This window comes from Schistocerca gregaria, chromosome 3 (assembly GCF_023897955.1).
Source record: "Schistocerca gregaria isolate iqSchGreg1 chromosome 3, iqSchGreg1.2, whole genome shotgun sequence".
NCBI classification, from domain to species: Eukaryota; Metazoa; Arthropoda; class Insecta; order Orthoptera; family Acrididae; genus Schistocerca; species Schistocerca gregaria.
This window is the reverse complement of record NC_064922.1, coordinates 472669525-473246240: the sequence shown is the minus strand read 5'-3', so window position 1 is coordinate 473246240 and position 576716 is coordinate 472669525. Positions and strand designations below refer to the sequence as shown.

Sequence of the window (576716 nt, the reverse complement as noted above, 5' to 3'; positions counted from 1 at the left end):
CCAATAAACGAATTGCCTAAATTATGGGAAACTGAAACATCATTTGCGGGAGTGTAACCACTTGTAAGTAAAATTTATTTCCTCGACCGACAGACTGTGGCCAGCAGTAGATTGAAACTGTATTGCGCTTAAGCACAGACATCTGCACAGATAAGAAAATAGATTCTGCTGTCATTATTTCGAAAGCACAGGACTTCAGTCGTTTGTTTGTGTCCATGAATGTTTAGAGTCATGCCATAAAATATTCTTTGTCTTCAACTAAGTAAATAAACTGTTTACAAGGGGCAGAATTTTTCTATAAGAATCTCATTCTAGGTTCAACAATTTTTTATGATCTTTAATTTAATAAAGTAACACAATTTCTTTTGAAGTAATGCTAAATATTAAATAAGTATTGTAACTGACAGTATGGACTTGCTAAGGTTAATATAACTGTGGAATAGTCACTACCGGAATTGTAAATACATTTTAATTCCACTGTAATGATGTAGGTTTTGCTTTAATCATTGAGTGAAAATATTACAGTGAAGTGGAAATGGAAAATTTATTTGTGTTTTAGAGATGTAAAGCTCCCCATCATAAGCACTATACATGTTGGTGAGTGTTGTGACCCTATGTACCAAGTGTTTTCATCCTGGACACTACCTTCTCTTAGCACTTGCTGAAGAGATACAATGGAGTTCTTAATGTAGCCACTCCCCATGCTCAATTTCCTCCACTCTGTCTTATGTCCTGAGCTTCTTCATAGTCACTTGCCTTAGCAAGACCTATCTTCTTATCTCATCTTCACGGCTTCCCATGACACAGATCGTTATTTAAGACATATGAAAGAATGCTCAACTTCCAGTTTCTTTAATGGACAAATGAATTGGACTTGTGCTCCTCAGTCAATTATCATGAGTTTGGACTTGCTGAAATTGATGTTTAATCCATATGAGACACTGAAGTCCTTTAGATTAGTCAGCACCTCAACAAGTTCGTCCTAGCTGTTGGATAAAATCATGGTGTCATTAGCAGATTGGAAGTTGTTAATAGTTCTTCCATCGATTGATATGCCTCCAGTCCTGCCATCAACAGTTCTCCTAATTACATTTTTGTTATTAATATTTTGTAGTTGTAAAGATAATCTTGACTTAATTAGATTCCAGTGCAAATACAACAGAATTCTTGTTGTTGCAATCACTGAATGATGAATGGTTTAGCACAGTAGTACAGAGTTTCGGTTAGAAAATTAAGTCAAGGAAAAGTTATACTTACAGCACCTGTGACATACTGGAAGCTTTACTAACCCTAAAAATAAAAATAAAACAAAACAGATTTGTTTATTATTTTCCAAATTACTTTCTAGGTATCCTAAGTAGGAACCACAGTTACAAATAAAATTTATAATTTGTGCTTTTAGGAATGCAGTTACAATATACAGTGATAACAAAGACATCTTCAGACACCAAGTGTCTCAGTGTTACCTATAACTTAAGGTGAGCTGTCATTTTATCTCACATGTGTGTCTGTTACTTTCATATAGAGCAAAAAATGTAGCTCCAAAGGAAATCAAAAGTATTATTACTCATTCATTTATTTTTCGAATGAGATTTTGTCCTCATTCAGTATCATTTTTATTAGAGTCTTTGTTGCCTCCAATGATTTCAGTGAGAAACCCAGTTTCACACCAAATGTTTGTAAGATAATGTTTTTTTCATTAATGTTTCGGCTTTGGCTCAACTCTGCACTGTTACATTTATGCCTGCAGGACGTATTTCAGTTGACAGTATCTTCAATACCATGCACGTAGAAAATGGGATTATGCTTGTGTGAACATTTACTGATCTCAGAGGGTGTTGATTAGAAAATGTATTTGCAAGTTTTTGCTGCCTGTGGACATGCGACCTATCATGACATCATTCTCCAAAAGTCATGCCACAGTAGCATCTGCAATGGAATTATATATTACTTCTCGTAAGTTTACTATTCATTTAGTGCTATATTGCTTTTTCCTTATTAATTTTTCATCTCCTCCCCTGTGACGAGTGAGAGTTGGCTTGCAGTCATACAACAGATCGCTCTTCGGCTGAAAGATTTGAAACAGAATTATGAAATAAATAATTAACATTATGAAATATTGGAGAAATTTTAAAATATTAAAATGAAGGCTTTCATTATTAATGTTAGAAATACTCATAATCATGGTTGTCTTTTTCGAAAATGATGATGACAGTAAAAGAAAATATCAAAAGTAACACTGCACTGAATAGGAAGGAGTGGCGCTGAGTAAGAATAAAACTAAGAGAGGGAAGGTTGGCTAAGGGTATAGGATTACAGGATATAGAGGATGGATGTGTCTGTTAGGCTGGATCGTATGGATTAGTGTAATGTGGGAAGTGATGATAGGAACCTACATGATCCTGTGAAGAGTGACAAGGATGGTGGGCATGCATTGATTGCGAAGAGGAAAGACGAGAAAAGGGTGGAGAGGACAGTGAGCCCTTTATTTGGTGAGGGATATGGAGAAATAGGTTGAATTTGATAGTAATGATAAGTATCAGGGCAGAACTCATTGTATGGGAGTAGGAGTCAGTTGAATAGCAATGGGGGAGGAAGTAAGTGAGTGTGTATGTGCGACAGGATACAGGGCTCAAAAAGGAAAGGGATGATGTTGAGATTGTCGTAGTTGAGTGTGCATGACACATAAGATATGCAGAAGTGTTCAGTAGAGGTGAGGAAGGAATGAAGGAAAAAATTGCTAATCTGGTAGAAGATTCACGTAGCAGAAGGTAATCAGATATGAAAGCAAGGGAAGATGCATCTAGTTCACGAGTTTGCTGGGAGTGGTAGTATTTAGTTGCACCTGGAGGTGAATTGCTTAACATGGAGGTGGACAGAGTGATAGGATTTCTTCAGGCCAGGGTAAAGGCTTCGAAAGAGTGTCATCAGCATATTGGAGGAAATCAATAGGGAACAGTGGTTTAGACATATTGGCAATGTAGAGGATACATAAAAGAGGAAAGAGGTACATCTACAGTGGAATGGAAAGTACTGAAGTGATGTTAATACTCACAAAGCTTGAGCATTTGGAACGAAAGGAGGCACTAAGACTAGAAAAAAGTGAATGGTTGGAACTGTATAGGAATAGAGTTCAAAAGGAGACCAGAACCCAACACACTGCCATATAATTATTCTGGGTCAGTGAGTGGACATAGGTGTATGTTGGGCTTTCAGTTATTGACATGGGGGAGCGGTAAGGTACATAAGTTTGTCAACAGAACAGAAGTTGGGATCAGAGTCAGGATAATTAATAGAAAGGGATCAGTATTGATTTAGTTGTTTATGAATATGTTAGAAGATGATAGATTCAAAATCCTTCATAAAAGTTGTGATTAGTATGTTCAGTGCTGTCTGTGTTACATTATTCAAATAGTGGAATAGGAGAGTGAGGAGGAGAATAACATAGTTTCCACATTTATAAACTATAGGGAATAGAGAGTAGTAGTATTGAGAGCTATCAGAAATTTTGATGTCAGATAAATGGAATGGAAAGTGAAAAGCTTTGTTTAGGTTGTCAGGTATGGAGTGTAGAATTACTACCAGTGAGCCAAAGGAATGCTATCCACCACGTGGAGTAGTTTATGTGCAGTGCTACATTAACTATAAACATTGTCTGAATTCAATCCTCATACAACTTTTATTTAGCATTAATTGTTTCTCATGTGTCTTTGTATTTGCTTGTGGTGAATGACTGTTTCCCAGTTAAGCGGATGAGTACAACAGTTGACAACATCTACTTCTGATAGGGGACACTAGGGATAATGTCATGTTGTGGAAGATTACTGTATAGCTTCTGTTGTCAAGTCAACAGATTCATTGAAGGCATTCCAGTATGTGCAAGAATAGTCATTGACAAGTTTTAAATGGATATTGAAACTGTGTATGTAACAGTGGGTCTGTGTGTAGAGAATACTGAGAGTGAAAGGCAGGTGGTCTCTTTCAGTTAAATGAATGACTTCTGCTATAATTATTTCGAGGAAGTCTGGTGAGCCTAAAATGACATCTGCTGTGAATCTTTTTCTCAGGCAGGTATGCTGCCGTATTGGGACTATGATACTGTGGAAAGAGTAGGTATGCTGACACCACCAATGGAATTCTCATTGCAATTGACCAGGGCTGTGTAGGAAATCAGAAGAGATGTAGCCAAGAAGATGGTCTATGAGGGTGAGAAACTCACAAAGAATGGGATCGTGAGGTCAGAAAGATATAATAACATAGAAACTGAGACAGTTATGATCTGAATTCTTGTAGTATCTCCCCCTAAATACGCTAATTAATTTTTACCAATCGAATATTAAAATAACTTAGTCAATAAATATCACGTATTTGTGATGTGTGTTAAACATCAGAATGGCAAAACACAAAATTGTTTTGGAAAAACTCAAAGTTTATTGTTTTAAAGATACAAAGAATAAGTAACTGACTTTAAATGCAATGCTTAGTAAGCAAGGGAACTTGTCAGATAGCTCATGTCGAGTTAATGAGGATTTTTCTTCTGATTGGGAACAAAATTACTAATGGTGTTCCACGTGGTTCTATACTGTCATGTAATGTGCATTGTCTGCTGAGACGAAGGTAGTTATAGCCATTGCCTAATAAGGTACAGTTCTCTGTTCGAATCAAGCAACCTGCAACTATTTATCATTTAACATGTTCTAGAATCTACTGGGTCTTATTTAAGAACTATCGTATTTTACAAGAATCTGTATACATATAAAATAAGAGCACTCTTTGCTCAGCCAGGCCGCTCAGCTCTATCTGTACTTTCATGTGTGTGTTTAAAAATGTTCCATTAGCATGATGTCATTCATGCTGATGACTCCAATATCAACCAGTACTGGATTCCTCATGACAGTCTGGTGGAGATACAAGATATCTTGAACATCTGCATTTCTGTGGCTCCAATTAGGCTATGTGAAAATAAGTCACTTTCATAGCAAATTTGTAATCAGGTTTATTAAAGCCTACAAATTTCAGTTGTAACTTTAACTAAGCTCAGTTTAAACAGCATATAATGAGAGCTTGTAATTGTGGTTTGATATACAAGGACCAATGACAGTAGTCATGGCGAGCCAAGAGTGTGTTAGTCTCACGTCAGTATTGGCTCTAGTATTGGGTCAGTCTTTGGTCAGTTGTGTATTAGTTCTGGATCAGATTTCAGTGCATGCTTTTGAAGAAATAAATTAGTGAAAGAGTAATTTGAACATGTTGACTATACCATTTTAATAATAAATGTACCACAAAAACTACCTTGACAAGCTGACTGAATTAGTATACCAGAGGATGGATTGTTTACTTAAGTACAGTCACATCATGCATTAGATGAGAAACAGTTACAAATGTTGAGCATGTATTCCTAGAACTAGTGAAAGATTACAACACTGTATGAATGAGCTGTGATATTCTGAAAACATTGAGACTGGTGCAATAATATTATTTTCTCAGTTCCAGGTCTACAGTGTAAGAAAAAAATGTTGATAAGCTGAACAGAAAGAAAAAATTCATTGAACGATTTGGATGACAATAGTTGCATTACTAGCTGAGAATGCAACTGAGAAGAAATCAAAACAAAGTGACGAATTAAATCACTAGAAACCCATTCCATAGGATATTGTCATCATGAACATCGAAAAAGATAAGTGCTATAAATCCCATACTCTTTCTGTACTCCACTAAAAGACAGTGATTAGGTGGCGTGAAAAACTTTTAGTCTGTAAAGTATGTAAACATGGAAAATCAGGAAGAAGTAACCAACAATGAACCAATTTTAAATGGCAGTAGGGCACACAGCAATAGTCTTAGCGAGGCGGAAATAATGTTGAACTTAATAAGAACTGTCGAGGGAGCGACAGATGGAAGTGTTAGTAGTGTTTGCAGTCCATCTTTGGACAACTAATGGCATTTACACAGGAACAATTTGAGAATCTATGTAAAGATATGGGTGAAACACAAAAAGGACTGAGTAACAATTTATACTAAATAAATAATAGAATCGACTTGTCTTTGTGTGGGGACATCTAGACAAAGAGAATCACTGACCACCGTTACAGAGTTGAGGTGTGGAGCCTCTGTGCCATGGACGCCCGCTTAGACAGAGCTACGTTAGATAATGGATACCTTCCCTATTGTCTAAGGTTTAACAAATGTTTATTTAGACCTATAGGCGCTCACATGTTATTTACGTGTAACATGCTACCATACTGTGGTATACTTCCACATTGGTGACCATGGCAGAAGTGGACGCCACGCTATAACACATGAGCAATGGACATGAAGTTTACTCTGTTCGTTGTTCCTCGCAACTCTATGGCGGTGTAGTGCAGTGTGCTCATCCTTTGTCAACAAACTGTGCAGGATACGGAGTGATAAGTGTGCACAAACGTTGCCTCTCAAAATACAATGACTGTGACTCAATAATGGCCACCATCGGATCCTTTATTAGTGAACTTGCATGCCGACCCTGCGCCGACCCGCTTCAAGAAAAGTTTGCGATTGGTTTACATGCGATCGGACATGGTGCCGACAGTGTCTTCCCGCTCTGCTGCACGACATCGTCGATGGTCGACGCAATCACCTTGTAGACACTATCTATGTGCAACGTCGACGTCATGTTCCCACCTCTAAGCACACTGCGATCGACGGACCCTGACCTGATCTCGCCTTTCCATTCAGCTCATGCAGTACACCTGTTACCGAAATTCACAGGACATTGTAGAACGGCACGACCCCTGCTGAAGACCCATGTCACTGCCTTTACCAAAAGCTGTCCTCTACTACACGAGTGCGTTACCACAATAGAAGCAATCAACACAGTTCAAGGGCAACTGTGTGAGACTTGCATCTGCTCACAACAATTATGCTCTGATAATAATGAAGTGCACCAACACATGTACGAAACACCCCTCGCACTCGTGCATGCATGTGGCCAATTCCAAAGTCTGTCACAAAATAACGTGGCAGTGGCGCACGGAGCCACACACTCACTGGGTGGCCACCCCTCACTACCGCAGTCCACCGACACCACAACACATGATGCAGCATGGTACCAAACCATAAGGTTTCATACAGTGCTATCTGCCTTGCTTACTCCTTCGCCATGCAGACTTTCAGAGTTTTTGGGCATGCCATATGGACTGAAGAACGTGGCACAGACTTGGCAATGTTCTATTGATGGAATTCTGTTCAAGATTCTTTTGCTCATATGGCTACCAGGACGATATTGTAATTTTTGTTGCTGGCACAGCCAGTAAAAGCTCATCTGACTCGTTCTCGCAGGCCTCCATGACGCAGCTGTCATTATCAATGACGACAAATTACTTATGCGAAACCGTTTAGTTACTTTCCTTGGCCATACCCTCAACGCAGACAGAATCAAACAAACTTCACACTGAACTGAATCCCTCTGCCTGCTACCTTCCCTTTACCACGACCTTCGCAGGTTTCTTGGTATTTTGAAGTGTTATAGAGGCCATTTTCCTCATGCAGGGAAACTACAGGCACATCCGATCGGTGCCGTGGTGGGCCCTCACACACAATGGAAACATAAATTAGAATAGACTGGAGAATGCAAAAGGCGTTCAACCATTGTAAAGAATCTCTGGCCCTGACAGTGTTCTTAGCACACTCAATTCTGAGCACTCAGATTACACTCAAAACTGATGCCAGCGACTCAGCTACCGGTGCTTTACTACAACAAGAGGAGAGATACTTAACAGCCTCACAGGCTCTTCTCTAAGAAATTAACAGCATCCCAAACAAATTTCTCAGCATTCGACTGGGAGTTACTAGCAGTGTATGAAGCTGTACAGCACTTTCATGAAGGTAGGGAGGGATGCAATGTCATCATATACACCAGCCACAAGCCATTAGTGGAGGCCATATGACATCCATCAGCAACGGTCAACCTGAGGAAATACCACCGTCTGGATTTGATTGATAAATTCTCAACCAAAGACTGGTATTGCACAGGGCACATGACAACATGGCTGACTACCTTTCTCGAGAGGACACAATCCACCTCACCCTGAACTATGCCAGGTTGGTGGAAGAACAATCAAAGGACCTGTCAGTTCAAGCCTTGCTCATGGACACTTTTTCCAATCTCACAATCGAACAATGACCGATCCCTGGGTCAGGGGTCAACATCCTTTGCAATGTATCATAACATGGGATCCATCTGATCCTGTCCAGTTCCATCACCTACACAACCTTGTATACCCAGGTATCTGACTCATGACATGGCTGGTCACTGAGTGATTTCTTTGGCCAGGTGTTAGGCATGAGTGCCACAACTAGATGTGCATGTGGCTCAACTGTCAGCGAAGCAAGGTGTGCCAACAAATGCTGGCATTGCTCAGCAGTTTCGAAATACCGTGCTGTCACTGCTCTGACGAACACTGAGACCAAGTGGGACCTCTACCAGAGTCAGAGGGCTACAGATACCTCCTATTCATAGCCAACAGAATTTCAGGCTGGATAGATGCTGTTCCTCCAATAGCCATCAAGCGGAATCCACAGTCAAGGCTGTTATCACAGCTTGGATATCGTATTTTGGTTGTCGGAATACTATCACCACAGACCAGGGAACGCCAATATAAATTGGCGCTCTTCATATCTCTTTGTAATTTCTGGGTCATTTCTTGCCATTACACCACAGTGTCCCACTCCCAAAGCAAAGGTCTAGCAGAGAGATGGTACCACTTGATGTAGATAGCTCTTATATGGAATGGAGGTGCATGGACCGAAGCTCTCCCATGGATACTTTCTGGTACTGGTACAGGACTAAAAGCGAACTACAAGCCTTCTCGTAGAGATAACCATGGTGAGATGTTAACATTGCAGCTGAATATGCATTACCAGCACCCATCTCTAAGCCATAGGACCTTTCCTCAATGGTTCAATGAAGCAAGAACTGTATTTGCAATTCTATGGACCTCCTCCATCCAGGCACGCTGTCCCCAAATTGTTCATACATTAGAGTCATAAACCACACACACATCTTGCTACATGATGGTACTGTATGAATGGCATTGCAGTCGTTCTGTAACAGCCCATTCTGAGTGGTTAAATGTGGACCTCACGCTTTTGGAGTTGTTGTCAACAGAAAAACCACAAGCATCTCAATTAACAGACTGAGACTAGTGTAGATATTTATCATACAAAATGACACGAATAGCGTACAGGATTACGACGACCCAGACATCTGTCTTATGAGTGAATCGCGTCCTGCCCAACTAGAAAAAATCACGAGCAATGTACGAAATCGTCATACAGATGAAATTGCGGCCACGTTATATACATAGAAGCAAATTACAGTTCTGTGGAATCACGACTAAGGCTATTGCTAACAGCCTCCTTTGAATCTTCTGCCTGACGAAGATGGTGAATTTGACGAAGATGGTGAATTTCACAGCTGTGTCATGAGAACTCTCGCTCGAGGGTGAACTAAAGATTGGTCTGCTTGTAAACACTACGACCAGCTTGTCCACCCAATATATACACATCAATCACACCATGACAACCAACAGACCAAGGCAACTGTCAACAGTAGAACAGACAAAGCTAGCAACTCTCACCTCCCACTACAGGTGGCCACATCATGCTCCTCCTTGGTTTACGTCATATCAGATGCACATCATCTCCTCTCTACAGCAAGCACTGGTCCTTAACACCTCATGTGCCTCACAGACAAGGGCTTTCCTCAGTGCTCTGCCGAGCTATGCCCTGTGCACACTAGTATCAAGCAAGTGACATTAGATGGTGAGCGCCTCCTGTATTATCTGAAGTTTAATACATGTTTATATAGACCTATCAGGGCTCATGTGTTATTTAGCTGTCATCTGCTACCATATAGAGTTATACTTCCATAGGTGATAAACTTGATATTATGAACAATAAAGCAAAAAATTTGAGAAACGAGATGTTAATCTTTACAAACTAGGTTTTAGAACTAAAAAAAAATTGTAGAATCACAACACAATCAATCATATAAATGAAGTTGGAAACACTTGTACCATAGACAATGTAATGTTTTTGGAACATTTTAAGAATGTAATTAGCAATGTAGTTAGATTGGCAACAATGTATGTTATTTGTCAACACTGTTATGCAGGTCAAAAACGAATTACAGTTTGTACCGATGTTCCAAGCAAAGCTTTTCAAACGTTAACAAAAGTAGAAGTAAAAGTACTGAAGATACTATAGGATTTGTAAACACCATCCAAACAGGCCTCTTAAGGCCCAGTGACACCAACTGACCGTCAAGTCAGTCTCAGCCTATAGGCATTACTGGATATGTATATGGAGGGCGTTTGGTCAGCATATCACACTACCAGCCATTGTCAGTTTTGGTGACCAAAGCCTTTATTAATCGATGAAGTAACTTCTCAGTTGGCCTCACAGGGCTGAGTGCACCCCACTTGCCAACAGCTCTCAGCAGATGCAGATAGTGATGAACATAAGTGGTAGCCAAACCCAACAGCGTTTAACTTTGGTGATCTGACGGGATGGTTTTTCCTCTGTGACACGGCTTTTGTCGCGTGATTTGTAAACTTAACTGAAATTGAACAACAAAATGTTATTTCAAATGTAAACTGCATTGAATATGTTTATTTGCTCAAAAGAATGAAAAAGTTGCAAATGTTACCAAAGAAAACCAACATGTTATGGCTTTGTTTAGTTCAAAACTGTGGAGTAGCTATCTCGCACACAATTATACTAAGACATTCTTAAAGCCAAAAACATATGCCAAGCTGTTTTTATATTTTTCCGGTGTGTATGTGTGATGTCAGGTCAAAACAATGCATTAAAATAAATTAATGTTAGAAGTAGAGGCAGATAAATTTGAAAGTAATGATGATTTCCTGTATGTACAACTTTACTTCGAATACTATAAGGGATATATTCCCATTTGTATATTATGTGACTGTTGGACACAGATCCACAACCTAATGCTGATCTTACGTCAAAAAATTTCGGTTTTGAGAGTCATTCTCTTGAGTTATCTGTAAATCTTTTACATTACTTTCTGCTATCACGCTATCGTTCTGCAGTAGGCATTAGGTGAACTCATACTATAGTTTTGCAGATGTAGTTTCACAAAATTATTAATAAAAATTTTGTCTAGTATTTGTGTATGTGACAAATTTTTTTAATACTTTTTGAATAAAGGTTGTGTTCAACTGATTAAATCTGAGAATATATGAAACATGGTTGCACTAAGGTTGTGCTATGATGAATTGATAAATTCACTTTAATGCTCGCATAGTGAAGAAGTTGCCTTGCATTCTGAGAAGGTATATTATTTGGCTGCGTTCGAGGAAAAAGTTTTTCTATATGGTGACATTAGAGCTACATTAGGTTTCTGTGTTGCCCAGTTTTATGGAAATTGCACAAACACAAATTTTGGGTCTACTTTGAGAACTATTATGCTATAATTGTAACTGGAAAAATGTGAAGTCAGAGTGGTTGGTGTTCTATTGTGATATTCAAGAACAGCAGTCAGCATACAAATATAACCATTATAATGAAAGAATATGTGAGGATTTTATTATGAGAAGAAAATAGTTAGCTGAAACTTACAACAAAGTATTTAACTTGAGTTGGATAATATGATTATTGATTTCGTACGCTATGGTCAGAATACTTTTGTAATGTGGAGACAGTAGGTTGAGCTTACATCGAAGTTTGAGAGTTGACCATGAGTACTGTGATATTATGTTGAGATGGGTGTATATATGCTGCGATGATGAAATGTAGGTATTCTTTTCATGTTTTGATGAGATATTGATAAAGTACAGATGTATTGTAGTAACTTGGAGATGATCGTTATGACAAGGTTGCTGTGTACTAGGGGAATACAGGAGTATGCAATGATCAATTGTGTCATGTAATAAGTGTCTGTGTCAAGAAATAAGATGAAGTGTGCTTACATATGTCTGACAGTAATATGAAGAAATGTACTGACTATATCTGATGTGTTTGTAATACGACATTTCTTGAGGTAATGAAAAACAGTGCAACAGTTCCTGTGAAAGTTGTCTGGGATAAAGTGATGTTTGTGACTAGTACACTCCTGGAAATGGAAAAAAGAACACATTGACACCGATGTGTCAGACCCACCATACTTGCTCCGGACACTGCGAGAGGGCTGTACAAGCAATGATCACACGCACGGCACAGCGGACACACCAGGAACCGCGGTATTGGCCGTCGAATGTCGCTAGCTGCGCAGCATTTGTGCACAGCCGCCGTCAGTGTCAGCCAGTTTGCCGTGGCATACGGAGCTCCATCGCAGTCTTTACCACTGGTAGCATGCCGCGACAGCGTGGACGTGAACCGTATGTGCAGTTGACGGACTTTGAGCGAGGGCTTATAGTGGGCATGCGAGAGGCCGGGTGGACGTACCGCCGAATTGCTCAACACGTGGGGCGTGAGGTCTCCACAGTACATCGATGTTGTCGCCAGTGGTCGGCGGAAGGTGCACGTGCCCGTCGACCTGGGACCGGACCGCAGCGACACACGGATGCACGCCAAAACCGTAGGATCCTACGCAGTGCTGTAGGGGACCGCACTGCCACTTCCCAGCAAATTAGGGACACTGTTGCTCCTGGGGTATCGGCGAGGGCCATTCGCAACCGTCTCCATGAAGCTGGGCTACGGTCCCGCACACCGTTAGGCCGTTTTCCGCTCACGCCCCAACATCGTGCAGCCCGCCTCCAGTGGTGTCGCGACAGTCGTGAATGGAGGGACGAATGGAGACGTGTCGTCTTCAGCGATGAGAGTCGCTTCGCCTTGGTGCCAATGATGGTCGTATGCGTGTTTGGCGCCGTGCAGGTGAGCGCCACAATCAGGACTGCATACAACCGAGGCACACAGGGCCAACACCCGGGGTGTGGGGAGCGATCTCCTACACTGGCCGTACACCTCTGGTGATCGTCGAGGGGACACTGAATAGTGCACGGTACATCCAAACCGTCATCGAACCCATCGTTCTACCATTCCTAGACCGGCAAGGGAACTTGCTGTTCCAACAGGACAATACACGTCCGCATGTATCCCGTGCCACCTAACGTGCTCTAGAAGGTGTAAGTCAACTACCCTGGCCAGCAAGATCTCCGGATCTGTCCCCCATTGAGCATGTTTGGGACTGGATGAAGCGTCGTCTCAGGCGGTCTGCACGTCCAGCACGAACGCTGGGCCAACTGAGGCGCCAGGCGGAAATGGCATGGCAAGCCGTTCCACAGGACTACATCCAGCATCTCTACGATCGTCTCCATGGGAGAATAGCAGCCTGCATTGCTGCGAAAGGTGGATATACACTGTACTAGTGCTGACATTGTGCATGCTCTGTTGCCTGTGTCTACGTGCCTGTGGTTCTGTCAGTGTGATCATGTGATGTATCTGACCCCAGGAATGTGTCAATAAAGTTTCCCCTTCCTGTGACAATGAATTCACGGTGTTCTTATTTCAATTTCCAGGAGTGTATATGATTTTTCCAGTAACCGCCGCTGAATGCAAGGTTTTGCATGATTTTGTGTACACATGATATTATATGTAAATGTTAGCTTCATATTTTAAGTATCAAGCTCAGAAAATTAACACGTGAATAAATTCACTTGAATATAACAAAACATTGTAATATGGAATGCTATTTATAATGATTGTCTGTTAATATTATTTTATGAAAATATTTGCTTCATATTTGAAGTGTCAAGCTCAGAAGATTAATAGTTAAGAAAATTGACTTTAATACAGCAAAACAACATAATATGTAATGCTGTTTATAATATTTTTCTGTTGTTATTATTTGAGATGTACGATTGATATACACTATGTTGCCAGAAATGTGGAGAGGTATGTGTAATAAACAGGAGTATTCTAGCCTGAAACAAAATATCATAGTATAAAGAACATCTAAGACTTTTAAGATACAAATGCATGTAATTACTACCTGTCAATTTACTAGCCAGTGTTCATCAATATCCAAAGCAAATTTGAAAGAAGTATAAGAAAAAAATTTGTAATTCATCTAACAATTATAGTGTCATGCTGTGAATGCTACTTGATGAACTGACAATCAATCAAGCCCATTCTCATTAGTAATACATTTGATTAGCACTTTATCTTGTAAACCTTGGCTCCACATACAGTGCAGGCATCCCCAATGCTGAATAAGGAAAATACTATTTACTAAGAACCTTTATATATGAATACATTTTACTATCTGAAACATAAACGATTTCATTATACATTTCAATCATTTAATAACACAATTGGTCAGAGATTTAACTTTTAATTGTGTAATATTAGAAACAGTAAAACCTAACTTTGCGTTTCAATCATTAAGCATTGTTTATGTTTTTCTCAAGTTGTGGTCTGACTGAACTGACAGTAGTGGAGGGTGCATATTATTTCATGGAAAAACGAAATGTCAGAGTTAAAGTGAAGAGAATTGGGATTGAATGATGATGACTCAGGCACAAGCTTTTGTTTTGCATGAAAATTCACTGAGGGGAGGAAGGATGTTCACAAGGCATTTATAAAAGAAAATATATGTCATAATCTATCACAAATTTTCCATGTCGTTATGGCATAGAGTTACAGCAACTAGTTTAGAACTATTTTGGAATAAAAACAGCATTGGTTATGAAGTTATTTAACATCACTGACATCTTCACTCTTTTGGGGCATCATCAGATTGTCTATAAAAACAAGAAACTGAGCAATTAGAGGCAAATAGAGAAAGGGGCATTGGCCTATAATGTATGACTACGCTGGAAAAATAAACGAAATGTAACAGAAACATACATAAAAATAACTTAATATATAACCCAGCCATAATAAAGCTAGGTGCCTCATGGTTAATTTTGTCAGTCATCTAGAGTGTAAATATTGTAGACAGAACACTGATCTCTCTCAGCAGGTACTACTTTATCGCCAGTATGTAGATGAAGTATTATCGTCTTCAGTGATTCGTTTCTGACATTATCTCTGACCTTACATTGACAGAAGAGGAATTTAATGCCTTACACGAAAAGATGTTATTCACTCATGAAGTGATGAACCATAATAAGACGCCTAACTACTTGGACTTACAACTTGAGCTTGTTGAGGGTATTATTCAGTTTGACATCTACCATAAAGCCACAACTAATGATTCTATAATCCACACTTCCCCCTGCTATCCTCATCAGTATTAGTTGAGTTTTTTTAAAAATCTAGGATGCACCACATTAATGAGATATCACTCAGGGAATCCACCATATAAAAAGAGTTAGCAAATTTGAAATGCATCGGTGTAAATAATGCCTGTGGTCCTCCAATCGTTGATAAGCCCTGTAAAGAAATAACATGAGTAGCTGAGCACAGAGGTCCAAATTTGTGTAGATCCCATTCATGGGGAACCTCTCTTATTATTTGGCTAAGAATTATTAAAAATTAGGATTTGTGTAATTTTACTACTGGTAATAAATTCGGCATAATTACATTCACAATCAGTGCCCCCATAAGGATATGTGTGCACAGTCAGGCGAATACAAATTAGAGTGTAGTGATTGTGAAAAGTCATACATGGGTCAGGCTGCCATAATGTTTAAGACCAGGTTCAGTGAATGTATCCTGACTAAGAAAAGCCAGGTTAAACAGAATTCTACATTTGCTGAACATCTTAAGTCAAGCAGGCACCAGTCTCCAACATGAGAAAACTTGAGAATACCACACCATGCTCAGAAGAGGAAAAAGCTGAATCTGCTTCAGGGGTGAAAAATGTTAAACATCTTTATGTTGATAAGGACGACCTACTGAATGATAAATTGATCAGCAGAATTCAAGTATATTATGACATAATGTTACCAGTGTTGACAATGTTGCTACAATGATACATTTCATTTTAGGGCGACAGCATCACATTTAACTTGTTCATTTTGTTGTGAGTGAAGTTAGGGGAGATATATTTCAAGCAAGGCTTTATTAATGGCCTTATTTTATCGTAGATGACTTTACTTTTCATGTTCTATGTCCTATATATGTTTATTTTAATGACTAAAGATAGGTTTCTGTATCCAGTTTGCAATGCTTATGACTGCCCCTGATTCTGATGTCCTGATGTTTGGATTTGTGATCTTGTATGCTTACACGTATGTGCACTTTAAAATTTAGATATTTTACTCCATAAGACAGTTTTAAACACATATTTTGACTTGCTATATGTATTTCATCATTTTACCTGTTTTTACTGCTTTGAATAGAGATGCCTTTATGGCTTTGGCTTCATAAGATTGCAATGGTTTACATATATATATATATATATATATATATATATATATATATATCTTAATTTATTAGTTTCATGTAGCTTTTGTGTTGAATAAGTGTGTCTTACATCAGCCATGTGCGCCACCTGGGCACATCTTGCCACACTATACACTGTGTTTGAGTGTTGAGCTGGCACAGCAATCTATATGCATGCCAAATGGACATTGTTCTGTGTGGATCTCATACCACATTTATTTTGTAAGCATGGCCCAATTTTGTACTACTATGGCGGAATCAGGTGGTGTGTGCAAGGTAACATGCGACAGTCATTAAAATTTTCCCACTACCTTCCAGCACCTTCTTGATGGTACACTGGCTATTTTATTTTGATTTAATTAGGTCCACTTTGCATTCTATGTTTTATGGTTGATGGATAATATGCCCAGTAACTGTTACATCCATTTCACGAGGATTGGAACTTTAATAGTGTCATCTGTTTATATGCAGCTTGTACAAAATAGACACGTGTTTCAAAGTTTTACTGACCTTCAAAGTAGTCACCAGCACTGTGTATAACCCGATGCTGGTGAGGTGGAAGTCGTAGGATACTCTTACCAGTGCCAGTTGTGTTGACAGCTCAAGTGGGGTGGTCTATTGCACAAAAAATTTGTAGCAACTCTGAAGCGAGTGTTGTGTCTCTAAGCTGGTCGTAGGTTGTGTTACAAAAATAAACAGCATAGAGATAGAAGTGATGACACTTTCTGCAGGACTGACCATCATTTCTCAGTATAATGCTCAAGCACATACAGTGCAAGCTGTTACTGATTTGTTTGACTGATGGGGCTGCTAAGTCCTGTCCCACCTATTGCTCTGCCCTGACTTAAGCCCTCGTAAGTTCAACTCGATTTCTAACCTGAAGGTAACAATTCACAGCACTCGCTTCAGAGTTGCTACAAATTCGTCGGGCAATAGACCATGCTGCTCGAGCTCTCAACACAAGTGGCACTGCTAAGAGTATCCTACAACTTCCACTTCGCTGGCAGTGGGTTATACATAATGCCGGTGACTACTGTGAAGGTCAGTAAAACTTTGAAACACGTATCTATTTTGTACGAGCTGTAAATAAATAGTTGCCACTATTAAAGTTCCAACTCTCGTATACGTCTTTATGACAGATATGTTACATGTGCAGCCACTTTTACGTAAGTTTCCTTTACTTTCAGTTCATTTTACCTTTATAATAGTACAAAATAGAACCATTTGTCTCTAATTCATTTGCTTGTTTTTATAGACACTCTGATGATGTCCCAAAAGGCTACAATGCATCATTAATATTAAATAACTTCACAATGAAGAATGTTTGTATTCTGAATTAGTAGTATGTATAATGTTATATACGTCAATACAGTACTTTGTATAAGATTTCTATGTAATGTAAGAAACAGATTAGACTTTATCACTACAGTACCTTATTCCACAAACGCATACAGTTTCTATAGTCACTTTGTATAACAAAATTCCATCCTGTTGCATGCACACATTCAGCAAAAAAGTTCCGCCTATAATTCTTAAGTGTGATTCTCTGGGGGGTTGTACAATTTCTTACATTTAGGAGATATTTGATACTATTATGCACTCTATATGCAATGTTATATACATTCAGAAGTTTCAGTTATATCTTGCTTGCTTGCTGTATCTATGAAAACTAGTTGATATATGATAATATTAAACTAACAGTATTCAGTTCTGATCTGTTTATAGAAAGATTGTACTACAAACCAAAAATAGAGTAAACCAAGTGTATATCCTTTGTACAAATAATATAGTAAAGAATAATAGTAATAACGGTAGAACTCACACAGAAAAAATGGTAGGAAGTATTCGCGAAGTAATTGACAAAAATAGTCAAAGTACTGTTGTCAGCCCCCCCATGAACCATGGACCTTGCAGTGGGTGGGGAGGCTTGCGTGCCTCAGCGATACAGATAGCCGTACCATAGATGCAACCACAATGGCGGGGTATCTGTTGAGAGGCCAGACAAATGTGTGGTTCCTGAAGAGGGGCAGCAGCCTTTTCAATAGTTGCAAGGGCAACAGTCTCAATGATCTGGCCTTGTAACAACAACCAAAACGGCTTTGCTGTGATGGTACTGCAAACGGCTGAAAGCAAGGGGAAACTACGGACATAATTTTTCCCGAGGGCATGCAGCTTTACTGTATGATTAAATGATGATGGCGTCCTCTTGGGTAAAATATTCCGGAGGTAAAATAGTCCCCCATTCAGATCTCCGGGCGGGGACTACTCAAGAGGATGACGTTATCAGGAGAAAGAAAACTGGCGTTCTATGGATCGGTGCGTGGAATGTCAGATCCCTTAATCGGGTAGGTAGGTTAGAAAATTTAAAAACGGAAATGGAGAGGTTAAAGTTAGATATAGTGGGAATTAGTGAAGTTCGGTGGCAGAAGGAACAAGACTTCTGGTCAGGTGACTACAGGGTTATAAACACAAAATCAAATAGGGGTAATGCAGGAGTAGGTTTAATAATGAATAGGAAAATAGGAATGTGGGTAAGCTACTACAAACAGCATAGTGAACGCATGATTGTGGCCAAGATAGATACAAAGCCCACACCTACTACAGTAGTACAAGTTTATATGCCAACTAGCTCTGCAGATGACGACGAAATTGAAGAAATGTATGATGAAATAAAAGAAATTATTCAGATAGTGAAGGGAGACGAAAATTTAATAGTCATGGGTAACTGGAATTCGAGTGTAGGAAAATGGAGAGAAGGAAACATAGTAGGTGAATATGGATTGGAGCTAAGAAATGAAAGAGGATGCCGCCTGGTAGAATTTTGCACAGAGCACAACTTAACATAGCTAACACTTGGTTTAAGAATCATGAAATAAGGTTGTATACATGGAAGAACCCTGGAGATACTAAAAGGTATCAGATAGTTTATATAATGGTAAGACAGAGATTTAGGAACCAGATTTAAATTGTAAGACATTTCCAGGGGCAGATGTGGACTCTGACCACAATCTATTGGTTATGACCTGTAGATTAAAACTGAAGAAACTGCAAAAAGATGGGAAATTAAGGAGATGGGACCTGGATAAACTGAAAGAACCAGAGGTTGTACAGAGTTTCAGGGAGAGCATAAGGGAACAATTGACAGGAATGGGGGAAAGAAATACAGTAGGAGAAGAATGGGTAGCCTTGAGGGATGAAGTAGTGAAGGCAGCAGAGGATCAAGTAGGTAAAAAGACGAGGGCTAGTATAAATTCTTGGGTAACAGAAGAAATATTGAATTTAATTGATGAAAGGAGACAATATAAAAATGCAGTAAATGAAGCAGGCAAAAAGGAATACAAACGTCTCAAAAATGTGATCGACAGGAAGTGCAAAATGGCTAAGCAGGTATGGCTAGATGACAAATGTAAGGATGTAGAGGCTTATCTCACTAGGGGTAAGATAGATACTGCCTACAGGAAAATGAAAGAGACCTTTGGTGATAAGAGAACCACTTGTATAAACATCAAGAGCTCAGATGGAACCCAGTTCTAAGCAAAGAAGATAAAGGTGGAACGAGTATATAGAGGGTATATACAAGGGCGATGCACTTGAGGACAATATTATGGAAATGGAAGAGGATGTAGATGAAGACGAAATGGGAGATATGATATTGCATGAAGAGTTTGACAGAGCACTGAAAGACCTGAGTCGAAACAAGGCCCCCGGAGTAGACAACATTCCATTAGAACTACTGAGGGCCTTGGGAGAGCCAGTCATGACAAAACCCTACCAGCTGGTGAGCAAGATGTATGAAACAGGCGAAATACCCCCAGACTTCAAGAAGAATATAATAATTATAATCCCAAAGAAACAGGTGTTGACAGATGTGAAAATTACCGAACAATCAGTTTAATAAGCCACAGCTGCAAAATACTAACACGAGTTCTTTACAGACGAATGGAAAAACTAGTAGAAGCCGACCTCGCGGAAGGTCAGTTTGGATTCCGTAGAAACACTGGAACATGTGAGGCAATACTGACCCTACGACTTATCTTATAAGAAAGATTAAGGAAAGGCAAACCTACATTTCTAACATTTGTAGACTTAGAGAAAGCTTTTGACAATGTTGACTGAATTACTCTCTTTCAAATTCTAAAGGTGGCAGGGGTAAAATACAGGGAGTGAAAGGCTACTTACAATTTGTACAGAAACCAGATGGCAGTTATAAGAGTCGAGGGGCATGAAAGGGAAGCTGTATATTGAGCAAGCAGTAAAGGAAACAAAAGAAAAATTCGCAGTAGGTATTAAGATCCACGGAGGAGAAATAAAAACTCTGAGGTTTGCCGATGACATTGTAATTCTGTCAGAGACAGCAAAGGACTTGGAAGAGTAGTTGAATGGAATGGACAGTGTCTTGAAAGGAGGATATAAGATGAACATCAAGAAAAGCAAAACGAGGATAATGGAATGTAGTCGAATTAAGTCAGGTGATGCTGAGGGAATTAGATTAGGAAATGAGACACTTAAAGTGGTAAAGGAGTTTTGCTATTTGAGAAGCAAAATAACTGATGATGGTCAAAGTAGAGAGGATATAAAATGTAGACTGGCAATGGCAAGGATAGCGTTTCTGAAGAAGAGAAATTTCTTAACATTGAGTATAGATTTAAGTGTCAGGAAGTCATTTCTGAAAGTATTTGTATGGAGTGTAGCCATGTATGGAAGTGAAACGTGGACGATAAATAGTTTGGACAAGAAGAGAATAGCAGCTTTCGAAACGTGGTGCTACAGAAGAATGCTGAAGATTAAATGGATAGATCGCATAACTAATGAGGAAGTATTGAATAGGATTGGGAAGAAGAGACGTTTATGGCACAACTTGACCAGAAGAAGGGATCGGTTGGTAGGACATGTTCTGAGGCATTAAGGGATCACCAATTTGGTATTGGAGGGCAGTGTGGAGGGTAAAAATTGTAGAGGGAGACCAAGAGATGAATACACTAAGCAGATTCAGAAGGATATAGGTTGCAGTAGGTACTGGGAGATGAAGAAGCTTGCACAGGATAGAGTAGCATGGAGAGCTGCATCAAACCAGTCTTAGGACTGAAGACTGCAACAACAACAACTGTTCTCAGTGCATATTTCATGAAATTTCATTATTAAAACTGCGATATCTCAACATATTAATATATCAGAAATGTTATGATTTGCCTAACCAAAATTTGTAACCAGTTTTATAGAGGCATACAAAATAAATAAAAAGAGCATGTAACTGTTGCTTGTTACATAATGGTCAATGGCAGTAGCCATGGCGAGCCAGTAATGTGTTGGTCTTATGCCAGTATTGTGTCAGTTAGGCTCCAGTATTGTGTCAGTCTTTGGGCAGTTTTGTGTTAATCCTGAATCAGATATGACCGTTTATAAATAAATTAGTAAAAGAGTAATTCTTATGCGTTAACAACATAATTTTGATAAATAATGTACTACAAAAACTGTCTTGAGATGCCTACTGAATTAGCAGGATGCATTTTAATGGATGAGTTATTTTTTAATGCACAGTCACATGACCATATCTGATAAGAAACAACTACAAAACTTAAGTATTCAAGATTATCCCCCGAACCAGCAAAACATTTTATATGGTCGGGATGCAACAAAATGGGTAAAGAGCTTCGGCCATGTCACTACATACAACTGATAAGATGACGTAAATTGTCTTTCCAAAGTTTACATTTATTTGGATGGTCAGCTCAGTAGTGGACTGACAAAAACGAGGAAAAGCCGAAGAGATGAGACACATTTCAGGTATAAATTTAGAAATTTTTTTTGCTGCTTTCATCAGCAGGCCTGCATAGCTGAGAAATAAATGAAGAACAGAGCACATCACCAGGATTAGACACTGTCCTAAATAAATAATTGTAATGCTGTGTCACACAATATATCACAATATGATGGAAGCCAATAAAGTTATACACCAAGACATAAGTCCATGGGCTACGGGAAAATAAATTTATGCTAAATCACAGTAAGACTACGGTGTTACAGTTTCTAACACACAATTCAGATAAAACTACATTTTAACATAGAATGGACATATGATTAACGACTCTGAAAAATCCACATTTATTGGTTTTCAGATAGATGATAAGTTATCACGGGAAGCTGATGTTTAGAAATATTGGTACATGTACCATTAGAACAGTATCTGCAATTTTTAAGAGTTCAACACGAAAATTAGTCTATTTTGATTATTTCATTCGCTTATGGCATACACCATTACATTCTGGGACAATTGTTCCATGCACAAAGGATATCTTTGGCTTAGAAAGGGGCAATTTGTGCAGCATGTGACGTTCATGAACCGCTTGTCGACCCTTGTGCAGGGTCTGGGAAGTCTGAGAGTGGCCTGTCAATATACATCTTCTTTAATGTCGTTTGCTGTAAACAATATGAGTTTTTTCCTAAGAATTAGCAGCTTTCACTCAATTAAAACTAGGCATAAATGTAGTCAGCCTTTGGATCACATCTCCTTGATTCTTGTGCAGTAAGGTGTACAGAAATCTGCTGCATACATTTTCAATAAGCTGCCACAAAAGTTAAAGTCTCAGACGTCATCCTTGCTCTTGCAAGTCTAATGGGAAATTTCTTCATGATTCACTCCTTCTGTTGCGTCAGGGAGTTCCTGTAAAATAATTAATCAGCAGCTCGTTGTCTACACAGAATTTGTGTACAATTTATTTTATTGCTACCTTTTCTGATATAATTTCATTTATTGACTCGTTCCATGAGCATGATATTGGCTCCTTAATTTGATGTGAATAAAATAAAAGAAAGATGTGGCAGAGGACATCTGTGTAGCGTTCCTGTTGAAGAATGCCATCACTGCAAAATATTTCATCAAATAGTTGTAGCACATTTGGACAGTGCACCAGAAAAGAGTGCATTAAATACAGTCAACAGACTTCTGAGTGGCAGTCTTGAAAGCCCATGAAGACCTCGCATTGCTAATACAGTAATGAGTAAGCGAAGCGCTAGGTGAGTCCATGGTGTTTGTTAAGTCGGAAGACGATGGTACGAGATAACAGTGTAGACTGTCGAACCCAACCATGACAAGGCGGCGTTGTTAATTAAAGAAGAAGTTCGTCGATCATTGGCACTAATCTCTGCACTCCAACTAATCGGTGAGATATGAATATGAAACCCCAGACATTCTCTGCAGCCATCAGAGAACATTCAGATTCTCGACGACTCAGATGCAATTTGTCCCTCGTCATTTCAATAGTGAAACAGTATGAAACTTCCTGGCAGATTAAAACTTTGTGCAAGACCGAGACTCGAACTAGGGACCTTTGCCTTTTGTGGGCAAGTGCTCTACCAATCAGAGAACTTGCCCGTGAAAGGCAAAGGTCCCGAGATTCAGTCTCGGTCCGGCACACAGTTTTAATCTTCCAGGAAGTTTCATATCAGCGCACACTCCGTTGCAGAGTAAAAATATCATTCAGTGAAACAGTAAACGGACTGGAGAGAGGAGAGTAACATGCTGCTGTGTTTCCATTCTGGACGTCCATGTCACATCGTCTGCTACTGTAAAGAAAGAAGAAGAATGTCCAACAACTATTAAGCGGCAAGATGTTAATTGACAGGGTAGTTCTATGCACGCCAGGTAAGTGTAGATGACTAAAGCAGACCTGCAGGGTAAGGCCATAGCTGTTCCCTGTTCAGGGTCAGAGATCGTTTAAAATCCTCCTGGGATGTCGGAAAATCACATTGACGACCAACCTGTCTAGTCGATTCTGGAGCATCATTTTCTGTAATATCAGAAGGTTATCTTCTGAAGAATGTTATGTTCCGAGATTAAAAGACCATTTGCTGCAGGTTACAAATGGAAAATTCGTCCAGCCCACTTCTGTTGTCATAACCATTATCAATGACAGAAGACAGCCATTTACATTTGTTTGTGTTAGCGCAATGGAACCATAACGTTATGCTGGATGAGAGTTTCTGAAGGGATCAGAAGCAGCCATAGACTGTGGAATTTTGGAGCTCCATATTAATGAACCTGTTCTAATAATTTTACACAACAGTGATTGCTCTGAATGGTTGTCTATCACTGAAAACATATTTATTCTAGTTCGTTAAAAAGATAGCTTTTAGTCATCATTCTGGACGCTCAGTTAAACTGTGAAACTCAAGTCGAGTTCAAAATTGCAGCCGCACAAAAATAATGAAAATTGCTCAACAAAAGTTTGGAATACTATTGTAAAATGTCGTCTACGATACTAGACGTCTCATTGACCCAGGCGCTTCTTGCATTACCCAGTTAGAGCCCATATACTGGTCAGTGTATACTACTGGCATGCTTTGTGGCCATTTTCTAATCATGTAAACACACCGCTGCAGCAGTGACGCACCGCGAGCAGGCCATTATCAACAATAACTTCATTCAGTTTGCATTCAGCAATGCAGTAACATGCCATGTAGAGGCATGCAACACCTTGATGGAGTGAGGATAGTGGCTTCACTTTTAGCAAGTCATACACAGCAAGGTGTTATCGACTGGTTACATGTCACTCGAAGTGGTGTGTCTAACGTGTAGAGAAAGTTCAGAGAGACAGGAAATGTGAACTATACACCTCACAGTGCTCATCCTCGTATGACAACACCAATGCAGGATTTTTTCCTCCAACTGTCGGCTCTCAGATGCCCAACATCAGCTCCCAGAAATATTGGAAATGACTTCTCCCAGTCAACAGGGATTCTTATCTCAGACAAAACAGTGCATAGGAGATTGCTTCAAGGTGTTTTCATTCCAGAAGACCAATGAGAAGTTTTACACTGAACCAACGGAACCGATGCAGTCGAAGCACCTGGATTCCTGCACCTCAGCATTGGACCATTGCAGAATGGGCTAATGTTATGTTTGCGGACGAGTCAAGGATTGGTTTGCGAGCGGACGCTGGACGTGTTAGGGTTTGCAGAAGTGCTAGGTGACACCAGGAACGCCGATACGTTGAGGAAGCCTTTCCGTTTGCAGTTGGAAGTGTAATGTTCTGGGTGGCAATAATGACGGAATGGCAGTCCCCTCTAATTGCCATCTATGGCAATCTGATTGGTCCCCAATACATCCAAGAGGTCCTACGAACGATTGTAAGGACCTACAATGTGTAGTCGGTGATAACTTCATCCCAGTCGATGACAATGAAATTTTTCGGTATCTTCAAAGATGCAACACAATCGAATGCATTGACCAGCACGGTCCCCAGACATGAATCCAACTGAACATGCACGAGACCTGTTGAAGGTGGTCATTGCACAGCGTCCGAATTCATCTAAAAATCTTGAGGACCTCACTGAAGCTGTAACTGAGGAGTGGGACCTCATACCGCGAGATGAACTTGAAGGTCTCATCCAGAGCATGCCTCGCACAGTTGAAGAACTCACTCATGAGTGGGGAGGACATAATCACTACTAAAGACTGATATCATCGGCATGAGATAAAGACTTTTCCCTATTTTTATTTTCAAGGTGTACACTTAGGATAGGGCCACTTTTTTTTGTAACTAACCAAAATTGTTTCTGTTGTCATAAGCCATTATGATTACTTTGTTTATAAGATGTTGTACAAATCTCAATGGGTGTACTACAAGAAGTCATTGTACTTAACCTTGCGATATTCCAAAGTTTTGTTGAAGTGTGTGTATGTCAGTGACGAATTTAACCATCAGAAGTGAGGAAGGAGAACTATGAGTAAAAATCTGCCATAACTATCCTTAAGGGTATAAGGTTCAGTTTGAGAGAGTCTACTCAGTACTATCGATGGAGAATCATACTACACTACCATTACTGACCACCCACCAGAGGAATCTACTATCCAGCTGTGTCTTTTGTAGTAGCAGGCTTATGAATCGTGGTGTGTTGTAGATGGCGCCTAAAATGCGTTGCTACAGCTTTTCTAACACTCATAGTAAGGCCGACATTTTTCAGTTATAGCTAGTGTTTATTTGTTTATAAAAAAACGCATGGTGGTAAAATGTTAAACATTACAGACTGAGGACAGTGGCAGGTATTCACTGGCTTACAGATAGCGGTACTGGATGGTCCTGACGAATCGGCATTTATGGACTTTGTGATACCCCCCTTTACATAAACGGCTTTTGCGAAAACATCTTTGACTGTGTTCGTGTGCGCCTACCAGAAAATAAAATTTGCCCTCTTTATCGTTTCCGAAGGAAAATATAACACCGATTAGAGAGGGAGAGGTTTACAAGTTATTTCTGAGGACAATTAATTCTGTCGGCTCTACATTCACTTAAATTAAGTTCAATCATCAAAAATTGTGCAGTCATTCACGTATTTTTCCAATGAAAAGGGGACCCATGGGACTCGGGATGTAAAACAATAAACTTTAATAATATTTTTGGAATAAATGAAAAAACAGTTGCCAGCTCAGTTGGGCACTATCTGTTCACTAAGTAATAAAAATTGCGAATGGCAATGAGTAAGGAATAATGTGTATACATGCGACAACAGAAGGCTACAAACACTTTTTTAGTAAGAAAACACATCACGAAATAATAATGAGAAAGAATATCAGTTATTACTACTCTCGTTAATAAACACAAGGAAATGAATATAGAATAAATAAATCTCACTCTCAGTAACTGGGGGCTGCCTATTGTCATGCTAAATAGTTGCGTAAAGTCACAGTAGCATTTACACACGTTTGATACTTCGGGAATCGCAACGAAACACGAAAGAAAACTTCAACTGACTTCAGAATTATTTAAATAAAAGAACTACCACTTAATGTCAACACGACTGCAACGCCGACGTAAGAACCAGGCCAACACACAAAACAGCATCACAAGTTTATGTAAAATTAGCAAGTAACAGTAACTGTTTTCTTTCAAATAAAATCTTTAGTTTGAAGTGCCAGGAGTTAATTAACTCTCATATAACTGAATTTAGTTTTGATCTGCAAGAATAAATGTGCCTCTAAACAACATTTATTTCAACAGTGAAGTTACTGAGGTGCATTAAAAATACTTTTACTTCTGTTTTCAAAATTATTAAAACATACAGAACGAACTGGCACTGAAAATAATTTTGATATTTTTCTTTCTTTTCAAATAAACGAAGCTTGGATTGTTTCAGTAACTGAATAGACATGGGACCTACTTGGTAATAATGACTTGTGGTAATTATTAGGTTAAAGTTTGTAAGTTTTTAGTAAAACCAAAAGTTCACCAAAATCACTGGATAATTCCGTTACAGTTCTAAAAGACATGAACTAAGTGGCACAGTCTTACACTAGTTTATTGTTAAAGAGATGAAGCCATAGTCATCGTCGACAATGCTGCAGTAGCTCCAGATAAAATTTGCCCGCACAAATTTTTAAGCAATGACCATTGATACAGCAAAATCTTGATGCGAATGGAGCTGACTTTTCATCTGCCCACGTTCGTCAATTGCTATGGTGCCGCTAGTTAAAACTTCTACTGGCATTGACTTAGTATGCAACTCGCGCGACCGATTACATTGGAATCCGCAGCCAAGTATCCGTGCAGTGAGCGCATTCTGACGTCACTTCACAGTTCCGTAACCAGCATTAGCTCAGTATAAATTAAGGTTATTTGTATTATTATTTGCACAGATTAATAAACATGCTTTACATATACAATGTTCCATTGCCTGACTCTCAGGAGAAACATGCTTTGAACGAACAGGCTATTAACCACATACTTGTGGATTACTGTTGGATAGGAAAGTGAAAACCCAATGTAGATACAACTGTCATCTAACAGGGAAGTTCCACCGTGCAGCCCAGAATGCATGCAACTTGAAGTACCAGCTGCTAAGACACATACCAACCTTCTACCATAAATTGAGATGGTTTGATGCTGACTTACTTGTGGAGTATTGAGTGATATGCGTTTGAAGAGCGACAAGATTAAATATATTCCAAATACCACTGAAAGTACATTTCATTTCTCAAAAGAATGGCATCAAGAATATTCTCCACTGTCGGAAATCAATACATGTTATGCATATGTCTCTTCAGAAACTTGCTCAGATGATGTGTCAGGAGGACAGAAATGTCTCGATGATGCAAACTTTCAGCTTGTGACAAAGAATGGAGTATTTCCTTTCAAATACCTGGATGCAGAGGAGGTACCCCATGAAACCATATAATAGCATTCTCCAGCAAACTTACAGGCAGTGGGATAATCAACGCAGGATATAAGCACATGGTAAATGTTTGGAATGAGATCAATATCTGTGATTTAGAATATTTGAAAAAATATTCATTAATACAGTTGTAAAGATGCTCATAATCATCTTTGAGAAGTTCTAGGCTTTTTGTGTGGGCACATATTTTCTGGATCCTGCCTTCTATTTCACCGGGATTCAGAGCTGAGAAGAAGACCTATGGGTCAATGTTGATATGTTGCTTTTCTTCGAAAGTGGAATTTGTGGAGGACTTTGCCAGTGCATGCATAGGTGCAACAAAGCAAATAACTCACAAATGACCAAGGAGGAGTACAGACTACCCGATAATTAAAATTACATCCTTTACTTGGATGTAAACATACTCTACAGGCAAGCCATGCAAAAGACTCTGCCGACTGGAGGGTTACAATGGATATTCAAAGGGATAATCGCCAAAATGGAAGAAAATCAATCAAGCAGCAGTAGTCAGCTGCGACACAAGCATCAACAAGCAAGTAACCTATTCTGTGACTTTTATGAATCCCTAACCAGGAGCGAATTTTATAATATCATCTGTGTGCTTTAATAGTTTAGTTTCTTGTGTTCCTGCTTTTTTATTTAATATTTAATAGTCACAATTCTCTCGTTTTCGTTTGCGTCGGAAAGTAAATCGATTTTGTGAGATATTGCAAGTTCCTAAACAGTGGCGAATTATTTAGTTTCACCTGAGTGCTTCGGTATTTAGGTTTTTTTCTGTGTGTTAATATAATTTATTAGACACAATTCCTCCGTTTTCGTCAAGGTCTGCAGCACAGTTGCGCAGCATGGCCCGATTGACTGTTTATCTGTATAGTTTAGTTTTCCACGGTCTTTAGTATGGACAGAGACTTCGATTGTTGTGTGCAGATGTGAGCCGAATTGGTGACACTTGGCTCTCAGCTTCAGGCTGTGATGACTTCGGTTAGACAACTTGAGGCTGCAGTGGAGGGGCACCACTGTTGTGGGCCGGCCATGGGGATCCAACAGACATCCAGCACGGCCGAGTCTTCCGATCGGTCCTCACCAGTGGACAGCCCAGTTACTGCTCGCACTGAGTTTGACCCGCCACCTGTGGTCCAGGTAGCGGTCGCCCCAGGGCGTAGGAGGCGGCGAAAATCTTCCCAGGCGTCCGCACGTAAGGCTTCCCAGGTTTGTCTGACAAACAGGTTCCAGGCGCTGTCTGTGGCTGACGCTGTCACTGAGCCAGATGCTGTCGCTGGTCATGTTACAGAGGAAACATCTCAGTCTGCAAGATCTGGACAATCACAGAGGGTGGGATTATTGATAGCTGGGAGTTCCAACATTAGGTGTGTTATGGGGTCCCTTAGGGACATGGCTGTGAAGAAGGGGAAGAAAACCAATGTGCACTCCGTGTGCATACTGGGTGGAGTCATTCCAGATGTGGAAGGGATCCTCTCAGATGCCATGAAGAGCACAAGGTGCAGCCAACTGCAGGTGGTTGCTCTCGTCGGTACGAATTCTTTGGATCAGAAGAGATTCCCTCTGCTTTCGAGCAGCTAACAGAAGTGGTAATGGCTGCCAGTCTTGCTTGCAAGGTGAAAGCAGAGCTGACCATTTGCAGCATAGTCGACAGGACCGATTGCGGACCTCTGGTACAGAGCCGAGTGGAGGGTCTGAATCAGTGGCACAGACGGTTCTGCGACCGTGTAGGCATCCTTGACTTGCTCCAAAGGGTGGTTGGGTTTCGGGTTCCGCTGAATAGGTCAGGTGTCCACTATAAGCAGGAGGCGGCTACACGGGTAGCAGGGGCAGTGTGGCGTGGACTGGGCGGTATTTTAGGTTAGAGGGTCTCTGGAAAACACAAGAAGGGCTTCAGCCACAAGGGGTGCATCCGAACACAGGAATAACGAAGATACAGGAACCATCGGTTTAACAGTTGTAAATTGTCGTAGCTGTGTTGGGAAAGTACCAGAGCTCCAAGCGCCAATAGAAAGCACTGATGCTCAAGTCGTTATAGGCACTGAAAGCTGGATAAAGCCGGAGATAGGCTCAGCCGAAATTTTTGTGAAGAACCTAATGGTGTTCCGAAAAGGCAGGCTAAACACGATTGGCGGTGGCGTGTTTGTTGCTGTTAGAATTAGTTTATCTTGTCTCGAAATTGAAGTAGATAGTTCCTGTGAGTTACTATGGGCAGAGATAATTGTTGGCAACCGTAATAAGATAATAACTGGATCCTTTCACGGACCTCCAAATTCATATGATACAGTTACTATAAGGTTCAAAGAAAACTTGAGTTTGGTTTCGAACACGTACCCGACTCATACGATTATAGTTGGTGGTGACTTTAATTTACCCTCGATATGTTGACGAAAATACATGTTTAATTCCGTAGGTATGCATAAAACATCATCCGAAAATGTGCTATTCTCTGAAAATTATTTCGAGCAGTTAGTTCATGAGCCCACGCAAATAGTAAACGGTTGTGAAAATACACTTGATCTCTTAGCAACAAATAATCCTGAGTTAATCATGAGCATCAAAACGGATACAGGGATTAGTGAACACAGGGTTGTCGTAGCGAGATTGAATATTGTAACCACTAAATCCTCCAAAAATAATCGGAAAATATACCTATTAAAAAAAGCAGATAAAAATTCACTTGATGTCTTCCTGAGGGACAATCTTCACTCCTTCCAAATTAATGATACAAGTGTAGACCAGATGTGGCTTGAATTCAGAGAAACAGTATCTTCAGAAATTGAGAGATTTATACCAAATAAATTAACAAACGATGGAGCTGATCCTTTTTGGTACACTAAACGGGTCAGAACACTGTTGCGGAAACAACGAAACAAACATGCTAAATTTAAACAAACGCAAAATCCCCGAGGTTGACTATCTTTTACAGAAGCTCGAAATTTTGCACTGACTTCAACGCGAGTGCCTATAACAGTTTTCACAACGAAACTTTGTCTCGAAACCTGGCATAAAATCCAAAGAGATTCTGGTTGTATGTGAAGTATGTTAGCGGCAAGAAACAATCATTGCCTTCTATGCGCGATAGAAATGGAGATACTATCGAAGACAGAGTTGCCAAAGCAGAGTTACTAAACACAGCCTTCCGAAATGCCTGCACTAAAGAAGACGAAGTAAATGTTCCAGTATTCGAATCAAGAACAGCTACCAACATGAGTAACGTAGAAGTAAATATCCTCAGAATAGTGAAGCAACTTAAATCACTTAATAAAAGCAATTCTTCTGGTCCAGACTGTATACCAATAAGGCTCCTTTCAGAGTATGCTGATGTATTAGCTCCATATTTACAATCATATACAACCGTTCGCCCGACGAAAGATCCGTACCCAAAGACTGGAAAGTTGCACAGGTCACACCAATTGTCAAGACAGGTAATAGGAGTAATCCACTTAATTACAGGCCCATATCATTAACGTCGATATGCAGCAGGCTTCTGGAACATATATTGTGTGTGAATCATGTACCGTCAAGAGTGATGTTCACCATTAACGGATTAAAGTTAAGTATTCCACCAGCTACGTCCGTTTTTCTAAATTCTAATTTCCTTGTCCTGTTCCAGACCTCTCGCCAGCCTGCGTGAGCTAAAACGCGTGTCTTTCGGCCTCCTCTAGTAACACGGTGTTGGCTCTCCTGCCAACCAAAACATTGTGTTCGAACATTTTGATTTACGTCGAAGAAAACGGGCTATTGACACACAGTCAACATGGGTTTAGAAAACATCGTTCTTGTGAAACACAATTTTGTGCTATTGACAAGGGATTTCAGATCGACTCCGTATTTCTGGATTTCCAGAAGACACTGTACCACACAAGCGGCTTACAGTGAAATTGTGTGCTTATGGAATATCGTCACAGTTATGTGACTGGATTCGTGACTTCCTGTGAGAGAGGTCACAGTTCGTAGTAATTGACGGAATGTCATCGATTAAAACAGAAATGATTTCTGGCGTTCTCCAAGGTAGTGTCATAGGCCCTTTGCTGTTCCTTATCTATATAAACGACTTTCGAGACAATCTGAGCAGCTGTCTTAGGTTGTTTGCAGATGACGCTGTCGTTTATCAACTAATAAAGTCACCATAAGTTCAAAACAAACTCCAAAACGATTTAGAAAAGATATCTGAATGGCGCGAAAATTGGCAGTTGAACCTAAATAACCAAAAGTGACGTCATTGACATGAGTGCTGAAAGGCATCCGTTAAACTTCGGTTTACGATAAAGTAGTCAAATATAAAGGCCGCGAACTCAACTAAATACATAGGAATTACAAGTACAAACAACTTAAATTGGAAGGAACACATAGAAAATGTTTTGGGGAAGGCTAACCAAAGACTGCGTTTTATTGGCAGGACACTTAGAAAATGTAACAGATCTACTAAGGAGACTGCCTGCACTACGGCTGTCTGTCCTCTTTTAGAATACTGCTGCGCGGTGTGTGATCCTTACCAGGTAGGACTGATGGAGTACATCGAAGAAGCTGAAAGAAGAGAAGCCCTTTTTGTATTATAGCGAAATATGGAGTGAGTGTCACTGAAATGATACAGGATTTGGGCTGACAACATTAAAAGAAAGGCGTTTTCATTGGGAAGGAATCTTCTCAATAAATTCCAATCACCAACATTCTCCTTCGAATTTCAAAATATTTTGTTAACACCGACCTACATAGGGAGAAACAATCACCACGATAAAATATGGGAAATTAGAGCTCGTGTGGAAAGATATAGGTGTTTGTTCTTTCCACGCGCTATATGAGATAGGAATAATAGAAAATTGTGAAGATGTTTCGATGAACTCTCTACCAGGCACTTAAATGTGATTTGGAGAGTATCCATGTAGATGGAGACGTAGAAATGATCCTATATGTGGGTTAGCAGTCTGATAAGGGATGTGTCCTGGAGACAGACTTGGGACATCCCACCTATTTGCATGATGTGCACAGTGACTTCCTGCAGTGTCCAGAGCACTTAATCAGATGCAAAGGTTCCAACCCCAAGCTGATGATAATGCTACAGAAGAAGCTGAGATACATTCTGCTCTAGAGTATTCACCAGCAATGTCTTAGGATGGGGATGTGGCTTGCTGGAAACACCTGCAAAACCTCCATCCACAAAGGTTAATGAGTCCAAAAAGACTGTATCTGCGACATGTGACTTTGAAAAAAATTTCTACGAATTAATGAACATCACAGTTTTTGGGAAAACAATGGAAAATGTCAGGGAATACAATGAGATTCATTTAGATTAGTATTGGGATGGACCTTTTGGTGTAAGATATTACACCGCTAGGTCAAATTTAAATTGGGCCACCGTCTTAAACCAAGGAAGAGTGGCTGTAGAGATGTCTTAGGTTTCGGTGTGGATCACGAAGCCTGTCCATGTGTTCTGGAGCTCTCCAAACTCCATGTGTACAACTTTCACTACAAGTTTGTGAAGACAAACTTCACCAATCCCAAACTGCTTTATGTGGATACAGACAGTTTCACCTACAAGATGAAAGGCTGCAATCCATATTAAATAATTAGGTAAATCCCAAAACATACACATGTAAATATGTAGCCAATAATCCTTACTGAATAACCACTCAAAACAAGAAGGTTGTCGGCCTGATGAAGGCCGAGCGAATGCGCTGCAGTTCATAGTGCGCAGGTCAGGGGTGTACACATACCACATAGATGCAGAGACCACCTAGAGGCAGGCAAATTGTGTGCTTCATCCAGCATCAGAGGATCTCATGATTGAAAACTACAAGAGTTGCTTGCCTGAGGTCACTGGCAGTGCTCCACATAGGGCACATCAAGTAGTCTTTACACCATGATGCCATGGGTAAATACTACACTGCAGCTGGAAGTTGCGCTGTCGTATCATGATGACAAACATTTCATCTGTGGAGACAGAATCATGACTCTGCCATACTCACACTATGCACTGTGTGATTGAGTGTGTGGCAGCTTAATTTACTGTGGATGTGTGTGCCGAATAGATGGATGAAACACTTCCATGGTAGTTTCGTGTGTGACTATGCATGTATTTGTGTGTGTGGATTTTCTTCACCTGCTGCTGCTACTCCTGTTTTCCTTATGTAGTAAATAGGACAATAATCAGAAAGAATCGATTAAAATATATAAATTGTATTCAGAGACTGACAAAAACTGTATAAGCAGATTTGTAAAAAGAAATTATAAAAAAATTTGTTAATAAATTGTATTGTAAAAAACTTTTAACAGATCACAAGTTTATTTGCTAAAAATTGTCATTACTTATTTATCTTTTCCCTAGGGAGAGAAAATTTCCATTTATAAGAAACTACATCCTCTCTATATGGAGTCCAGAACTAAACTGAAGCCACCCACTCAAGTGTTGTAGTTGTAAAAGCAGGAGATAAAGAGGAAGAGGATCTTGAATCCCACTGTCCAGCAGGTGATTTTTATTTTCTTTCACAGAGACCACATGACCGTTTCCTAGAGGTTCTCATCAGTAGATTGAGTTCGTTCTTCCCGCGCTCCGTATGTGAGTGGAACAGAAAAAGCCCAAATAACTGGCACAATGGGACGTAAGCTCTGCCATGCACTTCACCGTGACTCGCAGAGTATAGACGTGGATTTAGTTACAGATATCCGACTGAAAAAGAGGAAGAAGACCAAGGGTGAGAGAGACGCAATTGCCAACAAGGACAGAGATAGATATTGTTCGGCAATACGGCAATACGAAAATGGCTATCAACAAAAAATCGTTCAAATGGCTCTGAGCACTATGGGACTCGACTTCTGAGGTCATTAGTCCCCTAACTAACCTAAGGATATCACACACATCCATGCCCGAGGCAGGATTCGAACCTGCGACCGTAGCGGTCTCGCCGTTCCAGACTGCAACGCCTAGAACCGCACGGCCACTTCGGCCAGCCGGCGATCAACATTTCGGCAGTATGTCTGCAACTACCTACGAGAGACTGATCCACCAGCAATATTTGCCGGACATCCCTCATTTTTGGTGTGCACTGCAGCTACATCGCAGCAGTCCTGACGGTACACTGCTATAGAATAATGCCCGTCTAAACGCATCTTTATTGAAAACCATAATTAATAGTCAACAATGTAACCACCTGTTGTTGCAATGCTGCTAGGCAGTATTTTGTAGAATTAAAGTTTCACGTTCATTTGGGTTCAGTTTAGGTACTTACGAAAGAACAGATGGATTTAAAATTAGTGATAATGCCGAATATGAATACTTCGATGTACTCATGTGGAAGGGCGGAATGTTTTAGAACTCGGCTTTTTGTAGAACTACCTTCATTGCAGTCAGACCACAGACGATTTGGAGTGAGACATGGGTTTTGCAACTGGAAATATGTGAAAGGTTACACCTAATTTTGTCTTTAGCCTCACAATCTCACGGAAGCATAAGCTGTGCGAGTTTTGGAAAGGGAGGGGTGGGATGAGGGAGGGGGGAAACTGTGGAACAAATTTCAATTTACAGCTGACTGTAACAACACTGTTTCAGTTAAAAGTATGCAAGTGCGCCTGTGTGAATGTTGATAAACTGCTGCAGTTTTATTCATCACCGATTTAAGGGTGCGTATTACGCGAAGTATGTGAAAAATCGTACGTATTGTTGTAAGTAATTTAGACTTATATGATGAAAGAATGGTGACAGCTGATAATGCCATTAACGATGCCATGGCACCCTGAAACCACGAAACATTGCAACATGCGCCACAAAGGGTAGATATCACAAGCGAGATGCTAGACTTCGTCGGAGGAGAGAAAGTAATACGAGTAAGAACAGTGGTAGACCTGGATATTGAGCCATATTTTTACTGTATGAAGTGCCACTTCCGTGTCAGTTCGGGCCGAGGCACGCAGATGTAGTGTTGTCACTTGAGGCAGCTAATGTCGCCGGCGACGTCACGACTATCGTAAAGCGACGTGCAAAGAGCGTCTGAAAGAGGGCGAAGTATCTTCACACTTCACTGACTTCCTTGTTCTTGTGGCGTTTTAGGTTTTCCGAATGCAAGTACACGGGAAAAACAGAACGCTTCTCTCCTCACTAAGCTGTTAGCGAATGGGTTCAATCTTAGGCACTATTGTTTGTCACAAGTGTAAATACCTATTCTGTTATTACACGTCAATGCAGAATCAGTAGTTTTTGCAATTTAATCAGAATTGCAATCAATCCTAATAAACGTCCAGCTACAAAGCAAAAAATTGATTAATCAATTGTAAGTGGTCAGGCAAATCCAACACCTTCCAGGAAAAGATAGAGCTCTCTAGAAGAACAGTATAGATCTTACAATAACACTAAAAGGGGCACACCAGCTGCAAGTTTAAGAGTGAGACTATATGCATCTCTGTTACGTAGCAAACATTAAAAACATTGCCCCACCACGAAAAGTATAATGTTTCTCATTGGATAGACAGAATTTTTGTAGGTGGAGCTTAAGGTGAACATTGAGACCCTGATTGGTCAGTTGAAAACACAGCCAGATTCCTTTTTCTTAAACCAACTTCGGTAAACAGTAGTAAGGAGAAGTTAGGAGAGAGTTGCTACCGAGACGGCGAGGTGTGTGGAGCTGCGCCGCCCGCTGCCCCTGACACTGCCTAACCACCGACAAGGTAATGAACGCACGCGATGCGCATAAAGCTTCACTCAGAACTGCACAAGTCCCATCTGTTACATTTCCTTTTTACGCAATACTAGTGTCAATTGTCAACTAAACTTCGTGGTATTCACATTTGCTACTTGAAATTAAAATCTGAAACGCGATGATTTTTCTGTTATATAATTATTGAGAAGTCACATCAGCCACTATCATTTACGACAAGTTAAATAATTAATTAAACATAATTGAGGATCACTGTACACCATTTTTGGTAGTTTTCTCTTTTATGAAACTTAATTTAAATCCTGATTATAGATGTGATATGACATAGGTCATCCTTCGATCCATTATAGAACTTGGAAACCCATTCAGGGAATATTCGTTCAGATTTTTGTTGAACTCAGTTGGTTTTATCATCCTGTATTAAAATATTTCCTTTTATCAATAGTGCAATTTATAAACAATGTTTTGTGAGTAGAATAAAAATTCCAATGTTAAACTTAACTGCTTTATCGACGTTATTTTACCAGCTAACTAAAAATAGGAAAGCTTTGAACCCCTTCCACTAAATTTAGTTTGTATTAAGATTATTTTACAGGGATTGCAGTGGAGCAGACGCTGAAATCATTAAGTATTTGATTATATCATCGCTACTCTCACTGAACTCTTCTGAACTCTACAGGTCCCAGGTTCAGACTAGTCAATTCTCTAAAAAACACGCTCAGAGCGTCGTTGCGAGAAAGTGCTAGGGAGGTACGACTTAGAACAAACAGACACCACGCAGAATGTTAGACGATTTATAGACTTGTTTTCTACAAGTGTTGTTTCTTTCCATTAAGAAAACCAACATATTCAGTTCTGCATGTTTGAGGTCACAACAGCAAAGATCAATTTAGTTGGTAGCCGATAGTTAGTAAGAACAAATCTTCGAATCAATCAGGTGTACCAATCGGCCACAACTAGCTAAAGAAGGAATGCCTTTTCGAACTTAAAAGATAAAACCCAGTTCAGCTACATTTTCGCTTTGTCAATAAATTAACGTTTCTAACTTGTACAATTCAATAATATTTTCCGGAATCATATTATGATGCAGGTGCAGTTAAGAAATAAAAATTCTATACGACAAAAACTTTCTAAACGCTATTCAACTACGATTATCACCAGCTAGCTAAATGTTGAAGGAGTGTTATACTTTTACTACTACTTCACAGTAAATCTCAGGAGAATTCTGAAAATAATCCACAGCATTTAAACTGGGAATACTCATATATTGTGTGTAGTTTCCAGGGTTTGCCGCAGTGCCAACACAGCAGGGCATAGTGGCTAATGTGACAAGGCGAGACCAATCAATAATTCCAGTTGTGGCACATGTAACTACCGAAACGGCTGACGTCGGCCTTCACGTACACCCTAAGCGAACTGGCGCTGTTGTTAGGACACTGAATTCGCGATTGGAAGGACTGAGGTTCAAATCGCGTCCCAGCACCCTGATTTAGATGAAGAAATTGAATTTCCAAATTAGTTGAAATAGGGCGCTGAAATAATTTCAACGTCGACAGGTGAAAATTTGAGTCGAACTAGGACTCGAACGCCGGCCGCGGTTCTGGCGCTGCAGTCCGGAACCGCGGGACTGCTACGGTCGCAGGTTCGAATCCTGCCCCGGGCATGGATGTGTGTGATGTCCTTAGGTTAGTTAGGTTTAAGTAGTTCTAAGTTCTAGGGGACTTATGGCCTAAGATGTTGAGTCCCATAGTGCTCGGAGCCATTTGAACCATTTTTTTTAGGACTCGAACGTGGATTTCCCGTTTTACCCGAGCGGTCGCCTTACCCGCTTCGGCTATTTCGTGCACGCTTCAGGTCCATTTCAAATTCCCAACTTGTCGCACACTATATACGTTGCGTCCACTATCCGTTACCCAAAATGCTCGCAGCATCACGCTGCTCGCGCAAGATGTCGGACAAAGAGTGCATGTGCAATGAATGATATTCAACTGCCGCCAAGGGGCGGAGTATTTATATGTGCGGTTTCCGTTCTACAAATCCCGACTTAGGTTTTCCAGATTTCCCTAAATCACCCTAGGAAAGTCACGAGATGGTTGCTTCGAAAGGGCACGGCCTATTTCCTTCCCCATCCTTGAACCGATTCGAGCTTGTGCTCCGTCTCTAATCACTTCGTTGTCGACAGGATTTTAAACTCTATTTTCGTTCCTCTCTTCCTTCTTCAGGCATTTAAGCTACCGCATCACGGCAAGATCCATGCTTTTGGGGGTAAAAGGCTCTGGTAGTAGGAATATTCAGTTCTTTGTGAGCTGAAGAAAGTTTAGATACAGTATACTGAAGATAATTTTCCTTCTGATTGCTTACGGACACGTTATTCCTTCAGAAGTGCATTGAATTATATACGAAGGTTTCATGAGATTGGGTGGTGCTGTTAATGCACTGGTATGCAAAACTTAAGAAAGAAAGTATCTCTCGCATGATATGCCAGTGCCAAGTAAAATAGCTCGATGAAACTCGGACCACATATAGAAATAACTGCTACAATACAGTACACATGTTAACTGAAAGAAATAGATAATGAGAAGAACGGTAATGTCAGGTTTTTTCAGACAGACTAATTACACGAAATCACCACGATTCTTGATGCTTCCCCGGATTTTACAAACGGCGGAACATAGCTCTTAATGTGATATGTGTTCACGTATAACCTGCGTTGTGCTGCCACACTGGCCACAAGGTAGGCTGTCCGATTCTTCCACAACCGGCTGACAAATGCTATATAGCCGTTGACAATGTGGACGTGTAGCAGTATGGGTCTCCAACGATTCTCGCACTTGCTCAACCGAGTTTAAGCTGGCGGAACGGGCAGGACGCAGGACAGTTCATTCGTCGAATATCCTCTGGTTCCAAGTGCTCCTCCATTTGCGCTGTTTGACGATGTCTTGCATTGTCATCTATAAAAATGAACTTGTGGTTCATGTATTCATGCAGTTACGCACTTAGGGAAGGAGTACAGCGTCACAATAACATTGGCCGTTGAGTGTATCGTGTTCAAATATTTGGAGGTCAGTAAGCCTACGCAACTTTATGCCTTCCCACACCATAACACATGGACCTCCAAAACGGTCATGTTCGACACTGTTGGGGGTAGTCTCGTATGGCGAGTGATGGAAACACATAATGAACGCAGGAGCATGGTCGAACATGATCGTTTTGGTGGTCCACGTGTTATGAAGCGGGGAGGCACAATTTTATATAGGCGTACTGACCTCCAAATATTTTGGACGAGTTACACTCGCAGGTCAGTGTTATTGTGACACTATACTCCTTTCCAATGTGCATCTTTCCATTGGCGCAATGAGCCCCAACTTTATTTTTGTAGATGACAAAGCGCAGCCTCATCGAACAGCACAAGCGGAGGAGCTCTTGGAACCAGAGGACATTCGGCGAATGGACTGACCTGCCTCTTCAGCCGCCTTAAATTCGTTCGAGCTCGTGGGGAGACGCTGTGCACCACATCCACATGCACCAACTATCGATCGTCCAGTAGATGCCAACCACTTGTAGAGGTATGGCACGTCCTACCACAAAAATTCCTTACCAATCTCCTGGCCAGCGCGGGAGCGTGTTGCTTAGTGTGCATTACCGTCTGTGGTGAACACAGACCATGTTAATATCATGTTCCGCCGTTTGTAAGTCCAGAGAACCATTATGAATTGCGGTAACTCCATTGTAATTATCGTATTTGAATAAAAGTGTCATTTCTTACCGTCTCATTGTGTGTTACTTCTAATTATCTTCTACAACTATACTGCAGCACATCTTTCTAGGTATGGTCCAAGTTTCATTGAGCTATTGGCAGTGACGCATCATGCGAAAGTTACTTTCGTCCATAAGTTTTGCGCACCGATATATGCATTTACAATATCCGATACCTTTCCGAGAAATCTTCTGGGGCTTGTATCCCCTTGGGTGCGTTGAAATTACGCGACGTTTCAATTAGTGCTAACATTTACAACTTTAATTACTCTCATCACAGACAAAAGATTCCAATGTGAAGTACGGTTATGGAATACGATAAGTGTGTGAGAAAACTATATCAATTGTTACAAACTAATCTTCTTTTGATCATCTGGCTAAGATGATGAGAGTGACACTCATAGAAACATCGCGGTATTTCAATGCAGCCACTCGGATGGAAGTCAGAGAAGATTTTGTCCGCAATATAAGTCTGGAAACCCTACATTCACATATGAAAAAACTTAAACAAGTGTATAAAAGGTGATTATGGATGAGAATCGGATATTTTGGTCATTGTACGCTTTTATGCAATGAAGAATTTCTTTCTTCAATAGAAAATAATTCTACAGGACATTACTGATCCAAAAGACAAAAGTGGCTAAATTAAGTTTATCGTAAGAAGCTCCAGAGTTGCTTTTTCTTATTGACAATCGCTCAAACATTTATTTGAAATAATGCCTTGGGTACGTCTAAGTTTTTTATTGCTGTTATAACTTTCGATGTATGTAAGTATGACACTGTGTTTTTCTTTCAGACAAATTAAAAGGCAGAAATCTAATCACTGATTCTTTTGGAGAATTTATTTGTAAATTGTTCCGCCATAGAACTAATACATTACTGGCCATTAAAATTGCTACACCACGAAGATGACGTGCTACAGACGCGAAATTTAACCGACAGGAAGAAGATGCTGTGACATGCAAATGATTAGCTTTTCAGAGCATTCACACAAGGTTGGCACCGGTGGCGACACCTACAACGTGCTGACATGACGAAAGTTTCCAACCGGTTTCTCATACACAAACAGCAGTTGACCGGCGTTGCCTGGTGAAACGTTGTTGTGATGCCTCGTGTAAGGAGGAGAAATGCGTACCATCACGTTTCCGACTTTGATAAACGTCGGATTGTAGCCTATCGCGATTGCGGTTTATCGTATCACGACGTTGCTGATCGCGTTGGTTGAGATCCAATGACTGTTAGCAGAATATGGAATCGGTGGGTACAGGAGGGTAATACGGAACACCGTGCTGGATCCCAACGGCCTCGTATCACTAGCAATTGAGATGACAGGCATCTTACCCGCATGGCTGTAACGAGTGGTGCAGCCACGTCTCGTTCCCTGAGTCAACATATGGGGATGTTTGCAAGACAACAACCATCTGCACGAACAATTCGACGACGTTTGCAGCAGCATGGACTATCACCTCGGAGACCATGGCTACGGTTATCCTTGACGCTGCATCACAGACAGGAGCGCCTGCAATGGTGTACTCAACGACGAACCTGGGTGCACGAATGGCAAAACGTCATTTTTTCGGTTGAATACAGGTTCTGTTTAGAGCATCATGATGGTCGCATCCGTGTTTGGCGACATCGCCGTGAACGCACATTGGAAGCGTGTATTCGTGATCGCCATTCTGGTGTATCACCCGGCGTGATGGTAGGGGGTGCCATTGGTTACACGTCTCGGTCACCTCTTGTTCGCATTGACGGCACTTTGAACAGTGGACGTTACATTTCAGATGTGTTACGACCTGTGGCTGCGAAACCCTTCATTTCAGCAGGATAATGCACGACCACATGATGCAGGTCCTGTACGGGCGTTTCTGGATACAGAAAATGTTCGACTGCTGCCCTGGACAGCACATTCTCCAGATCTCTCACAAATTGAAAGCGTCTGGTCAGTAGTGGCCGAGCAACTGGCTCGTCACAATACGCCAGTCACTACTCTTGATGAACTGTGGTATCGTGTTGAAGCTGCATGGCCAGCTGTACCTGCACACGCCACCCAAGCTGTGTTTGACTCAATGCCCAGGCGTATCAAGACCGTTATTACGGCCAGAGTGGTTGTTCTGGGTACTGATTTCTCAGGACCTATGCACCCAAATTGCGTGAAAACGTAATCACGTGTCAGTTCTAGTATAATATATTTGTCCAATGAATACCGTTTATCATCTACATTTCTTCTTAGTGTAGCAATTGTAATGTCCAGTAGTGTAGCTTCATAAGCAAATTCTTTAAATTTGTAAGGAAAGTTAATGCCAAATTTTACCGGATGTTAAGAAGAAATGCTTTTAGAAGAGTAAATACATTTCATTTTTCCTTTACACCGCACCTGTGTTCACTGGAGGCGTTGTGTGTTGTCTGTGACTAAGAATGTACGTGAAGTAACGAAGTACAAATACTCGATGATTTTACAAATCGATCTGTCGATTGCACGGCGTATAAAGAAGCTAGACGGGCAACGATCGCCGCAAATCGCACAAATTGATTTATTACTACAAGACGAATTTTACAATGGCGTAGGACGTAAAGTTGTTTTAACAGATTTTACTGTAAACAGTGTTACAATCATGTTTTGCATATAATGGAACTAAGGTTTATGGCACTTACAAACTATATTCTATCAACCAATATTCTATCAACCAATATTTTTTCTTTCGTAGCTGAGATAATCATACTAGTTTTCGTAAATTAGTTCTCTCCTGTCCCACGATTGACGGCAACAGCAGTACTTCAACAGCTGAAAGAATATCCGTCGCAGAGGTTACGAACTGCGAAGTCCCAGTGTCTTATATATGCTCGCTTTGCTTTCTCAAAAAAATCGTGGGGGCATGAGACAGTGATTAAGTTTGCATCATGTTCGCCCAGGAACTTGCTCGTACTTTTAGCCGCTTGGTAAGGTACAGTAACTTGCTAAAAGATCAGCCCATCCTCCCTCTCTTCCCAGGGAACACTATCACCATGTACGGATAAACATTATCTTTGAGGATGGATTGATAACAAAATCGGTCAAGACTGACTCCTACGTGTTCCAGAATACGACAAAGACATTCCTCTTTCTGTAGTGTTGACTTAAGATACGAATCTCATCGGAGAAAGCAATTCGACACAATCAGCAGCAGAATAGATAAGATCCTGTCAGAAAATCCAAGTATCAATTGTTCTGCTTGGTGAACATTGGCTAACACGATTACAGACGACACCCATCTGCCTCGGATAGCGTGCACTCGTTGAACCGTTGTGACAGAGTAAATTCGGTTTATCAAAAATGGTTCTGAGCACTATGGGACTTAACATCTATAGTCATCAGTCCCCTAGAACTTAGAACTACTTAAACCTAACTAACCTAAGGACACCACACACATCCATGGCCGAGGCAGGATTCGAACCTGCGACCGTAGCAGTCGCGCGGTTCCGGACTGAGCGCCTTAACCGCGAAACCACCGCGGCCGGCTCTCATACACCAAAAGTATTTACATTTACTTTACGAGTATTTCTAAACATAGGAGTATTTTCAAATTCATTGTCACAGAGGCTTATGAAGTACATCCATCTTTAAAATGGGCAATATTTTCCGTTTTAGTTTGCACTTACAAGTTATATTTTATGGGAAAATAATTTCACATCTCACACTCTCGTAATTTTTCAGCTGTGAGCTTCGCCTCTTCCTTGCACCATAAATTATAAAGCCAGAAAAGACCATAACTTTTTTTGCGATAGCAATTTTGGTATCATGTTGAGTTAGCTTCAGAGCATCGATAAATCTGTATATTATATATCTGGGCTGCTGGAGTAGAAGTGTCTATTGTCCTTACTGCGGGACTTTAACGTAAGCATTGCTTGTTCTCTGTCTGCTGTAGCGATTTGTTGCTCATATGGATGGAGGATTGCGTTCGTTTTCGGCTGTATAAGTACCCGCTAAGTAGTCGCAAAGTGCTTGTGGTTTTTCTATCATAAGCATCGCCGAAATTTCAGTCTTCTTCAAAACAGCCATAAACCCTATCAGGATGCAGCACTGGCAAGCCAAATATAAGTGACAGAAATTTTCTGATTTCATTTCTGTAATAAGTCATGTGCAAGGCCGAGTATTTGTATCTTTCGCCATCAGCTGCGCGTTGGATGAAATTTACGTCCTTGGAGTTCACATGTAGCTTCCAGCTTCCGCAATGCTTTCTTCAAAGTCTGATCACATTGTTGATGGTGTTAATTTCAGACCTAGATCATTACATTTATCAACAATTGTTGAAAAAAATATGCTGATAAGACGACGTTTTCTTATCGTTCAATAAATAAAAAGCCGGCCGCGGTGGTCTCGCGGTTAAGGCGCTCAGTCCGAAACCGCGTTACTGCTACGGTCGCAGGTTCGAATCCTGCCTCGGGCATAGATGTGTGTGATGTCCTTAGGTTAGTTGGGTTTACGTAGTTCTAAGTTCTAGGGGATTGATGACCATTGATGTTAAGTCCCATAGGGCTCAGAGCCATTTTTGAATAAATAAAAAACGCGCTGAATGTAATGTCCGTTAACAGCTTCGCTGAAAATTACAATGTTTTTGTCTGACATCATCATTTAACAAGAAATCCATCCTATGTGCAGCATTCACACTTAATGCGTTCAGAACAACATGAACCTCCTGTATACTGGAAGGTAATTTCGGCCGAATTTTCCGCCTAGCTTTGTCAATGGATTAACTTAAGCCGTGGACATCTTTAATGATTCTGTGTGTCCTCACTTTCAGTTTATTCTGTATGAGATTTTATAGTCTCTGATATTTATCTTCTGTAGCTCTCCTCTTCAGGTCGGAAAAAAATTGTGGCCTCTGAATTTTGTCAACAGCTAATTCTGCGTGGTTGTAGCTCGGTTCTTAAAATTGTACGTCCATCGCGCTACACCAGCTTTTAAGTTTTTGGAATCCGAAAGCTTAACCTGTATAAAGTACAAATTTAAAGAAGTACAGAAGTCAGTCGCAAAAATCCTTATTTTACTGCAGATCCAAATTTCAACTACAATATAGTAATCATAGGTGCTAGAATACAAAAACAGGTATAATCAGAACACCTCTTCCTCTTTCTGAGTTCAACATCTCACTCATTATAAAGAGATGCTGACTCAGTTATTCAGCATAACAAATGGGATGTTGCAGTACAGAAAATGGCCCAGAGATCACCAGTATGTATGTATGTGCGTGTGTGTGTGTGTTATGAAACAATGTGTGCATAGTGTGTTCAGTGACTGATAGTGAGATATGAGTGAACAGTGTGGCATTACATTATTTAATAAGTTATTTGTGAAAAAAGTATTGTATACCAGGAGCAAATCTAATGATTGTCTCTAAGTCTGTAAACGTATATGTATACGAACTAGCTTATTTTAAATTGGTCTAAATTTGTAAATACTTTGACATGTCCCATATCTTTGTAAAAAGAGATCTACAGATGAATAAAGTTACTACTACTTCTACAACTACTACTAGGTACAAAATATGTACATCACGCGGTTACACGAAGCTATGTGAGGGGATAGCAAAGACATACTATAACAAGAAGAGTCATACAGGTACCATCATGTCAGAGGATAAACCTGAACAAACATTATATGACGGAAACACAACTGAGGCGGTTGCTTACAAGACATTGCTTGCATCCAAGACATTGTACTTTTTATTGAAAACAGTAACCGGCCAATGAATCGTAAAGGGCAGTGTATGTGGGATACGCAAATTACGCAGTGAATACACAAATGCAGGCAACAGAATGTACATGCAAGTAAGCTATAAACGACAAGTGGTCTCTCTTTTGGGATTACAGTGTGACAAAAGCCTTTTGAATTTTGTAATGAGATTAATGGATTAAAATCCTTTTACAAAAGTTTTATGCAACGTATTACGTTAATGTGTGCCAAAAAAAAAAAAAAATGAAGAGACATTGTGAACAAAACTGGGAAAATCTGAGGTAAAATAGAATAACATAAAATGTTGCCATAAGAGTCTTGAGGTGCCATCTCTGAGATTACACTTCAGTGAGGTAATAATCTAAAGAACTTTACGTTAAAGAACCAAATATTTGACAAATATTGATTCAAACAGTTTCATATTTCTGTGTGTTACAAAATAACCATTACAAACTATTAAAGGATTTTTTTTTTAAGAAGGTAGACGTCCCAGTAGTATTTTTCTTCCCATTCTTCTCACTGCAACAGCAATTGTGACAGAGCACATGTGGCTCTATGAAATGATCTGCTGTGGACTGAAACATGAGCCCATGAACTACCAGTCTGAGGAAACCAGGGCAGGTCGAGAGTCAGGATTACTATGTGCTTGTAAATGGACTCGTTCTAGTGGCTAGCTATGAACTGGGCCTACCTGGTCATAGAATGCGTCAGTCCTGCACCCCAAAAATTTAGGGATGTGGAACAAGTTAGTGTAAACATTAACAATAGACAAGTAAATCATAAAACCATAATCTGAAGTAGTATGGTAGGGAGGTTTCTGTCTGGCGCAGAGTGCATTGTTGCCAGATGTATCCAAGACGGCGGCGATGGCGTCATCCAAGATGACGGCCTGTAGACTTGGCAACAGCGTATGACGTCATTGAAGATGGCGGTGGTGACGTTACCTGATGTCGCGATTACCATTATCCAAGATGGCGGCTTTCAGCAGGAGAGTGCCACATCCCCTGCCATGACCCCTGGCGGAAAGTTTGAATTTTGGTGGGAAATTGAATTATGTGCTTCTATGAATCACCTGGCAGCCCCCTGCCCCCTTTTCAGACTTTTTTAAATGATTGCACTTTACCCGCTTGGAAATCCGAATTTTAGAGGGAATTTTGCTCCAAGAGCATACGCCTGCAGCCGAGGGGAGTTAGTAGTGTCGTGACCATTAGAGACTGCTCATGATGTCATTCAATTTGTATATAATTTGTTTAAATTTGTTTAAATTCATTATTACCTCCAGCAGTAGGGGCTTAATGTGGTGTTACCAGCACAAGAGGCTAAGATATCAGTGCTTGTTGAGCTGTCAGTGTGGAAGGAACACGTGTTCAATTAGCGAGATGTTGGTGGCAGACAGGAGGAGTTTTAATAGCTGTATTACATACACTCATTCAGACGAGGAGTGCATCCACAGCTCACTGCATGAGAAATGGAAGTGAGCATTAATGCTTGAACATATGAAGAGGAAGAAAACAGTCCAACAAATAAATGCTTTGCATCAAGATGAATTAAAGATGCATTATACAACACATAGAAACATTTGTCTCTGCTGGAACTGTCTGTCTTTTCTAAAACCTACATAATAGCTCCCACACCACAAGAGACAACTGCCTCCAACCCAGCAGACCAAAGAACTGACGTAGTTCGCGAGTTCACTGCCAGAGCACACCGCGATAAATCACATGATTGTGCAGTTCAGCTGGGCATGCGGTGGCCGCTACCGCTGGGTCCCACTGCCTGGCATGTGCTTTGACAGTTGTGGAGCACATATCGCAGCCCCCCCTCCCCTCTCAGTCAGCCAGTCGCCGTTCGGCCGCCGCTACCCCACTGCTACCTGCTGCCCATAAGAACAAACGATTCGCTCGCTCCCAGCCCCGCCGGCGCCATGACACAAACACCTGCTGGAATCCCTTCACTCTTTCATAGCAGATAATAATAAAGAAACACATGGCCCTTAAGAGTTTTCTTCACATTCTGGTCTTTCTGAATATAGGTTCACTCTCAACTATATAAACAGTGGCGAGACGATGCTGGAAGTATTCAACAATGCAAACAAACACCACACCTGAGTTGCACGCAGCCACCTGCAGGAGTCTGAGAATGCTTTCACAACAGGTAAAAATGACAACAAAGGCATCGTGAGCCCTTAAAAGGATTGAGATGTTTATCTTTCCCAAAATAGAAATGGCGTAGACGAAGGCAAGACACTGCTCAGAGTATTTGCACTACTGGAGAAGCTTTTCATACTGTGCAATCAAACGTGCCGCCACACACAGGTGTTGAGTTCATAGCAGCTTCGAAGAAAGCTATTCACATACAGGCTTTTCTCAAAACCGGAATGATGTAAACAAAGACACTGCAGTTCTAGGGAACACACGCAGGTGTTCTTAACAGCAATGAACAAAGCTATTCACATAAGGGCCTCTCCCAAAATAAAACAGACGTAAACAAAAGGCAATGCGATACTAGGTAGTACATGAAGGTGTTCATAACAGCGTTGAACAAAGAGTTTAAGCATTGAAAGACTATGAAAGGCATCTGTTAAACACATTAAATATTTAACTCCAACTCTAAAGAAAGAGTTGAAAACATTTAACACTTCAGCACAAAAGTTATAACTATGCATTTCCAGAACATTTTTCCAGCATCCTGCTAGATGCGCAGCAGAACGAGGGAATAGTACTTTACAGTGCGCTATATCTTTCTCGCTAGCGTTCTCTGCTTTATTATTCTGTTGCAAGTATCATTCTTCCACTCAAGTAAGACGATATTCACCTTTGAGAAACATTTACAGACTTAACAAGAGATTAAAAGACATCTATTATACTCATTAGATATTTAACTCCAGATCTGAAGAGTTAGAAACATATAATAATTTGGTACAAATGTGTGCACTTGTAGTTATAACTATTCGTTTCGAGAAATTCGATGTAAAAATTTTCCACCATCATGGCAGAACAATGTGCTAAACTTTAAGTCGTCATATAAGCCTTCAATTTCACCGATAGCGTTACTTGAAATTAGATTTTTTTCCAGTGTACACCTTTACTAAACAGTAAAATTCTTTGTTTTACCATCTGAAGACTTTGTAAATCATTTGCTTCAGTGTTTACGAAGCTAAGCTAAATAGAGGAAACACTAGGTAAAACAGTCAACGCTTTGTATTAATACCGGAATTTCTCGTATATAACATTCACCGTTGAAAATCATGAAGCTTTCAGACCTTGAGGGAGTTGCAATATCGCATCAACCACCTGATAAGCGTTGAAAACATTCTGGCATCCAGTAAGTTGTAAAAAATACTCACTTCCTTCTTGGAGCTGCGAATCCAACTAGGGCGACTGATGCCCTCAGAAGTTAAGTCGCATAGTGCTCAGAGCCATTTGAACCATTTGAGTCCAACTATTTGCCAGAATATTTCTAAAGTGTTCAGACAATTGGAGCTCTAATTCCGTTCTCCGCAGCTGAAACTTCTGATGGAAATATCTGCTAAATGCACTGAGCTGGTAATACAGTGTGGTTAATTAATGAAATACACATAATGACTCCAGATGCAGAGGCTGAATTCAATATCATCCAGCGTGTATTCGAAATAGTGTCGTTGCGCATAATATGAATTATATCGCTATAAATCCATAAATTATCAGAGACTAAGGTCTCTTCGATGTTTTGGACGCATCTGGCTAGTTCAGGTTCCAGTCGCAAGGGATGCTAGTGGACTCAACCCATCCCACCGAAGAAACTCAACGTCCATTGGCTAGTGTCTTGGTGACCTAGGAGGAGGCTCGGCATCCTATTTAAACCCCAGCATACCAATATTCTCCCTCATTCCGATACAATCAGACGGTCCGTCTGTCTCGTTTCGTTGTCTTATTCAGCTGTATAATGAAAAGATCTTCAGTGTACAGCAGCGGTGAGGGGAAGCGCCCTCCCTGAACGAGGTCCCACGTAAGTTCTTACTTTCGGGTGAGTGTTATTCAGTATGTGAAACCCTGTTTAGAGTACAGCACTGTTCTGTGCATGTGTGAAAGCGAATTTGTTTTCTCCTCATTTCTGCATTCATTGCTGAGGTGCTGGGCACGCTGGATGATGCACTGGGAAGGGAGAATTCGACCCCGTCAGCTCAAAAACGAGAGTATGAAATTTGTTTTGTGATTTCGTAACATCTCGAGCGTGCGATAATACAGTAATATAACGTATACTTCATTGTAGGCGTTGTAGATTAATTGAGAGAGGGTGCACCAGAGCCCTCTAATTTAGAGGAAGGTGATGTTCACCAGGATGAGGAGCAGCCATCTGTCCTACATAAGATTCGATTCCATCGGTATGCAAATACATTTTTTCTCTAATGCTAATGCTTTTTGTTAGAGTTAATTTGGACTGGATTGACTATTTAAATGGGCACTTTCAGCACGAGGTGGAGACGGTTGAGACAGCTATAGCCCAGGAGCGGGCATTTATCGATACAGTTTGAGGCGAATGGGGACTTTAATACCAAAATACACGATGAAGGGCTGGCTGCTGTGACTGAGCCATGGTCCAGGAACGAAGAAGGAGACTATTATTATAGCTTTCATATTATTATTATTATTAGTTGTAGTATCATCAAACTTCCATATCAGTCTATGCTTATTGCGATGCTTATTATTTTTTTCACAGAGGTGAAGCCTCAGATGGCTGTAGCTCATGTGGCAGGAGTCGGGGTGCGGCACACTGTCATTAGAGGCCCACTACGATGAGCAGAGCTGTGCATCACGTCAATCACCGCAAAGCTATCGGCCAAGGTTCAGTCCACCCGGACCTGTGGGTCATGGAGTCAGCCATCCCTGCCCCCCCCCCCCCCCCCCCCTTCTGCCCAGCCCTTGGTCGCCCAAGGAGGTGGGCAGCAGCATTAAATGACCGCTGACGCGTCTGTAATTGGTGGTGGACTGGCTAATTCTGGGGTTAGCTCACAGCATTATTCACTACGCTCTGCCCACATCTAGGCCTGGCTGTTCCAACTGGCTGGACAGCGGCACCTCATCCTTGGCTCCACCCGCCCACCACCAGCAGTTACTATGCAGCCGTAAGCATGTCACACCCAGGTGTGTGACACTGCCGTCTACCTTGCCAGCTCAGTCATCCATTGGGTAGACAACACAACTTAGTAGTAGTACTAGTAGTATTAATGTTAATGATAGTGGACCCGTGGCTAGTGGTAGCGCTCTTTCCTGTCCTGATAATGAAGGTCGTCAGATTAGTGGCGTTATGACCCCTCTAGCATAGTCGACGGTTGTTAGGGCGTTTGAGGGGAGTATCTCATTTAATAGAATAGAGAATAAAGGTATCATGACCCAGCCAGGTTTCTAGAAGTGTGCTTCTTGGTGTTAGAGGCATAGCTCCTGAAAGCCCTAGACGATCCGAGATATATTGCCGTTAAATATAATGCAATGATCTGCTGTGAGTTGACCCACTCACGAAAACAGCAGGGTGCTGCTCAGGAGAAAACGTTACATTAGATCTGGGATGATAATGGCGTTATATCTTGGAGAACACCAATTGCCGAGTGGTATTGTGAAGCCACCTTGGATGCTATATTGGCCCACTCTTCTGATATGGAGGTAAGAGGGTCAGCTAAAGCACTCAGCCAAATAGCACACCTTGACATCCATATGCATGTCTACGATCCGTAAAATGGAGGATCTGTCCTGTTATATCAAACTCCCTGAGGATATTAAGAATAAGCGTGCTTGCATTAACGCTCAAAATGAAAAAGATAAACCTTGTTTTACATGGAAAATTCTGGCTTGTGAAAGAAAAATTAAACAAAATCCAGAGTGTATATCTCGATACGGAATATATCTTAACATTTGTGGATGTTGTAACTTTGACGGTATTGTTCCCCGTAAAGATTCAGGACATACCAAAATTTGTGGCGCAAAGTCCCAGAATATCAGTTTACGTTTATGGCCTGAAGAAGAAGCAGAAAAGCAAGCCAGATGAGCAGGACAAGCATATTCTAGTTGGACCACTCTATTTTTCAAAATATGCAGGTGAGCGTGATCTTCATATAAACATGCTGCTCCTCTCTGAAGGTGATAATCAACATTACGTATGGATCAAAGACACATCCTGTCTCCTTTGCAGCCAATTGTCGAGAAAGAAAAACCACACATTTTCTTTAGATGTCTAAATAACTTTTCAGAAAAATAGTACTCAAAAAGGCATCTGGAGGATTGTGAAACCAAGGAACTGGTACATGTTTTTATGCCTAAAGAAGAAAATAAGTTCATTAAATTAAATAATGCTCACCACCATGAAAAATATTCGTTTGTTGTATACACAGACTTTGATGTCTCCCTGCCCCTATTACCTGCTGTGAATGGAACCTCTTAGTCTCACATACCACCTGCATGCATAAACACATACCATATGTGGCAGTATACCAAACTGCATGTTCATATGATTCAAGTCTTAACCGATGAATCTTATTTCAGGGATAATCCTGCTGTTTGGTTGCACACTGAGCTTGAGAAACTCTCATGGGATGGTGATAGGCTTTACAGTACCAACATCCCCATGACCGAATCGGAGGAGGGTTACAAATTGTACAATAATGCGGTTAACTGTCATATTTGTGGGCTGCCGGTATATACAAAAGCTGAAACTCCGCGTAGAGATCATTGTCATCTTATGGGGAAGTTCCGCACTGTAGCTCACAATTCATGCAATTTGAAGTATCAGTTCCCAAGGCACATATCCGTTTTCTTCCATCACTGAAGTGGGTATGACGATCACTTTCTAGTTGAGCAATTGGTTAATTTCGGTTAGGAGAAAAATCAGATCAGTGTCTTGCCTGAGAGTGTTGAGAAGTATATTTCATTCTCCAAACGAGTGACGCCAAAAATTACGCTCTGTTTCCTTGACAAGCTAAGTTTTATGCAGACGTCACTCCAGAAACTCGTTGAAACTCTACCTCAAGAGGATATGCACATCAACCGATCTGCATACCCCAATGAGGAAAAGTTTCAGATTGTGACTAGGAAAGACGTTTTCCCTTATGAGTATCTGGATAATAAGGTGAAACTCGACAAAACCAGGCTACCCGACATTTCTCCATTTACCAGTACTCTCACAGGTGATGCCATAAGTAGTGCAGATTATGAGCATCCCATGAATGTCTGGCGGGAATTCAACATTCCAAATTTGGGTGAATATGCAAGACTATACATGGACACCGAAATGTGCTTGCTTGTGGATGTTTTTGAAAAGTTCCGGAGTGTAAGTATGGCCACGTACTCTCTGGACCCCATCTTTTATTACATGGCACCTGGATTGTCTTGAGACGCAATGCTCAAGAAACCGAGGCGCAGCGTCGATCTTTTGACTGATGCCGATATGCTTCTTTTCTTTGAGTGTGGGATCCGTGGAGGACTTTTCCACTGTGTCCATAGACATGCCAAGGCAAAAATCCACGTATAGGTGCTGCGTTTAATGCCTCTCTCGATCTGAGTTATATTCTATATTTGGATGTGAATAACTTATACAGGCACGCTATGATGCAGTCACTGCCGGTCGGCAGGTTTCAATGGGTGCCCAAAAGCGAATTAGAGGGTTTACGCTGGAAAATATTGGGTTTGGCACCTGATTCTGATGTAGGGTTTGTGGTGGAGGCAGACCTCATATATCCTGTTAGTTTGCATGGAGTGACAAGGACTTGCCGTTATGTCCAGAGCAACAAGTTCCATGAGGTAGCAGTATCCCTAAACTGATGACCACTGTTGGACACAAGCAGAGGTATGTAATTAATTATTGTGATCACCAGCAGTGTCTCAGCTTAGGTATGCAGCTAGGTAGAATCACCCAAGCTAGCTCCTTCAATCAGTTCCCCTGGCTGAGGGAGTATATTGAATTAAATACCGAAAAGAGGACAGTCGCGACTAGCGATTTCGAAGGAGGCTCTTACAAATTAATGAATAATTCAGTTTTCGGTAAAACCATGTAGAATGTCAGAAATGAACGCGATATTTTGATTAGGACCGAGTGGGATGGGCGTTGGGGCGTAAGAAAGTGCATCGCCAGCACGAATTTTAAGCGGGTCAAATTTTCAGTGAGAACTTTATTCCTGTGGTGATGTCGAAGGTTTACGAAACCAATCTATTTGGGTATACGTATACTGGACATCTCCGAACTCCGCATGTACCGATTCCACTATGAGTTTGCTAAAACTCATTTCGTGGAGCCAAAGTTACTTTATATGGATACAGGTAGCTTCATGTACTGGGTGAAGAACTGCGAACCATATGAAGTAATTAGGTGTCACGGTAATTAATTTGACACATCGGGATACGCAGCCGATAATACTTACGATATTGTTGCTCAGAACAGGAACGTTATCGGCTTAATGAAAAATGAGGCAGGTGGACTGCCGATTGTGGGTTTAAAATCCGAAATGTATGCATATCGTACAATAGGTGGAGCCGCCTAGAGGCGGCCTAAGGGTGTGCGACGTGCGGCATCACGTTTCCTCATGAACGAAGACTACTTATAGTGACTGTACAGCGGCGTTCACGGTGCTCCGCCACAGCCGCTGCATTTGGTACAGCAAACTAGTATTCGATCACATGGTCATGAGGTGTACACTGTGCTGCAATGTAAAGTCGGACTGTCGCCTCATGGAGATAAAAGAGCCATTTGTAATGAGGGGATCGAAACCCACCTGTATTCACACTATTTACGTGAAGCGTGAGAGGGGGTGGGGGACTCCGATGGTGTGAATGAGAGAGAGTGAGTAGTGACTGGCTGAGTGAGGGCTTGTAGCTAATAGTATAGCTCTTTTATCATGGTTTAAATATCGTATGTGTGATGTATGGCGTGCCTGAGCGTGTGAGTGCTTATGTATGCTTGTGAGTGCGTTTGAGTGTGGATGTCTGTGTAAATATATAAGCACCATAATATCTAGTCAGGACTACATAAGCAATATATGCTGGGCAAAAATTATAAAAAAATTAAAAATGTGCAATGTATATAAAAGATTTAATAAATTGAAACAAAATCATCAAAAAATGTAAATGAAGGGAAAAAATAGTTTACCTTATTATTTCTCGCTTTTGAACTTAATGTGCCTGTGTGAGTGGACGAGTGCATTTGTTAGTAGATTAGTTTTTAAGTTCCAGCTGCCGCTAGTTATCCAAGTCATACTTGCTTTAAGTGTGAGTTCCACCCAGTTCATTTTAGTGCAACTGTTTGAGATGAACACTTTAGGGCCATCCGCTTCATTGCATTATTGAATTATTTTAGCTCCTTGAGGTGGAAAATGTTTAGAGCCACCCAGTTCCCACCATAAATTAAGTCTTCTGTTTGGGTGGAATTTCAATAGTAATAGAATTTGTATAAGAGAAACTAAACCTCTGCATTAATTGTAACCACTACTGCAATGTAAAGTACAAAATTTTTTTTTCTAATCATTACTATTATTTTTTAAAATTATGGGCTTTCAATAAAAAAACAGTTACAAGAACTGTGTATTTAAAAGCAGTATTGCTTCGTGAACTGAAAAACAACAAGATTTGTGGATCTAAAGCTGTATTACCACTATGAGTATTTATGTGGGAATAAAAAATTATTATTCGTCACCATACGTCTTTGTTGTTATTTCACAAATCCTTACCCTTGCAAATGAATATAAAGGCCAAGCAAGATGCAGAATACATAATAGTTTAAAGGATGAGGGAGATGACGTTTAAATTGGAGGAAAACAAAATATATGTAATGATTGCATGGCATTTCGCCTATCGTGCTGCACGTATAGGTTTTTGGGAACAGGCGGCGTGTAATCGTGTCCGCGTCCAAACACATGTAGCAAACATGCCTGAAATTATATCTCTTATGCTTGAACAAAGCCACAGACATATGATCTGGGGAAAGCTACGTGCTGTCTAAGTAGGAGCTAAATAGAAAGAAATAAAAATACAGATTGTGATTTTCATTAATTCAACTTAAAAGTAATTTTACATTTTCATAAGCAGACGCAACACTATTTTCAAACATCTTCTTCTTCTTGAGCTTATGGGCAGCAGGCACCTGTAGAATTCCAGGCCTTGAATACACTCCTGGAAATGGAAAAAAGAACACATTGACACCGGTGTGTCAGACCCACCATACTTGCTCCGGACACTACGAGAGGGCTGTACAAGCAATGATCACACGCACGGCACAGCGGACACACCAGGAACCGCGGTGTTGGCCGTCGAATGGCGCTAGCTGCGCAGCATTTGTGCACAGCCGTCAGTGTCAGCCAGTTTGCCGTGGCATACGGAGCTCCATCGCAGTCTTTACCACTGGTAGCATGCCGCGACAGCGTGGACGTGAACTGTATGTGCAGTTGACGGACTTTGAGCGAGGGCATATAGTGGGCATGCGGGAGGCCAGGTAGACGTACCGCCGAATTGCTCAACACGTGGGGCGTGAGGTCTCCACCGTACATCGATGTTGTCGCCAGTGGTCAGCGGAAGGTGCACGTGCCCGTCGACCTGGGACCGGACCGCAGCGACGCACGGATGCACGCCAAGACCGTAGGATCCTACGCAGTGCCGTAGGGGACCGCACCGCCACTTCCCAGCAAATTAGGGACACTGTTGCTCCTGGGGTATCGGCGAGGACCATTCGCAACCGTCTCCATGAAGCTGGGCTACGGTCCCGCACACCGTTAGGCCGTCTTCCGCTCACGCCCCAACATCGTGCAGCCCGCCTCCAGTGGTGTCGCGACAGGCGTGAATGGAGGGACGAATGGAGACGTGACGTCTTCAGCGATGAGAGTCGCTTCTGCCTTGGTGCCAATGATGGTCGTATGTGTGTTTGGCGCCGTGCAGGTGAGCGCCACAATCAGGACTGCATACGACCGAGGCACACAGGGCCAACACCCGGCATCATGGTGTGGGGAGCGATCTCCTACACTGGCCGTACACCTCTGGTGATCGTCGAGGGGACACTGAATAGTGCACGGTACATCCAAACCGTCATCGAACCCATCGTTCTACCATTCATAGACCGGCAAGGGAACTTGCTGTTCCAACAGGACAATGCACGTCCGCATGTATCCCGTGCCACCCAACGTGCTCTAGAAGGTGTAAGCCAACTAGCCTGGCCAGCAAGATCTCCGGATCTGTCCCGCATTGAGCATGTTTGGGACTCGATGAAGCGTCGTCTCACGCGGTCTGCACGTCCAGCACGAACGCTGGTCCAACTGAGGCGCCAGATGGAAATGGCATGGCAAGCCGTTCCACAGGATTACATCCAGCATCTCTACGATCGTCTCCATGGGAGAATAGCAGCCTGCATTGCTGCGAAAGGTGGATATACACTGTACTAGTGCCGACATTGTGCATGCTCTGTTGCCTGTGTCTATGTGCCTGTGGTTCTGTCAGTGTGATCATGTGATGTATCTGACCCCAGGAATGTGTCAATAAAGTTTCCCCTTCCTGGGACAATGAATTCACGGTGTTCTTATTTCAATTTTCAGGAGTGTATGTAAAATGTTAGACTGTATACATTGCTGTCCCACTATAGATGTAAATTCTCATATGGATAGTATTCCGAATTCAAGTAGACTCTGGCGTTACTTAACTTGCAGTGGTCAAATTCACTTGAGTCTTTTGATACATTCCCTCGCCTTTCAGTTCGAAACGCAAGTATGATGAATCGAGTGCCTCCAATTGAACCGATGTTTTAGTAGCCCATATGTGTTGACGCTGTAGGTAAGACAGGGTATTCAAAACGCTCCCACGATCGGAAAGTTAGCGGCAGGTAAGTGCCAGAATTCAGAACTTTTAAAAATTTCAAGCGTTCCTCGTCAGCAAAACTGATGTGGAGCATTTTCCATACTACACTATTATCTTGATTTCGACTTCCTCTGCCTCTGCTTGAGTGTATGAATTGGCATCACTTGCACTCCGCACCAAAATAAGTTCCTGTTTGGCGTTTATAATAATTCGTTGTATGTCCTCAAAGTAACACTAATAAGCGTTTTTAGAGGCATGCAAGTAGTAAATCGAGTGTATCCGACATCTGGCCCCTCTATGAACCACCCTGCATTTTCCAAGCTATTCGAATCGGAGGTTGAGGCTGAAACGTACGTCTTAAGGGTTGATGCTAGCCCAAAATTCCTTCTATTCCATTAAGTTCATAACGGATCTCTTGAAACAGGAATGCCGGAGCATTATGTGTCAGCTTCGAGTATTACCCAGCGCCATTAGTTTTCTTAAATGTGCAGTCCAGTTATAAGAAGCTCTTCCAAGATAATGTTAAAGCGTCCTGGTGCTGAATAACAGTCCTAATTTCATCATTTTTGTTAAATATGGTTAAAGTGTAGGGCTTCTGTGAGTGGAATTGACGACGTATACTTCTATCATCATGCTCCACTGACTGCGTTACGTTGAGTGAGGTAATCGCACGGCGTGAGACCAATTCAAATAAGGAACTCGTAATTAAAGTTTATTATCACTTTGCGCTTATGCGGCACACTGACTGAGTGTGAGCTCTGCTTACTAACGTTATACCTTACCCCCATCTTGTCTTAGATGCAGACGTACCGTACAATGATTTCTTCACCCCGAAAGTCGACAAGTCGATTATTCTGATCCACAATATGTAGCTCCAGGTGGTCCAATGTCTGAAATGTCAACGGTAGGTATATCGCGTTTGTGGGGGTCTGAACTATCTTATACCCGGTTCCAAATGTAGGGAAGAATCCGTAAATAGAGTGAATCAACTTATCGTTGAGATATGACTTTGTAGCTATATTACACTCAACGTGGATTGTGCTGACTGGTAGTATGTCCACAGCCTGATCTGATGCGTAAAATTTACTGTAACCCTTCACCAAAACACGATCTTTCGCAAAACCTAGCAGTGAACCTATTGAATAGTCTGCCTAAAGTCGATCGTCGCATTCTCTGTTCGTATTTCAGATTTAAGCGTATTGATGTTTGCGCGTAGTTAAATTACTTTTCGAGAATGTTTTAAGACTTCGTTTAAATCATCAATGTCGTAGGGATCATGTTGTATTTCTAGGCTCTCCTTCTGACCGTCAGTTTCCAGATGCAGTTTATTGTTGGCCTTTGTGATATGTGGGGTGCTGTTTTACGTCTCCAGAACGATCAGTGCAGTACGCCAGTCACCAGAACTTAAATCAATCGACGGAAAGTAATTTCCACGTAATACAGATGCCCGTTCTTTTAATGTCAGAGTGTACGGGATTGCATCTAAACCACAGCTGATGGGGGGCACGTTCAATGATGGCTCTTATATACGTCAACCGTCCTGGATGTTGGGCATACATGTATCTTTGTTGTAGTTTTACATGCTGTTTCATCAAGGATGTGAGGAGGAACATGATGCAGAGATGTCAACACAAGTATCTGTTAAAGCCCTGATATTGCTGAAAATTAAAGAAAACTCGTCTTTTGCTGGTGAAGTATCGTTGTAATTTTTCAGGTGGCTGTAAATCTCCAAATGAATCAAAATAATAAACTGTATTTGCACTTTTCTTGACATATGAGACCCAATGGGTTCCTGGACCTCCTACAACATCTAAATTCAGAATTCCGCCTTCATTAGTTCGCCACGTGGTCTTCGGTAATGTATCTTGCATTTTAGTTGTAAATATTTGTCATGTTGTTGTTTTTCTTATATGTTCTACATCCTGGAGGACCTCCTCACTACGGATCAATTGGAATGAAAGTAAATCTAATCTAATCTAATCTTTGGCTACAGCTGCAGCCCCTCCCATGAGTGAGGCTGCTGCTGATAGAGCCGCAAGGGCTGGAACGAAGAATGGAATTATTCCATCTGATGTGTTGGGTAAAGGTAGAACGAGAGGTGGTTTAATTGTACCAACCTCCTTGTTGTTGTTGTGCTTCTTACGAATCATTGTATGCTTAGCTGCACACATCGAGGTGAGAATGCAGCTTTTCAGACAGCATGATTTCTTTTTCTTCCCCAAAGCGCACCGCGCTGCTTTCATAATTCGTTTAAAATTCATCACTCCTAAGCCTAACTTAATTTTACTACGCATGGTTTTATCAACAACGAATGTAGCCACACGTTGACCTATACCAATGTCTTTTCCTCATCTCCTTTCCTTGGCTCTATCAGCTAAAATTCTGTCTGCGACGTGACGTGCTGGGAGATCTTTATTTGCGGCGTAGGCTAGGTCCTGCTCCAGGCAGGCTTCTTCGAGTGGGTTAATACCTCTATCACCACGTGCCAAGCTTTTCCGAAGCTTTTTCCTAGTCCACAGAAGTTATATCCCGGAATGTGTAATTCAACTGGTAATTTGACGAGAATACCACCTCCACCTCTTATTATGGTGTATCTCCTATCATGCATTGTACGCTACTAAGGTTGATTGAGGTCTATGCATTCTATTATATACTAATTCGTCAGCATCAACACAACTGTTTTCTGATGAAGGAAATCCCAACCATTTAACTAGCGCTCTATTCCCATGACGTCTTATTACACGTTCGATGAGGAATACATCTGGTACAGAACTATTCTGCAATTCCTTTGTGTAAAAGCATCCTTCAATTTCTTCACCCTTGCTATCCTATACGATATATGTTCGGGGGTTCGTTCTTTGCACTCTGGATACTGTGAATATTTCAGCTGTCCATTTTAGTAAGTACGATTTCTCAAATGCAGTCTTGTGCCATGAAATACGTACTAAGTCACCTACATTAAACTTTTGCTTGCGTGGATCCAGCATTTTAATGCCGAAATATGCCGGCTCCATGAGTGAATTGTCATGAACATCAATCGGTCTCTTTTTTATTGTACTATGTTTGGTTCGATTATACCTCGCTGTGGTAGGATATCCGTCCACTTGTATGAACCACGAAGATTAAATCGCTTCTACATTTGAGCTTTCACTGTTCTGTTCAGACGCTCCACAATACTCGCTTTCAGCTGGGTAAACGTTGCGTAGTGGTGTATTCCGTACCGCTCCATCACAGTCGCGAAATGTTCATTCTAAAACTCTCCACCATGATCGGTTTTAAGGTTGTCTGGACATCGATTCGTTCCTGTTTGCAGCCAACACTCGAACACCACAGTAACATCTCTCCCTGTCTTTGTTTTCACAGGTAATGCCCATGCGAATTTAGAGTATGAACCAATGACCATGAAAATATACTTCAAACCTTTATTCTCACGGTTATACAGATACTTATCCACAAGATGCGCCAGCGATTAGTCATCCAGTCCTTTAATCATCACATGTCTGCGAGGGTATGTTTTGCGTGCTGGTTTGAGCAGCTCCTGAAGTACTGTTTCCATACTTACTATTATTATTCGATGATTCAGGGGTTGACTGCTCACTCGTTTATGTTGAATGTCAAAACCTTCACCAATGGTTTGGGGTTGTTCGTTCAGTAAAAGTTGTATAATAAAGTAGTATAATGCTAGTGTATTTCAAGTTTTGTGGGCTTTTCAGTGTACCGTCTGCATTCTTATATACTTCAGTCAACTGTAGTATTTCTCCATATGTCTTGCGATCACTGCGAGAGTATTTTAAGTTTTTTGAGGCTCTTAGGAAAATGAGTTTCATTAAGCCACGTGTTCTTTTAAACTCTTTAATCCCCGATCCATATTGTGCTATCGGTTAAACTCATAAATGGAGAGCCGAGCATGTACAGTCTCTCCTTGCTGACACCGAATGTTCTATCTATCCTAGTCGTGTACTGGTTAGTGAATTCAGAAATTGGATCTTTCTCAACATCGTCATCATCTCGTGATGCTAGCTTTATGAAACATTCGGTAACGGGTTTAAATGTCTCTCTTAGTGTTTGCTGCCGCTCCATTTGCCCCATCCTCAGCAAATGTAATTTCTTTCGAACTGATTTACTCGCCTGAATGACTTTATGCTTAGTCGACATCTTGACGCATACTAATCTGAGCACTGCATATCGCGAGGCTTTATATATGTTTTGTTCTTCTTCTTCTTTCCTGGATCCTCCTCCTCCACAATAATAAAAACCTCAGCTTCTATTTTCCCCTCAGTTGCGCTAATTCTTTACACTAGCCGGTACTGGTCAGCGCAAAAACTTTCTGATTGTCCTTCAATTCCTTTACAGCAGCCTTTCCGAGTATGCTGAGTCTTCCCTCAAGAGTTTGTAAGGTGTCAGGCAAATCCAACACCTTCCATGAAAACCCTGACATGATAAGCAAATCCAGTAGTATGTCACATAGCTCCGAATAAATCGTGACATTAAATTAACCAAAGTAATACGAGTAACGAGTGAGCAAATGGAATACCACAGACTAACACGAGAATGCCTAAATGCATGTCGTACATTCCCACCGTGAGACCGACGCAGTTCCGAGGGGAGAAACGGGAACAGAAGTCGCGAGCAGAATCGTGTTAAGCTAGAAGGCCCTACGATAAGGGACAGACTGGACACCCACGGCGCCAGCTAACCACTAGGGCTCACCACCCGCACGTTTTAGCGTGAGACTTTTTCGCGTCTCTGTTACGTCAAGGAAAACAGTATAGATCTTACGATAACACAAAAAGGCCCACTACCACCCGCAGGTTTTAGCGTGAGACTTTTTCGCGTCTCTGTTACATCGAGGACCACCCCCCAGCCCATGTTAAAAGATAGAGCCCTCCAGAAGAACAGTATAGATCTTACGATAACTCTAAAAGGACCACACCAGCTGCAGGTTTTAGCGTGAGACTTTTTCGCGTCTCTGTTACGATGCAAACTTTAAAAACATTGCCCCACAACGAAAAGTATAACGTTTCTCATTGGATAGACAGAATTTTTGTAGGCGGAGCTTAAGGTTAACATTGAGACCCTGATTGGTCAGATGAAAACACAGCCAGATAGTTTTTTTAAACCAACTTCGGTAAATTGTAGTAAGAAGAAGGGAGAGTTGCTTCCGAGATGGCGAGGTGAGCGGAGCTGTGCTGCGCCGGCCGCCGCCCTAACGCTGTCTAAACACTGACAAGGTAATGAATGCACCCGATGCCGCATTTTTGAGGGCATAAGGGTTCACTCAGAACTGCACAAGTCTCATCTGTTACACCTCCTTTTTGCGTAATACTAGTGTCGATCGTCAATTAAAGCTCATGGTGTTCACATTTGCCACTTGAAGTAAAAATCTGAAACGCGATGATGTTTCTGTTATATAGTTATTGAGAAGCCACATCAGCCACTGTAATTTACAAGTGAGATAAGTTATTAAAGATAACTGAGGGTCACTGTAGACTATTTTGATAGTTTTTCTCTTTTGTGAAATTTAATTTAAACCTAGATTATAGATGTGATAAGGCACAGGTCATCCTTCGATCAATTGTAGAACTTGGAAAGCCATTCAGGGAATATTCGTTCACATTTTTGTTGAACGCAGTTGGTTTTTACCATCCTATATTAAAACACTTCCTTTTATCAATAGTGCAATTTATAAACAATGTTTTGTGAGTAGACTAAAATTTCCAATGGTAAACTTAACTGCTTTTTCGACGTTATTTTACCAGCTAACTAAAAATAGGAAAGCCTTGAAACCCTTCCACTAAATTTAGTTAGTATTAAGATTCTTTTACAGGGAGTGCAGTGAAGCTGACGCTGAGATCATTTCGTATTTGGTTATATCATCATTAGTCTCACTGAACTCTTCTGAATTCTACATGTCATGTGTGGTCTGGCGTCTCCTTACCAGCAACAGGTCTCAGGTTCAAACTAGTCAATTCCCTAAAAAAAACACGCTCAGAGCGTCGTTGCGCGAAAGTGGTAGGGAGAAACGATATAGAACAAACAGACACCACCATGAATGTTTAGAAGTTTGACATTTCATATCAGTATACATGCGACCATTTTGTCTATGTAAACCTGACCTCTCAGACTGAGCGCCGACATGGGTGCGAATTTGTCCATGATGTTGAGTATACTCTGCATTTCCCTAAATCACTCCAGGCAAATGCCGGGATGGTTCCTCTGAAAGGGCACGGCCGACTTCCTTCCCCATCCTTCCCTAATCCGATGAGACCGATGACCACGCTGTCTGGTCTCCTTCCCCAAACAACCAACCAACCATTCACCTATTTTGTACGATTATATCTAGAGAAACTTCCACCCCTGGTAGCTGAGTCGTCAGCACGACGGAATGTCATACCTAAAAAAAAAAATAACTCTGAGCACTATGGGACTCAACGTCTGAGGTCATCAGTCCCCTAGAACTTAGAACTACTTAAACATAACTAACCTAAGGACATCACACACATCCATGCCCGAGGCAGGATTTGAACCTACGACCGTAGCAGTCACGCCGTTTCGTACTGAAGTGCCTAGAACCGCACGGCCACCACGGCCGGCAGTCATGCATAAAGGCCCGGGTTTGATTCCAGGCTGGTTCGGAGACTTTCTCTGCTCTGGGACTTGGTTTTGTGTTGTCCTTGTTATCATCCTTTCATCCCCATCGACACGCAAGTCGGCGAAGTGGCGTCAACTCGAAAAACTTGCACCAGGCTAACGGGCTACCTGACGGAAAGCCCTAGCCACACGGCATTTCCATTTTTATGCAGTAACTCCTGGAAGTTCCGACTGTACCTACACATCATCATATAGTTTTCGAGTTTTATCAATAACGAGAAACCTGTACTGTGAGTGATTCCAGCAATCTCCACATATCTTTACAAATTCATTGTACGACATGTCAATGCCTACGCGAGCCTGGTAAATGTGTTTTAAACTGAGGTTGTGTTGTTTGAATGCTATAGTGATGTTGGCGTTATCCCTCACCAACTGTTTTGGGATCCTGGAATATGTTTGACTCAGATAAAATACGTCAACACCTATATGACGACCAAAGTAGAAATATCTACAGATCTGGTCCTGCTTTCGACAGCTACATCGTCAAATATGAAGACCGTGTTTGGCTTTACTTCTTCAGGTGGAGGGATGTCTTCACTTTCACTGAATGCCCCGTATGTTACACCATGTACACCATCTAATATTCTCTGCAGTAACTGATACTTGGGTTGAAATAGTGTTTTGGAGAATGTGTAGACATGCTCGAAGCGGACTCCATCAGTGTTGGGGAGGAGAGGCATGAGAATAGTTGTCTTGCCACAGTTGGAGAGACGTACAACTATAACTCATATGCTGTCGGGAAGAAGCACTCCGTTCATCTTAGTCTTCTTCTCTGGATCTTCATCGTCGCAGTACCAGTCACCTACAACAAAGTCCTTGTGGCAAGGGTGCTGCCATGATACCTACTGTGTTAGGCCCTGGCGTGCAATAGGATTTTATATAAAAAAGAAAATATGAGCATAAACGTGCGTAATCACATGTGACATTATATTCAGTGTCGTTTTGTCCAGAGAAATAACACAAACACATTTTGAGATAATAAATATTGACAATTATACATAGAATTATCACCATCAAAAAAACACTTGCTTCTTTATTAATCGGTGCAACAGCAGTGCAGTATTTGGAAAACAGTTGCTTTTATTTCCCTCAAACCCTGTACGTATATCCCCCAATGTTATCGGCAATAGTCTGGTATTCCATCAGTAAATTTAATTTCGGCATTTTCCACACCTATTCGACGAATAGCGCAAGACTACGTCACTGCACTTATACAGGTATTAAAAAAGTGGTCTATATCTTTTATGTGAATGCTGCGTGTGCGAAGCCAGTTTATGATATCAATGTGAGGGAATTGGGTGATAGTTGTAGGTAAACAACTAGTATTCTCTCATATGACAATTTATTAGCACTTCACGTCTACACCGATACAAGTCCATGAGGCTAACTGCCGTTAGCGGAAAACATCCTCCAAAACTCTCCATCTCAAAGATAGCACACTTACACTCTTTACAAATATCGATATTTACGGCGCTGCACGCCACATAGCCCCCCCCCCCCCGCGCAGTATGGAGTACGTCCCTGTGAATGGGGGGAGGGGGGGTGAGAAGTTAGGAAGGTAACATACAGTTCTTCAGCGTCAGGCGGAAGCGGTCGACTGGTAGGAGACCGGGGGGTGAAACCCGGTACGTCGACGGCAAAATCAGCAAGCGAAGCCGGCGGCCGAAGACGACGTCCTGTCCTGGAGTGGAGGTGTAGCACTTCGTCTGCAGGCAGGCGGAGAATCACCTTGCCAGAAGGCCTAACAAAGGCACGCAAATTGCCACACGCAGCACTTGTGCTTAATTTAAAGCGACGCACCACACGAGTTTCTGCACTTCCTCCCTCAATTTTGTCACCCAAGAGTAACACACACGCCTTATCACCATCAACAACAACAGATAATTTATGTATGTCATCAGGATGTACATGTGTTGTGAATTCTTGGGTGGCACCTGTACGAGCCAGGGGGGGGGCGGCAGGGAGGTGTGGGGAAGCCATGGCAGGGAGAAGCGTTTGCGGAGAGGGATGTGGCAGGTGCACTGGACTGCGCAGGCGACAACCTCAGGTGATCAACTGACGGCCGAGGGAGTGTGGCCGAAGGCAACGACGAGCCCACATGGATTGAACGGCGTGACCAAGAGCTGTCACACGAAGATGGTGACACAATGGTAGAATCCAAGTGGTTGGCAGCTCGACTGCGAGGGCTGGGAGGAGTGAAGCCTCGAAAAGTTTGGCCACTCGAATTAGATGAGAGCGGAGAAGAAGCAGTGCTCGGCAAAGAAGCCCGCTGTGGAGAATCAGTACCCGAATGTATGGTATGAGAAGATGAGTGGCCACTTGAAGTAGGACTGGAAGAGATAGGGGCCGAATCAGGGGGGTCCACCTCAGGCTCAATGAAAGCTGGTTTCACTCGGTTGAGTGAGACCGTGGTTACAGAGTCTTTTATGAGGAGGTCCATGTTATTCCCGAAGCGTTTGACAACCTTGTAAGGACCTGTGTAGGGTGACTGAAGTGGGGCTTTGATTGAGTCATCTCTGAGAAACACATACCCACAAGAGTCTAGAGTGCGCGGTATGTACACGCGCGGAGGTGTATGACTAGCCGGAAGTGGCGGCTGAAGTTTGCTGCAGTGCAAGCGCACTCGCTTGAGAAGTGAAGGGAGTTCGGAGGGCCGAGGAAGTGGGGTGGGAGCGACTAATTCTCCAGGCAAAACCACCGGTTGGCCATACACAAACTCGGCTACGGAACCCTTGAGATCTTCCTTGAAAGTCGCACGAAGGCCAAGAAGCACCAAGGGCAGTGCTTCTGTCCATAGTGAGTCATGACAACACAAGGCAGACTTTAAGGTACGATGCCATCGCTCGACAAGCCCATTGCTTTGGGGGTGGTATGCAGAGGTATGAATTTTGACAATACCACACATTTTACATAAATCGGAGAAAACTGAAGACTCAAATTGCCATCCCTGGTCAGTAGTGAGGTAAACAGGTGAGCCAAATCTAGAGATCCACGAATCTAAGAATGCTCGGCTTATTGTCTCAGAGGTAATGTTTGGAATAGGCACGGCCTCAGCCCACCGAGTCATCCTGTCAATGGCTGTAAACAAGTAACGGAAACCCTCGGAGGGGGGCAAAGGTCCTACGAGGTCCACATGAACATGATGAAACCGGCCTGGCGGTTGGGCAAAACAGCCAAGGGATGGGGAAGTGTGCCTGGAAACTTTGTTCTGTTGACACAACAAGCATGTCCGGGCCCAAGACTGACAGTTGCGGCGCATGTCTCTCCAAACAAACCGTTCAGATACCAGACGGGTGGAAGCTTTGACACCGGGGTGTGCTAATGTGTGTAATTTGTCAAAGACCTGGCGCTGAAGGGGCTTAGGAATGAACGGCCGCAACGTACCAGTCGATTCATCACACCACACTAATTCAGGTATGCTGGGGAAAGTAGAGCGTACCGGTTTGAGAGAGGAGCTGTGGTCAGAAATCAACTGCATGGTATCAGGGTCCGCCGATTGCAACCGAGGTAGGTCTGTTAAGTCAATTAAGGTTGTGACAGCACCTACACGCGAGAGAAAATCAGCAACCACATTGTCCGCTCCTCGGATGTAGCGAATGTCATTTGTAAATTGCAAGATGTAGTCGATGTGACGAAAGCGTCGTGGGGGCGGATCAGACGAAGGATTTTTTATCGCAGGAACCAACGGCTTGTGATCAGTGAGCACATAGAAATCTCGTCCCTCAACATCAGTTCTGAAGTGTTTTATGGCCTCGTACACTGCAAGTAATTCTCTGTCGAATGCTGAGTATTTCTTCTGTGCAGTGTTTAACTTCTTTGAGAAAAACTGCAGGGGTGTCGTAACATCATTGTATGTCTGACTCAGTACTGCGCCGACAGCACTGTCACTAGCGTCAGTAGTCATAAACATTGTCGCGTCCGCACGTGGGTGAGCAATAGTGACAGCGGAGGCCAACAGCTGTTTGAGTTCGTTAAATGCCTTGTCCATGTCTGGTGTCCATGGGACCTGGCGGGTGCCGGAAGTTTGTGAGCCTGCGAGTGCATCTGTGAGAGGTGCCTGCACCGCAGAAGCAGCTGGCAAATGTTTACGGTAATAATTAACTGTTCCGATGAACCTGCGTAATTTCCTATAGGTCTGGGGGCGTGGCATCTCAAGAACAGGCTTGATCTTGTCCTGCAGTGGTGTCAGACCGTCCGACGACACAACATAACTTAGGAATGTGACGGATGACTGGTGCAATTGAGTCTTTTTATTGTTCAGTTCTATACCAGCAGCTGCTAACGTGTCTGTCACGACTTGAACACGCTCCTTACTCTGTTCCAAAGTATGGGCAAAAACCACTATGTCGTCCATGTATACGAAACAAAAGTCTAAATTGGATAAGGTTTGATTGATGAAACGCTGCCACGTTTGGGGGGCGTTTTTCAACCCAAACGGCATAAATTTGTATTGAAACAACCCGAAGGGAGTGGTTATGGCAGTCTTTTCAATATCCTCCGGAGCCATGGGGATCTGATGAAATGCGTGCTTGCAGTCCAAAACAGAGAAGTACTCTGCACCTGCGAGTGCATGATTGAAGTCCGCAATGTGTGGGACCGGGTATTTATCAATGGTGGTGCGGGCATTTAAACGCCTATAGTCTCCGACCATACGCCAAGTACCGTCTTTCTTTTGATCAAACAAGATAGAACTAGCCCAGCAACCGGAAGAAGGTTCAATTATTCCCTTTTGTAATAAATCATCTAATTTTTCTTTTGCAATTTTCATAAATTCCGGCTTGAGGCGGCGTGGGCGTTGCGATATGGGCGGCCCAGTGGTTAGACGTAACCGGTGAACTGTGCCATTAGTGACTACTGCAATACGTGGCGCGGCAAAACAGTCAGATGTCCGTGAAGCGGAGCAGGCGGTGTCAGGCAAGCAAAGCTGTGGCGCTGAGGCATGCCAATCGCTCGAAGGCTGCGTAGCGAACGCACGCATGTTAGCCTGGGCGAGGTTGGTACACTGGTTTTTGGTAGCGGGCCGTGCCGCTACGCACGCTGTAGGCCCGAGTGGGTGTGGCCTAACAGCAGACGGCTGTATTTCATTGCCACGGGCTTGGGAGGTTAATTGTTCATTCGAAACGCATGGAACATGAGCACACAGGCATACACTGTCATTACAAAGGGGAATGCTGACACAGTTTGTAGAGTTCACAACATTGTCATTAATGTGTGCGGGCACGGGAACACCAGATTGGCACGGATTAACCTTGTCTGTAGCCGACGAGTCGTCCGCTTGTAGTGACGCGAGGCGTTGTTGTGTGGAGGTCAACTCGTGATGTATGTCGCGGGGATGCAACAGCATTTCCCTAGGTAGACAAGTTCACTGCACGAAGTACTGTTTTGTGCGGTTGCACTTTATTGGTCGCTAGGCGAGCCGGTGGCAAAGAGACATCTGCGCCAGTGTCTACCAGAAACCGTACACCCGATTGTAAATCTCGGACATAGACTCGACCACACTTACTGTTGTTGTCCAAAATGGAATGCAACGTTGGATGGTGCACGTTGTTTATGTCGCAGGAGGTGGCACCGCTGCCTACCTGCGGTTGGAGTTTGGGTAAGAGCACGGCGACTGGCATTTGCGTGCTTGCTCCCCGAATCTCGCGTGGAAGAAACAGTAAGATTGAGCGGGCCTGTGCTCCTGTGGGTAGTAACTAGGTGACGGAGTATGCGACCCAGAATCTTCCACCGAGGCCGGTGCGCTGTCGTTGGGCGGAGCTGGAGGTGCAGGTAGGGCGGCTAGTTTAACAAACTTGTTATTAGCAGCACCAGACAAGGGCGTGGTGTTGGACGGCTTCTTAGTGCGCTCACGTCCAGAATGCAGTGCGTGGAGCTCACGCTGCCTGGCGGAGTAAGCTCTATCGGCGGCACGTAAACGTTCGTTTACTGGCCTATCCTCTTAGGCAGAGATTGCAGTCTGGACAGGCAGAGGCAGCTTTTCTGTCCAGATTTCTGCGAGTGTGTCATCAGGCATAACTTGCTCGTCGACGAGAAGACGGATGCACCGCCACAGCTGGGACGGAGACCTGTCGCCGAGACGCTCTTCGTAAATTAGCTGTCGCACGTTTTCTCTCCTGGTTTTTGAGACGCGCTCCAGTATCGTCTGTTTCGCCATAACATACTTCTCTGCTAGGGGCGGTGCTTTGACCAGATCGTAAATTAAATCGACGCGGTCGTGAAGGTGGTTCATGAGGCACACGAAGCACGCGTCGTCGTCCAAAGCACAGACATTGAATGTTTGCTCAACCAGGTTGAACCAAAATTCCGGGTGAGCGGGTTTGAAGTCTGGTAGTTTCGGCAGATTCGGCACAGCAGTCACTGTGGAGGTGCACCTATTTCTTCGGATGGGAGTAGAGCACGAAGAGGATAGAGTGTCCGAATTATTGGCGTCCTGTAATGCGGGTATCGCAAAGTTCACTTGACGCCGGGGGGGGGGGGGGGGGGGTGCGGCTGAGAAGCGACGGACGCACGAACAGTGTGAGAATCGTAGTCACAATGTGCATTCTCATTGACTAGATAGCTCGGAGAGAAGCCGCTAGTACTTACGTATGCTGGTGAATGTCCGTTATGCACTCTGTGTTCATTCGGCCGTGAATGGTGGGGGTGGTTGTAAATGTCCGGGTAATTACTGTCCAGCACAGAATTGTTGACTTGATTATGAGCAACACAAGGATCCCACACATGTCCACAATGATGCACACTCGATGTGATATTGTCTGTTTGGCGAGCATTGAGCACATGTTGACTAACCGGCGCGGAAGGATACACACGTGGCGGGAACTGGCTCGGGATTGAATTTACTGCTGGATTTTCCAAAGTGGCAAGATTCTGCTCGACACCACGAACTGTATTGAATTGTGCGTTCGACACAGGAGTAGGAATGTTCCGAACAACACTCTGTGGAGAACACGTGGAAAAGTCTAGGCTAACAAAGCCAGAGTCCGCGACCATTGGCGGTTGGCAGAAACTGGCTGCACTCGATGAATTCCACTGCATGTTCGGGCTGAAAGATTCCGAAGAATCTCGCGGCATATCCACTACGACGGCAGGGATGCTGGAGAGATGTTGCTGAGATCCGGGCGGCGGTGAGTGCTGAAAGGCCATTGTCTGAAGCTAAAACACCGGCCCTCGCGATCGCGAAAAGAAAACCGACGCGGTAGGCGCGTAAATAACACTTCGTGCCGTAACTTGAATGCGTATTACACAAAACGGGGTCGCCAGTGAGGGAATTGGGTGATAGTTGTAGGTAAACAACTAGTATGCTCTCATATGACAATTTATTAGCACTTCACGTCTACACCGATACAAGTCCATGAGGCTAACTGCCGTTAGCGGAAAACATCCTCCAAAACTCTCCATCTCAAAGATAGCACACTTACACTCTTTACAAATATCGATATTTACGGCGCTGCACGCCACAAATGTATACAGCTTGAACATAAGGGAGCCATCTATTTAGTCTTTCCATCTTAACAGTTATCGCTGAGTACAGATTGAACAAGTTATCAACTGTTGAGTGTTGCAAGTAAATACTCTGCCCATCGGTACTTTTAAAGCTTAGTTTAGCATCATCATACATTGATAATATATTCACAGTAAGGCCTAAACAGTAGATGTCCTGGTGGGACTTGGATGGAACATATTCCGTAGTCATATGCATCTTGATGATACGTGACAGAGTTCATCCCAGTCATAGACTGAAAAACGCAATTTAATTTTTTTGGCACATTTTCGAGCACTACGACAACTGACACGTCACTGTCTTGTGAAACTTCAATTCCTAGATGAAGACATTTCAAACTGATAGTTGTTAAGGTATAGCATGAGACGAATAGTAAAGGTGACGGCGCACAGGGGAGTGGGTGCTTCTCATCCACAACATCCACACCAGTGCGGTAAGTAACCCGTCCTTGCGCTGATTCTGGAATATCTCTTGCACTTTGCTCAATGGAGGGTGCATACGATGGAGCACAGTACGATGTTGCACACTCTACAGTACGAGTCGAACAGAGAATTGAGTCCCATTATCTTGATCCAGAATGCTGAGAAGCTATGTCAGAGGATCCTTCATGGCTGAGACCTCAATCACTGATGTCCCGGGTGCAACTCCCAACAGGCTAGAGCTTGCCGCCACCACATGTGTGGGACCCGATGGGAAGGAACTTGCCGGTCCTGGCAGGTTGGATCTTGCTGACACTCGTGCTGACCACAGTAAGCTGGAGAGTGGCTCTATGGATACATCTGGTGGAGAGAGAAGAATAATCACCAGCATCACATGTTGCTGCTACAGAAATAATAATAATAATAGATCTAAGTAGATACTTACTTCAGACTTGCACAGAACAGTTCTGTATTCTAAACAGGGTTTCACATACTGAATAACACTTACACAAAAATAAGAACTTACATGGGACCTCGTTCAGGGAGGGCACTTCCCATCACCACTGCTGTGCACTGAAGATCTTTTCATTATACAGCTGAATAAGACAACGAAACGAGACACACAGACCGTCTGATTGTATCAGAATGAGGGAGAACATAAGAATGCTGGAGTTTAAATGGGATGCCGAGCCTCCTCCCAGGTCACCGTCCATTATGCTCATTACTTCTGGCGCGTTGTCGATTCCCATAAGAGTTCGGGCACTGTTTGTCCATTTCATTCTAACGAGGTGCACGGTCACCGATGGTATCTGCTCTTTCGGACATGTCAGAAAGAACAGATACCATCTTAGTATATATATCTATTAAACTTATTAGATATTTAACTCCAGATCTGAAGCGTTAGAAACATTTAATAATTTAGTACAAACTTGTGCACATGAAATTATAACTATTCGTTTCGAGAAATTCGATGTAAAAATTTTCCGTCATCATGGTAGAATAATTTACTAAACTTTCAATCGTCATATAAGCCTCCGATTCCACCGATAGCGCTACTTGAAATTTGATTTTTTCCACTGTATACCTTTACTAAATAGTAAAATTCTCTGTTTTATCATCTGAAGACTTTGTAAATCATTTGCTTCAGTGTTTATGAAGCTAAGATAAATGTAGGAAACACTAGGTAAAACAGTCAAAGCTAGTGTTAATACTGGAATTTCTTGTATATAACATTCACCATGGAAAATAACGAAGCTTTCAGACCTTGAGGGAGTTGCAATATCTCATCAACCACACGATAAGTGTTGAAAACATTCTGGCATTCAGTAAGTTGTAAAAAATACTCACTTCCTTCATGGAGCTGAGAATCCAACAATTTGCCAGAATATTTCTAAAGTGTTCAGATAATTGGAGCTCTAATTCCGTTCTCTGCAGCTGAAACTTCTGATGGAAATATTTGCGGAATGCACTGAACTGGTAATACAGTGTGGTCAATTAATGAAATACACATACTGACTCCAGATGCAGAGGCCAAATTCAATATCACCCAGCGTGTATTCAAAATACTGTCGTTACGCATAGTATGAATTCTATCGCTGTAAATCCATAAATTATCAGAGACTAAGCTCTCTTCAATGATTTGGACGCATCTGGCTAGTTCAGGTTCCAGTCGCCAGGGATGCTAGTGGACTCAACCCATCCCACCCAAGAAACTCAACATCCATTGGCTAGTGTCTACTACAATAGTACAAGTTTATATGCCAACTAGCTCTGCAGATGACGAAGAAATTGAAGAAATGTATGATCAAATAAAAGAAGTTATTCAGATAGTGAAGGGAGATGAAAATTTAATAGTCATGGGTGACTGGAATTCGGTAGCAGGGAAAGGGATAGAAGGAAACGTAGTAGGTGAATATGGACTGGGGCAAAGAAATGAAAGAGGAAGCCGCCTGGTAGAATTTTGCACAGAGCACAACTTAATCATAGGTAACACTTGGTTGAAGAATCATAAAAGAAGGCTGCATACATGGAAGGAGCCTGGAGATACTAAAAGGTATCAGATAGATTATATAATGGTAAGATTTAGGAACCAGATTTAAATTGTAAGACATTTCCAGGGGCAGATGTGGACTCTGACCACAATCTATTGGTTATGACCTGTAGATTAAAACTGAAGAAACTGCAAAAAGATGGGAATTTAAGGAGATGGGACCTGGATAAACTGAAAGAACCAGAGGTTGTACAGAGTTTCAGGGAGAGCATAAGGGAGCAATTGACAGGAATGGGGGAAAGAAATACAGTAGAAGAAGAATGGGTAGCTTTGAGGGATGAAGTAGTGAAGGCAGCAGAGGATCAAGTAGGTAAAAAGACGAGGGCTCGTAAAAATCCTTGGGTGACAGAAGAAATATTGAATTTGATTGATGAAAGGAGAAAAAATAAAAATGCAGTAAATGAATCAGGCAAAAAGGAATACAAACGTCTCAAAAATGAGATCGACAGGAAGTGCAAAATGGCTAAGCAGGGATGGCTAGAGGACAAATGTAATGATGTAGAGGCCTATCTCACTAGGGGTAAGATAGATACTGCCTACAGGAAAATTAAAGAGACCTTTGGAGATAAGAGAACCACTTGTATGAACATCAAGAGCTCAGATGGAACCCAGTTCTAAGCAAAGAAGATAAAGCAGAAAGGTGGAAGGAGTATATAGAGGTTCTATACAAGGGCGATGTACTTGAGGACAATATTATGGAATTGGAAGAGGATGTAGATGAAGATGAAATGGGAGATACGATACTGCATAAAGAGTTTGACAGAGCACTGAAAGACCTGAGTCGAAACAAGGCCCCTGGAGTAGACAACATTCCATTGGAACTACTGACGGCCTCGGGAGAGCCAGTCCTTACAAAACTCTACCATCTGGTGAGCAAGATGTATGAGACAGGCGAAATACCCTCAGACTTCAAGAAGAATATAATAATTCCAATCCCAAAGCAAGCAGGTGTTGACAGATGTGAAAATTACCGAACTATCAGTTTAATAAGTCAGAGCTGCAAAATACTAACACGAATTCTTTACAGACAAATGGAAAAACTACTAGAAGCCGACCTTGGGGAAGATCAGTTTGGCTTCCGTAGAAATGTTGGAACACGTGAGGCAATACTGACCCTACGACTTATCTTAGAAGAAAGATTAAGGAAAGGCAAACTTACATTTCTAGCATTTGTAGACTTAGAGAACGCTTTTGACAATGTTGACTGGAATACTCTCCTTCAAATTCTGGAGGTGGCAGGGGTAAAATACAGGGAGTGAAAGGCTATTTACAATTTTTACAGAAACCAGATGGCAGTTATAAGAGTAGGTATTAAAATCCATGGAGAAGAAATAAAAACTTTGAGGTTCGCCGATGACATTATAATTCTGACAGAGACAGCAAAGGACTTGGAAGACCAGTTGAACGGAATGGATAGTGTCTTGAAAGGAGGATATAAAATGAACATCAACAAAAGCAAAACGAGGATAATGGAATGTAGTCGAATTAAGACTGGTGATGCTGAAGGAATTAGATTAGGAAATCAGACACTTAAAGTAGTAAAGGAGTTTTGCTATTTGGGGAGCAAAATAACTGATGATGGTCGAAGTAGAGAGGATATAAAATGTAGACTGGCAATGGCAAGGAAAGCGTTTCTGAAAAAGAGAAATTTGTTAACATTGAGTATAGATTTAAGTGTCAGGAAGTCATTTCTGAAACTATTTGTATGGAGTGTAGCCATGTATGGAAGTGAAACATGGACGATAAATAGTTTGGACAAGAAGAGAATAGAAGCTTTCGAAATGTGGTGCTACAGAAGAATGCTGAAGATTAAATGGGTAGATCACATAACTAATGAGGAAGTATTGAATAGGATTGGGGAGAAGAGAAGTTTGTGGCACAACTTGACCAGAAGAAGGGATCGGTTGGTAGGACATGTTCTGAGGCATCAAGGGATCACCAATTTAGTATTGGAGGGCAGCGTGGAGGGTAAAAATCGTAGAGGGAGACCAAGAGATGAATACACTATGCAGATTCAGAAGAACGTAGGTTGCAGTAGGTACTGGGAGATGAAGAAGCTTGCATAGGATAGAGTAGCATGGAGAGGTGCATCAAACCAGTCTCAGGACTGAAAACCACAACAACAACATGAAAGAGTGAAGGGATTCCAGCAGGTGTTTGTATCGTGGTGCCGGTGGGGCTGGGAGCGAGCGAATCGTTTGTTCTTGTGGGCAACAAGAAGCAGTGCGTCAGCGGCGGCCGAACGGCGACTGGCTGACTGAGTGGGGAGTGGGTGCTATACGTGCTCAACAACTGTCAAAGCACATGTCAGGCAGTACTACCCAGCAGTAGCGGCCACCGCATGCCCAGCTGAACTGCACAATCTTGTGATCTATCGCGGGTACTCTGGCAGTGAACTCGCGAACTACGTCAGTTCTTGTGGGGTGGGAGCTTATATGTAGGTTTTAGAAATGACAGACTGTTCCAGCAGAGACAGATGTTTCTATGTGTTGTGTAATGCGTCTTTAATTCATCTTGATGCAAAGCATGTATTTGTAGGACTGTTTTCTTCCTCTTCATATGTTCAAGCATTAAAGCTCACTTCCATTCTTCATGCAGTGAGCTGTGGATGCACTCCTCATCTGAATGAGTGTATGTTAAACAGCTATTAAGACTCCTCCTGTCTGCCACCAACATCTCGCTAATTGAACATGTGCTCCTTCCACACTGACAGCTCAACAAGCACTGATATCTTAACCTCTTATGCTGCTAACACCACAGCCGGTACTGCTGGAGGTAGATCATGAATTTAAAAAAATTTAAACAAATTACATACGAATTGAATGACATCATGAGCAGTCTCTAATGGGCACAACACTACTAACTCCCCTCAGCTGCAGGCGTATGCTCTTGGAGCAAAATTCCCTCCCAAATTAGAAATTATCGCCCATTTTCCAAGAGGGTAAAGTGCAATCATTTAAAAAAAGTCTGAAAAGGGAGCAGGGGACTGCCAGGTGATCTGTAGAAGCACATAATTCAATTTCCCACCAAAATTCAAAATTCCCACCAGGGGGTGTGGCAGGGGACGTAGCACTCTCCTGCCGAAAGCCACCATCTTGGATAATGGTACTCGTGACATCAGGTGACGTCACCACTGCCTTCTTGGATGACGTTCTGCGCTGTTGCCACGTCTACTCGCCACCATATTGGATGATGTCATCGCCGCCATCTTGGATACATCTGGCAACAATGCACTCTGCGCCAGCCAGCAACCTCCCTAGCCTACTACTTCAGATTGTGGCTTTATGATTTACTTGTCTTTTGTTAATGTTTACATTAACTTGTTCCACATCCCTAAGTTTTCGGGTGCAGGACTGACACTTTCTATGACCAGATAAGCCTAGTTCATAGCTGGCCTCCAGAACGAGTCCATTTACAAGCAGATAGTAATCTTGACTCTCGATCTGTCCTAGTTTCCTCAGACTGGTAGTTCATGGGCTCATGTTTTAGTCCACAGCAGATCATTTCATACAGCCACTGTGCCGTTACAGTGAGAGGAATGGGAAGATAAATACTACTGGGAAGTCTACCTTCTTAAAAAAGAGTCCTTTAACAGTTTGTAATGCTTCCTTTTGTAACACACAGAAACTGTTTGAATCAATATTTATCAAATATTTGGTTCTTTAACGTAAAGTTCTTTAGTTATTACCTCACTGAAGTGTTATCTCAGAGATGGCACCTCAAGACTCTTATAACACCATTCTATGTTATTCTGTTTTACTTCAGATTTTCGCAGTTTTGTTCACAATGTCTCTTCATATCTTTTGACACACAGTATCCCTTTCAGACCCTCTGGCTACAGCTGTGTGCATTAATTTTTACTGTATCTTAGTTGGAAACCGGAGGTACACATTTATGAATGTTCATCCTTTTCATCATGAGCCAGTTTTGCCAACCATTGGGTGTAGCTGTGAAGGCCTCATCAAGACAGCGGAGGAATGTGGTGAAAATGTCAAAGGTTGTGTCAACCCGATTACTGTCATACCCATAACTCCTGCTGGTAAGTGAAAAGTTGTTTTGGGTGTATTTGCAAACCGTGCCTTTTATTAAGATTCCACTGTTTTTAGCTCCATTTTGGACATATCTCTCATATAATGTGGCGTAAAATGATTTTTGTGTGGTGGTCAAGTTTGGATGTGTATGGCTGCTTAACACAATAAAACAATACACCACGTCATACTACATATATCCTCCACCAAATAAATAATACGTATCTTGTGTAATCTTGGGTGCTACTTCTTAATGCTGCTGTAGGTTCATCTTGATGTTACTGCATTGCCACTGGGGAATCATGTAATGGTAGAAATAAGCTCCAAGAATATGTGTTCTCAACAAGTTTTATTTTGCACACTAGATGTTTGGTGGTGAACTACATGTAAAATTGATTAACACTGTCTCATGACTGATGTCGAACTGAATTCCAACTGTGATATGACAAATCGCCTCTATTTATAAGATTTTAAACAGTTACTAACAATGTTACATACTAAATTTTTTAGGTTTAACAATTACAACTTTTACGTATATCTTCCCAAATTACATAGAAATTTACATGAAATAACATTGAATAGCTTCATACAGGAAAGAATCTGTTTCTATTAAGACAACAAATTACAAGTATTATCATTATAACAATGTATTTCGTTAATCTGTATATATTATTTTACTTACTTAAAAGAATATCACCCTATCATTTTCAGGTGATCAGAGGGATCAGTTTTATTGAAGAAAGGCCTAGATTCAATCAATTAAATTTGTATGAGTAACATTTTGCATTTCTATGTAGTTGTAATTACAATTCCATTAACTAACACCAACCAAAACATGAGAATGCTTAATTTCGACTGAAAAGTTGTCATTTCATATTTCTGTCATCGACATAATTTGTTTTTTAGTTTGAAAACATAAAAAATAGTTGTATTTCAATGACTAGAAATATTGAAAATTTAATTGTTAATTGCACCATAATTACAATAGCAATTTTATTCCTACCATATGCCTGAAGATTTTATGTACACATTCTGATGGTACATCAGCTTTTAACCCAACATATTTCCTTCATTATGCATATTGGTGAGGCCAAACGTAAACAATGTCAAATCAGTAGCTTAAATTCATACTAATTATTAATTTTCTGCAAATGAAAATCTTCAGAGTATTTGAATCTGGATAACCAGAAAAGACAAAATCAAAGTAGCGTACTGATATTACACATATGACCTCTTTGGGAGAGTGGGGATGAGATAGGTAAAATGATGTAGGATTCCAAAGGGTTGTGGTATTACATACCTTATGCCTTCCATTTTTATAGCAGTTCAAAATTATGGTCTCCAGTTCGTATAATGAATATATCCAGTGCATGTTCATTCTTTGGAAATGTGAATGAGGGAGTAATACCTTCCTTCGTCATTCTATTATTTAACATTTCCCCAGAAACAACTGTAGTTCACAAGAGTGTCAGTCCAGATCACTCTGGTTGGACAAACCATAATACTCTCTTGCTGGCAATTCTGGTAACTCTTCCCTGGGCATCAACATATATGTTTCTCTGTTCTATGAAATTATCAGTACTTCATTAGAGCATACTTGTACCCACTATACTACTGTGCTGCATTCCACAGGCTAAGAGTGTATAAACCAAAACCAGGCGTTTAAGCCTACTACCAGAAAACATGTTGACACGTGTAGTCACATTCCATCTGTTCTCAATTTAACTACTGATATGTGATAAAATAATGTTAAATTGCCTTCAGTTGATTCAGCTATATGTTGTAACTCAGTTACAAAATCCTTTTGCGCCCCTCGTAGTCCTGCTAAGAAATGTTGCAGTGGCAATAGTGTAGCACTCAGCTGCCCATGTATGGAACAGCAAACAGCTTCCTGCAATAATACTGTCTCTAATCTTGTGTCAGTGATACTATCTGACAAAATCTGTAACACTCTGGCTACAACTATCTGCCCATTTATTTCCTGTTGTTGGTTTTGTACCCATTTAAGATCATCATTTATAATCTACTTCGTGGTTCTAGTGTACTGCAGCAAATCTGTTGCTGATTCCTGTACCACGCTTGTATTACTTAGTACAGTCTGTTCCATGTCTCTCAGTTGGCTGGTATGCCATTCTTCCTTTTTTTAATGTTTGCTACTGCTTGTACCTGACCTAGTGCGTTACTGAAATTTCGAGTATCTCCATCATCTGCTGTCCCAAAAGCTATCATTTAAAGTTTCCACTTGTATTTATCCACCCTGAATCAATGTGCTTGGCGCCATGTCGATTACCTGCTTCAACGGTTTCCTCAGATTTTTATAAGAGAGCTATAATCAATGATATCCCTCCTCCATTTCCATTAGAACTCCCTTTTTCTCAGCTTCTTTCTGCATTTCCCCATCGGTATCTTCTAACTAGTGCCCCTCATTTCTCATTTTCAAGTGTTCACTGATGCCTCGTTAGCAAAACGTCAGGTATCTTGAGAACACAACACCAAACGTCAAGAGGCTGATTCCGTAGTTCACCCTTCATTCCCCTCTGTACAAGGTGTAGAAGATTCAAAATTATCGTACTCTTCCTGGTTGCCCATGCTGGCACACCATGGAGAAAAAGGAATTTGTCATCATTTTCCCTCCTTCCTTCTAAAAGCTCCAGCTCATGATAAAATATTACTGAATGCTGCACAATACGAGCTTATTAAACAACCTAGCATATACAAGAACAAAATCCCCAAAATAGAAAATATGAACCCCAATGTTTTCATCAGAAACTGTACTTTCGCATTCACTGGTACCTAGTTAAAAACTTTTTCATTCTCTTTTTTGGTTTGTGTGGGTTAGTTACCAACACTCACTGACCTACTCGATACTGCAGCAATTTATCCTTGCCATTTCTTTTCTTGATGTTCTTGTGCTATTATATTCAATCGTTTTACCTTCTGTCAGATTTCACCTATCTGTTTTGCAAACTTCTTCACTGACTCCTCTTTGATAGCTAATCTAGGTTTTAGAATATCAACAGGGGGTGACATATTTTTGCTATATACCCTTGTATGGTTAAAGATCTGTTTTACTGTGTATATTTGATTTATGTTCTGAGGCATATTGCAGATATATATCCCAGTTATCGTGTTGACTATCTGTGTAAACAGCGAGAAGTGAACTATTTTATAATCTACGAATTATAAATAACAAAACGAAAGCATATCATAACTGTATCATTATACATACATTCCACTAATGAAGCCTTAAAGTGTAAAAGGCGAAACATGTCTGGGAGAATGAAATGTGGTGCAACAAGAGAAGGCTTATTTACTTACAAAACAAATATGTTCTATTATCTTTAGAATATAATTGTTCCCAGCTGCTGTCCTATTAAAAGGTCCAGTAATATCTAAAGAAACATTTCGAAGGGTTTCATCACTTCTGGTAACCTTTGCAATGGCACACGACAGTGACTCAAATCTGCTCTTTCTACACATGACACATAGTCTTTCACATACTAGTCAGCATCTTGCAACACTTTTCTGCTATGCATCTATCTGTTATTCAGTATCCTCGACGGCTTGCCAACAAATGATCTTGATTCTCTTGCAGTACTTTGTTTCTTAATGGTGCAGGAACCACTGCACATCGTCTGCACTTTGTACTTTTGCACAGTAGACCGCCATGTGTCAAAGGCTGTGGCTGTAACCTGAAACCTTAAAAATCAAGTCCGATTATTGGACAGTACTCTTCACCAACATGTGACAACACTTCCATATGCTCCTTAAACTTTTCAACTCAAATGCCAAAAGCGAGCAGTTTTCAATGATTCTACCTCATTGTTATCCACTCCATGTAACTGACAGCATGGAAACTGAAGTCTCTTCCTACCTAAGAGGTCCAGACTAATAACTGATGCATGTTCATCTATGTTAACCAAGAATTTATGCTCATTATTCTCTACTACATCAATCAAGCAACAATCCATCTTTGGACTTGTCCTTGCAGTGTACTGCTTTATTGGGAATGGCCTCCAGTGGTCAAGGGACTCCAATAAGCATTTAATGAATGCTTCTTCTTATTGAGCTCCTGGTTACTATTTCTGAAGTCGCAAAACCTTATGTCCTACATCACCACATTCAAAGCCACTGTGACTGGCGGCATTGCCTCTTCACATGGCCCAATTGTTCACAAATTTAAAGTCAGAGGAGAAAACGTCTTGGTCACTCCGTTCCCAACTCGTAATATATATTTCCTCCAACTGTGTGGCCATTCTAATAGCAGAGGAGAAATCGCTCCAATCTTACCTTTCACGACATATCAGCTGAAATACCTCTAGCATATATGTCCAAGGCCCTATTCTCTGCTTCCTGCAAGAGAATTCTGCCTCTGCTTTGTGCATTAATTCATAAGTCTGCTAGTAGAGAATGTCTCTACTGATTCATGTTTTTACATAAACCCTATCAGCTTTTCTCTATTTTGATCACAATGGTGTTGGGTTAGTTCTTTAGACAGCTGCTTAAACGTCTGTACCTCACCAAGAGAGCCACGTTATGTGACACTTGTTTTAATGTCCCTTGTTACCTGTAACTAATACATAGGAAGACATGTTGCATCATACCAATGTTCTAACTGAACTACTTCCTGTACATCATCCAAAAAAGCTGACACATCCTCAGATGTTTTCCAAGGAAAAGATATAGTGCTATAGCATCAATTGGTGCGATAGATATGTTAACAACAGTCTTGATATCCACCCCTTGTGGCTGCATCAGTACAGCTCCTGCACGTAATGCTTCTAATATCGTTTGCATTTCATCGGTAGCCTAGCTTTGTTCTGCTTTATTCTGAAGTAATGCAACTACAACAGTTTAACTCAAAGGGGGAACTTGTTTCTGGTCGTTGTATAACATCCATTTTATACTACAGTTCAGATCAATTGAGACCTCAGTATTCCAAAGCAATATCAACAAGCCAAAATAACTATACTAATTTTTTCTCCATGTCGTAGTTCAGCAACACTGACTGCACTGCCATGCTTCACAGCAAAATCGTCTACAAGTTTCACACGTTAGTGAAACTCCTTTAGTACCTAGTAATTCATGCCCTGATGAATTACTAACACCTAGTCAGCCTTAAGAATTCTTCCCTACAGTTGGCTTTGAACTGTGATAGGCCTTTGGCCTATGTACTGTGACTTTCAAATTACTATGCAGTTCCTTCTAAGCCAACATGGACCCAGTACAAAAGAAAAAGGAAATTAGCCGACAGAAACTGATCAGTCACTGCACTGCATGATGACAGAGGCTGATGGTTACTGATGTATAGGTGTGGTCCATCTATGGCGGCAAGAGCCAACGTCAGCACCACAGGCACCCAACATGTAGGACTGCAAGTTATTCTGGCATCATGCAGTGGGCCAGAACCATTCTCTGACGTGAGTGGAGTGTACTCTAATGTTATTTGTCAGCTCTACTTCTTGACACCAATGTTATGGCACAGGCTGGGTTTGTGTTGTTGTCAAGAGGTCGAATGAAGAGAGGAAGCACGTGATTTTGATGAGTGCCAGGGTACTAATAAAACACCATTCAATTAAAAACAATTCACTGGTGAAAGTTTTACAGTCACTCCATCTTTTTTTCCTACTCTGTCTAGTAGCTACCACACATTCTATGCTGCCTGAAAGTGTGAGGTGTCATATCAGTGCCTGAGGAGGAACTTGCTGAGCAGAGGTCCCAGTGTTGACTAAGGTCGGTGCCTCAGCAAGAAGGAGGGTACAGTGGCTGTGCATATCCGCAACCCAGTGTGACTATGGACTTCTGTTGGAGCTCTCAATGAGTGAAGCTACACTTAGGCTCATTCTCGAGAATACTGCATAACCCTGTAGTCATTTGTCAAGGTGACGTGAAGACAGGAAACCCAACAGCAGCATGAAGGAAAGACATGAGTGGTGGTTCCATCATTTAGCTGGTAAAGCAGTACTTGTGCAGCCCCAGTAATGGCTGCAACAGCGCACAGCACCTAAGTTCAATAGCTTCCAGATGGGCAGATCAGTTAGTCATCCATGAAAGAGTTGGGCATCCTGCATCTTCAATCTGCCACCATTTTGACTCTCAGGACTGTGGTTTATAGATCAGAAGTCTGCTCCATGACTGGTCTGCTGTGGACTCCAAGTTGGCGGCAGCTTTTAGAGCATCCTGAAACTTAATAGAGCTGGTCTTCCATTAGTATCGGTGATGCAGATGGAATGTCCTCACTCTGCAAATGAGGTTGAGGAGGGCAGAGGTCTTATAGCAGACGATGCCATGATCCCTTCCACACTGTTGATCGAATGAGCTCTTATTTTCTGAGACTGTCAGTGTCTCGGCCGTTGTAGTGTTTAACTTCAGGGTTTCAGGGAGTTCAATTATGCGAAGTTTGCATCCTGAAAGGTGTACTTGTGTCATCTGTAGGTGAAGTTACTGCATTTAGTCTTGTTACAGTACAGCATTCTGTCTACTTCACATTGTTTAAAAAGTACTGCATCAGTTGTTCTTGACTTCCCTCTCACATAGTCTGACGAAACAAGCTCCCAGCTTGTTTGCACTTTGGGCCTCCTGTGTTGACAATCAGTTGCAGCGTTGTGTAGTGACAATATATTTGACAAAGGGATAAAATAGATAAACGATTTATTATGAACAAAATCGTAGATTACTACTACTGTGTGCCAAAAGCTGAGTTCTCCACTAATAATAGTTGCTAACAGTGATGTAACTGTCTGTGGTTAATTCAATAACAATTTGTACGTTATTGTTTGTAGGTAAAATGTTTTGAATACTGTAGTGCAGAACTGCCAACGCTAAACAAAGGAGGCCCATTGGCTACTGACTGTTGTTGCAGCTCGCAGTATGTAATGTCATGTTAATAACTTTGCAAAGTGAAATCAAAAAGTAATAAATTTCAAATGATAGACCAACATATTGACATATACAGAGTATATAAATACCTGGATAGAATTAGATTGTGAATGGTGGTCAGGTATGCAGTAACTCTTTTGACTAGATATGTTAGGCATGTGACATAATTGTGGAGGAAGTATGCAGAACAGGTAATGTGGTTTGTAATGGCTGTCTGCTGTCGGATGAAGAGGTTAAATCATGCATGGGCTATGAGCCCTCTGTATGATAAAGTGTTAATGATGGGTGCAAGCCAAATGGGAACAGTAGTAACAAATCTTTTCCGTTTAAAGGTGAATTTCGTTTTATAGTTTGTTACCTTAAATCAATGCTGCAATTGTTTGACCTCGTGTGAGATTAGAATAGTTGTAGCACATTAAGTTGCAAGAGGAAGCAGATGAAAATGAGATGGAAAAATCTGATACCACGTGAGGAAATTTTACAGTGCACTAAATAATATAAATCGAAACAATTTCCTTGGAGCAGACGCCTTTCCATAAGAATTTCTGATATTCTTTGAAGAGCTGGTCATGGCGAAACTATTCCACTCAGTTTCATAGATATACAAGACAAGCCAAATACGCTCAGTTTTCAACAAGAACGTAATAATCAAATTTCATAGACGGCAGATAGTGATTGGTGTAAATACCATCGCATTATCAAATTTATTATGTGTGAATGCCAAATATTAACTTGAATTAATTGCAGAAAACGGAAAAACTGTAGAATCTGACGTCAGGGAAGATTAGTTTTGGGTCCAAATAAATGAAGGAACACTTAACCTTACAAGTTATTTTTGATTAAATAAAGACAAAAGTATTTTTATAGCAGTTACAGATTTAGAGAAAGCTTTTGTCAATGTTGGCAGGAATACACTCTCCAAAATTCAGAAAGTATGGAGGATAAAACACAGGGAACAAAAGATAATCTGTAAGTTCTACAGAAAACATACTATAGTTTGGGCAGTTGAAGGACACGAAAGGAAAGCAGAGGATGAGGAGGAAAGTAGAAAGTGTTGTAGCCTATCGCTAAATCTGTTCAATCTATGTACGCAGCAAGCATCTATCATAAGCTACACAGTACACACACTGTTTGCAATAACGTGACTTCAACGTAAAATACCGGAACTGGCAGTAAAGCGATGAACAATATCAGTTGGTAGAATCAAAGTTACACTATTTTCCCCATGATGTTAAAGATTAAAATGGCTCTGAGCACTATGGGACTTAACATCTGTGGTCATTAGTCCCCTAGAACTTAGAACTACTTAAACCTAACTAACCTAAGGACATCACACACATCCGTGACCGAGGCAGGATTCGAACCTGCGACCATAGCGGTCGCGCGGTTCTGGACTGAGCGCCTAGAACCGCTAGACCACCGCGGCCGACTGATGTTAAAGAGATTTTGGCCTGAAGGGAACATTGAAAATGTTCTGACAGTTGTTTTTATTTCTTAGTCCTTTCCTTTATGAGGACAGCAAAAAAATTTCAAATTCATACTAACACAAAAAAGGTGATTACACTCCTATTTAAAAGGCTCTGACAGCAAAGTTGTGAACCAACTGCCTCAATACTCATTACGTCTTTCTCACCAAAATTTTGGCATGTAAACTTATTCCCACTCTCTTCACACAAAATATTCTAAATCATTTTATCCAGTATCTCTTTTTGTAGTTAAGCTTCCATACTCAGCATCTCCCTCTCAATGTCATTGTTAATACTTGTATATGTCTCTGTCCCAGTGTCTCCTTTTTTCCCATTGATTTGCAGTATATCACACTGACACTGTTCCTCTCTCACTTACACTGTCTCCTTTAAACTTCTGGGGGATACAACAGACCCCCCCCCCCCTTAACCACATGTTTAAAATTTAGGTCCAAAATGTGCCCTCCCCTGTATGTAAGTATCAAAGTTCGTCCATCTGGAGGGCTAAGAGCACCCAAGCCTAAGTGTGGTCTCCAGTCACCTCTCTTTTCATTTCCACTGTCTATTCTCTCTTTTTCTCCCACTGCTGCTATCCCCCTCCACCTCTCTTTCTATCTGACTTCCACTGTCTCTCATTGACCACCACTGTCTCCTGTCTCTTTGATTCCCACTGCTGTTGTCTTCATCCATCTCTCTCGTTCACTGCCACTTTCTCTCTCCCACCAACTCTGCCTCCTCTATCTTTCTCTCCCATTGGCACTGTCTCTTCCCAATTTCACCATCACTCTGTTACTCCCATTCAGCACAAAAAAGCGTGAATATTTTCACATGCAAAATTTTTGGTGAGAAAGGCAGAATGAGGAGTCAGGCACCTGGTTCTCCACTTTTCTCTCAGTCTTTTAAAGAGCAACATATTCGCCTCTTTGTGGTCTGACACGAGCATTTTTCAGATAGATCCCTTTTTTCCCTATTGTAGCAGGGTGTCCTGCTTATATACCAGTTCTGTAAGTCAGTAAAGTTTTGACAGTGTATTTGTATACTTCGATACATTTACCTACTTTGACACATATAAACAACAAAGAAGTGTGCATAATATAAAATTAACACAAAATCGTCTCCCTTCCAAAGCAAGCTCACTTTACACTACTTTAAATAAAAATGCACAACATTTTTAGACCACACCTATAATATACCACAATTTGCAGTGCTTGATTTACAAGTACAAAGAATTTTGTATGAAGAAATAATCTTTTGTAACGTGCTTATGCCGCCAGTAGGCACCGTCGAATAATTTACAGGTAAAGACTATGTGCAAAGACATAAATTGGCCATTACACAGGGATAGTGCATGATAAAATTTTATTGGTGACAAGACTGCGACTAAAAACGTAGTTTCGTAACTCAGAACTCTTCCACTGACCCCTAGAAGCTTTGGTACGTATTCACTTCGTCAGTTAAAACTACATTTACCACTCAGAGCGGGTTTATGTGCATATTTTACATGCACAAGTATGGTAATACCTTTGGATCTCGGTAATGCGTAATGATATCGAAAAAGGTTTCACTGTTCGTTGAGAACATAATCTTAGGAACATATCGCAAAATTTTGACAACTTACCACAAACAGAAATTAAGAAAGTGGCTGTCCCCGTAACTGGTATTTTTGGTACCCAAAAATCATATTTCTTTCGGCTGTAGCTTGACAACGGACAAAGATTTTCGAAAACGAGAAACTGGTGTTTCTAGAAAAATGTCTAAAAAATCTACGGTTAAAATTTAAACCATTTTCCATGGTTAGTTATGTAGATAATCATGTCCTCAGTGCAAAAACCGTCAAAGATCGTTTTTGCTATTTTCTGCTTCGGTATGGTAATTTTGAACTGCTGGATATAGTTATGCATATGTGACTTTGAATTGATAGGACGGATTGCTGACGCAACTATTTAGAAAAGAAGATAATCCAGAGTGATTAAAACGTGTTATGTAACTGGAAATATGCAGTTGAGACTGAACAGTAAATGAGAATTATTTTTTTGTATCTAAAGAAGTTTCTAGATTCCTTGAGAATATAATCTTAAGAAAATACAGTAAAAATTTCAAAGATTTGCCACCAATATAAATTATAGACGTGGCCATCCGCACAAGTCGTACTTTTGGTTGCCACAAGTCATGGTCTTTGTCCTTTTCTCAGGAATTGCCCATGAAAAAAAGTGCCAAAGAAGCAAGTACATGTGCTTAATAGCGTGTAGGGTCCGTGCGAGCAAGCAGATATGTTTCAACACGACGTGGCGTGGACTCTAGTAATATCAGACGTAGTGCTGAAGGGAAATGACACCATGAACCCCTGCAGGGCTGTCCATAAATCTGTAGGAGTACAAGGAACTGGAGATCTCTTCTGAACAGCACGTTGCAAGGCCCCATAGATATGCTCAATAATATTCAAATCGGGGAAGTTTGGTGGCCAGCGGAAGTGTTTAAATGGAGCACAGTGTTCCTGGAGCCACTCTGTAGCAATACTAGACGAGTGTATTGTCCTTCTGGAATTGGGCAAGTCCGTCAGAATGCACAATGGACATTAATTGATGCAGGTAATCAGACAGGAAGGTTATGTATGTACGTACACTATCAGGGCTCCCATATCACTCAAACTGCACACACCAACATTACAGAGCCTCCACCAGCTTGAACAGTCCCCTGCTGACATGCAGAGTCCATGGATTCACGAGGCTGTCTCCATACCCATATACGTCCATGCACTCGATACAATTTGAAACGAGACTCATCCGACCAGGCGATGTGTTTCCAGTAATCAACTGTCCAATGTTGGTGTTGATGGGCCCAGGCGATGTGTAGTGCATTGTGTCGCGTAGTCATCTAGGATACACAAGTGGGTCTTCAGCTCCTAAAGTCCATATCAATGATGTTTCGTTAAATAGCTCGCACCCTGACACTTGCTGATGTCCCAGCACTGAAATCTGCAATGTGCGGAAGGGTTACACTTCTGTCACGTTAAACGATTCTCTTACTTGTCGTTGGTCTCGTTCTTGCAGGATCTTTTTCCGGCCGCCGCGATGTCGGAGATTTGATGTTTTACCGGATTCCTGATATTCACGGCACACTAGTGAAAGAGTCGAATAGGAAAATCCCCAACTCATCACTTCCTCGGAGATGCTGTGTACCATCGCTCGTGCGCCGATTATAACACCACATTCAAACTCACTTAAATCTTGAAAACTTGCCTTTGTAGCAGCAGTAACCGATCTAACAACTACGCCAAACACTTGTTGTCTTATCTATGAGTTTCCGACCGTATTCTGCCTGTTTACATATGTCTGTATTTGAATACCCATGCCTCTACGATTTTCTTTAGCGCTTCAGTGGATAAGGCTCCTAAGATACACTCTCCGCCACAGCTGATACAAAAGAACCAATTGATTTGCTCAATTTACCTATGTCAAAGGAAGTATTTTATATTTAAATTTTGACTCCTTACCGTAGGACAGCTACAGTATATCCATTCTTCTGGTAGGTGTACGAATGGTTGCTAGGCCAAAGCCTATGCAAAATTCTTGACTCCTCATTTCTGTGATCAATAGAACCCAACGTATGACCCCCTGAAAAATAGTATTGTTTAACGCTAATGTTTGGAACATTTTGGTACTGTGCACTGTCAGGCATGGAGTGATGCAAACAGGAATGGAACAGCAAGAAGAACTAATGCGAATTGTCTGCATAGAAATGCCTCATTGACCACACTGAATAGAATTCATATTTCTACTGTCTCCATGTGTAGCTTCTTAATTTACATCTCTTAAATGTTTACCAAAGGAACACTAAAATCTGGTATCTGAGAAAGCTGTGACATCAGTGGTTTTCTACATGGAAGTTGAAGGTATGTAGTTTCTGAAATTTTCCAGCTTCGCTAACAGAAGATAACTATCTGTACGCCTTTAAATGTAACTTCTAGATATAGATATATTTTTGTACAAATACTCATTTCATAAAGAGGTACTACAAACGTATGGTCCCACTGGTAGGTCTGTGTGAGCATCACATTAAGAACTTCACGGATTTCTTATGTTGATTAGCTGGAACATGTTTGACTCTAATATTATTTGTAAGTTTTGTTGTGGTCTGTCCCTACCTTCTGTCTAATGCATGAAGAAATGTGTTAACTTCAGCTTACTTTTACCCAGTGACCAGGCCTATAAACAGACAGATTGGGGGGCGGAGGGAGGGGGAGGGGAGGGATCCCAATGAGAAGCCCGTTGCTATGTGTTATAGCCAATTGGAGTGCCTTGTCAAACTTCTTTATTAAAATTCTTTTCTGCTTCTATTGCTGAATGCAATGGGAAGTTGAAGTTTATTTAATTCTGAAACAGCTGAGTAAACTGAACGTACTGAGTCTACTTTCTCTTTACTTATTCTTATCATATCAACACTGTCCCATAATATTCCAGCGCAATGCAATCTGACTTAAAATAATTAACTCAAAAGAATGGCCCTGACTAAAAAGAATTCATAACAATAACCTATACATTTCATGAAGCACTTACCTCACAAAAATTTTCATTACACAAACTACTGCAATACAGCAAGCATCAATACTGCCAGCTACATAAAAGATTCTTACTACTAAAGCCACTAACTACTAATAGGCATTTGGTTAACAAAGGAACGATTTTATTGCAAACCAAATAATGTATTTTTTACCTTAATAATGTGACATCCAGTTCAGACACGAATATAAATCGTCATTGACATCTAGTACAGAGGTATATAATCATGAATAATATTCACTTTCCAAGTCGAGCATGTATAGATCATTAGCCTACACTAAAACTTCAGACCTCTACCCTCCATCAATGCTAACTTCTCACATCTAACATAATCACTGCTGGCTGTTTACCTCCAATTGCCCAACAGTACTTCCATCACTACTGGCAATTAACTTCCAACAAACAGTCGAAACAGCCACAGAGTCTCTTACAAAGATAGTGCAGTCAGAGATCCAATGCAAAGCGCTACACAGCGTTGCCAACACAGAAGCAGCCCACTTAAACTTGGAATTGGCAGCCATTGAACATGTGTCTTTTTCACATATGTGGATGATACTCTTATTGTTTAGTCTTTTGGTACTCAGAATTTGAATGGCTGTTTAGAATGTCTGAATTTATTCCACCAAATATTCATTTCACAATGAATGTGGAAAACAATGACTGCCTTCATTTCCTTGATGTCTTGGCCAAGAAGAATGTTAATGGTACATTGGGACATGCTGTGGGCCTAGTGGAGGACAGTTCAGGCTTATGTTGCAATATCATCCAACTGTGCATGGGGTGAGTGATGATAATACCAAGGTCTTTGTGCTTTTTGCCTTACACTGGAAGTTTTTCGAACAGGATTGGTCGTATTCTGTGGAAATATGATGAGAAATATTTCTTTCAGATACTGTCTATGATTACAGTCCATTTCAGAATACATAAAGGATGATCTTGATTTGCGTAATGTGAGCAGGTGCCTATTGTAATACTTTCAGCTGTGGCATGTCGTATATTGGTCAGACTGTCAGGACTGTGGAGTATTGGTGTACTGAGCATAAGTGTCACTCACTCTTACAAAGCAGTGTAAATATGTTATTGCAGAACATTATCCTGGAACCAGTCATCCTGTGAATGGTAACAATAGGAAAATTATTGCTTTTACTTAGAGATATTAATGTACTACTACTTAGGAAGGAGTTGAAATTAAAGTATAAAACGACCTTATAAATAAAGAGAGATGGAGGTTTTTGTTTAAAATATGTGTGGATACTACTGCCTCCCTTATCAAGAAACAAAGGAGCAGAGTTAATGCTACCTTACCCATTGGTTATTAATTTTCACTATTGATAACTCCTGATGTTGGTCACCTTTGATTATATGTAGTTGTAGTGCTAGTGTCACAGTCTAACCACAGTTTAACATAACCAATGATCTCTACACTGTCTGGATGTCGAACTCCAGATGTATAAACATGCCAGCCCACATGCTCATAATTTGTTTCTTTCCTAATGATCGGTTTACACTAGCAAGTTACTGCAGCAATTTACTTGAGCAGAGGAATTTGCCAAGCGATTTGCGAGTGTAAACATATCGCCAAGTCGACTTGCGACCGTAGCAATTTATTACGGAAGTGACTTGCTTTAGGTTTTCCGCTTCCAGTGAGAACACCACGCGATAAGTAACTTGCATCTTTTAGGATTTATTTCTATTTCTTGCAAGTAGGAAGCGCCAGTTATAGAAAGTATGTCGTCTGCATAACACTCATATTTAACATTTTACTTAATGTTGTAACTTAATTTTATGCAACCATCTTACGTATTATATGCAAACAAATTTCAGAAATGGAGGAGAAACGGGAATGGATGAAGCAGGACACAGAAAATTTTATAGAAGCCATGGAGAGCTACCCCGAAATATGGAACGTGCATAACTGAGACTTTAAGGATAAAGTGAAGAATATGAGCGCATTAAATGAAATCTCGTCGATATTTGACACATCTGTGGAAGAAGTACAGAGAAAGTAGCGTAACTTGAAGACACAACCCCTTTGTCACCTGCATCCACTCGCTTGTTGCTTTAGGAGTCTAGAAAAAGACGATGTGTAATTATTTCATATTCTATTTAATTAGCTTGTCACTTGCCATTTTATGAGCATTAGAAAAAAAACATTTTTATAAGCATATCATTCTGTAAAATGCAGTTTATTTCAATAAAAATTTAATTCATTGTTGTGTTTTCACATAACCTCAAATAATTTTCCCTTTTCAAGACATTAAAAATGGCTCTACATACATCGGGTACTATCAGAGAAACCGTGCTGACGGGAATATGAAACAAGTACATTAGGGACTTTTATGAGTGTCTTACAAAGAAAAGATTTCAAAATTCAAACTTTTTTGTTTGTATGTTTCACATAAATAAATGAAATGCCTAGTTTATTCATAGCTCACCAGTAGCTATTAATTGTAGAGTGACTAGCAAACGTTCCTTTGTTGAAATAGCAGTACGGAAGTTTGTGTCTCGTTTTGTTATGACAGGCGCTATTAACATCAAAAAATACTACAGATCATTTGAGGACATTCTGCAAAAGTTTTCAAAAGTATCCATGCTGTCGATACTAAGTTCTTGCAAAAGGTTATCATAGGCACCATTTTGCGATCTGCTCATTATCTACTCTCTAATCCAAATACTTCTCTTTTTCTTTTTCACGTTTTTCATTGCAATTAGAAGAACTGCAGCATATCTCACCCGCCTACTGGTCATTTTACACTTTGGCTGACACTCATAGTGGTATTTAAAGCATAGGTAAACAGTATCAGCAAGTTGTTGACACAAGTTTCTTGCCAAAGGAATTGCTGAAGAATCTTGCTTAATTCTTGCGCTTCTATGTAAACACAGCTGCAAGCAGCTAGCAATAACTTGCAGCAATAACTTCTGCAAGCGACTTGCTAGTGTAAACCCAGCTTAATTATAAAATGGTTGCCACAAAAAGTCACGAGTATGTAAAATGAAAATACTTTTCGATTCTGCTCTTGCATCAACCTGTTCATAGTATATTAATGTAAAGTTCAAAGCCATAAATAATTAAACAATTTTTTTTATTATGAACAGATCTGTAGAAATTCTGTTGTCTAGTTACAACATTGCGGACTATGCAGATGACAGGAATCGGGAGGCATATCCATTGAGTAGAAATATCTCTGGAGTGACGTTCAGGTGTGCAGAACTGATTTTCTGTTGTCAACATACATTGTAACCATGGTCGTATGATCTTGAGACACCATAGATTTTACCATTATACATCCCATAAATTCTGAATGTCATAATATCATTAGTACACACAGATTCTATTCGTAGGTTTTTTTTATACGCCATAACAATTTTCATGTGATACCTAGCATAACTGGACTCTTAGCTTAGCAAAATGATCAGGCATCACATCATGTCACTCTGACACCAACGTGCATTCACGGTGTCTGTCATATTATATCACTTCAGTTCGCTTAAACCAGTAACAAACGTTGAAAGTGAGGTTATTAGTCACAATGTGTAGCACATGATGTCAGAATATGCAATCTGAATTCAGGAACTAACAACAACAAAGGCTATTAATGACTGAAGAAGACTTCATAATGAATGTTCTTGATAAACTTTCTTTGATAAAATGCTTAAATATGAAACAATACTTCAAAACATCGATATTTATTTGCTAAGGGAAATAAAACCATAAAAACATGACAAATCATAGCTATAAATGAATAAATGGTGCTTGTTTATCTTACCAACTATATTTCTTTCTGGTGTAACATCATAAACAACCGTAATTTTCTCCATAATTGAAGCTGAACTCGCTTAAAATGTTATGTAATGGAAAATACATTGTCAACTTATGTTGTTATTTACACTCCTGGAAATTGAAATAAGAACACCGTGAATTCATTGTCCCAGGAAGGGGAAACTTTATTGACATATTCCTGGGGTCAGATACATCACATGATCACACTGACAGAACCACAGGCACATAGACACAGGCAACAGAGCATGCACAATGTTGGCACTAGTACAGTGTATATCCACCTTTCGCAGCAATGAGGGCTGCTATTCTCCCATGGAGACGATCGTAGAGATGCTGGATGTAGTCCTGTGGAACGGCTTGCCATGCCATTTCCACCTGGCGCCTCAGTTGGACCAGCGTTCGTGCTGGACGTGCAGACCGCATGAGACGACGCTTCATCCAGTCCCAAACATGCTCAATGGGGGACAGATCCGGAGATCTTGCTGGACAGGGTAGTTGACTCACACCTTCTAGATCACGTTGGGTGGCACGGGATACATGCGGACGTGCATTGTCCTGTTGGAACAGCAAGTTCCCTTGCCGGTCTAGGAATGGTAGAACGATGGGTTCGATGACGGTTTGGATGTACCGTGCACTATTCAGTGTCCCCTCGACGATCACCAGAGGTGTATGGCCAGTGTAGGAGATCGCTCCCCACACCATGATGCCGGGTGTTGGCCCTGTGTGCCTCGGTCGTATGCAGTCCTGATTGTGGCGCTCATCTGCAAGGCGCCAAACACGCATACGACCATCATTGGCACCAAGGCAGAAGCGACTCTCATCGCTGAAGGCGACACGTCTCCATTCGTCCCTCCATTCACGCCTGTCGCGACACCACTGGAGGCGGACTGCACGATGTTGGGGCGTGAGCGGAAGACGGCCTAACGGTGTGCGGGACCGTAGCCCAGCTTCATGGAGACGGTTGCGAATGGTCTTCGCCGATACCCCAGGAGCAACAGTGTCCCTAATTTGCTGGGATAAAAATAAAAAATTAAAAAAATTAAAAAAAAAAGAAAAATCAAGATCACGAAGAGACCACGCTGCGGAAATAGGTTAACTTATGATGTTAGCAGATGACGATACCGTCATAACTTTCTTCTTGAGAAACCTTTATGGGTAATTTCCAAGAATGATTGCCTATCGAAGTCGCGGGGTCCAAACGATGCATAGCGAACGTGTGATTGTAAATCGATCATGCGACTCTGGTGGCGGGCGTTATGAGTATGTTTACGGTAGTCACTACAGCAATGACAAAAGAAGAGCGTTACAAAAATACTTGTAATTACAAAGGAGACGACTTACCTTACTCGTTGTCGATGTTGTCGCTATGTGAAAGTCCATGTGATGTGTACGCTACGGGAACAATTCCCTTTTTGTCATAGCCTGGGTAAACTCTGCCAATATCCCGCAAAAATATGGGTAGAGTGTCACTTCATCTACATCTTCATCGACATGGATAGTCCGCGAATCACATTAAAGTGTCTGGCAGAGGGTTCATCGAACCACCTTAGCAATTCTCTATTATTCCAATCTCGTATAACTCATGCAAAGAACAAACACCTATTTCTCTTTGCACGAACTCTGATTTCCCTCATTTTATAGTGGTGATCGTTCCTCCTTATGTAGGTCAGTGTCAATAAAATATTTTCGGATTTGGAGGAGAAAGCTGGTGATTGGAATTGCATTAACTTTTCCCTGCAAACGCACTTGTGGAAATAGAAGTACGGAAAACAAATATAGTTCGTCTCTTCGTCCTGGACGCCCTTCTCCTTTAATAGAAGACTTCACAGATTTCCATAGCCACTCGATGTTCTGCATGTGCACACTGGGGTCATCCGAAGACACGAACTCGACAGAGTGGTTGACGAGTTCGTGGTCGAATCTTTCTGCTTTCAGTGTCTTGTAGGACTGAAAGCCATCTGTAATGGCTTTAATACCGGTCAGTATAAAGTGCTTTATCAGACCGACTAAGTTAATTTGTCTCTGGACAACACTCTCACAACAAAAAACTTCCAGGACTCCCGTTCTGTAAAACAGAATACCCTAATACGTTTGATTTCATTCTTTGAAGGTCGTCCTCTCTGCTTTTTGCTTCTTGCTATGTGTGATTCGTCCACTTCAACAACTTTACTCGGTTCACCAGTTGGTACACTGTCGTTCGTCACTACCACATAACATACTTCTCTGCAAAACACGAAATAGTCGCACACAGTAGTAGCAGATAAGTCAGTCTCCAGTGCTGTTACTTGCAAGCTGCAGTCTCGAATCCAGCAACATAGATGAATTACGATGGTCTGAATGGATAATTTGGAAGAGTCGAACCATGTATTCTTCTTGATACTTGTTCGTTTTCCGCACTGTACGCAATGAAATTGTAATGGTATTTCAGTATTGTAACACTTCTTACAAAGTTTTACACACTTTGCACCACCACAGTCTGTGCGGTCCCTCCTTTCCTCGTCCAGTAGTGCTTCATATTTGCGACAAAATGTGAAACAATTTTCCACGCTGGATAAGCATGGAATTAGATTTTTCCAAGCGAGAGAATCCGCCTAAGAAGCGTCAAGAACACCTGACATCCCACTCACTACCGACATAAATAGTCTGGGTTTCTTCAGCGACTCACAAATGATTCGTGGAGGTATGCAACTTAGATCAACTATGGGAACGACGGAAAACAGATAAAAATGACGATCGTAGATAACTGATCATAACGCCCGCTACCAGCCGCATGATCTATTTACAAACGCACGTTCGATATGTATCATTTGGACCTCACGACTTCGATAGGCAATCATTCTTGGAAATTACTCCTTTACATGCTGCAACATGATGTGATGGTCCGTAGACGACCTTCGTTAATGTCGCCATTTTAAATAGAGAGTGGAATGTTTTGAAGTGACATGATAGCCAGTGTGAGTTGACATCGAAACAAACGGCGTCGAACTGAGATCACGTGACAGTTCCAGCTTAAAGTTGACAACATGCGTATAACGCAATGCTCACTTCAGAGTAAGAGTGTTGGTATGTCGAAGTTCCATGCTCCACGATCATACATCTACAGCTAGTTATTATATTATAGAGATCACTGAACATAACAATCGCGAAACTGTCTCGGTTTTGTTACTCACTGCAATATCAGTGCACCAAGTGACCAGAAAGCTACACTCCTCAATACCATGTCGGATGAGTGTGAATAGTAGGGTTTATACTGATTTTTAACATAGGTTTTACAATAGACAATAACTAACAAATGGCAACATATTTGCTTTTCCTTAGTATCCTAAGGACGCTGGGGGGTATGAAACAATACATTACTGAACAGTTTATTTCTGAGTCTCTTGTAACATACAGATATTTACTGATGATTGTCGTTTTCTTTTCAGAACGAAAAATTGCTAGTAAACAGCAGAAAACCTGGCCTTTTGCTGAAAGACGTCGCATATCTACCAAAAAACGCGAAGTTTCGTTCGTTACATTTCCAGTCAAATCAGAGTATGTAGGACATAGGAAACTTATACAGACTGTAATACCTACAATATTTTACGTACCAAAGGGGAAACCACACAGACGTGATAATAAAAGGTCAGAAGCAGTAAAACTGTTTTCCAACGCAGAGGAAACTAGTTTCACAATTGTTGCTACATCTGAGCGACAAACAGCAAGCATTTTCAACACATTCACTTTTGAAGAAAATGTGATTACGTTTATAAAGATATTTGTATACTGGAAAATCGAGTGACGTGTAAGAATGGATGAATCATAAGACCAGTACAAAATTTTTACTTATGAAGGAAAGTGCCTATTATAATAAAAAAGACAACAATACAAGTCTATTCATCTCAGGCATGAAATACATGTACATATTATCTTGCTTTCAGTACAGTGAGGTGCAGTTATGCACATATTCAAGACTATTTCTTCATGAATAAGTTGTAGCTTATGTCATTGAATTAGTAACGTTTGGCTGTTTCTACATTTATTTAGTGATAATTCGTGAGTCTTGGTAATTTACTAATGGATAAAATGTAAAAATACAATATTTATTTAGTTTATTAAGTAGAAAAATAATTAGAATCAAGAAATCTCCCTACAACCACGTGACAGTCTGCTTTCTCACCGCCTTGAGCACTACTGTTGCTCCAGCTGTCAAACAGTAAATCTTTAGCAGCAGAGAGGGTCATGATTTACATGTTTGGGTGTGGTCTAAAGCTGGGTTTCCACAGGCTTGAATTTATTACACGTGCATCCCCTCACCATTGCTCTTACACGCACTTAAGCGTTTACACATGGCTGAGCTGGAAACACGACTTACAGGACTTTCAAGAAGGTGAGGAATTATATTCATATGGAAGATGCGCAGCTTTTAGCTAAGGAACTTATAAAGGCATTCACTAAGAGAAATGGAACCCATGGATGTTGGATATGGAAATGGACATCTCGTTTTGAAAATCACAGGTTTTTAACTATGAGTAATGTTTGCATTTAGTCAAGGGAAGTACTTTGAGACTGGAGAACAGAAAAGAGTGTGGGGGATTTATTGTAGTTTTCATCTCCCAAGAGTCAAGTGTTTGCTCAGTTGAAAACTAAAGCTTACTTTCTCTACAATCAATAGTACACAAAGAACAGCATATAATGAAATAAAACACTGAATGTTAGGTTCTCATCATTGCCATTACACTTATTCTGACTTACACAAAGCACTGTTTTATTATTCAATGTTTTTGTCATATTTGACAAATTGGACTTATTTATATTTTGGTTCGTTCATGTGACATAAACACCTCAGTTATGCTATATTGAGCTACATCATTCTTAGTGTTGGTCTTCATGTTGTTGCATTCTTTGGCTGGCTCTTGGAGCTCACAGTGTTGTTGACTTTCAGTATAGCATGAGTAAATGTGTGCAGCAGTCCCATCAAGCCAAACACCATATTTCGCCTTGTATCTTTAAGTCACATCTCCAAGTTACTATGATGGCTCACTTATGGCACAGTGAAAACTGAAGATGACTCAAGATGAGGTGTTTCTAAGCAAGCCATTAGCTCGGTAAATACATCACATGTCTGTAACTCACTTTGATGTAGTTTGCCTTATTTATTGATTTATTTATGAATTTATTTTACCTGTCAAGATTAGGGCCTTCAGGCCCTCTCTTACACCTAACCAGGCATACTCCGATTGAACGAATTTCAGTTTGTACAGAACATTATGAACATACTACATGTTATACAGTATTAACGTTAAAGAAAAAAAGAGATTATAGCAATAGTACAAGCATAATTATAACAATCAAAAAATAATTATAACAATCAAGAATAATAATAGTAATAATAGTAATCACTATGTATATAAAAGTAAACATATTTTTCTTTTATGAATGTCAGTTCTATTGCTAGTTGGGAATTTTCTCGTTATGTTCTTGCAGCTTGTGTGTTATTCACATCGAGCAGAGACATAAGACGATAGATTGGTGTGAAAGAGAATAGAAGAGGTAGCTAGGTTAGAGGAAGAGAAATAGAATGGTAAAATTCGAAGCAATGATGGAGAGGAGAAAGGAAGAGATGAGAGGGGCACAAGAATGGTGGCTATACCATCCCTAATACGTAAGTTTTGAGTTCCCTCTTGAATGTTGAGTGGTTCTGGATAAGACGCAGATCACAGGGGAGCACATTCCATAGTTGTATGGCTGAGATGGAGAATGACACAGAGAAAGATTTTATGTTATCTAAAGGTACAGCCAAGATGCTAGATGTATCTGATCTGGTAATGCGGATGTGGAATGATGATAAGTGTTTAATGTGAGAAGATAAGTATTGGAGGCACCAGTGACTAAGAAATCGACGAAGTAAGCACATTGTGTGGAGATCGTGTGCCTTAAGTGGGCGTATCCAACCTAGATGGGAGTATGAAGGACTGATATGATCATACAACCATATAACGCAAGCATTCATCACTAGCTCGAGGCATATCGAATTTTCAATATTTGTGCCATGATGCACAACATGACAGCAGTAAAGATTAGGCAAGACTAGTGTTTGTTTAACATGGGTTGGAAATATTTTTCTAAGTTTTTGGATTGCATGTAGGGAGGAGAGCGATTTCCGGCAAGTTGTGACTGTTTGTTCTTCCCAGTTTAGGTGTTCATCCAAGGTTATTCCAAGCTCTTTTACTTTTTTTTGGTATGGTTGTTGGGTACCATTGAGGAGTATTTGAGGGACTGTTTCGAGAAAGTACCGGCTGATTAACTTTGGATGAGATATAAAAATGACCTAGGGTTTCTTGGGGTTTAGTTTCAGACCTAGGTTCTGTGCCCATCGGCAAACAGAGCAAAGAACTGCATTCGTACTCGCTACTGCGTCAGCATTGTTCTTGTGGCTTGCACTTATGTACAGTTGGATGTCGTCGGCATATAGGCGGTAGTTGCAGAAGTGAATCACTGAAGCGATATCATTAATGTAAAGTGAGTAGAGTATTGGACCAAGGACAGAGCCTTTGGGAACTCCAGACAGCACGTTTTTCCATGATGACTTCTCCGGTCCACAAATGACTTGTTGATTTCTGTTTTTGAGGTAGCAGTCGAACCAGTGTATTGCGCTGTTTGAGAAATTCAGCTGTTTCATTTTAGTTAGTAATATATCAAAGTCAACTGTATGAAAATCCTTGCTAAAGTCAAGCAGTATTAGGATGGTAGCTTGGCATCTGTCCATAGCATGTTTAATTTCATCAGTTAATTTGATTAATGCAGTTGCTGTACTGTGGTGCTTTTGGAAGCCTGACCGATATTTATCATGGATGTGGAGAAGACCTTGAAAACTGGGTAGAAAGCAAGGGGCTTAAGTTAATACATGATCCAAAACTGCCATACTCCTTCAGGAGTGGAAGGTGGGGCCGTGGATATAACCCAGATAACATCTTTGCAAGTGAAAATGTTGCCCACCAAGTGAAGAAAGAAATTGGAGACCCAATTCCAAGGACACAACACCGAGCAATTATTTGCACTATAGAAGCAGTCATCAAACCCAGCTATACCCCGTTCAAGAGAAGATTTAACTTTAAACGAGCACAATGGGATAAATTTACTGAAGAACTCGATTCCAAAATCTTTTAACTAGATCCTTCTCCAGAGAAATATGATAGCTTTATAAAGCTGGTGAAAGCTGTCTCTTGTAGGCATATACCCCGCGGATGTAGAACAACTTACATACCAGGACTAGACAAAGATACAAAAACACTTATGAATAAATATGAACACCTTTTTGAAGATGACCCATTTGCTCAAGAAACAATACAGGTTGGTGAAGAACTTATACTAGCCATATCAGCTAGAAGGAAAGAAAAATGGTGCGATCTTATGACGCAGCTCGATATGAAACAAAATAGTAGAAAGGCATGGCAATTGCTGAAAAATCTTGGAAACGACCCAACAGCTATTCCCTCGGCCATCTCTGATATAACACCTAACCAGATAGCACATCAGTTACTGCTGAACGACAAAGTTAATAAAAAAATCGGCAACTCCAAAGATCCAGAGAATTACTGAGGAGAATAACTATATTGGCACACCATTCTCATTGGAAGAATTAGAAACCGCAATATGCTCAATGAAGAACAATAAAGCTGCGGGGTTAGATGACTTGAGGACGGAACAGATAAAAATGTTTGGACCAGCAACCAAGAAGAGGATTCTAGATATGATTAACACCTGTGTCTCAACATTGCAAATACCAAAGATCTGGAGAAAAACCAAAATTGTGGCCTTACTGAAACTGGGGAAACAGCCCACAGATGTCAAAAACTTTCGACCAATGTCACTCCTATGTCATCTATACAAAGTTTTAGAGAGAATGATCCTCAATCGCATCTTGGACCATCTCGATCGAAGACTGATCAGAGAACAATCTGGGTTCCGCCCCGGGAAGTCGTGTTGTGGACAGATCTTTAACCTGAAGCAGCACATAGAGGATGGTTATGAACGCGGGCAGATCACCGGTGTCACCTTTGTGGATCTTACTGCTGCATATGACACCATTAATCACAGGAAAATGTTACAAAGATCTATGCCATCACGAAAGACTTCCACCTAACACAGTTTATAAGAAGCCTGCTACAAAACAGACGTTTCTTTGTTACCCTACAAAATAAGAGGAGCCGGTGGAGGGCACAGAGAAATGGTATCCCCCAAGGAAGTGTGCTAGCCCCACTGCTGTTTAATATTTACACTAATGACCAGCCTGTTAATTCTGTCACAAGATCTGTCATTTATGCGGATGACACAGCACTTGCAGCGCAAGGAAGAACCTTTGAGGAGGTGGAAGAAAAACTCACAACAAGCCTTGAGGCATTATCTAACTACTACGATAGCAACTACCTGAAGCCAAACCCCTCCAAAACACAAGTGTGTGCATTTCACTTACGGAACAGAGAGGCACGGAGGAAACTGAGAATAACCTGGAGAGGTCAACAGCTCGCCCACTGTGACACCCCAAAGTACCTCAGAGTGAAGTTGGACCGGTCCCTCACCTTCAAGGACCACTGTACAGATACAAAAACGAAAGTCAGTGCTAGGAACAACATTAGGAGACTGACCGGCAACAACTGGGGAGCACACCCACAGGTCCTCCGTACATCTGACCTCGCTTTGTGCTTCTCCACTGCTGAATATGCAGCACCTGTATGGCAGAACTCCAGCCATGCCAAACAGGTAAATATTGCCCTAAATGAAACAGGACGAATTGTAACCGGCTGCTTGCGGGCAACCCCTGTTGACAAAATCTACCACCTCATGGGCGTAGCACCACCAGACATCTGAAGGAGAACAGTAGCTGAAGTGGAAAGAAAGAAGCAGGAGACAGATCAGAGACACCCCCTGTTTGGATGTGAACATCAAACGCCAAGACTCAAGTCGAGAAAAAGTTTTCTCCAGACAATGCGACCAATCCAGACATCACCTGCAGACCATAGGATACAACTCTGGCGTAGCTCATCATCAGAGAAATTTTGGGACAACCCCAAGGAAGAACTTGCTATACGTCATCATCTCCCATACACAACATAGTAGGTACTCAATAGACTTAGAACTGGCGTACCTCGATGTAAGGAGAACATGAATAAATGGGGATACATCTCAGGGGACGAACTATGTGAATGTGGTGAACCTCAAGACCATCAGCACCTACTCAACTGCACGAAACTGTCAGAACCTGTGTCCATGGACGATCTGATTATCGCCAATTATAAGGCAGTCTGTGCAGCGGAATACTGGACAACACATGGAATATAAAGATGCACATATCCTCTGTAATACTTGTAATATATATGCTATGTATGATATGCTATGTGATATGCTATGTATGATATGCTGTGTATGATATGCTATGTACTATAGGTTATATTTAATATGTTATGTTCTGGACACGTATAAATATAAATAAATGTGTTAAACTTGTCTGAAATGTTTACGACTACATATATGGGGAAAGGGCGGAGGTTAACTCATTGCTTTACTGCTAAATGCGTTATGCTAATAGACAAAAGCCTAAGTGTTCAAATGTTGCGTAGCTAGATGCATCAGTCATTCATACTCAATTCACTGTGCATGTGTCAGAAATAGTATGTTTTGTTACGTTATAGTAGTGTTTATTCTCATATTCACATAACGAGCATTCATGCATGTTTCACTATTCTACATATCATTTGGCATCACACATACTTATATATCTATTCATAATTATTTACTCTACAAGCAGGATCCTCACAGCTTCTACCACTTTACTGATGTATCCTCTCCCATTGGTTGTGATGTGCACTTGTATCATTTCCATATAACTAATACTAAATTAACAATTTAACTGCTCGGCTATCCTTTGTATAGTCAGGTTGTCTCTCGTACCTAAGCACAAAATTTGTAGAGTAGTTTAACTGTGCATTATTCTCCATTTTTGCGAAACATTATTTTTATTCCTTGTACAGTCCATAAGTACTAAAACTGAGTCCATTCAGACAAAATTCTCTGTAGTGGAGTTAAATTTTTGTCTTTTGTGTTTAGGCAGCTTAGTCTTACAACACATACATTTGCAGAGAGTAAAAGCTTACTTTTTAAGCATTTTGCTCGTCATATTGTATAATGAGGACTTTGTTAGAAATTTAGTTAATGGTTACCTCCTAAAAATCGCACTTATTTCTACCCACTTTAGTTATAGCATTTAGTTATATTACCTTTTATTTCATAGTTTCTCATTGGAGTGGTTAGTGTGAATATTGTTAATAGTATATTTTTAGGTTGCTAGTAGTGTACTTGTTCCTCTCTTGTTCATTTTTTTTTTCTTCCTACTTTCCCTGTAGTTTACCTCCTTAACATAAGTCTAAAAATTAATATTTACATTTACAAAAGTTTTTAAATTTAATTTTTTTACTTCTAATTATTATTTTAATCTGGTAATAGGATGTAATATCTTACCTAGTAGACTTTATCACACAAAATTCTTTATGTCTTTGTGTGAGTATAATCCCTCTATTTTCTCCTCAATTGGATTGACCTAAAGTATAACATCTAGGGTGTAGGTTGTTGGCTGTCATGTAAGGCCCTGCATACAGTAGTTGCTGCTTACATTTTAGTTTCTTTAGTTTGGTGGATGTAGGGTGCATGTGTAAGTTGAAAAGAGCATGTACACCCTACCATAACTTTTGTTTCCTTTTCTGCTCTTGCAGTAAGGGTTGTTAATGATTGTCTGACTTTTTCTTCTAATAATAGTGGTTTGACCCACTCATCAATTTCAGTCTATCCAAAAATCAACTTGGTCAGTGTGAATCTTGTAGAGGAGTGTGGAAGATGATTTAATATCTGCTGAAATGGGGCCTAATATTGTATCCATATATTGTGTTTGCGAGGGATATACGTCCTAATAAATCTGTTAAACTCTTTAAATGTTCTTACTATTGGACTTGATTCTGGGTGGAAGCATAAAACTATAATGTGTTTTATCTGTTGTTCATTCAAACAGTCTATAAACTTACTGATTATAAAGTTGGAAGCATTATCAGTTAATATTGCTACCAGTTTACCAACTTTCGGTAGACAATGATTTGTAATTCTTCTGAAAATAGGTGTGGAAGTCACTGTTTTAATTGCATACATGTGAAGGTAGTCAGAAAAAATATCATATATTGCAGTAACATATTTTACCCCCCGCTTAGTTTGTGGTAGGGGGCCAACTGCGTCTAGGGAGACCAATACCACTGGTTTAGAGGGAATAATTTAATGCACTTCTGTTACTCTAGATCGGTTTGGGTGTTCTACTTTTTGATAAATGACACATTTACTTGTGACTCGGTGTATTCTCTGTTGGACATTAGGAAAATGACAGTAGAAAACGATCTTGTCTGTACACTTTCATACCCCAAGGTGTACCCAAGCATGGTAGGTGAATTTAATGAAGTTGTCAATATACTCGTGTGGCAAATATATGCATCACTAGGCCAACACTGCTGTGCTACATTGAAGAAGCACTCACTGATGCAGAATATAGTAGATAAACAGTGCTTCACTGATATCTTCTTATAGTCTCCATTATATGTTCTGACAGTGTGCATCTTTTGCCTTAAGTTACTCAAATTTCGACACATCCTTAAATGGTATGGGCAGTAGGTGCATCATACATAACAAAAATGCGAAAATCAGAAGTTTGTTCTGTCAACTCACTGAATTCATGTAAAACTTGTGGTAATCGCAAAAGTGATCCAGTATATATTCTGTTCTCCTTTTGTAAGAAAAGACACCAATGGGCAGAACACCTGTGCAGCAATTTGCAGGTTAACAGACAGGACAGGGTACTTTTGTATGCTTACCCCATAAATTGTACTGAAGATTCCTAAACCCTCAAATGATTGCCAAGGCTTCCAGCTCTGTCACTGAATAAGACCTTTCACATACTATCAAGGTTCTACTTGTGATATTAATCACATATACAGCAGAGTTTCTGTCAATTCTTTTGATCTGAAATAGGGATGCCCCCACTTCCTGTAATGATGCATCCATGCTTAGACAGAAGTTGTGGCTCATATCAGGAGATGTACCAGGTTATCTTTGACAAGGACCTCTTTAATTGCACCAATATCTTTCTGCATTGCGTTGTCCATAAACATGTATTGTTCTTCCTCAATAGGTTTAATAGAGTATCACTATTTAGCAACTGATTTCGCATCAACTTCCTGAAAAAGGGCGTTAAGCCTAAGAATACTTTGTGTAGTCTTTTATTTTGGAGTGATGGAAAATTGTTGTCGCATAAATCTTTCCTTCATCTGGTACTACTTCTTCTGAGGAAATAACGTGACATAAACATTTTTCTCCTGACTTCCAAACTCAAACTTTAGTAAGTTTACTGTGAAATTATACTCCCTGGACATTTCTTACACTTTTCTCACAATTCCAGGTGTCCTTTCTATGTTGCGGTAGCAACCAACAGGTTATCCACGTACACAGTCAGTCTACTTAGTAACTCTGGACCTGATACTGTATCCAAGGCTGCTATGAACATCCCCATACTAAGATTTAACCTGAGGGAAGTATACAAAATTGGTAACTTCTACCTGAACACACAAATGCTGTATACTTCCTTCTGTCAGTATTAATGGATCTCATCCAGCGTGAGACACACAAATCTATGCTAGTTAAGTACTTTATCTTTTGAAACTTTAGCAATTGCTCATATAAATTTTCTAGCTTTATTCTAACTGGGTTAATGATTCTGTTGATTTCTCTGGCATCTAAAAGTAGGTGGACATTGACATTCTGTTTCGCAACCTCTTAAAGAAAGCTAAAGTGAGATGACTGTGAGCATTCAGTTATTTCCAAATTTATCATTCTCGCTACTTTTTTTGTGGAGTGCTTCGCTTTTAGCAGATGATATTGCATAAAAGAATGACAAAAAGTTGTGGGGGAAGGGAGGGGGGCTATACCTCCAACTTTTACATACAACCCTTAATGGCACCAGTACTTTTTCATATTTTATTTGCATATATTTTAAGAGTAGCTCACCTAATTCATTTCATTAGGTCATGGTGAGGCAAGAAGACTCTTGCACCTTACCCTGTATCATTCACACATCAGTATATATTTCTGAAGCCTCATTGACACACTTTCATTTACGAAAAATATCTCTGGAAAAATGAATTGTAAATCTGCTTCCTGTTAATTGCTGACTACATAAAGACAGAATGTATGGTATTCAACTAGAAAATATCACTTGCCTTTACCTAAGTCTGTTTTCACATCATACCATCAAAAATAACTCATATCCAGGATGCAGGTGGCTATTAGTTTTTCGACGATAAGAAAGCGACACTTTATTATAATATAGTAGCTGGTGCTTTCACTACTTGTGATTTGTTACCCATTGCTGTTACAATTCTGCAATTTTACACAGGCTGGGTAGGTACATTTATATTTCTTTTAAATTTATTGAATAAACTAACTGGCATTACATTCATTGAAGTGCCTAAGTCATGAATAATGTCTATAGATACATCACCTTCTTTTACATTTAGTACTGTATCATTTCATCTGCCTCTTCGTCATTAGAAGTCAGAATACAGCTCATCTCTTACATCTTTATCTTGTTCGTATCTCAGAAAATGTAAACATTCGTTCTGTATATCCCCATTATCGGTCATTGTTGAGGGGCTTACCGCGACCAACTGGTGTTTTCTGTTGGTGGTGGTGGAGCAGTGTTATATTGAAACTTCCTGGAAGATTAGAGCTGTGTGCCGGACCGAGACTCGAGCTCAGGACTTTTACATTTCATGGGCAACTGTTCTACCATGACTCACAACCTCTCCTCGCAGCTTTAATTCCGCCATTACTTTGCCTCCTTCATTGTGGTGTGTTTCTACTGTTCAACAGTCTCAGCTATGTGTACTATCTGTTCTATATTGGGCCAGTTTGTCTCTTGGTTGCAGTGAGAACCTTGTCTAATCTCTGCTTTGCATTGTTCCAGTTGCATTGGCGTGAACTCACGACATGTTTCAGTATTTCTTTGCCTATTATCTACATTGTTTTTCGGTTATTGCGACTGAGTGAATGATGGTACCCTGAATTATATTTAGGATCTCCTTTTCTGTGCTAATGTTTAATTCCTTGATGGTTATTATTTCTCTACCTACTGTCTTGTGTTGGTGGATAAGGATGCTAGACATGGCGTTTTTTGTTATTGTTATTGTGGGATTGTGTATTTTTGTTACTTTGGAAATCCAGTTGTACACCTAGGTTATTCAGTGTGGAAAAAAATTATTGCACATTTGTCTCTGATATAATTACCAGTTTTTCTAGAATACAAGGTGGCAATTGTCCTTTCAAAATCTTCAGTACATCCACATGAGATACAGATTTACTCAAATATCTTGTTTTGTTAATATATATCCTAAAATATTTTCTTAATCCTCCGTCTTTGCAACTGAATGGTTGTGGGTCAAATATTTCACATTGCAATCGTTTTAGGACAGCTGTTGACCAAAATTTGTCCAAAAAGGCCTGCTCGAATTGTTCATAGGTCTGATATTGGTTTGCTGTATGTGCAGCCCAAGTCAATGGATCACCTCGATTTAACTCCACCAAGTAGCATAATTTTTGTTATTCAGGCCAGCTACATGACAGTGCATTAAAAAATGCTCTCATGAATATTACTAGGTGTACCTTTTTCAGTTAAATAGTTAACACTGAAATTTTCTGTGTTTCAAAATGCTTTCATTATCTAATATCGACAAAAGATAAGAATCCTCCCAGTGTATGTAATGTTGACATATGTAGTGGTGTGTGGTAACTTGTTTAGTTCCTTATTAATGGCAGCAACTGATTATATGTGCCAGAAGGTCTTCTGTCAAGGTGGAGAGTTATCCTCATGTCTACCTAGGAAACTGGCATGATTCCTGTATTAACTTTAGTTGATTGGTTTCAATTGATCCTACCAGTGTTCAATTTTGAACGAATTTGTTGCACTGCAGTTTTGGTATTAATGTATACATAATCAAAAATTTTCTTTTCTTTCTCAGACATCAACTTTTGTTTCTCATCGATGCAAGTTCTACGCTGAATTATAAATTCTTATGCATATATGGTATCACTGTCCAGCACTACTGCACCTACATGTTCGTTCCATTCCTTTACATTGCTACTAATTCAGTTTTGATCAAGTTTTATAAATCCGACCTCCTCCAACAGCTTATTTATTTTGTCGAGAAGACGCTTGAAAACTGTTGGCAGTTCAGAAACTTCTATCTGAACTTCTGTAACAGTTTCTGCTAATTCATCATGTGCAGTTTGTAAATTGTCTTTTTTCACAGTTAGCTCATCTAATCTAACTGAAGGTTTCATTTGTTCATTTAATATTTGAAAAACTCTCTGACCAAATTTTAGAGCAAGATTTGTAAATTTAAAATCGAAGTTTTGAAACACATTCCTTAGAAACTGCATCATCCAATTTGCAATGTTTGTATCAACTGATGCAATGTTGTCTAATGTTTGTGATACTGCTCCACTCACAAACGTTTCTTGTTCACATGACATCAAACTACCTGAAGTTTCTTGTTGTTTTGCAATACCTTGTTCATAGCTGCTCTGGAAAAAATACTTTTCTATTGTCCATGTCAGCTTCTCAACATTTACTATTTCCTGAAAGATTAATTAAAATATTTCATTAATTTATTCTCTTTTGGTTGGATCCATTTTAATGATTAAACAGAGGTTCACATGTGAAAATATTTCTGTGAATTGTACCTATTCTTCATATACTAGAAAGCTTTTAGTGTGGCTGTCATACACAGCAAGGTGGCTACTATTTTCTGTGACAATGCTCTTTGTAAGATAAGATGGCTAACACAGAATACTACAGTCTGCTGAAAGTTCCTATTAGAAAAACTTAATAGAAAAAGACTATTCTTGCTGTTGAATCTAATTGTACATTGTTTGAGTGACTATAGGTGAATACATATCAAGCCTTCAGCTTACCTTGAATCCTGTTTATTCTTTCTATTACAATATTGCAAGAAACTCATTTCCTGTCTTCTTCATTCTTTCATACGTTTCTTCCTCCTTATTTCTCTTATTCCACTTCTGTTTTTAACATGTAACTGGAATGCGTATTTACCTCCATTATTATGCACATAGTAATCAGTCTTTTACAAACACATATAACTATGTGACGATATTTACAGGCACAGTAAGGTCGCCATATACAATAAATTTAATAAAACAATAAACAGTTTGGTTGATGACCTTACAAGAAAAAATACATGTAAGGAAATTATGTATTATTCATTGAAATGTTAATTTTACATAATACTATGATGCTGTGGTGAGTCATCTACCTTAATAAGCTCTGCATATTAGGTTATTGATGTACTCAGACAGTCCAGCATCTATAAATATTTACTTCTTTGTTTACTGTGATTCTTGTAAGGTCTGTTATGACTCCTGTCAATAGCTGCACCTGTGTGAGCTGTAAAGGAGGTGAATCAGACATTAATGTTACTAAGTCTTCTTAGTTCAGAACTGGTTTAGATTAAAGTACTCGATGACTGCCTAGCTCGCAAACAGTTGCACATGTCATACTCTGTATTTGTAAACTATACAAAATACTGTTCCATTTTCTCACACAACTCTAGATGTTTGTACAGTTCACACCTGTTTCTTCAGATCAGGAGAAACAACGATCTCAGAAAGCTAACAAAAAAGTTTTGTAAGGATTCGCTTTTTCTTTGCCAGTAATGATTCTCTGACAATATCAACGATAATGCTGTCTCTGTTATAGAAAGTCACACTTATGTTTCTGTAATAAATATGTGCCTTGTTTTACATATTTTTAGATTAATCTCTTTGACAAAATTTTTATCACCTATCAAGTAAAAGCACAGAAGGCACGTCGGAGAGTAAGATTTTTGTCTCAACAGTTCAGTTTTGTTTTTATTTTCAGAGCTAACCAAGATGCTGATGATTCCTAAGTGCTGTAAATATACATTTATTTTACTGGTATGGCCCTTGTACTTAATTTTGTAACCAATATTCGTACTGTGCTGAACACTCATTACTCAACTGCCATGCCCATACAAACAAAAAAATGTTTCATAGTATTTCAGCAAGGGTCAAGTGTAATTTCAAATCTCCAAAGACAGTAATAAATTTCTATTTCACAGTAATATTTATACAACAAGATCCAAGCAAAAAATTATCATCATCATACTGAAGTAGAAAAGGACCTTTTCAATACTGACTGTTCTGCACTATTATGAGCCTCAATCCCAGTACTCTTAATACATTTAATTACTTAAAATGATGATGTGCCACTCTGTCACAAATATGTGATTATAAGGTGTTAATGAATGCTAGAATGATATTCCTATCACACTGTTTAAGAACATATTACCACTATATATATATATATATATATATATATATATATATATATATATATATATATATATATATATATATAGACACACAAACGATTCTATATCTGTGCTGTCGAACAAACCAGAGCAGACAAGAGGGCTGATATGGTAGTTTGTAGGGGCTAGACCTGGGGGGTATGGAGTATTTTTAATATTTTGGAAGATGAATTATGGTTTATAAGCTGCGATAAAAAAGTTACAGTTCTGACCCTGTTGAAAACTTTGTCCTCTTCCTAAAATAATTGGCCAAGTATTTATATAAGAGAATTCAAATTAGCTGCAGCGCCCCATGCCCTCATGTGTGGGTGCACTTGGGAGCAGACTCACCTAGCGGCAGTTGGTGAAGCTCATATGCGATGGAAGGGGAAGCAAATTGATGCAAGAAAGTAGAAAACCTTTCAGCTTTAGTAATGTCCATATAAGTTGGCATTACAATATGCAAATCATATGTTTCCACATGTAAGATGACTTACATGAGTGGTGGAGGGGAGAGCGTGTGTAAGAAACTCATGTCTGTGGAAACCTAGCTTAACATAAAGTCATGACACATCCGTTCATTCTTTCTATACACTGCAACAACAGCAGTCTAAGCGGACATTGAGCTAGACTTCGCAATGCAATACCGGATCTATGCGAATAGTTTTGTTTATACCGATTTGTAAAACAGTTTTTAGGTTAGATTGGGTATGTAGTGCCATTAAAGTCGGCAACAAGTAGAATTGTCACTACGTTTGTCTTATTTTGGCTTTCCAAGTATCCTGGGATATATAAAATGGTGCATTACAAGGACAGTTCGTGTATTATTATTTTTTACCCTACAGATATTGCCTACAGAATTTCGTTTTCTTTTAATAACAAACAAATTTCTATAAACATCAGAAGACCTGACTTTTCACAGAAGGACATCATATACCTAATCAGCAACATGAAGGTTTGTTCACTAAACTTTCAGTGAAATAAGTGAATATGGAATATAAGAAATTTGTGTGGAATGAAATGCCAACGTTATTTAACGTACCAAATAAGCCACCACTGCTGCACATGAAGGGAAAACCACATGGTAATAGAACGTCAAAAACAATAAAACTGTTTCCCAATACAGAAGAAACCAGTTCCATAATTGTTGGTACATCTGAGCCACAGACAGCAAGATTCTTCAACACATTCCCTTCAGAAGTAAAAATAATTAGGTACATTTACAAATATATTTGTGCATGAGAAAGTCGAGTGATGTTTGAGAATTTTCAAAGCATTAGGCTCCATTCGAAATTGTTAAAAGTCAAGGAAAGTGCCTATAATAATAATGGACTACACCAGAAATATACATTTGGAATATGTGTGTTTATATGCTCTTGTTTCAGCGGAGTAAGCTGCAATTATACACATATTCGAAAGTAGCTCTCCAAGAATAAGCTGTAGCTAATGTCACTGAATCAGTGAGATTTGGCAGTTTTAACATTTATTTCACAGTCATTCACGTCCCTTGACAATTTACTAATGCTCACATTACTAAATATATCTTCCAGTTTAGCAGTGATTAGCCTTTTGGAGCTAGTGCCATAACAACTGAATTGGTTGGAAGTTCGTGGAAACAGTCTCAATACAGTGGGCTCCATTTGGTGATTTTGAGAGTTTATGATACAAGTGCACAAATCGTATCATTAACGATTTTAATTTCTAAACAGAATGATGACCATGTATCATAATATTAAGTGGATATTTTAATTTAAATGTTCATAGCAAATCTATTATACAGCTATACCTATGTCTCTCATATATAATCGAGCTCACATTTTTACAGTTTGTTACAACAGTCATGGTAATCAGAAGTGCAGCTATTGACCACATTTCTACTGACACATTAGGATTTCAAAAAATATTGTATACTGTAGATATAAGACCAATGAATAAAAATGGAACTGAAGGCTAACAAATGAAAATGAATTGTATTAACACACTAGAAAAGTGTACAAAATCCAATTTATGTAAATGAAAAATGTAATATATTCTCTAAAGTAACATTCAATTACGAAGAGAAGCGTTTCAAAAATTTTTAACAAAATACAGTTCCCGTTTTATTAATTAATTTATTTTTACAGACATCGATTTTGACTGCCACTAAACATAATAGATCCATTTCCACAACGCAACTTCTCGACACAGTAGCGTTCATACTACTTGTTGGAATTATTTGGCAAATCGCTTGTGTGTGGCGAAGATGAGATGAACGACCGATTCCAGCAATATCGCATTAGATTAGATTATTCTTGTGTTCCATAGATCCATGCTGAGGAGATCCTCGTGGATGTGGAACATATCACTATTTTTTTAAAAAAAGCTAAAATAACAATACTAATAGTATGGATATATACAATACATCATTTGTTTCTATTAAAAAATTCGTCAATGGAGTTGGCCACTAGAAAGTCTTTCAGGCTCCTTTTAAACTTATCGTTATTTGTAACAAATTTTTTTATGTTTGCTGGCAAATTATTGAAGATGAGTGTTTCTGAGTAGAGGACCGCTTTTTGAAATAAAGTAAGCGCTTTTATATGCTTGTGCAGATCATTTTTGTTCCTGGTGTTGTATGTATGAACTGAGCTGTTTGTTGGAAAAAGAGATATATTATTTAGGACAAATTTCATTAATGAGTAAATATACTGAGAGACAGTAGTTAGTATACCCAGTTCTTTAAAGAGGTTTCTACAGGACATGCGTGAATTTACTCTACAAATAATACGTATTACTTGCTTTTGTTAGACTTGAAGAGTTACCCCAAAATATTATACCATATGACATTAGGAATGAAAGTAGGTAAAGTATGCAAGCTTTTTCATTTTTATGTCACCTATGTATGCTAATAATCGAACTGCAAATACAGATTTGTTAAGGCTTTTCTGCAGTTTTGTGGTGTGCTCCTCCCAACTGAATTTATTATCAAATTGTAATCCCAGGAATTTAAGACTGTCAACCTCTTCTATCTGCTCTTCTTCATACTTTACGCATATGCTGGGTGGAACCCTCTTACAGATTCTGAATTGCATATAGTGAGTCTTTTCGAAGTTTAATCTCAGTGAGTTGGCTTTAAACCATTTATTAATATCGATGAAAATATCATTAGCAGATTTTTCTAGAACTACACTCGACATACTATTTATTGCAATACTTGTGTCATCTGCTAACAAAACAAACTCAGCTTCTGGCAGTGTAACTGATGAGAGATTATTAATGTATATAAGAAATAGCAATGGCCCTAAGATGGATCCCTGTGGGACACCACATGTAATTTCTTCCCATTCTGATGATGACTGATGACTTAATTCACTAGTCCCTTGCAGTGACACCCTATGTTTCCTGTTAGCGAGGTATGACTTGAACCATTTTGCAGCACTGCCTGTGACACCATAGAATTCTAATTTATTTAAAAGGATATTTGGTTCACACAATCGAATGCCTTTGACAAATCACAGAAAATACCTGCTTCTTGTAACTCTGTAAGTAGGCTGTTTAGGTTTTTATATTGGTAACGCCTCGTAGCGCTCTGTATGAAAATCAATGGCTGTGCTGTGTGCAGTCTGTAGCTGGGTGGCATTGTTGTAATATTCGCTGCTGTAGTGTTGGGTTGTTGGCTGTTAACAGCACATAGCATTGTGCAGTTGGAGGTGAGCTGCCAGCAGTGGTGGCTGTGTGGAGAGAGATGGCGGAAATTTGAGAGCCGATGTTCTGGATGTGTATCCATCAGAGACAATGCATTTGTAAGACTGGATGTCATGAACTGCTATATATATTATGACTTTTGAACACTATTAAGGTAAATACATTGTTTATTCTCTATCAAAATCTCTCATTTGCTAACTATGACTATCAGTAGTTAGTGCCTTCAGTAGTTTGAATCTTTTATTTAGCTGGCAGTAGTGGCACTCGCTGTATTGCAGTAGTTTGAGTAACGAAGATTTTTGTGAGTTAAGTGATTTGTGAAAGGTATAGTTTAATGTTAGTCAGGGCCATTGTTTTGTAGGGATTATTGAAAGTCAGATTCCGTTGCCCTAAAAATATTGTGTGTCAGTTTAAGCACAGTCATGTATAATTGTTCAAAGGGGACGTTTCATATGGCGATCCTGCCATGATACCACACTGGAATCTTCTGATTTTTTTGTAGTTTGTGTAATTAGTCTAGCTTTTGCTTATTGCTAGTGCGTAATAGTAGAGAGAATCTCCTTTTGAAGTTGTAGTCTTTCATTGTTATACAGTGAAACAGTTGTGGCATGCATGTAGATTTGCACCAAGTATTTCGCAGCTGAGCTTGTAATTAACTAGATATAAGTTTCAGTGCTATGTTAATGTGTTTTCTTATTTTGCTCTTCAAATTGTGCTTTTCTGTGTTGTCGTGTGAAATATTGTGACAATAATGGCTTGTGAAAAACGTAACAGTAGGCTCGTAAGTAAATTGAGAAATGACAGTGAAGACGAAAGCAGTGTGTTAGCGCCGCCAAGTAATGAATTAACTAATGTTCAAAGTAGTAATTTGGTAATTGTGCATAGGGAAATGGAGCGGGCTGCAAACAATGGTGTACACAGTGAAACAATTAGTGAACAGGGAAGCATTATCGATCGATCGGTCGGCAACAGCCAGCCTCAGAAATCGGGAATGACAGGACACAATGTTGCAAATACTGCAGATTCAGGTTTTGGGTCCTCACCGTTTTCTCAAATAAATCAAGACACATTTTCTGCTTGTCAAAATATGAATGTTGCTGGTGCAACTTCACTGCCGAAAAGCACTGAGGAACATGTTTCAGACACCAATGCATTGTTATTACAGTTAATGTAACAAATGGGACAAAACCCACAAAAGTTAGACACAATGGAAAAAAATCTTTACACCACTCTTGAACAAACACATGAAGATTTAACTACTGAGTTACATAAAATCGAATCGAAATGTCAAAAAGTCTTTAATGACGTAAAAACACAAATTTGTGAGCATTTCCAACCTCATGAAAATACATTACAGAATCACAAAGAAGCTATGAAAAAGCTGCAAACTATTGTTCATGAAAATCATGAGACCTTGCAAATTGACTCAGGATTCGGTTACGCAACTTGCAAAAACTCAGGAAAACTGAAAGGACACAATAGATACGATTTCAACACAAATGGACACTCTGAAACTTGGTTCATAAAAACACACTGACGAAGTAAGTACACTATTGGAGAAAGTAGCCGAACTTTCGGATCAGTTCACTAACTTATCTACAAAGGTAGATGATGATCTGAATGAAACAAGACCTGCAGCCATCACTGACACAGAAGAGTATGAACAAATTAAGAAATTCAAGCAAAATCAGAATCAAATTAATACGCAACACAAAAGAGAAATCCGGGAGGTACAACATCAGTTGGCACAAGTAATACAAAAATTACAAATTTCAGAGGACACTCGCGCTCCAACATGGGAAGATGGACTTAGAAATACGGAAAAGCCGCAAAATAATAACACAGGACATTTCGGAAGTTATGAAAGAAATTGGCAATGTGCACCGAATTTTGAGATGGAACCGCCGACACGACGTAACAATGACCATTATGCGACTCGCCGACACGATGATTTTGACTATAAGCTGTTCTTTACGACATGTAAATTCAAAACATTTAAGAAGCCTGGCAACGACATTCATCCACGAGCTCCATCAATTCTCTCATTGTTTTCCTCCCAACTGGTCATTAGAGCACAGATTAGAATTTATGTGTGGCTACTTAGAGAATGAACCAGCTGTAAGAATGCGATCGGTCATTCACGATTGCCACAGTGAAGGAGAATTTTACCATGCCTTCCTCTCAGCGTATTGGTCTCAAGCCACACAAGACCGAGTAAAACATAGCATCATAATGAGGAAACATTTCGAACAATCGGAATTTTCTAGTCTTGTCAAATATTTCGAAGGCATGTTACATAAGAATCAGTATCTTTCAATCCATACAGCCTCTCAGAACTCATCCGCATTTGCTTAATCAAATTGCCTGAACATATTTTATTTTGGCAGGACGTTGTAAAGGCGACATTGAAGCTTTTCAGGGACTGTTACAAGAATTGGAAACCGACACTGACAATCGGGGAAACGACAACGAGACCACAACAATTACAGGTCATAATAATAACTGGACACGACAAGGCTATTCTTACAACGCAAATCGTGACCAAAACAGACACCACCCGTATGACAACCGTTGGCAGAATAATAGTTACAGAGAAAGATCGCTTTTCCATAGTAATGAATGTGACAGAGACAACCATAGAAACAGACAATATGGGAACCAAAATAATTCAGACAGAACGGTCCACCACATAGTAACGATTCAGGGAGAAATTCTCCACCACTTAACCGACAAGAAAGAAACTACAGGAACTACCGACATGACGACAAACAATATAATCATAACGACAGACCCGAATTTCATCAGAACTGGCGGGATTCAAACAGAGCAGGGCCTTCTCGGAAAGGTGAATTTGTAGAAGTTAGGTCTCCTAATCCCAATAACGACGCACGCCAACAAAGAGATAGCAGACAATGACTCGTACTGCAGGCAGCCACATGCGCCGGCTGGCTCAGAGAAAAATAACATAGACGCAAACCTTGAGAAAATTTTAGCATTCCTTGCGAACGTATACCACATGATAATTGCGTTGAAGTTGAAACTCTGCGTGCTAGGAAGAGTAAAGGTTTACACCACATTTCACATGTAAAACCGTTTATTGAAAGATGATCTGCTTTTTAACTTTGTCTTTGCTATAAAACTTTTCACTTTACATTACTAGTATGCTTTGTCAGACTTAGATCTGTTAACATGCAACAATGTTTGAAGTCAAATATCCAGTCAAGAACCAAGAGAACTTATTTGAACAGAAATTACGAATGCATTGTTATAGTGAACAAACGACAAATTGTTGTTATTTGTAAATTCTTGCCTGTTAGTTGCACGATCACATAATGACTATAAGGCTCATATACTTAGAACATATACCGGCACTGCTTATGAGATTTTCATGCAACATTTTAGTTTACTTGAAAAGACATTCTTTATTTGAAGTACTTTCTGTGGGATTAAAGATGTCTTAGCATTTGGTTTTTTTGACAGCTACACAATTATATCACGACGCTACTAATGTGCGACACAATTTACATTGTTGCTTTTGTGCTGTATCTGCTTTATATCTGCACAGTTTTTTTGGATTCTTCTGGAAAGTAAAACATGTTTTAGTAGTAACTTTGTGGTATAGCTACAGTAAGACAGCCTTTTTTTGTAGCACAACAATACATTACAGTGTAGTACTTTCTTGATCATGGTACTGTTCGTAATAACTACGATATCTATACGCATTGCATTTCGCTTTTGTTTATTACCAGGTAAGCACATTGACTTCCACAGAACTTTGCTTACGGACGACGATAATTACGACACTTGGCACATTCTTTACCCTTAAGTAATGACAGAGATTATGTTACAACAAGAAGCACAATTTAGCGCTACAGGACACGCATTTGAGTGATTAATTTGGTACTTAAAACATTTATTTTTAAAGATTTTTGAAATACAAAGAAAGTTTTCCATGATACATTTCATTCTATTGCTGTATTCTGTAACACCTGAGGGTATAATTACATTAATCCTCAGGGGGCTACACACTTACTTTGTGTATCATGTGTTTGGCAAGCACCAGGAGCCCTAGCTAATATGATATTTGCTTATACAACTTTACACATCGGTACCATGTTTCTCTAACACAGAATTACACAGCTATCTGATTACTGAACTGAAAGAGACAAACATTTGTTTTACTACATCAGTGACAGATGTTTACGTAATTACACCGTTGGATAACTTCACACTTATGAAATTGTATTTGTCTGTACTTTGTGAACTGTTCATATTTTTTCGGGACCATTGTGGTACTTTGAATGTCGTATATTGGATCATGATTTTTAAAGTACGATTGAGGTAGATGGCACTTTTGAAATGAGTAGAGAATTTTTTTTAGGTTTTAAAATATTCAGAAAGATACGACGTTTTTGAGATTTGGCTGAGTTTTTATGATATTATTATGATGACAATGTGTATTATGCTGTTGAGGTCTGTTTATGATCAATAAGCTGATGCTATATGAGGAATTTGATTATGATACATATTTATTATGATTAAATATTGAAGAGGTGTTGATGAATGTGTATATGTGTAATAAGGTAAGGAATAAGGAGTAGTGGTTAGGGACTCAGACTTGTCAAAAAGGATGATGGAAACCAAGAATCGTACTTTAAAGTTATAAAAATGTGTGTAAATGCGTGAATGTACCTCAATACCGACGAAAATTTTTTGGACACTATTATATTTAAAGGATTTTGTTTCTACACATTTGTAACGCAAATTCTCGACCTGTGAAATTTTATGTGAGACTGTCACTGTAGTGCAAACTGGTGCCGTAAATATTTCGGTAAGAAAGTTAAGTGACCACCTTCACATAATGCGTCATGGGCACCCAGCTGCATGACAGTCGCCGGAAAAAAGCCGTTAGTGTGTGCCTTTCAGAGGCACAGATGGAAAAAAAGGAGAGGCCATTAAACTCGCTATTGACATTCCTTTCTAGAAAGCATCACAAATGCGACACGCCCAAATTTGAAAACGGTTTGGTAACTTGTCTGGTAGAGTAAGTTATCGTGATGCATCACTCTAGTGTTAAGATGTGACGTAGGTATTAAACTGGCCATTTTTACTGAAATATTTTTTCTGCTTGAACTTTGTCATGTTTAGGTATAAGTTATAGCATTTTCTGCTGCTGTTTGCCAGGCATAGTGCTACTGAATGTCACTTCGTATTACTCTGTTAAGCCAGTTTTACTACTGATTTATTTTTCTTTTTGCTGCACATTGGCTCATATTGGTGATAATGTTGCACTTGCACTCCAAATTTAGATTTACTGCTGCTTGCTTTGCCAATTTGCATTTTTTTGTCATTGCTGTTTGTATTAATTGTTTTGTGCTGTTGCATTGCCTCGTCACTTAGTTTATGCATCTGAGCTCAGTAGATTTAAGTTAGCTTAAGAGGGGGTAGACTATATAAGGAACTACCTATAATGAATTAATCAAAATCTTTCATTTGCTAACTATGACTATCAGTAGTTAGTGCCTTCAGTAGTTTGAATCTTTTATTTAGCTGGCAGTAGTGGCGCTCGCTGCATTGCAGTAGTTCGAGTAACGAAGATTTTTGTGAGGTAAGTGATTTGTGAAAGGTATAGTTTAATGTCAGTCAGGGCCATTCTTTTGTAGGGATTATTGAAAGTCAGATTCTGTTGTGCTAAAAAATTGTGTGTCAGTTTAAGCACAGTCATGTATAATTGTTCAAAGGGGACGATTCAACTTATTATTTAATGAATTAAGTACATTTTCACTGTAGGTGTAAATAGCCTTCTCGATATCAGAACCCTTCAGAAATCCAAACTGTGCATGCGATGGATCATTGCAATCCGTCGCTTGTTTGTGAGTCACAGTGGGGCCATTTAGACTGTGTTAATGTTTACAGCATGTGATTGTGTTATCTATCCAGAAATGCTCTGTAAACCGAGATTTTAAATTCTCTTGAACAGAGGTTCCATGTTGCATTCGTGTCACAGATCTGAAATGTTTGCAAACTGTCGAAATATCGGCGGTTGTCGAAGGCATCATCTAGTTGCATGCCTGTAAGTTGTTTCAACATTATATACGCAATGAGAAACTAATGTGCCACTTCATTTTACTGTTTGTTTGGTTTTGTGACACAAATTTCCATGAGGACTTTGATATTTTTCCCATGAGTCTTCTTCCACAAGATAAGGCCCATTATGGGGAATGACAAATAAAGCCTTTACTGTACTTAAATCAAAACATGTATATGAAACAATTATAGTTTAAAGATGTTTTACACAGAAAATGTCTGCCTGATTCTAGTGTAAAACACAATTATCTCTTACATTAATTAGTACTAAGAAAAGAAAAAACCAATCGATAAAGTGAAAGGGCTTATTGTATTGTTTTTTTAAAATATTGTTTGGTGTATTTATAGCATTTAGCTTGCCAATCCAATGCAAAAAATGGTTTAAGTTTCACAATACCTGGACAAAGAAGTAGCTTTCACTTAGTCTAAATAAGAAGAGCCATCTATTCTCCTTCTACTGAAAGAAAAAAATAGGTACCGTCATTTGAGGTTACTTTGCTCCACTTTTTACCGTATTTCTGATAGTTTAAAAGCAGTGGTTCCTTAATGTTTTTGTTTCTCAAAATGATTTGATTAGTTACAACAGCCTTTGCAAAGTAATCTGTATTAATATCTCTTAAAATAACCTTTTATTTTTATTTTTTATTTTTTTAAAAAATTGTGCAAGGTTTCCTTGCTCTGGGGATTCCTTGCACCGGATGCTTAAATTTAATTAAAAATGAAGATTACAGAGTTCTGGAGTTACGTTTGACCATAGAAATGAAAGGGCATAAAGCAATTACTAAAGCCATAAGAACTACATAGTACTGGAGCAATGACTGATCATCAGAATTTAGAAAAAAATAAGAATCTCATTACCAGAAACAACTTTATTACGTAAATAGTTTAACAAAGTAAAGATTTAACACAAAATGTAGCTTATATTGTGAGTTAATAGGTTCAACATCCCTCAAGCTGTGGTATGGAGAATAAGCCATGTTTGCTTATCTGTTTTGGAGGCTGAATGGTGCAAATTATTTCATCGAAGTCATACTTCATTTCGTCTTTCAGCATTGGCCACTTCCGTGATTTCTTAGACTTTTGCATTGAACTTATTGTAGCTCGAATATCGTTTACATCAGTAATTAATCCAGGAAAATATTCCCCCTCATATTTGAAGATCATATACTGGCCCGCATTGTGCACAACTTCACCAAATTGTGGTGCTTTCTTCTTTGGGTTGGTTGTGACTGGGTTTCATCCACTTCAAAATCTACAGGTGATGTTGATCTGACTTGAGATCTCAGATAGTCCTCATCTTCAGAAGAATCACTGAGAGAGATGGCATAAGAATCTTCTCCTGAACTACTATCTTGATTTTTGTGACTTATTCTTTATTTCTTCAAAACCTTTTTCTGCATTATTGTCACACTTTTAGCAGGTGTAGTGTTACTGCAACACCAGTAGTTCATTAAGTTCTCTTATTCTCAAGGGCTTCAATGAAAGAGTGTTGTTCGCCGTATTTGTCACAAGTTCGTGATGGAAGATGGCAAAGAATTTCATCAACATTGATTGGATAAATGCTGCACTTTTGGAAACCTGCCATTAGGTTCTTTGCTGAGTTCTTGCCAGTTACATCCATTAATCTCTTTAACAGAAATGGGAAATGCTGTTTCTGCAAGACAGTGTCTTTGAAACCTTCCTTGCTACTTTTCCACACTGTAAGGACATGTCTCCAGGCCACTTTCATGGGCCCAAAGAAAGAAGCGTCCAAAGGTTGTGTAATGTGAGTACTGTTTGCTGGTAGACAGATGAACGAAATGTTATTCTCACCACAAAGCTCTCGAACATAAGTTGTAAAATGTGAGGACAAATTGTCACAGATTACTACTTTCTTTCCTTCGAGCTTTTTCAGTCTTGGTAGCATCAACTTGGTGAACTACTCGCTAAATGTATTACTGTCAAACCATCCACTAGGACTATGTGACTAAAAGCAGCCAGTGGGCCCATTTTCTGTCCACGTAGACCATAGACGTGCTGATTTGTAAACAACAAATGGAGGCAAAACCTCTCCCTCTGCATTGCCAGCAAACATTACAGATATGTTGCTCTTGGAGGAATTACAGACGTTTTCTGAATATTTTGAAGCCCATTTTGTGAGTACTTTCTCTTTCCCTGGATCGTCAGTTAGGTTGGTTTCATCAAAATTCCATATATTACTAGCTGCCACACCTTTCAGTTCAACTTGCAAATGTTCAACATATTCTCTGAGAACCCGCTCATCAACTGCAGCTCTACTCCTTTTAATGTTGGTTGCAAAATGTACAGAAAGTTCAAGTTGGCATTTGGTGAAGCCCAAGAGCCATTCATAGCCTGGACAATTGTCTTTGAATCTGGGAACTTTATGTCCCTGTCTGGCAAGGTACGACTTCACAATCATTCGGAGTTCCATTGGAGTAACAGGGAACCCATATTTACTCAACTGCAAAACACATTTTACAAACTCTGCTTCTTCTTCATTAGTAAAAATCTGTGGGAATCCTGGACGTGAATTACGTCCTTCCTTTGACTTAAGTTTATTAATTATGGTTCTTCTTGGGATATTAAACAGTTTTTCAGCATTCCTTTATGATATCTCCTTCCTCCTAATGCCTTGTAGGCATTTCTACAGAGTTTCTGGGCTGTAATCACAGTATCTCCTATTTCCAACAATTATACTTCAATGGCATTGTTACCAGTCTGAAAGAGATTACAAACATTGTTCACTGCCAGCAGTACACTGCGGAGGTAAAATAAGTCAGAAATGTTCGTAGATGTGGAAGAAATGCACCCTGGGGATACTTTGCACCACTTTTGTTGTGGTATAGTGTTTCCCCAAAGTAAGAAATTTCATAACCTACAACAATAAACTGACAATGACACAAACAATAGTCCATCAAACGAAAAGCTACGATACTTTTCGGCAGCTAGACGTTCTGAGTAATTAAAATAATGGTGACTGACCTTCACAGTAACCAGTTCAAGCTGTGAAAAACACAGATTTTCCAGCTTAATTTTATACACACTTACGAGCGTCTTTACTTAGATGTTTGTGAAAACTTCAAAATGGCCGAAACTGAATATGCAAGCAAGGGTGCCAACCTGTAAGTGCTACCTTTAATAGAAAACATTGTTCACAGATATACAGCAAGTAGTGTAGCATCTATGAACCTTAGAATTTTTTTTAATGGAGAATAGTTTCACCCTATGGAGCAAAGTAAGCTAAAATGACGGTATTCGTTACTTATAAAGAAAAAGAAACAATAGATAAGTTTAAACATCTGTACGCGTTGCCTTCTGTTTTGTGATGTTTGGGCTAAGCTTTTCCTAGTTTTTCTTCAAAATCTTTGTCAAGTATAACGATCGTAAATTTTACGGTACCAGTTAATAAACGTTATCATTGCCAGTTACGTTATTTTGATTCTATATTCTACTTGATGTTCCGTCTATTGTGAACACACCATCACATGATGATGATGTCGCCTCCCATTCCATTGACATCCAATGTGAATTGGATTTTAAAAAATCTACTTGTCCTAGCTTCTTAATTCTGATACTATATTCTGATTTTTTGTATTTCGGATGGTTTACCATAAAGTCACTTTCGCTATACTAAGCTAAGCTAAGAGATATTTTGTTGACATTTCGTCTAATATGAACACCCTTCCATTGGCCAGTGACGTTGCCCACTGATCTCCGTTGACGTCGAACATCAATCGATCTAGAGAGTTTCTATTGCAGAGCTGTTGCGATTGATCGATGTTGTTCGTAGTTGAAAAACTATATCTCTGATGTTGACATGTCTGGGGGTACAGAACGCCGTTGTTTGACAGTTGGGGGTAGAATATTGATGATGTGTTGTACGCTCTGAGCTATGTTTCTGTTTTGCGTGTGAGTATAAGTGAATGATGGTGATGGCTTGGAAATAGAGCGATATATGTTATCCAGGGCACTGGATACCGGATAAAGACCCCAATGATACTTTAGCCCAGAGAAATACGCCCGCTCCAAAGGTAGGTCTGAATTGAATTACTATCACAATTGTGATAAAATTTTTTGACGACCTTTTATATGCTCTGCAAATGTAGTTTTTGACATTTATATATAATTTAGTGTCTCCTCAATATAGAGATGTGGAACGAAATGTGTTCCTAGTCTAATCCAAATCTTCAGACCGTAGTGTACTACGGGTGCATCTATGAAATAACCTTTCACAAAGTAGGATACATGTAGTTACCCCATATTTCTCCTCATAGCCCAAATGAGTTGCACAGTATTCTCACCCCCAACCACGAATAGATACTTTTCAGTCAGACCAAATAACACGACTGTATAGAAATATGCCTTGTGTCTTTAACTTCTGTTAACCTATATAGCTAAAAGAAATTCACTAAACTGCCGAAAGAAGTGACACTATTTTCCTAGTGGAAAAAGCTCAAGTACTGCAGTGTAACCGATGGGCATAGTGTGGCAAATCTATTTAACAAGTACTTTATATCCGTTACTGATAGAATGGGATTGTCAGGATCAGTAAATAATGACCTTGAATATCTGAAACTAGCCTTTACAAATAGGTTTAAAAACAAAGCATTCTAGTGGTTACGGTGTAATATCAACAAAGTTAATTAAGGCATGTTCTTGTGAGTTTAGTACAATTCTGAGTTACTTGTGTAACAAGTCAATTATAACTGGTACATTTCCTGACTGACTGAAATATGCAGATGTTACGCCTCTATTCAAGAAAGGGGATAAAGAGATGCCATCAAACTACAGACTGATTTCACTTTTGCCTGCATTCTCAAAAATTTTAGAAAAAGTAATGTAAAGACAGCTTCTCAACCATGTGACCACAAATAACATATTATCAAGAACACAGTTTCGATATCTAAAGGGTTCTGATATCGAAAAGGCTATTTACACCTACAGTGAAAATGTACTTAATTCATTAAATAACAAGTTACAAGCAGCAGGTATTTTCTGTGATTTGTCAAAGGCATTCAATTGTGTAAACCACAACATCCTCTTAAATAAATTAGAACTCTATGGTGTCACGGGCAGTGCTGCAAAATGGTTCAAGTCATATCTCGCTAACAGGAAACAAAGGGTGTCAGTGCAAGGGACTAGTGAATTAAGCCATCAGTCATCATCAGAATGGGAAGAAATTACATGTGGTGTCCCACAAGGATCCATCTTATGGCCATTGTCTTTTCTTGTGTACATTAATGATCTGTCATCAGTTACACTGCTCTAAGCAGAGTTCGTTTTGTTTGCAGGTGACACAAGTATTGCAATAAATAATATGTCGAGTGTAGTTCTAGAAAAATCTGCTAATGATATTTTCATCGATATTAATAAATGGTTTAAAGTCAACTCACTGAGATTAAACTTCGAAAAGAATCACTATATGCAATTCAGAACCTGTAAGAGGTTTCCACCCAGCATATGCATAAAGTATGAAGAAGAGCAGATAGAAGAGGTTGACAGTCTTTTCATTTTTCCCTCTCCTTCCTTCCTGACGAAGCAACTGCCAGTTGCGAAAGCTCGTAATTCTGTGTGTGTGTTTGTGTGTTTTGTTCATGTGCCTGTCTGCCGGCGCTTTCCCCGCTTGGTAAGTCTTGGAATCTTTGTTTTTAATATATATATATATATATATATAATAGAGTATTGTTATTTCAGCTTTAAAAAAAAATAGTGACATGTTCCACATCCATGAGGATCTCCTCAACACGGATCTATGGAACGAAAAACTAATCTAACGAAAATATTGGTCAGCGTGACGGAATGTCAATCCTAAGGTCCCGGGTTCGATTCCCGGCTGGGTCGGAGATTTTCTCTGCTCAGGGACTGGATGTTGTGTTGTCCTAATCATCATCATCATTTCATCCCCATCGACGCGCAGGTCGCCGAAGTGGCGTCAAATCGAAAGACCTGTACCAGGCAAACGATCTACCCGACGGGAGGCCTTACCCACATTTCAACACAAAAACCTATCACTTACTTTTTCTAAGCTACCTCCATCCACCAAAAATCTCCTCTGCACAATTTTTTTTTATCTGCCCGGTATAATTAATTAATTCATTCAGAAAACATTGCTCAATTTAAAAAAAAAAAAAAAAAGTAACACATTGCTAGTTTTGTACATCTGGGAGTCACAGTACCTCACGTGAATACAGAACAGTCAAATAAACTACATTGTAGATCGCCAGTGTACCTTTTTCTTATAATGTTCCATACCATATGAACCTACATAGGCTATTCTCACACAACTACCAGATGAATCTGTCTCTAGACTGTGACAGAGGAACTCTCATCATTTTGATTTGTTTCCCCCCGTGTTAGAACCTAATATAGTCTGCTTAAACACCCTATTTTAACACAGTGACAACACTTACTTTCCTAATGTCAAACTTCAACACTAGAGAATGGCACTGCAAGCAGTATATGTGCTACAAATCTTCCTCTCCACATAAGCAAAATTTTAAGTACATGTACTACATATGAAATTACATAACGCATCATCATCATTAATGTAGGTCAGAGTGATTTTCTGGTACCAAACATTTTAGGTGACTCACATTGTTCTCAGCTGCAGGGGATAGGCCTACCATATATTCCTGCTACTTATTGTATGAGAATAGCAAATTACTCGTCTGAACCTCTTATGTCATCTGTATGATATTTGTCAGCCCTCTACTGATAGTTGAGTATTATCTCAAGGAAGACTTGCCATTACATGTTAGTTCCTGCTTGGGAGTATTTGCTTTTATTTTATCAACAACATGATACAGTTATGTAGTTGTCTTGTGGTGACATGTTCTAGCAGTTACCCAGTGTCATAACTTTTCTGGTATTCTATTCTAGTTCATATTTAGCTTTGTTGGCAGTCCTTTGATTTGGTTTGCTCATATTGCATCAAAACAAATGTGAATACCCTTTTTTTTTATAAATGAAAGATTACTTAAGTTAAATACTTGTTCCAAACAGTAGCTATTATGTGTTCAGTGTGTTTTGCAGTAGTGCCCGAAGGAGATTTAGCATTAAGCATAAAGAAACAAATAGTGTGAAGACTTTTACTATCATGTTTTAGAAGAGAAAGAATGTTATTTGATTGTGTTCTACATTTGAATGATAGTATGCTTTGTGGCTCAGTAATCCTCCATAAGCATTCACTTTCATATCACTTGATTTACGCAGTATCAGACAATACTATTTAGTTAATATAATAAAGTGGGATTGAATGACAATTAAATGTTCATCTGTAGCTACAATAACAAAATTGGTAGTTTTACTTCATTGCAATCAAAAGCCTAGGTAACAACCTATCAATGGGCCCACCCGGTAAGCCGTGTGGTCTAACGTACTGCTTTCTGGGCAGGAAGGCCCTGGCACAAATCTGCCCGGCCCGGCGGAGCCGATCACACAGTAACCCTGGGTTTGGTGAGGAGGGTGCTGTGGTGAGTGGACTGCTGTAACCTCTTGTAAGGTTGTGTACCACTGCGGGCTACTGTGGGGACAATGCCTCTCCGTCTTTTCGAGGTCCCCGCTTCCATACAATACAGTACCTGTCAATATATTCAATTTCTAAATTTAAAGTAGAGGTTTCTTAACTCTGTCATTTCCAGTTCAAAACTACTTGGTCACTACTGAATGCAGAATCTGAAATTGCTCCATAATGTAAGGCTAGAAATAGTTCATGGGCCCCAGTTGTCATGTGTACTTATTCTTACTCTTAATCGTCTGGCCCCAAAATTTGCAGTCATTTTTTGGCCTCATCGAGGATCCTCCTCCACAACATTCTGTCCTTGGCATCTACTTCCCTTGCTCCAAATATCGAAACATCATTGGTCACCTAGTGTCTTGAATATAGAGGAACGTTTGATATGATTTGTTGGCTTTGGCCATTGATGTAGGAAACATGACAAGTGCTGTAAACATTATGGTGACTATAGTGTGATGTTATTGGCAATTTATTTCGAGTGGGCTAAGTACAGATCAGTCAATCATCGCAACCAGATTTTTTAATATCGCACTCATTGGCTTTGCCAATTCGCAACCAAATTGTCACCTTCCAACATACCCTAGATCTCGGACAAAGCTACATATCAATATGTCACCACAGCTGGATTTTTTTTACTATCACATTCGTTGGCTTCACCAACTCACAACCAAACTATTACCTTCAAACTGAACCTATACCTCTGCTAAGCTAAATATCAGTGTCACCACAACCAGTCTGTGAATATATGAACGAAAAGGTGATGTGACGGCAGTCATTAACATTATGTCACTGGCCAAAGCTGACGGCTAAGATCAAACATTCCTCTTTGACCTGATCTCTCCATCTGATTGTCAATCTGGCTAAAGGTCTTGCACCTTCAGGTTTCTTCTGCAAGACTTCTCTTAATCCCTCCTCTCTTGTATTGATGTACACAACCCATCTCATTCTCTTTGTCTTAGCTTCTGCAACAATGTCTGGTTCATTATACGTTTCCCAGAGCTCTCTGTTTATTCTTCTTCACCATTCTTCCCCCTTGCAAATTGGTCCACATATGTTCCAAAGGATTTTATTTTGGAAAACCTTTACCATTTTCTTTGTATGCTTATCTGTTCACCATATTTCTGACCTATATAATAATGTTAGTCTGATTATAGTTTTGTGTGTTCTTATTTTGATCCCTCTTGATAACATTTTGGATGACAGTAGTTTTGAATACGATTTTCTGGGTGCCACGTGTATCCTCACTTCTATGTCTTGATTTTTTTCTGGTATTTGCTCCAGCCTCCAAGTATTTACTCTTCTGCTTCTTTAAACACATGGTTACAACCAGTCAGACTTCCTTTGCTATTTGAAATGGCTTTCTTGACAGTATTTTCAGGTCATCTAGATTTTCAGCAGATATGCTCCATCATCTGCAAATGCCAATACATTCTTTTTTTATTTGTATGCCGATTCCCTTTCCTGTTTCACTTATTGCACCCAGTGCTTCATGTATTATTACATTGAACAAGAGCGGTGATATTCCATCCCCTTGTCTACCACTTGTTTTTATGTCAAAACCCATGGGATATTCTCCACACATTTTCACTCTCCCTTTGAGTGTTCCACTGTAACTTTTATAAGATTTGTAACTTCCTTTGGTATTCCAAAATTCTGCATTTTCTCCCACAACATTTCTCTGTTTGTGTTGCCGTAGACTTTCTTAAAATCAACAAACGCTATTGTCAGTACAGATATCTTACCCATGGGGGATTGAGTCTTCATAAAACCTGCTTGCTTCTCATCTATTATCTCTCTTAAATATGATTCCATTGTTTTATGGGAAATCTTGCAGAGCACTTTGTATGCTTTGCTAAGTAATGAGCTGCCTCTGATTTCCGCATTCTTGTTTATAGCCCTCTGACCACTTCTTTCCACCCAGATGGCATTATTTATTCATTCCAATTTGCAATTGTATCTCCTACCTTCTTAAGTAGTTCAACTGTTAGTCCATCTATCCCTGAAACTTTTTTGTTTGTGGCATTTTTATTGCATCCACTTTCTCATTCAATGTCGGCAGAGCAATTAAGGGCACTATGTTCTCCCATATATGTCATTCTTCCATTTCTATATTTCCATCATCAACATTTAAAAACTCCCCAAAATTTAGACTTCCAAATTTATACATCTTTGGTGTGTTTCCTTATCTGAAGAACCTTATTAACATGTAAAAAATCTCTTGCATTCTCTACAGATTTATCATCTTCTGCTCATTTCTCTAGACTTTCGACATGCTTCTTTGTTTTCATTGGAATGTTTATGTGCGTCCCCCCACCCCCCCTCACCCCGTTCTACTCTTTTCTTTTTTTTTTTTTTTTTTTTTTTTTTTTTTTTTTCCACTTATTGCCCATTCTCTTAAGAACCATGGATTCTTCTTTTCTCTTTTTTGTCCCACTTGTGCTGCTGCTTTCACATTTGTTGTTATCATTTCCCACTGGCCTTCAATATCGAGGTTGTCTTCCATTGTTAGAAACTAAACTTTTTTTAAAAAAAATAGCTTGATGACAAATTCCCACACCTTTTCATTATCTTTTAGCTTGTCCATATCAAGAGCCCATTTTTTATACCATTTCATCCCCTTGGTTTTTCTATAGCCATTCATTGTCCTATCTCTGTCTTGACTAGTTGTTGTGTGTGCCTGTCTCGGCTCCCCTTAAGGTTTTCACGTTCTTTGTACTGCTTTTCTTCCTTTGATTGTCAGCACATGGTCTATTTGGTTGTTTTGTTCTACTATCTGCTGATACCCAAGTTGGCTTGTAAATGTCCTTCTGAGGAAAGAATGTCTACTAATCCTTAGGTTAGTGGTATTTGCACAGCTAAGAAGTTTCACTCCATTATCATTACTTTGAGTGTGCAAGTGTTCTATCCTTGGTATTCCCTTCCTACTGACTTAAGGAAGCAATAAAAATGTTGAGGTTCACCGATGACATTGTAATTCTGTCAGAGACAGCAAAGGACTTGGAAGAGCAGCTGAACGGATTGGACAGTGTCTTGAAATGAGGTTATAAGATGGACATCAACAAAAGCAAAACGATGATACTGGAATGTAGTCGAATTAAGTCCGGTGTTGCTGAGGGAATTAGATTAGGAAACTAGACACTTAAAGTAGTAAAGGACGTTTGCTATTTGCGGAGCAAAATAACTGATGATGGCTGAAGTATAGAGGATATAAAATGTAGACTGGCAATGGGAAGGAAAGCGTTTCTGAAGAAGAGAAATTTGTTAACATCGAATATAGATTTATGTATCAGGAAGTCGTTTCTGTAAGTATTTATGTGGAGTGTAGCCATGTATGGAAGTGAAACATGGACGATAAATAGTTTGGACAAGAAGAGAATAGAAGCTTTCGAAATGTGGTGCTACAGAAGAATGCTGAAGATTAGATGGGTAGGTCACATAACTAACGAGGAGGTATTGAATAGAATTGGGGAGGAGTTTGTGGTACAACTTGACTAGAAGAAGGGATCGGTTGGTAGGACATGTTCTGAGGCATCAAGGATCATCAATTTAGTACTAGAGGGCAGTGTGGAGGGTAAAAATCGTAGAGGGAGACCAAGAGATGAATACACCAGGCAGATTCAGAAGGATGTAGGCTGCAGTAGGTACTGGGAGATGAAGAAGCTTCCACGGGGTAGAGTAGCATGGAGAGCTGCATTAAACTAGTCTCAGGACTGAAGACCACAACAACAACAACAACTGACTTAAGCATCTACATCTCCAACAATGAGCTTCATATCATATTCTGGTGTGTTACTGATTACCTCTTCAAATATTTCATAGAAACTATTTCTTTTCATCCTCTGATTACATCAGTTGGGTCATTAGCATAGCTAATGTTATATGTTTGAATCTACCTCTGTCCTATAGCAGCCATTTTGTCATCAGTTGGTTGAAACTTAATTATTGACTCTGCTATTCCCTTTACTGGCCCTGAAACCTATAACGTTTTGGAATTTTCCATCTTTTGATTTACTGTAATGTAGTATACGTTGATCCGTTTCCTGCTTTCTTGTTCATGGGTATCGTGTTTCTTGTAGTGCAACTAGATCTGTTTCATATTTGTTTAGTTCTTCTGACAGAATATTATGATCCCCAGGTGTAGCCAATATTCTAATGTTCCTTGTTACAAATCATAAGACCTTGTTCATAAGCTGTTTTTGATGTCCCTGGTTTCCATTTTCATCTGAGGTATGTTCTTGACATTTTGTAATAGGTTCCTTTTTATGAGAAAGGTTGTTATAGCCACTGCCAAAACCCCCAACCTGGGGGCCAGACCAGTTAATTTTTCATGGTAAATAGTTTACTTTCCGACTACCTGCTGTCGCTGCTTGAGACAGAGTGGTGAGCTTTCCCCAGTTGCAATGGGTGTTGTGCCAATGGAGGTAACTGTCAAATCCCAACATGGGACCAGTAATCATGCATATATTAATTCTTATACTTCTGTTGTTTGTATGAGAATTTAATGAGGATTTGGGAGTCAACAGAAGCATCAGATTCCACCAATCTGCTTTGACCCATGACATAATGTGTTGCGGTGTGTAATGTTGCTATAGCACAGAGCTTTTGAGTTGACTGTGTTGTGGATGTAGTGTTTTTCGTTTGATGGTACCCTTTGGTAGGGATATGGACATGCTGAGGCTTTTGTTGGTAAGTGATTTTTGTTTTTGTTTTATTTTATAGTAATTGTGATGTTTTGTGTGTTATATATTCATGTTGGTCAGTTGTGTTTTAACTTATGTAGTCAATATGGGGTATCTGGCCTTTTGACTTATAGAGGTTTTGGTTCCACTTTTCGGAGTTGTAGGTGTTCGTTTATCAGTATCAGTAGCTGCTGTAGAGCTATATAAGTAAAGCCAAATGTCAGATTCTGCTTTTCGGAGTTGTCGGTTTTTGAGCTACATTGGTCAAGGGAAATGTCCGATTCCTGTGCTTTTGCTGATGTAGTGGAATTTTGTAATATAAACTTTTTGATATAATTTGTTTTGGAATGGTGTGGTTTTTTTAAATTTTTTTTTATTCTTGTATACTTAGCTTGTTCGTGCCCTAAACCTCCAATTTCCTATGGTTTCCCTGTTAGTTTAATTTTATTTTTGGAGTGAGACATTGTTTTATATTTATTTTTGTTGGCATGTGTACGTACTGATGTCATTGTCATCATTTTGTGTATGTTGGAAGTAGCCATTACCGCCATATCAAGGACATCATGGGTAAAAGCAGGAGGATGGAATTGGACACTTCTGTAATGCTGAAATTTGTAGTCCTTGCATGAAAGACTGATGGATTACTATCACTAGTGCTGAAAGCTCTTCGACGTGGAACATAATCATAAATACTAGCTATTTATAGAAAATGGTAATTAGCCGTACCCACAAATATGCAGAATAATATTTAAGTATACTAGTGTAAAACACGCTTAGTAGGGAATGTGAAGTGATCTGCTAAAATTGGTGAGGAGGGATTGGAGTGGGCAGTGAGCTAAACCTACTGATACTGGATGTCAGCTTCATTCCTGTGATGTAATGATGTGGAGATGTGTGATGGCATAAACATGCAAAAAATGAGGAGAATGTAGTTTTTTAGGGTCTACTTTTTTTTTACATAATATAGTTTGTGACGACACTGATCCATAGCGTGCATGGCCCAGGGTATAGGTGTGGTTTGTAAGGTGACAATTGGGTTGCAAGTTGGTGATGCTAATGAATGTGAATATGAAATCTCAGGTGTGGTGACATACTGGTGTGTAGTGTACTCAAAGGCCTAAATTAGGTTGAAAGGCAGCAGTTTGATTGCGGGTTGACGAAGCAATATTGAAGGCTCTGGTTAATCTGAAGTGGAAAACTTCAACTACAATTTGTTCAGTATTTCATGATTCCTCCATCCAACACAGGGAAACGTGAATGAAAATACAGGTATTTCATTGCCTGTCTGATTCTTCGCACAGTCATTTTGTGCCTGTTTGTGTGTGTGTGTATGGTTTTTTCCCCAATGAATTCAGTTGTTCTATGATTGGCACATGCTTTCTTATGTTATTCTAAAATGGTATTATTCAAGCTTACCATTTCTCGTGCAGTGTTTTGCCATTTGACCCAAGTGACGGCAAGTATTGTATTCTCTTCCAGTTAATTCTCTGTGAACTGCAGAGCTAATCTCCACTTTATGATGTACACTAGGTTTGTCTTTTGAGTCTGTTTTATCCTTGCCAACTCTACTTTACTGATCACACCTGACAAGAGGAAGCTTTGGATTTGTTGAGTTTGTGAATCTCGTTGAATCTGATGAATAAAGTTGAACTATGCAGGCTTATGTATCCATTTCTGAGTGGTGATTTTTTTGCTCCGTTATACTTGAAGCACCCATGCTGGCATATGACCTATGTTCCTTCCTGATCAAACAGTCCATGAGTGCACTGTCACTTCATAGTGTCCAATTGGCACAGAATTTTCACGGCCCTTTCTTCCTGCTTAATTTAAATCTTAAACTGCATGAAATAGAAGCAGCAGTGCATGAAGGTGTATCCTATGAGGTGATTTTGTGCATTATGACAGTGTTAACACAGCTATCACCCATGTAAACTAAAGCTTGAATACCTTCCTTTTGACCCTATCAAAGTATGGTATTTTATGCTGGAAGTGGAAGTCCAGTTTCCCCGGCACCTCATTTTTGTCGAATGAAGAAATGAAATCCCAGAAGGTGGTTAATTTGAAAATGGTTATGAATGTATGTTGTACTGCTGCTGGAGCTTGGTAACTAGTTATGTCATTCTGTCTTCTGTTGATTGCAGTTTCGTTCAGTATTATTTCTTTCTGTTAAAATGTTTTCTCCACATGCTTCATTGAGGGATACGACAAGCTTCATAATAGAAGGTATTGTTAGTCAGCTGACATTTTAATGTTATTGTCATTTACTTTTTTAAAATGTGGTGAACTCATCCTGAAGCTCTTCAAAACACAGACACACACTGTGAGATGTGTGACATGTTGCATTGTCCTACTGGTAGATGCCGGTGTGCCAAGGAAAAAACAAACTGCAGGTAGGGCTGAACACAGTCCACAATGATGGATGTATAGCTGTGTGAATACAGTGTGTCTTCCAGAATGACAATATCAGCAGGGAATGCTGTGAAGACATTCCCCAGACTATAATGCACCCTCCTCTGGCCTGGACCCTTCCAATGATCCTGCAGGGCCGTACATGTCAGTGGCCATCTGTCCAGTGGAGTATAAAATGTAATGCATCTGGAGAGACCACATGTCACCCCTCAGTGGATGTCAAGTTGCAGTATTGGCATGCAAGTTCCAACCTTCGTCGTCAGTGATCATCAGCCAGTGTGGGGTACATGGACCAGTTGCATGCTGTAGAGGACCTTGTGCAACAACATTCACTGAATGGTCTTTGAGAAGACACTGTTGGTATTTCCTTGGTTCATCTGGGTGGTTAGTTGCATGTATATTCATCCCTACACTTCTCCTCAGCTGTCACAACACTTGTCATCAATGGCCCGTGGTGCATCCCAATTACCTCAGTGCTTTTTTTTTGATAGCAGCAGGGGCATTACTTGCAACCAAACATGAGCCACACATGCTTATAAGTATATTTACTGAAATAACTGTAATTTTGTTTCCAAAAACACACTTTTGTATGATGACACACCAATACCCAACTGCAGGAGATCATTGGGCAGTGCTCCTAGCCTGTGTTAGTGCTGCTCTGATGCTAAGTCCAGTATATGCATAATACAGTCGTCTATCTGGCACAGGTACAGTCCAAAAACAGCAGATCCTCATCAGATGGTAAGCTGCAATGGCTAGAACTGTAGCGGGAAATACAATTGGAACTTTAGAGCACACACTCAGACACTGTGCAAAAACACTCCATGAACACTCTTGGAGAAACTGTGCTTATTAAGCCATGCAGGGTGAGTTATAATGTATCACTTGTTGGTACCAAAGCTCTGCACTCTTTGTTCTATGTGATGCATGATGTGAACCATAATTCCATGATGTTAGCAACTTCTGTCGCCAGCTGTTAGAAGTTGCTGGCAGATTTGTTTTGCCTGGTGAGTTTGTCATCGAGTGTAGCTCTAGTTGATTGGGAAGTCTAACTACCAGGGTTGCAACTTTGGGTCACAGCTATATACATTAGGCTTAATTGGAGGATTTAAAACAGTGGTACACAGATCACTCACAATAACAACTGAGGCATTTAATGTTTCGGAGTAGGGAAAATATGGGTACATAATTCATTTTTTATGGTATGGGGGAAGTAATGAACTGTCATGTAAGTAAAAGAGAATGGGCATATTTTAAATGTAATATATTTTCATGTTTCCTGCGATTTATTGCTTGCTCAAGGTTTGGAAAGGTTGGATGCAAATGAAGATTGCTCACCATTCATAGAATAAATAAGACAGTTTATTTGAAACTACATAACAAAATTGAAATGCTGTCTTCAGAACTTTGAAACAACAACTGAACAGAATGAGATTTTTACTCTGCAGTGGAGTGTGCACTGATATGAAACTTCCTGGCAGTGTGCCGGATGGAGAATCTAACTTGGGACCTTCGCCTAGTTGCAAAGGTCCCGAGTTAGAGCCTCGGTCCATCACACAGGAAGTTTCAACAACTGAACAATTATTTTTAAGTGCTAATGGCAAACAAACACACAATTTGAATGTAATTTAACAAGGGTTATTAAGCAGTAATTAGTCTTTACAGTATTAATTAACACTATTAATCAGAAATCCAAAAGGGGAAAGATCAACAGCTATACCAACATTTAAAAATATTTACCAAAGAGAGCAGCTACAGAATAACAGCAATATCATAAATATAGCAACTTCAGAATTAGTGCAAGCTGCCTTAGCCCTCCAGATGGGAGTATAATATCGCATCCGGGGCTGATTGGCCAACTGACTTGTTGCACTGACCTTAGGCTAAGCAAAGGAATGGAACACGTCTATAACTCACAAAATACTCTCTTAGAAATACCCATAATAATTAAATATCAATTCAAGGCGCCAAACACAACATCAAGTGGGAATTCAGCTTAGGACAGATCGTTGAAATGAAATCTGCAGGTGAGCCAGCTAAGAGCACTATGAATAATTAGTGTTAAGATGTTTTCTGCCTCTCCTTCCTCTCGAATAGTAATGACTGATAAGGAACTCCAGAGAGAGACTAGGTTAGACTAATGACAAAATTTAACACAGGAGAAGAGAGTGCACAAAAGTAACAGAAAGTGCCAGAAAATTTAAAGAGACATGCTCACACACTGCTCTTAAAATTGAGCCAGCACAGCCCAGGACAAATGTTAAACTTTTCTATTGGGTATTTGCACTTTAATCATCCTGCGAAAAGGAAGAAAGTTAAACAACAGAATAGCCCCATGCTAGTAGTAGGCCCACTATGTTTCACAGTTTGATTCACAAACGCAACATTAAAGTCGATATCCACAGCACTAATGTCTTACACCAAAAATAATCAGTGATATTAATACGACTGGGACCCACAGGTTAACGGCCAGGTAGGGATGGGCATTGTGATCTATTGTACGCAGAATACCTCCCAGTAGAACAAGTACCGCTAATCTGGGAACACAGGCAGGCTGAGCAGGATCACTATAGAACTTGGTCAGATATTGGCTACCGACACTACAACTAGCAACCATTATTATCCTGCCCCCCTGCGGGTTTGGGGGTTAGAATAGGCCCGCAGTATTCCTGCCTGTCGTAAGAGGCGACTAAAAGGAGTCTCAACCTTTTCGGCCTTATATGATGGTCCCCTGTTGGGTTTGACCTACATCTCTCAAAATTTTCCGAAAAGTGAGCCGATTGGGGAAGGGCGCCTTACTTGGTGCATTGTGTCCATCTTGCGATCAGACCTTTCGCCAGCTTCTACACCGTTGAACTGCAGTCCTGTCTGCTCTCTATCTTTTGGGCATGACTCTGTTTCTACGTGCAGATTACACCTTGCACTGTGCAGTGCCTCTTCCTGCACCGACGGCGACCATGGACCATATGTTACCTAACATCCAGCACGGTAGCCAGTCCGCTGTGGTGGGGCCGCCATGTACCCTGTTGGTTGTAGCCCCCTGACAACACAGGGATCGCTCTACTGATGCCTGCGCCGTTAACTCCCCACGTATGCCAAGGAGCAGATGCCTATCCTCCTGGGGTATCGGGACTCCCGGCAACGGCCATCCTGCCAGGTGGCTCTTGCCGTGGCTGGGTGGCGCCCGTGGGGAGGGCCCTTGGTCGGAGTAGGTGGCATCAGGGCGGATCACCTGCAATGAAGCGTGGTACATCGTCTCTCACTGGTGGCCAGCCGCCAGCAGTCTCTAAGCGTTCTCGGGCTCAGTTTAACGCTGAGAAGTATGATCCGAAAACGTTCCCCTCCCGGGCCACACCGTGGGAGGAACGTAAGTCTCAGGATGGCAGTAGCAGTTATTCGCCCCCCTTCTTAGTTTGTACGAGGGCTGATGGGGAATCTTTTCTCTCCACAAAGCCTCAGTTCTTCGTCGAGCATTTAGAGGACAAGTTTGGGGAGGTGGAGGGCTTGGCAAAAATGCGCTCTGGGTCAGTCCTGATACAAACGGCATCATCTGCCCAGTCACAACGGTTACTCGCTTGTGACAAGTTGGGGGATGTTGCCGTTACGATCACACCCCATAAGAGTTTAAATATGGTCCAGGGAGTTATTTACCATAGGGATCTTCTTTTGCAGTCTGATGAAGAGCTGCGCTCCAATTTAGAGCGCCGGGGTGTACATTTCGTCCGGCGCGTTCATCGGGGTCCGAAGAAAAATCAGATTGCTACCGGTGCCTTCATCTTGGCCTTACCGGAAAAGGTCAAGGTGATGGTCTACCGATGTTACGTTAAGCCCTATATCCCTCCACCGATGCGCTGCTTTAAGTGCTGGAAGTTCGGCCATATGTCTTCTCGCTGCACTTCCAGCCTCACATGTCGAGATTGCGGACACCCATCACATCCCAATACTCCATGTGCCCCGCCTCCCATCTGTGTCAACTGCGGGGAGCTCCATTCACCTTGCTCGCCAGACTGCCGAATTTTCCAGAAAGAGCGTAAAATCATGGACCTCGATCTCGCCGGTCCATCAGACGCCATGGAAAGCACTATCACAGGTGCTAAATCGGAGGCAGCAGGTGACCCAGCGGCGTAATCTCCCTTCCCAGTCCCGTCACGCCTTTCTCAGCCATGGACAACACCATCCTCCAATGGAACTGTAGCGGTTTCTTCCACCATCTAGCTGAGCTCCGCCAACTTATCAGCCTTCACCCTTTCTTCTGCATTGCTCTGCAGGAAACTTGGTTTCCGGCAATGCGAACCCCCGCCCTCCGTGGCTACCGAGGTTATTATAAGAACCGGGCAGCTTATGAAAGTGTGTCTGGTGGCGTCTGCATATATGTCCTGAACTCTTTTCACAGCGAGTCTGTACCTCTCCAAACACCTTTAGAGGCTGTCGCTGTTCGGGTGTGGACGCCACAGGCTGTTACCGTCTGCAGTCTTTACCTTCCACCGGACGGTGATATCGTGCAGCATGTCCTGGCTGCTCTGATAGCCCAGTTGCTGCCACCTTTCTTGTTACTGGGCGACTATAACGCCCATAACCATCTGTGGGGTGAGTCGGTGGCAACAGGTCGAGGCACCATCGTTGAGCATTTATTGGCGCAGCTCGATCTCTCGATATTAAATGATGGTGCCTTCACACACTTCAGTGTGGCGCATGGCACATACTCCGTCATTGACCTTTCGATCTGTAGCCCTAGCCTCTTACCGTCTGTCCAATGGAGAGTGCATGACGACCTTTGTGGTAGTGACCACTTTCCGATCTTTCTGTCACTGCCACAGCGTCAGTCTTCTGGGCGCCCTAGCAGATGGGCTCTGAATAAGGCTGACTGGGACTTGTTCTCCTCCACCGCCGCTATTGAGCCTCTCTCTACTGATGACATTGATGCAGTGGTTCAATCAGTCACCACCGGCATCGTTACTGCTGCCGAATCTGACATTCCCCATTCTTCTGGGTCCCCTCGGTGGCGGATTGTGCCTTGGTGGTCGCCTGAGATCGCTGAAGCGATTAAAGCTCGCTGGCGGGCGCTCCAGCGTTACAAGCGACATCCCTCAATCGAACACCTTATCGCCTTCAAACTGCTGCATGCTCAAGCCCACCGCATTATCCGCCAACGCAAGCAGGAGTGCTGGGAGCGGTATGTGTCCACCATTGGCCTCCATGTCACTCCATCGCAGGTCTGGGCCAAGATTCGCCGCCTCTATGGCTATCGGACCCGTGTCAGCGTCCCTGCGCTCTCACTGAATGGAGCAGTTTGTACTGACTGTGACGTCATTGCAAACCGCTTGGCAGAGCGCTTCTGCCAACTACCCATTGGGCTTCTGCTCCACTAAAGAGCGGATAGAACGTCGGAGTCTTTCTTTTCACACCCACCATCCTGAATTGTACAATGTTCCATTCAGTGAGTGGGAATTCCGCAGTGCCCTCGCCGCTTGTCCTGATACCGCTCCTGGCCCAGATAGCATCCACTCTCAGATGCTGAAACACCTTTCAGTGGACTGCCAGTGACGCCTCCTCGACCTTTACAACCGCATTTGGGTCGAGGGTGAGTTTCCGTCGCAATGGCGGGAAAGTCTTGTTGTCCCCATTCTGAAACCGGGGAAGAACCCTTTGGAGGTGGACAGCTACCGTCCCATTAGCCTCACCAACGTTCTTTGCAAAGTTGCTTGATGGTGTGCCGGCGCTTGAATTGGGTCCTGGAGTCTCGGGGCCTTCTGGCTCTGTCTCAGGGTGGGTTCCGTAAAGGCCGCTCCACTGCCGACAATCTGGTGAGCCTGGAGTCGGCCATCCGTACTGCCTTTGCCCGCCGTCAGCATATGGTCGCTGTCTTTTTCGACATGCGGAAGGCGTATGATACGACATGGCGTCATCACATCCTTTCTACGCTTCATGGATGGGGCCTTCGGGGCCCTCTGCCGATCTATGTCCGCAATTTTCTGTCGTATCGTACCTTCCGCGTGCACGTCACGGCCTCATATAGTTCCTCCCAAGTCCAGGAGAACGGTGTGCCACAGGGTTCTGTTCTAAGTGTCTGTCTGTTTTTAATAGCCATTAACGGGCTCGCTGCGGCCGTGGGAAATTCTGTCTCCGCTTCCCTGTATGCTGACGACTTCTGCCTTTACTACAGCTCTGTTGGCATTGCAGCTGCTGAACGTCAGCTACAGGGCGTAATCCGAAAGGTGCAGTCTTGGGCTGTAGCGCATGGTTTTCAGTTTTCGGCAGCCAAGACCTGCGTTATGCATTTTTGCCGGCGACGCACTGTTCACCCAGAGCCCCGGCTTTATCTTGACGGCGAGCATCTTACAGTGGTGGAGTTACATAGGTTTTTGGGGGTGGTTTTTGATGCCCGGTTGACTTGGCTGCCTCATATTCGGCAGCTTAAACAGGCGTGTTGGCGGCATCTAAATGCTCTGCGATGCCTGAGCCACACCAGGTGGGGCGCCGACCGATCTACTCTCCTACGGCTTTACCAGGCGTTGATCCAGTCCCGTCTGGACTATAGGAGTCTGGCTTATGGCTCAGCGTCCCCATCTGCATTGCGGCTGCTGGACCCAATCCTCCACAGTGGGATACGCTTTGCCACTGGTGCCTTCCGGACCAGCCCTGTGGACAGCATACTTGTGGAGGCAGGCGTCCCTCCACTGCGGTTACAACGCCAACAATTACTGGCTGCTTATTCTGCCCATGTTTTTAGCTTGCCCGGGCATCCAAATTATCGTGTCCTGTTCCCGCAGTCAGTCGTCCGTCTGCCAGAACGTCGGCCCCGTTTGGGTTGTCCGATTGCATTGGCCACACCCTACTCATGCACAGGTATTTACTGTGTCGTGAGGATCCCCCTCTTTGTCGTTGTGGGGCGTCCTTGACGGTGGTCCATATTCTGTTGGAGTGCGCCATTTTAACTGTTCTCAGGCAGACTTTTGCGCTGCCTGATACGCTCTCTGCGCTTTTATCCGACGACTCTTCCATAGCAGACATAGTTCTGCGTTTTGTTCGGGCAGGGGGATTTTATCGCTTAATGTAAGTGTGTGAGTTTTTGTGTTGATTCTGGCCTCTGGCCTACGATTTGTCTGATTTTTTTCATGTGTTTCTTGGTGGTTGGCTTTTCCCTTTTTGTTTGTATGGTCGGCCAACCACCGTCACACTCTGTGTGATTTTAGTTCGTCTTGTCTGGTCTTTGTCTACGTTTCTCTTGTTCTGTGTCGTCTGTCTTATCATCTGTTGATCGTTTTTATTCTCTGTGGGTGTTCTTAGTATTTGGAAAAAGGGACCGATGACCGTAGCAGTCTGGTCCCTTTAACCCCCACAAACCAACCAACCATTACTATCCTGGATGGAACTGTTACTGTGGAGCCATGAAATAGCCATCAAATTAACCTTTATGGTCCACCACTTAAATGCAGGGCAAAAATGGAACCGTAGTTTGAATAATTCCATGCCAAGGAAGTCCTAACCGGATTCTTAATTAGTGTTGAAGGTTGCCGATCTGGATGGCAGTGGCATGAAAGTCAACAGACATAATCCTTAATGCCAACAGATCACACCTCCTACAGCTGATCCCACTGGAGACACACCAGACCTTTCGGACCACTCTTCTCCATTCCAGCCAGACATCCCTACCAGCATCACACTCTCCGTGCCTTGTGTCTTGTGTGACAACTATGTTTTCTATCAGACCCAGGAACCTTGGAAGGCCACTAGCTAGCACTGCACCATTTAAGTTTGCAACCGCCACTCATATTCCACTGTGTCATCATGTACTGTACTGTCAAATCACCCTTTTCCGGCATGTGCATGTCCTCTCGCTGACCAGTCCGTGCGCTAGAATCCTTGCCTTAGAGAAATGCTGAGATTTATTGATAGGTCATGCCTTGGCTTAGCTTTACGTAATTTTTTTATGTTGTAATGTGCATCTAATACAAAGGACTAAAGGATTAGAAACTGATCCTTATACAGATCGTCTCTCCTACGAGTCACCAGTCGTATTTCCTCAATGTTTCAGCAGATATTTGCAATTGTTGTTGCAATACGTAACTGAATTCATCCCAAATAAATACTGCTCATCATGTCTTTTGAATGATTCCTATTGTTGACAGAATATTTCAAGTTGTTCTTGTTACAAACAAAATGACTTTCAGTTTGTTTCCTATTACAAAGAAAGTGACTTTGAAAGTTTTACATGGCCATTAGGTGGAGCTATCTGAAAGTAGTCTAGTGTGATATTTTTTTGTCAATATGTATTAACAGGGGCAGTAAAACACTACAAATAATGCAGTGACTGTGCAGTGCTCCTGCATGGCGCAGGTCAGGGCAGTGCTGTCATTGCTGGACTACTGTTTATTATTCTTGTTTTAAAGCCCCTGTTCACACATATTAATAAAATGAAAATTGCCTTAGACTAATTTGGGAATGCTCTATCAATTAGTCATATAAAATTAGGCTTAAAAAATTATTTTGTTTGTAATGGGGAAACAAACCAACACTTTCCATTGACACTGGATGTCACGTGAAAAACATGATGAGTGGTATTTGTTGTGCTGACTGCAGCTTCACATTGCAAAAATGAAATCGCAAATATCTGTCGAAACACCAGAGAAGATATGCAGAAGATCTTAGCAGGAACACCCTGTATGTCTTTCTACTAGCTGCATGATAAGCATTTTAAAATTAGAGGTGAAACAATAGTCACAGACATTACTAATTTTTGTCATCACCTGCAATCATACCAGTATCATCTGCAGCCCTTCCTCCTTCACCACCACCACCACCACCACCTCTAATGCCCTACTTGTTGCTTATCTCCTCCCCTCCCCATTTTTCCTCTCATAGCTCTTACACCCAAAATCATCAATTATTTGTCTTTCTGCTCCTAGTACCACAGAAATTACTCCCTGAGGTCTTAACAAATGTCCTATTGTCCTTTTCCTCCTTGCTAGCCCCCCCCTTTTTTTTTTTTTTTTTTTTTTTTTTACCAAATTCTTTTCCTCACAGATTCAGTAGAAAATCTCATCAATTCTAATCTTATCAGTTCATCTGATTTTCAAAGTCCTTCGACAACACAGTGTCTCAATTGGTTTTCGCCTTGCATATCCAGTTTTCCCCCAATTCACTATTCCTTCCCTACAGTGCTATTTCCAGTTATAATGTCTCAGAAATGTATGCCTCAACTTTGAACCTGTTTGATCTAATGTACTTGGTTTAGCAACAAATGCTCTCTTTGCCTGTGCTAGTTTGCGTCTTATACACTTCTAACTTCAGTTATCATGCTTTATTTTGCTTCTCAGATAGCGAATTCTTCACTGCTTGTACTATATGGTCCCAGATTTTGAAATCCAGTTTATCGCTAATCTCATTTCTGTTACTCTTAATTATTTTTGTATTTTATTAGCTTACTCTCAGTTCATAGTGTGTGCCTGCTAAATTGTTCATTCAATTCAACAAGACCTACAACTCTTCCTCAATTTCACTGAGGATAAACTCTGTTGGCAAATGGAACAGCAAGCAGTAAAGTCCCCACACACTCTATCCAGCTGTGTTACAAAGAGCATGTACAGCCTGTTTCACAAGGTTATACCTTTTGAGTACTGGGACATTCCAGGGACTTTTTATTATCCAGTAAATGTGTTAACATTTAGAATACAGAAATTAGTAACTAATATTGCCATGAGCTGTGGTGCATGCAGTGTTGTGTAATCGTTAGCATTGCTGCCTGATGTGTTATGGGTCACTATTTCATACCTTAGCACCATAAATTATTTAGTGTTTGTATTTTTTTTTTTTTTTTTTTGGTGAAGATATTTGAAATAACTTATGTTTTTAATGTATGGACATTCTGAAATATTTGATGAATGTATAAATACAAGCATTTTGGAATATTCAGAGTTTGTATAAAATAGTTTCACTCTCCATTCAGTAGGTTAGTTCTGCTCTAACTGTAAATTGGAATCGATAATAAATGTGGTTCCAGTGCTAAGTGTTGCATTTCACTGATGATCCTGCCTTAAGAGTTGAACTTGATTGTGGTTGTGAGGGCATACTGTTTGGGGGAGATGCTGCATACTTAGATACATCCACATTATCATGGCTCTAATTAGACAGTATAAAAGCTGTTGCCTACATGTACATGAACTGGAATAAAAGCAGTACATCATTCCCATGGTACATGTATTTGGAAGACCAGTGGATCCCAAAACAGCAGTAAGACATCTGCACATTGGGCTCCATCAGTGTTTGCAGGAGATGCTGTTCAGGACCAAACTAAATGGCTTTAAGGATTTGATGGAGTTTCCAGATACAACAGGTGGGATGACAAGATGTGTGCAGTAAATGTGTGCTTTTACTCAGACAACACAGCCCACCATTGATTTGAGATCATTGAAAAGAAGTTCAATAGCTGGGATAAATTCCAGGCTGAACTGATGAAAACATTTTTTTTACCAACAACAGCAACTCCACTTAGCAGAGCAACAGTTGAAGAATAGGGACCAACATCATGACAAAATGACACGGTGAGACATACAAAATGTTTTGGCCCTTTGTATCATTGTGAACCCGAATATGACAGAAGTGCATGAAATATCTTTGGATGAAAGGAGTAGCAGTAGACATGTATCAAGTAATTCTGATACAGGGTGTTACAACAACATAAGAGTAGAACAAAAGGGGTGTGATCATCTCCAGAATGTGGTCTCCGTGGCAGTTGTGGAAAACCACCATGTCATTGCTTCTCTTGCATGCCAGATTGTAAGAGAAGTTATAAAACATTTTACAGCAGCCAGAGCTTTCAGACCAAGAACACAAGAGATAGTAACCATGAACATCAACCCCATACATTACCAGGTAATAGAGAATGTTGGAGAAGAAGTGTAGCGGTCTTTGGCTCCAGTATCAGTTAAACCCACCATGAAGACTGAATTTGGCCAAAACAAACTTATGCAGACACTGCCAAAAAAAAAATCGTCCACCATTTGACCAACACAGGCACAATCAACTTCTCCACCAAGTGAAACACCCTACCGAGGAACAGGCATTTGGAGGATGGAGGCCAATGCACCAGTCTTCTTCACTGTTGATGCCCTAGACACACTGTCCGATACTGAAGAGGAAGCGAGTTTTCGATGACTATTAAGCTGCAAGACATCAACCACAACAACTCTCCAATTCATGTCAGTCAACAGCAGACCATTGCAGTTGACATGTGGGCCAAAGCTCATTGCCATATTTGGATGAGGTCATCTGCCCAACATACCAGTGCCATACAGGGCTATCAGCTGCTTGACTAGCCACTGAATAGAGGAAAACCGAGCTAAGCGACCATCTATCAAGGTGAGGCCACCACAGATGGAAAATCTTCCATAGACGACAGTTACAAGAGGCCCTGAAATCTCATTGATGTCCAACCAGTCCGGCTGTAAGTAGCTTCAGTGTTTATTTTTCTGTACTGCCAAATGCTTATAGTCGCCAGCTAATGAAAACTGTCTCATGATATGTAAACAATTATATTGGAGATAGCAAATGGGAAATATGTCCAGTGGACAGGAACACACATTGCAAGAATAGCTATCAATGACAGAATACTGGTGTTCAAATAAGTAATTATAACAGAATGTAATTGTGATGCTATTTTCGGATGGGACTTTCTGCAGGCCTCACAAGCAGTCATAGACTGTGGAAGGTCAGAGTTCCTGATTGACAAAACTGTTCCACTAAGCACACATAACAGATTGCTCTGAGTAATCATACAGTGAAGGCTTTCACGACCGGATGGTACTGTTGTTGATAATTTTTCCGGGTTATGTGGCAAAGGTCCATGGAATACTTCTATTCCCAACGTTTCGTCCAGTACTACGTTGGTCATCCTCAGAGGTATGGCTGGTCCTGTTGAGTCATGCCGACTGAAGAGTCGGGCATCGGAGAGCGGCCTAAATACTGAGGAAAGTGGGCGTCGTCTAGCTTGCACATAGTAGCAGAGTATTTAGGCCGCACTCCGACGCCCGACTCGTCAGTCGGCAGAACTCAACAGGACCAGCTATACCTCTGAGGATGTCCAACGTAGTATTGGGCGAAATGTTAGGAATAGAAGTATTCCATGGACCATGGCCACATAAACCAGAAAAATTATCAACAACATTGCTCTGAGTAGTTTGCTGTTGAAGATGTGGCTATCCCATTGTCACCGAGATGAGTGTCTGTCATCAGTAAAGATGCTCAGTTAAGCTGTGAAGCTTTTGTTGATTCAAAAGCAACTTGGGCTCATTAGATAAATCTAAATGCTGGAACTGATCATAAACATTGTAGGTGGCCAAGGAGAACCTACGATTACTAACTGTGACAAATATAGGTATAGACACACAAATATAGGTACAAGGAAGGTAACTGCAAAGAAACTGTGGGTAACTGATGAAACACTTAATGATTAACAAAAGAAGAAAGTACAACAATGTACAGGAAAAAGACAGAAATGCAACAATAACTGTCATTTATGAAAGAAATCCATAAGAAGTACGTTGTTGTTGTTGTTGTTGTGGCCTTCAGTCCTGAGACTGGTTTGATGCAGCTCTACGTGCTACTCTATTCTGTGCAAGCTTCTTCATCTCCCAGTACCTACTGCAACCTACATCCTTCTGAATCTGCTTAGTGTATTCATCTCTTGGTCTCCCTCTACGATTTTTACCCTCCACGCTGCCATCCAATATTAAAGTGGTGATCCATTGATGCCTCAAAACATGTCCTACCAACCGATCCCTTCTTCAAGTCAAGTTGTGCCACAAACTTCTCTTCTCCCCAATCCTATTCAATGCTTTCTCATTAGTTATGTGATCTACCCATCTAATCTTCAACATTCTTCTGTAGCACCACATTTCGAAAACTTCTATTCTCTTCTTGTCCAAACTATTTATTGTCCATGTTGCACTTCAATACATGACTACACTCCATATAAATACTTTCAGAAACGACTTCCTGATACATAAATCTATATTCGATGTTAACAAATTTCTCTTCTTCAGAAACGCTTTCCTTGCCATTGCCAGTCTACATTTTATATCCTCTCTACTTTGACCATCATCAGTTATTTTACTTCCTAAATAGCAAAACTCCTTTACTACTTTAAGTGACTCATTTCCTAATCTAATTCCCTCGGCATCACCCGTCTTAATTCGACTACATTCCATTATCCTCGTTTTGCTTTTGTTGATGTTCATTTTATATCCTCCTTTCAAGACACTATCCATTCCGTTCAACTGGTCTTCCAAGTCCTTTGCTGTCTCTGTCAGAATTATAATGTCATCGGCGAACCTCAAAGTTTTTATTTCTTCTCCATGGATTTTAATACCTACTCTTATAACTGCCATCTGGTTTCTGTAAAAATTGTAAATAGCCTTTCACTCCCTGTATTTTACCCCTGCCACCTCCAGAATTTGAAGGAGAGTATTCCAGTCAACATTGTCAAAAGCGTTCTCTAAGTCTACAAATGCTAGAAATGTAAGTTTGCCTTTCCTTAATCTTTCTTCTAAGATAAGTCGTAGGGTCAGTATTGCCTCACGTGTTCCAACATTTCTACGGAAGCCAAACTGATCTTCCCCAAGGTCGGCTTCTAGTAGTTTTTCCATTTGTCTGTAAAGAATTCGTGTTAGTATTTTGCAGCTATGGCTTATTAAACTGATTGTTCGGTAATTTTCACATCTGTCTACACCTGCTTTCTTTGGGATTGGAATTATTATATTCTTCTTGAAGTCTGAGGGTATTTTGCCTGTCTCATCCATCTTGCTCACCAGCTGGTAGAAGTACGTAGATGCTAAAAAAAAAGAAGGGTGCAGGAAATGGCATTTTTTTGTGGGTCTTTAAAATTTACCTTATTTGAACACAAGTTCTACAGTTGGAAGCCTCATAAAAAAAAATTGTTTGGTGAAACAGTTCACAGTTTGAATGCCATATCACATTTCCTATTTGTGACCATTACAACTTGCTGAATGATTCATAATTTTTAAATGTTAAATGTCTTGTGAAATACTTAGATAATTCAATAGCTGGAATGTACTCATTGCCTATGAAGAGAAGTGTGGTGATATTTTAGATCGGCAAACAATGGAAAATCCAACATGCGCGCACGCACAACCCCAACTCTCACACACACGTGACCAGTTTCTGGTAGCAGGAATCCTAATGGCATACGGAAGCATAAGGGACAGCAACAGTCCTACAGGAATATATCATCATAAGGCTGCCTTAAGATTTCCTGCAATTCACACCACCTTTCTACCACAAATATTTAATTTCAGTAGGATCAGTTGAAGAAGCATGGGCACCACTAGAAAGGAAAATTATAAAGTTGCTGGAGCCTGGTGAAGAGCTGCTGGACCAGCCCAGATACATGGGCACGCAACACCACCAATCAGTGATGAACCGCCTCTCTTGACATCATTTCATCACGGACTTGGCACCAGTGATAAACTCTTTCCTGACATTGTTTTACTGTTGGCAGTGACCTCCAAAAACTACCTGGAAATAGCATATAACAACTAGCATCCAAGTCCACAAAGACTGAACAGAACAAAACAATGTACATAACAAAAACTGATGAAGTAACATAAATCTCTAGATGAGAATGCAAGATGCAATGAACAAGACTACTGAGCATGGGGCAAAGGACTTGTGACAAGTGATACACAAGAGTACAAAAAAAAAAAAATGCATAATAGCTTCCAAAAGCTCATCATCAGGCACAAGAAAATACTGAGCTAAACCATTAATTAATGCAAGGAAATGATCCTAACAGAACAACCATGCCATGTCCTCATAGGAGAACAGCAAGTGGCTTTCACACTCAATGTAGGGTTTGGCTGGGCATAGCCAGGGCTTGCAGAGAAATTTCGATGAAGGCAAAATCCAGGACTCAGAAGAACATAGATGGGATTTTTGGTGCCAGGCGAATGGTGAGACCAGACAGACTTGGTCAAGGGCAGTCCCACCAATGGGACAGATATGATAATGTGTTTGGACATACAAACCATTTGCGAAAATACACTGCTTGTATGACAACTTGAACTGTCGCAGGAATATGAAAAACATACTAAATAACCACTGAAATCAATACAGACCAACAGCATCAGTGAAGAAAATTACTTTTGTAACAACATGTGACCAGACAACCAGAAAATAGAACTATCAAGGAACTTGTGTAACAAACATGCAGCTACTAAAAATTGAGGCACCATTTGCAACACAAACTGCAAACGAACACCTAAAATCCGTGAGTCACGGATACGGTTTGAAGATTTGCTGATTGTGAGCAACAGCATAAACATGAACACACTGCCACATCAAAATAAAGTAACACACAAGTGAATATCCATTTACTTGAAAACCACTCAACAAGTGAAAAAGAAATGGAATGATACTCCAGCACACAGTAAGAAATATTATTTAAGGTGGATGAGAGAACCCTGAAAAACCTCACAAAACCACTATCCTCATCAATTTCATATATGGCAGACAAGAATAGAGAAAACAACTTCAAAAAAAGTACACATGTGAGACCCAGGCTCGTTATCACGAGTGTGTTGTTCTTGGTGATGCATGCTGTTGTGATTGATGATTTCCAAGTTGAAGTAAGAACATTTTATTCACAACACAATTTCATTAAAATGTTAGTTCAAGGAAATGCTGAAAAATCTTTCATGATCGTTTGACAATAACAGAAACAGTGTTCATTGGCATGATAAGAGATGTGCTGGAAGCTTCATCCTGAGTGGCAGTAAGGCGGTGTCTCTGGGGGCTGCACCATTTGGCATGATGTGGAGCAACATGGAGATGGAATGGAGATGAACATCCTGGCTGGTCTCGGCAATTTCAAATTGATGACCTAAGAATGTAGCTGGCTCCTGGCCTAGAACCAAGTGAGCAACTGACTGCCCACTGGAGGCTGTGCTTGGCACTAAGTATCCAGCAGACAGAAGTATATCCATGAACACATGATGTATAGACAGTACTTGTTTCCTTGATAGCACCGCACATTAAATTTTTTTATGTTTACATCAAATTGCCGCACCTTGCATGCTGTCCTCTAGGTTACTTACACAGTGTATTTCAAAGTATTTGCAACAAACGTGTAAGGGTGACCGATAACTTCATGGGAACTACTTTTGTTAGAGGCAAAAGGTTTGTTGATGCTTCCTGGCAGTGCTATGCATCATTTAAGACTGGTTATTCCCCTAAGAGGTGTCAGGGCACAGGTGCTCTGTAGTGTTTGTGTGCAATGTGTGTTGGCTATAATCCAGATGGTAGGCCGAGCACAATTGAAGTTCCTGATAAACTTTGCAAATGTCTTTCTTTGCTCAGAAATGTTCAGTTTTATAATTTTACTGTTGAAAATAACACTCTCAGTTTATTGGGGCAGGTAGTAGACTGCTCAACTGGTTAGTATACTCTGCTAGTACGGTGAAATTGCATTGTCCCAAGACCAGTGAATACTACAGTACTTCTATCATCACTGGAAGCGTCAGTGAACATTTTGTCTCAAACAGAAATTGTTCCCCTTGACGTGTTCTATAGCACCTAGATGTTTGCCCTAAAGACTATCAAACACCTTGTAAATATCAGGAACGGTAATGGTACTACAACTCTCCCTTGACATGAAGTTATTTTTATGTGTGAAGATTTCTCTGCATTTAGAATGGTGTGTGTTCAATCCAATCACACAGCTGGTCTGATTTTCCATATGCTTGCAGGTTGATAATATGGCAGCAGTGTGTAACTGTATTGAATGCTTTCCAGAAGTCAAGGATGATATCAACATTGATGCCAACATCTACTGCTTTCTCTGTTTATGGGCAAACAGAGGGAGCTGGGTTTCACACAGTCATTGCTTTCATAACCCATCTTGATTCCTACAGAGGAGATTTTCGGTCCTCAGAAATGTAATGAAATACAAGCATAAAACATGTTCCAAAATTCTACAACAGATGGATGCCAGATATAGGCCTATAGTTTTGTGCATATGTTCAATGACCCTACTTGAAGACGGGAATATTCATTTCTCCACTGACTACACTGCTGCTAGAAGAGGAGTAAATTCTTTCGCACACTCTTTGTAGAATCATGTCACATCCAGTGACCTTTCCCCTGCTTAGTGATTTCATTTGCTTTGTTTTAATGTGGTCACTTGTGTTGGATTGTATATTAACTGGGGTCCTAGAAATGATGGAGAGGTTCCATCCCTGCCGTAGCCACAGTGCTCCATAACCCCATGACAACTACCGCAGTCCACTTCACCCCTCCACTGCCCCACACTGAACCGCTCTTTCAGGGTTATTGTGCAGTTCAGCCCCTGGTGGACCCCCCTCCAGGGAACATCTCATCTCATATCAGACGAGTGTAACTCCTATGTTTGCGTGGTAGAGTAATGGTGGTGTACGCGGGCATGGAGAACTTGTTTGTGCAGCAATCGCCGACAAATAGTGTAGCTGAGGTGGAATAAGGGGAACCAGCCCGCATTTGCCAAGGCTGATGGAAAACCGACTAAAAACCATCCACAGACTGGCCAGCTCACCGGACCTTGGCACAAGTTCTCCAGGCAGATTTGTGATGGAGACCAGACGCTCCATCCCAATCCGGAAAGCTGTGCATCAGACCGCACGGCTAACCGGGCTGTGGTCACTTACTTCAGTGTCTGTTATTTTGACATGTGTGTGATGATTTAGAGGAGGATCTACTGAGCGATCTTTCTCAGTGAAACAGTTTTGGAAAATGATGTTTGGTATTTTGTGTCATCGTACTCAGAAGCACACGCAAGAGGAGTCATAATGCATAGCACTGTAAACAGTTATTTTGTGCATAAATGTAGGTGTCACTTTAGAACAGAATTACTAAGTTCAAGACATAGAAATTTTACCATTTTCTATAGAATTTAAGCATATACTTTGAAAACAGAGGATTTACAAAAAATGTTTAAGAAATATGAATGAAACTAGTTTTTCAGTAGTCAGCCCATTAAAGTGACATATTATTGCACAACATAAGGGATTGGGCATTTTGTTTGTTGCTATGGACATGAATCACTATGTTAAAAGCACTGCACACAAAATGTTCTGCAGCGGCTCCAGTGTTTCAATAGGCCAACTTTTATTTTGTGAATGAAATGGATTGTGTACAATTCACACACTTCTAGGATGTATGTGTGTTTTGATTAGCTAAACAAAATAGGGATTTTATCTCATTTCAACAAGTTATGAGACAGTCTTGTATCATACAGTTTTGGCCAGCATATGGTACCACATTGATGAAAACAGTTATGTGTACCATTTATATCCTGGGAACTAAAGGACCTTCCTAAACAAGAATCTCTCTATTCAGTTTACCTTGGTGCCAGAGGATTGCAGCCTAAATATAGCCACTGAAACTAGAGAATTTAAATAAAATGGCAATAAATTGGGTGATATGGGATCTTCTTGCACGATTCTTACATTTCTTAATTTTCCACTATAATGATGAAGTTAATGGAAGCTATGGCAATGATGTACACAGTCTTCACTTCCTAACATTGATTTAATTAGGCTTCTTACAAGAATAGTTTAAACAAATTATGTGGAAATTGAATGAGTATCTCCCTCAATCATTGAATCTCAGGCCACATTGTAATTCATGCAGATTTCTCCATTCTACAATTTTGATTATGACTTGTAAATGATGTGTTGTATTATATCCACTTCTAAAGTAATTTTATTCCCTTTGATTTATGAAAATTTATCATTTTTCCATATGTTGTTTGTGATAATTTTATTGATTATCTTATACATTTTGGAAAAGAGGTTAGTAAAAGTACTACTTATCGTGTCTCCCCTCGTATTAAGTAGAAGTATCATAGCTTTGTTCCAGTGTTGAGGGGATTGACTTCCTTTGAAAACTTTCTGTAAATAAGTTTGCACATTTTTTTCTTTCTGTTTTTTTTCTTTTCCCTTCAAACTTGAACCATTAGAATTGAATCATCATCTGAAGGTTTCATTAATTTCTTTGTATCTTGTATTACTATATACACCTCATCTAGTGTTAATTCAAGGATGGTATTGTTAATTGTGTTTTTATACTCTACTTAAACGATACATATGTTCCAAGAAATCTTCACACACTTGTAAAATTTTGTCAGTTGCTGGTTGTCTGTGCCATTACGCATTTTAGCTAATGAAATGTGACAGTCCCCTATTTTGTTTTCTCCATACTTTGAATCTGTTTATGGAATCAATGTGAAACTTTAAGATTGTTTCTTCTCACAGCAACTTTTGGAGGTTTCTGAATATTTTTTGTTTTATTCATCACATTCCATCTTGTTCCTATTATTGATCAATTAAAACTTCTATCATTTCCTTAGTAGTTAAGTAGATTTTCTTTTCCTTTCCTTTCTTTGTATTTCCAATATCTTTTGCTGTTTGAATAGGTCGTTGTCGTTGTCGTTGTTGTTGTTGTTGTTGTTGTTGTTGTGGTCTTCAGTCCTGAGACTGGTTTGATGCAGCTCTCCATGCTACTCTATTCTGTGCAAGCTTCTTCATCTCCCAGTACCTACTGCAACCTACATCCTTCTGAATCTGCTTAGTATACTCATCTCTTGGTCTCCCTCTACGATTTTTACCCTCCACGCTGCCCTCCAATATTAAAGTGGTGATCCATTGATGCCTCAAAACATGTCCTACCAACCAATCCCTTCTTCTTATCAAGTTGTGCCACAAACTTCTCTTCTCCCCAATCCTATTCAATACTTTCTCATTAGTTATGTGATCTACCCATCTAATCTTCAACATTCTTCTGTAGCACCACATTTCGAAAACTTCTATTCTCTTCTTGTCCAAACTACTTATTGTCCATGTTGCACTTCAATACATGACTACACTCCATATAAATACTTTCAGAAACGACTTCCTGATACATAAATCTATACTCGATGTTAACAAATTTCTCTTCTTCAGAAACGCTTTCCTTGCCATTGCCAGTCTACATTTTATATCCTCTCTACTTTGACCATCATCAGTTATTTTACTTCCTAAATAGCAAAACTCCTTTACTACTTTAAGTGTCTCATGTCCTAATCTAATTCCCTCGGCATCACCCGATTTAATTCGACTACATTCCATTATCCTCGTTTTGCTTTTGTTGATGTTCATCGTATATACTCCTCTCAAGACACTGTCCATTCCGTTCAACTGCACTTCCAAGTCCTTTGCCGTCTCTGACAAAATTACAATGTCATCGGCAAACCTCAAACTTTTTATTACTTCTCCCTGAATTTTAATACCTACACTGAATTTTTCTTTTGTTTCCTTTACTGCTTCAATACACAGATTGAATAATATCGGGGAGAAGCTACAACCCTGTCCCACTCCTTTCCCAACCACTGCTTCCCTTTCATGCCCCTCGACTCTTATGACTGCCATCTGGTTTCTGTACAAATTGTAAATAGCCTTTCGCTCCCTGTACTTTACCCCTGCCACCTTCAGAATTTGAAAGAGAGTTTTCCAGTCAACATTGTCAAATGCTTTCTCCAAGTCTACAAATGCTAGAAACGTAGGTTTCCCTTTTCTTAATCTTTCTTCTAAGATAAGTCGTAAGGTCAGTATTGCCTCACGTGTTCCAACATTTCTACGGAATCCAAACTGATCCTCCCCGAGGTCCGCATCTACCAGTTTTTCCATTCGTCTGTAAAGAATTCGTGTTAGTATTTTGCAGCTCTGATTTATTAAACTGATAGTTCGGTAATTTTCACATCTGTCAGCACTTGCTTTCGTTGGGATTGGAATTATTATATTCTTCTTGAAGTCTGAGGGTATTTCGCCTGTCTCACACATCTTGCTCACCAGCTGGTAGAGTTTTGTCATGACTGGCTCTCCCAAGGCCATCAGTAGCTCCAATGGAATGTTGTCTACTCCGGGGGCCTTGTTTCGACTCAGGTCTTTCAGTGCTCTGTCAAACTCTTTACGCAGTATCATATCTCCCATTTCATCTTCATCTACATCCTCTTATCTTTCAATAATATTGTCCTCAAGTACATCACCCTTGTATAAACCCTCTATATACTCCTTCCACCTTTCTGCTTTCCCTTCTTTGCTTAGAACTGGGTTGCCATCTGAGCTCTTGATATTCATACAAGTGGTTCTCTTCCCTTCAAGGGTCTCTTTAATTTTCCTGTGGGCAGTATCTATCTTACCCCTGGTGAGATATGTCTCTACGTCCTTACATTTGTCCTCTAGCCATCCCTGCTTAGACATTTTGCACTTCCTGTCGATCTCATTTTTGAGTTGTTTGTATTCCTTTTTGCCTGCTTCATTTACTGCATTTTTATATTTTCTCCTTTCATCAATTAAATTCAATATTTCCTCTGTTACCCAAGGATTTCTATTAGCCCTCGTCTTTTTACCTACTTTATCCTCTGCTGCCTTCACTACTTCATCCCTCAGAGCTACCCATTCTTCTTCTACTGTATTTCTTTCCCCCATTCCTGTCAATTGTTCCCTTATGCTCTCCCTGAAACTCTGTACAACCACTGGTTCTTTCAGTTTATCCAGGTCCCATCTCCTTAAATTCCCACCTTTTTACAGTTTCTTCAGTTTTAACCTACAGGTCATAACCAATAGATTGTGGTCAGAGTCCACATCTGCCCCTGGAAATGTCTCACAATTTAAAACCTGATTCCTAAATCTCTGTCTTACCATTATATAATCTGTCTGATACCTTTTAGTATCTCCAGGATTCTTCCATGAATACAACCTTCTTTTATAATTCTTGAACCAAGTGTTAGCTATGATTAAGTTATGCTCTGTGCAAAATTCTACCAGACGGCTTCCTCTTTCATTTCTTAGCCCCAATCCGTAATCACCTACTATGTTTCCTTCTCTCCCTTTTCCTACTGATGAATTCCAGTCACCCATGACTATTAAATTTTCGTCTCCCTTCACTACCTGAATAATTTCTTTTATCTCATCATACATTTCATCAATTTCTTTATCATCTGCAGAGCTAGTTGGCATATAAACTTGTACTACTGTAGTAGGCATGGGCTTTGTGTCTATCTTGGCCACAATAATGCGTTCACTATGCTGTTTGTAGTAGTTTACCCGCACTCCTATTTTTTTATTCATTATTAAACCTACTCCTGCATTACCCCTATTTGATTTTGTATTTATAACCCTGTATTCACCTGACCAAAAAGTCTTGTTCCTCCTGCCACCGAACTTCACTAATTCCCACTATATCTAACTTTAACATATCCATTTCCCTTTTTAAATTTTCTAACCTACCTGCCCTATTAAGGGATCTGACATTCCACTCTCCGATTCGTAAAACGCCAGTTTTCTTTCTCCTGATAACGACGTCCTCCTGAGTAATCCCCGCCCGGAGATCCAAATGGGGGACTATTTTACCTCCGTAATATTTTACCCAAGAGGACGCCATCATCATTTAATCATGCAGTAAAGCTGCATGTCCTCGGGAAAAATTATGGCTGTAGTTTCCCCTTGCTTTCAGCCGTTCGCAGTACCAGCACAGCAAGGCCGTTTTGGTTAGTGTTAAAAGGTCAGATCAGTCAATCATCCAGACTGTTGCCCCTGCAACTACTGAAAAGGCTGCTGCCCCTCTTCAGAAACCACATTTTGGTCTGGCCTCTCAACAGATACCCCTCCGTTGTGGTTGCACCTATGGTACGGCCATCTGTATCACTGAGGCACGCAAGCCTCCCCACCAACGGCAAGGTCCATGGTTCATGGGGGGTTTGAATAGGTATATTTGTTAAATAATTGATCCTTTTTTCAATGTCTCTATCATCTATCATTCCTGAAATGCTATACTTGTATCTTAATTTAATCTGTTATGTATGAAAGGTCTGATTCTGATAGTAGGGTAAATAAATGACACCAACATAATAGTGAGATTACTCTATAATATGCTTAATTTCTATATGTGAAATGTATTCTTGGAATAATTTATTATTTTTTTTTAATTTTTAAAATCTTGGTTTATATCATGAGTTGTTTCACTCATCCTTCATAATGACAACAAACAGAAGTGAGACATAACTTTTGGAGATTGTTACTGCCAAAGTGATATTTATTTTTCCATGCTGCTGGTGCTACTATTATTGTTGCACAGAGATGGAAGGGGAGTTTAGGTTGCTTAAGAATAAAAGTAGACGATAAAGTTAAAGACTTATTTCTGTTGGTGGTTTAGCTGTGAGATATTTTATGTCTAATTGAATTTTTCTTCCACAGGGGCAACTGTAGTGTGGACACAAACAACCATCACACAGAAGAAGGATGGCTAAACTACTACAGCAGATTAATCTGGTTCTTTGGAAACATGCTGTTGTGAGGAGACGAAATATAATTGTAACACTGTTTGAAATTGTTGTACCAGTAGTACTCATTCTGGTTCTGGCTTGTGTATTACCTGGAAGCTATCCCAAATCAGATGCTGGAGTGTTCGAACCTCAAGATCCAGCTGAAGTGCTACAGTCATCTTTGGTGTTTTATGACACTCGTATATATTACGCTCCTTCTACAAGTTTTACTGATAAACTCATAAATAATGTAGATACTGCTCTACACGGCGTAAGACGATGTAAGTTCCTCTTTGCAGCTATCTGTGTAACACTATATTTCTTACAGATTACTATGGACCTACCATAAGGAAATAAGCTGCCTTTCTTTATTTTGAAGTGAATTGTTTCCTTAGTGTTTGTTACACAGTACAGTTATGTAAGCCAAGAATACATAAAAGGGAACTCTTTGGAGCAAATTTTGTCATCCTACTGTTCATGTTTTTCACACTGTCAATGATTTTATGTGAATGGGAAATGGGAGATAAAATGTTATTTTGCTGGCCAAATGTGCTGCTGGAAGCCAGACATGATTTAAACAAATTCTTTGGGCATGACATATGAAACACTTGTGAATTAAAAGAAAGGGGATGGCTTAAATTAAAGTCATTTCAAAATATACAGTTTTAGGAAGTCAAAATTTAATTGTATTGCTGTTACAAAGTAGTACAGTTTTCATGTTGTTACGCTGGTGCCAGTGAAAACTTCTTATGCTATATGTGAATAGGTAATTAGTTTACAACAGCCATGTAATCAGCATTTTGGTGTAGACAATTGGCAAGAAAAGCTGTTTTTACAACTTTCAGGGGCAAATCTCCTGTTATTGGAAAAGCAGGGGGGAAGGGGGGGGACCATTGTGGAGTGTTCTGGTACACCTTATGCTTCACATTGGCATACAATTGAAAATTCCAGGCAGTTATGGTGGTGCTGATTTAGTTTGACAGTTTGTACAAACAAAACAGGTTGTCCCCTTACATTTTGTTGTTGAACTCCACTTTATTTGGCATACTTTGCAATGATGCATTAGAATTTTATTCCATGGCATTCTAATTAGCATCTAATTAATGTAGATTAGATCAGATTCTCTCTCTCTCTCTCTCTCTCTCTCTCTCTCTCTCTCTCTCTCTCTCTCTCTCTGTGTGTGTGTGTGTGTGTGTGTGTGTGTGTGTGTGTGTGTGTGTGTGTGTGTGTGTGTTTTGTCAGTAAGTTGTAAAAGTATCTGTCATAAGGGGTGGGGGAGACATGAACAGTGTGCTGTTGCCTCCTGAAGAACTTCAACCCGAGCCATAGAAAGTCATGACTTTGCAAGAGTTAAAACATGTTGATGTATCATACAAGAGTTCTACAGGAAATTCAAAGCAATTTTCGCCAGCCATTCTCAACTTCTTCATGGACAAGGCATGATTTCACATAGCTGAAACAAGTATATTGAATTATAAAATATGAGGTATTGGCCTTTCAGAAACTGATAAGTATTTGTGATACCCCATGATGTGGCAGGGACCAATTTTCTTTGAGGACAAAGTGATTTCAGCACGTTTCATTTCCAATGTATTGTAGCCCCTCAACAGGTGCCAAATGAACGGTGTTCCATGCATTTCCAGGAGGACATGGCTCTGAGGGGGGGGGGGGGGGGGGGGGGGGGGGGTTGGTTGCTCTCTGTTGTTTAATTGTTAACTGCAGTAAATATAATATTTAGAATTTGGTAGCAAAATAATAGATTATTAGAAAAAACTCCAGCAAATCGCAAGTGAAATTTTTTGCTACGTTTTTATAAAAATGACAAAATAGAGAGCTTCAGTAATGAAAGCGATCACAGTCCATTTGGTTTATAATTTTTCTCACCATAATGTGTTGAAAAGAAAATGAGGCATCAGTTACAAAGTATTTTTTTTTTTCTGTAACAGGCATTTGTAATAATGTGGATAGAGTGGCTGGCTCATCCAGTTGTTATGTAAGTGAACAGCCAGCCTCAGTTTCTGGACTTACTGTTTTGTGTCCTGGTTGTGCATTCCTATTTTAATAGTATATCTTAACACATAGACTGTGTGTGCTAATGTGAGAAAGCATGGGAAAAAGTAAATGTGATTTACCTAGCATTTAGCATGTCTGTTTTTTTTCATGTATTTAGACCACATCCATCTCATAAAGTGCTGTAAGAGCACTGATAAGTGCCTTAAAGAAGCAAACTAACAAAAACGATAAACATTGTAAGGAGTTTTTAAACCACTTCATTGTATATTGACTCTCATTGGTGAGATTGGGCAACAATTAAAACAAGCCAGACAACAAATAAAACAAACTAAGTACAGCATGGGCTTCACATATGCCTCACTCAGCATAATTATTAGCAGTGATAAAAACGTGAGATAAGGGCAGAAAGCCCAAAGAATATACCAATAAAGCAGGAGTATTCATAGTGAGCCACTCTCCATGAAGAAAGGCTTTGAAGATTGCAGAATGGTTTGCATACACGAAATAAAATGGCAAATTATACTATCTTGCTGTTGTTTGTCAACTGTGGTTGCTAACTGCCCTTTAGAGGATCCTCACTGCTCTTGGCACTCCACCCCTGGCCGCAGTGGTAAATATGCCTTCTAAAAGGAAAGTGATGCTGTATCATGGTAGTAACATTCACTAAATTTCCATTGATAACCAATAAAATAAACCATTTGCTTCCATTAAGCAGATCTACTGAAATTCCTCCATCACTGATCATGTTTTTCAGTTGCAACACTAACTTGCAGCATGCCTCTTCATGTGCTAAACGAAGGAACAAGTAGTTGAAGTCCACCCCCCCTCACTTCCCCCCTCCAGACCCCCTCACTTCCCTCCTCCAGACCCCCTCACTCCCCCCCCCCCCCTCCATAATTGCCAAAGTTTCGCCAGTGCTGTATTTTGTGCGTGAACTGACCTCTCGATCATGTGCCATAAGTTTTCAATGGGATTCATGTTGGGCAATGTGGGTGGCCATTCATTTGAGTTATCCAGAATGTTCCTCCAACCAATCTTGAAAAATTGTGGCCTGGTAACAGGATCCAGTCCATTTCATGTGAACACAGCCCACACCTTTATGGAGTCACAATTAGCTTGCAACAGCACCTTCTTTATAACTTGGGTTCATGGCTTCATTAAGTCTTTGCCACACTCGAACCCTACCATCAGCTCTTACCAACTGAAGTCAGGACCCAACTGGCCAAACCATGGTTTTCCAGTTGTCTGAGATCCAACTGATATGGTCATGAACCCAGGAGGAGGCACTGTAGTTGTGTGCTGCCACAGCCTGTTAATGCCAAATTTCACAACACTGTCCTAACAGATGTGTTTGTTGTATAACCTACATTTATATTTACACTATGTTGCCTGTCTGTTAGCAATGACAGCTCTATGCAAAAGCTGCTGCTCTTAGTGAGTAATTTAAGGCCGTTGGCCACTGCTGTTGTCCATAGTGAGAGGTAATGCCTGAAATTTGGTTTTATCAGTACACTCTTTTACACTGTGGGTCTCAGAATATTGGATTCCCTGATGATTTCTGAAATGGAATGTCCCTTGAATGTTGCTCCAACTACTATCTAGTTTTAAAAGTATGTTAATTCCTGACGTGCATACATAACCACATTAGAAACCTTTTCACATGAATCACCTGAATACAAATGGCAGCTATGCCAATGCTCTGCTCTTTTGTGCCTTGTGTGTATGATACTACTGCCATCAGTTTACGTGCATAACATTATCCCATGACTTTTGTCACATCAGTGCAAGTTTGTTCTAAGAACTTTCCTGCAACTATTGCTTCATCTAATATCCACATCCAAAGATGAGATGTTCCGTCAGTTTTCTTTTGATGGTGCTCAGTTCCTTTATGCCGATTATGCTAAGTGGTAGCCAGATATAAAACAAGCTTCATATGTTTCAATCCACCCTATCTGTCATTTTCAGCCTTTTGCCGCTGACATCATAATTCTCTAGTTGTAGTGTTTGATCATGAAAATCTGTGTTTGGAGGTGCACACAGCTTACCCTTCAAAGAGGTATTCTGATATACGAGGGCGAGTCAAATGAAAACCTTAATTTTTTTTTAAAATATTATTTTATTGTGCACAAGTGGTACAAAGCTGTATCACTTTTCAACATAATCTCCCCCACACTCAGCCACCCGCGGTGGTCTAGCGGTTCTAGGCGCTCGGTCCGGAACCGCGCGACTGCTTTGGTCGCAGGTTTGAATCCTGCCTCGGGCATGGATGTGTGTGATGTCCTTAGGTTAGTTAGGTTTAATTAGTTCTAAGTTCTAGGGGACTGATGACCACAACAGTTAAGTCCCATAGTGCTCAGAGCCATTTGAACCCCCACACTCAATGCGCTTGCAAAGTGCATAAATTCCTTTAGAAAAAAATTCCTTTGGTAGTCCGTGCAACCACTCGTGCACCGCGTGGCGTACCTCTTCATCAGAATGGAACTTGTTTCCTCCCATTGCGTCTTTGAATGGTCCAAACATATGGAAATCATTTGGGGCAAGGTCTGGTGAGTGTGGTGGATGAGTAAGACACTCAAAGTGCAGGTCTGTGATTGTTGCAACTGTTGTACGGGCAGTGTGGGACCGTGCATAGTCATGTTGCAAAACGACACCTGCTGACAGTAATCCATGTTGTTTTGATTTGATTGCAGGCCGCAGATGATTTTTTTTAGGAGATCTGTGTATGATGCACTGTTGACAGTTGTCCCTTGGTCACACTCTTCATTTCCAGTTGGGGGAAGTGAACCCAGGTTTCGTCCCCAGTAATGATTCTTGCAAGGAAGCAATCACCTTCTCATTCAAAGCACCGAAGAAGTTCTTCACAAGCATCAACACATTGTTCTCTCATTTCAGGAGTCGGCTGCCATGGCACCCATCTTGCAGGCACTATGTAAAACTGGAGCACGTCATGCACAGTGTGGTGTGCTGACCCATGACTAATCTGTAAACATGCCGCAATGTCATTCAGTGTCACTCGGCAAGGGGACTGATGACCATACATGTTAAGTCCCATAGTGCTCAGAGCCATTTGAATTTTTTTTGTCACTCGGCAGTTTTCCTTCACTATTGCTTCAACTGCTGCAGTGTTCTGTGGAGTCACAACTCATTGTGCCTGACCTGGATGAGGAACATCTTCCACTGACGTAGCATCATTTGCGAACTTCATACCCCATTCATAGACTTGCTGCTGTGACAAACATGCATCACCGTACTGAACCTTCATTCGTTGATGAATTTCAATAGGTTTCACACCTTCACTACGTAAAAACCAAATAACAGAATGCTGTTCTTCCCTGGTGCTAGTCGCAAGTGGGGCGGCCATCTTTATACTGATAATGCGACGATGTGTGTTCATCTGCACTATGCTGCCACCTACAGGCCATTCTGCACACTGTTTGTAGTACCCTTACCAACTTGCAGGATAATGGCGCAGAATTTTGATTTGTTATTACAAATTTAAGGTTTTCATTTGACTCACCCTCATACAAGATGTGACAATAAAATAATGAGACTGGCTAGAAAAAATACCTTTACTTACGTGTGTAACCAACGACACAGGTATACCTTCAAAGTAACTCCATTGCGCCTGCACCCACTCATGCCATTGGTGTTTCCATTGTTGGCAGCATCTCTGAAACTCATCTTCTTGTGTACCAAGAAAAGACCTTGTTAAAGCTATTTGGTTGCCCTATACTATTGCAAGGCTAATTGAGGTAAGACTAAAGAAAAATCTAGGGGAGCTCATAGGATTGGTCGGAAAAAGCATTTGACAATGTCAAATGGTGCAAGATGTTTGAAAATCCGAGAAAGATACAGGTAGGCTATAGGGAGAGGTGGGTAATATACAGTATGTGAAAAAGCCAAGAGGGAATAATAAGAGTGGATGACCAAGAATGAAGTGCTCAGATTAAAAAGGGTGTAAGACAAGAATGTAGTCTTTCGCCCCTAGTGTTCAATCTGTACATTGAAGAAGAAGCAACGATAGAAATAAAAGAAAGATTCAGTAGTGGAATTAAAATTCAAGGTGAAATGATGTCAGTGATAAGATTTGCTGATCACATTGCTGTCGTGAGTGAAGGTGAAGAATTACATGATCTACTGAATGGAAGAACAGCCTTAGTACAGAATATGGGTTGAGAGTAAATCGAAGAAAGATGAAAGTAGTGAGAAGTAGCAGAAATGTGAATAGTGAAAAACTTAACATCAGGATTGATGGTCACGGAGTAAACGAAGTTAAGGAATTCTACTACCTAGACAGCAAAATAACCAGTGATGGACGGAGCGAGGACGACATCAGAAACAGACTAGCACTGGCAAAGAGGGCATTCTTGGCCAAGAAAAGTATACTAGTACCAAATATAGGCCTTCATTTGAGGAAGAAATTTCTGAGAATGTATGTTTGGAACACAGCATTGTATGGTAGTGAAACATGGACTTTGGGGAAACCAGAACAGAAGAGAATCGAAGCTTTTGTGAGGTGGTGCTACAGGTGAGTGTTGAAAGTAAGGTGGCTGATAAGGTAAGGAATGAGGTGGTTCTGCACAGAATCAGAGGGGAAAGGGATATTTGGAAAACACTGAATAGGAAATCTGTTAAGGCACCAGGAAATGACCTCTGTGGCACTAGAGGGAACTGTAGAGAAAGAGACGGATTGGAATACACCCGGGGGGAGGGGGGAACACTGGTGCAAAATTGTGTTCTTTAACAACAGATTACATTTTTGGCAATAAAAAAGATCTACAGGGCCATGTCAGGTGAATAAGGAAGTTGTGGTAACACTGCCCAACAGACAATGCAGTACGTTGATGGTGCTTTATCATGATGCAGTTATTAATGTGTGGACAGACACGATGGACTCATTTTCAAAATCTCTCACAAATTTCTTGGTAGTATTGGTTCACTGTCTGTCTTGGAGATAAACCATTGTTTGTGCACAATACACATGTAACTAAAGAAGTGCAAAAACATGCATTTCACCTTTGACTTTGACGGGTGATTTTCATTTTGGTCTTTGTGATTCCTTCACACACCATTACAAACTTTGTCATTTTTTTTTCTCAGGATCATGCTGGAACTTCCATCACCAGTGATAAATCAACTCAGTAATTCGGGGTTCAGTTCCAGTTGTTTCAACAGATTCGCAGTCACAGTACTTTGTTGGTGTTTTTGTTGCTGTGTGATATGTTTGGGAAGTATTTTGGCAGAAAGTTTCTTCATTTGTGGATTTTCAGTCAATGTTATACCAACAGTTTCCTGGTTAATTTTCAGTTTGTTTGCAATCATTTTCACCGTTAATCTTCGATCAGCTTACACTAGTTCATTCTCCCCGGCTGTATTGTCCTTTGTTCGTGCTCTTGATGGTTGCCAACTGCAATTTTCACCTTCCATGTTGAGGCTTCAGAAAATCTTATGCCAGTGAAATTCCTTATTTCCAAAAGCCTGCTGAAACTTCCCATTTTTTTTACTGTGAAATTCTCACAGAGTTCCAAACAGAAAGAGATGGCACACTACTGTGCAACATTTTGAGATTCCGTTGTATGCCGAGGAGCAAACACAGGCCATCACTGTTCAAGCTACTACTCGTGGCACATACATTGTAGATGCACACCACCAGTGGCTGTGGTGAGAAAAGACTGAGGTCACGCATTGCCTTTGGTGGCAGGCTGCATGGTTGCCACCCTACGGAAGAAAAAATAATTGGTCTCATTACTTTATTGTTGCACCTCATACATATATAAAATTGGTGATGTTAATGCTTTAAATTCTGTTGTACAGGATTACCATGGTCATAGTTTTGTTAAGAGTCTGATATTATTTTAAGTTTTAAAATTCTCTGAATATGTTCTGCTGCTCCTCCACATATTGATATACCTTAGAATATATGTGGTGACTCACCTAAAACATTCACCACAAATATCGTGGAAAGGGAAGATGCAATTGATGTGCAGTTTTCTCAGAATGGATTGCTAGTCAGGGACTTGAGTTGTTAGGCAATCAACAGATTGTAATAATACTTTTCTTTTTCTTTTTTTCTTTTTCTTTTCTTTTTCCTCTTCGAACATACACTTTCTTAAATGGAACAATGCTTACTCATATTAATGAACTAAAATTGGGGTAAACTAGAAACTCTGGCGTTTGTTGCAGGCCTCTAGTGTGAGTCTCTTACAAGACATCATGTTTTGAAAAGTTCCCACACTGACACTTGAGCAATACCTGTGGCAGCACATACTAAAGAATAACACAAGTGCGTACACTAGTATGTGGATTCTGGGCAGTAACGAGAGAATTGCCCATCACAAGTTGTGTTCTGAATGACCACTGGCAGCGAAAATACACACTTCCAGTCTGGAATGGAATGACTGCTTCACATGTGCTAGAATTTTGATGGAGATGGCTGTGCAGGCTGCAATATTACATTATTGCATATTATTGGGTGTAGTTGATATGTCTCCGTAGACAGCATCTTTCTGCTTGCCCCACAGAATAATGTCTACAGGCATCAAATCCTTGGAATTGGACACAAAAGCACAAGTCCTTTGCACCCAATCCAACAATTTGGAAACAATTCATGAACATGTGCTGTAGTTCCTTGTGGACAGCCATCATGTTGATACCACAGGCTCCTCCTAGTCTGCAGATGAACATCTTCTACTAGTGTGTCAGGAAGCTGTGATACCTGTGGGTGTTCAGTATTCTGTCTGTGAAAAATGGACCCGTGAGCTGATGGTTCACCATCCCACACCACACGTTTACACTCTATGGTGCTAATGTTCCACCTGAACAAAGCCGATGGGGATAGTGAACAGACCATTAGTGCACATTTTGGTGGTTTATCTGGCCATGATTGGTAAATGTGGCTTCATCACTAAACGAGATAATGGCACCTCTGCAGTATCCTGTCTTAATGCCCATATAAAGAAGTAATCGTTCGCATGCAGGTCTCAACGGAGAGAGATGTGGCAGGGATAGAACCTATGTTGTTGGAGAAGGCATAGGACACTTGCCTGACTCATACTGCTTCCTCATGTGCTGCTGTTAGAGGTTAACGTGTGGATCAGCTGCAGTAGCAGCAAGAATTTCCCCTCTCCTGTCATCACTTGTTCCCTACTGTTATATTGTGTAGATGTTAAACTATGACTTGTTTATAACTGGTTGAAAAGGATGATAAATAATTGCCGAGACGGTAGACATCTGTTGGGATATCTTGCCACATACACTGTACAAGAAAAAGCTGCGTTCTTGCTACAGTCTCCATACATGATGAACACATTGGCTCGTTTTGCATTGCTAAATATCGCCTGTTGCGTGAACTGTTACACACTAACGGACTAGAAGTCGTAATGCACTAAAGGAACACAGGAGCACAGAGTAAGCAAACAATAACATCATCATACCTAGCAACTATACAGGTTGAATGGCCCAAACAAGTTTCAGTGTGGAAACTTTTCAAAATATGATATTTCATAAATGGCTCACACAATAATTCTGCAACGAACCCCACAGACGTCATAATTTATCCTATGTTTAGTCTGTTAGTGTTAGTGGGCATTTTATCCACAGAAAATAAAATAACACTTCCTAAGTATTATTACGATCAGTTGATTGGTTAACAATACAAGTCACCAACTACCAACATGTTCTGTGAAAACAACACATCAATAGCACTTTCCATTTCCAAAATATTTGCAGTGCAAGTTTTAGACAATTTACACTGTGTATTCTACTATATATCAATATGTGGAGGAACAGCAGAAGTCCATATTCAGAGAATTTTAAAACTTCAAAAGAAAGCCATCAGATTCATATCAAAACTATCACCATGGAAATCTTGTACAGCCAAATTTTATTATTTATTTATTTTATTTATTTTTTTGTCCAGAAACTGGTTTGATGCAGCTCTCCAAGCTACTCTATCCTGTGCAAGATTCTTCATCATTGAGTAACTACTGCAACCTATTTCCTTTTGAATCTGCTTAATGTGTTCATCTCTTTGTCCCCTTCCATGGTTTTTACCCTCCACGCTTCTCTCCAGTACTAAATTGGCGATCGCTTGCTGCCTCAGAACTTGTCCTACCAATTGATCTCTTCTTTTAGTCAGGTTGTGCCACAAATTATTCTTCTCAACAATTCTATTCAGTACCTCCTCATTAGTTATGTGATCTACTCATCTAATTTTTAGCATTCTTCTGTAGCACCACATTTCGAAAGATTCTATTCTCTTCTTGTCTAAACTATTTATTATACGTGGCTACACTCCATAGAAATACTTTCAGAAAAGATTTCCTGACCCTTAAATCTATACTCAGTGTTAACAAATTTCTCTTCTTCAGAGACGCTTTCCTTGTCAGTCTACATTTTATATCCTCTCCACTTTGACCATCATCAGTTATTTTACTACCCAAATAGCAAAACTCCTTTACTATTTTAAGTGTCTCATTTCATAATCTAATTCCCTCAGCGTCACCTGATTTAATTCCATCGTTGTCAGAAGCTTTCTCCAAGTCTACAAATGCTAGAAACATAGGTTTGCCTCTCCTTAACCTATCTTCTAAGATAAATCGTAAGGTCAGTATTGCCTCACGTGTTCTAACATTTCTACACAGTCCAAACTGATTCTTCCTGAGATCAGCTTCTACCAGTTTCTCCATCTGCGTAAAAAAAAAAAAAAAAAAAAAAAAAAATCATGTTAGTATTTTGCAGCCATCACTTACTAAACCAACAGTTCAGTAATTTTCACACCTGTCGACACCTGCTTTCTTTTGTATTGGAATTGTTGTACTGTTCTTGAAGTCTGAGGATGTTTCGCACTCCTCATACATCTTGCTCTCCAGATGGTAGAGTTTTGTCGTGGCTGGCTCTCCCAAGTTCCAAAGGAATGTTGTCTACTCCCAGGGCCTTATTTTGGCTTAGGTCTTTCAGTGCTCTGTCAGATTCTTCACACAGTATCACCTCTCCCATTTCATTTTCATCTAAGTCCTCTTCCATTTCCATAATATTGCTCTCAAGTACATTGCCTGTGTATGGATCCTTTACATATTCTTTCCACTTTTCTGCTTTCCCTTCTTTGCTTATGACTAGTTTTCCGACTGAGCTTTTGATATTCATAGAGATGGTTCTCTTTCCTCCAAAGGTCTCTCTAATTTTCCTTACCCCTAGTGATATATGCCTCTACATCCTTGCATGTGGTCTCTAGCCATTCTTGCTTAGCCATTCTGCACTTCCTGTTGATCTCATTTTTAAGATGTCTGTATTCAATTTTGTGTGCTTCATTTACTGCATTTTTATATTTTCTCCTATCGTCGATTAAATTCAATATTTCTTCTGTTACCCAAGTATTTCCACTCATCTGATACTCTGCTGCTTACACTATTTCATCTCTAAAAGCTACCCATTCTTCTTCTACTATATTCATTTCCCCTGTATTCTTCAATTGTTCCCTAATGCTCTCTCTGAAACTTTCGACAACCTCTGGTTCTTTCAGTTTATCCAGGTCCGATCTCCTTAAATTCCCACCTTTTTGCAGTTTCTTCAGTTTAATCTACAGTTCATAACCAATAAATTGTGGCCAGAGTCAACATCTGCCCCAGGAAATTACTTACAAATTAAAACCTGATCCCTGAATCTCTATCTTACCATTATATAATCTATCTGAAATCTTTCATTGTCTCTAGGTCTCGTCCACATACAAAACCTTCTTTCATGATTGTTAAACCACATGTTAGCTATGATTAAGTTATGCTCTGCGCAAAATTCTACCGAGGAGCTTCCTTTTTCATTCCTTACCCACCCGTCCATATTCACCTACTATTTTTCCTTCTTTCCCTGCCTTTCTGTACTAATGAATTCCAGTCCCCTGTGACTATTATCACCTCCCTTGACTATCTGAATAATTTATTTTATTGCATCATACATTTCTTCAACCTCTTCATCTGTAGAGTTAGTTGGCATATAAACTTGTACTACTGTGGTAGGCGTGGGCTTCGTGTCCATCTTGGCTACAATAATTCGTTCACAATGCTGTTTGTAGTAGCTTATCTGTGCTCCTATTTTTTTTATTCATTATTAAACCTACTCCTGCATTATCCCTATTTGATTTTGTATTTATAAACCTGTATTCACCTGACCCGAAGTCTTGTTCCTCCTACCACCAAACTTCACTAATTGCCATATCATCTAACTTTAACCTATCCATTTCCCTTTTTAAATTTTCTAACCTACCTGCTTGATTAAGTGATCTGACATTTCACTCTCCAATGTGTAGAATGCCAGTTTTCTTTCTCCTGATAATGAGTCCCCGCCCAGAGATCCGAATGGGGGCTACTTTACCTCCGGAATATTTTACCAAAGAGGACACCATCATTATTTAACCACACAGTAAAGCTGCATGCCCTCGGGAAAAATTATGGCTGTCGTTTCCCCTTGCTTTCAGCTGTTCACATTACCATCACAGCCAAATTTAAAGAATTTAAAAGATTGATTTTACTAAGTCTGTAAAAATAAGTTTGTTGCTCTCAATAGGCATTGTTCAGTTTGAAAAAAAGTAAGTTTGGAGGAAAAAACACACTTTCTGAGTATTATTACAATCTGTTTATTGGCAAACAATATGAGCTTCTGGTTATAAATTCATTTTGTGGAAATTGTACATCAATAGTACTTTCCATTTCTGCAATATTGCAGTGTAAGTGTTAGGTGAATCACACTCTATGTGGGAAGGTAAGTCCGTAATACATTGTTAGCAATGTTTCTGTGTATGTTGTAAAGGACTTATCTTAATTAAAAATATTGTAGGAGCTTGGGGTGCTTGACCGCTGCAATGGCAGGGTTGAGTTGAGGCAGTGGGTTGACACCAGCATTCTGACTGGCGTTGGCTCAAGAAAATAGCTTTAACCATCAAACATTTTATCAGCAAACAAGAAATAGCACTTGTCATGTCATTCCAGTAGTAGTACCCCGTCCTGGACATGTGTTGATGGCAGCAAGGCTGGTGGTCACTAAGGCAGCAAGTGGCCAATGGCTGGCTTGACCTCAGTGGTGGAGTGGGACTGCTGACTCCCACAAGTCTGCCATTGAAGGCAGGGCATGCCTGCCAATGCAGAGGCCTGCTTGTAGCAAAAGACAGACCCCAGCAATGGGGACTGACCCAGTGAGTGGTGCTCTCCAGTGACATGAATGCTTGCTCTCCAACACCGAAGACCGCATGTGGCTGAAGTGAGCCTGAGAGAGTGAGAGAGTGCACATTCACACACATGATCATAAAGACAACAGACACCCAAATGTACATGTCTGCAGTGATGGTGTAACTGATTATTGAATACTGATTATTGCAAGCGCTCTCTCTCTCTCTCTCTCTCTCTCTCTCTCTCTCTCTCTCTCTCTCTCTCTCTCTCTCTCTCTCTCTCTCCCCCCCCCCCCCCTCTCTCTCTCCCCCTCTCTCTGTTTTTCCCACTGCTCCCCCTTAATCTTTCCCTTCCCTGATCGTCTCATCATCACCGTCTTCCTCTCCTTTTCTCCTCTCCCTCCTTCTATCCCTTGCATGGTTATCCACTGAACTCCTTTTGTCTTGTTATGCAGCTGCCGTGTCATCTGGAAGAAGACATAACTTACACTATCCTGCTACCCCCTCTTTCCATCATGTGTTCTTCCCTATAACCTCTCTGGCAATTGCTGGCCATAATTGATATTCAGTAATCACTCTCTGCACTTCTGTGGGCATGTACATTTATTGTCTGAGTGGTTGTATGTGTGAACGTGTGTGTTCGTACTAGGAAAAAGAGCAAGTGCTCAAAAGCTAGTTTCGGTTGTTTTCTGTTACATGTTTCTGTGCACCATGCACAATTCCTCTATAGATTAGTGATAGCCTTTACCTTATTTTATAGATTTTTCCCATCCAGAAATTTCTGTTATTGTTGTACATTGCCAATTTACCTCTCTTCCATCTCATACCATTTTATCTTTGTTACTGTCTTTTGTTACTTATCTGCAAGTAATTTATCCATTCTTTATTGTTTAATATGTCTGTGTTTTCTTCTCCTATGCAGTACCTGCTTTCAGAACCCTCTGTTGCACAATTTGGATGCCAGCTTCTGTAATGGCCCACCAAGCTAATATGTGTTGTACAACAACTCCCTCTTCTCACAGCAACTACCCCTTGTCAGACTTTTAATTTCCGTGCTCCTTTTACGTTTTCTGCACTGCCAACTTTTGCTTGGCTGTGAGTTGATCATGTGTGTTTATTTATGATTACATTGTATGAGTGCACAGTTTTTTACTGTCATGCGTGTAAATTTGCAATTGAGCATATCTATTTATGAACTACCTCTTGCTTCTTTATACCTTTCCTGACCTTCCTTATAACTTCTTACATAGCTCTGTATATAGTACCTACCATTCATGTCATAAGTCCAGCAGGACATCAAGCAGCTCCTCAAGGCCTTTTGTCCATCCCAAATCCTGACACCTTAATTCATCTGTCCTCACACCAACCACCCCCTGCAGACCTACCTTTTACCTGCACCTCAAACCCTACAAACCCACCCCACAGTTCTCCACTGATCATCCCATTGTGGCTGGGTACAGTGCTTGCACAGAATGAACCTCTGCAGTTGTTGACGAACACCTCCAAACTATTGTACGTACCCTCTCATCCTACATTCAAGACACTGCTCACTTCTTTTACCACCTCTCCACAGTTCATGCCCTGTTACCACCAGACTTCGTGTTGGCCACTGTGGACGTGATTCACCAACATCCCCCAGGCCCTTGGCCTTTTGACCATGGAACAGTATCTATCTACATCTACATACATACTTCACAAACCACCAAATGGTGCATGGCAGGGGGTACCATGTACCACTACTTGTCATCCTATCCTGTTGCACTTGCAAATAGAGCAAGGGAAAAATGACTGCCTATAAGCCACTGTACAAGCCCAAACTTATCTCATCTTATCTTAGGGGTGCTTGCACAAAATGTATGAGGGCCACAGTAGAAAAGATCTGCATTCAGCCCCAAATATCAGTTCTCTAAGTTTCCACGATAGTGCCTCATGAAAAGAATGTCGTCTTTCCTCCAGAGAATCACATTTGAGTCTACTAGGCATTTCCATAATATTTGGTGTGCTGGCTGAACCTACTGATAACAAACCTAGCATCTGCCTCTGAATTGCTTCAGTGTCTTCTTTTCATCCGACTTGGTGGGGTTCCAAAACACTTGGGCAGTAATGCATCACACTGTTGCACTGTATGCTGCCTTCTTCATAGATGAGCTACTCTTTGCTTAAATTCTCTCCACGTTCACCTTCCTGACTACCAATCTGACATGGTCGTTTACTTTCGTATCACTTTTGGAATGTTATACCTAAATATTTAATTGATGTGACTGTCTAGTAGCACATTAGTAATGCTGTATTCGAAGATTGATTGTTTTTATACTCTTTGCTATAATTTACATTTTTACACATCAGGAGCAAGTTGCCGTTCATTACACCAACTAAATATTTTGTCTAATTCATCCTGTATCCTTCAACAGTTTCTTGATGACGGCATTTTCCTATACACCACAGCATCATCAGCAAACAGCCATAAATTGCTGTTCATCCTGTCTGCCAGATCATTTGTGTGTATAGAGAATAAGAGTGGCCCTGTAACACTTCCATGATCCACTCTTCGTGAATTCCTTGTGTCTGAATGCTCGCCATTGACGACAACATACCCTAAATCACATGCTCAGACATTCACTAGCCTGCAGTGGTGCACCATGTCAAATGCTTTCTGGAAATCTTAGAATATGGAATCTGCCTGTTATCTTTGTCAACAATTTTTAAAGGGATCATGTGGGAAAAGAGCAAATTGAGTTTTGCCCAAGTGATGCTTTCTAAATCTGTGTTAATTTGTGGACGAAGCTTTTCTGTCTCAAGGAAAATTATTGTATTCAAACTCAGAATGTGTCCAAGAATTCTGCAGCAAATGGCTGCCGAGCATATTGGTTAATAATGATGTTGGTCTGTTTTACCTTTATTATATACAGGAGTCACCTGTACTCTTTTTTCCAGTTGCTTGGAACTATGCTTGGGCATGGGACCCACTATCACTTTCCTAACGCTCCTAGCCAAACATGTACAATTATTTCACACTTGAAGCTCTCTGTGTCAAAAAGGCCAATTCTGTAAACAAAACTGTGGTATTGCTGAGGGTACTCACGTGGCACCATCATATGCTAACGTATTTATTGACCATCTGCAGTTATTCTTACTATCCAGTCATTGATAACATTTTCATAGTGCAACGGTACGTAACAGGTACTGCTTGTGTAGTTGCTCTCCCTAAAAGCAGCATCCCATATGAGCAAACCAGTTGCATCTTTACTAGTGGTTACTCGTACATTAGGTACTTGGGCTATGCATGACTGTTTAAAAAGAGTAGCGCAATGTAGTCATATGATTGAGTTGTGAACGTCTGCTTTCATGCCCTGCAGCTAACTTGATGCAAATACTAACCTCTAGCTGTGATCCTGCAGCCAAATAGGCTATGCATTGGCTATAATTGTGTGTTGATAAAATACACAGAAATATAAAATAAAAGACAAATGAATAATTTAATAAAAAGGGTTCTATTCTGATATCTGTAATTGATGTAGATGACACATAATTGTGTTGAATAATGTTTATTCAAAAAAGTATGTCTGAAATAAACAGGAAATGGTCCTACGATATTCAGTTAAAATACAGGCAGAAGATATCCTTATCAAATGCAATAAAGTTGTGTTGAGAGTGTTATGAGAATGGTATCAAAATTCCAAACTAAATAATCATCTAAGATACATGAAAACTAAGTCCATTTCATGATCACAATACATTAAACAGCCATGAGCTCAAAATAGAGAGTTCAGTATGATGATTCACAAGTTAACTCACATGATGCAAAGAACACTAAATCATACTCTGTCTATTCTCAGTTCTGTAAATCAAGTGGAAAAAGTTAGTTCTGCTCTAGAGCACATGCAGACCTGTCAAAGTATAAAGTCCCCTCAAATGTTGGAGTACTGCAGTGGCCGTTCAGCAACCATAATCAGTCACCTATATGACTGATCGTGCACGTTACCATAGGCAGGTGTGCCTTCTTCCAGCACTTGACATAAAACATTTGGAATTGTTCCCTTGAGCTCGTCCCAGTCTCCACTTGACTATTATAATGTTTTGCTACTGTCTGCTTCTCCATTAGCTGAAGGCCGTCTCCAACAAAAATACGTCATTAAGCTCTACAGATACAATTGATTCGTGTTAACCAGTTTCCTGCACTAAATTAATATTTTAAAACAATATTTAAATAAAGAAATGTTACAAAAATTCTGTCACTCTCAGATAATTTACAGTATTCTTGTGCAGGAGTGCTCATGTTAAATGACAACTAATTGTCATTAAATTTATTTAAACATGTAAATAAAATAGAAAGAAACTTCCACATGGGAAAAATATATTAAAAACAAAGATTCCAAGACTTACCAAGTGGGAAAGCGCTGGTAGACAGGCACAATAAAATAACACACAAACACCCACACAAAATTTCTAGCTTTTGCAACCAGCGGTTGCTTCTTCAGGAAAGAGGGAAGGAGAGGGAAAGACGGAAGGATGTGGGTTTTAAGGGAGAGGGTAAGGAGTCATTCCAATCCCGGGAGTGGAAAGACTTACCTTAGAGGGGAAAAAAGGATAGGTATATACTAGCGCACGTGCACGCGCACACACATGTACAGACACAATGTCTGTATACAATGTATATGTATGGATGGATATGTGTGTATGTGCGTGTGCGCGAGTATATACCTATCCTTTTTACTCCCTAAGGTAAGTCTTTCCACTCCCGGGATTGGAATGACTCCTTACCCTCACCCTTAAAACCAACATCCTTTCATCTTTCCTTCTCCTTCCCTCTTTCCTGACGAAGCAACCGCCGGTTGCGAAAGCTTGAAATTTTGTGTGTGTGTTTGTATGTTATTTTATGGTGCCTGTCTACCGGCGCTTTCCCGCTTGGTAAGTCTTGGAATCTTTGTTTTTAATATAATTTATTTAAACAGTCATTTAGGCCATCTTGACAGAAGCATCTCTTGGTTCAGTTTTCAGTTGTGGTGTTGCTAACACATGAGTGATCACTGTTAATTAACAGTTTTTTAGTAACACTTGCAGTCAGTATTTAAATAAAGTTACTGGCAAAATAGTAAACTGTTCAAATAACTACAAAAGTATGACAAAATATGAGGTATTCATGCTGTGTTCGTTTGCCGTGTAATTGTGGATAATAGGACATTTTGACAAACATTTTCATAATGAAAACAATTTAAAGACATTGTAAATTAATAAATAAGCTTTCAGGGACAATAGCTATAGTGCAATGCTATCATCTGAGATACTTCCATAAAATTTCTGGTTTGCAGCCGCATAAATTTGACTTCTTTTTCTAATATTTTGGCTGAATACCATCCAGCCATCTTCAGACTGAGCTAAGGTGACTGATGCTCCAGCACTTGCTACGCCCTTTTAAACCCATGGACCAGACCACTGCACATGTGGCCACAGATACACAAGCCATTAGAGATGTTGACCAGCGGCAAAGAGGTATACTATAAGCATGGAATTATATCTATGACTGCGCGGTTGATCCATGCATAGATATTGATGTATCACTGCAAGCTGCACCATCGTAACGTCTTCGTGAGTTTATTGGAGAAATTGCCAGATTCAGAGATTGGTCCAAGCTGGAGCCACTATCTCAATTAAATTCATCTCCAACCAAATTTAAATTGCTTCTTTCAATACAGAATCCCAGAAAGATGAAGTCAAGGCTAAAATTTTGAAGTTATCATACACCGTAGGGTGCCCAGTGTCAATACAGTGCTCTGGCACCACAGATTTATTAGGTTGCAACAGCTGGGTGTATCTGCGGTGCTTTGTGCATCTCTTCTGGACTGTACATGTAGTCTGTCTGATGAATGAATGGCCACACTCACAAGGAATCTTGTAAACACCAGGTTTACTAAGCATCAGATCATCTTTAACGGAACCTAGGAGTGCTGCTGTCTTTGTTGGAGGGCAAAAAATCACTTTCACTTTGTGTTTACTGAGGGTCCTATTTATGATGATAGGTTTCCCACATTTGGCTGAAAAGCAATGGATTTAAAACTTTCCGTGTGTTCTTCTGCCTTTCTTATACCCAATGTGGGCCTCGTTTGTAGTGCCTTTCGTATCTGCTATGGAGAGTATCTGTTGGCTTCAAAACCTCTTCGCAGGTGTAAAAGCTCATCCTCGAAACTGCCCTCCTTGGCAATGATGTGTGCTGTATGTACCAGGGTTCTGAGTATACTCATCATCTGTGAAGGATGGTGGCAGCTATTTGCATGTAAATATAAATCTGTGTGGGTCAGTTTTTGATATACTGAATGTCCCAAAGTGCCACATTCAAAAATGGGAGGCATCCATCTTTTTTTATTTCCATCGTGAACTGAATTTGAATTTGTCTGTGGATGGAATTCAGATGGTTTAAAAATTCTTTTAGATTGTCTTCACCATGGGGCAACACTACAAAAATGTAATCAGTAAACCTCCAAAACATTGTGGGCTTAAAGCTAGAGGGTTCCAGTGCCTTCTCCTCCAAGTCGTCCATAAAAAGGTTGGCCACCAAGGGTGACAAAGGACTACCCATGGGGACATTTTTAAACCATTTGAATTCCATACACAGACAAATTCAGTTCATGATGGAAATTGAAAAAGATTGATGTCTTCCAATTTTGGATGTGTTGGTACAGTGCAAAGATGATGGCATATTAGGACATTCAGTATATTGAAAGCCAACCCATACGGATTTATATTTACGTGCAAATAGCTGCCACCATCCTTTGCAGGCAATGAGTGTACTTTGAACCGTGGTACAAAGAGCACATGTCATTGCCGACAAGGGAGTCTGGAGGACGAGCTTTTACACTTGAGAAGAGTTTTTGAAGCGAACGATTACTATCGATAGCAGGTATGTAAGGCACTACAAATGAAGCGAACAGTGGGTATAATAAACGCAGAAGAAGACACTGAAAGTTTTAAATCTACGGCTTTTCTGCTATACGTGGGAAGCCTATCATCAGAAATAGACGGATCCTCAGTAAAGACAAATTGAAAGTGATTTTTCGCCCTCCACCAAAGACAGCAGTACTCCTGGGTTCCGTTAGATGATCTGATGCTTCGTAAGCCTGGGGTTTACAAGATCTCTTGTTGGTGTGGGCGTTCATACCTCAGACAGACAACATGTACAGTCCAGGAGAGATGCACAGAGCACCGCATGTACATCCAGCTGTTACAAACTAATAAATCTGTGATAGCAGAGCACTGTATTGACACTGGACACTCTATGGTGTATGATAACTTCAAAATTTTAACCTCGACTTCATCTTTCTGGGACTCAGTAGTGAAAGAAACAATTGAAATTTGGTTGGCAATGAATTTAATTAATAGAGATAGTGGCTCCAGCTTGGCAAATCTTTGAATCTGGCAATTTCTCTAATAAACTCACGAAGATGTCACGACGGTGCAGCTTGCAGTGATACGTCGATATCACCATGTGAATTGACTGCGCAGCCATGGATCTAATTCCATCCATATGTTGTACCTCTTTGCCGCCAACAAACATCTCTAATGGCTTGTGTATCTGTGGTCGCATAAGCAGTGGGCTGGTCCGTGGGTTTAAAGGGACAGAGCAAGTGCTGGAGTGTCAGTCACTTTGGCTCACTCTGAAGATGGCTGGATAGTTTTCAGTCGAAACATTAGAAGAAAAATAAGTCAAATTTATGCAGCTGCCTGCCCGAAATTTTATGGAACAATCTTTGCACTGCGAAAATATGAAGATGCCCATTGGAGATATTGTTTGTTGAAATCGATTGAAGCAAGTAAAACTTGTTTATTCAGAGGTTCATTGTGTAAGTGTTTATTCACTCTGAAATATTAACTTATGTAGTTTTAAAGATATTGAAATATTGTTGTCACTGGATGCAACTCATTTGTCTCTGATTGTCGATGTATTCAGATTTGCATTTTTACTGTACTGTGAGTTGCTGTCAAATCTCAAAGAGCTGTAATTTAGTCATCTTGAAGATTGTCTGGCATTCCACTTCTCCTGTACAAAGGTCATGTGAGTAACAGCTGTCAGAATTCGCAGCTTACGGGTTTTCCCCACATCTGGTCCTTTCTTGACCTACTTGCATCTGGCTTGCATGGAGCAACTGTGTGACATCCTCATTCCATTGACTTTCATCCAGCCCAGCAAGCAAATCCGCCTTATCTTGTACCAATTCTAGACAGCTGATTAGCTCACTTACATACACATGATGTTATGATGGTGACTGGTCTCATGGCAGGGACAAGCGTCATACTTTACTCCATAAGCTTAACACCTACTCTCAAATCAACTCTACCTGGTCCTTCTCAACCCAGTGAATCACTTTCATAGGTATTAATCTCTGCCTCTCATATGGCTTCTAAATATATCCATTCACATCAAGCACACCAACCACCAGCAGTATCTTGAGTAACAGCAGTCATTCGTGCCATGTTAAAGTTCTCTTTGATGCAGTTTCACTATCCATGGATGCTGTTTCTGCAGTGGAAAGCAATAGTTGTTAAAATATGCTAATAAACTTGCCAAAGACTTTATTGACAGATAATATCCTATACAGCTCACCGATAAACATATCAGCCGTGCCTCTGGGGCCAGTAATTATGTTAATCAATCACTGATCAGCAATTCTCTAACCAACCAGTACTGCCCTAGCCTTGAAAAGCTCAACCATCAGGACTTTGTCTCTTTTCAAGCCCAAAATAGCGTGTATTCTACCCAAAATGCTGTCCATAACATCCAAAATAGTATTTTGCTGCTACCCAACTTACAGAATGTCCTTGTCCATGCCTACTCCAATTCTGCTCCCAATCCTGCGCCCTGTGCATCGGGATGAAAGCAGAGCTCACCATCTGCAGCATCGTCGACAGGACTGACAGTGGACCTTTGGTACAGAGCCGAGTGGAGGGTGACCATGTGGGCTGCAGATTCCTCGACTTGCGCCATAGGGTGGTAGGGTTTTAGGTTCTGCTGGATAGGTCAGGAGTCCATTACACACAGTAGGCAGCTACACGGATAGCAGGGGTTGTGTGGCATGGACTGGGCGGTTTTTTAGGTTAGATGGCCTCAGGCAAGTACAGAAAGGGCAACAGCCTCAAAGGGTGCGAGGCAAAGTCAGGACATGCAGGGACCAAGCAGCAATTGGTATTGTAATTGTAAACTGTCGAAGCTGCATTGGTAAAGTACCGAAACTTCAAGCGCTGATAGAAAGCACCGAAGCTGAAATCGTGATAGGTTCGGAACGCTGGCTGAAGCTAGAGATAAATCCTGCCGAATTTTTTAGAAAGGCACAAACGGTGTTTAGAAAGGATAGATTGCATGCATCCGGTGGTGACGTGTTTGTCGCTGTTAGTAGTAGTTTATCCTGTAGTGAAATAGAAGTGGATAGTTCTTGTGAATTATTATGGGTGGAGGTTATACTGAACAACCGAGCTGGGTTAATAATTGGCTCCCTTTTACCGACCTTCCGACTCAGCAGCATTAGTGGCAGAACAACTGAGAGAAAATTTGGAATACATTTCACATAAATTTCCTCAGCATGTTATAGTCTTAAGTGGAGATTTCAGTTTACCAGATATAGACAGGGACACTCAGATGTTTAGAACGGGTGGTAGGGACAGAGCATTGAGTGACATTATACTGAGTGCACTATCCGAAAATTACCTCAAGCAATTAAAGAGAGAACTGGCTCATGGAGATAACATCTTGCACCTACTGATAACAAACATACCCGAACTTTTCGGCTCTGAAAGCACAGAACAGGGAATCAGTGATCATAAGGCCATTGCAGCATCCGTGAGTATGAAAGTAAATGGGAATATAAAAAATGGGAGGAAAGTTTATCTGTTTAGCAAGAGTAATAGGAGGCAGATTTCAGACTACCTAACAGATCAAAACGAAAATTTCTCTTCAGACACAGACAATGTTGAGTGTTCAAGGCAGTCGTAAAATACGTTTTAAACAGGTAAGTGCTGAGTAAAACTGTGAGGGATGAGAAAAATCCACCGTGGTTGTACAACAAAGTTAGGAAACTACTGCAAAAGCAAAGAGAGCTTCACTGAACATTTAAACACAGCCAAAACATGTCAGACAAACAGAAGCTAAACGATGTCAAAGTTAGCGTAAGGAGGGCTATACGTGAAGCGTTCAGTGAATTCGAAAGTAAAATTCTATGTATCGACTTGACAGAAAATTGTAGGAAGTTCTGGTCTTATGTTAAATCAGTAAGAGGATCAAAACAGCATATGCAGACACTCTAGGATGTTAATGGCATTGAAACAGAGGATGACATGTGTAAAGCTGAAATACTAAACACCATTTTCCAAAGCTGATTCACAGAGGAAGGCCGCACTGCAGTTCCTTCTCTAAATCTTCGCACGAACGAAGAAATGGTTGACATCGAAATAAGTGTCCTTCTAACAGCAGTGTACCGGAAGTCTCTAGAGGAGCGGAGGGTTCCAAATGATTGGAAAAGAGCATGGGTAGTTCCAGTTTTCAAGAAAGTTCGTCGAACAGATGCAAAAAACTATAGGCCTATATCTCCGACATCGATCTGTTGTAGAATTTTAGAACATGTTTTTTGCTCGCGTATCATGTCATTTCTGAAAACCCAGAATCTACTCGGTAGGGTTCAACATGGATTCCGGAAACAGCGTTCGTGTGAGACCCAACTCGCTTTATTTGTTCATGGGACCCAGAAAATATTACATACAGGCTCCCAGGTAGATGCCATTTTCATTGACTTCCGGAAGGCGTTCGATACAGTTCCGCACTGTCACCTGATAAACAAAGTAAGAGTCTACGGAATATCAGACCAGCTGTATGGCTGGATTGAAGAGTTTTTAGCAAACAGAACACAGCATGTTGTTATCAATGGATGGACATCTACAGACGTTAAAGTAACCTCTGGCGTGCCGCAGGGGAGTGTTATGGGACCATTGCTTTTCACAATATATATAAATGACCTAGTAGATAGTGTCGGAAGTTCAATGTGGCTTTTCGCGGATGATGCTGTAGTATACAGAGAAGTTGCAGCATTAGAAAATTGCAGTGAAATGCAGGAAGATCTGCAGCGGATACGTACTTTGTGCAGGGAGTGGCAACTGACTCTTAACATAGACAAATGTAATGTATTGCAAATACATAGAAAGAAGGATCCTTTATTGTATGATTATATGATTGCGGAACAAACACTGGTAGCAGTTACTTCTGTAAAATATCTGGGAGTATGCATACGGGGTGATTTGAAGTGGAGTGATCATATAAAATTAATTGTTGGTAATGCGGGTGCCAGGTTGAGATTCATTTGGAGAGTCCTTAGAAAATACTCCACCAATAAAGGAGGTGGCTTACAAAACACTTGTTCAACCTATACTTGAGTATTGCTCATCAGTGTGGGACCCGTACCAGGTCGGTTTGACAGGAGATAGAGAAGATCCAAAGAAGAGCGGCACGTTTCGTCACCGGGTTATTTGGTAAGCGTGATAGCGTTACAGAGATGTTTAGCAAACTCAAGTGGCAGACTCTGAAAGAGAGGCGCTCTGCATTGCTGTGTAGCTTGCTGTCCAGGTTTCAAGAGGGTGCGTTTCTGGATGAGGTATTGAATATACTGCTTCCCCCTACTTATACCTCCCGAGGAGATTATGAATGTAAAGTTACAGAGATTCGAGTGCCCACAGATGCTTTCCAGTAGTCATTCTTCCCGCAAACCATATGCGTCTGGAACAGGAAAGGTAGGTAATGACAGTGGCATGTAAAGTGCGCTCTGCCACACACCGTTGAGTAGCTTATGGAGTATAGATGTAGATGTAAATTCACTTGTGGTCGACGCAGATGCTAGACATGACCCATACATTTACCTACCACCTCTTACTGCAGTCTAATCACAGGCTCCTCCAACTCAATAAAAGGCAGCACTGCATGTGATAGCAGCCATGTTACGTTTAAACTATGCTGCAATAAACTGTGCATCTTTGATGTGGGCGTGACAAGTAATCAACTGTCCACTTGCAGGAATGGTCACCACGAAACTGTGGAAAACCTAAAACTTAACTATCCAGTTGGTGAAAATACTGCACACCACAGCACACCATAATATCAATGACTTCAGTGGCTGCTTCATTTCATGGACCTTTTGGATGTTTGCTTCCAGCACAAGTTTCTCCGAACTGTGCAGTTTGGAATTGTGTCCACTGCATATCCTGCACTCTAACACTCCCCCTTGTCTAAACCTACAGTAACTTGTTCTTGTTTCCCACCATCTCATCTTCCCTTTTCCCTCCTCTCATCCATCCATCCACTCCATGCAGGTCAAGTACTGACTGCCTCCTCCTCACTTCTTCCCCCACCTCTCTCTCTCTCTCTCTCTCTCTCTCTCTCTCTCTCTCTGTGTGTGTGTGTGTGTGTGTGTGTGTGTGTGTGTGTGTGTGTGTGCGCATCACATACACACAAAAATTTTGCAGAATATGTCTCCCACTGCAATAATCACTGTAGGGTAATAGAATAGTGCTGTCCTCTTTGCTGCCATTAACCATATAATTTTTATTTTATGTGGAAAACATAATAAATTTATTAAGTATTGAAGATGCGGAGTGTCATTCTAAATGAATTAGTATGTTGTTGAACAGCTCTTCTTACATATTGATGGAATGCAATTCTCCACTTGTGCGTAATCAAGACATTACTCATTATTATTTGCTCTTTTGTTATGAATTATGTTATATGCATGCCTAATACATTGGGAAGACTTAAATTTCATTTAGTTTACACTTGACGTGGTTAAATTGTGTTCATCTTGCAGCAAATAAGATGAAATGTAAGAAGAGTATAAGGGGTCTTTAAGATTGTATTTGTTCCCCAATAGTGTCAGTAAACAGATTTCTTTAATTGAGTTGTTTGGTGTTAAGTGTTATGGTATTTGAGGAATAGTTAATAATGTCATGGATGAAAAGTATTCAGATATGGTTGGTATGATAATTTGAGGGTACCATTGTGCCCAGCATTCTGTATGTTTCTGACACATTATTCTCTCAATAAACTATGAAGTGGTTCTGTCTTAGTTAAAACAGTGAATTCTTCCCAGTCTTATGCTTTACTCTCTTGCAAGAAACTTGGTTAAATACTTGATACCATAACACCCCATAAGAGCCTGAACAGGGTGCATGGTTTAATTTTTAGGGGATTTGCATCCTAAGAAATAAAAAATCATGGTATACCATTATAGCTGTTTTTCTCACGCCCAATCCAGTGCTTCAAATCTGCACTGTTGGAACTGCTGCCCCCTTTCTGCAGGCCTCCTCCACCAGTAGTTGGTACCTTATGGTGAATGAGACATTGCAACAGATATTCAGGACCATCAAAGGAACCTTCAGTTTTTCAAGTGATATCCTTCGCAGACCACCCTTGTCACTTGTAATCAGGTAAATGCAAAAAATTACTTCCTAATTAAATGCAATGAGAATGGACGCTGGGAGTGCTACGTCTCCTACTTGAAGACGTGTGCCTCTTCATCTCAGGTGCATGACAATCTTTTAAATCTGCTGATCTGCCAAAGATAAACAACTGTTCCAGGTCTCCTTCTTTTTCATGATTTTTTTGTGGATCCTTCAGTTCTTGCTGAACTTCTTGTCACCCACTTTGCAATAGCATTAGGTCTTCTTCATACTCGGCCACTTTCCGATTGCATAAAAGACTGGATGAAGACATCACCTACTCTTTGCCTCCTGTAAACCATGAATTACAAAATGGGTCTTTAACTGACTAGGAACTGATGGAGGCTCTTGACTTGTCTCATGATATCACCTTAGACCCTAATTCAGTTCATAATCAGATGGTCCAACATCTGAATAGGACTTACACATTCCATGTACTCAGCATCTTCAACTGTATTTTGCTAGAAAGAATTTTCCCTTTGCAGTGTCATTATCCAAATTCTTGAACTAGAAAAACCACTGTCCATCAATAGCTACCATCTGATCAACCTCACCAATGTGTTTCACAAATGATTGAAAAGAATGATATCCTGACGGTTATGCTATGGTCATGAATTTTGGGGCCTTTTGCCTTCCTATCAGTGCGGTTTCCAAGAGTGATGATCCCCAACTATCTATCTGTTTATCTAGGAAATAGCAATCCAGTTTGGTTTTTATTGCAGTTCTTTTTGATAAGATACTACTTAGCACCATCATATTTTACTTATCTTTCATGACTAGGGCATTCAAGGCTATGCATGGATTTTTTTCCATATGATCATTTTGGTTTAAGAGTTGGTACCTCCCTCAGTGGCCTTTGCAGCCAAGAGAATCTCCTTCAGGTCCCCATTCTGAGTGTTACACTCTTCCTTGCAGCCATCAGTATGCTAGTGATGACTGGCATAATTGTGGTTACCCCTGCACTATATGTTGAAAACTTTTGAGTTTGGTACAGATCCCAGTTTGTAAAGTTGACTGATTTCCAGTTCCTTGTAGCCATCCAAAGTGCATCCGCTTGGACCCTTTCCCAAACCTTTCAGTTTTGTCAGTGCGGGTCATACATTTGTCATTGTACCATGGTCCATCCTGACCTAGAATTCTACTTGATATCCAGCATTTGGATGTTGTTGCATAGTCCTGAATTTTGGTACTACTCTTTGACAAAAAGCTGACACAGTGGTCCCATATTTGTCAACTTTAAACTAGCTGCCTGCAAAAGCATAACTATCTCTGCTTCCTTGCCAATACCTCTTGTGCTGCTATACGTGCTACTCTGCTGCATATTTTCTGGATCCTTGTGTATGGTTACCAGTTCTATGGCACAGTGCCACCTTTGGCTTTGAAATTATTAGACCCTGTTCATCACCACGTAGTAAGACAGGCCACAAGCATCTTGTGGCCTAATCCCACAGACAGTCTGCTTGCCAAAGTGGGGACCTTACCTCTATATTTCCAATGGTACCAAATCATGCTCTCTTAAGCAATGACATTATGAAAGTAGCCTGTCATCTCCACACCCAATACCCAGTCTGTTAGTCAGTCTGTCGTGGTGGGACTTTCCAGCTACCCTCTTGGTCATGGCCCCCTCACAACACAGGGATTGCACTTCTGATGCCTGACCTGCAAACTCCACATGTATGCCATGAAGTAGCTATCTATCTTCTTGGGGCATCAGGAATCCTGGCTATGACCATCATGCCATGTGGCCTTTGCTGTGGCTGGGTGGCGCCTGCGGGGAGAGCTCCTGATCGGACTGCGTGGCATCATGGGGCGGATGACCCACAATGAAATGGACCAAGTCATCGCTTGATTGTGACCAAATTGTATCAGCAGTCTCTAAGAAGGGCAAGGTAGATTACAGGACTGACAAGTATGACCCTAAATCGTTCCCCTCTCTAGCTGCACCGTAAAAGGAAATTAAGGCCGTGGAAAAGAGAGAGCCTTATTTGCAGATGGGGACTCCTTTCTGGATACAAAACCTCTATTTTTAGTTGACCACATCAAGGGGAAGATAAGTTTGGGGAAGTGCCAGTGGTGTCCAAAATGCGCAATGGGTCATTCGTGATTCAGCCCAGTCCCAGGTGTTGCTCACTTGTTGCAAGCTGGACGATATTCAGATTTCACTCACTCCCCATAAAAGCCTCAACATGGTCCAGGGAATTATTTTTCATTGTAACTTCTTGTAGCAGTCCCGGCAACCAGCTGCATGCCAATTTAGAATGACGGGGCGACCAGTGTCTTCATCTTGGCCTTTGAGGGCAATTAGTTACCTGAAAAGGTCAAGGTGATGCTACATCGGTGTGATGTAAAATGAAATGTCCCTCCACCATGTAGTGCTGTAAGTGCTGGAAATTTGGGCAAATGTCCTCCCAGAGCAATTCAGATGCCACATGCCGAGGTTGCGAATGTCCACTGCATATGAATACTCTACGTGCCCATTCTCCCACCTGTGTGGCAGCTGTGGAGAGCACCACTCCCCTTTCTCTCCAGAATGCACAGCACTCCAAAAGGAGCAGAAAATTATGGAGTACAAGGTCCTGGACAGGCTGTCTTACTGTGAGGCTAAACTGAAGTATGAAAGGCTGAACACTGTTTGGTTGCTGTCATCTTAACATTGCTGCTATGACATCATCGCCCTCATTGACACCATTACATTCATTGTTAAAGCTTTCTGCAGTGGGCCTTCAGGATCACCCGTCTACTTCCTCCTCTCCTAGTGGCTGGGGCACATCTTCTTCTGTTCCTCCCAAAGCTTTTACTTTGGGAGCACCACCCTCCCCAAATGCTGGGGACATTGGTCCCCACACCCCACCCAGAGAAGCAACAGCTTCCTCTGGCTCCTCTCACATGGAAGGGATCCCTTGGGGCTCTGTTCTACAGTCTCTCCCTGTGGTAAAGTGGACACCAGCCAGTGGCTGAAGGAGCCACTTGCTGCTGGTCAAAGGGCTTCACAGTCTTAGTTTGTCCCTAAAGCTACTTCAGAGAAGCCCTTCCAGCAAGCCCCTAAAGAGTGGCGAGAGGCCAAACAGATAAAGTAGAAATCTGTTAGGGAATGGCCTTGAAGCATCTGTGGGGTTCTCAGTATCCCCCCTTCTTATGTGCAGATGATTTTTGTATTTATTTCTGCTCCTCTTCTGTTGGTGTGGCTGGCCCTTGACTGCAGGGAGCCATACAAAAGGTGCAGTTGTGGGCTCTCACTCACAGCTTTCAACTTTCAGTTGCCAAGACTTGCATCATGCACTTCTGTCATCATCATACTGTCCAGCCACAACTGGAACTTTACTCTGATGACCAGCTTCACCTTCAACACCTGCTTAACTTGGTTTTTCCATCTTCATCAGCTTAAGGAAAAGTGCTGGTGGCATCTTAATATTATTTGATGTCTGAGCCACACCAACTGTGGTGTTGATCACCCTACACTGTTGGAGTTGTATAAAGCCATTGTGCAGTCCTGTCTTGAGTATGGGAATCTGGTGTATGGTTTCACATTGCCTCAGCATTGTGGCTGCTGGACCCTATACACCGCTGTGGAGTTTGACTTGCGATGGGAGCTTTCTGAATGAGCATAGTAAATAGCCTCCTCATGGAAGCTGGCGTTCCTCCATTGTGAATCAGGTGACAACTGCTTGCGAATTATACTACCTACATTTGTTGTTTGCCTCACCATCCAAAATACTGTTCCCTTTTCCTGAACACAGCAGTCCATCTCCCACAACGGCTGCCCAGATTGGGGATTCCAATTGAAATCCATGTTTGGTTGCTTCTTACTGCACTCGACACCTTACTTCTACCATTTTTCCTGTGGGTCCACTCACATACGCCTCCACGGTCCACACCTCGGCCATAGCTTTATCTGGATGTATCGCAAGACCAGAAAGGCTCGATTCCACCTGAGGCTCTATGATGGCAATTTTTCTCTCTTTTTGGTGAGTTCCAGGACTCAAAAATAGTCTACACTGATGACTCAATGGTCAGTGGCCACATTTTCTTCGCTTATACTCATATTGGCCATATTGAACAGCTGGATGGCTGCTTTCAATGGAGAGTTGGTAGCTCCTGTGCAGGTGAGTCCTTCGTCATTTGCAGTGATTCCTTAAGCAGCCTACAAGCTGTCTACTAGTGCTTCCCTCGCCACCCTCTGGCAATGACTATCCAGAAGTCTCTTTATATCCTTGGAAACAGTGGACATTGAGTGTCCTTCTTTTGGGCCCCAGAAAGTGTCTGGATCCCAGGCAATGAAATTGCTGATAGGCTGGCCAAACAGGTTACCCGTATACTAACTCTGGCAATTGGCCCACCGTAGTCTGATCTCCTGTCGGTCTTATGCCGTAAAGTTTTTGGAATCTGGAATAGTGAGTTGGAGTTAGGGTGCCTCCCACTGCGTGCTGGCCCTAGGGAGGAGCCCTCAACCATACCTCCTCCACCAGCTGCTCTGGTAATCCTGCTTTTGCTCTGTTTTTAATAACTTTTAGATGTGGCTAGGCCTTTTTCTGCCACACCCTATTTTACTTTTGCAGCACTCTGATGAATGCAAACATCAAGATTCCCTATTGTTAATAACTGATAACAAAAGAACAATTGAACTCGTTTTTATGTTTCTACCAAGACAGTCAGTTCTATTCTACCCTTCAACTCAGAGTGGAACAGAAAGTGTTTTGCCTTGAAATAAAAGTAAAGCATTTATCAAACTTCATGGATTTTTTAAATCAAGGGATCACCAATTTAGTATTAGAGGGAAGTTGGAGGGTAAAAATCATTGAGGGAGACCAAGAGATGAATACACGAAGCAGATTCAGAACGATGTAGGTTGCAGTAGCTACTCAGAGATGAAGCAGCTTGCACAGGATAGAGTAGCATGGAGGACTGCATCATACCAGTCTCTGGACTGAAGACAACAACAACAGGAACAACAACATGTATTAGATGATTAAACTGTCATTCCATTCTGAACTGATACCAGTCAACAACAACATCTGTATTTTGTGTGACCCCCACAGTCATGAATACTCTCTTGTATTCATTATGATATGGAAGCAAAAAGCTCCAGATATCTGGAGGAATTTATTGCCTTGTCTGAAACATATACCATGTCATTTCATGAAAATTACTGGCTGGAGGCTGTTATGATGGTACAGGGTGGTTATAATTAAACTTTTACTGCTTGAGCTAGTATAGACCGAAAACTATTTACGTATAGGTACGCTGCAGGATTTGAGTTGTTAGTATTGTTAGTTTTATGACTTGTTATTAGGTGCCGGTACTGGTACAGTGATGTAGGGTTGGAACACAAGCATCATTATGCATAACAGTTGCAGATGGTCAAATGGGTCTGCACACCTACTCACCTTGTAAAGCCGTTTTTTCAAAACGTCAGCAGTAGTGCTCCTGCTCTTCGGTAGTATCGATGCATTAAAGGAATATGGAGAGGTTCTCTCTCTGCAAGGAGTTGAAGAACATGATTCGGAATTTCGAATTACCTTGAGGTTTGTGAATTGCTCTTGAAAGATGCTGACAGACAATTGCACCACAAGTTGTTGAAGTTACTGTTGCCATGACTGAGAATGCTGTACACAGTGTGTGATCTTCATGCAGTGCATGAAGGGTGTCACAACAGATAACCAGTCCACTGTCCACTATTTGAAAAGTTTTGCAAACAGTTATGAAGTGGTATTTCTAGTGTGGTTCCAGGCTGTCATATTGAACAAAGTTCATAACCTGGAGTGTAAACATGATGCACAATTAGTGCATGTTACCCTTTCATATGAAAATTAAAATGTGTTTCTTTTATTGGTTTATTCATTATTTCCTTTCCATGTATCCTTGCACATTTTCCACAAAGTTTTGTTCTCATACGATCACTAGCTTTTCATGGGGGCCCTCTCAAGTAGTGAAAGTTTAGCTATAACCACCCTGTTTATGTCTTGTCATCACATCCCAAACTTGCTCTATAGGTGTTGAATCAGAGGACTGAGCAGGACATTTGAGGCTCCATACATTCCTCAGTGTGTCTGAGGTGTGAACTGTAGTGTAGAGTCTTGATTTATCCTGGTGAAATATGCCACCTGGTACCCTGGTAATGAAGGGCATGTCAACAGTGTTTACTAGTCTTGCCACATACTAGTTAGCATGGTTACAATTACCTTCTTCTGGGTCTCCTGTAACTGTGGCCAAAATGTTGATTTCTCCAGTATAGTTTTTTACATTACGATGTGGTAAATACTTGGAAAACTTCATTATCAACCAGTTTTGGCTGTGGAAGCCTAGGCAGCTATACTGGAGTATCAGTTAGGTAGTGTTTTGTCAAGGTTTTCATGGTGTAACACTTTCCATTTCTGTCAGTGTATGTGTTAGATTCTGCTGTGGTGACTGCAACCTGTTGGCCTGTGTTGTTGAAAGGCACATCATCCAAATTTGAAACATGATAGTTTTGAGCACCATTGGGCAATCTAGTATCTTAAATTCAGTGTATTGAGGTAAATCTGATAACTAACTACTACAGCAGGAAGGGTTTAGACTGTGAGATGGTGCACCTACTTTAGATAATTCTACACATTTGATTTCAGCAGTGACATGCCCAGGCACATATTGTGAGATATGTTCAAGCTTTTTTCTTTGAACTATGGGTACTTCCCTGAAATGCTTATTCTCATGGCCTATCAACAATTTGATGTATCTTTGATACAGTTTGTGTGCATGTTGTTCATTGTAGTCTTGTAGCAATCACAGTTCATGCTTTGTGAAGTTACATTCAAAAATTATGAGAATGATTCCTCAGGAACAAATCCAGGTCCCCTTGGATTCCATTCCACAATATTTGAAGACTAGTTGCATTTGTGTGCTTCACATCATACTGTGTTAAGTCAGAGATCTTGTACTGTGGTACTAATTATTTGTGCATTTTTGTGTCTAATCTGTAGTATATAGTATTTTTCAGTCACTTTTATTGTTCTCAGTCTTGCCATTTCACAGACATTATTAGGTTCTGATGTAGTGTGTAACTATCCAGTTTTTAATCTCTCAGGGACATTAGGATAAATGCTAATGTTCTTATTCGTATATTGTCATATTGGTTTGTTATCATGACATACACAAATGAAATAGTTATGATTAAATATGAAGTTGATTAATATACTGGAAAAAGTTTACAACATGCTCAGTTAAATGCCAGGAAAGGATATGTGTAATAGCGCATGTGCAGAAGAATGAAGTTAAGAATATGGTGCCATGTGTGATGCTAGCACTTTTTTCAAGTGGCAAGAAAGCAGAAATTTGCCATTGCAGAAGGGTATAGACATATCTGTCCTGAGATGGAAAGATAAGAGTGGTAGACAGTGCTAGCACCTGTAACAGGATTTAGAATGTACGTGACTTCCGGAATAGTTTGTTTTGAAGCATTTTCAAAATTTACTTTATTGGAAGATTTCAGATTATTTGAGGACTAATGCAGACTCAGCTGAAAGCCGTCAGGTAAAACTGTAGTGGTCTTTATCAATAGGTGGATGATGATTTGATGGTCTTCTTTGATGTGCATAGTTCCTGAGCTGTCTGAGTTACTGTTGGAAGTATTTAAACTGATCAGCCAGAACATTATAAACATTGACCTACTACTGATATAAACCTGTCCACGTGATAGCAGGGTCACCTGGTGAGGAATGACTGATGGTTGTACACATGCACAGTACATGTAGTATTAGTGAGAGTGCTGTCAGTTTATAGAATGGGGAAGGTGTGTGATTTATCTGCATTTGACTGAGGGCAGTGTGTGGTGGCCCATAGGCTCGGCACAAGTATTACAGAAACTGCACAACTTGTTGAGTGTTCCAGGACTGTTGTGGTAAGTGTCTTCAACACGCAGTGAAGCCAGGTCCATATGTTGTAGAGTTGGGTGGGCACCCCTCATTAAGATGTCAGACGTCATAGGCTGGACAAACTGGTGAAACAGGGTAGGTATCGAACTGTGGCAGAACTAACTTGAATGCTAACAGTCTTTAATGCTGGGCAGAGTACAAGTGTGTCTGAATGCACAGTGCACTGAACACTCCTAACAGTGGGCTGCCGCTGCCAAAAACCCATGTATGTGCCAATGTTAACACCACGACATCGGCAATTATGACTGAAATGGGCACTGTATGTTGGTGCAGTGGCAGAACATTGCAGATGCTCTGAGGAACACTCATGTGGGCATCTATGGGTCCAGTGGAGTTTGTGCAAGGCACCATGATGGCCACGGAATATCTTACACTGGTTGCAGACCATGATTCGCTTTCATAACAATCATATTTAACAACGGCAGTAACGTTTTTCTACAAGATAATGCACCATGAAGTGATTCGAGGAACACAGTGGTGAGTTCCAGTTGATGTTCTGGCCGCCCAGCTTGCCAGACCTGAACCCGATTGAAAACATCTGGGTGCAATTTAAATGTGGCATCATAGTTCAACAGAAACCTCTCCAAAATTTAGGGGGATTAGGTGATGTGTGTGGAGATGTAGTGTCAACTCCCTCCAGCGAACTACCGAGGTCTTACTGCTTCCATGCCAGGATGTGTCGCTTCTGTTATCTTAGCCAAAGGTGGACATACCAGCTATTAGGTATTTGATCATAACTGTTCTGGGTGATCAGTGTGTGGAAAGCCTTATCAGCTGCATACTCTGTATGTACATATGTTTAGTATAAGCTTGAAATAGTCTGTGATTCATTTTATATCAACTTCAACTTTGATGCAAGGTTCATCAATTAGCATCTTGCTTGAGAGTGCTGGATTTGAATAACGTAATAATCCCCCTCCCCTGAACCATGGACCTTGCCATTGATGAGGAGGCTTGCATCCCTCAGTGCAGGTGCAACCACAATGGAGGGGTACCTGTTGAGAGGCCAGACCCTCCTGAAGAGGGGCAGCAGCGTTTTCAGTATTTGCAGGGGCAACAGTCTGGATGATTGACTGATCTGGCCTTGTAATATTAACCAAAACTGCCTTGCTGTGCTGGTACTGCGAACGGTTGAAAGCAAGGGGAAACTACACCCGTAATTTTTCCCGAGGGCATGCAGCTTTATGACATGGAGAGCTGCATCAAACCAGTCTGGACTGATGACCTCAACAACAACAACAACAACAACAATAATAATCTCTTCTTTCACAGAGCCTGTAATAGGCATGAGATCTTAAAATGGTTTGATTAAATTTGGACACAGAATAGAAGGTAAGATTTGTGGACAGGATGAATGTTTCTGAGGATAAGAAGGGTTGAATGACATAGCAGTGACACTTTTTGTAAGTGTGTTGCTTTTATTTGATGTAGAACTGGTTTCTAGATGGAAATTATGTCAGCAAATGGATGTGGGAGTGAATAGCATAGAAAATTTGCATATGCTGAAACAATGAACAAATGAAGGGTAAGTAGTGTACAGAGTGCTAGTATCAGGATACTTCAGTGATCAACAACCTGGAAAAAGTGTTGAAATACCAGAAAGTATAGTGGAGATAAAGTGATAGTTAATCGAATATGATTCTAGATTGAATTGTAGGAGAAAAGGGATCACGTGTTGGGAATGAAATAAAAACAGTTGCAGAAGTAGGAAAATGTGATAATAAAAGTTTAATGTTTGTGGCATATTACAGTACTTTCATTGTCCATTTTTATTACGTTTTCGCCCTGGCAACATAAATATTATACTCATTGTGCTATAAATAAAATATAATGAAATTGTATACAGTGTTTCAATTTCGTAGTTCAGTATCAGATGCTGTTGGAGAAAACCCTGCACAGTGTTCTTGGGTTTGTGTTATAGATGAGAAGAAGGGAGAGGATGAATGATATGGATGAGAGGAAGGGAGAGGATGAACCTCTTCCTTCCTCTCATCCATAACACAAACACAAGAATACACTGTACAAGCACAGTCAACCAAACAACACAGGTACACACTTGACACTTCATAACAGATCAGAGGGAAGTAATGGAAAACCACATTCACTAGGAACTTTCCCAGGATGGCTGTGTGGGATTCCTGCACTTGGTCCCCAACATTCATTCCGTGAGAATGGGACTATTGTATTTTGTGTGGAGGGTGATTGGGCTGGTAAATGTGCTCTGTAAGCATTAATTTGCTGATGAAAGTCTAAATGTGGTGTTGTTAATAATGTAACTTGTGAGCATTACTGTAAAAATGTTGTTTGAGGATTGCTGTAAAAAATGTTGTACTATGCATTTCAATATATATTTATTAATGATTTGTTTATTTTAGCAATCATTGGCGTACAGAGTGAAGATGATATTGTAAGTGCTTATAACGCATTTGAAGGTGGTGGCAAGTTCATTGGTATAATATTTGATAACATTAAAGAAGATGAAATACCAACAAATTTAAGGTATCGGGTGAGGTCAGAGGCAACTTTAAATATAGAAGAGATTTTTTCGGAAGCTGCCCCAGAAGGACCAAATGCTGAATCTGGTAGGTGCAATAGCTGTTTTGTTAGATCCATAATGAACACTTCATGTTAAAGAGATTTATTTCCATGTTTTGACAAACTTCTGTGACATGCTGCTGTTTATGGTAGGCCATGCCATTATCCCATTGATGCAAACTGTAACCTGTGATGTGGTTTTTGAGATATGTCAAATGTGATGGTAGCAGACGCTTAAGATGTTTTACTGAACTTTGTGTGTACACTAATTCTAGTGAAGACTCAGTTGACAGTGTCAAATGATAAGGGGGGCAGCATGAAATACATGAAAAGTGTTGTGAGCATCCTGTCACTACCCCTTGAGTTACTTTAAAATGTTGTTTGACTCCCTGAACTATTTTGAACAACTGCAATGAGACAGGTGGCACAGTGCTAAATTACTTGACTCATTGCTAGAAACAGTGGTGCAAATCTATGTAGCCATCTGTATAAACAGGTTTCCCATGATTTCCTTAAATCAGTCAAAGCAAATGCCAAGATAATTCCTTTGAAAGAGCCCTACATATGTCTTCTCCCAGCCTTCACCAATCCAAGCTTGTGCTCTGTTTCTAATGGTGTCATCATTCATGGGCGATTAGGTTTTAACCTTCCTGTTTGGATGATTGCATAATGCAAACTACTTGTTCATGGATGCTTCATATCATTTTAGTGCGTCATTTCAAATTTATTGATTAGGAGCAAGTTGGGCAGGAATGTCTTCAGTTAGAAATTTGATATAGGAATTGTTAAATGTTGGAACGACATTTGGGAATTTGAACTTTGAAGGAAGAGTATAAATCTGTGATCCATGAGTAATAAGATTACCATTATGGCACTTCTACTAATAATAAGGCAACGAAAGCCCATACATTTTCTTGAAAGGCAGTGCTACTGTTTCTGATAAGGGGTAAGAGGGGGGGGGGGGGGGGGAGATAACATTTCACATGCAGCTCATGAGAGATGTGGAATAACACTGTAAATTGCCCTTGAATTATTTGCAGTGTTGTTGCAGCCAGCAAAAATATGAATCCTGTTCTTGTTCTCCCTTGTTGAAGGGTGGAAAAGCTGGAGGTAGTGCTATATTTGTTTCTGAGTGATCCCTCTGTGATGGCTAGCTCTGTTGCAGTAGCACATATTGATTCTGATACTATGTTGGACAACAGTATAAAATGCATGAATGTACACATGACATTCTTTTCAGGTGACACAACCCACATTCCAGTTTTACATACATAAGGGCTACACAGGAATTTATGAAACATAAAATTTAAATTTGATTTGTGATAGGTATAAAACAGCCAACTGTTATTAACAAAATTTTACTTTTACCAGTTTTTGACACTGACTAAGGGTGGCTACATCAGAAAATCTACAATTGTACACAATGAAAATTATGGGATATCTCCTAATATCATGTCTGACCACCTTTTGCCCTGCATTATCCAGCAACTCTGTAGTGTGGACGCAACAAGTCCAAATCATTCACTCAAAAGCTCCGGGATGTGCTTCAAACCATAGTGAGCAATTGTGGCCTGGTAACGTGATGCATTGTCATCCATAAAAATTCCATAATTGTTCAGAACACGAGGTCCATGAATAGCTGCAAATAGTCTCCAAGTAGCTGATCATGATTATTTCCAGTCAATGATCAGTTCAATTGAATCGGAGGACCCATTCCATTCCATTTAAACACAGCACACCATTATGAAGCCACCACCAGTTTGGACAGTGCCTTGTTGACAACATGGGGCCATGGCTTCATGAAGTGTGTCACATTTGAAACTTACCATCAGCTCTTACAAAGGAAATCAGGGCTCATCTGATCAGACCAGTTTTCAAGTCATCAAGTGTCCAACTGATATGGTCACGAGCCCAGGAGAGGCACTGCAGGCAATGTCATGCTATTAGCAAAAGCACTTGCGTCAGGTGTCTGCTGTCATGGCCCATTAATGCCGACTTTTGTCACTCCTGTCCTAATGGTGGCAGATGGCAAAACAAGAGGGGAAGTAAAAAATCCCACTTTGCTTTGTCATACATTGTCCAGTTTCCCTGTGAAACTGAGAAATTCATCCAGTGAATTGGTTGGACTGTGTATCAGGAACTCTATAGGTACTTTAGCAAATGTCTTTTGGGGTATGGAGAACAGTAACACACAACAGAGAACAGCATTCACACTATCTTTCAAGCACTAATTCTGTTTCCAGCAGTAGTACACACATTCATACATACAACCACACGCACAACCGTACAGACAAAATTCTTTTTTTGTGTGACCATTATTAAAATTTAACTCGTTTAAAAATTCAGTTTTGATATATATTTGACCTCAAAACTTATTAAAAATCATTTTTCAGAAATCTCTAAATAAATTGTTGATTAATTTAGCCCATGAATGTATCCATTATTCTGCCAGTTTGTTAACTTTTGCTTCGTCTGACATACGATACACCTTGTATACTGCAAGGAACGCCATGGGATTATACTTCACATCACCTGTGATACTCTTAATGTTTATTGGCATAGGCAGTGGTTCTCCAGTTACTCATCTGTTACGGCCTCAGTGGTGTTAATCAAAGTTGGTATAAAATATGTGTTACTGTTACATGTAAATGTGGGAAAGTTTTGTGTGTGTGACATACTTACTAATGTCTCAGTAACTAGGAGCAGAAGTGTGTCAGTAACAGTTAAACAGGTTTTTGTGTCCACGTTTTATCTTGATTTATTGTTTAATCTCAGCTTTTCCCATCCATGCCTCTAATCAGCATTTGTGAACTTTTTAAGTGTGTAATATTTATGTTTAGAAAGAAGTGTGGTAATAAGAACTCATATAATTTTTACATAATCTGTCTTTATAATCAAAATAATGTAATTAGATGTATAGAAAATCTACTCACTAAGTGGCGGCAGGAGAACACTCATATAAAAAAAAAGCGTTTTACTTGTGCATGCTTAGGAGTCAGTGGCCCCTTCTTCCAGCAAAAGGGTTGAAGGAGAAGGAAGAGGGGTGAAGGGAAATTTATATATATATATATATATATATATAAAACAAAGATGATGTGACTTACCAAACGAAAGCACTGGCAGGTTGATAGATACACAAACATACACACACAATTCAAGTTTTTGCAACCAACGGTTGCTTCATCAGTAAAGAGGGAAGGAGAGGGAAAGACGAAAGTATGTGGGTTTTAAGGGAGAGGGTAAGGAGTCATTCCAATCCCGGGAGCGGAAAGACTTACCTTAGAGGGGGGAGGGGGGGGGGGGGGGGAGGGAAAGGACAGGTATACACTCGCGCGCACGCGCACGCGCACGCGCACACACACACACACACACACACACACACACACACACACACACACACACACACACACATCCATCCGCCCGTACAGTCACAAGCAGGTATGTGCGGGTGGATATGTGTGTGGGCGTGTGCGAGTGTGTACCTCTCTCTCTCTCTCTCTCTCTCTCTCTCTCTCTCTCTCTCTCTCTCTCTCTCTCGTGATGTAATAAAATTATTGACGACATCTTCATGATCTGGACTCACAGTGAAGAACAACTCCAGAATTTCCTCTCCAACCTCAACTCCTTTGGTTCCATCAGATTCACCTGGTCCTACTCCAAATCCCATGTCACTTTCCTTGACGTTGACCTCCATCTGTCCAATGGCCAGCTTCACACATCCATCCACATCAAACCCACCAACAAGCAACAGTACCTCCATTATGACAGCTGCCACCCATTCCATATCAAACGGTCCCTTCCCTACAGCCTAGGCCTTCGTGGCAAATGAATCTGCTCCAGTCCTGAATCCCTGGACCATTACAGCAACAACCTAAAAACAGCTTTCGCATCCCGCAACTACCCTCCCGACCTGGTACAGAAGCAGATAACCAGAGCCACTTCCTCATCCCCTCAAACCCAGAACCTCTCACAGAAGAAACCCAAAAGTGCCCCACTTGTCACAGGATACTTCCCGGGACTGGATCAGACTCTGAATGTGGCTCTCCAGCAGGGATACGACTTCGTAAAATCCTGCCCCGAAATGAGATCCATCCTTCATGAAATCCTCCCCACTCCACCAAGAGTATCTTTCCGCCGTCCACCTAACCTTCGTAACCTCTTGGTTCATCCCTATGAAATCCCCAAACCACCTTTCCTACCCTCTGGCTCCTACCCTTGCAACCGCCCCCGGTGTAAAACCTGTCCTATGCACCCTCCCACCACCACCTACTCCAGTCCTGTAACCCAGAAGGTGTACACGATAAAAGGCAGAGCCACGTGTGAAAGCACCCACGTGATTTACCAACTGACCTGCCTACACTGTAACGCTTTCTATGTGGGAATGACCAGCAACAAACTGTCCATTCGCATGAATGGACACAGGCAGACAGTGTTTGTTGGTAATGAGGATCACCCTGTGGCTAAACATGCCTTGGTGCACGGCCAGCACATCTTGGCACAGTGTTACACCGTCAGAATTATCTGGATACTTCCTACCAACACCAACCTATCCGAACTCCGGAGATGGGAACTTGCCCTTCAATATATCCTCTCTTCTCGTTATCCACCAGGCCTCAATCTCTGCTAATTTAAAGTTGCCGCCACTCATACTTCACCTGTCCTTCAACAACATCTTTGCCTCCACACTTCCGCCTCGACTTACATTTCTGCCCTTACTCTTTGCCTTTAAATATGTCTGCTTGATTCTGTGTATGTATGGATGGATACGTGTGTGTGTGTGTGTGTGTGTGTGTGTGTGTGTGTGTGTGTGTGTGTGTGTGTGTGTGCGAGTGTACACCTGTCCTTTTTTCCCCCTAAGGTAAGTATTTCCACTCCCGGGATTGGAATGACTCCTTACCCTCTCCATTAAAACCTACATCCTTTCATCTTTCCTTTTCCTTCCCTCTTTCCAGACGAAGCAGCCACCGGTTGCCAAAGCTCGTAATTCTGTGTGCGTGTTTGTGTGTTTTGTTCATTGTGCCTGTCTGCCGGCGCTGTCCCACTTGGTAAGTCTTGGAATCTTTGTTTTTAATATACACAGACACAAGCAGAAATATTTAAAGGCACCCTCTCCCTTAAAACCCACATCCTTTCATCTTTCCTTTTCCTTCCCTCTTTCCTGACGAAGCAGCTGCCGGTTGCGAAAGTTCGAAATTCTGTGTGTGTGTTTGTGTGTTTTATTCATTGTGCCTATCTACCGGCGCTTTCCCGCTTGGTAAGTCTTGGAACTTACCAAGCGGGAAAGCGCCAGTAGACAGGCACAATAAAATAACACACACAAAATTTCTAGCTTTCGCAACCGACTGTTGCTTCTTCAGGAAAGTTGGTGAGCAGATTTTTTATCTATCCAATTATGGTACATTATTAAAATGATTATTTTCATTATTATATCTCTTTGTAATCAGATATTTGTTTACTTTTTTTCAACACAGAACAATATATAAAGGCTGGTGTAGCAGCATTACAACTGTACATTGACAGTTTCTTCATTGACATGGCCAGAAAAGAGTCTGGAGTGCACAATAAGGACTTAAATGTAAGTGACCTTATGTTGTTATTGCTTTATGCAGAAAAAAATTTATTGTGTTTGTGTTTTTAAAAGTACTAATAGAGAGCAAATCTGAAACACAGTGGCCAAACAAATTGTGTGATATGTGTGAATGTATACAGCTGATGAAAAGCTCTAGAGTTTCTGGCTGAATGGCAGTGTTGAAAGACTGTGAAACTTCGACAGATGTCGTACTTGATGAGGGCTAGTATGGGCTAATGAAGAAAGAGCAGGTTCCCAGGCAGGTAATGAATGATAAAACAGTTTACTAGCAACACAAACATTGTAATAAAATTAGTCACAGAAAACTAAACATTACTTTTTGAGGTGATGTGAACTGGTAACTGTCTTATTGCTTGGTGATCAGTGACCAGTCTTTAAATTTACGGTTTGTAATTAAGCACTCACACTGTGTCTGCAGAATAAATTTCTATATTATGATGTACCGCAGGTTGGACACCTGTCTGAAATGCACAACCACAGAAGAAGTCTAAGACCTCTAGGTATTAGGTCTTGGCAGTGGAGGCCAAGGTAGCAGAGGACTGCATGAGGTGAATGACTGGCAGCTCATAGAGGACTTAGAAGGTGCTGATGTCCAGGCAAAGTGTTGACAACTGGGTCCTGTTTTTGCATTAAAACTGTGGGCTGTATGGACAATTCAGAGAGATGGCCCTCAGTTGGCTCAGCAAACTGAAATGTCCCGCAGCAGCTGGATGGCACCCAATACATGGCACCCTGAATGCCTGCCCAGCCCAAGGATATCCACTTATCACTTAGGGGGCACATGATTCACCTAGGTAAAGTAGTGCCTGTGAATGAGACACTGTTGATGGTAATACTCATGCCGCTGGTGACGAAGCTGGTGCCTCTCGGAATTAGTCTAGTGCCATACATTTTTGTGTTGACTGCAGAGGGTACTATTGACAACAAACCAGCCAGGTGATGTTATTGCCCAGAATGTTACCACAAACATGGTGGACGTACCATCCCATGTTTATATTGCTGGAACATGTTCTGTCTCTTGCATGAAAGGGCGCTGATAACCTTGTTGTTGTGCGCCCTAAAAAACTAATCATCTTGCATGAAGCATTTACAGACCACAGGTGTCTTCCAGGTAACTGTAATGGCAGGCAAGTAGCTGGGATGTAACAGTATTCATTTTCATTGAAACATTGTGGTTTTCAAAACTGTCACATGGCTGGAAACCTAAGGGATTTTCATCAGATGGAGCATTATGTAGCACAAAGAAAATGTGTGGAGTAACAGGCTCCTATAGAAGGCAGAAAGAGTGTAGACCATAACATGCTATTTTGGATGAAAGTAAGGTGAATGGGGTGGGGGTTAAATACCGAGATGGAAAAAAGAAACTGTAGCTAAGTAAATGGAGCAAAAACTGAAATAGTAACTTATATTTTCTTTGTTCTTGTGTCCAGAGCCACTATAAATAAATTTAATGCAACTGCAACTTCTGCGAAGATGATCAGTTTATTTAGAGTAAAATATTTTACTTTAGGTCATTAAGCTCAGAAAATGAGCAAGGAATAAGTGTTAATGACTCACATCTGAACAATCTTTGCACTTCTAACAACATTATGCTTCTCGTGAAAGTAAGCTTCAACAATATAATGGAGAAATTTTCTTTAGCAAGTTTAGCAGTAGACATGAAAATAGATTGCAATAAGACTAAAATACAATGTATTGAAGGGTAATAATACCAATTAGCAAGAAATCATAAAACCAGCTGTGACTGGCTTTTTTTATTTACAGCAGCTGTTAGACATGTTGTCATATGTTGTAGGAATCTCAGGGAAACAGCATGGAATTCATGAGAGTAACCTGTAACTACTACTAAAAATAACCCATAGTATCTGCTCTTGAAGAACCTCCTATTATACCCAACACAGTGAATCTGCCCTCACAGCTAGATGAGTGATTTGCATCACTCGAGGTGGAGCGCCAATATGGATACTGGGCATTTGGCCTTGCGTATTCTGCCTGTGAGTGAGCAGGTGGTCATTACTTCAGCGGGGTGCAAGCAGGTACACATGGACAGGGGTTTGCTAGTTATCGGGAGCGCCAGGGTTAGGCATTTTATGGAGCCCCTTAAGGAGATAGCATTGAGGCTTGGAATGAAAGCCAACATGCACTCAGTATGTCTGCCGGGGCACCTCATTGGAGATGTGGAGGATGCCTTGCCTGTGGCTATCGACCGTGCAGGGTGCAGTCCTCTGCAAGTTGTGACTCACATTGGCATCAACACCTGTCACATGGATTCTGAGGCCATCCACAGTTCCTACAGGTGGCTCACAGAAGTGATGAAAGGCTGCTAGTTTTCCATTTGCAGGATTGCTTCCAGAGTTGATAGAGGTCCTTTTGTTTGGAGTTGAGTGTAGCATCTTAACCATAGGCTTTGTCAACTCTGTGATAGTTTTGGCTGGAGGGTTCTGGACTTGCGTCATCAGGCGGGGAATTGGAGGAGACACCTGAATAGGTCAGGGGTGCACTACACAAAAGAAGTAACTACTCAGATAGTGGAGTACCTTTGGAGGGCACATGGAGGTTTTCTGGGCTAGATGGTAGTTTGAGGTACTCTGATGAGCACTTGCCAAATGATGCACAGATAACGAAGTCAGATCACATTCAGAGCGAAGACACTTGCCAGTCTAAATTTTATTAGTGGATTGTTAAAGTATTCACAGCAAAGTTTCTGAATTTAATGCCCTACAGAAAAGTTTTTGTGCTCAATTTATTCTTGTCAGCGAGAGCTGGCTGAAACTTGAAGTAGAAAGCTGTGAGATATTTACTAAATCCTGGAATGTGTTTCGTAAAGACGTATTAGACACCGTTGGAGGGGGATTGTTGATTGCAGTTGACAGAAATATTATTTCTATTGACCCCTAGGGGCTCCGCATTGCTGAGCATGGGTTTGGTGACCCCAGGGTTCCTAGCTGGGGACTGGTAAGCACTGCCAGCCTTCTGTCACCATAAGCTCTGGGCATGCTTCAGCGATCACCATGCAGCCCAGCGGTGGAATGTTGTGTTTTTCAGAGAACGAGAAAAAAAAACCTCAACCTCAAGGTGTGCTAAGTGCTGTTGAGGTGAATGGCTGTTGAGGTAAAACAGTATCTAGCAGGCAACCTCTGGGGCACCTGCTGCCCCCCAGTTGTATAAGGCTCGCTCAGGCATGAAGGTTGTTTCCCTAGCATCTCGTGGAATCCTTATGGAATGCTCTCACAAAACTACTAGTAGAACTATATGAGGAGAGTCAATGGGAGATTGGAAAAATTGGAAACATTTATTCTAACATTTAGTATTCCTGAATTAACTGAACACATCTTGCAGGCTATATCTATCCTTCTTACGGTTTGCCTGTTAGTTCCTAACACAATGCGATGCTACAACTGTCAAAGATTTCACCATACCACAGTGGGATGTAATGGGAAGGGTATGTGTGGCAATTGTGGAGGCTTAGCTCATGAATCGTGCAATTCTTGTACCCTCCTCCGAAATGTGTAAACTGTTCCGGGCATCACCCAGTGTGGAGCAGAAAGTGTGGGGTTTACAACACGGAAAGGAAAAATTCAGGAGTTGAAAGTAACAAGATGTATACTCTGTGGTGCAGCTGAAAAAGCTCTGAGCTATGCAACCATTGGTTTTTGCTACTTCTTTTGCATCAGCCCTTAAGACACCAGTCACTAAATGTGATGCCTCCACACAAACTCAGACCACAGATTCAAGTGCAAGCACAAGCACTTGCGATGTACCTGTGGGGGAAACACTCCACTCGAAACTAAAGTTGTTTGGAAGCCATCAGCAATAGGCTTATCACCTAAGCCACATTCCACTACCCAACATCAGAAGCTAACTAAGCCATCCTTACAACCCAGGCAACCACCTCCTCCTGTCAGTAAAGACAAACATCCTTTGAAAAATAGTTCTAAGTGATAGTTAAACCTTCGGATCGGCAAGCTCTCTCCCTTTTTGATGGGGACTATGCTCTTAAGTATGTGGACTTCCAATCAGAGGAACTGGAAAGGAAGTAACCAGCTAACATTCCCCCTGACCTTCCCAGTAAATCACCGCCTCTGAGGGAGAAAGACAAGAACAGTCATTTCAAACTAATGGCTTGCACAGGGAATTGTGTGTTGCTATGGAATTTGAATGGATGTCACTCACATTTGGAAGAATTGCAGCTACTGGCCCAGGAGAAATGGTTCTGCATCTGCTTACGAGAAACACATCTTAATGTCACTGACACACCTGCATTATGGGACTACCATGCATACAGGAAGGATGATACTACTGGAGACAGGGCTAAACATGGAGTAGCTGTTTTCATTGATGACAGATGCCACTCCTCTCCTGTCCCTCTTACTACGACCATGCAAGCAATTGCTGTGAAAGTTCTCACACCCTTTAATATCACAGCATGTTCTTTGTACCTTCCCCCTAATGATGCTTTGGATGCAGACACACTGGCAGAATTCTTTCTGGCACCCCCATGCCCATTTCTCCTTGTGGGGGACTTCAATGCTCACAATGTGCTGTGGGGTTCGGCTACAATTTGTGCCAGGGGTCGAATGATTGAGTGACTTGTTCATTCTGAGAATGTCTCCCTTCTGAATGCAGCTCGGATGACACATTTTTCCAAAGATTCAGGTTTATGTTTAGCCATTGACCTTTGTTTCTGTTTCCCAGCTGTTGCAGCCTCAGTTTAGTGGGAAGTGACTCCAGATTTACATTCTAGTGACCACTGCCCAGTGTGGACCTGTCTGCCAAGTAGGACAGTGCCTGACAGGAGACCACACAGGAGGATGATGCAAAGGGCCAATTGGTTGCAGTACAGTCAACAGGCTATTTTTTAACAAAAGGATTGTGCACAGGAGGCGACGGCCCATATCACATGTGAGATCCAACGGGCTGCCAGAGTCCATCCCCAGGTCTAGTAACCACCTTAGTTGACAACCTGTACCTTGGTGGAATGATGACTGTCAACTGGCAATCAGGGCCAAACGAACAGCTCTATGGGACTTCAAAGGGTGTCAAACTACAGACAATCTTCATGCCCTCAGATCTGGGAGAACATATGCAATGCGAATGATAAAAGAGCAGAATAGGGCTTCCTGGAGGGAATTCACAACTTCCATTAATCGGTTTACCTCTATTGCGCAAGTTTGGGAATCAATAATAGGGATTTCAGGAAGGGTAGTACACGCCCACCTAGAGCCTTGTCAAGTAATGGGGTCTTGGTGGACACAGCAGAAGACATGCTCATGATTTACGTGAACACTTCTTTACTGTTACTACGCCATCCAGGCAAACTCCTGCTTTTCAGGTGTTCCATAGGACTGCAGAGATTAGGAGGCTCAATTTCTTCTCGCATAATGAGGAAGGGATCACAAATTTATCATTGGAGGGCAGTGTGGAGGGTAAAAATCATAGAGGGAGACCAAGAGCTGAATACATTAAGCAGCTTCAGAAGGATGTAGGTTGCAGTAGGTACTGGGAGATGAAGAAGCTTGCACAGGATAAAGTAGCATGGAGAGCTGCATCAAACCAGCCTCAGGACTGAAGACCACAAGAACAACAACAATGAGGAAGTCTACAACCTTCCATTCTCCATGTTGGAACTGGAATCAGTTTCGTCTGCAACCACATACACTGCTCCAGGACCTGATGAGATCCATTATGCCATGCTTCGTCATGTGTGCCCTGAAGCGAAAGGACAACTCCTCTCTTGTTTCAATCAGATCTGGTTTGATGGACAGTACCCCATGACTTGGAAGGAGGTAATATTAATTACATTCTGGAAACCAGGCAAGGATCATACGCCCCAGTTACTGGAGTGTCGCCCTTATCAATTGCATGGGTAAAACTCTTGAACACATGGTAAACTGCCACCTCATCTGGCTGCTCGAATCCCAAGGTCACCTGAGCCACTCCCAGTGCAGTTTCAGGTGGTACTGTTCCACCCATGTCCGCAGCTCGTAGTCTCATTCTCTCTTCCCGAGCAAGGGGTCCCGGGTTCGATTCCCAGCAGGGTCAGGGATTTTCACCTGCCCCGAGATGACTGGATGCCTGTGTTGTCCTTATCATTTCATCATCATTCATGAAAGTGACAAGACTGGACTGAGCAAGTTTGGGAATTTGTACAGGTGCTGATAACCGCACAGTTCAGTGCCCCACAAACCAATAATAATAATAATAATAATAATAATAATAATAATAATAATAATAATAATAATGTTCAACCCTTGACATCTTAATTATACTGGAAACGGCAATACAGGAGTCCTTCTTATGCCAAAACCATTTGGTTTGTGTGTTTTTTTAACCTCGAAAAAGCATATGACACAACTTGGAGGTACAATATCCTTCGCCAACTTCATGAATGGGAACTATGTGGATGCTTGCTGCTTCTGATTCAATCCTTTCTCGAGGACCGGTGTTTTCTTTATCACGTTGGTGATGCCATGTCTGACTGCTATGTTCAAGAGAATGGGGTGCCCCAGGGCAGTGTCTTCAGTGTCAGATTGTTTGCCATCGCTATGAGTGACACTTCCTCCCCAGTCAGGAGACCTGTCAATGCTCTTTGTGGATGACTTTGCAATCTTCTACCCTTCCTCTGATCTTACGACAACAACTAGGTAACTACAGCTGACCATTAGGAGGCTGGAAACCTGGGCCCAGACAACTGGTTTTCAGTTCCCACCTGGGAAGACTACATGTGTCAGTTTTAACCATGCTCGTCGGAGTTTTAACCAACCAGTGCTCACCGTGAGGGATTGTATTTTATGTTTTCGAGACATTGTGCGCTTTTTGGATTTATTATTTGACTTGAAATTAACTTGGCTCCCACACCTGAAAGACCTGCAAACGAAGGGCTTCCAGTCATTGACTATTTTGAAATGTCTTACTGGCAAAACATGGGGAGCTGACAGGTCCTGTCTCCTGTAGTTTTATAAGACATTTGTTTGATCACACTTAGATTATGTCAGTGTGGACTATGGATTGACCTGGCCTTCCTATCTCAGGATGTTAGATTCAGTCCATCATGAGGGCATTCGGATATTGATTGGAGCCTTTTAGACCAGTCCATTTTCGATTCTATGTGCAGAGGCTGGTGAACTGCCACTCTGGATTCCACGACGTCTCCTTTTGGTTTCATCAGGTTCTGAAAATCACTGCATCTCCTCAGTTGTTGGCATTTAGTTCAGTGGTTCAACCCACTGTTCAGGAATCAGCTCTATGTGACCAAGCCATTTGGTATATGTGCTACAGACTGACTCAGCGATCTGGCTCTCTTGGACATGAAAATTCACAGCCATGGGTGGATGGAATGCATTACCGCTTTGGCGTCTTCAGAGGCCCGAAGTGATTTTAAGCTTGACACAGTACAAGAAAACTTGTACTCCAGATTTTGTTTTCATCTATTTTAAGTATGTACCACAGTTTTATCATTGTTTATACAGATGGATACCAGCAAGAAGATGCTCTTGGTTGTTTGCTGTTTTCCCTGGTAGTGTTTTTAAGGTGCATCTTCCTGAACAATTTAAAAATTATGATGCTGAATTGTATGGCATTCTGATGAACTGGAGAGGATTCACAGACGTTACCGTACAAGGTTTCTTGTCTGTTCAGACTTGCTTGGTTCACTACAAGCATTTCATCAAATGTATTCGGTAGAAGAGCTGATTCAGTTCATCCATGACTCCTTACAGCAGCTCCAACATCGTGGCATGGAGGTGATCTTTTGCTGTGTACCAGGCCATATCGGGATACAGGGAAACAATATGACTGACATAGCCTCCAAGGAAGCATGTTAGGATAGTGCTGTCCACCAGTGTTCCATCCTGTTGCACACCATCATCTCATTTTCTGACAGATGTATCATGCGTCAGTGGGAGATTGTTTGGTTGCAGGTGACAGATAACAAATTGCGCGGTCACTCAAATCAGCCACAAAGGCATGGTGGACTTCGCATCAGCCTCCCTGCTGGTAGGAAGATCTGCTTACCAGATTGCACATGAGGCATAGCCCTTTAACACATGACTTCCTCCTCTGGCTGGCAGCCCTCAGTCTCGTTGGAGATCTGCCCACCATCCTGGCAGATACTGGTTCAAGTGTTACAAGAGTGATGAAATTTTGTGAACTCTCAGGCCTCATTCTAAATTGGTGGGAAAGGGCAACAGTCTGTAATATACTATAAACTGCTCTGCTTGTGGGGACAGCCTTCGTCCCCACCCATGGGATTTGCATGCTGAGTTTTCTTTAGGGCACTGATGGCTATGACATCGAGCACCCCATCAGCCGAAATCGTCGTCGTCTCCTCTCTGTTGAGGTCGAATTGCAGTGTGACAGTGAAGTTATATGGTTGTGTATAACAGGTCTAGCTGAAATCTAGTTAATTGTTGGTTGTTTTTACTGGCCACCACCGATTATGCTGTGACAGGGTTAGAGTGATTCGAAGAAAGTCTACGGTCAGTAGCGCATAAATATTGTGTGACACTAGTTAGAGGTGACTTTAACCTACTGATTATGGACCGGGACATCATTAGATTCATTGCAGGGGATACGGACAGACAGTCTTACAGAATACTTTTGAACATGTTTTCTAAGAGCTGTCTCGATCAGTTAGCTCTTCAGCATACACATTGTGGAAATATTTTAGACCTTGTAGCAATAAAGTGGCCTGAACTTATCAATGGCATTAGTATATAGACAGGGATTAGTGATTATGTTGTCGTCATAGTGACTATGGTTACTTAAGTAGTAGTTAGCATCTCACTTATACAATGAATTGTCATCATTTAGTTCTACTATGATGGACGTAGAGGAATTAAGGGCAAATTCTAAATGGATTGTAAATCTTGCTCTGGATATTTATGTGCCTAGTAAGTGGATTCAGGATGAAAGGACCCACCATGGTTTAACGACAAAATTCGGAAAAAGCTGACGGAACAAAAGCTTTTGCTCTCTCATTTCAAAAGAGAACAAGCAAATGATGACAGGCAAAGGCTAGTAGAGATATGGGTGTCTGTAAAAAGATGTATCTGTGAAGCATACAACTACCACCACCATCATACCTTAGCAAAAGATCTGCCTGATGACCTGAGAAAATTCTTGTCCTATGTAAAATCACTAAGCTGGCCTAAAGCTTCTGTCAAGCCACTTATTGACGAGTCTGGTGTGGTGGTTGAAGATAGTTAAAAAAAAAAAAAAAGCCATTTAAGAAATAGAGTCCTGTATGGATGATATAGTAATAGGCATAAAGAAACACACGAAAGAGTTGAAAACAATTAGTCATTAGGTCCGGATGGAATCCCGATTTGGTTTTTCAGTTTTACAAATGGTACTCTACAGCATTGACCCCTTACTAAGCTTGCATTTATCGCAAATCTCTCACCCAGCACAAAGTCCCAAGTGACTGGAAAAAAAGTCGAGGTGACTCCTGTGTATAAGAAGGGAAAAAGAGTGGGCCCACAAAATTACAGACCAATATTGTTAACATCAGTTTGCTATACAATTCTTGAACATATTATCAGTTCAAATATAATAAATTTCCTTCAGAGGGAAAAGCTTGTGTACATGAATCAGCAAGGTGTTAGAAAGCACGGATTGCTAAAGAAAGTACAAGCATATGGAATAGATTCCCAGGTATGTGATATGAAATCGAATGAGCGTGTAAGAATTGTAGTAGGGAAGGCAATGATCGACTTTGATTATTGGCATAATTTTAGGGAAGTGTGGTCCATCTGTAAAGGGGACTGTGTATAGTACCCTAGGGAGACCTATTCTTCGGTTCTGCTTGAGTGTTTGGAATCTGTAACATGTTGGATTAAAGAAAGATGTCAGATTAAAGAAAGATGTCAGAGTAATTCAGAGTCAGCCTGTTAGATTTTTTACCAGTAGATTCAGATGACACTAAGTGTTAAGGAGATTCTTCGGGAGCTCAAATGGAAATCTTTGGTGGGAAGATAATGATCTCTTCGGGGAACACTATTGAGATAATTTACAGAACTGACATTTGAAGCTGACTTCAGAACAATTTACTGCCACCATTGTCCATTTTGTGTAACAATCATGAGGATAATATAAGAGAAATTTGGGCTCATATGGAGGCATATAGACAATTCAGTGGGACAGGAAAGGATATGACTAGAAGTACTACAGGACCTTCTGCCATGCACTGTACACTGGCTTGCAGAGTATACGTGTAGAGGGGTTGCATAACACTGGATACTCAGCTGTCATGATATCAGTAGAGCTCAACTGAAAAATACATTCTTATTTAGTGAGGTGCCCGTACAGTAGCTGAAGATGGCGACTGGCAGCAGAAGCTACCTCAGCATAACACAAGGTACCATGCTTGGCCATTGCAGCATGTGGTCACCAGGCAGGAGCAATGGCTTAGTGAATGGTCAGTGTCAGCATTTTGCTCTTCGGGCATTGGCAGGCAGCAGGTTTGTCTATGTATGGACAGTAGGCTGTTCTGGCAGTTAGTCAAGCATGTGGTGCATTGGCGTGCAGGCATCGAAACAAAGTCCTCTTGGGGATGTCCAGGGACTGGTTGAAGTTACCGTGGAGGTGGGCCCCCTCTTGGTGGCTCTGCCTTGAGCCTCGGTATCATCATATTTAGCCATGGCTTGTAAGCAAGCAGCTAGCAGATACAGTGACTAGATGCAGATTAAGCTGGTTAGCCCACGTTGGATTGTTGGCTCATGTGGAGTATGTCTCGGTATTGATAGTCAGAGACAAGATAAGACACTGCTGGGTCTGAGTGCCATGTATTTATAGTGGCCCTGCCCATCTTTATGACCGATCCCCGCCTTAGGTAACATTGGGCACCAAGGCAGTATAGTGTCAGGCCTTGGCAAGAGGTAATTCATTCCATGACTGGAGTGGATTGGAGTCATCAGTCATTCTGCCACAGTATCCTGGTCCCAGCAGTGGGATTCCACAGGCAGCTAGCTAGCCTGCCACTCTATAGGTTGTAAAGTCTGCATGGTGGGGTATTGCCACAATTAATGTATTAAAATACTGTGTACTACAAAAGCCATCATTGTATTCAGAAAAGCTTTCTGTGTAGAGGAAGCTATTTCACAGCTTTGATAATAAAATTTTAAAAACCTTTTAAAGGCAGCTGTATTTTAAATGCACTTAGTAACAATTATCGTAGTATTTTAATTGGGCTAATATATTTACCCTAATTATGAGAGTTTTCAGGTGTGCTGGTGAGTTGTCACTTATTGTTTCTTTTCTCCACAGATTACGCGGCTTGTTCAGAAATTCCCTTATCCACCTTCCACACACGTTTCACCTACTATGTTGGGTCAACTTTTCGCAGTACTAATTGTGTTGGGATTTTCATTTCTGAGTTCAACAATACTCAAGCGTATTGTTAGTGAGAAAGAAACAGGTGTGAAGGTAAGTGGTAGGAGAAGGGAATTTCACTCAATTTACATAATTAAATTGTAAGCACAGTTTTAAAAATGGTTGACAGTGGCAACCACAAATTCATTTTCGGTATATAAAGTATACAGTCAACTTGTTGCATAAGTTTAATGTAAAACCTTCTTGAGAAGGAAAGTCACAGATGTTTTAAACAAATTGTAAAATAAATGTCTACAGTAATTAATACTTCACAACTCTGAAAAGGAGAAAATTGAATAAAACTGGTACTTACATAAATTACAGGATGTTAAAACAGTAAAATACATGATGAGCTAAGGAGCTGTACTCAAACAGTAGACGATATGGAACACAATAATCTGGAAACAGTTAAAATTGTTACATAAGTGCAGCATGTTAAAAGAGTAGACATTGAACCGAATGATACCAGGTAAACGTCGCGTACAGCATGCCATTCACTGGGTGCTAGTAGCGTGATAAGGGCTGAAATGTATCAAATACACAACTCTTCTGTCAGTATGATACATATTCAGATGTTTTAAACAAGGTAAATTGTATGTAGTACTCGTTTTGTATCTTTTATACGTTCTTTCTTTTATCTACAAATGATTAACAACCTGGTCAAGGTTATTACATGAAACTTATGTAACTGATGGGCTGTATACAATCTATATATATTGTAAATTATAAACAACAATTAAGATCTCTTATGTCGCTCATCTTCACAACATTCTGTGCATCTACATCGATGAATACTGTGGCCCATTTTCCTGGAGTTCAAATATATTCTGGTTCCCCACACAAGGAAAAAAAAAGAGAAGAAGAAGATCTTACTGACTGAAAATTGGGAAGAAACTGCCAGTAAGGGCTGAAGTTTTCAGTGATAAAGTAAATTGCGGTTTCATGTAGATATAAAGGGTCTACTGACAGAGGTCATATGTTGACACATGGACAAACTCTAAGAATACATTCTACATCTACATGTACATCTGCATATACTTTCAAACATACATGTGAGTAAAGAACAGAATGTCCTTATTATGAAAAGCATGTCATTGCTGCCTGTAATGAAGTTTGCTGTGATTGTGTAGAAAATGAGTGCCTCTCCCATCCTGCTATCTGGAGCATAAGTTGTTTTTGACATGTATATAATACAAATGAAACTATTACTCAATAAAAATACATCTGTAAATCGTATGAGGACTTGCAAGCTATTTAAGCACAACATTTGTTACATAGGATTAGCATCACACAGCAGTTCTGCATGTATGGTTTTAGTGCTGGCAGATGTATTTCAAAGAGTGGCAGAACATTTTCACAAGATTATGGGCTCTGACGATCAGGACACGACATTCTTTTTGGGTCATAAAATTGCAAAGAGAAAATGGTTGACTTCTGTCTGAAATGCTAGAGACTTGCACAATAGGCTACTGGAATTACGATGTATTATGCATATTACTTTCTTCAGAATTGGCTATTATGGACTCTAAATTGATAATGCCTTCATCTAGTTTGTGCCAGTTCCTGCACTATATCATTTGTTACTGCTGTGCTGTGACCTCAAGAGAATTTTTATCAAACTAAGTATGTTGGCAAATGTGATGGTGCAGCAACAACACTGTTTTATTGTCAAGTAAACTGAAGATGACTGTTTTTAAACTCATTGAGTATCATTATAATTGTGTATTTGGAAATGGTAAAATAGAGGATCACTCTTATTCTACAATATTCTGGACTACATACATCGTGTTTAGAAGCAGTAGTGAGTAGAAGCAGTAGAAGTAGTTACCAAGATGAGCTTGCATAAAAGTGCATTTGCACTAAGGCACTGTGCTTGTTCAAGCATTGGATTTTGTAAAGACAAAAATGTGAAATCTGATTTTTGTAATAATTCCCCATGCAGTACAGTATCCAGATTGGAGTCTTTGTGGATATTTTTATTTATTTATTTATTTTTTTTCACTAGGAAATTCAGACAGTAACTTTGAAGGAAAGGGCAGATTTGACAGTAAACTAGCTATAAACAAATAGTAAGATTTGGAACATTAAATATACAAACATTGACTGGAAAGGTGGAGGAGATGGTAGACATGATGGAAAGAAGGGAGGAAGACCTATTGGGGTTAGCTGAAATGGGATGGAAAGTAGGAAGGAAGGAGAGATCTGAGGAAAGGCTACTGACTGTACTGGAGTGGAAATGAGGAGAGAAGGAGAAATGGAGTCGGAATAGTAGTAAGAGATGAATTAAAAGAGGAAGTGAAGAGAATAAGTGATAAGATGATGAAGACCAAAATATCACTCAATGAGATGACCATAGAAGTAATACAAGTGTATGCACTGCAGGTGGGTTGCACTTCTGAGGAGAAGCAAGAGTTTGAAGAGGAAATGCAGAAGCAGATGGGAAGGAAGAATATGGTAGTAATGGGAGATTTAAAAGCACACCTTGGAAGAAAAAGACAAGGATGCAAAAGTGTGCTTGGACCAGAGGGTTGAGGCTGCTGATATGAGGAAGGTGGAAGATTAATGGAGTTCTGTCAAAGGAATGGCTTGCTGGTTGGAAACTAGTGGTTCAGGGAAAGAGAGAGCCACAAGATTACGTGGTACAGTCAAGACTTAAAGAGAAAGTCGATAGTTGACTACTTCCTGTACGATAGTGAGATGAGTAGAAACATCATTGACATTAAGGTAATACCATCAGAGGTCTTGGATAGCGACCACCGTTTGCTCGTAATGAACCTCAGAGGGACTAAGGATAATAAAGGGACAGAAAACCAGGAAAAATGTGTAGGGGTATGGAAGTTGAAGGGGGAAGAAAGCAGGCTACAGTACCTACAAGTAGTAAAGGAAAGCATCCAAAACGATGAACCAAAAATGCTAGAAGAGGAATGGGGTAGATTCAAGAGAACATTAGTAAGAGCAGCAGAAGCAATATGTGGGAGGACAAGCAACAAAAAGAGATGGAAAGAAACACCCTGGTGGAATGATAAAAAAAAGGATATAATACATAAGAAGAATAGAGCCTTTAGTGTATGGTTCCACAAGAGAACAGTAGAGACAAGAGAAGAGTATCAGGCAAGCAAGAAAGAAGCAAAAAGAGTGGTGGCAGAGGAAAGAAGAAAGTCGATGGAACAGTGGACCAGAATGATGGAGGAGGATAGCGAAGGTTAAAAAAAAAGCGTTACATGGGATGATTAAAAGTAAGAGGAAGAATGGTAGGACAGATTATGCTCGAACGGTGAACAAAAGTGGACAAGATGTAGAGAATAAGGAGGAACTCGAGGATATGTGGAAAGAGTATTTTGAAGAACTCCTGAACCTGAGTGGAGACCTGGATGAGGAGGAACAAGCCGAGGAGAAAAAAGAGGAGGAGCAGCAAATAGAAGAAGACCTTACATGGGCAGAAGTGGAAGAGGCATTGGACAAGATGAAGCGAGGGAAGTCACCTGGTCTGGATGAGCCAAGTGTAGAGATGGTGAAAGCAACAGGAGAGGTGGGGATACAATGGCTATAATGAGTATTGTGTGGAGACTGATGATCCCAGAAGACTGGAAGAAGGGAATAATTGTCCTGACCTTTAAGAAGGGAAATAGAAAAGAGTGCAAGAGCTATTGGAGGATAACATTAATGAGTCATTGTGCAAAGATTTTTGAGGAAATTTTGGAAGCACGAATTGGGGCAAAATTAGAAGGAAAAATGAGAGAACAGCATGTCTTCAGAACAGGAAGGTCCACTGTAAATCTAATTTTTGCTGTAAGACAATTGCAGGAACAGCACTATGAATATGGAGTAGATCTGCCAATGACCTTCCTGGACATTGTAAAAGCATATGGTAGTGTACGTAGAAGCAAAGTGTGGAAAGCCCTGGAGAACAGAGTAGTAGCAAAACAGGTTATTTTGAGGATGAGGGAAATTTGCTATGGAAGTGTGAGCTGTGTGAAAGTGGGAGGAGAGAGATCAGCTTGGATTGAACAGAGGAATGACTTGAGGCAGGGAAGTGCACTTTCACCATTACCGTTCATTGTAGTGATGGACGATATAATGAGTACAGTAGCACAAATAATCGATGAAAAGAAGATGAAAGCTAAGGTGTTTGCAGATGATCTGGGATTTGGGGAATAAGGAGGAGGAAGTACAAGAGCAGTTGGATGTATGGGAATGAACAATACAAGAATATGGGATGAAATTTAGTATAAGTAAGAGTGAGATGATTATCACAACAAGAAAGACGGAGAGAGGAACAACAGGAATAACAGTTGTTGGAGAATGATTGAGGAGAGTGGAGAGTTGCAAGTACCTAGGAAGCCTGATACAGGAAGATGGTAAAAATGACAGAGAAGTGAATGAGCGGGGGAGAAAAGCAGCAGCATTTCGGAAGAGTGGAAGCCTGATATGGAGCAAGGATGTATCCCAAAGCAGTAAAATGGTTATATACCAGTCATACTATGTCCTGATCTTGACATATGCATCATAAACCTGGGTTATGAAAGGAAGAGAGAAAAGCAAAGTACAAGCTAGTGAGATGAAATTCTTGAGAAACAGTATTGGAGTGACAGAGATAGACAGGTTACGAAATGAGAGGATCAGTGAGTTAATGAAGGTGGAACCATTACAGGAGGAGATAGAGAAATCAAGGCTGAGATGGTACGGACACGTTAAGAGAATGGAGGAGAAGGTGATACCCATGAGGATACACGAGATGAAACTGGAGGGAAAGAGACCAAGAGGAAGACCGAAAGACAGATGGCTGAAAGGAGTAGAGGAATGTATCCAGAAGAAAGGAGAAGACCAGCCCAAGGTGAAGACAGAAAGATGGTGGCAAGACAGAAGACGATGGAGAGGCCTATGTTCCTTACAGACCCGCCCAGAGGCTGGAAACTATCCAAGATGATGACGTTGAACTTTGAGGGAATACATTTTAATTATCAGTGCTGTAAATGATCATTATGGAAGGTTGGAAAATTATTTTTATGAGGAAGGAAAAATTTAGAATATTGCTGTGCCAAATGCATTGATCTTACGTGAGATGTAGAATAGTTTTCATCTTTTTTGTTAAACATTTTTTTTTTCAGATGGGAGTTCACTCCTATGTACCAGAAATTTGATGCCTGTTAGATACTAATGGTTTATAGCATTCTGTAACAAAAGACTAAATAATCAAATTGTTTATAACATTAAAATAATAAATAAAAATTTACAAGTGCTGAGAGCACATGTGTAAAATTCTGTGTTCAACCTGAAACACAAGGCTCATTTGACACACAAACTGATGTGAATCCTGCCTCATTCATGTTCCCAAACTGAAGATCTCTCTCAAGAATCTGACTGGCTTTATATAACAGTGAGGTGGCTTTTCCATGACTGGTCACTAGGCTCATAGCTATAGACCAGTATAGTTTTCCAAATTGTATATGGTTATAGTTAGAAATAAATTACTCATTCAGGCGAAGATGAAAACAAGCTATTGCATGAGGTCTTATGTCATATAGTTCACTCACAATTAACAAAAACCTTATCACTTTGATTGCATGCTTTCATTGTATAACAGTCTCTAAAATTCATAATTTACAATGTTAATCCTGTTGTAAAAATTAACTGTCCTTTCCATTGACACAATAAGTTTTATAATACCATTACTACATTATAAATTGTGGTTGATTTTGGTAGTGAATGTATTAATTGGGTGTAATTAAAATAATAAATAACAAAAATATGCATTATAAGTAGTGTGATTGGTGTTACTGAAAGTCTGCTTGCGCATACCACATTGCTGTTGTGTAGTTGTCTTAGAATTTGAAAAACAGTGGTTTTATACTACACTAGCATATAACTGCAGTTTCGTAATGAGTAATGTAATTGCTGACAAAGGTGTGGGTGTCCTTGCATATCTCCCCCCCCCCCCCCCCCCCCCCCAAGCTCTTTAAGCTCACACATTGATCACTGAAGTAAAATTTTTCATTAAATTGTTATTAATTGGCAACATTATGTGCATTAAGTCTTCCTTAACTTAATGCATATTTAGTAATTTGTATGTGACCCTTATAAACATAGTACTGAATTGTGCACTGTGGTACACTCTTTAGTATGGGATGTTGTGCATCTTTGTAACTTGGTTGGATGTACACACACACACACACACACACACACACACACACACACACACACACACACACACACAGTGATACCCAGCATTCAGCATTTTACGTATTTGACAGACCCACACTGACTGGCAGCCTAACACTTGACAGCCTGATTGCAAACTGATTTCGCCTATCTCAGGTATGATATAAGCTCCCTCTCAACCCCCCCCCCCCCCCCCCCCAATTTTATTACTTTGGCTACCAGTTTTGCTGCAAAGCCTGAATATGACTCGGGCCACAAAAGGTGTGTTCAGAAGAACTGTGCCAGAATTTAGCTCAGGCTGCAATTTTCTCGATGCATGATTCACCTAAAACTGTACTCATTTCATATGAGAACATTGTATGGATTCTCTCTATCTTTACCTTGAAAGGTACTGCCTTCTGCAGTCAGTTTGTAGGACTACTTTGAAAGAAACAGTATTGAATGTATGAGCTGTTGTTGAAACTAATCAAGCCACTACTTACTCACATTGTCATGAGATTTGTGCATGTATCCGTTAGGTTTCACAGACTGCTGTAATTCTCCTGCAGATGTCACATTTGTTGAGTGAGCAAAAAATTTTGAAGTTACGGAGGAATAATTCAATGATTGTGGATAGGTGGGAGAAATGCCTCAGTGGGAACAAGCTGAAGATGATTTATTGCATAGCTGCTATATGTCATGGCTGCTTTTACAGGGGGTCCCATTGGAGTTGTGAGGGGAAATTGCTTGGGCGATCTGTTTGTTGACTAGGTCCGGGCGATAGTGCCTATTTGTGATGACCTGGATGACACCCTGAGCATACTGGGTAAGGGAGTTCTTTACACTGCAGATACACCATCCTAGGGTGGTCAGACTGTATGGCAAGTAAATTTTGGTGTGAAAGGGATGATACTGTCAAAATAAGTTACATTTGGTGAGTGGTGGGTTCAGTTTGGACAGAGGTGCAGATGGAGCCTGCAGAGAAGAGGTGGTCAACGTCTAGGAATGTGGCACGCTGGGCTGAGGAGGATGAGGTGAAGCAGATGGGAGAGGTGGTGTTCCAGTTGTGAAGGGTGTCTTGTCTTGGGTCTGGATCATGAAGAAATCATCAATGAACCTTAACCAAACTGAACCTTCAATGTCCAAACCCACTACCTCACTCTTACTAACTTTATTCCAACAAACAAATGCATGGTGCAGCCATAGCCACCCACATGGCACCTCCTATGGCATCTTGTTTATGGGCCATGTAGAGCAGACCTTCGTAGCCTCCCAAATTGCCAAACCCCTAGTCTGGTTCAGGTTCATTGATGATATCTTCATGATCCAGACCCAAGCCAAGACATCCTTCACAACTGGAACACAACCTCTCCCATCTGCTTCACCTTGTCCTCTTCAGCCCAGTGTGCCACATTTCTAGACATGGACCACCTCCTCTCTGCAGGCTCCATCTGCACCTCTGTCTACACTGAACCCACCACTCAACAGATGTAACTGTCATTTTGACATTAATATTCCTTTCACAGCAAAATATCCCTGCCATACAGTCTGACCACCCTGGGACGGCGTATCTGCAGTGAAAAGAACTCCCTTACCCATTATACTGAGGGCCTCATCCGGGCTGTCACAGATAGGCACTATATCCCAGACCTAGTCCAGAAACAGATCTCCCAAGCAATTTCCCCTCTCAACTCCAATCCTCCTACCACTTCCAAGAGCCAACTGCAAAAGAGTACTCCCTTCATCAGCCAATACCATGCCAGACTGGAACAACTGAAACACTGTGATTACTATCATCGTGTCCTGAAATGAGGACATCCTACCAAAGATACTTCCCACCCCTCTTAAAGTGATGTTCCGTTGCCTGCCCAACCTTCACAGAATTCTAGTCAATCCCTATGCCATTCCTAATCCTAATCTCAATCCCCTGCTCCAAGTATCATGTCCTTGTTGAAGACCCAGGTGCAAGACCTGTCCAATCCATCCTCCAAGCACTTCCTATTCCAGTCCTGTCAGCATTAATCCTATCCCATCAGGGGCCACACCACCTGTAAAAGCAGTCAAGACATATAGTAGCTCGACTGTATTGTACAGTGTTCTATGTTGATATGACTACCAAGCAGCTGTCCACTAGCATGAACGGCCACTGTCAAACTGTGGCCAAGAGCAAAGTAGACTGCAGTGTGGCACAACATGCTGCTGAACATAATGTGCTTGATTTCAATGGCTGCTTCACTACCCAATCCATTTGGATCCTCCCCACAACCACCAGCTTTTCTGAACAGCAAAGATGGGAGTCCTTACAATACATTCTCTGCTCCCGTAATTATCCTGGCCTCAGCCTACGGTAACCTGCTGTTCCCATATCATCCACCCAACAGTTTCCACCCTTGCTGTCCTATACCTCCTCCCCATTCTTGTCTGCCACCCTCTTTGTGTGTCACCCCCTGCCAATGCACCCGTCCACCTTACCCTGTTCATCTCCTTTTTTCAATCCATTTTTCCATATCTCCCTGCCCCACAACCTGCCTGTTGGCAGGCTAGCCTCTGTACACTCTGCCACACAATGTTCCTCTCTCCCTCCACCTATACTGCTCTCTCTTCCCTTTCCCCATCCCCTCCAGAATGATTCTTCCATTCCACGTGACAGCTGCATTCTGGTCTGAGCTACCAGTGCTGGCAGTCATGTGTTCGTAAGGTGTGCTTGCTTGTTTGAAGGAACGGGTTTTCCTCTTACTCTGTTTTGGATGAAGGCTTGTGTCTTAAGTGTTTAACTCTGCAACATAATGTGTCATCTTTACGGTAAGTAGCAGCCTATCCTTTCCTACATTGTTATATTCCAACTCATATAATGTAATTGGATAGATAAAAAATATACTCACCAAGCAGCATCCCAGAATGCACACACCCAAAAAACGTTTAACTTATGAAAGCTTTTGGGGGCAATGGCTCCTCCTCCTGGCGGAATGGTTGAAGGTGAAGGAAGAGGGGTGAAGGAAAAGGACTGGAGATCTTGAAGCAAAGGGTAAAGTTTTTTAAGTCACCCAGAACCCCGCATGAAGGGAGACGTACCGGATGGAATGAGACTGAAAGACTGATTGTTGGGGACTGCACCAGATGAGATTTGCAAACCTGAGAGCTTAAATGTGGAAGACGGGGTAATATACGAGACAGAAAATACTGCTAAAACATCATGCATGAGTTAACAAAAAAGAGAGAAGTTGAATGCATTGTATGTAACAGATGTGGGATGGGGGATGGCGAAAAATAGACAGGTCAGAAAATGAAAGATGTAGAAAAACTTCACTCCATTTTAGTTTCCTACATCTTTCATATTCTGACCTGTCTGTTTTTTGCCTTGCTGCCTCCCTCTGTTATTAGCTTTTCACCCTTAACAACTCGTGCATGATGTTTTAGTAGTAATTTATGTCTTGCATATTACCCTGTCTTCCACGTTTAAGCTCTCAGGTTTTCAAATTTCCTGGTGCAGTCCTCAACAATTAGTCTTTACTTCTCATCCCATCTGGTAATCCTCCCATAACCTGGAGTTGGGGGTGACTTTCCTGAACTGTATCCCTTTTCCTAAATCTCTCCAGTCTTTTCCTTCACCCCTCTTCCTTCCCCTTCAACCATTCTGCCAGATGAAGAAGCCACTGGCCCCACAAGCATTCATAAGCTAAACATTTTTTTATGTGTGTTTTTTTTCTGCTGCTACTTGGTGAGTAGATTTTTTTTGTCTAGCAGATTACATTATAATGTCAAAAATTGATTATTTTAGTTTATATGCACAATGGAGAATCCAAAATGGAATAATTACAATATTATGAAAAGGATAGATTGCTATTTATCATGTAATGGAAATGTTGAATCTTAGACAGGCACAACAAAAAGACTGCTAAATAAGTGAACAGTCACTGAAATAGCTTCTTCTGAAGTAAAAAAAAAGTGTACACACACACACACACACACACACACACACACACACACACACACACACACACAAAACTGTGGCTGCCGAGGCAGCCAACTGCAAATGACGGGAGAAACAATCTGGGTGGTGAGGTAAGGAGGAGGTTGGGAGGGGGGCACAGTAAATTGCTGTGGGAACATGTAGGGACGAGGTGGAGAGAGGGTATGGAAGCTAGGTTCAGTGAGGAGGATAAACAGAGCAGGTGGAAAGGGGCGTGTGGGGAAAAGGAGAGAAGTAAAAAAGATTGTGGCTGAGTTGATGGAACAGAAGGCTGTGTACCTGTGTAGTGCTGGAATGGGGACAGGGAAGGGGATAGGTGGGTAAAGGATAATGAGTAACAACAGTTGAGGCCAGGAGGGTTACAGGAGTGCAGGATAGATTGCAGTGAGAGTTCCCACCTGCGCAGTTAAAAAAAGCTAGTGTTGGTAGGAAGGATCCAGATGGCACAGGCTGTGAAGCAGTCATTAAAATGAAGAACATTGTGTTGGGCAGCATGCTCAGCAATGTGGTTGTCAAGCTGTCTCTTGGTCACAGTTTGTCTGTGACCATTGGTGCAGACAGTTTCTTGGTTGTCATGCTCATGTACAATGCAGCACAGTGGTTGCAGCTTAGCTAGTATATTACATGACTGGTCTCACTGGTAGCAGCCCTGCCTTTGATGGAAGCTAGGTTCTGAGCCATGAGGCAAGGGGTTGGTAGCAGGGTTGTGTGGAGCTGAACAAGGTTATTGTATAGGTGTGGTGAGCACTGAGTCAAGAGGGAATGTTCCTCTGTTGCCAAACAATGGGACTTCGGGAGATGGTGTGTGACTGGAGAGATGAGAATTGTAAGGTCTCTTTCTATACAGGGTTTGGAGGGTAATTTCAGTCTGTGAAGGCCTCAGTGAGACCCTTGGTGTGTTTCGAGGAGAACTGCTTGTCGCTACAGATGCGACATCCCTGGGTGGCTAGGCTATATGGAAAAGACTTCTTGGTATGTTGTGGATGGCAGCTGTTGAATTAGAGGTACTGCTAGTTGATGGTAAGTTTATTATATGGACAGAAGTACTGATGTAGCCATCTTTGAGGTGGAGGTCAACATTGAGGGACATGGTTTATTGAGTTGAGGAGGACCATATGAAGTGAATGGGGGAGAGGGTGTTGAGGTTCTGGAGGAATGTGGATGGGGTGTCCTCGCCTTGATCCAGATCACAAAAATGTCATCAGTAAATCTGAATCAGCTGAGGGATTTGAGATTCTGGGTGGTTATGAAGGTTTCCTCTAGGTGGCCTATGAATGGGTTTTCATATCATAATGGCATGCAGGTGAACATTGCCAGGGAATATGATGGGTGCCATGTGGATGCCTGTTGCCATATTCCGGATTTGTTTGTAGGCGAAGCCTTCAAAGGAGAAGTACTTGTGGGTGATGATGTAGTTGGTCACTGTGACCAGGAAGGAAGTCGTAGGATTGCAATCTGTTGGGCATTGGAAAAGGTAGTGTTCAATAGTGGACGGCCATGGGCATTAGGGATGTTATTGTGAAGGGAGGTGGCTTTATTGGCGATGAGCAGGGCACCATGCAGTAAAGATAGAAGAACTGTGGATAGTCGGTGGAGGAAATGGTTGCTATGTTTTACGCATGAGAATAGATTGTGAGTAATAGGCTGAAGGTGTTGGTCTAGGAGAGCAGAGGTTCTCTCAGTGGGGCACAGTAACCAGCCACAATGGGACATCCTGCCTCACCCATACTGCTCTCGGCACTTCTACCTTTTACATGATTTCTAAGGTCCATCACCCAACCACCCAGTGTGCTCCATTGGGCTGGTTACTGTGCCAACACTGAGGGAGTCTCTGCTGTCGTAGACCAACAACACCGTCACCCAATTATTCACCCTTCTGTATCAAGCATATCAACCATTCTTCCACTGGCTTTCCACAGTTCCTTAACCTTTACCACATGGTGCCCTTCTCGTCACTGTCAATGTCAGCTCGTTTGACACTTGCATACCTAATGCCCATGGCTTTGCCACTATTGAACACTACCTTCCCATTGCTCAGCAGTTTACAAACCTACAATCTTCTTCCTAGTCACCATGACACTCTGTTCTTACAATTACTTCTCCAATCAAGGCATCACCTACAAACAAACCTGGGACACAGCAATGGGCACCCACAGAGTACCATCATATGCCAATATATGTAGGGGCCATCTAGAGAAATCCTTCATAACCACCCAGAATCCCAAACACCTCACCTAGTTCAGAATCATTGATGAAATTGTGATCTGGATTGAAGATGGTGACACCCTATCCACATTTCTCCAGAACCTCAAAACCATTTCCCCCATTTGCTTCATCTTTTCCTTCTCAACCCAGTAAGCCACCTTCTTAAATGTTCACCTCAAAGGTGGCTACATCAGTACATCTATCTATATCAAGCTTACCAACTACTAGTAATTACCTCCACTTGGACAGCAGCCACCCATTCCATAGCAAGAAATACATTCCTTACAACCTAGCCACTTATAGCCTTCACATTAGAAGTGATGAGCAGCCCTTCTCAAAATATACCAAGAGTCTAACTGAGGCCTTCACTGTATGCAATTACCCTTCCAACCTTGTACCAAAAGATATCTCCCATGGCTTGTCTCTCCAGTCACACACCACCTCCCAGAGTACCACTGTCTGGCAACAAGAGAACATTCCTGTCGTGACGCAGTAATAATCAGGACTGAAGCAACTTAATCACATTTTCTGCAAAGTTTTGATTACCTCTTATCGTGCCCTGAAATGAGGAAGGTGCTACCACTATCCTTCCCACCCCTCCCATAGTGGTATTATTGTCCACTGAACCTACACGATATCCTTGTTCATTGCTACACAATCACTGCTCCCAATCCCTTCCCTCATGACTCGGATCCCTGTAGTAGACCTAGAGGCGAGATCTGTCCCTCACAACATTCCACCAACACCTGCTCCAGTCTGGTAACAAGCATCACCTATTCCATCAAAGGCAGGGCTATCTTTGAAACCAGTCATGTAATCCATGAGCTAAGCTGCAACCACTGTGCTGTGTTGTACATGGGCATGACAATCAACAGTCTGTTTGTCCACATGAATGGCCACCGATAAATATTGGTCAAGAAACAGTAGCTGAATTTCCTGCCCAACACAACAGTCTTAATTTTAATGACTGTGCCGCATGGATCCGTCCTACCAATACAGACTTTTATGTGCAAGTGGGAACTCACCCTGCAACATCTCCTGCATTTCCATAATCCTTGTGGCTTCAACTTTTATTAGTCATTGTCATTTACCCATCTATCCCCTTCCCTGTCCCCATTTCAGCAATACAAAGCCTTCTATTTCATCAATGCTTCCATAGTCTCTTTCTGGGTCTCCTTTTCCACTCTCCCCCCTCCCCCTTGCCTGACCTCCTGACTGCATGTAGCTGCCCTACCCTCTCTCCACCTTGTCCTTCTATGCTCCCACAAGCAGCACCTCACTGTCTCCCACTCCTACCCTGCTATCCTCCCACTCCCAGCCTCTTCCTTACCCCCACCACCATGATTGCTTCCCATTTGGCCACAATCTGGTGTCAGAAGCCAGACAGTGAACGCTTAGTTATTTATCAGTCTTTTTGTTGTGCCTGCCTGTAACTCAACATTTCCACTAAATAGTGAGTAGCAAACTATTCTTTTATAAGGTTTAAAAAAAAGGTAATGAGAATTTTTGATTTTCTTTAAGTGTCTTTATTTATTGATCAATAAGGTCCCCTTCAAAGTAATATAACACACTTGTGCCACCATTTTTTCCAGTTTTGAAAACACTTTTGGAACTCACTTTTCGTAATGGCGGTCAGCTCTTTCAGCAATTCTGTTTTTTATCTCATCAGTGATGGCAAAACGGCATTCTTTCATGGTGCTCTTTAACCTTAGAAATATAAGAAAGTCATAGGGGGTCATGTCTGGCAAGTATAGGTGCTGAGACAACATTACAGTTTTGTTTTTTGCCAAAAAATCATGAATAAGTATTGAGATGTGATCGGGCTCATTACCATGATCCAGTTTCCATAAGTGCCTTTGCCACATTTCTGGACTTTTCTGCAGATTGCTTTATGCAAGTGGCACCTAACTTCCAAGTGGCATATCGTACTAAACGTATGACCATAAGGCAGGAGCTCATGATGAACTATCCCATTATAATTGAAGATAACAGTGAGAACAACATTCACACATGATCGAAATTATTGATTTTTTTTCTTTTTACCTTGGCTCTTCAGGCAGTTTACTCATAGTAGATTCTCCAAAGCCACAGTCAACATTTTGAACCTGATGCTGCACTTTATTCAGTTTTTCAAGCAAAGTTTAATAAAAATTCTTTGATCTGTCATTTTCATAAGTAAAAATTCACCAAGCACTGTATAACACTTTTGACTGCCAACAGTAAACTAAATATTCAAAACAGTTGAAAATGCAATCACAAACCAGGAACATGTGTACTGAGAAGATAAAAGAAAAAACTTTGAAAATTGGGTGTATAAATCCTCTGAAATGGGGAGAGGGAGAAAAGAGATCTAGAGAAGGGGGAAAGACTATAGGTGCATTGGTGGAATAGAAGGTGTATAGTGCTGGAGTGGCATAGGAAAGAGGTGGAGGACAGGGACTTGGGAAGCTTGAGGCCGGGGGAGGGGGGGGGGGGGGGGGGGGGGCGGCTACAGGATGAAGGATGGAGAGTTCCCACCTGTGAAGTTCAGTGCAGCTGGTGCTGTTAGGAAGGATCCAGATAGTGCAGGCTGTGAAATAGTCACTGAAGTGAAGCCTGTTGTGTTGGGCAGCATGTTCAGCAACTGAATGGTCCGTCTCTCTCTTTCTTGGCTCTGCCATTCATGTTGAAAGACAGCTTGTTAGTTGTTATGCCTATGTGGGAATGTGGGAAGCAACACAATGGTTGCAGATCAGTTCTTAGATCTCAAAACTACTTTCACAAGAAGCATGCTTGTTAACGCAGTCAACTAATCTATAAACTAAGCTACAACAACTGTACTGCTTTCTACATGGGTATGACAACTAACAAGCTGTCTATCCACATGAATAGTCATCACCAAACTGTGACAACTCAGCTGGACAACTCAGTTGCTGAACATGCCGCTCAACATGATGTGCTTCAGTTTAAAGGCTGCTTCATGCCATCCTACCAATACCATCTTTTTCTGAACTGCACAGGTGGGAACTTTCCCTACAACATATGTCATTCTTGTCAACTCCTCTGGCCTCGGACTTCACTAGTCCCTGTCCTCCACCCCTTCCCTGCTCCCACTCCAGCACTACACATGCCTTCTATTACAGCAATGCAGCTACTAGTCCTTCCCTCTTCTCTACATCTTCTCCATCTCCCCCTCCCCCTCCCCTTCCCCCAGCAAGACAACCTGACTCTGCACCTAGCCACTCCATCCTTTCTCTACAGTGTCCGTGCTCCCTCTTACCATAGCACATCTTCCCCACCTCATAATCTGCTATCTTTCCCCCTAGCCCACTCCATGCCTCATCCTAACCACCCCCTCCCCCCTCCTATCCTTGAATTGCTACTCATGTCAGATACTAGTGCAACCCGCATTCAGGCACTGGTGGCCACAGACAGTAGCTGTGTGTGTGTGTGTGTGTGTGTGTGTGTGTGTGTCCTGGTTCTGAATGTCAGGACATTTGGTGAGTAGCAATGTATCTACAGCCCCATCTGCATATATACGCCACAAGCCTCTGTATAGTATAGAGCAGAGTGTACTACTGCTAGTCATTTCCTGTTCCACATGCAAGCAGAGAAAGGGAAAACTGACTGTCTAAAAGCCTCAGTATAAGCCTTAATCTCTTGAATTTTATTTTCATTGTCCTTATGTGAAGTGTACTTTGGTGGTAGTGGAATTGTTTTGCAGTTGGCCTCAAATGCTCATTCTCTAAATTTCCAAAAAAGTGCCTCATGAAACGAACATCCTTTCCCATCCAGAGGTTCCCATTTGAGTTTATGAAGCAACTCCATAGTACTTTTGTGCTGACTGAACCTGCCAGTAACAAATCGACCAGCATGCCTCTGAATTGCTTCACTGCCTTCCTTTCATCTGACTCGGTGGGGACCCAAAACAGTAGAACAGTACTTGAGAATGGATTGCACTAGTGTTTTATAAACAGTCTCCTTTATACATGAGCTACACTTCCCCAAATTTCTCCCAATAAAATTAACTTGTCCATTTCCTTCTCTGCTAACAACCTTATGTGCTCATTCCATTTCATATTGTTTCTCAAAGTTACACATAGATATTTAATTGATGCTACGGTGTCAAGAAGTACACTACACATTCTGTATACAAATGTTACAGGATTGTGTATCCTGATCATCTGCATTAACTTATTTTATTTTATTTATTTATTATTATTGTTTTTTTACATTTAGAGCAAGTTGCGATTTTTTGCTGCTCACCATGTCAGTTAGATCATATATGTACATAAAGGATAAGAGCAGTCCTAGCACACTTTTGTGGGGCTTCACTGACGATACCATTGTTTCTCATGAACATTAGTCATTGAGGACAGTGTACTGGATTCTATTATGGAAAAGAAACAAACCATTCATATATCTAGACCTTTATCAACAATCTGCAGTGGGACACATGTCAAATACTTTCTGGAAGTCTAGGAATATGGAATCTGCCTGTTGCCCTTCATCTAAGGTTCGCAGGCTACCATGCGAGAAAAGGGCAAGCTGAATTTTGTTTGAGCAATCCATCCTACAAAGCAGGAGAGCTTCTGTGAAGTGTGGAAGGTAGGAGACGAGGTACTGGTGGAAGTAAAGCTGTGAGAAGGGGTTATGAGTCTTGCATGGATAGTTCAGTTGGTAAAGCACTTGCCCATTAAAGGCAATGTTCCTGAGTCAAGTCTTGGTCTGGCACACAGTTTTAATTTGCCAGGAAGTTTCATATCAGTGCACACTCCACTGCAGAGTGAAAGTATCATTTGCGAACTTAAGGCTTCTGTCTTGTCAGAAGACCTGATATGTTGTAAAAGTTTTGGATTTTTTAATAGCAGGTAGTAGAATTACGTACAGCTGATGTATTGAAAATAAGTATCTAAAAATTTCAATTACTTCAGCTGTGAAATGATTTTTTTTGTCGATCCAAAGGGAGTTAACAATTGAAAAGACATTCCACGACAGCATTTGTGCATGACACAGCAAGAGAAAAACTTAAAAGCACCTCTACATTTATATGAGAAATGCCTGTATTTTTAAGTATGTGGAATACATCACACCATCTCTTTATCAATAGCCACATTTTCTTCCCATTACTCAGATTTTCTAGAAACAGTTTTGTTCACATATCCAAACTCATCAGTTAATTCATCTTCCTTTTGAGAGAAAGGACTATCCCAGGAGCAAGTCGCTGTTCTCTTGAAAGGAGGAAATTTTGCTATCACTCCATCACAGATTCCCACGGAAGATATTGTTGCCAATATAGAAGCAGGGATTCATCTGTTATCACCACATTCTGCCAATGAAGTCAGGATGGAAACAGCCAGGATGTTACGTAAAGCCGAGCCACCCAGCAGTAATTTATCCCTAGGAGAAAGGAAGGCATTACGGGAGATCAATGCGGACAGGAATATTATTGTACTTACTGCTGACAAGGGTAATGTTACTGTCGTCCTGAAGAGTGAGGATTATCGTAGAAAGATCAGTGACCTCTTGGATCCTACCACCTATAAAAAAACTGAAAAAGGACCCTACAATGAAAGTGTTAAGTGCTACCCAGCAATTCATAAAACACTCTTCCATTCCTACAGAAGATAAAAAATAACTTTGCAAAACAGAAGCTTACCCTCCTAGACTGTATGGGTTACCTAAGACCAATGTCCCTTTGAGATCGATAGTAAGTGCCATTGGGGCTCCTGCTCAAGAGCTGGCTAGATATCTTGCTTCTTTGTTGCAATTGTATATAGGTAAAACTGACACTCATAATAAAAATTCCATGCATTTTATTGAAAAACTGAGGGAGATCACAGTTAGTCCAAGTGATATCCTTGTCAGTTTCGATGTAGTATCCCTGTTCACCATGGTTCCTGTTGACGAAGCTCTTTTTTACGTAGCTGATGTTTCCTACTGATATAATAGCTTTGTTTCGACATTGTCTATCCTTAATAAAATATAACAATGAGTTTTATTAACAAATTGATGGGGTGGCCATGGGTAGCCCCCTGAGCCCTGCTATTGCTAATGTATTTATGGAATTTTTCGAACAACAAGTGCTGCAGTTGGCCAAAAAATGCCCTTTGAAATGGTATCAATATGTGGATGACACCTTTGTGATATGGAATCATGCTGATGAGGAACTGAGTGATTTTTTGGTGCACATAAACAGTTTCAATCCAAAGATACAATTCATCATGGAGAAAGAGAGTAACGGACAACTAAATTTTTTGAATGTATTGGTTATTAAACGGGCAGATGGGACTTCAGGGCACAAGGTATATAGGAAACACACACACACACACACACACACACACACACACACACACACACACACAATTGTTACCTACATAAGGATTCAAATCATCATCCTAGGCAGAAGAGAGGAGTCATAAAATCTTTAATGGACAGGGCTAATAACATCTGTGAGCCAATTTATTTGCAAGATGAATTAAGCCATTTGCGAACTGCTTTTAAGAGAAATGGGTACACTGACAATGAAATACATCGAGCACTCCACCCTAGAAGAAAAGTGTCTGAAAATACACGACAACAACAACCGTTGGCTGGAAAAGTTTTTCTTCTGTTTATTCATAACATCTTGGACCGTATTGGGAAAGTTTTGGCCAAATTTCAAGTGGAGACAATCTTTCGACCTACCAAGAAAATTAGTGAAAGTTTAAGATTGGTGAAAGACGCACTACACCCCTTAGCTACCCCAGGTGTGTATAAAATTCCGTGCAGCTGTGGCATGGTTTATATTGGAACAACTAAAAGGAGTGTTAATACCCGCCTAATGGAACACAAAAGGAACTGTAGATTGGGACAAATTGACAAATCAGCTGTAGCGGAACACGTTTTCAAAGACGGTGTTCACGAAATAAAATTTAGTGAGACAAACATGATAGCTAGGACCTCACATTATTATACCCACATGTATAGAGAAGCTATAGAGATCTACAAGCACGAAAATAATTTTAATAAAAAAGAAGAAGGATTAAAACTAGACAAGATATGGCGGTCGACTCTGTACCAATGAAGTGACTATCGATTACCTATAATCGAGAAAGATGGCACTAGCCAGGGATAGTTTTAAAGCCGAAAGCACGTGATGAGTGGTGGCGCCATCTAAGTGCTCTATATAAGTGGGACCTCCAGCGCCTAGCAGCCAGTCGTCGACTCACCTCAGATGATGTTGCCCACAGTAGGCAACGAAATGTCAGGAAGGAGAAGCAGTTTTATTTATGGACCATGGCAATTCAGCCCGGATGTTTTCATTAATGAAGACGCCGGCTGTGAAAGCTTACATTTTAAGATTACTACATCTCTGTTGTTTTTTTTTTCTTTAAACATTTCTGTTACTCAGCTGATTCAGTACCAGAAATATTTGTTATTTCCAGTTTTTGGATTGAATTTGATAGCTTTTTCAGGTGGATTTGTGTGAAATGAAGCCAAAGAAGTGACTGTGGGTTCTCAAAACATTGTTTTAGCATTGCGTGACACCTGTCCTGAGACATGGAATAAAACTTCACAGTTTCATAAATATCATTAAGTCTTATAAGTCCTGGCAGCAATGACAATGATCTAGTTTTAACACTATCTATAACCTGCTTATATTCATTAGCAACAAAATCGCAAGATGGTTTCAGTTTTTCTACACACATGTTATAAAAATGAAAATGCTGAAATTTTTTCTCCAACAGTTTCTGTATTGACACAAAGAATGTCTGCACTTGTCTCTGCACCATTGTGTACCACACGGGCTACACAACCAATGCCGTGAATACACTGTTCAGTTTGGAATACATATTTGTCCCAGCCCTCTTGTACTCACCAAAATTAGCATTAGTTATCTGCATGAAGGGTGACAAACTTGACAGTTAAATTCTGCTTTCTTAAGGTGCCTAGGACATAAGTAGCTAATAATTCTGCTGTTTCTCCACCAAGGTTCAGAAAAGAGATTTTTTTATACGAACACCTTTGGTAGGAGTGAAATATGTAACTAAAATTGGGACTAATTTTAAGTCTTAGTGATTTGATCCATCAACTATCACAGACATGTGCTTAGTCTCTAAATTCTGATTGCACTTCGTGCCTTGCGTATGGCGATAAAACGTGCACAAAAATCGACTCTGTTTTGTCCTGGAGCACATGATTTTCTTCTCAAAAAGTTCTCTGATGATAAGAGCTGTGTAGTCCATTGAACATAATGAGTGGTTGTGTTTTGCAGTACGAAACACACAGCTGTTCTTCGGCAGTGATGTGTTTATCTTGCTCAGTTTGTAGTCAGTTCGTACTTACAAAGGCAGTCATACTACTGGAAGCCCTCACGGAAACTGCCAACATGTGCTGTGCTTCTTAATGTGTTGTGTTGTGTTGTGTTGTATTGGCATGTCCTCCATGTTCAGTGCAGAAAACTGAATGACTTAAATCACATTCTACATTCAAAGATGTTGCCATTTGCTTCAAGAAAGGAAACTCTCCCCCCTGTGGGTTCGGGGGTAAGAATAGGCCCACGGTATTCCTGCCTGTCGTAAGAGGCGACTAAAAGGAGTCTCAAACGTTTCGGCCTTATGTGATGGTCCTCTACCGGGTTTGACCTCCATCTTCTAAATTCTTCCGAAGAGCGAGCTGATTGGGGAAGGGCGCCTTACAAGGTGCAATGTGTCCATCGCTCATTACCATCTCTAGCTTGGTTGGTCGTCGTCGCATAGCTGTCCCGCCCACTCACCATCTCTAGGGCGTGGCTTTGTTCTTGGGTGCGGTTTTTGCAGTCTGCTCTGCTGTGTCGCTTTATGCGCCAATGACGATCATGGACTACATTTCACCTGAAATCCAGCACGGTAGCCAGTCCGTTGTGGTGGGGCCGCCATGTACCCTGTCGGTTGTAGCCCCCTGACAACACAGGGATCGCTCTACTGATGCCTGCGCCGTTAACTCCCCGCGTATGCCAAGGAGTAGATGCCTGTCTCCTTGGGGCATCGGGACTCCCGGCAATGGCCATCCCGCCAGGTGGTCGTTGCTGAGGCTGGGTGGCGCCCGTGGGGAGGGCCCTTGGTCGGAGTAGGTGGCATCAGGGCGGATGACCCGCGATGAAGCGTGGTACATCATCTCTTGCTGGCGGCCAGCCGCCAGCAGTCTCTAAGCGTTCTCGGCCTCAATATAACGCTCAGGCATATGATCCACAATCGTTCCCCTCCCTGGCCACACCATGGGAGGAACGAAAGGCTACGGTTGGCAGCGAACCTTATTCACCTCGCTATTTAGTCTGTACACGAGTCGATGGGGAATCGTTTATGGCGACCAAGCCTCAGTTTTTTGTCGAGCACTTGGAGGACAAGTTTGGGGAGGTGGAGGGCTTGTCCAAAATGCGCTCTGGGGCAGTATTGATCAAAACGGCATCCTCTGCACAGTCACGGCGGTTACTCGCTTGTGACAAGTTGGGGGATGTTTCCGTCACGATCACACCCCATAAGAGTCTCAACATGGTCCAGGGCATTATATTCCATAGGGACCTACTCTTGCAGTCAGACGACGAGCTACGCGCCAATTTAGAACGGCGGGGTGTTCACTTCGTCCGGCGCGTCCATCGGGGTCCGAGGGATAATCAGGTAGCCACCGGTGCCTTCATCTTGGCCTTCGAGGGTGACGTCCTACCCGAAAAGGTCAAGGTGATGGTCTACCGATGTGATGTGAAGCCCTATATCCCTCCCCCGATGAGGTGTTTCAAATGCTGGAAGTTCGGCCACATGTCATCTCGGTGTACTTCCAGCATGACATGCAGAGATTGTGGACGCCCTTCACATCCTAATACTGCATGTGCGCCGCCTCCCATCTGTGTGAACTGCGGCGAACACCATTCCCCTTGCTCGCCAGACTGCAAGGTTCTACTGAAAGAACGAAGGATCATGGAATATAAGACCCTGGACCGCATGACCTATACTGAGGCTAAGCGGAAATACGAGAGGCTACATCCTGTGGCTCTGACCAGCTCCTATGCCACCGCTGCCAAAACAGTAGTTTTGTCATCTGCTGCACCGATTCCACTGAACACTCTGAGCCGGAATACTACACCTGCCCCCTTGATGGTGGGGGGCACTTCCCCATCTGTTGCTCCTGCACCACCTACCTCAGGAGCAACGACCCCCCAACCATCGGGGACACAAGTCCCCAACTCTAAGCCGGAGAAGCGTCCGACTTCTTCGGCGACTCTCTCTCGCAAGGGATCCCTCGGGTCCCTCCCTTCCCAGGTTTCCACCTCTGGGAAGGGTGACGTCAGCCAATGGCTGAAAAGCAGGCCAGCGGCTGGTCGCAGGGCTTCCCGCTCCTCCTCCGTCCCGGTAACTGACTCGGTGGAGCCCTCCCAGCCAGTAAAGCCCAAGGAGCAGAGAGAGAAGACGAAGAAGAAGAAGGCCTCTAAGGCCAAGGAACGCGCGGTGGCATCCGCCCCACCGCTCCATACAGGCTCTGCGTCTGAGGATGAGGTGGAGATCATGGCATCCGCTGAGGACCTGGATCTCGCCATACCCTCAGACGCCAAGGACGCCGATTGTACTGGTCCTCGATCGGTGACAGCAGGTGACCCAGTGACGTGATCTGCCTCCTCGGTCCCTTCACGCCTATTTCGCCCATGGACAATGTGATTCTCCAGTGGAACTGCAGCGGTTTTTTCCACCACCTTGCTGAGCTCCGCCAACTCGTCAGCAGTCACCCTTTCTTCTGCATTGCCCTCCAGGAAACGTGGTTTCCGGCAATGCGGACCCCTGCCCTACGAGGGTATCGGGGTTATTATAAGAACCGGGCAGCTTATGAGAGGGTGTCTGGTGGAGTCTGCGTCTACGTCCTTAACTCTATCTACAGCGAGTGTGTGCCTCTTCATACACCCTTAGAGGCTGTCGCTGTAAGGATGTGGACGCCTCAGCCTATTACTGTCTGCAGTTTGTACCTTCCGCCGGATGGTGATGTCTCTCGTCATGTGTTGGCTGCATTGATAGGACAACTGCCGCCTCCCTTTGTGTTGCTGGGCGACTTTAACGCCCATAACCCCTTGTGGGGTAGCGCCGCGATTACTGGCCGGGGCAGAGATGTCGAGACTCTTCTGTCACAGCTTGACCTCTGCCTTTTAAACACGGGAGAGGCGACCCACTTTAGTGCGGTCCATGGCTCGTTTTCGGCCATTGATCTTTCTATTTGCAGCCCCGGACTTTCACCATCCATCCACTGGAGGGTCCATGACGACTTATGTGGTAGTGACCATTTCCCCATCTTTCTGTCACTGCCACAGCGTCACTCTTCTGAACGCCCCTCCAGATGGGCTCTGAATAAGGCTGATTGGGACTTATTTACATCTGTCGCAGTGATCGCACCTCCTTCCACTGATACAATTGATGCGGTGGTTCAGTCGGTCACCACCAGCATCGTTTCTGCGGCGGCATCTGCGATTCCCTGTCCATCCGGGGCACCTCGGCGGAGGACTGTGCCGTGGTGGTCGCCCGAGATCGCAGAGGCGATTCGAGATCGCCGGCGGGCTCTTCAGCGCCATAAGCGGCACCCGTCGTTGGAGACCCTCATTGCTTTTAAACAGTTCCGCGCCCGAGCCCGACGCCTTATTCGCCAACGGAAGCAGGAGTGCTGGGAACGTTATGTTTCCACCATTGGCGTCCGTACCTCTGCATCGCAGGTTTGGGCCAAGATTCGGCGACTCCAAGGCTATCGGCCACCTGTCTCTGTCCCTGGGCTTTCGCTGAATGGAGCAGTGTGCACCGACTCCGACACGATTGCGGACCGGTTGGCAGAGCATTTTGCTCAGTGTTCCGCGTCAACGAACTACCCGTTGGCCTTCCGCTCCCGGAAAGAGCGGTTGGAAAGTCGGAGGCTTTCCTTTCACACGCGCCGCGCGGAGTCGTACAATGCTCCTTTCAGCGAATGGGAATTCCAGAGCGCACTTTCTGCTTGCCCTGATACGGCTCCTGGACCAGACCGCATTCACAGCCAGATGCTGAAACACCTCTCAGTGCCTTGCCAGCGACGCCTCCTAGATCTTTTCAATCGCGTCTGGGTCGAGGGTGTTTTCCCGTCTCAATGGCGGGAAAGCATAGTCCTCCCCGTATTGAAACCTGGCAAGAACCCGCTGGAGGTGGACAGCTATCGCCCCATAAGCCTCACCAACGTTCCTTGCAAGTTGCTGGAACGTATGGTGAGCCGGAGGTTGAGTTGGCTCCTCGAGTCTCGGGGCCTTCTGGCTCCGTCTCAGGGTGGGTTCCGTAAAGGCCGCTCTGCCGTCGATAATCTGGTCTCCCTGGAGTCTGCCATCCGTACAGCCTTTGCGCGCCGCCAACATCTGGTTGCCGTCTTCTTCGACATGCGGAAGGCATACGATACGACTTGGCGCCATCACATCCTGGCCACACTTCATGGGTGGGGCCTTAGGGGCCCGCTCCCGATTTTTATTCAGAATTTTCTTTCGTATCGTTCCTTCCGCGTGCAAGTAGCTGCGTCGCATAGTTCCTCCCGGGTCCAGGAGAACGGGGTCCCACAGGGGTCTGTCCTCAGTGTGTCCCTGTTTTTAATTGCCATCAATGGGCTTGTTGAGGCGGTGGGGTCGTCCGTCGCGGCTTCTTTATATGCGGACGACTTCTGCCTATATTACAGCTCCAGTGGCATCGCCGCTGCTGAACGGCAGCTGCAAGGTGCCATCCGCAAGGCGCAGTCATGGGCTGTAGCGTACGGCTTCCAGTTTTCGGCCGCGAAGACCTGCGTTATGCATTTCTGCCGGCGTCGCACGGTTCACCCTGAGCCGCGCCTTTACCTTGACAGTGAACCTCTTGCTGTGGTCGCGACGCATCGGTTCTTGGGACTGGTGTTCGATACCCGGTTGACTTGGCTGCCCCATATTAGGCAGCTGAAGCAAACATGCTGGCGGCACTTAAACGCTGTCCGTTGCTTAAGCCACACCAGGTGGGGTGCCGACCGGTCCACCCTCCTCCACCTATATCAAGCGCTGATCCAGTCCCGCCTTGATTATGGGTGTGTGGCGTACGGTTCTGCCTCGCCTTCGGCGTTGCGATTGCTGGATCCCATACACCACTGCGGGATCCGCCTCGCCACGGGAGCGTTCCGGACAAGCCCCGTCGACAGCATACTTGTGGAGGCTGGTGTCCCTCCATTGCGGTTCCGGCGTGACCGCCTTCTGGCCGCCTATGCCGCGCACGTTTATAGCATGCCAGGGCATCCAAACTACCGTCTCCTGTTCCCGCGCTCGATCGTCCATGTTCCAGACAGGCGGCCCCGGTCAGGGTGTCCCATTGCGGTTCGCCTCCGGGACCTTCTCCGTGGCCTTGACTTTTTTCCTCTGCCGCCTGTTTTCCGGGCCAATCTCCGTCTGCCCCCGTGGAGTGTGCCCCGACCGTGCCTTCGGCTCGACTTGGCACACGGTCCGAAGGTCTCAGTGCCTCCGGAGGCCCTCCGCCGCCGCTTTCTTTCCATCCTGGCCGAGTTTCCGAACGCGGCGGTGGCCTACACCGACGGTTCGGTAGTCTCTGGTCACACTGGTTACGCTCTCACTCTACGGGATTATTGTGAGCAACGGTCATTGGCAGCTGGCTCCAGTGTATACACTGCCGAGTTGGTTGCCATCTATCGTGCCCTAGAGTTTCTCCGCTCCCGCTCAGGTGAGTCCTTTGTCATCTGTAGTGACTCCCTGAGCGGTTTACGAGCTCTTGACCAGTGTTTCCCTCGTTCCCGTCTGGTGATGGCCATCCAGGAGTCCCTCCATACTCTCGTCCGTTGCGGCCGCTCTGTCACCTTTGTTTGGTCCCCGGGTCACGTCGGCATCCCGGGTAACGAGCGGGTTGACGAACTGGCGAAACAGGCGGTCAGTTCCCCGGCCATGGAGATCGGTCTTTTAGAGAGTGACGTCCGATCCGTATTGTGGCAGAAGGTCCTTGCTGCTTGGCGTGATGAGTGGCGCACCCTGCCCTCTCCCAACAAACTTCGGGCAGTCAAGGAGACAACCAGTGTGTGGCGCTCCTCCATGCGGGGGTCTCGCAAGGACGCTGTCGTCCTCTGCCGGCTCCGCATAGGACATACCCGGCTCACGCACGCGTATCTATTGTGCCGTGACGACCCGCCTCTCTGTCGCTGCGGATTGGCCCTGACCGTGGTACACGTCTTACTCGACTGCCCACTTTTAACTGCCCTCAGGCAGACGTTCGCGCTGCCTGATACACTCCCTGCTCTTTTAACCGATGACTCTACTATGGCTGACTTAGTTCTCCGTTTTATTCGAGCAGGGGGTTTTTATCATTCAATATGAGAGTCCCCTTTTATTTTTTTTTAGTGTCGACTGTGGCTTTTGGCCTGGGGTTTTAGTTTGTGGTGTTTTAATGTGTCCCTTGGTTGTTGGCCTTTCCAGTTTTATTTTCATGGTCGGCCAATGACCGTCGCACTCAGTGTGTCTTTTAATCTCTTTTCTCTGGTCTTCGTCTATGTCTTTCTTGTACTGTGTCGTCCCTTGTCGTCTCCGTTATGTTTTTATTGCTTGTTGGACTTTTCTTCGTGTATTATTATGGTCGTGGAACAAGGGACCGATGACCTAAGTAGTCTGGTCCCTTTAACCCCCACAAACCAACCAACCAAAGGAAACTCTACTTAGAGTTTGGGAAAAGTAAATTTCCTTTTCTCCATTTAAAATTCATGTCTGTATCAAACAAAGCGAACAACAAACAGTGCAATGCACTGGTGCAAGTTCTCTATGCCTCCATTGTTAAAAGCTGTTTTCTGTTTTCTATCAGTACTTCTCAGTAGAAATCATAAGACTGAGCTGCTTGCAGCTACGGCCAATATATGAGATCCAACAATGTGTAGCTAATTCGTATTAATTGCTGCAGATAAGCACAACATTTAAACATTAACCTCCATGTAACAAGCTTTCATAAAACCTTGTTACTTCCATGTTTCATTTCTGCCATGAAAAATGATCAGTAAGAATCTCGCACCAGAGTTGTCAGCACTGAGAAAGATAGTGGAAAGTCTTCTTTCTGTACCTGTACTGTCACCATGTACTTTCACTCTCCATTTTCATCACAGCTCAAGGGCCAAGAAAACTTATTACTTGAAATGCAGGATTGTTAGGAAGTCACTGCAAATGGATCATACAATTCACTTCAAGAATATTGTACAACCACTGAAAATATCATACATTTTTATTTTTCAGTCTCTCTCCCCACCTGCTACCATCTCGGTCTATGCTTATAGTGCTAATTGGCTTACATTCCATAGTTAAAAAAAAAAAAAAAAAATCAAAACTTTTTAACAAAATAAAATAAAAATAAACAGTGTCAGTGCTAGTACTGTTTGTAATTGTCTGGATGAATTTATTCATTGTCACTGACATCAATATAATTGTCTTGATATAGTCAGAAATTGATAAATTTCATCTGAATCATTCGATGGGTAAATATGAGCAGTGACCAGTCTTTCTATCTTAGATTTGGTTAGTTGGAATGTAGTGCATCAATCACAGGACCATTTGGTGCAGTGAGATGAAGGAGAGTTCCATTCATTTTAGACGTGATGCTGGTTTCTCACATCGGTTTTCATTCCTCTTGCTCTTCTTCATTCATTAATCCTTATGCAGTCCTGCGGCTTTTCGTAACATTAATAGTCACGCAGGGTGTTGCTAACACACCAAATAAAAGTGGCTATAAGGACATTCTTGTGCAGCATATCACTGATATGAATATGTTTACTTTACAAATGGCTATTTAGAATGTTATCTCCTAATACATTAACATTTTATTTAATATTATTTTAGTGTTAAATTGGGTTATTTGAAACATATGCTGTAATTCCCATTTTCTTACAATATTTTGTTTAATTATTTATTTCTGTTATTCTTCATACTGTATAACAGGTATAAGACATTTATAATTAAACATTTGTTCAGTGAACTCGTACGAACATTTTATGAAATCAGTCAATATCATTGGCTGTAAAGGTGTGCGTTATCGTAACACGTTACACACACATTTCTCATGTGCTTTACACACATAACTTAAACATCGAGCACAGTGCAATTCAACTTTTTTATCTTTACACAGAGGACAAACTGAGCAGTGGCTGGGCTTGAGTATTCTTTGTTCAGAAGGTGGTGCATTGTTGATATCTTCAATTCCCACCATTTTTTGCGGCTTTTCCCTAACTTTTTTATGCAGGGAGTGAGTGGCTGCTCTGCTGCACACTATGGGATGTGCTAATGACCTTCCGACATAAAGTAAAAACAATCCCTGGGAAATCCTCTAATTGTTATTATCTGCACATATGATGAAGGCGTTAATGCAAGCAATGTCAATCATTCGGAAAAATAGGGCAAGTGGCGAGCATCTAGTTTTTCTTGAAGTTGAATAAGTAGCGCACATTTCTTCTTCTTCTTCTTCTTGCATTACGACCTCTGTAGGATCACAGGTAGCCCCTCCGTGGACTGCATTTTCCTCTTTTTCGCCCACAACCTCTTCATTCTTTTTCTTCTTCTCTCCCGCTCTTCTTCCGAGATCTTCAGTTTCCGTTTCTCCTGGCGGCTCCACTGGTGACATTCTAATCTTTTCCTGTATTCTTTTCTGTCATTGATCTCTGGCATATCTGTCGGTGTATATTTGTTCCTCCAATTTTCCTTTCCTTTGACCTTGATCCCCAATTCCAACCAGTCCTTCTGTAATTCAACAATCCAACTGGTTCCTGTCTTTCCCCTTGTCCTGCCTGTTGTTTCCCACACTCTTTTCGTCATTCTGCCCATACTCATCCTAACTACATGCCCAGCAAACCTTGCCCTTTTTAGTCTGATTTCCCCAGATATTGTTCTCATGTTCCAGTACAATTCTTCCCTAAGTCTTCGCATCCACCTCTCTCCACCTCTTTTGGAACCTAGTATTTTTCTCTAGTTGTTTTGCCCCATTTCTTCCTAGTGTCATCGTCACAGCAGCATATAATACTGCATTCCTCACTGTTGCCTTGTAGTGACTTATCTTTGCCTCTGTGGATATATTCTTTTTATTGTACATCTCTCTCGTCATGCAGAAGGCTGACCTCATCTTCTTTATCCTCTCTGTTGTTCCCTCCTTTGCTCCTGTTCCTTCCTGTCATAAATTCTCCTAGGTATTTAAATTTGTCCACCATTTGCACAGTGCCTTCCGGTGTTTCCCAGTCTGCAGTGGTGTTTAATGTCTTTGTCTTGTTATAGGTGATCCTCAGTCCCACCTTTCAGGCAAAGGCTAGGCAGTTCACTTGAGCCCTGTTGTCCTTTTTGTCCCCCTCATGGATCTTTGGTATTCCCATTTCCTCGTGTATTGCTCTCCACTGCGTGATCACTTTGTCCAGTGCTATATAGAACAACAGTGGTGACAATCCACCTCCCTGTTTAACACCAGAATTGATCTCAAATTCTTCTGACAGTGCTTCTCTGAATCTCACCCTTGCTTTTGTGTCTGTCAGAATTTCTTTTATGAGTTCTTGTGTAGTTCCATCAAGTCCTCTATTCTTCAGGATCCTAACAAGAGTCTGTCTGTTGATGGAGTCATATGTCTCTGTGAAGTCCATGAAGGTTATTACTGTCTTTTTTTTTGTTTTTAAGGCCCTATGTTCTGTCAGTTGCTTCAGTATAAATATCTCTTCTACACAACCTCTTCCCTTCCTGAATCCCGCTTGGTAGTTACCAACTATACTTTCTACCTGTTCTTCTACTCTCTTGAGCAATAGTTTTGACAGCACCTTGTATCCGACCTCCAGTAGCGATATTCCTCTGTAGTTGTTTGCATCTCTCTCGTCCCCCTTCTTGTGTATTGGTACTACAATTGCATTCTTCCATCCTTCTGGCAACTTCTTTGTTCTCCCAGGTCTGATGAATTATGTTGGTCATGTTGCCTATTGCTTTGTTGCCTCCCCACTTTATCATTTTGGTTGCTATACCATCTTCTCCAGTTGCTTTATTGTTCTTCAGATTGCTTATGGCGTGTGCAACTTCATCCCTGGTTGGAGGGCATGGTTCTCTCTCTTCTGTGGCAGTCCCCAGTCCCACTCTTCTTCAGGTGGTTCACAGTTCAGCAGGTCGTGAAAGTTCTCCTTCGCACTGATAGCCAGCTCCCCTTTCTTATCTCTACCCTTGTATCCAATCAGACTCTTTTAATTTCTCAAAAAAGTGTCTGCTGTTGTTTTTCCTGAAGTTGGTCTCATTCTCGTCTAGTTCCTGCTTCACCTTCTGTCTTCTGGCCTATCTTATTGTTCGGCTTGCTTCCTTTCTTGTTCCTAAGAAAACTTTCCATTTTTCCGGGTCCCCTTTGTTGCTCCAGTCTCTCCAGGCTTTCCTGTGAGTCTCTACTGTTTCCTCACATTCCTTGTTCCACCACCGGTGCTTCCATTTCTTTTCCTCCTTTCCCCATAGTTCAGCCTGTTTCGCCATATTTTGCTTCATGTCGACCCATTCATTGAATTATTCAATTCCTTCCTCATATCTGGATCGATTGTGTCTTAATTTGTCTCTGTCTACCTTTGTTTTCTGTTCTTCTATTCGTCTGTGGCAGTCTGTCCCTGTTTGTAATCCAAAGACACTTAACTTCTGTGAGATAGTGACCCAATTCTATGCTTGTGTTCTTCCTGACCTTTGTGTTCATGATCTCTTCAGCATTTGTCCAGCTGATTGCTATGTGGTCAATTTGGAATTCCCCAAGGTTTGCCCATGTCTTTTTCTTACACGGTTTGGCCCTGAAGTGTGTTGTCACCAATCTCATTTTGTGTTCTCGACACAGTTCAATTAGTCTTTCTCCATTTTTGTTTGTCTGCTGGTGTGCAGGGTACTCCTTTATGTTGCTTCTCTCTTCCAATCTGTCCATTATAATCTCCTACTAGTATCTGTACATGTCTATATGGTATGTTTTTCAGTGTATCATCTAGCTATTCCCAGAAATATCAGCAACTTTCTTGTCTTTACTGTTCTTGTCATTTGCAGGTGCACATTTCATCTATAGTGTCCACACCTGTTTTGGTCTTTTGTATATTGTTATAATTTTTGGTGTCTGACCTCTCCTGCAAACTACTGGAAGTTTCTTTTTCAGGAGCTCTTCAGCCAGTGTATGGAACAAAACCAGTTGTCTAGTGTCACATTGTGTCCTGTACCGTCAATAAGCTGTACAAGTCTAGTTACTATCTCCTTAGGTGAGTTCGACAGTGCAAAGGGACCCTCTGACTGTGTCCTAACATAGATTTTGATCACCGAAGTATGCCATGTTCTTGCGTCACATAAGGTGAAAATTTTCAAACTGTATTTTGCAGGCTTGCTTGGTATATACTATCAGAAATTTGCCTCTAAAATGCAACCAGTTGTTCATCCACTGTTGTATATCCAGACACAGTATAGTTAATGACACAGTTTGACATGAATAATTCAAATACTTCTCTGAACGCAGCTAGGCGATCAAGTTCTCTATGCTGTGGTCTTTCTCAAATATCACCTAATCTCAAACAACACAATAAGAAGCAAAAGTGCCGTAAACTCATTGTTGCATGAAATATTGCAATTCCAAAACCATTTGTGTCCCATGAAGTCTTCCAGGTTTTGGTGTCCTGCCCTGTATTGCCCAGTCAATATCAACAGACCCAGAAGAGATTTGATTTCTTCCTAATGTGTTGGTTTGGCATCAGGGTCTCTTGTGAAATTTGATTCAATGTGTTTTACGTAAATATTTGTGCATGATGTAATCGTTCTAATTATGTCATTTATAAATATTGAAAAACAGTCCACAACAGTTTTTGCAGATTTTGCGATAGCTTTCACACCAGAGAGATGAATAATGAGGTCTACACTTCTAGTTCTTACGTTATGACTAGGACAACTTTTCATCCATTTTATAACCTTATCCTTTCCAATAAAAGAATCATGCTTGCTTTCATTATCTGCTGCACTTACTTGTGGTTCCAGTTCTAGGTTGTCGTCATCCTCCGTTTCCGTGGCACTGTGATGAGAGAGAACTTCACAACTGTCCGTTTCCTCTTCTTCCTCTTCTCCTCCGTTCAGAAGTTTTATCTAAGACCTCTTCCAGAAGCTTCCGTACTCTTTGATGATCTATTTCACAATGATCCATAGCTGTTTTAACTGCAGAGAGCAACAATACAAGCAGCTGCTATGGAACACAACTGTACGCTTTCTCGCAGCACTGCAACATAAAGAGTCGCACGGGGTGCCGACAACATCCCAAGGCACATTGTTGTGTGTTTTCTTGGAACTTGGTCTTCCATTGTAGATTCTGTTGTTACTCAAAGCTTTCATATTACGTCCTAGAAAGGTACCAAAGAACATGATGTTATACTCCTATTGATTATGTAATACTCTATCAGTAAGGATGACTGGGGTGTTCTGAACACCCCATGCAACTGTTTAAGGGTTAAATGATATTGCTAGTTGCTGATAAGGGTGGTAACAGTAACAAGCAACAGCTTACAATCTTCTGGCAGTAATGATTTTTATCTTCCTATAGTGCTCACTTGCATTCTGCTGTGGACTGTGGAAGTGATAGTACGCCAGGGTGAAGTTCACTAAAGCACCATGAGATTTGTCCAATCTGATCAATGTATATAGTCTCCTTTAATTATGCCTGTATTTATGTACATTAAAAGCATGGCATAACAATTTTCCCCATCATACATGGATTCAAACTTATGTTATTTTAAATGTTTGTACTTAGCATATTAGTATGAACAGTTTGTGCCAAAATCTATCAGGTTCAAATTCCGAAGAAATATTTGCTGGAAGCTCATCCAAGGTCACTTTTTGCGTTTCAGTTGGTTTAACACATGGTGCAAGATCTGGCAGTGTTGTTAAAGTAGGTGTAATTTCTCTCTCTGTATAATACAATGTTCTGTTTGGAGATAATACAAGTAAATGATCTAGCAGAGGCTCATTAATATCAGACTGCATCTGTATTCCTTTACATCCACAATTTAAGAAGTTGTAGCACCTCTCCCTAAGTTCCCATATAAGTTCAAGCATGACCAAAAAATCCTTAAACTTCATTGCGTCCAAAAGTTCTGCACCTAAATACTTGCTATTAATGTCTGAAAATAGGTCTCACCTGCAGCTTCTAGGCTCCACAATAATTGTATCCAGAGATTCTCTGTGAACATAATCCTATTTCGTGTAGGTTAGTAAAATGTGTTTAAAAGATTTTTCCATTTATTTCTTTAAGGTCAGCACTAGAACTTTTAAAGATTGAAAGTAAATATTCATTGTATTAAATTTGAGCAAAATCCACTTTAGAAACTGGCAGTTTAATAAATGGATCATGCAACAAGTTTAGGATCTCTTTGGACTTAATAATCTTTTCTCTTGCCCACTGCCCACTGTTTGACAACGGAAAAGTGAAAGCCAATGAGTCTGCACTGGATGTATTATTTATTGTACTTTAAACTGCATATATCTTTGAAACTGAGCTAGTTGACATAGCCATTTGCAACTTAATTAAAATTAAGTTGGAAATGGCTATGTCAGCTATCTCAGTTTTTAAATTAATTATGTACATCTCTTGCAAGTGTCTCACAACAGCGAAGAAATGCCTTGCAAACATCATTAGCACACAGTCGAATTGAATGACAAATACATTTTGTTGGTATGATTCCAGAAAGGGATTCTTGTAGTCGATTAGACACTGAATTGTGCTTCACTGCCATAGCATTTGCACCATCAGAGCCGAAACTAATTAAGTTTCCTAATGAAATATTACGTTGTACTAAGGCTTGAGTGAGTTTAACGTACAGGTTATCCACAGTTGCCCCAATTTCAGACACTGCCATTATTTCAGCCAAAATGAAGAGTTTTCTAAATATTTAGCCTTCCATTCTGTCGTAATAACACACAACAAAACAAGCAGAACTGATTGAAGCAATATTGGTATTTTAATATGTCAAAATGGAAAATTTTACTTCTTGAAGCTTGGAAATAAGATCATTTTTGTAAGAAGGCACAATAGCATTTCTTATGTTACAGCATTTTATGGTACCATAATTTTAGAACAAAATAACATACTTTTTAACATCGATGTAAAATGATCAGTTATATTAAAAGGGATATCATGAGCTGTTAAGAATATGGTAATTTAAGCTCGGATTCGGTAGTTTGTTTGTCATTTGTTGTTATGCCTTTAAACAAAAACACTGTAAAAGTTATACAAAATTTTTTAGTGCTTCACTCATTTTATTTATGTATTTTTTTTGACTGCTTCTGTTTCTTTAATGCAGTTAAAGTAGCTACTACAGAAACCTTATAGTGTTGGTATTTTGCCTTGGAGGAAGTATTAGGGTCCTCTACCCTCTATGAATGAAATACTAGTTGTTCCTCCCATGCAGTGCATGCAGTGCAGTCATCACTACTTGACATGGATACTTGTTTAATAAATTACACAAATTAACGCAAAATGTTAATGTTATGTGTTGCTTGACAAGTGTGCCAAGTACTACATTGGAGCACAAACAGTTGAGAATGATCATTAAACAACTCGCAGCATAGGTGCTGTTATTACCACATGTAATGAGAAATTGTACACTGCAGTAAGCACCTAGCTGACATCCATTGTTAGTTAAGTTTTTAGGTATTATGCCAAACTGTGAAGTACACACAGTGCTAAAAAGAACCAAAAATGCCCAAGGTCTCTATTAGGTGTGTGCGTGTGCGCGTGCGTGCGTGCGTGTGTAAGAAGAAATTCTTACTGTCAACTAAATAATCTTAACGTGAGTGTAGTTCATTTTTGGACATGAGCTTTGTAACTGCTAACTTAGTAATGTATGCAGAGTTGATTTGTTTCACAACAGTTACTCACTCAGAAGGTACAACTCCCAAAATTATCATATTTTCGGGTATGATGTTTCACTTGTGGTCGTAAATCTTATAGCATGTGAAATTATGGTGTGGGTATGATCTTTATCATACATGTAACAGCCCTACAGAAATGTGACAGTTAGCAATTGTATTGCCTTCAGCATTTGAGTTGCGAATGAATCTCAGTAGGAAGGTATGAAAATGCGAGCGAAACTGACGCATAAAAAAAAAAAAAAAAAAAAGTGTACAACAGAAGCAAAAAAGTTTTTCAGTAGATTTTGAACACACAAGCCATGCATTTTCCTCCATTTGGTAAAGTTCTTATGGATAAATGAGTTGAAAATTTTCTTCTGTTCTTATTTAAGGGATACTCAAAATTTACATTTTTAATAGGGCGTTTCTATAGAATTTCATTTATATGGTGGATGTTAAAGTATTAGGTGAACTACGTGGGTTTGTGGTTACTTCACAGTTGCTACTACTAGGCCTACCTAAATATGGGATAACAGGGTTGTGACTCGCCGATCTTTGAAAGTGCCGCCGCACAGTAACGCGCGTCCTCTACATGCAGCGCTGTCTGCCAGCCGTGCAGCAGCAGTGCCACCTAAGCGGCCAGCCAGCCAGTGGCCACTAGACTTGGACTCAGTTATGATTTGACGGTTAAAGTGTACACACGTCTTACTCTGTTTACTTGATCTGTGATTTTCATGTATTGCGTTGTCCTTGAAATATATTTGTTCAACTTGAAGTTGTAACAATTGGCGACGAGGTAGTGAATTTTTCTTTTTCATCGTTGACCCACATTGTTCCATGGCTACTTTAGAGAAACTATTGAAAGGTCTCATAGAACAGCAAATGCTTCTCAAAAATGCTATTTGTGATTTCGTCGCGGCATCAAATGCGGGGCGTCTCTCGTCGTTCTCTCTACCTCCTTTTCCTCCTTATGACGAGATGGCAGAAGACTGGTTTGATTACGAAAAACATCTTCGACAGCACTTCTTGGCATTTCATGTTGGGGACGACCAAACATGTAAGTCTCTGTTCGTTTCATGGATTTCACCTCAAATGTATCGGTTGTTGTCGCAATTGGCTCCTTTGAAAGATCCTGCGTCTTTGTCCTTTGCTGAAATGTGCTCACTTCTGTCCATCTATTTTCAAAGCATACGCATGTGGTAGCCTCTCGTGTTGCCTTTTATCATTGTCAAAAACAACCGAATCAATCCTATCACACTTGGGCTGCTGAACTTTGCGGCCTCAGTCGAAAATGTCAATTTTTTACTGAACTTCACAAAGAATCCTACCCTGATTCCATGGTACGGGATGCTATTACCCGTTCGGCGCCCGACAAAGAAGTTAGGCAACGTGCCCTTCAGTTGGCAAATCCAACTCTAGAAGAAGTCCTATCCATCGCTCAGTCTTTCGAAATTTCTTGCGCCGCCGGAGCGCAAATAGAGGCATGGGGCTACGTTGAGGAAGTACAACCTCTGTGTGGTGTTGATGAAGCGTGTGGCGTGTCCCCACCGGCCGATGTGTCCGTAGTATGCTCCCAAACGCAGCTTCGGCCTAACCGTAAACAAACCTCTAAGAAACTGCAGCAAAACCCACGGCAACTTCCTTCATGTCCGCGGTGTTTTACAAAACATTCATGAGAAGATTGTCAACAACGCTGGGCCGTCTGTCACAAATGCAAAAAAAAGGGTCATGTGTCATCCGTTTGCAAATCCGACCGCATATATGATGTTCATGAACTTCTTCCCTTTCAGGGAAGTTATTCCTCACTGCAAATACTTGGTTGGGATGTTCGCATGCAGGTGGATACTGGTTCTGCTACCACTATCATCAGTTCTCAGACGTATCTTCAGTTGCGTTCTCCAATCCTGACTCCTGTCACTAGAAAATTATGGACTTACAATAAACAGAAGATTTCTCTCTTGGGACAATTTGATGCTGAGGTATCTTGCAAAGCTGTAGTTCACACTGTTCCCATATTTGTGGTCGACCATAGTAACGCGGAGAATCTTTTTGGTTTTGATGCCTTTCGCGTTTTTAGGTTTTCCATAGATGACTCTGTCAATATTGTCTCTGATGCTATTCCTTATGCTCAATTGGATTCCTTGTCGACGACATTTTTGTCCCTTTATTCTCCTGGGTTAGGCCGTGCAAATGACTTTGAAGCTCATATTACACTCAAACCCACTGCTCGGCCTATGTTTCTTCAGGCTCGGTCCATCCCTGTGGCCCTTCGTGATCAGGTCAAACGAGAGCTGGATCGACTCACTGCTTCAGGGGTCTTCCTTTGTCACTTCCAGTGAGTGGTCCTCTCCTGTCGTTGTCGTTGCTAAGCCTAATGGTTATATTCGTGTCAGTGGCAATTTCAAAGCCACTGTAAATGCTCAATGCATTATCGACACTTACCCTATGCCTCGACCTGAAGAATTGTTCACTAAACTTGCTGGAGGCCAGTATTTTTCTAAACTTGACCTGTCAGAAGCTTATCATCAACTTCCTCTCGATGCTGCTTCATGGCAGTTTCTGGTCTGTAACACACCTTTTGGCCTCTATCAATACCAATGATTGCCATTCGGGGTTGCCAGTGCCCCTGCTCTCTTTCAGTGATTCTTGGAACAATTATTGCTCACTGTCCCTGGGTGTATAAATTACCAGGACGATGTTGTTGTCACTGGCTCCACCACTGACGAACATCTTCACAATCTCCGCACACTTTTTCATGTCTTACAGACTGCCGGTCTTTAGTGTAATCTTCAGAAATCGAAATTCTTTTCAGGCATCTGTCGCATACTCGTGGTTTCAACTCTCTCGGGATGGTATTCGTCCGCCGCAGCAAACTGTCGCTGTGATCGATGCTCTTCCTCACCCTACATCTGTTAAGGGACTGCAGGCCTTCTTGGGGAAAATAGCATACTATCACAAGTTTTTACCGTCTGCTGCTTCGGTGCATCGCGTGTTGCATAAAAACGTGCCTTTTCTCGTCATGCGATGCGGCTTTCCAGAAATTGAAGACTATGCTTGCTGAAATAGGCCTCGTGCCTGGCTACGTATTGACCTGGCCAACATCTTGTTCTTGCCACGGACGCCTCTCAATACGGGGTCGGTGCAGTCCTTGCGCACTGTTTTTCTGACGGTTCTGAACAACCCATACCTTATGCCTTCAAAACACTCACAGATGCCCAACAAAAGTTTTCTCAAATTGATAAAGAAGATTTGGCCATTATTTATGCTCTTCACAAGGTGTTTTTTCCTCTCTATGGATCCAAATTTCATCTTGTTACGGATCACAAACCACTTGTTTCCATGTTTCATCCATCAACGTTACTTCCCGACAAGGTTGCACCTTGCCTCCAGTGTTGGGCTCTTTACTTGTCTCATTTCAATTATGAGATTCGTTTCCGGCCAACTGCTCAACATGCGAATGCTGATGCACTGTCTCACCTTCCCATGGGTCCTGATCTGGCATTCGATAGGTACGAAATTTTGTGTTTCCACCTGGATGTTGCCGAGCAGCAGGTTGTGGATGGGTTCCCCATCACCGGGGACAGGCTGGCGGCTGCTAAGGGTTCTGATCCCACCCTCTCCCAGGTTTTACGCTGTATTCAGAAGGGTTGGCCAGATTGTCCATCCGCTAAGACTTCTGATCCGTTGCGGAACTACTACGCTTTGCGTTACCGCCTCATGGCTAGGGATGGTGTTATCCACCTTTCCACCGAAAATGCTACGCCGCGTGTTGCGGTACCTGCATCTTTGCATGCTTTGGTCTTGCACTTCCTTCACCAAGAGCAATGGGACGTCCCTCGCACAAAAATAAAAAAAATAAAAAATAAAAATTTGCAGGGGTGCAATGTGATTTCGAGTCCATATTAAACTGTTGGTCTCCTATGAATCGGGTTGTATAGTTAGACAAGAGAATCAGCACGCAGTTCGCAAACTAAGTTTACTCTGTAGCAGAAATGGAATCTCTCTTCCATGACCATTATACTATGAGTGTACCACATTATCTTCAAAGTTGGATGATTACTTATGTCTGGCAACAAATCTGTACATCATAAAATTTGTTTGGAATGAAATCAAACATAAATTTGAAACACTGTATTATGAGAAGGAAAATAGCTACTCACCAAATAGCGGAGATGCTGAGTTGCAGATAGGCTCAACAAAAAGACTTTCACAACTAAAGCTTTCAGCCATTGGCCTTTGTTATTGTGAAAGTCTATTTGTTGTGCCTATCTGTGACTCAACATCTCCGAAATATGGTGAGTAGCTATTTTCCTTCTGATTATATTGTTACATTCCATCCTGGATTTTCTATTGTTTGATATGAGGGTCGTTTGAAAAGTCCGTGCAAAGTCTTCAGAGATGGCATCACCGGTGTGTATCGAGGTCATGTTTAGTTAGCAGCATCTTTGGAAAGAACGCACACCAAGTTTCAGCCATATTGGTCTATTTCTTTGTATTTGGTATTTGTGTGAATCAAGAAGTAGATTTATTATCAAGAAATGGACGAAGAAGAATTTTGTTTGGTGATTAAACATTACTTTATGAAAGGCAAAATGCCTCAGTAGACTAAAGAGAAGCTTGATAAACTTTACAGTGACTTTGCACCATCGATTAGAACAGTTTATAGGTGGTTTCAAGATTTTTGGAGTGGCCATATGGGCACAAGTGATGCTAATGAATGCTCTGGATACCCTGTGGAGATTACGACTCCAGAAATCATTGATAAAATCCATGATATGGTGATGGCTGACAGAAGAGTTAAGGTGTGTGAGATTGCTAGTGCTGTGGGAATGCATACATAATATTTTGCATGAACATTTGTATATGAGAAAGCTGTCCACAAGATGGGTTCCGCAATTGCGCATGCTTGACCAAATATGAAATCGTGTGAAGTGTTGCAAGGATGGTTTTGCAGCTGTTCAGGAAGAATCCGCAGGACTTTGAGGATTGTTTTGTCACTGTGGATGAAGCATGGATACATTACTATATACCTGAGACCAAACAACAATTTAAACAATGGGTTACCAAGGGAAAATCTGCACCAAAAAAGGCGAAGACCATTCCTTCGGCTGGAAAGGTTGTGGCGACTGTCTTTTGGGATTCACAAAGGATAATCCTCATTTACTATCTGGAAAACAGTAAAACTATTACAGGTGCATATTATTCATCATTATTGGACCATTTGAAAACCTAGCTGCAAGAAAAACGCTCGCAATTGGACCGCAAAAAAGTCTTTTTCCATCACGACAATGCACCAGCACACACTTCAGCAGTTGTGGTCACAAAATTAATGGAGATAGGAGTTTCATGTCCCCCCTATTCTCCAGACTTGGCTCCCCCGGACTACTATTTGTTCCCCAATTTGAAGAAATGGCTGGTGGGACAAAGATTTTATTCAAACGAGGTGGTGATTGCAGCATCTAATGGCTATTTTGCTGACATGAAGAATTAATTTTATTCAGAAGGGATCAACAAATTAGAACAGCATTGGAAGAAGTCTAAAAGGAGACTGTCGAAAAATAAAAAAGGTTTAACCCAAACACATAAGTAGTTTTTATTTTTGCATGGACCTTTCAAACGCCCCTCATAAATACGAAACACTTTAGATATATTTGGTGGGATAAGAAAGGGGGCACTGTACATACTGGGTACATTCCTCTTCGCAGTACAGCCTTCATGTATTGCTTGTAATGCAAGTGGTAAAATAAGGACGTAGATTAGCCCACTTGTGTTACTGAAACTGGGAACAACAAACAATACGAAGTAACAGTAATCTGAATTTTAGCTTTGTTTGTTAACTTTAAATGCGAACATTTTTAGGTTAGGCTTTACCGTGACTGTTATTGACATTAAATGAAACAATAAGTTTACTGTTACCAGTCACTGTTTATTTGTTTCCACGACGCGTTTCAAAGGTTTAAACCTCCATCATCAGGTGGATATACATCAGTTAATATGGCATTTGTGTGTTTGTGTTGTGTTACGATTTCTTTGGAGGAAGTTGTGACACTGTCTCCAGTGGTCACAGGATCCTTTCACAGTCGTAACACATCACATGAACACTATCATATTGTATAAACAAATATGACGCCATATTTGTTTATACAATATGATAGTGTTCATGTGATGTGTTACGACTGTGAAAGGATCCTGTGACCACTGGAGACAGTGTCACAACTTCCTCCAAAGAAATCGTAACACAACACAAACACACAAATGCCATATTAACTGATGTATATCCACCTGATGATGGAGGTTTAAACCTTTGAAACGCGTCGTGGTAACAAATAAACAGTGACTGGTAACAGTAAACTTTTTGTTTGTTAACTTTTCATCTTCCACATCAGTGAATGTATATAGGCTTTTGATATTGGAGCCAGGTAGGTGTACATGAACTAACAGACTGAGAATTTATTTTTATTGAGTTCAAAAGTAATACTCTTTGGTTGCTTGAATTCACCTCATGTATCACAATTCAGTGTATAATCTGTTTAACCTAAATTCTTCCACGGAATCAGATTATTTCAGTGTCCTGCATTGCACCATTTTATATCAAATTATTCTTCTTATTCATACTTGATGCATGCATAAAAATAAAGTTTTCTTTTGTATGTTTTCCAGTATGGCACTTAAACATCTTTTTTCTTTGTTACAGGAATTAATGAAACTGATGGGCCTTAAATCCTGGATGCTTTGGACTGGTTGGCTGGTCAATGCTTTATTTGTAAATATGATCTCTGTTACTGGTATAGTCCTAGTGATGAAGCTTGGCGTGGGAAAGATGCCACCTTTGATAGAAAAAGCTGATGCTACTGTGTTATGGGTTTTTCTTATTGTGTTCTGCATCTCGTCAATCTTTTGTTTCTTTGCCATAAGTTCATTCTTTGAAAAAGGTAAGTACGATGTTGTGAGTTAATTAAATTGGACGTTTACTGTTCTATGTTGAATAGTTATTGATATAAGTTTGGGTTTGAAGTTCCTTATTACAACATCCTTGTATGATATGTTGCATCTCAAACTAATGTACAAACTCAAGATCACTGATGATAGCTCAAGATTGTACTCTTGTTTGATGCTACAAGAATACCCAGAATATTTTGTATAGGCACAAATTTTTTTCATGCATTTGCAGCATAAACAGCAATTACTCATTCTGTTTCCTATCGAAGTGTTTGTTTCACAATGATGTGTGGATGTGTTATGCAGTTTGTGCAATCAGGCAGCTGGATATCACCCATGATTACCTTCGATTTGGCATTTTTGAGCTGAAGTTTATTTGATGTTTGTGTAGTTGCTATACCCTGTCAGTCAGCACTATTGAACGTTTGCTCTCAAATACAGCTGTAATATGAAAGAAAATTAGAAATACAATTAGTTACAGGTCTTTTAGTGCCTCATACTTCCAGTATTGTGTGTTGGAACTTCAAATGTTCTTCTGTTAGGAAATGACAAAATGAAATTGGAGACAAATTAAATGTAAAGAACAGTGAATGACAATGAGGAAAAAGAAACTTTCGTGAAAAAGGCAAGCTAATGTGGAAATTTCAGATGGCATTGTGGAGCTAACAGTTGGATAACAATGACACCTGATAAAATAAAGAAGTTAAGCTAATTTGTATTTCTAATTTAGCCATACTTACTTATTTTCCATACTTTCCTTTTATTGTTCAGGTGCTCCAGGATAATTCCTTCCATAACACCATTTTAACTTACTGTTCTCTTGGTCATTTCATTCTTGGTGATAATAGTAATATGTTGAATTATTGTTGTAGTTTTTTTTAAGTCCATTCAGTCAGTTAACATGGAGATTACTTGCTGGAAGTTTGAAAGAGCTATGGAACTTGGTTGGGAAATAGTCAAACAAAGGCAAGATTTGAAAACTACAATCTCTAATTGCTCATCTAAGCAAGCATTGAATAATGACTCGAATGAAATACACTACTCCTGATTGCAAAATCCTATGGAAGGAGGTACGTGGCTGAGCATGAATACGAGCAGAGCCAGAGCAAATACTAGAAGTCCAGTACCTGGGCCTGACCTACATAGATGGCCCTCTTGGACCGCTGTCTGTCCTGAACTCTCCCATGGGTTTTGCTGCCCTGTCTTTGTACTGTGCTGCAGCCCACACTGACCCTTCCACGTTGGTACTTCCGGACACCAACCTGCAGGGCCTTGTGTATGACCATACGTGGTCACTGCCAATGCACAGCTGTGTCTTGCAGGGAGATCACGTGATAGACCTTGTGAGTCTACAACACCCTTCCTGTGGTGTCTCTTTTTGTACTCTTGAGTACTTTCTAAAAAACTGAATTGTTCTGGTTGCTGTTCTGTTGTCTTTCAGGCATGCATTTTTTAATATGCGACCCCCCCCCCTCCCCACTCCCTGTAGGGAAAAGTAAAGGCCTTTACAAATGTCTCCTTGTGTCTGTGTATGTGCGGATGGATATGTGTGTGTATGCGAGTGTATACCTGTCCTTTTTTCCCCCTAAGGTAAGTCTTTCCGCTCCCGGGATTGAATGACTGTTTACCCTCTCCCTTAAAACCCACATCCTTTCATCTTTCCCTCTCCTTCCTTCTTTCCTGAAGAAGCAACTGTTGGTTGCGAAAGCTTGAATTTTGTGTGTATGTTTGTGTTTGTGTGTCTATCAACCTGCCAGCACTTTCATTTGGTAAGTCACATCTTTTTTGTTTTTAGATATACCAAAGTATAAATACCATTTCAAAATTCTAAGGCTCTGACCTAGTGTCTTACACTATAATTTCCCATTATTTACCTTCGCATATTGATGTTTTGCATCATCTACTAGCAGTAGCTCTTTCTCTGGGGCAATATTTGTAAATAAATTTCTTGTTATGCCCACTTCTGATGGTAATGATAGTATTTTGTAGAGGTTATACATGTCGTTCTCTACTTTAACACATAATATAAGATGTTCCAGCAATGAAAGCATCAAGATCGCTTCTGGAACCACTTGTCTCTTATTAATTCTACAATTTGAGTGGGATTGATCAGATGCAGCTCTAGAGTAGCTTCCTGAGCATTGACAATCACTAATGATAACATATTACATTTCTGCCATTGCTCATTGAAAATGCCCTGTCTGTTGTACCAGCTGTTGGTTAACAGTGATCAAAATTACAACTTGCTGTAACAGTTTGTCAGTATTGTCCGTGCTCAGGCGTCTTTGTGATCTCCAGATGCAACTTTGTGTGTTTCCCAGTAAGCTTCTTCTTTTGATAACTTTCACATTTCTGGGTATTTTTTTCTTTATTGGAATTAAAATCAAGGGAAAATTACAACCATTACCAATGCGGTGTCCCCTCTGGAATTGCTTCTGCTACCACTTGTGGGCAGTCTACTGACACATTCTCCTCTGCAGTGTTTAGGACACTCGTTCCTCCCGGGGTCCTATTGTTAATTCTGAAACAATTTGGTTGTGCTCTTTTTGCTTCTGTCTGGCATTACCTGTTGCCTGTCCCTATTGCGATCCAATACTTAATGTGTTTCTGTCACTACATGCTCTCATCTTTCCACAAGTTTCTTGCTTTGTGCTTAAGAATCTCTCACAATGGCTCCTATTTTCTTTGAATGTAGTAAGTGGAACTCATCCTGTGACTCCATTTTCCTTTCCTTACTTGCCTTTTGCTCCGCATATGACATTTCTCTGAAAGAGCATTCTCTTTCTTCTACCTGCACAATCATATTAGTAAGAGTCGGAATACTAATACCTATCTGCAATGGGTGGAGCTCACCCTCTTACTCTGTCTTCATTCTGATCCATTCCCTGTGGACCCACAGGCTTCTGTTGGCATAGCAAATTATGACCTCATGTACTCTGAAAAAATTTCAACCCTGCAGCCAGTCAAATGGAATATCCACACCTTCCCCAATTATATAGAAATGATGGCTCACTCTCATTCCATTCAAGGGGTACAGTTCCCTCTGTCCCTGTGAATGTGTTGGCGATTCCCTGAATCTACACCCAACTAGGGTTATCTTCACACTACTATTGATGAGAAATCTCAGACAATTAGTAAATCTGTCCTGACAATCCAGTTGTATACTCATTTGTGCTTTCACACTTGACTGTTAATATCTTTCCAGGTAAGGTGTAAGGCAACTGCTTTCTTACACCTTTACATAGTTTTCCTGGCTTTTACTTCTCCTTTATGCATTTTGTACATGGCAAACACTTTCTGAGCAGTCTCTCATGTAATGACCATTTCGCGTGCATTTAAAACGTGTTAAGATCTTCTGACACACACATGGGCTTTTATGGCTTAGTGAATTATATTGTGAGTGCCTCACTACTCAAGTTTGGTCCTTTTCCCTGCCTATTCTTGATACAGCTGACCCCACCTACTTATTCTATTATCTGCACGACACTCTCGCACCATATGGCCGAGCTTCCCACACATGAAACACTTGGAGGCTTTCTTCTTCGCCCACGGCGCTGCACCACCACCTCGGGTGATTATCTTTTCTCAGGCTGAGGCTATTGCACTCTCCTGTGTCAGAGCTATTTCTATAGCCTCTGCTAATATTAGCTGCTCACCTCACACATCCACTATTGTCTATATCCTGTCATCATAAAACCCGGATAAACACTGCTCGGCTTAATTTCCAAATGAGAGCAAGCTGCCCTATAGCTCTGATTCTTGCATGGTACCTATGATAGCTTTCCTGAAATGGCGTTGCATGGTATTCACCCTTGACCCCCTCTGTGTTATACTTTCCCCACATTCTTGCCAACTTGTAAACATCTGACATGCGTAGAAGTCAAGTGTCTTTTTACTAGCACAGTTTTTTACTAATATGGCACTTAAATCTCCAGCTAATAACTTGCTATTTCAACTGATCTTAAAGTGATCTTTATTATTAACTATAAAAACTGTTCAGGCATAAATTTATTGAAAAGTCAATGTAAAACATGCGAGGTCTTAGAAAGGTGTGTGGTGGTCTACTTCCCATACTAGGTAGTATAAACAAGTGCATTTCAGTCGTCACCTCATTTCAGTTTGTAGCACTCATTAAGAAAATTGTCACAAATAACAATTATTAATATAGCTTTAACTTGTATAGTCATTGGCATACAAAAACATTTAAAGTGCTGATGAACTTGTCACATTGACACATTGTGGTGGCTTTGGTGTTGATGTAGCATTATTGGATCATGTGCCACTAAATGTAAGATTTTTACCCTAGGCATATTATATTTCAGTGAGTATTCTCCCCATAACAGCTCTGTTGTTCGGCGTATGCAGATGTGATGGATTTTGGCAGCAGAAGAATTCATTGTGTGTTCAGTGTCTATTGCACCTTCAAGGTTACCTACCTAGCAGCTGTGCTTAAGTTGTGCCCTTGGGCTGGACTGTCACCACCAATACTGACAAGCATGCACATTCAAAAATGAGTCTGCATGTGTATGTCCTCAGCATCAGCTGCATTACAAGATGATGATATTGTTACCCATTTTTATAGAAAGGTTTAAACATTTCAGGAAATACAACTCAAGACATACATTGATTGAAAAGGTCTATTTATTTATTTTCTGTCCATATAACAAAAAGTTTTTGGACATTTTCAGGAAAATTTAGCTTACATAACACACATACAGTAAAATATTTACATTATTTCATAACATCATATGGATCAGACACGTGTCTGTACACACTATTTTTCAGAAGGGCACTACAAGTAGATTCTTCTATAGTGTAACACAATTTAGCTTATATTTATAATAGTACAGTACACATAATACAGTGTATAATTACATTCTTTCATATCTCTGATAGATTGGAGACATTGTCTATACACACAGTTTTCCAAGGTAGCATTACAACTTAGTCGTCTATAGAGTAACTACACGTCCCTCTCAATAATTGCTTCAGTCTACTCTTTAGCATATTTAGATTTGCTTTCTTGAGTTCACAGGGTAGTGTATTGTAGAAAATTGCTCCCATTCTATGTGGGCTGTGGTCAGCTGCTTTTTCATTGGTCACAATTCTATGAAAATTTTCCCTTCCCCGTGTTTCATAGTTCTGTACATTAGTTTGTCATTTTAAATTCAGGATTTTGTTTCATAAACATGACTGTCTGCAGTATATACATGGAGTACACTGTAAGAATTTTATACTTCCTAAAGATATCTCTACAAGGCACTCTCTGCTTTACCTTGGCTACCATTCTTACTGCATTTTTTTGTGATCTAAAAAGTCTATCTATATGAACTGCTGATGCCCCACCCCATATCTCAGTACCATACTGAAGGTGTGGATGAATCAACCCAAAATATATTTGCCTGAAAGTATCATGATCCAAGAAGGCTGAGACCCGTTTCAGTAGATACACATTTCTACTGATTTTCTTGCAAATGTTATCCACATGTTCTTTCCATGATAAGTGTTCATCAAAAACGATGCCCAGAAATTTATGTGAATTTGCATATGCGAGACCCAATGGGGATGTAAATACAGTATCAGTTATGGTGGCATTATAACTTAGGATGAACTTCATTATTACCGTTTGTCCAAGAAGCTTGTTTGCTGTAAGGTATGCGGACAGAGTATTGAAACTGATCTCGGTATTGTTAGCTGCAGACTGCACATCACTGCCACAGCTGATGAAGGGTATGTCATAGGCATAGCCTACAACCATGAAATTTTGGGGTTCAAAAAAGTTATTTACATATACAAGGAACAGAAAAGGCCCTAGTATGCTTCCTTGAGGCACGCCACATTGAAGTGTCCTGAAGGTTGATTTGGTTGTGAGGAGCTGCTCATTATTTTTGTAAGTTAGTTTTACATACTGTTTCCTGTCTTTCAAACAAGAGGTAGGTACTTTTGAGGCTAGTCCTCTCAACCCGTACTCTTCTAGCTTACACAGAAGAATGGTATGATTCGCAATATCAAAGGCTTTACTCATATCTAGGAAAGTGCCTATTACCCTGTCACTTTTGTCCAGCTTATTTAACATTTCATGTATAAAAGGTGCTACTGCTGTTGTAGTAGATCTCCCTTTTCTAAATCCATGTTGTTGGTTGTTTAACAGATTGTGTTTGGTGGAATATGATTCAACTTGATTTAGTAGTACTCTCTCTAAAAATTTGCCTAATTCTGAGGTTAATGATATTGGCCTGTAGTTTTTAGTGTCAGTTTGTAATCCCTTTTTATGCACTGGTATAATTTTCAAAAGGTTAGGGAATACACCATTACTGAGGGAGGTATTTATCAAGTGAGTCAGGGGTTTCACTAATTCATTCCTGCATTCCTTTAGCAGTTTAGGTGAAATGTCATCCCATCCATAAGACATTTTTGGTTGAAGTGCTGATATGATTGTTAGGACGTCCCTCTCAGTAATACCGTGGATATAAAAGGACTGGCTAGATTTTCCAAGACTAAAATTTTATGGCTTTACATGAACTTTATTTGTACCAACTGTATTGAACTTTTGTATAAATTTCTCACACACTTCTTTTGGGTCATTTATTTCTTCACCATTTTCTTTTAATGTTATGTTCCTGTGTTTGCAGGAATTCGGTTTCCCACTTCCTTTATGCATTATTTTCCAGGCAGTTTTACTGATACAGCTAAAGTTCATTATTTCAGAGGTATATTTCTGTGCTTTTAGGTTAGTCAAGGACACTCTGTATGTTTTTTCTGAGCAGTTTATATTTTGTTGAGAAATATTGTAGTTTAGTATCTTTAAAAAGAATATAGCAATCTTTCATTTTCTCGCTCAGTTCAATAATTTCAGAAGGGAGATTCTCAGCTTTATGGTTTACAGCTTTATTTACTTTTTTAATTAAAGGACAGGTTTCATTTAAAGTGTTACTGAATAACTTAGAGAAATATTCTCCTTCTTCATTCACTTCAGTTGCATTGTACACTGGTTCCCTTTTTTTCATTCCCTAGTACCATCTTAAGTATAGAATAATTAAATTTTCTTTTTTATATAACTGTATCACTTTGTTACATCTATGTTCCCTACATCAATTTCCATAGTAAAGGCTCTGTGATCACAAATATAGTTTTCTAAGGTGTTTACATTTACTTTCTCTTTTCCTACATATGTGAGTACATGGCCAGTACATGTCTTCGTATTTGCAGTGGCTCGTGTAGGTTCTGAGTTCATTTGTTTAAAGTTATAACGCTGTAAACCATCCATATAGTACAAATAATGAACACTATTATTTAATGAGTTTATGTTGATGTCTCCAACAAGCAACAAGTGTTTTTTATAGACTGCTGTCCCCTCAAGCAAGTCCTCTAGGCAATTTAGAAACTCTTCTGTGTTACTTCCAGGTGACCTATACAGTACTGCCATAATAAGGCTGTTGTTTCCATACTTTAGGTTTACTGCTGCAACCTCAAATACCATTTCAGTACTCAGATCATCTATCCATTTCACTTTTTCACATTTTACATCATTTCTACTATAAATGCCTACCCCACCACTTTTGTGTGTCTTTCTGGAGTACAAGTTTATAAGTTCGTAATTTTTTAGTCTGTAACCATATGCTTCCTTTTCCTTGCATCCCAATTCACTCGCTAGGAAGAGGTGTGGCTTAGTTTCATTTAGGTAAACACTCACCTGCTCTGTTTTATTAGTTACATACTGGACATTCTGATATACAACAGTTAATTTATTATGCTTTCCTCTAAAAAACACATCACTGTTTACTTTGTGACTGAGAATTCTATTTAATTCATCTTTTTCTTTGATAATTTCCCATATTTTGTCACACAAGAATTTTTTGCCTTCAAAATTTAGGTGCATACCATGTCTTCTATGTAGGCTTCTGTTTAGTTTGCCTATATCTAATATTTTACAATTGCCAAAGTGAGTACACATTTGTTTAATTTTAATGTTTGTTTTTCGAATCAATTTATTTACACACGAATTGTACATGGGATCATACCTGTGAGGCAGTGTTGTAATAATGGTGTTTCATGATTTATTTTTTTTCTAGGAAGTCTTCCAGGCTAGCCAGGCAATTTCATTCTTCATTTCTTTTGATGTCATTGGCACCAGCTATACACACTAGATATTCATTCTCTTCTGTCTCATTTCCCTGCAGGTCGACATCAGTAACAGATTTCCTACTTGCACTTGGTTTCACTATTCTTATTGCTTGGATATCTTTGTGATTGTCCTGTAAAACACTCGCCAAATTCCTGCCGTGGCTGTCTGTTAATAAGAGAATGTTGAACCTTTTTTTTTTCGACAGTTTGCAGTTTGATGATCATATTTTTTACTTTTTTTCCTCCACTGCATAGTTTATGAAATTCGTTTTCACCACATTTCACACTTTCACATTTATCACTATTGGTTTCTGGTAAGAGCTGAGGCACAGGTAGTGCAAGTCTAACTTTTTTGCGAGAGTTTTCACTTTTTTTGCTGCGAAGATTACTTTTTGTAACTTTTCCATAGACACACTCGAAATAACCTCATATTTCGATCCAGTCACTTTACTACAGTTTTTGGAATAAAGGATATTAAAATTGTTTTCGCACTCAAGACATGGTTTGCTCACTGTAGGTGACATTTTTTCGCCTTGGACTTTACATTTGCCCTTCACTTGTTTCTATTCCACCGACTTAAAGTTGCTAACTTTCTGCAGTACACTCATGTTTTATTTCGACCTAAGCTCCATATTTTCATGCTTTAGGCTGTCATTCTCTCTTCTTAATCCTATGATTACTGATTGTAAACTTGAAATACGTTCACTATACATTTTAAGTTCATCTTTGCACTTCACACAAGCGATCTTTTTAACTACATAACTGTAATTCAATTTAACAGTAGCATCATGTACATCTATACTTACTGCCATCTTGCCAAGGATCTTGCTAAAGAATGGCCCTATCAAGCCCATATAAGATGTCTTTACTCTTCTGTAAACATCATCATAACCACTTTTTAGTGACTCAACAGAGTTCCTGTTCTTCTTAAGGATTGTGTTGTTTAAACCGATTGCCAGTGATGCTTGCGAAGTAGTTGTGTTGGAGTAAATCAAATGAATCAGTATTTTGTTGTTTATGTTTAAGGTCCTTGTTTGTTTCTACTATTAGGAAATAATAATAGAATATGGTGACCAGTGGTTTCAGTGAGTCATTATTTCTGTAACAGACATTCTCTGGGGACATTGACGTGAATTTTGATTATAGCTGTGTATCAGTTACCTGTGCCACTATTAAATAACGTGACTGAAAATTAATTCTCGTAATTTCAAATAATGATACTTCTCATTAACTTTATTGCCCGCCTCTGCAGCTGAGCGGTCAGCATAACAGAATCCTAGGCAAGGGCTCCATGTCTTATACCCAGCTGATTTTTTTCTGCTTGGTGATTGGGTTTTGTATTATCTCCATCATTTTATCCTCATTGACACACAATTCGTTGAATTGTCATAAGCTAAAAAGACTTTCATCAAGTGAATAATCTACCCCATGTGAGGTCCTAGCCACATGCACATTTCATTAACTGTATTTTAATGTAAATTTAGTATAATATGGAGTTACAAAAAGAGCTGCTGTTGACACAATGTTTCATTTTATAGCAACTATGGCTGTGACATTTGGAAGTTCTGTATGGTTTGTGCTGTATTTTGCTGTACATGCCTTCTCTGGAACAGCAGGAAAGTTAGTTGAAAAATTGCTGTGTCTGCTACCTCAAGGGGGTCTTCTTCGTGGGCTGATTATAATGTGGCAGTATGAGTTAAGAGGTAAGTCTGCACATATCACAAGAGAAATACTGAATTGAGTAGTAAATTGAAGTTACAGAACCAATTCCAGTGTTTTAAACCACAGCTGTGTGGTTGGTCCTTGCTGGAATATCAGTGTATCATAATTAGCTGCACTGTAGTGATACGTTTGCAAGTATATTAAAGAAAGCACCAGATGCTATAATTTTTTGAGGTTGAAACTGCTATCTCAGTTCTTCAATAACTGAAATTCAACTGCTTCTTTCACCATGGAGCTACAGATTCAATTTATGCACACTGTTTTTGCCACTCAATGTCACTGATGGTTATATGTCTGTTATTTAAAATGGCAGAATGAGTGCTGTACTGTCAGTATGTGCCTCACGTTTCTGCGGGTGGACTCTGGAAATTTAATAGATCAGTTATTGCACCATGAGAACACAAAAATGCACACCATCACACACTTCCAGCCTTTTCGTACATTTTACAGAATCACAACTTTGTATCAGTAGTCTTTCAGTAAGACACAGAATTGTCTGCTACAAGGATCAGAATCTGTAAAAAGACTTAGAAAGGAGTTTACTTTGTACTTATGTTGTCTGGACAATAGCAGTCAAAACTAAAATGGTTGCTGTTTTATTTTGACTTAGTTGTTATTATTAAGTAGTTAAAGAAAAACTTGTGATTCAGTTCATTACCAGAGAACTCCTTTTACAAATAACTGAACTTGGTGTTATTCAGTTTCACACCCTCTCACATGTAGATTAGTCAGACACTGAGTAATACAGGGGTAAACAATCCTTAGAGCAGTAATGACAAAAGGAAAAGAAAAAAGACCTACAGTTCTGATCTTATATAAAGTGGTTGTTGCATCATATTGTTAGCAAAAACTATTTTCTTAACCAGGAAAAAAACTGTCCTTTAAATCACTACCTTTCAGTTGTGGTGTTGTTTTGCAAAAAATAACACAGGTGACATCTTTGTAAAAACTGAACTTGGGCTCCATCAGTATTGACTCCACTAACAAAATGAGCTTCTCAATACATTTTGTTTCTCTTTAATGTTTATTCTTAAAGACTGCAGTACTTTAATGCTTTACTTGATAATATGTGGCCACTAATTTACTCCCTTTATGTACCACTGTTACTGTTGCCATTTGGAAGGGAAAGAATTGTAATTGTTGTGTTATTTGTCACTTGTGTAGGTTATTACATGCAAATAGTGTTTTCCTGAAGCTTGCTATTAGAATCTGACTAAAACTGATTGTTCATCAACACTTGACACCTTGTAACTGGTTTTCTCCAATTAGTTGAAGATGTCATGTTTGGAACATCTGTTCTTGCACCATGCCACAACAGAGCACGAATTCACTTGGCAGTGCTTGAGCTACAGGATAGTTGATGCTCTCAATATGTCATTTAGCTTAAAGAACACTACTGTTCGACCAAGCCTTAACTGTGAAGCATATGATAACTGTCATCTGCATGTTACTGTGGTGAGCACAAGATGTCAGTTAACAGATAATTTTAGTTAGATTGCATTTGCAAGTTGCACACATTGTCCCATAAGAACGGCATAAGTTTTCACAGCTAACAAATGGGGTGTGTGCGTGCGCGTGGGCGTGGGCAAAAATATTTCCTTTACTGTGCATTTTTCTGTTTACAGGTGATGGACTTCAGTGGAATACTGTGATTTCTCCTCCAGTTGGTAACCCTGAAGACCTAACTATGGCTGATGTATTTTTAATGTACCTAATTAGTATACTTCTTTACATTTTAATTACTAATTATATGGATGCAGTTAAGCCAGGAAAATATGGTGTTGCCAGATCTTGGTATTACATGTTTGCGGTAAGTGCCATTTGTGTTAGTGTTGAAATATTTATGCATTGTATGAAATTTTTAATCTGATATCAAATAGTGCAGCACCATACGTGTCATAAATTTGTTCATTATTGCTGTTTTGGTGCTACTTGTTTTACCTAATTTTGGTACTGTTCATGAGTTTCAAAAAATTCATTGCCATGAGAGAAAGTTTCAGCATAAACTGTGTAGATGAGTAGGGTCTTCACAAATCAGTCAGACCGGTACTAGGAATATTTTGTGCAGCTTATAGTCGAATCATTAAGAGAAGCCAGCACAGTATACTTTGAAAAGTTGCATGGCAGGAAGCTAGTCGACTTGAATGCAAACTGAAAATCTCTGTTTCTGAATAAAAATAATTCCAAGAAATTTTATACAAAAAATAAAACGATAACTTCAAATTAATAACCCTTAAGATTGCATCCGGTCTTGTCAATATGTAACTAAGCGTGAATGATAGTACTGATAATGGTGTAGCTATATTTTCAGAACAACAGCAAAATTTATTTAGTTGATTTTCTGCATGCTGGAGAATGTTGAGGAACTTTCTCCTATGAGGCTGCAGACCTCAAAGACCCTGAAACCTTAAATCGTATTTATTCTTCTCGCATTATTTTCTTGTGCAGTGACAGCAGCTTAATGAGAAGTGAATGGTAGTCCCATAAATTTCATAATTTCAAACAAGAGCAAAATTCATCTTGTTACTGCCATGACTGCATGCAGCTCGTCCACCAGATCAGTTTGCATTAATTGCGACAGACCTAAGTGGCTTCTAATTGTTGCTCATATGAAATCAGGAAACTGTTGAAAATGATAAATGGACATATTTAGAATTTATAAAGTCTTGGTACATTCTCTGAACAGTACTTTCATACTACATGCTTTCAGAAATAATTAATTATCTAGTTAATATTCTGAAAGCAGGTTAAGGTTTTGTGTAATGGCACCCTTTCATAATGCACCACAATATAAAGACTTCCTACTTTTTGATAATATTACAAGTACTTATCCATATAAGATTACATTGCTATATTCAAAGAGTATTTATGAGAATCTGAGAGTGCTGCATCACTCACAGGCAACTGTCTCTGTTTTGACATTTATCAGAAATTAATGGTTATTTTCAATAAAGTCAATATTTTTTCACACAGCAAGACAGTCGAATCACTGTACACAACTCATTGCTACTGTGGTATGACAGGAAGAAACAAAGTGTCATTGGGAATTCTGACAGAAAGAGAAGAGAAAAGATCATCTTCACCACTTTTGGACTATGTCTATATCAGTTTGTAAATGTAGCCATTTACAGTGACATATTTGTTTTGTTATACTGAATGAATCAATTTGATAATTGAAGAATGAAGTCCCAGATGATGTGAATGCTGAGATACACAATGGGCATGCCATATTGGTCAGATGAGTCATGAAACCAGTTTTGGCTTGAAAATTTTCAGTTTTTTTTTCTAAATATCTGGAAAATGTCTGGGTTACAGTTTCAGAGAAGAAAGATTCAAAGATGAAATAGCATTTCAGTGTACCATTTCTCTGCATGTTGTCACCTTGCTGTTTAGGTGGGTTGTTATGTGTCAGTGAGCAGAATTTATGCCTGTAAGTGAATGATATTCTTCCTTTTGTATTTGATCTTGGACACACAAATTTACTGCCATGTATTAGACATGGTGTTATTGTTGAAGAGTCTCTAGACAGTTTGGAACAGCAGAAGAAAAGAAGCTGTAGCAGCAATAGTAAATTGAAGATTTCAGTCAATCCATTAGGTGTACACACATCAATTGATTGGGAAATCAGTGCCAAGGAAAGTGTCTTCAATATACAATCAGTAATATTTGTGATCAGGTGTTGATGATAATAAATAATGTAAAATGTGAGCCATAAAATGGTAATAGAAACAAATGAAGCAAATGGTACACATATGAGTAAAAAAAGTGGATTATGGCTAGTAGATTCATATTCATGTTACTAGTGATATCTTCAAACAACATGGGATTCATTTGTATGCTTATGACACTTTTTTTCCAGCGATGTTTTCGTAGTAACAATGGTATAGAAAACTTGGAAACACAGGCAGATGTTCAAAGGAACTTTGAAGCACCACCTGATAATCTGGAGCCAGGAATAAGAATTAAAAATTTATTCAAGATCTACACTTCTTTAAGAAAATCTGAATCAAAAGTGGCTGTGAATGGCATTACTCTTGATATCTATAATGGAGAGATTACAGCTCTCTTGGGCCACAATGGGGCTGGTAAAACCACTACAATGTCTATTCTTTCAGGTATTGATTATCAGTGTTTTTATCATTTTTCTTGTTACTTGCTTTTTGTCACTGTACAAATTAAATTATTTTGTCTGTGTGCATACTTTACAGAGTAATTAGTTTCTATAATCTATAATATTATGTAAAGGCAAATTTTTATTAAAGTTGTAACCCCAAAATCTCGAAGTTTTCAACTGTTATACTTAAAATTGTTCATGTTACTCTTAGAAACATTTGGACAGACATAGGTTACATATTTTTAAAAATATACTGGGTGATCAGAAACAGCCTGAAAAGCTCGTAAGGGTGTTACAGGGTAGGTTGTGTTGAGAAATAATTGTGGAAAAAAATTTGATATGTTGCACTGTTTTAGAGTTAATGAGCACTGAAGTTAGCCAATCAGGCGATTGCATGTGCAAATTCAAGTGGCCCACCAGATACAGTTACTGTCAATTGTTCTCATAGCGTAGATTGAAGCGCATGAGACTGCTAAGTCTTTAGCCCAGGTGTGATCCTTACTACCATTCCATATACAATTTTTGTATCGCTCTCTCGTTTGGTTAAATTAAACAAAAAACTCATTTGGCAACACAGTCACTAGTGGGCTGCTTGAAGTTTTGCTATCAATGGGCTGATTGGCTAACTTCAGTGGTAACTAACTTGGGAATTGTGCAACATATCATATATGTTTTTCTTAACAACTATTTCTCAGCACAATATACCCTGCAACAGTCTTACAAGCTCCTAAGACAGTTCCTCATGATCCTGTACAATATATAATTATACACTGAAGAGCCAAAGAAACTGCTATACCACACTAATATTGTGTAGGTCCCCCACGAGCATGCAGAAGAGCCGCAACACAACATGGCATGGACGTAACTAGTGCCTGAAGTAGTGCTGGAGGTAATTGACACTATGAATCTTGCAGAATTATGCAGGGCTGTCCATAAACCCATAAGAGTGTAAGAGGATCGGAGAGCTCTTCTGAACAGTATGTTGCTAGGCATCCCAGATATGCTCAATAATGTTCATGCCTGTGGGGTTTGGTGGCCAGCAGAAGTGTTGAAACTCATAACAGTGTTCCTGGAGCCACTCTTTAGCAATTCTGGGCATTTGGGGTGTCCCATTGTCCTGCTGGAATTGTCCAAGTCTGTCAGAATGCACAGTAGACATAAATGGATGTAGGTGATCAGACAGGATGCTTATGTACTCGTCACCTGTCATTGTATCTAGATGTGTCATGGGTCCCATATCACTGCAGCTGCACACATCCCACATCATTACAGAGCCTCCACCAGCTTGAACAGTCCCCTGCTGACGTGCGGGATCCATGGATTCGTGAGGTTGTCTCCATACTCGTACACATCCATCCACTCGAAACAATTTGAAGCGAGACTCGTATGACCAGGCAACATACTTCCAGTCATCAACAGTCCAGTGTCGGTGTTGACGAGCCCAGGTGAGGCATAAAGCTCTGTGTCGTGCAGTCATCAAGGGTATAAAAGTGGGCCTTCGGCTCCAAAAGCCTACATCAATGGTGTTTTGTTGGATGGTTCACATGCTTATACTTGTTGATGGCTCAGCATTGAAATATGCAGCAATTTGCAGAAGGGTTGTACTACTGCCACATTGAATGATTCTCTTCAGTCGTTGGCCCAATTCTTGCAACATCTTTTTCTGGCTGCAGCAATGTCGGAGATTTGATGTTTTACTGGATTCCTGATATTCGGGGTACACTTGTGAAATAGTTGTACTGGAAAATCACCACTTCATTGCTATATCGGAGATGCTGTGGCCCATCGCTCATGCAGCGATTAGAATACCATGTTTAAACTTGCTTAAATCTTGATACCATGCCATTGCAGCAGCAGTAACCGATCTAACAACTACACCAGACATTTGTTGTCTTATATAGGTGTTGACGACCGCAATGTCTTATTCTGCTTGTTTATATATCACAATGCACATGGTTATACCAGTTTCTTTGGCACTTCAATGTGTATGTATCTATCTATACTGATATAAAAACAAAGTGTGCTTTTTAAATTCTCAAAAAGTTCTTGACCAATTCATTTTGAATTTTCACACAATGCTATAGTAAACATTAGGGCAAACATAGCCAGTTTGTGGGATGTTAGGTGTATACATAAGTACATTTCTGTTCGTGACTGAGGACAGTTTACTGAATACCATCACATCAATATTCACTTCATTTACAGATTAATAGTATAGCTGTTAAGAGTTGGTTAGTACAAAAGGCATAAGCAAGACATTAATGTTCATTCTTGTTGGCCAGAAAGTCAGGTATTTAAGTGTGGATGCATGGGTGCAAAAGAGATGGTCTACACTGATTGGTGTAGTTTACTTCATGGTTCATTTGAGACTGTACAGAAAATACTAGGTAGTAAATTATGTGGTGTATTTATGGGAAGAATATTTGATGCAGAGAACACACTGAAGTGGATACATATTAAGGTGGCAGTTGACACTATATATGTAGCTGTGCCACTAACGCTTTTTGTGTGTGTGTGTGTGTGTGTGTGTGGGGGGGGGGGGGGGGGGGGGAGGGTTGTTTCTGTTAAAACCTACAGTAGAAAGAAAATGGTTTGCTGTGTTGTGCAGATGTGCAGTTTCTTTTTCTTTGTTGGGGCCAGTTTTAACAGTATACATGAAATTTGTATTTATGGCTTATCTGCTTATGATTAGAAATTATTTTGGAATCTGAATCATCCAAAGCTTTATAATCCTATGCGTCACAGATTAGAACTATTTCAAAAACTGTCTTTGAAACTAGATTCCCCACAGATCCAGCAGCTGGTGAGGTCTCTCATACTCTGTAGGGCAGTGATCCCAACCTGTTTTTTTTTTTTTTAAGTGAGTTTAGTTGCCAATCAAGATTGCATTTACAGTAATAATAATAATGGCTCAGAGAGGGCGAGAGACACAGAGACAGAGAGACACAGAGACAGAGAGACACAGAGACAGAGAGACACAGAGACAGAGAGACACAGAGAGACAGAGAGACACAGAGAGACAGAGAGACACAGAGAGACAGAGAGACACAGAGAGACAGAGAGACACAGAGAGACAGAGAGACACAGAGAGACAGAGAGACACAGAGACAGAGAGAGACAGAGAGAGACAGAGACACAGAGACAGAGAGAGACAGAGAGAGAGAGAGAGAGAGAGAGACCGGGGTGGAGGACATACATCCAATTCCCATACATTTTTAACAATTGAGCGGTGTTGCCAGGTGTGCTAGTGGAGCTGTAAGATACAGTACATAGTTCTTGTAGATGCTAGGGCTTAGGATTTTATGTAATTTTGGCTTTACTCTTTAATGAGAGGTTAATTATGTGCAGTGCACAAATGGCAATGGGGATAAGAGGGGAGGAAGGATATCAGTGTATAATGATGTTGCAACCCTTGATTTCTTTGGTTTATATATGCAGTAGATGTTCAGTTTGTTTCTTCCCAAGAAGGGTAGAAGTGCAACATCTTCCAACAACATAGTTTTATTCTCTGTTAAGTGAGTTAAACTGTGCTGCAAGTCTCCTCCAGAGTGCACATTTTTGGCAGATAAGGCCTAAAAATAGATACATCATGTGCGATAACAGTGAAACATTTTAGGGACCCACTTACTCATTAAGGATCACTTTTACCATGTGACAGACTAATATTGTGATATTTTTAAATGTGTAAGTGAGATCACTTAAAACAGGAGAATGATCTGCAGACCTGTTCCCTTCTTAGTAAGAACACAGTTGAGATTTGAAAGATGTTCTGGGATGAAGTGCCCTATTTATTTTTACAAGCATTATTACTTGTAAATTGTCACAGGCCATTCTACAGACATTTTCTTGTTCCTTTTTAAAATGTTCTCTCTTCTGTCCACATTGAATAGATGTGCATCAAAAAGCCAGTACAGCGGCTAGTCTTTGTAGTGTATGGAAGCAGCCTGTCGATAAAGAGAGACTATAGAGAAATTCACCCAGTTGTTTGTTTGTTTGTTATAAACTGCTCACAGAAATCATCTTAATGATGTGTTTCCCATAGAAAATCACTACACACAGTTACTTTTTTAATGGAGGTAGAAAAGGAAATTTGCATTTCTACAGCTGTACTGAAATGCATGCTGTCTCCAGTCATGAATTGGGCGATTTTTCTTGTGTACACTATTCAGACTGTCAGTGTACTTCAAAAAGTTCATTCAACCTTAGATCGTGAGTGCAAAAAGTGTTGTTAGAGCGGAAAGTTGCTTGCTGGGTTGGTGTACATCATAGAAACATCATTTGAACATTCAATCACTATTCTGAGACACAAAACAATTAAGATGTATGCCCTCAGTCAACACCACCAGTTGACAAGCACTTCTTGTAAATTGTGGCTCACAGGAGAATGTTACAGAACTGTGATCTGCATTCCTGTAAACTTCATTAACACAGGTAATACGCAACCATCTCCACATGATAAAGGTCCTTAGCTCATGGATAGTGATTAGTGTTGCTTTGCCTAGATCATTGGACCCATGTCTGGTTCCCAGCCATATTGGAGATTTTTTTCACTCACAGGCTGGGTTTTTGTGCTGCCCTAATTATTTCATTTCATCTTCATCAGTGCCTAAGTCACCAAAGTAGCACCAAATAGAAAAAATTGCACCAAGCTGCCAAATGATCCCAATCGGCTTCTCCTGATAGATAATGTCATATGATAATTTCATTTCACATGATGAGTTGGATATCTAGACCTCCATTAGAAAGAGCAGTACAGAATCTATGCACCATCATGTGCAAAGAAGGTGGTGAAGGAAATCCCTGGATTGGAATCTGGATCAATAGCAGTTGGTTTTCTTTATGAATGAATGTAGGATTTGTCAGACACCTGATAATACTTGTGGAAGAGTGTGAAAGGAACTATGTACCAATACAGCTTCCCAAGCATTCAGTCCCATAAGTTCAGCAGAGAGGTAGGTCAGTTATGTTTTGGCCAGTGTAATGTACAGATATTGAACACTTCTCACTACCATCCGTTATAACTTGAGGACTTTACAGCATTGTAATAGGATCTTCCTGCCTATTGCCCACCCCTAAAGTCAACATCTCAGTAATATGTTCATATTTTAAGGCACTACTGGATCAGTACCTTGTGCATGCCTGTAAAGGCCTTCCTCCAGGAGGCAAGAATCAAGTGAATGGAATGGTTGTGTTATCCACTGACATGAAATGAAATGGATTGGGCATACCTGGGATAAATTGAAATCTACAATTTGCCATCACCAGTAGCTCTCCAAATGCACTGGATGACTACAGATTGGCCCTCGTTGAGGACAGGTACAAGCCTGAGCGACAAAGTCTCCACCATCTTTTAGACAGCATGTTGTGGAAGACCAAATCATGTTAAAAAAACATGGGTAACACTCAAGGCTGCTCTACTCCACACCAACAGCAAATTTTGATTTTGCTGATGTGCACTGTTGAACAGACTGCTGCATCCTGGTCTCTTCTGTGTTGTGGTGTCAAATTTATGTTCTTTGATGATGATCCTGAATTCAGTTCTATTTTCTGCATCGTTTACTGTTACGTGTGCTTGTCTGAGGTCCTTTTCAACTTCTTTTATCCATTTTGTTTTTCCCCTGCCTCAGTTGATGACTTCAAGAATTCGCTTTGAAATTCTGTTTTCATTCATCCTGTGGATATGTCCGTAGAATTGCATTCTTCTTTTCCTTATTGTATCCGTAATCTTGTCTGTGTATTTATATAATTCTGATGTTGGTCTCTTCTTCCTTGCTCTTGTATAGGGCCAAAAATTTTCATGAGAATTTTCCTTTCTTGTTTCTCTATTTCTTTGATTTTAGTTTGCCCACCTATTTGTGTTTTTCAGATGTATACAGTGCCTCCGGAAGTACGACAGTGTTGTAGTGCCTCAATTTTGCGTTAATGGATAAGGACATTTTGTTATAATAGTTCCACGTGAGTTTATATGCTTTCTGTAGATTTTTTATTCTTTCCTCATTGGCCTTTAGGTTGATCCCTGATGGCTGGATGATATCTCCCAGGTACTTAAAATGTGACACTTGTATGATTTTCCCATGGGTTGTCACAATAGGCAATTTGTCTTGTGGCACTCTTTCTATGTACTGGGTTTTCTCATATGAGATTTGCAGGCCAGTTCTTTGTGCAGTTTCATGTACCTTCTCTATGGCGTTAGTGGCTTCTTTTCTATTATTTGTGAGGATTGCAAGGTCATCCACAAAAGCTAAACACTTCACATTGAATCTATTATCTGTTCTAATGCCAATTTGGATTCCTTTGACTTCTTTTTCCCATGTCCTGATAATTTTTTCAAGAATGATATTAAAGAGTAATGGTGAAAGTCCGTCACCCTTTCTCACTCCAGTTTGGATTTCAAATGGTTCCGAGATATCCCCCATAAATTTAACGTTGGAGACTGTCTCAGTTAATGTTTGCCGAATGATTGCTCTTGTCTTTCTGTCAATGCTGAATTCTTCCATCGTCTTGCAGGGCGCTGCTCTGTCTATTGAGTCATAGGCTTTTTTAAAATCTACAAAAGTAACCACTGTGTTTTGGGTGTTTCTCATCTGGAGAATCATTTTCAGATTCCAGATCTGCTCCATGCATGATCGTCCCTTGCGAAAACTAGCCTCGTATTCTCCTATTTGTGGGTCAGCTTGTTCTTCTAATCTATTTATGAGAACTTTTGATAGGATTTTATATGTGACCGGTACGAGTGAGATACCCCTGTAATTATTTGGTTCAGTTTTGTCCCCCTTTTTTTTGTGGAGTGCTTGGATGAGTGCGCATTTCCATTCAGAAGGGAAATGTTTAATATGATTTTGTGAATTTTTCCTGTTAATCTTTCATCATTTAGTTTCCATAGTTCTGCAATAATTCCATCTTCTCCTGGGGCCTTACATTGGAGCTGTATCTATACAAAGTTTACTGATTTGGTGTGTTATTTATGTCACCTGGGATCTGAGGAGGGTATGCTGCCTTGCTTATTAGAGCTGTGGGCACTAGCTTCTAAGATCTAAACTAGGGAATTGTCCTTGTCGAAACCTTCTTTGGCTGAAGTTGCGCAGATTGCAGAATCACATAAACTTATGGCAGTAGCAGGGGATATACTTTCTGACATTTGGCAGGTGGGGAAGCAGAATTGCCCAAATGTGAACACCATGTATGGAATGTGCCACAAAGTAGGCTATTTGGCATCAGTTTGTGACAGTCAGAGAGCTGCAGAACAATTGTCAGAAGCCCTGTTGTTTTCCTTAGATGTGGAGGTTGTCTCCCAAGGCCACACAAGCATTGCTTCAAAGTATTATCTGATAATGTTGGTCATGGACAGTTGACTGAGTGAGTTTCAGGTAGACATGGGAACAACTGTCAGACTATGTTACAGTAAACTGGGTATTCTGTAGCAGGGGTAATTCTCCAGCTTAGTGTGTTATAATAAAGGGGCACAGCAACTTACATTGTGAGTAGTGAAATCACTGTTGATGCAAAATATTTTTGGCTGTGTTTGGATTCCAAGCCACTGACAAAGTCCATTTAGTGTGTCAATCAATTGTGACTTATAACAACATTTTGATTTAATTCCTACTTTTTTCAGCATGATCTTCTAACCCCGTTAGTCAGCAATCTCTTTTACCTGTTAGGGCTAGTACCATGTTTTAAACATTGTAATGAAAAACAGCTTTCGAAGATTATGAGAAATGTGTTGATGGAAACATTATATTTTTTTACCTATGTTAGCAGCACTAGACATATCCTTAATGTCTACAATAAGGAGTCCTGTAGAGTGTTTCTTATTTTTTGATAATTTTGCAGTTTTCTTTTCCTTCTCCAGTACTGCAACAGCAACTTGTCAGTTACAAATTCCAGTGTGGAGGTCAGAAAAGTGGGCTGCAAAGATGGATTTTCAGTTTACTGCAGACTTACGTGTGTGTGTGTGTGTGTGTGTGTGTGTGTGTGTGTGTGTGTGTGTGTGTATTTCATTTTAATTATTCTCATCGTACTTTTAATTGACCTGAATTGTATATGAGGGATACCATCCAAAATTTTGAAGACTCAATGCACTTCCGGGCCCCAATGTTGTTTGCAAACTGTCGTTGTTATCACACCTGAAGGACCCGAAGCCAAAGACCCAGAAGGCACTGAACATCTTGAAGTACATTAGCCACAGGTTGCGGGGATTGGATAGTTCACATCTGCTCCCGTTTTATAAAGCTTTCATGCAACTCCAGCCAGGCTATGGGTGCACAGTGTATGGATTGGCAACACCTTATCTGAACATCACTGACACTATCCACCATAAGGGTATCAGCTGGCCACAGACACATAGAGGATCAGCACCATATCCAGTCTCTGTGCTGAGGCTGGGGAACTGTCACTAACCACCCAGTGGCAGCTTCTCATGGTACATCTTGCGTATAAGTTCCTTGCTGCTCCCAATCCATAGCATACAATATTGATGCGGACAGCTGTTCATGAGCAACAAGGCTGTTTGGGATCTGCATTAAGTGTATGCTGGAGTCACTTGGTATGGGACAGCCACTGGAGCAGATTAGATGTGCGGCGAGTATTAAGAGTAATGAAATGGCAGATGTAGCAGCCAAGGAGGCATATCACATTCCCCAGATAATTCAGTGTGCCATCCTCTTACGTGCTATCATTTTGCTATTGAGGTACCAAGTTGTGCATCAGTGGGAAGATGAGTGGCTGGAAGTGACAGATAATAAGCTGTGCCTAATGAAGTGAACAATGTGACTGTGGCATATCACTTCCCAGCCTCTGAGGTGGAATGATGCGTCTCTCAATGATCTTCACATAAATCACCGCCCTATGACATATTGTTTTATGCTCCTGCAAGAGGACTCTCCCGTGTATTGTGCTTGTGACATGCAGATAATGGTTTGCCACATTTTAGTAGAATGTATTTTGCATTCGGTTAAGAGAGCAGTACCTCATTTGCTGACTGCTTTGCCATCTATTTTAATGTCAATGACTCAAAGCTGGTATGTAATTTAATGTTTTGTGAAATGTTATTGTGACATTTTTAATGTTACAGTGTGGCTGCTCACGGATGAGTTCCAGAGACAGTTAGAGCAGTTTTAACTCGGATTGTTTCTTACTACTTTTAGCATATTTTCCATGTTTTAACCACATTCTTGTCTACTAATTTTTGTGTATGGCATGCTGATAACTTGTTGTCTTTCAGAGTTTGTAGAAAAAAGTGTTTTCAGTTATTTCTTTTTTAAATATGAATTTGAGAACTTTATGTTCTTCAGAAAAGTAGGTAATTTACTGTTTTTCCTTTTTCAAGAACCTTACAACATTTCTAAGAATGGATGGTAATGTGTGGAATATAAACAATGGAAGAAGTAAAGGAGACAACTCACAGAATTATTATTCAAAGTCTTAGCAACATTGTCAATCTTGCATATGTGCTATTGATAACTCAGCACCTTGATTGTACAATGAGTTATTAGTTTTAATCCATCTCTATAATAAATCTAGCACATTAAACTGCAAGTTACCTGTTGTTAATGCAATCTGTAAGTTTCCAGAAAAAGGTATTTTATGTTGAAGCATTGAATGAAGCTCCTAACACTCATTTTGCCCATAGAGCAAGTTCTGATAAATATTTTATAAAGCAAAGATAAAAGAAAAGAAAAGTACAGAAAATAAATGTAGTGTCATATTTAAAAGATCTCTTGACTATCAATATACTGTATCAATACTATGTCCACAGCAGGTTCAAGGCTGCCTCTGGACTTCCCTATGCATTAGTTCTCAACTGCTTGCATTTATGTTGCTCTCCAGGTTTCTGAAGTTTTCTGTCCACCTTCAGTTAGACAGTCTTGTAAATCTCTTCTTACCTTCTGGAATATAGCGAAAATTCCCTTAGTTTATTACATCCTGCTCATCTGTGTTTAATTTTCATTGCAGTTATAATTACATATTCAGCTTCAGTATGTTCCTTGAGCCATTTAATTGTGTCTCACCTAGTAATTTTCAAGATGCATCTCTATTTCTTGCTAAACAGCCCTCAATTTTAAATGGTTTTTGTTACTGCAAGTTAAAACATCTCCAGTCACTCTGGAAGCTGTGTTTTATCAAGCTCATTTAGCATAGCAAAAGTCCACCATGGGCATTTTCAATTTCCAGTTTATTTCTCATGCTGTGCATCCAGTCAGTATCTTTAGCTGTGGGTACAGAAATTCTCCAACTTCAGATTGTTTGTTTTCTTTCTTCCAGTATAGCAATCTGAAGAGCTCCTCGATGCTTGCTGGGATAAATTTTTGGTGGTATGAAATTTTCTTAATTGACTCCTCTTTCAACAATACAGAGTAGGCTTTAATGGGGAATGTTTACATATTTCATTAAGATAGTGGCACAATTTATCGAATTCCAGTCCTATTTCCTTTTTTAAAAATTGTTTTTATGATTTTGAATTTCTGTGACCCCCTCTGTATATCCTTGCATATTAATGATTGGACCTTGATAAAATTTTAGTATTAGAGAATTGTATTTTAGTCCTCTGCTCTCAGTGAATGATCTCCTATTGCCAATTTATCTGTGGCATCCAGATAGCAATTGCTGGTGTATCCTTTAAACTGGGTTTTCATGGAATTTTTAGTAGTTCCCATGTAAATGTGATTACATGCTCAAGAGGTTTTGTATACTCCTGCTGTGGCAAGTGAAGGGTGCAGGCCATTCATTGTTGGTTTAAAAGTTGTCTCTGTACAGTGTCTTCTTAGCAGTTGGTTGCTGTGATCAACCAGAAGCTTGAGATCTTTTAGGATGTAGTGCTCTGTTTATCACTTGGTCATACTAACCAATGATTCAGTCCTTTATCCAAGCACTGTGTCTCACTGATTCATTTCATTGAGTGGGTACATCTCAATTAATCCTTTTTTGTTCTAGGGATGGTGACTGGATTTTTTGAGGGGTGTCTGTCTGTAAGAGTGACCCAATTATAAGCTTTGTGCCGCAAAATTCTGTCAGTTTTTCAGTGTCTGTATATCCAAGAATGAAATCTATTTGTACACCATGAACTATATGTTAGAGTTAATAACACCGAGAAAATTTAGAATATCTGAGAATTCTATTTTCCATAAGGTCAAATACATAAGTACCAGCAGGGAAAGCCCACATTACATGATCAACCATCTGTATAGGAAGAATGTGCCAAGAAAAGTAATTATTTTGGAAGGAATGTGAAAGAAGACACTTAAGTAAGAAGTTATCATACTTCCCTATTGTGGTGCAGATACATCTTAACATCAGAGTTTTTGGGGCAAAGGGCCAATTTGTTTCAGCAGTGGTTCATTGAATCTATTTTCGAATGGTCATCACCACTCTGAGATAGCATCTATCACAGTTGATGTGACCTTGACAGCAATGCAGATACATCAGTGCTAGCTAATCATTTGCTGGAACCAGGAGAGCATCGAATTAAATCCTCTAATACTACAGAGTGTATATGCCCTGGGACAACCTGTAAATCTGGGAAAAGGCTCGGGAATGTTCTCATTTGGGAAAAATCTGGGAAAAGCCTGTAAACATTTTAAAATTCTGGGAATTTTTCTTGTGTTAGTACCCAGTTAAATGTTTGTAATTTTTACTGGTGTGAACTGATATTGTAACAAAGCAAGAAAATATAAATGAGAGAATAATACCAAAATAAAATTTTAGTTCCAAAGAAAATTTGCCATTTACAACAAAACAAACAGCTCACACAAGCACCTATAGACACTGAAATGTGTCAAAGGCAGTAGGACGAAGACTGTACAATACTTCATAACAACAAACTGATTTCGATGAGTGTGAAATCACAACTGTCTACATTTACAACAGGTTGCAGGAAAATATTGTCATTGGTGAATTGAGAAGTGTTTCTTTCAAAGTAAATTACCTTTTAATCAAGATGGATTGTGTTAAATGTGAGAATGACAATTAATTTCTTAAATCACGGAGTTTTTGACTCTTATTCAAAACTTAACACCCTGAGGTCCAGCTGCTTAGAAAAATTTTGGACCCAGAAGACCAGCCATATATGCCATTATTTAAAACTTACTGGCGTATTTGTCTTTGATATATCTTAAAGGGTAATACACTAGAGAAAGACCAAGCTTTAAAGTTAGTGTTTCATTTTAGTCCTTTTATGTATTAAAAATTATGTAATAATGATCCTTCAAAAAACAGTGCAAGGTGAATTGTTGAGCAGTTTCACACATTATTGGCTTTTCTATGGAAAAGTCAAAGTGCTTGTCAGAACATTTGTTCATCCAAGTAAACCACGAAATTTTTGGTGCGCAGTAGTGAAATTTGTAATTGTGCTTGTCAAAAATATTCAGCTCTGCAATATGAGCTATGCTCTTAGGATCCTGCCTAACCACACCCTCAGGAAAAAAAAGCAAAAATTTTTTGACAACCAATCTTATAGATGAAAGCTTAGCTTTTCAAGTAGCTGTACTGAATGTTTATTAATTTAAACCATTAGCTTTCTCTATTTGTGTGTTGGTACTACTTAACACTGATGCTGCTATTGGCTGACTACATCACAAGTTCTATTCTCTGAATACCTGCTGTCATGGACTGGGGAATCACGTTATACGAGCTGTGATTGGCTGATAAAATTGCATCACAATCTCGATTTCCTACTTACTTACTTACTTACTTACACTGGCCCCACAAACTACAGCTGGTCTTGGCCTCACTTAGTCTAGCCTTCCCCACCTTCCTGTCAGCTGCATCTTCATCTCCCAGACCCAGTATCTGAATGTCTCCCATGGTATTATCCTTCCATCTCATTTCCAGCTGTCCTAGTGATCATTCCTTCGGCTTCTCCTTTGGTTACTTCCTTTATTACTATGTTGGCCTCTCAACTCCTCACGTTTATGTATAACACACACTACAATGTCAGGTAGTTTGTATGATTGTATGAATTTTCAGTTTTTCCTTATTCTGCACTGTTAATTTTCTTTCAGTGGTCCATATATTTTTCTCAGTACTATATTTGCCTGCGTAGCACACTATTGGTTTGATGATGGTATGATGTATTCTTATTTTTGCCTGCCTGGATAGTAACTTAGATCTTATGAGGTTATGTACAGCTCCTAGACATCTTCCCTCAGCTTGAATACTCATTACCAACTCTTGTTCTGTAAGGTTTTGTTATTTGTCATTTACACCAAGGTGTGTGGATGTGTCTGTCTCCTGTATTGTTAGATTCTTGATTGTTAGATGGTTTAGTCCTAATTGAACTCTTCTTCCTATTGCTGTGAACTTTCTTAGTTTCTTCCATCAGTACATTTCCCATTTGCTCCAGGTCTTCTATATTCTTCTGTCATCACAATATCATTTGCGAAAGCAAGAGCATTTATCTCTTCCCTATGGTGACTCCTGTACATCATCGTGTTACTTTCCTCAGGATGTTATTGAGTGCCAAATTAAACTGGGTTGGTGATATATCATCACCCTTTCTCCCTCCTGTTTTTACCTCAAATATTTCTGAAAACTCCTCTGGACTTTCACTCTGCACTTTGATTCTAGTTAGCTTTATTAGCTTGTCTGGTATCCCACACTCTCCCATTATCCTCCACATCTCCTCTCTCACTATATTGCCTTATGCTTAGTTGTACTCTATGAACATAGTGATTGTGCTTCCAGTTTTTATGTAGTATTTGTCTTAGAGCGAATATTCGGCTTTTTGTTGACTTAACCTTTATGAACCCTACTTGTGCTGTCTCTCATATTTCTTCAGTGTATGGTTTGAGCCTGTTTAGTACAATACTTCATGTTATTTTATAGCCTGTGCATAGGAGAGATATCCCTCTGTATTTCTGGGTCAACAATTTGTCTCCCTTCTTGCATATGGGACATGCAGCAGCAGTTTTTCATTACTCCAACAATACTTCTTTCCTCGACACCTCTTCTATCAGTTTGGCTAATCATTCATATGTCCTGTCTCTCCCTTCTTTGATAAGCTCTGCTGATATCATGTCTATGCCTGGGGCCGCCCCTTTTCTCTGTCTTTTTATTGCTGCCTTCATCTCCATTAGAGTTGGTTCTTTAATTAATGGTTGTGTGTTCGGGTTGATTTCTATCATATTTTTGTCATTGTAAGTATCTACTGAGTTGTTTGGTAGTTCTTTGAAGTATCTGGATCCTTCCCTCCACCTCCAGCTATTCTGAACTGCACAGATGGAAGTTATCCTTACAACATATTCTCTGATTCCACAATTATCCTGACCTCAACCTATGGTAACATAAGGTCCCCACACCCTCCACCCAACAGTTTCCACCTCTTCTGTCGTATCATCTCCTCTCCATTCTCATCTCCCACCCTGTTTATTAGCCACTCTCTGCCAAACTATCCACCCATCTTCCCACTTTTCTTTGTCTACTTCTTTTTTTTTGCCACCTCCCTGTCCCACAACCTCCTGATGCCATGCTATGCACACTGCCCCTGCCCCTGCCCCTGCCCGATGATAATAGTGCTATAATAAATCCTGTTAGAGAGAAAGCAACAAAATAGTTGGTAAATGATATTTTCCAAATAATTATCAAATGGTTCACTGAATATGAACCATCCCTAAATTTTGAAGAAGAAGAAGAAGAAGAAGAAAGCATTACATTCAGGTCCATACAAGTAGACCATACCAACAACTATTGTAGTACATTAGCAGAAGTCAGTAAATAGGGTAGAATGTTCCAAATTTTTGGGTGTACATATTGATTAAGACGTGAACTGGAAGAAGCGTATTACTGTGCATCTCACACAATTAAGTCAGCACTTTTGCTCTTCATACAAATGCTAATCTTGGAAACAAATGTATCGGCCTCCTGTTCGGTGTTAACCCACAAATTTCATGTAGGTACCTCTTCATAGATCTAGGCGTTTTAACTGTGCCATCTCAATATATACAATCCATCACAGTTTGAGAAGAACAGTGATGTACATACGTAAAACACTAGACATAAAAATAATGTCTGTTACCCATTATTAAACTTGTCAGTGGTACAGAAAGGAGTTCAGTAGGCAACAACAAAAATTTTTGAGCAGTTACTTAGTGACATAAACTGTCTGACGGGTAGCAAAGCAATATTTACATCTAATTTAAAATCATTTCTCCTGGACAAGTCATCATATTGCATTCATGAATCTTTACTTACAAATTGTCAACCAGTAGAAAAAATAAACTGAAAGAATTTAACTGTATGAGTAGGACTAAAAAAATAACATTTTCATTAATGTTAATACCAGTCATGTATATGTATCGTGTAAACTGACTCATTCCAAATAATTTTATTGAAAGAATCATTCACATGATCTATAGAACATGCAACTAACTTACTTACTTTGAATGCTAACCAATCATTGGCACTTGTAGATATACCAGCCACCATCTCACCTCGTAACAGACTTGACAAGATTCAAGGTCTCATCTTCCATTGGGATCGAATGCTGTAAACAGGCAAATTGTATGCTAACCTGGAATGGTATGGAATACATTTTGTTCATCACATTCAGAAAGGACATCTAACGTCAAACACTACACTGTCCTCTTCGTACAAGTGGTTTTAGATGCCAGAAGTTTGGACACATCCTCCCACTGTACTAATGAGGTTAATTGTGGGATGCATGGAAGGACAGCACACTGGGTAGACATTGCAAACCCCCTACAAGTGTCAACTGCCTAGGACACCAACTGTCTTGTTTGCCAGCATGTTAAGCTTTCAAGAAGGAGAAGAAAATTCAGGAATATAAAACACTCGATGACCTTTCATATCAAGATTCTAAGAAAAATTTTGAATGACTCAACCCATTTGATATGACCTCAAACTTTGCAAACATTGTGTCAGAGCCCACACCTTGTATGATAATTAGATCCTGAGCTCCAACTTCTGATCCCAGCTACATGTCATTGCTTACTTTACAGTCCAGGAAGGGGAATCCACCCCCAAACTCACATCACCAGTCGTGACCATTCCATTGGTGCAGCTAGAGATGCCTCATCCTCTTCTGGCATCACCAGGCAAGAGAACACCTTCCAAGGTGCACCCATCCCAGGATGACAGAAACTAACAGTGTATCACCAACCATGGCTGAAGGGATCACAGGCTGTGGTACATACAAAAGTACAGTCTGTTTCTGCCCCAGGAGTGAAGACAGGAAACTTTTTGGAGAAACTAAAACCTCGTGGGGTTAAGAAGGAAAAAATTGAAAGTTAACCATATTCTACTGCTCTGCTTGTTTTGGCCTCCCGTCCTCCTGAGATCAGGCTTATGAATACCAAAGAAAAATCTCACATTCATGTGGATCATGACTTGACAGCAGTTTAATTCATATCCCTGTTTGCCCTCCCAATCTGATTTTTATCCAATAGAATTGTAATGGCTGATACAGTAAAATACATATTAATGGTGAGAGGGTGTATGGAGGTGTCTGCAAGTTCATACAATTTGAGTCTTTCATTAAGCAGGTGCCACTAAACACTGCATTAGCAACTGTGGGTGTTTGTGACCACCTTTCAATTAAGTTGACAATATGTAACGTCCATCCATCTCAGACAAATCTATACTATATCATGAGCCAGTGGAGCTAGTGGAACAGTTGCCTCCATCCTTTCTCCTACTGGGGGCTTCTGTGTTCATAGTTCTTCACGTGGCAGCCGAAACACATCTAGCAGGGGCCAAGTAATAGAACAGTTAATTTCAGAACACATTTTACTACAGGCCATGTAATATTTCTCCTGCACCTTGGAAATATATGCTGCAACAACAAATGGTAAATAAATACCTCAATCAATATGGTAACAGTTACCACGGCAGCTCAAAACCCTGACAGTATTACAGTGTTCACACTCAGTTCTACCATTGGCTTCTGGGTGCAACAGTCTGGACCTTAGTTGCTGAACCCTTAGTAAATGATGTAACTGCTTAAAGTCTGACATGAAGTCATTACCTTGGTCGTGATGCCTGTTTCAGACACACCAAACTTTAACAAACCGTTATTCGTGATGGCCTCTGTCCCAGTAATTGCCTGTTTGTTCAGAAACACAATCTCTGCATTTTGTCATGAGAAATGATCGATAATAGAACATGATGGTTTCCCACTGGTGTGTAGCTAAAAGGTCATAAAATAGCATTCCCTTTTCTAAAAGGTCATAAAATAGCATTCCCTTTTTTTTTACTCATCAGTCTGATTGATTTGAAGCAACCTGCCACGAATACCTCTCCTGCACCAACCTCTTTATTTCAGAGTATCACTTGCACCCTGCCCTCAATTATTTGCTGGATGCATTCTAGTCTTTGTCTTCCCCTATAGACCATTCTAGCATCATGGAGGATATTCCCTGATGCCTTAACACTTGTTCTATCATCTTGTCCATTCTTCTTGTCAGTGTATTTTCAACATTCTCATGTAGCATCACATTTCAAATGCTTTGATTTTCTTCTGTTATGGTCGTCTCACTGTCCACGATTCTGTATACTGTATAATGCTGTTCTCCAAATGTGCGTTCTAATCCTCAAGTTAAGGCCTATGTTTGATATCAGTAGACTTCTCTTGGCCAGGAATGCCCTCTTTGCCTTTTCTGCTTTGCTTTCTATATCCTCTTTGCTTTCATCCATCATGGGTTAATTTGCTGCTAGGGTAGTAGAATTTCTTAACTTCAATTACTTTGTGACTACCTGTTCTGATGCCAAGTTTCTGGGTATTCTTATTTCCATTACTTCTCATCATTTTTGTCTTCTTCTGGTTTACTCTCAGTCCATATTCTGTACTCATTAGACTAGTCATTCTATTCAACAGATCCTGTAAGTCTTTTCTGTAGCTTAGGATACCATTATCATGAGCAAATTGTATACTGGCTATCCTTTCATCCTGAATTTTAATCCCACACTTGAACCTTTATTTAATTTGCACCATGGCTTCTTTGATGTGTAAATTGAATAGTAGTTATGAAACAGCATCCCTGTTGTACACACTTTTTAATCTGAGCAATTTGTTCCTGCTCTTCCAGTCCTATTATCCCCCTCTCGATTCTTGTATACATTGTATATCTCCCATCTTTCCCTGTAGTTTACTCATATTTTTCCCAGAATTTCAAATATATTGTATCATTTTACATTGTTAAACACTTCTTTTAGATTGACAAATCCTATGAGTTTATTTTTCTTCAGTCTTCCTTCTTTGTGAAGTCAGAACTCTCTCTCTGGTGCCTTCACCTTTCCTGAAGCCAAACAGATTGGCATCTTACAGGTACTCAATTTACTTTTACATTCTTCTGTATATTTTTCTTGTCAGCAGATTTGATGCATGAGACGTTAAGCTGACTGTGATAGTTTGCTGTCTTCAGAACTGAGTGGTGATATTTTTCTGAAAGTCTGATGGTACATCACCAGTCTCATAGATTCTGTATTTGGTTGCCATTTCCCTCAATGGTTTCAGAAATTCCAATGGAATGTTATCTATTTCTTCTGCTTTATTTGCTCTCAACTATTCGAGAACTCTTTCAAGTTATGACTCTAATATTGGATCTCCTATGTCTTTCTTATTGACTCCAACCATCAGAAAGGGCCTCCCACTAATAGAGGTTTTCACCTGTCCACTCTTTCCTCTGCGGTTAATAGTGGAATTCTCAGATTTCTCATTGCAATTTTCATGCTTTCACCATTGATTTTAATTTCACCAAAGGTTATTTTGACTTTCTGTATGTGGAGTCAATCCTCCCAATGGCCTCCTCCCTCCTTCCCCCTCCCCCTCACATATTTCCTGCAGCCATTTCACTTTGGGTACCCTACAGTTCAGATTTATTTAATTCTTAAGTAATTTATATTGCTGTATTCCTGTATTTCCCTGTACAATTTTGTACTTACTGCTTTCATCGATCAGTTGAAGTATATCTTCTGTTACCTAAGGATTCTTTGGAGTTACCTTTTTTGTACCTATGTCTGACTGTCCAATATCTGTGAGTGCCCTTGTTAGAGCTGTCCACTCCTCTTCAACTGTACTGATACTGTGATAATCCATATCACAGTATTGACATAATTAGTGAACCACACATGCTTCTCACCATTCCTAAGCACTACAGTATCCCATGGAACATAATCAGCCATTGTTGTTATAATATGTAGCACTAGCATCTAATTCTTGATCCATGGAATGCCTATGTTGTCTTCTGTGACAGTGACCACTTTCCTCTTACTCTCTTTTTCCCAAACCACCAGCTGATAGATTAGGCACCACATTCTCTTCTTTCTTACCTCCCCCTCCACCCGCTCCCCCCTCCCCCCCTTTCCCTCAACTCCCCTGAAAACTTGTACCACTGTGTTCTGAAGAAACAGCTGCAACTATCAGAGAGTGCAGAAGAATACTTCAGTCACACAAATGCTATCCTTCTGCAGAACATTTAAACTTTCAAAATACTTCAAGTGAAGGCCTCGTTTTTAATAAAAACAAGAAAGCAGGAGTGTTGGGAATTGTGAATGTTATCTGTGAAGTCACGCACCCAGATGTCTCAAGTGTTGACTGAACACCACAGCATTTGCGGCCATCAACCATCCACAGTAGCTCGAGGTGACATATATTGATTCAGTGGTCATTACTGAAAGTTTTACTGCACATATCACGAAGTGTCCACATGCAATAACTACCAGCCTAATTTCCTGGCCCAGAAGTGCCTGACATAGCCAAACTCCTTATCCTTTCCATTTACTGAAATGGAGTTCAGCAGTGCTTAAGCAGTTTATTGAGAGAAGTCCCAAACATTTTAGTAACAACAGTATAAAACACATTCTCATGTTTTTCAGTCAAATTTTGCAGTAAAGGGAACTTAACTCCAAATGACAGGAGGTTGATGGTATTCCTATCATGAAACTGTGAAGATATCCTCAAATTTTGACTAATTATCTCCCTCAAGAAAAGGCTTTGTAACCAATGAATGAATGTGTTGGTGCCTGGCAGCCAGAGGACACAATTTCAAAAGTGCTCTCAAGCACTCCGGTCCATCATAGACCAACTGATAGAGCTGGAATCTGCAGTGTGCAGTGCTTTCATACATAAACACCAACTGATAGCTGTATTCTTTGACCTGCAGAAGGCACGTGAAACAACTCAGTGCCGTCACAGGTGTACAGTGCGTTAGTGTTGCTTATCCATTTTAATCCCTCTGTTTCAGTTTTGGTTAATTCAATTCTCAGCAACTAATATGTACAGGAAACTGGAGTCCCTTAGGGATTGGTTTTGAGCATAGTATCATCACTATTTCACTCAGTGGTATCGAGACTGCAGTGGAACCTATAGTATTAATGTTGTTGTATTTGGATGATTTTTGTCTGTATTACAGCTATCAATACTCCCCACAGTGTGTGTCAGTATCAGGGGACCATTCAGGAACCACATAACAGTACTCTGAATCATTGCTATCAATGTTCACCCACGAAAACGTGTGTCGTGCACTTTTGTAAACTCAGAATTATGCATCCTCACTCACAACTTTACCTCAGTAAACAATTACTTGATGTCTTTGAAATTTTAAAATATTCACGCTTTTATTTGATGGTTAGTTAACATAGCTGTCACATGTAGGCTAGCTAAATGTTAATTACATGAGCTAAGATGATACCTTTAGATTTCTCAGCAGCACCTCCAGGGGTGCAGACTACACAGTTCTTCTGTGATTCTACAAAGCTTTGATCTTATGGACTGTGGATGTGCGGCCTACAGGCTGCCAGCACCATCAGTATTGAGGTTGTTAGACCCTGTCCACGACACTCGTGTGCAGTTGGCAGCTGGAGCCTTCCATACAAGTGTCATAGACAGCCCCCTGGGGGAAGCTGATGTCCCATGACTGCAGGTCAGATGCCAGCAACTCTCGGCAAGCTTTACAGTCACAGTCTGTCAGATGCTTACCCACCCATGTTACTTAACTCCGTTTCATAGTCAATAGTTTACATTTTTCATGAATTTTCCAAAAAATAGCTGGGTTACAAATTGGAGCCTCTAACTGTCCCCTCTTGTCTGTGAGTATGGAGTTATCACATGGCACCCCTCATGGTATGTACGCAGTCTTGTGATCAGATGGATCCCTTCCATGGCCCTAAGGAAAATATTCTCTGATGCCTGTTCCTTTCAGTTCTTCATGAGTACCCCAATTCAACATGTGTCTACATATATGGATTGAAAATCAACAAAATGGTTGATTATACTTTCAAACACACAGGAGGGGTATGAGAAGTATTATCTGCTGAGTACCTTACATGCATTGTATACGTGACAGAGTTGGTCGCCGTATTACGGGCTTTTGCAATACATTTAAACTCTCACAACAAAGGACTTTCTTGGTTTGTATCAACTCCATGAGCTACTTACAAGGTATATCTCAGTGCTACTCCATAAATATTTTGGTTGTTAACATCTAAGAACTATTAGTTAACAGATCTATGATTGCAACTGTGCCATCAAATATTTGAAAACCTGGGATGTGGAGTTGCAAAGATAGCAAAAGAGCTGTTACAAATGGAGTTAGAGTAACAAAGCAGAAATGACTAGTGCTGTCAAATTTAAATGAACTTTATGTAGCTTTCAAAAATTTTCATCCTGAATGCAAAATTGGAAGGTCAAAATTTTGTGACCTGCGCCCTAAGTGGTGTATTTTGGCTGGGTCCTCAGGTACCCACTCCATGTGTGTTTTTTTATATCATCAAAATGTCAAACTGATGATTGCGGGTGCAAAACTCTGTGATCTTAACTACAAAGATTTACTATATTTAATGGTCTGTGACACTAACAGTTATGATTGCATGATGGGTTTGTGTAATAAATGGCCTGGTAAAGAAACTTTTATTGAATTGTTTCACGAATATGATGAGGAAATGCCAGACAGTATTACCTTCAAACAGTGAGTTGTACGCAGTGTCTTGTTCACTAGAGAGATTTGGATGTCCTTTCCCTCCATGAACACAACCATTTCAGTTCTTTTGGATAAACCCCATCGGCATTCCAAAATAGGCTCTGTGAATTTGCATTGACCTTTGTGTTACTTGGCTGGTGTATTGTGTTGTCTGTGAATTGGTGTGAACATTGGTGTGAAAATAGTTTGTGTGTTAGTTTAGTTGAGCAAGCCTGAATGAACTATATGAAGAGTTCTGAGACACACTCCATAATATTCATAATTATTTCGGCAGCTGTGAGTCTGGGGGATAATGTTTCCATTATTTGTTGGAGTGTTGTGTTGATGTTGGAAGTGTCGACCTGTGGATTATCGGTGGTTTTGGCAGCCGATGGTGCTTGTGTTGGTGTTGGATTTGGCGTGGCTTGCGAGTCAGCTGTTCGTGGAGTAGTAGTAGTAGTAGTAGTAGTAGTTGTTGTTGGTGGTGGTGGTGGTGGTGGTGGTGGTGGTGGGGTGTGTGTGTGTGTGTGTGTGTACTGTGGGTCGTTGGGTTGATGTCTGGGGTGTGTATCTGCCTGTCTGTTTCTCCATTCAGGGGCTGGACAAAAATATGGAAACACTGTGAGAAATGCATTCTTAAACATAAATGCAGATGCTAGCTAAGCCTGGATGTTGTGCAGTTAAATTTGACTGCAAACGGCAGCTGTGCCATGCCCTCAACATGTTGTAAGTGTCAGTCATGGTCTATATAGTGTTCTTGTAGATATGAGTGCAGTATGTTGGAGCTAAGTGAATTTGAATGTGGATAAATTGTTGGCATTTGTGTGGTGGGGGAGTTGAAGTGTTTGGTGTTGCAAGAGGAAGAAAGTCATTTGGTCAGATGAGTCTTGGTTCACACTGTTTTCCACTTCTGGCCAAGTTTACGTCCCTAGACTGAAATATTGTGGGGGTTCGGTGATGATTTTGGCAGCCATATCAGGGTATTCCATGGACCCCAGGGTTACTTTGAAAGGTCGCTTTACTGCCAAGGCTTATGCGACCATTTTGGCTGATTTAGTCCATCCCATGGCACAATGTTTTGTTCCCCACTGATGAAACTGTGTTTGAAGACAACAGGACCCCTGTTCACACAGCTTGCATCATCCAAGACTGGTTTTATGAGTGTGAAGGTGACTCATAGGATCTCCACTGGCCACCACAGTCACCCGATATCAATATTATTGAGCCGTTTTGGTCTGCTCTGGAGAGAAGGGTGTATGATTGCTATTCACCTCTATCGTTGTTACCTGAACTTGCTACTACTTTGGATGGTGTAAGATTTCTTTGAAAGCCATACAGGACCTGTATATGTCCATTCTGAGATGACTGGAAGAAGCTGTTTTGAGTGGAAATTGGTTTCTGAACCTTATTATGCATAGTATCATGTTTTTGGTGTTTGTATATTTTTGTCCAACCTCTGTATTTGCAGATGATGGGGTAGCAGCTAACAAAGTCAAACAGTTCCTAGTGGAAAGTGGGTTTTGTAACGGATCTAATGCATCTCAACTTTGGGTGTCAGGGGTAGATGTGGTGGGAGTACCTCTTGTTGTGGTGTGCACCCAAAATGGCCTCAAGCCCTTTCTCTCTCTGCACTTCAATGCATTTTTTTAAGTTTATGTACATATTTTATTCATCTGTTTTAGCTAATAAGCTCTGTAGTCAATACAGTCTTCATTTTCTCACCCCATTTTAGTCGTACTGACTATGATGAGCCTTGACATACACTTCAGTGATGAAATTATGGTATAGGAGTGAATGGTGTAACTCCTGCCACAGATATCTGATGCAGGGGGACTCCAGCTGTGACCAGCTACGGTTTATAGCTACCTGGATTTTATCTAACTTTAACTATCTGACATAAGATACTGATCCACAAATTTTCATTCATGATAACAAAGTCACAGATCCTGTAGCTAACCATTTTCCTTTTTCCATTTCATTTTGCTTTGCATGAATGTCCAGTGAAATGAGGGACTAATAACAGAGGTGTTTAGTGCCTTTAAATCCATAAACAATCATTCCTCTTTTCCTCACGTTGGGGATGTGATTCTGGGTAGTATGGCTGTTCACTGATTGTTGTTGCCCAGCATTGCAGTGGTGTGGGATGTGTTGTATGTTGGCCTGTCTATCAGCTGTTACAATAGGCTGTAGTTAATGGTGTCCTGAGCTATGAATATATTCTTGCTCATATCAGCCAGATCTAGAATCCTGAAAAATCTTGTTCAGTCACATTTTACACTTAAAGTGCTTTGAGAAGTTCCACATGGGAGAGATTACAAGAAATATGTTAGAGTCTTAGTTTTAAATTCTGAGATCCCAGATTTAAAAACATGCGGATTCTTATATAATGCCTTGAGACATGTAAGTTTTTCGTTTTCCATTTTTACTGTATTGGGGAAAATTCTTTGTTCTTATCTTCAACATTTTTTTTTCTCTGTTGGATGTTGAAGTACTTCTTTTTGTACTAAAAAGACTATATGATGTTCCCAAAAACAGGTATGTTCTCAGCAACAAGTGGCTCTGTGATGATAAATGGCTATGACACCAAAGATAATTTGGACAAAATTCGTGAGAACTTAGGGCTTTGCCCACAGGAAAACATGCTGTTTTCCGAGTTGACTGTTGAGGAACACCTTATATTTTTTGGCATGGTGGGTATGATAACTTTTATCTGTGGTGCTTTAGTTATGTTAATTTTACTACTATTAGTGAATTTTGATTTTACTTCATATGCGAAAAAGAAAATATGAAATATGTGTTCATGTCCTTTTTGTTTTTGAATCAATTGGTTCTTTCCATCAGTTATTTATTTACTTACAGAGACAAAATGCTTTAAGAATTTTGTAATGAAAATAATGTACTGATGCTTGTCTCACATATGTTCAATATGAATTGATTCTGACATTTGTAAATTCACCAATGATAACAAATCTGGGTTTTCTCTCACACAAATATTTTACATGTCAAATAAAATTTCTGTTCTTTTAATATCACAGCGCTTTTTATATTGGCCTTTTTGTGAGTCATCTAATAATATGGTGCACCATTAACCCTCAAAACAGGAGTAATATAATTCTGAAAGCATTTCAGAAATAAAAAGTATCATAGAAAGAACAAGTAAAAAGTATGCAAAGTGTATGCTGTTGATGTGTAGAATTTGATGCACTTCCCATATGAAGCAAGAAATTTGCTAAGAACTCACAAATTCACTTTAATTTGAAATACATTTACTTTGTGCTGGACTACTTGAGCTAAGGGTGGCATTCCAAATTTTGTTTATGCAACAGCTTAAATCAGTAAAGAGTTTCAGATTTTGAGTATCGTACTTCGTACTAGATGGAGTAGTTTTTTGTCATGTTGTAGCTGCATAGAGCAATTTTGTTTTTCCAATTGCAGATTTATTTATTTGTGTTTTTTTGCGTCATTATTTTTACCTGTCTTTCTTCTTGATCAGAACCCATGTTTGACTGGTTCTTGAATACTGTTTGTTAACATGGGATCCTTAGTAGCAGACTGCTTGTGTCTGTGTATGTGCAGATGGATATGTGTGTGTGCGTGAGTGTATACCTGTCCTTTTTTCCCCCTAAGGTAAGTAAGTAAGTCTTTCCAATCCCGGGATTGGAATGACTCCTTACCCTCTCCCTTAAAACCCACATCCTTTCATCTTTCCTTTTCCTTCCCTCTTTCCTGATGAAGCAGCCGCCAGTTGCGAAAGCTCGAAATTCCGTGTGTGTGTTTGTGTGTGTTATTTATTGTGCCTATCTACCGGCACTTTCCCACTTGGTAAGTCTTGGAATCTTTGTTTTTAATGTATTTTTCCCATGTGGAAGTTACCGCGTGGGAAACATATATCTAAAAACAAAGATGATGTGATTTACCAAACAGAAGCGCTGGCTTGCTCTTTGCCTTTACAAATGTCTGCTTGTGTCTGTGTATGTGCGGATGTGTGTGTGTGTGTGTGTGTGTGTGTGTGTGTGTGTGTGTGTGTGTGTGTGTGTGTGTGTGTGTGTATACCTGCCCTTTTTTCCCCTTAAGGTAAGTCTTTCCACTCCCGGGATTGGAATGACTCCTTACCCTCTCCCATGAAACCCACATCCTTTCATCTTTCCCTCACCTTCCCTCTTTCTTGAAGAAGCAACCGTTGGTTGCGAAAGCTAGAATTTTGTGTGTATGTTTGTGTTTGTTTGTGTGTATATTGACCTGCCAGTGCTTCTGTTTGGTAAGTCACATCATCTTTGTATATATATATATACAAAGATGATGTGACTTAGCAAACAGAAGATTCTGTAACTCACCAAACGAAAGCGTTGGTACATTGATAAAGACAATAACAAACACACACACAAATTTCAAGCTTTCGCAACCCACGGTTGCTTCATCAGGAAAGAGGGAAGTATAGGGAAGGACGAAAGGATGTGGGTTTTACAGGAGAAGGTAAGGAGTCATTCCAATCCCAGGAGCGGGAAGACTTACCTTGGGGGGGGGGGGGGGGGGGGGGGGGAAGGGACAGGTACACACACTCTCTCTCACTCTCTCTCTCTCTCTCTCTCTCTCTCTCTCTCTCTCTCTCTCTCTCTCTCTCTCTCTCTCTCACACACACACACACACACACACACACACACATATATATATCCATCCGCACATATACAGAATGTGCGGATGGATATGTATGTGTGTGTTTGCGAGTGGTAAGTCTTTCCGCTCCCGGGATTGGAATGACTCCTTACCCTCTCCCTTAAAACCCACATTCTTTCGTCTTTCCCTCTCCTTCCCTCTTTCCTGATGGAGCAACCATGGGTTGCTAAAGCTTAAAGTTTGTGTGTGTGTGTGTGTGTGTATGTGTGTGTGTGTGTGTGTGTGTGTGTGTGTGTGTGTGTGTGTGTTTGTTTGTTTGTTTGTTTGTTTGTGTTTGTTATTGTCTCTATCAACGTACCAACGCTTTCGTTTGGTAAGTTACAGAATCTTTGTTTTTAGATATATTTTTCGCATGTGGAATGTTTCCCGCATGATATGACTTACCAAACGAAAGCACTGGCAGGTTGATAGACACACAAACAAACAAAGATACTCACAAAATTCAAGCATAAGCAACCAACGGTTGCTTCATCAGGAAAGAGGGAAGGAGAGGGGAAGACGAAAGGATGTGGATTTTAAAGGAGAGGGTAAGGAGTCATTCCAATCCGAGGAGAAGAAAGACTTACCTTAGGGGGGAAAAAGAACAGATAAACACTCTCTCGCATACTGCACTCATATCTACAAGAACACTATATAGACCATGACTGACACTTACAACATGTTGAGGGCATGGCACAGCTGCCATTTGCAGTCAAATATAACTGCACAACATCCAGGCTTGGCTAGCAACTGCATTTATGTTTAAGAATGCATTTCTCACAGTGTTTCCATATTTTTGTCCAGCCCCTGAATGGAGAAACAGACAGGCAGATACACTTCCCAGACACCAACCCAATGACCCACAGTACACACACACACACACACACACACACACACACACACAGAGACTAGCCCTAGTTTTAGTTTCTTATATCTTATATTCATGGTCCTTAATGCAAAACCTATGTTGGCAGCAGTAGACTCATTCTGCATTCAGCTTCAAATGCCAGTTTTGTGATTTTTCTCAATAGTGGTCCTCAGAAAGAATCTTTCCTTTCCTCCAGGGAGTCCCATTTGAGTTCCCAAAGCATCTCCATAATACTTGAATGTTGTTCAAACCTACCAATGACAAGTCGAACAGCCCACCTCTGAATTGCTTTGAAGTCTTCCTTTAATCCAAACTGGTGCAGATTCTCAATAATCAAGATTAGGTCCCAGAAGTGTCCTACATGTGGTCTCCTTTACAGATGGAAACACACTTCCATGAAATTCACCCAATAAAACAGTCGACCATTCATCTTCCCTATCCCAATCCTCACATGCTCGTTCCATTTCACATCGCTTTGCAACATCATGCCCAGAGAATGAAACTATGTGACTGTGAAGGATGATCGTAGTAATACTGTATCCAAACATTCTGGGGTAGTTTTTCCTACTCATCCACATGAACTTTTTCCTTGCAGCACTCCGGACTGTACCCTTGCATGGGATGCACACTCATCCTGTTCAGTAACAAGGTGGTATCCAAAATATACTAATAAAAATGTGAAGTCTTTCTTAGATCCTGTTCTGTATGTTGTCCTCAAAGTACCTAGTTGGGTGTGATTACACGACTCTGCGTTTCTGACACTTTTAAAATGCATGCTAAAAATCTGTCTTTCCTATAATTTATCAAATTTTTGAGCCTTCAAATTGATTTTCATCTGGTGGAAGTTACATGAAGGCAAGAGTGGTGAACGTGGTTGGTGGTGGAACAACAGTCATCTCATTTTAATGTAAAAGACTTGAATAATGTAGGCCGAGTCATTCGTACACCACTTCTGTGGATGTTTTATCCTCCTGTTTACCATCAGATAACTTGGAACAAATCAGAACATTTGTTTATTGACTGACTAGGAAGAGTGAATAGTTTGTCAGGAATCCCATCAGTATAACAAACAAACCAGTTAAACATAATGAATAAAACACACAAACACACACACACAGAATTTCGAGCTTTCGCAACCGGCGGCTGCTTCGTCAGGAAAGAGGGAAGGAAAAGGAAAGATGAAAGGATGTGGGTTTTCAGGGAGAGGGTAAGGAGTCATTCCAATCCCGGGAGCGGAAAGACTTACCTTAGGGGGGTAAAAAGGATAAGTATATACTCGCGCGCAACTGTGTGCGCGAGTATATACTTATCCTATATATATAATGAATCTGCTGATGCGGATGGATGTGTGTGTGTGTGTGTGTGTGTGTGTGTGTGTGTGTGTGTGTGTGTGTGTGTGTGTGTGTGTGTGTGTGTGTGCGCGCGCGCAGCGCGCGAGTGTACACCTGTCCTTTTTTTCCCCTAAGGGAAGTCTTTCCACTCCCGGGATTGGAATGACTCCTTACCCTCTCCCTTAAAACCCACATCCTTTCGTCTTTTCCCTCTCCTTCCTGAAGAAGCAACCATCGGTTGCGAAAGCTAGTAATTCTGTGTGTGTGTTTGTGTGTTTTGTTCATGTGCCTGTCTGCCGGCGCTTTCCCGCTTGGTAAGTCTTGGATGCGAAAGCTAGCAATTCTGTGTGTGTGTTTGTGTGTTTTGTTCATGTGCCTGTCTGCCGGCACTTTCCCGCTTGGTAAGTCTTGGATGCGAAAGCTAGCAATTCTGTGTGTGTGTTTGTGTGTTTTGTTCATGTGCCTGTCTGCCGGCGCTTTCCCGCTTGGTAAGTCTTGGAATCTTTATTTTTAATATATTTTTCCCATGTGGAAGTTTCTTTCTGTTTTATATATATATATATATATATATATATATGAACAAAACACACAAACACACACACAAAATTACGAGCTTTCGCAACTGGCAGTTGCTTCGTCAGGAAGGAAGGAAGGAGAGGGAAAAATGAAAGGGTGTGGGTTTTAAGGGAGAGGGTAAGGAGTCATTCCAATCCCGGGAGCGGAAAGACTTCCCTTAGGGGAAAAAAAGGACAGGTGTACACTCGCACACAAACATACATATCCATACCCACACCCTTTCATTTTTCCCTCTCCTTCCTTCCTTCCTGACGAAGCAACTGCCAGTTGCGAAAGCTCGTAATTTTGTCTGTGTGTTTGTGTGTTTTGTTCATGTGCCTGTCTGCCGGCGCTTTCCCGCTTGGTATATATATATATATATATATATATATATATATATATATATATATATATATATATATATATATATAAGGAAGACGACAGAAAATTTAGAGAAACAGTTTTTGAAGCTGACTGCCGAGTCAACATACATTGCCTGTAAGGATCATGAAGATAAGATACAAGAAATTAGGGATTATACAGAGACACATAGACAATTGTTTTTCTTTCCCTCTATTTGCAAGTGCAGCAGGAAAGGAAATGACTGGTAGTGGTTCAGGGTAGCCTCTGCCAAGTGCCATATGGTGGCTTGCAGAGCATTTGCGTAGGTGTAGATGTAGATGCTACTGCATGGCTGCCACCTTAAATTTATGTTAATTAGCAGTAGCTGTAACTTTTTGTGTTAAGCATTTAGCAAATTTACAGATATTCATGTCATTTCATGCTTGTGAACATGTCTTATTACGAAAACAGTACGTGTGAGTATAATTAAATATAAAATGAACTTTTCTGCTTATTTCCACCCAGACTGCTTAATGGTCATTTCTGATTTCTTTTAATCCACTGGGAAAAAAAAGAAAATGTTCAATGCCAAGTTATCTTATTGCTCATTTGTTAGTACTTGCTGCTTGTTAAAGACTGAATGAAACACCAGTTTAATTCAGACATCTGCATTTTAAAACTTTTCCTCTATTTGAAAATTGGGATAAAGTTAAAAAAATCATTGCATTTTTGTTGTGTTTTTGTTAATGTCAGTTTACATTTGTTATTTTTTCAGCTAAAAGGATTGTCAAAGAAAACAGCAAAATATCACACAGAAGATATTTTGAACAAATTGGATCTTGTGAAGAAAAAGCATTGTTTACCATCACAGTTGTCAGGAGGGATGAAACGAAAGTTGTCACTTGGTGTTGCTCTGTCAGGTGATGCAAAGGTGAGTCCTGAGTATATTAATTTTGCATTGTACCTTAATAGAGATGGAGTTCAAAATAAGATAACATATGGAAACCCTTTCAATTCATTTACGTAAAAGATCTACTCACAAACCAATGGCAGAACATACACACAAGAGGAGGAGGTTATAATTAGGCAAGCTCTTGAAGCCAGTGGCACCTCATTCAGGCAGAGGAGTTGAAGGGGAAGGAAGAAGATGGGTGGTGGAGGCAGACAGGAGAGGTCTAGGAAAAGGGGCAGATTTCGACAAAGTTACCCAGAACTGCGGGTCTGGGTGACTTTTTCAAAATTTGCACCTTTTCCTAGATTAAGGAAAGACAAACCTACGTTTCTAGCATTTGTTGACTTAGAGAAAGCTTTTGACAATGTTGACTGGAATACTCTCTTTCAAATTCTGAAGGTGGTAGGGGTAAAATACAGGGAGCGAAAAGCTATTTACAATTTGTACAGAAACCAGATGGCAGTTATAAGAGTCGAGGGACATGAAAGGGAAGCAGTGGTTGGGAAGGGAGTGAGACAGGGTTGTAGCCTATCCCTGATGTTAGTCAATCTGTGTATTGAGCAAGCAGTGAAGGAAACAAAAGAAAAATTTGGAGTAGGTATTAAAATCCATGGAGAAGAAATAAAAACTTTAAGGTTCTCTGATGACATTGTAATTCTGTCAGAGACAGCAAAGGACTTGAAAGAGCAGTTGAACAGAATGGATAGTGTCTTGAAAGGAGGGTATAAGATGAACATCAACAAAAGCAAAACAAGGATAATGGAATGTAGTCGAATTAAATCGGGTGATGCTGAGAGAATTAAGATTAGGAAATGAGACACTTAAAGTAGTAAAGGAGTTTTGCTATTTGGGGAGCAAGATAACTGATAATGGTCGTACTAGAGAGGATATAAAATGTAGACTGGCAATGGTCAAGGAAACTGTTTCTGAAGAAGAGAAATTTCTTAACAGACATTATAGATTTAAGCGTCAGGAAGTTGTTTCTGAAAGTATTTGTATGGAGTGTAGCCATGTATGGAAGTGAAACATGGACGATAACTAGTTTGGGCAAGATGAGAATAGAAGTTTTCGAAATGTGGTGCTACAGAAGAATGCTGAAGATTAGTTGGGTAGATCATATAACTAATGAGGAGGTATTGAATAGGATTGGGAAGAAGAGAAGTTCGTGGCACAACTTGACTAGAAGAAGGGATCGATTGGTAGGACATGTTCTGAGGCATCAAGGGATCACCAGTTGAGTATTGGAGGGCAGCGTGGAGGGTAAAAATCGTAGAGGGAGATCAAGAGATGACTACACTAAGCAGATTCAGAAGGATGTAGGTTGCAGTGGGTACTGGGAGATGAAGCAGCTTGCACAGGATAGAGTAGCATGGAGAGCTGCATCAAACTAGTCTCAGGACTGAAGACCACAACAACAACAACAACAACAACAACAACAACAACTACTCCAGTCCTTTCCTTTCAGTGCTCTTTCTTGCCCAGTCAAGCCTACAGCCTGAAGAATGAGCCACTGACTCTGAAAACCTGCCTAATTATAATGTCATCAACGTAGCCCAGGTTTAACCAACACTTTTTTGCCTTTTTTCACACCTGATCTCCAGTTGCTTCCTAGTTCACCTTTATCTCTCCCCATATATTTTTATTTTCATTTCAGCCTCATGTTCCACCTTCTAATACCATGTCACCCTCACAACACCCCCACAACAACCCCATTAAGTTTTATTTACATTCCCTCCGCAAACATGCCTTCGCCCTAGCCAGATTACGCTCTTATATTTTATTTTATCAGGTTTGTCTGACATTTGGTATTACCCCCAAAAGCCTCACACTTAAAGTTCCCATCTCTGGCTGCAACCCTTCTTTCCATCAGTCCCTATACCAGTTCCCACCTAATCCTTCACCTACACATCAACTCAGCCAATGAACACCCCGTCAACTCCTATCCTTAATAAAAGTCCTCAATCTTTCCTCTCCCACATCCACACCGGCTGTTCAGAGCATCCTCCTACAGGCCAACTGCAAATTAGAACAGCATGCCACCCTCCAACTCAAAAAACTATCCAATCTCCTGGTTTCCCACCTCCGGAAAGGCAACTCACCACCCTTCACAACCTTTCCAGCAATCCTCAACCTCCTCTCATTGCACACAAACCCAGTCTCTCCCATCTACTCAATCTCCCACTTCCAGCTCCACTCCCTCCAAAACCTCAAAATTCCAATCAACACAATCTGGAACCACAAAACCCTAATTCAGTAGTTAACCTTTCCTCCAAATGTCTCTCCCAATCCGAAACCTCTGTCCTATCCAAAGGCCTGACCTTCAGCCCCACTCCCAGATTCAACCAAACAGCCCTCATCAAAGATTTACTGTCCTACACTCGTACTCTCTGCTGGAAATATCACTTTGCCACGAAGAGAAATGATCCTAATCCTACTCCTAATGATCAACTCCCCAAGACACTATCCAAATTGAACCCTGCCAAGGAACAGTTCCGTCCTCCATCACAGCGGGACCCACCTCCTCTTCCTCAAAATCACCCTCTCCAAACCTTCCAGGAATTTCTGACTTCCAGCCTTGCCTCTCAATCCTTCTTTAAAAAAAAAAAACAAAAAAAAAAAAAAAAAAAACCTTAATCCAACATCACCACTGCTGAAGCCCAAGCTATCCGTGATCTGAAGGCTGACAGATCCATCGTCATTCTTCCGGCGGACAAGGGTTCCACGACCGTGGTACTTGATCGTCGGGAGTATGTGGCTGAGGGAGTGCGTCAGCTTTCAGACAACACCACATACAAAGATTGCCAAGGTAATCCCATTCCTGATGTCCAGGCGGAGCTTCAAGGAATCCTCAGAACCTTAGGCCCCCTACAAAACCTTTCACCTGACTCCATCAACCTCCTGACCGCACCGACACCCCATACCCCTACCTTCTACTTTTTTCCTAAAATTCACAAACCCAATCATCCCGGCTGCCCCATTGTAGCTGGTTACCAAGCCCCCACAGAACATATCTCTGCCTACATAGATCAACACCTTCAACCCATTACATGCAGTCTCCCATCTTTCATCAAGGACACCAACCACTTTCTCGAACGCCTGGAATCCTTACCCAATCTGTTACCCCCGGAAACCATCCTTGTTACCATTGATGCCACTTCCTTATACACAAATATCCCACACGTCCAGGGCCTCGCTGTGATGGAGCACTTCCTTTCACGTCGATCACCTGCCACTCTACCTAAAACCTCTTTCCTCGTCACCTTAGCCAGCTTCATCCTGACCCACAACTTCTTCACTTTTGAAGGCCAGACATACCAACAATTAAAGGGAACAGCCATGGGTACCAGGATGGCCCTCTCGTACGCCATCCTATTCATGGGTCACTTAGAGGAAGCCTTCTTGGTTACCCAGGCCTGCCAACCCAAAGTTTGGTACAGATGTATTGATGACATCTTCATGATCTGGACTCACAGTGAAGAACAACTCCAGTATTTCCTCTCCAACCTCAACTCCTTTGGTTCCATCAGATTCACCTGATCCTACTCCAAAACCAATGCCACTTTCCTTGACGTCGACCTCCATTTGTCCAATGGCCAGCTTCATACGTCCGTCCACATCAAACCCACCAACAAGCAACAGTACCTCCATTATGACAGCTGCCACCCATTCCACATCAAACGGTCCCTTCCTTACAGCCTAGGTCTTCGTGGCAAACGAATCTGCTCCAGTCCGGAATCCCTGAACCATTACTCCGACAGCCTGAAAACAGCTTTCGCATCCCGCAACTACCCTCTAGACCTGGTACAGAAGCAAATAACCAGAGCCACTTCCTCATCCCCTCAAACCCAGAACCTCCCACAGAAGAACCACAGAAGTGCCCCACTTGTGAAAAGATACTTTCCGGGACTGGATCAGACTCTGAATGTGGCTCTCCAGCAGGGATACGACTTCCTCAAATCCTGCCCTGAAATGAGATCCATCCTTCATGAAATCCTCCCCACTCCACCAAGAATGTCTTTCCGCCGTCCACCTAACCTTTGTAACCTCTTGGTTCATCCCTATGAAATCACCAAACCACCTTCCCTACCCTCTGGCTCCTACCCTTGTAACTGCCCCGGTGTAAAACCTGTCCCATGCACCCTCCCACCACCACCTACTCCAGTCCTGTAACCCAGAAGGTGTACACGATCAAAGGCAGAGCCATGTGTGAAAGCACCCATGTGATTTACCAACTGACCTGCCTACACTGTGAAGCTTTCTCTGTGGGAATGACTAGCAACAAACTGTCCATTCGCATGAATGGACACAGGCAGACAGTGTTTGTTGGTAATGAGGATCATCCTGTGGCTAAACATGCTTTGGTGCACGGCCAGCACGCGCGCGCGAGTGTACACCTGTCCTTTTTTTCCCCCTAAGGTAAGTCTTTCCACTCCCGGGATTAGAATGACTCCTTACCCTCTCCCTTGAAACCCACATCCTTTCGTCTTTCCCCCTCTTTCCCTCTTTCCTGAAGAAGCAACTGTTGGTTGCGAAAGCTAGAATTTTGTGTGTATGTTTGTGTGTCTATCGACCTGCCAGCGCTTTTGTTTGGTAAGTCCCATCATCTTTATTTTTAGTTATACTCTTTAGTGTAGTTGAACAAAAATGTTTTTTCCTTATTTTCTTTTTTTCCTCTTCTCACCGACACCTACAGACGGTATCCTTATAATGTCTCTCACCTTGTGTTAGTCATCGTATTAGGGAATGGGTGAAGGGCAGTAAAGAAAATGGTCAAATATAATGCAGGAGGCAGTAGTAACCAGTAGTGCCTTTTGCAGCAGCTACAGTACTTGGCTTGTTTATTGCAGTTATTTAGTTTGTTACAGGCTCCTGTGTGAAATGCATTCGAGCTTGCCAGCTGTTTGTGTAACTGAGGATACCACATGTGGCCCTAAATGGTTAACTTATGGTTTCGTGACAAGTCATTTAAATATTATTTTGCTATGATAGTCATTGAAGGCTTCAGTCATTGCTTTTTCGGCAGTTAAATCGGTTTCATCGAGCATTTTCCAATATAGAACACTACGAGGGGCATTTGAAAAGTCCGTGCAAAGTCTGAGAGATGGCTTCACTGGCGCGTATAGAGGTTGTATTTACTTAGTAGAATCTTTGGAAAGAATGCACACCAAGTTTCAGTCATATTGGTGAATTTGTGTGAATCAAGGAAGCCAAGTGATTGTCAAAAAATGGACGAAAAAGAATTTCATGTGGTGATTAAACATTACTTTATGAAAGGCAAAACATGCCATTAGACTAAAGAGAAGCTTGATAAACATTATAGTGACTCTGCACCTTGATTAGAACAATTTATAAATAGTTTCAAAATTTTCGGAGGGGCCATATGAGCACACGTGATGCTGATAATTCTGGACACCCTGTGGAGGTTACAACTCCAGAAAAAAATGATAAAATCCATGATATGGTGATGGATGACAGAGGAGTTAACTTGCATGAGTTTGCTAGTGCTGTGGGCATCTCGAACGAATGGGTACGTAATATGTTGCATAAACATTTGGACATGAGAAAGCTATCCGCAAGATGGGTTCCACGATTGCTAACGGTTGAGCAAAAACTGAATCATGTGCAGTGTTGCAAGGATGGTTTGCAGCTATTTAGGAAGAATCCACAGGACTTTAAGCATCATTTTGTAACTGTGGATGAAACACGGATACATTACTGTACTCATGAGACCAAACAACAATCTAAACAATGGATTACCAAGGGAGAATCTGCACCAGAAAAGGTGAAGACCATTCCTTTGGCTGGAAAGGTTATGGTGACTGTCTTCTGGGATTCACAAAGGATAATCCTCATCGACTATCTGGAAAATGGTAAAAATATTACAGGTGCATATTAATCATCGATATTGGACTGTTTGAAAACCGAGCTGCAAGAAAATTGCTGATGATTGGACAAAAAAACAAAAACAAAACAAAAAATTTCCTTTTCCGTCACGACAGTGCACCAGCACACACCTCAGCAGTTGTGGTCCCAAAATTAATGGAAATAGGATTCCAACTCATTTCACATCCCCCCCTATTGTCCAGACTTGACTCCCTCGGAATACTATCTCTTCCCCAATTTGAAGAAATGGCTGGCAGGACAAAGGTTTTATTCAAACGAGGTGGTGATTGCTGCAACTAAAAGCTATTTTGCAGACTTGGACAATTTCTATTATTCGGAAGGGATCAACAAATTGGAACAGTGTTGGATGAAGTGTATAAGTCTAAAAGGAGACTGTCAAAAAATCAAAAAGGTTTACCCGAAACTGGTAAGTAGTTTTTATTTTTGTACGGGCTTTTCAAGTGCCCCTCGTATACTGTGTTTTACACCTATAGTGAATTAGCTCCTTGAAATTATTCTACAATATTTAGATGTACATTCACTTTCAAAAGCTAACAAATACTGTTAAAAGGGACAGGGTTGGACACTTTAGAATCTTTCATGTGGTGCACAAAGAAATTTTATAATGAGCATCACTAGGATCAGACAAGAAGCCTGCCAGTGGTGAAAACTTGAGAGTCAAATTCAGATGGGGACCTTTTTTATACTTCGTAAACCCTTTGACTTATGACTGTGGGAAGTCCTGGTACATGAGTTCTTTCTCAATCTAGAATGTGCTCATGCTGACTCTCTCTCTCTCTCTCTCTCTCTCTCTCTCTCTCTCTACATGTATGACTACACAATCTCTTTCCGTTAACTATGTGCCCAAAATTCTTGAGCAACAAAGTCACTTTTTTGGTCGCGAGTTTATTTTCATATCAAAAACAAACCTGTATTTACACTGAAGCATCAAATAAACTGGTATCGGCATGCATATTCAGATACAGAGATAAGTAAACAGGCAGAATACGGCGCTGCAGTCGACAATGCCTATATAAGACAGCAAGTGTGTGGCACAGTTGTTAGATCAGTTACTGCTGCTGCAGTGGCCGGATATCAAGATTTAAGTGAGTTTGAATGTGATGTAATAGTCAGTGCATGAGCGACGGGACATAGCATCTCTGAGGTAGTGATGAAGTGGGAATTTTCCCTTATGACCTTCTCGCGACTGTGCTGTGAATTTCAGGAATCTCTGGCATTGCTACGGGCGGAAAGAGATTCTGCAAGAGCAGGACCAATGACGACTGAAGAGAATCTTCAAAGTGACCGAAGTGTAGCCCTTCTGCAAATAGCTGCATATTTCAGTGCTGGGCCATCGAGTTTCAGCATGCGAACCGTTCAACAAAACATTGATGTGGGCTTTTGGAGCTGAAGTTCTGCTTATGTGTTCTTGATAACTGCATGACACAAAGCTATATGCCTCGCCTGGGCCCATCGATACCAGCATTGAATTGTTGATGACATGTTGCCTGGTTGGATGAGTCTTGTTTCAGATTGTATGGAGTGGATGGATGTGTACGGGTATGGAGAATCCATGGACCTTGCATGTCGGCTGGGGATTGTTCAAGCTAGTGGAGGTTATGTAATGATGTGGGGTGTGTGCAGTTGGAATGATGTGGGGCCACTGATAAGTCTAGATTTGACCCTGACAGGTAACACGTACATAAGCATCCTGTCTGATCAATTGCATCCATTCATGTCTATTGTGCATTCCGGCAGACATAATCAATTCCAGCAGGACAATGCCACACCCCACACATCCAGAATTGCTACAGAATGGTTCCAGGAACACTCTTCTGAGATTAAACATTTGTGCTGACCACTAAACTCTCCAGACACAAACATTATTGCGCATATCTGGGATTCCTTGCAGTTCAGAAGAAATCTCCACCCTTCGTACTATTCCGGATTTATGGGCAGCCCTGCAGGATTCACTGTGTCAATGCCCTGCAGCTCTACTGCAGACATTAGTCGAATCTGTGCCACATCATGTTGTGGCACTTCTGCGTGCTCGCAGGGTCCCTGCACGATATTAGGCAGCTGTACCAGTATTATTGGCACTTCAGTGTAAAAGGATATAAGCATTTCTATGTCAAACATTATCATGGAAAGATATTTCTTTTATTTTTGCGGATTGTAGCACTATAATTTCGGCATGTTAATTATTCTGCGAAGATTATAACTTATTGTAGATCCAAATTCTATAACTTGTTTTAGGAAACCAGTCAACTTATAATTGTAACCTTCAAAATTACTGTTTTAAACAGTGAGTGTATTTGTATTTTGATTGTTGTAAGGTATACAAGTACAGGTAGCAGCAAACCTAGTATGGCGAGTATTGTATCGGGTTTTGTAGGGTCAGCATTATGTCATCTGTGTGGTGTGAATAAACAAGTAACTACTTGCATTTTTGTTTTGACCACATCATTTAGTCAATTTGCTTAACTTGATGAGTCTGTCATAACATATGGAGAGCCCAAGTTTCCTTGCAGTTGAAAACGATTTCAGCAAAGAGATACACAACTCAGATTATGAACTTTCATAAACAGCAAGTTAGGCATCTAGTTTTGGTAGCCATGAAAGATGGTTAAGCTATAATTTGATTGGAGTCGCTGTTATAAGATAGATATGTTATAGCAGCCACCATGGCATGCGAGTATAGAAAGATATATGTTCTATTGGCAGCTTGGAGCAACTTGCGTAATGGCTGCCCCTCATGAGCAAGTAAGGTTAATTGTATTTGGGTTGGCAATTGCAGTTGCCAAATGTGTAACAGCAGAGCATCAAAAGTGATACTGGGATCAATCATTCTGTACAAAAGTCTCCAGAATTCTGATGGTGTCTTGTCACCACACCTCTCGTGGTACAGAGTTAGTGTTAGTCCTTGATCTACAAGCTGTGTGAAATGCAAAATCAGTGCCATCTTGTGAGTGTTGCAGGGCTTGTCCATAATACACCCCCCCCTCCTCCCCCCTAAAAAAAAAAACAACATATGTAGTACATGAAATGATTACATAATGTCATTGTATAGATAAAAAAAATCTATACTCACCAAGTGGTGGCAGAACACACACATAATAGAAGGTTATAACCAGGCAAACTTTCGGAGCCTGTGACTCCGTTTTCAGGCAGAAGTACTGAAGGGAAATAAGAGGGGTGAAGGAAAAGGACTGGAATGATTTAGGAAAATGGGTAGATTTTTGGAAAAATCATCCAGAAGTGTGCGTCAGGGGAGACTTACTGGCCGGGATGAGAAGGAAATACAATATTGGGGCTTGTTCAGGATGGGGAAGAGGCTCCTCTGGCAGCTATCAAACAAGTGGGGTGCAGCCAGCTGCAGATTGTTGCACGTGTCGGCACCAATGATGCCTGTCATCGGGGTTCTGAGGAAATGCTTGGGTCCTTTCGACAGCTGGCTAAATTGGTGAAAGTGGCCTCCATGTCTCGAGGAGTGGAAGCCAAGCTGACGATCTGCATCATCATACCCAGGGTGGACTGGGGTCCTCTTGTTTGGAGTCGAATGGAGAATCTAAACCAGAGACGATGTTTACTCTGTGACGAAAATGGTTGTAGATTCCTTGACCTACACTATGGGATGGAAGCTTGTAGGATGCCCCTCGAAAGATGAGGTATGCACTACACACAAGAAGCTGCTACATGGGTAGCACACTACTTGTGTTGTGCACGTGGTTTATTTTTAGATTAGGTTCCTCCCCTTGTAAAATAAACTGTTGGTCTGAAATATTACCAGTTCATGACCCAGATGTGGGTGTGTCACCTGTAAAAATTGTTAGTTCAGCTAAACAGGTCATTCCAAAGGATTTAAATATGCTAACTCTCATGTTAGTAAACTGTTGAAGTGTCTGTAGTAAGATCCCTAAGTTACCCTCTGAAATAAAACAGTAGCAATGGCAATATTATATTAGGTACCGAAAGCTGGTTGAAACTAGACATTAATAACAGTGAAATTTTGAACTTGGATTGGACAATGTTTAGGAACGATAGGACTGATGCTATGGGAGGTGGTGTGTTCATTGCAGTTAAAAGCTGTTTAAACGCAGTTGAGATCGATACTGGGTCGGACTGTAAAGTAGTCTGGATAAAGCTGTCAATCAGACAAGGAGTGACCATTGTATTCGGATGTTTTTATAGACCACCAGCATCTGCAACAAATGTCGCAGAATGTTTCTGGGAAAGTCTTGAGTACATAGGAAATAAATATCCAAATTATCCATTAGTTATAGATGGAGACTTTAATCTGGCAGCCATTGACTGGGAAAATTACATGTTTATCACAGGAGGCAGAAGCAAAGACTCATGTGAAGTTATTCTAGGAGTGCTCTCAACTTCCAGCCTTGATCAATTGGCTGGAAAACCAACTTGAGAAGGGAACATATAAGATATCTTGGCTACAAGCAGGCTTGATGTTTTTGAGGAAGTTAATCTAGAAGAAGGTACTTGCGACCATAATGTCGTTGTGGCTTCTATGTCAGTGGAAGTTGCAAAAAGAAAACCAAAGAAACAGCATAGAGTTTTCTTGTTTGTGAAAGCAAATAAGTGTCATTAATGAATATCTTCATAGACAGCTCCAAACATTCACCATGGGACACACAGATTTTGAGCATCTTTGGTTGGAATTTAAAGGTATTGTCCACAACATGCAAGAGAAGTATGTTCCTAGCAAAAATATAGGGGATGGAAAGGATCCACCTTGGTACAACAAACATTTTAGGAAGTTGCTGAGAAAGCAGAGAATTTTGCAGTCATTTCAAATGTAATCACTGCCCCACTGACAAACAGAAATTATGCTAAATTAAAGCAGCTGCCAAAAGGTCAATGAGAGATTCTTTTAACGTATTTGAAAGCAATATTTTATCTGCAGATTCTAGAAATAACCGCAAAAAAATTTGGTCATACGTATAACATATGAAGGCTACAAATAATTCAATACCTTCTCATGCTAACAGTACGGGTAATGTAACAGATGATGATAAACAGAAGGCCAAAATTCTAAACGTAGCTTTCATAAACTCATTTACAGTAGAGGACTGCAGCACCATTCCCACTCCCAATTATCGAACAAACGCAGGGATGGCTGACATAAGGTTTAGTGTATCTGGGATCGTAAAACAGTTAAAGTCATTCGACACCAGGAAGGTATCCCCATAAGATTATATGTTGACTGTGCTACAAATATAGCACCATTATTATCCATCATCTATCAGAGATCATTAGAACAGTAGAAAGTTCCATGGGACTGAAAGAAGGCCCAGGTCATAGCAATCTATGAAAAGGGTAGAAATTTGGATGCACATAATTACTGGCCAATTTCACTGACACCGATTTGTTGTAGAATCGTGAAACACATTTTGTATTCAGACGTTGACTTTTCTAGACTCTGAGAAGATCATTTGCAGAAATCAGCACGGTTACAGGAAACAGCGGTCATGAGAGACACAGCTGGCCCTCTTTGTGCATGATATACAACATGCTCTAGATACCGGCTCCCAGGTTGATGCCATATTTCTGACTTTCGAAAGGCATTCGACTCAGTTCCACACTGTCACTTGCTCCAAAAAGTGCGTGCTTATGGTCTATCCAATGACGTGTTGTTTTTGTTGTTTTTGTTGTTGTTGTGGTCTTCAGTCCAGAGACTGGTTTGATGCAGCTCTCCATGATACTCTATCCTGTGCAAGCTTCTTCATCTCCCAGTACCTACTGCAGCCTACATCCTAATGAATCTGGTTAGTGTATTCATGTCTTGGTCTCCCTCTACGATTTTTACCCTCCACACTGCCCTCCAATACTAAATTGGTGATTCCTTGATTCCTCAGCACATGTCCTACCAACTAATCCCTTCTTCTAGTCAAGGTGTGTTGCAAATTTCTCTTCTTCCTAATTCTATTCAGTACCTCCTCATTAGTTATGTGATCTACCCACCTAATCTTCAGCGTTCTTCTGTTGTACCACCTTTTGAAAGCTTATATTCTTTTCTTGTCTAAACTATTTATCGTCCACGTTTCCCTTCCACACATGGCCACACTCCAAACAAATACTTTCAGAAACGACTTCCTGACACTTAAATCTATACTGAATGTTAACAAATTTCTCTTCTTCAAAAAAGCTTTCCTTGCCATAGCCAGTCTACATTTTATATCCTCTCTATTTCAACCATCATCAGTTATTTTGCACCCCAAATAGCAAAACTCATTTACTACATTAAGCGTCTCATTTCCTAATCTAATTCCTGCAGCATCACCTGATTCAATTCGACTACAGTCCAGTATCCTTGTTTTGCTTTTGTTGATGTTGATCTTATATCCTCCTTTCAAGACACTGTCTATTCAGTTCAGCTGCTCTTCCAGGTCCTTTGCTGTGTCTGACATAGTATTACAATGTCATGGGCAAACCTTAAAGTTTTTCTTTCTTCTCCATGGATTTTAATTCCTACTCCAATTTTTTCTTTTGTTTCCTTTAGTGCTTGCTCAATATACAGATTGAATAACATCAAGGATAGGTTACAACCCTGTCTCACTCCCTTCCCAACCACACTGCCTCCCTTTCATGCCCCTCGACTCTTATAATAGTCTTTTGCTCCCTGTATTTTACCCCTGCCACCTTCAGAATTTGAAAGAGAGTATTCCAGTCAACATTGTCAAAAGCTTTCTCTAAGTCTACAAATGCTAGAAATGTAGGTTTGCCTTTCCTTAATCTACCTTCTAAGATAATTCGTAGGGTGAGTATTGCCTCACGTATTCCAACATTACTGCGGAATCCAAACTGATCTTCCCCGAGGTTGGCTTCTACCCGTTTCTCAATTCATCTGTAAAGAATTCATGTTAGTATTTTGCAGCCATGGCATATTAAACTGATAGTTCGGTAATTTTCACACTTGTCAAAACTGGCTTTTTTTGGGATTGGTATTATTACATACAGTCTGAGGGTATTTCACATGTCTCAAACATCGTGCTCACCAGATGGTAGAGTTTTGTCAGGGCTGGCTCTCCCAAGGCTATTAGTAGTTATAATGGAATATTGTCTTCTCCCGGGACCTTGTTTCGACTCAGGTCTTAAAGTGCTCTGTCAAACTCTTTCCGCAGTGTCGTATCTCCCATTTCATCTTCATCTACATCCTCTTCCATTTCCATAATATTGTCCTCAAGTACATCACCCTTGTACAGACACTCTATACAGGGTGTTACAAAAAGAAACAGCCAAACTTTTAGGAAACATTCCTCACACACAAATACAGAAAAGATGTTATGTGGACATGTGTCCGGAAATGCTTAATGTCCATGCTAGAGCTCATTTTAGTTTCATCGGTATGTACTGTACTTCCTCGATTCACCGCCAGTTGGCCCAATTGCAGGAAGGTAATGTTGACTTCATTGCTTGTGTTGACATGCGGCTCATTGCTCTACAGTACTGGCATCTAGCACATCAGTACAGAGCATCAACCGGTTAGTGTTCATCACGAACATGGTTTTGCAGTCAGTGCAATGTTTACAAATGTGGAGTTGGCAGATGCCCATTTGATGTATGGATTAGCACAGGGCAATAGCCATGGCGTGGTACATTTGTATCGAGACAGATTTCCAGAACGAAGGTATCCTGACAGGAAGACGTTCGAAGCAATTGATCGGCGTCTTAGGGAGCACGGAACATTCCAGCCTATGACTCGCGACTGGGGAAGACCTAGAACGACGAGGACACCTGCAATGGACAAGGCAATTCTTTGTGCAGTTGATGATAACCCTAATGTCAGTGTCAGAGAAGTTGCCGCTGTACAAGGTAACGTTGACCACGTCATCACTGTATGGAGAGTGCTACGGGAGAACCAGTTGTTTCCGTACCATGTACAGTGTGTGCAGGCACTAACAGCAGCTGATTGGCTTTCACGGGTACACTTCTGCAGATGGTTCACCCAACAATGTGTCAATCCTCATTTCAGTGCAAATGTTCTCTTTACGGATGAGGCTTCATTCCAACTTGATCAAATTGTAAATTTTCACAATCAACATGTGTGGGCTGACGAGAATCTGCACGGAATTGTGCAATCACGTCAACAACACAGATATTTGTGAACATTTGTGCAGGCATTGTTGGTGATGTCTTGATAGGGCCCCATGTTCTTCCACCTACGCTCAGTGGAGCATGTTATCATGATTTCATACGGGATACTCTACCTGTGCTGCTAGAACATGTGCCTTTACAAGTACGCCACAACATGTGGTTCATGCACGATGGAGCTCCTGCACATTTCAGTCAAAGTGCTCGTATGCTTCTGAACAACAGATTCAGTGACCGATGGATTGGTAGAGGCGAACCAATTCCATGGCCTCTCCTGACCTCAACCCTCTTGACTTTCATTTATGGGGGCATTTGAAAGCTCTTGTCTAAGCAACCCCGGTACCAAATGTAGAGACTCTTCGTGCTCGTATTGTGGACGGCTGTGATACAATACGCCATTCTCCAGGCTGCATCAGCGAATCAGGGATTCAATGCTGCGACGGAGGGTGAATGCATGTATCCTCGCTAACGGAGGACATTTTGAACATATCCTGTAACAAAGTGTTTGAAGTCGCGCTGGTGCGTTCTGTTGCTGTGTGTTTACATTCTATGATTAATGTGATTTGAAGAGAAGTAATAAAATGAGCTCTAACATGTAAAGTAAGCGTTTCTGGTCACATGTCCACATGTCCATATTTTCTTTCTTTGTGTGTGAGGAATGTTTCCTGAAAGTTTGACCGTACCTTTTTGTAACACCTTGTATCCTTCTTCCACCTTTCTGCTTTCTCTTCTTTGCTTAGAACTGGGTTTCCATCTGAGCTCTTGATATTCATACAAGTGGTTCTCTTTTCTCCAAAAGTCTCTTTAATTTTCCTGTAGGCAGTATCTATCTTATCCCTAGTGAGATATGCCTCTACATCCTTAAGTTTCTCTCCTCTATCCATCCCTTCTTAGCCATTTTGCACTTCCTGTCATTTCATTTTTGAGACATTTCTTTTCCTTTTTTGCCTGCTTAATTTACTGCATTTTTCTCCTTTCATCAATTAAATTCAATATTTCCTCTGTTACCCAAGGATTTCTATTAGCCCTCGTCTTTTTACCTACTTGATCCTCTGCTGCCTTCACTACTTCATCCCTCAAAGCTACCCATTCTTCTTCTACTGTATTTCTTTCCCCCATTCCTGTCAATTGTTCCCTTATGCTCTCCCTGAAACTCTGTACAACCACTGGTTCTTTCAGTTTATCCAGGTCCCATCTCCTTAAATTCCCACCTTTTTGCAGTTTCTTCAGTTTTAACCTACAGGTCATAACCAATAGATTGTGGTCAGAGTCCACATCTGCCCCTGGAAATGTCTCACAATTTAAAACCTGATTCCTAAATCTCTGTCTTACCATTATATAATCTGTCTGATACCTTTTAGTATCTCCAGGCCTCTTCCATGTATACAACCTTCTTTTATCATTCTTGAACCAAGTGTTAGCTATGATTAAGTTATACTCAGTGCAAAGTTCTACCAGGCGGCTTCCTCTTTCATTTCTTATTCCCATTCCGTATTCACCTACTATGTTTCCTTCTCTTCCTTTTCCTACTGATGAATTCCAGCCACCCATGACTTTTAAATTTTCGTCTCCCTTCACTATCTGAATAATTTCTTTTATCTCATCATACATTTCCTCAATTTCTTCCTCGTCTGAGTAGTACAAATTTATATGCTGACTAGCTACAGTGGTAGGCGTGGGCTGTGTGTCTATCTTGACCACAATAATGCGTTCACTATGCTGTTTGTAGTAGCTTACCCGCTGTCATGTTTTTTTATTCATTATTATATGTACTCCTGCATTACCCCTATTTTATTTTGTATTTATAACCCGGTATTCACCTTACCAGAAGTCTTGTTCCTCCTGCCACCAAACTTCACTAATTCCCATTATGTCCAAGTTTAACCTATCCATTTCTCTTTTTAAATTTTCTAACCTACCTGCCCCATTAAGGGATCTGACATTCCACGCTCCGATGAGTAGAACGTCAGTTTTCTTTCTCCAGATAACGATGTCCTCTTGAGTAGCCCCCACCCGGAGATCCGAATGAGGGACTATTTTACCTCCAGAATATTTTACCCAAAAGGACGCCATCATCATTTAACTGTACAGTAAAGCTGCATGCCCTCGGGAAAAATTACGGCTCTAGTTTCCCCTTGCTTTCAGCCATTCACAGTACCAGCACAGAGAGGCCATTTTGGTTAGTGTTAAAAGGCCAGATCAGTCGATCATCCAGACTGTTGCCCCTGCAACTACCGAAAAGGCTGCTGCCCCTCTTCAGGAACCACAAGTTTGTCTGGCCTCTCAACAGATACCCCTCCATTGTGGTTGCACCTACGGTACGGCCATCTGTATCGCTGAGGCACACGAGCCTCCTCACAAACGGCAAGGTCCATGGTTCATGGAGGGGATCCAATGACATATACAGTTGGATAGAAAAGTTTCTATCAGATGGAGAGTAATATGTCGTCCTGAATGGTGTGACTTCAACAGAAACAAGTGTGACTTCAGGTGTGCCACAGGGCAACGTAATAGGCCCGCCGCTTTTTACGATTTACATAAATGGCATTAGACTGTTTGCTGATGTTGCTGTAGTCTACAGGAAAGTATTATCACACAAGTTGTGAACAAATCAATGAAGATTTGCAGGAAATAAATGTGTGGTGTAATGAGTGGCAGTTATCTCTCAATATTAGTAAGTGTAACCTAGTGCGCATAACAAAGGCGCAAATCCCCAGTAATGTAGGAGTACAAAATAAATACCCAATCTTTGGAAGTGGTAACATCCATCAAGTACCTGGGTGTGACTATTCTAAATGATCTCAAATTGAATGATCAGATTACACAAGTAAAGGTCAAGGCGAACTCTAGATTGCAGTTTATTGGTAGAATCCTTCAACAAAGGAAATTGCTTACAATACGTTAGTTCGTCTAGTCTTAGAGTATTGTTTGTCTGTTTGGGACCTTACCAGTTGGGTCTGATTCAAGATTGAGAAGGTCCAAAGAAGAGTGGCAAGATTCGTGACTGGTACATTTAGTCATTTCGAGAGCATTGCAAATCTCATAGAAAGTTTGAAGTGGAATACACTTGCAGATAGACTACATGCTAAACGGAAGGGCTGCTCGCTGAATTCCGAAATCCAATGTTTGCTGAGGATGTAGAGCATATATTATTACTACCAACTTTCAGATCAAGCAATGATCACCATTCAAAGATAAGGGAAATTAGAGCTCATACTGAGGCATTCAGACAGTCGTTTTTCCCTCTTGCGATCCGCATGTGGAACAAAGGGGGGGGGGGGGGGGGGGTAGGGAGAATATGACTTTGGCACGAATATTGCCGTTTGCCACACACCGCTTGGTGGCTAGCAGAGTATATATGTAGATGTAGATGTATCTATTAGTTGGTTGTCACTCTCACAACATGACTGGGAAAATGCATGACTCTATTTTAAGGATTAGTGCAATATTATCTTGGGGTTGAGCCATGCAACATCATGTTCAGTAGCTAAACTTGATGCAAAATTATTTTAAATCATAACCCTGCATTCTAAATTATGTAAGTTTCATTATGTTATATGAAATGAAATTAAATACAAGTTGAAATAAATGAAATATTAATAAAATGCTAAAAAGGTTGTAGTCTTTGGAGTAACTGATTATAAGCAACATCAAAGCATGTAGATTAAATGAACTGATCATTTATTCACTCAGTAAAACACACAAATAATTGAAATGTTGATCGTACAAAAAATGTGATGAAGCATAAAGTAAAACAACAACAATCGTCAGTTGCAGTAAAGAGCATTTTATTTCATATTTATGTGGTAGTAATTCTCTGACTACTAACTAAATAGTAGTGGTTCGAAAATGCCAGTTCCTATTCCACCAAAATGTACAGAAAATAATTGCCAGCTCATCAATAAAGCAAGCTCAATATAGCAGTTAACCTATCTAAACTCACAAAATGATGAGAGGAGGAGTTGCCATATATGTCAAAAGCTTCCACAGTGCAAAAAATTTAGAAACTAAAAAATTTTGTGTAGAGCAACATATGGAAGCATGTGCCACTGAACTTAAACTAAATGATGGCACTTTCATAATTGTAACAGTGTATAGGTCCCCCTCAGGGAATTTCCAGCTATTTCTAGAAAACTTGGATGCTTTGTTGTGCTATCTGTCAGACAGGGGGAAGCAAATTATCATTTGTAGGGATTTCAATGTTGATTCCCTGAAAGAGTGTAATAGGAAGAATGACCTTTTAGTATTACTCAGTTCTTTCAATTTGAGCTCCGTCATTGATTTTCCTACTCGGATAACAAAGAACAGCAGTACATTGATAGATAACTTTTTTATAGACCAAGATAAGTTTAAGGACATAAATGCTTATCCTGTTGAGAATGGTCTTTCAGATCATAGTGCACAGCTTGTTACAGTACATGACATAGCTCCATGCAGTATAATAAATCAGACTTTCAAAGCAGTGCATTCAATTAACAATATAAATATTGCAAACTTTAGGGAAAGCCTACAGCAGCTAGACTGGGATGAAGTGTATAAGGAACCCGATGCAAACTTGAAATATAACTTATTTCACAATACATTTTTAAGGGTATTTGAAAATTGTTTTCCCAAGAAAATAGTTAAACATAATTCCAAGAAAACATATAAAAAACCTTGGCTAACTAAAGGAATAAGAATATCTTGCAACCGTAAAAGAGAACTGTATCTAACAGCAAGAGGGAGTACTGACCCCGAAATTGTTCAATATTATAAAAACTATTGTGCGGTACTAAGAAAAGTTATTAAAAAGTCCAGAAGCATGTGTATCATGTCTGAGATCAGTAACTCTGATAAAAAAAATTAAAGCAATTTGGAATATTATTGAAAGGGAAACAGGGCAACCAAGAGCACAGGAAGACTTTAGTGCAATAAAACTGAATGACAAGTGCACTAACAAACAATCAGAAATTGAAAATATTTTGAATAATCATTTTTTAAATGTTCTGGAGAAAATAGGATCTAGATCTTCACTAGAAGAGGCAAGGCTATTAATAGAAGAGGCCATACCTGCGCAGTTTGAAACAACTGTAATTCCACCAACCTCTCCCTCTGAAATCAGTAAAATAATAAACTCACTGAAAAGTAAAAGCTCTTACGGAATTGATGGCATTTCCAGCAAAGTACTTAAAGCTTGTTCCCCACAGATAAGTAGGATTCTCAGCCACGTATGTAATAGCTCTTTGGAGCAAGGTGTTTTCCCTGATAGACTGAAATATGCCATTGTAAAACCATTGCATAAAAAGGGGGATACGTCGGATGTCAACAACTACCGCCCAATCTCTCTTCTAACAGCTCTATCAAAAATTTTTGAGAAAGTAATGTATTCAAGAGTAGCCTCCCATATTTGTAAAAATAAAGTACTAACAAAATGTCAGTTTGGTTTTCAGAAAGGCTTTTCAACAGAAAATGCTATATATGCTTTCACTGATCAAATATTAAATGCTCTGAATAACCGGACATCACCCATTGGTATTTTTTGTGATCTCTCAAAGGCCTTTGATTGTGTAAATCATGGAATTCTTTTAGATAAGCTAAATCATTATGGTTTGAGTGGGGCAGTGCACAAATGGTTTAATTCATACTTAACTGGAAGAATGCAGAAAGTTGAAATAAGTGGTTCGTGTAATGTTAAAACAACAGCTGATTCCTCAAACTGGGGTGCTATCAAGCACGGGGTCCCACAGGGTTCGGTCTTAGGTCCTTTACTGTTCTTGATATACATTAATGACTTACCATTCCACATTGATGAAGATGCAAAGTTAGTTCTTTTTGCTGATGATACAAGTATAGTAATAACATCCAAAAACCAAGAACTAAGTGATGTAATTGTAAATGATGTTTTTCACAAAATTATTAAGTGGTTCTCAGCAAACGGACTCTCTTTAAATTTTGATAAAACACAGTATATACAGTTCCGTACAGTAAATGGCACAACTCCAGTAATAAATATAGAATTTGAACAGAAGTCTGTAGCTAAGGTAGAATTTTCAAAATTTTTAGGTGTGTCCATTGATGAGAGGTTAAACTGGAAGCAACACATTGATGGTCTGCTGAAACATCTTGAGTTCAGCTACGTATGCTATTAGGGTTATTGCAAATTTTCGTGATAATAATCTCAGTAAATTAGCTTACTATGCCTACTTTCATTCACTGCTTTCGTATGGCATCATATTCTGGGGTAATTCATCATTGAGTAGAAAAGTATTCATTGCACAAAAACGTGTAATCAGAATAATTGCTGGAGCCCACCCACGGTCATCCTGCAGACATCTATTTAAGGATCTAGGGATCCTCACAGTAACCTCACAGTATATATATTCCCTTATGAAATTTGTTGATAATAATCCAACCCAATTCAAAAGTAATAGCAGTGTGCATACCTATAACACCAGGAGAAAGGATGATCTTCACTATGCAGGGTTAAATCTAACTTTGGCACAGAAAGGGTAAATTATGCTGCCACAAAAGTCTTTGGGTACCTACCAAACAGCATCAAAAGCCTGACAGATAGCCAACTAACATTTAAAAATAAATTAAAAGAATTTCTAGATGACAACTCCTTCTACTCATTGGCTGAATTTTTAGATATAAACTAAGTAAAAAAAAAAAAAAAAACTTAATCATTAGTGTCATGCAATATTTTGTGTAATGTAATTTCTTGTACAGACATCTTTTATTAACCTGACACGTTCCACATCATTACGAAGTGTCGTATTCATGATCTATGGAACAAGTATTAATCTAATCTAGTAGATTTCTACTGCTTAACCAGTATTATTTCAAAAATGGAGCTGAAATTATTCAAAGTTCAACCATCTCTGTAAGCCCACCAAATTTTACAACAGTCACAAAAATACATCAAATGGATCACCATTTAAAATAGATACAATTCATAAATACAACATATATGTTCAAAGAAGTGTCTAGATCTGCCCACCCCCTCATTCCACACACAATGTTCTCTGTGTCTAATACACTGCTGCAAGGGGTGTATGCAAGCATGTGGGCATTTTATTGGCAAGTGAGGCTATAGGCAGTTCATCATAGTAAGAGTATATGATAACAATATCAGACCAAATGATGGAAAACTTATAGTAAACAGTGCTGAAACAGTTGCATCAGTGCAGTGCACCCCACTCTGGTGGACATGCAAGCATGTATTCTCACATGTAAATGATTGTGAAGGTGGTGGATGGCATCCTCTGATAGATTGTCCCAGGCTTCTTGTGGATTTTGTTGCAGTCCAGCAATGGTTCTCACAGGCCTGGAACAACAAGTAAGCTCCCATTGCATCATGTGCCCCAAGTATTCAGTTGGTGAAAGGTCTTGGGATCTTGCTGACTAGGGCAGTCTTATACCACAAAGAGAACAGTACATTACAGCAGCCGTATGTGGACATGCATTGTCCTGCTAAAAAGCCATTTCACCTTCCTGTTGAGAAATTGCAGTAGCAGAGGGATAACAACCTGTACAGTGTAGTAAACAAATGGATGATGTTCAGTTGGCCACCACTGCTCGCATAGTGTCAGTCTTGGTGTGCGTCTGACTACACGGACATTTAGAATCTGGTCCACAGATGTGGGAATGTTCCACAGACCACTGTTGAAAGCAGCGATGTACCACCTATACATTGTGCCCAAAATGTGCAGCAAGCCATTGAAATATCCACTCAGTTTCCCGCAGGCAGACAGTGCGACCCCATTCAAATGGCTGAAGCTATTGAGCAGGAGTATGTACTCATTTGTGGGACATGGGTGTTCCCTGTAATGAATATTATAAACACAGTTCATTTCTACACTCGGCATAATTACTGCCTGCAGAGTCAAGAAAGAGAATGCACAGGCAGGCTACCTGAATGCGTTTTGATCGTGGATGAACATGAGAAACGAATCATTAACATTGTAACCCCTCTTTATGCACCTATAATACCCTGGCGCTAACGAACAGAGTTATTGAGGATGTTGCAGTTTTTCCCCAGTAATGTAGTTTCATCACAAAAAAGTGATGAGTGGCTTTAATATTGGCTGAATTAACATTTAATTAATTAATTGAGAAATTGTGTAATAAACTGTACATTTGATATGTGGCTACATAGGGAAAGGATCAAGGGATGTCACCTTGTATTCATTTTCTGAATAAGTGTGAAGAATATGGTGTTCTAGCTCACCTGCGTAATTAAGAAGACATAAAACATTGTACAACACAATAAATGAAGTAGTTAAAGTAATGTGACCTTCATTGATGACCTCAGCTATTATCCAATACCTTGATCTTAGAGATTGCATTAAGTGTTCAAGGGGTGTTAGTTTATAATGGTTTGTATAATATCATTTTGATTTCTGTAGTTTTTATAATATAATTAATAATGAAATGTAATTATGTACACCCCATGGCCATGATAATGCTACTGTGTTTGGAGTGTGATATGATGAATTTGTAAATTACAACGTAAGTTCAAATGTAAATGGATAGTTCGTTGTTATACATAATTTCATAGTATTTCTTAGTAGCCATTTTCTGCTATTTTGTGAAAGCCAGTTCTGCTCCCTCTAGATTCTGGCTGTCAAGCCACCAACTTTCTCTACCCTTTGGGCTATGGGAAAAGCCACCCTCAGGCCACTGCTTGCTCCCTGGCATCAGTGGCCTTCCTTGCCTTGGGCTGTGGCCTGCTAGCCTTGGCCGAACTCCAGCCGTGCCAATATCAATGATTTCAATAACTTGATCAAGCTGGTGTGTGTGTGTGTGTGTGTGTGTGTGTGTGTGTGTGTGTGTGTGTGTGTGTGTGAGTGATGAAGCTGTACATCACATTGATGTCCAAGTATTTGAGGTTGTGGTGTGTGTGAGTGAGGAATGGTGGGTTGCAGATACGGCTGTGCTTGTAAATGTGTGTTAATTGTAGTGAATGTTACAGGTCTTGATATTGGATGAACCCACTTCGGGGATGGATGTAGAAGTCCGAAGACAGGTCTGGAACTTGTTGTTGGTAAGTTACTTCATCATTATTAATTTGCCAGCTGTGAAAGTCATGTGGTCAATTCAGTGTAACTGTACTTTCAGATGCTGTACTTCGAAAGGGGGGGGGGGGGGGTGGAATGTTGTGGTTTCTTATAACTACATATATCGTATTTCGAAGATGTCAGCTTTACTAGCAAAAAATTGTTTTTTTCCTTTTTAAAGAAGCCGTCTGCATAAAATGTCTGTGACAGAAGCCATTTATAGATGCTGCATAGTCTAAAATTAACTTCAGACACAAACTATATCTTGTGTGTTTGACAACCACTCCTCCTCTGTAATAGAATTTTTGAATGTATTGTAGGATGATTGTGTGTGTGTGTGTGTGTGTGTGTGTGTGTGTGTGTGTGTGTGTGTGCGCGTGTGCGTGCGAGTATATACCTATCCTTTTTTCCCCTAAGGTAAGTCTTTCCGCTCCCAGGATTGGAATGACTCCTTACCCTCTCCCTTAAAACCCACATCCTTTCGTCTTTCCCCCTCCTTCCCTCTTTCCTGAAGAAGCAACCGTTGGTTGCGAAAGCTAGAAATTTTGTGTGTGTGTTTGTGTGCTATTTTATTGTGCCTGTCTACCGGCACTTTCCCGCTTGGTAAGTCTTGGAAACTTTGTTTTTAATATATTTTTCCTTGTGCAAGTTTGTTTATATACACTCCTGGAAATTGAAATAAGAACACAGTGAATTCATTGTCCCAGGAAGGGGAAACTTTATTGACACATTCCTGGGGTCAGATACATCACATGATCACACTGACAGAACCACAGGCACATAAACACAGGCAATAGAGCATGCACAATGTCGGCATTAGTACAGTGTATATCCATCTTTCGCAGCAATGCAGGCTGCTATTCTCCCATGGAGACGATCGTAGAGATGCTGGATATAGTTCTGTGGAACGGCTTGCCATGCCATTTCCACCTGGCGCCTCAGTTGGACCAGCGTTCATGCTGGACGTGCAGACCGCGTGAGACGACGCTTCATCCAGTCCCAAACATGCTCAATGGGGGACAGATCCGGAGATCTTGCTGGCCAGGGTAGTTGACTTACACCTTCTACAGCACGTTGGAACAGCAAGTTCCCTTGCCGGTCTAGGAATGGTAGAATGATGGGTTCGATGACGGTTTGGATGTACCGTGCACTATTCAGTGTCCCCTCGACGATCACCAGAGGTGTACGGCCAGTGTAGGAGATCGCTCCCCACACCATGATGCCGGGTGTTGGCCCTGTGTGCCTCGGTCGTATGCAGTCCTGATTGTGGCGCTCACCTGCACGGCACCAAACACGCATACGACCATCATTGGCACCAAGGCAGAAGCGACTCTCATCGCTGAAGACGACATGTCTCCATTCGTCTCTCCATTCACGCCTGTCGCGACACCACTGGAGGCAGGCTGCACGATGTTGGGGCGTGAGCGGAAGATGGCTTAACGGTGTGCGGGACCGTAGCCCAGCTTCATGGAGACGGTTGCGAATGGTCCTCACCGATACCCCTAATTTGCTGGGAAGTGGCGGTGCGGTCCCGTACGGCACTGCGTAGGATCCTACGGTCTTGGCGTGCATCCGTGCGTCGCTGCGGTCCGGTCCCAGGTCCACGGGCACGTGCACCTTCCACCGACCACTGGTGACAACATCGATGTACTGTGGAGATCTCACGCCCCACATGTTGAGCAATTCGGCGGTACGTCCACCCGGCCTCCCGCATGCCCACTATACGCCCTCGCTCAAAGTCCGTCAACTGCACATACGGTTCACGTCCACGCTGTCGCGGCATGCTACCAGTGTTAAAGACTGCGATGGAGCTCCGTATGCCACGGCAAACTGGCTGACACTGACGGCGGCGGTGCACAAATGCTGCGCAGCTAGCACCATTTGATGGCCAACACCGCGGTTCCTGGTGTGTCCACTGTGCCGTGCGTGATATCATTGCTTGTACAACCCTCTCGCAGTGTCCGGAGCAAGTATGGTGGGTCTGACACACCGGTGTCAATGTGTTCTTTTTTCCATTTCCAGGAGTGTATGGAAGGATGTGGGTTGCAAGGGAGAGGGTAAGGAGTCATTCCAATCCCGGGAGCGGAAAGACTTACCGTAGGGGGAAAAAAGGATAGGTATATACTCGCGCACGCACGCATGCGCACACGCGCACGCGCACACACACACACACACACACACACACACACACACATACACAGACACAGACACCTGTGTATGTATGGATGGAGATATATATATGTATATATATGTGTGCGTTTGAGCGTGTGTGCGCGCGCGCGCGCATACCTATCATTTTTTCCCTCTGAGGTAAGTCTTTCCGCTCCCGGGATTGGAATGACTCCTTATCCTCTCCCTTAAAACCCACATCCTTTCATCTTTCCTTTTCCTTCCTTCTTTCCTGACGAAGCAGCCGCCGGTTGCGAAAGCTCGAAATTTTGTGTGTGTGTGTTTTTGTGTGATTTTATTGTGCCTGTCTACCGGCGCTTTCCCACTTGGTAAGTCTTGGAATCTTTGTTTTTAATATATTTTTCCCATGTGGAAGTTTCTTTATATATTTATAGTTTGGGAGTCTCCCAACCAGTGACAGAAAATCTATTTGAAAAAACTGCAAAGGATTTTGGCACCTGCTTTGTTCAAGTCACCACCATTATACTGGGTGTTCATAATTAAAGTGCTGCTTCTAATCGAGGTTCATTGTGGGCTGTATTTATCATATGGCAGTGAAACTTGGCGGATATGCTTATATAATAATGCAGACCCAATTGGTGCTGAAAAATGAGGTTGCTACTGTTGTGGTCACCAGGTGCAAATTTGGTACTGTATACTGTTCTCATGATGGTATGACATCCACGCTGTCATTTGACAAGCCTTAACATGAGTGAATGGTATGGCTGTTGGGGAGAGAGATGGTGCACTGTTAGTGAAACTGTTGTATGTGAACAGCAGTTACAGTGCTATATTGACAGAGTATGGCCACCTGAAAGGTATGAGGACAGGCCCAGTGTCATTAAATGGTAACTGACTGTGAAGCACACTCGTAGGTAGTGCTATTCACAAGGGTTGTCCATCCCATAGTCAATAGTGCGGAAAGTTTTGTGGTGTGTTTTACATTGATACCTGTACAATATCCAGATGGTGCAGCAACTGAAACCTCATGCTCTGCTGCAAAGTTCTGAATATGCTCTTCGGTTTCTGGCACAAATTGAAGTTGACACCTTTTGGTTGAGCCCAATTGTAGGGAGTAATGAAGCACATTTTACACAACAGGGTGAGGTGAATACACAGAACTGCTGAATTTGAGGTACTGTTAAACCTTGTGTTGTGCACGAAGAACCATTGCACTCACCATATGTGACTGTGTGTTGTGGATTCATGAGCACCTTCATTCTCGATCTTTTCGTCTTTCAAGAAAATACACCCAGAGGGATTGTTAGGTGTACCATGACTTCTCACATTATTGAGACCTCCTTATACAGCATGTTATTCCTGCTTTGAAAGAGCCCAACTGTGGGAAACACTGTTTTCATGCAAGATACGGCAAAATCTCTTGTCACTCGGCCATTGGAAGATCTGCTTGATGTGACATTCCAAGATTCTGTCATCTCCAGAGATTTTCCAGATGCACAGCCTGCAAGATCATCTGATCTGAACCCGTGTGACTTTTGGCTCTGGTGATATATAAAAGAAGGCATTCACCAGTGCCATGCTCAGCCTCTTCCTGATCTGAAGTTCAGTATGCAGCAACATGTTTCTCATATTCCATGGTAACTACCGTGAGCAACTGATGGTGACATTGTTTTACAGATGCAGCATCTCATTGGTACTTGCATTGCTCATATTGAAGACACTGTGTAAGTGGCGAATAATAATAAAATTAACATTATACCTTTCTCACTTTTCTGACCTCTTCTGCCCACATCCCATTCCTAATCCATTACGTATGGATACATTTCTAGACATCTTTCTTGTATCCACAGTTTCACAATTGCACCTGGTGATCAAAATTGTAACTAATTTGTTTTCCAGCATAAATTGGTTCTGCATTAATGCATTAGAATATCTATGAAATTTTGCTGCCATACAATAATAGTAGCCCACACTTCGTCTATGTGATTAGCTGCACTTAAATTATAACACACTGTATAACGTCACTGTCATTTGTAATGTTCCAGTGTGAGACTCAAAAACGAAAAGCACGCATGTGCTTTTGAATATACAGATTTAATGACAAAACTGCAAATAATAAACGATGTACAAAACCAACAGAAAAATAAAAATGGACAAACATAAATTACAAAAACAGTACATATCGTACTAAATGAACTGTTGAAAATGAATGTCTAATAATGAGAGATTTTTTGTTTGAAAATTGATAGCATTAGATTGCACAATCAATGTTTGCTGAGGTGTAAGAACCCATACATTAGAAAAATATGCTGGAAGCACAAAATGCCTAACAGAGAATATAAATTATAATGCAAACTACAAAGGAATTTTTATCCATGTGGGGACAGATCACTTTTGAAGCTGCAATCAGCAAAGGACTTCGAAGAGCAGTTGAACGGAATGGATAGTGCCTTGAAAGGAGGATATAAGATGAACATCAACAAAAGCAAAACGAGGATAATAGAATGTAGTCAAATTAAGTCAAGTGATGCTAAGGGAATTAGATTAGGAAATGAAACACTTAAAGTAGTAAAGGAGTTTTGCTATTTGGGGAGCAAAATAACTGATGATGGACAAAGTAGAGAGGATATAAAATGTAGACTGCCAATGGCAATGGTAAGGAAAGCATTTCTGAAGAACAGAAATTTGTTGACATCGAGTATAGATTTAAGTGTCAGGAAGTCATTTCTGAAAGTATTTGTATGGAGTGTAGCCATGTATGGAAGTGAAACATGGACAATAAATAGTTTGGACAAGAAGAGAATAGAAGCTTTCGAAATGTGGTGCTACAGAAGAATGCTGATGATTAGATGGGTAGATCACATAACTAATGAGGAGGTACTGAATAGGGTTGGAAAGAAGAGGAGTTTGTGGCACAACGTGACTAGAAGAAGGGATCTGTTGGTAGGGCATGTTCTGAGGCATCAAGGGATCACCAATTTAGTATTGGAGGTCAGCGTGAAGGGTAAAAATCGTAGAGGGATACCGAGAGATGAATACACTAAGCAGATTGAGAAGGATGTAGGCTGCAGTACATACTGGGAGATGAAGAAGCTTGCACAGGATAGAGTAGCATGGAGAGCTGCATCAAACCAGTCTCAGGGCTGAAGACCACAACAACAACATCAATAATGTTTCTTCAGTGAAACAAGAAATGTGATTAATACTTCAGAAAATGTACTTGTGCATCAAGAGTAGTAGTAAGTTGCATTATCCACAGTAGATCAATGATCCTTATATATACAGGCAAAATAAATTGCAGCATCAGAGAATAGTGTAATCAGCTTGGGATAATATTTATAGATCCTAGTAACTTAATGACCACAGATTACTTACAAAGCACGGCCTGCATTTAGTTAGGGTTTACAACAGTTAGCAAGATGTTTATTGAAATATGCAAAATTATGATCAATAAAGGAAAATGAATGTTAGTGATGAGGGTGACAGGCTGCCTCAAGGAATAAAAGGTAAAAAAAAAACTATAAAAAGGTGTCTTTAAAATTATTAAAAGCACATTCTTGATGCCTTTAAACATAAATGGCGTATATACGGGGTGTTTCAAAAATGAACGGTATATTTGAAACGGCAATACAAACTAAACGAGCAGCGATAGAAATACACCGTTTGTTGCAATATTCTTGGGACAACAGTACATTTTCAGGCAGACAAACTTTCGAAATTACAGTAGTTACAATTGTGAACAACAGATGGCGCTGCGGTCTGGGAAAATCTATAGTACGATATTTTCCACATATCCACCATGCGTAGCAATAATATGGTGTAGTCTCTGACTGAAATTACCCGAAACCTTTGACAACGTGTCTGGCGGAATGGCTTCACATGCAGATGAGATGTACTGCTTCAGCTGTTCAATTGTTTCTGGATTCTGGCAGTACACCGGGTCTTTCAAGTGTCCCCACAGAAAGAAGTCACAGGGGTTCATGTCTGGCGAATAGGGAGGCCAATCCACGCTGCCTCCTGTATGTTTTGGATAGCCCAAAGCAATCACACGATCATCGAAATATTCATTCAGGAAAATAAAGACATCGGCCGTGCGATGTGGCCAGGCACCATCTTGCATAAACCACGAGGTGTTCGCAGTGTCGTCTAAGGCAGTTTGTACCGCCACAAATTCACGAAGAATCTCCAGATAGCGTGATGCAGTAATCGTTTCGGATCTGAAAAATGGGCCAATGATTCCTTTGGAAGAAATGGCAGCCCAGACTAGTACTTTTTGAGGATGCAGGGATGATGGGAATGCAACATGGGGCTTTTCGGTTCCCCACATGCGCCAGTTCTGTTTATTGACGAAGCCGTCCAGGTAAAAATAAGCTTCGTCAGTAAACCAAATGCTGCCCACATGCATATCGCCGTCATCAATCCTGTGCACTATATCATTAGCGAATGTCTCTTGTGCAGCAATGGTAGCGGCGCTGAGGGGTTGCCGCGTTTGAATTTTGTATGGATAGAGGTGTAAACTCTGGCGCATGAGACGATACGTGGACGTTGGCGTCATCTGGACCGCACCTGCAACACGTCGAACGGAAACCCGAGGCCGCTGTTGGATCACCTGCTGCACTAGCTGCGCGTTTCCCCCTGTGGTTGCCGTACGCGGTCGCCCTACCTTTCCAGCACGTTCATCCTTCACGTTCCCAGTCCGTTGAAATTTTTCAAACAGATCCTTTATTGTATCGCTTTTCGGTCCTTTGGTTACATTAAACCTCCGTTGAAAACTTCGTCTTGTTGCAACAACACTGTGTTCTAGGCGGTGGAATTCCAACACCAGAAAAATCCTCTGTTCTAAGGAATAAACAATGTTATCCACAACACACTAGCACGTTGTGAACAGCACACGCTTACAGCAGAAAGACGACGTACAGGATGGCGCACCCACAGACTGCGTTGTCTTCTATATCTTTCACATCACTTGCAGTGCCATCTGTTGTTGAAAATTGTAACTACTGTAATTTCGAAAGTTTGTCCGCCTGAAAATGTATTGTTGTCCCAAGCATATTGCAACAAATGGTGTATTTCTAACGCTGCTCGTTTAGTTTTTATTGCCGTTTCAAATATACCGGTCATTTTTGAAACACCCTGTATGAAACAAACAGTGAAAGTCCAGGTTGGAATATCATCAATATTATGAAAAGGATAGATTACTACTCACCATGAAGATGACACATTGAGTTGTGGACTGGAACAACAAAAAGACTGTTAGTTTTCAGCCAAATGTTCCTTCAGAGAGGAAAAACACACACACACACACACACACACACACACACACACAGGCAAAAGATTACATCAAATTCTTTACTAACGTAAGTACCTGTGTTGAAGGCTCTACTGTTTGTTGGAGTGTGGTGGGGCAGGCCAGTCAGCATGCTGTGAATTACCTGAGTATTTACTACTACTGGCTTGAGGCAGTGATGTTATATTGGGCCATATGTTGGAACAATGATGACCAAATGTTGGATACTTTTTCAGGTTCATCAAAAGTCTTCACCCCTCTTTCAGAATTTCAGCTTGTTTCTTTTCCATGATATCATCAGACTGATAAGAGTTCCTGTGAAACTTTTTCTCTGTCTTACAAATTCAAACTGTACTGTTACAGCCATATGATGGCCTCAGTGTGCCTAGCTCATGTTGCTGAGTTTACAGTTACAAGCTTTTGGTCGCACAAGGTGGATCACTCTCTTTTGGATTTGTTCCTTTTTCTGCAATGTCAGCTTTGTGCTTGTTTGTCATTTTGATTGCAAGATGGGGCATTGGTTGGCTTGCGCTGGTTTCATGCCGGCTGAAGATGACTTTAAGAAAATTTTACATATGTTTAATGTAAGTTTCTGCTCTGGAATAATGAATTGGAGAACTATATTGTAGCTATTAGTTTTTGTAGACGTAACAAAATTCATGAGGGTTCCCTTATACTGACTAAAAATACTATAGCATATAACGTAAGAGATGATGATAATTACATGAATGTTGACACACACTGATCAGCCACAACATTATGATGACCAACCCACTATCAATATAAACCCATCCATGTGATAGAAGCATCACTTGGTGAGGAGTGACGTTTAGTCACACACACATACAGTGCATGTAATATCAGTGAGCGTGCTGCCCATGTGTAGAATGGGGAACACACAGTGCACCAGAAGCTCCTAACTATGGGCCTCCGCAGCCAATGAACCATGCATGTGCCAATGTTATGATAACAACATTGGCAACTATGACTGAAATTGGCACGTGGCCATCAGCACTGGACGTTGGTACAGTTGCCAGAGTGTTGCACGGTCTGATGAATCCTGATACCTTCTTTGTCATGTCAATGGTAGGGAGCAAATCTGTCATCCTCCAGGAGAACTGTTCCTTGACACCTGAACGGCAGGATGGAGACAGGGTGGCAGTGGTGGCTCCATTATGCTCGGGATAACACTCGTGTGGGCATCCATGGATCCAGTGGAGCTCGTGTAAGGCACCATGATGGCTAAGGAGAATCGTTGCGGACCGTGTACACCCCCGCATGACGATCATATTTCCCAGCAACAGAGGCATTTTTCAACAAGAAAATGCACCATGTCACAAGGCCATGATGGAGTAGTTTGAGGAACACAGTGGCAAGTTCAAATTGGTTGTCCCCTCGACTCACCAGATCTGAACCTGTTTGAACGCATCTGCAGTATGATTGAATGTAAAGTCAGATCTCATTGACCCCCTTCCCAGAATTTACATGAATTAGGTGACCTGTGTGTGCAGATGTGGTGCCATCTCCCTCCAGCAATCTACAAAGGCCTCATTGCTTCCATGCCATGACGCCTTGCCGCTGTTATTCATGCCAAAAGTGGACGTACCGGCTACTGTGTAGGTGGTCATAATGTTCTCGTTGATCAGGGTATTTGAAAGTTGTTGTGAAGAATTGAAGAGGCAAAATGTTATAGTACATAGAATCCCAGGTGAAGAAATAACAAAAGCAGTTTTGTTTAAACTAAGGAGTCCTTACAGAAACTAACAAAAGAGAGAGGATAAAAAAACGAATTACAACTACTGCTGATTTTATTATAAACATACAATGTCTTGTCACATTAATGTGACCACCTGTCAAAAGCTTGAATAACCACATTTTGCAGTGTGGACTGCTGCAAGACAGCCACAAAGAGTTTCAGTGAGGTACTGACAGGGATTTGAACCCATGCCATGATGTGACCAGCTGTGGAAGGTTTCTTGGTTGTGGATTCATTGCTCATAAAGGCCTATCAAGGTGGTCCCACAGATTCTAAATTGGGTTTAAATCTAGGGAGTTTGGTGCCCAGGGGAGTATGGTAAAATTCATGCTGTGCTCTTCGAACCATGCACATACACTGTGAGCTGTGTGACATGGTGCATTGTCATACTGGTAGATGCCATCATGCTGAGCAAAAGACAAACTGCATTTAGTGGTGGACATTGTCCCCAAGGATACATACATACTTGTGTTGATCCATTGTGCCTTCCAGAATGATGAGATCACCCAGGAAATGCCACAAAAACATTCCCCAGACCATAAAATTTCCTCTTCCGAGCTGGAACCTTGTCACGATTGTTGCAGTGTGTTTCATTTTCAATTGTTTCTCATCTTCTGTGCCATTGGCTATCAGTCTGATAGAGCACAAAATGTATTTCACCTGAAAAGGCCACCTGTTGCCTCAGTGGATGTCCAGTTGTGAGTGTTGCCAATGATCAGCGGTCTGCATTGGTGCATGAACCAGGCACTGGCCACGGAAGCTCATACACAGCAATGTTCGCTGAATGATCATTGAGGAAACACTTTTGGTAGCCCACTGGTTCATCTGGGTTGTCAGATGCTTGGCTTTTGCATGTCTATTCACCCATACACATCTCCACAGAGGCTTTTCAACCCTGTTATCTACGGCCGTTTGTGCACTGCGGCTACCTCGATGTTAATTTTGATAGTGGCATTCTACCATGCACAGTATTCCTTAACCACAATGGCACATGAATAGTTTACAAATTGAGCCATTTCAGAAATGCCTCCACCTTTGGCCCAAAAGCCAATGATCATGCCCTTTTGGATGTCAGATAAATCACTCTATTTCTGCATTACAATGATGACTGCACTGTTTTCCGCAGCCCCCTTCCATGCCTTATATGCCCTCCACTGGTAATGCTGCCATCTGCATCTGTGAGTGGTTATTGCTCATTGACATTAAACATAGACAGTGATCACATTAATGTGACTGGACCATGTAATAACTGAATGCAGTGAATCAGGACATTTTATTTGGTCTGATTTGAGCATCTAGTTTCAATCTAAACTTCATAGAATTCACAACTGTGAGTAAACAAACTGCAACCTGTATTTATAACATTCTGACAAATTGTGCATTGTATGATGCAACAAAATTCTGCATTGATTTAGGTATTTCTGATCATTCAGCATTGTTTTTGGAGCTACCAAAAATAAATGAATCAAGTGTTAGAAAAACTGTCATAAAACTGTAGAACTGAAGGCATATATTTTATGAATGCCAGTGCACAGCCAGAACAGAATTGAACTCCAGGACAAGAAGTGTAGCTATTTATACAAACTTTGAATATTGCAGATTATATAAACACTACAAACAACAGAAATTTGAAAAACCTTCGAGATATGTTAACTACCAAATGAAAAATAATTACAGGCAGTTGAGTTTTAAATGATGAGTTGCACCACGCCAGCCAGCAACACTAACTGCAATGCCACACTACAAGTAGTTCAGCCTGCAGCATTGCTGCCTCTCATGGAGAAACAGTGACCTGCATTTCTGTAAGTTCTGATTAGAGCTGCCTGCATCATCCTGAGCCTAGGTCTTGGCCATGGAAATCTATGTGGCGTGTCTGGCCAATCATCATGCTCTAGTTCATATCCTCTTCACTATGATGAGCACTGAAGATAGCCCCTGCCATTGAAAATTGCCTTGAAAGACAATCCCCCATCATTGATCTGTGTCTCAGGACTGTAGTACAGCTTCATATGGAAGGCATGGATGAAGTCTCTATGGTTTTATCTTCTTGAATATGGCCCATAATTATTGACTTTGTATGTGAAATCCTGCAAGTGATGAAAAATGCTGTACAACTCATAGTATCCATAGTTCCACTTTCTGCACAGACATAATAATGTGTCACAAGCTGTGACATGGTCGCAGATTAAAACAGTGATCTAGGAAGGGTAGAATGAATTTATTTCTGCCAACTGTCATAAAACTTATGGTCCTTAAACTACCAGTTATGGTCAGCAATGACCGCCTCCAGATCTCAGCAAAATATGAGAAATGAAATACAATAATGAACTGATTACATATTAGGTCAATAAAATAGTCCATGATGAAAAATTATTACTTTCACGTATATGAAAACATTGCACTTAAAATATGACAAGACATACCTGTATCATAACATATCCTAATATAATAAAGTCATAGTGACAGTGTCATAAAATACACACAAAATCAGCATAGCATTGTTGCAGATATTTAACTAGGCCACAGATCTGGCAGAATCATACTGCCTCTATTGCTGTTGTTCGTAACAAACTGCAGTGCATTGGCCACAACACACACTGACAAACCCAAGCTTTATGACCAGCTGCGTAATAGCTTGTTTGCCCATCTTTGGAAAGAAATACATCACTGATTCTTCCTATTGTGGATTTGACAGTTTGTTGGTAGGTTTGTAGAGATATGTGACATTACATGTATTTGAACAGGTCATGTAATTCATGTAAATAACTGGCCACTGATTTGCGTACACTGTGCTAGTGCACGATAGCGACCCTGATGGGTTCCATAGGATTTATGGCAGATGAATTTGGTCACTGAGACATCAATTTGAGTTCACTTTAATGCTCCTTAAAACACTATGTAGAGTTCTGCTACTGAGACGCAGACAGTTAAACTCCTAAAAGACGACAGCACTGTCGGGGAAGATATCGGGGTTGCAGGTGGTTCTCAGCTGTCAGTATTTCTTTGATCACTACAACAGGTCCCATGCAAGCACAGGAGAATGTCTCTCATAGCATAATAGTGTTTCCAGCAGCCTTTGTCCGTGGTGCACTGCATGTTTCCACCCTCCATTCACTTTGATGATGGCTTTTGTGGAGACTACCATTGACCTAACATAGCAAACATGTGATTCACCCAAAGAGCCAACACATTTCCACCGATCAGTGGTCAAATTCCCAAGGTCTCATGCCCACTGTGATCATAATTGATGGTGTCATTGACCATTGTGTGAACACACAGCGGTGGTGCGCTGTGGAGCTCCGCGCTGAGCATTGTACAATGAACAGTGTGCTCCAAAACACTTCTCCATGCACCAGCGTTGTGCTCTTGTAGCAGAAAAGCGACGCATCACCATCTGTCTTACTTTATAGAGCAGACAAGCCTCTGAACTCTATGTTCGGTGAAGAGTCATGAACATCCAACCATTTAGTTCCTAGTATTAGTTTCATTGGCCTTCTACCACTTTCTGTAGATGCTCATTACAGTAGCATGTGAACAATCAACCAGCTTCACCATTTTCGAGCTACTCATTCACACGCTCTGTGTAATACAATCTGTCTTTTATCAAAGCCACTTATCTCAATGGATTTTCCCCATTTGTAGCCCATATCTTCGCTAGAATCCCATTGTCCATGTCTGCTTTGCTTACATAGTTTTGTTACCATGTCCCATGTCCACATCACCACCAGATGGCATCCAGCATCATAGTGGGCAGTGGTCATAATGTTTGGGCTCATCAGTCTATGTTTATGCCGTAAGCTCATTGGATGTCACTACTCTAAGTCTATTCATTTTTGTCAATCATAAAACTGTACAGAATGCAGTAAATGAAGAGTCAGTAGGTAAAGTCTGTAGTGGGATTGCCAAGTGCATAAGTTGTTAGTGATAAAATGTAATAATTAAAAACGTGAATACAGTCAAATTTGACATTTGCTAAAAGAAAATGTTTAAGTGATAATATCAAACAATGGAAATCCAGGATGGAATGTAACAATATGAGAGAAGGAAAGTTACTACTCACCACATAGCAGAGATGCTGAGTCGCGATAGGCACAATAAAAAGATTCACACAATCATAGCTTTCGGCCATTAAAGCCTTTGTCAGCAGTAGACACACACACACACACACACACACACACACACACACACACACACACACACTAGCACACTTTCCACACACGTCTGCATCTCAGATAGCTGAAACTACACAGTGTAGTTTCAGCTCTCCGAGACGGCAGACGTGTGCGGAAGTTTCCATGCTCACGCGCGCACGTGTGTGTGTGTGTGTGTGTGTGTGTGTGTGTGTGTGTGTGTGTGTGTGTGTGTGTGTGTGTGTGTGTGTGTCTACAGGAAATCAACACACACAGATTGGTATCTGCACGCACTCGGCCACCACCATCCGGCACAAAAACGTGGCATTCTGAATACCTTCGTCCATCATGCCAAAGTCGTCTCAGATGCTGAAAGTCTGCCACTAGAACTGAGCCACCTCCGAAATGTCTTCCAGGAAAACGGGTACAGTCATAGGCAGGTGTAACAGGCTATATCTGGTGTGATATGCAAGAAACACACCAACAGAGAAGTGAACACCACCGAAGAAGAAAGCAAGGACCTTGTGTTTTTGCCTTTCTGTGGCACCATATTGGGAAAGATTAGCCCACTACTGAAGATATATAACATTTCATTGGTGCTCAGGCCCCCAGCAAAAATTTGACAGCTCATGAGGCCTGTGAAGGACGATCTAGGGTTTAGAAGGTCTGGTGTGTACAAGATACCATGCCAGTGTGGCTGTTACTATGTCAGCCAGACAGTACGCACTGTGGAGCAATGCCGGACGGAACACGAGAGGTACTTACGCCTAAGCTATCCAGAAAAATCAGCCTTAGACACCGAATTCTATTCAACGGAACATCTGTCGTTATGAGGATGAAGGGATTTTGGGATAGCATCATAAAAGAAGCTATTAATATAAAAACCTCTGAAAACACCATTAAGAAGGACGGCATTTTGCAGCTCTGCACAGCCTGTGACCCAGCCATCGCATGGTTAAAATGCGCATGACGGACGAGGGGATGAAAACATTACCATATACGGGGAGGAAGAGAGTACCAGTGACATCACAGCCAGCAGTGCGTCTATATAACAACACTGCAACGGTGACACAGCAGTCATTCTTACCACTTGACAAAGAGTGAGGAGAGCTCGGTCAAAAATTCGTGGGATTTTAACCACCTGACGTGGCTGGAAGCCCGAGAAAATTTTATTAGAAGATTGGGAAGTTGTGTAACCAATAACAGTTCTCTATACTGGAATCCGGTTGGCATTATCCACCCAAGGAAAACCTCAAAAAGGAAGAAAATACTTTTGCGATGAATAAAAATTCCCTCAGGGAAGTCCCGACCTTGCACAGGCTCGAGTATTTGATACCAGAGTATGTCTGTCTGAATGTCTGTTCCAATGTGCAACACGTCAGAACTCACATACATCTGTGAAATAAAATCATAGTTTCCTTTTCATGGTAAACAATGATGTATTTTTCAGTACTCTTCCTACACAGCAGGAATTAGCATTGATATTTAATTTACTTTGACTTCATCAATTCATCACCTTTTACAATTAGAAAATTTGCAGGATGGCTGACTTTCAACAATACATTCAATTAGTTTTGTAACAAATTCAATACAAATCTACTCCATTGTATAATTAACACCAGGGTGAGTTATTTCATTTCATTACTTGCTTATTTGCCAAGTCCAGAGAAAAGTATTATGCATCACAGAGCATACAACTTTCCTCACGTGGTCACAAGTCATAGATTGTCCTTTATGTAGGATTTTTGTTGTTGAAGTTAACGCAAATTGCACATCACTGCGTACTTGTAACATAGTTAGAACTTTGACAAAATATCTGTAATTTCATGTATTGCATTTGAAACGCCTGGTGGAATATAAAAAAGTGCATAGAAAAGAAAGAAAAACAAATTATTTTGGGATTCTTCTTGTATTTTTCAACATAATCACCTTTTAACTCTATAAGCTTTGCCAAGCACTGCTCCAACTTTTTTAAGCCATCTCCCCAAGTTTGGAAATAAAAAGTGACTGGGGGCCAAATCTGTTCCCTAATTCTAGCCATGAAAACTGCGCAGGTGTGCGCCTGTGCTTTGTACTGATGAAAAATGACTTTTTCTTTTCCAAGTATGGACTATTACCTTGATTTCTTCACTCAGCTGGTTCAATAATGATACATAATACTCTCTCGTTGTTATTTGCCCCTTCTTCTAGAAATAGACATAGATGGTTCCTCATACATCCCAAAAATCCACGGTCATCACATTGCCAGCCAGTTTAAGTATCTTCACATTCTTCGGAGTCCGTTTGCCTTCAAAAACTGATTGTTTTGATTTTTCCTTATTCTTCGGAATGTAGTAATGCATCCCCATTTCATCGACAGTTATGCATTGATGCAGAAACTTGGTAGGATTTCAAAGGGAAAAGTGCCAAAACAGCCTCGGCATCAAACACAAGGTTGTGTGTATTCTGCACTGGTAGCAAACATGGCTGCCATCTTACTGAGATTTTTTCATGCAAAATTGAAAACGGCATACCTTGCAATATGCCTGTGGCCTCAACTATTTTGTGCACTTTGATTTGTTGGTCACTCAAATCCATATCTCGATTTTCGTCAGTAATTTCAGGAGGGGTGGTTATTTCACAGGATATCCTGAAGGCTTTTGTGAATGTATGACCATGTTTAAACTCATTTACCCAGTTGTAAACAGTTGCCATGAACTTCATCCAGCCCTGCTTTGATCTGTTTCAAGGTTGAGCCTTTTTAATAGAAGTGTGTAGTCACTGTTTGAAATGCCTTTTTTTCCATGTTGCAAAATAAACATGAGCTTGTTGCTTCATTCATCTGGGACAGTGAAATCATGTGATGCACACTACAGTAACTTTACCTGCCCTCTCACTAACAGAAAACTGTTCTGTTGCTAGATGCGGTCTCTTTTGGCTTTTCTAAGGATAATAACCCTTGTAACAACTCACTGAACAGCAGAAGTGTTGAGCACTATTGAATTCTTTGTTATGAATGTTTAAATTTTCATTTGCTTTAATTTTCAAATTTATATATTACACATTGTCTCCTCAGACAAATATCTAGTATGTGAAATACTGTTTCTAACAAATGACCTCTCAACAGCAATTTCTTCTTCGTCTATCATAATATCAGCTGCTCTGAACTGCCCCATATCTGGTCATGCTATCCTACAATGTGTGATTCAGAGCACCCAAAAGAGGGTGTATGTGTGTATGTGTGTATATGTGTGTGTGTGTGTGTGTGTGTGTGTGTGTGTGTGTGAGAGAGAGAGAGGGGGGGGGGGGGTTGGGGTTGGGGTTGGGTATTCGATGTGTGGATGGTGGTGCATAGGGCTAGTCATTTTTATTGCTCCATACTTGAATGGAATGAAATAGGACAGGCAGTGGCTAATATTGGAACATAGAACCCTCTCACATGCTCCATACAGTAGCTTGTAGTATTTTTTTAGTATTCAGTCACATGAATCCTCTAAATTTGTCTATTATTCAGTGTTACACCTGCATTAAAAATGTAACTTTTTATTGTATTTTCAGAGCATGAGGGGCCAGAAGATAATTCTCATCAGCACACAGTATATGGAAGAAGCAGATGTTCTCGGTGATCGTGTGGCAATCATGGACCATGGAAAGATTAAATGTTATGGAACAACACTCTTTTTGAAAAAGCTTTATGGTAATGTCATTAAGCTTTCTTCTGTCAGTATATCACACTTAGTAATTTCAAACGAAACTCTTCTTCTGTAGGAGCTATATTTCATAGTTGCTTACATGTTTTATCAAGTCTACATCTTTCCCATATTTGTCTAAAAACAAAGATGATGTAACTTACCAAATGAAAGCGTTGGCATGTTGATAGACACACAAAAACACACACAAAATTCAAGCTTTCACAACCAAGGGTTGTTTCATCAGGAAAGAGGGAAGGAGAGGGAAAGACAAAAGGATGTGGGTTTTAAGTGAGAGGGTAAGGAGTCATTTCAATCCTGGGAGAGGAAAGACTTACCTTAGGGAAGAAAAAGGACAGGTGTACACTTGCGTACGCACGCGCCCCCCCCCCCCCCCCCCCCACACACACACACACATATATACAGACACAAGCAGACATTTGTAAAGGCAAAGAGTTTGGGCCCATATTTGTTACACATCTACTTATTACTAGAGTATTTTCACTGAAGAACAGTAATTTCATTACTTAAAAAAACATTTGCTCATGTATACTGTTATAGGTTTTATTTGGCCAATGGTCAATGGCTGTTTGATGGATAATGCATTTAATCCTCAAGATTAGTTGACATTGTTAAAGAGTGATCCTCTATTGCTCACAAGTGAGGAGGTGTTATGACAGCATTGTCTGAGGGCTTTTCCATTATTATTACCACATGCCTTTCCATTTCCTGCATGTGGTGGTTGTTACCTGTAAGACACAAATCAAACATCATCTTAGCCTAAGCTTTTCCACTTATTATGCTTGCAGATCTCGGTGACCTCTTGGAACAGATGGATATGGGAATCCTTTCCACAGATATAACTTGAGTTTTGGCAAATTTTGTACAGTGTTTCACATCACCCACTGCATGCTCAGCCACAATCAGTTTCCTGCCTGTCCCTGCTCACAAGTTTATTTATGTTCCATGATTATGGTGTTAATGGACGGTGTTATCATTCAGATGTTGATTTTTCTGCAAGTGTAAGGTATTCAGTAAATCTCTGATGCTGGGAGTCAGTCCTGTTAGTCTTCGATGATCTGAGACACTCATTGATTTTCTTGATCACTCTGTATTCTGCCTTTATGCTGTGTTTTTGTGGTACACAGCTAATTGTGTCCTTCACCTTGGGGCTGAATGGCAGAAAGACCATGCCCAGAACTTCTGTGAAGATGTCATTTGGCCAGGTGTTATGCTCCCTCGCAATGTTGAGGTCCTTCATGGAGTACCCATTATTCTTCACAATCCATTTGAAATGTTGTATATCATCTCTAAGGTGCTGAGATTCACATATTCGTCTCAAGTGTTACAAGGCTATTGATTATGCTCCCTCTTTTGGTTCTGTTAGTGATTTGAAAGCTTATGTAAATACCAATCTGGGTACATGGGTGCGAGATACACACTATGGCTCAATGTTTCCACTATTTCTTATTGGTAGTGCACCAAGGAAGGGCAGCTGTTAGACCTTCACTGCTTCTATCAAGAGTCCACATGAAAAAGCTGCTGTACATGAGTCTATACCACACAGTAGGCTTCCAAATGGACAGTGTAAGGACAGCACACAGATCAATGAAGAAAATCAGTCAGTGCTTTGGATCAGCCAAAGACAAACAGGCTCCCAATCACAGGGTTTTACTGAATACTGTTGTGATGAGATAGATAGAATGTTCCTGCTAACTATTGTTGAACCATAAGAGAACAACTTATGTGACATAATGGATAATAAATGGAGAGTTGCAGCTGTGGTTTTCTTGTTGATTCAACAAAATATTGTTCAACAAGTTTGTCATGTGAGCCCCCAAGTGCATCTGCAGAAATAATAAGTTGTAAATAAAAAAGTCACTGGTTGTGTGTCCTCAGAATGTTGGTTGCATTTCTAAAAGTTGGCTGCACTCCAGTCTAGGGGCCAACCAATGCTCATGTCACTTTAACCCTAAAAAATCCAGTCACTGAGTTGATAGAAATGCAGGCAGGAAATCGAGTGAAAAATAATGTTCACTACTTGTACTGTTTTAAATTTTAACAAAACTTAGTTTATGTGATTACTGTAACATTTACCACAAGTTAATTATGGTTTAAAATTGAATTAATAAATATCCAAGCAAGGGCTTAAATGAAACAGAACAGTATCCTACATTCACATAAACTTCAGGAAAGCAATCAAAGTTCCTTTAGTGCAAGTGTGAAGTTCCACACCTGTGAACTAAGTGAATTACAAGAGCACACCACTCACAAAAAATAACTGTAGTATATTTTTGGAGTTTAGGGTAGTTCACAAAACTCAAAATATTCAAAGCCCCCAAGACAAAAATATTTCAGAGTTTTTGCTAGCGACACTCACAAATATCACAAGTTCACGACTTGACATTTAGGATAATTTTGATAAGCTGAAGATGTGACCTGCTACCTCACATATGTACTCCCTGTTCTAGATCTCAGACTGACTGATGAATGAATGTCAAGTAAAGTGCCCATGCCAAGAAGGCTGACCCAGGTCAAGTCCTTACCATGATGTGTCAGGTGCAAGCACTCCAACTTCTGCAACATACTTAAAAACTATGAAGTTAATGTTTTATACATGTATCTTACATCAGTTAATATATCAATTTCCTCAGCTTTCTAGTACTGTTACTGTTCTTAGTCTTTTTTCCATCTTAAATAACTTGCTCATAGATAGTGATTTTGTTCAGGTAAACTCTACTTTGTGGTGTTCTAAATATAAACAATTGAAACTAAGTACATTCATGCTTCCCTATATGTGTTTACTTTGTAACACTGCCACTACTTTTAATGTGTCATTTATTATTAATATGAAAATTCAGTTTTTTGTATGCAGAATGTGTATGCTGGACTGTACTGTAATTTAAAATAGGTAATGTTTATAAAAAATCTGCTACAGTAGTCTGATAGTGCTCAGTGACACCTATCTGCAGATACTTTGTTTGTGAAAATTGCTTAAGGCATCATTAAGATATTAATTGTTATAGTTCATTTTATTCATAAAATCGTACACAGGAAATAATTTAAAAAACTGCTTTCATAGTGAGGGCACATTTTCACCCATGCACTTATCTGAAGTTTGTCTTCGTAACTATATCTGATTTCTCTGTAACTAGTTGTGTTCAAATTTTCAGCCATGCTGGCTACTGCACTATGTTTCTTGTCAGTGGCTGGATGTATGTCTTCCCAGCTACACAGCCAGAGCATATGTTTACTTGAACTGCAGTCTTGTTAGTTCTTATAGTCATTATGTCCACCAATCACTGAGGCCAAAGGGTGCCGACACCTATTAATGTCACGGCAAGAGCTCTTTGGCTACTATAAGCTCTGCGTAGCTCCAGTCCCACACCTCCCCAGCTGGCAAATTGCTCACTCTAGCTCGGCTGCAGCTTCCTCTCCGCACAAACGGAAAGCACAGCATGGCCACATCTTGCTTTTAAAGTTTCCATTAGCTACTGAGGTATACCATCTCATCATGCACTTCTGAGAAACTCAATAATTTCTGTGAAGCTTGGAAAGCAGGAGGGAGATTCTGGCAGAAGTGAAGCTGTGAGGGCAAATTGTGAGTAGGGCCTGGGCAACTTCGCTATTTAAAGTATTGTGGATTTGAGTCCCAATACATTAATCTGTCTGGAAGTTTCAAACTAGTGCACACCTTGCTAGAGTGAAAGATTCATTCAGGATCTTCGGAGCTTGAACAAAAAAAGACACCATCTAGGTCACTTTATCTCTATTTGGGTTGCCAGTTTTTGTGCATTTTACATGGCATTCTCAGGCACTGTATCTAATTACTGCAAAGTGCAGTTTATGAGCAGGACAAAGATTCAGTTAAAACTGCTGGAATGTGTGAACAGAATTGCACTTTTCTATCCTTTCTTTGCAAGTGTTACAATCAATTGGAGTGAAACTGACCAATTTTCGACTTTCTTAAACAGAAATATTTCTGAAAGCAATAGAATTAACATACTGTGTTTTCTTTGAGAGCATGGGTATTGAGCTGTAGTAATGATAGTTGTGGCTTTTATTACCTTTTACCGTAAAAGAAGGCATCTGTTATGGGATAATTGTGGATTATATATAACTCTAGGGTGACTTTAATTGTACTGTAACTTTATCAATAATTGAAAAACAGGTCAGACTAACTAATTAAACTTTGGGACTGATGACCTTCGCTGTCTGGTCCCTTCAACCCCACAAACCAACCAACCACCCCAATTAAATTTTAATATTAATTTCAGTAATACGCAAAGTTTTAGGTGAAAAATACATGATCACAAATTTACTTTATGAAATTTCAAGGAAACATACACAAAACTGTGTTCTATGGACAGTGAACACTGACATGTGCAAGTTTGCCATGGAAATCTCATGAAGTAGAGTGATTCACACCAGCTCTAGCTGTCTTTATATTTTTACTAACTATAATGCAAATTGATCTTTGTGTTGCGATATGAAGCTTGTTGTTCGACCAGAACCCAGAGAATTGTTTGTGAATTTTGATTGAATGCCTTTTCTGTGAAGGAATGCCTTTGCTTTATATCAAAGATCATGGCAGAAATTGAAAATCACCAGTTTGCACAATCGAGAAGACCTTTCAATAGAGCCACCTATTTTTGAAAATAAAAAAACTGGCTGACCATCATATCTTTTACCATGATGACCATGAAATGTGTGTTTTAGGATTCCTTTGGGAATCTTTTACACTCAGCTACTCTTGTTATGGCTTATTTTTCCAATGAAACATTTTGTAAGACACAATTCTGAAACAACCAAGCTATATTTCTTCAGTTCACATGATTAACATTAGAATATGTATGGCATCTTCACACAGACAACTCATATGGTCTGAACTGTAAGTTGCAACAAACAGAACTGTAGCTTTCTTGAGAAATTTGCAAGTTAACATACAGACAATGATGATGACTTCTCATCTCCACCACTTAATTGTTAAAGACAATTGTTACTGTATCTGTTGTCATATTCTTGCTGCATTCATGTTCATAAAAGAAACACTCAAGAAAAGATAGTCAACTTCACCCAAGGATTTCTCAGGTTGTCAACTTCACCCCAGTTCTGCCAAGAACTAGCAGAGTTTTATTTATATGTCTATAAATACGTAAATATAATAGATTAATTTCTGTTATTGCTTTAGTTTTTATTATGAAGGGTTAGCGCAAAACTTATAAGACCTAGACATATGAATCATTTTATGTATCACACGAATAACAGTTTTAACTCATTAAAAAAGTAAAAAAAAAAACAGCACTTATGAAATGATTAGTATTCAGGTAGGTGTTTAGTATTCCAAACATTTAGCCATTGGCACACATTAAGAACTATCAATCTGTGAAAACAAGTAAAGTAAATGAATTTTCATGGTCAGTGTTTAGTTATTTAAAATAAAATGGATTTTGAACTTTTTGTCAATTTCACCCCATTTGATAGCACTGAACTGTCATTCTGTTTATTCGTTTCAGAATGCATATTTCCTGCTTTGTTCTGTACATCCCATTCAGCATTTTACCCATCTGTTTTTCCACTGCTGATACTCACGGTTTTTTTAATTATCTTCCCATAGCAGTACACTAAAGAGACTGTACTCTCCAGTCCAGTTGTAACATTTCTTCTCTCATCCATTTTCAAGTGATATGCTCAACTCTTAACACGTACTTGGCCTTGGCAACTAAACATACATTTTAGTACAATATTTAACTACACCCTCTACGATGTACCACGAAGGAGTTACACAAAGTGGTCACAAGCTGATATTCATAAAGGTATCGATGGAAATGCAAAATTGTAGACTATTGCAAACTGCAATGTAGTTTCACCATGAACCTGGTATGCATAGCAAACAGGAGACATGTTGATACCACAGCGTAGAGTCTTTATGAATTTCGTTCCCTATACTCAGCCAGTCACTAACTATGCCTCGCACACAGGCATGCAAGCAATGCCAGGAGATGTCAGCTTATAAGAGAGGATGTGTCATTGGGCTCAATCAAAGAATCACTTTACATCTGAATTTATTTGGTGATGGCAGGAATGGGTGAACTATGGAAGAACCCAGTTCGAGAAGGTAGTTGGCCTAGAGAGACAAAAGATTGTGAGACAGGGTGATCATCAGAGGGGTGCTCAGAGCCCCAGATTTGTCATTATCTTCAATCTGACATATATGTAGTCCTTTGGTGACAGTGAGGACATTAACTTGTGGCTCACAAGAAGGAGGCAGAGCACACAACGCCCCTTGCGCTGACAACCATTGACTGTACTCCAGCAACCCTTTATGTGGTGGTGTCGGGCACGTTTAGCCTGGAATCTCATTGACTAGAACAGAATTGTCTTCATGATGAGTCTCACTTCAAATCAAGGCCCGATAACTGGTGAAGATGTGTCTGGAGACACCCAGGACAACAGTAGTATACTGACATGGCTGTTAAAACCCTTACGGTCCAACAATGAGTGGTGGTCTGGAATGCCATTTTCTTTCATAACAGCACCCCTTTGGTTGTCATCTGTGACACCCTTAAAGCACTGTGGTACATCAACAATATTCTATATCCCATTTTGTTGGCCTTCATGGTAAGTCATCCTAGGCTTCAATTTCATCAAGGTAATGTTGTCCCACATGCAGTGAGAGTTTCTAGTGCTTGTCTTCAAGCTTGCTAAATCCTTGGCCATCGAGGTTGCTAGCTCTCTCCCAGTTAAGAATATTTGGATCATTATGGGCAGGGGTCTCCAACTAGCTCAGGAGTATGACAATCTTAAAATTTTTGACTATCTTAAAAGGCAGTATGAAAGGATGTCAATGATAAGATTCGCTGATGACATTGCTATATGGAGCGAAAGTGGAGAAGAATTGCAAGATGTGTTGAATGGAATGAACAGTCTAATGAGTACAGTATATGGATTTAGAGGAAATTTAAGAAAGATCAAGGTAATGAGAAGTAGCAGAAATGAAGACTGTGAGAAACTTAAAATTACAATTGTGGATCACAAAGTAGATGAAGTTAAGGAATCTTACATAGGGAGCAAAATAACCTATAATCGATGGAACAAGGAAAATATGAAAAACAGTTAGTAGTGGCAAAAAAAATGCATTTGTGGCCAAGAGAAGTCTGCTAGTATCAAACATGGAGCTTAATGCGAGGAAGAAATTTCTGAGAATGTATGTTTGGAGGACAGCATTGTATGGTAGTGAGGCATGGACTGTGGGAAAACCAGAACAGAAAAAAATTGAAGCCTTTGAGATGTGGTGCTACTAGAAGAACATTGAAAATTAAGTGGACTGATACATATCTAATTCTGATAATATCTAATTCTTTTTTTTTATTGGGACATTATCTATAGTCATTCGTTTCTGTTGACATTTCAGCACTTTGCGAAAATGCTCACAGTATTATCATCAAATAAATTTGTAGCACATGTAGCCACTGCTTTATTGGAATGGTGATTTTCATTGTAAACTGCAACTGATTCCCATGTTTTCAGCATTTCTCTTATTGCGCCAGAAGTTTGCTGCTTTGCTGTAAACAGCTCATCCTCTTCCTCTGAAGAACTCCTCTCCACAACTTCCTGCTGTGGAACACACTGTTCTTTGGTGTTGATTTCTTGGCTATGATCTTATACAAGCTCATTGATATCATTGTTATCCACTTCTAGTCCCATGCTCTTGGCCAGAGAGACAGTCTCATTGACCACAGGCTCCACACACAGGTATTGATTCAAATGGCTCAGGGTCACATTCAACAAAGCACTCCAGCCAAATCTTCTTCTGAGCAGAAGTGAGAGTTCTCTTTGTAACCTCTTCCCACACCTTTTCGATCATTGTGACATGGGCAACGACATTGAAGTGATATTTCAAAAACTCTCCAAGAGTTAGATTGGTAACTTTAGTCAGCTCAAAGCAACACTTGAAGAGTGATTTAGTGTAGAGCTTCTTAAGGTTATAAATAAAACAGAAAGAAACTTCCACATGGGAAAAATATATTAAAAACAAAGATTCCAAGACTTACCAAGCGGGAAAGCGCCGGCAGACAGGCACATGAACAAAACACACAAACACACACACAGAATTACGAGCTTTCGCAACTGGCAGTTGCTTCGTCAGGAAAGAGGGAAGGAGAGGGAAAAATGAAAGGATGTGGGTTTTAAGGGAGAGGGTAAGGAGTCATTCCAATCCCGGGAGCGGAAAGACTTCCCTTAGGGGAAAAAAAGGACAGGTGTACACTCGCGCGCACACACACACACACACACACACACACACACACACACACACACACACACACACACATATCCATCCGCACATACACAGACACAAGCAGACATATTTAAAGGCAAAGAGTTAAGGGCAGAGATGTCAGTCGAGGCGGAAGTACAGAGGCAAAGAAGTTGTTGAAAGACCACACCGGCTGTACATAGCATCCTCCTACAGGCCAACCGCAAATTAGAACAACATGCCACCCTCCACCTCAAAAAACTATCCAATCTCCTGGTTTCCCACCTCCGGAAAGGCAACTCACTCACCCTCCACAACCTTTCCAACAAACCTCAACCTCCTCTCATTGCACACAGACCCAGTCTCTCCCATCTACTCAATCTCCCACTTCCAGCTCCACTCCCCCCAACACCTCAAAATTCTAGTCAACACAATCTGGAACCACAACACCCCAATTCAGTAGTTAACCTTTCCTCCAAACCCCTCTCCCAATCCGAAACCTCTGTCCTATCCAAAGGCCTCACCTTCAGCCCCACTCCCAGGTTCAACCAAACTGCCCTTGTCAAGGATTTACTGTCCTACACTTGTAGTCTCTGCTGGAAATATCACTTTGCCACGAAGAAAAACAATCCTGATCCCACTCCTAATGATCCAACTCCCCAAGACACTATCCAAATTGAACCCTGCCTGCAACAGTTCCGTCCTCCATCACAGCGGGACCCACCTCCTCTTCCTCAAAATCACCCTCTCCAAACCTTCCAGGAATTTCTCACTTCCAGCCTTGCCTCTCAATCTTTCTTGAAAAACCTTAATCCTACTCCCAACATCACCACAGCCGAATCCCAGGCTATCCGTGATCTGAAAGCTGACCGATCCATCATCATTCTTCCGGCTGACAAGGGTTCCACGACTGTGGTACTTGATCGTCGGGAGTATGTGGCTGAGGGACTGCGTCAGCTTTCAGACAACTCTACATACAAAGTTTGCCGAAGTAATCCCATTCCTGATGTCCAGGCGGAGCTTCAAGGAATCCTCAGAACCTTAGGCCCCCTACAAAACCTTTCACCTGACTCCATCAAACTCCTCACCCCACCGTCACCTCGCACTCCTACCTTCTACCTACTTCCTAAAATTCACAAACCCAAACATCCTGGCCGCCCCATTGTAGCTGGTTACCAAGCCCCCACAGAACGTATCTCTGCCTACGTAGATCAACACCTTCAACCCATTACATGCAGTCTCCCATCCTTCATCAAAGACACCAACCACTTTCTCGAACGCCTGGAATCCGTACCCAGTCTGTTACCCCCAGAAACCATCCTGGTAACCATTGATGCCACTTCCCTATACACAAATATCCTGCACGTCCAGGGCCTCGCTGCAATGGAGCACTTCCTTTCACGCCGATCACCTGCCACCCTACCTAAAACCTCTTTCCTCGTCACCTTAGCCAGCTTCATCCTGACCCACAACTTCTTCACTTTTGAAGGCCAGACATACCAACAATTAAAGGGAACAGCCATGGGTACCAGGATGGCCCCCTCGTATGCCAACCTATTTATGGGTCGCTTAGAGGAAGCCTTCTTGGTTACCCAAGCCTGCCAACCCAAAGTTTGGTACAGATTTATTGATGACATCTTCATGATCTGGACTCACAGTGAAGAACAACTCCAGAATTTCCTCTCCAACCTCAACTCCTTTGGTTCCATCAGATTCACCTGGTCCTACTCCAAATCCCATGCCACTTTCCTAGATGTTGACCTCCATCTGTCCAATGGCCAGCTGCACACATCCGTCCACATCAAACCCACCAACAAGCAACAATACCGCCATTATGACAGCTGCCACCCATTCCATATCAAACGGTCCCTTCCCTACAGCCTAGGCCTTCGTGGCAAACGAATCTGCTCCAGTCCTGAATCCCTCGACCATTACACCAACAACCTGAAAACAGCTTTCGCATCCCGCAACTACCCTCCCAACCTGGTACAGAAGCAGATAACCAGAGCCACTTCCTCATCCCCTCAAACCCAGAACCTCTCACAGAAGAACCCCAAAAGTGCCCCACTTGTAACAGAATACTTCCCGGGACTGGATCAGACCTTGAATGTGGCTCTCCAGCAGGGATACGACTTCCTAAAATCCTGCCCCGAAATGAGATCCATCCTTCATGAAATCCTCCCCACTCCACCAAGAGTGTCTTTCCGCCGTCCACCTAACCTTCGTAACCTCTTGGTTCATCCCTATGAAATCCCCAAACCACCTCCCCTACCCTCTGGCTCCTACCCTTGCAACCGCCCCCGGTGTAAAACCTGTCCTATGCACCCTCCCACCACCACCTACTCCAGTCCTGTAACCCGGAAGGTGTACACGATCAAAGGGAGAGCCACATGTGAAAGCACCCACGTGATTTACCAACTGACCTGCCTGCACTGTGATGCTTTCTATGTGGGAATGACCAGCAACAAACTGTCCATTCGCATGAATGGACACAGGCAGACAGTGTTTGTTGGTAATGAGGATCACCCTGTGGCTAAACATGCCTTGATGCACGGCCAGCACATCTTGGCACAAGGTTACACCGTCCGAGTTATCTGGATACTTCCCACCAACACCAACCTATCCGAACTCCGGAGATGGGAACTCGCCCTTCAGTATATCCTCTCTTCTCGATATCCGCCAGGCCTCAACCTCCGCTAATTTCAAGTTGCCGCCGCTCATACCTCACCTGTCTTTCAACAACTTCTTTGCCTCTGTACTTCCGCCTCGACTGACATCTCTGCCCTTAACTCTTTGCCTTTAAATATGTCTGCTTGTGTCTGTGTATGTGCGGATGGATATGTGTGTGTGTGTGTGTGTGTGTGTGTGTGTGTGTGTGTGCGAGTGTACACCTGTCCTTTTTTTTCCCCTAAGGGAAGTCTTTCCGCTCCCGGGATTGGAATGAATCCTTACCCTCTCCCTTAAAACCCACATCCTTTCATTTTTCCCGCTTCTTAAGGTTACAAATATGTAATCTGCTGATCCATGGACTGGAGTAATGGAGTGATGTTGAGAGGCAGAAATTGGATCTGCTTGAACTGAAATTCTTCAAGGAGGTGGTCTTGTGGGCCTGGAGAATGGGCTGCAGTGTTATCCATAACAAGCAAGATATGAAGTGGTGGATTAATCTCGACGAAATAATTTTTCACTGAAGGACCAAACACTTCATTGATCCAATCACAAAAAAAAGATCACATGTCGCCCAAGCCTTGTTGGACCTCCACTTCATATTAACCTGCTCTTCTGGACTTTGCACTTCTGGAAAGCTCATGGAGTTTTGAGTTGTAAACAAACAAAACAGTGGTTTAATTTTCAAATATCCACTTGCATTGGCACAGAATAGCAGTGTGAACTCGTCTTTCATTGGCTTGTGACGGGGCAGTGCATTCTCCTCTGTTGTTATAAAGGTATGCTTTGGCATCTTTTACCGGAATAGACCCATCTCATCACAATTAAAAACCTGTTGTGGCAGATAACCCTCAGAATATATGAGCAGCTTGAATGTCCTTAATCTTGTCCTTGTGGCAGCAGGAAGGGCACTAAACCCAGAATGCAGTACGTGCTAAAGATATTTTTCTTATGCCACTGGCAACAATGAAAAGTGTTCATATTGTTGAACGTTTCTCTTGCCACTCATAAATGACTGGTGATATCACACTAAATCATCGTCAGTCCTAATGCAAAATATCGCTTGTTAAATGAGTCATTTTTTTATAATTTGTTTTGCTCATTATGCAAATTGCACATTCTGTGAGACCCTTGTTAAACGAGAGTCCACTGTACTTTTGAGTTGACCAACCTAATCCAACAACTTCCCGCCCCCCCCCCCCCCCCCCATCTTACCTCCCCCTTTTCTTCTGCTTTGAGATATCAATGCGCACCGCTCCTTCTGAAGGAGTACCACCTCGTCTGACAGGGGCCTTCTAATTCACCAGCTTCTTACTGACCGATATCTGTCTCTCCTCCATAATAGTGCTCCTACCCATGTCAGAGCTGCCCATGACCCCTCTTCAGCTGTCGATTTAAGGGTCTCTTCCCTACAGTCTCTTGGCTTCTCTGCATTGATTACTAAGTGATGGTCTTTGTAGCAGGGACCACTTTCCAGTTATACTGTCACTTCCTTGCCGTTGCCAGGTGGAATGTCTACCTCACTGGATGCTTTGGAGTGCCAAGTGGAAGTTCTATGCCTCTGCATTTGCTTTCACCCCTTCTGTATAAAATTGCATCAACAAAGTTGTGCAAGACGTCACTGGCATCAGTTCTTGCTGAACACCTCCCAGCCCACTTTGCGAGAGAACTGCCGTCCTCTTCTTTCCACGCCAAAAATGTCAAGTTGAAGATGTCCCCTTATGTTTCACCCCTGCCAAGTCGAATCATATAATGAAACTTTCACTAACTGGGAACTGCCTCGGTCTCTTGCCTTGTCTCATGATATTGGCCCAGGCCCTGATTCAATTCGTAATCAGATGATCCAACACCTGAATGATACTCAGTGGCTACAGATACTCAGGGTCCAACCACATTTGACTTAGAGGTGTATTCTCTTTGTGATGGTGAGATAGTATTGTCATTCCATTCCTTAAACCAGGCAAACACCCAACATCTCTCGACAGTTGCTGATCAATTAATATCACCAGTATGCTGTGTAAACTGTTGGAAAGGATGGTTGCCCAGAAACTATGCTGAGTTCTCGAATCTCAGGGCCTTTCATCCCCCTAGCATTGCAGTTTCCAGGAGGGATGATCCACAACTGAACTCCTAGTCCAGTCGGAAACAGCAATCTGGCAGGCTGTTTCTAAACACACACACACACACACACACACCTCATTGAAGTTCTTCTTGACATTCATAAAGCATATGACATCATTTGGTGCTGTCATATTTTACTTACCCTCCAGGACTAAGCTTTAGAGGCTTCGTACTGATATTTCTTCACCAGTTTTTGTGCCACCGGTTAGTCTGAGTTCAAATTGGCACTTCACTGAGCTCTCCATGGGTCCAACAGAACAACATCCCACAGGACTCCACTCTTGAGTGTCATCCTCTTACTCGTGGCAGTCACTGACCTTTGTCAACTCCGCTCTTGAGTGTCATCCTCTTACTCGTGGCAATCACTGACCTTTGTCAAGCTGCTGGTCACCCTGCACTGTAGGTTGAAAACTTTTGTGTTTGTTGCAGCTCTCATTTGATAGCCTCTTGGCTGAACTCCAGCTTAAAGATGCGATCTAGTGAGCCTCTGCATGGATTGTACATCTACATCTACTTCTACATATGCATATGTATATCAGGGTGTATACGACCCAGGACATCCGGGAGACCCGGGAAAAATCCGGGAATATTTTCTTCTGGGAGAAAACTGGGAAAACCCGGGATTTTTTTAGAATTCCGGGAATTTTTCATTGTTTTAGTTACCAGTTAAATTGTTGTCATTTTGACTGGTAATAACCAATACTCTAATAAAGGATATTACTGTATCCCACTTCTGCAGAATAATACTGCAGCAACAAAACATGGAAAAAAAAACACCTAAGTTGCAAAGGAAATGCGCTATATACAACAACAAAACACAGTGCCCATGCAAGCGTCTGCCAACCAAAGTGTGTCAAAGGCATTAGGAAGAATATGCAGTGCTTCCTAACAACAAATTGCCTCAAATGAGTGTGACATAACAGCTGTTTACATTAGATTCATTTGAGCAGTTGCGGGTGGGCTCTTGCGCATGTGCAGTTGAGTCGCCTATGAGTAGTACTTTCTCTCGCTTCTGGCTACAGATATGTGGCTGGGCACCACAATCTAAATTTCTCCGGTTTGGAAATATCGTAGATCTGGGGCTGATGCACAGAGCAGTCTGAGTTGTAGTGGGGAGGTGGGTAGTCTCCACATGACCTCTGTTTATGTTTAGTGATTTTTCTGTTTCTCTTCACTTATTGCTCTCACATTAAATGAAAACAAAACGGATTTCTGTGGCCGGGAGCTGCCAAATGAATTAAAATACTTTCGCATAATTGCGGAAGGCTATAATATGTTATTAGTTTCAGGTTTTATTTCCACCTTTCTGACAGTCAAGCATTAATCGCCTTGCAGAACAATGAAAGTCGGTTTGCTAAAGAGATTTGGCTTTTATTAATCTTTTGCGCAGAGGCAGTCAATTTATTTGAAATGAAGTGTTTAATTTCACACTGTTGGCTAGTTTCTACTGTTTGCTGCATTTCATGTGCACATTTTCCATCTTCTAGATCGTATGGCCTTATGCCATAATAAAGAACCAAACATAAGATAATACAGTACTGGTACTCAAGAAAATTTACATCTGAATCTGGATAGAATGATTGTGTACTTTAAGCTGAATTATGCATTTTAGTATGGTTCACAAAATTCCGATGCTCTTGAAGTATCCTTTGATGTCTTGTTTCTTTTATGATATAATGCAAGATCTTCTAATGTTTTACACGTACGAAGATGTGGGCTTCCTGCGTCATCATAGCTTCGCTGGTGCAGTGACACCTGTTATCTGGCGCTCTCTGGCAACTGCTAAAACAAACCAATTTCTAACAGGTCACAGGAAAATATTGCGAATGGTGCATTGAAAAGTTTTACTTTTAGAGGAAATTTCCTTTTATGCAAGATGAACTATGTGCGAGAATGTACGATGAATTTCTTCAATCACAGAGCAGTTTACTCTCATTTAAAAATCAACTCTTCTAGGACAACCATCTAGAAGAATTTGGAGCCCAGAAGATCAGACATTTATGTCGTTATTAAAAATTTTACTGGCATATTTGTGTGATGTATCTTAAAGTGTAACACACACAAAAAGATCAGCAGTATATGTGGAAGCTTAGCTTCTCTTGCAGATTATTAAACATTCGAGACCAATATTATTTGTGAAAGCTTTGTTTTTCTTGTAGCAACACTGTTGTTGTTGTCTTCAGTCCTGAGACTGGTTTGATGCAGCTCTCCATGCTACTCTATCCTGTGCAAGCTGCTTCATCTCCCAGTACCTACTGCAACCTACATCCTTTTGAATCTGCTTAGTGTACTCATCTCTCGGTCTCCCTCTACGATTTTTACCCTCCACGCTGCCCTCCAATACTCAACTGGTGATCCCTTGATGCCTCAAAACATGTCCTACCAACCGATCCCTTCTTCTAGTCAAGTTGTGCCACAAACTTCTCTTCTCCCCAATCCTATTCAATACCTCCTCATTAGTTACGTGATCTATCCACCTTATCTTCAGTATTCTTCTGTAGCACCACATTTCGAAAGCTTCTATTCTCTTCTTGTCCAAACTAGTAATCGTCCATGTTTCACTTCCATACATGGCTACACTCCATACAAATACTTTCAGAAACGACTTCCTGATACATAAATCTATATTCGATGTTAACAAATTTCTCTTCTTCAGAAACGCTTTCCTTGCCATTGCCAGTCTACATTTTATATCCTCTCTACTTCGACCATCATCAGTTATTTTACTTCCTAAATAGCAAAACTCCTTTACTACTTTAAGTGCCTCATTTCCTAATCTAATTCCCTCAGCATCACCCGATTTAATTTGACTGCATTCCATTATCCTCCTTTTGCTTTTGTTGATGTTCATCTTATATCCTCCTTTCAAGACACTGTCCATTCCGTTCAACTGCTCTTCCAAGTCCTTTTTCGTCTCTGACAGAATTACAATGTCATCGGCGAACCTCAAAGTTTTTACTTCGTCTCCATGAATTTTAATACCTACTCCAAATTTTTCTTTTGTTTCCTTTACTGCTTGCTCAATATACAGATTGAATAACATTGGGGAGAGGCTACAACCCTGTCTCACTCCTTTCCCAACCACTGCTTCCCTTTCATGCCCCTCGACTTTTATGACTGCCATCTGGTTTCTGTACAAATTGTAAATAGCCTTTCGCTCCCTGTATTTTACCCCTGCCACCTTTAGAATTTGAAAAAGAGTATTCCAGTCAACATTGTCAAAAGCTATCTGTAAGTCTACAAATGCTAGAAACGTAGGTTTGCCTTTTCTTAATCTTTCTTCTGAGAGAAGTCGTAAGGTCAGTATTGCCTCACGTGTTCCAACATTTCGACGGAATCCAAACTGATCCTCCCCGAGGTCCGCATCTACCAGTTTTTCCATTCGTCTGTAAAGAATTCGCGTTAGTATTTTGCAGCTGTGACTTATTAAACTGATAGTTCGGTAATTTTCACATCTGTCAGCACCTGCTTTCTTTGGGATTGGAATTATTATATTCTTCTTGAAGTCTGAGGGTATTTCGCCTGTCTCATACATCTTGCTCACCAGCTGGTAGAGTTTTGTCATTACTGGCTCTCCCAAGGCCGTCAGTAGTTCTAATGGAATGTGGTCTACTCCGGGGGCCTTGTTTCGACTCAGGTCTTTCAGTGCTCTGTCAAACTCTTCACGCAGTATCGTATCTCCCATTTCGTCTTCATCTACATCCTCTTCCATTTCCATAATATTGTCCTCAAGTACATCACCCTTGTACAGACACTCTATACAGGGTGTTACAAAAAGAAACAGCCAAACTTTTAGGAAACATTCCTCACACACAAATACAGAAAAGATGTTATGTGGACATGTGTCCGGAAATGCTTAATGTCCATGCTAGAGCTCATTTTAGTTTCATCGGTATGTACTGTACTTCCTCGATTCACCGCCAGTTGGCCCAATTGCAGGAAGGTAATGTTGACTTCATTGCTTGTGTTGACATGCGGCTCATTGCTCTACAGTACTGGCATCTAGCACATCAGTACAGAGCATCAACCGGTTAGTGTTCATCACGAACATGGTTTTGCAGTCAGTGCAATGTTTACAAATGTGGAGTTGGCAGATGCCCATTTGATGTATGGATTAGCACAGGGCAATAGCCATGGCGTGGTACATTTGTATCGAGACAGATTTCCAGAACGAAGGTATCCTGACAGGAAGACGTTCGAAGCAATTGATCGGCGTCTTAGGGAGCACGGAACATTCCAGCCTATGACTCGCGACTGGGGAAGACCTAGAACGACGAGGACACCTGCAATGGACAAGGCAATTCTTTGTGCAGTTGATGATAACCCTAATGTCAGTGTCAGAGAAGTTGCCGCTGTACAAGGTAACGTTGACCACGTCATCACTGTATGGAGAGTGCTACGGGAGAACCAGTTGTTTCCGTACCATGTACAGTGTGTGCAGGCACTAACAGCAGCTGATTGGCTTTCACGGGTACACTTCTGCAGATGGTTCACCCAACAATGTGTCAATCCTCATTTCAGTGCAAATGTTCTCTTTACGGATGAGGCTTCATTCCAACTTGATCAAATTGTAAATTTTCACAATCAACATGTGTGGGCTGACGAGAATCTGCACGGAATTGTGCAATCACGTCAACAACACAGATATTTGTGAACATTTGTGCAGGCATTGTTGGTGATGTCTTGATAGGGCCCCATGTTCTTCCACCTACGCTCAGTGGAGCATGTTATCATGATTTCATACGGGATACTCTACCTGTGCTGCTAGAACATGTGCCTTTACAAGTACGCCACAACATGTGGTTCATGCACGATGGAGCTCCTGCACATTTCAGTCAAAGTGCTCGTATGCTTCTGAACAACAGATTCAGTGACCGATGGATTGGTAGAGGCGAACCAATTCCATGGCCTCTCCTGACCTCAACCCTCTTGACTTTCATTTATGGGGGCATTTGAAAGCTCTTGTCTAAGCAACCCCGGTACCAAATGTAGAGACTCTTCGTGCTCGTATTGTGGACGGCTGTGATACAATACGCCATTCTCCAGGCTGCATCAGCGAATCAGGGATTCAATGCTGCGACGGAGGGTGAATGCATGTATCCTCGCTAACGGAGGACATTTTGAACATATCCTGTAACAAAGTGTTTGAAGTCGCGCTGGTGCGTTCTGTTGCTGTGTGTTTACATTCTATGATTAATGTGATTTGAAGAGAAGTAATAAAATGAGCTCTAACATGTAAAGTAAGCGTTTCTGGTCACATGTCCACATGTCCATATTTTCTTTCTTTGTGTGTGAGGAATGTTTCCTGAAAGTTTGACCGTACCTTTTTGTAACACCTTGTATCCTTCTTCCACCTTTCTGCTTTCTCTTCTTTGCTTAGAACTGGGTTTCCATCTGAGCTCTTGATATTCATACAAGTGGTTCTCTTTTCTCCAAAAGTCTCTTTAATTTTCCTGTAGGCAGTATCTATCTTATCCCTAGTGAGATATGCCTCTACATCCTTAAGTTTCTCTCCTCTATCCATCCCTTCTTAGCCATTTTGCACTTCCTGTCATTTCATTTTTGAGACATTTCTTTTCCTTTTTTGCCTGCTTAATTTACTGCATTTTTCTCCTTTCATCAATTAAATTCAATATTTCCTCTGTTACCCAAGGATTTCTATTAGCCCTCGTCTTTTTACCTACTTGATCCTCTGCTGCCTTCACTACTTCATCCCTCAGAGCTACCCATTCTTCTTCTACTGTATTTCTTTCCCCTATTCCTGTCAATTGTCCCCTTATGCTCTCCCTGAAACTCTGTACAACCTCTGGTTCTTTCAGTTTATCCAGGTCCCATCTCCTTAATTTCCCACATTTTTGCAGTTTCTTCAGTTTTAATCTACAGGTCATAACCAATAGATTGTGGTCCGAGTCCACATCTGCCCCTGGAAATGTCTTACAACTTAAAACCTGGTTCCTAAATCTCTGTCTTACCATTATATAATCTATTTGATACCTTTTAGTATCTCCAGGGTTCTTCCACATATACAACCTTCTTTCATGATTCTGAAACCAAGTGTTAGCTATGATTAAGTTGTGCTCCGTGCAAAATTCTACTAGGCGGCTTCCTCTTTCATTTCTTAGCCCCAATCCATATTCACCTACTATGTTTCCTTCTCTCCCTTTTCCTACACTCGAATTCCAGTCACCCATTACTATTAAATTTTCGTCTCCCTTCACTATCTGAACAATTTCTTTTATTTCATCGTACTTTTCTTCAATTTCTTCATCATCTGCAGAGCTAGTTGGCATATAAACTTGTACTACCGTAGTAGGTGTGGGCTTCGTATCTATCTTGCCCACAATAATGCGTTCACTATGCTGTTTGTAGTAGCTTACCCGCATTCCTATTATCCTGTTCATTATTAAACCTACTCCTGCATTACCCCTATTTGATTTTGTGTTTATAACCCTGTAGTCACCTGACCAGAAATCTTGTTCCTCCTGCCACCGAACTTCACTAATTCCCACCATATCTAACTTTAACCTATCCATTTCCCTTTTTAAATTTTCTAACCTAGTAGCAACACTATGTAGCAACACTATGTATATTAATTTAAACCATTAACTTTTCTTTTTATGTGTTTGCGCTACTTGAGAGTGATCTTGCTATTGGTTGACTACATCACGTGTCTGTCCTATGCTGTCATCAGCTGGCGAGATCGTGTGACATGAGCCATGAATGGCTTCCAAAAGCGCATCACAACATCGATTTCATTGCTTCGGAATGTAACATGCACTGTTTGATGGAAATTGAATTTATACCTCCGTAACACAAAAAAATGCAGTGTACATGTTGCTGCACATCAAAGATCTTTCCAAAATGTGTTTTTTCCCCCTGGGTTTCGTTTTCTAAAGTGCCGGCAAATTCTATGTATGTGTATAAAACCATAAACATTCTAAGGGTTGATAAGTTTTACAGTGCCGAGGGAAAGTATAGTGTCACTTAAAATGGAAAAAGTGTATTTTCACCTGGGACAAAGCATATTTTCAACTGGGAAATCTGGGAAAAATCCAGGATTTTTTTTTCCCTTGTCCATGTATACACCCTGTATATGTATATATACTCCACTAGTCACTGTATGGCACATAGCATAGGGCACCATGTACTAACACTATTCACTTCCTTTCCTGTTGCACTCACAAATAGAGCAAGAAAGAAATGACTTTCTATATGCAGCCATGTGAGTCTTAATTTCTGCATCTATGTTTGGACTCTCCAAACCACTGTGAAGTGCAAGGCAGAAGGTACATGCCATTGTTTCAGTTATTGGGGTTTCTTTCCTTCTGTTTGTGTATGGAGCATGGGAAGAATGATTGTATAAATGCCTCTGTAATTATTCTAATCTTATCCTCTTGATCTCTGTGTGAGTGATATGTAGGGGGTGGTTGTATATTTCTACAGGTCACCATTTAAAACCTGTTCTTGAAACTTTATTAATAGACTTCCTTGGGATAGTCTTCCTTCAAGAGACTGGCAGTTCAGTTCCTTCAGTATCTTTGTGACACTTTCCCATGGATCAAATAAACTTGTCACCATTCGTGCTGCACTTTTCTGATGTGTTCAGTATCACCTGTTAGTCCTATTTGGTACGGGTCCCACACACCTGAGCAATATTCTAGAATCAGTTGCACAGGTGATTTGTAAGCAATCTCCTTTGTAGACTGATTACACTTCCCCTGTATTCTACCAATAAAATGAAGTCTGCCACCTGGTTTAGCCACAATTGGGCCTTTGTGATTATTACATTTCACATCACTACATACATTTCACATCACTACAAAGTGTTACACCCAGGTATTTGTATGAGTTGGCTGATTTCAGCAGTGACTCGTTGACATTATAGTCATAGGATACTATGTCTTTTCCTTTAGTGAAGTGCACAGTTTTACATTTTTGATCATTTAAAGCAAGTTTCCAATATTTGCACCACTTTGAAATCTTATCAAGATCTGACTGAATATTTATGCAGCTTCTTCCAGACAGTACTTCATTATACATAACTGCATCATCTGAAAAAAGTGTGAGGTTACTACTAATATTGTTAACAAGGTCATTAATATAGCATATGAACAGAAAGAGTCCCTTTACACTCCCTTGGGGCATATCTAAAGTTATTTCTACATCTGACCATGGCTCTCCATCAAGTATAACATGCTGTGTCCTTTGTACCAAAACATCTTCAAACCAATGTTAAAAAATATATCGGCTCAACCACTTGTTTATAGTGTAAAACACTAAGATTGACGCGTTTCGGAAGTCAAGCTTCCATCATCATATGGATAAAATCAATATCTTCAAACCAGTCAGAAACTTCAGTTGATACCTCATGTGATCATATTTTCGACAATGAGCTAGGTGTGATAGTGAGTCAAATCCTTTTTTTGGAAATCAAGATCATCATCTACCTGATTGCCTTGATCCATCTACCTTTGGATCAAAGTTTTCAGTATGAGAGTTGGGTTTCACATGATAGATGTTTCTGGAATCCATGCGGGTTGTTATGGAGGAGGCCATTCTATGCAAGGTACCTTGTTACGTTCTGAGATTTTACAACAAATCAATGTTAAGGATATTGGATTGTAGTTTTAGACTGGTGTGATCTGCGCCCTTTTCCAAGAATTGGGCACAGTTTGTGTTAAAGGTATCTACAAGAGATTATAGTGAGACAAGGGGCTAACTCAGTAGCAAATTCAGTATAGAATGTGACAGGAATTCCATTGGGCCTTGGGCTTTGTTCAGTTTTAATGATTTCAGCTGTTTCTCTGAACCACTTACACTATCACTTCATTCATCTTTTCAGTGGTAAGAGGATTAAATCGGTGTAATTTTCCTGTATTTTCTTTTGTAAAGGAACATTTGAAAATAGTGTTCAGCATTTCACCTTTTGCTTTGTTACCCTCAGTTTCAATTCCTATCTCATTCACTATGGGCACTAACTTTGGTGCCACTAACAGCCTTTACATATGACCAGATTTTTTTTGGGATTTTTGAAAGATTATTTGACAATATTCTGCTTCAATAGTCATTGAAGGCTTCATGAATTGATGTCTTGACAGGCAAACGCATTTCATTCAGCATATTTGAAGCAGTAGCCCTATGCTTTGTTTTACTCCTGTTATCCAGTAATCTCTATTTACAAACTGCCTATTGGCTTCTGTCTCGGGTTCTTTGGCCGATGTTCATCTAATGATTTTTCTGATGTTTCGCCAGCACGAGTGGCTGGCTTTGTCAAAGCTTCACCCTCCATTGCCGGTGGTGAACTGGAGCCGAGCTCGCGGCCGCAGACTATATGTACCTGGCGCGCCAACGTCCGAGGGCTTCTCCACTGTCATTTCTGGTGCAGTTCTCCTCTTGCTACCTGCGACGGCCGTTCGCTGCAGTACGGGAAGCCAGGATCCGTTTACTTTAAGGCTTTCCTTTTTCTTGTTCAAACTGTTCGCGCGTTTTTGTATTTCTACAGCTTCTCTGAACAAGCACGTGTGATAGTGCTTCTCTACAGCCAGAACTTCCATGTCGGCGAATTTTATTACGTGGTCGGTCTCATTCAGTGCGCGCTCTGCCACAGCCGATTTCTCCACCTGCCACAACCTGCAATGTCGCTTATGCTCTTTGATCCTGGTGTTAATGGATCGTCAAGTCATTCCGACATAAAGTTTTCCGCATATGCATGGTATACAGTATATTCCCAACATTGCAAGTGGGTCTCTTTTCTCCTTCGCTGATCTGAGACACTCTTCGATCTTCCTCGTCGGTTTGAAAATCGTCTTTACGCCATGTTTGCGCAATATACGGCCGATTGTGTCAGTCACTCTGGGAATGTATGGCAGAAAGGCCGTACCCGACATTTCTTTTTCTGGTTCCTTACTTCACCGAGTGTTTGGCTCTGTTACACTTCTAATATAATTTGTGGAGTACCCATTACTCCTCAGGACAGTTTCCAGGTGTTGCATTTGTTGTTTGAGGTGTTGCGGCTCACATATTCGTCCTGCTCTCATTACGAGCGTACTAATCATGCCTCTTTTCTGGTTCAGGTGGTGGTTTGACAGTTTGTGCAGGTATCGGTCCATGTGTGTCGGTTTTCGATACACACTGTGTCCCAAGTTTTCGCCATCCCTTGTGACCAGCACATCTAGAAATGGCAGTTTCTTGTCCTTTTCTACTTCCATGGTAAATGTTATGTTGGCATGGAGGCTGTTCAAGTGTCTTAAGAAGTCACCGAGCTGTTCTTCACCATGGCTCCACACCACAAAAGTATCATTGACGTACCTGTACCACACCTTCGGTTTGCAAGTCGCAGAGTCCAGTGCCTGTGCTTCGAATTGTTCCATGAAGAAGTTGGCAACCACTTGACTGAGCGGACTATCCATGGCGATGCCTTCCAGCTGTTCGTAGAAACTGCCATTCCACCTGAAATAGCTCGTGGTGAGGCATGCATGGAAGAGCTTTCTGATGTCTTGCATGAAAATGTAACCGATGTGCTCCAGAACATCACTAAGTGGCACTTTCGTAAATAACGAAACAACATCAGAGCTGACCAGGATGTCGTTTGGTGCAAGTCACAAGGGACGGCGAAAACCTGGGACACAGCGTGTATCGAAAACTAGACACACACAGACCGATACCTGCCTTCTCTTCAGGGATTCCTATTGGAGTTCCCAAAGCATCTCCACAATACTTGCTATTGTTCGAACCCACCAGTAATGAATCTAGCTGTCCACCCTGAACTGCTTAGATATCTTCCTTTAATCCAACCTGGTGCGGATCCCAAACCCCCAAACAGTACTCAGGTGTAAGTCCCAGTAGTGTCCCACAGATGAACCAAGCTTTCATAAAATTCTCCCAGTAAACCGAAGTTGACCATTGGCCTTCCTTACAACAATCTGAATGTGTTCGTTCCATTTCATATCACTTTGCAATGTTATGCCCAGGTATTTAAATGACTTGTCTGTGTAAAGCAGCACACTACTAATGCTGAATTTGAACATTACATGTATGATTTTCCTGCTCATCTGCATTAGCTAACATTTTTCTCCATTTAGTCCTAGCTGCCATTCATCGCACAAACTAGAAGTTTTGTATAAATCGTCCTGTATCTGCCTCAACATTGACAACTTCCCTTACACCACAGCATAATCAGCAAATAGCTGCAGATTGCTGTGCATCCTATCTGCCAGATGTTTTAAGTGTATAGAAAATAATAGTGGTCCAGTCACACTTTCCTGGGGCACTCCTGGTGATACCTTGTCTCTGATGGACACTAGCTCCCAAGGACAACTTACTGGGTTCTATTATTTAAGAAGCCTTCAAGCCACTAACATGTCTGGGAACCTACTCCATATGCTTGTACATTTGTTAACAGTCTTGCAGTGGGGCAGCGTGTCAAATGCTTTATATCTAAAAATATGGAATCTGCCTCTTGCCCTTCATCCATAGTTCTCAGTATATCGTGAAGGAATGGCTAACTGAGTTTCTCCTGAGTGATTCTTTCTAAAAATGTGCTGATTCGTGGACAGAAGCTTTTTCTGTTTCAATGAAATTTATTATATTCTGTCTGAGAATATGTTCAAGAATTCTACAGCACACTGATGGTAAGGATAATGGTCTGTAATTGTGCAGGTCCATTCTTTTTCCCTTCTTATGTACAAGAGTCACCTGCACATCTTTTCAGTCACTTGGGACTCTGTGCTCTTTGTAAAACCCAATTAGGATTCCAGTTGGATCTCGTAACTTACTAGTTTTCAACTCTTTCAGTTATTTCTCTACATCAAGGATACCTATTACTATATCGTCCATATGTGAATCTGTGTGATCATATGTTTATATGATTATTCCATGTGAACTATTTCTTAAATATGTAATTTAAAACATTGGCTTTCCTTTTGCTATGTTCTACTATCACACCGAACAGGTCAATGAATGACTCAATAAAAGCCAGAATTCTCAGCCAGATCGTTTATTGAGGTATGCTTCCTGCATATACCTTGTTACAGACACACAAATGTCTTCTAACCTTTGCTGCGTGTCGTCATTGGTGCATTCTCTTTTGCACCAAGAGTTGAACAGCCTTTGCCTCTTCAGCATTTTGCAGATTACGCTGTTAGACCAAGATGAGTGTTTTCCGTCATTATCCACTTACAAGGCACATACTTCACCAGAGCATGATTTACATGTATTTAAACTTGAATCATAATTCCTATGCCCATCATACTAGAACTAAATAATGACAATTCATAGTCTAAGTGAGATGTTGACAACTGCTTATCTACTCTTTCTAACAGAAATACTCTCCTAGTTTCCTTGACTGATTTATTGACTTTTAATGATGACATTATGATCACCAACTGCTAAAGACATGTTTTTGGAAAACATGTTCAAAACTGTCTTGTCCGCTCCGCCAGCAGCGAATCCATGGACATTCCATGTTTTCTGGTGCTCTGAATGTAAAATGTAGTTTATTTGACTCATAACGTACAGTTACAAATCAAAGATTTTTGTACTGGTGACATGTCAAATTACTTTTAAAAAATAACATTATAATAATTAAAATATTTAAGCAGGCATTCCTGAATTTCTAGACATGAATAATTTGACAAGAACATACATAATCCTTACGATCATTTTGCAGCTTGCAATACAATTTATACAATACATTAACAATTTATTACACAATACATAATATTTATATAAGTATATTGTTTCTTTTCTTTTCAAATTGCTAAACTGTCCTGCATGAATTCTTCAATTGAATAATAACATTTTTCCACTAGAGTATTAAGTAACATCCTTTTAGTGTGTCAAACTCCATATTTAATGGATTTGTGTTATTTAATTTATTGTACCCCCCCACCCATGAATCATGGACCTTGTTGTTGGTGGGGAGGCTTGCGTGCCTCAGTGATACAGATGGCCGTACCATAGGTGCAACCACAACGGAGGGGTATCTGTTGAGAGGCCAGACAAAAATGTGGTTCCTGAAGAGGGGCAGCAGCCTTTTCAATAGTTGCAGGGGCAACAGTCTGGATGATTGACTGATCTGGCCTTGCAACATTAACCAAAACGGCCTTGCTGTGCTGGTACTGCGAACGGCTGAAAGCAAGGGGAAACTACAGCCGTAATTTTTCCCGAGGACATGCAGCTTTACTGTATGATTAAATGATGATGGCGTCCTCTTGGGTAAAATATTACGGAGGTAAAATAGTCCCCCATTTGGATCTCCGGGTGGGGATTACTCAGGAGGACGTCGTTATCAGGAGAAAGAAAACTGGCGTTCTACGGATCGGAGCGTGGAATATCAGATCCCTTAATGGCGCAGGTAGTTTAGAAAAATTTAAAAAGGGAAATGGATATGTTAAAGTTAGATATAGTGGGAATTTGAAGTTCGGTGGCAGGAGGAACAAGACTTTTGGTCAGGTGAATTCAGGGTTATGAATACAAAATCAAATAGGGGTAATGCAGGAGTAGATTTAATAATGAATAAAAAAATAGGAGTGCGAGTAAGCTACTACAAACAGCATAGTGAACGCATTATTGTGGCCAAGATAGACACAAAGCCCATGCCTGCTACAGTAGTACAAGTTTATATGCCAACTAGCTCTGCAGATGATAAAGAAATTGATGAAATGTATGATGAGATAAAAGAAATTATTCAGGTAGTGAAGGGAGACGAAAATTTAATAGTCATGGGTGACTGGAATTCATCAGTAGGAAAAGGGAGAGAAGGAAACATAGTAGGTGATTACGGATTGGGGCTAAGAAATGAAAGAGGAAGCCGTCTGGTAGAATTTTGCACAGAGCATAACTTAATCATAGCTAACACTTGGTTCAAGAATTATAAAAGAAGGTTGTATTCATGGAAGAATCCTGGAGATACTAAAAGGTGTCAGATATCTTATATAATGGTAAGACAGAGATTTAGGAATCAGGTTTTAAATTGTGAGACATTTTCAGGGGCAGATGTGGACTCTGACCACAATCTATTGGTTATGACCTGTAGGTTAAAACTGAAGAAACTGCAAAAAGGTGGGAATTTAAGGACATGGGATCTGGATAAGCTGAAAGAACCAGAGGTTGTACAGAGTTTCAAGGAGAGCATAAGGGAACAATTGACAGCAATGGGGGAAAGAAACACAGTAGAAGAAGAATGGGTAGCTCTGAGGGATGAAGTAGTGAAGGCAGCAGAGGATAAAGTAGGTAAAAAGACGAGGGCTGTTGAAATCCTTGGGCAACAGAAGAAATATTGAATTTAATTGATGAAAGGAGAAAATATAAAAATGCAGTAAATGAAGCAGGCTAAAAGGAATACAAACGTCTCAAAAATGAGTTCGACAGGAAGTGCAAAATGGCTAAGCAGGGATGGCTAGAGGACAAATGTAAGGATGTAGAAGCTTATCTCACTAGGGGTAAGATAGATACTGCCTACAGGAAAATTAAAGAGACCTTTGGAGAGAAGAGAACCACGTGTATGAATATCAAGAGCTCAGATGGCAACCCAGTTCTAAGCAAAGAAGGGAAGGCAGAAAGGTGGAAGGAGTATATAGAAGGTTTATACAAGGGCGATGTGCTTGAGGACAATATTATGGAAATGGAAGAGGATGTAGATGAAGACGAAATGGGAGGTAAGATACTGCGTGAAGAGTTTGACAGAGCACTGAAAGACCTGAGTCGAAACAAGGCCCCTGGAGTAGACACCATTCCATTAGAACTACTGACGCCCTTGGGAGAGCCAGTCATGACAAAACTCTACCAGCTGGTGAGCAAGATGTATGAGACAGGTGAAACACCCTCAGACTTTAAGAAGAATATAATAATTCCAATCCCAAAGAAAGCAGGTGCTGACAGATGTGAAAATTACCAAACTATCAGTTTAATAAGTCACAACTGCAAAATACTAACGCGAATTCTTTACAGACGAATGGAAAAACTGGTAGATGCGGACCTCGGGGAGGATCAGTTTGGATTCCGTAGAAATGTTGGAACACGTGAGGCAATTCTGACCTTACGACTTATCTTAGAAGAAAGATTCAGGAAAGGGAAACCTACATTTCTAGAGAAAGCTTTTGACAATGTTGACTGGAATACTCTCTTCCAAATTTAAAGGTAGCATAGGTAAAATACAGGGAAGGGAAGGCTATTTACAATTTGTACAGAAACCAGATGGCAGTCATAAGAGTCGAGGGGCATGAAAGGGAAGCAGTGGTTGGGAAAGGAGTGATACAGGGTTGTAGCCTCTCCCCGATGTTATTCAATCTGTATATTGAGCAAGCAGTAAAGGAAACAAAAGAAAAATTTGGAGTAGGTATTAAAATTCATGGAGAAGAAGTAAAAACTTTGAGGTTCGCCGATGACATTGTAATTCTGTCAGAGACGGCAAAGGACTTGGAAGAGCAGTTGAACGGAATGGACAGTGTCTTGAAAAGAGGATATAAGATGAACATCAACAAAAGCAAAACGAGGATAATGGAATGTAGTCAAATTAAATCGGGTGATGCTGAGGGAATTAGATTAGGAAATGACACACTTAAAGTAGTAAAGGAGTTTTGCTATTTGGGGAGCAAAATAACTGATGATGGTCAAAGTAGAGAGGATATAAAATGTAGTCTGGCAATGGCAAGGAAAGCGTTTCTGAAGAAGAGAAATTTGTTAACATCGAATATAAATTTATGTATCAGGAAGTCATTTCTGAAAGTATTTGTTTGGAGTGTAGCCATGTATGGAAGTGAAACATGGATGATAACTACTTTGGACAAGAAGAGAATAGAAGCTTTCGAAATGTGGTGCTACAGAAGAATGCTGAAGATTAGATCGGTAGATCACGTAACTAATGAGGAGGTATTTAATAGGATTGGGGAGAAGAGAAATTGGTGGCACAACTTGACTAGAAGAAGGGATCGGTTTGTAGGCCATGTTTTGAGGCATCAAAGGATCACAAATTTAGCATTGGAGGGCAGTGTGGAGGGTAAAAATCGTAGAGGGAGACCAAGAGATGAATACACTAAGCAGGTTCAGAAGGATGTAGGTTGCAGTAGGTACTGGAAGATGAAGTGGCTGGCACAGGATAGAGTAGCATGGAGAGCTGCATCAAACCAATGTCAGGACTGAAGACAACAACAACAGTAACAATTTTTTGTAAATTTTAATCCCATGTACAATGGTGTTTGAGCATAAAGTTATAAATTATGAGAGGGAAGTTTGAAACGGTGTCTGTGATGAGTACTGTAACTGTTTCTGAAATGAAAATTGTCAAGTGAGTTTTGATTTTTATATATGGAAAGAAAAATTTCATAGATGCACAGAGAAGGAATGGTTTCCATTTTTAATTTTTTAAATAATGGGCGACATGATGATCTTTTTTGGACCAAACACATGTTTCTATTTTGAAGAATAAGTAATCTCGGGCTGTTCAGAGAATTTCCCCAGAAAATAATTCCTATCGAATTACAGTCTTAAAGTAGCTGTGGTAGACTATCTTCCTGGTTTTTGTAAGGGTGGAACCAGACAAGACCTTCATCGCATAAGCAAGGCTGTTTAGTTTATTTGCTAAGAAGTCTACATGTGCCTTATAATTTAAATTTTTGTCAAGATTTAGACTTAGAAATTTTACATAACTTGATTCAGTCATTTCCTTATCGCATGCACTATTTTTATGGGAGATGCTGATGATTTTTGACACTGAACTGCACTAATTGTCTTTTTGTGACGCTGAGGTTTAATCCATTACGCTGAAACCATAATTCTAGGTTTCCCGTTATATTTTCCTCAGTATCGTGATTTTATTCTAAATCTTCATTTTCAATTTAAACCGAGATGTCCTCTCCAAATAAAGTGGAGTAAACATCAATGCTTAAAGGTAAATCATTTATGTGTAGCAGAAAAAGATAAGTCCCTAAAATTGATCCCTGTTGGACCCCTGTACAGATCTTTTTCCAGTCCAAGAATGATTTTTTCCATTGTGACAAATAGGATTTTAACCACTGCAATGCCCTGTCCACAATCCCATATCTCTCTAACTTCTGTAGAAGGAGTGATTGACCAAGTCAAAAGCTTTGTTCAAATCATAAAAAATACCTGTGACTTTTTTACCCTTATCTGAAGCAGAGATAATCTTTTCAGTCAATTCCATGTTAGCATTTATTGTATTTTTCCTTTTGAAATCCAAATTGATTTTTAACTGTAATATCATTTTCTATAAGAAAGTTTTAAAGATTTTTTACAACAATCCTTTCTATCATCCTAGCAAAAACTGTCAGCAAGGAAATAGGACAGTAATTTCCCATGTCGTCTGGTGAGCCTTTCTTGAACAATGGTCTTATTTTAGCATATTTTAACACATCCGGGAAATATCCTTCCTCAAATGGCTGATCAATAATTTTAACCAATGCATGAGAAATTGTTATAAATAGCCTTGACTACAGTGGTTGGAATTTCAAAGTTGCCGTTTACCTTGTCCTGGAGGGCTGTGATGTCTACTTCTGATTTTGCCACATTTATGAAGAAATTATTGAAACAGTTTGACATTTGAAAAGGATCTACATTTATGTTCCTTGTACAATATTTGCATTTCATGGAGTGTTACAATGCCAATCATTTATTCTTTAGCAGTTCTGCTCAGTTGTTCTCCTTCTATTTGGCTTAGGGCTTCAGTGTTGAGTTGTAGGATTCGGAGTAGTTGTTCTATTTCCTTTGACAATGAGTTCTTACAAGAACTATTTTTGTTGTGCTTTGTATAATTCTGATTCTTATGGCCCTGATAAAATTTGATTCGTTGCCATGTGTGTGGACTTCCTGCTGCTTTGAATAAATAGAGAATTGCCCAGGGTGCAACGTCTTGGATACTGTCTTAGACTTTGCACCCCTCCCCTCCCCTGAGGAGGGCCTTCAACACTCTTTGGTGAATTCATGCTTGGCTACCATGGGGCCGCAGCCTGTGCAGCACCTCTTCTCTTTCCATGCTGCATATCTGCTTTCCTGCTTTTCATTTTCCCTTTCCCTGGGTAACATATCTTGGGTGTTTTCGGGTATGCGTTCTGAACTTTTGGTGACCCAGCATTGGAACAGTTATTCATCTGTTTTTTCCTCCTTTCTTCATTCTCCATCTCTTCCCCTTCCTCCACTTCAGTGTTTGATGTCTTTTTGTTTTTCTTTGTTCTCCTCCTGTGGTCCTGAGGGCCCGTCTAAGTGTTTGACGCATGACAGATTACTGAGTGAAGCATAATTCCCAGTCTTCGTGTGACAGGTAAGGTACCCACATACTCCTCGTACAGGCCAGGTTGAAGGAGGGGTGCTTGCCCGAGCTGTTACCAGTTGCCGATTGGTCTCTCTGTCTGAAGTTTGGGATGTGTGACGTGAGGTGTGAACAATTCACTTAAGAGGTGGGTGAGCCACCTTTGTGTGTGTGTGTGTGTGTGTGTGTGTGTGTGTGTGTGTGTGTGTGTGTGTGTGTGTGTGTGTGTGGGGGGGGGAGGGGGGGGGGCAGTTGGAAGGAGCATACCATCAGAGACTCTGGCAATCATGGGGGATTCTTTTGCAAAGAGCCAATCACCTTCATCTCAGTCTAAGTCTTAACAAACATAAATGGAATGAGTCTAAAGTTTCCACGCCTCACCCATCTGCGCCTCAATTTCTTGTGGTGTCACCTGCTGGAAGAGTACAGTTAATGCATTTATTATTCAGAAAGGTGTTGGCCTGCTCTTACTTACATATTGGGAATTTTCTTCTGGAGGCCAATTGTGATTTTCAAGCCCTTCAACTGTTTACAGCTTTGCTCCTTAATGGATATACTGTTCACGTCAAGGCTCATTGTACACTGACTTCTTTACATATTGTTATTTACACACGGTTGCTTGATGGTCTGACTGAGGGGAAATCCAACATTATCTCTCTGATCAGGGCATCATTATGGTCCATGAGGTAATGAAAAAGGTTGATGCAAACTTAGTGCTTAAACTCTGTCTTTTTCTTACATTTGACTAAGTAGAGCTTCCATCGTAGATTAAGGCTGGATATAAAGTCATCACAGCCTGACTGTACATTCCAAACCTGATGTTTTGCTGCCAGTGTCAGTGTTATAACATCATTCACATTTCATGTCAAAACATGACCAAATGTCTTATATGTGATACGGATGTTCTTGCAGATGATTGCTTGCCTTCGTCTCTCCGCTGTATTGTTTACAATGGCGACTGCGCTGCTTCATCCCATGAGTGTTTTGTTTGTGTGTGTGTGTGTGTATCAGTAAGTCGGCTGCTGAGGAAATTTGGGTGAATGGAAAAGTACCTTACCTTGTCATTTGCAAGTTGTGGCCAGTTGAAAGCCGTGCATTTTACCATCTTGCACTTATAGCACTGTTCCCACTATGCGTCACACCATGAAGGACATGGCCACACAGACTTGTGACCTCAAATTCAGTACTGCAGTTGTGAAAATGCGTAGTATCATGGTAGCATACCTGTCTCCTTCTCCTACGACTGTGCAACAAGCCACCAAATCCTGACTCCCGCCGGCAATATCAACAGCTACACAATTTGCAGGCCAGACAGGATGAAAGGAACACTCCTGTGTAGGCTTTTTACATCCCTCCAGCCAACAAATATCTGGGTCTTTGTCTGCCAATTATGAAGACACTACAAAATCAAATAAAGACAAATGGTCTTCACTTTCTCTGACTAAGAGATCCTTCTCAACGGTATTGTCGCATGATACTCTCACCCGGCCAACCTCCGTTTAGCTGGTTATACTGCCTACAGGTTTTCTGCCATGGAGTCCACAGGCCAACCCAGGGAGAATGCCAACACCTCTATGGATTTTAGGGAACATGATCGTCCAGCCTCTGTGTTTGTAGCAGTGAGTCATCAAAGGCTGGCACTTGGCAGCTGCTGAGGTGATGCCCTTAATTTGTTCCCTCCTCTCTATTCCCTATTATAACTCTTCTCCAGTGGAATGTTCATGGCACTAGATCCAATAAGGAGGACAAAATGGTAGATATCGAAATAAATTACAGGGGGATAGAGAAACAATTAAAATTGCTCAAAAGAGGAAAGGTCGCCGGACCTGATGGGATACCAGTTCGATTTTACACAGAGTACGCGGAGGAACTTGCCCCCCTTCTTGCAGCAGTGTACCATAGGTCTCTAGAAGAGCGTAGCGTTCCAAAGGACTGGAAAAGGGCACAGGTCATCCCCGTTTTCAAGAAGGGACATCGAACAGATGCGCAGAACTGTAGACCTATATCTCTAATGTCCATCAGTTGTAGAGTTTTGGAACACGTATTATGTTAGAGTATAATGACTTTCCTGCAGAATGGAAATCTACTCTGTAGGAATCAGCATGGGTTTCAAAAAGATGATCGTGTGAAACCTAGCTTGCGCTATTCATCCATGAGACTCGGAGGGCCATAGACACAGATTTCCAGGTAGATGCTGGGTTTCCAGGTAGATGCCATGTTTCTTGACTTCCGCAAGGTGTTAGATACAACTCCCCACAGTCATTTAATGAACATTGTAAGAGCATATGGACTATCAGACCAATTGTGTGATTGGATGAAGAGTTCCTAGATAACAGAAAACAGCATGTCATTCTCAATGGAGAGAAGTCTTCCGAAGTAAGAGTGATTTCAGGTGTGCTGCAGGGGAGTGTCATAGGACCGTTGCTATTCACAGTATACATAAATGACCTTGTGGATGACATCGGAAGTTCACTGAGGCTTTTTGCGGATGATGCTGTGGTATATCGAGAGGCTGTAACAATGGAGAATTGTACTGAAATGCAGGAGGATCTGCAACGAATTGACGCATGGTGCAGGGAATGAAAATTGATCTCATTGTAGACAAGTGTAATGTGCTGTGAATCCATAGCAAGAAAGATCCCTTATCATTTAGCTACAATATAGCAGGTCAGCAACTGGAAGCAGTTAATTCCATAAATTATCTGGGAGTGCGCATTAGGAGTGATTTAAAATGGAATGATCATATAAAGTTGATTGTCGGTAAAGCAGATGCCAGACTGAGATTCATTGGAAGAATCCTAAGGAAATGCAATCCGAAAACAAAGAAAGTAGGTTATAGTACGCTTGTTCGCCCACTCCTTGAATACTGCTCAACAGTGTGGGATCCGTTACCAGATAGGGTTGATAGAAGAGATAGAGAAGATCCAATGGAGAGCAGCGCGCTTCGTTACAGGAACATTTAGTAATCATGAAAGCGTTACGGAGATGATAGATAAACTCCTGCAGCAGACTCTGCAGTAGAGACACTCAGTAACTCGGTACAGGCTTTTGCTGAAGTTTAGAGAACATACCTTCCCAGAGGAGTCAAGCAGCATATTTCTCCCTCCTATGTATATCTTGCAAAGAGACCATGAGGATAAAATCAGAGATATTAGAGCCCACACAGAGGCATACCGACAATCCTTTCCACGAACAATACGAGACTGGAATAGAAGGGAGAGCCGATAGAGGTACTAAAGGTACCCTCTGCCACACACCGTCAGGTGCCTTGCGGAGTATGGATGTGGATGTGGATGTAGATGTAGATGTAGATGTAGATGTAGAATTAGGTCTGCTCTTGGAATCACAGTGTCTAGTTGTTTTCTGCCTCCAAGGAAGTTTGACCTCCCCCTAAGGACATCTTTCTGTCTCACGGAGGAGTCATGTTACTCATTTGGGATGACATCCATAGCCAAACTATGTCATTAAAAACCCAGCTTCAAGCTGTTGCAGTCAGCATTTTCCTTCCTTGTTGCACCTTTTGTCTTGTAACATCTATACACCTTTGTCATTTGTTATCACCAGGCCCTCACCACTTTTTGCTGCTTGGGGACACTGCCCACCATCCCCTTTAGGGCTCTTCGAGAATATGTCTGGGAGGTTCCCTCTTGGCTGACCTTATCAGTAACCCAACCTCACCTGTCTTAACACTGGAGCACCTATGTTCCTTTCAGAATATGCACTGTCCAGCTTGCCTGTCATTTCGAGAGGTCTGATCTCCCTGACACATACTCGTAGCAAAAATGCTATCAGGTTTCCTCTAGTAATTCTTTTAACAGATTTGCTTCATCTTCTGTCACATGTGGCATCCTCTGTCAGCTCTCTGGGACCATGAGTCAATCCCCGATTTCCAGCCTGACCACAGCAGATCATCATTATGGATGCTATTGCTGTCACCAACACCTTGTGCCACCATTTTGTGGATGTTTCGAGCTCCATCCAATATCACACCACATTGGAAATGAGAGGAGACAGCTCGGGTGATATCCTCTCAGAATCATAAGTGCTACAGGGCCTCCTTTCTTATGAGGGGCAGCGTGGGATTAGCCGAGCAGTCTAAGGCGCCATAGTCATGGGCTGTACGGCTGGTCCCGGTGGAGGTTAGAGTCCTCCCTCGGGCATGGTTTATGTGTTTGTCCTTAGGATAATTTAGGTTAAGTAGTGTGTAAGCTTAGGGACTGATGACCTTAGCAGTTAAGTCCCATAAAATTTCACACACATTTGAACATTTTTTTCCTATGAGGGAGCTTGTCCATGCTGTCACCCTATCCTGATCTTCCGCCCCAGGTCTAGGCAGTGTTTACACACATATGTTGCAGTACCTCTCTCTTGCAGGCAAACACGTTCTTCTCTATATATACAATTGCATTTGGCCAGACACTGGCATGAAGTCACTGTCTTATCTATACCTAAGCCCAGTAAGAACAAACACTTGCCTTATAGCTACCACCCACTTTCCCTCACCAGCTCTGTTTACAAGGTGATGGAACATATAATTCATGGCCGGATGGTATGGTAGCTTGAGTCATGCAATCTACTAACAACTGCACAATGTGGATTTCATCTGCTCTGTTTTGGAGTTAACCATCTTGTTGCTTTGTCAACACGTCATGAATGGTTTTTTGTGGAAGTACCATACTGTGACCATGTTTTTTGATATGGAAAAAGCTTAAAACACCTGCTGTAGGAATGTTATCCTCTGTACTCTATATATGTGAGGCTTCCAAGGCCATCTGCACCATTTCCTTCAGGATTTTTTTAAAAGACTGAGTTTTCAAGGTATGTGTGGATCTGGCTTTGTCAGACATCTGTATCTAGGACAGTAGGGTGCCTCAAGGCTTTGCCCTGAGCATTGTCCTCTTTGCTATAGCCTTTAATCCTAATATGACCTGTCTGCTGCGAGGCAAGTCTGGGTCCCTCCTCATTGAGGGCGTTATGATCTATTCCAGTTTTTCATGGACTTGTCTCCTTGAGTGGTATCTTCAGTGATGTCTCTATTGTCTTTACTTATAGAATATGGACAGTGACTTTCACTTTTCCACGGACAAAACTATTTGTAAGAATTTCTGGTGGTGCAATGGGTTTCTTCCACTATCTTTACACCATGGTCTATTGCTCTTCCACTCACCAAATCTAGAAAATTCCTGGGGCACATGCTTGACATGGAACTTCCTTGGTCATGCCATGTGTCTTACCTGGCCGCATGCTGTATCCAGTACCTGAGTGTCCTAAAAGTCCTAAGCAGTACTTCCTGGGGAGGGGATTGGTCTACTCTCCTCCATTTATATGATCCCTTGTCAGTTCAAAACTAGACTATGGGTGTTTCGCTTATTCATCTACATGTCCATCCATTTTCCACTGTCTTAACACAATCCACTATTGTGGAATATGTTTGGTCACTGGCACCTTTTTTAGTATCCTGATTTAGAATCTCTATGTAGAAGTTGCCAAACAACCACTGTCATACCTCCTTGATGTCCTCGTCAGCAGATACACCTGCTATTTGTCTTACATGCCTGGTCACCTGCCCTAATCTACTTTTCCAATGACTCCCATGACTGTCAGCATGGGGCATGCTCTTCTCTGTTACCTCCAGGAGTTGACTTTTGGCTACTGCTCTGGCAGCTTAACTTCATGCTGACTGCCACGTTCCCGAAGTGTGTGAACCCTTCACTGCCTTGGTGTCATGCAGCAACCCGTGTTTGTCTTGAATGTCATTCACATCCCAAGGACATTACTCCAGTTTTGATCTGTTGCTGTAAGTCTCTCGACCTGTGCAAGCAACTAAGCGATAGCATCTTTACGTACACTGATGACTCTAAGACCTACTGTGGTGTTGGGTGTGCCTTGTCATTGGCACCAATCATTTTTGGTATTGGCTTCCAGAACTCTGCTCAATTTTGACAGCAGAGCTCTTTGCCCTCTTATCAGGCCACCCAGTACATTTGGCAACACAGGCTTTTTAATTGTGTCATATGTTCTGATTGTCTCAGTGCCCTTCAGACCGTCCAGTGCCATACACACTCACTGTTGAGTGAGCCACCGTGACATTCATGTGGGTTCCTGGTCATGTCAGCCTGACAGGAAATGAGGCTGCTGACATTGCTGCTAAGGCTGTAGTCTTTCTACCTTGGCCTGCTAGCTCTTCCATTAGTTTGGATGGTCTCTGTGTTGTTGCCTGTCAGCAGATGGTGTCACTGTGGCATAACCACTAGTCGGCTCATCATGGGAACAAGCTCTGGGGAATTAAACCTCTCCCAATGGTTTGGCCGACCACCTCTAAGCCCTCTCATCATGAGATCATTTTAGCTTGGTTGTGTATTAGACACTATCTTTTTAGCCATCACCACTTGATAAGTGGTGATCCCCCATCGTTTCATGCTCATTGTCATCAACCTTTGCTGATTCGCTATTTCCTGATCCAGTGCACTTTTGTTAACTGCTTAAGTTTCAATGTATGTTTGCTGTCTGAGTTATCGACCATTTTAGTGAACAATGCATGGCCATTCAACCGTGTTCTACTTCTTATCCATTGTAGCAATATGCTGAAGTACCTTTTGTCTTTGTTTAAGGATGTCCTCTGTCTCTACAGCATATTGGTTGGACCTTACTCGAAGGGAAGTTCGTGGTCTTCTCTCTCTTTCCTTCTGTCGATGGGGCATAGCGTATAGTTGCTTTTAACTTCATGTAATTGTTGGTGTTTTAGGTTATGACATCGGTGATTATGACCTCAACTGTTTTTGCACCCTAAAGCAAAACCAAACCAAATTGTTTTTGCATATGAGGAGTGGATACGTCCTGATACCCATACTCGGGTGGAATTGCCTGTTGGAATTTGACTTGCAGCCTTCTGCCAGAATATTTGCCTCTGTTCCCTGGAATTGTGCTCCTCATATTTTCTTGTGCACCTATTGCCAAACATTGCTCTATATTTTGGCAAATTTCTCTGCTGAGTCTTCGTTTTTTCCCAGTTTAAGCACCATAAATCAAAAGTTGATGGCATCATCCTACAATATATAACTCCGTTTGTTCTTACGTGAAAATGCTTCTACTGACACATTATGGTTTTGTAACAAACCATTAAACTGTTCCCTAAAAAAACGTCACACTCTTCTGCTCACAGTAGTGCTGATGAAGTGCGTTAGCCAACTGGTCAAATTTGCATCTTATTTAAACATTCATGGTACATTATCTGTTTTTGTGTCACCAACTGTAATTTAGCTATATGGAAGCTTGTCTCGGCCAACCAATTATCAAACATAGCAGCAACCTTCAAATCAGTAATAAATACAGACACATTCTCAGTTGAATTTCCTGAAAAAGGAGTCACTAGACTAGCTGCTAGAGAATCCACAGAAGAAATAGGTACGTTCAGACAGGTTTTTCCACTGCCAACTCGGGTTGTATATGACCACTATTGGCTTATGAAGTGCCCACCTTTCTTTGTAATATGGCAGCTCAGCATTATTTCCTGACAACACGGCTACTTGCCCCTTCAAAAGCTCAGCTGCTTCATGCATTGTCTCCACACATAACTGGTATTGTGTTCGTACATGGTAACTCATGTCCAAGTAAATTACAATATTGGCATATAAAAGGCCTTAACTATCATTCCTTTCAGTCACTTCTACATTATGTAAGGTCAACAGGTTCATGCAGATTCGTAAAAGTCACTTTCATATTTCAGTGAATGTCTTGCATAGTGTAAATGCCTGTAACAGCCAACCAGAGAGGCACTCACCAACGTGTAATGCAGACTGCTTGGTGACACTGTGTTTGTGACACTGGAGCCAGCAACACCCCAAGTGATGACAGAAGAGCTGCTGCACATCCCCAAATGGGAACCAGTGACCCTTAGAATGGAAGGCGGCAGCAGCAGTCATAGTTCAGCCTTCTACGGAATTCACAGATTGAATATGCTAAAGTTCTTCACATCCGTCTTAGCAGGACTAATGACTCTGTGAGTGACAGTGTCAGTCCCCGTAGGACAGGGATAGGACGTGCTGTTACATAGTAGCTTGTAGACAGCTAGATGAGTAGATGGCAGGCTGACAGAGGTTCCTTCTCCATGCTGTTAAGATGGACAATGAGCATGCTTTCTCTGGAAATGAGCAATATTCATGTGTGCTTTGCTCTTCTAGTTTGGTCAGCTGTTTTGGTTGGTTCAGAATTTCACAACTGTATCTTTCAGACATTCTTCCGGTTTACCTAATAGTTACTCTTGTGTTTGATAAGGATGAAAGCTGAGGAAATGAATTAAATTTTTTGACACAGCTGGGACTCGAACCCTGGTCTCCTAACTTACTAGACAGAAATGCTGATCTTTACACCATTATACTGCGATGGAGCAATGGTCAGCATTTCTGCCTAGTAAGTTAGGAGACTTGCGTTCACGTCCAGCCTTAGCACAAACTATAATTTATTTCTTCAACTTTCATCCTTATTGTAGATAAAAATGAGACTTAAATATCTCAGGTAAAATTTAATTATAATATCACTTGAGGTACAGGACTTCACCACTAAGTCCAATTCTGGGGTGCTATTCCAGTGGCAGAGAGCTGCAGTGGTAGTGACAATTTAAGAGGAAAATATGCTGGAGATATGAATTGAAGTTTGTGTTGGGGAGGGCACTGGTCTGAGTAGTCAGTTCAGCTATGTTGACCATAGTGCTGCGGTGGCGTAATGGTGAGCATTTCTACCTAGTAAGCAAGGAGACCTGCATTAGAGTTCTGGCTTGGCATGAATTTTAATTCATTTCTTTAGCTTTCATCCTTATCGTACATAAAGATGAGACTTAAATGTCTCTGGGAAATTTAATTACAAGATCTTGTGTTTGACTTAAGCTTTATTATGCCACTTTGCATGGTCACCATTACAGTAACATCTATATATCAATGATGTTAGTCTGCTGTGCTGCTGGCTTGGGCACCCCATCTGTGTGGTGCGTAGTAATCGCTTCTGTATTAGTTGCATTATCAGTGATCCATCCTCTCAGGAATTCCACCTGGCTATTGATCTGTTCCACCCGGCCTCTTGAGTTGTCAGGGAAGGTGACACCTTCCTAAGAGAATTTTGTCTAAGGTCAAATGTTTATATAACAGCTATCCCAAAAAATCCAACACAGTCATGTCAACAGTGATACACAAAGTGTAGATTAATCTTGACATCAGTACTTAGGAACCACCCAAAGCAGCATGTATTTGTTTGTATTTTTAAGAAACTTTAATCATTGGGCACAAGTTTGTATCCCAATGCTATACCAAAATGAACTAAATGCAATATGTGTGTGTGCGATTACATTGACTATAAAGTTACATTGATTCTGTTTCTGCATCTTAACAACTTGAGAGGTTCATACAGATTTTTATGACATTTACTGTCACAAAGTTGAAGACCCTTTTATGCTTTTTGTGTCAGTGGAATGTATTTCAGGGATCAGTATTGTTGTCAACTGTAAAGTTGTGTGTTTTTATTTACTGACAGTTTTCGTACTTTTCTGATTTCTTCATTCATGATTTTCTAGTGTAGTGTGGCAATCAGTGTCACCACACAATCTACAAAGCACACAGTTAACCTAGTGAAGGGAGGTACTAGCAACCAGAAGGCTATAATAAATCTCAAGGTGTTGAGAAGGCAGTTGAGAGTGAAAACCAAATCAAATCTAAATGCAACACATCGGAAAAATTAGGAAGATGTGGAAAGAGAATACTGAGACAAAGAGAAAGGAGAAATGCAAAGTGAACCTCCTGGAAATGAAGCCAGACAAGATAATTAAGTAGGGAAATTTGAATGGAGATGGAAACTGACATAAAGCTTGCAATAGACTATTGGAGGGCTCTTCTCAAGCCAAATATCTGCAGAATAACAGATGGTGGAAAAAAAAAGAGGATTCTGGAGAATTTCGTAAAAACCAATGATGTAGGTATTGCCTTCCTTCAGGAAGTACTTTTTAAGGAGATGAGCCTACAAATGCAATACAATGTGCACAACAATGTTGGCTCTAGCTTAAGGGGTTGCTGCATTTTAACCAGAGTAACACTGAAATTAGAGAATTTAAAAAAGCGACCACATGTATACTTTATTTATTTATTTATTTATTTACATTTTATGCCCTTCATTGGTCCACTATAGCCAACTTTATACAAAGAATTTTTCAGTTTCCTGTCAGCCCAGTACTTTTTCATTCTCTCAGATCTCATCCTTCTTTCTTCATCGGAAATCACCCTTCCTATTATCTGTTTGTTGATTCTCATTTACAGTCTGGTTTGTTTGTCTGTGAGTTTCCTGATTTTTCAGGTTTGTTTCTTAGGTCTTCCAATGTAATCTGTAGTGCATCCATATCTTCTTTGATTTCTAGAATCCTGCTAATGTTGTCCTTACTATTCCACAATTTTTCTATTATTCTCCTGATGATTCTGTTCTCTTGTGTTCCGATTAGAGGTCCAAAAAATGAAATGCATTTCTTCCTGATAGTACTCATTAGCGGTTCTATTTCCATGTAGACTGTTTCATTTGTAGCTACTCTCCAGTGTCCATCTTTATGGTACGATTTATTGTTGCAAGTTCTGATGATTCTTCTCTCTATTTTGAGTACTTCGTCTATTTGTGCAGCGGTAGTTGTTTTGAAGATGGTTTCACTTGTGTATGTTATTTCTGATTGAGTGACTGGGTTTCAGTGTTTTGATTATTTTGCTACTGACAGGCTCTTTTTGTTGTAGGTGTTCTTGGTGATATATTGTGCTCTAGTCAATTTGTTTATTATGTTTTGCCATGTTGGCTTTTCTTTGAGGTTATATGTTATGATTTCTCCCAGATATTTAAATTTATCTACAATTTTCATTTCTTGGTTTCCTATGGCAATTTTGTTTGAGTGGTGGGTCTGCTAACATGATGACTGTTTTTTCAAAGGATATTCCAAGACTAATTTTCTGTGCTATTTCCTGTAGTGAGTTATCTTGTTGTTTGGTTTCCTGAATACTGTTGGACAAGAGAGCAAGGTCATCAGCAAATCCTAGACAACTTGGGTCTTCCAGTTTGAATGTTCTTTGGGCCAATCTTGTACTATTCCCTCCTTATGTATTCTAAAGCACAGTTGAACAGCAGGGGTGCCAAACAATCTCTTTCTATTAAACCTTTTTTTATGATGAATGACTCAGAGAGTTCCCCCCTGATCTTGACTTTTTATACAATGTTGGTTAAGGTGAGTTCTATCAATTTGATTAATTTTGTATGGAGCCCAAAATTTCTTAAGATTTTTAACATTGAACGTCTATGGATACAGTCATATGCTCTTTTAATGTCCACGAAGGTTATTACAAGAGGTTTATTTTGTTTCTTGTAATATGCTATGGCTAATTTTAGAGTGATCATCTGTTCTGCACAACTTCTCCAAGGTCTGAAGCCTCCTTGGTATTTACCTAATTTCTCCTCTAGCTGCTCTTTGATTCTCTTGTATAGGATTATGGAGAAAATCTTGTATGTGCAGTCTAAGAGAGAGATATGTCTGTAATTATCTGTGTTATTTTTTTAATCTCCTTTTTGTGTGGAGTGGCTACGGTCCAATGTTCGGGAAACTTTTCTGCTGTCCAGATTTTTGTTAGCGCTATGTGTAAGGATGTTCGAACTGTATCACATTTCTGCAAAAACTTGGTCTTCTCCTCATACCTTATAATTTTTCATATCTTCGAGTGCCTTTTCCACCTCTTGGATTGTTGGAGGATTTATGAGATCAGGTGGAGTCTTGATGGGTGTGGCTGTATTAATTGCTAAACGTTCCTGGGGTTTTTCACAATCCAAAAGTTTACTAAATGCTTTTGTGAGGATTTCGGCATTTTCTGTGTCATTGTGTGCCATTTTTCCATCTTCCCATTTCAGCATTAATGTGGGAGGGGAAAATTTTTGTAATTGTTGTCCAAACCTTTTGTAAAAGTCTCTGGAATTGGTTTTATGGGCACTTTATCAAAACCAAAGTAAATGAAATAACAATATTAGCCTTCATGCCTCACAAGGAACAAATTACAGAACCAATAAAGAAGAGTATGTTAGTGGAGCTATCCCATACTTTGAGTCACACAGAGTGTGACGTAATAATGAGGGGAAATTTTAATTGTGTTTTAAGTTTGGCAGACACAACAGGATCAACCTCTAATTGTGGCTGCTTAAATAACGTGTTTGGAGGATCAAAACTGACAGATGTCATAGATTGAGCCATCATAGATGTCATAGATAGCCATCAAGAGATTCCCCTGTCAGCCTCAAGACTGGACAGATTTTATGCCACGATAGGAATAGCTGTACAGGACTACGAGCAATCACCATCAGCTTCTTGAACCACCATACAGACTTTTAAAATAAAATGTTTACCCCAGCCCAAGGTAATGGGAAAGGGATACTGGAAGTTAAACTGTAACCTACTCAATGTTGAGTGGGTAAAAACAGTTTTCTGTGAATGTTACCAAACATGTGTTTGTTGGAAGCAGTTCTTTAGTACCATTCTTGAATGGTGGAATAAACTGGTGAAACTTGAGATTCGTAAACATTCAGAAATATAATGTATAGGATCAGTGATACTAGAAGAAAAAACATCAAATTCCATTATGCGATTGTTCAAGAACTCCAAGAACAAGTGAATAACAGAGAAGACAGATTTAGTGAATTCAAGAAATTCAGAAAGAGGCTCATAGAACTACAGGAAAAAGAACTTGAAGGTAAAATAATCTCTTGGAAAGGTGGGGGACACATTCCAGACAAACAACCAAATACGTTTCACCTCAGCAGAGAACAGAAACAATGCAGACATAGAGTTACCGAAAATCCGACGTCTTCCAGTGAGAACGACACTGCTAATATGGAGATATTACGGACATTTCTGGAGACTGTTTGAACAACCATCAGATCCTACCAAGATAACAAATTTGCTACAACACTGCACGACTTCCCTCACTGAAGAAAATGACGCTATGTTGATAGAGTCCATATCCGAAGAAGAAATTGAAGACCTTGTAAAGGAAATGAGAGTCCAGACATTGATGGCATACCATATTAATTTTACGAAGTCTTGTAGTCATCTATCAGAGAAGAATTGACAGAGCTCATGAAAGAGAAACAGAGTGGGTCAAGTATGTTGAGAATATGAACAAGAAATTACAGTCCTTGTTCCCAGTAGTCTCAAACCAAGAACAATAACTGATTAAAAGGCAAAAACTCTTTTATGCTCAGACTCAAAAATGGTGGTGCACATAATAGCCGCAAGACTAAAAAAGACTCTTCCAGAGGTAATTGGGTCTGGTCAGATGTTAGCGTTCCCAACAGTGCCATGGGTGGGCTTGTCTCTCTGGGAGACCAGATTTTCTTCTTCATGGATGTAGCAAACTGGAACAGTAGGCTTGTTGAAGATGGCCTAGAAAATGCCTTTGACAAATTCGGTTACCAATGTCTAAGGAATGTAATGCAACAATATACTTTCTCACAGGCAACAATAAATCTGCTAGTGCCAGACTGGAATCCAATGGTCTCCAAAATACTAATAAATAGCCACTTCATGGGAGAATTCACAAGTTGGCCACCTAGAGGGAGAATTCAAAATTCAGTGCACAGTCCAACAGGGATGCCAATTATCCATGATATTGTGTATAATTCCCTTGGAACCAAGATCTGTTTGATCAAGTACCAGATCTCTGAAATAAATGTTGGTGCTCAAACATTCACCATTAATGCTTATGCCAATTATTCAACATCAAGACCCTAGGAAGATATTAGAAATAATCTGTTCTTATAAGGAAGCAGCAAGAGGAACAATAAACAACAACAAAACCTGGCTCTTATGGTTGAACAAAACTTCGCAACGCACACCACACCACTTCACAGAACGTGATGAGAGGAAGTGCTTGGTGTGAAACTGAAGGAGAACATGAATGAATTGATTGAGGATAATTCCAAATCAGAGGTGGAGAAAGTACAAGGTGCCCATACAATGAACAGCAATAGAAAATTAAATGTGCCATACAGCTCAAATAATACCCATAAAACGAAGATATATTGCTTAAACAAAGAAATAAATGGGAACCTTCATCTAGATACGGGTGCTACTCCCTGTAGCCAGAGGCCAGCTAAAAAAATCATCAGATGAAGGTGGATTAGGCTTAATAGATTGAGAGGGGAAATGCACAGCCCTCTTCATTAAAAATCTGATAAAATCCTTTAACAACCAACAAGTCAGTCAGACTTATTGGTGGCTGCATGGGGAATTACGACAAGAAGTAAATCTTGGTGACAGACACCTGCATAATGTTACGCACACTCTTAAAATCACAGTAGGAATTGTAGGAAAAACTCTCAAATGAAAAGACTTCACCACAAAAAAGGTTTTGGGAGAACTACAGAAAGAAACAATCTACACACCAGTCAGCCAAGTAAAACATAAAGATCTTAATTGGAAGCTGGTGTGGTCTAACTTTTCAGATGTGACTACTAAGTCCAATGTTGCTCTCAGCCACTTGCATGTTCTTAAATGATCATTTTTCAACAGCACCACTGTGTCACCACCTGAGACACGTGGAAAACCCTTATTGTGAACGTTGTGACTTGACTGATACAGTACTGCACTGAAAAGTAGGCTGTTCATAGGCCTATGTAGGTGGATTAAATTTCAATGTGCAATGCTGTTAACAACAACAATGGCTGAAATTAACACCAAGAAGATAATGTACATGGATTTCAAAATGTTCCCAGCTTCAAAGAAGAGAACAATTGCGTGGCTTATATATTCCTATATAAACTACGTCATCAATGATGGAGGTGAATCTGTAACAGAATTCATACTATACCTGCACCAAGAAAGGGAAAAATAGTCAGAACATCTGGGAATGGGAAAAATTTGGCCTATTCATATACCTTTGTTTATAAAAACAATGTTGTTTAAAAAGGAAAACAATAAACAAATAATTTTCAGAGGAAGTCCGAGTTTATGTAGAGGTATAGCTTAGTTCCCTTATTTCAAATACAGTCAGAACAAAATTTTAATTCTTCTAAAATGCCCTGAATTTATTATTAACTACTCTTAAGAAGAAGGAGGTGGTTTTGGATCTAGATGAAGTTGAAGTTTTTAGTTAAATCTAAAAAATAAAAATTAAGTTACTTAAGGAAACTTGAATACAGCTGAAAGAAACTAGCTGAAGAAGGCATAATTTGGTGAGCACAAGGATGGGTGGTAGGGTTGGCTGGAGGTCTGTGGGTAAGAAAAGACACGATGAATGGCACAGTAACCTGTCACGAAGCAGGTCGTAGGTTCAAAAGTTTTGATACACAGCGATCTTGTTGTTTTTTTCCCCCCTCTAAATATTTGATATAATTTTTATTCAGTTAATTAATGTAAATCTAATTTTTTTAATTTATAATACTTTGCCACATAATTTTCACCATCGTATTGACTTTTTTATTTGCCCTCATTTGTCTTCCTAACATAGTTTTCTTTTCATTTGGGATCTGCCAGTATTGTCTATAATAGACAACAAAGTACCAACCAGGACTGTTCATCAATTGGTAAAGCAGCAATTTATGTAGATAGTGTGAGGATAATATCAGGTAACCAGTGAATGATAGTGAAAAATTAGTTTTGTTTTTTAGTACTAAAACTAAAATTTTTCTGTCTTGGGTTTGCTTGTGACATTAGCTTTAATTGCCATGAACAAAACAGTCATGATTTTAGTTTTGCCACTGATTGTTGACAGCCATTTTCTTGGACACATTGCACATCATGAGGTTGTGGTAGGTTAGGACACGAGTTTAAATTCGGTGCTACAAAAGTATCATCTGCTGCAATTCTGTCATTGGTCAGTAAAAATGAGCTGTCAATGGAGAATCTCACATTTTCATCACTCCCTGTGGCAGCCACTTCCAACATTGCTCCGCGTTACACATTAACGGCATTTGTGAAGTGACCGCTATGTTTGTGCATCACCTATAACTGGGTGATGGCTGCTGCATCACCTATAACTGGGTGACAGCCAGCAGCCAATGTGGCAACACTGTAGTTGCAGGTGATAGATGTCAACTGTCAAATAATTTTATTTGGACTATACATAAGATACAGTGGAGGAAAGCTGAGAGTTGGAATTAGAATAGATTGATCTGCTAAACGTGATTCAGTCGCATGTGGAATGCACAATACAACATTACCTTCCATGGAAGGAAAAGCAACTATGTACTACTCCTTTGTACTAGTCACTGGAATCACAAGATGTGGACACATTCAGCATTTATATTGAAGCTGCAGTCTAGGGGTGCGTTTCCCCAGCTTCAAACTCTGTGCCATTCTTTTAATGGCTCCTCTTTGCCATTGATACCTGCCTGACATAACTTAGCCATTCTGATCGTCTCTGATGACCCAGTTACTTAAACTCTTTGAAACCTGGTGTTTATCTCCTACTGATCTGTTCTGTGGCATAAAAGTGTTCCCTTTTGGGAACCTGTCACCAGTGTTTCTTATTCTATCTTCTAGTCCCAGGTATTACATCTTCAATCTCACAGCACAGTAAAACTAAGTATACTAATTTGTTATCTTAACTATTCCTTCATCCACTGATAAACTTGAAATTTGTTTGGGCAAAAGTGTGATGTCTGCAAATGCTACATGGCTCCTACTTTAAAGTTTCTGTTAGAACTCTATTATGTTTGTCAATAGATTGGACTTGATGATTCCAACTTGCCTTAGGGTCTCTGTTACTTAGAACTTCATGGATGAGTAATACAGTGGTTAAAACAAATTTTGCATATTGCTAAATTTTAACACTGAACATTGTGATCCAGAAATAAATTATAATATGAATACAATGGTTTGTCTGTAATGTAATTCTAGCAGAAACAGTCCATGTTTCTACCATTGAGGGCCAGTATGTGCAGTCTATGATAACAGTGACACCTGTAAACATTGCAGTACTTGTGCTGTGCATCGTCATAAGAGTTGTGTTGCTTTGGGATAGTCTGGACAACAGTAATGTATGATATGAGGCTTTGAATAGTCACTCTAATGGAGCAGAGTATGAGACAAGTGTACATTGCAGTGAATGTTACTGTGAACAAGTTTCCAGTGACAAGGTCACCTTCCTTGTGGAACATAGAATTTGTTAAATGGAATGGCCTCCATGTTTTCTAGAGGTCAGCTGCATTGAGAATGCATGGGCCATGCTAAAATGTGCTATTTGCTATCATCCTCTCCTGCCAGAGAGCTTACAGGGCATCATAGAGGCTGCTGTGGAGGAATGGGACAGTAGACCACAGGCTTATCTGGACATTACAGCAAAAAATATGTGTAACCAAACTTGAAAATGTCTCCAGTTAGGAGGAGGCCAGTTGGTTCACAATCAATGTATTATGCGAGATGACATAATAAAGATGTTGTTGTTGTTGTTGTTGTCGTGGTCTTCAGTCCAGAGACTGGTTTGATGCAGCTCTCCATGCTGCTCTATCCTGTGCAAGCTTCTTCATCTCCCAGTACCTACTGCATCCTACATCCTTCTGAATCTGTTTAGTGTATTCATCTCTTGGTCTCCCTCTATGATTTTTACCCTCCGTGCTGCCCTCCAATACTAAATTGGTGATCCCTTGATTCCTCAGAATATGTCCTACCAATCTATCTCTTCTTCTAGTCAAGTTGTGCCACAAATTTTTCTTCTTCCCAATTCTATACAGTACCTCCTCATTAGTTACGTAATCTACCCATCTAATCTTTGGCGTCCTTCTGTAACACCACATTTCGAAAGCTTCTATTTTCTTTTTGTCTAACCTATTAAGATATAAAGATATTCTAAGGTTAAAAAAAAATCAAATGGAAATATGCTTATCTTCTTTATTTTTGTTTTCTTTTTACTCTGCCTGACAAAACAAAATCACTTTTGTTCCTATTATGTCCAGTAGTGACACAGAATAAACATCATTTTTCATAGAGAACTACAGTATGCTGATGAAAATGTTTCAAGGTGGAATCAGTCATAATTGAAGTGCAAACTGTAAAAGCTTATTCTAATATTTTGAAATGTGTATTGTGGTTTGTTTTAACATGCATTGCGAGCATCCAATACAGTTGTTACAACTAACACTATGCCAACAGTCGATGTGCTTGGAATAAAAGGTTTCTTATTTTGCCTAGTCTGAATCTGAAATCATTCATATGCAGGTGCATAATGCACTGTGTGCCAAATTGCAATTACGACTCATTCATAGCAATTAAAAATTAGTATTATAAATTTCCAAAAAACTTCCAGAATTAGTGTTACCATTATTTCACTGTGATGCAATTCAGAGCTACAGAAAAGTGTAGCTTTGTTTTTATTTTCATACTAAATCTTCCAGTGCTTGTTGATAAATTTCCATTTTGTATTACAGTGAAATAAAATCTAAACCTTTTATTTCAGTTTGTTCACAATTTGACCACTGATGTTTATTTACAGGTAGTGGATACAATCTCTCCATTATTAAATTAGATGGATGCAATGAATCAGCAGTTTGGGAAACCGTTACAAAGAATATACCAGAAGCTGTAATCAAAAATTTGAATGGACCTATTATGTGCTTTTCATTACCTTTGAGGAGCACATCTAAGTTTCCTAGTCTGTTTGATGCATTAGAAGCTAATAAAAATACTCTCAAAATTGGTGGAATTGGTGTATCACTTACAACAATGGAGGAAGTATTTCTGAAGTAAGTAAACACTCCATGTGGTTGGTTGAATTGTGACACTTGCCCAGACAACATTAACAGTAAGCAACTGTCATAGGTTTTTAGAGACACACATCGTAGTTTAAAGAAAAAGTTTAATATTTATCCATTTTATGTATGTGACCTTGCCTTGATATTTTCATAGCAAATAACATCACAAATAGTGTACATAATTTTCTGACTGCAATATCCCCGTATTTTTACCATATTGTGTTTTACTATATTTAATAACAACCACTCTAGATCTTGGAACCCTCCTGATAAATTAGGAACAGTTATAGGCAGTGTGTCAGTGCGAAATGTTGTTTTAACCTGTCAGATATGTTCAGTTAATTTCAGTTCAGGCTCGGGACTGAAACTAACATTTCATTCGTCTACTTGAGAACTTCTTATCTTACAAACACCCAAGTCCATGTGGTATCCCATTTGGTTTATTCTGCATTTTCTATTTCAAACTGTAATGTAAACCCACTTTTATGTTCCTGGAATTAATGTTTTCCCACCCTTTACAACAGTTTTTTCTCCCACCAAATTTCCTATGCTCACATTGTTGTTTCGCACCCTTTTTTTTTGTTAACATATTTATAATTTTCATGTGTTTTATGCTTTATGAAACAATGTTTTTGAGAAAAATAGACATAATTGACTTAAAAAGATTTTCAAACAACTTATGGGTACTCAGCCAGGTAAAATTTTCAGTGGCCGCCGATATTTCAGCGGGAGAACACCCTGCCATTTTCAAGGCAAACTGCAATGAACTGGCAATGTACAGGCAAATGTAAAACCTCGGTTATTAAGCTGACACAGGAACACTAGTGACACCATAGATGACCAAAGTCAGAGATATCGATAGTGAGACTATGAACTAGCATGTGAATTAACATTGACTCTGTCCCTCTGTTTTTTGACAAGGGAGAAAGCAGGATTCCAAAGAGAGTTTAAACAAAACCCTCACCCTGTTTACAAGGTTGCTCACTAATTTAATCTCAACTGCCTCCTTGATAACATTGTCCCAATATCTTGGGGTTGTTATACAGCATGGGGTGACCAGTATCCAAGCAATGTTGGGCAATAGCAGATCTGCTTGGCTGCTGTAATTGTGTGTGTGTGCCGTTTATGCTCAGTACATCAGTCCTCCATGGTCCTGATAGTTTGACCAGTATATGCCATGTCACAGCTACAAGGAATGCAATATAGACCCTCCTTATGCAAACCAAGATCATCCTTAACACAAGCCAAAAGCTCTATAATTTTGGATGGAGATCCGAAAACGCATTTCACATTGTATTTCTATAAAATAAGACTGATCTTGGTGGAAGTGCTTCCTACGTAAGGCAGAAAGGCAGTAGACTTATGTGTTGACCCAGGATTATCATCAATCACCTGATGTACAGTTGGTTGATAGTGCAACGCATGTTCAATCTGTCTGTTTTGACAAAACATAATTTCAAGATGGGACAGTTCAGCTGGCAAAGTCTCAGCATTGGAAACGACATGTGCCCTGTGTACTGAGGTACGAAGTACCCTTTCGTGCTGAGTCGGATGGTGACAACTATTAGCCTGTAAATACAAGGCAGTATGAATCGATTCCTGTAAACTGCATGTCCCAATGATCCATTATCCTTCCTCCTTACCAAAACGTCAAGAAAGGGAAGGCAACCATCCTCTTCCATTTCCATTTGTAACATTACAGGACATATTGGGACATATTGAAGTATTCGATACTGTAGACTTTTAGGGGATGTCGATACAGATATGCAAAATGTAAAGGGAAACTTTGGTGATGTTTAAATATTGTACTGTGTCAATATTAGGACATTTTGCACAGAAAGAACAAAAATAGAATTAATGTAAATATATGTTAGTGTTAGTAACCTATTTTCATTCAATTTTGTAATTATATTTCATTTTGTAAAAGAAAGACTCACTGTTTGCTGTATCTCTGATTAATTGTATAAATTATCAGTTTTGAGCTAAATTATTTTGTATAATATGGACAAGATACTTTTAAAAACTCACCAGCTAAAGAGAAAGTCTCTAAATGAATGTTTAATGCACACTTCTGGAGCTTTCTATGGAGAAATTCTATATTATGATCGCAAAAATACGAAAACTTGTGAAAACTGTTTCATAACCTAATTTCGAAAGACGATTTGTATCAAGAAATATTGCTAAAAAGATTTATTTACGTTTTGAAACATGATTTAAATCATTTTACATATAAATAGTTGTTCTAAATCACTCAAGAAATATCCAGAATCAAATGTCAAGATATTTCTGTAAACATCGGTACAAATCTGGTGAAGGTTATCCAGAAGCTGGTAGAAAAATGTTATAAAATCTATTTGGAAATTATGCTTGTAAGAATTTATATGTACTGATCCTTTTACTTACTTTAATCTGTACTAAAATTCTGTAATGTCTAATTTAGTTTTAAGTCGTGAATTGCTATCGTATTGTAAACAAAACATTGTCAAGGACTCTCATTGTTTGGAAAGATATTAATACCCCTAGGAGTTGTCAGTTGCCAGTTCGGATATGCAGTGTGGTTAGCTCGGAGAGTCAGTTGTTGAGTCTGTGAAGTCTGTCAGTTCTGTTTGTAAATAAACGTCTGTAATGAAGAATTACTTGTTGTCGTCAATATGAACTCAAGACCTTTTGCACGAAGCAGACACCTCCTAATGCAACGTTTTAATTTGGTGTTGAGGAGCTGAAATGTTATAATTTGGTGCAGAAAGTCCTGGGACGTTATAATTTGGTTGAGGAAGCTGGGATGTTATAATTTGGTGGAGGAAGCAGAGGATTTGACGACCACCCAGTGATTCTTCAAAATAAAATACGTCTCTTCTGGGATCACAAGAAGAAAATACGTCTGTTTTGGGACCACAAGAAGAGGATATACGACGGACCAGTCATTCTTCAGAAGTAAATACGTCGATTCTGGGGTCACAAGAAGAGGAGTGAATCAACCGAGCGAAACCATCATGGAGTTGAAGAAATTTCGCAAAACACGGACACCAACGACCGCCGACAGACACTAAGATAAGTACCTGCTTTCTAAAATAATGGAAAAAAGACGCAGATTTCAGTATTGACAGCGGTGTAGCAAGTACACCTATTAGGGAAAGTGCTTCTGACAGTGTAGAAATGTTGGAAATGTTAAAACAAATGTTTTCAGAGTTAAACTCGAAGATGGACGATTCTCGTGCCGAATTACGTCAACAAATTGAACAGACACAACAACAGATGGACAGGTCGATTTCGAAGGCTGTGTGTGATTTAAAATCAGAAATAAATTCAAATACAGAACAGATTGCTCACACTAATCAGGTTCTCGAAGAATGGCGAATTACTTTTGAGTCAAACCAAAAAGAACTTAGTTGTCGTGTGGACACGGTTGAGAGCAAAATTTCTGTCCTTGAAACTGATTTAAGTAACGAAATTTCAAATAACCAGTCAAAACTTAAAAAAGTTGTTGATTTTGTAAATGAGGAAAATTCTCAATTGAGAAATGAATTTGACCAGACAAAAAGATTTTTTGAAAGCGAAATTGAATCTTTCAAATCTGATTCTGACAAAAAGGTCACAGAAATTTGTAGTAGAGTAGGTAATGTCGAAAAAACTGTAGACAAAATTTGTAGAAATACAAGAAACTATGTTGCAAAAAGGTTTTAGTAATAGTTGTAATTGGGTATGGGGAAATTTTCCCATTAAAACTTATCCCGGTGACAAGAAGATACACCCAAAAGACTTCATGCAATTCTGCAAGGAGCAGTTCACGTCCATAATGACAGATAGTGTTAAGATAAAATTTGTAAAGAAATTACTTGATGGTGAGGCGGTTTCGTGGGCCAATCAGAATTGTTTCGCGGAAATGTCCTTTGAAGATTTCGAAAAATGTTTTCTAACCAAATTTTGGTCTGAAACTGAGCAAGCTCGAATCAAAAGTGAATTCTTGAATGGTCCTAGTTACAGAGAATCTGATGGGTCAATGAAAGCCTATTGTGAGAAACAGTTGCAAATATTAGTGCATCTGGATAAGCCATTTGATGAGCTAACTCAAATTGATGCACTAAAACGGAGACTTCCGAAAAGAGTACAATGGGGTTTATTATATGGTCCAGATGAGTCCATAGAACAATTCTTGAAATATGTAGACAAACTTGATAGAGCCTTTGAACAAAACAACAGATTCAACGACTTTGTAGGTTCATCACACAGAGGGTGGGAACCGAACTGTGGAAATAACAATAATAGTGAACGAAGAAACTTTAACAACAACAGGGATAATTATAATAGCAATGACAGAAGAAATTTTGGTAGGAATGATCAGCACTTTAATTCAAACAGAGAATGGGAAAATCGAAACAGGTCCTGGGGTAATGACATGAGAGAAGGTAACCCGAGGCAGGGAAACGACAGACATAGGCCTTTAAACGACTAAATGCTCCACTGGGAGTCTGTCAGTTTGGGGCAAGGAATTTTCAAAATCAGGCTAATTTCACCCGGAACAGACAGCACTATAATCAGAGACCTAACCAGTATAGACAGTATGCTTATGATCGATCTGTAGATAGAGGTAATGAAAAAATTAAATTTGACAGGAAATTTTGGAATGTCATCAGAGAAAATACTAGAAACAACTGTAATAGGAACCAGGCTACCTTTGATGAAGTAGGCTTAGAAGATGATATAATTGCAAATTTATATAATCAAGAAGAAGCACCTAATGCTGAAATGAAAGGTAAGGATAACTTTGATAATTTTGGATTGTACAAACTTGTGTGTGGTGATGTTTTAGATGTAAGTTGTCATAATGATGTTTGTACTGAAGTTTCTGGAAAGTCTGATATTCATGTGGATGTGGTTGGTGAAGATGGTGTTGTGAGTAATGTTGGTGATACTAGTAGTGTTTGTAGTGTAAGCTCAGGCAATGATGATGATAATGTTGATGTTAAGGCTAATGGTGATTATGTACTAGAAGATTTTGATGGTGAATTGGATGGAATAGTTTATGTTGAAGTTAAGGAGGATGTTATAAGCAATAGTGTGGAGAATAGTTGTGCCAGGAACTCTAACTACATTCCACATGAGAATCAGATTGTGCCAGTTCAGCTTAGTAATACATCAGGAGACAGGGGGGTTGATTGTGCTGATGCATCTGAGATTATTTTGAAATCTGTTTGGGACAAATTTAAAGATTACAGTGATGACAATGATGTTAAGATCAAATTAAGGGAAATTTGTGAACCAGTTTCTGCTTTTAAGCCTAATGAAATCATCAAATGGGATACTGGTCAGGATGTGTGTGAGGTAAATAGTAATCCAGACATTCCAGTAAATTCCAGTAGACCTAGAAGTTTGAAGAAATTATTGCCTAATAAAGAAAACCTAAATATGGAACAGATGTATGATGAGATAGCAGAAGACCTTTTGTATGAAGAACAGGAAGAAAGGGAAAACACCACTATTGGTAGTCCATACATAAAAATTAAAGCAGCAGGTTGGGAAGGGTATTGTTTGATTGACACAGGGAGTCCAATTAGTGCCATTTCAAGCAAATTAAGAGATATAATTAAGCATGATCCTCACTTTGTTGAATTACCAGTTGTTGGAATAAAAATTAGAGGCATTACCGGCAAACTGAGCAAAATTGTTAATAGACAGGTGTTGTTGTCCTTCAGTATAAATGATGTACAGTTTACTCAAGGATGTCTTGTAATAAGTGACCTAAATGAGAATGTACTGTTGGGTATGGACTGGATATTAAAAGCTAATGCAGCATTTGATTGGGAAAAGAGTTTGTTTACCTTTATTGATCCTAAGACGAGAGTATGTTCCAGTACTGACATGTCGGTTCAAAACTGTGCTGATAAGGGAATTGAAATTAGGGACGTTACATTTTCTAAAGACAGTGGTTATTGTGTAGAGGAAATTACTGAGGATTACGATGATGGAGAATATGGGGATATAGTTCAAGAAAAATTACGGGAATCAGATAATTTGAACCAAGAACAGAAGGTAGAGTTAGAAAGATTATTGTGGAATTACTGTGATGTTTTTGATGATAGACCTGGCAGAGTAAAGAATTATCAATGTAAACTCAGATTAAAACCACATGAGCCATTCTTTATAAAACCTTATAGTGTACCCATTGCAAAGAGAAAAGATGTAGAAAAGGAACTTAAAAAGATGGAAGAGTGGGGCATCATTGAGAGAAGTAAGAGCCAATACAATAATCCTTTGGTAGTGGTTGCAAAACGTGATGGCAGTGTCAGGCTTGTACTAGATTCAAGACACCTAAATAAGTATCTGGAAAGAGAGAGCGATCATCCCGAGAATATAGATGAATTACTTCATAAATTTGAAAGAATGAAATACATGACCAGTTTAGATCTCACATCAGGATTTCACCAAGTAGAATTAGAAAATGATTCCAGAAAGTATACTGCCTTTTTGTATGGGGGAAGATGTTACCAGTATTGTGTGGTACCATTTGGGCTGAATGTCTCAGTAGCCGAATTCATTAGAGCACTTGACTTTGTTTTGGGAAAAGATCTTTTATCAAAATTAACTGTGTATGTAGATGACATTTTGATCACTGGAGAAACTTGGGAAGAACATGTTAATACTTTGAGGGAGGTTTGCAATAGATTAAGGAAAGGGGGAATGTCACTTAAATTATCTAAATGTAAGTTTGGTATGAAAAAATTGAAGTTTCTGGGGCACAGTATTTCTGAGGAAGGTATTCTGCCAGATCCTGAAAAACTCGAGGCAATTGCAAAATTCCCAATTCCAAAAACCAAGAAACAACTAAAGTCATTTTTCAGGATGTGCGGTTACTACAGAAAGTTCATTAGTACCCAAGCTCTAAATGCTCCAAGTCTTAACAGATTGCTGAAGAAAAACACAATGTGGGTTTGGGATCAGGAATGTGAAGCTGCTTTTGAAGAAATAAAAACACAGTTATGTAACAGTCAAATTTTCTACCGTCCTGATTTAAGTTTACCTTTTTGCATTATGGCAGATAGTAGTGATTATGGCCTAGGTGCTCACCTTTTCCAAGAAGTAAATATAAATGGGAAAATAGAACACAGGTCTATTGCTTTTCCTAGTCGAACCTTGAAAAAACATGAGAGGCAATACACTGTTACCGAGAAAGAGCTTTTGGCCATTTACTGGGCATTTTCTAAATTCAGAAATTATTTATTGGGAAACCAGGTAGTTGTCTACACAGACCATAAGGCATTAATTTATATTCAAGAATGTAGGTTGCATCATGGAAGGATTACCAGGTGGGCACTCTTGTTACAACAATTTAATTACTCAATAAAATATCTTAGAGGACCCGATAATGTAGTTGCTGATGTTTTATCTAGAGTACCTGTGGGGGGTGACTTTGAAGATGACAGTGGGGAATGTGAAAAAGAATTCAAAATTATGTATTTAAGAGGGGTGGACAATGAACAAGAAATCAGAGACATTTGTAATGACATCCGACTGAATCAGAACCACGATGAGAACTGTAAACTGGTCAAAAGTTATTTAGGGAAAAAGGGACATGAAAAAGTGGGAGATTATTACAAAATCTACAAGGGGATTCTATTCAAGAGAAACAGTGTAGATAGCGATATATGGAAATTATGTTGGCCTGAACAGTACATCAATGTACTCATCAAGTACATTCATGAAAGTTTTGGTCATTGTGGGATTCAAAAGTGTATCCAAAAAATCCAAGAAAATGTGTACTTTAACAACATAGCCAGGAGGGTTAGAAAAATTTTGACGGGTTGTGACAGGTGCCAAAGAGTAAAAGTATCCAACAAAACTTGTCGAGGATTGATGCAAAACATCTTACCAAAAGAACAACACGAGTTAGTCGCTGTCGACTTATATGGACCATTACCGAAGACCAGAGGAGGCTATTGCTACATTTTTGTTATGGTTGATGTTTTTTCAAAATTCATTAAGTTATACCCTCTTGTAAGAGCATTATTTCAAAAATCAGAGGAGACTATTTTGGCAGGGTTGGAAAACCTCAGAAAATCTTATCAGACAATGGGACTCAATTTACGTCTGGAGTATGGAAAGCTTTTGTTGAAGATGAAAATATAAGTCACATTCTTATTTCAGCTTATCATCCGTCAGGAAACCCTTCGGAGAGATACTTGAGGGAAATTGGGTGATTCTTTAGAACCTACTGCAATACTGATAATGCTAGTAGGATTGACTATGTTGAGAAATTCGAAGATGTTATGAACAGCCTACAGCATTCCTCAACAGGGTTTTCGCCTTATGAAATACAGTATATAATAGCAAACCACCACATCCAATTAGTGATTTCATTGATTTTCCAGTCTGCAAACCATTAAGTACTCAAGAGAGAGAGGAAATAGTGAGAAAGACCATGAAATCTCAAGGTGATAAGAGGAAATGTAGACATGACAAAAGATTGAAGACTTGGTCCTTGTTAAAACACAAGAGAAGTCTAAAGCCATCAGTGGTGAATTAAAAAAGTTTTTTGACATATACATTGGACCTTTCAAGATTCAGGACAATCCTTATCCGAATGCTTACCGTCTAGTCTACCCAAATTCTGGCAGACTGTTTGGCCTACGAAACGTGACCGAACAAAATTGTATAAAAAATGTAAAAAAAGTATTTTAGATAATAGATGTTTATAGACTTTTATATGTAATCTTACCAGGATATTTTTGTATACTTTGTTATGTTGTATTTATCTGATTCCTCAGCGGAGCATATATTCTTTGTGTGCTAAGAATTCAAATTTCTGTGTCCTTAAAAACCGGTCCACCGACTATTAAATGCTTTTGCTAATGTTTAACTGGGTTTGACCACTGTATGCTGTATATTCATAGCGGACTGTGCTATTGCAGCCTGTGATAGCCTGCGGTGTATATGGAAACCATACGGACTGTGAAGATGAGACTGAAATACAGTATGTGGCATTGAGGTAAACCGAACTTCAAGAAAGAAGATCACCGAACTTCAAGAAAGAAGACACCAAAGATATGTGTAAAACTTTTCTGTTTTGTAATGTAAGGACATCAACCCTTCCGTGTTTCACGTGGAAGTGCTGATGGGGGGGTTGTGTAACATTACAGGACATATTGGGACATATTGAAGTATTCGATACTGTAGACTTTTAGGGGATGTCAATACAGATATGCAAAATGTAAAGGGAAACTTTGGTGATGTTTAAATATTGTACTGTGTCAATATTAGGACATTTTGCACAGAAAGAACAAAAATAGAATTAATGTAAATATATGTTAGTGTTAGTAACCTATTTTCATTCAATTTTGTAATTATATTTCATTTTGTAAAAGAAAGACTCACTGTTTGCTGTATCTCTGATTAATTGTATAAATTATCAGTTTTGAGCTAAATTATTTTGTATAATATGGACAAGATACTTTTAAAAACTCACCAGCTAAAGAGAAAGTCTCTAAATGAATGTTTAATGCACACTTCTGGAGCTTTCTATGGAGAAATTCTATATTATGATCGCAAAAATACGAAAACTTGTGAAAACTGTTTCATAACCTAATTTCGAAAGACGATTTGTATCAAGAAATATTGCTAAAAAGATTTATTTATGTTTTGAAACATGATTTAAATCATTTTACATATAAATAGTTGTTCTAAATCACTCAAGAAATATCCAGAATCAAATGTCAAGATATTTCTGTAAACATCGGTACAAATCTGGTGAAGGTTATCCAGAAGCTGGTAGAAAAATGTTATAAAATCTATTTGGAAATTATGCTTGTAAGAATTTATATGTACTGATCCTTTTACTTACTTTAATCTGTACTAAAATTCTGTAATGTCTAATTTAGTTTTAAGTCGTGAATTGCTATCGTATTGTAAACAAAACATTGTCAAGGACTCTCATTGTTTGGAAAGATATTAATACCCCTAGGAGTTGTCAGTTGCCAGTTCGGATATGCAGTGTGGTTAGCTCGGAGAGTCAGTTGTTGAGTCTGTGAAGTCTGTCAGTTCTGTTTGTAAATAAACGTCTGTAATGAAGAATTACTTGTTGTCGTCAGTATGAACTCAAGATCAATGTCGCCCTAACCGCCGTCTGCATCACGTCTGCTGTGCAGCGAGCTACCTTAATTTAAGTATTATCTGTATTTTTCTTACTGTCACTTCTTCTTCTGTGTGTTTTTGCTTTTAGGAAGCCTTAATAGTCAAGTGCTATTAAGTGTTCCATAGGTTTCGTGTTTGTTTTGAATACAGTCAGAGAGTCCCTTTAGTCAGCCATAGTGCCAGAAGTGTCAGTGTCACCCTAACCACCGTCTGCTTCACATCTGCTGTGCAGCGAGCTACCTTAAATTAAGTATTAACTGTATTTTTCTTACTTGTCACTTCTTCTTCTGCGTGTTTTTGCTTTTAGGAAGCTTTAATAGTCGAGTGCTATTAAGTGTTCCATAGATCTCGTGTTTGTTTAGAATACAGTCAGAGAGTCCCTTTAGTCAGCCATAGTGCTAGTAGTGCTAGTGTTTGTTTTGAATACAGTCCAGAGACAGGTAGTGCTATTTTCCTTGTTTTCTACAAGAAGTGGTTAGCAATAACAGTTTAGTCAATAATCAACCGCCTTTAGTGAATTAGCAGTCTATTTAAAAGTTTATTAACACTCTATAGTAAATTGATTTCTTAGGATGGATAGGATGTGTGGCTGCTGTGTACGGATGCAGGAGGAGCTGGCCACTCTTCGCGAACAGCTGAGCGTGTTGATGGCCGCGGTCAGCCGTCTTCAGGCTGCTGCCTCAGAGTGTAGCGGCAGTGGGGAGTCTGGTGCGTCGCAAGGTACACCCCAGGTGTTACATGCTTCACCCACTGTCCCTGCTGTCGAGACATCTTCGCGGGTACCGGGCGCGGTTGGGCCACCCTCTCCCCAAGGGGAGTGGCGGGTTCAGCGGCGTTCGCGGCGCACGAGGCGGAGGGTCAATGTGGAGGCTGGCCGTGTGGCATCGCCTGCTCTGCCTGTGAGTGGACAAGTGGCTGCTCCTTCAGCAAGGTCCGAGCAGGCACATGGGGGGAGGGGTTTATTAGTTATTGGGAGCTCCAACGTTAGGCGGGTGATGGAGCCCCTTAGGGAAATAGCGGAAAGGTCGGGGAAGAAGGCCAGTGTTCACTCTGTCTGCTTGCCGGGGGTCTCATCCGAGATGTGGAGGAGGCCCTACCGGCGGCGATAGAGAGCACTGGGTGCATTCGACTGCAAATTGTTGCTCATGTCGGCACCAATGACTCCTGCCGTCTGGGTTCAGAGGTCATCCTCAGTTCGTACAGGCGATTGGCGGAGTTGGTGAAGGTGGAAAGCCTCGCTCGCGGGTTGGAATCAGAGCTAACTATTTGTAGTATCGTTCCCAGAACCGATCGCGGTCCTCTGGTTTGGAGCCGAGTGGAAGGCTTAAACCAGAGGCTCAGACGATTCTGCGGAGAGCTGGGGTGCAAATTTCTCGACCTCCGCTATCGGGTGGAGAAATGTAGGGTCCCCCTGAATAGGTCAGGTGTGCACTACACGCCGGAAGCGGCTACAAGGGTAGCGGAGTACGTGTGGAGTGCACATGGGGTTTTTTTAGGTTAGAGAATTCCCTCCCTAGGCCCGACAAGACGCCTCCTGAGACGCTGCAAGGCAGGAGTAGGCAAAATGCAACAAGGAATAACAATATTAATGTGCTTATAGTAAACTGCAGGAGCGTCTATAGAAAGGTCCCAGAACTGCTCTCATTAATAAACGGTCACAACGCCCATATAGTACTAGGAACAGAAAGTTGGCTGAAACCAGACGTAAACAGTAATGAAATCCTAAACTCGGATTAGAATGTATACCGCAGAGATAGGCTGGACAGTGAAGGGGGAGGCGTGTTTATAGCGATAAGAAGTGCAATAGTATCGAAGGAAATTGACGGAGATTCGAATTGTGAAATGATTTGGGTGAAGGTCACGGTTAAAGAAGGCTCAGACATGGTAATTGGATGTCTCTATAGGCCCCCGGGCTCAGCAGCTGTTGTGGCTCAGCAGCTGAAGAATAATTTGGAAAATATTTCGAGTAGATTTCCCCACCATGTTATAGTTCTGGGTGGAGATTTTAATTTGCCGGATATAGACTGGGAGACTCAAACATTCATAACGGGTGGCAGGGACAAAGAATCCAGTGAAATATTTTTAAGTGCTTTATCTGAAAACTACCTTGAGCAGTTAAACAGAAAACCGACTTGTGGCGATAACATATTAGACCTTCTGGTGACAAACAGACCCGAACTATTTGAATCAGTTAATGCAGAACAGGGAATCAGCGATCATAAAGCGGTTACTGCATCGATGATTTCAGCTGTAAATAGAAATATTAAAAAAGGTAGGAAGATTTTTCTGTTTAGCAAAAGTGACAAAAAGCAGATTTCAGAGTACTTGGTGGCTCAACACAAAAGTTTTGTCTCAAGTACAGACAGTGTTAACGATCAGTGGACCAAGTTCAAAATTATGGTACAATATGCGTTAGATGAGTATGTGCCAAGCAAGATCGTAAGAGATGGGAAAGAGCCACCGTGGTACAACAACCGAGTTAGAAAACTGCTGCGGAAGCAAAGGGAACTTCACAGCAAACATAAACATAGCCAAAGCCTTGCAGACAAACAAAAATTACGCGAAGTGAAATGCAGTGTGAGGAGGGCTATGCGAGAGGCTTTCAATGAATTCGAAAGTAAAGTTCTATGTACTGACTTGGCAGAAAATCCTAAGAAATTTTGGTCCTATGTCAAAGCGGTAGGTGGATCAAAACAAAATGTCCAGACACTCTGTGACCAAAATGGTACTGAAAGAGAGGATGACAGACTAAAGGCTGAATTACTAAATGTCTTCTTCCAAAGCTGTTTCACAGAGGAAGACTGCACTGTGCTTCCTCTCTAGATTGTCGCACAGTTGACAAAATGGTAGATATCGAAGTAGACGACAGAGGGATAGAGAAACAATTAAAATCGCTCAAAAGAGGAAAGGCCACTGGTCCTGATGGAATACCAGTTTGATTTTACACAGAGTACGCGAAGGAACTTGCCCCCCTTCTTGCAGCGGTGTACCGTAGGTCTCTAGAAGAGCGAAGCGTTCCAAAGGATTGGAAAAGGGCACAGGTCATCCTCGTTTTCAAGAAGGGACGTCGAACAGATGTGCAGAACTATAGACCTATATCTCTAACGTCGATCAGTTGTAGAATTTTGGAACACATATTATGTTCGAGTGTAATGTCTTTTCTGGAGACTAGAAATCTACTCTGTAGGAATCAGCATGGGTTTCGAAAAAGACGGTTGTGTGAAACCCAGCTCGCGCTATTCGTCCACGAGACTCAGAGGGCCTTAGACACGGGTTCACAGGTAGATGCCGTGTTTCTTGACTTCCGCAAGGCGTTTGACACAGTTCCCCACAGTCGTTTAATGAACAAAGTAAGAGCATATGGACTATCAGATCAATTGTGTGATTGGATTGAGGAGTTCCTAGATAACAGAACACAGCATGTCATTCTCAATGGAGAGAAGTCTTCCGAAGTAAGAGTGATTTCAGGTGTGCCGCAGGGGAGTGTCATAGGACCGTTGCTATTCACAATATACATAAATGACCTGGTGGATGACATCGGAAGTTCACTGAGGCTTTTTGCAGATGATGCTGTGGTGTATCGAGAGGTTGCAACAATGGAAAATTGTACTGAAATGCAGGAGGATCTGCAGCGAATTGACGCATGGTGCACGGAATGGCAATTGAATCTCAATGTAGACAAGTGTAATGTGATGCGAATACATAGAAAGATAGGTCCCTTATCATTTAGCTACAAAATAGCAGGTCAGCAACTGGAAGCAGTTAATTCCATAAATTATCTGGGAGTACTCATTAGGAGTGATTTAAAATGGAATGATCATATAAAGTTGATTGTCGGTAAAGCAGATGCCAGACTGAGATTCATTGGAAGAATCCTAAGGAAATGCAATCCGACAACAAAGGAAGTAGGTTACAGTACGCTTGTTCGCCCAATGCTGGAATACTGCTCAGCAGTGTGGGATCCGCACCAGGTAGGGTTGATAGAAGAGATAGAGAAGATCCAATGGAGAGCAGCGCGCTTCGTTACAGGATCATTTAGTAATTGCGAAAGCGTTACGGAGATGATAGATAAACTCCAGTGGAAGACTCTGCAGGAGAGACGCTCAGTAGCTCGGTACGGACTTTTGTTAAAGTTTCGAGAACATACCTTCATCGAAGAGTCAAGCAGTATATTGCTCCCTCCTACGTATATCTCGCGAAGAGACCATGAGGATAAAATCAGAGAGATTAGAGCCCACACAGAAGCATACCGACAATCCTTCTTTCCACGTACAATACGAGACTGGAATAGAAGGAAGAACTGACAGAGGTACTCAGGGTACCCTCCGCCACACACCGTCAGGTGGCCTTCGGAGTATGGATGTAGATAGATGTAGATCTTTTGCACGAAGCAGACACCTCTTAATGCAACGTTTTAATTTGGTGTTGAGGAGCTGAAATGTTATAATTTGGTGCAGAAAGTCCTGGGACGTTATAATTTGGTTGAGGAAGCTGGGATGTTATACATTGTAAAAAGAATGTTTGGGTTGATCGAGTTCAGATGTTCTAGAAAGACATTCAAATTCTCTTTACCATAAGGCCAAACAACAAAAGTATCTTCAACATATCTGAAGAAACAGGTGGGTTTCAAAGGCACTGACTCAAAGATTACAGCACCCAAGTAGATCTGCTATTGCTGAACATTGCTTGGATACTGGTCACCTTGTGCATATAACAACACAGAGATATTGGCATGCATGTCCAACTATTGGGACAGTGTTATTAAGGAGGCAGTTGAGATTAAATTAGCGAGCAACCTTGTAAACAGGGATGGAGGTTTTTGTTTAAACTTTGTTTGGAATCCTGTTCTCTCCCTTGTCAAAAAAAAAAAAAGATAGACAGAGTCAATGTTACCTCACCTGCTAGTTGGTAGTTTCACTATCGATATCTCTGACTTTGGTAATCTTTGATGTCACTGGTGTGTTATCTTTCCTGCGTCAGTCTAAGAACCGAGGTTTTAAGTTTTTCTGTACATTGCCAGTCCGTCGCAGTTTGCCTTGAAAATGGCGGAGTGTACGCCATCTGAAATATCAACGGTTGCTGAAAATTTTACCTGGCTGAATACCCGTAAGTTGTTTGAAAGTTGTATACACCATTAGAAACTCAGGTCTCGCTTCAAAAGATTTTGACAGTTTGTTGGTGTTCAAATACTTTTTACAAGTAGTACATGGTTAACTTTCTGAGCCTTGGGTGCTCTACTTTAGTAAAAGTTTGAACAGTTTGTGATATTGGTACTTTGTCTTCTGCCACTGCCAAGCTCTACTTACCTTGGTTGCTGATGGAAATAAATATGTCACCAGGAGTCTGAAGGAGGTGCGGCTTCAGATAAGCATTCACTTGTTTCTAGTCACTACAAGCCTTAGTTTCCAGTAATGTGTGCTATTCCTAAGGAAGCATGCTGACATTAATCTAGCCACATGTTTTTATTGACAGCTTTGCCCTTTAGTAGTGTCCTTATTGTTAAATTGCAGCTCCAGCCTTCCTTAGAATTATTCCAAAACTTGTTGCATTTCTCATGTAATTCTTTTTGCTGATTTTGCATTACAGTTGAGTGGGAATTTTAAAGCCGGGACACCACTAAAATTTTTTCACTTTTGAATAGAGCTGTATGTCAGTAACTCCTGATTGCTGCAACATGCGAAGCAGTTATAGAATTTTATTAATGACAGATATTGTCAATAAAGTATGTAAAATGAAATGTGAATATTCAGATAGCCTGTCACATATACTGCTTGATAAAAATGTGCTATATAGCTGGTCAGAGGGCATATAGCGTGATAGCAGTTCTTATTTATTTGGTTATTACATAAAAATTTCTGAAATAACTGTGGTACATCAGCCATGTAAAGTTTCAATGAACTTAAGCTAAGTGAATGATTAGGTCTTTTGTATATATTTAATTATTATAAGCACAAATGAGTCAACTAAAATAATAAAAAAAAATTCCTACTCGTATACTTTCAAGAGCGTTAATTGTGAATTAAGTTTTTATTAAAAATAAATATAAAGCTTGACCCTATTCACTCTGTTCACACCTGTTCAAAGCATCTAATGAATATTCAGCTGTTGGGTCTTTCAATGCTTTAGCAATTTACAGGTAACTGTATTTTGTTTCTTTTTTTGTCCTGTGAATCTCTTAAATTTTAAAAGCACCTAGACATTTATATTAAGTGGTCTTCTTAGGACAGTTTGCTGAAAGACTGAGGACCAGTGGAACATTAGTGAGCACCTGTGAGAGCAAAGCGAACTCGACCGAATACTATCTGCTCACATTCTGCTGCCATGTACGCCAGAGAGGATTCATATCTGATGATCATTGTTTGCTTGTGCTTGCTCCTGTGTAAAACAGGCATCAGGCCAATTTTCATGCACTGACAACACATCTAATTGAAATCTGAAATGGTTGACACAGACATACTGATCCATATAAAGGAATGCCTTACATTAAAATCCACCCATTGCAGGTCTTGAACCAATGACCTTTGCTACACTAGTCTCTAATGCTACCACTAGACCACAGATGCCTGCTCATTTTTAACTTGTTGATGCCTTGCAGACAGTGGGCAAACTTCCATAATGTTTTGTGGTGCCTTTTACATGTATTTGTTTGGTGTGGAAACAGATTATTTACTTTCGTCACAACTTGTCTGCAAAATGTTTTACTCCTTTCAGTTTTCACATAATGTTTGAAAATGAATGGAAAATTTCATTCTTTACTTCTGTATGTTTGTTGTTGCAACTACATTATACACTGATCAGCCCGAATGTCATGGCTACATACCTAATAGGTGGTATGTCCACCTGTGGCACGGATAACAGTGACAAAGCAGTATGGCATGAAAGCAGTGAGGCCTTGGTCAGTTGCAGGAGGGAGTTGGCACTACATTTAAACACACACAAATCACCTAATAACCGAAAATTCCAGGGAGGAGGATGATGAGCTGTGATGCTACATTCCATCACATCCCAGATTTGTTCAACCGGGTTCAGATCTGATGAGCTGGGGGGCCAGCACATCAATTGGAACTTGCCATTGTGTTCCTCAAACCCCTCCTCACATTCCTGGCCTTGTGCATAATGCATTATCTTGTTGAAAAATGCTACTGCTGTCAGGAAACATAGTTGTCATGAAGGGCTGTACATGGTCTGCAACCTGCATATGATACTCCTTGACTGTCATGATGAACTGAATAAGCTCCATTGGACCCATGGAGCACAATGGAACCACCGCCAGCTTGTCTCTGTCCCGCAGTACAGATGTAAAGGAGTTGTTCCCCTGGAAGATGACAGATTCATGCACTCCCATCAGCATACTGAAGAAGGTATGGAAATTTATCAGACCATGTAGCACAGTGCCACTGCCAGTGCCAGTGGTCACATGACCATTTTCATGCATGGGTTGTCAACTGTGGATGCCCATTGCTAGGAGTGTGTGGCGTGTCGTGTGTGTGCAGCCCTGCTTGTACTCTGCCCAGCACTAAAGTCTGATGTTCCCCTCCTGTCCTTCTTTACCAGTCTGCCCCTGCTTGCGACATCAGACACCTGTAATGAAGGGTGGCCGCCCAACTCCATGACACCCATGCATGGTTTCGCCTTGGTTTTGTCACATGTTGAAGACACTCACCACAGCACTCCTCAAACACCCGACATACCTTGCAGTTTACGAAATGCTCATGCCGAGCCTCTTGTCCATCACAATCTGTGCTTGATCAAATTTATACGGATTGTGCACCTTTCCCATTCTGTGCATGGACAGCACACTCACTGAGTTCACAAGCACCATGCATGTATCTGGGTTTATATCGATATTTGGTTGGTGATATATAAAACATAAAGAAATCAATTGTGGCCCAAATTCCTACAAAGGCTGCTGGCACAAAGTGAACACAATTGCAAATTCAAAAAGTGTAAACTTTTGTCTTGTTCTGGTTAGTGGAAATGAATGTACTGCTAAGAAGTGAGAATGTAGAAGCAAGAAGCAGGTTCACTTCTTGAGAACTCTTTGCAATAGAAAACTTTACTGTTTTCTGTTCGCACTGTAGTATCATCTAGTTTTGCTCATAGCTTTGTTTAAGTGATCAAAATGTTGTGTTGTTAGCTGCTTCTTTCAGGTAGTAGTATAGTGTTTTCTGTTGCTGATTTAAGATGGAAAATATTCTGAAAAGGGGGTTGGAAAACCCTTTGGATGGAAGACAAAGTAAAAATTCATGAAAGAGTTGAAGTTCATTGTGGAACACGAATTGCATTACCATAGATCTTAGTGATACCTGTGTTTGTGTTGCACAGTCAAAAATGAAGACTCTGTTTTAGGAAGTGCAAGTAACAGTAGGCCAGATTCAAAATAAATTAAATATGCCAGTTACCATAAGTATATGGATCTGGGAGAAATAATGAAAAACTGGTTTCAGACATCATTTATGACACGTCAGTTAGTGGTGTTATGTTGCATGAAAAGGTGCTGTAGGTGGCTAATATACGTGTAATTGAGAACTGCTCCACATCTAACAGATAGATCGCAAGGTTGAAGAAATGCTATAATGTGATGTACAGAAGTGTATTTGGCAAAGAAAACATTGTGAACAAAAGAAACTGTTGGTGAACAGCAGAATGATAGATTACAGTAACTTAGAAAGTATAAACTGATAGATATCTTCAACATAGGTGAAATCTCTTTCAGCACTCTTCCAAACAAAGTGTTTACCTTTAAATATGAAAATCACTACATAGTGTCAAATCAAAACACCTTCAGCTGTCTAAATTTCCAGTTTTGTTTTATTTATGTTAGCAGTTTCAGCATTGCATTATGCCATTTCCAAGCCTCCTGACTGACATATAGGAAGAATCCCACCTCTTGTACAACTAAATAGGGGCCAGTGTAGAGTCACTGGGATCTGCAGACTACTTCTTAACACAGCAATACCTTCAATCATCACTTGCAAGTGATGATCGAAGGGATCACTTTAGTAAGTAGTAGTCTATGGATGGTAGTGAATGTATGCCAATCCCTATCCCAACTGCCCAAGAGTTGGGATTCTTCCTATGTATAAGTCAGGTGGCCTGTGGATTACTGACGAGTTTGATGTTGCTGTAACGGACCATGCAGCACATGCCCCAGCTAGTGCTAATGCTTGTGCAGTGCTAAGAGAATTGTTTTAGGAAGTGCAAGTAACAGTAGGCCAGATTCAAAATAAATTAAATATGCCAGTTACCATAAGTATATGGATCTGGGAGAAATAATGAAAAACTGGTTTCAGACATCATTTATGACACGTCAGTTAGTGGTGTTATGTTGCATGAAAAGGTGCTGTAGGTGGCTAATATACGTGTAATTGAGAACTGCTCCACATCTAACAGATAGATCGCAAGGTTGAAGAAATGCTATAATGTGATGTACAGAAGTGTATTTGGCAAAGAAAACATTGTGAACAAAAGAAACTGTTGGTGAACAGCAGAATGATAGATTACAGTAACTTAGAAAGTATAAACTGATAGATATCTTCAACATAGGTGAAATCTCTTTCAGCACTCTTCCAAACAAAGTGTTTACCTTTAAATATGAAAATCACTACATAGTGTCAAATCAAAACACCTTCAGCTGTCTAAATTTCCAGTTTTGTTTTATTTATGTTAGCAGTTTCAGCATTGCATTATGCCATTTCCAAGCCTCCTGACTGACATATAGGAAGAATCCCACCTCTTGTACAACTAAATAGGGGCCAGTGTAGAGTCACTGGGATCTGCAGACTACTTCTTAACACAGCAATACCTTCAATCATCACTTGCAAGTGATGATCGAAGGGATCACTTTAGTAAGTAGTAGTCTATGGATGGTAGTGAATGTATGCCAATCCCTATCCCAACTGCCCAAGAGTTGGGATTCTTCCTATGTATAAGTCAGGTGGCCTGTGGATTACTGACGAGTTTGATGTTGCTGTAACGGACCATGCAGCACATGCCCCAGCTAGTGCTAATGCTTGTGCAGTGCTAAGAGAATTGTCCATCTCATGGTCAAAAGTACGGAAAGGTTTGTGGTCTGTTCTCCACTGGTACCTGTATAAAATCCAGATGCTGTAGCAACTGAAACCTCATGATCCACAGCAATGTTCGGAATTCGCTCTTCAGATTCTGGCATGGATCAAAGTTAAAGATATATGGCTGAGTAATATTCTATGGAGTGACAAGGGTCCTGTGAAAACAGAGAACTGCAGAATTTGTGGTATTGTTAAACCATGTGTTGTACACGAAGGTCCTTTGAACCCACTGTACTTGACAGTGTGATGAGTATTGATGGGCACCGTTATTCTCAGTCCATTCTTTTTCTTTGAAGAGAATTCACCCAGAGGACCTGTCAGTTTTAGTGTGACACGTACACATTATTGAGACATTCTTGTACATCATGTGATTTCTGCTTTGAAAGAGTGCAACTGCATGGAAACCACTGATTTCATAGATGATGGTTCAACCCCTCATGGCACGCACCCAGTGGAAACTCTTCTTAATGCAAACTTCCACAAATGTGTTAACTCCATAGGTTTTCTAAATGCATAGACTGCAAGATCACTTGATTTGTATCCAGGAGATGTTTGGCTTTGGGGATATCCAAAAGAATGTGTTTACCAGGGACACATTTAGTCTCTAACTGATCTGAAGGCCAGTACACAGGAACAAGTTGCTCAGATTCCATCACAACTGCTGCGAGAAAGTGTTGACATGTTGTTTTACAGATGCAGCATTTCATTGACATCTCCAGTGTACTCACATTGAACAAATTGTGTAAGAGGCAGTTAATAATAAAATCAACATTATGTCTTGCTCACTTGTTTGACACTTTCTGCCCAGATCCCATTCCTAATCCATTACATATGGAAACATTTCTATTCATCTTTATCATTCACAGTGCCAAAATTGGAACTAATTTGTTTCCCAGCATAAATAGGTTTCACATTAATGCATTGTTGTAGTTGTGCTGGGAAAGTCCCTGAGCTTCAAGCTCTAATAGAAAGCACAGAAGCTGAAATCGTTACAGGTACAGAAAGCTGGCTAAAGCCTGAAATAAGTTCTGTGGAAATTTTTACGAAGTCTCAGACGGTGTTCAGGAAAGATAGATTAGGCAGAATTGGTGGTCGAGTGTTTGTGTTTGTCAGGAATGGTTTATCTTGTAGTGAAGTTGAAGTAGATACTCCGTGCGAATTGGTATGGGTGGAGGTTATACTTACCAGCCGAACTAAGTTAATAATTGGCTCCTTCTACCGACCCTCAGACTCTGATGATATAGTTTCAGAACAGTTCAGAGAATGAGTTTCGTAAAAAATAAATACCCCACTCATACGGTTATAGTTGGTAGGGACTTCAACCTTCCCTCGATATGTTGGCAAAAATACTTGTTCAAAACCGGTGGTAGGCAGAAAACATCTTCAGAGATTGTCCTAAATGCTTTCTCCGAAAATTATTTCGAGCAGTTAGTCCATGAACCCACGCAAATTGTAAATGGTTGCGAAAACACACTTGACTTCTTAGCCACAAACAATCCAGAGCTAATAGAGAGCATCATGACTGATACAGGGATTAGTGATCACGAGGTTGTTATAGCTAGGCTCAATACCGTTTCTTCCAAATCCACCAGTAACAAACACAACATAATTTTATTTAAAAAAGCGGATAAAGTGTCACTAGAAGCCTTCCTATGAGACAGTCTCCATTCCTTCCGAACTGACTATGCAAATGTAGACAAGATGTGGCTCAAATTGAAAGATATAGTAGCAACAACAAGTGAGAGATTCATACCTCATAAATTGGTAAGAGATGGAACTGATCCCTCATGGTACAAAAACAGGTCCGAATGCTGTTGCAGAGGCAACAGAAAAAGCATGCGAAGTTCAGAAGAACGCGAAATCCCAAAGATGGGCTAAAATTTACAGACGCATGAAATTTGGCATGGACTTCAATGCGAGATGCCTTTAATAGGTTCCACAACAAAACATTGTCTCGAAATTTGGTAGAAAATCCGAAGAAATTCTGGTTGTATGTAAAGTACACAAGCAGCAAGACGCAGTCAATACCTTCGCTGCGCAGTGCCGATGGTACTGTTACCGCTGACTATGCCGCTAAAGCGGAGTTATTGAACGCAGTTTTCCGAAATTCCTTCACCAGGGAAGACCAATGGAATATTCCAGAATTTGAAACACGAACAGTTGCTAGCATGAATTTCTTAGAAGTAGGTACCTTAGGGGTTGCGAAGCAACTCAAATCGCTTGATACGGGCAAGTCTTCAGGTCCAGATTGTTTACCGATTAGGTTTCTTTCAGATTACACTGATACAATAGCTCCCTTCTTAGCAATCATATACAACCGCTTGCTCACCGATAGATCTGTACCTGCAGATTGGAAAATTGCGCAGGTCGCACCAGTGTTTAAGAAGGGTAGTAGGAGCAATCCATTGAACTACAGACCTATATCATTGACGTCGGTTTGCAATAGGGATTTGGAGCATATACTGTATTCAAACCTTATGAATCACCTCGAAGGGAACGATCTATTGATACATAATCAGCATGGTTTCAGAAAACATCGTTCTTGTGCAACGCAGCTAGCTCTTTATTCACATGAAGTAACGGCCGTATCGACGGGGATCGCAAGTTGATTCCATATTTCTAGATTTCCGGAAAGCTTTTGACACCGTTCCTCACAAGCGAATTCTAATCAAGCTGGGGGCCTATGGGGTATCATCTCAGTTGTGTGACTGGATTCGTGATTTCCTGTCAGGAAGGTTGCAGTTCGTAGTAATAGATGGCAAATCATCGAGTAAAACTGAAGTGATATCAGGTGTTCCCCAGGGAAGCGTCCTGGGACCTCTGCTGTTCCTGACCTATATAAATGACCTGGGTGACAATCTGAGCAGTTCTCTTAGGTTGTTCGCAGATGAAGCTGTAATTTACTGTCTAGTAAGGTCATCCGAAGACCAGTATCAGTTGCAAAGTGATTTACAGAAGATTGCTATATGGTGTGGCAGGTGGCAGTTGACGCTAAATAACGAAAAGTGTGAGGTGATCCACATGAGTTCCAAAAGAAATCCGTTGGAATTCGATTACTCGATAAATAGTACAATTCTCAAGGCTGTCAATTCAACTAAGTACCTGGGTGTTAAAATTATGAGCAACTTCAGTTGGAAAGACCACATAGATAATATTGTGGGGAAGGCGAGCCAAAGGTTGCATTTCATTGGCAGGACACTTAGAAGATGCAACAAGTCCACTAAAGAGACAGCCTACACTACACTCGTTCGTCCTCTTTTAGAATGTTGCTGCCCAGTGTGGGATCCCTACCAGGTGGGATTGACGGAGGACATCAAAAGGGTGCAAAAAAGAAGGGCAGCTCATTTTGTATTATCACGTAATAGGGGGGAGAGTGTGGCAGATATGATACGCGAGTTGGGATGGAAGTCATTAAAGTAAAGACTTTTTCGTCGTGGCAAAATCTATTTACGAAATTTCAGTCACCAACTTTCTCTTCCGAATGCGAAAATATTTTGTTGAGCCCAACCTACATAGGCAGGAATGATCATCAAAATAAAATAAGAGAAATCAGAGCTCGGACAGAAAGGTTTAGGTGTTCATTTTCCCCGCGCGCTCTTAGGGAGTGGAATGGTAGAGAGATAGTATGATTGTAGTTCGATGAACACTCTGCCAAGCACTTAAATGTGAATTGCAGAGTAATCATGTAGATGTAGATGCATTAGAATATCTACAAAGCTTTACTGCCATAAGATAATTACAGCACACACTGGACCTCTGTGAGTAGCTGCACTTTAATTATAACCTCTGGTAGTATTGACAGCTGCTGGGAGGTTTATACCAAACAAATTCATGATAAACAGAACTGACCCTACAGGGTACATAAGTCGAGTCATAACACTGATGCAGGAGCAACAAAAATAGCATGCCAAATAAAAAAAATTAAACCCCAAGACTGCCGGTGTTTTTCAGAAGCTCAAAATTTAGCGTTCAGTGTGATATACTTTCAGTAGTTTCTACAGCCAAACTCTGGCTCGAAGTCAGGCAGAAAATCTGGAGAGTTTCTGGTTGTATGTGAACAACACCTCTGGCAAGAAAGGCTCAATACCTTCACTACACAATAGCGAAGATAATGTTCCTGATGACAGTGCCACTAAAGCAAGAGTTGTTAAACATGATTTTGTCCGAAAAGACCTTCAACAAAAAACATGAAATAAGTAATCCAGAATTCAAATGAGGAACTGCTGTCAACATGATTAACTTAAAATAGATATCCTCATTGTCGCAAAGCAGCTAAAATCACTTAATAAAGGCACGTCCTCCAGTCCAGGTGGTACGCCACTTATCATTCCTTTCAGAGTATATTTGACACGATAGCTTCATACTTAGAAATTATATATAACCATTCACTGATACATCTGTACCTAAAGATTTTGCTTTTGCGCAAGTCACACCAATATCTAAGAAATAAAATTGGAGTGATCCACTGAATTATAGACCCCTATTGGTAACTTTGATTTGTGCTAGGATTTTGGAACATATACTGTGTTCAAACATTTTGAATCACCTCAAAGAAAATGTTGACAAACAGTCAACACAGATTCAGAAAACATTATTCTTGTCAAACACAACTTGCTCTTTATTCACATGAAGTAATGAGTACTATTGACAGGGAATGTCAAATTGATTCTTTATTTTTAGATTTCCAGAAGGCTTTGGCACTGTACCTGACAAGCAACACTTACTCAAATTGCATGCCTATGGAGTATTGTCTCAGTTGTACATCTGGATTCGTGATTTCCTGTCAGAAAGGTCACAGTTCATAGTAATTGAAGGAAAGTCATTGGGTAAAACAGAAGTTAATGACATTCACCAAAGTTGTTATAAGCCCACTGCTGCCTCTAATCTATATATAAAAAATTTAGAAGACAATCTGAGCAACCCTCTTAGATTGTTTGCAGATGATACTGTCCTTTAAAGTCATCAGAAAATCAAAACCAATTGCAAAATGATTTAGATAAAATATCTGCATGGTGCAAAAAATGGCAGTGGACCCCGAATAATGAAAAGTGGGAAGTCATCCACATGAGTACTGAAAGCACTCCATTAAATTTCAATTGCATGAGAAATCACACAAATCTAAAAGATGTCAGTTCAACTAAATGCCTAGGAATAACAATTACGAACCACTTAAATTGCAACAGTCACATAAATAATATTATGGGGAAGACAAATCAGAGATTGTATTTTATTGTCAAAACACTTGGAAGATACAACAGCTCTACTAAGAGAGACTGCCTACACTATGCTTATCTGTTGTCTGCTAGAATACTGCTGTGCAGTATGGGATTCCTACCAGATATAATTGATGGAGGACGCTAAAAAAGTTCAAAGATGGGCAGGTCATTTTATTTTATTGTGAATAGAAGAGAGTGTAACAGGTGCGATAAGTGAGTTATGTGGAAATCATTAAAATCAAAGCTTTTTTTCATCAAGGTGAAATTTTTTTCACAGAATTTGAATCCCTAATGTTGTGTTCAGAGTGCAAAAAGTGTTCGTTGACAACCACCTATGAAGGGAGAACTGCTGATCGGAATAAAATGGAAAAAAAAATCGGAGCTCATATGTAAAGGTTTGTGTTCATTTTTCCTGCACATTGCTAGAGAGCGGAACAGTACAGAAATGGTTTGAAGGTGTTTCAGTGAACCCTCTGTTAGGTACTTAAGTGTGAATTGTAGAGTAGTCATGTAGCTGTAGATGTAGGAGGGCTTGGATGTGGCATATGTAGGATGGCAGGTTACAGACAATAAGCTGGAGGCTTTGGTGAACAAAGTTAGAGGTTCATTCTTTGGCAGCATTGTTCACAGCCCCAATGGAATGACCAGTAGGGAGATGCATGTTGTTGGATATGTGGAATTTGGGGAGTAGGTAAAAGGTACAAGTGTGGGCTAGTTGATGGCGTGAGGAACTAGGAAAAGAAAACAACCTGAGCTCTAAAGCTAGTGAATACTGTTTTCTGTTATGTGTGTCTTTACACCACATATGAGTTTGCTATAGCTGAGTGATAGCCTTTCCCTTATTTTATGTATAGTTCCATCCAAGAATTTGTTATTTTTATACATTACTGATTTGTTTTTATACATTAATGATTTGTCCCTTTTCCATTTCCTAGCCTATTACAGTAATGCAAATTCCTGGGTGGACAGATATATAAAATAAGGGAAAGGCAAACACTTACTATACAGTGGTTGGTGTGTAGTGCACATAAACACAGTTAACACTGGCTTTGAGTTCCTTGCTCTTAATCTAAAACGAGAAAACACACAGTCACACACACATATACCAAAATATGCATGGCCACCTAAATGTGTGTGTGGGCGCGCGCGCGTGTACACCTCTCCTTTTTTCCCCATAAGGTAAGTCTTTCCGCTCCCAGGATTGGAGTGACTCCTTACCCTCTCCCTTAAAACCCACATCCTTTCATCTTTCCCTCTCCTTCCCTCTTTCCTGAAGAAGCAGCCGTCAGTTGCAAAAGCTAGAAATTCTGTGTGTGTTTTTAGTTTAATATTAACATTCACTTAAAGAATATAAACACTTGTCAATCAAGAAATATTTCAATTTCACTTTGAATGAGTTCCCTTTGTGGCACCTTATAGAGCTCTGTAATCTGTTGTACCATATTTGACCACTAATGCATGGACTATGGTCTGTTGTTTTTAATTTTGTTCTTTGTCTGTAGTAGCAGTCTTTATTTCTTGTATTATAGGCATGCATATCAGAGCACTTTGTTGCTTTGTTTTGATGTGTCACAAAAGAATAATTAATTTGTAAAGATACAGTGAGTAGACTGTGAGGTATTTATGATGAACTAAGATTTCCCTGCATGAGTCTCTATACCCTAATCCATGGATAATTCTGATTGCTCTTTTCTGTAGGGTTAATATTCTGTTCATATGTATGTCGGCAGCACAACCCCATATCTCTATCCCATAATTAATCTGTGCAAAAATGGTTCCATAATAAATAGTTTTTAATGTCTGATGTGGAACTACTTTTGATAACTGGCTGATTAGATGTAATGAACTGCTGATTTTATTGCATAAAAATTTGATATAGTTTACCCATCTTAGATTTTCCTCTAGATGAATACCTAGAAATCTGCAGCCCTTCTGTGTCCACTACTCCAATTCCACCTATGTTACTGATAGAGGTTTGGTGTGAGTTTGCAAGTTTAAATGGCAATAACTGAGATTTACTGATATTAACTTTCAAACCTTGACCTTGGAAATAAGTAGTTATTTAACGTAGTCCCTCAGTTGCTACCAACATTAACTCATCATTTTGTTTACCAAGAAATAACAGTGAGTGCATAGGTTACCAATTGGGAGTTGAAGGTTGCTCTATATCATTTAGGTACACTAGGAAAAGGAAAGGGTCCAAAATTGAGCCCTGGGGTACACCTTGTGTGACTGTCTCATATTTGGACTGGAAATTAATGATCTGATTATTGATTTTGTAAGTCGGCTTTGTACACTGCTTGTGGTTAGATAAATATGTAGCCAGCAATTGCATGGATGCAGCATTTACATTCTATGACTCAAGTTTACTTAAAAGTAACTCTTGGTTTACCGAGTCAAAGGCTTTAGTAAGGTCCCGAAATATGCCAGCTGTTTGCATTCCTTGATCAAGGGCACCATATTTTTTGTGAAGAAATTCCGTAATTGCTGTGATAGTACTAAGATCTTTTTGGAATCCATGTTGTGTCTCTGTTAGGAACTTATTTTTCAAGAAATAGTCACTAATTTGTGTCAGCAGCACAACTTCAAATACTTTGCTGAAAGCAGGTATTAATGATATGGGCTTGAAATTTGAAACCTCTTCCTTGGATCCTTTTTTATGTGCTGGTTTAGCTGTGCTCCATTTCAATATATTTGGAAATGTATGTTCTCTGATACTGCAGTTAACCAGTTGGGTGATTATTTTAACTAGTTCCTTATTACATTTTTTAATCACAATACTACTCAAACCATCCCATCCAGATGAGAACTTATTCTTTAGGTTATTTATTATCCTGCCTATTTCTTTTTCACTTACTTGTTTTAATTCAAAAGGTGGCTCTTCAAAGGGGCAGAGCTTTACCTCACTACTCACAATTGTGTTATTAACTGGACTAACATTTGCAGATATAAAGTATTTATTGAAAACATTGCAGACTTTATTAGGGTCTTTAATTGTGTTTCCTTCATGTCTTATATTTACAATTTCAGTTTCGGGCTTCTGTGTGGCATTGCGAAATTGATTTACAATTATCCATGAGGTCTTGGCTATATTGTCTGATTGAGCTATTTCACTGCTGTATATCTGTTTTCTTAGATTTGAAAGCTCTTTCTTAAAGATTTTCTTGGTTTCGTTGTACTTGGCCTTAAAAACCTGCAGGTTTGTTGACTTGTGTAACACATCCATGTCCTGGATGTTTTGCCTGAGTTTTATCATATTTGCTGGACGTATCAGTCTGTTGGTGTTTGCACTTTGGTTATGGGTGAACTCTTTTTGGTATTTTCTTAACAGGGCAGCATCTGTCAAAGTGTCTTAGCATAGTATCATAGAATTTGGCCCATTTGTTTTCAGATCCTTCAGTATGGTAAACCAGATCGCAGTCCTCTATAGCTAATTTATTTCTTAGGGCAAGGATGTTACCCTCTTTTAGGATTCTTTTATTTTCGATAACTTTTGCCATTTTTGGGATGCTTGTGTTCACCTACTCTACAAGCTGGCATTTGTGGTCAGAGTAGTGAAAATCCATATTCCAGCACCTAACACTGTCTTTAATATGTTTACATAGTATAATGTAATCAATTCTGCTAGATGTGGACTTTGTTACCCTGGTATCACTATTTGCTACATTTATGAGATTATATTAGTTAAGAGTATCTATTAACCTCATATGACACAAACTGGAAGATTTTGCCTCAATATTCAGATCACCAAGTATAGTTAGGTCACTGGAACCACAACATCCCACTACTCTGCTAAATATGTGTATGAAGCTAACTACATCAGCCTTTGGTGGATGATAAATCCCAATAACTTTGTTTTCTTATAACCTCTCTACACTCTTTGGTGTGGACTTCAATGCCTGTCACTTCAATCAAGCCTTCTTTGTTGTACTGGTCTAGATAGTTTTTCTTGTACTCGAGATTCTCACTAATGTGTACTGCCACACCACCACCCTTATGTTGCTGTCTACAATAACTATTTTCTAAGGAGTAGCCCTCTAGTTTACAGTAAATAATTTCATAATGATTGAATCAAGCAAGAAGTCACCAGCTTTTCCCAACTAGTCATGTAAAATTTTTATGTAATACTGCTGAACTTCTAAAGTAGTCTGTTGCATGTGTGTATGCAGTTACATAGAGCTCTGAAACTGAAGTATTTCGGAAGAGGTTTGGTTACACAAAAGAGCTCATAAATTTGCATCACATTGGCAAATTTTTTATCAAGGAAGTGTCAGGAGAAAATTGGAAGATTTCTTTTGCATTTCTGCACTGAACTAAAATTATTCCAGCACTGTATTAGACATGATTTAAAAATAAATATTTTATCTGTGTTGCTATATATGACCCAAGGGGGCCTACAACAAACAACAAACATTTAACAGCCAAAGAAAAATTGAAGAAATTGGGTCATGAGTTTCAAATCACATTATACCATCAAAAGAATATTTTTTTAAACGGGATTTGGGTGGTAAGGTAACATGGAACCATAACAATAAATTATTTGCAAAAAACTGACAATTTTTGCTGAAGATGATTATGATTTGAAAGTCTTATATTGGTATCCTAAAATAAAGACAATTTCAAAGGATATAATGCATCAATATGCTCCATACATGTATAGAGTGTGTAGAGTGTATTTTCTTCAATGTGTCACAATGGCAATTCTTCGCAAATCCTTTTGATGAGATGTTAAAAGAAAAGAAAAAAATTCTTGTGAAAACTAATTTAAAGGTGATGAAAGTATGTATGTTTAATAAATGATGGAAAATTGGAGCAATAAATGCCACTGGAGTTCATATTTGTGTGTTACTTGTAACATTGTTTATTCACAACCAGTTATTCACTATCAATCAGTGTGCCTCTGTGGAAGGCTGCTGGCCTTTCAGTTCTATTCATCCAACTTGCTTGCTTACTGAGAAGGAATGTGAGATGTCTAAGTTTCTTCACTTCACTTTCCTGGACCTGGAAAAAGCTTTTGACTGAGTGCCAGAGGATCTCATATGGTTTGTTCTCAGAGAACAGTATGTATCTGAAAAACTAATTGAAGGTGTATTGCTACTCTACCACAGTACTAAAAATCAAGTACAATCTGCTGTTGGGATGTCAGATGATTTTTCCTGTTTCTGTGAGTGTTCATCATGGATCTGCTCTTTTCTTCTGTTTTGGTCATTACATTAATGGACATGGTCAACATAGATCTTCAGAAATTACCACCTTGGACTCCACTGTATGCTGAGGCGATCTACTGGCTACTGAAGACAAGAATCTCCTTCAGTGTCAACTCAAAGCATGGAAGAACTGAACTGTGCCTTAGTATGAAGAAAACGAAGTACCTTTCAACAGATGCAAATAATACGGACACAGTCAAGACCGAGAGCGTATGTTCGCTAAAGATCTTCAGATGTCTTACCTTAAAAACTACCTCTGATAGCACACTAATTCTTAAAATCACAAACTGCATTAGCAGTGCATCACTTAACTGGCAAGTAATGACTGGTGTGCTTCATTTTTATTTAAAAAAAATAGATGATGCCATACCAATTCAAGCTGAAAGCATACCACTCTGCAATCTGACCAGTTGGCGCAGAATGTTGGAAGAAGCAGAGTAATGACTTTCTGTAATAGAAACCATAGTGCTTCAGTGGACATCTTGCTTGCCACTCCCTTCATGATCATGTGGCCAATGATGAAATTCACAGGTGATACAAAGTGGCACCCGCGGTTGAGAAGGTGAGGGAAAGCCCTCTTATGGAGGTATGGACATTTACCTCAAGCAGACTGAGATACAGAAACAAAATATGGGTTTTTGTTGAAAGTCTGTGGTAAACTACCTATTGGGAGACTGAGGCAACATACGCTAGATGCTCTCCGTATACACCTCAAGATAGAGGGCCACCATCCTGACAAAGCACAAGAACACATCAAGTAGAGGGAGAGGGCCAAAAGATTGTACACTGCTACACCGAGAGACAAATGTTGAAGAAGAAGAAGAAGAAGAAGAAGAAGAAAGAATTCTAGTGAAATACAGAGATTAGCTGTTGATGCAGGGATTGGCAGTTGACCTTTACCATAAACAAATGTAACATATTGCACATAAACAGACAGAAAGACCCGTTATTTTGTTATGATGTGATGGCAGAACAAACCATTAAATATCTGGGAATATGTATGTGGAGTAATTTGAAGTGGAGTGACCCCATAAAACTAATTCCTGGAAAGGTAAATGACAGATTGAGATTAACTGGAAAAATCTCTGGTAAGTACAGGCCACTTATGACGGAGGTAGTTTACAAAACCCTTGTTCGACTGAAACTTGAACATTGCTTGACAGTCTGTGACCCTCACCATGTAGGATTGATAGAAGACATAAAGAAGAGCAGTGCATTTTGTCCCAGGCTCATTTAAAAAGTACAAAAGCATTGTGGAGATACTCACCCAGCTCCAGTGGCAAGCACTACAAGAGACATGTAGAACATTGTGATGTGGTTTACTGAAAAATTCTGTGAGTGTACATGCCTAGAAGAAACACTCCTATGTGTATCTTGTGAAAAAGACTATGAAGTAAAATGAGAAAGATTCCAGCTTACAAGGTGGTTTACCAACAATTGTTCTTCTGGTGCACTATTTGCGACTGGAATAGGAAATGGGGAAATGACAGTGATACATGAAGTACTCTCCACCCAGCACCATTAAGTGGCTTGTGGAAGACAGATGCAGATAAGAAAGGATGGCCTCAGTGGTGAGAGAGCAAACGTAAGAGCAGCTGTTTGATTGAAAGGTGGCACAAAGTACTTTTTTCTATCAATATTCACTGCCACAGTGTAATTACCAAGAAAATAAAAATTTGTTTCTCTGGTGAGTGATACTTAGACAAAGACCTGTTGTTCCACAAACTGTATCTCCTCTAGAGAGATTTTAACATGTGTAACAAGCAGTGTGACTGAACTGCCGTCTGCTGCAGATTGATACATTACAATTACATCAGTACAGGGGCTAGAAGATGCACTTCAGTGTTGCTAGAGGATTGTCTTCTTTGTTTACATGCTCTCTTGCTTTTACAGACACTGTACTCAGGGAAATGGTCAATGATGTGCAGTCCTGTGATTGCTTTCTGATATAATTTGATGCATGTATGAAAATAGTCTCCTTCATGCTCATTGCATGTCATATTGTTTTGAAATAAAAAGAATGTGTATAATTAAAAAATTATTATGGTATTCTGTGCAGTTGCTCATTCATCACTTGGTGCATGTTTTGAAAAAAATGCAAAATCCTTTGCCTCAAAAATATAAGTTATGGAAACATTAGAAAATACAGTGTGTAATGTATGTAGGCTAAAGAGGATGATATTTGCACCTAGAATGCAGATCTTATAGCTTTAAGCTTTCCACAACAATTACTGTTGATTATATAACAGTAGTTCAGTAATGGAATGGGGCAGTATCCCACATGTCAGAGGAAAAATTAATTTACACTACTGGCCATTAAAATTGCTACACCAAGAAGAATGGCAGATGATAAGCGGGTATTCATTGGACAAATACATTATACTAGAGCTGACATGTGATTACATTTTCACACAATTTGGGTGCACAGATCCTGAGAAATCAGTACCCAGAACAACCACCTCTGGCCGTAATAACAGCCTTGATACACCTGGGTATTGAGTCAGAGCTTGGATGGCGTGTACAGGTACAGCTGCCCATGCAGCTTCAACAGTTCATTAAGAGTAGTGACTGGCGTATTGTGACATGCCAATTGCTTGGCCACCATTGACCAGACTTTTTCAGTTGGTGAGAGATCTGGAGAATGTGCTGGCCTGGGCAGCAGTCAAACGTTTTCTGTATCCAGAAAGGACCGTACAGAACCTGCAACATGTGATCGTGCATTATCCTGCTGAAATGTAGGGTTTTGCAGGGATTGAATGAAGGGTAGAGCCACGGGTCATAACACATCTGAAATGTAGCGTTCAAAGTGCTGTCAATGCAAACAAGAGGTGACTGAGACGTGTAACCAGTGGCACCCTATACCATCATGCCGGGTGATACGCCAGTATGGCAATGACGAATACACACTTCCAATGTGCGTTCACCATGATGTCGCCAAACACAGATGCGACCATCCTGATGCTGTAAACAGAAGCTGGATTCATCCGAAAAAATGACGTTTCGCCATTCGTGCACACAGGTTCATCTTAGAGTACAGCATCGCAGGCGCTCCTGTCTGTGGTGCAGCATCAGGGGTAACCGCAGCCATGGTCTCCGAGCTGATAGTCTATGCTGCGCAAATGTCGTCGAACTGTTCGTGCAGATGGTTGTTGTCTTGCAAACGTTCCCATCTGTTAACTCAGGGATCAAGATGTGGCTGCATGATCCGTTACAGCCATGCAGATACGATGTCTGTCATCTCAAATGCTAGTTATACGAGGCTGGTGCGATCAAGCACGGCGTTCCGTATTACCTTCATGAACCCACCGATTCCATATTCTGCTAACAGTCATTGGATCTCGACCAATGCGAACAGCAATGTCGTGATATGACAAAACACAATCGCGATAGGCTACAATCTGACCTTTATCAAAGTCGGAAACATGATGGTACGCATTTCTCCTCCTTACATGAGGCAACACAAGAACGTTTCACCAGGCAACGCCGGTCAACTGCTGTTTGTGTATGAGAAATCGGTTGGAAACTTTCCTCATGTCAGCACATTGTAGGTGTCACCACCGGCACCAACCTTGTGTGAATGTTCTGAAAAGCTAATCATTTGCATATCACAGCATCTTCTTCCTGTTGGTTTAATTTCACATCTGTAGCACGTCGTCTTCATGTAGCAATTTTAATGGCCAGTAGTGTATAACAGCAGTTTATCATACCGTCTTTCATTTCATTACTACCAGTTTTGGTTTTCATCCAAACAAGATTTGCTGGAAAACAACTTTTGTGGTTTTAAAGCCATGATAATTACAGAAATAATCTTTCTGCCTTGTCTTCCTAAAATCTGGTGTGCTGTAATTTACCTCTCAACAGCTCTCCTGTTTGGGGTATATAACTGCATCTGCTCATCCAGGTTACCAAGGATGGATACATTCTTACTTCTCAAATAATGATTTGCATTTTGTGACCATTGTTGTTAAAACTTCATTATAACAGATCACACTTTCTGCATGAACATCTCTGCAGATTTTTTAGTAGGCTTGCATTTGTATGAAGATTATTGGTTACAAATTGTGGGTTAACCAATTTTGTCCTGGATAAATCCTTGTATTCCCAGCTCAAATTTCTAAAGGCATTTTTTGGTAGTTCCAAAGATAATTTGATTAATTTATTTCTTTGCTGTAATTTTAGTGCAGCGTATTTTGTTTTTTCAAACTGAGGAAAAATTAAGCCAGCCTTTTGTATCAGGAAGTATGCTTCTGTAAGAGGCTCACTTTAATTAGTAAAGCTGTTAGAATGTTTAAGAGTAGTTTGCTATTTATATGAAGATATTTAAGGTGTTTATTACTACTGTGTTTGAGAGTCTACCATCTGAGTTATTGCTTCTTATTTTACTTATGTACCATATTTTTTGCATTTTGCTCTCTTAGCTTTATGAAACTCATGGAATTAGTGCATAATATACATTTGGCTCATGACACCATACAGACTTTCCTTGTTAATGTTATTTCAGTAGTTTGCATGGTAAGAGCCTTTATTGTTTAGTGGATGTGGGTCTCACTTTGAGACATTCTCACAGAAATTTGGAACTTAGTCCAGGACATGGGAGTAAACTTTAATACTAAAGAACTCCATAGATACCGCTGCTTCCCTTGATGCTCAGAAAATGATGTTCAAAATTTCTTCCAACACTAGAATTCGAGCTGGCTACCCATGGGCTGAGCCCCAACAAACAGGTATTTACGCTCTTGCTCATAAATTAAGGATAATGCTGATACATGGTGAAACAATGCTCTGGTGGATGGTTTGTGGGCTTAAATCACCTCGGGTATGACCATGCGATGCATTTGACCTGCGTTCGTTGCACGGTGGTGCTGGCAGCAGTCCACATACACAGAGGTGTGTTGATAAATGTCAGAGTACTGTGCAGCAAGTAGGTGTGCAGACGTTTTCAGATGTGCTAATGGTGACTGTGTGTCGAAAATGTCTCAAAGAAAACATATTGATGACGTTATGAGAGGTAGAATACTAGGGCGACTGGAGGCTGGTCAAACACAGCAGGTCATAGCACAGGCCCCCGTGTGCCACAAAGTGTGATCTCAAGATTATGGCAATGATCCAGTAGACAGAAAACGTGTCCAAGCGCTACAGTACGTGATGTCCACAGTGTACAACACCGCAAGAAGACTGATATGTCACCATCAGTGCCCGCATACGCCTATGGAGTACTGCAGGTAGCCTTGCTAGGGACCTTACTGCAGCCACTGGAACTGTTGTCTCCAGACACACAGTCTACAGCTGACTGAACAGACGTGGTTTATTCGCCCGGTTACCTGCAAGGTACATTCCGCTGACCCCTGGGCACAGGAGAGCCCATAAAGCCTGGTGTCAAGAACACAGTACATGGTAATTGAAACAGTGGTCCCAGGTTATGTTCACGGACAAGTCCAGGTTTAGTCTGAACAGTGATTCTCGCTGGGTTTTCATCTGACGTGAACCATGAAACAGATACCAAACCCTTAATGTCCTTGAAAGGGATCTGTATTGAGGTTATGGTTTGATGGGGTGGGGTGGGGTGGGGTGGGGTGGGGTGGGGTGGGGTGGGGTGGGGTTGGGTGGGGTGGGAGTATGATTAGTGCACATACACCCCTGCATGTCTTTGACAGAGGAACCGTAACAGGTCAGGTGCATCGGGACATCATTTTGCACCAGTATGTCCACCTTTTCAGGGGTGCAGTGGGTCCCACCTTCCTCCTGTTGGATAATAACGCACGGCCCCACCGAGCTGCCATAGTGGAGGAGTACCTTGAAACAGAACATATCAGGCGAATGGAGTGGCCTGCCTGTTCTCCAGATCTAAACCCCATCGAGCATATCTGTGATACTCTCGGTCGACATATCGCTGCACGTCTTCAAACCCTATGACATTTTTAGAGCTCTGATAGGCACTGGGGCAAGAATTGGAGGTTATACCCCAGCAGCTGCTCGACCACCTGATCCAGAGTACACCAACCTGTTGTGCGGCTTGTGCACATGCGCATGGTGATCATATCCCATATTGATGTCAGGGTACATGCACTGGAAACAGTGGCGTTTTTTAGCACATCTGTTTCGGGACGGTTTTCTCAACTTATCGCCAATACTGTGGACTTACAGATTTGTACCATGTGTGTTCCCTAAGCGCCTATGCTATTAGCCCCAGTTTTGTGTAGTGCCACGTTGTGTGGCACCATATTCTGCATTTTTCCTTAATTTATCAACATGAGTGTATATTAGTAATCTTAGCTAAAAAGGCAGGCAAACCAAAGCATCAATAATGACATATTATGACTTGATTTGCATTGTTTCTTAAGGTTTATTGTTAATGTTTCTCTCATTCATTAAAATTTGATGTATTTACTGTACTGTTGCATACCTTTAGATAGTTTAGGTGGATGCTGGGAACAATGATCATACTGTAAAATATTGTAGAGGGCATTTTAGAATAGTGTGAACATTTAATTCCTCAAACTATCTCTAGGATGTGACTAAACCATTTTGTAGAACTTCTTTGTGTCAAGTGTAGTTAGGGGAGAAACATCGGTAAATTTGGCGCATGGGTCATGATAATTAGGGGCTAAACTCTAATTTTGAGTTCTGATTCAGGACTCTGTCTTGTCAGAAAGTGCAAGATTTATTCAGTGGGAAAGAAAGTATGAGATTTTGTTTTCTCCTCTGTCACTTTTCATGCCAAATTACTGTGTGTCATTTCCTGACTAATTGTAGTGCTGTGATAGTTTATTTTGTGATCTTATATTTTAAAAAAAATTGAATTAGCTAAGTTACGATTTCACAGTAGGTATCAAAATGTATTAGATTTTCAAGTGACTTGAAACCATTGATATGCAGATGATTGGTTATAGGCTCTTTACCTCCTATTTTTCCCAGTATAGTGACACACACATGCGCACCCACACACACTAGCTTGCGTGGGGGTTTAGTCCATGGGTATGGTAGAAAAAGACATAGTGCTGGAGAGATAGTGTCCAGTTTTACAATTCAGAACTAGTGCGTAGGGGAGGAAGTAAATAGCACAAGTATTGAATAACTTTAGTCAGTGGTGTTTTGGTGTACACCCTATTTAACAATAGAATGGTAGTGTTTTTGGTTACTTTTAATTTTGTGGTGACTATTTTAGGCAGTAAATAATGAGGCTGTTTTCATTCATAGCACCCCTCCCCCCCCCCCCCCCCCCCCCCTCTCTCTCTCTCTCTCTCTCTCTCTCTCTCTCTCTCTCTCTCTCTCTCTCTCTGTGTGTGTGTGTGTGTGTGTGTGTGTGTGTGTGTGTGTGTGTGTGTGTGTGTGTGTGGGGAAAGGAGGAGGGGGAGAGCCAAAGAAAAATGATCCCTGGAGCGTTCTTGGTAGTGTGATTTGCATGGGGATGAAATAAGGTATTGTATAGGTTGGGTGGGCAACAGAATACTTTTTGTGAAAGGTGGATGAGGTAAAATTGATGCCCCAGTGAACGATGTGATTAAATTTTTCAAAGTGTGGATGGTACTGAGTTATTTCCAACCTGTAATTCTAAGAATGAGTAATGCTTACACGTGGGAAAAATATATCTAAAAACAAAGATGATGTGACTTACCAAACAAAAGCGCTGGCAGGTCGATACACACACAAACATACACACAAAATTCAAGCTTTCGCAACAAACCGTTGCTTCATCAGGAAAGAGGGAAGGAGAGGGAAAGGTGAAAGGATGTGGGTTTTAAGGGAGAGGGTAAGGAGTCATGCCAATCCCGGGAGCGGAAAGACTTACCTGGGGGGGCGGGAGGGGGGGGGGGGGGAAGGACAGGTATACACACATATCCATCCGCACATACACACATATCCATCCGCACATAAACAGGAGCCACTGAATGAAGGAGTTTTCATCTAGAAATTCTTTTAATTTATTTTTAAATGTTAGTTGGCTATCTGTCAGGCTTTTGATGCTGTTTGGTAGATGACCAAAGACTTTTGTGGCAGCATAATTTACCCCTTTCTGTGCCAAAGTCAGATTTAACTCTGAATAGTGAAGATCATCCTTTCTCCTGGTGTTATAGCTATGCACACAGCTATTACTTTTGAACTTGGTTGGATTATTAACAACAAACTTCGTAAGTGAATATATATACTGTGAGGATCCCTAGATCCTTAAATAGATGTCTGCAGGATGACTGTGGGTGGGCTCCAGCAATTATTCTGATTTTTGAGCAATGAATACTTTTCTACTTAACGATGAACTACCCCAGAATATGATGCCATATGAAAGCAGTGAATGAAAGTAGGCATAGTAAGCTAATTTACTGAAATTCTTATCACCAAAATTTGCAATAACTTTCAGTGAGGTGTTTGAATGCCTGTAGAGAAATGGCAGCCCATTCTTCTCATGAGCTGAAACCAGAGAAGATGGTGATGTTGGACTCTGGGGACTGGAGTGAAGTAAACATTCTGTCTCATTCCAAATATGTTACCTTGGGTTCAGCTAAGGACTCTGGGCATGCAACTCCATTTCAGGAAAGTTATTGCCTCACAGATGCTGCTTTATTATGTGGTTCAGTGTCTTGCTAACATAAAGAATCATCATCTCCAAACTCTTTCTTTATTGTATGCAATACACCATGCTGTAAAATGTGTTCATATCCTTGTGCATGTATCATTTTCTCTAGCCCAATAAGGGGACTGCACTGTAACCATGAAAGACACCTCTTCCTTACTTAATTTTTGGTGCTACACATGCTAGCAGCCAATCTTCTTCATATATTCATCAAATCTAAACGCTGTCATTGGATTTCAACAAGATATTGCATTATTCATCACTCATTTTCATTTTCTATTCATTCACTATCCAGTGGCTCTTTACATCAACCCATTGCTTAGTATTGACAACAGAAATATGTGCCTTATGAGGAATTGTGTGAACATTGTACCTCATTCTTTTCAACTCCTACACAAAATTGTGCTATCTGAACTGCTGATAGCACTTTAGAACTTGAAAATGATTATTTCTGCTGATTTCACGAGATTTTTTATAACTGCCTTTTGCAATTCTCGGTGGTCTCTGTCTGTCAGTACACAAGGTCTGTGTGAACTTGATTTAGCTGTGGTTCTTCCTTCACACCACCAAAAGTCAACAGAGGCAGCTTTAGAAGGATTGAAATGCCTGGTGGATTTGTTACTCAAGTGACACCCACATTCTGTGATCTCCTGACTGACCCGCCCTGCTGTTACTGCTTCTCTACTGAGAAAACATTTCCCATCTCATTCTATGATGACATATCTGCCTCTCATGATCTCTAGTGCTGAATTCTGCATTACATAAGGATGACCAGGTACTTTTGATCGAGTAGTGTATATGGGCTTTTGTGTGTACCTAACGTATTTCATTATCTTTTATACAACATACATTATTGTATAGTTGCTTTGAGCTTTGTGTGTAATTTATAGGAAGCTGTTATAATTCGTTAGGTGTGGTACTTTTCATTCATAAATTTAATGCACCAGTGTCAATTAGTTTACTTGTTACAAAATGCCATACTATAAAGTCCATTCCTACCACATTTCATATTTAATAACCATCTACAATTTTATTACAGTGTGGGAAAAGAGAGTGAAGATGAAGCTAGTGAGCATGGCAGTGTCAGGAGTGAAACAATTGATGAATCACATAGACTTGTAGACACTACAGATGGTGAGTATAAATTTTTAATGTGCATATTTTACATTGTTATATAGTTTTTTTTTTTTTTTTTTTTTTTTTTTTTTTCGTAATATAGTAAATCTGTTTTGATCGGAGTATCCCAAATCAGTCATGCTCCCATTTATTTTTCATCTAGCAGCACCAGATTAATGTAAAATAACTAAAAGGGATTCACTCCATTCTGTATTAATGAAAAGTTATCTTCACCATGGTTTAAAAAGTAATCTAAGAAAAGAAATGAGAACAAAACACTCTTTAAGCTTTAAGGTGCAGATATATTGTTATATAGAGCTTATTGTAAGATAAATGGGTAATGACTCTACAATAGTACTACTTTCTCATTATTTTTAAAGTTGGTCACAATATTATTATTACCAAGACATAAGAGATTGCTGGTATAGTCCAGTGGTGTGATATCCAGGTGAGCATATTTGAGCCGTGCACGGGTCTTGTTCATGCCATGTATTGTTGGTCATCTTCTATTACGGTTCTGCCGCCTTGTTTTCCTATTCCATTTACTGGCGTCATTAACTTCCAGCCTTACTTGCCCGTGAGTGGTAGCAGCAGCGCTTATTGATAAGTGCACTGTCATACCATCTCTGGAGTGATCAATACTATTTCCATCATTGTCTGTCTGGAAGTGCGTTGGAGATGGACCAGCAGTGAAGTCGGAGACGGACCAGGAGGGCGGTCGGGACGAAGCAGCAGTGCATTCGGGGACGGAGCCCCAGTGAGGTCCGCACAGCCATTATCAGCGAGGACGACCATTGCTTGGTCGTTTAGTCAGTTGTCTCATTGACGACGTGTATTTGGGTTGGTTCCTTCCTGTGCAGAGATGTCGGTTGTGTTTCCTCTGCATGGTTGGGTCCAAGCCAGTGTCTCCAGGAGTTTTCTCAATGTGATAACAAATTGTGTGCTTTCTTGCCTAGAATCTGCAGCCTCCGGTAGTGCCTTGACAGTTGTGACGTGTGTTTTTGGATTCTTTTAAACTCGTCTTGACTGATGTTTGATGCCTTGATCATTATAAGGCCCAGTTTGATGTTATTGGTATCTCAATTACTCTTCATTGTCCGATATTTTCCATTATCTGTGCAGTTGGATCTGACCATTGGAAATCAGTCAAATTGTCGGTCGGTCGTGAACTGTCCCTTGGGTGTGTTGCCTTCCGATTATGAGCTTGTCGGTCGGGCTGTCTGTCTCACCTAAGTGTGCGTTAGTGTTACTTCCCAGGCTGACCATTGGAACCTTTTGAGTGCCACTCCTTCTGTTTTACATAGTGATTTCCTTTTACTTTTAAGTACAGTGTGTGGCCTTCAGCCGAGTTTCAGCTCATTTAAGTTGCAAGGCTGTTCTTTTAGGCCTTAAGCTGTAAAATTGTTTTCTCCATGGTGTGTGTGGCGTTCGGTCGAGTTTTAATCCCTCTTAGTTAAAAATTCAAAATTTTGGTCTTGCCCTTAAGTCATAACACTCTTATTCTTTGGTATGAGGCCTTCAGCCAAGCTTTACATGAAATGTTTTAATTTAAGGCACCCAGCCTTTTTAAATTGAAAGCTCTTCTTCCTAGGCTTTAAGCCATTAAATTCTTTTCTTGATATGCAGCCTTCAGCCGAGTTTTCAGCCTATTTAGAATTAACATTGAAAATCTTTGTTTTGGCCTTAAGTGGTAATACTCTTCTTGCTTAATGTGTGGCTTTCAGCCGAGTTCTATGGGAGAGATTTAAGCTAAGGCCTTCAGCCTATTTTTATTGAAGGAAAAAAAAAATTTAAAAGAAGTGAAACTTGCAGAACATCTCCTGTACCTCAATTCCTTGCTTAGGCCTTGGACCTTGGCTTTTCATATGTGGCCTTCAGCCGATTTAAATTAAGTCAATGGAGCTCTTTCATTAAAACCTTGAGTTTTTAATTCTTGCTCATTTTATTGTGTGTTTTCACAAATAAAGCTTATATTTTGAATGCAACTGACAGCAACTTATTTTGGCCCCTTTCCACAAATATAACCTCATCCGCTCGGTCCTACAAACACCAGTTTTTTTTAAAGATGGTGTCTTTCCAGTCATAAAAGTCTCCAAATGTGTGAGCCAGTCCGAAAATTAATCCGTGTCAAATGTCAGATTTGATATAAATAACTTTTGCTTAATATTCTTAAAAAAAGATTATTCATAAATGTTAATGAAATGAAGGGAAAATCATTTCTTACTCAATAGATAAAAATATTGTTCAAAAAGTTGTCTACATTCCAAAAGTTTTCTTCTAAAGCAGAAAACTCAAAGACTGTAATAACTGCCACTAAAAATACACATGTTTCAGTGTTTGACATAGTTTCCATTTGGAATTGTCTATTGTTTTCATTTTTCAAAGTTTGCAAGTACCATATCCTCTAGAACTCTACTAGAGTCCCATGGAGGATCTGATGCACCCCTAACTCCACCTCGTGATTCATACCATGCTATATCCCTTACATCTTATTGTTTATAAATGTAAAGAAATGGTGCGCTGGATGGAAACAAGAAAGCACAGAAATTTCCCACTCACACTTGTTGAATTGTTCGTCATATTCATAATAAAAAACAGTGGTTCCTATTTGCAACACTTTACATGCTATTGATTTTTGATTACTTTTACAGGAAAAATAAGTTGACACTTGGCGTGGTGGCTGACAGGAGTGACTGTAAATGGGAAATGCATTTATGGTCACTTCAATGAGACACTGTGCTGGGTGTCAGCTTAGTTTACGTGATTAGTACATTTTGCAGGTTTCCCTGATTAGATTGTTCACCATTTTTTCATCACTGGTAGTGGAGTGTGATTATCTTATTTGTGACTATATGCACTGTCAGATTTTCATTCTTAAATTGCTTCATAAACCTTTGTACACTACTCTAAACATGCATTGGTCACCATAGCAGTCTGAAACCTCTATTTGATATATGCCATTCAGACTCCTTATTTATAAGAAATGAAATCACTCTCTAAACCGTACATAATTGAGAGTCAGTTTATCACAATTCCTGTAAGTATCACCTGAATATCACACCATTGCACCGTATCAGCAATCTCATATGTCCTGGGTAATATTAATATTATTCGTGACCTTCATGATGACATTTATCCTATTTGTTAAGATACTTCTGTTCTTTTCAAACAGCACTAACCAGGTCTCGTGTCAGTGGGTTGAAACTGATACTCAGGCAGTTTCCAGCACTTCTTGTAAACAATATTCTGTTCACATACAGAAATTGGTTTACACATCTCACAAAGGTAATACTAATATGTATAACAAATCCTTGTACAAAAGTAGATTTTTATTGCTGTTCCTTTTTCAATTATTGTTGAAATATTTGTAGACTGAATTGAAATCATTGTCTTTTTAAATGTGAGGGTGGTTGGAAAACTTATCAGAATGGAATAAAAAAAGGTACTTACTTTTCTTATTTTTCAGTGTAGACTCGTCGTACATTAATGTACTGGGTCCAACGACGTTCCAGTGCCTTGATCCCATCTCGAAAAAAGTTTCCTCCAGGCCTGCAAAATAATTGTCAACTCTGGCTATCATTTCTTCATTTGAAGTGAATCTTTGTCCACTAAGAAATATTTTCAGTTTTGGGAAGAGATGGAAGTCAGATGTAGCCATATCAGGTGCATAAGGCAGGTGTGGCAACAATCCATACCTTAGTTCATGTTTCCATAGCGACGACTTGTGTGTGCGGGTGCACATTGTCCTGATGGAAGATGACTTTCTTCCTTGCTAATCCTGGCCTTTTCTCATGTATCTTTGTTGCAATTTGTCCAGGAGGTTAGCATAGTATTCTCCAGTAATTGTTTGCCAAGTGGGGAGATAATCTACAAATAGAATCCCCTTCGCAGCCCAGAACACTGATGCCATGACCTTTCCCACTGAAGAAATTGTCTTTGCTTTCTTTGGTGGCATGTTTCCACTGCTTTGACTGTTGTTTTTTCTCTGGGGCAGAATAGTGCACACAAGTTTCATCTGTGGCCACAAGCTGGTGCAAAAAATATTGTTCTTTTCTCCTAAAATGCGCCAAATATTGTTCTGACATGTCCATTCTCATGTGTTTTTGATCCACCATCAAGAATCTTGCAGGTAATTTTTTCGTTTCTAAATATTCAGTTAAACTGTGATATACCCTTTCAGATGACATCTGGTGATCCTCCATGACCATTTTGTGCACTTTGCAATGATTTCTGGAGTAGTGACACGTCTTGGCCAACCACTGTGCGGATCATCATCCAAGCTCTCCAGACCAAGTTTGAATTCATTTGTCCACTTGGCAACAGCTGAATATGAAGGAGCAGAGTCCTCCCGTGTATTCTGGGAATCTGCATGAATGTACTTTGCTTTCATACCATTCTTTACAAAGTACTTAATCACTGCTCGAATCCCCCCCCCCCCCCTCTCTCTCTCTCTCTCTCTCTCTCTCTCTCTCTCTCTCTCTCTCTCTCTCTCTCTCTCTCAAATCCCATTATGGGCCACAGCATTGCCACAGTTCTCTTCCAAGAGCACTGATGTGGCACATGTTTACAGGCAACATCCCCCAGGGGCTCAGCATTCACTTACTGAGTACGGGCTTGGCGACCCCGGGGTCCTGAACTGGGGACTGGTCTGCGCCGCCAGTGTCCTGTCACCGTAACCCCCGAACATGCTTCAGCGACCACCGTACGGCGTGGCGGTGAAATGTTGTGTGCTGCGGGGAATGGTAATCTTGGCTTGACCGCCTGGATTGCGAGGAAGGCCAACCTCTATAAAAACCCCTCAATCTTTCGATGTGCTCCGCGCCTAGAAGATGCATGGCTGTTGGGGTGGAACAGTCGCAAGCGGGCAACCTCTGGGGCACCTGCTGCACCCCAGTTGTATAAGGCTTACTCAGGCACGCGGGGCTCTGTCTGAGCGGACTTTTAGTTCCCTAGCTGCTCGTGGGACCGCAATGGACCCTTCGACCTCTACGTTTCCCCCTACCAGTGGCTTGGGTGGGCCGCTGGTAGGAAAACACACCCCATCGAAAAAGCGGCTACGCGCTGCGAGTCCTCCAGCGCCTGGTGTTGCTAGAGATTTAACAGAATGTAGTAACGGAGCACATGCTGATAATCAGAATGTGTTTTTGATTATTAAAAGGAAGGTGGGTAGCTTTGAGAGGGTTTCTCCCTTTTACATCCACAAGGGTCTTGAGAGAATTGCAGGAACACTGAAATCTGTAAAGCGACTACGCAATGGGACTCTGTTAGCTGAAACTTCTAGTTCCCGTCAAGTCGCTGCCCTTCGGAAAGCAAATTGTCTAGGAGAGTATGCTCTCGAGACCGAGCTCCACTCCACTTTGAATTATAGTAAGGGTGTTGTGACGTGTAGGGACTTGGTGGATATCCCCATAGACATGCTAAAATCTGAGTGGGCTGACGAAGGAATTGTTGACATGCAGCACATTATGAAATGAGTCAATGGGGACCTCGTCAAATCTGACTCGTTTATTCTCACATTCAGTTGCCCGAGACTCCCAGAGCATGTTAAAGCGGGATTCTTACGTTTGCCCGTACGGCCATATTTCCCCAACCCAATGCGCTGTTTTAAATGTCAGCGCTTTGGGCATACTACGTTGGGGTGCAATGGGATAGCCACTTGTGGTAAATGTGGTCAGCCTGCCCATGACAGAGCCAATTGTTCATCGCCTGTGAAGTGCGTGAATTGCTCTGGGGCTCACCCTGTCTGGAGCCAGATCTGCCCCATCTATCTCGAAGAACGGAAGGTACAGGAGATTAAAACATCTAAGCGCATCCCCTATGGTAGGCCAAGAAGCTCTTTAAGGCCATGCAACCTCTTGTGTTTTCAACATCTTTCGCTTCCGCTCTCAAAAAACCGGTACAACTGGCCACTGTTGCTACACAAACGGAGGTTGCTAGTGTTAGCACTAATACCTGCGCTTGCCAGTGCACTTGTGCTGCTGCGGTTGTTTTGCAATCTGCGGCTCTCCCCGCTACATCGGACAAGGCCGTGGTTGCTGACATTGAGGTACTTCCAGCCTCCCCCCATATGGCACCTTCTGCCCAGGCGAGTCAACCTCCAACTGTTGACAAGGCTCTGCATTCCAAGCCCCCCAAGACAAAGCCTCAGAAGATGAAGGTGCTGCCACCTGAGGAGACTAGTCAGCGTCGGTCCGATGACGAGGCCGTCGTACTGTCTGACATCTCCCGTGGGTCGTCATCGGAGCTTATGGACATTGATGTCGACCGGGGGCGATCTTCTCGCCCCAGGAATAAATCTCCGGCCAGTACCGTCTCTCCTCCAAAGCACAGAGGCAGGGTGAAAGTTCAGCCACCCTGATCACTGGCTCCCATATTACAGTGGAACCTGAATGGGTTCAGGACGCATGTGGCCGAATTACAACTCCTTATACGAGAGTGCCCGTTGTGCTTATGTCTCCAAGAGACACATTTTCGGGCCACTGATTCTCCTTCTTTACGCGGCTATACCGTATATCGAAAAGATGATCTGACGGGGCAAAGGGCAAAGGGTGGTGTTGCGGTTTTTGTCCGTGACATGCACCCCTCATCTGAGCTCCCTCTCGTCACTGACTTGCAAGCAGTTGCAGTTGACATTCTTGTGGGTCGGAGGCTCACAGGCTGTTCAGTTTATTTACCACCTCCAGATGCGATAGACTCTGAGGCTCTCACGGACCTTATTAGCCAACTCCCCCGCCCATTTCTTCTTCTGGGGGACTTCAACGCTCATAATGTCTTATGGGGCTCTCCGACTACTTGCCCCAGGGGTCGCATTCTGGAAAGCGTCATGATGTCTGAAGAACTGTGCCTCCTCAACTCTGGTGCTCCCACTCATTTCTGTACTGCTTCCGGATCGTCATCGGCTATTGACCTTTCCTTTTGCTCTCCAGCACTCGCGGATTCTGCTCTGTGGGAGGCTGCAGCTGACCTCCATTCTAGTGACCACTTCCCCCTCTGGATTCGCCTCCTGGATGAGGCTGTGGCACCTTTGCAGAGCTGACTGGACACTTTTCAGCCAACTGGCTGTTTTGGAACACTGTGCCAGCGTCCACGAATGGGTAGACCATGTTGCAGCCGTGATCTCACATGCTGCTGAATTGTCAATCCTACGGTCATCCGGTCATCCCAAGAGGCGTCCTGTCCCTTGGTGGACCACTGGGTGCCACTCAGCCATCCGCGCCCGCCGTGCAGCACTGCGCCGCTTCAAGTGCCGTCCCTCAGCTGACAATCTTGCGGCCTTTCGGGTGGCAAGGGCCAGAGCACGGCGAGTGATTAAAGAGAGCAAACGACGGTCATGGCAATCGTTCTTGAATTCCATCTCTCGCTCCACTAGTTCTACGGAAGTATGGGAAGCCATCAGGAGGATTTCCGGGAAACTCAGCCAGCTCCCTGTCACGGCATTGCTGCATCAGGGATGTCTCCTCACGGCGCCGAGAGACATTGCCCAGACACTGGCCATGCATTTTGCGGAATCTACCGCCACTATTAACTGTGATCCAGATTTCTGCCGCTACCGCACTGCCATCGAAAGGGGTCACTTGGACTTCCGGTCTCTAAATTCTGAACCCTATAACTGCCCTTTCACAATGTGGGAACTGGATTCTGCGCTGTCTGTGGCTCATGATACTGCGCCTGGTCATGATCAAATCCGGTACAGCATGCTGTGGCACCTGTTGCTGCCATCCAAGGAAGTTCTCCTGAACTGTTTCAATATGATATGGTTATCCGGCACGTACCCTGACTCGTGGAGAGAGGCGATTTTGATTCCCCTCCTCAAACCAGGGAAGGACTGAACGCATCCCAGTAGTTATCGGAGTATTGCTTTGACGAGCTGTGTTGGGAAGACGTTGGAACGCATGGTCAACCGCCGCCTAGTTTGGCTGCTCGAGACCAGGCAGCTCCTTAGCCCCTCTCAGTGTGGCTTTCGGAGATGTCGTTCCACTATAGACAACTTGACCCTGCTTGAGGCCGCCATCCAGCAGGCCTTTCTACGTAACCAGCATTGTCTAGGGGTCTTCTTTGACATTAATAAGGCGTATGACACTACTTGGCGCCACCTTATCCTCAATCAACTCCATGAGTGGGGCTTTCGTGGCCGTCTCCACATCTTCATTCGGTCCTTTCTTTCTCACCGCCTCTTTCAGTATCGGGTTGGTAATGTGCTATCGGATTTGTACGTGCAGGAGAATGGTGTTCCTCAGGGCAGCGTTTTAAGTGTCACCCTCTTTGCCGTTGCTATTAACAGTATCACGTCCACTATCCGAAGTCCTGCCCAATACTCCTTGTTTGTGGACGATTTTGCTGTTTTCTGTTCTTCCTCCAGTCTTGTCACTGCTAGTCGGCAGTTGCAGCTTACGATAAAGTGCTTAGAGGCATGGACTGCAAAGACGGGTTTTACCTTTTCTGCAGACAAATCTGTGTGTGTTCATTTTAATCGTTCTCAGTGTCTTTTTACCTCCCCTGAATTGCGTCTGAGGGACACCGTTCTTCCTTTTAGAGACACTGTGAGGTTCCTGGGCCTCACTTTTGATTCCAAGTTGTCGTGGTTGCCTCACCTTAAAGACCTCAAGGTGCGGGCCCTGAAGGCACTGAATATTTTGAAGTGTCTGAGCCATCGGTCCTGGGGAGCAGATCGGGCGCGTCTGCTGCAGTTTTATAGGGCTTTTGTCCGATTGCGTCTTGACTATGCTTGCACCGTGTATGGGTCAGCAAGGCCTTCGTATCTGAAGATCCTTGACGCAGTACACCATGAGGGTATCAGGCTGGCCACTGGTGCCTTCCGTACCAGTCCCATCCCCAGCCTGTGTGCTGAGGCAGGGGAACCGCCGCTCGCCATCCGGCGGAAACTCCTCATGGTGCGACGGGTGTGTCATTTCCTTGCCTGTCCTACCTCCCCTGCGTACCCTACCGTTGCCCGACCGCCTATGGAACGTCTCTTTTCCAGTCGTCCCAGGGCAACAAGACCATTTGGGATTCGTGCCAAGCATTTGCTTGAGTCCCTTGGTGTGGAGCGTGTGGCCCCCCAACGACAAGGTTTTACTCGCCTGCCTCCCTGGTTGCTCCAGAGGCCCAGCATCCTTCTAGACTTGTCGGAGAACCGGAGGAACTGCACTCCGGCGTTTGTTTTTACCTCCTTATTTTACGATATTTTAAACCAGCATCCGGACCATGTACCTGTATTCACAGATGGCTCTAAACAGGTCGACTCTGTTGGTTGTGCTGTTGTTTTCCCTGATCGAGTCGTCAAGTTACGGCTTCCTGCGGCGTTTACCATCCTCGATGCCGAATTGTTTGCAATCTTGCAGGCTTTGGAGCAGATGAGATGTGTTACCAGTCTTAAGTTCCTCATCTTTTCTGACTCCCTGAGTGCCCTTCAGACCATGCAACACTTGTACCCAGCGGATACGGTCGTCCAGAACATCCATGATGCCCTACTCCACCTGCAACGGCAGGGGAAGGAGGTTTCTTTCTGCTGGGTGCCGGGGCACGTGGGTATTAGGGGAAACGAACTGGCGGATGTGGCTGCCAAAGATGCATGTTCCTTCCCTCACGTTGTTGAATGTGCCGTCCCCCTCCATGCTGTAACCTCCCTTTTGCGTTTTCGTGTTATGCATCAATGGGAAGAGGAGTGGTTGGCAGTTTCTGACAATAAGCTGCGTCTGGTGAAGGCCACTACGCGACCATGGCGTACGTCCTACCAGTCATACAGGCGGGATGAGGTTCTCCTCACGCGCCTCTGCATTGGACACAGTCCCTTCACGCATGGTTTTTTACTCCGGCGGGAGGACCCCCCAATCTGCAGTGCTTGTGGCGTCCAGATTACTGTCCGCCACATTTTACTCGACTGTCTTTTATTCTCTGACCAGAGGGCGGTGGTTTCTTTGCCACCGGATTTGCCCTCTATTTTGCAAGACGACGCAGCGACTGTGGTTAAGGTCTTACGGTTTTGTGTCCTGTCCAATCTGTTGCCTCGGATTTTAGGGAGAAGGTTTTAATGTGCTGCTGGGTGACTGGCTCACCCAGGTTTTAGGTAAGAGGTCCGCCAGTCACGATTACCTTCTTGTTTCCCTTCGGTATCTGTTCTCTTTTCCTTGTGTTTCCTTTCCTTTTTTAGTGTGTTTCTTCTCCTCTTGTTTTGCCTCTGTATGTGCACATTTGGAACTGCGTCAGGCCTGTGTCTTTTAGCCGTTCTCCTTGTTCGGCGTCCGTCTTCGTCCCTTCACCGCTTGTGTTCCTGTTTCTATGCGTTTGGGCGCTGATGACCACGCTGTTTAGTGCCCGTAAACCTCAAACACACACACACACACACACACACACACACACACACACACACACACACACACACACACACACACATACAGGCAACAGTCCAGTAAATATCACATGGACAACTCGTTTCACTAGTGCTGACCTCTCATGGTGATTCCGAGAACTTTTCAAACCACCCCCGTGTTCCACCAATTAGAATGCAAATCAATTTCTTATTCTTTCAAAATGGTGAAGTATAATATGAAAATGCATATAACACACACACAGTTATTGTGAAGCCAGTGTTACATGCAGTAAACATCACTGTAAGTTTGCTAGATGGTGCACATCACTGTATAGGCTACCTGGCTGAGGGGTGCCTGCTTTCTCAGCATCTAAACACTACTGTTCCGTGTATGCATCTATTCAAGCAATACTGCTTTATTTCTGTTCTGTGGAGTTAATTGACACTTTGATATTAATTTCCACCTGAGCACCTCCCTACTGCGGTGACACTTGTGATGGGGCCCACCTTGCACGTTGTGATCTTCCATCCTAGCAAGACTCTTTGTTGGCCTGCACAGGTAGCATTCAGAAAATATTAAAAGGGAGGTAGTATCAGAACTATCACCGAAAAAACATGGAAAGCTCCTTGCAGGCAAATAGCATAACAGTCAGCGGTGCCTACATGTAAGTTGTAATTTATAACAAAATTTATTCCGTTGACACAGGCTTAAGACATGACATTAATAGAAATTCCTGGATGGAAAGATATGTAAAATAAGAGAAGAGCAACCACTCAACAGTAGCGGACTGATGTCTGGTGCAGGGATGCATGTAACAGAAAATAGTATTCAGTTTAGCTTTTGAGCTCATGCTCTTCTGGCAAAAATACATTCACGCAAACAACACTGAAGTAGTCCAGAAATGTAGGGCAACTTTTTGTGGAGTCGGGTCATGGCAGTGCGTGGAGGTTGTGGAAACAGGCTGTTTATAGTTTGGACTGACAACATCAAAAATTTAAAACATTTTATTAACACTCATTTGTCTACAATGGTAGTGTCTTGGTGGAGATGATGGTGTGCCCCATTCAGCATATGATGGCAGATTAGATTAGATTAGATAAGATTTACTTTCATTCCAGTTGATCCATAGTGAAGAGGTCCTCCAGGATGTAGAACATGACAGAAAAACGATAATACATGACAAATATTTACAACTAAAACAAATAAGTTGATATACCTTCCACAGGTCCCAAGTGGAATGATTGTAATTTATTTATTTATTATTTTTTAATGAACACCATATGAAAGGGTCATTTTACAAAACTCATTTACTAATATAGCATTAATTCACTTAATTTAAAATCTAATTTTTTTAATTTGTTTATAAGGTAATAACCATACAACTACTACAGTACTTACTTAGAATGAACACATTAGTGCACTGAAATTGTGCAGATGTCACACAAAAAAATCTGTTGGTTCTACTGAGAAATTCATCAGTGGAGTAGAAGGAGCTGACCAGAAGTAAATCCTTTAGGCTTCTCTTAAACTGAATTTCATTGGTTGTTAGGCTTTTTGTGGCTGCTATGAAGTTATTGAAAATGTGAATTCCTGAATAATGCACACCCTTTTGTATAAGAGTAAGTGACTTTAAATCCTTGTGAATATTATTCTTATTTCTACCATTGATTCCATGAACTGAGCTGTTGGTTTGAAAAAGTGATATATTTTTAACGACAAATGTCATTAAGGAATATATATATTGGGAAGCAGTAGTTACTATCCCTAATTCCCTAAACAGGCCTCTGCAGGATGTTCTTGAGTTCACGCCACATGTAACTCTTATTGCATATTTTTGGGCCCAGAAAACTGTAGCTTGGCTTGATGAATTACGCCAAAAAATAATCCTATATGACATTATGGAGTGAAAGTAAGCATAGTATGCCAGCATTTTCATTTTTATATCCCCTATGTCTGACAATTCGCATTACAAATAGAGATTTGTTAAGATGTTTCAGCAGTTCTGTGGTGTGCTCCTCCCAGTTGAATTTATTATCAAGCTGTAATCCCAAGAATTTAACTTCTTCTATATGCTTGCCATCATACGTTAGACATATACTCGTGGGACACGCCTTACAAATTCTGAACTGCAGCTAGTGTGTTTTTTCAAAGTTTAGAGACAAAGAAATGGCTAGGAACCAGTGATGTACATCCACAAATTTTTTATTAGCCGATCTTTCTAAGGCTGCACTTGATTTGCTATTTATTGCAACATTTGTATCATTGGCAAACAAAACAAACTTGGCATCTGGTAATGTTACTGCAATCTGATATAAGCCACCTAAGCTCCCCCCCCCCCCCCCCCCCCCCCACCACCACCACCACCACCACCACCAAATGCTGACTGCAGTGTCTTACACAGTGGCATGTGGCCTCATTACTGGGACATGGCCACCTATGAGCAGAGCCTCTAGTGCTGGATGCTCCAGTGTTTCTTCCAGGGGATGCTAGACTCTGACAGTAGAGCTCGTCCCTGCAAGTGACTGCCAAGGCACCTAGGACAGAAGGATGGGAATCAGAACTGTGTGGGTCTAGAGTTGCTGCCCTCCAGGGCAGGAGTCAGGCAACTGCCGGAAGTTGGTCAGGTGACCGCCCACCAAAAGACAAGTTTGAAGTTAAAGGTCGAGGACTTGGCACTAGCAGAAGGTGTGGCAGTGGAAGTCCGAAATAGTAGCAGTTGAACGCTACCCAAGGGTGTCCAGTCATCCCGTGTGCCATTCCCATCTCTGTTGGCACTGCTGGATTGCTGATGCCTGGGCCCATGTAAATGTTCATTTATACTCTTACCTAGCCTACCTTTTGTGCCATCTGGCCGCTTCCAGCCACTCTCTGTACGACAAATCCTTATTCTGAGGATGTATTGCAAAGTGAAACTAAAATAAAACTGTTCATTTATACAACCATATTGACCTTTAAAGTCCCAGTAAATCCTTCTTTTCCTTTTCCTCCTCCTCTTTGTTGTCATCAATGCCCTCATCATATATAATATGGTCTTCATTACGATCAAGAGCATTACTTAAGTTGCACTGCTTCAAAATTTAACAATAATGTCTTCTCTCACTCTAGACCAAGAGTGTTTTATCCGATGACGCACCTGTTTGATTGATTGTAGGTCATTTTAAATTTCCCTTCAGTTGAATTCATGTTGTGTTTCATCCATCATCTATTTGTTCCATCCCTCTCTCATGTTCACTTTAAATGGTTTACTTATTGAGACATCAAGAAGTTGCAGTTGGTGAAGTAAGTCCTCCTGGATTAACAACAAGCTCTGTATTTCTGTGTCTTAATTTCTCTTTCACAGAATTTTCCAAATGGCTACTAAACTGATATAGTACAAGAAGAGAACTCTTCTTCAAAGAACCTTCCCTTCTCTCCCGCATTCTGTTAATCCATAATTTCATACCAGCCTCATCTATCCAACCCTTGTCATGTAAATGAACACCACCACCTGGTGGTATTTCAGACTGTTTTGGCATTGTTTTGTGCTTGAAAATGATCATTGGATGAAGTTTGGCACTGTCAACACAACATGAAAGAACAACAGTGTAGTGCATTTTTTCATGTCCACTTGTTTTTTTATAGTTACAGTTTTAGCACCTTTCATGGCAACAGCTCTGTTACTTAGCATATCAAATATCACAGTAGCTTTGTCCATGTTTGCTATTCAGCTTAGTTCCACACTGGTTTTCTTTCGATATTGTATAATATAACAATGGAAACATAATATTTCCTCTTGACCCTCCTGTGGCATTTTCCAAGATATTTTGGTATTGACTTGCTTGCTAAGTCCATGACGCTTCATAAACCTGTAACACCAACCAACTCAACCTCTAAAGTCTGTTAAGTTCATCTGTAGTGCTAGGGTACAAGCATGTATTTAAATCATTTTTGTACTAATTCCAGTGCCATTTTGACAATGTCTTTGAGTATATTTCAATACGGCACATTGTAGTTTTGGCCTTTTGGCATTCAGTCCTATATTTGCACATTTAGTCTTAATTTTTTTTTCTGTTCTCCTGTACTAGCACGTCAATTGTGATTTTTTTTTTTTTTTTCTGTTGATGGAAGGTTGAAATGCCAGTCAGTGCTCTGTTTCTATATTCTTAAGCACATGCTATTAGTTTCAATTTATAGCCTTCATTACGTGAAAACCTTTCATTTTTTCCCATTACAAAACTAGCTACTAACAGAAATATTTTACTGCTACTGATAACACAAATGATTTTCAGTTAAAGTTCAGTGGCATATAGACTGCAATGATGTGTCATAGGCTAGACAGTGCTCAGGGTTTATGATGTTGGGGTGAGAGGGCGACACTGTTAGCAAGCTTTTGAATCCCTGAAACTCATGGTCGTCTCTTTGGAACTGCTGCTTCCAGAGGTGCTATTAGAGGAGAGAGCTCATACTGTTGTACTTGTTTCCTAAAGATTTCATATTAGTTCCTGAAATTGGTTTTTTGGTAGTTCTCTGCTATAGAGTTTGTTACGCCTTTGTGAAATCCTTTTTTGAGTTTGCTAATGTATTGCACAGATTTTTTTCTTTCATTTTGAGGCTCATGCCATTTTCCTCTGTATTGTATATTTGAAGCTTTAACTGTGCTTCCTCGTTGATTTTTCACATTCATGATGTCTACCATGAGTGTTTCCTTCATGTATTGGTTTTTCCGTTCATCTGCTTCAACAGAGTGAATTTGATTTTGATTTTAACTATGTAATGGCCTGAGCGTGTGTCTAATACTATTAATACTTTAACATTGTAACTTTCCTTATGTACATGGTCTATCTGCCATTCTCCCTTCATCCCGTCTGTGTGTTCCGTGCAGAGCTCTAAAAATCTTTGAGCATTTTTCTTTGTAAAGTTCTGTGGACCCCATTTTCTAATTACATCTTTATATTTCTTTTTTTTCCCAACAGGGCATTGGAGTTTCCCAATAAGATTTTTAGATTCCTTTTATAACAATGTTGGAAACTCATGAATAGAGCAATACATGAAATAAGGGAATGCGACCACTCATCTACAGTGGAACAACACATGGAGCACAGAGAGACATCACAGGAAACAGCATTCACACTATCTTTCAAGGTCTTCCTCTTTTTCAAGCAAAAGTACACACACACAGACACCCGAATGCTCACTCCTGTGGCCATCGTGAGACTTATTATTGATACTTGATTATTGAAAGCTTCAGCTGATGGTGTTGCAGAGGGGTTAAGGAAGGATGCAAAGAGGCATTAGTGAGAGAGAGGCAACTCCTTGGACAGATGACTGTATGGCTGAACAACAAGATGAAAGTAGTACAGAGAGTAGAGCAAAAAGAGATAACGGAAGAGGGAGGGGGATGGGAGAGGAAGGCAGAGATGAGATGAAGAGGGAGAAAAGTACGGGAGAGAGAAGGGGAAATGGAGAGGGGTAGGTAAAGGGAGGGAGGGACATGCGAATGCTTGCATGGGAAGGGGGGGGGGGGGGGGGAAGAGTGGTGGGAGAAGGAATCTCATGATCTATGTGGTGAAAGAGTAATGTGGACAGAAGTGAAAAGGGAAAAGGTAAGTTGAGGCAATGGGACTAGGTTAGTGGAGGTCTGGACCAGGGGAATTGTGAGTGTGCAGGATGTGGTGGAGAGAAAAGTCCCATCTGATCTGGACACGCAGCAAGGACAAACTTTGCTGTTTCCTCCATAAACTCAACATCTATTTCCAAACTCACTTCACCTGTTCCTTCTCAGCTCATGAAGCCAACTTCGTAGGTGTCACTCTCCACCTTTGAGATGGCTCCATAAATGGATCTCTCTATATCAAGTGCACCAAACACCAACAGAACCTCCACTTTGACAGCTGTCACCAGTTCCATGTTAAAAAGTCTCTTCCTTACAGCATCACCATCCATGAAAGCTGAATCTTCATTGGAAAGCAAGAGTTGTTGAAATATACTGATAATTTTACCAGAGCTCCTACTTAGTCAATATCCTATCCAGCTCACCCACAAATAAATCTTCCATGTTATCTGCTGCTCTGACACCAGTATACTAGTTTATCAGCCACTGACCAGCACTGCAGACCTCCCAGTCCTGCACCCCATGGATCATTGCCCTGTGGTTTTCCCAGGTGCTAGACCTGTCTCATACACCCATCCACCACCTTCTGCTGCAGTCAGCCCACAAGCATTTTCTACCTAATAAAAGGCAGGGCCATTTGCAAATCAGCCATGTTATACCTCGGGAGAAATCGCATATGTAAGTTAAAGAAATTTTCTGAGCCATTGGTTCAATTCTCTGACAAGAGGGTCAAGGGGGAAGGAAGGGGGACTGTAGACTGTTCAGGTTTAAAATATGGGGAGAATTATGGAAACGTTGCCCAGTAGCCTCGGTTGCGAGACGGGATGGAGGAAAGTGTGATTGCTGGGGGCTAGACTGGACAAGATTTGACTTTTGAAATCTTGATTGATGCGGTCCCAACAATCAACATTTTGTTTCCTGTCCTGCTTGCTAAGTCTCTTCTGATCCTGAGTTCCGGGCATCTTGCATTTCCTTTACATTAATTTAATCTTTTCTGTTCACAGTTTATTCAAGAAGGTCCCAATTTTCTTTTTGCCTAAGGTATGGAATAAAACTAACATATTTTTACTATCCTGGGGCATAATTTAGACTCCTGTTTACAAATTATATTTGAAGCCTTCATCATCTTTAACTGGGAGTGGATGTTCTGTGGTTCAACACATATTCAGTTAACAAGAAGTCAGTGATGGCATAGGAGGGAAATGATGTAAAATTTTACAAATTCAATTGCTTGGGCCAAATGAGCTGGCTATATCTTTTATCTAGCAGGGAATTTGCTCATAGACACCTGGCAAAAAGATAGAAACTGTGTCTGTAACACATCTTTCCCACAGCAGCATGTAGTTGTCTGGTGAATAAGACTGTTTGGAATAGCAGGAAGGGATATTTCATATCTCAGTTCATAGGGCCCACCTTACACTGTGTGATCCAAAGTATCCGGACACCAGGCTTAAAATGAATTACAAGTTTGTGGTTCCCCATCATTGGTAATGCTGGAACTAAATATGGTGTTGGCCCACCCTTAGCCTTGATGACAGTTTCCACTCTCACAGGGATACATTCAGTCAGGTGCTGGAAGATTTCTTGTAGAATGGCAGCCCATTCTTCACAGAGTGCTGCACTGAGGAGAGGCCTGGCACGAAGTTGGCATTCCAAAACATTCCGAAGGTGTTCAATAGGATTCAGGTCAGGACTCTGAGCAGGCCAGTCCATTACAGGGATGTTCTGATCATGTAACCACTCCGCCACAGGCTGTGCATTATGATCAGGTTCTCGATCATGTTGAAAGATGCAATTGCCATCCCTGAATTTCTCTGCAACAATGAGAAGCAAGAAGGTGCTTAAAACATCAATTGAGGCCTGTGCTCTAATAGTACCACGCAAAACTACAAGGGGTGCAAGCCCCCCTCCACGAAAAACATAACCACACCATAACACCACCACCTCCCAATTTCCCTGTTGGCACTACAAACGATGGCAGATGACGTTCACCAGGCATTCACCATACCCACATCCTACCATTGGATCGCCACATTGAGTACCAAGATTCGTCACTGCTCGCAACGTTTTTCCATTGTTCAGTCGTCCAATGTTTATGCTCCTTACACCAAGGGAGGTGTCATTTGGCATTCACTGGCATGATGTGTGGCTTATGAGCAGCCGCTCGACCATGAAATCCATATTTTCTCACCTCTCACCTAACTGTCATAGTACTTGCGGTGGATCCTGAGGCAGTTTGGAATTCCTGTGTGATAGCCTGGATCAGGGACGGCCAAGAACACGGCATGCGCGCATGCACACCTGCCAAGGTTTCAAACACGTGCAGATCGCTCCCTTCTAACGTCACACGTCCCCCACTACCACACCAACTGACTGCGCGCGCATGCAAGGAAACACGAACACGCCGCACACGACAATGCTTTCGCGTAAGGAACACTGCCCTGCTAGCATGTGGCTTAGTTTCATATTACGACATTTGATAATATTAAGCTCTGTACAACACATCATGTTGAGCAATACTGAATCTTTGTTGGCTGTTCGTACACCTACAGAAAGATAACAATAATGTTGGGTTTGAAACTGCATTACACCAACAATATTGTGCTTCTCACATCCTCACTCGTAAAATTCTTGCAACATTTAAGCTGAGATACAGAAACAGACTTGAAAGTAGTCTACAGCATGCAGTATGATGTGGAATAAGTGATTCCAACTACATGTGAAACAAGCAAATTTTATATTCTAGAACTACTGTAAAAAATTTGCAATAACTACAATTCTCAACAAAACATATGACAAATGCAACAAAATTATCACCATTAATTTAATTATTTTTGGTTCACTGTAGACATAATAAAGTACATATGCGGCACAAACTGACGGTACACGGACAAACGCAGACAGTTTCTCATATTTTCATCACTCAGATTGACACGTAATCCTGACTTATTTACTTTCATAATCGAAATAAATCTTTCACACACGTATGTTGATACAAACACTGATATAACTTTGGCAGCCTCATTGTGGAGACGGGGAAACTCTTCCCGAGGAAAACCTTTGTAAAATTTCTGGACAGTTTTACGTAAAAAATTTGTCCTTTAAATGGGAATTACACTGCAGATTAATCAATTCCATTTGCAAATGCACTGGAGTACTTTCAACTGAAATGGCAAAGGGTCTAGAAAATAGTTCAAAAACAGATGTCAGACTGGCAGTGTCCTGAAAACATATAGAAAATTGTGCCTGTAGTTCGTCCAAAACACAAACGAATTCATCAGAAGTTGCGTTCTCTCTGACTTTTAGAGAGCGTAGGGCAATGGACGGTATTCATTTTCATGAGTTGTTCCTTCCACAATGCGAGTTTCTTATTAAATGCATCCACTTCTTTCATCAGATCATAAATAAGCTGCTACTCACCTTCCAGAGTCTTATTGAGAGTGTTCAAGTGTGCAGTCAGATCAACTAAAAAGGTAAGGTCTGCAATCCATTTTGGATCTTCTAATTTTGGCTCTGCCTTTCCTTTTTCCCTCAGGAACTCAACAATAGTGAGTCTTAAATTGAAAAATCATTCAAGGCATGATCCTCGACTTGACCAACGTATTTCCCAGTGGTAAATAACATCTCCGCACTCTTCATTCAGTTCCATGAGAAACTGTTGAAACTGACGGTGTACTAAGCCATGCGACTTCAAAAAATGTACTATGGTGACTACCAACTTCATCACGTACTCCAAATTTGCATACTTAGCACAAAGAGCTTCTTGGTGTACAAAACGATGAATTCTGTACAGATCTTCTATTGATCATCCTAGTTTTTTACGCAACAATGCTACAAGCCCATTTTGAGCACCTCAAATTGCTGGCACTCCATCCGTGGTGACAAACTAACATTTTCCAATTCAGGCCAATGGCTTCAACTGCCTCTTCAACTGCTTTTAGCAAGTCGGTAACCCTCGTTGTGTTTTTCATTGGTACTAAATCTAACATTTCTTCCGTCACGTACAAATTTGTGTCGACTCCACCAACATAAATCGCTAGTTGTGCTGTGTACGAAATGTCGGTCGACTCGTCCAAAGCAATCGAGAATGCAATAAACTTGCAGGCACTATCAATTAACTGCCTGTAGACATCCGCTGCCATACCAGCTATGTGGCGAGCTATAGTCTGTCTGGAAAGACTAATTTCACTAAACTTCTTTACTTCCAGTGGCGTCAAGAGTTCCACCGCCTCAACAATACACTCCTTGACGAAATCACCATCACTGAAAGGCTTATTCGCTCTTGCAATTTTGAGCGCTACTTTGTAGCTTGCTCTTAAAGAGAGGTTGCTATGTTCGGGCTAAAAAAAAAATTGAGTGAACTCTAAATTCGAATTCTAAAGACAAATATGTACAAATACAAACATCCAGATTTGTAAGTGGTACTCGTGTTCGGTCCGTCTCGTTGCATAACACTACGTCTTCTTAATTCCGCCAGCTTGTTTGATCTATCAACCCAACTAAATCATTAAGTCCTTTGTATGTGGTGTTATAATGCTGTTCTATTGCAAATTTGCGGTGCTTGGCCAGTATGCGACTGCATAAGAGACATTGAGAATTTTCATCCTTCTCTTCGAAAAAATATTGCAATTCCAATTCAGCTCTGTGTCACTACCCCGCCTCTTTGTGAGCGTAGGTTCCATTGCAACAACCACTGTACAGTACTTATAAACTTTCTACGAATTGCTAAGAAATAGCGAGGAATAAACATGGCTGTCACTACGAATCAACTAATGCATCCTATGACAGATGAAAAGATGTCTCATTGCACAGCTAGTCTAATGTCGCTCCGTGCCGAGCAGTGGCGAGGCGGACCGAGCCCTGGATGGCACAAGTGCAGCACATCTGTACACGCGTGCAGTTTGGTACGCCGTGGCCGTCCCTGGCCTGTATAGATGGCTGCCTGTTGCACATTACGATCCTCTTCAACTGTCGGTGGTCGCTGTCAGTCAACAGACGAGGTTGGCCTGTATGCTTTTGTGCTGTATGTGTCCTGTCACTTTTCCACTTCACTACCACATTGGAAACAGTGGACCTAGAGATGTTTAGGAGTATGGAAATCTCGTGTACAGACATATGACACAAGTGACACCCAATCCCCTGACCACGTTTGAAGTCCGTGAGTTCCGCGGAGTGCTCCATTTTGATCTCTCATGTTGTCTAATGACTACTGAGATTGCTGATATGGAGTAACTGGCAGTAGGTGGCAGCACAATGCACTTAATATGAAAAACTTACGTTTTTGGGGGTGTCCGGATACTTCTGATCACATGTTCTTAGTTTCTCTAAGGCAAGTGTCTACCATGCAGTTGGGCAGAACATCTGGAACATTGAAGACCGGACCACAGGCATCATACATGCTTACCACAGCTTACCAAATCTGCTATTGCAGAATGTTGCCCTTTTACTGGTCATCTTATGCAATATAATACCACACAAACTCTTGTGTTCACTTCATACTTTTGTGATAGTATTATTAAGAACCAGTTGAGACTAAATTAGCAGTGACCTTTTAAATAGCGATGGAGATTTTTCTTTAAATTATACTTGGAATCCTGCTCTTTCTTTTGCTGGTCATACAACATAAGGACAAAGTTAATGCTGGTTGTTCACCTGCTGGTAATTAATGTTCACTATAGATACTGCTGACTTCGTTTGTGTGGTGGCACTATGTGTTTACAGTATATGTGTGTTGTCTTTCTGCATATGCCATATTATGGTTTTGGTGGGTGTAGCCCCACATACTGAGGATTTAAATTTCCCAGCACAGTACTCTCTCATTATGTTTGTGCCTTGAAAATGACAGAGTGTACACCTGTAAAAATATCAGTGGTTGTTGAAGACGTAACCTTACTTCAGTCTCTTAAGTTGTTCAAACATGAAAAATTCTACGTGCATTTGCTTATGTCTAATCTTTTTGACAAGAGAAACAAGACTAAAATAGGTGTGGCATTGGTTATTCTGTTTGTATTGGTCAGTGTGTGGAAAGAATACTTTTATTGACTTAATACACTATCACATGATGATGGGTGCTCACACTGAATGATTGTAAGATGTGAACAGAGATAATCAAATTTCTTCTATTTGTCATGTTTTATTTTAATCAAAGCATGCGTGCACACACACACACACACACACACACACACACACACACACACACACACACACGTGTGTGTGTGTGTGTGTGTGTGTGTGTGTGTTGCAAAAATTTTATCTTTGGCTAACTTCCCATGATCTATCAAATTCAGGTTGTTAATAAAGCATGAATATGTAGGGAGAAACTTTATACATAAAGTTGACGAAGAAATTCATAATTCCTGTATTAGTTTCGGTGAACCATTTTACATTTTAATGATGTAATGAAGTTTTCTTTCTTTTTTGTAATTTCATATTCTGTATTGTCTTACTGATTTCATTTGGTTAATTTTCAGGTACTATTGGCAGTAGGATTTGTAAGTTACACAGTAATTCTGTCACTCAAATACATGGTTATTGATAAAGAGATCCCTGCACATGTGTTTTCGTTGAACGATTATGGAAGAACCGAAGTGTTTTTACAGCCTGGATTGTGCAGTGAGGATTTAATACAGTCTTATGAGAAAGAAATTGAATCTACAGAGTCAACATTGACTGTTATCAGCAGTTCTAATGACATAGGAGATGTACTTCTCCAACAAGGTGTTTCAAATATTGCAAAGTTTAGAGAGAAAATAATTGCTGCTGCAGAATTTAAATGTGATAGTAATAGTGTGCAGGCAAATGCATTGTATTCAAATGTAGCATTGCATGGTTTTCCAATATCAGTAAATATTATGAGCAATGCTATGTTGAAATTCTTCAACAATACGTTTTCTATTGTTTTCTCTTATCATCCGTTTAAGACAAAGGTGAGTAACTTCCATTCTCTTATCTCATTGACTGTAATCATGTTATGCATTAAAAGTTATGAACTGTAATAATGCTTTTTTTATTTATTTTTATCATTTTACAGGAGCCACAAGAGACTGTTCCAGTTGAAATAATTGGTCTGCTTTGGGTGGTATTAACACCTCTTGCTGTCTTGTATGTGGTATCCAACTTTGTTACGCTTCCCTTGTTAGAAAGAGTAGCGAAGTCAAAACAAATAAAATTTATGGCTGGAGTGAATCCTATAACATACTGGCTATCCCACTTTCTGTGGGATTTCGTGTGTTTTACAGTTGTAATCCTTTTGCTACTTGTCTTTATTATCGTGTGTGATCATCATGGATTTTTCACTAAACCAGAGATGTTATGTAAGTATGGTTTTAAGCATTTTGTGTTTTTGGAAATCCTACACTAAACTATGTTATTCACATTGTTTTTAGTCTATCTGGACTAAAAGCTATTGTCAGTTTTAGACTTAGTTCTGACTCCTAGAATTTGTGACTGAGATATGTTTATTTGGCTTTTGCAACTGAGGAATTCAAAGTCAGTGTTCAGTTTGTCCCTCATCTACACTTGCAGTCACATTGCCTGGACTGCCATACATTATATGGTAGAGAGTACTGAAAACAGTATTATTTTTCATCCCATCCTCCCTCTCTTCCTTTCCTCTTCTTTTCACAGCCAATGGATGGGGAAAGGAACAACTTCTAAATTTCTGCATACATCCTAGTCTATTCAGTTTTACTACTACTGCTGCTGTTGCTGACATTGCTGCTACTGTTGTCACTTACAAGTAAAGTAATTTATTCCAAAAATTTACTATGAAGACGGGTTGCAGAATATTCAAAAGCATAATATTTTATATCTGTGTTTATCACTTTACGAATACACAATATAATTTGTTTTGTCTTTTTCCTAGACTCTGAGTTAAACAGACAGTATTTAAAAATGAAGTAAAAATGGGAGCAGTACATCAGTATTTTTGTTTTATGTTTCTAAGAAGTTAAATAATGTGTATAGTCCAATCTGTAAATGATGGCAGTTCACGCAGCTCAAGACATAGACGGGGATTGCATTGTTGCTGGTTCCAAGTGACAGTTGCAGTAAGTGCATATACATACTCTGCACTTACAGAAAGTGTGTGTGCTGCAAATTGTGTGTGCTTGTGCAGAATTTCTTACTTGCCACCATCACCACCCTTGACAACTCACAACAGATGGAATAAAAATAACTCACTGCAATCATGTTTAATGGTCGCATAGGCTATGGCATTTGCAGCAGACTGCTGATAACACTAACAAACATTTATTGGTTGTCAGAGTATGCATGATGTAGATACGCAGAACTCTTCTAAACTCGACTGCCATCGTTCATGACTCCAACTGTAGAGTCACTGGTTTACCATAGGGGTTTGAATTCCAGGATAAATTTAAAATATTGTGCCCCTCATAAGCTGTTACAAATCCAAATTTGAGAATTATTTAATTTCAAATCCTACAATTATAATCAGAAAATAAAATTACTTTGAAACTGTAACAGTTAGTAGGTACCAATACAATTGTAACAAAATATGGCGACAGAAAATATTGACTATTAAACATTTCAGTACATAGTGGAGATAAGTCACAGATGGGCACAACTAAAAGACTGCTAAACAAGTAAGCTTTTGGCCAAAAGGCCTTCTTCTAAATTGGACAACATACTTAGACGTATGTTCAGGAAACACAACTCCCCCTCACATGATCACTTTTGCTGCCTGCTGAGGACAGACAGCGAGCATCTGTACATGATATGAGAAGTAATGTGGGTGTTGGAGGGTGGAAGAGAGGGGGGGGGGGGGGGGGAGTGTAAGGTTGGGGAACTGTAAAGTGCTGCTTGTGGGAGCATATGGGGACCAGATGGAGACAGGGTAGCTAGGTGCAGTCAGGAGGCTAGACATAAGTCGGGAGGAAGTAAAAAGACTGTGGGTGGATTGCTGAAATAGAAAACTGTTTAGTGCTGGAGTGGAAACGGGGACGGGGATACTTAGCTGAAGGACAGTACTAACGAAGGTTGAGGCCAGGAAGGTTACAAGAATGAATATATTGCAGGACAAGTTCCCACTTGGGCAATTCATAAAAGCTTGTGTTCATAGGAGTGATCCAGATGGCACAGGCTGTGAAGCAGTCATTGAAATGACGAACCTTATGTTGGGCCGTGTACTCAGCAACTGCGTGGCTCAGCTGTTTCCTGGCCGCAGGTTGTTGGTGGCCATTCATGCAGACAAGCAGCTTGTTGGTTGTCATGCCCATTTAGAACACAGCACAGTGGTTGCAGCTTAGCTTATAGATCACATGACTGGGTTCATAGATAGTAGCCCTCTCTTTGATTAGATAGGTGACACTTATGATCGGACCAGAGTAGGTTATTGTCAGTGATCTGCATCTGGGTCCATGACAGGGATATGAGGCATGAGGCATGGTGTTAAGGGAAGGGGTTTTGTAGGGATAGTCAACTATATTGTGTAGGTTCAGTGGGCCATGGAGTACCACTGTGGGAGCGATGGGAAAGATAGTGGGTAGGGCTTTCTTAATTTCAGGGCACAGTGAGAGATAGTCAAAACCCCAGTGGAAAATATGATTGTTTCTCCATTCCTGGGTGGTACCAAGTCATGACGGGAATGCTCCTCTGTGGCCGGATGACGGAAATTTGGGAGGTGATGGGTGAGAAGAGAGAGACACTATGTGATCAGAAGTATCCGGACACCTGGTGAAAATGACTTACAAGTTTGTGGTGCCCTCCATCGTTAATCTGAAATTCAGTATGGTGTTGGCCCACCCATAGCCTTGATAATAGCTGTGACTCTCGCAGTCATACGTCCAATCAGACGTGTAAAGTTTCTTGGGGAATGGCAGCCCATTCTTCACTGAGTGCTGCACTGAGGAGAGGTATCAATGTTGATTGGTGGGGCCTGTTATGAAGTCGGCATTCCAAAATGCCAGGAAGTGTTCTATAGGATTCAGCACAGGACTCTATGCAGGCCAGTCCATTACAGGGATGTTATTGTCACATAATGACTTTGCCACAGGCCATGCATTGTGAACAGGTGCTCAATCATGTTGAAAGATGGAATCGCCATTCCCGAATTGCTCTTCAACAGTGGGAAGCAAGAAGGTGCTTAAAACGTCAATGTAGGCCTGTGCTGTAATAATGCCATGAAAAACAACAAGGGCTGGAAGCCCCCGCCATGAAAAACATGACCACACCATAACACTACTGCCTCCGAATTTTACTGTTGGCACTACACACACTGGCAGATAATGTTCACCAGGCATTTGCCATACCCACGCCCTGCCATTGGATTGCCACAGTGTGTACTGTGATTCGTCACTCCACACAATGTTTGTCCACTGTTCAATTGTCCAATGTTTACGCTCCTTACACCAAACGAGGCATTTACCGGCATGACATGTGGCTTATGAGCAGCCACTTGATCATGAAATCCAAGTTTTCTCATCTCCCACATAATTGTCGTAGTACTTGCAATGGGTCCTGAGGCAATTTGGAATTTGTGTTTGGGTGGTCTGGATAGATGTCTGCCTATTATGCATTACAACCATTGTGCCTAGAGAATCACGCACCTCCTCACGAAATAGTCAGTGCTTTCGGCTTTTGAGCATATCAATCAAGACCAAGTCCTCTTTGTTGTTGGTATATCTTAGCATCACTCAATTCGGTAAGTACTGGCTCCAAAAATAAAGGAATTTCAAGAAAGGATGGGTCATAATGCAAACCAACAAACTGCCCGCATTTCTTTTGATTTCTGCTTTCTTCTGATCCATCACTCAAGACTTACAAAGCTGCTTTCAATGTGTTCAGCAAGCACATGTACAGATTTATACTTTAAACTCCCTCTTGTGTCACAGGGTCTCTTTATGTTAATTGGAACATGTTGTTTAAGAGCATCTCATGTATGTGTAAAGGTTCAGAAAAATGTGCAGATTTTGCACACTGTAAGTAAGATTGAATGAGTGACTGCTACATGGCACAAACACTGCTCTGGGGTTTATATCCCACATACATCTCCAAGTACCACTAATGTGTCCAGTCGCGGTCACAGTATTATCATATCCTTGTCCATATTAGTACTCCAGTTTCAGACCATCTTCTTGTAACTTGTCACAAATTTGTTCTGCAGTTGCACCAACTGATTCCCCATGTGTTACAATGAAGTCAATAAAGTATTCATCTGCTAAGACTTCTGAACCTTCATTATGTTGATAATAAATTGCTTAAGACATTTGGTCCTTATGCAGTATATCTGGTGTAATACTTAGCCTTAAAATTTTTCTTAAAAATGTCTTTTGTGACATTATCACAGAGTAATTTGATGAATTCATTTTGGCTTCATAGAGAAAGACAAGGCACAACATAGTTGTCTGGTTGCTAAACTTAGTGAAGATAATGAATCGCAACTGAATCAGATTTGGCAAGTAACTTGAAAGTTTCAAGGAAATTTCCATAGTTATCACTTCCAGGAACTCATCTGAGTAACCATGCAAGGGTAAGGATTGTATAGCTAAACGCAATAAACTATCAGGAATTCTTATTGATACAGCTTTCCATTTCTCAAATGATTTAATGTTGTTCTAATTAAACAGCCTCATTGATTGTTTCATATTTCTGTAGTTGCAAATACTTATACAAGATGACAACTTTTTTCATGATCTAATACTCTGGGCTTAAGCTTTTTCCCTGTTTTAAAACTTCGTAGCTGTACAAAAAACTTCACCCCTTATTTTATTTTTTAAAAAGCATCTGAGAAAAGCAATATATAGCATATTTCACAGGAGTACAACACCATGTCCTTAAAACTCTCTGCAGTTTTCTGACTTCATATAAAACCAATCCATAGAAAATTATCTGCTAGTATTATCTGTTGAAACAGAAGCACCTTCATTCTGTAGCTCACATGTCCCGCTCATAACAAGTTCATTTTCTGGACAATAATTAACTTCAGTGAAAACTTTCAAATCGTTCTGCTCTGAGAGAGTGGCTTTTTTTCCAGACATTGTAGTAATATCTGGTAATGTTGTCTCTGCTTCTACTGAAGAGTGTGAACAGCTTGCAGATTCTGGATTTTATGAACATGTAAATTTTCTCCCATAGTCCTTCCCTATGTCACCAACACTACCAAATGCTTGCCATGGGTGTCATACCCCAGGGGAGCTCCCTGGTGCAAGACCTACCCGATGCACCCACACATCACATCCCTCCCCAGTCCTGTCACACACTTACCGTAGTCCTTCAGAGACAAGACCACCTGTGAGAGCAGCTGTGTCATATACCAACTCCGTTCTAATAATTGCACAGCTTTTAATGTGAGGATGACAATCAGTTGTATACAAGAATGAATGACCACTGCTAAACTGTGGCCAGTTACAAAGCTGACCATACAGTAGCACAACATGCTCAAGTTCAATAGCTGCTTCACAACCTGAACCAGAACCATCTGGATCCTTCCCTCCAACACCAGCTTTCTTCAACTACCTAGGTGTTTTAAGATATAATTATAGAACATATTTGAACTTTATCTGGATTTCAGAAGGAAGCTACTTTTGAATTTTTGTGCTAATACCCAATAGGTCCAAAAACTTCAATTTACTTTCCAAAAATGTCATCGACAACAGCTGCTTTACCATTTTTTAGAAAAATAATTGATGTCATGTTTAAATTTTAAGAAGAAACATGCAGTGAATCTCTCTTGCCTTCTTTGGCACACACAGTATTTTTGGCCCAGCTGGTTTTCCATTGACATTCTCTCTAAGCATAAAGTGGTGTCAGTCTGGTCTATTGTTATTGTGGTGCAGTTTGATAGGTCTTAGTTTTCTATTATCTACTTTATTAGATTCCAAGAGATTTTGCTGCTGTGGGTCATTTTTAGTTTTTCTAAGATGTCAATCCATTTCCTTTGCCTTGCATTTCCCATTGTATGCATCATCACTTCTCCACATTTGGTGATCTCAACAGCAAAAAGGCAGTTTTCATGCAGTTTCTAATATCGTTCCAGAAGTATTATGTTCCAATTTGTCATTATGGGAAAGCATTGTCAACTGGAACCTCTAAAGATGTAAATAAATGTCATATTTCTTACTATTATGAATATCATAATTTTGGGGCATTGCAACCATATACTCAAAGGTAATATCAGACTCTTCAAAGCATCTCAGTTTGTCTCCCAGAAAATAAATAAATAAATAAATAAATCTTCTTCTCGAAATAACTCAGTTGTTTCCAGAGATGGAAAAACTCCGAGACCAGTGGATGATGATGTGATTTAAGAATATGATTTTAATGAATTTGATGCTCCTCTGTACCAAAACTTGCAAAACATAGATCAGTATAATAACCATGTCATGAAGCTCAGTTATGTTCATGTTGTTTCCCTTTGCCCATTCCTCAACCCTCAAGCCATTTGTGTCATTGTCTGCAAGTTGCATATAGTCCGTGTCATAACTGGTGTCTTACATTAATTTTTTTTCAGTAATTAGTATTTTACATTTTCGGTCATGGGGGTGGGATTCATCCCCATCCTCGAAAAGGCGGGTCATGAGGTCTTCAGTTGGTTAGAGTGGCCTGCTTCTCCTCATGGTGTATGTGCAAAACTAGTGCTCTATCTTCTTTCATGACTCTGTTGTTGTATATACTGAATATAAATCAGAATAAAATAGACCTTAAATTTAAAAAAAAAATTGATAAATAACATTTCTGTATTGTAGAGTGATTAATAGGAAAGTTCATTTATTGAAAAATGTGTTTTTGAATTCTACAGTATTAATTTTTATTGTGTTCACTGGTTTTTGGCTTACAAGGCCGTCTTCAGACATTTACTGAGTATTGTCTCCAAAGAAGTTACAATGTTTGCAAACAACATTGGAAGAGAAGTAACATATCTAGGCTGAAGCAGAAACATACAGTAAGTAACATCTTTGCCAGTGTGGTGGTAATGCAATGAAAAAGTAAAAAAATTGATCTGTAAATAAATAAAAATGGAGTAGATAGGAACAGCATGCATACATTAAGTTTCTATCAATAAAGAAAACTAATAAAACAAAATAAAATTAATACTTGACAAGGCTACATCAGGAGGTATAAAACATGGAGAGTGATACACAAACCAATTAAAAGAAGAAACAATTATCAGTGAAACTACAGAATACATAAGGAACTTAAGCAATATCAATAAGACAAACAGAAATAAATAAATGCAGGAAAATGGAGGAGTTTGAGGGAACATAATGCAGTCTTTGAGAGAGCGGTGGTGCTGCATTTTAACATTAACAATATATACAGAACTGTGGCTATGTAACAGTTTGCATTAAATAAATGAACCAAGTAAAATTGAACAATATTTGATGAGACAATTACAAGAGGTGTTAAACATGGACAGTAATACAAGTACCAGTAAAAAGAAAGCCTTAACAATTGAAACTACAGTCTGTATGGATTACACAGACAACTTCAATAAAAGAAAAGAACTTAAAGAATACAGGAACATGGGAATATGTAGGAACAGACAGTGTGGGAAGTAATGTTGTTCTACTGAGAACTGACGGAAGATCCTGTTAAAATGTTTTTGAATTGTTGAAACATCAGCTTTGTTGTTGCCATGGCTTGCCAATAAAAAAGCTGATGTTCCCAAAATAGTTTTAGCAAGTTCCCCATAGGAAACAAGTTGCACACCTGAGAGGGGGTATCTTGGGTTCCCCAGTCAAGTCTTTTTGTTCATAATTTACTACTTTTTGGAAATAATGTGCTGCATTTTTATTAATTTGCCCATTGAAATATCTGTTAAGAGACAAGAATTTTTTGTAATTGTATGTAGATGAGAAAAATAAATAATGTCAAGAGGTAGCTGTGGTAGCATGAATAACCAAATCATAGTTCCTCATAACAGTGATTTCTAGTTGGCTCAAGACATATTGCCTTGTTTACCATTCCTGTCCTAACTTGTACATTTGTACCATCAGCTATTGTAGCCTTGGTTGCTTTCTTCCCTTCACTAGTGCCACTATGTCAACTAAAAAGTTTCTACACCTGTTACCTATTAGTTGTATTTGTTTATTAGTTACTGATATTCAGTTTGCTACAATTTTTAATACTTTTTCAGAATTTCTCACACCCATAATTCCTTTAAAAATATTCTGGTGCTCAATGCAGGAAAAGGCAAAAAACATAACAGAACAACTTATTAAAGTAGCCGGAAGTCTTGACAGATTCGTTGTGAGTACTGCTGATAGCACTGGCTCTATAAGATGTGAGAGAATTAGTTGAACCTGTGGAAGAATGAGGATAGTGTGTTGTGACCCTGAGTCCAGATGGTGAAGATATCATCGGTGAACCTAGAGCGGCAGAGAGTTGTGGGGTTTTGGGAGGCTAGAAAGGTTTCCTGTAGATGGCGCGCAAACAGGTTGGCTTAGGAGGGTGCCAGGTGGATGCCCAAGGCTGTACTGCAGATTTTTGGAACTGAAAAGATGTTGAGAGAGGTAGTGTCCAGTAGCTACAAGGCCATAGACATGAGGTGTGTTGGTGTATATGGAACAGCTGTGAAGGTCTTGGTGAAATCTAGAGCATACTGGGCAAGGAATTATTGTCACTGGAGATACTCCATTCACAGTTGGCCAGGTTGTATGGGAACATTTTTTTGTGTGGAAGGGGTGACAGCTGTCACTGCATCAACAGTGTTGAGTAGGGTTCGAGGTGATAATGAGGTGGGGATGGTTGAGAGCAGTGAAGGAAGCGATTAGTGTCTTTGATATAAGAGGGAAGGCTTCAGGTTGTTGATTGTAGAAGTTGGTTAATAAGGGTGAAAATTCTTTCATTGAGATCACAATAACGAGCTATAATGGGGCATGCTGGATTGTTGGGTTTTTGAAGTTTGGGAAGCGTTTAGGGGTGTGAGCGGAGGGTGGAAGGGAGGGTGTTATAGGGGTGAGAAAGGAGATCGACTAGGATGAGGTATTCCTGGATGGGCCTCTAGAATGGGATTACTGTGGCATAGTTTGTAGTTTTAGGAGTGAGACAGCTGAGATTCAACATGACAATGATGGAGCCTTTGTCTGCTGGAAGAATGATGGAATTGGATTCACTTTGAAGGTTGTGAATGTCTGTCCTTTCTTCTGTCGTGAGGTGTGTGTTCTGGACGTAGGGAAACATGGTGTGTTCAAGTGATAGATAAGAAACTCCTGGAAACTGGTCAGATGATGGTTTAGTGGGAGGGGGTAGGGGAGGGGGGGGGTGCAGGTGTGAGTGGGGGGAAGAGATGTACTTGGATGGTGGTATGAACCACCTGAATCCCTACTTGTCACTGTTGAAGCCACCTCCTTATACATCATCATCACTTGCCACTATTGATCACTTTAATTTTCCAAGTCCTTCAGATTCCAAACCCACCATATCATACCTCACACTCTACATCTACATCCACATACTTATTCCACAATCCACCATACAATGCATGGCGGAGGGTGCCTCATACCACAACTAGCATCTTCTCTCCCTGTTCCACACCCAAACAGAACGAGGGAAAAATGACTGCCTATATGCCTCTGTACGAGCCCTAATCTCTCTTATCTTATCTTTGTGGTCTTTCCGCGTAATGTAAGTTGGCAGCAGTAAAATAGTACTGCAGTCAGCCTCAAATGCTGGTTCTCTAAATTTCCTCAGTTGCGATTCACGAAAAGAACGCCTCCTTTCCTCTAGAGACTCCCACCCAAGTTCCTGAAGCATTTCTGTAACACTTGCTTGATGATCAAACCTACCAGTAACAAATCTAGCAGCCCGCCTCTGAATTGCTTCTATGTCCTCCCTCAATCCGACCTGATAGGGATCCCAAACGCTCGAGCAGTACACAAGAATAGGTCGTATTAGTGTTTTATAAGCGTTCTCCTTTACAGATGAACCACATATTCCCAAAATTCTACCAATGAACCAAAGATGACTATCCGCCTACCCCACAACTGCCATTACATACTTGTCCCACTTCATATCACTCTGCAATGCTACACCCAAATACTTAATCGACGTGACTGTGTCAAGCACTACACTACTAATGGAGTATTCAAACATTACGGGATTCTTTTTCCTATTCATCTGCATTAATTTACATTTATCTATATTTAGAGTTAGCTGCCATTCTTTACACCAATCACAAATCCTGTCCAAGTCATCTTGTATCCTCCTACAGTCATTCAACGACGACATCTTCCCGTACACCACAGCATCATCAGCAAACGGCCACACATTGCTATCCACCCTATCCAAAAGATCATTTATGTAGATAGAAAACAACAGCGAACCTACCACACTTCCCTGGGGCACTCCACATGATACCCTCACCTCCAATGAACAATCGAGGACAATGTACTGGGTTCTATTACTTAAGAAGTCTTTGAGCCACTCACATACTTGGGAACCAATCCCATATGCTCGTACCTTAGTTAGGAGTCTGCAGTGGGCCACCGAGTCAAACGCTTTCCAGAAGTCAAGGAGTATGGCAACCGTCTGATACCCTTCATCCATGGTTCGCAAGATATCATGTGAAAAAAGGGCGAGTTGCTTTTCGCAGGAACAATGCTTTCTAAAGTTGTGCTGATGCATGGACAGCAACTTCTCTGTCTCAAGGAAATTTATTATATTCGAACTGAGAATATGTTTCAGAATCCTGCAACAAACCAATGTTAAGAATATTGGTCTGTGATTTTGAGGATCCATCCTTCTACCCTCCTTAGATACAGGTGTCACCTGCGCTTTTTTCCAGTTGCTCAGGACTTTACATTGGGCAAGAGATTCGTGATAAAAGCAAGCTAAGGAGCCGATGCAATTCAGTACTCTCTGTAAAGCCGATTTGGAATCCCATCAGGACCTAGCAATTTATTTATTTTCAACCCATTCAGCTGCTTCGCAACCCCAGGGATGTCTATCACTATGTGCTCCAAATGGGAATAAGTACAAGACTCAAACGGCGGTATGTTTGTATGATCCTCCTGCTTGAAAGATTTCTCAAATGCTAAATTTAAAATTTCAGCTTTAGTTTTGCTGTCTTCCGTTGCCAGGCTAGACTGATCAGTGAGTGACTGGATGGAAGCCTTTGACCTGCTTACCACTTCCCAGAATTTCCTTGGGTTTTCAGCAAGATCTTTTGCTAAGGTATGACGGTGGTAGTGGTTGAATGCTTCGCGCATCACTCGTTTTACAACAGCACAAATCTCTCCATAATTCTTCCACGTCCATCATACCGAAAGTAAATGAAGTGGATTCATTTACTAAGTGGGATGCTAACTCCGTACCAATTATGTTATTACACACAACTATTTCTGTTTTGAGGGGATGGTATACAAAAATATCCATGGCGCAGCATTGGGCACCTACATCTCTCCCTCCTAAGCCAACCTGTTTGTGGGCCATCAAGTGGGAACCTTCCCAGATTTCCAAAACTCCAAACCACTTGTCTGATTCAGATTCACTGATGGTTTCTTTTCTTCATGATTTGAATTCAGAACCAAAACACCCTGTCCTCATTCTTCCATTACATCCACTAACCACCAACAGTACCTGCATCATAACAGCTGTCATCCCTTCCACATCAGAAAATTGTTCCCATACTGCCTGGTCAACTGTGAATAGCATATCTGCAGTGACAATAATTTCCTTGCCCAGCATGCTCTACATTTCACCAAGACCTTCAGAAACTTGCACTACTCAGTAAAACTAGTCTGCAAACAGATTTTCCAAGCCATTTCCTTTGCATCCCCCTTAAACCCCCACGATCCCCAATAATCAGCTGCAAAGAGATGTTACCCCCCTCTGCCACTTAAACCTTTCAACCACCTCCTAAAGTAGTACTCTGACACCCACACAGCCTGAGCCACCCCAGTGCCACCTCCCTCCCCACCTCCACCCCCCCCCCCCCCCCAGTCTACACATACAATCCCTTGCCATAAGGGTCCTATCCCTTGGAAGACCCAGACACAATACCTGCCTGACCCATCCAGCACGTCCTACTCCAGTCCTCTCACAGGCTCCCCCTGTTCCATCAAAGGGTACGGCCACCTATGAAAACAGGCATGTCATATACAAGCTGTATTGCAATCACTTCACAGCATTTCATGTGGGCATGAGCACCAAAGAGCTGTCAATCTGAATGATTGGCCACAGCCAAACAGTAGCCACAAATCAAGTTGACCAACCTTGCCATATGGATCCTTCCATCCAACACCAGCTTTTCTCAACAACAAATGGGAGTTACCCTTTCAAAACATCCTTCATTCCCATAATTCCCATAGCCCCAACCTCCGCTAACCCACTGTGCCTACATCCTGTAACTAACAAACTGTTTCCCCTCACTGTATCCTGTCACTATCCCAGTCCATCTTTCCACATCATCTTCATTGTGTGCTGCACATCACTGACTTTGGTACCAATTTCTCACCTGCTGTTGTCTCCCTCTGAGCCACTGGTATCCATCCCCAACCTCTCCTCCTGCTTCCTGTCTCTTTCTCCACCTACCGAGGCCAATGACACAACCGCTACACCCATCCACCTGTTGAAATGCAACCCTAGCAGTATGTGTCTGATTGCACTATGTAAGGGCACAAATCTCCCTCTCCCTCTCCCTCTCCCTCTCCCTCTCCCTCTCCCTCTCCCTCTCCCTCTCCCTCTCCCTCTCCCTCTCCCTCTCCCTCTCCCTCTCCCTCTCCCTCTCCCTCTCCCTCTCCCTCTCCCTCTCCCCCTCCCCCTCCCCCTCCCCCTCCCCCTCCCCCTCCCCCTCCCTCCCTCCCTCCCTCCCTCCCTATTCCTCCCCACCAGTCGGGCCAACCACGAATAGCATATCGTACCCGCACAGGCCACTCCCCACCCCCCACCTGTGCCCCTCTCCTTTTGAAAAAATTATTTACTGGTATTGCATATTGCAGTGATAAACCTATCAGTCATGTATGACACTATAAGCAAGAAAATTTTCCTAGCAAAGCCATGTAGACCTTTTTTAGACAAGTATTTGGTTCGAAAAATTCAACCTGTATTACCTAACAGAAATTCTGTATTTAGTTTTCTGACAGGAAAATCAGTTGGGGGAATCAAACAAATACTTTACCGCTAGATAGTGTGGCAGTAGGCAGTACAGTTGAAAGGAATGGACATCTCTAAAAAGGGCCATCACAGAAGTTGGGGAGGAAAACATAGGTACAAAGAAGGTAGCTGCGAAGAAACCATGGGTAACAGAAGAAATACTTCAGTTGATTGATGAAAGGAGGAAGTACAAACATGTTCCGGGAAAATCAGGAATACAGAAATACAAGTCATTGAGGAATGAAATAAATAGGAAGTGCAGGGAAGCTAAGACAAAATGGCTGCAGGAAAAATGTGAAGACATCGAAAAAGAAATGATTGTCGGAAGGACACACTCAGGATACAGGAAAGTCAAAACAACCTTTTGGTGACATTAAAAGCAACGGTGGTAACATTAAGAGTGCAACGGGAATTCCACTGTTAAATGCAGAGGAGAGAGCAGATAGGCGGAAAGAATATATTGAAATCCTCTATGAGGGTGCAGATTTGTCTGATGTGATAGAAGAAGAAACAGGAGTCGATTTAGAAGAGATAGGGGATCCAGTATTAGAATCGGAATTTAAAAGAGCTTTGGAGGACTTACGGTCAGATAAGGCAGAAGGGATAGATAACATTCCATCAGAATTTCTAAAATCATTAGGGGAAGTGGCAACAAAACGACTATTCACGTTAGTGTGTAGAATATATGAGTCTGGCGACATACCGTCTGACTTTCGGAAAAACATCATCCACACAATTCCGAAGACGGCAAGAGCTGAAAAGTGCGAGAACTATCCCACAATCAGCTTAACAGCTCATGTATCGAAGCTGCTTACAAAAATAATATACAGAAGAATGGAAAAGAAAATTGAGAATGCACTAGGTGACGACCAGTTTGGCTTTAGGAAAAGTAAAGGCACGAGAGAGGCAATTCTGACGTTACGGCTAATAATGGAAGCAAGGCTGAAGAAAAATCAAGACACGTTCATAGGATTTGTCGACCTGGAAAAAGCCGTTCGACAATATAAACTGTTCGAGATACTGAAAAAAGTTGGGGTAAGCTATAGGAGAGACGGGTCATATACAATATGTACAACAACCAAGAGGGAATAATAAGAGTGGACAATCAAGAACGAAGTGCTCGTATTAAGAAGGGTGTAAGACAAGGCTGTAGCCTTTCGCCCCTACTCTTCAATCTGTACATCGAGGAAGCAATGATGGAAATAAAAGAAAGGTTTAGGAGTGGAATTAAAATACAAGGTGAAAGGATATCGGTGATAAGATTCGCTGATGACATTGCTATCCTGAGTGAAAGTGAAGAAGAATTAAATGATCCGCTGATCGGAGTGAACAGTCTAATGAGTACACAGTATGGTTTGAGAGTAAATCGGAGAAAGACTAGGTAATGGGAAGTAGTAGAAATGAGAACAGCGAGAAACTTAACATCAGGATTGATGGTCACGAAGTCAATGAAGTTAAGGAATTCTGCTACCTAGGCAGTAAAATAACCAATGACAGACGGAGCAAGGAGGACATCGAAAGCAGACTCGCTATGGCAAAAAAGTCATTTCTGGCCAAGAGAAGTCTACTAATGTCAAATACCGGCCTTAATTTGAGGAAGAAATTTCTGAGGATGTACGTCTGGAGTACAGCATTGTATGGTAGTGAAACATGGACTGTGGGAAAACCGGAACAGAAGAGAATCGAAGCATTTGAGATGTGGTGCTATAGACGAATGTTGAAAATTAGGTGGACTGATAAGGTAAGGAATGAGGAGGTACTACACAGAATCGGAGAGGAAAGGAATATGTGGAAAACACTGATAAGGAGAAGGGACAGGATGCTAGGACATCTGCTAAGACATGAAGGAAGACTTCCATGGTACTAGAGGGAGCCGTAGAGAGCAAAAACTGTAGAGGAAGGCAGAGTTTGGAATACGTCAAGCAAATAATTGAGGACGGTAGGTTGCAAGTGCTACTCTGAGATGAAGAGGTGGCACAGGAAAGGAATTCGTGGCGGGCCGCATCAAACCAGTCAGTAGACTGATGATGGGGAGGGGGGGGGGGGGGGGGGGGGGGGGGGGGGAAGTGTGGCTACACCAGAAAGTTCAGACTATTTAAAAATGATCAGTCAATTCTACATGATGCCAGACTTTCGGTATGAAGACAATCTCGCTGCTCCTGGAGAATATCATGTCGTGTGGAAGTTGCATGTACTGTTTCAGAAAAAATTGCTTCTGGCCGAAATATAATGTGTTTAATAGTCTTTTTGTTATGCCTGTCTGCAACTCAACATCGCTATATGGTGAGGGGCAATCTAATCTATCCTTTTCTGCAGCCTGGCCCCAGCAGCCAGAGACAATAGTCCAAAGATAATGTGCTTAGTAGTCTTTTTGTTGTGCCTGTCTGCAACTCAATGTCTCTGCTATAGGCTGAGTAGCAACCTTCCTTTTCATAGTATTGCTGAAATTAGTTGTTTTCTGTTTTATAATTACTGAAACATAAAGTGAATGTGATCTACTGAGATCTGTGAAGGATGACTGTTTTTATGTGAGACGGATGTATGTGGAATTTTGTGTGAGCATGGTAAAAGCTACATAGGGCAAATAAATGTACACTCTAAACAGATTTTTCTTTGAACACAAACAATATGCTTACCTTGTACAGCATAATAAATCTGCAGTGGCTGAACATTGTATTTCCATTGACCATTGCAAGGATTATGGGGAAGTTAAGATACTGGCCGCAGTCTCTCTTTGCTGTGACTCCCTCATCAAGGAATCTCTGGAAATGCAATTAGCTGACAACCTGATTTACAGAGACAGGGATTTCCAGCTTGACCAATCATGAGAACCACTCATTTCACTTGTGCACTTTCAAAGCGAACATTGCTCTAAGTCTTCATTGCCTGTCATTCCAACACATGCCATTCGTAAGAATCAACGAAATACTTCATAAGTCTTGTGGATTTGCTGACTCTGTGCTTGCTTTCTTTTATTCTTAGATGTATATAGTTGTATATAGTTGTATCTGTGACTGACACTCTTGTTGCCAACAGTGTTCTCTCTCATGCATGCATGGTTCCTTTGCAGTATCATGTAAAGTGATTTAACAATCTTGCGAGGGACTCACCTTCAGAATGGCTGAAACGTAGTTGGACAAAATATCACAATGAGTATTAATAATATCCAGCAGTGCCCAGCATCCGGATGGGGAGGAAGAAATGGAAATTAAATTACAGGGATTGAGAGGATAAGTGAGGTTATTTCAGTGATTACAAAATTGAGTCAGCGTTACAAATAACTTGGCAATGTAAGCACATTTGTCAGTGTGATGGTGCACCCATTCTGGTCCAGATGCATGCACTGATTTAGTTAGGAGTGGTGTCATAAGGCCATGGTATCGTCCCGAGCCAAGCTGGCCGACTGCAGTTGTAGCTGGTCCTTGATAACATGGGTACTGGCACTGGTACAGAGTCAATGTCCAAGCTGGTACCACCCATGTTCTATCGGGTAGAGATCTGGGGATCTTGCTGACATCACATTTTTCAAATGCAGTTGTGGTGTTAACGACAGCCTGTGCATGGGACGGTAATTTCTTAGTCTAGCTGGTGCTAGTATTCGACAAGTGGTATGGTATGACACAGAATGTAGCAGGGAGCCCATTACTTTTTGTCAACTAACAGGTGCAGCTGTGAAGTGTTTACAGTGTGCTTCTTACATCATCTCTTGTGGGGGTCAAAAGTGGTTGACCAATTTTGAAGACGATTAGGCTTGCCCTCACATTCCAGTGAAGTCCAATATCAGGCAACTGTGACATTCAAATGGCCCACAAATCTAGGTACTGTGTGATTTGACGATCCATCCAAATGGAGACCAACAGTGAGGCTCCATTCAAATCGTGTCAGATGCTGACAACGCTGTCACACGAGTATGTAGCACATCTGCATCCTTCACAGTGAGACCGAGCGAGGTGTTGCAGTGGTTAGACACTGGACTTGCATTTGGGAGGACGACGGTTCAATCCCGCTTCCGGCCATCCTGATTTAGGTTTTCCGTGATTTCCCTAAATCGCTCCAGGCAAATGCCGGGATGGTTCCTTTCAAAGGGCACGGCCGACTTCCTTCCCTGTCCTTCCCTAATCCGATGAGACCAATGACCTCGCTGTCTGGTCTCCTTCCCCAAAACAATCCAACCCTTCACAGTGATCACTCAGCTGATGCTGTTTGTGCCCCTTTATTCCCTGTCAGGTCTTGTAACAACAGTAATGCACTCTGATGGCCATTATTCTACTCCTTACAGAGAATTGCAGCTGTAATCATTTTTATACCTGCCGATGGTGTATACATGTACGCAAATACATTGACATCCCACCATGTCTTGTGGATGTTTTGCTTTTATAATGGGCAGTGAAGGTACTTGTTTTGCAGATGATATTCATGATAAACGATTTGATGTGGTATGGTATAGTAAGAGTTGTTGGTAGAAACAACCTTTGTATAATATGAAAACACTTCTGCTGTCTGCCTATTTTATTTCCATGGGTAAGTTGTCACAGAGTTTTATAGCTGCATATGTCACCCCATTCCATGATAAATTAGGTTCATTAAAGGATAATTCAAATCATTTTTCCTTCTAGTGTTGTAATGGTGAGTATGTCCGTTAGTCTCAAACTTGGATGGAGTGTTGATAATAAATTTTGTAAATGAATAAATGTAATGTGAGGCTGTGGTTAATATTCCCATTGCTTAAAGCAATATTTGCAAGATGTATGTGTATGAACTCCACACATGGTTCTAATTACATTCTTTCGTGGCAAGAATATTTTTTGCCAAAGTGAGCAGTTACTGAGACCTTTACAGACTGTAATTGCCCTCCCAACTTTACACAAAAACAGACCTTCTGTGCCTTATCTTTCAAGTCATCCACCACTTCCCAAAGTCCAGCTGTCAAGCCACTGAGGAGCATTACCCTCATAACTTAGTACCACCCAGGACCGGAGCAAACTGAATTCTCCACCAGGGTTTCGACTTCTTCTTGTTGTGCCCTGAAATAAGAAATGTCCAACCCGCTGTCCTTTCAACCCCTCTTCCCCCCACCCTCCACATTGGTATTTCATGATCCACCAAACCTACACGGTATCTGTCCATCCCTACACAACCCCTGCTCCCAACACCGTGCCTCATGGCTCATACCTCTGTAATACAGCTAGATGCAAGACCTGTCCCATATACCCTCCCACCAGCACCTTCTCCACTCTGGTCACAAACATCACCTATCGCGTCAAAGGCAGGGCTACCTGTGAATCCACTCATGTGATATACAAGCTAAGCTGCAACCACTGTGCTGTATTCTATGAGGGCATGGCAACAAACAAGCTGTCTGTTTGCATGAGTGGCAACCGATAAACCATGACAAAGAAACAACTGGAACACCCTGTTGCTGAGCACACCGCCCAGTCTAACGTTCTTCATTTCAGTGACTGCTTCACAGCCTGTGCCATATGGATCCTTCCCACCAACACCAGCTTTTCTGAACAGTATCGGTGGGAACTCTGCCTGCAATATATCCTACATTCCAGTAACCCTTCTGGTCTCAACCTTCGTTAGTCATTGTCTTCGCCCATCTAGCCCCCCTTCCCTGTTTCCATTACATTATGACAAAGCCCTCTATTCCACTAACACACCCTGACTTTGCACCACCCCCCCCCCCCCCCCCCTCTAGTGGGGGTGAGGGGGTGACTAAAAGGAGTTTCACACATTTTTGTGTTTATGTGGTAGTTCCCTGTAGTGTTTGATCTCCATTCTTCAAAATTTTCCAGAAGAGTGAGCCAATTGGGGAAGGGCATCTTACATGATGCATTGTGTTCATCGTGCACTGAAATCTTTAGCCCAGTTACTCGTCATCGCTTTTCAGTCCCGCTCATTCTCCATCTCTTGGCCGAAGACACTTCCTGGATGCGTTTTACACCATGCGCTATGCAGTGTTGCTTTCTGCGTCGACGATGACCATGGACTTCTTTGCAGCTGATATACAGCATGGTAGCCAGTCCGTTGTGGTGGGGCCGCCATGTATTCTGTTGGTTGTAGCCCCTGTCCACACAGGCATCACTCTACTGATTATGTCTGCGCCGTTAACTACCCACATATGCCAAGGGGTAGATGCCCATTCCCCTGGGACATTGGGGCTCCTGGCAATGGCCATCCTGCCAGGTGGCCTTTGCTGTGGCTGGGTGGCACCGGTGGGGAGAGCCCTTGGTCGGAGTGGGTGGCATCAGAGCTGATGACAAGCGATGAAGCATAGTCCATCATCTCTTGCTGGTGGTGAAACTCCACTAGTCTCTAAGCGTTCATGAGCTCAATTCAATGCACAGAAGTACGACTCCAAATCGTACCCCTGCCTGGCCACACCATGGGAGGAATGTCATGCTAAGCATGGCAGCCGATCTTATTTGCCCCGGTACCTTGTATGTTCGAGAGCTGATGGGGAATCTTTCATGATGATGAACCCTTTATTTTTTGTTGAACATTTAGAGGAAAAGTTTGGGAAGGTGGAGGGCTTGTCCAAAATGAGATTTGGGTCAATCTTGAACAAAATAGCATCCTCTGCCCATTCACAGATGTTAATCGCTTTTAACAAGGTGGGGAATGTGCCTGTAACCATCACGCCCCCTAAGAGCTTAAATGTGGTTCAAGGTATCATATTTCATAGCGACCTTCTTTTGCAGTCTGGCGATGAGCTGCATGCCAATTTAGAGCGGCAAGGTGTACATTTTGTCCAACAGGTCCACTGGCGTCCGGGGGATAACCAGGTTTGCACCAGTGCCTTCACCTTGCCCTTCGAGGGAGATATATTGTCTGAGAAGGCCAAAGTGATGGTCTACCGCTGTGATGTAAAGCCTTATATTACTCCCCCGATGCGGTGCTTTAAGTGCTGAAGTTCTGCCATATGTCTACCCGCTGTACTTCCAGCATCACACATCGGGAATTGGACGCCCATCACGTCCCAATACTGGATGTGCCCCACCTTCCATCTGTCAACTGTGGACAGCACCATTCGCCTTGCTCACCAGACTGCAAGATTCTCGAGAAAGAAAGGAGAATCATAGAGTACAAGACCCTGGACCGACCGACCTTCACTGAGGCTAAGAGAAAATTTGAACGTCTGCATCCTGTATGTATGACATCATCTTATGCCGTTGCTACAACAGTTAGTTCTGGTACCATCAGCTCTGCCAACCCCAGCCACCTACTTCAGGAGCAACCATCGAGGACATCTGTCCCCACATCTAAGCCGGAGAAGCATAAGTCTTCTTTGGCTTCTCTTGCTAAGAATGGGTCTCTTCGGTTACTCCCTTCCCAGGTTTCTGCTTGTGGGAAAGATGACACCCACCATTGTCTGAAGAGCTCAAAAGCAGCTGGTCATATAGCTTCACGCTCATCATCAGTCCCGGAGACTGAGCCAGTAAAGTCCTCCCAGCCAGTGAAACCCAAGGAGCAGCTAGAGAAATCCAAAAAGAAGACCCCTAAAACCAAGGAAATTCTTTAACCCACACCACCACTACCTACAAGCTCTGTGTGTGAAGATGGGGTGGAGATACTGGTGTCCACTGAGGACCTAGATCTCACCAAACCCCCAGACACGATGCATATAGATTGCTCAGCAAAAAGTCAGTGGCAGCAGGTGACTCTGAGGTGTAAACTGCCTCATTGAATGTTCCATGCCTTCCCAGTCTCATGATGACGTCATCCTCCAGTGGAATTATGGCAGTTTTTTCCACTGTCTGGCTGAGCTACGGCAACTGTTAAGCTTTACACCTGCTATCTGCATTGCCCTCCAGGAAACCTGGTTCCCGTCAATGCAGATGCTTGCCCTCCATGGATATAAGGGATATTACAGGAACCGTAGCGACTATAATTGAGTGTCAGGTGGAGTTCATGTTTATGTTCTAAACTCAGTCTGTAGTGACACTGTGCCCCTTCAAACCGCTCTTGAAGCTGTAGCTGTCAGAATGACAACGACGCAGGAAATAACTGTCTGCAATGTACATCTTCCTCCAGATGGTGCAGTACCCCTGAATGTATTAGCTGCACTGATTGATGAACTGCCTAAACCTTTCCTATTTGCCCATAACCCCTTGTGGGGTGGCACCGTGCTTACTGGCTGAGGCAGAGATATCAGAACTTTACTGTCTCAGGTTCACCTCTGCCTCTTAAATATTGGGGCCACCATACATTTCAGTGTGGCTCGTCGTAGTTACTCGGCCATTGATGTATCAATTTGCAGCACAGAATGTCTCCTATCTATCCACTGGAGAGCACATGATTACCTGTGTGGTAGTGACCACTTCGCCATCTTTCTGTCCCTGCCCCTGCATCTGGCCCCCAGTAGCCTGCCCAGATGGGCTTTAAACAAGACTGGGAAACTTTCACCTCTGCTATTGCCTTTGAATCTACTCCACACGCTAACATTTTCTGCAGCAGAAAACGTGATCCCTCACTCTTTAGGGTGTCCCTGGCGTAGGGCAGATTCTTGGTGGTCGCTGGAAGTCGCTGAAGCAATTAGGGAGCGTTGGCGAGCTCTACAGTGGCATAAGTGCCACTCTTTCCTGGAGCACCTCATAGCCCTTAAACGGCTCCATGCCCGCATTCCCCAACTTATCACATGACGGAAGCAGTAGTGTTGGGAGAGATAGTCTCAATCATTTGGTGTCAAACGTCACCTTCCCAAGTTGGGCAAAGATCAAACATCTTTTCAGGTACCTGACCCCAATAGGTGTTCCCAGTGTTAGCATAAATGGCGTGTTATCTACTGACGCAAACGCGATTGCTGTGTGCGATCTATTTTTGACAAAGACTTGATTGGCCAAAAGCTTATTTCATGACAGTCTTTTCATTGAGCCTAACTGTGACTCAGCATGTCCGCTGTATGGTAAGGAGCAACTATCCTTTTCGTAATATTGTTATACCGCAGAATATTATCGCATAAGACATCAGTGAGAAAATGAAAATATGCATAACATGTTAACTTACTGACTTCTATATACCCATAGCTGGCAATTATTTTGATGGCATAAGTATATGAACCTAAATGTTGTAGCAAGTGTACTTTATGACTTTTCCAGTTTAAGTTTTCATCAATATTACATTACATTTATCGTTTTCCATGGATCCCTTGGAGAGGAGTCTCTGGGTTTTTGGAAGAGTCAAAGTTTTTTTTACTCAGATGCATGGATATTGTACAATTCTAATGCAGACAGAACTGTGAGCTATAACCCCTGTGAAGATATTCATCGATGGAGTAGAAGGAGTTGGCCAACAGGAAGTTCTTTAATTCACTCTTAAACCAGTCTTTACCACTTACAAGACCTTTGATATGCTCTGGTATGTTATTAAATACATGAGTATCCATGCATTTGGCTCCTTTTTGTACTAGTGTTAAGCTTTTATAGTCCTTATACAGATTGTTTTTGATTCTGGTATTATAATCATGTTTTGTGCTATTTTGTGTAAAAAGAGACATGTTGGAAATGACAAAGGACATCAGTGAGTATATGTATGAGAAGTAATAGTTAGAATAGCAAGTTTCTTAAAGAAGTCTCAGCATGATGATCTGGGACTGACACCAGATAGAATTCTAATGACTCATTTCTGAATTTTGAAAATGTTTTCTTTGTGAAAGGAGATTCCCCAGAAGATGATTCCATAACTCATTAGTGAATGGAAGTAGGCCGAATAAACTAACTTCTTTATTTTTAAATCACCTACTTCTGCTATCATGCTTACTGCAAATGTAGCTGAACTAAGGCGTTTCATTAAGTCTGGAGTGTGAGTTTTCCAATTTAGGTAGTGGCCAGTTTATAACCCTAAAAATTTGACGCTGTCTGCAGCTTTAATTTCATTGTTTAAATACATTATACTCATGGGATCAGGTATTCTTTCTGCAGTACTAGACTGTATGTACTGGGTCTTGTCAAAATTCAGTGACAATCCATTTGCTGTAAACCACCCATTGATACTTAGAAATATTTCATTAGCTGGGTACTGTTTTTTATACCAATACTTGTAACACCTGCAAATAAGGCAAAATTTGCATTTTGTGACACTGCATATGGAAGGTCATTGATATATAATAGGAACAACAAGGGATCTAAAATAGAGTCCTGGGGCAACTCTTGTCTGATGATTTCATAGTTTGAATGACTATTGTTGTGTGGTAAGCCTGATACACACATACGCTGTTTCCTATTAAAAAGATGGGATGAGAACCAGGAGCCTACAAATCTTGTTATCCCATAATATTTTAACTTCTGCATAAGGATATCATGATTAACACACTCAAAAGCTTTAGCCAGATCAGACAATATTCCAAGTGGTAATAACTTTTGATTTATTGATTGTAGTATATCATCTGTAAAAGTGATTATAGCTTGGTCAGTTGACAATCCTTTCCAAAATCCAAACTGATTGTGAATGAGAACATTTTTCTGTAATAAGTGTTTATAAAGTCTGTTGTACACAAACCTTTCAAACACTTTTGAAAATATTGCGAATAATGAAATGGAGCGGAAGTTTTCCACTGATGATTTGTCTCCTTTTTTGTGTAATGGTTTGACAATAGCATATTTAAGCCTCTCTGGAAAAGCACCACTATGGAGGGATTCATTACATAAGTAATTCAGTATGTCACAAAGTTCTGAGGAGCAACATTTAATTATGGTAGTGCTGATTTCATCATAACCACTGGAACATTTATTTTTAAGAGAGCTAAAAATATTAGAAATCTCGTTCGCTGAGGTACAATATAGTTGAATTTTGTCAAACTTCTGAGAAATGCATTTTTTAAATATTTTAAGGTGTCTTCTGAGGAACTGTGCAAACATAAGTTGTCTGCTACTGAAAGGAAAAAGTTGTTGAAAGTGTCTGCAATTTTGGAAGTATCTCTAATCAACTCATTATTTTTGCCTTTAAATATGTTTGCTTGTGTGTGTGTATGTGCGGATGTATATGTGTGTGTGTGTGTGTGTGTGTGTGTGTGTGTGTGTGTGTGTGTGTGTGTATGTGTGCACGAGTGAACACCTGTCCTTTTTTTCCCCTAAGGGAAGTCTTTCCGCTCCCGGGATTGGAATGACTCCTTACCCTCTCCCTTAAAACCCACATCCTTTCGTCTTTCCCTCTCCTTCCTGAAGAAGCAACCATCGGTTGCGAAAGCTAGTAATTCTGTGTGTGTGTTTGTGTGTTTTGTTCATTGTGCCTGTCTGCCGGCGCTTTCCCGCTTGGTAAGTCTTGGAATCTTTGTTTTTAATATATTTTTCCCATGTGGAAGTTTCTTTCTATTTTATTTACAACTCATTATTTACATTTAACATAATTTCCTCATTTGCCTGATTGATTTTTCCTGTTTTACTTTTTACTATGTTCCATATAGTTTTTAACTTGTTATTAGAGTCATTTATTTTTTCTTGAAAATAAATACATTTTGAGATTCTGATTACTTTGTTTAGAATTTTAGAATATAATTTGTAATGTGATTTAGCTGTGTAGGCATCATTTTCCCTTGACATTAAGTGCAGTCTTCTTTTTGTTTTGCAAGATACTTTTATTTCATTTGTAATCCAAGTTTTTGAAACATTTAATCTATTTGCTTTGATTACTTTCTCAGGGCTGCTATTTTCAATGTGACCTATGACTATATTAGAGGAACAGTTATATTTTTCATTTATCCTGGTGAATTGTATACGTCTTTCCAGTCTGTATCCGTCAAATAGTTTTTTATACCTTCAATTCCTGTTTCATTCATTATTCATATAGTTTCCCACTTCCTGTTGTTAGTTGAATCGGACCCCACTATATTAAATGTAAGCAACTGGGTATCGTGATCTGAAAGGCCATTAAATATTGGATTTATACTATGATTTGCTAGTGTGGTAGTATCTATGAAAATGTTGTCGGCAGTAGTGATGCTGGTACCCATATCACTGGTTGGAAACTGTACTAAGGGAATGAGATTACAAGAAGTGTTAAGAGACTATAATATGGATCATGAGTGACTATCCTCTGGAAAATTTAAATAAAAATCTCCACTTAGTATGAGTTCATTATTTTTAGAAGTTAAGAAATTTAATACTGCATCAAGCTGTTTAGTGAATGGCTGGAAATTACCAGTTGGAGCCCTGTATATTGTGACTATAATTATTTTTCTTTTGTGTGTTTCTACTTGTGTGGCACACACTTCAAAATGCATACCTTATGTCTTATAACATACTTTCTCCACTGTTTATTATTTCTTGATGGCCTACTTGGACAATACATAATCAGATATTTTTAACATTACAAAACTGGATTAGCTGTGTTTTTACAAAGTATAATTCTAACCCATTTGTGCAAAACTAGTCAGTAACTTTCATGAAAACCTCATGTACTATTTTATCTGTTGCTGCTTCTTCATTGAGTTTCACAACAACGCTTTATCATGTGCAAACAGGACTAAATTATGCCTCCTGATTCAAATAAAATGGTAGATAATTAATATGAAGCAAGAGCCAAATTCTCTTAATGTCCTAGTTTTGTAATCTTAGTTTTACTTGTTGTTTCTACACTCTGTTGTTACTTTAATCTGCTTATGTAGACCTTGCATGGACTTTCTTACGGATCATGATCTACATATCTTTCAACATGATCTTTCTCGACAATTGTCATTTGGTACTGCAAAAAGAGTCATGAATTCCAAAAGGGTTTATTGCCATGTCTGTTTATTAAGCAGTTCTTTGTTAACATGACGGTTGTCTCCATGGTCATTTATGGTATTTGCTTTTCCTTCAGTGTTTTTTCATTTAAATTTTGGAGTGTTCTTGGTAGTATGTCTCCCATTCACACAATATTTTTTTGAGTTTGTATGTTGTCTTTTTAAAACAAACGGAAAGTACTGCTCACCCTAATGTTTATATTTTATTTTTTCCTGTTACTTTACTATGGACTTTCACTTGTTAATTTCAAAATTACTTTTATGATATTCTTTAATGATCACCAGCTATTGTATAATTTCCACATACTTGCTAATTGCTTCTGTGTCAGATGTAACGAAAACTTTTTCAGCACAAGGATATATGACAACTGACCATTTTGACAGTTATTTAATTTGTTCTGCAGGTTATGATATATATAGGCTAATGCAGTCTTTTGTGACTGTAATAAGTGTTATTAAGACCAAACATGTTAACTTTATTTTGGAGTACCTTCAGTGATCACTGTGGCTTGTGATGATTGGTGGCTTCCCTCATTGATGAAACAATCGTTACTTATTGCGACCATTCGTGCACTTGCAGCAATAGGTATTATTCCAAGTTTTTGCATTTTGATCTCTGCTGTTTAAGATACATGCATGAATAGTCACAGTACATATCCATTGTGTTGTCTGTGTGTAAAGTCATTGATTATAAGCTGCAGTGACCACTGAAGATGCCTTTAAACATAGCAAAATGCATTTGGCCTTGAAATACTGTTATTAGAGTCGAAAAAGACTGTATTGAACCTATAAATAACTTATATTGCTGTTACTGCAGAAAAAGGGGTCATACATCAAAGAAGACAACAAGTGTATTAATTTGTTTTGTTGAGCAGTTGTTTAAAGCAAATTTAACGAATTAAATTTTATTTTTATTTTCTGTTTGTCAAAATTTACATATTTTTTGGATCTAAGCTGAAGCTGTAACAATTGAGTTCTAATTCTTTTGTAAATTTTTCAGGTGTTTTTGTCATGTTATTGATATTATATGGATTCTCTGCAATTCCATTCACATATGTTTGTAGTTATCTGCGAGGAACAGTGTCTAGTGCATTTAACCTGATAGTGACTACCAATCTTTTTGTGGGTAGGTACACTGTGAACATAACTTCATATGTGTATATAATGTAATTTTGTGTCACGCTTGTATCTTTTTTGACACACTAATTTATAATTTTATAATATATTTCAGGTCTAATAGGATGTGCTGTAGTGTATCTCATGTCACTGAGTCCAAATTTTGATACTGAAAGAAAAATCATTGATACAGTGCTTCACATGATACCACACTACACATTGTCGAGCAGCATGAAGAAATATGCCACAATAACAGCAATGAGGATTAACTGTGTGGTCACTAGACAACCAGGCTGCGATGAAGGTAAAGATGACAATGACGTAACCGTAAATAAAATTCATTGTAGAATTTTTTTTTGTTTCGGAGAATGGTTTTATATATTGATTCGTGGATTATTACCTACAAATCAGTTTCAGACAAGTTTAAATCAAGTACAAACAGGATTTTTGTTCCTGCATGTTTACAGTTAGAACTGGCCCTGTGTTTTTAGTATGTTTGGGACGGGTCCTTAGGAGGGGGAGAGCTGGCCAGTTAGTTAGTGGCTTGTCAGTGGTGCTCACCATGTCTGAGGTTGACTGCACAATTCAGGGACCTAACTTTGTCAAGGACCATGTGTTTGCCTGGAAGAATGAGAATGAGCGAAAATCAGGATTGGAATCACCATCCTTGGACCGGCATTGCAGACAAAAAGATTTGCATGAAGACATTCTCGAAGATGGTCAATAGGTTAGTGTAGACAAAATTGCAGAACAGGTTGGGGTAAGTTATGGAAACTCTCAAGCATCAACACAGATGATCTCAAGTTCCATAAAGTACTTGTCAGGTGGGTCCCTAGTGTTTTTTACCACAGATTAGAAGTGGAGACATTTAAAGGTCTCTCAGAGGCTTAGAGCAAGGTTTGTGAAAGAAGTTGATGCATTTTTTAGCCTGATCACCATCTACAATGAAACTAGGGTCCACCACTACACTTCCAAGTTGAAACAAGCCGGTATGGAGTGACAAAGGAAAGAGGAGATATCTCCAGTGAAAGTCAGCACTTGACTGTAGGTCACAAGGTTCTTTCAACAATTTTCTTTGGCCGTGAGACACTGTGCTCATTTTTTTTTTTTTTTTTTGCATGAGCAATGGGCAATCAATGCTGCTTACTGCTGTGAACAGGTTAACATAATGAAGGGTGCATCTCCAAAACAACTCCAGGCCTGTACTGCAATTCTGATGATCTCAGAACTTGAAGAAATGTGGTGAACTAAAGTTGATCATCCTTTTATTTAATTAATTAATTCATTTATTTCATTTTCAAGCACAATGAGTATAAGTTCAAATTTGAGATTTTCCATTGCACAATCAAAAAATTCATCTATAGCATTGAAAACTTTCCTTTTAAGACAATTTTTAGAACATTTCTAAAGGTTGTTAATTAGGTAATGTGTATTTCTGACGGCAGTGCACTGAACATTTTTACTCCAAGGTGTGTATAACTGTTGTCAGTCTTGTGTAATCTTTTAAGGGGTTAGTCAGTCTTTTCTTTGTGACATGTATTGTGACAATGAAATGATTGCATTAATCTGTAGTTCTCTTGGTTTTCTTTTGTGTAGACTAGGCAATTAAGTATAAGTAATGATGGGACTGTCACGACACTCGCTTATTGAAAAGTTGCTTACAAGATACATTCTTTTTGAATATACCAGCTAAACATGTGATAAAATTTTTCTTCCACATGAAAACTCATTGTGCCCCAGTGGAACTGCCCCAAAGCTGTATGCAGTACATTGTGTGTCTATGAAAAAATGTGTAATAAGCACTGAGTGTCATTTTTTTCACTCACGGATGCTCTAGGTTTGTGTAATAGACAGATGACTCTTGATAATTTAGTGCATATAGAATATGAGTGGGGGTTCCAAGTTAATATGGAATCAAAATTTAACTGTCACGCTGTTATTGTTGATATTTCACAAATTAAAAAATTACATATTTGGTTTTATTTTGATTTACAGTTAATCCATAGTCTTTAAACTTGTTACTGGAAATTCTTAGGTTAGCTTTGGTTTGTCCCTTTAGATACTCTGTGTCATTCCAGTTGTAACAAAAGTGGTATCATCAGTATATAGAACTGATCTACATGTCATGGTACTAGGTAGATCATTAATATAGATTATAAACAGTAACAGTCCCACTACGGAACCTCTCGAAACATCTAGGAATCCAGAGCTCACGCCATTAAGTGTACCTTCTGTTTCCTATTGTCAAGATATGATTCTATAAGTGAGAGTTCTGTATCTTGAATGCTGTAGCACCTCAGTTTATCTATTAGAATCGGATGACACACAATCTGATGCCTTGCTTAGGTCAATCAGTAGGGCATCAACAGAGATTTTGCTTCAGAGGCGTTGAGTATTGTTGAAACAACATTTTCAACAGCTTTCAGTGTAGACGACTTTTCCTAGAAGCCATGATGAGTGTTTTTCAATGTTTGTAAATTTGTTGGTACATGCAATGTTCAACTATTTTCGAAAGTATTGGTACAAGAGAAATAGGATGATAGTTGTCAACACATGAATTGTTCCCTTTTTTTCTAGAGAGACAACTACTGTTGTCTTTAAACATTCTGGAAAATAATAACTTATAAAAATCCAATTTATTAGTACACAGAGTGATTGTAGTATAATATCTGCTATCTTTTTAATAACAGAATTTGATAGACCATAGAAGTCTTCTGATTTTGAATTGATGAATTTTACTATAGCTACTGTAATATCAGTAACAGCAACTTGTGCCCACTTGAATGAGGTTTTTGCGGGTTTGTTGTCTGATATGAATAACTTCGTATTGTCTAAATGTTTATTAATGCCTGATTTTAAGTTGAGCTGGGTATCCATTGCTGCCAGAATGAATAAATAAGTTGTTCATAACATTGGGTGTGATACTGGTAGTGTCACAAGTGGCTCTATTAGTATTACCCAATTGTGCTGTGATGATTCTCCAAGGAGCCTTACATTTGTTTTCTGATTGCTAAATATAATTATCATTTCCTATTTCTTTTTGTTGTTTAATTTATGATCTGTACCTTTTCCTTAGTTGAAGGTACTGAAGTCTTTCTTCTTCACTGTTCTTTGATACATTATAAAGATTGATGACCTGTGCTCCCAATTTTTTGAGGTAAACTTACCTTTGATGTAAACTTCTACAATTAATTTTTCTTGGTTTTGCCTTGCATCATTTTAATTCTTTAGGACAGCACTTATTAAAGATATTGGAAAAAGGATTAACAAAGTTGGCAAAAGCTTTAACAACATTTGTAAAGTGAAACAGGAAGTTGGAACATTCTGTCATACACAGTTACGATATGAGAGCATTGATACAAGAATCATTAACAATTCTAATGTACTTGGGTTGTTCTCATTGCCCTGTGGGATTTTTTGTCAGCAATTTTAACCATATCCCCTTCATTATTTGATAGATACTTGGTATTAAAAAGCTCTGTTTCCTACATATTTCTTTCTACATATGTTATTGTCCGGACATGATAGATATCTTGTTGGGTTGTTATTGCGCAAAACATATTGTGGCACCTGAAGACATTATGCATGTGTAAGTGCTTTGTTGTTATCCCTTAGTGTCAATGTTAGTAACCCCTAAGATTAAAATTTTATGTTGGGTGTATTTCTGCAACCAGGAGATTGTTCTACCTAGTACTTCCATGAAGACATCGATATTGCTGTCAGGGGTACTGTATGCAGACACTACAATTAGTTTGGGATCTGGCAATAGTATAGAAGCTGCTTCAAATATACTTCCAATGCAGAAATTACTGATTTCAGGATTAGCGCATTTTGCCGAAAGATCATAGCTGACACACATCAGAGTGCCCCCCAGTTGTTCAGACATGTCCAAAAACTTTATACTAAATTGTAGCCCTTTGGCTCACACAAATATAATTGATTCTCATTTAGCTGCTGTTCAGTAAGATATATAAGAGCATTTTAACTTTCTATAGTAGGAGGAACAGTAAGATCACTTGCCTTATTTTTTAAAGCTGTGATGTTGAAATGCAAAAATACCACAGAGTTGTTATAAGATAGGAGAAGGTCTGTCCTGTCTGAATGTAATTAACTTTATACTTTGTCAACACAGTGATTCTCCTTATTTAAACTAAAAAAGGATTGTGGTGAGATTGTTGATCCCATCCTAATGTTATTTTCTGTGCAGTTGGTACATGAGGCTCTTTTACTATTGTACAATGCACTTTCCTGGATACTAGAAGTAGTGTTCTTTTGTCTTTGCATGTCTTCATTATTAAGCCATGTGGCAACATTACTGACATTGGCATCATTTCAGCTTAACTTAAGGTCAGCACATTTTTGTTGACCACATTCATGGTTGATTTCGTATATGTCTGTTTCTTGGAATGAGTCAAACTATCACGTGGAAATTTTGTTGTGTTCAGTTCTCTTTTTGCTTCACAGCAGTTGCCCACTAAATTTGCACTACTTACAAACCTTTTTCTGTTTTCCACTTTCTCGCTGTTTCCATTGCATATTTTAAAGGTGTTACTGCCCTTACCATTTCCTAACAGTTTGAGAGCACTTCATTCACTTGTTGACTTTTCGTGGTTCATTACAATTAGTGCTTCATAGCAGTTGTTGTTCAAGAAATTCATGCTGTTTTCACCCTTGTTTTGGTTTTCCACTTTCTGAGGACATATCATTTTCTTGATTTAATTTCATCATGTTTTTCTTCAACATTAGCTCACTATTTTCAGATGCATGTTTATTTACATCCATTACAGCGCACTGATCACGAGTTGCAAACTAGAAATACTTTTATTTAGGTCTGATGTTTCACCTTTACATTCTACACATGCTTCCTTTTTACCAGCAAAATTTATTCTTCATTGAGGAGGAGCAGCACTATAATACAGGGTGTAGCAAAAAGAATAATCCAATTTGGCATGTCTATATTTCTGAAACTAATCAAAATAAACAGTGAATTTCATTTTTTGATGAATGGGAAACTCAGAATGTTTTTTTTTTCTTTCATACCCTTTTCATAGGTGTTCAGTACGGCCCCCTTGAGACGCACAGCATATGTCAATGCAATACTCAAATTTTTCTCACACTGCAGCGAGCATGTCTTGAGTTACAGCTTTCACAGTGTTATGTGATGTCTCAGTTCATTCATTGTTGTTCATTAATGGAGGCACATAAACAGTGTCTTTTATAAACCCCCATAAGAAATAATCACGTAGTGTCAGGTCCAGTGACCTTGGAGGCCAATAATGTAAGGCTGAATCATTTGGTCCAGTGTGACAGATCCATCATTCAGTAATCCTTTGATTAAAAAATCCTCACACTTCCAGATGCCAGTGTGGAGGTGCTCCATCCTGTTGGTAAATAAAGTCCTTTGAAGCAGCCTGCAACTGTGAGAAAATAAAGTTCTCAAGCATATTGAGATATGTGCTTCCTGTAACACTGTTCTCGGCAAAGAAAAATGTTCCCTACACCTTTTCATGTGAAAGTGCACAAAACACATTATATTTTGGAGAGTCTCTCTCATGGTGTAAACTTCATCATATTGTTCCATACCACATATACTCACATTATGATGGTTCACCCTTCCATTTAAATGGGATGTTGCCTCATCATGAAACACTAAGTGTAAAAGGAAACTGTCATCCTTCATCTTGCCACAAATGAAATTACAGAACTTCACATGATGTTGTTTGTCACCTTCATGAAGAGCTTGCAGTAGCTGAATTTTGTATGGTTTCAAGTGTAAATATCAACGTGACACATGACAGACAGACCTTGGGGGCATGTTGAGCTTTCAAGCTGCATGGGGAATGGATTTCTGTGGACTCCTTGTGAAACCATGGCAGTTGCATTGGTCGTCTGTGTCAGACACTCGAGGACAGCCTGGAGATTTGCCTTTACACAAACAACCTGTTTCTTGGAAATGTGTGTGGCATTGTCTAATGCTATGTACTGAAGGAGGATCCACACCATACCTAGTATGAAAGTCATGCTGCTCTGCGTAAAATGTTGCACAGACAATGCTTTCTGTTGTCCTGACACTATTTTTACTAGAACTGAAGTGGATACATATTGCTGCTGCCTAGTGGGAACCACATAAAACTCAAGAGTTTGTTCTTTCAAATGGTACATTCTTCACACACACACACACACACACACCTCAGATAACATAATAGTTATGATTTTTTGAAATCGAATGATTCTTTTTGATATGGTCTGTATTTCACACTGTCTGCCACCTATGCCATTCTCCCTATAGCCCGGACCTATTGCACTGTGATTTTAATTTGTTTGGACTGTGCTGAAAGAAGCTCTAGCGGTGCAATGATTTGAAGATGATGAGGGCATGGAGGGATTCTTGTTCAGTTGACAACCAGCTTTGTTCTACAATACTGGGATAAAAAAGCCTTCCTCCTTGCTAATAACAGATTCTATTTCACACTGTCTGCCACCTATGCCATTCTCCCTATAGCCCGGACCTATTGCACTGTGATTTTAATTTGTTTGGACTGTGCTGAAAGAAGCTCTAGCGGTGCAATGATTTGAAGATGATGAGGGCATGGAGGGATTCTTGTTCAGTTGACAACCAGCTTTGTTCTACAATACTGGGATAAAAAAGCCTTCCTCCTTGCTAATAACAGATTCAACATGTATGTGCTACTTTTTGTGAGACTGTAACGGTTGCAGTTGATAATATTTGCATTGCAATGTAAAGCTGTGCAAGTTATTTGCTAGGCACTTTGTGTATCTGCCACTCCAAATTTTTATTCAGATTTAATCCTGAGATTGGACTGAGTCAGTTTGTTTTACATCTTGGTTGTTGTGAATAATTGTAATCTGCTCACATTTATGCTGATTGGTTTGAGCTTCATCATGTGGGTCTTGGACACGGTTAGATTCAACCCATTTATCTGAAACCAAGTTTCTACGGTAGTAAAGATACTAAATGATTCACGATAGATCCATGCATCCTTATTTTCAATGAACATAGAAGTGAGATGGCACTGAAGTTTCCAACCACATAGATATATTTTGCTGCTATAACTACAACCATTATTAATTGCCACTTTGAGCTCATTAAATTCATAATCAAGAAATGTTCTCAGCTGTAATCAGCAAAATACCAAGACAATATAATATGACAAAAATGTTGCACAAAACTATGAAGTAACAAATAATATGGAATGTATTACAAGAAAACATTTGATTAATATTTATACATTCAGGTTGTGTAGACAATGAAAGAAGCATGAGCTGGAAACAAACAATCAAAAACTTAATTATGTAACTTTATATTGTGTGGTGATAATTACAACTTCATGACAATCTCTTGTGTGTTATGCCACCAACACCACTTGGCTTTATATAGTGTTGTAAATGACAGATTGCTTCTGAATTATACTTAAAAAACTACTTGTAGAAATATGTATGACGTGTTTGAAAATGTTTTCCTTTGTGTTTTGTGTTTCAGATATGTCATATTTTGCAACAGTGCTACCCAAAGAATTCACCTTGACAGAGGATATAATGTTTTTTGGAATTGATGGCTTGGTCTTCTTTTTCATCTTGCTGTTGATAGAATATGGTTTGACTAAGAAAATATATGCATTAATTGAAAAACTTGTCTTTAGAGGGACGATAGTAAGAGGGTCTTTAGATCATGATGTGAAAGAAGAACAACTTAGGGTAAAAATGCAGCTGCAAGGTAAAGTAATACTTACTCTGATAATTCATTAATTCAGTTATCCATCCATCATACATCCATGTATACATCTTGTTCTGTAGATCCCATGGTACATTCCATGAATGTCTGGGATGTGTAAGGAAATCAAGGGTGTATATTTTATTTAAGGTCATTAAGTAATATGACCAAATTTTGTGAATGATTATAGTATTGTAGTGCTAATATTAATTATATTAGAACCTAGTACAAACATTCCTGTGGAAATATTCTTCAGTGAAGTAGAAAGAATTGCCATACTATGTTTTATTATTCAGACTTGAACTCCACTTTAACTTCCACAAGACATTCAGTATGCTCCGACAGGTTGCTGAATGCACATGCACCAGTATAGTTCTCTCATGTCAGTTATAATTTTAAACCCTTGAAGTCTTGTTTCAACACACACCTTCTTCTGTCATGCAGTTGATAGAAAAAGCATTAATCTGCTATGTAAGTATCCCAAAATATTTTAATTTTTATATGCTGATATCATGCTCCAGACAATCAAAAGCCTTTGGTGAGCATATTTCCACATACAGTTATTTCTGGTTTGTTGCTCTAAAGAAACAAACTATTGTGTGATTGGTGTAAAACAAAATATGGGACTGCAGATAGAGTGATGCTGAATGAAACCCAGTTCAGCATAAAGAGAGATATGATCGAAACCTTCAATGACTACTGTTGCAGAATATTGTTAAATGATCTTTCACAAAACCCGAAGAAATTCTGGTCATATGTAAAGGCTGTTAGTGGCACCATCATTAGCGTACAGTCTCTAGCAAATGAGACAGGAATCGAAATTGAGGGTCGCGGATCAGAAGCTGAAATGCTAGACTCGGTTTTCTAATGTTCCTTTACAAAGAAAAGCATGGGAGAAACACCCCAATTTAATGCTCGTACCAGTAAAAAGATGAATGAAATAAGAATTAGTGTCTGTGGTGTTGAGAAACTGTTGAAATCTTTAAAACTGAACAAAGCTCCAGGACCCAATGGTATCTCTGTCAGATTGTTTAATGTATTATAGAGCCCTAAAACAACAAATCATGTCCAGTAGTTGGAAGGAAGCACAGACCACACACAATTGAAAGAATGGTGGTAGAAGTGATCCACAGTATTACTATCCATTATTCTTCGCACCGATTTGTTGTAGAATCTTTGCACATATCCTGAGCTCAAACATAATGGGATACCTCCAACAAAATCACCTCCTCCATACTGATAAAAAAGGATTCCGATAATATTGATCATGTGAAACCCAATTCTCACTTTTCTGACATTCTGAAAGCTTTGGATCAAGGTAGTCAGGTAGATGTGTTATTCCCTTATTTCTGAAATGCATTTCACTCAGTACCACATCTGCACTTATTAAAAAAACACGATCATGTAGTGTATCAAACAAAATTTGTGGCTGGACTGAGGATTTTTTGGTAGAGAGGATGCAGCATGTTATCTTGGATGGTTACTCTTCATCATCAGATGAAGAAGTAGCTTCAGGCGTGCTGCAAGGAAGTTTGTTCGGACATTTGCTGATCATGTTTAAGATTAATGACCTTGCAGACAATATTAATAATAACCTCAAACTTTTGCAGATGATGCAGTTACCTATAAAATGAAGTAATGTCTGAAAAGAAGTTCCATAAATATTCAGCCAGATATTGATAAGATTTCATGGTGGTGCAAAGATTGACAACTTGCTTTAAATGTTCAGAAATGTAAAGTAAAATTGTGGACTTCACAAAACGAAATAATGTATTGTCGTATGGACTATAACATCAGTGAGTCACAGTTGGTCTTGGCAAACTCATAGAAATATGTGCATGAAACACTTTGTAGAGGCAGAAATGAAATGATCACATAGACTCAGTCATGGGTAAAGAAGGTAGTAGACTTCACTTCATTGGTAGAAAGTGGGGAGGTGCAATCGGTCTACAAAGGAGATTGCTTACAAATCATTTGAGTGGCCCATTCTACAATATTGTTACAGTGTGTGGGACCCGTACCAAATAGGACTAACAGAGGATGAGAGAGGACAGCATGAATGGTCACAGGTTTGTTTGACCCATGGGAGAGTGTCACAGAGATGCTGAAGAAACTGAACTGGCAGACCCTTGAAGATAGATGTAGACTATCCTGAGAAAGTCTACAAAGAATGTATCAAGAACTGGCTTTTGATGACTGAATATACTACAACCCCCTACTTATCTTTCACATAGGGACTGTGAGGACAAGATTAGAATAATTGTGGCACACACAGAGGCATTCAGTCAATCATTCCATACCCTGTGCCATGCACTTCATGATGGTTTGCAGAGTTACATGTAGATTTATATGTAGGTATCAAGTATCAAGGTAAATATAGTCTATTCAGTTCAGAGATGCTTTTAAAATGCAAACTATTGGCTAATGAGTTTTTTCCTGTTCTAAGTATTTGTATTGTAAATGGTAATCTTACAAACATCTTGGAAATTCTGACAGTGATTGGGTAGTTCTGTACTTCTTTACTGTTTTATCACCATCTTTTTTGTAAAGTTACTTGACTACTGCATATTTAAGTCTGTTTAAGAAAACACCACTATCAAAAAGAAAAAAAAAATAGCTTGTTATGCATGTAATTTTGTTTCAAAGGAATATCTTTTCAAATTAGCCTGTGGCTGTATTAAGTAGTATAGTATATCACATCTCTCCTTTACAGCACATTTGCTTGTAGCTTTCCAGTCTACATTTCACAACTTCTTTTAGGAGTCATCAATCCTTTGAGGATTTCTACTTACTATTATTTATGTAGTGCACCTGAACCATGCTAGCAGATATCAGAGGTTTAATGACGGGTCTTGGAGACTAGTAGCTAAAGGTTTTATGCTTTGACTTTGCAGTGTGTGTAAAAATGTTATTAGTAGTAATGCTGCGGGTTCTCACAGCTCTTTTACAAATTATATGAGGTGAAATAGATTATATGAAATTGTAAGAGCTTTTGTATAGCTCTATGATGGATATGCTGTAATAATATTGAAATAAAATCTCCACTTAGCATTACGTCATTCTACTTAGAAGTTAAAGTTTATAGGGCAAATATTGTTACATGAATAGTTCTGGAGAAACTTCGGAAATATGTAATTTATCACCTACTTCTGCCTGTTTGTTTGCTTCATGTTTTTACAACCCTGTTAATGTGTTTCTTGGAAAAATAGCTGTGCACATGCTGTTTTTTTTACAATGAACTTAATAACTTATAATGTAGGTGTTTTTTGGAAAGAGAAAAGGGGGGGGGGGGGGGGAGGATGTCCTGCTGAGACTTGAGTACAAACTTGCAGCAGCTTAATAGAGAAAGGAAAGGAGAGGCCATCATTGAAACAAAGAAGATAATTAAGAGCATAATTAGTGAAGTGGAGAAGATCACTGTACTCATATGGTGCTTTCAGTTTTTGGAACAGCCACATATATCTGTCTTTAAGTTAGACCTAATATTCTAAACCCATTGAGGTTCATAAGTGGAAGTACTTGGACATATTACCAGGTCATAATAAGTCCTAGCAGTTTGTGGTAAATGAAACTGGGATATCTCACTCATCGCCACAGAAGTAAGTGCTTCACACTTCAAGGATTGGAATAGGCTGATGGTACGCCATGCTTGTTAGAAAAGATGATTAAAAGGAGGATAAGGCAAGGACAACCTCACGCTAGATTGACTCCTAAAGCTCACCATATCACCATTAACAAACACAACAAATAGGATTCCATCTGTCTAAAATATCATCCCCCCAAATATTTTAGAGAAAAACATCCAATGTGCTCTTCAAGATGTGACAACTAAATTTTGGAAGATTTTACAAAAATGCAGCACAAATGGGGAGCGACAGAAGACCATACAAGCACAAAATCCAACAATTTCATGCAAACCCCATGTACCCTTCATCTAAATGAACACGTACCAGCATCGTAATACATTACAGGTCAAAATAAAGATGCAGTAATACCCAGTATTGGAAAAACAGTGTGAAATTTTAAAATTGGGTAACTATTCATACAATTAAATTTTTAAGTTCCATTTATTTTACATGTTCAGAAATTATTTCACAAAATGAAACAGTGCTTTATTAGAAATGCCTTTAGTTTTGTTTTAAATATTGGCTTAGTATCATTTTTTCTTTCCTATGATATCTTATTCTGTTGTTTGAAATAAATGTTAATTATGCTCATTTGATAGGACATTTTTTTGAATATGCTTAGTATGTATTTGATTTCCCTGTGGCACAGTAATTCTTGTTTGTAGTGGTTCCCCTGTTTTCAAGAGGTACTCCCTATTAAAGAAAAAAAAAGTTTCATAAATGTATAAGACTAGAACATGCAGAACACCAAGCTTAGCAAAGTGAAATTTCCAGGATTCCATCTTTTTTAAAGATAAAGATTATTCTTAGAACTCTTTTCTGCATTCTAAAAATATTTATGTTAAAGAGTTCAGTGCCCTCAGAAAATGAACCCACATAATTTGTAGACCATAGCATACCAATGTTAGCTCCTTTGATGAATTATTTATGTGCATGCCATATTTTAAATCATGCTGAACTATCAGACCCAAAACTTTTGTCACACTTACATTTTCTAGAGGATCACTTTTAATCATATTTGAATAGACATTTGGATAGATGATGGAAATAAATGAACATTGAGACATACAAGATTTCCAGTGAATTTCCTTTATGTGAACCACTCTGAAAGTCTTTCCATAGAACTTCCTGCCATTGGCTGCAGGGTTTCTGGGCTGGATCCAGTGAGCAATGTGCTGGAATCATTGGTAAATGGGATAGTTTTTTGAGTACTTACATATTCCACAAATCATCTACCTCAATCAAAAGGAGTAATAGTTCTAGCATTTAGACCTGAGGTACACCATATTTTATTGTTAATTTGCTGCAAAGGAACAAGTTGTTTCTTGTTTTATTCATAGTGTAAACTCATATGAACAGTGCTAACTATGTACTACACCTCTTACATCTTGTCTTTCAAATTTTTCATGCAGAATTTCATGGTCCAGGATATCAAAAGCTTACAAAAGGTCCAAGAAAATACATGCAGCTAATTTATGTTGGTCAAGGGATTGTAAAAATACAGTCTAAGAATCCATAAATTGTTGTTTGTGCAGTCTTAGACTTTTTAAAGGCATGTTGTTGGATGATTAGAGGTGATTTATGTGTGAAACTTATGAGTGTGGCACAGAAATTTTCTGGAATTTTTGAGAAGGAATTTAACTCTGACATGGGTTGGTAGTTTGATAGTTTATTAGAACAACTTTTTTTAGCAGCAGTGAAACTTTTGCTGTTCTCAGAACATATGGAAAGACATGAGTATCTAGAGAGAGATTGAAAATTTTTGCCAATGGCTTTGCTATGCAACGCTAAAAAGTGCTGCTGAATGCTCAAAAATACTCTGCAGTACTCTTTAAGTATTCAACAGTACCATAATTTGAAATAACAGTTATGTAAAGGGTAGATTGCCACACACACACACACACACACACACACACACACACACACACACACACACAAAGCCACTATCTCACTCCACATTATATGGCTATGAAAATTTGTAACAAAGTGAAAGAAAGAGAATTGCTCAACATAAAATTAGAAACACTAAAAAAACCTGATATGAGAAACTAGGGCAGAAAATGACAACCTGAAAATTTGAACAGGAGAGAGCAATTACTTGTGACTGTTAATTTGTGAAAGTTTGTTACTTTGACAAAAAAATTTTAATCAATTAAGTATTTAATCAATTATTCAGTAACATATATTATATTACTGATATTGTAAGGAAAATTGTAAACTAGTTTTTGTGTTGTGACGAGTCTCCTGTAAATAGTCAATTGCTTGAAATTGTCTGTTACAAGACAATAAACTTCCATTCCATTCTTTTCTGGCTGTCCAGGATGGACTTAAACAGAAACGTGTTGAACAGGAGCAACAATCTGGAGTGTGGAATGTGGAGGTATAACAGGGTATGGGTGGGAGGAGAGGAAATGGTGCTCCCTGATGGAGTGTGCCGGTTGTAGAGGTGGGGGACAAGGCAGCCAGATACAGCAATGGGAGGCTGTGAGGGAGGGAGGGAAGAGGATAAAAGGGAGCAGAAATTATTAGGTGGAGGTTTGGGGACAATAGGTTACCACAGGTTGTGGCTGGGATGTAAGGATAACTCCCATGTGGGCAGCTTGAAAAAGTTGGTGGTGGAGGGGAAAATTTGGATGGCCCGGGCTGTGAAGCAGCTGTAGAAATCAAGCATGTTATGTTCAGCTGCATGTTATTCAACAGGGTGGTCCACTTTGTTCTTGGCCACAGTTTGGTGGTGACTATTCATCCTCATGAATAGCTAGTTGGTTGTCAAACCAATATAAGAAGCTTTGCAATGATTGGAGTGACTACCAACCAGCTGTCCACTGGGACAAATGGCAACTGCCAAACTGTGGTCAAGAGCAAAGTGGACAACCCCATTGCACAACATGCAGCTAAACATAACATGCTTAATTTCATTGGCTGCTTCACAACCTGGGTCATCTGGATTCTCCCCTCCACCACCAGTTTTTCTGAACTGTGCAGATGGGAGTTATCTTTCAAACACATTCTCCACTCCAGAAATCATCTTGGTCTCAACCTATGGTAACCTGTTATTTCAACACCTTCCACCTGACAGTTTCTGCTCCCTCTGTCCTATCATCTTCTCCCAACTCATATCTCACCATTATTGTGTACTGCTCTATGCCAATGCAACCACTGATTTTTTCCCCTTCTCTGCTCCTCTCATTTTTCGCTTCCTTTGTGCCCTTCTCTCCCTCTCAGACAGCCTCTTCCAACACAGCCTTGTGTGCCCCCTCTAGTCTCTGAACGCTGTGCCAGGCAGCACTGTTTCCCCTTCTCCCACCCATGTCGTGCAATCCCTCCCTCTTTCCCGCTCCTGTATGTATTGTTTGTCCCATTTGACACATTTGCCTCAAACTGACCAGAGCAGCCTGAGATAGTTGTCATGTATGCCTGAAGTGTGCTTGCTTATGTGAATGCTGACATGTTTCCATTTTCTGACAAAGGCTTTGACTGAAAACTTAATGTGTAACAGACTTTTCCTTCTGTCTGTCTACAATGCAACATGTCATCATTATGGTGAGTAGCAATCTATCTTTTCCATAATTGTTGATATTCCAACTTGAACTTTACATTGTCTAGTTTGAAATAAAGTACTGTGCTTGTCACTTCTTTATAGACCATCGAAAATGTTTCAAAACATTCAAGAACATCAACAACAAAAATTCAGAAACTATGTGGAACATTCTAAAACCTACAACATTAGAAAATATTTTAAAACATTTGAAAACATTCATTGACATTTAAAAATGTCCATAGCTAAATATAGATAAATCTCAAACTTTTTCCTTAAAATATGCATTGATGCGAAAGAGATAGATGTCTGGGTGCCCACCACAATGTGATACTGACTACTTCAAACACTCACATTTCCAGAAACACAACAGCTCCCACCCCATAACCACTATAATACACAGCAGGGGTCCCAAGGGTAGCATCTGAAATGAAAATCAAAAGAATCATCTTTAAATAAAGAAATTATATAGCTGTAATAATTCATTATATTCTCAATGTAGCTGTGTTTAATTTAGTGAAAGCTAACTTTGCCTTGTTTTAACTAGTATTTCATACATAACTAACTTAATCATAATACTTGCTTAATGAACTACATTTGTCATCTTGTCATCTTGTTATTTGGTGACTAGATGAATAAATTCTTTGGGTTTCTGGTCCCTAGAGCAAGCTGCATATAACTGACTGTGAGAAAAGCATGTTTGTTTCAGATTAATATCACATCATCTTAACGTTTGTTTTTGTGCGTTACTTATAGTGATACTAAATGCTGTTAACAATGGAAATTGCAGTCTTCTGAATCAAACTTGGAATTCTGCATATATGAGCGGAATCCTTAGAACAAATGCTGCTGCTGTTTTCTTTTTTCCCCCCTTGATACTACCTTCGCTTTTATTATATTCTTTGTTAACTGTTCATGAGTATTTCTTGTTTCAAATTTTTGACTTAATATCATCAAGTACTTCGTTTTGTACTGCTAAAATGATTGTTTCAAATAACCAACTTAAGTAATTTTAAACAAAGTGTGGGAAAACTTCATCTGTTAATTTATTTGGGCTCCTGATAATGTTACATAAATCATTCATAAGTTCAATTCAGTCAGTTACACAATCAATTGGGTGATTGCCTTTACTAATTTTTAAGAGTTTTCTGACAAAATGTTTTGCTTCTTCATCATTGGAAAGTTGACAGTACTGTGAAAAGGATAGATTCCTACTCACCATATAGAGGAGCTATTGAGCTGCAGACAAAGAGACTGCTAAACATTTGAAGTTTCAGTCAAAAGCGAGAGTTCCAACCTGCACAACTGAGAAAAATTGGTGTTGATAAGAAGGATGCAGATGGCACTGGCTGTGAAGTAGTCATTAAAATACAGAACATCATGACCACTGTCTGTGACCACTAAGGCCAGACTGCAAGAGCTGTGCCTGATGAGAAAAACAATCTGGGTTGTGGGGGAAGGAGGAGGGTGAAGTTGGGGAGTGGGAGGGAAAGCAGGGTAGGGCTGGGGGCTAGTAAACTGCTGCTTGTGAGATCATGCAAGAATATGCTGGAGACAGGGTAGAGCAGCTAGGTGCAGTCGAGAGACTAGACTAAGGAGGATTGGGGGGGGGGGGGGGGGGGTGAAGGAGAGAAGTAGGGGAGAGGAAAAGGAGGGAAGTAGGGGAGAGGAAAAGGAGGGAAGTAGGGGAGAGGAAAAGGAGGGAAGTAGGGGAGAGGAAAAGGAGGGAAGTAGGGGAGAGGAAAAGGAGGGAAGTAGGGGAGAGGAAAAAAATGAATGAAGTAGGGGAGAAGAGGGACAAACACACACACACACACACACACACACACACACACACACACACACACACACACACAGAGAGAGAGAGAGAGAGAGAGAGAGAGAGAGAGAGAGAGAGAGAGAGAGAGACTTGACTGCTTCCCCAGGTAGCCCTGCCTTTGAGGCGTTGGGTGATGCTTGTGACTACGGGAGTAGGTGATTCAGGAAGATGTATGAGAAAGGTCTTGTGTCTGGGTCAGCTATGGCCTATGAGCAATAAGGCAAGGGGGTGGGGGTGGGGGTGGGGGTGGAATAAGTATGGAAGTCCATTGGTGTGATGCACACTTTGGACACCCATATCTGCAAACCAGACCCTTGCAGTTCCAAACCTTCTTCATGGATGGGGATTGGAGGACTGACATACCATACAACCCCCACAGTACTGAGTGAGTGTGTGCCGGAGTTACATGGGGAATGAGGGCTACCCCACCATATAACCCCCATGGGGCAGTGAAATTTGCTTGCTAAGTTTTGGTGGCATGTACAGGCACACCACACTGATGATTTAATTTTAGTTAAAATTATTGCATCAGGATTTGTTGCATAAACAGGCACAGAGGCATCCAAGATCATGCATGTCGTGGAAGGGCTGGGGACTGGTTCTTTACAGTTTACTTGAATGAGGTAGATTTTTTGTTGGTGTACAAAGTGTGAAATTTAGTACGCAAAGCTACCATTCCTGGCAACAGTAAATAGTCTGACCAGGGTGTGCACTGATTCAAACTGAGCTTGGATGACAAGTACTGGTATGTCATTACATGCTGCTTAAACTAGAGTGTATAAATCATTAGTGGCTAATGAGTGGTGGGGTGCCAGTCTCTTGGCATCCCATGAACAGATGTTTTCAGTGGGTGAGACATCTGGAGAACGTGCTACCCAGGACAGCAGTCAAATACCATCTTTATCATGGTAGATAATGTCAGGGTGACATTGAAGATAGGACATGCCAGAAACATAATGCTTTCTGTCCAAATTGTTGGTTATACAGACCAGAGATGATTGTGTTTTGTACCTAACAGCAGATCCCTGGCAGTAACAGTGAGTTGGTTTACAGCAGCTTTGCATGTCTATCTCAGCCAATCATATAAGGTGACTTTGTAAATGTCTCTATGACAACGAATCATTGTTGTGGCATCTGTGTAGATGATTATCATTTTTGTCTGCAGCTGTTAGCATTACACAGCTGAAAGTTGGCAATAATGCAGTTAATTATTGGGTCTCTTCTTATGCTAACGGGAATGTAGGTCTGATGATGAAAACTAAAAGTTGGTAATATTTTTCTCCTTGGAGCCTCCAAAAATGGATGTGTAGATTCTGATGCTACATACAGAAATGTAACTGGTCTGCAAAAAAATTGTATGTCACTTCTGTGTTCGGTCTAGTCATTGGGTGCTCCACTGCTACGATTTCAAAGGAGGCCTTACCTTTTTATAAATTCTGTAATGCAGCAAATGAAGAAGGCTTGACAGAAATTGCAAAATGGCTAAGAAGATATGACTAGAGGACAAATGCAGTGCTGTAGAAGCATCCATGAGTAGGGTAAAGATAGATGACACATATAGTAAAATTAGAGAAGTACCGCCAAACGGGGTGATTTTGTACGGTTTTGTCGTTGTTTTGATTGTAAGTTTCGTATATATTGTTAGATTAAATTGATTGTTATGGAAGTTGTATGGTATATGTGTAATGAATAAAATATCCCAGAACCAGAAAGTGTTTGTGTAGGTATATTTATCTGAGGCAGTTAAAGTAAGTGTCCGAAGTCACCCCATGGATTGGGTTGATTTTGGACACATGTGTTTTTTAAATCTCTGTCCAAAGTTACAGTATATAGAGGGCAAATTCGCACAGTTACTGCCTTTAAAAAAAAAAAAATTCTAGATGCTCTTTATTTGATTTTGGTGGCGATTTACACATTTTAAGGTGGCCCTTTGTTACGAATAAGTGATATGGGATGATATAAAGAATTTTATATATTACAGATAAGTTTATATTTTGCAAGAATTTAAATAAAATTTTTTACAATTCTTAACTGAAATATTAAAAACAAACTGAAACAAACAAGGTAATTTCACTAAAAGGTCAAAATAATTTATCTCACTCATCATTCTAAATTAAGTCGCAGACACTTTAAATAAACAATTGTCTTTGGGTCTAAAGCACATCTTCTTGAAAAATGAACATTCTTCTCTTCTTAACTGATGTGGGAAGTATTCTTGAAATTTGCAATTTTTGTATTGTCTCTTCATCGGGGACATTAGGAAATGCAAATATTTTTTTACTGTTCTCGTGTGGGCGCAAGAATTTCATACTTACTTCCATAGCACCAACATTTGTGGCCACTGCAACATACTGCTTTGTTTGCTCCTTGTTTCCATGTTTATATTTGTACTCTGCAACAAGAAAAGCCTCTTCTTTCAGCAGTGAAACTTCATTGGATGATGTCGTTTTCACTTTCACTACTGCTAGAAGCACTGTCACTGTTTTTGTTTCCTTGAAAATCTCAGCCAGTGATTGATTTTCCAGGTTGAATGTCTAGTTTGCGATGGTGGCGGCAGCTACCAAGCTTATTTGGAGGATAACGAATTTCTTTGGGCATTTCTTCAAAAGTGGAAGACCATGGGTCTGCATTGCTTTGCTGGCTTTCCTCATTATCAGGCAATTTTCGTAAGACATGATCTGGATCAAAAAGGATTAGGCCCGTGGTGCGAAATCCACCCTTTATGTTTTCCTTGGAGTTTGCTGAAATCTTAGTCAGTGTCTGATTTAGAAGAGATGGGAAGGCATCCTTGGAAATGGTCCCATGAGTGTGTTTCTTCCAATCAGTTAATACAGTTCGCCACACTGCTTCCATTGGCCTGGAGAAGCTTACATCGAGTGGTTGGAGAAGGTGTGTGCCGTTGGGGGGAAGGAGAATGAATGAAATATTGTTCCGCTCACACTCTTCAATAACACGTAAAGACACGTGACTGGATAAGTTGTTTACAATCATGACTTTTGGCCCATTTTGCCTCTTCAAATAGGGAAAGCAATTGTAAAGAACCAGTCTTCAAAATACTGGCAGGTCAAACCAACCACTTTTGTTCCTATTGAGACGGTTTCCTTGTGGTGCACATTCTTGCCACGTGTCCCACAAATGCTCTGATTTGTAAAGGACGTATGAAGGAAGCAGTTTACCATCAGCACTAGCTGCCATCATTATTATGACACTAGATTTTGATGAGTCCATCACTTTTTTAGCATGCTTACTCCCTTGTTTCATAGTTATCTGCTGCTTGCCTGGATCATCTGACATGTTGGTTTCATCATAGTTGATCATGTTGCTATGTGGGAGATTTTCCAGCTTTGCCTTTATTTTGGAGAAAACATCTTAACAGTCTCTTTGTTCACTTTTGCATGAGCTTGTTTTAATATTTTACATTAATTGTAAAATTGTAGAGGAAAATTAAGGTTTAAATATGGTGAGCAGGTTCAAATGAATCTAGATTGCAATAGCAATGCAGAGATGAAAAGGCTTTTTCAGGATAGACTAGCATGGGGAGATCAATCAGATCAGTGTTATGACTTAAGACAACACCGATGTAAACATATTAAGATTTCATGGTTATAATAAACAATGCCTGTTTAAAACACATTTGATGTATCTACACAATATGTTCTCATGCAAATGGACTTGAAACAAACAATCTGATGAAAGTTACACACTTGTGCCAGAACTTAATACATGTTAAAAGCTCTTATTCTTGCTAATAAATGGGTTACATCATCTGACAGTGATCCTTGTTCTTGAAACAATTTGTGAATGTCTTTTTAATCACTGTAAATATATTTTGTGGTGAAAATGCTTTGTCATTTACTGTCCATATGTTTACATGATCTTCGCTAAGTTTGTGTCTTCCAGTAAAAAGATTTTACTGTATTCATGTCCCACAATGGGAGGTGCAATCCAGTAAGATTGCTCAAAGGCATGGCTTTGTGTAGATTCATATGTTAATAGTCAGGAAGGGTGCTGATAAATATGTTGATAACAGATTTGAAACCATCACATCACCATAATCATAATCCAGATACTATTACATTTGTTCAAAGCATTGTTAAGACCTATCAAATTATTATATTGGGATAACACACTACAGTGCATCATGTGTGATATGTTAGGAACTGTAAATGGTTCTATTAACCACATACATTGTACATCCAGTCCCTCTCCGGACTGTTCCTCACCTCACCTGTTCCTTTGAGTCCCTTGTGCAGAATCATTGCAAAATGATTCTAGGACCTTGATTATGTAACACCTGAGCTCCTAGACATACTATTTTTTCTGAACATTAATTTAATTAATCACCAAAGACATACTTTTGAAGGTCATCAGGCAGATAGGCATTTTTTATGCATCGCTGCTGGGAATTGTGTTCCTCACCTGTTTTTATGTACTGTTGATCTGCCCCTGACTTCTTCTTCATTTCTTCTGGTATAGAATTCAGAGCATATCCCTCGAAATACGCCATTATGCTATACAGCTCATTTTTTTACGGGAGGTAGGTCAGGGGCATAGGCACAGGAACAGATCACTGTTATGTTGTGGAACAGAGCTAATTCATAATGTCGTACATAAAAGGTAAAAAACTGTTCTTTTTATGTTACTCCGTTATATTCATTATCCCCATGAGTGCACTAAGTTATAATGTCCTATGTATAAGAATTTATTCTTCGTGGTAATATTTGCGGCAATCCACTTAAAACATTGCTGCAGGAAAGAGAACTAGGTAAGGTAATGTCATGTTTATCTACACACACACACACACACACACACACACACACACACACACACACACACACAGAGAGAGAGAGAGAGAGAGAGAGAGAGAGAGAGAGAGAGAGAGAGAGAGAGAGAGAGAATCATGACACTTTGGTGAAGATAATCGTTGTTGTTTCAGTATGTGTTTCATTAGAATGGAATGAGATCAAAGACTGAGTAATATTCTTTCACATAAAAATGTTTAAACTTCAAAGAAGATAATAATATTTCTTTAAATAATTTTCAGTTTTATTGTTTTTGTCTTGCGGATGCCACAATTACAATGCTGAAACCAACACTAAATTTGAACATGATAGTTATTTGAAATTCTGTTCAAGAATTTTCCTCAACTATTCCATGGCTAATATCTATGCACAGTCTTTCTTTTTCACAACACTAATTAAGGACTCCTCCCATGAACCATGAACCTTGCCATTGGTGGGGAGGCTTGCATGCCTTGGCGATACCTTAGGTGCAACCACAATGGAGGGGTATCTGTTGAGAAGCCAGACAAATGTGTGGTGTCTGAAGAGGGGCAGCAGCCTTTTCAGTAGTTGCAGGCGCAGCAATCTGGATGATTGACTGTTCTGGCCTTATGACATTAACCAAAACAGCCTTGCTGTGCTGGTACTGCAATGGCTGAAAGCAAGGGGAAACTACACCCGTAATTTTTCTCGAGGGCATGCAGCTTACTGTATGGTGAAATGATGATGGCGTCCTCTTGGGTAAAATATTCCAGTGGTAAAACAGTCCCCCATTCGGATCTTTGGGTGGGGACTACTCAGGAGGACATTGTTATCAGGAGAAAGAAAACTGGCGTTCTACAGATCGGAGCGTGGAATGTCAGATCCCTTAATCGGTCAGGTAGGTTAGAAAATTTAAAAACGGAAATGTATAGGTTAAAGCTAGATATAGTGGGAATTAGTGAAGTTCTGTGGCAGGAGAAACAAGACTTCTGGTAAGCTGAATACAGGGTTATAAATACAAAATCAGATAGCGATAATGCAAGAGTAGGTTTAACAATGAATAAAAAAAATAGGAGTGCGCTACTACAAACAACATAGTGAACGCTTTACTGTAGTCAAGATAGACACGAAGCCCATGCCTACCACAGTAGTACAAGTTTATATTCCAACTATCTCCACAGATGATGAAAATATTGAAGAAATGTATGATGAGAAAAAAGAAATTATGCGAATAGGTAAGGGAAATGAAAATTTAATGGTCATTGGGGACTGGAATTCAATAGTAGCAAAACAAAGAAGGAAAAGTAGTAGGTGAATATGGAATGGGGTAAGGAATGAAAGAGGAAGCCAATCATATCTAACACTAGGTTTAAGAATCGTGAAAGAAGGTTGAATATGTGGAAGAGGTCTTCAGACACTGGAAAGTTTCAGATAGATTATATCATGTTAAGACAGAGATTTAGGTACCAGGTTTTAATTTGTAAGACATTTCCAGGGGCAGATGTGGACTCTGACGACACTTTATTGGTTGTGGACTGTAGATTAAAACTGAAGAAACAGCAAACAGGTAGTAATTTAAGGAGACGGGACCTGGATAAGCTGAGAGAACCAGAGGTTGTACAGAGTTTTACTATGATTGACAAGAATGGGGGAAAGATGGTAGGAGAAGAATAGGTAGCTTTGAAAGATGAAATAGTGAAGGCAGCAGAGTATCAAGCAGGTAAAAAGAAGAGGGCTAGTAGAAATTTTTGGGAACAGAAGAGATATTGAATTTAATCGATGAGAGGAGAAAATATAAAAATGCAGTAAATGAAGCAGGCGGAAAGGAATACAAACGTCTCCTCAAAACGAGAAATGAGACTGCAAGGAAGTGCAAAATGGCTAAGCAAGAATGGCTAGAGACCAAATGTAAGGATGTAGAGGCATGTATCACTAGGGTTAACATTGATACTGCCTACAGGAAAACCATAGAGACCTTTGGATGAAGGGGAACCATTTGTATGAATATCAAGAGCTCAGATGGAAAACCAGTTCTAAGCAAAGAGAGGAAAGCAGAAAGGTGGAAGGAGTATATAGAGGGTCTATACAAGGGTGATGTACTTGAGGGCAATATTATTGAAATGGAAAATTATGTTGTTGAAGATGAGATGGGAGATACGATACTGTGTGAAGAATTTGACAGAGCACTGGAAGACCTAAGTGGAAACAAGGCCCCGGGAGCAGAGAACATTCCATTAGAACTACTGATAGCCTTTGGGAGAGCCAGCTCATACAAAACTCTTACCATTTGGTGAGCAAGATGTATGAGACAGGCAAAATAGTCTCAGACTTCAGGACGAATTGCAACCCCCAAACAAAGCAGTTAGGTGTGATAGGTGTGAAAAGTACCAAGCTATCAGTTTAATAAGTCACAGCTGCAAAATACTAACCCAAATTCTTTAGAGATGAATGGTAAATCTAGTAGTAGCCAACCTCAGGGAAGATCAGTTTGGATTCTGTAGAAATGTCGGAACGTGCAAGGCAATAGTGACCCTACGAATTATCTTAAGAGAGAGGTTAAGGAAAGGCAAACCAATATTTACAACATTTGTAGACTTAGACAAAGCTTCTGACATTGTTTACTTGAATACTCTTTTTCAAAATCCGAAGGTGGCAGGGGTAAAGTATGTGGAGCAAAAGGCTGTTTACAATTTGTACAGAAGTCAGATGGTCGTTATAAGAGTCAAGGAGCAAGAAAGGGAAGCAGTGACCGAGAAGGGAGTGAGATAGGGCTGTAGCGTATCTCTGTTGTTATTCAACCTGTATATTGAGCAAGCAGTAAAGGAAATAAAAGAAAAAATTGTAGTAGGAATTAAAATCCATGGAGAAGAAATAAAAACTTTGCAGTTTGCCGATGACATTGTAATTTTGTCAGAGACAGCGAAGGACCTGGTAGAGCAGTTGAACAGAATGGACAGTGTCTTGAAAGGAGGATATAAGCTGAACATGAACAAGAGTTAAATGAGGATAATGGAATGTAGTCGAATTAAATATGGCGATGCTGAGGGAATTAGATTAGGAAATGGTACACTTGAAGTAGTAGATGAGTTTTGTCATTTGGGAAGCAGAATAACCGTTGATGGTTGAAGTACAGAGGGTATAAAATGTAGATTGGCTATGGCAAGGAAAGTGTTTTTGAAGAAGAAAAATTTGTTAACATCGAGTATAGATTAAGTGTCAGGAAGTCTCTCTTCTGAAAGTGTTTGTATGATGGGGTGTAGCCATGCATGGAAGTGAAACATGGATGATAACTAGCTTAGACAAGAAGAGAATAGAAGCTTTCAGAATGTGGTGCTGCAGAAGAATGCTGAAGATTAGATGGGTAGGTCACGTAACTAATGAGGTGGTACTGAATAGAATTGGGGAGAAGAGGAATTTGTGCCACAGCTTGACTAGAAGAAAGGTTTGGTTGGTAGGACGCAATCTGAGGTATAAAGGTATCATGAATTTAGTATTGGAGGGAACTGCAGAGGATAAAAGTCAAATAGGGAGACCAAGGCATGAAAACACTAAACAGATACAGAAGGATGTGGGTTGCAATATTTACACGGAGATAAATAAGCTTGAACAGGATAGAATAGAATAGAGAGGTGCAGCAAACCAGTCTCTCGAATGAAGACAACAACAAAAACAACAACAATTACTTTTATGCATTTCTCAATCATATCTAAAAATCTACATCGTACCCTGTGTCTGTTTCTTCATGAGTCTGATGGGTATTATAATAGCAAAATTGGAAATTCTTTGGATGGTTTTTCAGGACTGAAATATGATGCTGTGTTATCCATTCTTTTAAAAGAAGTGTTAAATTAATGAATATCTATCAGTTACTTGTCCTACACTTTTTGTATTTCTGCAAATGAAGTCTAAAATTATCTTATTTCATTCCAGGAATTGTAAAGAATGATGCATTGTTGGTCTACAATTTGGTGAAGAAATACCACAGTTTTCCAGCTGTTAAAGGAATTAGTTTTGGTGTCAGAGAGGGAGAATGTTTTGGCTTGCTTGGAACTAATGGTGCTGGTAAAACAACAACATTTCAAATGTTGACGGGGGATATTATACCCACTTCAGGAGAAGTTTCAATTTTTGAGTACAAACTCACAGAAAATAAACAGAAGGTAATTTTACTTTGTTTGCTCTTTTCAACATTTCCTCAAATTGCAGAATTTTTTTCAATGTTCAATATTTTTTTCTAGTATTTGTCACACATTGGCTATTGCCCGCAATTTGATGCACTTGATGAACATTTGACTGGTCAAGAAATGTTATCAATGTATGCCAAGCTACGTGGTGTTCCAGATACTTTGATTACTTCTCAGATTAATTTGTGGACAAACTTACTAGGTAAGCTGTAAATACAGTAAAATTTGAATTTTACCTCATTGTCCTGGGATGTTTTTGTTTCGTGCACCGTAAATAATTTATTACTGTTGTTATATTCCTCATATTGTACTGTCTGAAAGGCAAAACATTTTTGTCAAACGCCTTCCTTTCTCTTAACACACACACATAGAGAGAGAGAGAGAGAGAGAGAGAGAGAGCCCTAAGTTCTTCTGGTTCTCCTGAGACTGCTGCAATACTGGAATGGATTGTTCTGAACAGTGGAAAAGTTGGTAAATGTTGAAGGACTCTCTCTCTCTCTCTCTCTCTCTCTCTCTCTCTCTCTCTCTCTCTGTGTGTGTGTGTGTGTGTGTGTGTGTGTGTGTGTGTGTGTGTGTGTGTGTATATCAATTGCTGCTTCCTCTATACAGTGAGTGGTCGATTTTTATCATAATTAATGGTTGTTATCATATTAATCTGATACGGTACTGGTGTTTTCTGCTATTGATATCCTCTTAATGTATTTAATTTTAATAATATTGTCTGTTAAAGAATATGTTTGTAATTATAAAATGTACAGAACTAACTCTTTTACAAGTCAATACCATGAACCATGGGCCTTGCCATTGGTAGGGAGCTTTGCGTGCCTCAGCAATAAAGATAGCCATACTGTAGGTCCAACCACAAAGGAGGGGTATCAGTTGAGAGGTCAGACAAATGTGTGGTTACTGAAGAGGGGCAGCAGCCTTTTCAGTAGCTGCAGGGGCAACAGTCTGGATGATTGACTGATCTGGCCTTGTAACACTAACCAAAACGGCCTTGCTGTGCTGGTACTGCGAACGGCTGAAAGCAAGGGGAAACTACAGCCATAATTTTTCCCAAGGGCATGCAGCTTTACTGAATGGTTAAATGATGATGGTGTCTTCTTGGGTAGAACATTCCGGAAGTAAAATAGTTCCCCATTCGGATCTCCGGACGGGGACTACTCAAGAGGATGTCGTTATCAGGAGAAAGAAAACTGGCGTTCTACGGATCGAAGCGTGGAATGTCAGATCCCTTAATTGGGCAGGTAGGTTAGAAAATTTAAAAAGGGAAATGAATAGGTTAAAGTTAGATATTGTGGGAATTAGTGAAGTTCGGTGGCAGGAGGAACCTGACGTCTGGTCAGGTGACTACAGGGTTATAAATACAAAATCAAATAGGGGTGATGTAGGAGTAGGTTTCATAATGAATAGGAAAATAGAAATGCGGGTAAGCTACTACAAACAGCATAGTGAAAGCATTATTGTGGCCAAGATAGATATGAAGCCCATGCCTACCACAATAGTACAAGTTTATATGTCAACTAGCTCAGCAGAAGACGAAGAAATTGAAGAAATGTATGATGAAATAAAAGAAATAATTCAGATAGTGAAGGGAGGTGAAAATTTAATAATCTTGGGTGACTGGAATTCATCAGTAGGAAAAGGAGAGAAGGAAACACAGTAGGTGAATATGGATTGGGAGTAAGAAACAAAAGAGGAAGCTGCCTAGTATAATCATAGCTAACACTTGGTACAAGAATCATAAAAGAAGATTGTATACATGGAAGAAGCCTGGAGATACTATAAGGTATCAAATAGATTATACAATGGTAAGACAGAGATTTAGGAACCAGGTTTTAAATTGTAAGACATTTCCAGGGGCAGATGTCGACTCTGGCCACAATCTATTCGTTATGAATGGTAGATTAAAACTGAAGAAACTGCAAAAAGGTGGGAGTTTAAGGAGATGAGACCTGGATAAACTGACTAAACCAGAGGTTGTACAGTGTTTCATGGAGAGCATAAGGGAACAATTGACGGGAATAGGGGAAAGAAATACAGTTGAGGAAGAATGGGTAGCTTTGAGGGATGAAGTGGTGAAGGCAGCAGAGGATCAAGTAGGTAAAAAGATGAGGACTAGTAGAAATCCTTTGTTAACAGAAGAAATATTGAATTTAATTGATGAAAGGAGAAAATATAAAAATGCAGTAAATGAAGCAGGCAAAAAGGAATACATGCGTCTCAAAAATGATATCGACAGGAATGGCTAAGCAGGCATGGCTAAAGGACAAATGTAAGGATGTAGAGGCGCATATCACTAGGGGTAAGATAGATACTGCCTACAGGAAAATGAAAGAGACCTTTGGAGAAAAGAGGACCACTTGTATTAATATCAAGAGTGCAGATAGAAACCCAGTTCTAAGCAAAGAAGGGAAAGCAGAAAGGTGGAAGGAGTATATAGAGGGTCTATACAAGGGCGATGTACTTCAGGACAATATTATGGAAATGGAAGAGGATGTAGATGAAGATGAAATGGGAGATAAGATACTGCATGAAGAGTTTGACAGAGCACTGAAAGACCTGAGTCGAAACAAAGCTTCAGGAGTAGACAGCATTCCATTAGAACAACTGACAGCCTTGGGAGAGCCACCCCTGACAAAACTCTACCATCTGGCGAGCAAGATGTATTAGACAGGCAAAATTCCCTCAGACTTCAAGAACAATATAATGATTCCAATCCCAAAGAAAGCAGGTCTTAACAGATGTGAAAATTACCGAACTATCAGTTTAATAAGTCACAGCTGCAAAATACTAACGCGAATTCTTTACAGACGAATGGAAAAACTAGTAGAAGCCGACCTTGGGGAAGATCAGTTTGAATTCCTTAGAAATATTGGAACATGGGAGGCAATACTGACCCTGTGGCTTATCTTAGAAGCTAGATTTAGGAAAGGCAAACCAACATTCCTAGCATTTGTAGACTTAGAGAAAGATTTTGACATTGCTGACTGGAATACTCTCTTTCAAATTCTGAAGGTGGCAGGGGTAAAATACAGGGAGTGAAAGGCTATTTACAATTTTTACAGAAACCAGATGGCAGTTATAAGAGTTGAGGGGTATGAAAGGGAAGCAGTGGTTGGGAAGGGAGTGAGTCAGGGTTGTAGCCTCTCCCCGATGTTATTCAATCTCTATATTGAGCAACCAGTGAAGGAAACAAAAGAAAAATTTGGAGTGAAGGAAACAAAAGAAAAATTTGGAGTAGGTATTATAATCCATGGAGAAGAAATAAAAACTTTGAGGTTCGCCGATGACATTGTAATTATGTCAGAGACAGCAAAGGACTTGGAAGAGCAGTTGAACGGTATGGATAGTGTCTTGAAAGGAGGATATAAGACGAACATCAACAAAAGCAATACGAGGATAATGGGATGTAGTCAAATTAAATTGGGTGATGCTGAGGGAATTAGATTAGGAAATGAGACACTTAAAGTAGTAAAGGAGTTTTGCTATTTGGGGATCAAAATAGCTGATGATGGTCGAAGTAGAGATGATATAAAATGTAGACTGGCAATGGCAAGGGAAGCATTTCTGAAGAAGAGAAATTTGTTTACATCGAGTATAGATTTAAGTGTGAGGAAGTCATTTCTGAAAGTATTTGTATGGAGTGTAGCCATGTATGGAAGTGAAACATGGACGATAAATAGTTGGGACAAGAAGAGAATAGAAGCTTTCGAAATGTGGTGCTACAGAAGAATGCTGAAGATTTGATGGGTAGATCACATAACTAATGAGGAAGTATTGAATAGGATTGGGGAGAAGAGACGTTTGTGGCACAACTTGACTAGAAGCAAACATGTGTTGAGGCATCAAGGCATCACCAATTTAGTATTGGAGGGCAGAGTGGCAGGTAAAAATCTTAGAGGGAGACCAAGAGATGAATACACTAAGCAAATTCAGAAGGATGTAGGTTACAGTAGGTACTGGGAGATGAATAAGCTTGCACAGGATAGAGTAGCATGGAGAGCTGCATCAAACCAGTCTCAGGACTGAAGACAACAAAAACAACAACAACAACAACATCAGTTGTTTAGAGACTTTGTTGGTACACTGAACTCCATAAGCAACTGCGAAGTAGTATTTTTCTTGTTAAAATGGCAACAGCTCATGGAGTATTGAAGTTGATGGAGAGTAAGAAGCTTGGAGAGTACACAATCGAAGTCCAGCTGCAGTCAACAGTTTGAGTATAGGTGTTGTGAAGTGCTTCAGTTTTACGGTAGTTTGATTAATGCTTGTACTTGCATATGTAGTATGTGCAAGTGCACACACCATGTCATTGGGTGTTCAGAATACTCACAATGCCCTTAAATAATTTGGTCACTGTTTGCAGTAGTGGACTGGAACTACTACTGAGTTTTAGTCTTACCCGTTAATCTTTCTTCTTCACCTGCCAGTTATATGTGGAACTGCAAGAGGGGCTGTACTCCAGCTAACATCAGCAAATACCATGACATCAGTTTAATACATTCATTCCCCACATCACAGCAGGTGATGAGGATTAACACTCATACCACTCACCAGAAATATGGCTTCTATGGATTACTGAAGATTATGCTGAAGACTAGGTGGGTAGATCATATAACTGATGAGGAGATATTGAATAGGATTGGGGAGAAGAGAAATTTGTGGCACAACTTGACTAGAAGAAGGGATCGGATGGTAGGACATGTTATGGGGCATCAAGGGATCACCAATTTAGTATTGGAAGGCAGCATGGAGGGTAAAAATCGGTGAGTGAGACCAAGAGATGAATACACTAAGCAGATTCAGAAGGATGTAGGTTTCAGTAGGTACTTGGAGATGAAGAAGCTTGCACAGGATAGAGTAGCATGGAGAGCTGCCTCAAACCAGCCTCAGGACTGAAGACCACAACAATAACAATGGATTACTCCATCTCTGCCTAGAATTTCCCACCTGTACAAAACATTACTACCATGCAGTTTAGATCCTGACACGTATTCCTTGCAAAAGCAGTAAATCACAGTCACATATTGAAATGTAACAGGGCTTTGTAGTTCATCCTTTATCCTTTTGTTATTACGCACTACTCTGAATCCTCCAAGTAATCTTTCATTGTGCAGTATGTAACGGTTATGAAGAATGATTTTGCTGCCATTTTGAACAGATGTATTTTAGTAATGTCTTTCATTTCCTTGGACAGATATAATTTTATTTGATGATAGAAAATACTGTTTTGAGTCCCCCCTCCTCCTCAATTAATGTAAGTCCATTGCTGGCCCCTGTTCAATGATTGTATAAAGAGCTATTAGTGGAATATTTAGCAGTGTTATCCTTGATATGCACCACAGATTGGTAGATGTGCTCACTTGGTGCAATAAGACTGCCCAATTTTGTAAATAATTCTAGAAAAGAATCCCAGTAGCAAATACTTGAACATAGTAGGAATATTATGTCAGCATGAGACATGTTCTGTCACATACTGATGATAAAACCTTAAGATGACATTATTTTTGACAGTATCTTTGTGCACTCATTCCACTTTAATTGATAATCAATATAGATTTCTAAAAACCTTGTGCTTGTTACACAATCAATAGTTTTATTATCTACACCTATTGTGACTGAATTGTTTTCAATGTCTGGTGAGGTGCATATTGTTTGTCTTTTTTATGTTCAATGCAGATTTATTACACACTGCCCAACCATAAACATTCTTGATGGTTTCATTTGCTTTCTGTAACACAAGCTCTGGTGTTATGTCAGTGACTATGATGTTGCTGTCACCAGTGACAAGAACTTTTTGTCCATACTTTACACTGTCTGGAAATCATCTGTTTATATTAAAGTGACAAGAACTATTTCTCCATGTCTTACGCTATCTGGAAAGTCATCTGTTTATATTATGAACAGTAGTGGACCCAACACACTAACCTGAGGAACACCTTTGTTTGTGTGTCTTTTGTCTGACAACTGTTGTACTAAAAACTTATAATTAGCAGACTTTTGAACTGTCTAAGTCGTTTGCATTCTGTTTTGCTTGTAAGACTGGAAAAACATGTTTGCTATTCCTCTTTCACCTAGTGCTTCTAGCTTGTTAAGTAGTACTTTCTGATCTACAGTGTAAAAAAACTCAACGAAAGTCTAAGAATATGCCTAAAATACAGTCATCCTTGTGAAGATCTAAAGGGAAACCAAAGTAGTTGAAGTATTAGTTCATGTAACTCATTAGTCAATCCTGTATAACAGATTTGAATATTTTTAAGAAAGTAGATGATAGTGAAATGGGCCAATAGTTTTCAATTACTTTGTGCATTAACGTTCTTTAGTAAGTGCACATCTGGTGCATGCATAGAAACTCTGGAAAAATGCCTGACTGAAGGACTCATTTATTATGCTTATTAATGGGGATCGTATGCTGTCTGTGCATTTTAACATTTTCTTATACGTTTTGACCTCTTTCCCAGTGTGGGGTCGAGTGTTGTCATGCTGCAAAATCACTTTATCGTGCCTCTCGCTGTATTGCGGCCGTTTGTCTTTTAATAATCTGCCCAAATGCATTAATTCTGTTTGATAATGAGCACCTGTGACTGTTTCGCTTGGTTTTAATGCCTCATAGTACACGGCGCCGAGCTGGTCCCACCAAATGCACAGCATGATCTTGGAGCCGTGAATATTTGGTTTGGCCATCAATGTGGAACCATGGCTGAGATATCCCCATGATTTTTGGTGTTTGGGATTATTGTAATGAACCCATTTTTCATCCCCAGTCACAATGTGATGCAGAAATCCCTTCCTTTCTGCTTCTGAAACAACTATTCAGAAATGCACAAACGATGTTCAACGTTTCTTGGTTTTAGCTCGCACAGGACCCAAGATCCTTCTTTCTGAATCATGCCCATTGCCTTGAGATGTTTTGAAATGTGTTGCTGTGTCACTCCCACTAATTGTGCCAATTCTTCTTGAGTTTGACGTGATCTTCACTCAGCAATGTCTCCAATTCTGCATCTTCCACTACTATGCCAGTGTATGACGTTAAAATCACTGATCTTGAAGCGATGAAACCACTCACGACGTGTTCTTTCACAATAGTGTCCTTACCATATGCACTTGAGAGCATTCAATGAGACTCAGCCGCTGTTTTCTTCATATTTAAACAAAACAGTTACACCACCCACAAATGATGAGAATTAGGCTCGTAAACTGACATTTTCAATCAAGACAACTTTATGATGCAGACACAAATTGACTAGTGTTTGACTGAGATTATATTGACCAAGATCCAAGCTAACTGCCTGATGTTTGTGATCTGTTTCTTTCGACTACTACTTAGCATTGTTGCCACCTATCTGCAAACAGCGGAAGCAAAGTTTCACACCTTGTACATTCTGAGAAAATCCTTTTGAAGATTTACAGTTCTATGGTCTTTACCAAGTCCATCTATAGCTTTATTATCTGAGAGTAATGGTCAAAAAGGCAAAAATTACTTACTATATTCCCTGATAATATCTATAAGTATGTAGTCTAAGACTGAAGCTACATTTTTTGATATCCTAATAGCAGTGTTTACCATTTAAGCCTTGTCAAAAGTGCTCAAAATACATAAATTATATTTAAAATATTTAGAAAATTTTTAGTAATTTCACCTTCAACTCCAGTACTCGCAAAGAGGAAGAAAAGAAGATGATGACGAAGAAATGACACATCACAAAGAAATTATCTGAATTGGTCAGAATCAATAGATGTGATGTACATTTGAGGACAAACAAATAGCTAAAATTTCAGAAAAATAGGATTATTTATTCAGGAGAAAAAACTTCACATGTTGAGCAAGTCAATAACACATTGGTCACTTCTGGCCCTTATACAAGAAGTTATTTGGCTTGGGTTTGATTGATAGAGATGTTTGATGTCCTCCTGAGGGATATCGTGCCAAATTACGACCAACTGATGTGTTAGATCGTCATAATCCTGAGCTGGGCAGAGGGCCAGCCCATAATGTTCCAAATGTTTTCCGGTGGGGAGAAGTCCAGAAACCTTGCTGACCAAAGTAAGGTTTGGCAAGCATGAAGACAAGCATTAGAAACTCTCACTGTGTCCAGGCAAGAATTATCTTGCTGAAATGAGAGCCCAGGATGGCTTACCATGAAGGGCAAAAAAATGAAACACAGAAATATCATCGACATACCACCGCCGAAGGGTACCGCAGATGACAAATAGGTCCTGCAACAAAAATAAATGTCATCTCGGGCCACCACTTCTGGCTGTTGGGCCAAATGGCGGGCTGGAATGTCTTTGAAAGGAGTACATTTTCTTCAGTGATGAGTTGTGCTTTGAAATTAGCCCCAATGAACAGTGAAGACATGTCTGGAAATGCCACGGACAGAAGTGGGATACTAAACTGACTGTTGCCCGCCATACGACCAGATGATCGGGAGTGACGGTCTGGGGTGTTATTTAATTTCATGGCAGGATCCTTTTGGTTGTCATCTGTGGCACCCTTAGAGCACAGCGCTATGTCGATGATATACTACACCCCGTTGTGTTGCCCTTCATGGCAAGCTACCTTGAGCTTATATTTCAGCAAGATAATGCCCTCCTGCACACAGTGAGAGTTTCTACTGCTTATCTTCATGCTTGCCAAACCCTGTCTTGGCCAACAAGGTAGCACAATCTCTCCACAACTGAGAAAGTTTGGAACACTATGGATAGGGTCCTCCAGTGGGCTTGGGAGCTTGGGATTTTGACGATTCAACGCACCAACTGGACAGAATTTGGCATGATTTCCCTAAGGAGGACATCAAACAACTGTTATCAATCAGTGACAAGCTAAATACCTGCTTACATAAGGGCCAGAGGTGAACCAGAACATGATTGACTTGCTCAATGTGTGAATCTCTTTCTCTTCAGTAAATCATCTGATTTTTGCACCATTCAAATAATTCCTTCGTGGTAAATATCCCCCCCCCCCCCCCCCCCCCCCCTCCTCCAGCACCTCACCCAATCCCTTGGAGTGTCTTCACATTTCCACATATTATTATGTCAGTTTAGAGGGTTGAGACTCTTTCCAGGACTTTGGCTAATTTGTGACAGAAAATGCCCACGTTACCGTTAGGCGTGTGGCAATAATTAAATTCTCACAACATGTAGCTTTTTTTCAATGGCTGCCAGTTCAAAATGTTTGTTCTTACTAATTGTGATCAGATCATCACTAGATTTGAACAAAGTGCCACCTGTGATATAAAGACGTCATTCCCTTGCCTTTAATGTCATCCTACAGCAGCAACGAATGCTCTGTAATGCATACCACCACACTGTTCAAAGACTGAAGTTCATCTTCAAGCAGGTGTACTTTATTTTTAATGGACTGCACATTTTGATGAATAATAGATAATTCCAAGCAAATTTTCATAGTGTTTGTTCACTCTCATGTGGAACAGTCAATCTTCTGAGCACCTGATGAAGAAATCTCTGAACTGGTTGAAACACTTACAAGGGAGGGGAGCCTGCTGTCATGCTTTATCCCAAAAGAAGGCTAGTCCTATTAACAATGCCAACAAATATTTTACCATATGTGTCTCCACGCCTACCTTCTACACCCTCAATAATTAGCTCCATAAACCTCCCTCTCCCTGTCCTATTGAGGTGTAAACCTCACTTAGTACAGCCCCACCTCCTGATAGTCTGCAATATAACCAGTGCAGTGTGCACCTGGTCAGCAGTCGTCAGCACCATTTCCAGATCAGCATAGACTCACTCTTCTTCCTAACATTTGTGCTCTTGTTGTCCTTATTGTGACAGAGTCTGCTGCATATTCCATACTTCAACGCCATCTTCATTACATTCTGTATCTTTGGTATGCACTCGATGTGGCAGAACTTCCTGAAAAATAATACTGTACCTAATAACAGTTAAAAAGTGCATAGTAATATTTCATATGTCTATGTCAGTTGCAGTTGATGATACTTGCATTTGCATGAAGCTGCTGAGTTTGTTTGTTAGGTACTCTGTGCTGTGTGTGTACATTTTTACTGTTTGGTTCTAAAATTCAACACATAAGTTTGAGATAGTTCCAGATTCAACTATTAAGCTGAAACCAGTTTCTAAGCTGCTGAGAATATTGAACAGTGTTTCAGGGTTTTTTCCCTATGTTTTGTTTTTTGTATAACACAAGGATTGTTTGCAAACAAACTCACAGGGAGGTTATATTGATGTAACTCATTCACATAGAACAGAAATGAAACTTGAACTAGTATAAAGCCACATGGAATGCTCAACAGGAATATTAATTTGCTCCATTCAGCACTCTGTGTTTTCTATTCCATAAGTAGAAGCCACTGTAAGCCACTGCCCTCAACCCCAGTCTCATTAAGTTTGCAAGTGAGCAAGGTACTGTTTATAGAACTAAAAGCCTTTGCAAGGTCACAAAAAATTTCTGTAACCTTACTGCTCTTGTCTAAATATTTGCTTATTTGTTCAACAATACTATTTATTGCATCTGTCATGCTTCTCCCTTGCTCAAAATCAAACCAGTTCTCTAGGTCAATGGCACATTTTGCAGTAACATTTTGGATTTTGCTAACAATGTTCTCAAATGTCTTCAATATAACCAAGAGAATTGAGACAGGATGATGAATATTAGGAGCTCAGATGGAAAGCTAGTACTAAGCAAAGAAGGGAAAGCTGAAATGTCATTCTTTATGAATTGTAGTGTCACTTCCGCACATTTTTCATGTATCCAGAAATTGCAGTTTGTACACAAGATGCCTTTGATAACACGTTTTTTGCACTTTTTACACAATGAACTGTTAAACTTTTGACTTTTTGAAACGAGCACTGTGTCACTACACTGTTTCCTTGATGCCATCTTGTTTGTATCTGATAAGATATAGCTTGGGTTGTAACATTGTTTTGGGTGAAAAAATCAAGTTTTTCCATAATATTGTCAAAGTACATTCTAACTCCTTCACCTGGCACGTTACCTATCCAAAACATGAGGGATCATTCGCCACCTGCCCTAGTACACAGCTTTTGTCTTTGTGATAGGACGGCCATGCAATGATGCACTGTCACTCCTGTCTCCCACCTTTTGAATTGAAATGAATTGAATTGAATTGAATTTTATTTGATCCTGTAAGATTACATTGTGTACAGTAAATGTACGTGTAATATAGGACATGTCAAAGTGTTAACATTTCTTATCACTTGTTTTTCTACACCTTTAGCTTACATGTTTACATTACTGATAATGAGTAACAATATATACTAATTTAATGGCATAAGTATTCTGCAACACTGTTAAACTCTTTTTCAGTGAGATAGTCTTTAAGTTTCTCACACTTCTTGCAATGCCATGCCTTACTCTCCTCTCTTCTGCACCTTTCAGTCCCTATGCTTCCAGTCCCCTCCCCCACCACTCTTGCAGAATCTATGTCTTACTGATCTCCACCTTTTCAAAAGTCATAGTCATAATGGATTGTGGACCTGTCACAGCCTTATTGCTCATGTCATCCTAGTTGGCATGTGCCTTTAAACATCTTCTAACAGTTGCTTGCCACACACTGCTTCTTGTTCCGTGAGCAGTCATGTTTTGAATTGTATACAGCACTTTTATTCTTGTGCATTGCTAGTTGGCTGGCAATGACTTTGGGACACTAGTCAAGGTTTTGTAACACGTGCTCTTTTTACAATGGACAATAAAGCCCACCTCCTACACATGTTCACTACTGTCAGTTTTAAATTTCTTTTGGATAATTGTGCCAGATGAGCACTCCATTGCCTCATTTCTTAAGCCTCTTGTTTTATGCCTCAACACAAAAGTTAGGATTGTGCCTGTAAGCTGAAACTTTATGTTTACTAAGTAATTTGAGTAGACATTTGTTTTGTCATTGTTTCCTGTGAAATTCATATATCTTAGCGATGTTTGTTACATGAACACGTTGTTGTAGAGTTTGTGAGAATTTTATTTAGTTTGTGTTGTGAGTGTTTCTGTGAGACAGTGAAATGATGCACCATTCTTTTTTATATATATGTATTTCGTAATTTTAAGGAGATGCCTATGATTTTTAATGTAACTTCAATGAATACTAACCTTCAATTTTTCACAAATGGTTATTTAATCCCCCTATGTGAAAGTATCCAAGGGGAGTCAGTGACATTTTATCAGATGATTTGGCAAGTTTATATTGTCATTTTTCCATTTGAGATTCCAGTGTTAATTAATCTTGACCTCTATGTAAGATTCCATTGTGTATTTGCTTCCGGTTTTATTGGAATTTCTGTTCAGTGTTGCTAAGCTGCACAATTCAACAGATTAATGTCTAGTGTCCTTAGTGGAATTTCAATGACATTGTTCAGAGCATTTTAGTTTAGGTATAATTGTAATCCTAACTCTTCTTCATATGAGTCCAGGAGTAGTGTGAACATTTTTGTGGCACTGACTACAAAAGATTCAACTGCCACCTACCAACATACATTTATTCTTTGTTTTATCATGTTGTTTCATATTTGATGCTATTTTTATCCTTCAAATGTTTTTACAGTTTCTTAAGAAGAAAATCCAAGAAACTCTGTACGCAGGGGATGCACTTATCACTACTTGTCACAATTTGCATCTATTTAAAGCTCAGCATTGACATTTACTTTTAGTCTGTGATGTAGCTATTTGGGAAATGAGCATGATAACTGTGTGCCAGGAGTGAGGGGCTACTTGTGTATTTTTAGGCTGCACTTAATACCATATGTATGCTAATATAGAGTGAAAATATTGTGTAAATGTTGCTTACATTATTATTTTAACTATGTATTGTCTTTTTTTTAAATCATAGCATGGTCTGAGGTTGGTAATGTATACTGAAACTGGTAGCCAGTAGGCAAAATCAAAAATTGTGATTATAGACTAAAACAAAGTAAAATTAGGGCAAGTTAATTAAGCTTTAACAATAAGTGCTGTAAGGGCAAGGGTAAGGTTTTTTTCACCTGATGAAAGTGAAAGACTTTTTTTATTATTTTTACTTCTCCTTTTTTCCTTCTTCTCTAAATTTCATGTAACATTAGATGCAGTCTTCTTCTATAGTTGAGTTGGCATAAGAAGATCCCTGACAGCAGTCAGTGCTGTTGCAGCATTCAACTGCAAAGATCAGATGGCTGCAAGTGAAAACAGTAGCCATCAGAGCTGTAAATACACTAAGGTGTTGCCATAGAGACATTTACAAAATCTGTTACATGATTGCTGAAGGCAAAGCTGCCATGCCCGGCCCACAGCAACGTCAGGGAATGTCTTACACTGACTTGACTATAGGTCACTGAACATGTTTCTCCCTTGAGTAGATTCCATCCCACTAGTTTTTTCTGTAAATGGCTATACATTTTTCCGATGACAGCTTTGCTGGACTTTGATAAATATCTAGGCACAATTTTATTATTATTATTATTGTATGCAAGAATAGGTAATACATATTGCACCAAATTTGGCAACTACACTGACTGTTCCAAAAATATGTACTTCAGGCCTCTGTTTCTCAATGCCAAAGCACATAATATATGAATTATTGTTTAACCCACTACAAGGTAACATGTAAGAAGAATTCCTCTTGCTTCTCAAACATTGCTCATAAATGTTTTGCACTTTATACATAAAAACAAACTCTCTTAGATGCTGGAATTTAAATTAGTTTTGTGTTAATTGGTATTATAAACTTACAACATGTTTCCACTGTTTTATGTGAAATATTATTTTTTCATTTACAGTGTTGTCAATCAAAACTTTGTTTGATTTATGTTATAACAGGATTGAATGAATACAGAAAAAAGCTTTGTGGTACTTATAGTGGTGGTAATAAACGAAAACTGAGTGCAGCAGTTGCTCTAATTGGAAATCCTCCAATTGTGTTCCTTGATGAACCGACAAGTGGTGTGGATCCAGTATCACGGCGGAAACTTTGGAATGTTCTTGGGAAGATCCACAAGACAGGACAAGCTGTTGTCTTAACATCTCACAGGTGATTCACTTCTCTATATGCAGAGTCAGATTTTGAATATAAAATCTGAATGGTGTTTGTACTTTATGTATGTGGTAGAATATGAAATGCAAACAGTTGATATATCATTTCAAAAAGCTCTAATTGAAACACAGACTTCAAAATACCAAAATCATAAAACAAAAGACATCTTCTTAGAAGATCTTATGTAGTCTGCAACACTGAAATTACTCTAAGCAATTTCATAACACTCCGCATCTTATAAAAGGATCTGCAGGCCATAAGTACGCTCATAGTTTGTCATCTTGTTCTTAAGACTGAGCAGTAGCAGAAATGTCTAAATGAAATTCACATTCAGGAAAGAGAGGTGGTGTGCGGAAAGAGGTGTGTATACCTTGCGAACATCTCAACAAATTAAAAAGAGTACAGTATAAAACAGATTTTCTAGTAAGTTTGTTTTTCACACCTGAAGTATATTCATGATTGGATGAATAAAAATCTAAATGTAAACATCACCCAGGGTTTGGCCTTAGACCTGTTCCAACTGGCCAACTGCTGCCTATAAGGCAGTAGGAGGAACAGCCTGTGGTCGCGGAATATATGATTAGCATGTCACCTATCCCTCCAGCCATTACTGCCAGTAGATGAAACCTGATGCGACTTCCTCTTTATGCGAGCAGCTCGTCATTTGGTGTCACAAGTGTTGAATGGACCTCATTCTAGACCACCTATCAGAGAAAAAAATCTGAAGAGGTACAGGCATTTGAACTTCGAAACTTCTGCTCAGAAGGCGGCATCGACTTTTAACCATTTAGTACAGCGGCAGTCTGAATAAAAATTAAACAGAATATATATGGCAGTATCATTTGTCATCAAATGTTCACATGTATGTGAATTCTTAAGGCACCAAACTGCTGAGGTCATCGGTCCCTAGGCTTACAAACTACTTAAAGTTAACTTAAACTAACTTATGCCAAGACAAACACATATACCCATGCCTGAGGGAGGACTTGAACCTCCAGTGTGAGGGTCTGTGTGGTCCGTGACATGGTGTCTCAAACCGCACGGCTAATATGTCATCCTAGTAGTGTGTTTACGCCAACACTGAATAGCTATGAACACCAAACCACTATGTTTATTGGCTTTTTTTCAGTTGAATAAAGTCCATAATAATATATTCTCAGGAATATTCAACTATAAGACTGTAGTATTGCAGATAACAATTAAAGATATAGACTACCTTTCAGTCCATTGCTCAGTGAGAAGGAGGAACATGAAAAAGAGGAGATGACTTTCATAGTTCTTCAGTCGATAATGTGCTGAGTCCTAATGCTACAGACTAATATCTAATGTATGAACCTTAAGGATTATTGGACTTGCACTAAAGCATCACTTTAGCTGCTCTGAAAGACACACAGCATGTAAGTTTCATTTATGATAGAACAGCCAATGCCACTGCATATGCAATAAAACACATTAACTTCGAAAAATGATTAGCAAGCACGAAAATTCATTCGAGGAAGTCACCTGCAGCAGACAATCAAACAGTAACTGCAGTAATAGGAGTCTTAGTGTTCTCTCTCTATCTCTCTCTCTCTCTCTCTCTCTCTCTCTCTCTCTCTCTCTCTCTCTCTCACACACACACACACCTGTCTCTCTCTTTTTCCTTTTTTTCTTTTTCTTTTTTTTTCCACCTCATATTTTCATCAGCTCCAATACTGAGGTATAATTTGCATATTTTTGCCTATTTTTAGCATCTTTCGTTAGTAGTTGTGTCCCAGTTGCGATGTACACAGTATAGCCCAGATATAATTGCTCATCCTGGTCACTTGTTAAATAATGCACAGTATTTCCTACCAACCATGTACAAGTGTTATTCTTGGCTGTGAGGTAACTGTTCCCAACTGGTTGTAGAACCAACATTGAGTGTGCTGTCTCAGTGTTCAGGAAATCAGTCATTCTTTGTGCACATACCCATATGGCATCATTTCTTCACAGACAGATATGTGTGTCTGGGTGTTGATACATTTACAGTGTTGGATAGACCATCGGTGAGAGAGCAACTCAAGTTCCTGCTGCTAATAAGGTGAGTACATTGTTCGTTTGTTATATATTTTTACAAGCTTCCAACAAGAGTGACTTATATTTACAGATACCTGTATAGTTACTGGTTTATTTTTGTAATTTCTTGTGTGTTTGAGTGAGTGCTTAGTAGGCACAACCTTTTATTTTAATACCGCCGTTGTTATCGACCCTCATATGATACAGGCTTTTGTTTTTGTTTAGCTCAGTGTCAGATAGACCATCAGTGAAAGAGCGCTAAAATTCCTACTGCTAATAAGCCGAGTGCACAGTTCATTTATTATATATTTTTACGAGGAGCAATTTCAGTAATGGATAGGAACTGTGCTTGTTGTGTACAGATGTGAGCTAAGTTGGTGACCCTTAGTGACAGCTCCAGGCTGTGTTGGATTCCATCACACAGCTTAAGGCTGCTGCCAAGTGGCATCACTGTGGGGCTTCGGACGCGGGGAGATCATTCCAAAGTCTGGCAGGCAGTGATAGTCTTTCCAAGGGGCCGATCGTGGGGACTCCCTGTTTTGCTTGACAAACAGGTTTCGGGCGTTATATGTGGCTGACAAAGTCTCTAAACCAGATGCAGTAACCCACGCTGTTTGAGAGGAAGCTTCTCGGACAACAACGTAGAGGCATTCACAGAGGATGGGTTTGCTTTTAATTCAGAGCTCCAATGTTGGGTGCATAATGGGGCCCCTTAGGAACATGGCTGCTAAGGAGGGGAAGGAAGCCAGTGTGCACTCCGTGTGTGAGTCATTCCGGACATGGAAAGGGTGCTTCCGGATTCCATAAGAGTACAGGGTGCAGCCAATTGCAGGTGGTGGCTCATGTCGGTACCAATGATGTGTGTTGCTTTGGATCGGAGGAGATGCTATCTGGTTTTGGGTGGCTAACAGAAATGGTAAAGACTGTCACTCTTGCTTGCGAGATTAAGGCAGAGCTCACCATCTGCATCATAGTCGATAGAACCAACTGTGGTCCTTTGGTGTGGCTCAGGTGGTTCTGTGACTGTGTAGGCTGCAGATTCCTTGACATGCACTATCAGGTGGTGGGTTTCTGAGTTCCTCTTAATAGGTTGAGAGTCCACTACACACAGGAAGTAGTTACACAGGTAGCGGGAGCCTTGTGGAAGGGACTGGGTAGTTGTTTAGGTTAGAGGGTCTCAGGAAACCACATAAAGGTTGTCCATCTAGAAAAGGGCAGGTAGAACACAGGAAGGTAGTTGTAGAAATGATCAGTATTGTAGTTATAAATCATCGTAACTGTGTTGGGAAAGAACCAGAACTCCAAGCCCTAATAGAAAGCACTGAAAAAGCTCAAATGGTTCTAGGTACAGAAAGCTGGTTAAAGCTGGAAATAAGCTCAGCCAAAGTTTTTTCAAACCGTCTAATGGTGTTCAGAAAGAATAGATTAAATACAGTTGGTGGCGGAGTATTTACTGCTGTCAGAAGTAGTTTAACTTGTAGTGAAACTGAAGTAGATAGTTCCTGCCAAATAGTATGGGTACAGGTTATACTTGACAATCAGACTTCCTATCCTCGATACCCTGGAAAAATTATACATTTAAAGATGGTGGCAGGCATAAAACGTCATCCAAAATTGTACTGAATGCTTTCTCAGAAAATTATTTTGAACAATTAGTTCGTGAGCCCACTCAAAGCATAAATGTTTGCAAAAAGCATACTTGACTTCTTAGCAACAAATAATCCTGGACAAATAGGGAATATCGTGATGAATACAGGGATTAGCGACCACAAGACAGTTGCTGCTAGGCTGAATACTGTAACACCTACAATTATCAAAAAGAAACACAAAGTATGTCTACTTAAAGTTGATAAAAATACTCTTAACGCCTTTTTAAGAGACGATAAAAATGCTCTCAATACCTTTTTAAGAGACAGTCTTCACTGCTTCCGATCTGATCATGTAAGTGTAGAAAAGATATGGAATGATTTCAGAGAGAGAGTATCGACACCAATTGAGGGATATATACCACATAAATTAATAAGTGATGGTACTGATCCCCCATGGCACACAAAATGAGTTAGATCGCTGCGCTGCAGAAGTAATGAAGAAAGCATGCCAAATTTAAAAGAATGCAAAATTCCCAAGATTGGCAAAGTTTTGCAGAAGTTCAAAATGTAGCACGTACTTCAATGCAAGATGCTTTTAATAATTTCCACAATGAAACTCAGACTAGGAACCTGGCAGAAGACCCAAAGGGATTCTGGTCATACATAAAGCACACCAGTGGCAAGACTCGATCAATACCTTCACTGTGTGATAACAACAGTGAAGTCACTGATGACAGTGCCACTAAAGCAGACTTATTAAACATGGTTTTCTGAAATTCCTTCACCAAATAAGACAAAAAAATATTCCTGAATTCCAATCAAGAACAACTACCAAGATGAGAAACATAGAAGTATATATCCTCGGAGTAGCAAAGCAGCTTAAATCACTCAATAAAGGCAAGACCTCTGGTCCAGATTGTATCCAGTCAGGTTACTTTCAGAGTATGCTGATACAATAGCTCCATATTGAGCAATTATATAAAACTGCTCACTCACAGAAAGGTCCGCACCTAAAGACTGGATAATTGCTCAAGTCACACCAATACCCAAAAAGGGAAGTAGGAGTAATTTGCTGAATTACAGGCCCATATCACTAATGTCAATTTGCTGTAGGGTTTTGGAACATATACTGTGTTCGAACATTATGAAGAATCTCGGAGAAAACAATTTATTGACACACAGTCAGCACGGATTCAGAAAATATCGTTCTTGTGAAACACAACTAGCTCTTTATACTCATCAATTCATGAGTGCTATCAGCAGGAGATGTCAAATTGATTCCATATTTTTTACATTTCCAGAACTGTTCCTCACAAGCAATTTTCTAACCAAACTGTGTGCCTATGGAATATTGCCTCCGTTGTGCGACTGGATTCACGATTTCCTGTCAGAAAGATCATAGTTCGTAGTAATAGACAGAAAGTCATTGAGTAAATAGCAGTAATATCCAGCATTCCCCAAGGAATTGTTATAGTCCCTCTATTGTTCCTTGTTTATATTAATGACATAGGAGACAATCTGAGTAGCCCTCTTAGATTATTTGCAGGAGATGCTGTCATTTACTGTCTTGTAAAGTCTTCAGATGGCTAAACCAAATTGGAAAATGATTTAGATAAAATATCTGTTCGGTGCAAAAAGCGGAAGTGTGAAGTTATTCTCAAGTGTACTAAAAGAAATCTGTTAAATTTTGATTATGTGGTAAGTCACTCAAATCTGAAGGCTGTAAATTCAACTAAATACTTAAGGATTACAATTACAAATAACCTAAATTGGAATAATCACATAGATAATGTTGTGGGTAGAGCATTGGCAGAACACTTAGAAGGTGCAATAGGTTGACCAAAGTACACCATGCTTATCCGCCCTGTTCTGAAGTATTGCTGTGCGGTGTGGGACCTACATCAGGAGGGACTGATGGATAACATCAAAAAAGTTCAAAGAAGGGCAGCTTGTTTTGCAAAATAGGGGACATAGTGCCACAGACATGATACGTGAATTTGAGTGGCAATCATTAAAATAAAGGTGTTTTTCGTTGCAATGGGATCTTCTCATGAAATTTCAATCACCATTTTTCTCCTCAGACTGCAAAAACATTCTGTTGGCACCCACCTACATAGGGAGAAATGATCATCACAATAAAATAAGAGAAATCAGGGCTCACATAGAAAAATTTAAGTGATATATTTTCCCGCACACCATTTGAGAGTGGAACGGTAGAGAGACAGTTCATTGAACCCTCTATCAGGCAGTTTATTGTGAATAGCAGGGTAATAACATAGATGTTTATGACAAATGTATTTTGTGAAATTTTTATCCCATTGGTAATGTTTCATTAACTATTTTGTACGAGGCTGATCTTATGTCAGTTCTTAACACTTTATTGTAAATATTCTTCCGTGTCATGTCCCAGTCCTTATAGGTATATGTTGCTTCCATATGGCTGACTCTTCCATTGATGTTCATTAGCTAGTATAATTGAGCAGTGGTTTAATCTTGCAGTGGGTTTGTTTCTGCCCGGAGGTAGCCAGTTTCCAGCAGCAACATTTTGATGTGTTTATCCCAAATTTATCAGTACTTGGACATTGTCTGGCTTATATGTCTTTATAGTTCCAGGTAGTGCACTGTCTTGGTATTTGTGGTACAGTTGCACTGTTCTCTATATCAAAAGTGCAAAGCATTTTGTATGAACATCTATTAGCCCAAGGTCACTGTTTTCTGGTTGGAGAGTTATAAAATTTGTCCCCATCTTGAAGATTTCACCCTTATGGATATACCAGCCTACTGCGTAAATTATTTTTGTAGTCTAGTTTGAATCCTCTCCACATTGGTATTAGGCCAGTTTTCCTGAGAATAGAATAAGACAATTTTTTAATATTTATTTAAACTACTATTGACTTTCTGTAGGTTCTGTTCCGTTCTGATCATAAGATGACACCCATGTCTTTCGCATATGCTATAACTGCATTAAGATTGAGTATGGGTTTAAGCCTTGAAGTTTGCAACTCATGTACCTACTTATCTTTATTTATCCAAAAATCATCCCACAATGATATAGGATTTGTCAAGGTAATCCATTGCCAATCAAAATAGTCCAAAATATACAGAATACTTATGTTTTGTGAGGATAGGACAGGTGATCGGCTGTGGCCTTGGTTAAGGAATAATCCTGGCATTTGCCATTGTGATCTAGGAAAACTATGGAAAACCCAAATCGGAATAACTGGACAGAGCAGCTCCAACCTCCAGAATATGAGGTCTTAACAGCTGTGATGCTTTATTCAGTAATTTCCTATTGTATCATGTTTCTTGATTTACACTCAGTTTGTTTCAGGTGCCGTGCACTATAAAATATAGTTCTGTTCTTCATTGCCGCACACACTGAGGACACCTGCAGATGACTCCTGGACTGTGTCCGGTTACTTGCAATGTAAAACATAGTTCTGCTCTTCACTGACGCATACTCTGACGTTCACCAAAGACTCCTGGACTCTGAAGATACTGCTGTGAAGCTTAACTCAATCCCAGACTTCAGATTTAACTGTGTGCTGCTCCACCTGGAAAACTAACCCAACAAACAGTCCTGTCATGCATTTTACTAAACGAGATGGCACAGTGGTTAACATACTGGACTCACATCCAGGACGACTATGGTTGAAACCCACTTCTTGCCATCCTGATCTAGAGTTTCTCTAAATCGCTTCAGGGAAATCCTGGGATGGTTCTTTTGAAAGGGCACAGCTGCCTTCTTCCCTAAGCCAATGGGACTGATGATTTCACTTGAATCTAAGCCGCACCTGAAAAAAGAGACTCGAAATCAAGGAAAAAATATTTTACCGAACCTATGCCGCACCTGAAATTTGAGTCTCAAAATTTAAGGGGAGAGAAAAGTTTTAGGCCGCACCTCCAAATCGAAACAAAGTTGGTCCATTGTAATATGAGACGCAATTTAGGTCGAATGAATAACGATACAGCTACAGTTGTTTGGTTCGAGTCGTAAGCTTAGCAGTCTTGCTTTCCTAGGTAGCCATTGCTACGCATCAGGCGCTCCGTCCGTATTTCTACGGGCACCCTTCCTTTTTCATGTGCTTCATCTGGTTTTAATCGATTGCTTATTTTTCTTTGATCTGCTATGTGCCGTTCTCTTTGTTATATGTGTTTACGACATTCTAAGCTGAAAATGCATTACTGTACTGTGTCGTGCATTGTTTGTCGCATTCTGATAATGAGTGGTTACGGCCTGTCACCGCTCGCGGCATGGCTTGCTTTTGTGCACGCTACCGCACTTACAATTAATTAAAAAAAAAAAAAGGGAGAGGAATCCTCTCATTAGCGAAACAATGGCAAGAGACTGCTATTTGTTGTTACTTACACTGCTGCTTTCTTTGATAATGATCAACAAGAACCAAATAATAAACTGTGTATGATTGATGATGTTCTGAATGAGAGTTTGGCGAAAATTTTTCTCCATTTGAAAATCTTTGCAGACGCCTCTTTAGTACATTACATTCTGCACAGAAATTAGTCATATTGGATTCAAAAATCTAGTCAATTGCCGTGCTTCATTTCTTACTGTATCACTATTAGGCACAAGAATAACACGAATATAAACATGACATGATATGTATATTGTTCTGCGTCTGCTGTTGTCTCAACTAGTTTCGTAGTTTATTAGGCAGACAGTATTTAAATGAGATAGCAGCAAACACGAAAGAATACATGGCAAAATGTTTATATTCGTATTATTCTTTTGGTGAACAGAATACTGCATGTGATTCACAATTCATAAAAGTTCCTATTAACAACTGTGTCTTCTCACAGGTAGGAAAAAAATCAGAATGTAGAGCTGACCATATTGACAAACATCCCAAACAGTCTTGCCAGTCGGATTTTCATAGTACACTGAAATGCTGCTACATTCGAAGATGAACAGTACGGAATTCGTATTTACTTCGTTGTATAATGTATGAAAATGCAGTGGTCGAAACTCGGGGCAGAGAATAAAAGCTCGTCTTCCACCTTTTTATTAAATTTATTTACTGACGCAGAGGTTTTGGTGCCAGTATTTATCTTTGTGGCTGCAAAGCATGCCTGTGTAGCGCTACATATATTTGATTTCAGAAGTTAGTTGTGGCGGCACCTACCAACATTTTTCAGATTTCCGCTTACTTTGGACTTGATTCTAAGCCACAGGCAGTTTTTTGGCTTACAAAAACGAGAAAAAAAGTGCAGCTTAGATTCGAGTAAATACGGTAAACATACTGCATGATGCAGGTGTTTTCCACACACCTTGGTGTTTACGACATATATCCTGAATTGTGTGTTGGCCAATGATACAATTCTTCTGGTACATTCTGTAGTATATATGAATACTGTCTGCAAAGTATGTTGTGAATACAATTAATAACAAAAAAGTAATTAATTAAAATGTCCTGCTTCATGTGGTTGTCTTACTGCATGAACAGAAAAAAATTAGTGAGTGATAAACTTTTCTCCTTTCATCATTTTATGGGAGTCATCAGTGAGGGAAAGCTTTTTAAAGGTTTGAAATTATGTGTAAAGTTTGTTGCAAGTCTCTGAGTGCTCTCAATTCTCAAATACTGGATGAGTGATGTATTGCTATTTGTGAGTTGTGGGCTACACTGTTTTTTTCCCCTCTCCTCCACCCCAACTACTTTGGTTCTTATCCCCCAACACAAATGACTTCCAGACAGTAACTGATAAATGTACCAAGACTGGTGGGAATCACTCCAGTGGTTAGGAGGAGATGTGGAACATGCTTACTTGCATGCATATGTACAACAGTTTTATAATATATGTGGATGCTTAAAAGTGTCCTTTAGCAGGAGCTGGAAATTTTATTAATGTATAAAAATTGAATCATCAGTTCAACTTGACATCTGCAAACATACCATCTCTCACATTTTGCTGAATAAGTCTAAGTGAATGTTTGAGGATTTAGTTTTTACTGCTGTTCTATTTCATAGTTTTAGTTTCAATTCACTTAGGATTTTAGAGCAGTAGTCATTATAAATATTCAATATTTTTTTTACAGCATGGAGGAATGCGAAGCTTTATGTACTCGGCTGGCAATTATGGTCGCTGGACAGTTCATGTGCATGGGGAACAGTCAGTACCTGAAACAAGTGTTTGGGCAAGGTTTTACTGTTGTGATAAAGATAAAATCTGGAAGCGACATAGAACAAGTGAACAAACTGAAATTTTGGTTTCAAGAAAAATTTAAAAATAACTGCATTCTCCAAGATGAGCATGTGGTATGTATTAAATATCTGTCTCTCTCTCTCTCTCTCTCTCTCTCTCTCTCTCTCTCTCTCTCTCTCTCTCTCTCTCTCTCTCTCTCACACACACACACACACACACACACACACACACACACACACACACCATCACACCATCACCATCACCTTCCCCCTATCCCTCGCGCACTCTTCTCCCTTTCTCCTGCCTTAACTTTTACGAAAATTATTGTCTTTGGTCTATACTTAAAACATGGTACTTAGTTGGCAGCCATACACCTGGCACACTTTTTTTTCTCCTGAAAAAGATACGTTATTTAGATTGCAATAATATTTAGCATAGTGAAGATCTATATAAATAGAAATTGAATGTCCATTTAATCAAAACTGTGTATTTCTGAAAGTTCTTGACCCAATTGCTTTGAAATTTTGACAGACACTGCATTCTAATACAGGCATGTTTTTAGGTACCTATTTCTTTAACCCACCAGTGGGCATACCTATGTAAAAAGCCTGCCAGCCACAAAGAACATTGTCTTGTACCATTCCATTGTTGTTTCACAATTGCAAGCACGTACCTGTTCCCTAATAATATACAGTAAACGAGAAGCTAGATGAGGAAACATTTACGGTCAGTGCAAGAAAATGACACAAATTCGAAGCTAGTAACACAATCCCACAATGAGGCAGATGTCTACTAGATAATTATCAATCAAATAAGCGGTTGGCTGGGATATCGTGCAGATGTGCTGTTTAATGCTTCGAGTGTGTCATTACTATGGGGTAACAGTTATCTATGACAATAGGGAGAAGATAAAATGGAAGTGACCCCATGTCTTATGAACAACACACAGACAATTCACTTGTTTATTGTAAATACTGAGTAGCTAATTATTGTTATTATTATTATTATTATTATTATTATTATTGTTATTATTATGAAAAACAACATGCTGAGTGTTCAGTAGGTAAGTAGTTCACAGGAGGTGCTGAAAATGTTCACCATGAACTTCAGTACACAACTCAGTGCCCTCAGCATGTTTTGGGAAGCTTTCGCCAATTCATTTGGCGTGATTTCTGTAATTGCCTTGATAATGGTTGTTTTCAACTCTTCAGTTGTATGCGAGTTGTTTCTGTTTGCTTATTTTCATGCAGTAATGTCATACAGAATAACATTCCTGGTGTAACTCATCTTTAAGAAAGAAAGTCTTCATTGCTCAAAAACCTGCTGTAAGAATAATGTGTAGTGCTCACATGCAATCATCTGGTAGACATCCATTTAAGAAAGTAAATATTTTGACTACTACTTCACAGTACGTTTATTCCCTCATGGCCTTTGTTGTAAATAATCCACTACAGTTCAAAAGAAATGATGATGTGTATAATTACAACACCAAGAGAAAAAATGACATTCATTACACCACATTAATATTGTCCTTGGCACTAAAATGGGTACACAGCAATGCAACCAAAATTTTTTTATCACTTGCCCAGTGAAATAATATGTGTAGTGGACAACAAAGTAACATTTGAAAAGTTTCTCTTTGACAACTCCTACTATCCTGTAGAAGAATATCTATTATTGAAATGTGTAAAAGGTGTTGGGCAGGAATTACTAACTCATATCTGTACATTTTTTTCAACCATGTAGAGGAAACATTTCTAGCTTCCCAAAACTCTAAACCCCTGGTCTGGTACAAGTTTGTCGATGTTGTTGTTGTTGTTGTTGTTGTTGTTGTGGTCTTCAGTCCTGAGACTGGTTTGATGCAGCTCTCCATGCTACTCTATCCTGTGCAAGCTTCTTCATCTCCCAGTATCTACTGCAACCTACATCCTTCTGAATTTGCTTAGTGTATTCATCTCTTGGTCTCCCTCTACGATTTTTACCCTCCACACTGCCCTCCAATACTAAATTGGTGATCCCTTGATGCCTCAACACATGTCCTACCAACCAATCCAAACTATTTATCGTCCATGTTTCACTTCCATACATCAGCTTCCTCTTTCATTTCTTACCCCCAATCCATATTCACCTACTACGTTTTCTTCTCTCCCTTTTCCTACTGCCGAATTCCAGTCACCCATGACTATTAAATTTTTGTCTCCCTTCACAATCTGAATAATTTCTTTTATTTCATCATACATTCCTTCAATTTCTTCATCATCTTCAGAGCTAGTTGGCACATAAACTTGTACTACTGTAGTAGGCGTGGGCTTCGTATTTATCTTGGCCACAATAATGCGTTCACTATGCTGTTTGTAGTAGCTTACCCACCCATCCTATTTTCCTATTCATTGTTGAACCCACTCCTGCATTACCCCTATTTGATTTTGTGTTTATAACCCTGTAGTCACTTGACCAGAAGTCTTGCTCCTCCTTCCACTGAATGTCACTAATTCCCACAATATCTAACTTTAACCTATCCATCTCCCTTTTTAAATTTTCTAACCTACCTGCCCGATTAAGGGATCTGACATTCCGTGCCCCGATCCGTAGAACGCCAGTTTTCTTTCTCCTCCTGATAACAACATCCTCTTGAGTAGTCCCCGCCCCGAGATCCAAATGGGGGACTATTTTACCTCCATAATATTTTACCCAAGAGGACGCCATCATCATTTATCCATACAGTAAAGCTGCATGCCCTCGGGAAAGATTACAGCCGTAGTTTCCCCTTGCTTTCTGCCGTTTGCAGTACCAGCACAGCAAGGCCATTTTGGTTAGTGTTTCAAAGCCAAATCAGTCAATCATCCAGACTGTTGCCCTTGCAACTACTGAAACGGCTGCTACCCCTCTTCAGGAACAACACATTTGTCTGCCCACTCAACAAATACCCCTCCGTTGTGGTTGCACCTACGGTACGGCTACCTGTATTGCTGAGGCACGCATCTTTATAATCTGGCCCCAAGGCCAGGACACCTTATCCGCATTCCTCCACAACCTCAACACCCTTTTTTCCCCATCCACTTCAACTGGTCCTCTTCCATATGTTGTGCCACCTTCCTAGATGCTGGTATCCTCCATTCAGATGGCTTCATCAACACCTGAGTCCACCTGAAACCCACCAATTGCCAACTGTACCTGCATTTTGACAGCTGCCACTCCTTCCACATAAAAAAAATCCCTTCCATACAGTCTGGCCACCCATGATAGAAGCATTTGCAGTAATGATAACTCCCTTGACCAGCATGCTGAAGGCCTCATTTGTGAGACAGATAGTATTGATTGTACACAGTAATTTTCTCTATTTTTCAGAGTGATTTTAGAAATTAGATAGGAACAAACTATTGTTTACAAATTATGATCTGTACTCCTTCTCCATAGTAATAATCATTATTGTCCTCCTCCTCCTCCTCCTCCTCCTCCTCCTTCTTCTTATTGATTGCCCTGTTTTTCTAAAGACCTTTCATCTAAATGAACAAATTAATAAGTGTTTTATAACACACAAATAAATAAAGAAACTTTGACATTCACACCCACCTATTGCAAAATATTGTATATTGTCCAACTGTATTATTAATTTTAAAAATGTTGTTGTAGCACATTATTTTGTGACAGGAGAAGTGGAATTTTGTAAATCTTTTCTCAAATTTCAGCTCATTGTCATATTTCAGTCTCTCTTGGTGAGAGATCCAGGAACTTCACATACTTCAGAATAAAATATCAATTTTTCTGTCACACTTGCATACGTGTTCTCAAATCATTGCATACAGTATACACTGACATGGAATATGCATCTAAGCTTCATAAACTAACTGTGACATTTACATGCTCAGCATTATCCCTTGACCCTATGATCGCTGCAAATCTTCTCGCTGCATTTCATGCCGAACATGGCTTTGTTGTCACCTAATACTGCAAATTGTGCTGAGAGACAACTTTTGTGTCACTACCTGTTATGTTTTGCTGCACAGCCACCTTGCTTTTTCTGAACATTTGAATATTTCTGGTATACTGGGCGTCACAACTTCATCGGGTGCTCTGGATTTTGCCACCCTCAATATAAAATAAATACAGTTACTCGACACCTAAAGTTTTTAATATCATAAAGCTTCTCTAGAATACATTACTTTCTAGATTGGCACTGGCAAAGTTAAAATATAATTTTATTTTGTTCTTGGTTTCATTTTTATTTTCTGTTCTTCATTTAGTTTTAGACATGTATCAGTGTAATCTCATCTTTCCTGTGCAATTATCCACGGTTAATAATTATTTTATAATATAAGCCTTGAAACATGGCGGTATAGTGCATGTTCGGCATTTGTACCTAGTTTCTTGATTTTTTTTTTTATAGTAGTATTTAGAAAATACTACCCAGTAAATCGTAGAGGATTTTTGTCATCAAAGTGCCTTCATCTGCCAGCTTTCCTCTCTTCTGTGACATAAGCTTCAACAATTTCTCTTACCAGAGACAGATGATACACTACCATTTTTTCACTTTATTACTGCTCAGTGGGGAGCATGAGAATTTAAAATGCATAGATCAAATACTCAGAAAAATAACTTTTTACACTGCTTCACAATCTTTCACATTGATTTGACTGATCTCTGTAACATGTCAGTATGGTCAACTTCCCCATACCGGAGTCATGGTCTGTAAGAAATTGGCATATTCTGTCACCAGTCTTTCTGTTAGTGTTTTCCACCTGTAACATTTCTGCGGTATTACAATTGCTCAACATCTACACTTCTCTTCTGTCACATCACTACAGTGCAAACATTTATCAGAGGACTTAAAATAGGTTTCTCCTCATTTCAATTTTGTCCTGTAGTTTTGGCTTCTTGTGCCTGTTCCTGAAAATAGTACCACATATGGTCGTTCCATGGTTATGAAGCCAGAGGAGCAGATCTAGGCTGGAATACCAATCGTCGCCATAAACATTATGTCCCCATTTCAAATATGGCTTCATGAGTGCTGCCACTATTTCATCACTTTTCCAAAAAAATGTGGAAGCCAATTTCTGTTGATCAGTCTTGCCCACAGTAAAATCTAGAACATAAACAATCAGTCAATGACACAGCACAAATGCTTTTATTTCACACTTACTTACTTTGGATGGAGAACTGAGGATATCTGGTGAATAATTGCTTCAACGACTTGGAGATGGCAAAATTAGAGCACGTTCAGAGTGAAGATACTTTGAATGTCAAAATTTTCTACTTCCTTTGGATCGTATACTGAGGTTATCTGATGAACCATTGCTCCAACGACTTAGAGATAGCAAAATTGGTTCATGTCCAGAATAAAGACATACTGACTGTCAAAACTGTATCAGTAAATTGACAGAGTGCTTATAACAAAGTTGCTGAATTACTGCCCTCCAGATAACTTCTCATGCTCAATTATTTTTGGGACTGAGAGCTGTGGTGTGGATTGCACACTCTAACCTTGTATACCAGTAACACAAGTAGTTTGTAGTTGCAACACTTCTTTATTGGTTACACATATGCATGAATTCATCAGCAGTAATAATCAATTAACAACCTTTGTATATCTAGGCCCTATGCGCAATTAGTATTTACAATATTAACTGACAGACTTGTGCCAACGACCCCTTTATGCGCTGGTAACAACCACCAAATGTTTACAGTGTTGGGTATTGCCTTTCTCATTCAGTTTTCCACTTACTGAAAAGGTAAAATTAATTAGATGCTATCTGACCTGAAGGGTACTATTAACTGTTCTATTTACAATTAGCATTCTACTACACTCAGCATCTGGAAGATTCTAGACTTTATGCAAACTGAAGACACAACGTCAATTTAACGAACATGTGATGGATGCGAGCAAATGTTAATTTATTACAGTTTCACAAACACACAATCCAAAGGGTGAACTTATACTCAACTTTGGGCAGTAGGAAATCTTCTGCGTAAAACAAACCTCTCGTTGAATGGAATAGAGAAATCACGCGTTAATGGAGTCCGGACAGCCCCGAGTTCAAATCCTGAGATTTCTGTCACACTGCAAGCTCGTGGGGTGAGGTTTGCTCACGTTGACCACTATACATGTTTCTGAAAACAGGAAAACATGAGCGGCAGACACACTGTAGTATACACGGTGTTACGAAAAGGTACGGCCAAACTTTCAGGAAACATTCCTCACATACAAATAAAGAAAAGTTATGTGGACATGTGTCCGGAAATGCTTAATTTCCATGTTAGAGCTCCTTTTAGTTTTGTCAGTATGTACTGTACTTCCTCGATTCACTGCCATGATTTCATATAGGATACTCTACCTGTGCTGCTAGAACATGTGCCTTTACAAGTACAACACAACATGTGGTTCATGCACGATGGAACTCCTGCAAATTTCAGTCGAAGTGTTCGTACACTTCTCAACAACAGATTCGGTGACCGATGGATTGGTAGAGGTGGACCAATTCCATGGCCTCCACGCTCTCCTGACCTCAACCCTCTTGACGTTCATTTATGGGGACATTTGAAAGCTCTTGTCCACACAACCCCGGTACCAAATGTAGAGACTCTTCATGCTCGTATTGTGGATGGCTGTGATACAATACGCCATTCTCCAGGGTTGCATCAGCGAATCAGGGATTCAATGCTGCGACGGAGGACAGAGGACATTTTGAACATTTCCTGTAACAAAGTGTTTGAAGTCACGCTGGTACGTTCTGTTGCTGTGTGTTTCCATTCCATGATTAATGTGATTTGAAGAGAAGTAATAAAATGAGCTCTAACAAGGAAAGTAAGCATTTCTGGACACATGTCCACATAACATATTTTCTTTCTTTGTGTGTGAGGAATGATTCCTGAAAGTTTGGCCGTACCTTTTTGTAACACCCTGTATACAAGTTACACAAATATATATAGGAAAGCAATACCTTAATACAAACATATTACAAATTAACCAATGGACAGAATTAAGGAGCTTATTTTCCTTTGACCCAAATAAATATATAAATAAATAAAATCAAGGTACTACGTGAAAAGATGTGTCAGTCCACACCCAATGACTTAAGGTCCACCTTAAAAGATAATCTGTCTTTGCTGAATGGCTGATACCATGTAAATCAAATGTGCAGTACCTAACGTGACAATCAACTTTCAAATAGGTAATTGAAATTGCAATAAGTCACTTCAGTAGGTCGCTAATGCAATAATCATGGTCCCTATGGCCACAGACCAAAATACACACGTCCTCTATCCGACCCTAAAACACAATGTGACCTATATTTATCATGGACACTTGCCTTCCACACACACAAGAAATTATTAAATAACAACTACCACTAATTTGTAAAACTATAAAATTCTAAATCTATAACTAAATTAAGAAATGAAGTTCAAGTAAACCAACTACCTTCAGCGTGCCACCAAGCACCAGATCCAAACTTACAAATGCGAGGCACTGTTTCTAGCCACTATAGTAACATAATTTCATGGCCGCTCCAGAACATAGCACGTCTCACCACTACTGCAGTGAATGCTTTACTGGCCATTAGCACAAGCAATTGCAACAGTAACAGTCCTTAAGTACTCAATAATATTCACTATATATAGAAGGAGGAACCCACCACGAAAGCTTGGTGATTAATTTTTTCTTCTTCCTGTGAAATTCACACGCCATCCATCCACATAGCACTCGAGGTATTAGCAAGTCCTGGTCGCCACTGGCCAGCCGTGTCAATACAACTTTAATACTTTCTGGCAGCTGCCCATGCTTCTTCGTTGCTCCAGCTCGACTGGTCCTCAAAGCATATGGCCGTGCCACATGACATGGTGTCGCCAACTCCCCACAATGACATCGAAAGCACGTCACGTCACAGACTGACTCGCCTAATGCACAGAACCACTTTCCTTGACTTGTACAGAACACCTGGGGACAGTAGCAGCAACACACATTAACACATCTTGAGCAAGCAAAGGGTTTAATTCTCAAATAACAAGCATAGTTATTACAATTATTGTGATCAGTAAACTTATATATTTATAATGGAAAATTAAATATTCACATAATTCTCAGTGGCTATACACATTTTTTGTAAACAAAGAAAAAATCTGAGGTAATAATTTTTGTAAGACTTTTTTTTACCCAAAATTTGTGAAATTTTGTAGCTGATGAATAAATTGTCAAATTTTATAGACAAAATGCTTATAGATTCCCATTGCTTTTTTTTTACACATAATCCAAGACTAATGAACTATTGATTTATAGGCAGAAATGTTTTTAAAGGTGTGATTTAAGTGTCCTTAATACTTAAAATGTTTAAACGTTGGATAACCAGATTCTGTGATAAAATTTATGAATTTTAGAAAAAAAAAAAAAAACTGTATTGAATCATTGAAGTGATATTAAAATCAACAAAAAGGCTGAACTGAAACACTGCTCCTTGAAGTATTGATCTCTATATTTTCAAAGTCCAATATATAAAATGATATTATGTACTTTCCTGTCTACAAGTCATTAAATTACTATAAATGATCATAAATAACTTTTAAAATCTAAGGAATGCAGATTGCAGGTGAAGATAATAAAAATATGATTTATAGAGTATTCATGTAGTCAAGAGGTGCCAAATAATGTAACTGAAAAGAGTATTGCCTACTTCCATATGGATGTTGTATGAGTACTGCATTAAGTAGATTTATTAACTTGACAGTTAAATCTCAAACTGTACAGTAAACTACTTTCCACTCTTCCAAACAGTCTCCCACCTTGCTGAAAATTTCTGTTTTCTTTCCTTACTTTTCTTCACCTCATCATGTACCCTTCATAACAGGTATAGTATGCGCTGATTTATAATGTTGTTGTTGTTGTTGTTGTTGTTGTTGTGGTATTCAGTCCTGAGACTGATTTGATGCAGCTCTCCATGCTACTCTATCCTGTGCATGCTTCTTCATCTCCCAGTACTTACTGCAACCTACATCCTCCTGAAACTGCTTAGTGTATTCATCTCTCAGTCTCCCTCTATTTTTACCCTCCATGCTGCCCTCCAATACTAAATTGGTGATCCCTTGATGCCTCAGAACATGTCCTACCAACCGATCCCTTCTTCTAGTCAAGTTGTGCCACAAACTCCTCTTCTCCCCAACCCTATTCAGTACCTCCTCATTAGGTATGTGATATACCCATCTAATCTCCAGCATTCTTCTGTAGCACCACATTTCGAAAGCTTCTATTCTCTTCTTGTCTAAACTATTTATCATCCATGTTTCACTTCCATACATGGCTACACTCCACACAAATACTTTCAGAAATGACTTCCTGACACTTAAATCTATACTCGATGTTAACAAATTTCTCTTCTTCAGAAACGTTTCCCTTGCCATTGCCAGTCTGCATTTTATATCCTCTCTACTTCGACCATCATCAGTTTTTTTGCTCCCCAAATAGCAAAACTCCTTTACTACTTTAAGTGTCTCATTTCCTAATCTAATTCCCTCAGCATCACCTGAATTAATTCTACTACATTCCATTATTCTCGTTTTGCTTTTGTTGATGTTCATCTTATATCCTCCTTTCAAGACACTGTCCATTCCTTTAAACTGCTCTTCCAAGTCCTTTACTGTCTCCGACATAATTACAATGTCATCAGCGAACCTTAAAGTTTTTATTTCTTCTCCATGGTTTTTAATACCTACTCCAAATTTTTCTTTTGTTTCCTTTACTGCTTGGTCAATATACATATTGAACAACATTGGGGAGAGGCTACAACCCTGTCTCAGTCCCTTCCCAACACTGCTTCCCCTCATGCCCCTATACTCATATAACTGCCATCTGGTTTTTGTATAAATTGTAAATAGCCTTTTGCTCCCTGTATTTTACCCCTGTCACCTTTAGAATATAAAAGAGAGTATTCCAGTCAACATTGTCAAAAGCTTTCTCTAAGTCTACAAATGCTAGAAATGTAGGTTTGCCTTTTCTTAATCCAGCTTCTGAAATAAGTTGTAGGGACAGTATTGCCTCACGTGTTCCCATATTTCTACGGAGTCCAAATTGATCTTCCCTGAGGTCGGCTTCAACCAGTTTTTCCAATCGTCTTTAAATATTCTTCTTGAAGTCTGAGGGTATTTCGCCTGTCTCTTACATCTTGCTCACCAGAAGGTAGAGCTTTGTCAGGAGTGGCTCTCCCAAGGCTGTCAGTTGTTCTAATGGAATGTTGTCTACTCCTGAAGCTTTGTTTCGACTCGGGTCTTTCAGTGCTCTGTCAAACTCTTCACCCAGTATCATATCTCCCATTTCATCTTCATCTACATCCTCTTTCATTTCCATAATATTGTCCTCAAGTACATCGCCCTTGTATAGACACTCTATATACTCCTTCCACCTTTCTGCTTTCCCTTCTTTGCTTAGAACTGGGTTTCCATCTGAGCTCTTGATATTCATACAAGTGGTTCCCTTTTCTCCAAAGGTCTCTTTAATTTTCCTGTAGGCAGTATCTGTCTTCCCCTAGTGCGATAAGCCTCTACATCCTTACATTTGTCCTGTAGCCATGCCTGCTTAGCCGTTTTGCACTTCCTGTGGATATCATTTTTGAGACGTTTGTATTCCTTATTGCCTGCTTCATTTACTGCATTTTTATATTTTCTCCTTTCGTCAATTAAATTCAACATTTCATCTGACACCCAAGGATTTCTACTAACCCTCGTCTTTTTACCTATTTGATCCTCTGCTGCCTTCACTACTTCATCCCTCAAAGCAACCCATTCTTCTTCTACTGTATTTCTTTCCCCCATTCTTTTCAGTTGTTTCCTTATGCTCTCCCTGAAACTCTGTCAACCTTTGGTTTAGTCAGTTTATCCAGGTCACATCTACTTAAATTCCCACCTTTTTGCAGTTTCTTCAGTTTTAATCTACAGTACATAACCAATAGATTGTGGTCAGAGTCCACATCTGCCCCTGGAAATGTCTTACAATTTAAAACCTGGTTCCTTAAATCTCTGTTGTTCCATTATATAATCTATCTGATACCTTTTAGTATCTACAGGGTTTTTCCATGTATACAACCTTCTTTCATGATTCTTGAACCAAGTGTTAGCTATGACTAATTTATGCTCTGCGCAAAATTTTACCAGGCGGCTTCCTCTTTCATTTCTTACCCCCAATCCATATTCACCTACTATGTTTCCTTCTCTCCCTTTTCCTACTGTCGAATTCCAGTCACCCATGACTATTAAATTTTCATCTCCCTTCACTATCTGAATAATTTCTTTTATCGCATCATACATTTCTTCAATTTCTTTGTGATCAGCAGAGCTAGTTGGCATATAAACTTGTACTATTGTGGTAGGTGTGGGCTTCGTATCTATCTTGGCCACAATAATGCGTTCACTATGCTGTTTGTAGTAGCTTACCCGCATTCCTATTTTCCTATTCATTATTAAACCTACTGCTGCATAACCCCTATTCAATTTTGTATTTATAACCCTGTATCCCCTCCATGAACCATGTACCTTGCCGTTGTGGGGAGGCTTGCGTGCCTCAGTGATACAGATGGCCGTACCGTAGGTGCAACCACAACGGAGGGGTATTTGTTGAGTGGGCAGACAAATGTGTTGTTCCTGAAGAGGGGTAGCAGCCGTTTCAGTAGTTGCAGGGGCAACAGTCTGGATGATTGACTGATCTGGCCTTGTAACATTAACCAAAACGATCTTGCTGTGCTGGTACTGCGAACGGCTGAAAGCAAGGGGAAACTACAGCTGAAATTTTTTCCGAGGGCATGCAGCTTTACTGTATGGTTAAATGATGATGGTGTCTTCTTGGGTAGAACATTCCGAAAGTAAAATAGCCCCCATTCAGATCTACGGACGGGGACTACTCAAGAGGATGTCGTTATCAGGAGAAAGAAAACTGGCTTTCTACGCATCGGAGCGTGGAATGTCAGATCCCTTAATCGGGCAGGTAGGTTAGAAAATTTAAAAAGGGAAATGGATAGGTTAAAGCTAGATATAGTGGGAATGAGTGAAGTTCGGTGGCAAGAGGAACAAGAATTTTGGTCAGGTGAATACATGGTTATGAATACAAAATCAAATAGGGGTAATGCAGGAGTAGGTTTATTAATGAATAAAAAAATAGGAGTGCGGGTAAGCTACTACAAACAGCATAGTGAACACATTATTGTGACTTGACTAAAAGAAGGGATCGGTTGGTAGGACATGTTTTGAGGCATCGAGGGATCTCAAATTTAGCATTGGAGGGCAGCGTGGAGGGTAAAAATCGTAGAGGGAGACCAAGAGATGAATACACTAAGCAGTTTCAGGAGGATGTAGGTTGCAGTAAGTACTGGGAGATGAAGAAGCATGCACAGGATAGAGTAGCATGGAGAGCTGCATCAAACCAGTCTCAGGACTGAAGACCACACACACAACCCTGTATTCACCTGACCAGAAGTCTTGGTCCTCCTGCCACCGAACTTCACTAATTCCCACTATACCTAACTTTAACCTATCCATGTCCCTTTTTATATTTTCTAACCTCTCTGCCCGATTAAGGGATCTGACATTCCACACTCCGATCCATAGAATGCCAGATTTCTTTCTCCTGATAACGACGTCCTCCTGAGTAGTCCTCGCCCAGAGATCTGTATGGGGGGACTATTTTACCTCTGGAATATTTTACCCAAGAGGACGCCATCATCATTTATCCATACAGTAAAGCTGCATGCCCTCGGGGAAAATTTACGGCTGTAGTTTCCCCTTGCTTTCAGCCGTTCGCAGTACCAGCACAGCAAGGCCGTTTTGGTTAGTGTTACAAGGCCAGACTGTTGCCCCTGCAGCTACTGAAAAGGCTGCTGCCCCTCTTCAGGAACCATACGATTGTCTGGCCTCGCAACAAATACCCCTCCATTGTGGTTGCAGGTACGGCTATCTGTATCACTGAGGCACGTAAGCCTCTCAACCAATGGCAAGGTCTATGGTTCATGGGGGGGGGGGGGGGGGGGGGGGGGTACAATGATGTAAGGCATGGAAATTATGTGAAAGGATTTCTTCAATCATATGTTTCCCTCTTGAACCATGGGAGTACAACTTCTTTGTTAATCGTCATTAATGTTTTAGGTTGTTAGGTAATTTGACAAATTAATATTAAGACATGTTTTCATGTTGCTTTTAAAGTTATTTCTCAACAGAAAGCTAATTTGTACATGTGCAGTCCAAAACAAGTAGGTGTTTTATGACCAGTCCTTACCTAAAGTAAAATATTATAGTTGAGTATCATTAACAAATCTGCTGATATTAAAATTAATTATACATAAAACAATTTTTAGGGTTTACTTCATTATCAGATAACCAATCCACAAATCACACTGAAACAATTGTTTACAACATTAGAAGAAATGAAGAAAAATTTCAAGGTAATAGAAGACTATGCTGTAAGTGAAACAACACTGGAGCAGATTTTTATGTCTTTTGCGAGACAGAATACAGATGGAATTGCATCAGTTTAGAAAGACAAAATAAAAAAAATGATATTTGTAGATTAATTTAAATTTACTATCACTCCTGTAAAAATGATGCATATTTGTATAGACTATTTACAACTTTATGATGCGTATTTGTAAGATTATTTAAAACTTTTATTTTTTCTATCTTTTTGATATGAAAACTAGCTCTGAAAAAAACAAAGAATTATTTTCCCACTGGCAGAGTGCTAGTCTTGTTACTGAATAAATATTGAGTGTGGCATTTCATTTAACATTGTAATTTCACCGGACAGGGAATTACATAGTGTACTGTGGAGTGTACTGGCTTGCCAGTCTTTTTTCAAATCATTCCAAATATTCTGTACTGTTGATTGCTTATAAAGTAAGCAATATTACTGAGTAAAATTAGTTTTTTGCTTAACAGCAACAGTTACAGTCTACAGTATGTAAGCTTATTAACAAAGAGAGATATAGATATTGAGAGAGCACATTGTAGGGTATTGAAGAAGGGGAAAATGGTGGAGTGATCAGCAGTGTCTATTTAGGCAAGTATTATGTTAGGCTGGGAGATACAGCATTGAGGGTTATTGTCCCTCAATATGGAGACATTTTACATCCATAAGTTGTTGTTGACAGAATGTGTTAGTATTGATAGAGATTGATGACACGTCACAACAGTCCTTGGGATAAATTAAAGTTAGGGACTATGAATAGGAAATAGAAAATGCAAGTATATGTGTGCTTTGTGATTCCTGAACAGTCATTAAAATGTGGGAAGATAATTCAGAATATTCAAATGTACCAAGCAGTGTAAAAATGTATTACTTTTGGGGATGATGAGAACAAGGACTACACTGCAATGTGCAGCTATTATTTTTGTTGCTTCTTTATGTAATTATCTCTTTTTCATATTATCTTGGAACTGCACTGGCAAGTAATGTTTTGTCTTTGAGCTTTAATTTTGTAATCAAGCAAATCAATGTTAGTGATGATTGCTGTGTGATATTGTCAGTAGCATGAAATGAATTGTCATAAAGATTGTAATAAAGACAGTAAGGCAGCTGTTAGATACACCATATATTTTATTTATTTATAGTATTTGAATAGTTGGTAATGTCCAAAGTGTGCAGCTTTATTACATTGACTAAAAACTTCGAATCTCATTTTAACTTACGGATTTATTTATGAGATTACTTTTTTATGTAGCATATAAGTAATACATGTTGGAATAGGTATTAACATATTTTAACTGAAGGGCTAAGACAATGAGTTAAATGAGCCTTCTAGTATTAGTGCATTTTTGTACATTTATGTATAAAATAACATAAAAAGAATCATGTATGTGAGCTATATGCTGTGGCCTTCTTTTTATATGTTTATAAATGCCAAAGAAATTGTATCTTAAAAAGGGAAATAAAATTGTTCTGCAATAAAAAGATCTTTGAAAGAATTTGGCATATACGGTCATTATGCAGTTAGTAAGTTTTGCTCTCCTTACATATAGTAAACGGCAGTAAAAATGGTTTATTTCTCCAACTTGGAAACTGATATTCATTTAATAACCATACTTAGTTTAGTGCATGATAGAAGAAGCAATCAAATTAAAACAAGACTGTTGGAAAAAGAGTAAGCAAACTGTTTATTAGTTCAAAAGTAATTCCCTTAACTGTTAATACATTCATCCCATTGTGACGCAAGATGATCATTGCTTTCATGGAAAAATGTTTGCTTGTCTATGGAACAATATTGTACCCAGGTGTATACCTCTTCACCCTAAGCAAATAAGACAACCACAACTGTTTTCCTCAGGACTCCAAAAATATAGGAATTGTTTGGAAAGAGATCAGAACTTACTGGAGGATGTGTTCAGGATTCTCAGCAAAACTTCTTGAGCATATGTGAAAAGACCTTGGCAACCTTCTTTCTTGTTTTTATAATACATACAGCTGTCTCTTTCTTGAATGGCGTTACACATAACACTTCTGCCATGGTAAAAATGTAAAGACAATTCATGTTAATGCAGAAGATATAATATGTATGTAAACAGAAAAACAACCATTGGTTCTGATGACATTGTTGCCATCAGTCCACCTGTGCAGACATTAATTCTCTATTTTTTTGCTCAATGTGGGTACCATAACATTCTTGTAACAACTGTCAGTCCACATCTGTGGAGTTTCAAGTTATTAATTTTGCCATGTAGCACAGATCAGTGGGTTTTTTTATCTGAGAAATGGCAAACTTGTCTAAGGTTGTAAAATTGCAAGGTGACTGGTCAATTCTTAACTTCCGGAAATAAAATTCCAAGTACAGTTGTTAGATAAAATTCCATGTTAGGAAGGGTTATAAAGGAAGGCTAGGTCACCAAGACACCAGGTGGGTCCTTCTTAACCTGAGGGAGCTGTTAATTCTTACTTGTAATGTGTGTAAACAAGAAAGCATAGATGCATTAGTATGACTGCAGAGGTAATGACTCATCTTACATGCATCATGTCGTGAGAGGTAGTTCAGGCTATCCCCATTCAAAAGTATACTTTGTACGTGAGACAGAAGTGTCATTAAGTTCAAATTACATGGCGGAAGATCCTTCTTTGTAGTAAGTAATTACTTTCTGTACAATAAAAGTGAGTCTGCTGAGTGCCAAGAATCACAGGAAGATCGAGGGGTAAGACAGATACTGCCTACAGGAAAATTAAAGAGACCTCTGGAGAAAAGAGAATCACATGTATGAATATCAAGAGCTCGGATGGTAAACCAGTCCTAAGCAAAGAAGGGAAAGGAGAAAGGTGGAAGGACAATATAGAGTGTATGTATTTGAAAGCAATACTATAGAAATGGGATACATAGATGAAGATCAAATGGGAGATATGATACTGCGTGAAGAATTTGACAGAGCACTGAAAGACATAAGTCGAAATAAGGCCCCGGGAGTAGACAACATTCCATTAGAACTACTGATAGCCTCGGTAGATCCGGCCATGTGAAAACTTTACAATCTCGTAAGCAACATGTATGAGGCAGGTGAAATACAACTCAGACTTCAAGAAGAATATTGTAATTCCAATCCCAAAGAAAGCAGGTGTTGACAAGAGTGAAAATTACCGAACTATCAGTTTAATAAGTAACACAAATTGTATAGAGATGAATGGTAAATCTGGTAGGAGCCAACCTTGGGGAAGATCAGTTTGGATTCTGTAGAAATGTTGGGACACACAAGGCAATACTGACCCTACGACTTATCTTGGAAAATAGATTAAGGAAAGGCAAACCAATGTTTGTAGCATTTGTAGACTTAAACAAAGCTTCTGACAATGTTGACTGAATACTCTCTTTCAAATTCCAAAGATGGCAGGGGTAAAGCACACGGAACAAAAAGCTGTTTACAATTTGTACAGAAGCCAGATGGAAGTTACAAGAGTCAAGGAGCAAGAAAGGGAAGCAGTGATTGAGAAGGGAGTGAGATAGGGTTGTAGCGTGTCTCTGATGTTATTCAACCTGTATATTGAGCAAGCAGTAAAGAAAACAAAAGAAATATTCGGAGTAGGAATTAAAATCCGTGGAGAAGAAATAGCACAGGACCTGCAAGCGCAACTGAACAGAACGGGCTGTGTCTTGAAAGGATAATGTAAGGTGAACATTCACAAAAGCAAAATGAGGATAATGGAATGTAGTTGAATTAAATCAGGCGATGCCGAGGGAATTAGATTAGGGAATGAGACACTTAAAGTAGTAAAGGAGTTTTGCTATTTGGGGAGCAAAATAACTGATGATGGTCGAAGTAGAGAGGATATAAAATGTAGACTGGCTATGGCTAGGAAAACGTTTCTGAAGAAGAGAAATTTGTTAACATCAAGTATAGATTTAAGTGTGAGGAAGTCATTTCTGAAAGTATTTGTATGGAGTGTAGCCATGTATGGAAGTGAAACACAGACAGTAAATAGTATAGACAAGAAGAGAATAGAAGCTTTTGAAATGTGGTGCTACTGAAGAATGCTGAAGATTAGATGGGTAGATCACTTAACTAATGAAGATGTACTGAACGGAAGGGGGGATAAGAGAAATTTGTGGCACGACTTGATAAAAAGAAGGGATCAGTTGGTAGGACACATTCTGAGACAACCAGGGATCACCAATTTAGTACTGGAGGGTAGCATGGAGGGTAAAAATCGTAGAGGGAGACCAAAAGATGAATACACTAAGCAGATTCATAAGAGTGTAAGTTGCAGTAGTTATAAGCAGGTGATGAGTCTTGCATACGATAGAGTAATGTGGAGAGCTGCATCGAACGAGTCTCTGGACTGAAGACCACAACAACAACAAGTGATTCCTAGAAAATATGAGTAAGAGACATAACACTCTCACAAGTTCGACATGTTTCATTTCATGAACCAATGGTTTTTTTTTCATAGGGAAATGTAAATTTTTGCAGTATGTGTGTACAACTCTTTTGTCTAAAGTGCTTTGTTTTGGAAGGTCTTGATACATTAATTTTATGTTTTATTTTTATGTGGTAAAATATACAGTACTTGCATATAAAGAGTTACACCTTGGAACTTTTCTTGCCAAAAATCTGTCAGAAGATGGTGGTAGAAAAACCTAGCGTTATAATTATACCTACTTACAAATTTTACATTTGGATAACACATTTTAAATAATTTAGGAGTAAAGGAGACCACTCATTGAATAGCAGAAATGTTGAATCACTAGCATTATGATTATACCTACTAACAAATTTTACATTTGGATAACACATTTTAAATAAAATTACCAAGTAAGCAGCAACCAGTTGCAAAATCATGTTTTATTTATTCACGCCAAAAGCAAATAAATAAAACATGATTTTGTGACTGGTTGCTGCTTATTTGGTGATTTTATGGTTTACGGTCACTGCACGACTTGGGAACCACATGGAGCCCACCATTCACATTTTAAATAATTTGGGAGTAAAGGAGACCACTAACAGAATAGCATAAATATTGAATCGCACACAAAAGAAAGAGAAAACTTTCTAGCTTTCAGGACCAAACTTTTCTGGAGCTAGAGAACACACACACACACACACACACACACACACACACACACACACACACACACAGGTGTACACATGCCTGCACCTTACAGGTACAAGTGTGTGAGATGTAAGTTATGAGAGAGAGATGTAAGTTATGCAGGTGAGAAGGAAAAACAAAACTGTAGTGACCAAATACACTACTGGCCATTAAAATTGCTACACCACAACGATGACATGCTACAGATGTGAAATTTAACCAACAGGAAGAAGATGCTGCGAGATGCAAATGTTTAGCTGTTCAGAGCATTCAAACAAGGTTCGCCTAGTGCCGACACCTACAACGTGCTTACATGAGGAAAGTTTCCAACCGGTTTCTCATACACAAAAAGCAGTTGGCCGGCATTGCCTGGTGAAACGTCGTTGTGATGCCTCGTGTAAGGAGGAGAAATGCGTACCATCACGTTTCTGACTTTGATAAAGGTCGGATTGTAGCCTATCGCGATTGCGGTTTATCATTGCTTGCTGCTCGCGTTGGTCGAGATCCAATGACTGTTAGCAGAATATGGAATCGGTGAGTTCAGGTGGGTAATATGGAACACCGTGCTGGATCCCAACTGCCTCGTATCACTAGCAGTCGAGATGACAGGCATCTTATCCTCATGGCTGTAATGGGTCATGCAGCCACCACATCTCGATCCCTGAGTCAACAGATGGGGACGTTTGCAAGACAACAACCATGTGCACGAACAGTTTGACGATGTTTGCAGCAGCATGGACTATCAGCTCGGAGACCGTGGCTGCAGTTACCCTTGATGCTGCATCACAGACAGGAGCGCTTGAGATGGTGTACTCAACAATGAACCTGGGTGCACGAATGGCAAAACGTCATTTTCTCGTATGAATCCATGTTCTGTTCACAGCATCATGATGGTCGCATCCGTGTTTGACATCATTGCGGTGAACGTACATTTGAAGCGTGTATTCGTCATCGCGATACTGGCGTATCACCCGGCGTTACGGTATGCGGTGCCATTGGTTACACGTCTCCGTCACCTCTTGTTCGCATTGACGGCACTCTGAACAGTGGACGTTACATTTCAGATGTGTTACTACCCATGGCCCTACCCTTCATTCGATCCCTGCGAAACCCTACATTTCAGCAGGATAATGCATGACTGCATGTTGCACGTCCCGTATGGGCCTTTCTGGATACAGAAATGTTCGACTGCTGCCCTGACCCAGCACATTATCCAGATCTCTCACTAATTGAAAACATCTGGTCAATGTTGGCCGAGCAACTGGCTTGTCACAATACGCCAGTCACTACTCTTGATGAACTGTGGCATTGTGTTGAAGCTGCATGGGCAACTGTACCTGTGCCTGTAAATGCCATCCAAGCTCTGTTTTACTCAATGTCCAGGAATATCAAGGCCGTTATTATGGCCAGAGGTGGTTGTTTTAGGTACTGATTTCTTAGGATCTATGCACCCGAATTGTGTGAAAATGTAATCACATGCCAGATCTTCTATAATATATTTGTCCAATGAATACTCGTTTATCATGTGCATTTCTTCTTAATGTAGCAATTTTAATGACAAGTAGTGTAGAACATTAGTAGTGTGCAGCTTGATACAGTCATGTTAATTAAATATATACGAATAAAATTGCTAAGCAGTATGAAATAGAATGAGCATGTGAGGACTGTAGTAGGGAAGGCAAGTGGTAAATTTCGGTTCCTTGGGAGAATTTTGGGAAAATGTGGTCCGTCAGTAAAGGAGGCTGCATATAGGACACTAGTGCATCCCATTCTTGAGTACCACTTGAGTGTCTGGAATCCACACCAACTCATATTGAAGGAAGACATCAAAGCAATTCAGATGCTGGCTGCTAGATCTGTTAATGGTACGTTCAAATGACATGCAGGTATTACAGAAGTGGTTCAGGAACTGAAATAGGACCCCTGGAGGGAAGGCAGCATTCATTTTGAACAAATATTGAGAAAATTTAGAGCACCTGCATTTGGAACTGACTGCAGAATGATTCAGCTGCTGCCAATGTGCATTTTGAAAATAATGACCACAAAGATGTAAGAGAAATTAGGGCTTGTACAGAGCCGTAAACGTGGCCATTTTTCTTTCGCTCTATTTGTCAGTAGAATAGGAAGGGAAATGACTAGTAGTTGTACAGTGTATACTCCACCACACACTTTATGGTGGCTTGCGGAGTATGTAAGTAGATGTAGACGTAGAACAGGTCAGATAAATTTGTCATCAACTTACATACAGGGATTACTGGATTATAAATCTCTCTGTTCCCTCTTCACACAGTTTATGTCCTTACTTTCCTCAGTCAAGCTATGACTGTTCTTTGTTCTTGTCTTATATAGTTGATCTGTATACTGAACTGTCTAGTGTTGCTTTGTGAAGATTGTGAACATGTAAAAGATTTCCTTTAGTTATGAAAATGTAGATAAATGTTGATGTTCAGTTATAGGGAAAGTTCTAACATAAAATGAAATATCTCAAAATAAAAGGGTACACCTGTGAATACATATATTTGAATCAGTTCAGGGGTAGAGAAATATGTGCATTAGCATTTATGAAATTTACAGCAGTAAGAAGGGTATGGATGATTTAAATAAGCTTTGTAATTCAGATTAGGTGCAAGGCAAGACACAGTATAAAAATTAGGCTTACAAAGTTGTAAATGAATACGCAACAGTAGCTGCATGTGTTAATATGACTACTTCCTAGACAAGGAGGGATGCTGGCCTTGGACTGAATCCACCTGGCAGATTAACAACTAAGGGTTGGTGTGCTGGACAGATTGAATGTGGTTTTTAGGAAGATCACACTAGGTGAATACCAGGCTATTTCCCATGTCCCACCTTAGGTACAAGCTACGCAAATATTTAACATACTGTCTTAGACTATTACACACAATTTACTCAATATATAGACAGACTGGGTAGACTGCTCCTATTGTGGAATGTGCATAGGAGACTGATGGCCTTCTCTCTTTGGTCTCTTTAAACCCTTACTCATGATCTCCAAAAATTCATTGTGGTGTGATGTTCACACATCCTACAACCCTTTAAAGGGACTGTCTAAATGTAGTGCAATGAAACTGAGCAAATCACTTGATGTGTGCTTATGGAGCCAGTCACTCCCCTCCCAACATATGACAATCCGCAAAGATGGCAGTGAAGTTGAGGACCAGCCATACTCTATACATGTTCAGTGGTCATCATGGCAGGTGAATATGAAGACTAGAAAAGCAATGGTTCCTGTGCTACTTTGCATGCATTGTCATTATGGTCAGACAATGCTTTGTGAAAATATGGCATGTGCAGTAACATGGACGAGGAGTTATATCCCAGGCTTTAAAACTCCCCTGATGATGTACTGATGGCTGTTCAGATTGGCATCAGCCAAATCAAGATCTCATGTTTGCTATAGTAATGCTTAATGGTTCAGTGCGACAAATTACAGGCATCACTATGCAATCTAACATCTGCAGCCTTCACAGTAGGACAGGTTGAAGTGAAACTCAAATGGGGGAAAATCCTACATTTTACCATTCAGCGTACTAAATGTCATCAGAGAGATAAAAAGTTTTGATTTGAGGGTGCAGCATATGTGCAGTATAATGGAACTGCAGTGCAAGTACTTAAGCACTGACATATAGACAAGAAATTAGTGTGGCATTTGTCTCTTTCCAATGTGTGTGAAGTAAATTCAGAATGGTGAACTATGGCGATGTTATTACCAAATGCACCCAAATAGGACCAGCATGCTGTTATTCTTTTCTTGGCTGACTAATAACACTGGTAGACATCTATTGAAGAATGAAGAATGTGATGAAGCAGCAAGGCTGCCAAAAACCACCATTGTGGAATGGTGTGCCAAGTTCTGTGCTGGTCGTGGTTTGATAGGAGATGCGGATCGATCTGGTAGATCAGCCTCATCCCATTCATACAAGTGGGAAACACTTGAGCATCAGCAGGAGACGATGTTCTACCAAACTGATATCTTCAATCCGGTGCATTTCTGGCATGATTGCCTCAGTGCTCATGATGATTTTGTTTCATATTAGCATACCAAATATGAACTGTACAGCCTTTGAATGGAAACTTGTTGATTGCCCCTTATAGCTACAATTTACTGACCTCCTTCACCTTCCCTCAAATAATCTTAATGATTCCTTAAACAAACTGGTTTTTTTATAAGCAAAGTAAGCCAGTGGAAAAGTAATGGATATGTGTGTGTGCGAGTGTACACCTGTCCTTTTTTTCCCCTAAGGGAAGTCTTTCCGCTCCCGGGATTGGAATGACTCCTTACCCTCTCCCTTAAAACCCACATCCTTTCGTCTTTCCCTCTCCTTCCTGAAGAAGCAACCATCGGTTGCGAAAGCTAGTAATTCTGTGTGTGTGTTTGTGTGTTTTGTTCATGTGCCTGTCTGCCGGCACTTTCCCGCTTGGTAAGTCTTGGAATCTTTGTTTTTAATATATTTTTCCCATGTGGAAGTTTCTTTCTAAAACTTCCACATGGGAAAAATATATTAAAAACAATTCTTAGGTTATGGTTTGGAAGTAAATTACGTAATTAATGTAAATAAAATAGAAAGAAACTCACACATGGGAAAATATATTAAAAACAAAGATTCCAAGACTTACCAAGCGGGAAAGCGCTGGTAGATAGGCACAATGAATAAAACACACAAACACACACACAGAATTTCGAGCTTTCGCAACCGGCGGCTGCTTCGTCAGGAAAGAGGGAAGGAAAAGGAAAGATGAAAGGATGTGGGTTTTAAGGGAGGGGGTAAGGAGTCATTCCAATCCCGGGAGCGGAAAGACTTACCTTAGGGGGAAAAAAGGATAGGTATATACTCGCACACACTCACACTCACACACACACACTCACACACATCCATCCATACATACACAGACACAAGCAGACATATTTAAAGGCAAAGAGTAAGGGCAGAGATGCAAGTCGAGGCGGAAGTGTGGAGGCAAAGATGTTGTTGAAAGACAGGTGAGGTATGAGTGGCGACAACTTGAAATTAGCGGAGATTGAGGCCTGGTGGATAACGAGAAGAGAGGATATATTGAAGGGCAAGTTCCCATCTCCGGAGTTCGGATAGGTTGGTGTTGGTGGGAAGTATCCAGATAACTCGGACGGTGTAACACTGTACCAAGATGTGCTGGCAGTGCACCAAGGCATGTTTAGCCACAGGGTGATCCTCATTACCAACAAACACTGTCTGCCTGTGTCCATTCATGCGAATGGACAGTTTGTTGCTGGTCATTCCCACATAGAAAGCGTCACAGTGTAGGCAGGTCAGTTGGTAAATCACGTGGGTGCTTTCACATGTGGCTCTGCCTTTGATCGTGTACACCTTCCGGGTTACAGGACTGGAGTAGGTGGTGGTGGGAGGGTGCGTAGGACAGGTTTTACACCTGGGGCGGTTGCAAGGGTAGGAGCCAGAGGGTAGGTAAGGTGGTTTGGGGATTACATAGGGATGAACCAAGAGGTTACGAAGGTTAGGTGAACGGCGGAAAGACACTCTTGGTGGAGTGGGGAGGATTTCATGAAGGATGGATCTCATTTCAGGGCAGGATTTTAGGAAGTCATATCCCTGCTGGAGAGCCACATTCAGAGTCTGATCCAGTCCCGGGAAGTATCCTGTCACAAGTGGGGCACTTTTGGGGTTCTTCTGTGAGAGGTTCTGGGTTTGAGGGGATGAGGAAGTGGCTCTGGTTATCTCCTTCTGTACCAGGTCGGGAGAGTAGTTGCGGGATGCGAAAGCTGTTTTCAGGTTGTTGGTGTAATGGTCCAGGGATTCAGGACTGGAGCAGATTCATTTGCCATGAAGACCTAGGCTGAAGAGAAGGGACTGTTTGATATGGAATGGGTGGCAGTTGTCATAATGGAGGTACTGTTGCTTGTTGGTGGGTTTGAAGTGGACGGATGTGTGAAGCTGGCCATTGGACAGATGGAGGCCAACGTCAAGGAAAGTGGCATGAGATTTGGAGTAGGACCAGGTGAATCTGATGGAACCAAAGGAGTTGAGGTTGGAGAGGAAATTCTGGAGTTCTTCTTCCCTGTGATTCCAGATCATGAAGATGTCATCAATAAATCTGTACCAAACTTCGGGTTGGCAGGCCTGGGTAACCAAGAAGGCTTCCTCTAAGCGACCCATAAATAGGCTGGTGTACGAGAGGGCCATCTGGGCATCCATGGCTGTTCCCTTTAATTGTTGGTATGTCTGGCCTTAAAAAGTGAAGCAGTTGGGGGTCAGGATGAAGCTGGCTAAGGTGATGAGGAAAGAGGTTTTAGGTAGGGTGGCAGGTGATCGGCGTGAAAGGAAGTGCTCCATCGCAGTGAGGCCCTGAACGTGCGGAATATTTGTGTATAAGGAAGTGGCATCAATGGTTAAAAGATGTTTTCCATACTCTGAAATTTTGTAAAGGATTTCTTTGACTTATATGTTTTTTTGGATTGGAAGGAATCTAATGAGAACTCTGTTTGCAAATATAAGAATATAGCAGTAAATTATTTTTATTACTGCAAGTCATATGAAGACCTTTGATATAAGAACACAGTAGTCTACCAGGAACCAAGAACAAATGCAGTTTTAAAATGACCGTAATTATATTATTCTTTAGTGACCAGTGAGTCATTTCAGTATTTGTTATGATTGATATTCCATGTCTTTGATTTCTCTGAACAGTTATGTATTTTCTGACTACAACTAGAGGTAATGTGAATTTTCTATTGTTTTGTAAAATAGATGTCATAGTGTGCTGATTTGAAACTTTCAGGCAGAATTAAAACTTTGTATAGGACCAGGCCTCGACCTGGGAACTTTACCTTTCATGAACAAGTGCTCAGTAGCTGCGCGCATCCAAGCATGATTCATGACCTAACCTCATGGTTTTACTTGCTCTAGTGCCTCATCTGCTAACTTCCAAACTTCAAGGAAGATTACTTGTGTACCTTGTAGAACTAGCACTCCTGGCAAAAAGGATACTGCAGACACAAGGTTTGGCCACAGTCTAAGGGATTGTTCCCAGGATGAATTTTCACTATACAGCATAGGGTATGCTGATCTGAAACTTCCTTCTAGATTGAAAACTGTATGGCAGACTAGGATTTGAACCTAGGACCTTTGCCTTTTGTGGCCAAGTACCAGTGATGATTCTATCGCAGCCCCCGGAGTATTAAAATATTCTTGTACAGTTGGCAGTCTAGCAACTGTCATTAACAAATTTGCTCTTGTTATTGCTGAACCACTAACCTGCCATTGTCGTTGTCCTTTCCAGACAGTTGCTTTCCCTACGTCACTGAAAGTCTCAAAGCAGTTCCTGTTTTCACAAAAATGTGAGACAAAATTTAATGTTAGTAGACGTCAATGTGGGGTCCATTTGTTGCCCTGCGCAAGTCAAGATGATATTCCACTTCTCACCATTATTCAGCAACATTTCAGGTGTAACTGTCAAAACTGCCGAGACAATTCTTTCCCATAAATGATTGATGTCTCTCAACTTTTCACTGTACACAACATTTTTTATGTGCCCCAAAAGGAAAAAGACCAGTGGGGTTAAGTCTGGGCTTCATGGTGGCCAAGGTATTGGGCTAACCCCACCTATCCACCTTCCTGGAAAGTTAGTGTCAAGAGCTGCACACAGGTGGTTCACCATCATACTAATGTCTAAAATTATGTTGCACTGTTATAACTCACTCAGTTTTCACAAGCCAAATAACACACTGCGCTTTCTGTTGTGAAGTACACATTGTTGCTGAGTTGCTCTACACTGTACTGCACGCATACCTGGAATGAACTGATGGAACACAGGAAAAAAACAGTACTGGTGCCATCTCAAGGTCAACCAGACCTGCCGACTGTAGGAGGGCCAAAATTGGAGAGTTGATGAATCAAACACCACAAACTAGAATAGTGTATGTCACTTAGTACAGATTTTAGGGAACATTAAAACTAGGGAGTTCTTTTTCAAACACCCTGTACTTCAATACTGGTTTAGACACAACAAATCTATGCAAATAGCTGTATATATTTCTATGTACTGACTTGGCTGAAAATCCTAAGAAATTTTGGTCTTATGTCAAAGTGGTAGGTGGATCAAAACAAAATGTCCAGACACTCTGTGACCAAAATGGTACTGAAATAGAGGATGACAGACTAAAGGCCGAAATACTTAATGTCTTCTTCCAAAGCTGTTTCACAGAGGAAGACTGCACTGTAGTTCCTTCTCTAGATTGTCGAACAGATGACAGAATGGTAGATATCGAAATAGATGACAGAGGGATAGAGAAACAATTAAAATACCTCAAAAGAGGAAAGGCCGCTGGACCTGATGGGATACCAGTTCAATTTTACACAGAGTACGCAAAGGAACTTGCCCCCCTTCTTGCAGCGGTGTACTGTAGGTTACTAGAAGAGCGTAGCGTTCCAAAGGATTGGAAAAGGGCACAGGTCATCCCCATTTTCAAGAAGGGACGTCGAACAGATGTGCAGAACTATAGACCTATATCTCTAACGTCGAACAGTTGTAGAATTTTGGAACACGTATTATGTTCGAGTATAATGACTTTTCTGGAGACTAGAAATCTACTCTGTAGGAATCAGCATGGGTTTTGGAAAAGAATATCGTGTGAAACCCAGGTCGCGCTATTAGTCCACGAGACTCAGAGGGCCATAGACACGGGTTCCCAGGTAGATGCCGTGTTTCTTGACTTTCGCAAGGCGTTCGATACAGTTCCCCACATTTGCTTAATGAACAAAGTAAGAACATATGGACTATCAGACCAATTGTGTGATTGGATTGAGGAGTTCCTAGATAACAGAACGCAGCATGTCATTCTCAATGGAGAGAAATCTTCTGAACTAAGAGTGATTTCAGGTGTGCCGCAGGGGAGTGTCATAGGACCGTTGCTATTCACAATATACATAAATGACCTGGTGGATGACATCGGAAGTTCACTGAGGCTTTTTGCGGATGATGCTGTGGTGCATCAAGAGGTTGTAACAATAGAAAATTGTACTGAAATGCAGGAGGATCTGCAGCAAATTGATGCATGGTGGAGGGAATGGCAATTGAATCTCAATGTAGACAAGTGCAATGTGCTGCGAATACACAGAAAGATAGATCCCTTATCATGTAGCTACAAAATAGCTGGTCAGCAACTGGAAGCAGTTAATTCCATAAATTATCTGGGGGTAGTCATTAGGAGTGATTTAAAATGGAATGATCATATAAAGTTGATCGTCGGTAAAGCAGATGCAAGACTGAGATTCGTTGGAAGAGTCCTAAGGAAATGCAATCCGAAAACAAAGGAAGTAGGTTACAGTATGCTTGTTCGCCCACTGCTTTAATACTGCTCAGCAGTGTGGGATCCGTACCAGATAGGATTGATAGAAGAGATAGAGAAGATCCAATGGAGAGCAGCGCACTTCGTTACAGGATCATTTAGTAATCGCGAAAGCATTAAGTAGATGATAGATAAACTCCAGTGGAAGACTCTGCAGGAGAGATGCTCAGTAGCTCGGTACGGACTTTTGTTAAAGTTTCGAGAACATACCTTCACCGAAGAGTCAAGCAGTATATTGCTCCCTCCTACATATATCTTGCGAAGAGACCATTAGGATAAAATCAGAGAGATTAGAGCCCATACAGAATACCGACAATCCTTCTTTCCACGAACAATACGAGACTGGAATAGAAGGGAGAACCGATAGAGGTACTCAGGGTACCCTCCGCCACACACCGTCAGGTGGCTTGCAGAGTACGGATGTAGATGTAGATGTAGATATAACTGCTTAACATGCAGAGACTATACATCATCACAACATTAAAGGCGAACTGAACCTTAATATAATGAGACACCAACTCACAAAGATCACAAACTCACACAAAATAACATGCTAAAACCTTTTTAATACATTTCCAATGCCTGTTTGGACATTGCCCCATAATATTTTCGAAGTTAAGGTATGTGACATTACTCACACTCTCGGACTACAAAATTTATCTATCTATTTGTTGTTAGCCAACATATGTTGAAATAGACAATTTTATATTTGAAGTTTTATATCGTGGTTACTATTTTACCATTTCATTGCTATAAATTTTCTTAGTGCTGTCAGATTTCATGTGGTGCATTTAAAACTGGTAAGAAACACACACTTTTTTATACAATTCTGTAATATTTTACATGCACTTTAACAGTTTCAGGAATACATAATATTGAATTTTTATTTCTCTAATAGCGTAATTATTATAGTAAGTGACAGATTCGAAGAATACATTTGGATGAGGGGATATACTGTGTACATTCAAATTCTGTAACATTAGAAACACTTATCAACTAACAATTTATGACAATGCTTCTTGAAAGTATCACTTGGTAAATCTCTCATTGATGGTGGTAGCTTGTTATATAGCTTCATTTCTGTGCATGTGTAGCTACTTTGGATCTTGCACAGTCCTGTAAATTCTATGTCTGGTTTCATGGGAATGGATGTTGCACATCCTAGAAAATTCTATGTCTAGTTTGTTTAATGGGAATGGATTGCTGTTCTGCAAGGTAAAGTATTTATGTATTTACTTTTATTTTTATTTCTCTATTGATTTATTTATTTATTATTTTTGTGGAAAGAAGACCTGTTTTAATATAAAGGGAAGGTGCAATCAAGATGTCTTTAAAATGCTTTCTGTAATTCCCGTGACTATGTTTATAGATGTTTTCTGCCACAGGAACACTGTTTAAGCACCGGGAGAGTTGCGCCATAGTTTTATTGAATATTGCAGATGAGACTGAAAGAAAGGATAGTAGGAATGTTTTTAATTTGTTTAACAAAAAGATTATGCTAGATAATTTGGTACATAATAGTTCAGTGCAGCCATCCCAAGTCAGTTTGGTATCCAGCTGTAATCCAAGGAGTTTAACAAAATCATTCTCATTTACTTTTTCATTTAGCTCGTGCACGAAAAAGTGCACAGTTCGTCTTGCTATTGTTTAGTATAAGCTTGTTATTGTTAAGCCATATGATAGACTTTTCAAGCCCTGCTTTTGCTTCTTTCCTCAACTCCTCCAAGTTGTTAACCATGGTAATCAGGATAATGTCATCAGCATATATTATAGACACGTGAGGTTATAAAGCAGGCAAGTTGTTCTCGTAGACCAAAAAAAGTAAGGGTCCAAACAGTGAGCCTTGTGGCACACCTTTAACATCTGGTAGTGCAGTGCATTTGATTGACAGTTATTTACCATAACAACTTGAGTTCTGTTATTCAAGTAAGGTCTAAGTAGTGCCAGTTCATTACCCTTTGTACCACACTGCTTTAGCTTATTTGTGAGTATTTCACCTGACACAGTATCAAATATTTTGCTCAGATCTAGTAGTAAGGCACAATTGAAGAATTTTTTTCTCAAAACCATCAAGAATGTCAGTAACAAGAGTTTCTATAGCATTTACTGCAGACACACCTGGCCTAAAGCCAAAAAGTGAAGTGGAAAATAGATTTTGACACCCAAAATATCAACAAAGTTGTAATTTAATACAACCTCGGATATTATGGCTATGACTGGTGATGTTGGACAGTAACTTTCAGATCTGTTTTCGTCCCTTTTCTTATAAACTGGGATAACAATAGTAGCCTTCAGGACCATGGGAAATTTTCCAGTCTTGAAAGTATTGTTGACCAGAAAGGTGAGAGGGGCAACAATTTAGGCAACTGCCCATTTCAGAAAGGTGTTTGAGATGCCATAGTGACCTTCACTGTAAGAGCTATGTAGGTTTGTGACCATTTTGCATACAAACTATCCAAAATAAAAATGACTGACATTAATAGTTAAGGATGTTTCTAAAAGATGTGGAATTAAATTGTAAAAACTTCAATGTAAAAATTATTCTTAACTGTATATTTAAAGTTCAAACCTATTTGCTGTAAGTGGTCAGTGATTAATAAACTGAATAATAATTATTTTGAATATGAAACAACTCATTACTGGTGTATTTCCACATCTATTAAAGGCTTTTTGAAGGCTAAATCCTACAATATCACTTGTAATCATGAAACAATGTGGTATCAGATTACTAACAAACAAATAGATTGCATTGCTCCTGAGCAGTTGCTTGTAGGAGATAAGTATGATGTATGCAGACAAGCAACTCACTTCAGTAACTGAAATTCTATTTCAAAGTAAAACAGTCAAGCAAAGGGTATCTCAGAGTTCAGTACTGGGAGATCTGCTGTTCCTCCAGAGTACAAAGACTTGTACCTGAATTTAGATGCTCACAGAATAATTTTATATGCAAATGACTCAACTGTACTTCTCAAAGGGGTAACTCCATACCACTCAAAACACAAAGCCATGTCAACCACTTGTAACAGTTAATACGCAACCATCTCGTATCCCTGGATCTGTGACTACAAGAAAATCTTAGTTAAAAGAAACTCAACACTTAGGTTAATGTTAAAAGAAGTACTGCAAAAATTTAATACTTGGAAAATAGTCAAAAGGGCATATTATCCAGATGAACATGCTCACCTAAGATACTGTGTTGTGTTCTGAGATTGAATTACAGTCTTTGAACAGCACAGTGGTATGCATTACAGAGCACTAGTGTAGAGACAATGAAATACAGCATATAATGCTATCACCATATGAATAAGTAAGTTGCTGCTGTAGAACAACCTTATTTGTATCTGAGGTAGCACTCATTTGAAAGCTAGAGAATATCTGAAAACAGTTAGTGTAGATAAACATTGTGAATTGGCAGCCATCAAACAACAAATCCAGACATCCATAACAAGTTATTCATTCTGTGTGTGTACTGCTCATCTATTGATAAAGTGAACACTTGGTTCAACAAATTAACTGAAGTCCTAGATAGAGTCTCATTCCCCAAAATTAACACAATAATATGTGGAGACAGGAATACTAACGCAAGTGTTGAGGGTGAAATTAATAATAACTTTCTAAATATTCTGAGCACTTTTGGCTCAACACAAATTGAAAGCCTGCTACCAGAGGATCAAAAAGGTCAGAATCAGTCTTAGACCATGTACTTGCTGATATCGGCAGGGAAAATTGTAAAGCATTCCTAAAATATCCACCCATATCTGATCATTACTGCCAGATACTGAAGCTAAAGACAGATTTGGTAAAATCTTGAAAACTGCAGGGCTACAAAAGAATCTTCTTGGAGTGTGAAATACAAACTTTTTCTAAGGCGTTGGCTAATCAAATCTGAGATGAAGTGCACAGGGAAAACAATGTAGATTCTAGGTTCTCTAAATTCTGCACATTATTTAAATAAAGTTTTGAGGAGACGTTTCCAAAAATAGCCATTTTAGTTAAGGAAAATAGATGGATAATAGTGGGTAATACAAAGTCCTTCTAGATACTTAAATTCCTCAGTACTTCACAAAAGCACTAAACTCATCAGCACATCCTAGATTACTATCACAGGTACAAACAAATATACAGGAGAGGACCACTTGCTGCAAAAATATCATTCAATAACAAAATTACGTATAAGAAAGTAAAAAAAGAAAATCAGTATGCAATGCCATAAAAAATAAAATTACAAAAGGCAGACACAAGTATAATAAGATAGAAATCAACAGTGAGGGTAAAAACGTAGAAAACTCTCAAGAATTGGCAAATTTATGAATCTTCATCTACATCCATACTCTGCCAAACACTTTGAGGTGCATGGCGAGGGTATGTCCCATTGTACCAGTTATTAGGGTTTCTTGCTGTTCTATTCACATATGGAGTGCAGGAAGAATGATTGTTTGAATGCCTCTTTGCATGCAGTAATTATTCTAAACACATCTTCATGATACCTATGTCAGCGATATGTAGGGGGTTGTATATTCTTGTTGTTGTTGTTATGGTCTTCAATCCTGAGACTGGTTTGATGCAGCTCTCCATGCTACTCTATCCTGTGCAAGCTTCTTCATCTCCCAGTACTTACTGTAACCTACATCCTTCTTAATCTGCATAGTGTATTCATCACTTGGTCTCCCTCTACAATTTTTACCCTCCACACTGCCCTCCAATACTAAATTTGTGATCCCTTGATGCCTCAGAACATGTCCTACCAACCGGTCCCTTCTTCTTGTCAATTTGTGCCACAAACTCCTCTTCTCCCCAAATCTATTCAATACCTCCTCATTATATATGTGATCTACCCATCTAATCTTCAGCATTCTTCTGTAGCACCACATTTCGAAAGCCTCTATTCTCTTCTTGTCCAAACTATTTATCGTACACGTTTCACTTCCATACATGACCACAATCCATACAGATACTTTCAGAAATGACTTCCTGATACTTAAATCTATACTTGATGTTAACAAATTTCTCTTCTTCAGAAATTCTGTCCTTGTCACTGCCAGTCTACATTTTATATCCTCTCTACTTCGACCATCATCAGCTATTTTGCTCCCCAAATAGCTAAATTCCTTTACTACTTTAAGTCTCTCATTTCCTAATCTAATTCCCTCAGCATCACCCGACTTAATTCAACTACATTCCATTATCCTCTTTTTGCTTTTGTTGATATTCATCTTAAATCCTCCTTGCAAGACACTGTCCATTCCATTCACCTGCTCTTCCAAGTCCATTGCTGTCTCTGACAGAATTACAATGTCATTGGTGAACCTCAAAGTTTTTATTTCTTCTCCGTGGATTTTAATACCTACCCTGAATTTTTCTTTTGTTTCCTTTACTGCTTGCTCAATATACAGATTGTATAACATCAGGGAGAGGCTACAACCCTGACTCACTCCCTTCCCAACCACTGCTTGCCTTTCATGCCCCTCAACTCTTATAACTGCCATCTGGTTTCTGTACAAATTTTAAATAGCCTTTTGCTCCCTGTATTTTACCCCTGCCACCTTTAGAATTGGAAAGAGAATATTCCAGTCAACATCGTCAAAAGCTTTCTCTAAGTCTACAAATGCTAGAAATGCAGGTTTGCCATTCCTTAATCTTTCTTCTAAGATAAGTCGTAAGGTCAGTATTGCCTGATGTGTCCAACATTTCTAAGGTATCCAAACTTATCTTCCTCAAGGTCAGCTTCTACCAGTTTTTCCATTCATCTGTAAAGAATTCGCTTTAGTATTTTGCAGCTGTGACTTATTAAACTGATAGTTCGGTAATTTTCACACCTGTCAACACTAGCTTTCTTTGCGATTGGAATTATTATACTCTTCTTGAAGTCTGAGGGTATTTCGCCTGTCTCATACATCTTGTTCACCAGATGGTAGAGTTTTGTCAGGACTGGCTCTCCCAAGGCTGTCAGTAGTTGTAATGGAATGTTGTCTACTACTGGGGCCTTGTTTCGATTCAGATCTTTCAGTGCTCTGTCAAGCTCTTCATGCAGTATCATATCTCCCATTTCATCTTCATCTACATCCTCTTCAATTTCCGTAATATTGTACTCAAGTACATCACCCTTGTATAGACCCTCTATATACTCCTTCCACTTTTCTGCTTTCCCTTCTTTGCTTAGAACTGGGTTTCTGTCTGAGCTCTTGATATTCATACAAGTGTTTCTCTTTTCTCCAAAAGTCTCTTTAATTTTCGTATAGGCAGTATCTATCTTACCTCTAGTGAGATAAGCCTTTACATCCTTACATTCGTCCTCTAGCCATCCCTGCTTAGCAATTTTGCACTTCCTGTTGATCTCATTTTTGAGATGTTAATATTCCTTTTTGCCTGCTTCATTTACCGCATTTTTATAATTTCTCCTTTCACCAATTAAATTCAATATTTCTTCTGTTACGCAAGAGTTTCCACTAGACCCCGTCTTTTTACCTATTTGATCGTCTGCTGCCTTCACTATTTCATCCCTCAGAGCTAGCCATTCTTCTTCTACTGAATTTCTTTCCCCCGTTCCTGTCAATTGTTTCCTTATGCTCTCCCTGAGACTCTGTACAACCTCTGGTTTAGTCAGTTTATCCAGGTCCCATCTACTTAAATTCCCACCTTTGAGCAGTTTCTTTGGTTTTAATCTACAGTTCATAACCAATAGATAGTGGTCAGAGTCCACATCTGCCCCTGGAAATGTCTTACAATTTAAAACCTGGTTCCTAAATCTATGTCTTACCATTATATAACCTATCTGATACCTTCTAGTATCTCCAGGATTCTTCCATGTATACAACCTTCTTTTATGATTCTTGAACCAAGTGTTAGCTATGCTTAAGTTATGCTCTGTGCAAAATTCTACCAGACAGCTACTATGTTTCCTTCTCTCCCTTTTCCTACTCTTGGATTCCAGTCACCCATGACTATTAAATTTTCGTCTCCCTTCACTACCTGAATAATTTCTTTTATCTCATCATACATTTCATCAATTTCTTCGTCATCTGCAGAGCTAGTTGGCATATAAACCATATAAACTTGTGCTACTGTAGTAGGCGAGGGCTTCATATCTATTTTGGCCACAATAATGCATTCACTATGCTGTTTGTAGTAGCTTACCCGCACTCCTTTTTTTTATATATATTCATTATTACACCTGCTTCTACATTACCCCTATTTGATTTTGTATTTATAACTCTGTATTCACCTGACTAAAAGTCTTATTCCTGCTACCACCGAACTTCACTAATTCCCACTATATGTAACTTTAACCTATCCATTTCCCTTTTAAATTTTCTAACCTAACTGCCCGATTAAGGGATCTGACATTCCATGCTCCGATCTGTAGAATCCCAGTTTTCTTTCTCCAGATATCGTCATATTCCTGAGTAGTCCCTGCCCAGAGATCCGAATGGGGGACTATTTTACCTCCAGAATATTTTACCTAAGAGGATGCCATCATCATTTAACCATACACTAAAGCTGCATGCCCTTGGGAAAAATTATGGCTGTAGTTTCCCCTTGCTCCATTGTATACTGATTGCACTTCCCCTGTATTCTACCTACAAACTGCAGTCTACCACCTTCTTTAAGCACAACTGAACTTTTGTGGTCATTCCATTTCATATCCCTACAAAGTGTTACACCCAAGTATTTGTACATGTTGGTCAATTCCAGCAGTGACTCATTGATATTATGGTCATAGGATACCATGTTTTTTTGTTTTGTGCAAAATTTTACATTTCTGAACATTTAAAGCAAGTTGCCAATCTCTGCATCACTTTGAAATCTTATCAAGATCTGACTTAATATTTATGCAGCTTCTTTCAGATAGTACATCATTATCGAAAACTACATCACCTGCAAAAAGCCTGAATTTTAGCGTTAATTTTATCTGCAAGGACAATACAACATGAACAGCAAGTGTCCCAGCACACTTCCCTGGGGCACACCCGAAAATACTTCTGTATTTGACGATGACTCTCCATCCAAGATAATATGTTGCATCCACCCTTCCAAAAAGTTCTCAGTTGAGTCAGAAGTTTCACTTGACACACCATTTGATTGTACTTTTGACAGTAAGCATAGTTGTGGTACTGAGTCAAATGCTTTTTGGCAATAAAGAAATAGAGCATCTACCTGATTGCCTTGATCCAAAGCTTTCAGTAAGTTAGATGAGAAAAGTGCAAGTCTGGTTTCATATGTTCGATGTTTTCGAAATCCATGCTGGTTGGCCTTGAGGAGGTCATCCTGTTCTAGATACCTCATTGTGTTTGAGCTCAGAATATGTTCTAACATACAAGAAATCGATGTTAAGGATACTGGATGGTACTTCTGTGGATCACTTCTTCTACCCTTCTTGTAGAAGGATGGGACCTGTTTTTTTTTTAATTTTTATTCTTTTTTTATTTTTAAGGGATCTACGAAAGATTATAGTAAGAAGGGGGGGGGGGGGCTAACTCCGCTGCAAATTCAGTATAGAATCTGACGTGTTCCATTGGGGCCTGGAGTTTTGTCAGTTTTAATGATTTCAGTTGTTCCTCAACACCACTGACACTAATACTTCTTTCATTCATAAATCTATAGACTGTGTACGAAGCACCGCAATGAATACTGGTTTTCAGTTAACATGGAATGAACACACAAAGGTGCATGCAATAAGAATGTTAGCAGACTGTTATGTTCTTTGGGTTCTATAATTAGTTTATAACAGTAATGCCTTGTAGTGACATACTATTCCTGTGCACATTCTATTCTTAACTGTGGGATCAGTTTCTGGGACTAGGGATCAAAGGCACGTAACATGGACACCATTTTTAAACCAATAGGCCATAATAACAACTAGAAGAAGTCAGCCTGTTTCTAAATAACTATTTAAAATTGGGTATCCTTTCTGCACCAGGTGATTACATGTACTAATGTTTGGTGCAAATCAGGGAAAACATATGAAGTATTTCACTTGCAGAACTAGACATGATCATGGTGCAGAAACCAGTTTGGACTTTCATTTACCAAGTAAAACAAACAAAAACTCAAAACAGCATTTTCTGTCAGTGAATAAATTGTGTAATGAGAAAGGTTAAATATTGTGCCAATGCTGGATCAACAGGCAGGTTTGATCGCACAAGCATTTGTGAAGAGGTGGATATTGAAGTTTGGGGTACCAAGGATGATAATTATTGACCAGGAACGGACTTTGTGGTAGATCTGATGAAGTAGTTGAGAGTGAAAGAATTAGGACAGCAAGTACATCAGACAATAGGGAAGATGCTGGGTTATTACATGAATGCTCATTATTTGGATTGGTACACACATTTAAGCTTTGCATTGATTGCATATAACTCCAAGGTACACACACAGGTTTGTCGCCATTTTGTGGTGGTGTATGGGAAGAAAATACCTTCACCATTCGACATGATTACACTAAAGTGAAGCAAGAATGCTGAGTCAGTCTGGGAATTTTCAAGAAAAGTGAAGGAAGTGTGAAGAAGAGTACATGAGGAAGATAAAATGAAGCAAATAGGAACATTACTGCAGTACAGAGTGAGGCAGTGGGTGATGTTGTCAAGTCCTTATACTCTGAATGGAAAAAGGAAGAAGCTTGTAACATGATAGCAGGGTCTCTGCCAAGTGATCGAGACTACTTCGTCAGAAATTGTCAAGCTACAATTGTCAGAAATTGTCAAGCTACAATTGCCTATAGGGTAAACAATCATGCATGTTGGGTATCTGTGACTGAGGGTTCACCAGAAGTGATTCCACAGGAAGCAAGAATGAAAATAAGGAAGGACCCATGAAAGAAGAAACCAAGGGATGGAAAACGAGAGGAAGAGGTCCATATGCTTGATATGCATTAAGGCGTATGAAGTAATAATTATGTTTTGTGATATTTTTCATTTCTTTTCTGTATAGTATGGCTGGCTGATGTGGATAGAGTTAAGATTATATATTAGGATTTATCTATGGTATGTGGAGATGTGCTGTCATGGGCAACAAGCTTCTGAAGGAAGGGGAGGTGACGGTGGTCCCTGTCCTCACGTGCTGCATAGTGGGGGACCGGAGGACAAGAATGCTAGTGTTAATAGAGCTGTGTCTCTTTTGCCAGAGGCAGAGTGAAGTACTGCAGGGTCGTCACCTGGATGGTGGACTTGTATTTTCCGAGCAACACCGAGCGCGGTGGCACAGTGGTTGGTGCACTGGACTCGCATTTGGGAGGACGATGGTTCAATTCCGAGTCCAGCCATCCTGATTTTGGTTTTCCGTGATTTCCCTAAATCTCTCTTCCTTTGAAAAGGACACGGCCGACTTCCTTACCAATCCTTCCCTAATCCGATGAGACCGACGACCTCGCAGTTTGGTCTCCTCCCCCAAAAGAACCCAACCCAACAACCCAAACAACAAGACATAGTATTGTCCAGCCACGGTTGGTCACTGAGCTTAGCATTTAATGTTTGGCGTGTAAGAGTGGAGCTGACAGATTTACAGGAAGCTGTGCATCAGGTTCTTCACGTGCAGTTGAATCCAGTCTTGCTCTTCCCTGAGCAGTAACTGAAAGGATTGAGGAAGATTCAGAAAGAGTGACTATTGGAACTGCAGCTAGTAGTGGAGCCGGGTAGCCAGAACCAGTCATTCTACCACTGTAGTGCTTGACGGATAATGCACAACTGTACATGTCAGTGAGGGAACTGGTGCTGTTTAAATATTACTCAATGCATACTTAACTGGTGAAGTTAATGATCGTGGAGACGTTTTTGCAAGTGAGAGAATATTTGGTGTTGCTGGTAGTGGATGACAGCATCAACATGTAGTAATGACTGAGGATGAGCTTCAGCAATTCCAGAGCAATCCTGCTATATGCCCAGCACACAAGATCACCACACGTGGAAGTTCATGTATCATGCAATTATTCAGAGGTAGAGTGGAAGGATGACCATGCTAGAAAGAGGTGAAACCATATTTTCAGAGCTCAGGTTAATACTGGATATACTCCATATATGATAATGTGGTACCAGTAGCTGGTTGCTATGAGCAGGGGAGGCTCACAGGAGCAAAATGTTTAGTATACAGTAGTGGATTATTGATAATTGGGACTAAGTGTGATGTTATGTAATGTATGTTCCATTTTTAATCTGACTTGTTCCACATCATATCGATAAAATAATCGGGAAAATGATCTGTGGAACGTGACATAAAATTTGCCATGATGGGAATGACTCTGCTAAATATGACACAAACATAGATGTATTGGCCAGAGAAACCCCTAGAGACTTTGTCCAGGCAGAACCTCACCTAAGAAGGTAACTTCACCTGGGAAGCATGACCAGACCATTCATTAAGTCAAATGATAGCCATATAGGAGGGGTGAATCACAGCAAAACAATTCCAGCAGCAAGTAATTCAGTATTGAGATGTCAGCCATCAGGTGCCAACAGTTTTGCTGCACTGGTAACACCAGTTTCTGTCAGATCACCAAAGTTAAGAACAGTTGGACTTGGCTAGCATTTGGATGGGTGACTGACTGTCCAGGTCTGCTGAGTGCTGTTAGTGGGCGGTGTGCACTTAGCCCTTGTGAGGCCAATCGAGGAGCCACTTCACTTAGAAAGTAGCAGCTTCAGATACAAAAACTGTTAACTGCTGGTGGAGCTGTGTGCTGATCACATGCCCCTCCACATCTGCATCCAGTGACTCCTATTGGTTGAGGATGACATGGCACTTGGTTGGTACGGTTGAGCCTTCTGAGGCCTATATGGATGGAGTTTTAGATTTCAAGTAGCAATGACAGTGTGTCACAATTCCTAACGTCATAGTGACTCTGATTTTCCTTGCAAAGCCGTGATGTATCTCAGATGATGAGGCTTTTGGAGATGCATGAGTGATTTGAGTTCCTGTTGCCTGGATTCCCCCAACAAGGGCGGAGAGTTATTTCTTAATTTCAGGATAAGTCTGATAACTGTCTGGTAAATAGAAATAACCTGTCTAGTAATAAATGTGTTCATCTATAGAATATGGGGTAGGCTGACCCTAGTGGAATACTGGTCAAAGTAAGACCTTTGACACCAGGTCTTCTTCAGAGGGTAGTGCAGTGTAATGCCACTACCTAGTAAGGAGAAGTAACATGCAAGCCAACATCAAAATTTGTGTTAACAGCTTCAAGCCTGTAGCCACTAGTGTGGTGATATTTGGGTCATAATAACAGACACACTAGCAGATTACAAAGCAAGGAGAGACAAGCACAGCAGTAAATGTTGCTGCACAGTGGTAAGTATGTAGCAAGGAAAGTGATATCATCACACCAGACAGAGTCTCTTGATGTGGGTAAAGTGGCTAGGTGCTGGGGTTTAGTGAAACAAATGGACAATGGATGCATGTAAATAAGTCTGGACTTTAGGGCACGGATAACTTTGTATTGCTGGAAACCAGCAGCACCACCATGATGCCACTGCTACACTGCATAGCAAGATAGCTGGTCTGTGCCAGCACCAGCCATGGGTTCAAACAGTAAGTCCTTCATGAGTCTTGACGCCACACAGCCCTGCTGACCACTGAGTCCCTAGTGGGACTTGGTGCCACAGCCACCATACAACACCTATCTGAGGACAGCAGGTTGATCCCACACACGGGAGACTTCACATGCCACCACTGCGGCCATTAACAGTCATGGCCTCCATAGACTGTTAGCCTCAGCTGCTAAGCAGCTATGAGCAAAAGTGTCGCCCATTCGTCAGCAGCAGCCAGGGAAATGGTGAGAGGCATGTCTGCCATACTGCCTAATGTACTGAAGTCAATGAAAATCACTTGTAACTGTCAACAGTGCTTCACCTGGGTCTACCAGTGGTCACCACCCCCTCAATCTTGCCCCAGCATGCACAGCACACTAAATACTACACTCAGACTGACTGGAGATAAGGGAGGGAGAGGGTTTTAATTTCCCATTAACACAATTGGGCTGTTTTCTAATACCATGCTCTGACAGGTTGGAAGTGGATAGGAGAGGGGTGTAAAGCTCACAACTGGTCTATTTCCATCATCTGGGATTTTTAAAATTGTTCTGCAGTTGGCTGGAGATAAGAATGACATAGATCCTGATAGCAAGTGAATCGCAAGGACATGGAACGTGTCAGATTCTACACAGTTCAAATATCATTTGTATAAATACAATAAAAAGATACAATGTAAATAAAAATCAACTAAACAACAGTACAATGAATTAACAGAAAATTGTGTTTCAAATGTTAAGGATGAATAATATATTTATGATATGGAATGTGTCAGATTGTACACAGTTGAAATATATCTTACATAAATGCAATAAAAGATACAATTGAAATAAGATATCAGCTAAACAACAGCACATTCAGTTAACAGAACATTTTTGTTTCACATGTTAAGGATGTGTGATATAAACAGGAGGGAAGATAAACTAAATATTCTAAAGGAAATACAGAAATACCAATAAATAATTGTCATATGCCTATGATAGTACTCAAAATAAAATTAATTATACTAATTTTACAACACTTACAAATTTAGCGATTATATACATTTTCATTCACATAGCCATCGACTGTATAAAAAGATTTCTGTATCAAGTAATCCCCCCCCCCCATAAACCATGGACCTTGCTGTTGGTGGGGAGGCTTGCGTGCCTCAACGACTCAGATAGCCGTACCATAGGTGCAACCGCAACGGAGGGGTAACTGTTGAGAGGCCAGACAAACGTGTGGTTCCTGAAGAGGGGCAGCAGCATTTTCAGTAGTTGCAGGGGCAACGGTCTGGATGATTGACTGATTTGGCCTTGTAACACTAACCAAAATAGCCTTGCTGTTCTGGTACTGCGAACGGCTGAAAGCAAGGGGGAAACTACAGCCATAATTTTTCCCAAGGGCATGCAGCTTTATTGTATGATTAAATGATGATGGCATACTCTTGGGTAAAATATTCTGGAGGTAAAATAGTCCCCCATTTGGATCTCCAGGCAGGGACTACTCAGGACAATGTCGTTATCAGGAGAAAGAAAACTGGCGTTCTACAGATCGGAGCGTGGAATGTCAGATCCCTCAATCGGGCAGGTAGGTTAGAAAATTTAAAAAGGGAAATGGATAGGTTAAAGTTAGATAAGTGGGAATTAGTGAAGTTCGGTGGCAGGAGGAACAAGACTTTTGGTCAGGTGAATACAGGGTTATAAATACAAAATCAAATAGGGGTAATGCAGGAGTAGGTTGAATAATGAATAAAAAAATAGGAGTACAGGTAAGCTACTACAAACAGCATAGTGAATGCATTATTGTGGCCAAGATAGACATGAAGCCCACGCATACCACAGTAGTATAAGTTTATATGCCAACTAGCTCTGCAGATGATGAAGAAATTGATGAAATGTATGATGAGATAAAAGAAATTATTGAGGTAGTGAAGGGAGATGAGAATTTAATAGTCATGGGTGACTGGAATTCGACAGTAGGAAAAGGGAGAGAAGGAAACATAGTAGGTGAATATGGATTGGGGGTAAGAAATGAAAGAGGAAGCTGCCTGGTAGAAGTTTGCACAGAGCGTAACTTAATCAAGCTAACACTTGGTTCAAGAATCATGAAAGAAGGTCGTATCCATGGAAGAACCCTGGAGATACTAAAGGTATCAGATAGATTATATAATGGTAAGACAGAGATTTAGGAACCAGGTTTTAAATTGTAAGACATTTCCAGGGGCAGATGTGGACTCTGACTACAATCTATTGGTTACAAACTGTAGATTAAAAATGAAGAAACTGCAAAAAGGTGGGAACTTAAGGAGATTTGACCTGGATAAACTTAAAGAACCAGAGGTTGTACAGAGTGTCAGGGAGAGCATAGGGGAATAATTGACAGCAATGGGGGAAAGAAATACAGTAGAAGAAGAATGGGTAGCTCTAAGTGATGGAACTTAGTGAATGCAGCAGAGGATCAAATAGGTAAAAAGACGGGGGCTTGTGGAAACTCTTGGGTAACAGAAGAAATATTGAATTTAATTGATGAAAGGAGAAAATATAAAAATGCAGTAAATGAAGCATGCAAAAAGGAATACAAAAATCTCAAAAATGATATCCAGAGGAAGAGCAAAATGGCTAAGCAGGGATGGCTAAACGACAAATGTAAGGATGTGGAGGCTTATATCTCTAGGGGTAAGGTAGATAATGCCTACAGGAAAATTAAAGAGACCTTTGGAGAAAAGAGAAACACTTGCATGAATATCAAGAGCTTTGATGGAAAACCAGTTCTAAGCAGAGAAGGAAAATCAGAAAGGTGGAATGAGTATATAGAGGGTCTATACATGGGTGATGTACTTGAGTACAATATTATGGAAATGGAAGCGGATGTAGATGAAGATGAAATGGGAGATATGATATTGTGTGAAGAGCTCGACAGAGCACAGAAAGACCTGAGTCGAAACAAGGCCCCCGGAGTAGACAACATTCCATTAGAACTACTGATAGCCTTGGGAGAGCCAATCCTGACAAAACTCTACCATCTGGTGAGCAAGATGTATGAGACAGGTGAAATACCCTCAGACTTCAAGAAGAGTATAATAATTCCAATCCCAAAGAAAGCAGGTGTTGACAGATGTGAAAATTACCGAACTATCAGTTTAATAAGTCACAGCCGCAAAATACTAACGCAAATTCTTTACAGACAAATGGAAAAACTGATAGAAGCCGACCTCTGGGAAGATAAGTTTGGATTCCTTAGAAATGTTGGAACACGTGAGGCAATACTGACCCTACAACTTATTTTAGAAGAAAGATTAAGGAAAGGCAAACCTACATTTCTGGCATTTGTAGACTTAGAGAAAGCTTTTGACAATGTTGATTGGAATACTCTCTTTCAAATTCTGAAGGTGGCAGGGACAAAATACAGCGAGCCAAAGGATATTCACAGTTTATACAGAAAGCAGATGGCAGTCATACGAGTTGAAGGGTATGAAAGGGAAGCAGTGGTTGGGAAGAGAGTGAGACAGGGTTGTAGCCCATCCCCGATGTTATTCAATCTGTATATTGAGCAAGCAATAAAGGAAACAAAAGAAAAGTTCAGAGTAAGTATTAAAATCCATGGAGAAAAAAATAAAAAATTTTGAGGTTCGCCGAAGACATTGTAATTCTGTCAGAGACAGCAAAGGGCAGTTGAACGGAATGGACAGTGTCTTGAAAGGAGGGTATAAGATGAACATCAACAAAAGCAAAACGAGGATAATGGAATGTAGTCAAATTAAGTCGGTTGATCCTGAGGGAATTAGATTTGGAAATGAGACACTTAAAGTAGTAAAGGAGTTTTGTTATTTGGGGAACAAAATAACTGATGATGGTCGAAGTAGAGAGGATATAAAATGTAGACTAGCAATGGCAAAGAAAGTGTTTCTGAAGAAGAGAAATTTGTTAACATCAAGTATAGATTTAAGTGTCAGGAAGTCATTTCTGAAAGTATTTGTATGGACTGTGGTCATGTATGGAAGTGAAACATGGACGATAAATAGTTTGGACAAGAAGAGAATAGAGGCTTTCGAAATGTGGTGCTACAGAAGAATGCTGAAGATTAGATGGGTAGATCACATAACTAATGAGGAGGTACTGAATAGAATTGGGGAGAAGAGATGTTTATGGCACAACTTGACTAGAAGAAGGGAACGGGTCGGTAGGAAATGTTCTGAGACATCAACTGATCACCATTTTAGTATCGGAGGACAGCGTGGAGGCTAAAAATCATAGAGGGAGACCAAGAGATAAATACACTAAGCAGATTCAGAAGGATGTAGGCTGCAGTAGGTACTGGGAGATGAAGAAGCTTGCACAGGATAGAGTAGCATGGAGAGCTGCATCAAACAAGTTTCAGGACTGAAGACCACAACAACAACATCAAGTGCTCCTTGAGAGTTTGTTTGAATGCTGACAATCTTTTGTGAAGGCATTTGGTGTGGGCTGGAGAGCATTAAACAGCTTACTGCTGGAGTAATAAGCTCCTTTTTCAACTGTAGTGAGCCTTCTCAGTTCAATGTGCAGACAGTTATTGGCTCTTGTGTTACAGTCATCAAATTGGCTGTTATCTTTGTAGATAAAATGCTTTTGACAGACAAATGTCAACAAGGAAAAGAGATATTGTGAGGAGATGATAAGGATCCTCATCTTTTGAAACAAGCACTTTCAAGAGTGCCTGTGGTGGACACCACTCATTATTGACCTTTTTTTTTTTTTTTTTTTTTGTTTTCGCATTGAAAATTTTCTTTTCGAGAGTTTGGTCCCCCCAGAATATAATAGCATATGACATTAATGAATGAAAATAGCTGAAGTATTAAGCCTTAATGGTGTCTACTTCAGTTACTGAAGCAATAACCTGTAGTGCAAATATTGCTGAGCTAAGTGTTTTATAAAGATGAAGATTGTGTGCTGACCAGTTACATTTGCTGCCTATATATGCACCCAGGAATTTTGTAACCTCAACTTTTTGTATTTCTTGATCTTTGCACTTAATATTAATTACTTCCACATTTTTTGTGGTGTATGGAATCTCATATTGAGGGTTTTATCTGTACTGAGTGAGAGACCATTTGAAGAAAACCAGTTTACAATATCATTGGAAACTTAATTCGAAC

At 40.4% G+C, this 576716-nt stretch overlaps 1 protein-coding gene across 1 annotated transcript; it reads left to right on the top strand.

Annotated features, from left to right (window-relative positions):
• Positions 1 to 126752: 126752 nt before the first annotated feature.
• On the top strand, positions 126753 to 546126 carry LOC126354493 (phospholipid-transporting ATPase ABCA1-like). Its single transcript, XM_050004220.1, has 26 exons — positions 126753 to 127004; positions 160857 to 161205; positions 197836 to 198042; positions 203467 to 203570; positions 214851 to 215009; positions 256797 to 257034; positions 266704 to 266868; positions 268513 to 268697; positions 270747 to 271002; positions 295442 to 295596; positions 301431 to 301586; positions 324553 to 324624; positions 341478 to 341616; positions 391401 to 391650; positions 431886 to 431980; positions 435135 to 435247; positions 454333 to 454788; positions 454893 to 455175; positions 481636 to 481761; positions 481867 to 482055; positions 489253 to 489486; positions 507160 to 507389; positions 507468 to 507615; positions 521200 to 521410; positions 531092 to 531311; positions 544521 to 546126. The coding sequence occupies exons 2-26, from the start codon at positions 160902 to 160904 to the stop codon at positions 544698 to 544700; spliced, it is 4875 nt and encodes a 1624-aa protein (XP_049860177.1). The 5' UTR covers positions 126753 to 127004; positions 160857 to 160901; the 3' UTR covers positions 544701 to 546126.
• Positions 546127 to 576716: the final 30590 nt, after the last annotated feature.

Bases quoted from the DNA above. Each gene is read 5' to 3' on its own strand.
- LOC126354493 (XM_050004220.1), top strand. From the start codon at position 160,902: ATGGCTAAACTACTACAGCAGATTAATCTGGTTCTTTGGAAACATGCT. The intron at 431,981-435,134 runs GTGAGTATAAAT...CTTTTCAAACAG, and splicing joins ACTTGTAGACACTACAGATG to CACTAACCAGGTCTCGTGTC. The intron at 521,411-531,091 runs GTGATTCACTTC...TTTTTTTTACAG, and splicing joins GTTGTCTTAACATCTCACAG to CATGGAGGAATGCGAAGCTT.